Source organism: Bubalus kerabau, chromosome 15 (assembly GCF_029407905.1).
Source record: "Bubalus kerabau isolate K-KA32 ecotype Philippines breed swamp buffalo chromosome 15, PCC_UOA_SB_1v2, whole genome shotgun sequence".
NCBI lineage: Eukaryota > Metazoa > Chordata > Mammalia > Artiodactyla > Bovidae > Bubalus > Bubalus kerabau.
Window position 1 is genome coordinate 32,658,953 of NC_073638.1, and position 530,705 is coordinate 33,189,657.

At 41.3% G+C, this 530,705-nt stretch overlaps 2 long non-coding RNA genes and 2 other non-coding genes across 9 annotated transcripts; 2 read left to right on the plus strand and 2 right to left on the minus strand.

Moving 5' to 3' along the window:
* The first annotated feature begins 9,740 nt into the window (after positions 1-9,740).
* Positions 9,741-16,191, plus strand: LOC129628854 (uncharacterized). 3 transcript variants are annotated; one of them, XR_008702940.1, is made up of 4 exons: positions 9,741-10,073; positions 10,162-10,282; positions 12,854-12,998; positions 16,056-16,191. It is a non-coding gene; the product is annotated as an uncharacterized LOC129628854 (long non-coding RNA). The 3 variants fall into 3 exon arrangements; XR_008702941.1 differs by lacking the exon at positions 10,162-10,282; XR_008702942.1 differs by lacking the exons at positions 9,741-10,073; positions 10,162-10,282 and adding an exon at positions 11,754-12,050.
* A 53,446-nt stretch (positions 16,192-69,637) lies between these two features.
* On the minus strand, positions 69,638-385,810 carry LOC129628856 (uncharacterized). Of its 4 annotated transcripts, none has more exons than XR_008702947.1 (6): positions 369,129-369,501; positions 287,460-287,573; positions 188,467-188,618; positions 162,253-162,315; positions 135,989-136,075; positions 69,638-72,487 (listed from the first exon to the last, which is right to left on the minus strand). It is a non-coding gene; the product is annotated as an uncharacterized LOC129628856 (long non-coding RNA). The 4 variants fall into 4 exon arrangements; XR_008702948.1 differs by lacking the exon at positions 369,129-369,501 and adding an exon at positions 351,150-352,058 and having other exon boundaries at positions 287,460-287,576; XR_008702946.1 differs by lacking the exon at positions 369,129-369,501 and adding an exon at positions 385,746-385,810 and having other exon boundaries at positions 69,639-72,487; positions 287,460-287,576.
* Positions 174,663-174,734, minus strand: TRNAC-ACA (transfer RNA cysteine (anticodon ACA)). The gene has a single exon. It is a non-coding gene; the product is annotated as a tRNA-Cys (tRNA).
* On the plus strand, positions 243,675-243,781 carry LOC129629380 (U6 spliceosomal RNA). Its single transcript, XR_008703212.1, has one exon. It is a non-coding gene; the product is annotated as a U6 spliceosomal RNA (small nuclear RNA).
* Positions 385,811-530,705: the final 144,895 nt, after the last annotated feature.

Genomic DNA, 530,705 nt, shown 5'->3' on the forward strand with positions numbered 1-530,705 from the left:
TTTTCCACTTCTAGGTTATCAGTGGAATTCTTTCCCCTCGATTTCAGGCTCCTTCTCCCTGCCACCCAGCATGTGGCTGGGCCACATCCCCCTTCAGCTATTTAGTGTGGGCTTAGGGAATGCAAACTCATTTTAACTTTTTCCTGAGTGCAACATCCCTGGGAAGGAAAATCTGAATCCCCAAAAGCCATACAAAGCATTCCAAAGTAAAATATAAGAAACATTTTGATTGTTTTTCTGTTTTGGATTATCTGTGCCACTATTCATTTCCTTTTTTGTGAATAATCAAGAACTGGCTATATTATGGTTAACAGGACTTTCAAATTGCTGAGAAAACTCTGCAGGGCACTGAAAAGTTTTAAGGGTAAATTCATAATCCCCAATATTTTACACTTAATAGCACATACTGCTACAAGGGGAGTAGAAGAGGTAGGGAGTTCCAACAGTTCTAACTTCAGATATTTTTTTAAGGGCATTTCAGCCTCAGCTGTTTCAAATCATATCAAGCCAGTGCTGATTAAAATCAGATAAGGCCCCCGAGACAGAGAGGAAAGGAAAAAGAAAACTCCATCTTGAACTGCAAAGAATTTTTTTTCGATCAACTTATACAAATGTATAAAAAGAAGAAAAGAAAGATTATTATTATTATTTTTTTTTAGCCAAGGAATTTCTTAGCAGCGTTAAGCCAAATGCAGGCCCCACACCCTTTAATCATTTTAACCCCAGCCATCTGAATGTCCTGGATCGTGTGCTCCAAGCTCTGATAAGCACACAGCAAAAATAAGCTAAATGGAACATTCTTATTGCCTCATGATCTTTAGAGTCCACATTATTAAGGCACTTATCCAAATATTGCATACGGGTTATCTTTAACTCCAGCTTCAAGGGACCTAAGGCCACCTAGTCAGTAATGGAGGGGCTCTGAAATCCAGAGGCAGCTTGTGGTGGAACAGGGGATTTGAGCTGGAATTCCAAGCCCTTGGGCCCTTTCCTTGGTTGTATGCTCCCAACTTAACTCCAGCAAGACCTTAAAAACTCTCAGGAAAGCAGACTCATGGCTTTTTCCTTTGCAAGGTTGAATTCAAGGCAATATAAACAAATTCATTTCGTTTGTCTAGTTCTCTGCTGTACTAAGCACAAGTAATTAAGATATGGGGTACAAAGATGAATACAATGTAATTCCTGCCTTCACACAGCTCACAGTCAGAAAAGGATGCTCAAGAGCTTGAACTTTCACCATTAACTCTGCTAGGGCACAGTTAACGCCTCTACTTTCAAGAATGCCTTTCTTCAGAGGAAATTGACACACCTCAGAAGTCTTGACTCCTTCAACCCCCACTGACCTTTGCTTCCTTTGCGTTATTACTGTTAAACAATAAAAATGAAATGATAATAGTGCAAGCTACTTTGCCTTCCTTAAAAATAATAATAACAGCTAACCTTCTTTAATTTTTTAAAGACTGTTTTGATGTGGACCATTTTTAAAGTCTTTATTGAATTTGTTACAATATTGCTTCTGGTTTCATGGCCAGGAGGCATGTGGGATCTCGACCAGGGATCCAGCCCGTATTTTCTGTATTGGAAGGTGAAGTCTTAATGACTGGACCTCCAGGGAAGTCCTATAGCTATCTAGCATTTATGATATGCTAGGCATTCGTGCCTAACATTTTACATATATAGCCTCACTCAGGGAATCTTCACAACAGCTCTTTGATTTATATAATTTTATTAGCATGTTGTATTTTATAGATGAGGAAATTTCAACTTGGAAAATTCACTGTGTCCATGATCACACAGCATGTAGGATTGAAACTCTTGTTTTCTCTATGCCAAGGTTCAGGTTCTTAACCTCTGTGTTATCCAGTCTTCCCAAGAATGTCATTCTCCCATTACAATATCATAATTTTACAGAGTGCTTTACAGATGCATATAGAGCTTATTCCTTGATATCAGGTCATTTAATTACAACAGTCTTGTGTGGTTATTTTAGTGTTTCATTTGTTTTTTCTGTTCTCTACTAGGGCATGGAGATTTGCAGCAGATAGGAGTTAAAGGAAAGAAAGGAAAATTAAGGAAGAAAGGGAGAGAGGGAAAAAAGACAATTTGCTGATGGAGAAATTTAAGGTCAGGGAGAGGTCACATTATTGACCAGAAATGTATTAATATGTCTTTTGTAACCCAAATGTTATTGTCTGGAGATGTATCAATATGTTTTTAAAGTGATACAATTAATACCACAATGCAAAGATCTGAAGAAGGAAATGACAACCCACTCCAGTATTCTTGCCTAGAGAATCCCATGGACAGAGGAGCCTGGCAGGCTACGGTCCACGGAGTCACAAGAGTCAGACACGACTTAGCAACTAAACCAACCAAATAATTGATCAAGGGTTTGTTATACAACTTATGATTGTTGTTATCATTCACATTTTGTTCTGTTAGGTTTTTGTTCCAACTTTGTGTATATTATAAATGTGAAAATTTTAAAAATGATGCATTGGGAAGTTTTGAGTAAAGAAGAATTTCATGCAGATACTTTCTCTGATTGTCCAACCAACATATTTACTAGTGTCTAGAAGAGTACAGTTCTTCAGAATACAGTTCTGATTCAGACTATGTGAATATTAGACTAATAAAAAGACAAAAAAAAAAAACCTTACTGATTGGTTGTGATATGGAAAGTGAAAATGAAAGTCACAATGTTGGAGAATACTCCTTTGCTTCTACAGAAGAGTAGATTGAAGATAACATTTGATGAAAATTAGAAGACTTCGTGGCTCAGACTCTATCTTCCTGCAATGCTGGAAACCCAGATTCAATCGCTGGGTCAGGAAGATCCCCTTGAGAAGGGAATGGTTACCCACTCCAATATTCTCGCCTAGGAAATTCCATGGACAGAAGAGCCTGGCAGGCTACAGTCCTTGGGGTCACAAAGAGTTAGACATGATTGAGCGACTAATACAACAACAACAGGTATGTCAGGTGTAACTATTTAATGTAATAACCCACAAAGTGTAAATGAAATAGAATTAATTTTTGGCCAGCCAAAGTAAAAATCACCTGCCATAGGCAATAGTTTCTGCAAAAATCCCCCACTAAGAAATGAGTTAAGCAACTGGTCTGAAGTTGTAAGAAGTCAGTTACAGAATGAGAAACAGAACCCAGCTCTTGGATTCCAGACTTTACCATCTTTTCACTGAGTTATTGATTTGGAGGATAAAGGCACAGTATTCTTTTTTTGGATATAAGTGTGGGGTGAAGAGAGATGAGAAACTATATCATATCAAGGTAAGAAAATTAGCTTTAGGGCACCCACTAATTCTCTGCAGGAAAGAAAAAAAGGTGTCTGACATGATAAAGTCACATGATTTAGGCAGGGTCTATTGTTGTTCACGGTAAAAGTCATATACCAAGCATTGCACACATAGATGGAGGGGGTGAGAGATGGGGATCTCAGAGATATGCATGAGAAGAATGTGAGAATGCATGAAGAAGAAGCATTAAATACCTAGGATCACAGCAAAGGCAGTACTACTGTGAATTGTAATGAAATAGAGAAGGCTGATAAAGGAGTCAGAGATAAAGAATTTGTTCTGAATGCCAAGGCAAAGAAAGCTAATGGTTGTTGCTATTAGGCTAGGACCTTCTGGAAGAGTATTTCTTTGTCTTGCCCAATACCTCAACGTGCTTCTTTAACTTATATGCAGAGTACATCATGAGAAATGCTGGGCTGGAAGAAGCACAAGCTGGAATCAAGATTGCTGGGAGAAATATCAATAACCTCAGATATGCAGAAGACACCACCCTTATGGCAGAAAGTGAAGAGGAGCTCAAAAGCCTCTTGATGAAAGTGAAAGAGGAGAGTGAAAAAGCTGGCTTAAAGCTCAACATTCAGAAAATGAAGATCATGGCATCCGGTCCCATCACTTCATGGGAAATAGATGGAGAAACAGTGGAAACAGTGTCAGACTTTATTTTTATGGGCTCCAAAATCACTGCAGATGGTGATTGCAACAATAAAATTAAAAGACGCTTACTCCTTGGAAGAAAAGTTATGACCAACTTAGATAGCATATTAAAAAGCAGAGACATTACTTTGCCAACAAAGGTCCATCTAATCAAGGCTATGGTTTTTTCAGTAGTCATGTATGGATGTGAGAGTTGGACTGTGAAGAAAGCTGAGTGCCAAAGAATTGATGCTTTTGAACTGTGGTGTTGGAGAAGACTCTTGAGAGTCCCTTGGACTGCAAGGAGATCCAACCAGTCCATTCTAAAGGAGATCAGCCCTGGGTATTCTTTGGAAGGACTGATGCTAAAGCTGAAACACCAATACTTTGGCCACCTCATGCGAAGAGTTGACTTATTGGAAAAGAGTCTGATGCTGGCAGGGATTGGGGGCAGGAGGAGAAGGGGACGACAGAGGATGAGATGGCTGGATGGTATCACCAACTCGATGGACATGAGTTTGGGTGGACTCCAGGAGTTGGTGATGGACAGGGAGGCCTAGCAGCTGTGATTCATGGGGTCGCAAAGAGTCGGACACGACTGAGCAACTGAACTGAACTGAACTGAATACCTAACCCCTAGAGTTCCTTGACTCTGGATTCTTTTATAAACACATTTTTAATAATCAAAGGACTTCCCAGGTGGCAGAAGAACTAAAGAGCCTCTTGATAAAAGTGAAAGAGGAGAGTGAAAAAGTTGGCTTAAAGTTCAACAGTCAGAAAACAAAGATCATGATATTCGGTCCCATCAGTTCATGGTGAATAGATAGAAAAATAGTGGGAACAGTGGCAGACTTTATTTTTGGGGCTCCAAAATCACTGCAGATGATGACTGCAGCCATGAAATTAAAAGGCGTTTACTCCTTGGAAGGAAAGTTATGCCCAAACTAGACAGCATATTAAAAAGCAGAGACGATACTTTGCCAACAAAGGTCCGTCTAGTCAAGGCTATGGTTTTTCCAGTAGTCATGTATGGATGAGTTCAGTTCAGTTCAGTCGCTCAGTCATGTCCGATCTTTGCAACCCCATGAATTGCGGGATGCCAGGTCTCCCTGTCCATCATCAACTCCCAGAGTTTACTCAAACTTATGTCCATCAAGTCAGTGATGCCATCCAGCCATCTCATCCTCTGTCGTCCCCTTCTCCTCCTGCCCCCAATCCCTCCCAGCATCAGACTCTTTTCCAATGAGTCAACTCTTCGCATGAGGTGGCCAAAGTATTGGAGTTTCAGCTTTAGCATCAGTCCTTCCAATGAACACCCAGGACTGATCTCCTTTAGGATGGACTGGTTGGATCTCCTTGCAGTCCAAGGGACTCTCAAGAGTCTTCTCCAACACCACAGTTCAAAAGCATCAATTCTTCGGCACTCAGCTTTCTTCACAGTCCAACTCTCACATCCATACATGACTACTGAAAAAACCATAGCCTTGATTAGATGGACCTTTGTTGGCAAAGTAATGTCTCTGCTGTTTAATATGCTATCTAGGTTGGTCATAACTTTCCTTCCAAGGAGCAAGCGTCTTTTAATTTTATTGTTGCAATCACCATCTGCAGTGATTTTGGAGCCCAGAAAAATAAAGTCTGACACTGTTTCCACTGTTTCTCCATTTCCTGTGAAGTGATGGGACCAGATGCCACGATCTTCGTTTTCTGAATGTTGAGCTTTAAGCCAACTTTTTCACTCTCCACTTTCACTTTCATCAAGAGGCTTTTGAGTTCCTCTTCACTTTCTGCCATAAGGGTGGTGTCATCTGCATATCTGAGGTTATTGATATTTCTCCCAGCAATCTTGATTCCAGCTTGTGCTTCTTCCAGCCCAGCGTTTCTCATGATGTACTCTGCAGATAAGTTAAATAAGCAGGGTGACAATATACAGTCTTGACATACTTCTTTTCTTATTTGGAACCAGTCTGTTTTCCATCTCCTGTTCTAACTGTTGCTTCCTGACCCGCATGTAGGTTTCTCAAGAGGCAGGTCAGGTGGTCTGGTATTCCCATCTCTTTCAGAATTTTCCACAGTTTATTGTGATCCACACAGTCAAAGGCTTTGGCATAGTCAATAAAGCAGAAATAGATGTTTTTCTGGAACTCTCTTGCTTTTTCCATGATCCAGCGGATGTTGGCAATTTGATATCTGGTTCCTCTGCCGTTTCTAAAACCAGCTTGAACATCAGGAAGTTCATGGTTCACATATTGCTGAAGCCTGGCTTGGAGAATTTTAAGCATTACTTTACTAGAGTGTGAGATGAGTGCAATTGTGCGGTAGTTTGAGCATTCTTTGGCATTGCCTTTCTTTGGGATTGGAATGAAAACTGACCTTTTCCAGTCCTGTGGCCACTGCTGAGTTTTCCAAATTTGCTGGCATATTGAGTGCAGCACTTTCACAGCATCATCTTTCAGGATTTGGGATAGCTCAGCTGGAATTCCATCACCTCCACTAGCTTTGTTTGTAGTGATGCTTTCTAAGGCCCACTTGACTTCACATTCCAGGATGTCTGGCTCTAGGTGAGTGATCATACCATCGTGATTATCTGGGTCATGAAGCTCTTTTTTCTACAGTTATTCTGTGTATTCTTGCCACTTTTTCTTAGTATATTCTACTTCTGTTAGGTCCATGTCATTTCTGTCCTTTATTGAGCCCATCTTTACATGAAATGTTCCCTTGGTATCTCTAATTTTCTTGAAGAGATCTCTAGTCTTTCCCATTCTGTTGTTTTTCTCTATTTCTTTACATTGATCACTGAGGAAGTCTTTCTTCTCTCCTTGCTATTGTTTGTACCTCTGCATTCAGATGCATATATCTTTCCTTTTCTCCTTTGCTTTTCACCTCTCTTCTTTTCACAGCTATTTGTAAGGCCTCCTCAGACAGCCATTTTGGTTTTTTGCATTTATTTTTCTTGGGAATGGTCTTGATCTTTGTCTCTTGTAAAATGTCACAAACCTCCGTCCATAGTTCATCAGGCACTCTGTCTATCGGATCTAGTCCTTTAAATCTATTTCTCACTTCCACTGTATAATCATAAGGGATTTGATTTAGGTCATACCTGAATGGTCTAGTGGTTTTCCCTACTTTCTTCAATTTAGGTCTGAATTTGGCAATAAGGAGTTCATGATCTGAGCCACAGTCAGCTCCTGATCTTGTTTTTACTGACTGTGTATAGCTTCTCCATCTTTGGCTACAAAGAATATAATCAATCTGATTTCAGTGTTGACCATCTGGTGATGTTCAAGAAAACTGAGTGCTGAAGAATTGATGCTTTTGAACTATGGTATTGGAGAAGACTCTTGAGAGTCCCTTGGCCTGCAAGGAGAGCCAACCTGTCCATTGTAAAGGAAATGAGTCCTGAATATTCATTGGGAGGACTGATGTTGAAGCTGAAACTCCAGTACTGTGGCCACCTGATGTAAAGAATTGACTCATTTGAAAAGACCCTGATGCTGGGAAAGACTGAAGGCAGGAGGAGAAGGTGATGACAGAGGATGAGATGGTTGGATGGCATCACTGACTCAATGGACATGAGTTTGAGTAACTCCGGGAGTTGGTGATGGACAGGGAGGCCTGGTGTGCTGCAGTCCATGGGGTCACAAAGACATGACTGAGAGACTGAACTGACTGAGGTGGCACTAGTGGTAAAGAGCCCATCTGCCATGCAGGAGACATAAGAAACTCAGGTTCAGTCGCTGGGTCAGGAAGATCCCCTGGAGGAAGGCATGGCAACCCACTCCAGTATTCTTGCCTGGAGAATCCTCCATGTACAGGGGAGCCTGGTGGGCTACAGTTTATAGGGTTGCAAAGAATCAGACATTACTGAAGTGACTTAGCATGCACACACATAATAAAAGGAGAGCGTGATATCAAATTTAAGGGTAAAAAATCACCCATACATGACTGGAAGGAAAAAAGTAGATGTTGTATTAACAGTAGGTTTGGAAAAAGTAAAGAAGAATGGGCAGAAACAAACACAACTCTACAAGGAAGAATCAAATAATCAGTGGAGAGGACTTGACTGTGGCTGGATTATCTAGCCTTTTTAGTTCCCTCACCAAACCTCAACCAAATAGCTGTTCTAATCCTGTCTCCACCTCCTACCTTAAAAGTTTACATAGCCTAATGACTGTCTTCTTAGACATGAAACTGCCATACCTATCCTTTCCTAAGCTTTTAACCCTGAAACTTCGAAATATTAATAAGGAAAACATAACCAATGGAAAAATCTCCTAAGTCTAGTTCTATTCTCTATACGTTCTTCTCATTAAGTCCATGTAGCTGTTGTCTGTTTCAGATTATAAAACTGTAGAGTGGAATAACTATGACATATATTCTTTTAGAATGACTCCCAGTAAAGATACATAAGCCTTTGTTGTTGTTCAGTCACTCAGTCGTGTCTGACTCTTTGGACCCCATGGACTGAAGCACACCAGGCCTCCCTGTCCTTCACCATCTCCTGGGGCTTGCTCAAATTCAGGTCCATTGAATCAGAGATGCCATCCAACCATCTTGTCCTCTGTCATCCCCTTTTCCTCCTGCCTTCAATCTTTCCTAGCATCAGAGTTTTTTCTAATGAGTCAACTCTTCACATCAGGTGGCCAGAGTATTGGAGTTTCATCACCAGTCCTAAAGAATATTCAGGATTGGTTTCCTTTAGGATTGACTGGTTTCATCTCCTTGCAGTCCAAGGGACTCTCAAGAGTCTTCTTCAACACCACAGCTCAAAAGCATCAGTTCTTCCATGTTAAGCCTTCTTTATGGTCCAACTCTCACATCCATATATGGCTACTGGAGAAACCATAACTTGGACCATATGGACCTTTGTGGGCAAAGTAATTTCTCTGCTTTTTAACACAATGTTTAGGTTTGTCATAGCCTTTCTTCCAAGAACCAAGTATCTTTTCATTTCATGGCTTTTAAGGTTGGTTCATAATGAGGCTGAAAAGGAAAATGACAATGATAGTCACCATGAGGGTAGACATTGGGATTACCTGGGCCATGGGGAGGATGGTTAGCCTCTAGCTGCGTCATAGAACACAGGCAGCCTGATGTAGACAAAAGACTGAGTCTTGGAGTATGAGACAGAGGCGAATTCTAATCTTGCTCCTTCTCATCCTGTGACCACAGCAGAGGGTTTATTCCATGGCCTTACGACATGACTGAGGTCTACTCCTTCCAGATACGAACTATATGCATTTGTGCATGCTAAGTCACTTTAGTCATATCCAACTCTGTGAGACCCTATGGACTGTAGCCTGCCAGGCTCCTCTGTCCATTGGATTCTCCAGGAAGGAATGGAGAATCCTGGAATGGGTTGCAATGCCCTCCTCCAGGGGATCTTCTCAACCCAGGGATCAAATCTGCATCTCTTATGTCTCCTGTGTTGGCAGGCAGATTCTTTACCACGAGAGCCACCTGGGAAACCCCCAGCTAAGAACTATATCTGTTAGGGGAAGCACACTGATTGAAACCGCCCACCCTGGTCAGGCATCATAGTAACTATTTGCATGAGTTGTTTCACGACAGGAGGTCCTGGTAAGGAACACAGAACTAATAAGCCGCCACCAACCAGAAAAGTTCGGGAAAGGTCAAAAGGAGACACCATGTGTCCGACCACCTCCCAGAATCTTTCTTTCTGGCATCCATCTTGGCTGAACAAGGCATGCACCACCAGGAAGGACTCTGAGTCAGATGATTGGCTAAAGACAACCCAGAAATTAATCCCATCACCATAAAACCTGAGACTGCAGAGCTGGTAGAGCTGTTCTCCTGGGTTCCCTTACCCTCCTGCTCTCTGCCCGGGTGCCCTTTCCCAATAAAATCTCTTGCTTTGTCAGCACATGTGTCTCCTCGGACAATTCATTTCTGAGTGTTAGACAGAGCCCAGTTTCGGGCCCTGGAAGGGGGCAACAAATGGTGATTCTGGTAGGGACTCTTCTTCGTTGAGACTGACATCCTGACCACTCAGGATACTCAGGGACCAGCTTGCCTGCCAGTGGACCAGACCCAACAGCCACAACTGGAAACTTTTTGTCCCTGGTCTCCTCCTGACGTGGACAACTGGCTAGAGTGCCCTGACCAGTAAGGAACAAGAGACTTTATGGACCTCTCACCCCATCCCTCTCTCTTTCCTCTCCTTAACCCATCCTATCCTTCCCTTTTTTTCTAGTTCCCCCATCCTGGATGCAGGAATCTGGTTGAAGGGCCTCAGCCTGAGCTGAGGATTGGAGACTGATCACCTCCTCTTGGCAGAGAACTCGAAGTCTGGTTCTGGTCTGCTCTGATTTCTGGTAGGGCCGAGTTCCAGTTCTCCCTTCTCTGGAGGCCCAGGGTAAAGTCCCGTAATGCCTGGGTATCTGCAGGTGGCAGGAGATGTCTGTTTGGCCACCCCTTTTGCCCCCCTCCCGCCTCCTCCCCCTTCTTCTTTCAACCTGGCTTCCTTTCCTCCCTTTGAAATCTTTGAAGACCTGAGATATTTTCCTTTACTCTGTTAGTACTTGGATCTGAAGTTCTGTGTCTCTATAGGAGGTTTTCTGAGAGACTGTATTCTTGTATTTAAGGGAGTGTCTGATGAGGACTGCCAGGTTTATATGTGTGTTTTAACTCTGTGTTCTGTGTTGTGATTTTTGATGGCCATTTTGCTTTGTCTGGCCACCATTTGGTTTAGACCTGCCACCATTTTGTTAGAACTTGATTTTCTTTCCCTGTGCCTTGAGACCAGGGCTCTCAGGAACATTTATCTAGACCATGTCTAACTCCTAAGACTGAGGAAAAATGGGGAAAAGACTTTAAATTTTTTATTTATTGCAACTGTGTTTTTATAAACTAGTAAATTTTATATTGTAATATCTAATTCATGACTAAACTTAGAAAATGAAGCTAGATCTTGCATTGTGTCTGTCTTAATATGTCTTGGTATGTCTTTGTCTCAGTAATATTTTTGAGGTTAATTTGTAAATGAGTTCTATTTAATTGGCTTAAAGAAAGGTAAGCGCTTACAAATCAAAAAATTATAAATTAAACAATAAATTCCAGGCTCATGTGAACTGGTAAATATTCACTATTAAATACCTGATATTAATGTTTCTTTGTTGACCTATCTAATATAGACATATCTTAGAGTAATTAACATTAAGTAGAATATTTTCATTGTAACTAGGTTTAATATAAATTAAATATTATCATATCTGTTATAAGTTTGTCAACAAGGAAATTACCTCAAGTGAAGAAACTTCTAAAAAAAATGTAAATGATATATGAGCTTTTATATAAACTCTATTAAGCATAATTATTCTTTAGGACTATCTGTCTAAAATAGTCTCTCCAGATTGGAGTAACTTGAATTTCTAAGGGTTCTGCTAAGTGTGCTAAGTTTTGGAAGTCTATTGAATAGTTAAGTAATTTCCAAATAAAATAAGATTTTAAAACATTTACTACTAAACACTAATTTCCTTTACAGAGAAACTAAAGAGATTTGGGACTATAAATGAATAATGTTTGGTGCCATCCTAAAATGTTCTAAGAAAGCAAGGGTTTTAGAAATTACCACTGGTATTTATGCTCATCAATCTATAAAATGCTAATGTAAAACAGTTCTTGGTTGCTAAAGCAAAGTAGGAAGTGTGTTTTCAGTTAAAAAAAAAAAGTACTAAAAAATACTAAAAAGAGTTATGCATGATCAGGATTTTATAAAATTGGATTACAATTAGATAAATGGATTTTGTTAGGAATGACAAGACCATAGAAAAACTGGTTAGAGCCAACTAGGTCCAAGATGGAGGAGTCAGCTTTCACTCTACGTTGAGCCTCAGTATCTACACCTATTGTGACATGGCAACTAGCTAAGTGATACACCCATCAACATAGACTAAATCTGACCAAATGTTCTAAAGCCTTTTAACTGATTTTTTTGACAAAACTTCCTAAGTCAAATTCTTTTGAAGTTCCTTTGCTCTCTAGCTAACTTTGGGGTGCTTCAGAGGGCCCCTGAAACACCCCAAAGAGAGAGATTAAACTAATTGTGTTTGGTTGGTTAAATTTCATGAAAAATATTATCAAGTGAGTAATAAATCATCTAATGTTATAATGTAGGATAAAATTACTAATATAGATATCCTAGAAATTATATGGCATTCTTAACATTCTGCTATGTCCTGGTATTCTAATGGAAAATGTAATGACTTTACAAAAGTTAACAAAAGGACTGAATGAACCAGTGAATATGCTTATAGCTTTTATGGTTTCTATCTGAAAAATTACAGGTTTGAATCTTGTGTTTTCTGGGGGTATGGAAAATCTTCCTCTCAAACCAATTATGACAATAATTTGGTAAAATTATATGTTATAAACAAAACAATTATATTTTCTCTCTATCTGACTCCTCCAGAAATTGGAAACTCTTAGGTTTCCAGTAAGTTTATCAATGAGTTAGGAAGGTTATCTCACTAACAGGTACAAAAATCTCAAGAAATTTTTGAGACCTTAAAAAGGGAAGAATTCACCTAGATTTGTTAGGCAAAATCTGTGATAAGCCTTTGGTGTGAGTTTCCCAGCCCTGTTTTATTTTAAAGGTTCAGTCTGAGACTCTATAAATGTTTCAGCAAAATAAAAAGTCTATGATCAATTATGGTTATATAAATCATCAGACCAAAATTAGTGAGAACAGACCTATTTTGCAAACAAGCTAGCCTTAATTTGGTTATATTTGATAAAAATGAGGGTAAATTTAGGGAGAAAAAGATGTTTCAATAAATGTTAAATCCCAGTTTGTTAATGGAGGTCTGCATCTAGTAAGACTCATTTCTTGGATAGTTCTTTGCTGTTATGTGATATTAATGTAAAATTTAATTGAATTCTTAAAGAACACCCTAAGTTTGTTCCTGAAGTTTATCTCAGTGATCTAATCTTTGGATGAAGATCAAATGCCTCATGACCTGCAACCAGGACTGGAAAAAGACATAACTGAAGGGACTGTCTCCAACCTGGATGGAAGGACTTTTTTATCAGGTACTCTTAACTAGCTCTGGGACTTCCCTGGTGGCTCAGATGGTAAAATGTCTGCCTACAGTGCGGGAGACCTGGGTTCTATTCCTGGGTCAGGAAGATCCTCTGGAGAAGGAAATGGAAACCTACTCCAGTACTCTTGTCTGGAAAATCCTATGGACAGAGGAGTGTAGTAGGCTACAGTCCATGGGGTCTCAAAGAGTCAGACACGACTGAGCGACTTCACTTCACTTCACTTCAGTTTTAACTAGCTCATGCACAATGAAACTAAAGGGAAATTAACTCTTAGATTAATTCCCACTTCCAAAGGCCCCTACACACTAGACTGGTCTATAGAGAAGACAGCTGACCTGATCTCACCTTAAAATGATGCTCAAACAGAGGAGAAACTGCAGTATACCAGGATGAGAAGACAATGACATCAGAGGTAGACAGCTTGCCCAAGATGCTGGACCTGATTCTTATGATCATTTATAATGTTTTCTTGACTTCTTGGACCTTTGCATATGAATCAAATGCTTTTTTATCATAGGCCTGATCCTATGCTAGTTTTAGAAATCAATCCAATTGTTGGGTTTGTGGCCAATTACCTGTGTCTAGTTCTGGATTACCTTGGTAAATTTCTCTACTACAAGGCTCTAACTGGTTGGCCCTGAGAAAATTTACTTAAAAAAATTATGTCATATTCAGGTCACTATTGATATTACTAGATGGGATTACTAGATGGCCCTCACCAGGCCAATTAATAATGCCTGCTCTGACTCTGGCCATAAATTTGAGCTTTCTTCTATTGCTCAAGCTCAATCAGAGCAACAAGCAAAGTTTCAGCAAAGGAGGGAAAATCTCCCACAATTATGGAATGAATGTATATAGATAACGCCAGGCTATGGTAATTTAGGTTTAAAGTCTCCTCTATGTTGGAAACAATTAATTCATACTAAGAATAATCAGTCTAGTAATACTAGAAAACTGAGCTTTGTGCCTTATAGACTGCCAATATGTAATTTTCCTGGAAGATAAAGATTCCTACAGAGTAGACTAAGTCAGATAACCTGGGATATACTGGGCTACATCTAATGGAAGCTCTTAAGTCTTACTTGTGACTTTACTAATACTGTTAGCTATGTTATTTGTATTTCACCTGTTTTACAAAATTGCTGTTTCTTACACTGTCAAATATGTGACTGATGCCTCTGATAAAATAATATATAGTTCCATGTGAGATCGATGATGGTAACAGTGTAACTCTAGATATGGGAAGAAGCAACAAGAGGGGATGTTTTCCTGGACCAAGAGGCTAGTAAGATAGGTGGTCCAGAGAATTTTGGATTCTGTTTTATGGCTTAGTCCAGTAACATCACATTGAGGGACCTGTCAACAAAATCTTTGTCAAACCTGAGAATGGACATTCTCAGCACCATGGGATAAAATGGTCATGAAATGCCCCCCTCAAAATCATGGCCAAGTTTATGAACAAAAAGGGGCTCTGCCAACTGAAAACTGACACTTGCCATCTACGTCTACAAAGATTAAATCATGGCCACTGCAACTGCTGACCTTCAACTCCCCTGAAAGGAATTCAGGGTGAAAATCAGGAATGAGGCACTCAGTGCTCTGGGAAAAACTGGCAGAACAGGCCTTCAGATAATTAGATCTTTTCAGGAGAAGATTTTATGAGTCCCAATTCCTGCATCTTCTCATACCTAGAGAAACATTGACATCATTAATGGTGACATCTACTTTGGCTATTAAGGAAAATTTTACATTAAAAGTCCAAATAGAGTAGCTATGATTCAGACGTCCTAGGAAATAACTAGGTGATACTATGGGTGTAATTTCAGATTAGACGTTGTATTGCCAAACACTTGAGTTTTCTGAGTCGTGTCAGGCTTAGATGTCAGCATTCTCAAAACGATGTCTGCTGGAAGCTAGTAACTGCAACCTTACTTTTTATAAAACTAGGCAACTGGCTACCTGGCTACAAGTCTCCCCAAAGTGCCAGGTCCAGACTGGGTTTCAGGCCTATTCTTCTAAAAAGAAATGAGATTTATTTTGTCTGTTAAAATTCCAGTTATCCGTCCTCCAGCTACTTCTAATTGGGTCTGTTACAACAAAATGGCAGATCAAGGGATTGAGATTTTAATCATATAAGGCTCAGATCTAGGACTTGGAACTCAGGAATACTTCCAATTCAGTGTCTATTCTGCAAGCTATGCCCCATTTTGACAAGAAGTTATCACAGTCTTAGTTGCCCTGTTCCCTAAATTAAAACCAAGCAGGACTCTGTGGGGCTCTGGAGTACAGATCTGTTCTGTGTTCTCCATTTCTTGTCTGTAGGATATAGGCTTCCTTTAGCCTCCTTGACCTTCCCTGAGTTCCAAAGAGTGGATTCAACCAATTGCTAATCATGGAAGGGAAGGGATACAGAAACAAAGGAGAAACAATCAATTAGTGGTACAGCCTTGAGACAGGGTCCTGTTTCCTACTCAAAGAAATATGCATAACAATGTCTTTGAGTTTTACAGAACTGGAGCCCCCATCCAGGTGGAAGATGGTGACTTCAGACTAAACACAAGATTCCTGGAGCACAGCTCTGTTGCCTCACCACCAACCAATCAAAAAAAAAGAAAAAGAAAAAAGAAGGTCACAAACCCTGCAGCCCTCACCCCAAATGTTGCCTCCTGTTTCTGGGGACCAGTGATGACCATCCTGTTAGGTCTCCGGTTTGGCCCCTGTCTATTTCATCTCTGAGAGGCGCCAACAGTTTCAAACTAAAGTGCTATTATTACAAGGGTGAATGCTAGTTTCAGTCAAGGCAAAAAATACCTTGACTTAGATCAGGTAGAGAGAGACTTCTGCTCTGCTAGGCAGGCCTACACCCGTGCACAGCAGGAAGAAGTTACAGAAGAAAGAGACCTCCACCCCAATTCTCAAAAAGTATCTTGAGTGTGAAGTCTCTCCGGGGGAGAGGGGGGGAGGGGGAGGGTTGTTAGGGGAAGCACACTGATTGAAACCGACCAGGCATCATAGTAACTATTTGCATACGTTGTTTCACGACAGGAGGTCCTGGTAAGGAACACAGAACTAATAATCGGCCACCAACCAGAAGAGTTCAGGAAAGGTCAAAAGGAGACACCACGTGTCCGACCACCACCCAGAATCCTTCTCTCTGGCATCCATCTTGGCTGAACAAGGCATGCACCACCAGGAAGGACTCTGAGTCAGATGATTAGCTAAAGACAACCCGGAAAGTAATCCCATCACCATAAAACCCGAGACTGCAGAGCTGGTAGAGCTCTTCTCCTGGGTTCCCTTACCCTCCTGCTCTCCACCCGGGTGCCCTTTCCCAATAAAATCTCTTGCTTTGTCAGCACATGTGTCTCCTCGGACAATTCATTTCTGAATGTTAGACAAGAGCCCAGTTTCGGGCCCTGGAAGGGGTCCCCCAACTCTGTGCGACCCTATGGACTGGAGCCTGCCAGGCTTCTCTGTCCATCGGTTCTCCAGGCAAGAATACTGGAATGAGTTGCCATGCCCTCCTCCAGGGGATCTTCTCAACCCAGGGATCAAATCTGTGTCTCTTATGTCTCCTGTGTTGGCAGGCAGGTTCTTTATCACGAGAGCTACCTGGGAAGCCCCCAGATAAGAACTATATCCATGTCTAAATATTTAAACTATGGATAGATTTTTAAACTTCACCTTGGAAATTTTCAGAAGTATTCTACGTGCTTAAGAAGAGGACAAAACAAACAAGAAAACTTCTTTAAAAAAAAAAAAAGCAAATGGCAACCGACTTAAGGGAAAAACAAAAACCAAAAATCAAATCAGACACAAAACTAGAAGGGAAAAATCCAAAAGAGTATTTTTCCCCCCACCCTGGATTTCAAGAGTGGGGTGATAAGTGCTCAGCAAAATGCATTTTAAGGAAGATTCAAAAGACAGGCACCAGTTATAAAATGTATGTTTTCCTTACAAAAGTATGGCAAGGAGCCTCCCTCCACATGGCATGGTGCATTTTCTGAAAATCAATCAAATCCTCTCATTCAGTGGAAGCCCAATCGCATTGTCTGCCCCTTCCTCCAGAAGCCGATTTCTGCCAGGTAGAAAATGAAGTTTCCTTTCCTCTCCTCTCAGACACAATGCTGCAGCATGGCAGAACTGTTGTTCTGTGTGGGAAACCAACTTCCTGTCTCAATAAACGAGCACACACAGGCTTTTCTGGACACATAATGGAGCCTTTTTTATTTTATACAAAAATCATTCCACACTTAACACATCAATGAAGCCACTTAAGCTCTACTGCATCTGAATTAAAGAGGAATTGTGTGATCAAAGGGTGTGAAAAGAACCACACAGGGCGTTCCTCAGATCCTCTACTTTTGTTACATTTGATACATAACAAACCCAATAAATATGCTTATCCCGGGAGCAAGTTTCATTATCTCATACCCTTAAGCCTGGTGAAAGTATTTCTGTATTACCCTTCACGCTACTGCATCCAATTCTATACTGACAATTTGGGAGAGAAATGAAAAATATTGGCATGTTTCAAGGGGCTGAAGGTGAAGGTGGGGGTATAAATAATTTTCTTTTGTGGGTTTGTTTGCTCCTGTTTCACTGAATACAAATGTATATGTATACACAAGCATATAAAGGTATATGCTGCATCTATATATATATACCCACTATTGGTAAAATATAAACATAACTAACTATTGGTAAAATATAAACATAAATATACAATAGTATGTTACTATACACACACAAACACCCTCACACGCAAACACGGGAACTTGTTTTCTTATCAAATAATGAAACATAAAGCAAAAAAGACATGATGAAAAGTCTTTAATTCCCAGAATTGAATAGGTGAAGAGAACATTCTATAATCCTTTTATAGTTTTTCATGCTGTGAACATAGCTTCTGTGAAGGTTATTACATATTTAATATTCACTGTATTCTTTTAATATCATGCATTCTAGGGATACTGAAAAATTTCTAAAGAGAGTTCAGGCATCCTCTCAAGGCATGTATCACAGCTACACACGTCCTAAAATGTATTTTGGGAATAAGAATTTAAGTACTATTAAAGTGTGTCTCCCATGTCTTTGCATAAAAACATGAAATGCGAAACATGCAGTCAATGAATTAAAGTTGACTGAACACATTATTTTTTAAATTGATGTAAGCAAACCAATATTGGATTGAGATATATTCCTTGAGCTATCACCTGTATGGTTGAACTATTGAACAAGCACCCCAAATTATTCAGATAAAAATTCTCTCATTGAAGAAAAAAAGTTTAAGTCAGAATTAATTCATTCAGATAGCATCTGTGGAGTGCCAGTTATGAGTCAGCCGCTGTTCTAGGCACAAGAGTCAATGATTAAAAAGACACGCAGCCTTCTCTGCTTGTAGTCCAATAAGAAAGAGAAATGTCTGGATAAATAATGACAATGCAAAGAGAAACAGTAATTCTCATGAAGTGCCCTGTAAACGCATAGTGAGGATTACAACTGTTTAGTACAGGGAAGTCAGCAAACGTATCCTCAAAAGCGTTAATGCTTGAGCCTGATCTTAAAGATGGATGGGAGAATAGAAAGTTTATCAGTCAGAGAAATTAGAAGAAAAACACGTCAGGGACAAGGCATATGAACAAAGACATGCTGAAATCATGAAAAAGCATGCATGTATGCATGCTAAGTCGCTCCAATGTGTCTGCTAGTCTCCTCTGTCCATGGGATTCCCCAGGCAAGATTACCGGAGTGGGTTGCCATGCCCTCCTCCAGGGGATCTTTCCCACCCAGGAATGGAGAACTCTGGTCGCCTGCATTACAGGCAGATTCTTTACCGCTGAGCCACCAGGGAAGCCCATGAAAAAGCATAAGCACTTTTAATTGGTGCATCATTTGTGTAGTTGGATTTTAGAATTCACTTAGTGAAAAGAAGTAACAGATGAGGTTGGGGTGATAGGGTGGGGCCAAATAACAGAGGGACCTGAATGCTTTATTAGGGCACTTGGACTGTGCTCTTGAAAGCATCGAGGAACCAGTAGGTCTTAATAGACCAAGTGATCTGAATTAGATTTATAATTTGTCCCAGTGAGATGTCCATATGAACCAACCTTCGAATAATGACTCAGGTCTGGCAATCTATATATCTCTAAATAATTGTCAGTTGCATTTTTCTTTTCTTGCACTTAGTGGTTTGGCATTGCATGTGCCAACCATGCAGATGACCAACTGAGAGGCTTAGTTTATATCCAGATGTCTCCAGTGTTGTGTAGACGATCACAAACATTGAAAGAAAAAATATTCCGTGAGGGTGAAAGTCCCTGTACCATGCGTCCCAAATAAATCTTTGTGGAGGGTATCACTAATAGCAGTTCCACTCTGTCTAAACACAGTTATTAAGATCAGATGACCATCTGTTTTCTGCTACAGTTGATGTCACGCAAACCTTTTCCATGGAACCTAGGCACTGTTCTCTGTTGCATAGACAAATAAAACTCCATAAATAACCGTAAAAATAACAACATATGATTCAGTCATACATTCTCTTCTTGATTAATTTTGGATGAGTATGTGCCCTGGGTGCAGATACAACCTATTGCTCCCCAATCTGCCTTTCTTTGTGGAAAAATAAACCAATAAGGCTTTTTGGCCCTTCCCTAACCCTACCCTGAATTTCCTGTCAACTTTCACTTACACTCACATAAAGCATTGATGTTTCATTTTGCTTCTGAATGATGTACAGAGTCCCTTTTCTTCCTTATTTTCATTTGGGGTTTATGTGTCCATGAATTGTATGGCCTGTACTTGAAATAAGATTCTAAATGTGGTCTGAGGCAGGCTCTTTCACTCAACAGTCTGTAAGAACTTGAAAATAATGAGAAGGGAATTTTCCAGTAAAAAATAACTACAAACATGACACTTTGATGTGATAAGTACAGGAAAATCACAAGTGTTGACTACAGAGGGAATGAGCTCATGGAAGGAAATGTTCACTCTATTGTGGACTTTTCAAGGTCTGATCATGATGAGATCCATCCACTCATTCTAATCAATATACTTAAGGGATAGAGACACAAAGAGAAAGATTTTCAGAGGAAGAAAACAACCAGGAAAGTGAAGGGATATGAAAACAGTAAAAGGATCCAAGAAGCTTTCATCTAGAGAAAAACATCCAAGTGATCTCAAGAATCAGGTCCTAAAACTTCCAGAATGATGTTGGATAAAAGGATTCAGTGTATTATGTATATTTTATCTTGAAAAAGGTACAATGGAAGAAACACAGATAAATATTGGGTAGATATAAGGAGCAATCATTTAAAATTAAGAGTCATCTGCACAAAGGACCAATTAAGGAAAGGGTTTTACAGGTGCAGAATTACTCAGACACAGGATGGAACTCCAAAGGACATGAGTGGGATGATTCCAGAATTAGATGAGTTCTTAGATTTCTAAGATATGACCCACCTGGTGGTTCAGAGGGTAAAGAATCTGCCTGCAATGCAAGAGACCCAGGTTTGATCCCTGGATCAGGAAGATCCCCTGGAGAAGGGAATGAATATCCACTCCGGTATTGTTGCCTGGAGAATTCCATGGATAGAGGAGCCTGATGGACTATAGTCCAAGGGGTCGCAAAGAGTCGGACACAACTGAGCGACTAACAGATTTTCAGCATCCCACCCAATAATTCTAATTGATCTGAATCTACTGATTTTCCTTTAATTCAGCCCAAGATTCTGAGTGGCAGGGCCTTCTCTTCTCAGCATGAATATGACCCCTGCTGCTACTGGCTTGGTCAGCACTATGAAACAGACCTCAGTTCTGGGTGTGACATTTATTTGGAAGTACCATCCTTTCAGCCTCAGTTCAGTTCAGTTGGTCAGTCATGTCCGACTCTTTGCGACCCCATGAACCGCAGCACACCAGGCTTCCCTGTCCATCACTAACTGCCAGAGTCTGCCCAAACCCATGTCCATTGAGTCGGTGATGCCATCCCATCATCTCATGCTCTGGGGTCCCCTTCTCCTTCTGCCCTCAATCTTTTCTAGCATTAGGGTCTTTTCAAATGAGTCAGCTCTTTGCATCAGATGGTCAAAATACTGGAGTTTCAGCTTCAACATCAGCCCTTCCAATGAACACCCAGGATTGATCTCCTTTAGGATGGACTGGTTGGATCTCCTTGCAGTCCAAGGGACTCTCAAGAGTCTTCTCCAGCATCACAGTTCAAAAGCATCAATTCTTCGGCACTCAGCCTTCTTCACAGTCCAACTCTCACATCCATACATGACCACTGGAAAAACCATAGCCTTGACTAGACAGATCTTTGTTGACAACGTCATGTCTCTGCTTTTCAATATGCTATCTAGGTTGGTCATAACTTTCCTTCCAAGGAGTAAGCATCTTTTAATTTCATGGCTGCAATCACCATCTGCAGTGATTTTGGAGTCCCAAAAAATGAAGTCTGACACTGTTTCCCCATCTATTTGCCATGAAGTGATAGGACCGGATGCCGTGATCTTAGTTTTCTGAATGTTGAGCTTTAAGCAAACTTTTTCACTCTCCTCTTTCACTTTCATCAAGAGCCTCTTTAGTTCTTCACTTTCCGCCATAAGGGTGGTGTCATCTGCATATCTGAGGTTATTGAGATTTCTCCCAGCAATCTTAATTCCAGCTTGTGCTTCTTCCAGCCCAGCGTTTTTCATGATGTACTCTGCATAGAAGTTATGCAGGGTGACAATATACAGCCTTGACGTTCTCCTTTTCCTATTTGGAACAGTCTGTTGTTCCATGTCCAGTTCTAACTGTTGCTTCCTGACCTGTACACAGATTTCTCAAGAGGCAGGTCAGGTGGTCTGGTATTCCCATTTCTTTCAGAATTTTTCCCAGCTTATTGTGATCCACACAGTCAACGGCTTTGGCATAGTCAATAAAGCAGAAATAGATGTCTGGATTGTTTGTTTTATTGACTTGCTTTGTTTTGCTTCAGTAATCTGACACCAGCTTCTGAGTGATGCTCTCATTCGACGGTTTGATTTTAGCATTTTTGATCTTGAACTCTATCACACAAAGAAACAAAAAGGACCACAGCCAGATCTTCCTTGTATAGATGTAATTTATGGCATTGAAAATTGAGTATGGGATTTTTACATAGGTAATAACACAATCCATTTTTCAAAATGATCACCATTTTAGTGGAATGTTTTCTTTTCAAAGGTTTTTGTCCAGTTTTACACACTTTAGCCTCAAACCATAAACCTGAAGCCAATTAAGGGTGTATAGCAAATTGGGACGGAGAAGGCAATGGCACCCCACTCCAGTACTCTTGCCTGGAAAATCCCATGGATGGAGGAGCCTGGTGGGCTGCAGTCCATGGGGTGGCTAAGAGTCAGACTGAGCGACTTCACTTTCACTTTTCACTTTCATGCATTGTAGAAGGAAATGGCAACCCACTCCAGTGTTCTTGCTTGGAGAATCCCGGGGACAGGGGAGCCTGGTGGGCTGCCATCTATGGGGTCACACACAGTCAGACACGACTGAAGTGACTTAGCAGCAGCAGCAGCAAAATGGGAAAAGCTTAGAAGTTCTGATGTGGATTACTAATCTCTTGGGAAATTCAGTCAATTAGTCAGTGACCTATTTCATCTGCAGCACAATAACTCTACTAACACTACCCCCCACCATACACACACACACACACACACACACACACACACAGGGTTATTAACTTATACTGTGAGAAAGTTGTAGGACCAATTTACAAGCCATTTTGATTTTTCAGGCTTGGAATTTCCCTATAAGTACCCAAATTTTAGGAGATGAGTTACCTCACAAAGAACAAACTTTCTTGTCAAGAAAAGGAAGCTTAAACAGGTGTCAAGCACACTCCTGCACCTAAGCATTTTGATGAATGAACAGTAAATGAATCACAGGCATATGAAATTACATTACGAATTACATTTTGCTCTATGTACTTACATGTTTCAACATGAAGGGGTAACAAGTTGGAAGCTTTGTTCTTGATTCTTGAAAACCAAACTTATCTGAACACACCATCTGAGCCCACTTGAAGGTTAATGTCCCCTTATTTCTGATGCTGATTATTTCCTTTTGTGGCTTTCCATTACTGAAATATTTTCACATTTCCAGAAAATTCACATTGGTGTTGATAGGAGTGGATGAAATGACCTCTGTACATTCTTTTGAGTCTAACAATCCATCATTCTTTTTTTGTTGAAAGATTTTTTTTTGATGTGGACTATTTTTACCGTCTTTATTGAATTTGTTACAATATTGCTTCTGTTTTATGTTTCGGTTTTTTGGCTGTGAGGTATGTAGTATCCTAGTTCCCCAACCAGGGATCAAACCTGCACCCCCTGCAATGTCTTAATCACCAGACAGCCAGGGAAGCCCCTGTCATTCTGTTTAATTGAAGTAAGTCATATTGATTCCATATAAGTCTACTAGGCCATACACCCAGCATATGGTGGAGAGAGGCGGAGAGGACATTGTTATCTATTAGTGAAAGAAAAAGAAGTTGAATTAGAAGTTCTTGCATTTCAGGGGACTTCCCTGATGGTCTAGTGGCTGAGACTCCTTGCTTGCAATGCAGGGAGCCCAGGTTTGATTCCTGGTGAGGGAACTAGATCCCACATGCCGCAACTAAGACCTGGAGCGGCCAAATAGTAAATAAATAAATAATCACAATTTTACAATTTTTAAAAATGTATGTATTTATTTATTTTTGGCTGTGCTGGGTCTCTATTGTCACGCAAGCTTTTCCCTAGCTGCGGTGAGCTGGGGCTGTTCTCCAGTTGCCGTGCGTGGGCTTCTCATGGAGGCGTCTTCTCTTGTTGCGGGGCACAAGCTCTAGCACTGGCAGGCTTCAGTAGACTCAGCACATGGGCTCAGTAGTTGCAACTCCCAGGCTCTGGAGCACAGGCTCAGTAGTTGTGACATGCAGGCTTAGTTGTCCCACTGCATGTGGGATCTTCCCAGACCAGGGATTGAACCACTGTCTCCTGCACTAGCAGCTGGATTCTTTATCACTGAGCCACCAGGGAAGCCCCAATTAAAGTATTTTGTTTTTTTGTTTTTTGTTTTTTTCAAAAAAAAGTTCTTGAATTTTGGAGAACTGGAAACAATACCTATTCCCTCAACAAGCCTTAATTGAAAGCCTAGTAGGTGCTGGGCATTACGATACAAAGCTACAGTCCTCCTTCTAAAGGAGTCCTTTGTCCAGTGAGGAAGACAGACCAGGAAGCAGGTCATGTTAACACAGTGTGAGATATCATGACAGGAATATGTGTGGGGAACCCTGGGAACAAAAAAGAGGGGAATCTGAACTCTAACAGGGGTGGAAGAGGACTGGCAATTCTTTCCAGAGGCATTGATGCTCAGGCCAAAGACTCAAGGATAACAAGAATTTAAGTCAGGAACTAAAGAGTAGTGGAGGGTAAGGATGTGCAGAGTCAGGCAGGTATGAGATACCATGTGTTTGGAGAGACTTCAGTATGGATATTATGCGGGGTTTCAGTTTCCAGTTGTGGGGTAGGGAAATCCGAGGCTGGCAAAGTAGATAGGAGGCCGGATCACAAAGGGCCTTGTCTTCTACATTAGGAAGCACAAGTCAGATGCTGGCTTTAGCTCACATTTGTCTTTCACTGTTATCACTCAAGTTGAACTTATATACTGTTGTCATCTGGGTTAACCAACTGTCTTCATACTGTTACGTTTTTCTTTCAGCTATGTATTTCCTTTAAAAATCATGCAATTTGGGACTTCCTCAGCAGTTCAGTGGTTAAGACTCTACGCTTCCAATGCAGGGGAAGTGGGTTCAATCCCTGATCAGGGAACTAGATACCACATGCCATGCCACATAGGCCAAAAAAAAAAAAATCATATAATTTATCCTACAGGAAATAAGGGTATGAGAGGGAGTGGGTGGAGATTTACTACTCAGTCCTGAACCCTGACAGAAGCATGGTCCTGTCTGAATCTCCATTGTTGGTCAATTTGGCCTGGTCCTTTCTCATCCCCTGGCCTTGGTTTCCATTCAGGCAAAGTGAGATCAGTGTGATCTATTTCAGATGTGCTTTATGTCATTTGGAGAAAAGTTGTGATTTGACTACAAATGCTCTCATGTTCCTCATTAGACTGTATGAATAATTCACAACCAACATCATCAACATCATCATCCCAGGGTGGATTATATTTGGAATTTTTATGTGGACCAATTCTCAAGCCAGACTGCTGTGATTCATCACAACTTCTGATGACATTTTGAAGAGGTAAAGAAAAGGAAACACAAGGATGTCTTTCAGAGATGAAGAGAGGAAGAAGGAATAAAACAGTATTAGGAAGTTACAGAAATAGACCAAAAACACAGTGGGTAGTTGCATATGTGTGTATGTGATACACACTCAATAAGAGACTTAGATTGCAGATACAGAGGAAGAGTTTTATGTCACCATCTGATACCATGACTCAAAATCTCTACCCACCTTTTCCTGTTCTGGAGGCAATCTTCATAAATAAATGGTCATGTGTGTCGAATACTTTCTGTAAACTAAGGGCACTAGGCATTTTGACATCATCCTTGCAATCTCTCCAAAAGGTAGGTTCTTATTATCTCCATTTTACAGTGAGAATTTTAAGGTTTGAGAGGTTTGGCAATGTTACCAAGGACCCACAGTTAGTGAGTGGCAGCTGGAAGTCTAAATAAGATGTTCCTTTCATGCACTGTTGGTGGGAATGTAAATTGGTGCAGCCACTGTGAAAAACTGTAAGGAGGCGCCTCAAAAAAATAAAAATAGAACTATTATATGATCCAGCAACTCTGGGGGGAAAAAACATTAATTTTAAAAAGTGCATGCACCCCATGTCCACAGCAGTATCATTAACAATTGCCAAAGTATGCAACCAACCTAAGTATATATCAACATATGAATGAATAAAGATGTGGTAAATATACACAATGGAATACTATTCAGCCATAAAAAATAATTAAATTTTGCCATTTGCAGCAACATTGGATGGACTTGGAGGGCATTGTGCTAAGGGTAATCATTCAGATAAATACTGTATGACATCACGTATACATGGAATCTTAAAGAAAAATACAGCATACTAGTGAATACAACAAAAGAGAAACTGGCTCACAGATTTGGAGAACAAACTAGCAGTTACCAGTGGGGAGAGGGGTGAGGGGAGGATAAGCAAAGGTAGAGGGAAATCGGGTTATTATGGGATTATATGAAATCATGTTTGTGAAACTTGAAAATTGTGAAGCACTATAGAATCTAGGGAATCTTTCATTTAATTAAAATAAATAAATAAAACAGTAAGAAAAATAATCATACTAGACTAACTGTGATTGTTATTTGACAAGATAAGGAATGAGTTAAAAAATTATTTCCCTCCAAAACAACCCTTTCTCAAAAAACCCCCAAACACAAAATGAAGTCTTCCTGGATGCATAACTCTTTACTAGTCTGCCTTGGTCCCTCCACCAGTTAATTGTTTCAGTGACTGATTTTTCAAATAAGGGGACAACTGGGGATAAGGATACAAGAACTCTGCCACACATGAGATTTAGTAAAAAGACCTGAGAAGTAAAGTCAGGACAGGTGGGGGAATCACAACTTTCTGAGCCCTTTCCATGGTGAGTAGAAGCAGTTGAGTAAGATGTCCTGACCCTTGGTCCACACTTGCAGTGTGAAAATGTGCCCTTTCTGCCCCCACCCAGCCCAACAGTTTTACCACACTTCGGCTTCATGACTAAGTATTTCTTCTTTTTGAGCAGGTGGGATAGTGAGGCAGCAGGAAAAGAAAAGACGAGTTTTATTCAATTGGACCGTAAGAGAAAGTCCAATTCTACTTCAAAAGAAGCACTTGCACATTAAGAAGCATTTCCCCCGTGTTTTTGGAAGAAAAATCCAAAGAACAGTCAAGTCAGGGACTTGTTTAACTGCCTAGTAGGAGCTGTTATCAGAACAAAGATGAAAACATAGGGACTAGAAATGTGCATACCCAAAAGTACTACAGACTTCCTTCTTCTTTTTTAGAAAAATGGTGTAAAAAGACACGTAAGATAAAATTTTTAATCATTAATCATTTTTACATATGCAGTTCAGTAGTATTAAGTGCATCCTCATCACTGTGAAATCACACTACTCATCTCCAGAATTCTCTCATCTTATAAAGCAAACTGCAACCATTAAGCACTAATCCCCAACATTCCTCCCTCCACCAGCCCCTGACAACGTCCATTCGTAAAAACTTTCTGTCTTTATGAGTTTGATTTCTCTAGGAACCTCCTATCTGTGGAATCATATTGTACTTGCCCTTTCATGACTGCATTATTTCACTTGGCATAATCTCATCAAGGTTTCTCCCAGTTGCAATGTATGTCAGAATTTTCTTCCTTTTTATGGCTGAATAATATTCCATTGCATTTACACACCATGCTTTGTTTATTCCCTCATTCCTTTTTTCTTTTGCACAGTCTGTTGGAAAAATATCAGCCATGCGAGTCTGAGTATTGGGCTTCAGGTTGTCTTGAAGGAGTAGAGGGGACACAGACTGTATCTCCCAAGTTCATGTCTTTGCCCTTCAACTCATCTATCTGACAGCTGGGGCAGAGAGCAAGACCCCATGGACAGGGGTTTGGGTCAGCAGCCTGTCCCTTTCTATGGGTTTCAACTCTTCCTTCATCAATCCCGCTACCCAACCAAGCATTAAACTGTGGCTAATTCAGGGCCACATAAAATTATCCCAAGGCCTTCAGACATTAAGCTCAGGTATCAGACTCCACTAAGGCTTAGGGAAGAAGGGAGAGAGAAGCCAGAGCACAGCATTCAGACTGTTGGGCCTTGAAGAGCCAGTAGAGGACCCTTTGCAGGTTTCCATGACCCTCACTCCAGACCATGCAAAGTTTCTGCTACATCCAGTCATTCTCCTCTCAGGATTCTCATCTTCTCTCACATGGTGTTCCCAATCCTCCCCTTTCCCTCCTGCCTCACCTCAATTAAGTCATCTCTCAAATCCCTCATAAAAAATGAAGCCCCGTAAACACAGAAAAATCTATGGTGAATGTAAGCTTCAGTTCCAGTTCTTCTACACCAAGGTGAATTGATCTCAAGTTCCTAAAACCAGCTGGTTGACTTCACCTCTATTCCTCTTCATATTTTATAAGAACAGAGGCCATTGCACCGAAGTTAAGGTATATGTGTCAATGCACAGGCCTGCTAGCTGAAACAATTCTCTTTTATGTCTACCTCGTCCTTCTTCACTTATCCATCAGGCTTATTATAAAATGATATTATAATTTTTCTGAGAAAAAATGAAAGAAAACTTATGTGGAGTAATATACCGTATTGCACCTGGTAGACTCAATATTATAAAGATTTCCACTCTCTCCAAATTAACATATATATCTCTTTTTGTGACTGTGGATAACTTTGGTGTGACTCTCTTGCTCATGATGCTTATTCTCAGGTGGTTTTTAAACAATATCTGATGAATATCCTCTTAGTATACTTGTTGGCCTGCTTATTCCTTTGGTTTTAGAGGAGCCAGCCAAAAGATAGTTTTTCTCTATTATCTTCATTCTTTAACCATTTTAAAATTGGAGTATAGTTAATTTGCAGTGTTGTGTTAGTTTCAAGTATGCAGCAAAGTGATCATTTATATATATATATAATGAATAATATATATTGAATAAAAAGATAAATACATTAAAATATAAATATAATAAATATTTATAAGTTGAATAAACATATAAATATAATGTAATAATATAACTATAATATTATATAATATAAATATATGAATTAAATAGAATTTGAATAAATATATAAATATATACTGAATAAATAAATTCATTTATATATAAATATACATTTTCTTTTTCAGATTCTCCATTATACTTAAGAAAGTATCCTCTAATGAAAGTATCCCTTCTATTATTTTTATTTTTAAATTTCTAGGTAGACTTTACCTACTGAGAGAGTCTCCACGGAGCCCCCTTGGTTCCAGATAGGCTTTCTTCCTTATGCTAAACTGAAATAATTCTGCTCTTAGCTATTCTTTTAAGACTCAGGATGTGTGGTGGTATCACTCGGCCTCCATCAATTTTAAATACAGTCTTATGCTCAAGTTGGATGAACAACTTGCCTTTTAAGTGTCAAGTTTTTTGAAAAAATATGATATTAGCATGTGTTACATAGAAAGTTCATTATTTAATTACCAGCAAACATAATTCTGACTCATTGGAAAAGTCCCTGATGCTGGGAAGGATTGAGGGCGTCAGAGGATGAGATTGCAGGATGGCATCCCTGATGCAATGGACATGAACTTGGGAGTACTTGCAAACTTTGGGAGATGGTGGGGGACAGGAAGATCTGGCATGCTGCAGTCCATGAGGTCAAAGAGTCGGACATGACTGGACGACTGAACAACAACAACAAACATAATTCTTCAAGTGTCTTTATGACATCAAAACAATTGGTCAGTTTCATGGAAAAAGAAACTCAGCCAAAAAAGACGGCATAAACAAAACTGACTACTAAATATTTTTACTTTCCAATTATTGTATTTCCTTCATGTTGATATGACATATTTGGGCTTCAAGGGCAAACTAATATTTAACAGAATTTTTAAATGCACACATTTATATTTGTGTATGCATATGTATCCTTTATTAATAATACATAGACATCCCAAGATATCAATGAATTATTGCAGAAAAATACATAGTATATATTGTATCTATCAGTTCAGTTCAGTTCAGTCTCTCAGTCAAGTCCGACTCTTTGTGACCCCATGAATCGCAGCACACTAGGCCTCCCTGTCCATCACCAAATCCCAGAGTTCACCCAGACTATTGTCCATCAAGTCAGTGATGCCATCCAGCCATCTCATCCTCTGTCGTCCCCTTCTCCTCCTGCCCCCAATCCCTCCCAGCATCAGAGTCTTTGCCAATGAGTCAACTCTTCGCATGAGGTGGCCAAAGTACTGGAGTTTCAGCTTCAGCATCATTCCTTCCAAAGAAATCCCAGGGCTGATCGTCTTCAGAATGGACTGGTTGGATCTCCTTGCAGTCCAAGGGACTCTCAAGAGTCTTCTCCAACACCACAATTCAAAAGCATCAATTCTTTGGCGCTCAGCCTTCTTCACCGTCCAAATCTCACATCCATACATGACCACAGGAAAAACCATAGCCTTGACTAGATGGACCTTTGTTAGCAAAGTAATGTCTCTGCTTTTGAATATGCTATCTAGGTTGGTCATAACTTTTCTTCCAAAAAGTAAGTGTCTTTTAATTTCATGGCTGCAGTCACCATCTGCAGTGATTTTGGAGCCCAGAAAAATAAAGTCTGACACTGTTTCCACTGTTTCCCCATCTATTTCCCATGAAGTGGTGGGACCGGATGCCATGATCTTCGTTTTCTGAATGTTGAGCTTTAAGCCAACTTTTTCACTCTTCACTTTCACTTTCATCAAGAGGCTTTTGAGTTCCTCTTCACTTTCTGCCATAAGTGTGGTATCATCTGCATATCTGAGGTTATTGATATTTCTCCCGGCAATCTTGATTCCAGCTTGTGCTTCTTCCAGCCCAGCATTTCTCATGATGTACTCTGCATAGAAGTTAAATAAGCAGGGTGACAATATGCAGCCTTGACATACTCCGTTTCCTATTTGGAACCAGTTTGTTGTTCCCTGTCCAGTTCTAACTGTTGCTTCCTGACCTGCATACAGATTTCTCAAGAGGCAGATCAGGTGGTCTGGTATTCCCATCTCTTTCAGAATTTTCCACAGTTTATTGTGATCCACACAGTCAAAGGCTTTGGCATAGTCAATAAAGCAGAAATAGATGTTTTTCTGGAACTCTCTTGCTTTTTCCATGATCCAGCAGATGTTGGAAATTTGATCTCTAGTTCCTCTGCCTTTTCTAAAACCAGCTTGACCATCAGGAAGTTCACAGTTCACATATTGCTGAAGCCTGGCTTGGAGAATTTTGAGCATTACTTTACTAGCGTGTGAGATGAGTGCAATTGTGCAGTAGTTTGAGCATTTTTGGCATTGCCTTTCTTTGGGATTGGAATGAAAACTGACCTTTTCCAGTCCTGTGGCCACTGCTGAGTTTTCCAAATGTGCTGGCATATTGAGTGCAGCACTTTCACAGCATCATCTTTCAGGATTTGAAATAGCTCAACTGGAATTCCATCACCTCCACTAGCTTTGTTCGTAGTGATGCTTTCTATAGTAATTATATTTACTGGAACTATAGCTGTAATATTTGAAATATTTAGATGCAATTTCCCATAAAATGCAAAAACATCTGCATTTTTTCCTATAATATGGCATCTGTTAAAGTATCATCCAGAACAAATATAAAAGCAGCCTGAAAAAAAAAAAAAAGCAGCCTGACCAGGTCTGAATTCTTGCTAATCTCAGGTGAAGGAGAACATTTGCTATTGATAAAGCCAGTTAATCTCCAGAGTACAACTTGAGCTTTATGGTCTTTTAGATGAGAATCACAGAAATTGATTGGCATTCACTTCCCATACAAGCTTTAAGTACCAGCTGCAATGAGCTCTATGACTGTGATTCAATGTACTATACTTTCAGTCTCCATGAACAGAGAGATTCCAAAGCTGATAAAAATGAATTATCTTCTTTCTTTAATTTTGAAAATGCCTTACCAACATTAACTAATTAACAGATGCATTTGATGGGAAATATACACCATCTTGTAGTCTATCACCCAGAGGGATCTTCAGTTGTATGTGATGTGATACATCTCTATACAATGGAAAATTAACTTAGCTCTTAATGGTAATACTGGAAGCTATGTAGAAACTGAGATTCAGTCTATGCAGCACTAAAAAAAAGATTCCTTTATCCATTACTTAGGCCAAAGACATGATGACTTCAAAAAATAACCAACCCATAGTGTTTGCTCATAGCTGAGACTGATTTTAAGGTTTTGTGTGTGTGTGTGTGTGTGTGTGTGTGTGAGTCGCTCAGTTGTGTCTGACTCTTTGTGAACCCATGGACTGTAGCCCGCCAGGCTCCTCTGTCCATGGAATTCTCCAGGCAAGAATACTGGAGTGGGTAGCCATTCATGTCTCCAGGGGGGGTTTTCAACCCAGGGATCAAACCCAGTTCTCTGGCACTGCAAGCAGATTCTTTACCGTCTGAGCCACCAGGTCAGCAAGTATAACATGCAGTAATGACTACTACCAATGCAACTCCACTTTGAGGAAAGAGAAAGTTTTCTTTGGCCAGGTGACTTTTTTTCTTTGAGATAAATGACAGCTTTCATGTCTCTGGAATGGGAGATTGAGAAGATGGTTTCTCAAATTCTTGATTTGTCTAATATGTAGGTAATGAAAACGGTCATCTATATGCACATCTTGACACAGACATAGGTTTTCTCTAAAAGATATTCTATCATGTGCCAACAGTTCATCATGGTTTTTCTAACACCTAATATAGTTTCTGGTACTCAAAGTGTGTTTGCTAAATGACTAACTAGATCAGTGACACCCAATAAATATTCACATTTACATTATCAAAGAAGTCTATGTATTTGCAACCTCTATTTTGATCATGTTTACTAGGGTATTACTTGGTACTAAAAATTTACAAGGCATTAAGAACTAGTCACACTAGGAGAATCCTCCAGGCAAACTGCTAAATATATCTGTATCATAGAAATTAGGTTTAAAAAATGTTATGGGCTTCCCTGGTGGCTGAGATGGTAAAGAATCTGCCTGCATTGCAGAAGACTAGGGTTTGATCCCTGGGTCAGGAAGATCCCCTGGAGAAGGGAATGGCTACCCACTCCAGTATTCTTGCCTGGAGAATTCCATGGACAGAGGAGCCTGGTGGGGTACAGTCCATGAGCATGCCAAGAGTTGGACACAACTGAGCGACTAACACTTTCAATGTATGGTTCAACATAATGGATACATTTCTGGTTCCAGCTGCTTACAAGTTAATGCATATGGATTTTTATTACCTGAACAATAGGAATCCATGTGCATCAAATAAATCCATATTTGTTCCATTGACCTGGGAACCCCATCTGGTGTCTCACAAATACTGTAAACCATGTCCTTTCTGAATCAACCATATGAATGCAAAGAACAAACCTGCTTTATATCCCAGTTCATATAAAGACTAGGTCTATTAGGTTATAATTAACTCTGATTAACTCTCCCGCCAATAGAATTATTCTCCACCTTAGATGAATAACATTTGTGAAAAGAGATATACTTTAGTATTAAAGAAAACAGAAAAACATGCTTTCATTCTGTTCTGATAGCTGTAATTCCCACAGGCCTCAAAAAGGTCCAAGCTATCCAAAATTTACATGAAAAAGAAAATTGATAAGATTGCATGCATAAAACTAAAAGATTGTTGCCCCTTATGATTGCTGACATTCCATTATACACATGTCCACACATATAGACACACATTTATATTTACACAAATGCACACACATAAACAAATTTACTAGAGTACAATTACTGAAGTAATCTTTCTTTTTTGTTTCTTTTTTTTTTTCAGGTAAAGGCTATTTAGAGATCTTGTTATGAAGAAAAACTTTCATATCTTTTCTTCAAAGCACTTGATGGCCAAAATGATTTAGCATTAAAATACTTGCTGACCAGTGATAATTGAGTAACTGGTATAGGACTATAAAACTAGAGAAAATACGTGAAATGACTATTTTCGATTGTTGAAAAACAATCAGCACTGAACCATGATTACTGTGCGGAAAGAGCTAAATTACGTGAGCTCCATGACTTCCCTGGCTTTCTGCTTACAGGCACTTTCTGAAGCGTAGTGTAGGGAAGGGGAAGTCAGAAAACAATGGTCTTGCTTGGCTAAAGAGAAAGAGAACGAGTTTGGAGTTCCTGTGTTGGAACTTGTGGGTCAGGATACCAGCTACAAGGGAACTGTACAGAGAAGGAGCTTCAGAAATCTATATTGGAAGCACTTGAGTGTTTGAACACAAAGCTTGCCATGTGCAAAACAAGAAGCCAATAGGTCATGTGCAGAACAGCTACCTAGCAAAGACAATTACTAGGGAGATAAAAACTACTAAGGAACTGTGAGTAGAATAAGTACTGGAACTTGTGCAATGATGAGGCACATTCAGGTTCTAGCTCCTGAGTGTAGAGACCTCCCAGAGAAGTCACAGTGCTTGGAAGAGAGGCCAGAAAAGCCATGCCTTAGAAGAAGGAAAAATTTATCCCCAGCTTAAAAGTTATCCTAGACTTGTCCTAACAAAGTTTAAAAAAAAAAGACCCAAAAGAATCAAGCTGCCTTGATTTAATTTCTTCCCAGGGAAAAATTTAATATTCAATTTAAAAAGAAAATGAAGGCCAGATACTCAACAACATGAAATCTATAATGTTTAGCATCAACTCAGAAATTACTACATATAAAAAACCTGGAAAGTATGACCCATAACCAGGAGAAGAATTAGTCAATAAAAACATACACAGAAATGACAGAGATAATAGAATTATTTAGCAGATATGGACTATAAAACAAGTATTATAAATGAGTTCAAAGATTTAAATAAAATATGGATAAAGTAAAAGAAACACAATAAAGCATGGAAATTTTATGAAAGAACATAAAAAGATCAAAAAGAAATCCTAGAATTAAAAAAAAAAAGAATCTGCAGTAAAAATTTCATTGGATGATCTTAACTCAGCAAAGGGAAAGATCAGTGAATTTGAAGAGAGGAAAATAGAGATTAGCTAAACTTAAACACCGACAGGAAAAGGTTGAAAAACTGATAGAGTCTCAGTGTAGAAGTTAAGTGCATGATAGCAATAGGAAAAATAAATGGGGAAAACTTTAAGTTCCTATGTTTTACATAAAGGTGGGCTGATATTAATTCAAGGTAGACTACAATAAGTTAAGGATTCATGTGATAAGTCCCAGAAGGATTATTAAAAAATAAAGTGAGGTAAAAATAATAAGCCAATGGACAATATAACATGGAATAATAAACACTCAATCCAAATAGTCTGTTAAGAGGAAAAAAGGAACAAACTATAGATGGGACAAATAGAAAAAAGATAGCAAGGTAACAATCTTAACTCCAACCATTTAAATAAATACATTAAATGTAAATGGACTAAACATTTCATTTAAAAGGTGAAACTGTCATACTGTGTTAAAACTCATGACTCAATATGTGCTATTTATGACAAACTCACATATAATGTAAAGACACAGGTAGCTTAAAAGTACGAATGTGGAAAAAATACATACCGTTAGTGAAAACACTAATCATAAGTATATTATGATTATTGTGTATATTAATATTAGAGAACTGTGTATATTAATATTAGAGAAAGCTGACTTCAAGCAAAGTAGCCCTACAGAAATAAAGAAAATGACAATAGAAATGCCAAATTATAAAGAAAACACAGTAATCATAAAAGGATATACATCTAATAACAATATCAAAATTCAAGAGAGAAAAAAAGGATGGAAAAGGAGGAAGCAATAGACAAACTGACAATTACAGCTGGAGATTTCAATACCTTTATCTCAACAATTGATAGAATAAATAGAAAACCAATAAGCATGTAGAAGATATATATATAAAGTACTCCTCTCAATAATTGGAAAATCCATTCTTTTGAAGTGATCACAAAACGTTGCCAAGACCCTTTGCTGTGCCATAAGTCTAAATAAACTTAAAATAATACAAATCATTTAGAGTATGTTCTTAGGATTAAATTAGAAATCAATAACAAAAAGACATTTGGAAAATCCTCTAGTATTTAGAAGTCAATCAAAATACTTCTTATTAAACCATAGGTCTAAGACAAAATCAAAAGAAAATTTTGAAAATATTTTGAACTAAGTTCAAATAAAAACATAACATCAAATTTGTAGGATGAAGTCAAAGCAGTGTTTAGAAAGAAACTTGCAGTTTTAAATGTTTATGTTAGAAAATAAAAATGGTTTAAAATTGTAATCTAAGATTTCGCCTTAAGAAGTTAGAAAAATCAGAAAAAAAACAAGCCCAAACAAGAATATAGAAGAAAATAATAAGGATAAGAGCAGAAGTCAATTAAACAAAAAAAACTGGCAAGTAATAAAGAAAAAACAATAAAATCATAAATTGGCTTTTTTAAAAGATTAATCAAATTGATAAGCTCTTACCTAATCAAGAAAAAAGAGAAAATACAAATGATCAATATTACAAATGAAACAAGAGATACTAATAGAGATCATTCAAACTTAAAAACTTGTTATGTGACTATTATGAACAACTTTATGAGAATAAATTTGAAATTTTACATTAAAAGGACAAGACCCTTGACACATTGCTAAAGCTAACATAAGAAGAAATAAAAAATTAGAATAGCTCTAAATCTATTAAGAAATTGATTCAAGCAATTAAGAAACAAACAATACAAATTGTTAACAAACTCTTTCAAGAGTGTACAAGGAAGGAGGAGCAGTTCTCAATTCCTTTAATGAGACAACACTACCCTGAAACCAAAACCACTTAAATACATTACAAAAAAGGAAAATGATGGATCAATACCTCTCATTAGCATAAATACAAAATGGTAACAACCCCCATCCAGCAATTCATCAAAAGGCAAATACATCATGAACTAATGGGGTTATCTCAGAAAGGCAAAGGTGATTTATTTTTCAAAATAAAATTGATATAATTCAACATATTGACAAGATAAATAAAATTTATTTATCTTATTAGTTGAAGAAAAAGCATTTAACTAAATTCAATGCTTAATAATGTAATGATAATGCTAGTAAGAGGAAGAGGAGGAGAAGTTGTAGTAGGAGTAACTATCAGAAAATTAGAAATGGGAAAAGGAACTTTTCATTTGCTTACATGTGATGCTGTCTGCAAGAAACACTAGGTGAATGCAAAAAACTGCACCCAGCTAGACTGAGCTGCTTAGGAAAACACAAATCTCACACAAAGGAATATACCTCAAACATCTACTAGCTGCCTCCGTTTATCTCACGTATTCTGAGTTGCAACCGTCCACACTTGGTGGTACATATTTCTGCCGCATTTCAGGTAACCCTCCTTCCTTCACTTCATAAGAACTCACAAACTGCAACCTTCTGATGCCTACTTGCACAAGCAGACTTGAGGTCTTTTTCAAAGAAAAGTGCCATATTTGTTATGTAAACTTCTAATAATAACTCCTTTATGAAATTCTTAATCACCAAATATGTGTAAAACTGCACTACTATTTTTGTTAGGCTAGTATTTATTTTATATGTCACTGACAAAGTATTTGAATGTTTTACCCTCCAACATTTTTGTGTGAGACTTAGGATGTGATGTTTCTTGCATGATCTTGCATGGCAGTGTTGATTAGGAAATCAATCCTGAATGTTCATTGGAAGGACTGAGGCTGAAGTTGAAGCTCCAATACTTTGGCCACCTGTTGCAAAGAGCTGACTCATTGGAAAAGACCCTGATGCTGGGAAAGACTGAAGGCAAAAGGAGAAGGGGGCAGCAGAGGAGGAGATGGTTAGAAAGCATTACTGACTCAGTGGACATGAATTTGAGCAAACTCCAAGAGATAGTGAAGGACAAGGGGAGCCTGATGTGCTGCAGTCCATGGGATCACAAAGAGTCGGACATGACTTAGCAACAGAACAACATCAGCAACAAATTTAGCAATGTAGAACTGACTTTATCGTGCTGTGGTATGGGTCCATACAGGTGAGGTCAATAGTCAAATCTAATTAAACTGTACATCTAATATTTGTGCATTTTCTAATATCTAAATGAGATTTCAGGGAAAAAAAATAACAGCATTAAATTAATATTAACACACTCATTTTGTGTTTAAAGTCTTCATCTTAGGAGCATGTTGGTCCCTGGCTTCTCAGACATTTCATTTTACCTCTTGGTAAGTAGCAAACTACCCACAGACCCCTGAAAGTGACATGTACGCTTATGGCTTTCTGAACTCAAAATTACTTCTATTTATAATGCTGCCTTCCCCCATCTTTGCCAGGTTAAATTCTACTTTAAATTCTACTCTAAACTGATTAAATTTTTGTTAATATATCACTTCCTGCAGGAAGTCTTTCTGGCTATTATTCTTTCCTCAGTCTGATTAAACATGTCTCCCATGTGATCTCAAATTATTGTGTGCCTAGTTTCATCATAGTTATTACCACATTTTGTAGGAAGTATCTATCGTTGCTTTGAGATCACAGTTTTCAGGGTAAAAGCTGTGTGTTTTAACCCTGAATCTCTGGTCCTCACTCAATAACTCATGTGTATTAAATGCACAAAATAATACTATCTGAAGATCTGAATAGATGAATGAATGTACTGGGCTAACCAGGTAGTGCTAGTGGTAAAGAATCTGCCTGCCAGTGCAGGAGACTTAAGAGATGTAGGTTCAATCCCTGGGTCAGGAAGGTCGCCTGGAGGAGGAAATGAGAACCCAGTCCAGTATTCTTGCTGGAGAATCCCATGGACAGAGGAGCTTGGCAGGCTACAGCCCATGGGATTGCAACAAGTCAGACATGACTGCGCGCCTGGGCACACACATGTTTTGTGAACTAGTTTATTAGTTTCTTGGTCTTAATTAACAAACCAGTGACTTAAAACAGCACACATTTATTATTTTACATTTCTAAAGGTCAGAAGTCTGAAACAGTTCTCAAGGGGCTAAAATCAAATTGTTGGCATGGGGAGGGAGGAGGGAGGAGGGTTCAGGATGGGGAACACGTGTATACCTGTGGCGGATTCATTTTGATATTTGGCAAAACTAATACAATTATGTGAAGTTTAAAAATAAAATAAAATTTTAAAAAATACAAAGATAAAAAAAAAATTGTTGGCATGGCCACATTCCTTCTGGAAACCCTAGTGGACAGTCCATTTCCTAACCTTTTCCACCTACTAGATGCTTCCCGCATTCTTTGGCTCATGGCATCTTCCCATCTTCAAAAACAGCAAGCACATCACTCCAACCTCTGCTTTCTATCACACATTTCTTTCTCTGATTTTCCCACCTCCCTCTTTCATGTATAAGGACACCTGTGATTACATTGTATCCACTTGGATAATATCTCCATGTCAAGATCCTTTATTTAATCACATCTGTAAAATCCCTTTTGCCCTGTTAGGTGACATTATTTGCAGGTTCCATGTATTAGGATACGGACCTCTTAATACCTTTGGGGGCATCACAGTGCTTACCGCCACTAGCAAAGTACTCCTTCTCCTTTGTGCCTTTGCCATGACTGTTCCATCCACCTGGAATACTGTATTGTTATTCCATGTATTCACATATTTAACTCCTTCTTGTGCCTATTGTTTTTGCTCAAAAATTGTGTCAATGAGATCCTCTTTGTGCATTTTATTAAAAACCACAGCCTGTACTCCTGTTTCTGTTACCACTTCTGATTATGCTTATTCTATTTTTGCCCCATAGCTTATTTATTGTACTTATTGGGGGAGTTGGTTTATTTTAACCAATAAAATATAAGCACTATGAAGGCCTATTGGTTTTGTCTGTTTCATGTGCTAATATATCCCAAGCGCCTAGAGCATCAACTGGAACATAGTAGGGACTCGATAAATACTTGCTGAATGAGCTGCATGGATGGATGATTAACTGGATATTTAAGACCCCCTTCTACTGTGGAGCATTGCAGAAGCACCCAGAGACAAGCATTGGAGTTGAACACATACACAGAGAAGCCACTCTTCGATGAAATTAAAATGGCACATATTTTGCAAAGGCCATGGGAAGGATGTCCACAACTTTTTCGCCACAACTAGAGAAAGACTGCGTGCAGCAACAAAGACCCAGCAGAGTAAAAAATAATAAATAAATAAATGTTAAAGACAACAACAGAACGAGATGACCTACAGGCACTAGACATATTGGTAGTTGTCCTTATTCTGGCTCAACTTTGGCCCAAAGAACACAAAACCTTTCTCTTGATTTCCTCATTGCAAAACTGAGGCAAGCAGGATCTTTCAAAATGTTTTCATTATATAATAAGGGATGGTAAAAGAAAAATAAACACCGGGTAGAGGGATATAAACAATATGGCTTTAAAATGAGAGGGTTCTGATCATCCAGGGCTTATCTCTCTATTTTCTGAAAGCTGTCTCAAAATAATTACATTCCATAGGCTCCAGGGCAGGCACAATTTGACAAGCACCTAGACTGGGTCCCTCACATCTTAGCTCCCAACCCACTTTCTTTTATTTGACCTCTTTACCCTGGTGTTATTATCTAATCTAAAACCTGATATCAGTGTCTGTTCTAAAAGAGATGCTTTTGACTTAGGTGAATGACACCTTTCAGATGAGAACTTATTTTATATCCACAGGGATGGGACAGATCCTATAAAATAACAAAGAAGCACTCATCTGGTAGTTAAGTAACCTAAATTCTTGCCCTGATTTTCTTACCAACTTAACTTCTGAAATCTCAGTTACAGAAACAAAGCAGTTGACCTTGTGTGTTTTTCAGGCCCATCCAATATCTCTACTTCTGCTATCACCATGAACACACACAACTGGGATCCTTCCATATGTATGGTGAATCTCTCCTCATCTTTCAAAAGAAGATAAAGAAGCTCAGAAATTTCCTGTGACTTGCTAACACCATACTCTAGCCTGAATTCACCTCCATACCTTACCCACAGAGCAAATGTCTTTGCCAGGATTACACTGTAGTCTTTATGAAAAGTGGCTATGGCATCAGAGATAAACAAGAAAAGACTCCATCTCGTGGACACCTGAGTGGCAGCACCTCCACCTTTTCCTATAATCTCCCATGAAACCACCATATTTGATAAGATACGGCAGCTTAGCCTCGGTTGATTTGTTCTGGGGTAGTCATGACCTAAATTAGAAAAGTATAATTTTTCTGCAGGATTTGGACATATGAAAGGGAACCAGTCTGTCTGAGATGATTGAAGCCATAAAATGGGAAATTCAGATGTTTCTGAATGTTGAGCTTTAAGCCAAGTGAAGTTGTTAGTGTGAGACAGTGTCACTGAGAGGGAGGCTGGAGCATTCTGGCAGAATTTGTACCCTGAGTTTTGGTTGTCCCTGAGGTTCAGTTACGCTCTTAACCTTCTAACAGTTTGGTTGTGCTATTCTCCCTTGTATTCCATGTGCTAATATGTCGCCCTTTTGCCTTGATTGTTCGGGGCTGGGGGAGGGGGTGGTTTGCCTTAACTTATGTTGTAACAAATCACCACAAACTGAATGACTTAGGACGGCAGAAATGTACCCTCTTAAGCTTCTGGAGGCTGGAAGTCCAGAACCTGCTCCTTCTGGAGGCTCTGAAAAATAATTTGCTTCCTGTTATCTCTTAGCATACCACACAATTGCATTCATCTCACACGCTAGTAAAGTAATGCTCAAAATTCTCCAAGCCAGGCTTCAACAATACATAAACTGTGAACTTCCAGATGTTCAAGCTGGTTTTAGAAAAGGCAGAGGAACTAGAGATCAAATTGCCAACATCCGCTGGGTCATCGAAAAAGCAAGAGACTTCCAGAAAAACATCTATTTCTGCTTTATTGACTATGCCAAAGCCTTTGACTGTGTGGATCACAATAAACTGTGGAAAATTCTGAAAGAGATGGAAATACCAGACCACCTGACTTGCCTCTTGAGAAATCTGCACGTAGGTCAGGAAGCAACAGTTAGAACTGGACATGAAACAACAGACTGGTTCCAAATAGGAAAAGGAGAATGTCAAGGCTGTATATTGTCACCCTGCTTATTTAACTTATCTGCAGAGTACATCATGAGAAACACTGGGCTGGAAGAAGCACAAGCTGGAATCAGGATTGCCAGGAGAAATATCAATAACCTCTGATATGCAGATAACACCACCCTTATGGCAGAAAGTAAAGAAGAACTAAAGAGCCTCTTGATGAAAGTGAAAGAGGAGAGTGAAAAAGTTGGCTTAAAGCTCAACATTCAGAAAGCAAAGATCATAGCATCTGGTCCCATCACTTCATGGGAAATAGATGGGAAAACAGTGGAATCAGTGGCTGACTTAATTTTCGGGGGCTTCAAAATCACTGCAGATGGTGACCACAGCCATGAAATTAAAAGATGCTTACTCCTTGGAAGAAAAGTTATGACCAATCTAGACAATGTATTAAAAAGCAGAGACATTACTTTGCCAACAAAGGTCTGTCTAGTCAAGGCTATGATTTTTCCAGTAGTCATGTATGGATGTGAGAGTTGGACTATAAAGAAAGCTGAGCATCGAAGAATTGATGCTTTTGAACTGTGGTGTTTGAGAAGACTCTTGAGAGTCCCTTGAACTGCAAGGAGATCCAACCTGTCCATCCTAAAGGAAATCAGTCCTGAATATTCATTGGAAGAACTGATGTTGAAGCTGAAACTCCAATACTTTGGCCACCTTATGTGAAGAGCTGACTCCTTTGAAAAGACCCTGATCCTGGGAAAGATTGAAGGCAGGAGGAGAAGGGGACAACAGAGGATGAGACGGTTGGATGGCATCATCGACTCAAAGGACATGAGTTTGAGTAAATTCCAGGAGTTGGTGATGAACAGGGAGGCCTGGCATGCTACAGTCTATGGGGTCGCAAAGAGTCAGACACAACTGAGTGACTGAACTGAACTGATCTCTTAGCGTCTTCTGGCTGCTTGTGTACGTGCATGCTCAGTTGCTCAGTTGTGTCTGATTCTTTGAGACCCCCATGACACTAGCCCGCCAGGCTCCTCTGTCCATGGAATTTCCCAGGCATTGGAGTGGGTTGCCATTTCATCCTCCAGGGGACCTTCCCAACCCAGGGGTCAAACTCATATCTCCTTCATTGGCAGGGTGATTCTTTACTACTGAGCAATTCTGAGTATTCCTTCCTTGTAGATGCATCAATTCATCCTCTCCCTCTGTCTACTCATGTCCTTCCCCTCTGGTTGTCTCTTTGTATTTTCTCCCCCCCTTTTCTCTTACAATGAAGCCTGTTGCTGGACCTAGGGCCCACAGTTATCCTGCTGTGATCCGTAGCTTAGTTGGCTACATCTGCAAAGACCCGTTCTGCAAATTCACAGGTTCTGGGTGGACATATCTTTGGCAGAGCCTGCTGTGACTCTCCAGAAAAAGAAAATCTCAAATTGGAGGGGTGACTAGTTTCAAGAGTTAGTGATATTCATCTCAAAAAATTCTTTTATATATCTAATTACACTTTCTCGACTGCCACAACTGCCCATATTTTTCTTGTAAGGTCATTCTGACATTTAACAAATGTAACACTATAATCTGAAAAATAATATGGTGTTGCAATACATGGAAATACACCCATGGATATTTTAGATTTATCTTCTCTTGTGTTATAAAGACAAGCAAGAACATCAGGTGACCTCAGTTTGCTTAGTTCAAATGACGCAGGTGACAGATCACTGTAGATAAGATGAAAGAATGTCCTGTTCCAACTTGGGGCTTCCTGGATACCTGAAAATTCATTTGCGCTTCTGCAAAACTCCAGGACTAGGACCATGGCACCTGGAAGAAGAATGGTTTGCTGGAGTGTTCTCATGACACCTAAACACTACATGGGTGGAGTTTTCGTTGTTGTTTTCATTTTTTTTTTTTAATAAGTAACAAAGAAAAGGAAGTGTGTCATTGCTTGGTGTTTTAACCAATATAAATTGCCTTCTTTTTCCAGGGGAATGTTCCCTATTATGTGAAGTCAATTTCCATGTAACCAGCTGTTTGTTAGGGTAACAAATTTACCCCATCCTGGAATCTCAAATAAAAAATCCATTGTAATGCCGTTATATAGCTGGTTTTATGTTTACTAGCAGCTGTCTTTAAATCTTCACTACTGCAGAGTAAAACTATTATACTGGTATTTTTTTTAAATCCCCATAACAACAACAAAAATACAAAGTCCCTGGTTTATGAGAGGTGTTTTATTGGGAAAACACTAAGGGATGGATTCAATAAAAAAACAAAACCGGGCCTTCCGCTCAGTATAATCTTATGGGTGCCTTCCATCTTCCAGATCCATGACTGAGGTATTGTTCTGCCTTACAAAGGAGAGTTGCAAGGTTTAAACTGTGCATGTTTTGAGTGTTCTGATCCCTTCACAAGACAATTTCCCATGGCATACCATCTTAGAAATACACTGGATTTCAGTGGGAACTAACCTTGAACCTGTTGTGCAGGTCTTATGTCAGATAATAACACAGAGTCTTCCAAAATGTATATGATGATGCCTCCCTGTCAGCCTCCTTACCTTGCTATACTCTACCCAGTCTCTTCTGTATTACAGCATATGACTTAGCTCTGTTTTAAGAGAGTAAATCCAAAAATAGGCATGCCAAGCTAATGCCATGTAAAATCTCTCATTTTGGTGCTGAAAAAGAAGATACAGCTTTCATAGAGTGACAGAAATGCTATAAACATGTGATGGCAGATTTGTTTGGGGGAGAGTCAATTACTTCCTTGTTAATTCCTCGTAGAAGTTAGAAGGTTCTTTAACAGCTCACTTTTGGTTGTTGATTTATTTTTTTTTTAATATACAGAGTTGTAGATCATTAAGTTTTTTAAAATACACACTTTTTTCTTGTAGGTTACAATTTTATCTGATTTTATAATTTTCCATCTTTACACTGATGTGATCCTTTTTAATGGTGTCCATGCCTATAATCAAGAGTGTATAAACAATCCATATTACAAATTTCATAAAGACATATGTGAACATTTAACGGGCTTTGGAAGACATTTGCAGTTTAGAATATCTAGATGACATTTTTTTTTTTTTCTTGGAGATTATCCTGTACTAGTAACAGGCAGAGAAAATATTTCCCATGCCTGTGAGTATTTAGGAGTTCTTTTGTGTGCCTAGATCTTTTTTCCCCCCATAAAGGGGAATTGGTGTGGATTGGGGGTGGTCAAAAGAAAAATGACAAGAAGCAAAGGCTTTGCTGCTGTGAGATCAAATTCCAAGCAGAATTCCTTCATACACGTCCATTTCTTTGAAAGTGCAGTGTGGCGTTCCTTTTCACTGTATCTGCTCGCTTAATTGTTTCTGCCTGTTCATTTCATTCTTCAGTGAAAACATTAGCCTAGGGGACATTTGAAAATCAAAAGGTAGGCTTGAAGTTTAACAGGAAATGAACCGGTAGTGTTACTGCAATATTAAAGTAAAAGTTGAGAACCAATGGGACACAGCCACAATTCTAAACTCAATATGTTTTTTCTCCTTTTTGTTTCCTTTTGCACTCCCAAATGTCAAGATTAAAGAAAAACATCCCATGGTTTCTACATTTTTACACGGTCAGGGTACATCAAGGATCCTGGCAAGTATGCATTCATGGAATTTATCTGCGACTCAATGAGAATCAAGAGATTTTGAATTATTATGGAGCAATATTTAAAATCCAGGGCAGATTTCCTGACAGCTGTAATTATTTTATTCTTTTAGAATTATCCCTCTCCGCCCCCAAACCTCTTCTTGCCAAAATTATCCAGATAATGAAGGAAGTGGTGGGAATGTTAGAATCTAAACCATCTCAAAAACCAAAACTGACCGGATAATTATCCAACTCTCTGTTCACTTACAAGGTAGAAACGTGATTTCAGCGTCACTGTGGGTGCTGGTGAAGTTTGACCTCTAGGAGGGTTGGTTTCTTCAGATGAACTAGAACTTGAACTTCAGAAGTTCATTATTCGTCATCCTCGTTGCTCATATATTCTCAAGGTGGGATGGCTTATTTGAAACAAATATTGGTTATGCCAAATTCTGGGATTTTACTAACTCATGATGCTCATAATTGTCCAGTTTCTCTCTCATCACTAAGACAAAAGATCAAGTAAATATTAAAAAACCAAGCTCAGATGATCTCAACTTAAGATATTGCCTATTTTACAACTACTTTCTCCACCTTAACAAAGCAAAGAATTCAAGAAGAGCCAAGCAATCAACAGAGTAAAGTTGTTTAAAATGTCCCACCAGCTGCAGATATTTTAAGAGTTAAATAATGAAGTAGAAAATATCAGATTTAAAAATAATAAATAAACCTAAGTGTTCAACTATACAAAATTTCTTAGACCATTTATTTTTGGAAATAATTTGGGTGAATTCCAATGGCCATGATGAGGAATAGTCAAATAACAAGTAATTACATTTCCCTGCCTTTGAAGAACAATGGATTTGGGATGGATCCAAATTTGTAAAGAGCAATCATGATCTTATATTCAATTATCTAATGGAAAGATTGCTGTACTTTTGCAGTATTCTGCTAACACCATATTTCATAAGCATCATACACTTGGAGAAGTCATTTCATCAAAAGTTATATTCAATTATTGATCGATCACATACCCCAATAATTAGTTTTAGGAATAGCAAGACAAGAGAACTGTTGATTATAAGACACAATTTCAGGAAGAAGAAGTGGTTCGTTTAGCTACCTTTACAATGATCACCCTCTGTGGAAAATAGAATATTTGGGCTATTTCTGTTATGAGAGTGGAAGCAGCGTTTGTGGTGGTGGGGGGTGGGGGTGTGATGCTAGGTGTAGGTTTGAAATGGGAAAGCAAGGCAAATGAACAAATTGCAAGTTAAATACTTTGGGGGGAGGGGATGTATTTTTGCAGGTATCAATTATTGTCGTTACAAGTAATAAATAATGCTAAATAAAACATGTAACTAAACGGGCATTAAAGACCTTTTACAGACATAGAAGAAAAGAGAACCTTTTTTTCCTTCTATGCTGCAGACTGCAGGCATTTTCCTCTCCCTCTGTCAAGTGCAATTCTTTCTTGATGAATGACAAGGCAGGATAATAGGCTGTGGTCGCCATGGCAACCAGACAGCAGCACTGTGTGCCTAGCATTTTTTCATCTGAAAATGAAACCAGAAGCAAAGAAAAGCTGAAAATGTAACCAACAGATTAACTGATACAAAAAAAAGGAAGAAAAAAAGGAACAAAAAGGCAAGTTAGATTACAAGCAATTAAAATTACAGTATGAGTCTGTCTCTCATGTACACACTCACACAGACATACACACACCAACAAGATATTTTAAAATTCTACTTGATAAACATGCAACCATCATGCTTTATCTTTATTTTTTCCAAATGCCTCATTTGTTTTTGAAATCTCAGAATAACTGTGTCTTTTTTTTTTTTTTTTTTTTTCCTGAGTAGCTTTAAAGTCACTAGCCAGTGCAATTGATGAAGCTTTCTGTACTGTGTTTGTACTGGAATTTCTAAATTCCTTTCCTCTCTAGTGCCCATCTCTGAACTATCCAGAGACCAAGGGCTTATGTGCAACAGTTTTATCTGGGGACTGAATGAGAGGGGAAAGCAAGGACAGAAAGGTGACCAGAGCTGAGAAATAAAAGGACAATTCTGTCTTCACACTCAGGGATACCATATACTTCTTCCACTAGATTTACTAAGTAATCGTGGTTGCTCTTCTGTTGAGCTAAAAGAAAGCTGCAGTTCTTTTGCGATCTTCTCATTCCTAAACAGAAGAAGGTTCCTGAAACCCCATTTGGCACACTGTCTATTCTGCCCATGTAATTTCCTTTTATTTACTGATCTCAAAAATCCTGTAGCGCAGCTTTCTTTTTAGATCTTCTCTGTCCCTATGAACGCAAATATAAAAGAAAACAGACATAAAAGAGGATTTTCTGAGAGCAATCACCTCTCTGCATTGGGTTTTTGTAGAGCCAAAGAACAGCGAGCAATAAGAGACCAGCCTGCTGATGAGGACAGACAAGGAGGCCTTGGAATCCATGAATCTTCATTCCACCCCTTTGGTCATAATAAGTATCAACATCTATTAGGAATGAGCCAGAAGTTAAAAACTTCTTTGAGCTTCAGAACTTTTCATCTCTAAAATGGGCAAACTGTACCTACCTCCGGGGACTTTTGAGAAGATTAACGATATCATCTTTTGAGAGTTTCTGGTATATAATGGGAGTTAAAGACTTCTCCCTCCTATTATCGACAGTTTTCTGATCTATGTAGTAGAAATGTCTGTGTGAGTGTGTGTGTGTGAGAAAGAGACAGAGACAAAGGCAGAAAATACATAACCATCTGCTTCAGAAGGATGCAAACCAAATAATTTATGTGAAATGTTTTGAAAGTACAACACACTCATGAAAACGAAAGGTAGCATCACCCATAGATGTTGAGAATCTTCCAGGAGAATCTTAAAAAAGGCGTTTGACTCCAACCTGCCTTGAGGCAGAGGGATGGATGGATTGACCAGCTAAACTTCAAGGGCTCCTGTCTCAGGAAGCTTGCCCCCACTGTGGATGAGAAGACTGAAATGTAGGAGGCTCATGGGGCGAGTCCATGGAATTCAGCTGGAACACCAGGGTGTCCAAATGTTGACATGGATCTGGTATGTCAGCTCCGAGCACTCCCATTTCTTCTTGAACATGCCCAGTGGTTGCACTGGCCACCCACAGCAAGGCCTAATAAATCCTTCCTTTGTCCCCATTTCCCCCAACACACACAAATGCAAAGTAAACAGTTGGATCAAAGCTTTTAATGTGCTTTGTACTGTTTTATTTGAAAAGATCAGGTCTGATATTTGAGAGGAAGAGTCCATCTGGCTGGGCTGATCTCAAGAAGCCTCAGACAAACTGTAAACAAGACCAGGGCACAAACTTCTCTCACGGCCCACAGCCTGCCATCATCAAAACTCTGGCCCATGCTGGCTGGCTTCCCCTGACCACTCATGCAAAGGAAACTCAGTGTATTGAAGCTCACCTTCTTTATGAGCTTTATCTGGAATTTTCTAGCATTACCTTGCTCACTACTATGGCCAGCTCTGTCTAAGCTTCTATTGTCCTGAGACCATATTTGTTCATGCTTTTAACATTTCTAATATTAGATATCATGGTACTTTACATACCATTAGGACCCTCAGTTGTTCAAATAAACTCTTTAGTAATTTTAAAAGATGAGGAATAAAGATTAAAGATTTGAGGGAAAGGATTAATTGTTTTACTAAATGGGGCGTGTGTGTGTGTGTGTGTGTGTGTGTATAGATAGATAGATAGATGAATGTTTGGTGACTTAGTCGGTAAAGAACCCGCCTGCAATAGAGGAGACACAGGTTTGATCCTTGGGTCAGGAAGATCCCCTGGAGAACGAAATGGCAACCGACTCCAGTATTCTTGCCTGGGAAATTCCATGGGCAGAGGAACCTGGTGGGCTATACAGTTCATGGGGTTGCAAAAGTCAGAAAAGACTTTGAGACCAAACCACCAACACCATATATAATATATATATAAAATGTAAGGTTTGCACCTTTTGCCATTATGGTACCAAAAAAGGACACATTGGTTGCATTTTCTCCATCACAGTATTTATCATGCTTGATGTTATTTATACAGTCATCTGATTTCCTTGCTAGATTGTGAGCTCTTATACACCTATGTTTATACTGTAGATCTATCACTTATCTGGCCATGGCATCTTTACATGTCTAAACCTGAATTCTTATCTGTAAAATGAAATGACAATTCTTCAAGTAGCTGTTGAGACTAATAAATAAGATAGGTCTGTGAAAAATGCATGATTCCTGGAGTAACACAAGTAGCATGAAATATACCTTTTAATTCAATACCTTTTGTTGAAGTTTTAAGTGAACTACTTGTCAGAAGGTCTTTTCTGATAATCTTTCAAAGCTCATCAATGCTGGTGGACGAGACTATAGATTCCTCAAAGCTTCATTCCCCAGAGAGAGCTTGTGTGGATCTATTGCAAAGACCATGTCTGTGGCAAGTGTAGAAGAGTGAATGCCATCTGTAATTCACCAGAAGAGGGAAGGTTGCATTTGGTTGGGGAGACCAGGTTGGAAAGTAAAGACAGACTCCTGGGCTTGGCAGCAGATGGGGGACCAAATATAAACACACAGCAGTAGAGCTTTTCATCCCAGGAAGATCACCTGTGTGTGAGCATCTGGAGACCAACTCAGACCCCAGAATTGATCTGTGGCACAGGACAAATGGGGTGCACATAGCTTTGGCTGAGACCAAAGCATGAACTGACATTCTAGCAACCTTCCTTGAGCACCTCCTGTCTATGATACAATGAGTAGATGCCTTCACCTACATACACCTCTTAACCTAGCCTATCAGTAGAATACTGGCTCAAGAGTCAGACTGTTTGGGTTTCCATCCAGACTATTCTGCTCAGTAACTTCATAACTAGGCACATTACTTAAATTTTCTTATCATGGTTTTTCCACCTGTTTAAAGAACAGTAGTACCTACTTCACAATTTTTTGTAGTCTTTCAGCAATTCAACACATATAAAAGCACTTAGAACTAAGCCTGCGCATACAAAGTACTCAATAAATTTTAACTATTGTGGCTTGATTTGTACTCACTCACTCTTTTTAGGGGCTTCCCAGGTGGCACTAGTGGTAAAGAACCTGCCTGCCCAAGCAGGAGGTGTAAGAGACTCGGGCTCCATCCCTGGATTAGGAAGGTCCCCTGGAGAGGGCATGGTAACCCACACCAATATTCTTGCCTGGGAAATCCCATGGACAGAGAAGCCTGGCAGGCTACAGTCCACAGGGTTGCCAACAGTCAGACACGACTGAAGCAATTTAGCACAGGATGGCATTCTTTATATTAGTTGAGAAAGACTGTGAACTTATGACAGAGAAGAGCTCTAGACCTGGGATCAGGAATCCTGAACTTGGAAGTCAGTTCTGCCACTTATAAGCCTCAGTTTCATCATATGAAAATGGAAGTAAGATTACTTGAGATCTCACTCAAAAAATGTGTGATGAGTAGTTCCTTTTTTTTTTTTAATTTTATTTTATTTTTAAACTTTACATAACTGTATTAGTTTTGCCAAATATCAAAATGAATCCGCCACAGGTATACATGTGTTCCCCATCCTGAACCCTCCTCCCTCCTCCCTCCCCATTCCATCCCTCTGGGTTGTCCCAGTGCACCAGCCCCAAGCATCCAGTATCATGCATCGAACCTGGACTGGCAACTCGTTTCATACATGATATTTTACATGTTTCAATGCCATTCTCCCAAATCTTCCCACCCTCTCCCTCTCCCACAGAGTCCATAAGACTGTTCTATACATCAGTGTCTCTTTTGCTGTCTCGTATACAGGGTTATTGTTACCATCTTTCTAAATTCCATATATATGCGTTAGTATACTGTATTGGTGTTTTTCTTTCTGGCTTACTTCACTCTGTATAATAGGCTCCAGTTTCATCCACCTCATTAGAACTGATTCAAATGTATTAAAAAGAGTAGTTCATTTTTTAAAGAGACCAAGGTGAAGTATGTCCATTGAGACTACACAGGTGATAAGCAGAGTTTCAAACTATAGGCAACCAATATCACGGAAATTCAGCAGCTATCCCCAGGCCAGGGAAGCAGAGGTTAGAGTCCAGGCCCTAAAAGGGGACTAAGACACAAGGATAGGAATATGAGCGTTAGAGATGGAAGCCGTGAAGGTCAGCAAGACAGCCAACTTAACCCCGAGATGCAGTGATGCCAAATTAATCTTCCCAAACACACCATTCAGATGAGATCACCATGCCCACAGGCCTCAACCACTCTGCACTGGCCTAAGAATAAAAATCTCAACTCCTGTGATGAACATCCAAGTTCCTCCAGGACCTTCCTTCAGTCTCCACTTTCAAGGTCACTGAGATATTCACTGTCTCCTCTCCATGCACAGGGCATTCAAGGAGAGAGACACTAACTTTTGGCCTCACCCTTCTCTCCATCTAAGGCACAGTCCATTCCATCTCTATTTTGTCCAAATTATTGGGAACCTTCCAGTCTCAGGAAAGGCAACTTCCTCCATGAAGCCTTCCTCATTGTTTGACAGCTGTCTACAAATGAATGCCTACATGAATGAATGAGTGAGTGAAGGAAATGGTAAGTTAATCTATAAATCCCTTACGTCCCGCCAGGTTTTGTTTTACAATAAAAAAAAAAAGTTGATCACTGACCTTGATATTTGTAATAATAATAATAATAATAACTAGGAATTAACACCTATTGATTCCCATTTTGAACTAGGCATTATACAAAGAGGTGAGGATGCACTGGTGAGCAAAACATACACTTCTCTCCCCTCTGAAGCACTCAGCCCTATGGAAGGGTCATACATTTATCACATCATTGCCTAACTATATAATTATAAACCATTAATGGTATAAAGAAGAACATTACAGCAAGTTATGAGAACACAAACAAAGGAACATGATATAATTCGGGGGAGGTCAGGGGAGGCTTCCTTGAGGAATCGATGTTTCTATTCCGATTTGAATGCTGATAGCAGTTGATCATGGGCACAGTAGTGACTTGACAGCAGGGGATTGAAGAGAATGGCCATTTAAAGGTATTTCTACCCCACTATCAAATGTTTCTAGGATTGTGTGTGGATGACGAGTGGTCCAGCAGTGGTGCTGCTAATTTTGAGCATATGTTGAAAATAAAGTAGGCAGACAGCAAGAAGGATGGTCCAGAGAACATGATAAAGGAGGAGAGAGACAAGTCTGGGGCAGGGGGAAATAGCTCAATGAATAAAAAATAAACTGGAACAAGCAGAGAAATAAACACAAGGCAAAAAGCAGGAAGTGATGAGTGCACCACCCTTCTCCTTCCAGGATGTCTCAAATAAATCCTATAAACCTTTAACCAAAACCCATCTCGTTTGCAGGTGTTTTAAGCTTTTCCTATTTAAAATGCAAGGACAGAATTTTGACTAAGGGAAATTCTTTCTTTGCCCTTCATGAGAACATGCATGTCTCTGCCTAGGTCTTGGGCCAATGTAATGTTATCACCCTTGTGGATACATGGAAAGCAAAGAAGAGTAGGGGCTACATGAGATTAAATGTGGGGGATTGGTGTCTTTCTGTGCCTCTGTCTCTGGCTGGTTATTTATTTGTAAACATGCTCCCAGTTGAGCTTATGAAAAGAAAGATTATGGCTGGAGGTTACACTTGGAAAAGTTTGGAAGGCAGATGAATTTGTATAGATGACCTCTAAGGTCCACACCAGTGGTCAAAATTCTCAAGAACTGAAATAGCAGACGGAGAAGGTACATCAAGAACTCTAAGACGCTGCATTCACTATTCAATATCCACAGTGAACTTTTTAGGATACAGAACAGAGATACCATGGATGTGCCGGGAAAAGTAACATATTTTCCATTCCTCCTCCCCCACTCCACTCCATGTGGATCAAGAGAGCTTTTCTAGTTCTGCTGACACAACAATGAGATGCTTAATGGGAAAGAGAACGCTTGTCTCTGGGGCATCACCATTTAAACTTCAGTGACTTTGGATTTGAAGTCAGGTGGAAGAAACTGACTGTTCAGAGTCCGGCAAGCAAAATAAATATGAAAAAGAGAAGCTGTGGGTACAAAAGATAAGCTTTGTCTGCTTCACAGTTTTGCCCAGGCAAGTGGTGTCGAGAAGCATGAATAAAAGTGATTTATCCTGGGTTCCCCTCTTTACCCTGCAAGTCTGCTATGGCATCAGAAAAGTCTGTGATGAAAGTCTTCTCTGAGACATTAAGTCCTTCATTAATACCCATGGAAGGAATCCCCCTTTTAAAATAATACCTTAAAGAAGCATGAATCTATCCGTTATTTTCTAATAGGCACATAGAGTTGAGCCTGAGACCCTAAAGGGAGGAAACAGGTGATCATGCTGGAGAAAGTTCCATCCAGCTTCACAAGTGAGGCTTGGCCGGAGTCTTGATTGTTCAAGTGCCTGTACTGGCTCCCAAAATACCGCTCCTGGCCTAACACAAGTCACTGTTTTCACAGGACACTTGCAACACTTACACAATCAAAACAAAAACGTGCACAGACTTGGTGCCTTTGCTGTTTAGTATCCGTGGAATTCACAGGGGCACATATTTCACCAGATGTAAGAAAAAGGTGATTATGAACTACATACAAAACAAACAGCACGCAAAACTTCCTCGCTGTAAGCACGATGACCTCACCCTCGCTTTTGTGAATGAGCATTACTGACAGGCAGTCAGACCATAAGCAGACTGGCCAATCAAAGCTCAGCAATGCCTGGTCCAAAACTGGTCACAGACGTAAGAAATGCCAGTTTTCAGAGCCCGATAACAAAACTTTAAAAGTTCTTGATAACAGAACTTTATAAGCAATAACAACAACAACAAAAATCAGTTGAAAAGGAGAATTACTTTCTCATGGTTATTAGCTAATAATAGGACTATAATCATTGCAAAGAAATTCTGGAGAATGCAAAATGATGAGAAGGCTGAAAATGGAAACACACTATGCTTAAGAAGGGGAAAATGAGTGACTTTGGGAAAAAATGGTTTTTTTTTTTTTTTGTATGGTTCTCTTTTAGGGTTCAAACACCACTTCTAAAACTTTTTCTCAGCGCTCCTTCTAAGTGGGTTGTTATTTCCTTTCCAGGGTCCCTTGGCTGAACATGTTAATGGACTTGACACCCACAGATTGCAGAATCTCTTTCCTTTTAAAGGTCTGAAGAAGGCCTTGGTGACCCACCTTGATGGTCTCAAAATCAGCATTTCATCTCAATGTGTTGTGTTAGGGTTGTGCCTTTTTAAAGAAGCTATTAAAAAATTAAAACCAAGAAGATAATCTCACTCCTTACAGGGTTCTACAATCAGCTGGTTTGGACTTCACACTCATGAGGTTACAAATTCAAATCCCTGAATAAACCAGTTTTGGTTTTTCCCCACAAAGACTTGTCCACTTGCACTTGTGCTGTGATCTCAGCCCTGTCTGGGTACAGCTGGCAAGGGTCATTATTTAAAGGAGACGGGACAATTGTTTAAAGAAAGTGTAGGTGGATCCATGTGCATCTTTGTGCATCTTTCAGTTGAAGGTGGGTTAGTCAAACCATCTTGATATAAATAAATGAAAGAACATATTATTACCTAAGTAAATGGACTATCTCAGGGATAGAGCCATAATTTGAAGGATAAACATGTAAATCCTTTGCTAGTCATTCCCCTGAAAATGTTTTTAATGTATTTAATTATCCATTAGAACAGACAGAATGAGAATCACAATTCTAGATAATCCAAAAGTCATTGCTACCTGACTTCAGCATGCTATGCTTACCCCTCCTGCACACACTCAATTCCTCCTTATGTTTTGCTTAACTTCAGTTCAGTTCAGTCGCTCAGTCGTACCCGACTTTTTGCGACCCCATGAACCGTAGCACGCCAGGCCTCCCTGTCTATCACCAACTCCCAGAGTCCACCCAAACCCATGTCCGTCGACTCAGTGATGCCATCCAGCCATCTCATCCTCTGTCGTCCCCTTCTCCTCCTGCCCCCAATCCCTCCCAGCATCAGGGTTTTTCCAATGAGTCAACTCTTCACATGAGGTGGCCGAAGTATTGGATTTTCAGCTTCAACATCAGTCCTTCCAAGGACTGATCTCCTTTAGGATAGGATGGACTGGTTGGATCTCCTTTGCAGTCCAAGGGCCTCTCAAGAGTCTTCTCCAACACCACAGTTCAAAAGCATCAATTCTTCAGCCCTCAGCTTTCTCTATAGTCCAACTCTCACATCCATACATGACTACTGGAAAAACCATAGCCTTGACTAGACGGATCTTTGTTGACAAAGTAATGTCTCTGCTTTTTAATATGCTGTCTAGGTTGGTCATAACTTTCCTTCCAAGAAGTAAGTGTCTTTTAATTTCATGGCTGCAATCATGATCTGCAGTGATTTTGGAGCCCCAAAAAATAAAGTCAGCCACTGTTTCCATTGTTTCCCCATCTATTTGCCATGAAGTAATGGGACCAGATGCCATGATCTTAGTTTTCTGAATGTTGAGTTTTAAGCCAACTTTTTCACTCTCCTCTTTCACTTTCATCAAGAGGCTCTTTAGTTCTTCTTCACTTTCTGCTATAAGGGTGGTGTCATCTGCATATCTGAGGTTATTGATATTTCTCCCAGAAATCTTGATTCCAACTTGTGCTTCTTCCAGCCCAGTGTTTCTCATGATGTACTCTGCATATAAGTTAAATAAACAGGGTGACAATATACTGCCTTGGCGTACTCCTTTTCCTATTTGGAACCAATCTGTTGTTCCATGTCCAGTTCTAGCTGTTGCTTCCTGACCTACATACAGATTTCTCAGGAGGCAGGTCAGGTGGTCTGCTATTGCCATCTCTTGAAGAATTTTCCACAGTTTATTGTGATCCACACAGTCAACGGCTTTGGCATAGTCAATAAAGCAGAAATAGATGTTTTTCTGGATCTCTCTTTCTTTTTCAATGATCCAGTGGATGTTGGCAATCTGATCTCTGGTTCCTCTGCCTTTTCTAAATCCAGCTTGAACATCTGGAAGTTCACGGTTCATGTATTGTTGAAGCCTGCCTTGGAGAATTTTGAGTATTACTTTACTAGCGTATGAGATGAGTGCAATTGTGCGGTAGTTTGAACATTCTTTGGCATTGCCTTCCTTTGGGATTGGAATGAAAAGTGACCTTTTCTGGTCCTGTGGCCACTGCTGAGTTTTTCAAATTTGCTGGCATATTGAGTACAGCACTTTCACAGCATCATCTTTCAGGATTTGAAATAGCTCAACTGAAATTCCATCACCTCCACTAGCTTTGTTCATAGTGATGATTCCTAAGGCCCACTTGACTTCACATTCCAGGATGTCTGGCTCTAGGTGCTTAACGTAAAACCTGCATTTACTAGAGAAGGTCATTGGAAGGTATTGAACCTGAACCTTTATGCAAATTCTCATTTTTTAGTTTTCTCTAGATATTTTCACCAGTCTCCTCATCATTTTTTCCCTATGCATAAGTCAGAAAGAAACTCCCATTAGTTTTCCTGGGATTGAAAGCAGTTTAGAGCAAGAGAAGGACAATCATTTTTCTTTTTTACATATCTATTTCCCTTTGCTAGGTAAGCACTTTGAAGAGTTGAGGACTTGAATCATCTATTATTCATTGCTGTATTCCCAAGATGTAGTAGGTCCTCAATTAATGTTTACTGAATGAATTAAGTACAAAATATTTAACAATGCATTAAAATATTTTACCAGTTGATTCTATAATTTTAACTGTTGGTTTAGCATAGAGCATTATATTGCTCTGGGCAAGCAGGTAAGTGGTTATTTACAAGGCAGATTTATATATAATTGGATATAATGTATTCTAATGATCTGAATTGATTTGGTTAGTCTAATCTGGATGGAAGACACTCAGTCCACGGCATTATTTATTTCCTTGGTGGTAATAAATGAGATTCCTTCTAATACCTTGCTGATGGCCATTTGAGTGTCAGTCAAACAGCTGGAGGCTTTCCCTGTAGCAACAATGGTTTGGGGCAAACAATAGGGCCTTTAAAACCCATTTAATCCAGCTTTATTGTTTCATAAAGCGTCAGACACTTCATTTTATTTGCCATGATGGGAGAACAGAACAGGATATGAGAAAAGCTGAGAGAGGACCACGGTATATAAGGAACTAAAACTTCGAGATGATGATAAATAATAACATTGATGTGTTACTTTCCACCTGATGTGAAGAGCTGACTTACTGGAAAAGACCCTGATGCTGGGAAAGATTGAAGGCAAAAGGATAAGAAGGTGGCAGAGGATGAGGTGGTCAGATAGCATCACCGACTCAATGGACATGAATTTGAGCAAAATTCAGGAGACAGTAGAGGACAGAGGAACCTGGCATGCTGCAATCAATCCATGGGGTCACAAAGAGTTGGATAGGACTTAGCAAATGAAAGACAACAACATGTTGAGAAAACTGCTTTCCCTCTAACCTCTCTTTCTCACTTGCATTTTTGGAAACATGTAGGCCATAAAGCCAGGTAAATAGCAAATGCAGAAATTTCTGATTATCATGCAGAACAGTTAAGACTGTAAAAATCAAATAATGTCAAAACCAATTTGTAGAATCATGTGGAAGACTAGTTTATTATGGTAGGAAAAATTGGGGGCAAACTACACCAAAATTAATATGTTCAGTTAAATGAAAACCAAAAGTGGGATCATAGTAAAAGCCAATATTTGAGATCACAGAAATAAAGTTCCAAGTAAAAGAGTTTTAAATTTTTACATTGCTGGAGTGGAATTCTTTAAATACTGCTTATTTTGTATCTGAATAGCTGATGGTATCTTTTACTCAAAATTAAGCAACTTTCTATTTTTTGACAGTATATTAATAGATTAGAGCAGTTCACCTTAATTCAATGAGATGAACTGGACTTCACATTTTAGAAGTTAGATAAATCCTTTAAGAATTCAAATAGAATGTGAACTAGGAGTCTAGAAACCTGAGTTCAAGTGTTTTCCTGCATATCTTTGTGATAATTGCCCAATATCTCTTCTTACCAAAATGAGATATATCATATGGACATTATGCAGACAAGATAATAGATAAGAAAATATTGCTCTAACCCTTTGGGAGATATACATCCTAGGGACATAATATTATTTTTATTATGTCAGAATTAGCTACAGTCTTATATTCAGTTCTAACCCTTCAGCAAAATATAGATGTGGAAATAGTTCAAACAAGAGCTGATGATTGAAAGTTCTGGAAACATGTTACTGAGGAAGATGAAAGGAAGCAGTGTTATTTATCCCATTGAAGAAGTGATGGGAGGAGAATGAAATAGGTTTAGAAGTAGAGCAGTGGTTCTCAAAGTGTGGTCCCAAGACCAATAGCAGCAGCATCACTTGGGAACTTAATACTAAGTGCCCATCCTAGGTCTCCAACCTCAGACCTGTTAAATCAGAAACTCTGAGGATCTGGCCCAGGAGTCTATGGTTTAACAGTTCTCCAAGATTATTCTGATGCACACTGCAGTTTAAGAACCACTTAGAGGATAAGAGTGGCAGTTATAAGCAAATAATAAAATGAATAGTGTTAACAGAAAAAAAAAGGATGTGTGTGTTCTTAAATGTTGACTCTTAACCCCTGTCCAATAAACTTGAGAGCTATAGAAGAAAGTAAGGAAGTAACATAAAGGGGAAAGACAGTACGGAAACAATCCAGGGAGGGCTCTTTTCTTTTTTTTTCCTTTCAAGGAAGGTTCAGAACCCTGATAACTACATGTGGTTTTATCCTCAGATAGAATTTTAACATTGATTTATTACAAGATGAAGTCTTATGAGGACGGTAGGTAGCATGAGATATAAAGCCACGTGCATGCACCAAACTCCAGTAGCGGTGGCTCTTAAATAGTTCATATTTAATGGAATGAAATTTAATAAAATAAAAAGAGAGAGACTGAGAGAGAGAGAAGAAGAAATGCCACCAAAAAAAAAAAAAAAAAAAGGAAGAAAAGAAAGAGGGAGAGGAGAAGGAAAGGGAGGGACAGTGAAAGGAAGGAAGGAGAGAGGGACAAGCAAAAGAAAATGAGGTACAGAGAAATAATTGCCAACTCTCAGCACAGAAGGAGAAAGAGAAAGAATAAAAAGAGGACTTTCAATGTTTCTGGATAACGTTACCATCAGATAGCACAGCACACTGGAGCCTTGCTATGAATTCTGTCCTCTGGGGCCAGATTGTGGAGCTGCTTTATCATGAATTTCAATTCATCTTAACAATTTGAATTGAATTGAAATACCTCATTATGAGTATCTTTTGGCACTTTCGTAACTAAACCCCTTGAATAGATGCCAGACCATACTCACCTTATGTAACTCCCTCTCCTCCTCAAAGAATTGTTATTACAGTGAAGAATCAAAGTTCTTTTTTTTTAAAACAAAAACAAACATATTTACTCTTACTTTATTATGTGGGCTAGCCAAATGCAAAGATACATGGACCTACTAATAGCCTTAGATACTGTGGGAAAAGATTTCCAACTCCCTTTACCGTATCTTCTCAGGTAGCGCCTAGTGTGAAGAATCCACCTACCAATGCAGGAGATGCAAGAGATGTGGGTTTGATCCCTGGATTGGGAAGATCCTCTGGAGTAGGAAATGGCAACCCACTCCAGTATTCTTGCCTGGAAAATTCCATAGACCTCCTCTTTTAGGGAGGGTTATTAACCAACCCAAAAAGATCAGGAAAGAAAAGTAATATGAGGAAAGAGGAAAATCCAGTTATTTAAGATATCAACATATACAGTAGTGATCTCAATTCTTCCCAAATGAAATGTTCCTTCTTTTGATTACTAAATAAAACTTAAAATTACCTAAAAATTACCTAAAGAAAACAACTTCCCTTTACCATTCACCATTCATCTAGATGGCTGCTTCCCAGCAAGATTCATTAATAAGACAAAAATAATGTAAGTATGAGACCAAACCAAATTAAACAACAACAAAAATTGCAGATTAACTTCTCCTCTTTGACAATTATTAAAGTTTTAGGGACTGACATTTGAAATCCTAACTTCAATGTGTCACTTGGTAAGCCTTCTGATCTCTTTTGGACAAGTTTGAGTCAAGTATGTGAATAAGATGACTCAGAGAAATATCTAATATATCTGGTATCTTAATCAGAATCAAAAAAGATACTGGGAGATAGGATAATGGGCTGAATCTAAGGATGAGGAAAATGGTGTTTGACAGTAGCATGTACAAAACAGACGTAAGTATTTTAATAAATAGTAAGACAAGCTAGGTCAATACTGCTGAACAGTTGCCAAGAAGATTAATATGAGGTTTTATGCATAGAAATTCAGTACTTAGGAAGCATTTAAATAGTTATCATCACCTTCTGCTTTCTATTTGTCAGTCCACATCCAGAAAATTGCTCTCGATTCTAAGCAGCACATTTAAAAAAGGCAGATAGACAAGCTGAAGTGTGGAGACTTCAAGAATAATTGAAATATTTGAAATATGCCATAGAAGGAGTGTTTGGAGGCGCTAGGTATATGTAGCCTAGGGAAAAGTAGACTCTGGAAGAAACCTGGTTTCTTCTTTTAAATATCTGTAGGACTGATAGGTGCAAGAGATGAGATTGACACTGTATGATCCAAGGAATGATGGAAGAACTTCTTGTGACTCGATATGAGGGAGAAATATTTAAACTATCTGAGTTCTCCAAAGACGGAATTGCTGATTAGTGAAGTGGTCTATTACAGGTAGCAGGGAAAATTCCAACAAAAGATAAACTAGATGGCTTTTATGGCTTCTTTGTCGTTGAAAATCCATGGATTTAGAATCCAAAAGGAAATTTGGCTGAAGCAAACATCAGAAATACATTCTGTTGAAATAACGCCATTTGCAGCAACATGGATGGACCTAGAAATTATCACACTAAGTGAAGTAGATCAGAATGAGAAAGACAAATACCATATGATGTCACTTATATGTGGAATCTAAACTATGACACAAGTGAACTTATCTATGAAACAGGAACAGACTCATAGAGAACAGACTTGTGGCTGCCAAGGGGTGGGGGGATGGGCTGAGAGTTTGGGATTAGCAGATACAAACTACTACATACAGGGTGGATAAACAAGGTTCTACTCTAATAGCACAGGGAACTACATTCAATATCCTGTGATTAAACCTTAATAGAAAAGAATATTAAAAATGGATATATATCTATAACTGAAAAACTTTATAGTAGAGAAGCCCCAGAAATACAACATTGTAAATCAATTATACTTCAATAAAATAAATTTAAAAAAAATTAAAATAATAATAGTGCATTCTGTAAAACTATATTGTTATAACATCTGCTCTCCTGCTCTTCTCTATTAACTTGGGTAGTTAAAAGCCAGTGATATGTAATCTTGATCACCTAGCTCTATGGCTAGAGGGACTTGCATTCCTGGGTCCCACAGGACAGTGACAATTGAAGAGACAGTTCTTGGCAGATTGCCACACACAGGGCACCAAGTGGACTGCAGACCGAGGCACACCTCCAAGTCTTTCTGTGAAGGAAGGCTCTTGGCTTGTCCTTAAGCTTCTGTTTGATGTACACACTTCAAGTCTGGCACATTTCTAGTGGACACGAAGCTATTCTCAAGGATCTCAAGGAACATAGGTTGAGGATATCATCTGATGTCTCCCTTTCTGCCTTGCTCTTACTCACTGGTATCTCCCATAAAAGAGTTTGCACAGATATACCTTGTTTTATTGCACTTTGCTTCATTGAACTTTGCAGATATTGTGTTTTTTTACAAGCTGAAAGTTTGTGGGAACCTGAGTCAAGCAAGTTTATCAGCTCCATATTTCCAATAGCATTAATTTTTAATTAAGGTATGTACATTGTTGTTGATTTTTTTTTTAAGATAGAATGCTATGGCACACTTAATAGACCATAGCATAGGGAAACACAACTTTTATATTCACTGAGAAACAAACAAAAAAGATCATGTGACTCCCTTTTTTGTTGTATTTGCTTTACTGTAGTGCTCTGGAACCAAACCCACAATATCATCAAGGTATGCCTATAAACTTGTTTGCAGCCCCAATTTTTGTGGCTGCCACCTAGGAATCACCACCAAAGCACTGAGCAGCAGGAATTACACTTGTGATCTCAGCAAGGCTGTATATATTTGTAGCTTTTAAAAGCTGATGTATGAGGGTTTAGCTTCCAGCCAGATCTGGGTGCTGAGATCCTCTTAAAGACACGGACAGATTCTGGCACATCCTCAAATACTGGGAGCTATTAAAAGTATGATAGGCTGCTTGGACAAGCACAAAAATTTAAGAGATGACAGAGCTGGGACAGGGTTGAACAAGAAGGTTCACCTCCTACACAAGGCCACTCCTCCAAGACCAGGAGAGATAGTTGTTTCATCCATATAGGAACCAACACAGAATGCCAAGAGAAAACAAAGAAACAGAGGAATATGTTCCAAATGAAAGAACAAGATAAAACTTCAGTAAAAATTAATAAAATGGAGATAAGTAATTTACCCAATAAAGAATTGTAATGAGTGGTCATATGATGCTCGCTGAACTGGGGAGAAGAATGGATGAACATGTGAGAACTTCAAGAGAGAGATGGAAAATAGAAAAGAGTACCAAACAGAAGTCACAGAGATGAAAGATAACTAAACCAAAAAATACACTAAGAGGAGTTCAAAACGAGAGTAGACAAAGCAGAAAAAAGAATCAGCCAACTAGAAGACAAGGCAGCAGAACTCATTCAATCAGAACAGCAAAAAGAAAACAAAAATTTAAGAAGTGAAGATAGCTTAAGGGGCTTACGGGACAACATGAAATAAACTAATATTTCTGTTAGTAAAGTCCCAGAAGGAGGAGAGACAGAAAGAGACAGACATCTTGTTGAAGATATAATGGCTGAAAGCTTTCCTAACCTGGGGAAGTCAATAGACATCCAGATTCAGGAAGCCCAGAGATGTTCAGAGAAGATGAACCTAGAGATACCCACACCAAGACACAATATAATTGAAGTGCCAAATGTTAAAGAAACAGAGACAATGTTAAAAGCAGTGAGAGACTTTGTAAAACATTTAAACGTATTTACTTCCAATAACTTTATGAAGTAACAACACATCAGCTACCACGTTGATCAACAACACATCAACTACCAAAAACCTACATTTTACAGAAGAGCTAACGCAACTTCAGAAATTTTAAAGGAAATAATTATCAATGGCATTAGATCTAGAACAGAGAAGCTTTGATTCACGGAAGTTAAACTTTCAATCATACCTTTGGACCTTCACCATCTGACATATCTCCTAAAATTCTCCCTGATGCTGAGATCATTAGTTGATTAATTAAAAGTCATTGAAAGCTATACAAAGCCATAACTCATTCTTCTATGATCATGGAAGTACTTTAGGAGAACAAGTGTTTGATCGTACTCTAAGTGAACAAGGAAGTTGTAAAGGGTGCTTCTCGAGAGGTCTTCAGGATATTGTGCTCATTTTACTAATGGGAAGGTCATACTTTTCCATTAAATCTACCAGTCACCACACTGTGGGCAAAATTAGAGAAAAATCTAGAAATTAAGACATGCTGATGACCTCACTTGTGCACTGCAATGCCAGTTTATTCAGTTAATAATAATCACACACACATAATCTTTTCAGGATTGATTTCCCTGGAATCTTGGGATCATGGGATGTCAAGTGACTTTAACATTTTGGTTTTCTCCATCCCACTACTGTAAGCTATCCTCTCCTTAGCACAGAACTTGACCCCATTTAGTGACAGTGGTATGCTACCCACAATCTCCCTGGTAAACATTTACTCTGCTCTAAGCATCAGCAAAAAACAAATGGTTCTTTGTAGGCCTTCAGGCTACTACAAGTTTAACACTAATCAGATATACCTGATGTCAGGAAATAATTCTGTTTTTTTGGGTAGAAGTCTAAAAGGAGAATTTTCTGACGGGCTAACAAATAATTTAAGTAATTAGGTACAAAGGAGATAAGCAGAGCTAAATTTAAGTCTCATGCTTCCCATGATTTTTACTAATAGAGACTAATCAGAATAGTCTCATCCTTGAAAATACCTCCTCTCTCCAGGGACATACCTACCGCTTAGGGACCTCCAACATGCTGAGACTCGTTCCACCATTACATCTCTGTGACGCTGGAAAAATTCAGTGGACTGTCAAATTCAGTGGTCTGTCAAACCAGGACAACAAATCTCTCCAAGTGTTAAAACAGTTGATAGTCAATATATTCATGGGGTAAGTTATGCAAACAGGTTAATAATAATCGCACACGCACAATCTTTTCAGGATTGATTTCCCTGGAATCTTGGGATCATGGGATGTCAAGGGACTTTAAAATGTGATCATCTGAGCCTCCTGGAGAGACGGTAAACTGCCAAAGAAACAGGCGTAGGATGATAATTTAACATTCCACATTCTACCTGCTATATAGTGTCGTCTTTGGGATTTGCAGATGCCAGCTACATCAATTAAACAGAGCACCCCATCCCTACTGCTTCCTTCATAAAAGCTGAATATACTAACAGAATATTGGTAACAAAGATTTTGCTAAATAGCCACTTTTTATTTTTAAGAGTATCCCTGTTGAAAATGTAGAAATCTAAAAATATATACGAACTAAATGTGGATGCATTGCATGTATGATTTCTCTTTGCATCTGGTAACTGCATGCTATTAGCTCCACTTGGTACAACTCGCTACAGCTTGACATATTCTGGGATTTATTAAAATGTAAATGATAAAGCAGAAAAGAATGTTCAGACAATTGGATTACTCCATTGACTGAATGTTCCAATACTGTATCTATTTTTGTCAAAGCAATGGTGGCTCCTGCTGTGGAATGCTGAATGGAATATTCCATTGTGGAACATGGGGAGAACTTGAATAAAGGAAATTGAAACCTAATCACTGAATTTTTAATTCCCCTCTCCAAAAGCAACAGATTGCCAATACTTTCTAAAAGAAATTATGATAATTTTGGCACATAATTATTGGAAGGCTACCATTCACAACTAAGTATTCAGCATCTATTATTGGATCTGTGACTTCATTCATGAAAACAATGATACATTCACTTGTTTTGCTCTTGGCCTTGGCTTGTTTTATTTACGAAATTATACAATGAACATGAATATATGTGATATGGATGGCAGTGAATATGCACAAGAGAGACATTTTCCTGACGGGAACTGTTAGTATTTATTTCAGAGAAGAGAAGGCTGGGAGGTAGGTGTCTTTAAGGACTTGAAGGGATTGGGTTTAGAGAGAATGGAGACCAGCTGTCCTTTCTCTCCACAGGGAACAAGAGAAAATGGGATTAAACTACAGCGTGAGGGATTTGGGATCGAAATGAAATAGAATTTCCCAACTGTGTAGGCTCTCAAACACTGAAATGTGTCTCAAAGGAAGTATATGGACATGAGTTTTATTTTGAGTGTTAAAAAATGGAAAGGCACATTTTCACTATAGGATCTTATATGGATAAAGAAGAATGGACTGGATGATGTATGGCTCCTGAATTCTCTTGATCTATGAGTAGAATCTAAAAATGGGGGAGTGGTAGCTAAGAGAAATAACTTTTTAAAAATAAGTTATTTTTCAAAGTCAAGTTTTTTCAAGGGGACAGACTGGTAACTTGTACCTGTACGTGAAATGTTAAACTGAACGGAATGTCATGTAATAAGGTGGGTGGGAACAAAGACTGTGGGAATACAATACACACTTATTTCTCCTCTACTCCCATTTCTGCTCTTTAGTAGTTCAAGTTTAAAGGCAAAATGTCCTTAGTCATGCGTGGAGTTTAATATATGTCTATTGATTTTTGAATTTGTAAGAATGTGGTGAAGGCTCCTGGGAAACTAAACTCTATCTCATTATATATATATGTGTGTGTGTATATATATATATAGTACGCATATGTATATAGGTTCTATCCCTGGGTCAGGAAGATCACTTGGAGGAGGAAATGGTAACCCACCCCAGTAGTCTTGCCTGGATAATCCCATGACAGAGGAGCCTGGCGGGCTACTTACAGTCCATGGGGTTGCAAAGAGCAGACACAACTGAGCGATTAAACAACAACATATATATATATATATATATATATATATATATATATATATATATATATATATATATATATATATATATATATATATACACACACACACACACATACACATTACATATATATAATATGTATTTTATATATATATACATATATAATGTATACATGTATATGAAAGTGTTAATCAATCAATCATGTCCAACTCCAGCTCACCAGGCTCCTCTGGCCAGGGAATTCTCCAGGCAAGAATACTGTAGTGGGTAGCCGTTCCTTTCTCCAGGGGATCTTCCCAACCCAGGGGTCAAACCCAGGTCTCCTACATTGCAGGAAGATTCTTTACCATCTGAGTCACCATAGAAGCCCATACATGTATATACAAATGTATATAATGTATACTTTATGCATTATATATTTAAGTATACATTATGTATGATATATATTACATATATATGTGTATATACATATGTATATATTTTCAAAAAGTTACACTCTAGCAAAATGAATGTATATTGCTCACATTTAATTAGCAGAAAATTGAGCACATGGGATTAAACGTGGTCTAAATTCAATTACTACTTTAAAAAATTATCACCAGACTAGATGTTGGTTGTCTCTTGATTTGAAGATAATTATATTTTCCATTTCCTGGAGACAGCTTAGTGTAGCAGAAAGAACACCATATTGGAGACAGAAACCAGGGGTCAGGTCTTATCTGAGTCATGAACTGACTGACCTGGACAGCTCTTAAGTATGAGTTTCTGTTCTGAGGAATAAAAAGTAAAATTAGGATATGTTAGACAGATTATTTTAAAGGTTCTCTTTTGGGTTCTAATAGGCTATCAATCATCAATACCAAAAGCTTTTAAGCTCTGAGCTCACTTCTTTCCTTTCTCCAGAGGATCTTCCCAACCCAGGGATCGAACCCAGGTCTCCCACATTGCAGGCAGATTCTTTACCATCTGAGCCACCATGGAAGCCCATACATGTATATACATATGTATATAATGTATATTTTATATATTATATACAAGTATACATTATATATATGATATACATTACACACACACATATACACAAAATCTTTATAGAGAAGACTTTGTCCCCATAAAGTTAATAGTTTTCAACTTAGGCTGCGTATTAAAATCACCCAGTGAGCTTTACAAAAAATCCCCAGTTCCCAGGCTACACCCCACCCCAATTAAATCAAAGTCTTCTGAGGAAGGCCCCATGTATCAGCATTCTTCCACCTGGCGTCACAATGTGCCCTCAAAGCTGAGAACCCCTGCTTTGGGCACAATGAAATAAGATACGTTGTTTCACTATGAACTCAAGAATTGTATCTGTCTTGATACCTTCTATGACTTTAGTACCTAACAAAGTGTCTGGCTATTTAAAGTAGGTGCTCAGGAAATCATTAACATATTAAGTGAACTTTGGCCAATCCCTTATGAAAGAGGGATTTTCAAATCTGGTGTCTACACTGATCATTTTCACTTTGATCTTCTTCACTGAATAAGGGCTCAATTCTCTCCTTTTGTTTGCCAGTGCAAACAAGGAAGGCGAGTAAAATAACGGGCAACCTATTGCAGTTAGCACAATTCAACTATCTTGGGGTGGATGCAAGGAAATCATCCATCTCCATATCCTTTAGAGAAGAGGCTCTTGGGGGAGGTGAGGATACATCTCCTACATGACTCCACACATTCAGGTGAAAATAAATAAAACATCTGAGTGTCCAGATGTCATTCACTCATTCATCAGATGTTTATGAAGTACTTACATCATGCCAAACACTGTGATAAACTTGTAGGCTTTCTCAATGAGGATTTTGTACCAGAATTAAACCTTCATACCCTGGCCATCTTTACATGTAATGAATCAATTTCCTTCCTATACGTATCGTCTGATTTTAGTTATATATCATTGTTGAGACAATTAAAAAATATAGTCACTGAAATAATTGTTTTGCTCTGTGGGTTCAGATGACAAACTCGAGATAAAAAAGGCTGCAAGTTTAGGAGATAAAATGACAAACAGAACACAGTACCTGTCTTTTAGAACAGTATCCTCCAATAGAAGCTTCCCAGGTAGTGCAGTGGTAGAGAACCCACCTGCCCGTGCAGGAGACACAAGAGACTGGGGTTCGATTCTTGGGTTGGGAAGATCCCTTGCAGTAGGAAATGGCAACCCACTCCAGTATTTCTTGCCTGGAAAGTCCCATGGGCAAAGAAGCCTGGTGGGCTATATAGTCCATGGGGTCACAGAGTTGGACATGACTGAGCACACATGCACCCCTGTCCAATACAACTTTCTCAAGGATGGAATTGTGCTGTATCTGTGCCAGTCAACATGGTGGCCACTAGACACAGGTGGATCCTGAGCACTTGAGATTTAGCCAGTGCACCTGAGAAATTGAATTTTAAATTTTACTTAATATTAAATTAATGCAGCTATATATGGCAAGTGGTTACCTTACAGGACAAGGCAGCTCTAGAATATCACATTCAAATTGAGGAGATTGCTACTTAAGTTCTCATAACCTGGGTGATAAGCACTAATATATGGTAAGAACAGAATGCTATGAAAGCACCTAGGTGAATAAGCTAGTCTTAGGGTTGAGGTGAAGACTTCCAAAGGAAGCGATTTCTAGGATGAGACCTGAAGGACAAGAGATGGAGTCTGGAAGGGGTGATGGAGTACCAAGCAGAAGGTGCAGGTGTGTGAGAAAGCCCAGAAGAGAACAAGGACATTAAGAAATGGCAAAGATGTATGGCAAGGACCTACAAAAGCAGTGGGACATGGGGAGTCCAGAGAAGAATGTTGGGGCCAGGAACCGGGCTAGGAAGGGCTTAGATGTAACAATAGTTAAAGGGCAATGGGAAGCCAGTGAAAAGTTTGAAACTGTGGAACGATATGATCATATCTGTGGTTTAGATGGATTTCCCTGGGTGCTATTTGGCAGCGTGAAAGGGAGAAACTGGAGGCATGAGATAGTAGTCCAGGTGATATGATGGTTGTCTTAAACAGTTGGAGGATGGAGACACATTTAAAAACGGAAAGACAGAAAAACCAGAGATTCACCTGACTGGCCATGACAGGTGGGAAGAGAAAAAGATGAGGATCACACTTTGGTTTCTGACTTATGAGTAGATGACTGTGCTGTCTATTAAGGGCAATGTGGGATCATTTAGAAATTGCTTTGAAATTGAAAATTTCCCATCATATCAGATTATTTGCTCCTCATCGATCCTGAAACTAGCTTTGATATACACTAGAGAAAACACCCAAATTGTGAGAGCATACTCTTCCAAGAAATCAACACAAGTTCACAGTTGATGCAACATTGCTTTTATTGGGGGTTCAGGGGACATATGACAAAGTCTCATAAAATGTCAACAGAGTCACATTTTGTGCTTGGCTATGCTTAAAAAAGAAAACAACCTGTTTATTTATGAACTCACTTAATGAGCACTGTGTGAGAGATGGCCAATGATTATCATTTTGAAAATAGGACGACCTGAGCCACCAGGAGGTCTAAGTGTGACAAAGCCGGATAGCTAAATGGAAATTTACAACAGTCAAATATTCAGGTCCTTCCAAATGTCTAGATGCTTGCTCTCAAGTAGACACAGTTCAACTGACTCCTTCAAGACAAAATTGCGTTTTGAACCTCTGTATTCTCCAGTAGACCACTTTATTAATTATTACTAAGTGCCAACTAAAGGCAAAGGGGCTAGTATAAAAGACTAAGATTTCCTTAATTCTAGTTTTTTATGGCTGAAGTATTCTTGGGTTAGCAATATGGATAACTGACAATTAAAATAGCAAATAACCATTGATATTTTCAAAAACCATAAAGACTATCAAAACAGACACGTTTAAACATTCATGCAGAAACTCTTATGAATATATACTGTGCATAAAATTGGTTAAGAAAATGCTCATTAGAAGATCTGATTGGTTTAGGTGAAGGAAGAATGCCAAGTAACTTAAGAATATCCTTGAAGACACTGTACACATAACTTGGGCTACTGTGTGTTCTTTGTGGCTAGACCATTGACAGTTTTTGAAACTAAAGATGTGAGTTCACAACTATCTATTTTTCACATTGAAGTGAAAAGCCAAAGACGTAGCCAAAAGTGAAGCAATGTACTTGGTATGGTGCTCCTTGATCACCCAGACAGAATGTTTCCATTGGTGAAATTCAAGCTCATGCTTCATTTAGGCAGGGTGGTGTAGTTCAAGAGCCTCTGAGGGCATGGTTTCTGGATCTAGTTGTTATATTCCAATGAGCGATCTTTTGTAAGTTGCTCTATCTTTACAGGTTTATCACATCTGTAGGAAAGAACATTGCAATAGGTGACCTTTAAGCTCTCCCCACCCCCTGCTTTTGTTCTCAAGAAGTTAAGATTTCATGCTGACCAAAGCTAAGAGTCTCCTCAGAGTCTGGTCCAAAAAAAGCTTAAAATGCTGATAAACTCTGTTCCCCAGTAGCTTCCATTTCTGTCATGAAAACACATTCCACCATGCTAGTTCAACCAGAAAACTGAAAATTTTGAGAAGATAATTAAAGAAAATAGCTATGCGTCTACCACAGAAATATATCAAGGAATACAGAAGTGGCAAAATTAGAAACTTGCAACACCGTGGCTTAGTGCCTTAGATCACGAGCTTTGAAATCACGGTCCTGATTGTGAACCCTGTATGTGGCAGTTTGGCAAGTTACTTAAACCTCAGGTTTCTTTATGTAAAATGGAAATACAAAATAATATCTATTTTGCAGGGTTGTTGTGAAGCTTAAGAGAATTACTATATAAAATGCTTAACATGTAGGGAGAACTCAATAAATATCCACTGTTGTTAGGCTAACAGAAAAATCACAAATCCTCATACTATCATCAATCACGCTCACTTATTTTAATGGAAGAAATATGATTGTAATTCCGGTCTACACCTGAGGTGGGCAAGGGGAAGTATGTGTGTAAAGTCTTCACCATGTATGTACATATAGATTGGCAATGGAAGTCTGGGATTTGGTCAACTGGACCTGTGCATTCATAATTTCCTGAAATCACCAGGTAGATGCCTTCCTCTCTGACTTTGCTCACAAAAGTGCATCTATAGAAAGGATTCTATGTTCTTCCTTCCCATTTATCTAAATCTTTAACATCCTTTAAAATTCACCTTGTATTTCCTTCCTTTAGGAACTTTCTTCCCTAGACAGACCAGTTTGCCCTGACTAAGTGGACTTCCTCCGAGCTCCTTGGTTATATCTTTCATTTTGCTCTTATGAATTGACTTGATCTGTAACTTCTCTTTTCAAAAGTTTATGTGCTTCTGTTTAACTAGGTTTAAACTCCTTAGAGGCAGTGACTATGTCTCACAGAGCCTAGCTTGCCTGATAAGAAGGCTGGTTGTTTGGTGTCAGTTGGGTACTGCATTTCGATGACGCATTCTGAGTTCCCATCATCATTTTATCCTTTGTATTGCCTCCTACTATTCTGTGATTGCAAAAGAACTCAATATTCTTTAAGTCATTCTTTTAAGGTCAAACTCTGTGTGTGGCTAACATGCAACCGACCTCTGGCATGAACAATTTTCTATTTTAAAAATTAGCGTATTAATAAGCATAGTCATACTAGAAAAAAAGTTTTAAAAAAAATGAAGGTCACACAGAATTTAAATACAAACAGAGGAATACACATGAGGAAGGGAAAGTCCTTGCTCATTCGAGATCTAGATAGCTTTCTTAAGGGTTTCTGTTTCTTGAAAAGCTTGCCTCTTGTTCTGAGATGCTACTGGCTGAAAACTGCAGCATGTGGGTGTGTCGACTGGCAGGAGAGACGTCTTCAGGTGATGATGTTCTTTGTTTCCACTTCGCAGTTGGCTTTAGCATCCATCGGGACAGGGTTTCTGCAGTCTGTGTTGTTTCACTGGGAAGACATTCCTGAGGAAGGGGGACTATAGGACCAGCTGAAAGGAACACGGAGACGACTAAAAAAATAACAGAACACGTCACAGAAGGTTATCACATTGACTCTTTGCTACAAATAAAGGAATGTTACGATACTTTGGGGGCCAGGCTATTTCCAACTATGAGTGAAATGCTGCATCACGAGAAAAATGGAGCTTTCTCACTGTTCACCTTGTTTGGGAATCAGTCAAGCAACAGCATTGTTCGGGAGTGTGTGAGAGAGCGCCACGCTCCTTGCCCGGGGAGAAAGCACTCCGTAAGAAAAGCTTCAGGTTTTATCCAACAGGCAACTTACTAAAATAGGACACGGAGGAAAACAACAAAAGAACACAGGACATTAAGGACACATTCAACTAAATCTAAAGACTAAATGCAAAATAAAATAAGTGTGGGTACAGCAGTGTTCTGCAATGCAGGAGTGAACAGAGAACGGCTAGGAGTCAATGTTAATTCCTTGCGTGTGTCTTGTATTTCTAGTGCCTAGCTCAGAGCAGGACACATGGTACCCACTGAAAGAAAGAATGAAAGGAACCACAAAAGGCAGACAGGGAGGAAGGAAGGGAAAGGCAGAAAAAGAATGAAGGAGAAAGGAGGAAGAGAGAGTGAGAAAAAAAAGAAAGATTTCTGAAATGTACAAGACGTGAGAGGCAGAGTGTGCAGAGAAGAAAAGCTTGGGTGAGAGAATATTCATGGACCTGATAAGAGCAGGCTTGCTTAATTCGAGAAGAGGTTATACATTCCGAGTGATTTGAAACAGTGGGTGGGGCAATTTTCAGGAGGCTTTGAATGTGTTAAGGTTTAATTGGGGAAGGGTGGCATGTTAATATAACTACTGTAGGCTTTTGAAGGGGATAGTAACATGATTCAAATGCATCAAGTGAAAAGGGGAATATATGAAACTCGAAGATGTCAACCCAATGGGGAAAGAAAAAAAACAAACCAAAGGATACTATAAGCGATTAATGAAGGCAGAAAGACTAAAGAATAGTCCTTCTGGTCTTAAAATAGAAAGGCAGGTGCTTGTCTGGGCTTCTTCTATGTTAATGTTGAAGGAAATGGGCTTAGGTCTCAGATCAAGAATTTCCTTCTCCCACTGGGTAGCTTTTTTTGTTCTTCGGCTGTTCCTCTTTTCCATCCCTGCCCTTCCTGAAAATGAACTTCAGTCTTTACTGTTTTAGCATCAAGGCAAAATATGTTAGTAAATACAGCACCTGGAGGTGGGATCAAATATAACTTTAAAGGGCAGCTGTTGGTACAAATGTCCTGAAGTTGTTCTTACACCTCTATAAGAATTGTTTACCAAAATTCCCCGCTGGAAAAGATTTTAGAGACCAACTAATCCAACACACTCATTTTACAGATAAGGATATTTGGGAAGAGCTGTATTAATGCTTCTTTTATTCTACAAAAGTTTTTATGAATGAAATATACTTTGCAGGTGGATTTTAAATTAACTAAAGCCTTTATTGTCAACCTCTTCATTATGTTAGCACAATGAAGATGCATAATGAATTAGGTACACCAAAAGGGATTTACTCCGAAACATTTCTCTTTCAGCACTAAACCCTTTGGATACACTGAAAATGTTGGTTCTTTTCCTAGGTATAGTATACCTAGAAATACTATACCTAATACTATTCCTAATACCTAACAGGTATAGTATACATATATTTCTGAAAACCCGTAAAACAACCAAGTGTTAAAATATTATTAATAGGTATTTTTCTGTTCTGATGAAACACGCAATGAATGATCCTGGATGAGTGACTAAATAAACATAGATTTTAGAACAGATTATTTTGTGAACACAGAATGGGAGGATGGGGTGTTAAGGTTTTGATACATGTGTACGATACATTTGTGAATCAACAAAAATGCTACTGTAGCAAGGAAGGACGTGTCACACAATTTTTGAGACACTCCTTTAGGTAGCTAATAACGCAAAGCCCTTGTGTACATGATCAGATGAAAACTAAATCAATGTATGCTTTGGTGTCGCACAGATGTAGCCCATGCATAATGTCTCTTCTACAGTGTGGACCCCATCATCAAAATGAATTTTGAGGAATAAACAGTATAAATATGCAAAGCACCGTATTCTAGGTGTCTAGTATGAGTCAAAGGTTTAACAAATCAGCTTTCTTTGGGACCTGTGACTACTTAATTGGAATGAGTAATATCTTGTATCATCTCAACATGAGCCTCCCTTGGAACCCTTTTTGTCTCCGGAACATATAAGCATAAATTGGGACCCTTGCATTGCCTTCCTCGGGGTCCCTCTGTGATCTGATGGTGACAGGTCTCCAAATTTGCCTCAGGAGCATCTACACCTACTGAGCACATAGCAAGCGCCAAGTGCCAGGCTGACCAGTCAAGTTGCTGTTGCTCTGCCTGGGTTTTCCCTAAACAGCTAGATCTTCAGGGGTCAATACCTTGGTGTGGTGGGCTCTCCAGTTCAGGAGACACCATATCGAGATACCATAAAGGAAGGTGATGTTAGTGCATAAATGACTAGAGCCAGAGTTTCAATTATTCATCATGTGCCACCCAAAGTGGAGGAAAAACAGAAAAGAAGTTGTTTTTGTTATGATTTTGATTACTTTGATTAAATTAAAATTACTATCTCTGCCTAAGGCCATTTCCCTGGCATTTTATCTCATTATTCTAATAAAGGAAATGGATTTCTTATGAATAAGATTTACGATTCTAATATTCTCCATTACTTCAAGTTGTCCAAAGTCAAGATGAAGACTAAATCAGTAAAGAGCAGCAAATATTTTATAAATAATGTAAGTATGCACAACAATCAGCCTTTTAGTGACTGTTAATTTCCAACATCTAGGTCAGACACATTCATTCTTACATGAGAACATGGAGTTCTTTGCTTCTTTTATTAATTAATAAGGAATTTAAAAAATAAAAGCTGACTTTAAAATAAAAGCTGACTCTAAAAACATTCTACTCAGGAATCATTTCAAATGAGGAGAAATGCCCAAGGGAAAAAAAAAAATCTCAAGTAGGCAACATGTAAAGCAACACACAACTATATGCACATTAGTATAATTACACATTGCAAATTATATCGGATGTATCTAATATCTAATTTTTTGAAAGCTGATTCCACTTGAGATTTCAATAACAGCATCAACATTTTGCAGGTGGCTCCTTCTGTATAGTATCCAAAGGGAATTATTTCTCTAATGTGCTTTCAACCCTCATGTAAAAGCTGAAGCTCTTCCTTAAAGGACCAACAAACAATGAACATTGGGAATGTTACCTTAATGGAAAAAGCAAGGGGGTAGGGTCCAAAGAGAATGATCGCATGGTTATTTATGCTGTTCCTTAGAGGATCCTTATTCGCTTCAAGAAATAAGAAACAAACTTAAACAAGAGCCTCATTAGAAAATGCGGTGAAGGCTACATACATATTCGGAGGCAATGATATGAAAAGCTTTTCAATTGTTAAAATAAGTGTGCAAACGAATGGCAGATTACACCTTGGACTGAAAATAGAGCCCTGGATTCAATTCTGCTCTGTTAAAACATATGGCTAATTTGTCCTAAAGAGGACATCAGATCAAAGTTCCATTTTGAAGAATAGGCTTTTGTCCTCATCTTTCTGTATCAATCAATCAATCAGCAAATAACCAAATATATATTTGTGATCTTGGAGAATGGAGCATATTATTCAAGTTGATTGGATCCATTTTCTTGATTCCTCCTTAAAGATCTTTCTCCTAATTAGCCAGGGTTACTATTGAATTATTTAATTATCTGCACTTTTGTGCAATGAAATATGTTGTCATATCACATACTTTATCACGCTGTTGCTGTTCATACTTAATGATGCCTCTATAGTTAGCAGCTTCCTTTGTTCTGCTCAGTAAGTGGTTTTAGAAAAGGGGGTGGGCGGGGAAGGAGGAGCCTTGGGGTTTGTAAAATACAAGCATACATTCTTGGTGCACATGAAAAACTTTGTGCATTTACATGAATTTCTTTTCCGAAATCTAGTTGCAATTCCATTTGGAATAACCTAAGAGGCACATGTCGGTGACTTCAAATGCAGCCAGAGTGATAATTCCTATACCTTGAACACCTCTCCAGTGTATTTCCACTGCAGTGCAACGGTAAAATCATGATTTAATTTTTTTTTTTAATCAGCAAGGAATGTCTTTAACAAGGAAGAAGTAAATTATGATAATTACTCTGAATGGTCGGATCCTTGAGCATTACTAATTAGCATTTATTGCCTGGATTATAGAACAATACATGTGAAACCGAACTGCGACTGCTCTTTTACGTCCAAGAACTGAAAAAGGCAATGGAGCAAGAGGCAGTATCGTCAGTGGTTGAGTCAGTGGTTTTACATCTCCTGGAGAGTGTGCAGGATTCCTCGTTTTTGAAATATACAAATGTGGTACTCGATATTTATGGCCCATTCATTTTGTGTGTGAGGCACATATTTACATATGATATCACAGTCATGGGAGACTAATGAAAGGAGAAACATTTGGGGTATGATGTCATTTTGGGACAATTTTACCCGTTGTGAGAGTTTAACAATAAAGAACGTAAAACTCTCCATTTTATGAAAGTATGACTTTTTCTACAGAAATTTTGACTTAAAAAAGGAAGCAAAGAACTCAGTTCTTAGTGAAGAAAATTTTACATTCACCTCTCCACTTTCTTGAGAAAAGGCAATTGGTCTCTTGTTTAAGAGTCTTTTTTTTTTCCATTAAGAATTTGTAATAAATAAGATACTGAAGTTAGAAATACATGAGATATTAATCAATAGAACAACATTATTCCTGTAAATAAATGCTACTCATATAATTTGGCAACTGGAATTCCTAAAGAACCCAGTAGGTAGGAGAGAAAGGAAAAATTAACCATTCATCATTCTCGCTGCAGACCATTTTCCTCCAAACCCCATTAAAGCGAATGAAGACGAAAACACATCGTAATATAAAGCCAGTACTAAATACAGTCACTAGTCTTCCCAATACCTTTATGGATTCCCTACTTTGATCCTTTTTAGTTTGAAAGAATAAGTTTGGCTAAATCTGTGAGGAGATTAAACAGGCTGGTGATAAAAATTAATTCTGCTGAATGAGCAAATGCATTTGGATTGCAGAGATGCAAATAAGACAATACTTTTCTTTCCCTTTGACATACCAAGCGGATTAGTTTAGAATGTTAAATTTGATTTTATTAGAATATATTAGCAGTGTTTTAATTAATACCAATCAAACATTTTCTTTCCCTGGGGCTTGATGTGTTCTTAATGCTTTCTAAATCATCTGTCTTTTATCCATCCCCCAAAAAAAAGAAGAAAGAAAAAAAACAACCAAATTAGCAGAGCCTTTTGTTACATTCTTCACAATTTTACTATATTCAACAGAAAACTAGGAGCTGTTTACCTAAAGGTGTCTTGCCCATAAAATTAGTTCCCAGGTGCTGGATTTAAATGAGTCCTGTTCACTTAAACAGTTGATTTTTTTCTTTTTAAAAAAGGTTGAATAAGAGACTCGAAAAATAAACATCTTCCATGTTTTTCTTTTGGGGAAAAGTGCTGCAAAAGGAGTTTTGGCTGGTTCGTCTTACTTGGCTTTATTCTCACTAGAGCTTCCTAGAGCTGTTAAATTTCCAACTGCATTGGTTTTAAGCTGGCACTTTGGAAAGAGGGGCAAAAAGGAATAAAAAAAAAAAGTAGGGGGGAATCTAGTTAAAAATACGGTGAACCAGTGTGCCCTGTGAACTGAATTGTAACTGTGTGTTGCAAGGAAGTGCTGCATTGCATTTCACTCATTATTCCCTGCTTTTCTCTCAAGCTTCCTGTCCTGTGTCCCGAAAGCTCCAGTTCACTTCTTTCTCTTTTCTTCCCACAACGCACTCCCCCCCTTCATTTCTCCGCCTTATTTTTTTTTTATCTGCCAAGCTGGATTTGCACTTTTAAAGATCAGTATCAATAATGCCCTGCTTGTTTCGGTGGCACTCTCCCTTTAAAAGACAGCCCCCTCTAATTGATGCGTCTGGGCTAGTCTAGACTGGTAGTGATTGAACCAACCACCAATTATGTTATTCATTTCACTGAACTTCACTGATGGGCTCGGTGAGGAAGAAGGGGTGTTGAGAAACCTGCCCTTACACTGAAGCAGTTCCCTGCTGAAATATAAAATCTCGTGTGTCGTTATGCACTCCTGATTGCCTGTGTGATCAATCGTATGATAGCAACCTCAGGACATGAGCAACCCACTTGAAAACATGTAAAAAACTGAAAGAGTGTCTTGGAATAGAAATTGTATCACTTGTATTAAATTACTATGCTATTATCATTTAAAAATCATAGAAGAATCACATCTAGTGTGCTTTTATTGATCCCCGCATATATTTTCATAGAATAAGATGTAGATATATTTTGACTTCCAAAAATACCAAATATTTGGCAAATACTTGATATGAATCAAGTGGTAATATATATCCGTAAGTTAAATAGATGTCCTTCCATAATTTCCAAATGCCTATGCATACATATCAGCTAAGATGGGGGAAAAGCATTAATCTATTGTATAAAAACCAAAAGATAACTTGAAAATCAAATAGCTCTTTTCTTCAAAATATATTCAGGCCATCAAAGGCTGGAAAGTAATATTTAAATATTACAACTACGAGAAGGTTTCAACAAAAGGCACAATGCTATTGTTGCACAATTCATTTTCTCGATTCAGTTTTCTGATACAAAATGGTTTCTTGACTGCGATTTGGAGTCAGTTACTAAAATGGCAATAAACCCTTAAAAAAAGAAAAGCAGAAAAAGAACAGTTTCCTTAACCTTCGACAACATGTATAAATTGAGGTTATAACTGAAATAAAGTCTTCAAAAGAAGCAAGCATTTGAAGTCAGGGTTGATTTAGGTAGTTTCCAAAAATAGAAGACAAATGTTGCCCCAAGAATACTAAAATGGTTTAAATGAAATTGTATATTGGAATTTTTCATAACAAAGGAAAGGTAAGTTACTGTTTCTCTAACCGTGAGACAGATCTAAATCACTGAGATTATTATGGTATGAAAAGTTAAAAACTGCAAATTGGGTAATGCTAACCATTACCTTGAGAGATTATTTGAACTGCATAGGTTAGTGTTATAAATAACTTTGTTGGATCAATTTTTTTGAAATCCTGATCATTTTTCCCCCAATTTTTAAATAAAGAATAGGCATTGACAACTTCTATAGGATACAATAATTCTGTGCGTTGTTTCCTTTTATATGTTTAAAAATACATATCTCCTATTATTTTTTCTTTTATATGTTTAGAAAATACATTTGCAATCTCTATTACTTTTAAGCTTATTGTGTATAACCTCTTAAAATAAATGCCAAGCAAGGAGGCTATATCTGTTTTATTTTTTAAAATCTAACAAAGTAATACAAATTTAATCTTGGTTAACACCATAAATTCCATCCTAGCAAGTCTAGTAAGAGTAGAGTTTTTAGCTTATTGCTATTTTAGCTCACACTATTGGTTCACCCCTACCCGTGTCTGTGTGTTCACTGCCCAGCCATATATGATGCACGTGTGGGCACTGAATATATACTCTAGCCACATGCCCATTTTAATTGGGCACAATTTTAAGATTAACTGTTGAGTTGAAAAGTTGGAGGCATGGGGCATGCTGGGACTTCAGCTGACTTGTTCTGAGGTCAAGCACCAGGTACTGAGCTGTTCTTGTTACGCTCGTATAGTACTGCGTGTTGCTCTCAAGGAATAGACCAGGATAGGTGAGTTCCACAAGCCTCGGGCATTAATAATATACATGCATACACATCGCAGCCAGCACGCTATTATCACGGAATATGTACCTACTTTAACAGAAATCCAGGAGCTGCCACTTTCCTGATCACCTGATCCCACCTAACAATGAAAACCTCAGAGGTGCGCTCAGGCACTTCGGACCAACTTTCTTTTCTTTTGTTTTTGCTTCAAAGAAAAAAAGTTCCACCAAATTTTCAGGATGCAAGGGCGCGACTCGCAGCTCCCAAGAGCCTAACCCGTGGATTTAAACGGTAAACATCACAAGTTAGGGTCTCAGGGATTGAGAGGCGCGCGCTAAATTGTTCTTTCTTGAGACAAAACAAAGCAAAACAGGAATGACAAGCAGTTTGTGCTCGAGGTTGTTGACTAAAAGACAACAAACAGGTGGCAGAATATTCCCTCACTCTCTTAAGTAGCCCTCGTCCACAATATCTGGATTCCACTTAGATACAGGCACACAGACGCAGGGTCTGTGGGCGCATATACATACCTGAACACACAATCGCCAGTCTATCAGAGAAAACTCTTTGGAGCTTTGGGCAAAAGAGTTTAGTAAAATGGAAAATAGTATGAATAGACTCAGAAATGCCCATGTTTTGCAAACCACGGTCTACAGTCAGGACTGAACGTCTCTTCAAAGCTTTAATTTACAACTAGCACCAAGGACGGTAAAGAAAATCGGAGGCATCTCTTTCCCCCGGGCGAGCATGCCGCATGCAAAACCATCCAAATTGGGTTTTTAGAAGGAGAAGACCGAGGAGGAGGATTTGGAGGCTTGTAAAGCATAAATACGAATAGCGTTTTAAACTCACCCATTGGAAGTAGAGTCAGGCTGCAGCTCCCGTAGCACCATCCGAGCCAGGGGGGGAAATGAGAGCTGCAGGGCGCTCGCCTGGGCGAGGTGTTTCAATAGAGGACCGAGAACTGGGCGGGGAGGGGGAGGCGGGGGCAGGAAGCGATACACCAAATCTAGAGACTGTAACTCTGTAGTTTATGCTTTGACGAGGGGAGGTAGGGGGCAATTCGGTGGGAGTGAAGAGAGAAAGGCTGGGACTGATCAAATTTTGAGAATATTCAGTTAAAAAAAATTTTTTTTTAATGTTTTCATAAGAATGAACCCTCCCCAGGGTTGCTTTTCAAAATTTCCTCCTTCTTTCTTTAGCGTGCACTTTGCCAGTCCTGCGAACAGGCCTCCTGTGCATCAGCTGCTTGGCTGAAGCCAAGGCCAAACCACCCCGAGCCAGCACCAGGCTGTCACTCGGTCGAGGGGAGTGGGAAGGGGTGGGCGCCAGCCAGGGAGGCGCATCTCCCCCGCCCCGCTCCCGCTGCGGATCCTTTGAAGCCTTTTGCCAATATTTCAGAGGAATCCGAAGCATAATTCCCCTCCATCTTCGCAGACAGCTACTGGTTCTGTACCTGCTAGATCGGCGCTTCCCCCATCTGCCTGGAAACTGGGCTTTCCTGTGCGGGGACGGCTCCCAGTGCCGCCTCCAAAAAAAAAAAAAAAAAAATGAAACGAAAGGGAGGGGAAGTGGGTGGGAAGATGGCTCTTTTAACATTTTTTCTTCCCCCTTTTTTTCTTTCTTGTTTCTCTCCTGTCCTTCTTTCTTTTTCTTCTTTTATTCCAGCCTGAGCCAGGTAGATGGCTGGCTAGTCAAAGAGAATGACAAAGCAGCCCCTGATAGGAAGGAACTGGAGGGGGGCCTCGGGCACTTAGGAAAAATGCTAAGTATTTTGTATGTATTTCCATATGCAACTAAAAACCGTTAAAGCTCCAGGATCCCCCCACCCCTGTCCCCACCCCCCCACCCCTTCCAAAATAGAATCATACCAGCAAGACAGCTAAATTATGTCTCTTTTCCTGCTGTACAGGGTTGTTCAGCATCTCCCCCCACCCCCCAATCTTCAAGACAACTTTTTTTTCTCACCTCCGTAGGTTCTCCTCAGGCACAATCCTCCGTTCAGGGTCTTTGCTTTTTCTCTCCCTTCCCTTTTCCTCTCGGAAAAGCTAGTCCGTCATCATCCTACCTAGCTTCTCTCTCTCTCTCTCAACCTCTCTCCCTTCTTCTTTTACTATTAAAAAAATAATAATAATAATGGCCCTTTCGACATAGCAGCATGAAGTGGCTGCCTTTGAGAAAGCACATTTAATCTTTACTGGCTCCCCTAGGCTTCAGTGAAGAAGGAGAAGGCAAGAAAAAAAAAAAGGGGGGGAGAGAGAGGAAAAAAAGATTGTAAGGGAGGCTGCTGACGGACAGCGAGCATCAGGCACAAATCAGCGACAAGTTGAATTTTCCTAGACCACACTGCCCCCTTTCTTCTCGGCTCTCTCGCTGGGCTCCTGGAAAGCCCGAGTGTCTGGTTACAGGAGGCAATGGGTCTCCTTTTGCAACCATGGTGCGGATTCCTCGCATGCCTGCTTAAATCGCTGGCAGAATAAGGAATCAATATCCCCTTCTAATCACCTTTAGCTCTTCTAGGGCTTCTGAGAACCCACTTTGCGCTCCTCGCCGCTCCCCCCCGCCCTGCCAGGCTCCTCCATACAAAGCTTGCAGTCCTGTCATTTCTCACTTCCTTCCATATCTTGGAGACAAGCCTCTCTTCTAATATCCTCTCGCCCGCTCCCTTTCTCTGTTGTCCTGTGTCTCAGACCTGACTCCCAGCACCGGATGCACTAGGGCTTCTCTCTGACTACTAATGAGACTGAAAATACACCAGCAGGTCAGGGGGAAGGCCAGACATTGTATTATACAAATACAAAAAAAAACAAAACCAAAAAAACCCCCCAAAACAAGAAACCCCTCATCCCTGCTAGATCCAGAGATCAGGTACCACATTTTCTAAAAGGAAAAAAAAAAAATGGGGAGGGGGTGGAGGGCAGCAGTGAAGAGAAGAGACCACAGTGTAGTTCTCTGCCTAATTGTTCAACATCCCATGAGCATTTAAAACACGTATGCGTGTGACTGCAGGTGATGTACTTGGTGAATCTTGGTGGGTTTTCTTTACGGACAGAAAGTCAACAATGCCCAAGGACTTCTTTGAAATTGACATTTAGAGGGATAAAAGAGCAGTGATTCAAATCTGTATTTAAAGTATACACTCCATTAAGGCATGTGGTGACTACAAGGCTAAAAACCTCTTTCTTTTCAATGGCTGTGCTTTACACATTGACTCTGTTTGTCTTGTGTACTAATTTACCACTTAAGTTCATTTCCAAATCCAAGGGAACGTATCAGTGACTGTAGCTCATCCTGACCCTCTGCTTCTACTGCAGACATCTTTTCTTACTCCTGAAGCATTTCTCTTCAAATGTCCATCAGATCCATACACACTTCATTGATCAGCTGACAGTCCCCTGATCATGAGAAGTAATCATTCAGATGACAGAAAAAAGTGGCAGAAGAAGAAAATGAAAGACATCCTGAATTGACGAAGGGAGCATCTCCTATCATTTTTGCTGGCACACATCTTAAAAGCTCAGCTACCCAAGGATCCTGTAAAGCATGTATCCCTTGAAAACTGGGGTCTCTACCTATCTGAACACACAGTGGGTATGGTGCCACCTTCACCCAGTTTCTGTGGCTAGAATTATGCAGACAACAGGCAGTGCTGTGTTGAATATAATGCCAGGCTCTGTAAAGACCGAGGAAGGGAGGGAGGTAGCTGATGATGCAGGTTTCTTCCAAGTTGATGTTTTTAAAAGGTGGTTTCTTTGTGCTCAGCTCAAGATATTGTGCTTTGTCTCTGTGAGACCTGCAGAAGCACAGATCGATGCCAAGGAAAAGAAGAAAAAGCACAAACAAGAAGAAGATGCAGAGAGAGGAAGAAGGGAGAGGAGGAGAGAGGAAAGCAGAACAAATCAAGGCAAAAAGGGAAAGACCTACAATCATAGTGTTGGGTTTCCTTTTTTTTTTTTCTTTTTGTCATTACTGGGAAGGAGAAAGAGATGGCTGGCAGGGATTGGAGACTGGGTTAGAATCTTTTTCAGATTTGGCTAATAGGATGTTTGCACTACACTGATGCAGAAAAAGAAACATGCTAGAATAATCATAAAGGGTGGAGCTGTCAAGAAAAGTCTTTGACTCACTGGGTGCCTCCCTGTAACACCAAAATGAACCATTCCTAAGGAGAATCATCAATTGTCTTAGTGTCCTCATATATGAAGTCCAGATTATGGGAATCACGACTGTGATCATCTTCACGAAGGAAAGGCAGACAGAGAATGACATTTCCTGAGCTTCTCCAAAACCTCTGTATATTTGCAGCAATGGCTCAGCATGATTTTCACACACTGAGCTAATCTATCCCCGTCTGTATTCACTCTGTTTACCAAGATACACAAATACGTAACTTACAAAAGTTTTGCTATGAACACATCATTTTTCCTATACAACTCAGCGATGTCTTTAGAGGATACTTATTTCAAGCAGTTAACACCTGACCCCAATTTCTGTGGGTAATTAGTGAGCTAGATAACCACACAAAGTGGGTAATTATTTAGTACCCAAGGGTACGCTAGAAGTGGGTAGTGGTTTTGTTAACAAAAGCACATCTCTAATTATTGTATCTATGATGGGTGTCTCAAAAATATCAGTTACTGTATCAAGTGAACCATGATAAATAAGTGAACTATTTTGCTGTCCTTAGCATATATGTGTGTGTGTGTGTGTGTGTGTGTGCACGTGCATGTGTGTGTGTATATTCTATTATGGTTAATAATATTTACCGCTCCTGGATGGGGTGTTGTGAAGATTAATTAGTAACATCTGTAAGACTCTCAGAGATGCAATGTGCTAAGGAACTTCTAAATACAGTATTATTATTGCTCTTACTATGTTGATGAATAATCCCAGGATGGAAGAAGCTAAAGGAGTTGATTTCAGTTGGATTGAAAATATGCTGAGATCACAAACGTGATGAGTTTGATCACAGGGAGTGGTCTCTGACCTGATGGAGCACAACACAGGCAGTAAGGGAAAAGAAAGGTGGAGGCCGTTTCACTGACAGTCTTAGGAAGGATCGGAGGAGCCAGGGTGGGAGGGGAGGAGCAGGAGGCAGGAGTCAGAGATGGGCCGGGAAGGAAGCTGAATCAGGCGGACCACACCCTCATTCCAAACTCGGTCTATGCTTCCCTTTGATGAGTAGCAAATAGGCACAAAAATCCCCAAAGAAAACATCCATGCCAGTCCAGGGACAAATTCATCATCATTACAATCAATCAGCCAGCTATGTAGTGTTTCTTCTAGGGAAGAATCATCAGTACAAATCATTTTCACAAATGCAGATGCATTTCCAAATATTACAGTATTGCGAACAGGCACACACAGATCAACTTCAGATATCTTTAACCCAGGCTACGAGCAGCAACGGAGAAGCACTTTCTAATGCAATTGCTTTTATGAATCACCCACAGGATGGGAAGGGGATATTATTAATTTCTGCAGAGGAAGAAAGAAAAAAAGAGAGAGAGGAGAGAAAAAGAAGAAAAGAAAAGCCCATTGCTTTCAGGGACCCTAAATCTGGAGAGCAATCAAACATTGAAAACAAGCAACAACAAGAACTTACTGCTTCTTTCTCTGTAAACGTCCGTCTCTTTGCCCCGTGTCTGGCTGAGGCAGGACAGAGAAGAGACCTCTGGGATCCAAATCTTCAAGTAGGCTCACCACATTTTTTCTTTTAAAGCAAGGTTGTCTTGGGGATTAACCCTAGGAGTCTGGGAGAGGTGAAGCATGTTGGGAGGATGACGGGAAATATACAAGGATATTGTGTTCAGCCCAGTTTACCGCCTCCAGGGGATAGGAAAGGGAAAGGGCCCCATGAGTCGGCCAACAGGTACCACTGCTGAATCTCTGCTTGGACGGCCTCCGGGACACGTGTTCATGCTCTGATTGGAGGCCAGCGGTGTGATGAGCACACTGTAAGAGTTTGGGAGCAGAGGGAAAATTTCTCCAGAAGCCACCCAAGCCAGGCTTCTGACCTGAAACCCAGTATTTGTCACCCCCTCTCTGAACTCAGAACTACAAAGGCGGCCTGGCATTCTCCAACCCGCCCAGCTCCTTTCAAACCCACAGACTGTGCCAGACTGGCCCCACCTCCCACTGCAGCAAATTCTGTATCCCTGCTCCATGCTGCATTGTAGGGAGCCAGATTCCCGCTTTGTCTTACCTGGCCTTCTCCTCTGCCACTGCCCCTGGCTCTCAGTTCCCGGCATGGTTTCACAGGTCCAAACCGTTGCTTTCCCTCTCCCCCATCATCATTTTAAGCACATCTAGTTTTCTACTCCTCAGATTTTTAGGTCTCAAATCCTTTTACATCTTACAGCCTTTCTTCATCTCTGGCCACCACCATCTGCCTTCTTTGACCTCTCTCACTCTCTTATTGGACTTTTTTTTTTTTTTTTTTTTGCCATATCAAAATATAGTCCTATCTCATGTCTCAGACTGAAAACTCAAACCGCAAGTCCACCGCTGGCATCTCCATCAACCTGGTCTTTCCCCACCCACATTAACATAGAAAGCAAGCCAGTGCATCTCAGGGCACTTTTTAACAGCTCACCTAAAAGTAGATGAAGCCAGTAGAGAACAGGGTGTGAGTGTATGTGTGTGTTAACTCATCTAACTACATGAATGCAGCAAGAAAAGGTCTGAGGTACATGCATGGAAGAAAGAACAGAGGAAGGGATTCTCATATATTTATGATATTTAGGACAAAAGCAACAAAAGCTAATTGTTACAAGAACTTATACTTTAAAACTGTATTTTTATGTATGTGTGTGTGTGTCGCACACACGCACAAAGTGCCTCCACACATCACAATATCCTAAGATCATCTGATTACCTGAGAAGGGTATTTCCTATCCTGTGAACAGTGACAGCAAGGTGCCACGTGGTCCTACAGCTGAAAGTTGAACACAAAATCCTTCTGGGATGACCCTGAGGGGGGTGATAAAACCCTGCACGTCACCTGCTCCCTCCACGCTTGTGTGGGCTGGAGGCTAAGAGAGGTGGCATCTCTCCCTTGCTTCCACCATGATTTTAAGCTTATTGTTGATCTCTGATGCTCAGAATACTGGTGCTGTTAACCTTACTACTTGGGTGCTTTTTGGTTTACTGTTACACTTATGCTCTCTGTGACTCCTTAAGCTATTATTGGAGCTCTTTGGTGAGCTAGACGGATATAGATAACTAATATCTCATTTAATCCTCAGAGCAGCCTTGAAAGCCATCATCAGTGTTCTACAGATGAGGTTTGGAATAATTAGAATTGTCCCGCTCACGAATGTCACTGCTAGGATTTGAACACAGGTCTAACTCCTTAAGGATGATCATTCCCTTCTTATCTGTCAGTATACTCTTATTGCCTTGCCCAGTGTAAATGACACTTTCTGTAGGTAATCATCTCAAATTAGTCTAGTTTCTATGTATTATGCATGGCATACTCTACACTTTATATTAGCATTTATTCATTTTTTTTCATTTAGTTCATTTTATCTAAAAACATATATTGAGTGCTTGACTATATGTCAGGCCCTGAGCTGGGCAGTGTGATCTGCTTAGCCAGAGGACAGAGGACACTCCTGTGGTAATGGTTCTGCCTAAATACTCTGCTATCTTCACCTCCAAAGACAAAGGTGAATGAAGATGGGGCTGTGACATGGCCATGGTTGTATTCCCAGTACCCAGCACCTGGCACGTAGCAGGAGCTCATCAAGTAGTTTTTGAATGAACTTTTACACTCACGTAAATGTAATTCGTTAAAGCCTTTTATTTTGTATCGGGGGTAGAGCTGATGAACAACGCTATGACAGTTTCAGGTGAATAGTGAAAGGACTCAGCCACACACACACGTGTATCCATTCTCCCCCAGGAAATGCAGTTTTGATCGTAACTTTTGGAGAGATCTGGATTCATGTCTAAAGAGCCTTGGGAATAATGCTTAGTAAAGTGCCACATAAAAGTAGCATTTAACTAATGGTGAACAGCACTCTTTTTATCCATGATGATACTCTGACAGAGGTTCCCTCTATACCCACGTCTGTGTTTCTGAAAAAGAACAAATTGATATATTTCATCTATTCTAAAAGTTCCAAAGGTGTGCTGTTGGAAGCCAGATGAATTTCATCTGAAGTCTCACTTCTCTGGGAATTAGGAGGTAACGTCACGTGATAAAGCATCCAGGATGATGTGGTCGTGAAGGACTATTCTGAGCTACACACAGGGAGAGAGATCTCTTACACGTTAGAGGGTGTGGGTGAGTCCAGATCTGAGATCAGCAACTCAGCTGAGATGCCCTCATTTCAGAAAGAGAGGCTGAGAAGGTAGAAATGCTTCATGACTCTTTGACCTAAAGCCTCCAGGGTTTCATAGTATGTCTTCTGGCAAAAAGATTGGACAATTCCTTTTTTTGCCTAAGGAAAGAATATTTAAGTACGTGTAAGTGGTGCTCCAGGGAGGCTAGCTTCTCTGCTGGTCTTCATCTGAGGAATCCCTGTCTCTGAACAGAGGGCAAGGGGCACAGGAGAGCATTCAGTCTGTCCTCTGACAGCCATCCATGCACATTCAGAGCTTAGACACCACTGAATCGGGTTACAACTATGTGACTATCTTCACCAAGCTGGGGTAATTTCCACTATATGAACCTGGAACACAGTTTCTAAAGATGTACCCTTGGGGGTGGGTGGCATCTCTCATGGGAGAACCAGACGGATAACACAGTCCATCTGTGTGCTTTAGATGTGAACTGTCTAGCTTCTGTTGGCAAGAGTTGCTCATCAATGGGACAAAAACACTGCCTACTATTCTTCCTAGGATGATGAGGAAGAGGAAGCTTACTTACGTGCTGTTTGGTTAGCAATGCCCTTGTCCAAAAGCAAAGAAAATTTGAACCAGTAGGGAGCAGTGTCTGGTACAGGGATTCTATACTTCAAGTGGTTTCAAAAGGAGTTATCTGGTGGATTTTATACCTCAAACTCACATCAGCTCCAGGTGTCTCAGGCTGAGTAATGTCACTAAATATGTGGCCCACTGGAAAGTTGTTTTTTTTTTTTGCTTTCCTTTAACCGTTTAGGATATTAGGGGAAATCAATGGTAAGATAATGCTTCAGTGTATATATTTAATAATACTGTCTGGTGTGTGTGTGTGTGTGTGCGCACGCGCACGCTCACTCAGTTGTGTCCTACTCTTTGTGACCCCATGGACTGTAGCCTACCAAGCTCCTCTGTCCATGGGGTTTCCTAAGCAAGAATACTGGAGTGGGTTGTCATTTCCTCCTCCAGGGGATCTTCCCTACCCAGGGATCGAACTCGCGTCTTCTGCATTGGTAAGTAGATTCATTATCACTGAGCCACCTGGGAAGCCCAATATTGTTTGATATGAATCTATAAAATAATCTTGTTGCCTCCTCATTGGGTGAGTTTCAGAGGACTTTTCCTGGTTTCTAGCCTTAACTCCATAGAGGAGCTGGAGTTTATCTGATTGACCCTCATGGTCTGTGAAGTTCTCTGAAACATAATCTATTACTGTCCATTGCTTAGTGCCGAATTCTAGCAATTTGAGGAAGTAGGTTTCACTTGGACTTTTGGGTCCAAGAAAGTAAAAGAAAAAATCTTTCATTCCTGTATAATAGTGGGTAAACTGAGCGAGAAAGGGAGAGGAAGAGGATGAGGATCCAGGCCCTTCTAAAAGGCGAGATCCCTATTACCTGTGCACTAAGAGAATTGAACCTGATATAAAGATCATTACTCTTGGCTGCTGTGTGTCATCTAAGAGCCAAGTTTTACTTCAGTCTAGGTCCCTGATATTCAGTCATTAGGTTTAGGCTGGCAAGCAATGAGGCATCTCTACCCACTGAGATCTGGGAAGATTAAGGCTACTAGGTTGAGAGTCCAGAGATGACGTGCAACGGTACAGGCTAGGGACTCAGTCTCGAGTGTGCATTTTCTTTGAAATTGCTGCAGAGCCTGGAGGTTGTACTTACCTTACATTTAGTCCTATTGATTCTATGGTCCCTAAAGGCATCTTTGCTGACCAAAGTCATGCTCTTTAGAAGACTGGGCCCCTTTTACTGTGTTCTCCATCTCTGGATCTCTGAGCACTTTGAAATACTCTATTGATATACTGTACTGTTCAGTACTTTCTCCATTTAAAAGAGAGAGGTATCCATCCAGGGCAGTGACCCATTATCAGGAAGAGATTGAGGGACTTCCCTGGTGGTCCAGTGGCTAAGACTGAGCACTCCCAATGCAGGGGGCCTGGGTTCAACCCCTGGTCAGGGAACTAGATCCCACATTCTGCAGCTAACAGTTTACATGGCACAGCTGAAAGATTCCAAATGCCACAACTAAGACCCTGGGCAGTCAATACATGAATATTAAAAAAAGAAGAGAATTAATTACAATTCAGATTTCAGGGTTTCCAGTCAAGTTCCTAATATTCTTTCTCACTTTTCCATTAAGGGGCATAAAGTTAAGACATAACTCCTTCAGTGTCAGACTTTTTGGATCTTTTAAATCTGTTTACTTTCTAAAGGGTTAGGACAAGGAAGCAGGGAAGCAAACATCCTCATATCATTATTCCTGTTTCATAGTTGGGAACCAAGGCTGTTCATGGCTAAGTATATTTCCCCAAGAAGGATTCTTGGAGCACCAAGAAGAGAATCTAGATCTCTGAACCCAGCTGCTGTGGGGAAAGATGAACTAGTATATATGAACTGCCTCAGGTTCATCCAGGTTGAGTCTGCTGTAAACTGAAAGTATCGTTAAGAATGATCATGCTCTGGGATGGTACCGATGAACATATTTGCAGGGCAGCAATGGAGACGCAGATATACAGAACAGATTTGTGGACACAGCGGGGCGAAGAAGACAGTGGGGCAAACAGAGAAGCATGGGAGCATACACACTACCATATGTAAAACAGTTTGCCAGTGAGAATTTTCTGTATGACTCAGGGAACTCAAGCCAGGGCTCTGTGACAACACAGAGCGGTGAGATGGGGTGGGAGGTGGGGGGGAGGTTCAAGAGGGAGAGGACACATGGACACCAAGGCTGACTCATGCTGATGTATGGCAGAAACCAACTCAGGACTGTAAAGCAACTATCCTTCTATTAAAAATAATTAAAAACAAAACAAACAAACAAAAGTATTATCACGCTCTGGACACCTTGGTTTCCCCCATTATTAACTAACAATAGAGCAGCTGGGAAGAACTTCCAAAAAGATACGATTGTGTCTACTTGAGCATTTGTAAAATAGATGAGTTCCAAAAGTGCTGAGCATGCGGAATTAGAAAAATTAAAACACAGAAATATTTTCAAACATGTTTTTTGGGACTGAGGTGCAGCATGGTATCAGAATTCCTGCAGAGATGAAAGCAGAGAGCAGAGGATTGGGAATGCTCTGGGGAGAAGCCGAGGAATGTTTTAAGGGTAGAAGCTGCTGCCTCCGAGATTTTATATTTGCCATGTTTGACACTTCTCAAGGAGTCTCTCCATGCTGCAGTGAGCAATGACACGAGGGCCACAGAGAACTATGTTGGAGGTTGCCAGGCTCGTCGCCTGCGGTCTGATACTTTGCCCTCCAGGAATGCTGGACGGTGCGCTCCAATGCTGGCCAGCCTGGAGCAACCCAACTACAATTTGAGGCCAATTTGCATTCCCACACTAGAGGAGGCTGAGTAAATTCTTTCAGCATTCTTAAGTCTTTGAAGATTCACTGTGATAGTCTGACTGTCTACCCCCATTCTTCTGGACTGTTCAGTTTACGGACTTCTGGGTCTATATGCTCAAGTCTGCAAGGGGTTCACCTGCATGCATGCCAATTCTGATTCTACTGTGCTTAGAACTGTGCCTGCCACGTAATGGGTGCTTTACAAATTATTGCTCATTCTGTACATTTCTGGGAACTTAACCTCATCTAGGATTATGTTATGTAACTCAGGCCTGTCGACTGGTGATATAGACATGGTCAACCTCTAACTGATGATTTTCTTCTCCTGCCATGAGCATAGTGACTCAAAATCTGTATCTTAAACTGCATGGAAGAGAGAGAAACTTCTAAGGTAAGGAAGGAGAAAAAGTATTTGGAAAATTAAACAGAACATCTGGCTGGTGTTTAGATTCTGTTTAAAGTGTTAATAATGCTTTGGGTGTTTCTAGGAAACATCTAGGTATCTAGTTGTCAAGTTTTTTAAAAAAGCAGAGAAAACAGATCAGAAAGCTAAAGTAAGGGAGGAAATACTGGGTGGACATATCTTCCTTCCAACTCATCTACATATATATTGATACATGTGTATCTCTGGGCCCTGGTGACTGTTTTTCATCGTGTGGTAAGAAATGAGTGAAGGATCAGGAAGCAGCTTGGTTCAGACAATTCATGGAGAACAAGCCAAGTAAGACCGAAGCAGACCTGAAGATGGGTAGGTGGGTGGGGGGCGGGGGGCGGGGAGAGGGTCTGACATATTCCTCCTCCTCTTCTTCTACTGAAAACAAGGAAGACATTAGTCTGGAAAATACCACTGCACAGAATGAACCTTTCTGTGCTGATGAGAAAGGAGAATGAATACGTTGTCTGCTGTCTTCCTTGTCTCCTTTGGATGACTTCAGGCCCCGAGCACTGCAAGCAAGTCTTATTCGGGACCTGTTGCACTGTGACTGCGGTGAAGACTGTGTATCTAGCCCATCGCACCATGACACAGCACACGGCAGACTCTCAGGAATGTTGAATATAAAATGAGGAAAGTCGACCGGAAGATAAAATGTAAGCCCTACAGGATAAAGGGCAAATGCAACCTCATCCAAAATAAACATAGAAAGGCACGCGTTCAGTTGGATCCAGATTCTGGACTGGGTCTTATGGGGCAAGAAGGGGCAAAGAAGAGGCTCTGACAACCCTGAGTTCTTCATCCTTCATGAGAATGTTACAACCCCGCTGGCCAGGATGTGCACAGAGCTCGAATCTGGCCCTGGGGAAAATCAAAGGCTTATACACCCTGGTCTAGTCTGCTTTCTAGAACATTAAGTTCTATTTCTGGTTTACAAGGATCCCAAGACACATGAATCAATGGAAAGAACATGGAAATGAAAAGTTAAAGAGACATGAGTTCTCTGCTTATCTCTGGACAAGATATTTTACCTCTCAGATCATTAGTTCCCACAACTATAAAATGAGAAGATTAGATTAGGTGAATTCCTAAGTTCCCTCCAGGAAAATTCTAGAATTGTCCTGTCCCTCTCTGGTTAGATTCTATTATGTACAAGAATAGTTTCTTAGCAGTTATGATATACATGGGATTTAGAAAATAAAGACAGTATCTTAGGTGATGTTAAAAACAACTTAGAGTCTGAATATACAAGAGAAGAAAGAAGCTCAGAATCAGTACGGGGAGTTTCACCACACTAGGTTAGGTCACTAAAAGGATCATTAGCTTGTCTTCAAAATCTCCTGATCACTGAGTAGAACAAGAAATTTTGACAAGATTCTTGGGCAGCAAATCAGCATGTTGCTGGGAAGGGGCAAGAATCAGTATCCACGCCATTTCATAATCAAGGAAACTGAAGTTCAGGAAGGATGGATAACTCACTCAAGATCACACTGTGGAGGTGAAGTCAGGCCTGACTCCCAGGTATCCTGTCTCCCGACCAACTACGCTGCTCCAGTTTGGCCACAAAGACACCACCGCTGCTTTGATAAACATGGGGCCGTGGCGTCCCAGCCCAGCAGTTGGCGTCCCAACTGTCTCCTGGCCATCTTGACTTCCAGGCTGAAATCACACCTGCTAAAAATTTCTGTAATGTGATCACAAGAAAAAATGACCACATGAATGACACAGAGACTCTTCAGAAGATTTCCGGTGGTCACAGACGTGTCCACTTGCCTAGAGTCAGGAACTCTGGTTCCCATTCCCTTTTCTCTCTCTATAGGCTCTTGTAACCAATTGCCTTCTTTTGGAGTCAAAAGTCTTATAAAAGAAACTTTTAAAGTATAAAATTATCTAAATCAAAATATATAAAATATGATAAGAAGAATTTTGTCTGGTATTACTAGTTATCTAAAGAAATTACTCTTACCTACTTTTTAAATATATGTGTATACACATTCACACATATTTTACATATATAGTAAAATGTATGTGCATGCATGCTAAATTGCTTCAGTCGTGTCTGACTCTTTTCAACCCCATGGACTATAGCCCACCAGGCTCCTCTGTCTGCAGGATTTACTAGGCAAGAATACTGGAGTGGGTTGCCGTGCTAGAGTGGGATTTTCCTGAGCCAGGGATCAAACCCATGTCTCTTACATCTCCTGCATTGGCAGGCAGGTTCTTTGCTACTAGCACCACCTGGGAAGCCTGGTAAAATGTATATAATAGTATAAATACAAACATAAACCATTCTTATAAAATTATATCTATATCTATATATACACACACACACATGTATGGGCTTCCCTGGTGATCAGTAGTAGAGAACTTGCCTACCAGTGCGGGAGACGTGGGTTTGATCCCTGGGTGGGGAAGATCCCCTGGAGAAGGAAATGGCAACCCACTCCAGTATTCTTGCTTAGGAAATCCCATGGATAGAGGCACCTGGCAGGCTACATTCCATGGGGTCACAAAGAGTTGGACATGACTTAGCAACTAAATAACATATACATACACACATACATACACACACATGTATATACATCAATATACATATTTATTTTCTTCAGTCTAGCGGGGAAATCTGGTTCAAAATCAACTCCTGGTCTCCTTGGACTTGATATATAGCCAAGCAAGCCATTTTCGATTAACACAGCTCCCTCCTGGGAAAAGTCACAGAATAACTTTATTGATTTCCCTTTATCCTTCTCCACATTTCTCTCCTGAAATGTTGTCTTAACTCTTAGAAGTAAAATCAAGGAGAAAATTAATATAAAGAGATCCATTTCTTTAAGATCATCTTGATTTTCTTATTTCAAAAAAAAAAAAAAAACTTTTTTTTTTTTTTTTTTTTAAAGAAGAGGCTACTTGTGTGGGTTATCTGTGTAGTAAAGACAAGATGTGGTGATATATTTCCCAAGATTTTAAGGCAACAGATTTCTTTACATTGAGACCTGTGTTTTATACACAATGCTGGACTCGGTTTTACATAAACTTCTTCTTCTCATTCCCTTATGACTTGGCCAGTTATCTCTCAAAACTGCCAAGACTCGCTGGCAAACAGTCCCTCCCACGTTTCCAAGAGCATACCCAATACATCGGACTATAGGGAATGTTTATTTCTCATCATACTGTCTTGCCACAAAAGATCCCAACAAGATTGTTAGATACACACAGAAAATTCTTTACTTAAAAAGACTGTGGATCATTGATTAAATTTAGCAGTTTCTCTGAGGCAGTTTTAGGAATGTAAAGAGGCATTTCTCTAGGCATAACCTTTCATCCTCAATCTTTCAAGATTATTGGGGAAGGATAATTAAGAGCCAGCCTCTTATTTCGGGGTCTGAACTGCTCTGTGTCCTGATTCTTACTATAGGATGAGTGTGGGGTCAAGGTAGTGGAAAGAAACAGAGAAGGCAGACACTTTACGCGAATGAAGATACCTAGTGAAATAAGTGGATTGCGACACAAATAAATCTAGCTGGGAAAAAGACACAGAACAGCCTTGTGGTTGCCAAAGGGGATGTGCTGGGGGAAGGATGGACTGGGAGTTTGGGGTTAGCAGATGGATGGATAAACAACAAGGTCCTACTGTATAGCACGGAGGACCATATTCAATATCGTGAGATAAACCATAATGAAAAGAACATACAAAAGAATATATAAATCACCTTGCTGTACAGTAGAAATTAACACAACATTGTAAATCAACTATATTTTAATTTTTTTAATTAAAAGCTTATGAAAATAAACTACCACTCAGAAATTTGATAAAAGTGCAGAAAGATGAAAGCCTGGTGACTAAGAAAGGTTAAAATGATGGCAATGCTGAGTGCACAATTTAGTAGGCAGATTATCAACAATGTGACAAATAATTGCCTCCAATGTACAAATGAAATACACTCAAAACCTCAAAAGGACAGTGATGCTCTTTGTGGCCCTGAGGTTTAATCACAGGGCTGTTTCTTTCTTTTTTTTTTTTTAGTAAAATACTTTTATTTTCCATGAATTTGCCATCTTAGTTTTAATTAAATGCCATTTTGCTTGTGATTAACCAGTTTATCTTCTTTTCATTTTCTTGTTGTTCTGCACAGTTTGAATTAAAGACAGTGATTTGAAAGTATTACGGGTAAAAGTGGGTAGAAAAACATGCTAAGAATTGGGTCATCTTGATGAAAATAAGTTCACTTCTGGGTTGTGCAGGATGAAGAATGGGGAAAATGTGTCCTAATACCTTGCTGCATCTGTCCCAACTCATTCCTTTCATAGGACCTCAGCAGCAGAATTACACCGCAATGCATTTTGCATCCTGGTTTAATAGAAAAGTCTCTGGAGGACATTTCTAAGAACAGCCCTCTCAGGCGAAGGAGCCAAGACTGAGTGCTGGAAGAGGAAACACTGGTTTCCTTAGGCAATATAGATTCTTTGTCGAAACTGGCAACAGTGTTCCAGTTGCAGGCAAGAGGGTCCCTTCAGCCTCTGGATAAAGAGAACAGTAGGAATTAATGTTCTCTTCTTACTTTACTCTGTGTAACAGACCCTAGGTCCATCCATGTTCTCTACAAATGACCTAATTTCATTCCTTTTTATCTGAGTAGTACTCCATTGTATATATGTACCACATCTTCTTTATCCATTCATTTGTCTGTTAAGCAGAGTGAAGTAAATCAGAAAGAGAAAAACAAATATCATATATTAACACATGATGTGGAATCTAGAAAAATGGTACAGATAAATTTATTTGCAGGGAAGGAACAGAGATGCATTCGTAGAGAACAGATGTGTGGGCCCAGGGCAAGGGAGGAGGGTGCAATGAATTGGGAGATTGGGATTAACATATGTGCACAGCCATGTGTAGAATGGATGGCCAGTGGGAACCTGCTGTCAGACACAGGGAGCTCAGGTCAGTGCTTGGTGGTGGCCTAGGTGGGTGGGATGGGGTGGTGAGGGAGAGCTGAGAGGGAGGGGAGACATGGATACATGTAGCCACTTCACTTTACTGTACAATATTGTAAAGCAACTATACCCCAATAAAAAAAGAGAGAGAAAGAGAACTAAGGAAGTTGGTCCTATCCAGACAGTGCAGAGCACATGCTCACTTTCTGAAAGGTCTTTCCTGGGCTTCTATAGCACTGAGATGGAACACAACAAACTTACCACAATTTGAAGCTACCATGTTAGAAAGCTCAGAATCTGACATCCACCCATTCATTCATTCTGTTCATTCAGCAAGGCACTTAGATTCAGCAAGGATCTTAGAAGGCACTGTGCTACAGACTGTGGTCTAAGTGTAGTGCTAGGTGGAAGGAAAACGGTGGTTACATTCTGCCCTTCTTTTCTTCCCAACTCCTGTGCTGCGCTGTGCTTACTTGCTCAGTTGTGTCCGACTCTTTGCGACCCTATGGACTGTAGCCTACCAGGCTCCTCTGTCCATGGGGTGTCCCAGGCAAGAATGCTGGAATGGGTTGTCATTTCCTTCTCCAGGGGATCTTCCCAACCCAGGAATTGAACCCATGTCTCCTGTGTCTCCTGCATTTCAAGTGGATTCTTTACTCACTGAGCCATCAGGGAAGCCCTCCCAACTCCTATTCTTCCTATATTTACCTTGATTTCAACTGCCTACTCAAATATTTCCACGGAAAACAGCTTCCAAGGGGTCATGTATTTATGCTATTTTCTCCTCTCTTACCTCCATGTGGAATATCAAATGACCCAGGTTGTACATGGTAAACATGATTAATTAATGACAAGTCTCAACAACGTCCTCCTCCCAACAAGTTTGAAGCTCACACCACAAAGAAGCCGTATCTACTATCTGAAAGTGAGAAAGATCCCCAGGTTGATCTCTGACATTTAAAGGGCAAGGATACTTTTTAGATTTTTTTTTTTCATCCTAATGTGAACAGCTCTGAGAATATTTGCTATACTTTTTAGTCAGAAAGAACCTAGAGCTGTGGGCGCCTAAGGGAATCATTCCAACCAAGACTAGAATTTAAACAGAGAGAATTGATCCAGCTCCCTTTTCTGGCACTTGTATTACATGAAAGTATCACCCACGCCACGAGAGACCGCAGGGAGTGGTCAGTGTGAATTGGTAAGTGGGCACCTCAATGAGGTGTTGCAAGCAGTTTCTCTGGAGAAGTAGCAAGTTCCTGATCACAGTATTGTATGCAAATAAATAAACATATGATATTGTTATTATTATGTTTACATTGAGAAGACCTCAGAAACATCTTGTTTCAATTGAAAGACTGAAATCACAGAAAAACTTCTTCCCCTCCCAGTTCTTTGGCTAAGATATATTGGTAAAATGGTGCGTTATTCATTTTTCTAATTAAGAAAAGCCTGGTTATCACAGGCAACCCAGCTCTAGGTGACTTACAGAGTTCTTTTTGTGTTGAGAGAGAAAATAAACTGAAGGTAGAAGCATCTTATTTGTCAGCAGCATAGAGGCTATATGACTGGATCTGGTGTTTTACTCATCTTGTACCAAGGCAAAAGGAGAAGAACTGCATTGCACAAACTAGCCCACAGATCTCTCTAAACAGAACCAACATGAAACACTCCTAAAAGTGAGATCCACTATGAGGAAAGATACCCTCCTTTCATACCAAGTCACAGAGATGGAGTTATCATGGTCTTGACCTCTTAATTCCCCTTATGCTATCTGGGTGTGTGAGTGTGTGTATGTCCAACACTTTGTGACCCCATGGACTGTGGCCCACTAAATCACCTGGAAAGCCCCAGGCTATTTGGGTAGGGACTTGGAAAAGGCAATGGCACCCCATTCCAGTATGCTTGCCTGGAAAATCCCATGGATGGAGGGGCCTGGTGGGCTGCAGTCCATGGGGTCGCTAGGAGTCGGACACGACTGAGCGACTTCACTTTCACTTTTCACTTTCATTCATTGGAGAAAGAAATGGCAACCCACTCCAGTGTTCTTGCCTGGAGAATCCCAGGGATGGGGGAGCCTGGTGGGCTGCCGTCTATGGGGTGGCACAGAGTCGGACATGACTGACGTGACTTAGCAGCAGCAGCAGAAACCAATGACACCCCCAATTTGCCAGAATGGGGGCTTCCGATACCATCGAAAGAATGCTTATGGACAAAAGGCTGATGAACAATGGTGGGAAGACCACAGGGAGTTATGCAACATACTTTGAGATAAGTCTGTTCTGGATCTTTTACACTTCTTCTATTTCATGTTGTAGGCAGAACACGTTTCCAGGGAATATTTTGTAGCTTTTCTAAATGTACAATGATTCCAATGCTCAATTAGGGGAACCACAGAATAATCTATTCTAGCAAAGTTTAAAGGTAACTTGGGCAAATCCATCAAGCATCTCACTTGGTGAGACAAGTGAAACTCAAATGGACAAAACAGGTGAAACTCAAATGGACAAAAGTATGATTGAAACCAAGAACATCGATGATGGGATCATTTAGACTTGGATTTGAAACTCAGATTTGCCACTTAATAACTCTGTGGACTTGGGAAAAGCACTTAACTTTTCTGAACCTCAGATTCCTGATCTATAAAATGCAGATGATAATATTTTCTGTGCCTAAGTATTTTAAGGTTATATGAGATAAGGAATATAAATTGTTTATCATAATGTCTGGCACATAGTAAGTGCTTAACAATGTTAGTTCCTTTATTTTTCTTCCTCTATTGATGTGTGATTTCCAGGTTTCCATTTAACCTCTCTCTGTGAGTTCCTAGAATACTAATGATTTTTTCTGTAGTATTCAGTAAGTCTATTCAACTTAATAGTTTAAAAATCATTCTAAATGTAAGAAATAAAAGGAATATGAATATTGAATAATACTTGCCATTTTTGCAACAGATGCTCATAATCTACTAGGGAAATTAAAAACATGCTTATAAAAGTAACTATAAATTAAACAACAGTATACAAAATAATTTGATAATTTAAATTGGGATGGAGGGTCATCTATTGTGTGCCAAGCCACATACAAGGTGGCAGAGACACAAAGATATATAGGATGGAATCACTGAATTTCAAGGCTCTTAATTTAGCATAGGAAGAGATACATGAACAGACAAGCTGAAAGAAAAGCAGAGAGGACAAATGATACTAGATAAAGTAGTGGCACAAAGATGAGAAATCACTTATTGAAGGTGTCAGGAAAGGTTTCACAGAAGAGAAAATGTCTAGGCTAGATAAATAAAAACAAGTAGGCTAGAACTTAAATAAAATGAAAAAATTCATTGAAAAATACAACTAACTAAAATTGATACAGATGAAACAGAAAATCTAAATAGCTTTCTTTATACCTGTTAGAGCAATTAAATTCACTATCTAATCCTCCCCACAGAGAACATGCCAGATCCAAATGGTATCATTGGTGATTTCCACCAAATTTTCAAGTAAGAAATACCACTACACTTACAAAATTCTTCCATAAAATAGAGAAAAAGAGAACACTTCCAACTGATTCTTTTTTTTACCAAAATTGGATAAATAAATTCCAAGACAATTACAGACCAATACCTTTATGACCACAGATGCAAAAGTCCTTAATAAAATTATAATAAATCAAAGCTAACAACATAAAAATACAACATTATCAATTAGAATTTATTCCAGGGATGTAATATTTGTTTTATATTTAAAATTCAAGCAATGCAATTCACCATATTAATAGAATAAATAGAGAAAAACATATTATTATTTCAACAGGTACAGAAAAATCATTTGAAAAAATTCAATACCCATTCACAACAATAAAAAGAAAGAAAAACCATTCAGCATATTAGGAATAGAAAGAAATTTTCTCAATCTGAAAAGGGGCATTCTATAAAAAACCTATTGTCAAGACTTCCCTGGCGGCCCAGTGGTTAAGACTTGGCCTCCCAATTCAGGGAGTATAGGTTTGATCCCTGGTTGGGGAGCTAGGATCCCATATGCCTTGTGACCAAAGGACCAAAACATAAAACAGAAGCAATATTGTAGAAAAACCAATAAAGATTTTAAATAAAAATAAAATAAAATAAAAATATAAATAAAATAAAACCTATTGTTAACATCATCCTTGATAGTTAATTATAAAACTGTCTCCCCCTAAGATAGGGAACAAGGTAAAGATGCCTGTGTTTACTACTTCTAGTCATCATCTCATTGGACATCCAAGCAATTTTTAACAAAGCAAGAAAAATAAAAGGCATACATAGAAAAAGAAGTAAAATTGCCTCTGTTTTTAAAGGGCATGGTTGCTGATGTAGAAAATCCTAAAGGAATCTAAATAACACTGACCAGAACTAAGATATTCATTTAGTAAAATCACAAGATATGATTAATACATACAAGTCAATTACATTTTTATATACTAGCAACAAATCATTGGAAATGGAATTTTAAAAATCCATTTATTATAAAACATAAAATACTCAAGAATACAGTTTCAGAAATAGGTGCATAGTGAGTTGGATCATGGCTCCGAAAAGATATTTCTACCTGGAACCGCAGAATGTAAACTTTTGGGGGGAAAAGGGGTCTTTGCAGATGTAAGATAAAAATATTCAGATGAGGTCATCCTGGGTTAGGGTGGTCCCTAAATCCAACAACAGTGTCTTTATAGGAGATAGAAAAGAAGACACTGAGGCATAGAAGGAGAAGACCAGGTAAAAACAGAGGCAAGAAATTGGCCAAGGAATGCCAAGGACTGCTGGCAGACGCCAGGAGTGAGGCAGGGGACGGATTCTCCTTCCCAGTGTTCAGAAGAACCAACCTGCCAATATCTTGATGCTGGACTTTTGGCCTCCTGAACAGTGAAATAAATTTCTGTTACTTTCAACCAACCATTTAGTGGGAATTTATTACAGCAGCTCTGGGAAACCAAAGCAGTGTGTAAGCTTTTACTGTGTGTAAGCGCTTACAGTCAAAGTGGCAAAATACTGCTTCAAGAAGTTAAAGAAGTGCAGAGACATGCCAGGTTCACAGCTCGGAAGACTCCAATGTCATTAAATGCCAATTCTATGCAAACTGAGCTAGACATTCAAAGTAATCTCACAATCAAAAGTTCAGCAAACCCTTCCCTTTTCTTGCAAAAATTGACAGGTTCATCCTAAAATTAATACTGAAAGACAAAAAAGGTTCCAGAATTTTTAAAGTAATCTGTAAAGAACAGAGGTTTCATATTATTTTATTTCAAGATTTATGACAGAAGCATAATAATAAAGACAGTGTAGTATTAGAGGATAGAAGAGACTTACAGACCAATGGAACAGAATAGAATCTAAAGTAGATCCATACGGTCAGCTAATTTTTTGACAAAAGTGTCAAAGCAACTCAGTGGGGTGGGGGGAATGGTCATTTCAACAAATGATGCTAGAACAAGAAAACTGTATAGAAAAGAATGAACATTGACACATTTCATAACATATATAAACATTATCACAAAGTTAACAATAGACTTGAATATAAAAGCTAAAGAGAGGAAGAGATGGTTGGATGGCATCACCAACTCAATGGACATGGATTTGAGCAAGTTCTGGGAGATAGTGAAGGACAGGGAAGCCTGGCATGCTGCAGACCATGAGTTCGCAAAGAGTCAGATGTGACTGAGCAACTGAACAACAACATGAAAGCTAAGAGCAGTAATCTTTTAGAAAAAAAACATAGGAGAAACTCTCGGGGCTGGTGCACTGGGATGACCCAGAGGGATGGTATGGGGAGGGAGGTGGGAGGGGGGTTCAGGATGGGGAACACGTGTACACCCGTGGCGGATGCATGTTGATGTATGGCAAAACCAATACAATATAGTAAAGTAAAAAAAAAAAATAATAAAAAAAATTTTTAAAAAGAATTTGATATAAAAAATAAATAAAATTTTGGAGATAAGGAAAGATAAGAAAGGTCAGGCACAAAAACAAAGATAAAAAATTCAATACACTGAAGCTGATCAAAATGTAAATCTTTTGCTCTTTAAAAGGTACCAATAAATCGCTTCTCGGCCTTTTGGCTAAGATCAAGTGTAAAAGGTACCATTAAGAAAATGAAAATGTGCACAATAAAGTGAGAGAAATATCTGCCACACAAATAAATACAACAGGTTGGTATCTAGTTTGTATATATAAGGACTTCTTATAACCCAATAATGATGACAACCTAGTAAAAAGATTAAAATTTAAACACACATTTCACAGAAGATAATACAAATAAGGATATTAAGAGATGTTCAAAGCCCTTAGCCATCAGGGAAATGCAAGTTAAAATCACAAGGAGATGCTGGTACATGCTCATAAGAACAGCCGCATCAGGTGGGCTGCAAGGATGGACTGCACAACACAGGGACTATGGCCACTATTTTATAATAACTGCAAATGGAATTTAGTCTTTAAAATTGCATAAAAATAAGTAAAATTAAAAATAAAAGACTGACAATAACAAGTTTTGACAAGAATATGGAGAAATTGGAACTCATATATACTTAGTGGGAATGTAAGATGGTAGACCACTGAGAACTGGTATTTTCTTACAAAGTTAAATATATATCTACCATATGACCCAGAAATTCTAATTGTAGGGCTTACCAACGTAAATAAAAACATATGTCCACACCAAGGCTTACACACACATGTTCAGAGCAGCCCCAAACTGGAAACCCAAACATCCATCAACTGGAGAATGAATAAACAAATTGTGATATATCTATACTACCATGAAATACTACTCAGCAATAAAAAGGAACAAACGATTTACACATGCAACATGGATAAGTCTCCAAATCTTTATACTAAATGACAGAAACCAACACAGAGGAGTACATACTGTATGATTATATTTATTCAAAGCATACAAAATACAAACTAAGCTATAGAGCAAAAAGCAGATCAGTGCTTGCCTTGCCTATAACCAAAGCCATAAGGAGAGATGGACTGCCAAGGGGCACAGTGAATCTTTTGGAGATAATGAAGACGTTCTGTCTTAATTGTCATGGCTGTTTTATGGATACAGATACTGGGACTTCCCAGGTGGTGCTAGTGGTAAAGAATCCACCTGCCAATGCAGGAGATGCAAAATATGCCCTCTCAGTGAACAGAAAGGGGGAGGGCAATGACGTTTCTGAATTGCATGGGATCCATTCACTAGACCCAGAGGCAGCTGTTTAAAGGCTGCAGCATTTATTATTGGAAGACTGAGCACACATTCCAACCCTTTTCTTTATCCTTATGAGAACTGCAGGGAGTCATTTTACCTTTCAAAGCCTAATCTTCAGAATGAAGATTATAATATCCCCACAATACAGTTGTCTTAAGGGTTAAAAATGCAAATGAAAATATCTCCTTGGAAGAAAAGCTATGACCAACCTAGACAGCATATTAAAAAGCAGAGACATTACTTTGTCAACAAAGGTCTGTCTAGTCAAAGCTATGGTTTTTGCAGTAGTCATGAACAGATGTGAGAGTCAGACTATAAAGAAAGCCGAGTGCCAAAGAATTGATGCTTTTGAACTCTGGTGTTGGAGAAGACTCTTGAGAGTCTCTCGGACTTCAAGGAGATCCAACCAGTCCATCCTAAAGGAAATCAGTCCTGAATATTCATTGGAAGGACTGATGCTGAAGCTGAAACTCCAATACTTTGGCCACCTGATATGAAGAGCTGACTCCTTGGAAAAGACCTTGATGCTGGGAAAGATTGAAGGCAGGAGGAGAAGGGGACGACAGAGGATGAGATGGTTGGATGGCATCACCGACTCGATGAACATGAATTTGAGTAAGCTCTGAGAGTTGGTGATGGACAGGGAAGCCTGGTGTGCTGCAGTCCACGGGTGGCAAAGAGTCAGACACGACTGAGTGACTGAAATGAACTGAACTGAAAAATATTTAAGTAGATGTTACATGTCCATGACAAATAGTAGGGCTTTTAAACATATTTTTATTGGCATATCAGTTGTTATCTGGCTATTCATATACTCAAATTTCTTATTATCCACCCAAGTCAACTGAGTTTCCTAATCAGAGACATACTTTTCTATCACTTCAGTCAATGAGGTGATCCAGAAATGAGAGTTGATTTTAATATTAGGTTGGGTAGAATACAACTACAGGGGATAAATCTGTACCCACAAAAATCATATGAAGCATTCCAAAGTTGGAGTGATTTATGGCAGCCCACTCCAGTATTCTTGCCTGGAGAATCCTATGGACAGAAAAGCCTGGCGGGCTACAGTCCATGGGGTCACAAAGAGTCAGACACAACTGAGCAACTAAACAGCATAGTTTCTAGGTTGTCTACATCACTGCTTTCTATCAGTGGAGTCCGTGGAGAGTAGACTATTGTCTAATAAGAAATAAACCAACAAAAAAAACAAGCGATGGGTAAATGTGGTCCCAGTGTGAAGATTTCAAGGGGAAAGGGGAGTAATCGGTACAGCAAGCACACGTGACCCCAAAAAGTCAAGTCAGGAGGAGATCCCTTAATATAGCTGCTTAGAAGAAGAAATGTATGTTTAGGAAAATTTCTAGAAGGTCATTTTTAAGAAGTAACCAGGCACATTTAATAAACAGAACACAGTTATCCCTTCTTCCAGAAACAAAATGGGTAATGCAATCAAGCTCTCAAAGACTAATTATAATGAAGGTTTGACTAAAATGACAAATTATAGATGAGAGCAGTTATATTTGCTGAGAAATGCTGTGACTGAAGACCTCAGATGAACTTTGCCATTTCTTCATCCTGGCCAAGAAGTTTTCATCACATATAGGGAGATATGGGTTGGGTTTTGTTTTGTTTCTTCTTTATTGGAGGATAATTGCTTTACAATATTGTGTTAATTCCTGACATACAACAACATGAACTAACCATAGTTAGCCATAATACACAGGTCTCCTCTCTCTTGAACTTTATTCCCACCTCTCACCCCACCCCACACCTCTAGGGTTTGAGCTCCCTGTGTCATATACCAAATTCCCAATGGCTGTCTATTTTACCTGTGTTAATGTATATGTTTCATTGTTACTCTTTCAATTAGCCCCTCCCTCTGAGTTGGTTTTTAACACATTTTTGTTAGCAAATAAACTTCTTTCTTTTAGTGTCAGTTCAGTTCAGTTCAGTCGCTCAGTCGTGTCCGACTCTTTGCGACCCCGTGAATCACAGCTGCCAGGCCTCCCTGTCCATCACCAACTCCCGGAGTTTACTCAAACTCATGTCCATTGAGTTGGTGATGCCATCCAGCCATCTCATCCTATGTCATCCCCTTCTCCTCCTGCCCCCAATCCCTCCCAGCATCTGGTCTTTTCCAATGAGTCAACTCTTCGCATGAGGTGGCCAAACTATTGGAGTTTCAGCTTCAGCATCAGTCCTTCCAGTGAACACCCAGGACTGATCTCCTTTAGGATGAACTGGTTGGAACTCCTTGCAGTCCAAGGGACTCTCAAGAGTCTTCTCCAACACCACAGTTCAAAAGCATCAATTCTTTGGTGTTCAGCTTTCTTCACAGTCCAACTCTCACATCCATACATGACCTCTGAAAAAACCATAGCCTTGACTAGATGGACCTTTGTTGGCAAAGTAATGTCTCTGCTTTTGAATATGCTCTCTATGTTGGTCATAACTTTCCTTCCAAGGAGTAAGCGTCTTTTAATTTCATGGCTGCAATCACCATCTGCAGTGATTTTCAGTTCAGTTCAGTTCAGTTCAGTCGCTCTTGGAGCCCCCAAAAATGAAGTCTGACACTGTTTCCACTGTTTCCCCATCTATTTCCCATGAAGTGATGGGATCAGATGCCATGATCTTTGTTTTCTGAATGTTGAGCTTTAAGCCAACTTTTTCACTCTCTTCTTTCACTTTCATCAAGAGGCTTTTGAGTTCCTCTTCACTTTCTGCCATAAGGGTGGTGCCATCTGCATATCTGAGGTTATTGATATTTCTCCCAGAAATCTTGATTCCAGCTTGTGCTTCTTCCAGTCCAGTGTTTCTCATGATGTACTCTGCATATAAGTTAAATAAGCAGGGTGACAATATACAGCCTTGACATACTCCTTTTCCTATTCAGAACCAGTCTGTTGTTCCATGTCCAGTTCTAACTGTTGCTTCCTGACCAGCATACAGGTTTCTCAAGAGGCAGGTCAGGTGGTCTGGTATTCCCATCTCTTTCAGAATTTTCCACAGTTTATTGTGATCCACACAGTCAAAGGCTTTGGCATAGTCAATAAAGCAGAAATAGATGTTTTTCTGGAACTCTCTTTTTTGAAGATCCAGCGGATGTTGGCAATTTGACCTCTGGTTCCTCTGCCTTTTCTAAATCAGCAAATCACAGCTCTGGAGTTAAACTCAGTACAGACCCTGTTTATTAGGACCTCATCACACCTATTTGTTTTCTCTTGTCTACAGCATCTTTGTCACTACAAAAGAGTTCAGTTGTAACAAGGATCATATGGCCAGCAAAGTCTACAATGTTTCCTCTCTGGACCTTTATAGATAAAAGTTTGATAGGCCTCTGATCTAGATAATCCAAGGTTAGAACCAGACATCAGAACACCTGCACTGATGCCATATCAGGAATAGGCAATGTTTGCTCACAAGAAAAAGAATGATATATTGGACTTAAAAGGAAAATACTCATGTCTAATAATAGGAACCAACAATAAAAATGAACAAAGAGTAAAACATATTTAGCTCTTGGGTCTTCAGACCCCCCCACAGTATAGAATCTGATTAGCCAAAATCTTTAAGAGACTGATTAAAGGGAAGCTTGTGAAGATGAGAGAGGAAGTTCCCTATCAGCTTAACCAAAAATGCCTTGCCCAATTTCCCTTTCTCCAGTATAACATAAACTGAATCCTTGTTCATTGAGTGTTTTTGTTGGTCCGTTTTACATTATTTTCTCTCTTCGTCTTGTATGGAGGGTCTACATGCCCAGACATGAACTCTACATGGGTAAAGCCATGTGACTTTTGCTTGCCCAGTGTGTGCACATCCTTAGCATAGGCATAATCAGGTGCTTAATGAATATCTGGTGATGATGATCATCAAGAGCTTAATAACAGGGTCTTCTCTAAAGGCTATCATGGGGCTTCAAGTTAATATCCTTGTATTCTCTCTTGAGCACTCATTTGTGTGTGTGCATCTGGGTGTAGGGAGACTACAAACTGAGCATTCATTGCAAGAAACAAGCAGAATGTTCCATTTAGAAGTAGGTAGACACGACTGAAGCAACGCAGCAGCAGCAGCAGCAGACAGCTTTGTCAGAATATCTGCTGATGGTGAAGGAATGAAAAACCCAGGATTTTATTCCTGTGACTCATTCTCTGATTTTGGACATCATTTATCCTAGCCAACCTCTGTTTCCAAGATTTTCATAACCACATTTACCAGCTGCAACATCACAAATGGATCTGTAAGGTTAAGAGATCCTTGGATCAACCAGAAACAATGTGTATTACTTTTACAACAACCCACCCATGTGCCAGGAAACCTAAAGGTGCATCCAGCTGCAGTGATCCTACAGTTCTGCCTTGCCAGGGGGCATTTAAGTTTTAACTTGAATATAAAATTCCTCAGAAATCCTCTTTCTATGCTAATGTGGACAATGACTCTTCAGTCTTAGGTTCTGATGAATGTTACTCATCTCTCGTCACCATTAAGTCAAACACAGACACAAGAAAAACCAATCTCACCCTAAACAGGATTCCCTTTACCAGCTGCTTTGTTTCTGCCTACCGAGCCATCATTCTTTCAGATTAAAATGTGCCAGTTGTCTTTTACCGGTCCCTCCTCCTCCCTCCCCAAACTCACTTTTAGTCACAAAATTTTATTTCTCTTCTATGGAACACATATCTCTGATTTGTTCCTTTCTCTTCACTTTTCACTACTGTTTTTGTCTAAGTCCTTTGCCTCCTCACTTCCTGGGTACCTCTGGCATTCTTTGCTAGCCTCCTGTTCTCCAGTTTCTTTCCCTTTTGGTCCATCTGGAGTTCCATTAACAGAATGCTGCTGCTGCTGCTGCTGCTAAGTCACTTCAGTCGTGTCCGACTCTGTGGGACCCCATAGACAGCAGCCCACTAGGCTCCGCCGTCCCTGGGATTCTCCAGGCAAGAACACTGGAGTGGGTTGCCATTTCCTTCTCCAATGCATGAATATTCTGCCTTAAATCCTGCTTTTTTTTTTTGTCATTCCCTACCCCCAAATCTTCATTGGCAACTTATCTCATGCTGTTCCATATCTACAAGACCATGCATGTGTGAAAATTCCATAAGGAGTAAAACATTATAGAATCTCTGTCTTTAGCAAGGATGGCTCTTCCTGGCTTTTAGGAGTCACCATGTGACTCGCCTTCCATGAAGTAGAACCTGGCCAATGTGCCACCTTGGGCTCTGTTTAGGTCAGGCTCATTGCTGTCAAAGAGCAGGCCCTGCTCTCTCCCCTGCCAGTTCCCTCCAGAGAGACACAGGGAGGCTGAATGACAGTGCAAATGGGAGCTTTTTATATTGTGAAAGGACCAGACATATACGGCGTGCGCGAGAGCTCTGTTCTTGACCTGTCTTGTTTACTTTATTAAGGCCTTGGATAAAAATAGATTCTATCCTTATCAAATCTGTAGATATCAAAAGTGGGGGAAAATGAGAGCCATGCCAGATGACAAGATTAACATTCAAAGAGAACTCCAACAAGAAGTCAAAATGAAGAGCACACAGGATGACAGAAATAAATAAGTTTTGAATGCCAGGCTCAAAATCCCAACTGCACCTTGTAGGGGAGACTTCATATAATAATTATTCTAAAATATTTACAAGGGAGGAGATCAGAGTGAGGGTGAGGGGATGAGGAAGAGAGCAAGGCAGCAGGGATTATTTATAAGGAAAATACAAGCCAAGCAAACAGTTTTGCCTCCAAAGTAAAGCACACTTGGGCTGGATTAATTGAATTATTTTGTCTAGAGACTAGTTACATGGTGTTGAGCATTGCTTATAAAGCCTGAGAATATCTTAATTCTGGTTGCCGTATCAATTGACAAACAAATACATGAAGACTTGTGAAAGATCTGTATATAAATTTACTCACATTTAACTGGAAATAAGGTCCATCTAGTCAAGGCTATGGTTTTTCCTGTGGTCATGTATGGATGTGAGAGTTGGACTGTGAAGAAAGCTGAGTGCCGAAGAATTGATGCTTTTGAACTGTGGTGTTGGAGAAGACTCTTGAGAGTCCCTTGGACTGCAAGGAGATCCAATCAGTCCATTCTAAAGGAGATCAGCCCTGGGTGTTCTTTGGAAGGAATGATGCTAAAGCTGAAACTCCAGTACTTTGGCCACCTCATGCAAAGAGTTGACTCTTTGGAAAAAGACTCTGATGCTGGGAGGGACTGGGGGCAGGAGGAAAAGGGGATGACAGAGGATGAGATGGCTGGATGGCATCACCGACTCGATGGACATGAGTTTGAGTGAACTCCGGGAGATGGTGATAGACAGGGAGGCCTGGCGTGCTGCGATTCATGGGGTCGCAAAGAGTTGGACATGACTGAGCGACTGAACTGAGCTGAAGGACATTAAGGAAGGATGCAATGTCTACTTCTAAGGACTATCCTCCTAAGAGAGAGTAGAAATATTCTCTCATGCCAAAAGAGGAAAGAGCTAGACCCCCTGGTGAAAGTTTGGAGGAGGTAAATTTTAGCTTAAAAAAAAAGTAAAAGGTACAAATGAGTGGAATAAGATGTTTTGAGAAAGTAATTTGTTGGGACTAGAAATGTTCAAGTACAGATTGAATAACATCATCACAGGAACTTCTTGGCATTCTTAAGAGTGCATTGATTTGGGCTTGATAACCTGAAGGTCATGCTCTTTTCATCTCTAAGGTGTGGTATTGCTCTGCCATACCTGTAAAACCCTCTCCTCTTCCATCACTATACCACAGTAATCACATTTGCCTTCCACTTATAGACACATACATCCTTCTCATTAGACTGAGAGCTCTTTAAAGGTAAGGATTCTGTTTTCTATCTACGCATTCCCAGATCCTAGCACAGTTCCCAAGGAGCTAAATACACAATATACTTCACTGAATTACAAAGTTCTACCTAGAAAAACCCTACCCACTCTTCAGAGTACATTAGGAGTTTCTGCTTCCCACAAGAAGTCTTCCTTAATCAATCCTATAGTTTTTATATTTTGTGTTGCATAATTTGCCACAATGTAGTTCTCTATATCATTCCTTGTATTAATATAACATTGTTTAGTGTATGCTATTTCTATCTTCCCAACTAGACTGTCAGCTAATGCCATTAAAAATTATGCCAACTACTTATCACTGCTCAGAATGGAATTGATTAGCAATATTGTGCTCACTGGTTGAAAAGCACTCTTCTAGAAAATTTTAAAATAGAAACAATCCTCCACTTATTAATTATAAAGATAAAAAGAGTAATTTTCTAGTGGAGAAACATGGAAGACACTACCTTAACCAAGTGATCAAAATTAACATCACCAGTAAGATAACATATTGACGTCATTGACCCCGATATGATGTCATCATCTCTTCAGTAGTATCCTTCCAAAACTGGATAACCTCAATCTAATTATGAGAAAACATCACAAAATTCAAACTATAAAATATCTGAGCAGCAGTACTCTTTAACAATGTTGGGGCCAAGGAAGACAAAGAAAGACTGAAGAACTATCCTGGTTTGAAAGAGACCAAGGAACAAGACCAAATGCAATGTGGAATCCCAGAATGCTGCCTGGACCAGAAAACGGGCATTAAAGGAAAACAGAAATTCTAATATGGTGTAATAAGCTAGTATTAATAGCATTATAACAATGTTAAATTCTTGGTTATGATAATCTAACTGTGGTTATAGAAATGTTAACATTAGGGGAATCCAGATGAACACTGTACTATTTTGCAACTTGTCCATAGGTCTAAAATTCCTTCAAAATACAATTTAAATAGATCATATCTTGGTTTCATCAACCAAATAATAAGAGAATAGTGTTTATGCAAAGCTCATACACTTTTCAGAGGGAATGGCCATGAGTCAAAAGGAACTTGAGTGGGGACCCAAACAACTAAGACGGATATCTTTACTGGAAACAAGGCATAGTTGACTTCCATTATGTTTAGCAGTTACTTTCTACAGAGATGCTGAGAATATCAAATTAGGGAATACTGAAGAATTCCTCCTGGGGGAAATACAGGGGTCGTTTCCTACAGGCCTCTGATCAGCACATAATCTTGTTTTATGTATGTTTCTGTTTGAAGACATCTTATTTAATACATATTGTTGATTCACTAACATTGATTTCATGGCCAACAGCACCATAACTTGTGTGAATGAAGTGTATCTACACCCATATTTTCTCCATAGGGCGCATCACGGTTTTCTGTGCTTAGGAACACTTGGCAGCACTTCAGCATTACTCCTGGAGGCCATTTTAAACAGCAAAATCATCAACAAAATGTACAAAGATGCAAACAAAAAATGGTAAAAAAAAAAAAATTCATTGAAGTAAAAATACATAAATAAATCCCCCAAAGGACACAGTACGAGAGCTTCAACAAGAAGGCAGAGGCGTACTGGTCAACCCCAGCTGGGAGGCAGTGTACACCAGCAACACACATTTTTCGCTGCCTTGCGCATGTCTGCAAGTGACCACAAAAGCACCACCAACGTTAATTCGAGTTTACAAGTAAATAAGTTTTAGTCAGTGGGTGAATTTGCAAATATGGGATTCATAATGAGGACTGACTACCTTTAAACATGTTCAATGACTGTGAAGTTATATTCTTGCCTTTAGTGAATAAGTACAATAGCTACATTTCAAAAGGTGGACTGAATTCTCAGAAAATTAGAAAGTAACTGAAAATTCTTCGCTTATTAGAACCCAGCAGAAAGAGTGGGGCTTCTTCACTAAGACTTGCCCAATTATAGTATCACACTTTTCTTAGAGAGGAAACTATGAATACGAATGGACATTTGTCTCTGAATGTTCATCCAGTTTGGGGCACTTTAATTCTATAATTAGTTCTATCTCAGTTTATGGCCTTTTTTTCCCCACCCTGGCTACATTGAGGGTCTTCTCGGTGCCTTGGCCTCACCAAGTCCAATGAAACTGATTTTCTTTTCATTTTAGTCATCAGTACACCTGGCCACAACCTGAAGTTCATCAAAATCTGGAACAGTCTCAACGTCAGGAAAGCCTCTCTTAATTTTCACACATCCACTCCTCACTTCTAGTGAATCTATTCAATTTCAATTTGTGACATAGAAACTCCAAAATTTCAACATATCCCCCAAGACAATCAGTCCTATCTGAAGTGAAGTGAAGTGAAAGTTGCTCAGTCGTGTCTGACTCTGTGCAACCCCATGGACTGTATAGTAGAGTCCATGGAATTCTCCAGGCCAGAATACTGGAGTGGGTAGCCTTTCCCTTCTCCAGGGGATCTTCTCGACTTAGGGATCGAACCCAGGTCTCCTGCATTACAGGCAGATTCTTTACCGTCTGAGCCACCAGGGAAGCCCAAGAATGCTGGAGTGGGTAGCCTATCCCTTCTCCAGCGGCCTTTCCTGACCCAGGAATTGAACTGGGGTCTCCTGCATTACAGCCGGATTCTTTACCAACTGAGCTATGAGGGAAACCCTATCTAGCTGTACTTAATTCAGTAACACTTGTGAAGTCATTTTAATGATGTTTTCACTAGCACCCCAAGACATATTATCTTTCGACCTTTTACATCTTTTAATTTTCCAAATCATGACCTTGAGTAATCACCATTTGTTTCTTTTACTTCCATTCTTGGTCTGCCAAGTATTTCTGCAAACATTCACAAGATACTGTTAAAATCCAAAATAAATTAATTTACTCAATCAACCTTCAACAAATCTTTACCATCCTTATTCATCTACTATTGAAATCCAATTGCACAGATGGGATCTGTCAAACAGTCCCTCCATTCTATACATATTGCCAATACTCTAATTCAGACTGATACACAGATCACCTGTCTATGGTAATAAGTCCTTAAATAGTCTCCCCCCATCCTGTCCTGTCCACTTTATAAGCTAATTAATCATCTTAAAGTACACAGTTAATCAACCTACATGCTCCTTATAGCTACCTGGCAAAATTCCAAACACCTTTACATGGCATTAAAGTCCCTTGAAGAACTGATTTCAGATTACTTGTAAAGACTTTTCTTCTATTAAATTCATTTTCAGACTATGTCTAAGCCTGAATGGACTATTTCCATTCTTACATAGGTCCTTCTTCTCTTTAATCAAGCCCCTTATTTATATTTTCCTTTTCTCAGAAATACCTTATCCCCAATCTCTATCCCTCACAATCTTACCCATTCTTTAAGCCCTGGCTCTTCTATGAAGCCTACTCTGCTTCAATGTTTGGAAATATTCTCTTTCTCTGACTCACCAAGCATTCTGCAATTGTACTTAGTACATCTGTGTTTTTAAGTAATTATTTTATTCTCCTCACTACATTTCAAGATCTTTGAGGACAGGAAATATAGCTATCTTGCATTCATCACAACACCTAATACAAATGCTCAGTAAACTACTTTATGTATATATATATATAGATAGATAACATATATATATATATATAAAGTATATATACATGCCTAATATGGGTATGGACAAAATATACATAAAGTATATATGTGTATATAATATGATCTATGTATAACAGAGAAGACTAAAAATACTGTTAGCAGCTCATATTATTGATAGATTAAAACCTGAGATAGACATAGGGAAAAAGCAAACAAAACAGTAGTAAGTTAACAGTCATTTGATAAAATTGGAGAAATTGATGAGTGATTAATTATTGTAACATCAACTCTTTAGGTACAGTTGTATTGAAATCCTTCTAGATAGCAAGATTTATTTCATTCCTGGGATTAAAAAGTAAAAGATAACAGAAGACTAAGTATATTCAATGAATTCTTAAATTGAATAGATATTATTGTAATGGTACATTACTTCATTTGAAGGATTTTAAAATTTTGATTAAGTGTAAAAAGTAACTTAGTGTTTAGTGTCTATTCTGCTTGCATCATGAATACTAATGAAACAAATTACCATCGCCACCACCAGAATCATAAAATATATTCCTTAGTTAAAAAATACTTCAAAAACTCTACTAGAAATGTAACTCTGTAGGAAGCTACAACAACGGTGGAAGCTTAGTAACATCAAAGACAACCATCCATCATCTTCATGACCATGGTAGTTCTACCTACACTCAGTGAGCAATGCAGAAAAGGGTACAATATCAAGGGAGACGACTTCCCTAGTGCTTTTGTCCCATTGCAGGGAAATTGCGTGAGATTACTGTGAAATAAAAATTAAGTGATGAAACTTAGTCAATTTTGTTCTGATAAGCATGCAAATACTTCTCTTGGGGCTTATTCTTGCTCTTGTAGCTTAATAAACCCTTTAATTTCTAGAAACTCCCAACATCCTGAGGAAAACTTTTTAAAAGCCAAGATTCGATGGCACCCTATTTTGACTTGGCTATTGACCCTATTTCTGATTCAATTTTGTGCGCTGAAACAATAGCAGAATGAAAGGAAAAAATTCTCTAGATGTTACAGAATACTATAATACAGAACTTAAGTGTGGGGTATACAAAGGTGGGTTATCTGAGCTTAATATTTCCTAAATCACAGACCTGTCAAAAATTGTTTATTGAAAGAAAATGTGATTCAACTGAACCAACACTTATTAAATAACTATTATGTGTCAGCCTGGGAAGAGAAGGATGATTAAAATGGTGTCCATTCCATCAAAGAATTCACAAAAACCATCAGTAAAACAGACATGTGTAACATTCACATCATATGATGGGGCAGCTGTTTGAACAAAGTATTACGTGAACACAGAAGAAAGGGCTGCCTGAGGGAGGTGAGAGGGAAACAGAAACAGGCGGTGACCTTCCAGCTTGACTTGGGAAGACATAAACCAGAAAAACAAAGGTATCCTCAACCATGAGTAAGCCCTAGACAAGGAATAGTTTTAGGATCTAAGTTATAGGATCATTTCAAAGCATAAGCTATGAAAGTAACTGAGAACAAAGATAAATCATAGGTAGAATATGTGATGAGATACTTTGTTGTTTGCAACCACGTGGACTGCAACACACCAGGCCTCCTTTTCCCTCACTATCTCCCGGAGTTTGCTCAAGTTCATGTCCGTTGAATTGGTGATGCTACCCAGTATCTCCTCCTTGGCCACCTTCTTTTGCCTTCAACCTTTCCCAGGGTCTTTTCCAATGAGTCTGCTGCTCTCATCAGGTGGCCAAAGTATTGGAGCTTCAGCTTCGCTTAGAATTTAGGAAATCTCCAGGCAAGAATGCTGGAATGGGTAACCATTCCCTTCTCCAGGGGATCTTCCTGACCCAGGGATCAAACCTAGGTCTCCTGCCTTGCAGGCAGATTCTTCACCATCTGAGCCACCAGGGAAGCCCTGATGAGAACCTAAACTGAGATAAATTAGTAAAATGAGCTATATCCATGAGGGTGGTATTCTCACTTAAACCGTGAGACTGCAGGATGAGAAATCATGCTTCACCCCATATGGGAAATGACCATGAGAACTGTCTTCTCATAACAGAGGTGACTGGGAGTGACTTATTGGGGCTTTCAGCATATACTATAAGGGAACCTGTGGGGAAATAACCATCTTTTAAGAAAGGCTTTAGTTTATGGATGAATAACATAATTGTGCAATAAGCCACAGGGCGTCAGAAAACAAAGTGTGATATTTATACGGCCCCACTCCTCAGGGCTGAAATAGAAGGGATTTCCAAATACTTCAGGGCTCTGAAAGCAGAAAGCACAATAGAATGGATGTCTCACTGATCAAGTCCCCAGAGAGAATTCCTCATTCACACTATTTTCATCAGAAAGGATCAGCATCCAGACACCACCTCTGAAAATAAAGATCACCCTGAAATTTGTCCAGTTGTCTCATGAACACAATCTATGGGTAATCTTAGGATTTTATTATCTGCCTGCTCAATTGGTGTATCTTAACCACATTCTTCTACCCTGTGTATTCCAGAGTGAGTTGGCAAGAAATCAGCTGAGAAACTCTAGGCCTTCTGGAAATAAGATCTCTTGACTGTCCCTATAATTATTTTTAAGGAGGGCCAATGTCAAGTATGGAGAAGATTTGGTTAAAAAATTAAAAAGCATCAAGAACAAAAATTTTGACTTTTAGTTCCAGATACACTATTCACAGTATTACCTTATGGAGAAAGCATAAAATATTTGTATAACATAGAGAAAGAAAAGAGACCTCAAAAATGTTCTCTTTGCCAACAAAGTCCTGAGGAAACAATTTTTTTTATTAATAATAAGATTCCTCCCAATGCATCATTTGTCTAGATAAATGTAGCCCAAGGCTACAAAAACACATTCTTAATAATGTTGAAATGAACAGTGAATATGCTTTCTTTATAATGCTCATATTTTTCTAGAAATTTTTATTTTCCTATCATTCCCAACATTTCTAATTTCCCATGTGCCCAGAACAGAATGTGAAATTAAAACAATTAAACCAAATCTCCACTGAAGAGCTTTCTGGATCAGCACAGCAAAGGTTTGCTGACTTAACAGGCAAACATGTTTATAACTTGCTGGTGGTATGAAACTCACTCACTACTGGGAAATTCTGACATCTAAGATCTACATATTGAGATGCTGGAAGAGAACTAGAGAGGACGTCTATGATTTTAATTTACTTATCCTATTTAGAAAAAAAAGTCACTTAAGTCATCCTGGCTCACTTTTCTTACCATTAGTCATACTGCATTTCCTTAAGCCTGTGAGTGTGTTTCTATGTAAATAAACTATGTAGTTCACTTGGGGATAAAAGTCACAGTATTTAGAGATTATAAAGACCTATTAGATCATCCGGTCTGGCCCACAAGAGATAGTCCCTAGATAGGGAACGTAATTGTTGATCTTTGCCAAGAGCCCAAGAAGAAACAGTTGGCAAAAGTATTTTCCGTGGTTTTTTTGGTTTTAACTTATCTAACAGTGCTTTGGTCACTTCCCAAGTGGACTAATAAAATTATCATTAAACAGTTTCACTTATCAAGGAGACACAAAGTTTAACTTAATCTAAGTTCACAGTGTTTCAACCCCCTCCGTTTGTTGAAGAAATGATCTTGTTTTCAAAATATGAACAGTGAGGAGTCTGCTCTTTGAACTAACCAGGCAGTTTCCCTTCTTTGGAAGTCAAAAGGCAATTTCTTCCAAACTGTTTTTCCTATTTTCACACATTTTGGAGCAATTAGATATTAAAACATTGGTTTGAGCAAAGTAGGAAGTGAATCCAGTAGAATACAATATGATAACAGCTTATTACTTTCAGAATCAAAGTGCTTTCTATTTCTATATTTGCTACGCTTCATAGAATTGGGAATAATTTTGAAACAAAGTATGAAGAAGTCCGGCATTATGGTGAAAGTCAAAGAGCAAACTGGCAATGTGAACTACAAAGAAACAGTGAAGATACCGGTTCTGTTAACTATTCTTTTTTACTCCACAGTTCTTAAGTCCTATTTTAACTGCGCCAGGCATGTTCCTTCTACCTACATTATTTTCAGAAAACTGTCAATACAAATGAAGAGGTAAAAGTCATATAAACAAATATACAAAAAATAACACAAATAGGAAAAAATAACAAATAGTAGGGAATGATAATGTAAAAGAAAAATTAGATCTAAACATTTTAAACATAATTGTTTCTTATCTACTAAACACAAATCAACCTAACCCATGGAGTAAATCTTCTGTTTTTATTGAGTTACTATTTCATGTAGGTACAGTATTTGTATCACATGAGAGTATACTAAAAATGTTGAAAAAAAAGTGGTCCTTGACTTTCTGAAGTATACATCCTACATCAAGAGCTTACAATCCATTTTAAGCCAATAACAAATTTAAGGATCCCAGAGGAACTCAGTAAGACTCTCCGTGTTCACTAAGCATGCACCACGGGCTAAGCCCTAACACCTAGGCCAACCCCCAGGTGCTGCTGCAAATTATAAAGGGCATTAGGCATGGCCCCTGCCCTCTCAGAGCTTATAGTATTAATGGAGAAGATACGTATCTACTCTGCCATCCTCACGCCCCATGCAGGGTGGGACGTGAGGGACTAATTTCTGTTATCTAGCTTGTAAAGACCTAGCTGGAAAATCAGAGTCTGGACAGGAAAATGGCAGACTGATGGGGAAGCAAAGGGAAGTTAGTGAACGTATTATTTGCAAAGATCAGGCAGAGTTAAGAGAGATTAAAAAGAAATGGCGAGGTGTCTGAGGACTGACAAGAGAGGAAGTCATCAGCCACCTAGGCTGACGTGCACTAAACTGACGTGCATGCTCCCCTGGGTCTCCTGCTGGTGCTCCCCTCTCAGCAAACACTCGCTGAAGCCAGAAGGCAAGAGATTGTTGCGATAGCCCATGAAGGCCGACCTCCAAGACCACAGAACAGGATGGAAAAAGGTAGACAGGACATCTGGCAAGGCAGAGACTAGCCACGAGAACTGGCTAAATTTAGAACCATCCAAGATCACAGGATAATGTATATGCTGTATGCATAACTAAGAATTGTGGTAGATTGGTTAAGAGGAGCGTTTCATTTGCAACAGAGAATTTTGGCACTTTTCCATTAGATGAGATCACAGTCAATATTAACACAAGTTTCCAGCTTAAGCTGTGGAACATAAATGGTGAAATCTAATTTAACCAGTATTCTGCCAATGTGAGGCCTGTAATTGGCACTTCTACACATCAACTATTAAATAACTATACAAGATAATGGTGGTCTTGAAGCATACTGAATTCTAAATAACTTATAAATCTTCAAGAATATCATATTTAGAACAACCTTAGCCTTACGCAGAATATAATCTTTATTTTTTAATTTGGTCATTCATGAACCTCATATATGGCGACTTTGTTGAAAACTATATTGTGTGTGTGTTAGTCACTCAGTCGTGTCTGACTCTTTGCGATCTCACGTACTGTAGCCTGCCAGACTCCTCTTTCCATGGGATTCTCTGGGCAAGAATACTGGAATGGATTGCCGTTCCCTTCTCCAGGGGATCTTCCTGACCCAGGGATTGAGCCTGGATCTCCTGCATTGCCTGTGGATTCTTTATCATCCAAGCCACCAGGGAAGTCCCCAAAACTATACTGGTTAACCAGAAAACTGCTTCTTGGAGGTCATGAAAGGTAATAGAAAGTTTACTCTCCCTACCCCAGCCCACCCCACCTCACCCCACAAAGTTTAATTCCCATAAGTTCACTCTGCACCTTTCTATTCAGTCTTTGAATTATGCTTGATTTAATGTGTTTTGCATACAGATTCCAGTGTATTAGCAGCACTTCATTACTCAATAACAAAAAGCTACAAATAGATTAACGAAGAACCCTTTAGGGGATTCAGAACACACAACACGAGTGTCCCATTTATGCTTGGAAGTTGCTTATTAGCAGCTGAACAGCAACAGTTTGCTATAACCCTGCAGCCTCACAACTGAGCATGATCTGCTCCAATTTGGCATTCAAGTTATGATTTGGATTCTATACATTTCCTCAAATTTTAAAACAGCAACCACAGAACACTTGGGGCCTTATTCATTAAACAATGAGCCATTCTGAAAGTTCTTTTCTTGTTTCCCAGACTTGATGAACTTTTATACATGAAATTTGGCTGCCCTGATACAAAAGAATCAACAATTAGAGTACTAGTATTGAAGGACAGCAGCCTGGCTTGAAAACACATCCCAAAAGTGTCCAGTCCAATGCAAAAGCTGGATGCAAATACTTACTCTTCCTCTCCCAGTGGAGTCATCTAACTGAATCAAGTGGTAATCAATAATGTATATCTTTCAAGTGCTTAAAAAACTATGTGTGTGTGTTAGTCACTCAGTCATGTCCAATTCCTTGCAACCCCATGGACTGTATCCCGCCAGGCTACTCTGCTCATGGGATTCTCCAGGCAAGAATAATGGAGTGGGTAGCCATTCCCTTCTCCAGGGGATCTTCCTAACCCAGGACCCAGGGATTGAACCTGGGTCTCCTGAACTGCAGGCAGATTCTTTACCATCTGAGCCACTAGGGAACTCCCTCAAAAACTATACATAACATTAAAATTTTGATAATTACTTGGTACATCTAAACGTGTGCCGGAGAAGGCAATGGTACCCCACTCCGGTACTGTTGCCTGGAAAATCCCATGGATGGAGGAGCCTGGTAGGCTGCAGTCCATGGGGTCACTAAGAGTCAAGACACGACTGAGCAACTTCACTTTCACTTTTCACTTTCATGCATTGGAGAAGGAAATGGCAACCCACTCCAGTGTTCTTGCCTGGAGAATCCCAGGGACGGGAGAGCCTGGTTGGCTGCCATCTATGGGGTCGCACAGAGTCGGACACGACTGAAGTGACTTAGCAGCAAACCTGTGCAGATACCCTCCCAAAATAGATTCTTGTCCCAGAATTTTTAACTACAGACTGAAAAGTCTTTTAGGTCCTAAAGAACAGACACCTCAATTTTAGCTTCTGATCACAATTCATAAACTATAAAACAAACTTCTTTCTAAAGTTCTATAGGAACAAGAAGTAACCCTGACTAAGATTTTCCCAAGGGACATTCTCAAGTGAATGGATAATAAGATCACACTGATCTTTATATGGCCATATAAAACATTCAGTCTACTTTCAGGTAATTTTTAACTAAAAATCTCAGAGTAATTATAATGTGGGTTTTGGGGTGGTTTTTTTTTTGCCTTGGTTCCCTGTCACAAGTATATTGGTCCATAATCTCTATCTGGAAGCATGGAAGCGCACAACAGAGAAAGGGAAGATATATAAGAGTAGGATGAGAAAGGGAGTTATGCCATCACACATCTCTTCCTGACACATTTTAGAAGATACTCCATAAAGGCTTCCACTATACTTATCCAAAGAGTCCCCTTTCTCTAAATTTGTACCTTGAAAGATTAAATCTCACTCCCCCACACCCCCTGCCATAACTGGAAGAATTGATTAATATTAGAGCAACAGAATGAAAATGAAGGCAACAGAAAACTCCCCCTAGACAAGATTCAAGCTTTATCAAGCATGATGTTACGTGAACCTCTCCCCTCCCCCATCCTTCCTTAATGCACCATATAGAGAGGGCTCTCATGTTGTAAAGATGTCATATATATTTTCTCTTCACTCAAAGCTTCCTGAATAAAGAGAGATCTATTTGTCTCCATGGTGTTTTCACCATTAACAGTATCAGAGCTGCAGGAACACAATGGGAGATGTGTTTTCCGTTAACCTCTTGACTCAGAGATGTCCTGATGCTACACGGTATTGCATTTTGCATTAGCACAGAACAGTGGGTGTTCTGTGACTGATGTAAAAGGGTTGAGAAGGGCCACAGAAGCTCTCGTGTGCTCCATACTGCAGTTGGCAGTGGAACACGAAGCACATAATTTTTGTTTAGGAAGAGCTCAAACAGGAACCAGGGAAGGAGGTGGTGAATTTCACATGCCCGACATAGTCCCCTCTCGCTTACCACTGAGATGATCTCTAATGATATTCAGTGTTTTTAACCCTGTTCACAGACATTAACTAGGCAGAAATTAATTTACTTTTCTTTATTATCTTAATGATCTACAAACCATGGAAGGAACAAGGGAATTAATATTTACTGTTTTCTTCGGCTGTTTTTTTCCATTGCCTTAATGTGGCTTTCTGTGTTAGCAGGTTGGTGTGGTAACCACTACTGCAAATTGTTTCTTACTATTCTGCTCATGTCCCTTTGACAGTACAGACATAGAAGTGGAAATTTCCACCTTTATGTTATAAGGCAGGAGAATACGGAGGCTAAGAAGTAAAATTCTAGCCACTGCCATCTACCATTTTTGAATGACAGTCACAGAATTGCAGAATACTCCTTTGAAAAGTCCCTCAGAATAGACCAGTTCTAGTCCAGGGATTTACGTAACTGGGCACTGATGTTCAGGAGGCTTAAATTACTTGAGTAGGGCAAAACCAGGTTTGGTACCAGCACTCATGCCCCCAGTGGATTCTCTTTACAGGCTCTAATTGAGGATGTGTATACTGAATGAATAATCAGGGTCATATGAAGATCTTAGGACTAAACTCAATGTCACAAGGTCCTTGTTTCTTTTTTTTTTAATTTTTTTAAGGTCCTTGTTTCTAAAATGCAACTTTCATAATGTGGCATCTTAGGGTTCTATATTAGTGAAAGAAACTAAAACATTTGTAAAAGATAAACTGTGCAATTGCAATTAAAGAGGAAATCTGTAGTACTTATCTAAAGATGCGAAGCTGTCTCCAAATGTTTTTCCTTCAGCCTAAGTGTCTGACCATCTTGGAATTTAGAAACATTTGATTATGTAAAACTTTGCTACCCAGTTAAGTGTGCTCCACACACCAACGGCACCAGCCTCACTTGAGAGTCGGTAGGAATGCCACATTTCAGGCCCTGTTCAGAACTCCTAAACCAGAATCTGCATTTTAACAAGATCCCTGAGGGGTTTACAGTAATTAAAGTTTGATAAATGCTATTTAAAGGAAGTGTTCAATAGAACTTAGAAGAACAACTATTAGAGAAAGAAACTATTAAAGATCATCAAAGGTCAGTCTCTCTCAGAACAGAAACTCAAGTGCTGTGGGAGAGTTAGAATTTGGAGGGCAAGAGATGTAGGGGAAATAGTGGGACCAGAATAGTAATGAGGTAGGGTATTATTCTATTTGCAGTCCAAACTTGCACTAAATAGTTAGAAAATATTGGGTTGGCTCAAAATTTCGTTAAGATGTCAATATCATATGTAAAAACACAAAGGAACTCTTTAGCAAACCAATATATATTGACTGAATTAACAAAAACTTGGTTTACTTAGTCTTCCCTGGGTCTTCCAGAAACGCTCAGTGAAGACATGAGCCAAAACCAACTTGGAGAAGGCTAGTGTTTGTCCTGACAAACTTTGGAACTGTATAATCACCTATATAAATGACTTTGGAAATGTATAATCACCCAGTACCAGAAGGGATTGACTGTGTTATCACATCCTAGTTAAATGCTTCTACTGATAAACCAAGTCAAAAAGAATCTGATATGTGCAAATAAAGAAATACAGGTGACATGTCTTCAGGAAAGTTTATAAATTCGGCATACTGTCAGAGTCTCCTTAAATTGTGCCAGCAAAACATTTCTTGTTGATGAAGATGGTCAAGTTGCCAGTAACACATCTATGCTTTGAAACTTATCAGCGTGCTAGAAAATAGCTGCACTAAATCACTAGATTTTGAAAAGTTAAAATAGCATTCACATCACCATTATAGATATTATAATTTTTGAGAGTATTAAAAAGTATAGCATGCTGCACCAATTTTTTTTCTTCTTAAATCCCAAGATTAATTCTCAGAAGACAAGCTATGATTATTGCATTAATTGTGTACTTAGGATTTCTGGGACTAAGAATGACTTTCAGATATAAAATTCAGTGAAGAGTTTCCCTGAGGAAACAGAACCCATACTCACCAAAGATGAAGATAAGGAATGAAATCATTTTGAAGAATACTTTACCCATGTATTACTGAGGAGACTAAGTTACATCTAAAGTAGCCTCCATAATTTATTTTCCACACAGTTCCCAAACTCTTTGTCCTACCATGAGCTACTGGCTGACCTTCTAGATACCACAGTCATTCTGAAAGCAAAGATGACATGATTTGAACTCTGGTGGATGTAACCTTATTACAAAGTCAGGAGAAATTCAACCATAATGAAAGTTAGTCTGTTTTCAGAAACAAGACCCCAAGCACTACTTGGCCTTTGGAAACTATGGCTGTGTCAAATCACTCAAGTTTACGCCACAGCAAAGGAGAGGACATTATGGTCTTGTAGGGGAAGGTAATTTGATTAAAAAAAAAAAAGCTTTATAAATGTATAAACAATACTAAGTAGGTCCTTATATGTCAAGTGGCTACAGATGTTTAATATACAAACTCTTAGCCAACTCAGACACAGGTAGTAACTGTGTTTCCCGTCAAACTCATAATAAGTGTGACAAAGTAATGACAGTGTCTTCCAGAGCAAGGCCACAGGCTCTTCTAAAGGATGGATGAACTGGCTAAGAAATGAAGACCATACATAAGCCTGAGGGTCTTGCTCCTATTTCTGCTATAGACCTACACGGTGGCCTAATAACAATGGACCTTTTGCTGTGCTTCATCATCAAACTGGGACTAGTTATCCTTGACCTGTTAGTGATGTCACATTCACTATGATTCACCATGAAAATACGTGAGCATGGGATTAAAATGGTGACCCAGTGATCACATCTTTTAAAAACGTAGCAGCAGGAGGTGGTAGTGAAGAGAGAGCTATAGTTAGATAGCAAAACCATTCTCTTCTACACGTGTTATGTATTTAAGTGTCAGAAAATAGTAAAATGAATAGAATAACCTCATTATCACTTTCTGATCACCTTTCTGCATTTTCTACTGAGAACTATCTAAACTTGGAGCAAACAACTTCAGCCAAAATACTGAGTTATAGTGCTGCTCATATGCTGTGTAAGTTGTATGAAAATGTTAATTGCTCAGTTGTGTCTGACTCTTTGCAACCCCATGGACTGCAGCCTACCAGGCTCCTCAGTCCATGGGATATTCCAGGCAAGAATACTGGAGTGGGTTGCCATTTCCTTCTCCAGAGGATCTTCCCGACCCAGGGATCGAATCCGGGTCTCCCGCATTGTAGACAGATGCTTTACTGTCTGAGCTACCAGGGAAGGTTGTATGAGGTCAGTCTAAATCGGGCAAAATCTCCACTGTTCATTAGTTATCACCATGAAATGACAAAGCCTTGTATGCTGATACAATCTATCCACACTACTGCCATCTCAGTCTCTTGGTATTTTCCCCAGGGAAGTTGGGTGCAGGATATCACAATAATGAACAGGGATATAAACAGCATTCAGTCAAAGATCGGCTTCACCTAAAATCCAAAGTGTAAATTCACAAACATGGTTCTTGGTCTTGGGAGCTTTCTAAGATGGAGGATACATGGTTGCTTTCGATTTGGTGAAACTCAAGAAAGTAGAATGTGATTGCAAAAACAGTCTGATCTGTCATGCCTTTCTGAGTTCATGCCCTTTACCATCAAACTCTGTTGCCATGCCTGGTCATGTGACTTCTTTTGGCCAATGAATTATTAGTAAGCATAAAGCAGGCATAAGCTTGCTTTAAAAAATATTTAAGTCATTTGGCCTGTTATTGTTTTTGCTCCTCTTCCTCCACCATGAGAATGTGCTGGGACCAGCCTGTTGGAGTATGTGACACATGGAATAGATCCAAATTGTCCTGGTCATTCTAGTAACCCATTCTACATCTGACAGCCGGAGTAAATGAGAACAACCAAGACCAGAAAAACTTCCCATTCTCAGTCATGCATTCATGGACTTATGAGTGAAGTATATATTTATTGTTATATGCTACTGAGATTTTGTTGTTATTCAGCAATCTTTTGACAATGGATAACTGATCATCTGAATCTCTCAAAGTCTCATGTTTTTGGTAAAACAAAATCCAACCCAAAGAAGTAAAACATGAAAATGTAGCATGGGTATAAGAATTAAATGAAACATGAATTCTAAAATACCAATAAAACAACTACCCAATCTTACCTTTAATAGGCTTTCCCAGGGGGGAAAAAAGGCCTGGAGGAACCATGATCATTCTTGGCATGTTGCTTTGTGCAAGACCCAAGGAAAGCTAGGAGGCTGTACAGTTATCTCCCTTGATGTAATTCTAAACTATACAACCTACTACCTCAGCCTGGGAGCATGCAGTCACAATGGCTGGAAAGCTACCGTTTCTTAAGCAATGAAATTAAAAGTTACTCTTATAATTGTTCTTCGTGCTGTCACTTATTTGGGCCACTCACAAGAGACCATCAAAGGGCTCAATGGTAAAGAAAATAACACAAGAACCTTGGCACGAGGTTACTGTGCAGACAGGAAGGAAGGAAGAAAATACTTGAGATCAATCTCCTTGAAATTATTTGTGCATGAAAATTATAGAAAGATTATATAACGGCTGTTGTTCTGATCAATCTAACATTCTCTGGTATCTGTTAATAGAACAATGAAAGTAGACCAATATTTAAACTCACATCGTTGGAGAGAAAATGGGGAAGACAAATGTGAAACTGAAAAACCAGAATCTCTAAAGGGTCAGTAGACAAAAGGAAATAGTTTAAGCCAAAATATGGTGATAAGATACAGAAAACAGGACAATGAACAAATTAGAGATAAACAAATAATATAGATGTTACAGTGAACGTTTACTCAATAGTAATCAGGTATATCGTGTAATTGACATATTTATAAGGTGTCCATTTTCCAAACTAGACTACTTCAGCACTTTTCCACAAAGTTTATCCCTAACAGTTTTTTTTCTTTTAACAACATATAAAAATGCTGACTTTATTTTTCCCTTATAAGGAATAAATTTCCCTGGCTGTACTTTTTCATTTTAAAACTGGGTCTTTTGTTTACCTTGAGGCCCAGTTCAGTGCTGGAGCTGATAGGCTCACCGGGCTGGTGACTTCCCGCTTCTCTGTGTTCCCATATCTGGTCATGTTTGTATTTTCCAATGAGGACTACAGTATGGCCGTCTCGCCTCATTGCTTAGGTGGGCTCTGGTTTTGTTTGGTAAAGGCTGTTCCTCAGAGGAGCTGGGCCTAACCTGTACAGTTGGAGGAGGATCTGTTTGGGCACACAGGGATTCAAAGAGTGATAATTCTATGGTGACAATCAAACACTGAAGTTAGCGATACTCAATTAAAAGGATTGTTTCTCCAATTTGTCCAACCCTATTCCCTCAAATTGACATCAGGGAGGTAAAAGCTGCTTTTCTGAGGAGGCTGCCTTTCTTGAATCAATGCTACCTGGTTTTGGGGAAAGACTAGGAACTAACTTACCAAGCAAACTCCCATTCATCCTTCAAGCCTCAATTTAAAGAGTTCTTTCTCAATCTCATGATTTCATACACACATTTCAAATGTAGGCATACACCATTACATTATCACTTCTCTGTCTCCTTCAGTAGACCTGGAGCTATTTAAAGATGAGGCTGCACTCCTCACCTTTGCAAATCTAGTGCCACCTACATGCTTACTACCTGCTACATAGTAGGGACTTCAAAACATGTTCATGAAAACAAAAATGTATGAACGAATGGATTAAGTGAGAGTATAAAGCAACCTAGGTGATTTTTTATTTTATGTCAGGTTCCCTGTTCTTCCACTTACACTGCAACTGTGATCACAGGAAGGTGGATTTGCTATCAAGATTCCAGAGCGGGGGAAAGTGCAGAATGACTGTATTCAACCTGGCAAACATGCCTGAAGTCCTGGATCTCATATGGAAATTCAAGAAGTAACTCTGAGTCCTCTGCCTCTAGATCCTAACTTATGCATATAATTTAACATCCACTGAGACACGAAAAGAAAATAGAATTCATTTTCTTTCCTTTGAATGTGAATTTCCTTCAGTTTCCTTGCACTGACTGATCATTTACCTGATTCTATAAACACATCTAGGATATAACTCCTATAAATGGGAAACAAGGCAATGGAAGGGCAGGTGAGAGATAAGAAGATACAACAAAGAGAGGGTCAGTTTCAGTGTGCTAGAATGCTAGTATATTCATCTAAATCTATAGCTTACAGAGCTGTTAAATATTTGGAAACAGAAACATTCATCCTTCTCCATGTACATTCTTCTTCTAGGGGTCAAAGATAAAAAGATGTTGCTCTTAGAATACTAATGGTTTTCAACGCCCTGCTCTTTTGGTTGTGCGAATTTCCTTGTTTATTTACACTGATTTTAGCCCATTATCATGTATTAGTGCAATTATGGCTCATTACATAATTAGTGTAAATATTTGTAGGCATGTAATAACAACATGCAATTATGATATGGAATGATGTCATAAAAGTCTTATTGAACAGAAAAGGAAAAAATAAAATAAGTAGCATTTATAGGAGAACAGTAGTTACATATCTTTAGGTATAGAGAATCTATTGTACTCCTTAACTTTAAAAAATACACTTTAAAGGTTTTCTGAATACATACAGACTCTCAGACTACTGAACCTTGAGGTTTTAAGCACCACCAGCAGCAATCTTCTCAAAGGAAGGGAGAATGAATCTTGAACAATGTCTGAGATTATGGAAAAGCAGGACTCCCCACTAGTAAACATATTCTGTATTGATTTGGTGTTTGGAAGTTGGACAAATGTTATGATTAAAATATGTGATTCATTACAGTATGTGTCAATATGGCTGACAAGCAATTGTGCAAAGGGACTCCTGACCAGATAATCAGATTTTTGGTTTCAGAGTAATATCTTCACCCTCTAGCAAAGTACTGAACACAAAGTTAGCATTCATAAAGGTTTGTTGAGTGAATACATCTTATAAATTGTCTAGCCATATGATTACACTGAAATAAAACGTGGCTTTATTCCAACTCATACTTTACTCAGCAACATGTTAGGTGTTAATGTGTGTGTATGTGTGTGTGTGTATGTGTGTGTTCAGTCTCTCAGTCATGTCCGACTCTTTGCAAGCCCTGGACTATTGCCTGTCAGGCTCCTCTGACCATGGAATTTTCCAGGCAAGAATACTGGACTGGGTTGCTACTTCCTACTCCATTAGGTGTTAATAAATCTTTGCAAATTTGGAAGAGTCATTCATACTGAATTCTTTGTAAAATTTCAGCACTATTATAGACATAAGAAACTTTTAAAATCTCAATTAGAGAGGCTAGGTGACATTTGATGGAGTTAAATAGTATAGCAGACAAAGATCCAGAGTATATAACAAATGCCGAGGAATGATTGGTTAAGTACACTGAAAAATAAGAAATCATATTAACTTAAAATTCAAAGTTAACTCTGTCCTATAAATAGCATTGTCTTCCCATGAAGATAAATCCATTTATTAATTTAGAAATGCAAATAAGAAACCCTTTCAAAATTAAATATCAGTTCCCCCACTCTCCCCAAACTCTGGTGCTGAAGGGTGAATTGCTTTATCAAACACCATTCTTGGAATAATAATTTTTTCTGTTAAAAAAAAAATCTAAACTGTATCCTGGTGTTATAGCTTCATGAATATATTTTGATAATGAGAATTTGAGAATTTTAATAGAACAAGTTCATTTTATACCCATTTTCTCTATACCCTCATGCAGCAATGACTACTGAATATATATTTTAGACTCTAAAATTTAGAGTCTTTCTGAGGAAAACCTGAAGTTATTTTACTTTCTGCAGTTTCCTGTAAAATATCTAGTCCACTCTGAGCGAGTCCCAAGGGAATAATTAATAGCTACAGAACCATTCATTCATGAACATAGAAGAAGGGAAAAACACTGAATTTCATCATCCTGTAAAATATTTAATATCCTGTTTCTTGTGGCCAGTGTCCAGGGGCTTTGGGCTTTCCACTAGAATATTTTCTAGCCAGGTGAATCAAAGAATCATATCCCAGATGGTATGGGGAGGGAGGAGGGAGGAGGGTTCAGGATGGGGAACACATGTATACCTGTGGCGGATTCATTTTGATATTTGGCAAAACTAATACAATTATGTAAAGTTTAAAAATAAAATAAAATTTAAAAAAATAAATAAATTAAAAAAAAAAGAAACTTTGAAAAGATGGACTACTTTGCATAATCTTTATTCTTAGGGTAATGGGTTTTTAAAACCCCCTTAAAAGAAATGACCTGATAGTCACCTACTGGTCACCCTGCAGTCCTAACATTGTTCCTATAGAGGGAATTTAGACTGCTCAGCATCCCCTGGATTCATGAATGTACTACCGGTCCCACTGGTAGCACACTTAATAGCAGGTTAAAGGGATGAAGTATAGAGATGTGATTTTGCCTTTATAAAACCTAAGCACTTACTCAGGGAAGGTTCAGGTTTAATTTGCTAGCAGCCTATCCATTCTAAGTCAACCACTTCAAAGGGGTATGTAAAACCAACCAAATAGATTATTTGCTTATAGGTAGATAAAGGCCTTGGGCAAACAATTATACATGCTACACACCAACGGGGACAGACTTCTTCTTTGGGGTATAATGTTCCATCCTTCTAGAATAAAGCTCGGATTTCTTGCCAGGCTGGAAGTCCAGATCTACAAACTGCCTTCCTCAATGCTTTGCAGAGCAAACACAAAGGAAACAGGCACAGACAACACCCTCGGGCTGTAGCATTTGCAGAGCTTGGTATTCTTTAAACAACGTCCATCTATATCTGGGCCTTCCTAATTCTGACATACAAAATTTCATTTGATAGAAGAAAGAGCTCTATCTACCCCTGAACTGTGTGGCTCTTAGGAGAAGACAGCATTTAGTGGAGGGGGGGCAGCGGTGGGAAGTATCCATTTGAACATCAAACTTTTTGCTGATGCTAACTCAGTAACTAACTACTTCATATTGACTGTTTTTGTTAAACAAGGCTTCAATATATATATATATATATATATATATATATATATCTTAAGGGGATATATATATATATCTTGCCTGGAAAATCCCATGGATGGAGGAGCCTGGTAGGCTGCAGTCCATGGGGTCACTAAGAGTCGGACATTACTGAGCAACTTCACTCACATTTCACTTTCATGCATTGAAGAAGGAAATGGCAACCCACTCTAGTGTTCTTGCCTGGAGAATCCCATGGACAGAGGAGCCTGGTGGGCTGCCGTCTATGGGGTCGCACAGAGTCGGACACGACTGAAGCGACGCAGCAGCAGCAGCATATATATATCTTAAGGGGATTCTTGGTGCTATGTTTGACCAAAAGGGAATGCAAAAGTTTTAGAGTCATCCAAATCTGATCAACTTTTCACCCTGGGTTCTGTTTACAGACTCTTCAGCTCACATTGTTGGAATGAGACAAATATAGCCAGTTTTGCTTTGATCTGGAGTCAGTTTGGCTTTCCAATCCTGGCACAATGGTGACATTTAAGAGACAAAGGGATAAAATTATTTTCATTCCAGCCTTTTAAACATGGTGAAGAGTTATAAAACAGCTCTGGACAAATATGAAGCTGGACCTAAATGGGCCATTTCTTTTTTATAAAACAATTCTTTTTCTTACATGATTGGTCCCAAAGTATAAACAGTTAGGCACATTCAGGAACCTCGTTAATTTTATTTTTAAAGATAAAGACTGATTTGATGGCACTTGGAGCACGATGGGAGAAGAAGAACTTCTGTAAGGTAGAACCCAAAGCAGGGTGAAACTGGTCTTGTACAAAGTCTCTGTCACCTTCCAAAAGAGATCATGATAACTTTGAAAGCAATCAGGCAGGCTCATAGAAAACAAAACAAACCCTTATATATGTGTCTACTCACCGCTCAACAGTAAATCGTCTGAGTCACCCCAGTTTCTGCTGCCTCGCCTGCAAGCCCAGGTTCTTTGTTTGACAGCTTGAGAGGAGTTTGAAGACAGAAGGGATTGAGGATAACCCTATAGACTGATCACTGAAGAGCCTCATCCATTTCGGGACAAAAGGCCTCCTTCCTCCTCATCGGCCCCTCTTCCCATGTCTACCCCTCATAGCGGAAACTAAGGGAGAGGGAGGCAGAATCGAGGAATTGGGAGGGATTTGGATGGCAGACAAGCCGAGCCCGGGGTCTGTGAGATCGCCCACAGACACATACCTATAGACACAAGCTTGTGTGCGCTACCACCACAAGTTCGGATCTACGGGTTTGTGGCAACAGGCCTCAGCATCTTCTCTCGTGTGGGGGTCTGACATGTCTGAAAATGAAACATTAACATCGTTAGTCCAACCAAAGACTCTGCCATTCCATCGTGTCGTGCCAGAAATGGAAAGACTTCGTCCTGCTCTTAAGAGGGCAAAAGTCGAGCAGCATCTTCTGTGTTCTCCCCCATACACTTCCCTCTCTTTTCCCTTTCCCTCACAGACACAATGGGCTTTGGGGTCAATCTCATCATTTTCCTGTTTCATATTATGGAAGGCTCATTCATTCAGACCTTAACACACAAACTGAACACAGTGACACATGGATAGCAGAATAAAGAAAAGTCTTTCAGTTATGGGGAGAGAAAGAGAGAAACACAGGCAAGCCCAAATGCAAGTTCATTCTTTCAAATACCTGTAATTACATGAAAAAAAGGGTGAAATTTTCCTTTCCTATGTGCTTTCCAGCAAACAGAAGTAGTAAACTTGCAAGCACCGCCAATAGGCTTGTAAGTATTTTCTGAAAATTATGCGACAAGATGTCCAGTTCTATTAATTCGGAAGATTCCTCTTCAGGAAAAGTTTATATTTCACCTTCACCCCACCCCCATTATTGGTCCAAACACCAACACTGAGCAAGTTTAGGCATACTTTCTAAAATCCGAACCAGAAAAGAAATTGTACAGAGGCTCCCTGCATAACTGTTCCAGGTTGTGGGAAGGAATATATTTCTAAGGACTTCTTATAAAAGGGTTTTGTCAGCGTAACATTCTTTCTTCAAAACCAATGTTCTACAAGTAAGAATGGGGCAGCCAAGACAATGATCTTTCATTAATGGCTCCTTTCGTGAATTTTATTGAGGCTATAGTCTTAAGCAAGGAGTATTTCAAGGACAAAGGATGGAAAGCAAAATCACCTCTCTTCTGAGAAGTTGGGAAAAACATATGCCTCCATCTCTTTGTAGGACCTAAAAAGAGATCTTTTCAATTTTTGTCAGCAATGTCTATAGATTTTGGTTCTCAAAGAAAAAAAATAGAACTTTGCCTTGATATATGAACATTTATTCCTATCTCAAGAATGTGGGAAGCTCTCCTAATAACAAAAAAGACAGATGAATTTGGGAATTATGCAGAGAAAAGAGGAGGCCCCTAGGCACACAATTTAAAAGGTAAAAGCAGGAAACCAACAGAGGGTCAAACAGGGATGAAGAGGCAACCATTCATAGACACTTCGTTGTCTGCCTGTTTAATCGTGGTGGAGCCGCGGGCATGACTGTGAAGGTTGCCAAGACGGGAGAATTTAGTCGCAGCTCCGTGGCTTGACTTTTAGATCCAAAGAAACAACAATCCCAAGTGGAAGCAAGCAGGATCCAAACCAGTCACTTCAAAAATGGTTTGGACTTTCTGTTATTTTAAAATGTTCATTTCCTTTATAAAATAAAAGATTTTAAAATAAACGCCAAGCCGCTTATTTTCCTTTGATCTCCCTGACAAGGGCATGGGGCCAAAGGTATTTGAGGATGGGCACTTTGAACACCGCTAAGGATGGCTGGAACGGGTGTGACACTGGAGCTCTTATTAAAATAAAAAGGAATAGGCTTAGGCTCGCAAAGTGATGAGAACGAATTGTTGTTATCATTTGTTAAAAATATAGCATGCAATACTCGTCAGCGATGGATGAAGATCTGTCAAAGTATTGCACTGAGTCATCCAAGAACTAATCACCTTTGTAAATGTTAGTTGTTAGTTTCAACTGGGGGCTTCTGTCTTTTTTTTTTGGAAAATATAGGACAGAGAAAAGTTATTTATTCCAAAGGCTTTGCAGTGTTAACTTTCAAATAATCTAGAGTTCTACTTTTAAAAAGTAAAAGAGAAATCAGAAGATGCTTAGGTTGCAGAAAAAAAAGAAAGTCAAATACCGATCAAGTAGAAGAATGGTTTATTTGGGAAGAGACATTTTCCTCCCAATATTAATTGAATACCTCCTTCAAGAACCTTCTTTGTGTTGAGCAGAAAAATAAGGGCTCTTTTCAGAGCAAAGTTTGGCCTGCTTTCTTAAGCAAGAATCTGCGGGGCTCTCGGAGATAGCAACAATTAAGTTGGGAAATGCAGGCTAATAGTTAAAAACAATGGTAAATGCAGGGTAAGGTAATTCATCAAGTAAATACATCATTTGTGTTATTAAACATATTTAAGTGGCACAAAGTCCTTCAACAGCATCGAAAACAATCTACTTATATCATGATAGCTGGGCTCAAATCTTTGTCACTGGACCTGCGTAAGCACAGTTTTATAAAATTCCAGACATATAAGATCACTCATCTAGGACTAAAGTTAAAACATCAACCATTATGCAATTATTATGTTACAAGGCATCAATTATTACGCAATTTTTAGAAGCCGTATCTTCCAGGAATTCAGAGCATACACTAGGCTTTTTGGAAGCAATCTTCCAAGAGTTCTAAGTACAATTACTGGAGATAGCCACAGAGTTTCAGAATGACACCTGATGGTTTCAAATGAGTTTTGCCTAAATTGTTGTCAAAAGAAATAAGCACTATTAAATAATAACTTTCAAAATATTTTTCTGAACTCCAAAGAACTGAACATTCTTTTCATTGAATATTATAAAGCTGGTTGCTATTGTCAGAAAAACAAAGCTTAAAATGCAGTTAATCTTCATAATTAAATCATTCAAGCATACTCTAAAAACTTGTAATAACTTGAGAAAATGGAAGGTTTGGGAGAAATTTTAGAAAAATGTAGTTACCTGAACAAAAGGAGCTTCTTATGAATCCAATGTTTTAACCCTGTTGCCATCTTGCTAGGCCAGCATCTTCAAACCATTCACCCGCGTCTGGAAAATAAAATTATTTTAAAAGGATCAAGATTCTTTGCTTGGTTTGTGGTTGGTTTCTTTTTGTCACCCAACTCTTTTACAAAGCTGAACTAGAATTAATGCCAAAATGAAAGTAAAAAGGAACACCAAAGACTGAAATAAAAGTAACTCTAGAAAAACACTGGGCTGCGTTATGTCTTCTTCATTTCCAGAACTACACATGATAGAAAGGTTCTGCAAATAAGTCACTTTCATATTTTTCCTGGAATTTCCCTGGCTACCGATGAAGCTTGAGAATGATTTTACCAGAAAAATGATCAAATAGAAATGGGACGTCTCAGAATACTCCCAAATTCTGATGTTTTATACCAAACTGCTCATTTGCTAAACATGATTAAGAGATAGTCTATCAATAATTAAGCACAGTTAAGGTATAATCAAGTTGGGCAATCATTACCTGGCATGATGTAGTGTCACTGAGACATCATTTTAACTTTTTGATTCTGAAATGATTCAGGAGTCATTATTTCTCTCTGCTGATGGGGCCGCTAAAATAGAAAAATATCTGATTGTGGTGGCTTCAGGAGTCTGTCCCCCTCCACCCCAGCAGGATTCTTGGCTTCCATTCCAACAGTTTTTCATTGGCCAGGTTTTAGATGCAGGGTTTGCTTTTCCTTCGTTGTTCCTTTACTAAAGGAAGGAAAACTCACTGAGCAGCTGCTTGTAAAAGGGAAAATGTACTTGAGTTTTGCCTGGCTGTGGACTTGAACACCAAATTCATGGTGATGTCAGCAGAATGACAGAAATGACCGACAGAAAGATTCCCTGCCCTCCACCCTCCTTCTGTTTAGGAGGGATCTCTCAAACAGAATCTTAGCAGATCTCCTTTGTCCTGGCGGAAAAGAGCAATTCAGCTGAAAAGAAAGAGCAATTTCAACCTGTTATGAAAGAAAGAGAGGGAGGGAGGCAGAGAGGAAGGAGACAAAGAGACAGAAAAAGAGAGAGAATTAGAAAGTGAGAGATGGAGAAAGAAGGAAGGGAGGGAGAGAAGGAGGAGGAAGAAACAGAGAAGGAGGAAGGGCAGGAGAAAGAGAGAGGGGGGAAGAAAGGTGGGGAGAGAGAGAGAGAAAGAGAGAGAGAGAGCTCAAGTCTACCCTTGGCATTAACTCAATGTAAGGAAGCAGGAGAGACAGCTACTCTTGGTCTCCCCGTGGCTTTCCAGTTCTCCTGATGTCTTTTCTCTCACCCTCTGCAGCCCTGGCTCTTTGTAGAAAGATCCAATCATCTCAACAAAAGAGGTGCATCCAGCAAGTGCTGCTCCAAGAGTAATTCGTGGGTGTCCCGTGTCCCAGCACCTTTTCTCCACCTGCAATCTGGCCACCAGGACACCAGCCTCCATGGTGGGAGTACCCCACGCAGAAGCTTCCGGCACCCCGGCCAGCCAGCTTAGGTAGAAGGAATCCTTGTCTCCTCAGGAAAAACTGACCAGAAAGGGAGGGAGGAGACTGGCAAAGCAACGCCATGGTTTTCACGTTCCTTTCGGGCAAAGGGAAAATTAGGAATTGCTATTTATAACCTTCCTACCAAACGCTTCCTGTATTAAAAAAAAAAAAAAAAAAAGAATATTTTAGGTACAATGCAAAATGAAAGTGTGGCTAGGTCAGCTAAGGAACAAAGACGTGAAAAATGGCGTGATAGGATAAAATAGATCGGACTAAAACAAAAGATGCCCTCAGATTATTGGAGTAGTGGACTTTTTTGGCGGCAAGGGGAGGGATCATTTAAAAACAATCTTAAGCCCACTAAGTGTTCATTTACAACAGATGTATAACAGGGACCAACTACTGAAGAGTGAGAAGTTGGAAGCAAATTTGCGTTTGACACACCCGAGGAAACAAAAGGGAGAGAGCCTGCCAGTAACAAGTTGTTTCGTGTGCAGCTGGCTGAGGAGAACGCTTTCACTTTTGAAAGCATTAGGTTTGCTCAGGATGGCAATTTCTCTTCCTCTTTAAAATGCAAGTAAGGATGCCAGCCTACAACTTCCTTTCTAGCTCTAGGTTAATAAAGCCAAAAGGCTTTTACAAGAATTAAAAATTTAAAAAACAGAGAAGACCCTGATTCTGGTATGGAAACATGAAGACATATTTTAAAAAATAATAATCAGATGTCTGTCATTTCTTGGGTATAAATGAATTATCTGCTGCACAAAGCTTTCTATATGCCAGGCTACTCTAACACACTTGCACGTTCAAAGCTACGTTTTGCTTTTGAGAAAGCAGACCACAATTGGATTAGAAAGTTACAAATTAAGTAGGGGTACAGGGCGGCTAGGGCAGGGGGAGACTGAAGTTTAGAGCACTTGGATGCTTCAAGAAAGGAGATAGGCGATAGGTAAAGAGTCAGTATTCCCTAGAACCTTGGCTGTAAAACAAGGAGATTCTTGTTTTGGGAAAAGTACAGAAAAGCCTGGAACCTCCACAGTGATGCTTACAAAGAGAAGAGACCAGCAGACACAAGAAACTAAGTTTAGCTGCAACAGGGACCTCTGCCGTACTCCAGGGCAGAGATGCCTCCAGGGGAGCCCCCAGCCTTCTCTCTGCACTGCACCCCAGGAGAGCTTAGTTTTTCTCATCCAGGACTCTTCACATCTACTGATCCCCACATTTCTCTCTTCTTTTGGAACAACAAAAATCAACCAAATATAATAGGATTTTATACAGTCTCCATCAAATTGAAGTTTGGAAAAAAAAAAAAAACTGCATCTGTATTACCTCAACTTTTCCCAAAATCAATCTGGTTTTGCCTTCTGGCCCTTGATCTACCCCCCCAACACACTCTTTCTCTCTCCTCCAAGCCTTTCTCTTTGCCCCCCTTACCCTTCCTCCTTCTTCTGTCTCTCTCTCTTTTTCTCTCTCTCTCTCACACACACACACAGATACACAGACACACACACACACTGCTGCCTGGTCCAATCTGGTGCCTACTTAACAACAACAGAATGACAAGCAACATCTGTTTGTAAAAAAGCCAGAATCAAACCTTAACGGTTTTTTGGCTAGGATTCTTTTTTTTTTTCCTTATGTCCCCTGACTCTAAAAGGAGAAGGGTCAAGAAGAAGAAATATGAAGATTTATATTCAACACTGGCTCCAACGAGGCAGCAATCATACTTCCCGAGAGTTATTTCCAGGTAAAGCGCTTGTAGGGAAAACCACTGCAGTATTTATGGTCGTCTCCCCTGAAGCAAGCCTGGGTCACATAAAATCCAACATATCAGATTCCTAAAAGGCAGGGTTTTTTTCTCACAGCTTTATATTCATCTTCTAGTTAGAATTCCAGGATCTTGTATGTGTGTGTGTGTGTGTGTGTGTGTGTGTTGGGAGGTGACGAAAGACAGAAAGGGAAATGAACAAGACAGAAAAATTTTTTAAAAATAGTTGAGATGGAAGGAGTGGTGCTGTTTCTCCCTTAGTTTACAACATGCTGGTGTGTAAGCAGGCACATGTACACAGATGCCACACACGAGAGCAGGCACCAGGAGCGGGGGCTGCGGCAGAAACCCGCACAGCTGTGGCCATCAGAAACTGGTCCCATCCTCCCCCCACGGAGATGGAGACGAGAATTTCTGGAAAGCTACCAACAGTCCACAGAGTCACAAAACAGAGGATCAGAGCTACCTCGATGGGGGAGGAGGCGGGCGGCCAGGCGCTGCTGGTGAAGGAGAGAAAGGCTCTGCTCACCAACTCAAGGATTTCACCCTCAGGGAAGGGGAAGGGTGGTGGGGGGGTGGGTACTCAGAAACTCCACTCCCCTTTCACTCAGGGTTTGGAAGAAACCCACACACATTAAGGGAAAAATAAATTCAGACAAGTTGCTAAGGAGACTTGTGTAAACTCCAAGCACAGACATATTTCTTGGCCTTTCCCCCTGCACTCCATCTTGTATTCTGATCACGCTGCTCTGCGGCAACGTTGCACCAACCTTCTGCATTAATCTTGGCCTTCGCCGCGCACACTGGCAAAGCACACTGGTTGTATATATCATCATTTTTCAAGCTTAACAAGTGAAAAGGGTACGTGTGTGTGTGTGTGTGTGTGTGTGAGTAGTTGGAGGCAGAGAGTGGGTGGGGTAACTCAATTTGGAATTTTAAAAACATAGGTGTTGAACAAAGAAGAGTATTTACACTGTGTGTTTTGGGAGTGTGGGGAAAAGGGTAGGTAAAGCACCTAACTCTGGAAATTTCCCTTTGCCTGTGATTTCCATCCTCTCTCCACTCAGCTGGCCCTTTCCCACTGCCCACTCCCATCCCCAGTTAAAAGCCTGTATCTCGTGGCAGGGGTAAGCAGTGCCTGCATCACTGCAGACACGCAGAAGGGGCCCAGGCTTCTGCAGGAAAGAACGCGTTCCCCAGCAGGGAACCCTGGTCCCTGCTTCCCTGCTCAGGAGGGCGTCCCGGAGAGATCAGCTTTTCAAAAACTAACTGGAACGATTCATGAAACCTCTACACCAAGCCTGTTTAGATTCTAAACCAGTTAGCATTTCAGAGGACAGACTCTGGCCCAATACCCATGCTCTGGAGCAGAGACCTTCTCCCACCCATAACGACACATCTTCGGCAGCAGCCGATAGATGTCAACATTTGATTTAGGGGAAAATTAACATTTTCTTTCAGGACAGAGATGTTTGTACTGTTGAAGCCAATATTTTCCTTTCTCAGTCTCCTGTATTAGAAATTTGAAAATCTTCTCTAGGACCTCGAAAGGGGAGAAAATAAATAGCCTAAATCATTGCTCAGGGTGCTAGGACATACCACAGTCAGGTCTGTGTGCCTGTGTGTGTGTGTGTATGTGTGTGTGCACGTTCTGGCCTCACTGTCACGAGATTAGGATGACACACACCAGAGAGCTGGAAGGGGCATATGTTGGACCCTTCCCAAATGAGAGAAATTCACAGCATCTGCCCACCAGCCACGAGAAAGGAGCTCCAGTAAGGGGCAACCAACCAGGCCTGCTGCTGTGTTCGTCACAATTCTCAGGAGAGGCCACAGGACAAGGGATTGCTAAGGGGATGGGAAAAGTTTCTGTGTTCAGTGCACAGGGCTGAGTGTGTGCCTTCATGCTCCAAGAAGGCTACATGGCTTCCTTCTCTCCCCTTTGCCAACCTGTATTTGGTTTTCACACTTCAAAGCTAAAGCAAGCTGTGCTGCCTCAGTTGAAATAAGACAGCCAGGCAACCCTGGAGCTAGCAAGATGGAAGGTTTGCTCCTGCCACTTGCAGAGAGAGACAGAGCCCCCCAACCAGCGCTGCCAGCCCATCCTTTACAACCGACCGCATGCGAGCAAGCCCTGCGTTTTAGGGAAGGGGAGATCCTTGGTGTCCTTTCTGACCTTTTCCCTACAAGGCACATCCTCAGATGTTTTGTGGCACTGAGCCATCGTGACTCAATCAACATGAAAAATGAACCTGGAGGGAAAGGAACAGGGTGGGCCTCTCCCAGTGGGCAACTGGGCAATTGCCCTGTGACCTGCTTGGCCTGGGGGCAGGGGAGTGTCACCTGCATTTTTTCATTCGTTCAGGAAGCTGCAGTAGCCCAGACCCCAGGAAATCCAGCCTTGTCGCTTGTTGGCTATTTGTCCTGCCTGCCAGGACTCAGAGGACTGTCTCGCCCTAATGTGAAGACACATTTGCCAGGACACTGCGATCCTAGAGCATCAACAAGAAGAAGAACTAATTTACAAAATCAATGCGACAACCAGTCCTGCGATGGAGGATCCTCTTCTGTCTAGATTGCCAAAATAGTGCTTTTCCTTTATAAGTTGGCTTACTGCTTTCTCAAATTCCCCCAAGAACAGAAAACACATTAGATACCTCTCATTTCAGCACCACCTGCCTTCCTCCAACCCTTCCAGTCCTTTGTGGAAAAAGGGAAAGATATCAGTAAACAAATGATCAACACAGCCAGGCTAGTCTGGAAGAAAGGTTATATCAGATGCACATGAAGCTGATTCAGATAGCATTCAGATTTTTAAAATATGGTTTTTTACGTCATCTTGGAAAATCTTTAAGGAGTCTGTTCTTTGAGAGGCAGAAAGAAAAACAGCCATGTTAACAGTGGCTGGCAAGCTAAAAGGCTGCCTAAAGACACATCTCAAAGTATAAAGTAATAAACTTAACATGGGTATAGGTACATGTTCATGTGTTCATATATAAACATACACATACCTATATACATACATATATATATGCGTATATACATATAGGCATACACACACACACATTTGCCCTCCAAATCTCCCACTTCTAGCCCTGAAGTCAAAGACCACATCTTTTTCACATTTTGCAAACTGACCTTCCCTTAGTCTACCCTGAAACTCAGTCTCATACCCCGCATGCAAGGTAAGGAAAAGAATGTTTGGCCTCTCCATCATATATGAGTTAAAGCCTCAAACTGCAAAATGCTTTACACATCAGTAAGTCTAGTTGGTATTGTCACTCCATATCATGGCAGAGAGCCGACAAAAAGGAAAGTTAAGTGTCTTCCCAAAGCTCATATATTATTGTAATGACAGCATCAGAAGATTCTCTAGGGCCCTAAACTAGCGAGAGGGTCGTGGGTCAGACTGAAGGAATTTTATGCTGTCCCTTCTCTCATTCTGCTTTGTTAGTCAGGCACTTGTATCACCTATAATCCCCCAATACAGGAGACCCTGGCCACATGTACTCCTGCAGTCGCCATCTTGATCAACACCAAAGACTAAGCCACCAAAAGTTCATAGTGGGGTTTAATGTCAGAGGTCAACTAAGGTTGAGAAAGGTCTCCAGCAGCCTGTTCTAGTCAAGCCAGTCCAACTGTGTGGTCCTATAACTCTGGCCAGGAGTGACAGATAACAGGTCTCAGGTTCCTGATTCTGCAAAATGGTTTTAGCCCATCTACACCGAGACTGAAGTCAATCTATCCACCACCCAGTGTGATTATTAGTGCTTGTTGAACTTCTATTTGTTTTCACACATGGGGCAGGATTGAGGAGAGGATGAGCTCAAGATTTGAAGAGTGGGCATCAAATGTACAGTGTCCTTGTGAAAAATGTTGACATGTTTTCTATATATTACCAAGGCAGGTGGTCATTAAAGAATAACTGTGAAAGTTCTAGGGTCTCTCAGGAGAATTCAAGATGGTTAAGATGCTTTTCTTGGGTAGGATTAATATCCATAATATAATCACATCTCTATGTTTCCTTCTCACATAAATAATTTATTTCTGACATTTAATATGGACCAGACATCACCTCATGGATGGCTCATAAAAGCATGATCATATTTCCTATTTCTTTCGGTGTGATATTTTTGGGGTGGCAGACAAGAATGGGTGGGGTAAATGGAAAGTTGAGTCTTGAATCCCATCTAAATGATTGGTAAACAGAAAAGGCTGGCAAGCGCCACAGATAGAGTCCAAAATCCCTTCTTGAAACATTTTAATGATGCCATGAAAAACTCAATATGCCACTTTTTTCTCTTACAAATGAAACTGCTTATGCCAACACAGACTGACTGGTAGAGGGTGTCTGGAGTACACACTGAGAGGGAGTCCGAAATCCTGCTTGATCTCAGCAGAAAAGAGTTTTTACGAGGGTAAGTTATCCATGCCATGGGAGAAGGAGGTGGATGATGAAACACACACTATGTATTTGCCACTCCTGACTGAGCCCCTAATCCTCTTGCATCCGCATTTCTTTGTCTTCCTCATGACAATGGGAGGAGTTATTCAGCAACCTCTATGAGACCAAGTTTTGAATTTCTGTAAAGTTTGTTATTATTATATTATTTCTGGACACTCTAGCTAATAAAGAAAGAAGTTCATGTTGAATTTCTATCCTGTATGTAATAGGTCTTACATATTTTATTCACACATTCAAAGTTACTAGAATAAGGTAGAAAAAAAAATGGCAAAACAGTTCCCATCCTCCACCCCCAATCACTGTGAGATACAAACCTCCTGACAAGTAAGTCTGCCGAAGACAAGGAAAATCATGACAAAGAAAAATTTCTGTGCAGACTGGGATGCCAAATCTATTTATCTTAATTTAGTTCTCCTCAAAAGTTACATGAGATGATGCATTTTGTAAGAAAGACCTCTCTCTGGGCAATGCAGCTGGTCCTGACTGGCATTACCATTTCTCCTGGGAAGCTTGGAAGGTTCCTAGTGCTAGGTGAGGACAAGTGGGGACAAGGATAAGACAATGATGAGATATGGTTATTTCCATCCTACCTTGTTGACTTTGCCAAGCTCCCTGCTGCTAGGACATTAGACATCTGTGATGAAACAGGACCTGAAATCAGGGGACTTGCCCTTTCTCCAGGACACTCAGCCACAGACAGAGTTCACAGACATGCTTAGCCCCTGAGGAGGCGCCATCATTGTAAACAAGGTCTCACTGTGTTTCATAGGTTCACTAACGGATGTCTATCCCTTCAAGAAGGCGAAACTTCTATGGTCCAAGTCGTTAAACTAAAAGTCACTTTCCAGAAATAGAAGTCTAAGGGGACCATAGTAGAGACTGTCACTCCTACTGATCTAGCTTTCTCTTTCAAACTTAACATTGTGGGCTATTAAATCCACCTTTCCAAGAAGCAGGGTGGGAATTTCCCATAGGGCAATTAAGTATTGATTCCAACCTGTGGGGAGCCAACTTTATTTTCACATTTCTGAGATGTGACAGAGGACATTTTCCTAGTCTCAACTCCGGGAACTCAGCCTCACAGCCTGTAAAAGTGGAGATCTTCCAGCCATGGGAGAGAGGTCATTGATCCTTTTTTGACTGAGCAACACAGACTCAGGGGTCCTCCCAAAGTCAGGCCATTACCTAGTCCATCACTCTGTCTCCATGGAGGACCACAGATGGGCTCGCTAAGTTCCTCCCCGCTTCAATACATTTGGCAAATTGACACAAAGGGTCAGGGCTGCCAGATGTTTTTCAGTGACCTGTGCACACGCAGTGAGGGATTAAGATCAAGTCACTGATGAGTTTTCCTTGTGGACCTGGAGCCCCAGCAAAAGTGGTGACCATAACAGTCAGGAGCCTCTTACCTTTGAGATCGGAATTTTCAAGGAGACCGAGAGGCTTGACCTCCAAAGGGAAGGCCCGGTTGGAGCTCAGAAATAAAATACAATAAAAACTCTGTCTGGGCCAGGTTTACACAGGATCCCCCGGGTAATGGAAAATTACGAGAAATTCCATCCGGGAGTTCAGCTGAGCATCTCGACGTCGGTTTGTGCACATCTGTAAGTCCTATTAGTGCTTATGAGATCGACATGCCTGTGGGTTGATTTGGAACTGCAGTTATGCCAAAGGAGCCATGAGGATCTGAGTGCGAGCATATGGCTTCCTCTACCCCCTGCTCCTTGCAGGGATGAGAGTAGGGGAGCACGAGATCCCGGGAACCCCTTGTCCTAAACAATCCCCCCAACCCTGGGCAGGAGCGTAAGGGTGCATCTCCCAGCCTCTGCTCAGTTCCCGTGAGTCTGTGCATAGAAATGTTGGTATGCTGCTGCTGAAACCCAGGGCTGGATTTTCTTCTTAGCTTGCTCACAGCCCCTCTAGATCCATGGCAGACAAAGGCACCACCAAATCCTCACTAAGCGAACATAAAAGCCCTGAGAAAGAGAAATGCTGGCTCCCTAACTGCCTTTCTTACAACATATGGCCTAATGCTAATGCTAATATGATGAAAGTCCTGCTTAAACATCTTAGCCAAGGGCTCCAACATGGCCTGGCTCCACTGTGCTTATTCTTTTTCTCGGTTAGATCTCTGCCTTTACTAGAGTCCCACTTCCCTGCACACACATACCTCACAAATGGGCTGTGCCAGATGGACTCTTAATCACAGTAATCAGCTGGGAAATTAAATGTTAGAAAATCCAGCTAGTCTCCTGAATTTTCCCACTCGAGATCAGGGCCTGAGCTACTGCAATGCCCCATAGGAAAACCACGCTGCCTTTTCAAGGAAGGTCAATGTGACAGGCCCAGGGTGGGCTTTAGGCTTTGTGGCCCTTTCTGGGTTTTTCTTAGAGAACTACAGTTCACGTCAGTTTTGCCTGGGTTCAGATGGCTGCTATTAATACTTGTTATTTACAGAACACACACCTTGGAGGAACTCAAAACATTTACAGAAATTAACCAAGCTTTGCACCATCCCTGACAAGTAGGCAGGGACTAGACAGTACTTCCTTCATCTCAGAGAAAGAAACAGAGTTATTAAGAGGGCACGTTTCTTTGCCACACCACATAGACAAGACCCCACAGCCCACTCATTTCCAGGGCTCTGCTGAAGCTGCCAAATGAGGTGGGTGTTTGTTTATACTATGCTCACTAGCTTATTATTCTAGTATTTTTCTCAAGCACATTCACATAATCGTGCTGCAAGATTCCAGTGTGCAAATACCATGACTTCTTTTGGTGAATCTCCATACAGTGTGTATTGTAGGTTTCCTTTAGTAGGTGATCAATACATATGACTGACTGGTTTGCAATAAACCTGTACCTCCTTCTAGACTGGCTTTTCTCCCTCTTCCCAGAAGACTCTTAAATTCTGCTCAAACGTTATTCCCCAGATGACCCCGAGGCTCTATCAGTAGCTAGGTTTTAGGAGCCTTATAGTACCACCTCAGAGAAGGCAATGGCAACCCACTCCAGTACTCTTGCCTGGAAAATCCCATGGATGGAGGTGCCTGGTAGGCTGCAGTCCATGGGGTCGCTAAGAGTTGGAGATGACCGGGCGACTTCACTTTCACTTTTCACTTTCATGCACTGAAGGAGGAAATGGCAACCCACTCCAGTGTTCTTGCCTGGAGAATCCCAGGGACGGTGGGGCCGGGTGGGCTGCCATCTATGGGCTCACACAGAGTCGGACACGATTGAAGCGACTTAGCAGCAGCAGCATAGTACCACCTCGTCCAGCACTCACACCATTCTTCCATAATCATTAAAAGGTGTAATAGTGAAAAGAAAGTAACTCTGTGGTCTTTGAGACATACAAGCCTCAGTTTGAATCCTAATTCTGCTATTGTGAGACCTTGGACAAGTTACCCAACTTCCCTCATCTGTAAGATAGGGATAACATGACTTAGTTTAGAGTCTATTGTGACACTGTTTGTAACAGGAGGCAATAGAAACAATTTAGTATCCATCAATAGAGGAATGGTTAAATATATGATGGTATGTCAATACTGTAGCTACTATAAAGATTAGTATATATAAGGAATAAAGAGAAATACTTGAAAGACATATTAAGGGTAAAGAACAAGTTTCAGAGAATATGCATGATTCTATATATATATATGAACAACTCCCAACTCAGTTTCTTATTACGGATAGGCTTACCTAAAGGTAAGGCATGAGCTAACTTCTATGAAGCATGAATAAACAACGGAAATAGTAGCTATGACTTCTGCTATAGATGGTTTCCTTGGAGGTGGAGCTGTGTTTTAATCTTTACAACTCTAGCGCCTGGCACATCAGAGGGGCTGATGGATTGAGTGAAAGAAAACTACTCAATGAGTGATGCTTTCAGGAATTCACTGTTGAGTCAGGAAAGAAGAGCCCTAATGTGAGTCACCAACAGTTTCATGTCTTATTTGGATTTTTTTTTTTTTTTTTTAATGTGGGAAGGCAGCCTACTCCTCTGGGAAGAAATTGGTCTGAGAGTCATAAGGCCTAGATTCCAGAGTCATGTTTCTTAAAGTGTGGTCTCAGGACCACCAGCTGCCAAATCACCCAACAGGCTTATTAATCATACAGATTTCTGGGCCCCACCCTTGATCTGAATCAGATTCCCTGAGATTGTGATTCAGGAATCTGTATTGTAACAATTTCCTTTTTATGTATAGATAAAAAAAATGATAAAGTCTGAGAATAATTGCTTCAGATCCTATCACGCCTTCCTTTTTGACTTTGGGCAAACCACTAACCTTTCCAGAACTCAACTCCTTCTGTACAGTGCAGAGGTTGCATGGCAAAGTCTTCTTGAAGTTGTAGAACTCTATGACCACGAATGATCCAATTCCCTGCCTTAAGGCAGTCCCGTCCGTCAGCCATATAAGATGGACTCTTCAGACCTGGTGTGAGCTGCCTTTGGGTCCCCAGGCTGGCATATGGATACTTTCAAATTCAGAAGTTGCTTATATTATTCATTCTTGTACCTTATATTCTTTAATTACTAAAACAAACTGGCAAGGACAGTCTCTCAGCATTGGTTCTTAATGATCAAAATTTACAATTTCTGAATCTTAATATATTTGTGTTAGAACTGTAATATATTAACATAATGCAATTACTGTAAGAATTAATATAACAAACACATATAAAAACACACACACGAGAAAGGGAAGCTGGTATAAAGACCCTGGAACAGATGCTAAAGCCAACGTTAGGAAATATTACTGAAGAGAGCCAAGAGAATATCTCTCTAGCCCTGGGTATGGATGGAAGAAGAGGAATGTGTCCAGTCATTTTCATGGAAATTGAAAGCCAAGAGCACAGATGGCTGAGTTGAAGAGGGACCCTCTAGCATGTTCTGTGGGTAGCAGGCCAAGATATGGCAAGTGATACCATCCTCCAAGAAACCCCAAAGGTCTGTAGAAGACAAAATCCAAGACCAAATTAACCCCTCCTCAGTCTTCAGAGAGAGAAGGGCTTCTCTGAGTCATCAAGAAATGGATCTAAGTCTTAAAAAGGACATTCTGGAAGACAGTTTTGCTGAAGGCAATGTTGGAAGTCAGTGAACCTGGATGTAAGCTTTCTGCCTACATGCATCCTAAGTCGCTTCAGTCATGTCTGACTCTTTGTGACCCCAGGGATTGTAGCCCACCAGGCTCCTCCGTCCATGGGATTCTCCAGGCAAGAATACTGGAGTGGGCTGCCATGCCCTCCTCCAGGGGATCTTCCTGACCCAGAGATCAAGCCTGTGTCTCTTAGGTCTCCTGCCCTGGCAGGTGGGTTCATTGCACCACCGCCACCGGGGAAACCTGTCTGTGTTCTCTGCCCTCTTTATGAGTGCTATTGTCTGAGTTACTCAGAGCCCCAGAAGCCTTGCCTGTAAAATGGGGTTAATAAGATTTAGTCCATAAAGTTATTGGGAGAATTGAATGAAATAATACATGTAAAGTGCCTACCCCTGTGTCCAAGGCACATCAAGCGTGAGGTCAATGTTTAAAAGAAACCACTTTTCCTCAAGTGACAGCACAGAGGCCAACTGTCCTTTGAGCCTCTCTTGCCTTCCTCATAGGAGCCTGATAGCATGTTGACTATTCTTTACCACTAGCGCCACCTGGGAAGCCCAGACACCAAATAAATATGCACTAAATGAACACAAGATCTAATGTTCCCAGCCATCGTAACAGAAACAGACTTAAAATTTTGTTTAAATGGTTGATAGTGTATGGATAGGAGAGATGGCTAAATGTGAAAATTCTCTGGAAATCTTAGGTCAGAGTTAAGTCACCTGGAAATGAGCTAGTCTCCAATAATTTAGACTGCTGGAGTTAGACATTTTTCACATTTCTATTTTTTTTAATTCACATTCTATCACCTCGAATGTATCAAGCTCCTTCCTGAAAACATTTCTAAGGGAAAAAGTTAAAATTCCTGAGTTCAAAGCTCCCATCTTTGGACCCCAAAAGGGGAAGGAGAAGAAACCCTTAGATTTGGTTGCTTTCTTCCCATCCCCATCCATTTCTCCTCACCTTTACTTTTCTTCTCATTCACCCTTAATTTCATTTTCAGATATGAGTCAGACACTTGTCTTCTGGCCTGCACCTTCCTAGAAGCAAGTTTCACACTTTGCATTGCCATGTGCCCAACCCTGGCATAGCATTGAGCACACAGAAGTACAGAAAAAATATCTGTTATGTAAATTACATACTGGCTAAAGGTATCAAGGAGATCTGTAACAGGGAGAAAAATTCATTGCTTTACCTCTATGAGATATCCTAGCCATTTCTACTGAACTCCATCATTTGCTATTACTAGGCATATATTATCCTATATATTTCATGTCTTTGTTCACTACCCCATGAGCTGTGAGAGTCTTAAGATCAGAATAAAGTTCTCCTCTTCTGCATCCTCCCCCAAACAGCCACTTCAAGGCTCTGCTCTCAGTGGCTGGTGATTCATCAAGTATGGCTGCCTGACTCAGAACCAACATAATCAGTACTACCCACTCTGGACCTTCCAAGGAAGTAGGGACCATGTCTCACTCGTGCTGACATAGAGCCCAGTGCCTGACACATCAAAGACTCTCAATAAATATTGACTGAGGAAGGCAGAGAGGGAGTAAGAATGAATGATACTGAAGAGGAAAAAAACCCAAAGGATTCAGTGAAGCCAAACACGCAGCAAAATAAACTAACCTGTCTATTCATTCTATCTTACATTCGTTCAACAAACATTTACTGAATGTCTGGTTTGTGCTAGCCATGTACTTGGCACCAGCGACTTGCACATGAATTATATTTCAGTGGGAAAACAGGTCTAGATGGCATGTCCACTCTAGAGGTGAAGATGGACGGCATACCAGGGGTTGCATGTCTGTTTGTGTTGCCAATGGGCAAGGAGAGGTGCAGAGGAGGCGTGAAGGAGGTGGGGGTCATCAGGGAGAGGCCAGGAAACAGGAGACCAAAGACCAGACAACAAAATTCATCTTGCCCTGAAACGAGGAACTTCATGTTCCTCGTTTCAGGGCAAGATGAATTTTGTTGTCTGGAACAAATGGGTTCCGGACATTAGGCACTCTTTAAACCGATGGCTTAGCATGATGGCAAACCCTGGTACAGCAAGCAGACATCTTTATATACAGTGATGTGGACATGCATCCAGCCAAGAAGCCCCAACATTCCCATTTGACTGACTCATTTGACAGACTCAAATGCCTGAGCTCAGGTGTGGGCTGACCTCCTTGACCTTGGCATTAGCACATGAGCTGTTTGGGGATGTTTTAACAAGTACTGGAAAGTGGTAAGCTTTTGTTTCTCCTGATTTTCACAGAGATATCTATTAACTTACACCTGGCATTCAGTGTGCTATTCTGCACCAGGAAGCCGAACTCAGTGGAAGAAGAGTGTCAGGGAGAGAGGATGAGGAGGAAGGAATTTGAGAAATTAGCAGGGTGGGAGCATAGGTACTTCAACATTTAATGAAGCTACTTGAATAAGGAACCCAGAAATGGGTAATAATATTGAGTTAGAGTAAATTCAAACTCAAGTGCAATGACTCCAAACATCAACATGGGTTAACAGGAAAACCAAAGTGCTCTGGTATGTGGTCACACAGTCTGACACTATCAAGCCATTCCCCTTCTACTTAATCACCTCCCACGACCATCTTGACCTGCCTAACACTGGAAGTGCAATCATAGACCTTGATCTCCACATCTGTGAGATGGAACCTTTGCTGTTGTATGAATAGGAAGGAGACTTACACTCACATAGGTGGGTGTACAAATGAGTGAAGCTCTGTGTGGGTCTGTATAGAGAAGGAATTCAAGGAAGTAAAATGATAAATCTCCAAGTTGAATGCTCTTTATCACCAAGCAAGTCTTTGCACGCAATTTCCTGGGATTTTCTATCTGTTCTAAGGAGTTCTATGGAGAACCGCAGAGGTTTGACAGCCAAGGTTTCTTTTCTTTCCTTTTTCTTCTTCTTTTTTTAAAATTTTGCCTGTGCTGGGTCTTCACTGTGGCCTGTGGGCTTAGTTCTCCCTCAGCATGTGGGATCTTAGCTTCTCAACCAAGGATGGAACCCTCATCCCCTGTGCTGGCAGGGCAGATTCTTAACTACTGGACCACTAAGGAAGTCCCAACAGCCAAGGGTTTCAAATCCCATCTCACCACTTAGGTGGCAGCTCTGAATAAGTTAGTTCCTCATACTCATTTTTCTTCATCTAAAACTCACTGAATTGACGAGTACATACAATTCCTTAGCTCTTATAGGTGCCCAACAAATGCTGATTACTTTTTCTCATTCCCTAATAGAAATATAAGGCAAGGACCAATGCCTTGTTTGCTTAGATGTTTTGTAAGACACACACACATGCACACAACACATGGCATGTATGCTCAGCTGTGTCTGACTCTCTGCAACCTCATGGACTGCAGTCCACCAGGCTCCTCTGTCCATGAAATTTTCCAGGCAAGAATACTGGGGCAGACTGCCATTTCTTCCTCCAGGGGATATTTCTGACCCAGGGATGGAACTCACATCTCTGCATTTTCTGCATTGGCAGGAGGCAGATTCTTTACCACTGCACCACGTGGTAAGCCCTTGACGAGGATTAAAGAGCGGCATCAGTGGTGAAATGGGAAAACACACTTGAGATACGGTACTGACTATCAAAGGTGAAGACAGGGCTTAGGGTCGCAATAAAAGAAAGAAGAAAGAAAGACATGGTTCACTTGAGGGAGGATTTCTTTATATTTCATTACTTTTTACTCACTTGGCCTCCCAGTTTCTATGCTTCTCCCACCACTGGCTTCTGGATGCCAATGCCACAGACCTGAGTATGCCTCATGGGAAAACTGGAGACTGGAGGGAGCTCTTCTGGCCACATGCCCACCTTTCCCCAAACTTCCCAGGTGAGTCTGCCCCCTGGGACGGGATGCTCCAGACACTTGTTGCTGAATGTGCTGCTGCACTTACATGGTATGAGCCCTCAGTCAGGCAGGCCAGTGCCATTCTGATGCTACTGGTTAGTTCTCTTATGAAAGGTAAGACTGACAGAAAGAGGAAAGAGAACACACCCACAAGACTGCAGAAAGCTCCTTCTGAATGGGTGTAACAGCAAAACTCACTGCTAACACACTAAATGGCAACTCACACTCACTCAACAGCCTCACACCCATCTTCTCTAAAATTTCTATCTGTCATAGGAAAGAGGTGCAGAAGACACTTTCTTTTAATGGTTTATCAGTCAGCTGGGCTACAGAAATAAACGTCCATAAAGATATTATACAGAAACTACTGCCTTCTCCTTACTCAGTTAAGTTCAGTCATTCAGTCATGGACTGCAGCACACCAGGCCTCCCTGTCCATCACCAACTCCCGGAGCTTGCTCAAACTCATGTCCATCAAGTCGATAATGCCATCCAGCCATCTTATTCTCTGTTGTCCCCCTCTCCTCCTGCTTTCAATCTTTCCCAGCATTAGGGTCTTTTCCAATGAGTCAGTTCTTCACATCAAGTGGCCAAAGTATTGGAGATTAAGCATCAGTCTTTCCAAAGAACACCCAGGGCTGATCTCCTTTAGAATGGACTGGTTTGATCTCCTTGCAGTCCAAGGGACTCTCAAGAGTCTTCTCCAATAACACAGTTCAAAAGCATCAATTCTTTGATGTTCAGTTTTCTTTATGATACAACTCTCACATCCATACATGACTACTGGAAAAACCATAGCTTTGACTAGAAGGACCTTTGTTGGCAAAGTAATATCTCTGCTTTTTAATATGTTGTCTAGGTTGGTCATAGCTTTTCTTCCAAGGAGCAAGTAAGTGTCTTTTAATTTCATGGCTGCAGGCACCATCCACAGTAATTTTGGAGTCCAGAAAAATAAAGTCTGTCATTGTTTTCACTGTTTTCCCATCTATCTTCCATGAAGTGATGGGACCAGATGGCATCTTAGTTTTTTGAATGTTGAGTTTTAGGCCTACTTTTTCACTCTTCTCTTTCACTTTCATCTAGAGGCTCTTTAGTTCTTCTTCACCTTCTGCCGTAAGGGTGATGTCATCTGCATATCTGAGGTTATTGATATTTCTCCTGGCAATCTTGATTCCAGCTCATATTTCATACAGCTGGCATTTCACATTGTGTGCTCTACATATAACTTAAATAAGCAGGGTGACAACATACAGCATTGACATACTCCTTTCCCAATTTGGAACCAGTCTCTTGTTCAATGTCCAGTTCGAACTGTTGTTTATTGACCTGCATACAGATTTCTCAGGAAGCAGATAAGGTGGTCTGGTATTCCCATCTCTTTAAGAATTTTCCAGTTAGTTGTGATCCACAGAGTCAAAGACTTTAGTGTAGTCAATGAAGCAGAAGTAGACTTTTTCGGAATTCCCTTGTTTTTTCTATGATCCAACATGTGTTGGCAATTTGATCTCTGGTTCCTTTGCCTTTTCTAAATCCAGCCTGAACATATGGAAGTTCTTGGTTCATGTACTGTTAAAGCCTAGCTTGGAAAATTTTGAGCATTATTTGCTAGTGTGTAAAATGTGTATAGTTGTGTGGTAGTTTGAACATTCTTTGGCATTGCCTTTCTTTGGGATTGGAATGATATAAATATAAAATAAATAAGTTATACATATTATCGGAGAAGGCAATGGCACCCCACTCCAATACTCTTGCCTGGAAAATCCCATGGACAGAGGAGCCTGGAAGGCTGCAGTCCATGGGGTCTCTAGGAGTCGGACATGACTGGGCGACTTCACTTTCACTTTTCACTTTCATGCATTGGAGAAGGAAATGGCAACCCGCTCCAGTGTTCTTGCCTGGAAAATCCCAGGGACGGTGGAGCCTGGTGGGCTGCCATCTATGGGGTCGCACAGAGTCGGACACGACTGAAGCGACTTAGCAGCAGTAGCAGCAGCATACATATTATAATAGAAATATAATATGAATCCATCCAAAAAATATTTATTAAGTAACTCCTGTGAACTAGGCAATGAGCTAGACCAACAAAAATGCATATATGCAGAAGGAATTTTTACACATTCTTGAGTAGTACTTATTGTTATAGTTGAGATACAGATCTCATGCATACAAAGTGAAGTCTGCTGTCTTCCAGGGCATCACATTTAGCTCTCATGATATTTACATAAACATAGTTTTTTCACTCTGTGCATTTGCTTTTCAAAAACTTTTTTTGACCAATATCAAAAAATTGTAATCTCTAGTATTAAAAAAAAAATCAGATCAGATCAGTCGCTCAGTCGTGTCCGACTCTTTGTGATCCCATGAATCGCAGCACACCAGGCCTCCCTGTCCGTCACCAACTCCCGGAGTTCACTCAGACTCACGTCCATCGAGTCAGTGATGCCATCCAGCCATCTCATCCTCTGTCGTCCCCTTCTCCTCCTGCCCCCAATCCCTCCCAGCATCAGAGTCTTTGCCAATGAGTCAACTCTTCGCATGAGGTGGCCAAAGTACTGGAGTTTCAGCTTTAGCATCATTCCTTCCAAAGAAATCCCAGGCTGATCTCCTTCACAATGGACTGGTTGGATCTCCTTGCAGTCCAAGGGACTCTCAAGAGTCTTCTCCAACACCACACTTCAAAAGCATCAATTCTTTGGCGCTCAGCCTTCTTCACAGTCCAACTCTCACATCCATACATGACCACAGGAAAAACCACAGCCTTGACTAGACGAACCTTTGCTGGCAAAGTAATGTCTCTGCTTTTGAATATGCTATCTAGGTTGGTCATAACTTTCCTTCCAAGGAGTAAGCGTCTTTTAATTTCATGGCTGCAGTCACCATCTGTAGTGATTTTGGAGCCCAAAAAAATAAAGTCTGACACTGTTTCCACTGTTTCCCCATCTATTTCCCATGAAGTGGTGGGACCGGATGCCATGATCTTCGTTTTCTGAATGTTGAGCTTTAAGCCCACTTTTTCACTCTCCACTTTCACTTCCATCAAGAGGCTTTTTAGTTCCTCTTCACTTTCTGCCATAAGGGTGGTGTCATCTGCATATCTGAGGTTATTGATATTTCTCCCGGCAATCTTGATTCCAGCTTGTGTTCCCCAATTAGGATGATTTTATGCTTGCTATAGAAATACAGATTTTTTTTAAAAAAGAGATGCTGAGACTAGATATTGTTGGCCTCAGATCCCGAATAGGAAAGCAGCACCTGATACCAGGACGATACGCATGTATGCTAAGTCGCTTCAGTCTTGTCCAACTCTTAGTGACCCTATAGACCACAGCCCTCCATGCTCCTCAGTCCATGGGATCCTCCAGGCAAGAATACTGGAGTGAGTTGCCATGTCCTCCTCCAGGGGATCTTCCCGACCCAGGGATCGAACCCATGTCTCTTATGGCTGTACTGGCAGGCAGGTTCTTTACCACTAGCACTACCTGGCAAGGCAAGTGTCCTCAAATAGAATCATTTTCCCCATAATTCCCACGGTGAGTCATGTTTGTGGGGGTCTTTAGAGACAAAGAATGGGAAGATGAGGGTGGATGAGAGAATGACTAGTGAAAGAACTAATGTTCTCATGCATACATCTCTTGCTTTTTGTTTGTTAAGATTTTCTGTTTCATTCATTCAGCAAACATCGAGCAGTACTTACTATGTGCTAGGAGATGAAGTAAGTGATTGCACATGATGTAAGGTAAGGAAAAGCGTCCCCTGCTAAAATATACATCATATACCCCTTTTGAAGAATTGTTAAAATTCATAAAATATGATTTTTCTAAAGATACTAACAAATGTAAAACGGGATTCCAGGGGTCTAATGCCTTTTTTTGCCCATAAGAGGTGGATTAGAGGATTGGAATGTGACATCTCTTAAGAGTGGTCCGTAGATCCTGCTGATGCTTATCAGGACTGTGAAATGCAGCTAATGACTCAGCGATTAGACAAACCCAGGAGATACCTTTTAAAATGGAGCAAGGTAGAAGACACATGGGATTGGGCACCACACCCCGTGCTCTAGAGATACGAATTCCACTTGACTCTTAACCACTGCTGCTGCTGCTGCTAAGTCGCTTCAGTCGCGTCCGACTCTGTGCGACCCCAGAGACGGCAGCCCACCAGGCTCCCCCGTCCCTGGGATTCTCCAGGCAAGAACACTGGAGTGGGCTGCCATTTCCTTCTCCAATGCATGAAAGTGAAAAGTGAAAGTGAAGACGCTCAGTCGTATCCAACTCTTCGCGACCCCATGGACTGCAGCTCACCAGGCTCCTCCGTCCATGGGCTTTTCCAGGCAAGAGTACTGGAGTGGGGTGCCACTGCCTTCTCCGTAACCACTGCTAGCCACTGTTGATTGAAAAGTAAACAAATGCCAGGTACAACACAAGATTTATATTGAATATATCCCTCCCTCAAATCCCACAATAGCATAACAAGGGAGGTGAAATTTTCCCCATTGAGTAAACAAGGATGTGAGGCACACAGAGGTGGAATTTCTAAGCACGCAGAGTCAGGAAACGTATAGCCAGGGTCTAAGCCAAAATCGAGGCTATCTGACTCCAAAGTTTGCCTGATGTTTCTAACCTCTGACCAAGTTCCATCTAAAATCCAAAGTTGGAAATTCAGTTAGAAGAAAACAAGAGATGCTTCCTTCATCTACAATAGTGACTCTTACTACTTGCTAGATCTCAGACTTCTATAATAATTTTATGAACACTGCTGTCCCTAGAAAGAGATATGTATGTTTACAATTGGTGTGCATATACACATTTTAGGAGGACTTCTAGAGTCCTTAAAACAAAGGCTAAGAACCTGTGCCCTAAGAGTTGCAGGACCCAATAGGGATGTAGTGAGTAAAAATACCTCCTTGGCCAAACCAACAAATGCTATAGTATCATATAAGCAATTCCTTACAAACACAGAATTCACCCTGAATAACAGTTAACCATGACACAGACCTCATGTTATATTCACAAAGAACACAGATTAGCCGATTCTTGTTGGACTTTTGAGTAGGAGTGAGTCAGAGGAGTGTCTAAGGGAGCAGGAAAGAATGTTGCTAGAATGAATGTCAACCATACAGTTGGGCTGAGCCCCTTGGTCATGACCTTGAGGCTCAAGGAATTGGCGCAGGCAGTTCTGAACTGAGTAGCCATTTCACAGACAGCCCACAGCCCGGCAGGACACCACTCTCTAACTCTGCCATCATGACACTGCCATCTGCAGCAAGCGAGCTGAGATGTCTCAAGACCAAATTTATCACACCCGAGATTCCATCCTTACATAAGAATCACCTGTCGCTGGTGCATAAATTTTAGCACCTAGCTGAGCCAAGGGTAATCAAGATTTAAAAGAAAGAGGCTGAATAAATATCAAGCAGATTTCCTCTCTGTGAGGCTGAGTTTTGAAAAAACCTTTGTGCCCTCATATGCCTCTCAAAGGAGACTGCCATTTTTCTACTTTCCGTCTGCCTTACTACTGTTGAGGGAAGGATGCTCTAAGAGCCATAGGCAATCTGTCTTCTTGGAGGTTCTGCTCAAGCTATGACCTCGGTTTGTTCCAACTTATGTCTGTCTTCACAAGTTTCAGCTTGCTCTCATCATCAGCTAAATTAACCATAAAGCAGAGCCTTGACTCACATTATCGAAGCCTGAAAGTAATCCGTACTAGCCTGGAGCTATGCATCACTGTTTCCAAGCGTGCAGACTTAAGAAGAAATGCAGGAGAGGCCCTTAAATTTATATAGCACTTTGGGTAATCTAGAAAATTCCTTCAGCTTCAGACCTTGAAGAGGAGGTTCAAGTGTGTTGTCCGAAAGCTAACAAAATGCCCCTGGAAGTGACAGAGGAAGTAGAGCGACGTAGGAGTATTGGCATTGGAATAACAATGAATGGTAGGACAGGGCACAAGGAGCAGGGGAGACTCCTGGACTTAAAAGGGGCCCAGGGACTTCCCTGGTGGTCCAGTGGTTGAGAATCCACCTTCCAATGCAGGGGACTCAGGCTCAATCCTTGGTCAGGGAACTAAGATTCCACATGCCGTGTTCCACATTCCACATTCCATAAGCCCTCACCGGGCAACTACTGAGCCTACCCGCTCTGGAGCCCGTTCTCCACAACAGGAGAAGCCCCTGCAAGCTGCAACTAGAGAAAGCCTGCACGCCGAAACAAAGACCCAGCATAGCCAAAATAAAAAATAAAATAAAAAATTTAAAGGGCCAAGAAAATTCCCTATAGCTCGATTTGGTGAAATTAGGAAAACTTAAATTAGGATTAACAAATATCTGGGAAGGTTTGAATCTGTGACCTGGGGGGCAGATCTCCCCTCCTCTGGGTTTCCATTTGTAAAATGTAGGAATAGGATGAAGGCTTCTTCCTGCGTAAGCATGTCGTGATGGAAGGTAGAAGAAAAGGCCTTTGAAGCCAACAGAATTACTCCTCTGTCCAGGGAAATATAAACAACAATAACTCCATCAGCCTTCAGCTCTGCTTTTGAATGAGTTCTTTGCTTCTGTCTGAGAGGCAAAGTAGTTCATTCCTTGGGGAAAAGTTGAATGTGGAATGGTAGACCATGCCCTTTTCACTCCAGTTTCATTATGTTATTTTGAATTATTATTAATACACAGAACACTCAATATAAGCTAACAAGATTTTACTAAGTGTCTGACATGTACCCAAGACTGCCATAGGCCCTCTGGGGTAGATAAAGAAAAACTTGGTGACATGTTCAGGGTCTTCGAGTATCTTAACATTTTCTTAGAGGTTTATATGTTTCATTTTATTTATTTGCTTGTTCACTTTTTTATGGCCATGCCGCATGGCATGAGGGACCTTCGCTCCCCAACCAGGGACGGAACCTGTGCCCTGTATAGTGGAAGCACAGCCTTAACCACTGGAACACCAGCGAATTCCTTACATGTTCCATTTTAAAAGCCAAGCAGAAAACAAGCCATTATGTTTTAAAAGTCTAACTTCTAAGATAAATATTACTTTTTTCTATTAATGTAAGCAATTGAGTTTGACTGAACTTGTTTTTATGCTTTTACTAATACATATTATTTATGTATTATTACATGTAATAATACATGTATTATTTATCTTGCTATTCATGTCTACAAGAAGCCTCACTTATAGATCTTACATTGGCTTAAATTCTGGTTGGATGCCTCTAGGTCAAACACAAATAAGAGTGTTTGAATTACCAAGCAAATGCATACTTGTACATTTTGAAGTTCCACTCAAAGAAATCTAAATGAATCATTTGAATCATTTAGGGAAACTACTCTAATTCCTGAGTGTGCACTTAGCCTAATATTTTTGCACATCTTTGAACACTGATGCTGCCTCAGTTAATGGACTATCATCCTTTGTTGTCTTATTTCTTTTTTGGATAGCAAATAGATGGTCAGTTATGTCATCTTCCCCAGACTATCTTGTTTTCCTTTGAAGACAAATCACTAATCCATTTATTGCAAATGGTAATCCTCTCAAAAATATGTCTTGGGTGCAAAACAGAACTTTTCAGGCAGTAAAAATGTTTCAAAGGAGGTCTTTCCAATGCAAATTATTTTTGTCATGACTTGAAAGTAATTTTCCGAACTGTTTTGTATGAATATGCCTTTGTATACTTTCAATTACATATATTTAAACATGTAAGAATGATATAAAATGGCATATCCGTTAGTGGAACTTGCCAGTCACATTATATATTTCTAAGCAGTTTATTTAAAAATGTACCAAGAATTAAAGTATACTCTTACTTAAGAAATGATACATTGTATTACCAATTTTTTTTCTTCCAACAACCCCTAGCACTATTTTGGGAACTTAGGTGTTAAGAACTGGGTTGCCTATACTCCTTAGTCCATGAAATGATAAAGCACCTTTATGCCCACTGCCTTTATTGTGAGCCCCCTAAGATGTTCAGGGTGACCAACCACCCCAGTCTCCTTGGGGCTGAGGAAGTTCCTGAGACGTGGCGCTTGCCATGGGAAGGTCCCAGGAAGTGGGAAACTGGTGGATCATCCTGTGGATGTTATAACCCCTCTTCAAATTGCAGAAACTGAGGCACAGAGAAGCAGACTGCTCTGTCCACTTGCCCAGCAAACTAGAAGCAGATGTGGGACTCAGTCTCTGCATTCCAACAAGAGAACATTCACAACTAGGCGAATCCTGCTATTTCCTCTATACCTTACTTCTGCCTGGAACTGTAAGAAAACCAGCGTCATCTTTCATCTTTTTGTGTGCTACCATTCCAAAAGTGCTAGGATGAAATAGTGGGTACTAGCGAAGAGGGTCTTTTGTCAAAATCCCATATTATTTGGGAGAAACAGCATTGCAGCTTTGTGTTTTAAAGAGAATGACAGACAGACTGAGAAATTATGATGATCTTAAGAAGTTAAGAGGGGAGGAAATATTAGTATAATATCTAATTATATTATATAGTACTGTGTATCCCACCAACTACCTCTTGAGATCCCCAACTATCTCCGGTCCTGACTGGGTCATATGTGTAATTTCATGAAACAAATCAACTTAAAGGACTCTTAGAAAAAATGACCAGGTAGCCAGCTTTTGAATTGTAACACTGTAATAGCTAATACTGACTGAGGGCTGACTGTGTGCTAGGTGTGACGCTTAGAGCTTTGCATGAATTCAATCAATCCAGCCTCACAATAATCCCAAGAAGGAGCCACTAATATTCCCACTTTACAGATAAGAAAAATGAGGCTGAGAAAGGTCAGGTGATTCATCCAACATCACACAGCTGATAAAGGTTGGAGCTTGTATTTAAACGCAGGCAGTGTGACCCTGGAAGAACTGCTTTTAGCATCCACTATATCACTTTTAATAAAAGCATTAAACAGCACAGCTCCCAATGTCCAATCAATAAGACAGCTCTTTGTTAGGACAGACCTAAAACTAGCTGGACCACATATTCCTCAGATATACAGTAAGTACATTGGTCTAAAAACATGAGGCTTTCTGGTCATAGTTATTAAAGGATCTGAAGGAAGAGATTTAATCTATTGATTAATTCCACAGTAAGATAAATTGTCCTGCCAAGCTCCTGCTATTTATTCAGGACCCCTATTTCTCCTTCTGGAAATGTAAATAATACGTCCCGGGCTTCTGTGAGAAATGACTGGGTAAAACAATGGGCAAGCACCATGCAAGCTGTAAAGCGCTGTGCACAATTCTCCCGTATGTTAAGGAGCTTCCAAAATAGCAATTCCTTCCAATGCCCTTGCAAAGCAAATGAGACACAGCTGCTAGAATGCACTGCAAAGAGACAGAAATCCAGCTCTTTAAAACTTTCAAGGGGGGAAACACACACCATAAAATTACCCTGAAGATAAATTTTACAAGAAGCTCAGAAGTGTCATCAAGTTTTTCCGAGGTTAATTCTTAAAGAGTGCCAACGTCGCAAAGATCAAGCAAGCAGTTCTTCCATAGAAACCTGGGGAAAATGCTGCTTAATGACACTTGCATAATAGTTAGCAATATAAATTGTACTCACATGATGAGCAGAAGTGAGGAAGCCAAGTTAACGGGCTCTTCTGAGTCTTTTCCAAAGACAAGTCTGTAGGGGAAATAAAGGGAAGACTTGTTCTAAACCAAACAAAAGGAAGAATTCAAAAAAAAGAAAAAAGATTTACATTTTGTGTCTTTGGACTCTACAGATCAGTGATTTCCATACACTGTCTTTTTCTGGTAATAAAAATCAATCTACTAGTATGGTTTTTTTTAAAAAAAAGGAAAGTTAGAAGGATGAGGTGTTGGTAGAATGCTGTGAAGCGTTGAGCACTTGCCAAGGGGCTCCAACAATTAAACAATTTTGTTGAAAAAACTAATACAATCGGCATTCCCTGTAATCTCAGAACAAGATGGCACCACTAAAGAAGATGTCCAACAATACATTTGGGGGGCTATGATTTGATGGAAGGTGCTTGGGGGTGGGGAGAATTCAGGGATGAGTCATAGACTCCTAAAATGAAGTGGACTAAAGCTGGAGGCAACTGGGTTGAGTCTCTGCCCTTTTCCCTTTTTCTCTCCTTCTCTCAAGGGATTTCAGCCCTTCTGCAATCAGCCAAAAGGAACAAGTGAGCTGGCCTCTAGGCAGTGAGAAACTGTCAAAAAAGTGAAATCAAGTTTCACTTGTAATATAAAATATATACACTGTATAAACAAGTCTTGAGATGGGGAGGAGGAAAGACTTTCCCAGGACCCTCTCACCTGTAAGACTCATTCCTGCTGAATCCTGTCTCTGTTATAAAATGATGTACCAAGGTAGAAGGGTACCTAGGTTATCCAATTTGGAGGCTAAACAGAATTTTAAGTTCTTTGGGGAAAAAGAAAATCATGATTCCTCTTAGTAATTAATTTCTATCTTTGCATACCCTGTTAGCCACTAACTTTTGTGCAAAAACTAGTTTAAGTTGCTCTAACATGATCTTTGTGGACAAGGACAAGTGATTTAGTTTTGCCTATTGAAAAATATGCATCCTGCATATATTTTCACGTAGGTATTCTCATACTAAACTCCTAATGAAAACCCAGAAGTTTTCCTGTCCCTTCCCAAATGAGAACTTCTCATCCCCCACCAAGTTATAGAAAGGAAAAAAAAAAAAACAAAAACATTTTGATGTCCTGGTATCATTTTTCCTATCTCAGGTGCCCCAGTACAGACTGAGTAGAGAGTTTATAACTTCATATCTTAAAAATACGGAATTATGCACTTGAAATTTGTGGAAAGTAGATCATATGTGTTCTCAGTAGACACACACACAAGAGTTAACTATGTAAGGTGATGGCTGTTAATTGCCTTGAATTTGGTAATCATTTCACAATGTATATGTGCATCAAATCATCACGTTATACACTTTAAATATACACAGCTTTATTTGTCAGTTGCTGCTGCTAAGTCACTTCGGTCGTGTCCGACTCTGTGCGACCCCATAGATGGCAGCCCATCAGGCTCCCCCATCCCTGGGATTCTCCAGGCAAGAACACTGGAGTGGGTTGCCATTTCCTTCTCCAGTTAGTCCTCCATAAAAATGGAAAAATAAATAAAAATCAATAGCTCCAAAAAAAAAGAATAAACAAAAAAAATTAGAAGGTTTAATAACTAGAGATTTGACATTTCCTTACTAACTTCCCCCACACACACCACAAAATGTTGGTGTTGATTACTTTTTTGTTTTGGATTAAACTCTGGTGGCTCAGATGGTAAAGAATATGCCTGTAATGCAGGAGACCCAGGTTGGATTCCTGGGTCAGGAAGATCCCCTGGAGAAGGATATGGGAACCCACTCCAATATTCTTGCCTGGAGAATTCCATGGACAGAGGAACCTGGTGGTCTGCAGTCCACAGCATCACAAAGAGCTGGACATAGCTGAGTGACTAACACTTTCACTTTTCACTTTCAGGTGTAAAACACTGTATTTCACACATTCATTATCAAATGAATTTACAGAATTTACATAATATTCATGAACATAATTTTGTAAGTTACTCTGCCAGCAAAACTATTCCTCCTTCCTTAACAAATAGAGCTGCTCAGTGTTAATCAACAATTACCATGAAAAATTCTCCTTTGTTGTTAAAACCAAGATACCACCATTTGGTTCCTCTTGAACAAAGAAATTTATTGTTCTACCAGATTTTCTTTTGTTCTGAATAGAAAAAATTTTAAACTTGGTTGGATATTCTTTTGGGGTTTCTCATTCTTTCAATTTCAGTATTCCTCTTGGAAGAGAAAGGGAATGTTCTCTTTTTCATCAACCAGACCGATACTAGTTTGAGTATGAAATGCAGCCATGTCCAAATAAACTATGTTATAGCTTTCAGGAATGGGGGGAGCTTTTTCCCTCAGGGGACAGAAGGTGAGATTTTTCTTTTGTCTTTAACCATTTAATAATTTCCCTGATGGCTCAGTTGGTAAAGCATCCACCTGCAATGCAGGAGACCCTGGTTCAATTCCTGTGTCAGGAAGATCTGCTGGAGAAGGGATAGGCTACCTACTCTAGTATTCTGGCCTAGAGAATTCCATGGACTGTATAGTCCATGGGGTGGCAAAGAGTCGGACACGACTGAGCGACTTTAAAAAAATTAATAACAGAGAGTAAACCACTCCTTTTTTTTTTGGCCATACCTATGCTTACAGAACTTCTTGGATAGCGGATAGAACCTGGGCCCCCTGGGAAGCACCGAGTTTTAACCCTGGACCACCAAGGGAAGTCCTTGTTTTGGAACCATTTTTACATACACGTTTGGAAGTGTGTATGCTTCCAACTGAAGGCCATGAGATAGCAAAGTAAGCTGCCTCCTTGATTCTGATCTAGCTAGCAATAGGCACCTGGATTTCAGTTGGGTTTAGATGAACTATGCAATAACTTATATAGTAAGACTGGGAACCTAGGAATCAAACCACACTGTGATTTTGGTGGATTTTGCTCTTTTGGGAGCAGTTTAGTCGGTGAAGGCAATGGAACCCCACTCCAGTACTCTTGCCTGGAAAATCCCATGGACAGAGCAGCCTGTTTAGTAGGTGGGGTCAGTCTTTTAATTTACTTAAAATTTTACAGGGAGTTTTCCTGTGATAGCACTGAGTCATGTTTCCTCAATTGGTTCATCCTCACTAATATACCTTATGGTACAGGTCTATCATAAGGACCAAATAAAATGTATACGTTAGATGCTGCCTATAGTGCCCGTGGGCTTCCCTGGTGGCTCCAACGGTAAAGAATCCGTCCGCAGTGAGGTAGACCCAGGTTCAATGCCTGGGTCAGAAGATACCCTGGAGAAGGGCATGGCAACCCACTGCAGCATTCTCGCCTGAAGAATTCCCATGGCACAGGAGCCTGGCAGGCTGTAGCCCACGAGGCCGCAAAGAGTTGCACACAACTGAGCGACCAAGCACACACAGCGCCTGGGACATAAAAGCTGAATGGCTGCTTCTTGAGCACTTGACCCCTATATGGTTCCATTGCTAAACACTTTTTCTTAATAATGTTCTTAATAATGTTAGGTTCTTAATAATGTTAGGCTACTATAATATTTTGTCATCCTCTTCCTGACCTCCCCCTGGAAAAAGAAGAAAAGCCACAGCTACATTTTGATATTTGGCAAAACTAATACAATTATGTAAAGTTTAAAAATAAAATAAAATTAAAAAAAAAAATAACAGTCAATTAGGGAACTGGGATATATACATTATTGATACTGTGTATAAAATAGTTTACTAATGAGAACCTACTATATAGCACAGGGAACTCTACTCAGTGTGGTAGAGTTGACCTAAATGAGAAGGAATTTCAAAAAAGAGGGGATATATAGAAACATATAGCTGATTCACTTTGCTGTACAGCAGAAACTAACACAACATTATAAAGCAACTATACTCTAATAAAAAGTAACAAACAAAAAAAACTGCAGCCAATACCTACAAAATGTAAAATGGGCCACATTGATAAGGCGGTAGAGATCATCCATAATGCTGATATGGAGAGCAAGAGATCATTGTGAAGGAAGTCTCATGGAAATTTCCTACCCACATACACCATCTGAAAAAAATGTTACAGATATTCATGCACACTGAACTGGCAAATAAAAATTTCTATACAAATAGCCCTAATTTTAAATCAATGTGAAGGTTAGCACAGCAACAAAGAATGCCTGCGCTTCAGACAGAGGCAGTCTCCAGGAGAAGAAGAGCCCCTACGTGAAAAGATATTACGTCTCTATTCAAAAACCTCAGTCAGTTCAGTTCATTTAGAAAAAGCCCCCAAAAGAAACATTTATAGCATACTTTTCATATTGTGTTTGGCTTTGCTTTATTTTCTGAACAAATATGTGTGGAAGCATATATGTGGGCTTTATTTTCTTTTGAATCCTTTTTGGTATTTTATGAGATAATGTTGGCTCTTTCCTTATGGAGAAAACTGAAACAATCAAAAGGGATTTTACCCAGTCTCAATACCACACTTGCCACCCCATCAGCACTACTCCCCCTAAAAATGCCTGTTACCACTGATGAAAATACCTGCTTTCCTGGACACCAAATCTTCTACCTGGATCTTAGGTATTATCACTGTTTGCCAACCCAATGAAACTGCTTAAGGAACCCTCTCTAGCTTGCCTAAAACATTAATCTGTCCCTCTTTACTGGATCATTTCCAGCAGCACACAATCATATTGTTGACTCTCCCAACCCCACACAAACACAAACACCACCACCGCCAAAACACCCTTAGCTGGACCCCACTTTCCTCACCTGCTTCCCGCCCATTTCTCTGCTTTCTTTGGCAGGAGCTTCAAAAGTTGTCTTTCTTCACCATTTCCAATTCTTCTACCATTCTCCCTTATGCTACTTAGACTAGACTTTAACCATCACCACTCCACCGAGCGTGTCCTTGTCACAGTTCTTCAGTTGTGAAACTCAACAGTAAGTTTGGAGTTTTCATCTCATTTGACCTATCTGCAGCATTTAACTCTATTTTTAAATCCCTTCTAACTGGTACATTTCCTTCTCTTGGCTTTTTAGGACACCATCCACTCCCAGTTTGTCTACTTGGATTGTCAGTCATTCTCAATCTCTCCTTCACTTGATAATCCCATTCAGCCTCACAACTTTCAATGCCATTATACTGGTGACCCCATCTTTAACCCAAACACATGCCACATACTCTCATAAGCCCCACATGTGCATAAGCAACAACCAACTCGACATCTCCCATCAGGTATCTAATGGTCATTTCAAACTCAGTATGCCCAAGTCAAGATCCCAACATTCCCCATAAACTTGATCTTCCTATAGCTTTTTACCTCTCAACTGACAGCAATTTCATCTTTGTAGCTTCCCAGGTCAAAACCTTAGTTTTTCTTCCTTTGACAGTCTTCATCCAATCTATCATGAAATCCAATTCAACTTCAGTTTCAAAATACACAGAGTACTGAACTGCTTCTCGCCATCTCTGCTGCTGCTGCTGCTGCTGCTGCTAAGTTGCTTCAGTCGTGTCTGACTCTGTGCGACCCCATAGACAGCAGCCCACCAGGCTCCCCTGTCCCTGGGATTCTCCAGGCAAGAACACTGGAGTGGGTTGCCATTTCCCTCTCCAATGCATGAAAGTGAAAAATGAAAGTGAAGTCGTTCAGTCGTGTCCGACTCTTAGCGACCCCATGGACTGAAGCCCACGAGGCTCCTCCATCCATGGGATTTTCCAGGCAAGAGTACTGGAGTGGGGTGCCATTGCCTTCTCCGCTCACCATCTCTAGTGATCAATAAACCCATGGCCCAAGCCAGATCATCTCTTGCTATACATACTGCATAACCCTGTAATTGGCCTCTTAGCTCCTTCCTAGTCCTACTCACTATATTCTAAACACAACATCTGATCAGGTCCTTTTTTGAAAGTCAACATTTTGCAGTGACTCTTATTTCACTCAGATTAAAGCCAACATCTTTTTCAGTGACCTACCAGGCCTTATATGGTCTTGACCTTACCTCAATGTCACCTCTCCTATCTACCCCTATTTCCCCTCACACATTTGACTTCAGCCCCACTGCCCTCTTTGCTTTTCCTTAAATATGCCTGACATGCTCCTGCCCCTTGGCCTTCACACGGGCCATTCTTTCTTTCTGTCTAGGATACTCTTCCCTGGATAAATACATGCTTATAGTCCTATCTGTCTCAGGTCTTGGCTTACATGGCCCCTCTATTTAAAAATGCAGTGCACACACAACCCTCTGGGGCCAGTCCCTGAAGTCCTGAACCTCACTACTCTGCTTTATTTTCCTCCCTTCCACAGCATCTACTACCAGGAACTTAATATAGTGCTTTATGTATTAAGTTCACTGTCAGCCTCAGCTAGAATGTACTGTCTGCAAGGGCAGGAATTTGAACAGATCTAGGTCATGTCTTTTCCTAAACATCTGATTTAAAATAGTGCCGGCGTATGTAGTCACTCAGTGGGTATCATATTGAATTGCAGTGCATTGGATGAAATAGGCTTCCAGTAAGAAAAAGAAATCCTGAATTGATAACATCATGTCTATAGGAAATAAGTGCTCAGCTTAAAATAGCTTGATAGAGAATTGTTGTCCAGGAACATGGTCCATTTTCTGGGAAAGAGAGTATGGAACCAAAAATGACAACCTGGGGAAAAAATGGAGACATGTCTTCCCTCTTTTGCTTTTAAAGATTCAGGTAATCTATTTTCAGATGACTCAAGAAGGAATTTGGAAAAGACCACATCAGTGTGTTCTAAAAAGTCATGAAGGAACTCGAAGTTTAACTTAAAAAAAAAAAATCTGGCTGTAAGTTCACCATAGTTCTATTCAGACACTCTGACCCATGGATGTCCACCTAGGGTTTGTGCCATTGATAGCTATCTAGTCCCATTTTATTAAAGTAAAGTGAAGTCGCTCAGTCGTGTCCGACTCTTTGCGACCTCATGGACGGTAGCCTACCAGGCTCCTCCCTCCATGGGATTCTCCAGGCAAGAGTACTAGAGTGGGTTGCCATTTCCTTCTCCAGGGGATCTTCCCGACCCAGGGATCGAACCCAGGTCTCCCTCATTCCAGGCAGATCCTTTAAGCTCTGAGCCACCAGGGAAGCCCAGCAATGCATGAGTATTTGCTTGTACCAGCCTTGACAATCATAAGGGAGATCAGCAAACACAGCAAGCTCAGTGTGAGGTCCTTGGACCTGCAGCATTAGCAACACCAGGAAAGTTGTTAGAATTGCAAATTCTTGAGACCCATCCCACCTTAAATCTACTCTGTCAGAAACTTTGATGACAGTGCCCAACCACCTGTGAATTAACAACTCCTCAGATAATTATACGGTCTATTTTAGACATTTGCGGAAAGCTTTGGTTTAAGAAACATGGAGGAAACAAAATGAGAGACATCATAATTGTTCACCTGCAAGTTTACAAAGATATTTTTTATTTTTATTATTTTTTTTTCTTGCTTGGCCAGAGCTCCAAGCCCATATCTCCTTTGTTAGAAAGTGGGTTCCCCTATCTAGCAGGATGTTACATGGGATCCCTTGTTGGAGGATTAAATACTCTGTAATCCTTTGACTCATGACCCTGTGGTTCTGCAGGTAGGAAAGTTACCTGACTTTATGTCTGTTTATTTCTGTCTATTCCTGTGAGGATGTACCTCTGGCCTTTTTTTTTTATTTTTAAACCTGAAACACTGTATTAGTTTTGCCAAACATCAAAACGAATCCGCCACAGGTATACATACGCTCCCCATCCTGAACCCTCCTCCCTCCTCCCTCCCCATACCATCCCTCTGGGTCGTCCCAGTGCACCAGCCCCAAGCATCCAGTATCGTGCATCGAACCTGGACTGGCAACTCGTTTCATACATGATATTACACGTTTCAATGCCATTCTCCCAAATCTTCCCACCCTCTCCCTCTCCAACAGAGTCCATAAGACTGTTCTATACATCAGTGTCTCTTTTGCTATCTCGTACACAGGGTTATTGTTACCATCTTTCTAAATTCCATATATATGTGTTAGTATACTGTATTGGTGTTTTTCTTTCTGGCTTACTTCACTCTGTATAATAGGCTCCAGTTTCATCCACCTCATTACAAGTCAACATTAGAATACAGATTTCCTTCATTGATAAATGCAATACACTCCTAGGTCATCCAGCACCCAACACTAACATTTATGAAATACTCTTTCTGGGCATTCTGCTTCAGATTAACGAGAAAGTAGAATACTCACATATTCCAGGGGCCTAATTTAATGATTTCACAATGCTCTGAGCTACTTGGCTCTTAGCTCTTCCTGTTAAGCTTTATGAACCCAGATTGCAGCAAGCCATTTTTCAAATTAGCTTCAAGCTGACAATTTCATTTCAACAGTAAAGACGACCGCAATGGAATGTGAATTAAAGGGAAAAATAGATATTGAGGGTTGGAGAAATTTGTCAAAAATGACATACTAATTACAAATATTAATCCACAAGTAGGTCACCAAGAGTCCTTTTGCTTTGATCATTTGCTTGATAGAGGATTATGACACAGAGACCATCAGTTTGTAAAGTATTTATTTAAAGAATAGAACCCTGCCTGGTCTGTGAAATCCAAAACCAATATTCTGTAAAGTCCAAGTTCCCGTAACTCTCACATTCTCATTAGTTCTTTAAAAATAGATACATATCCCATTTTTCTGGATGATATAACAAAGCTCAGTGACCTATCCAAGGGTACACTGTTATGGACAAAGTCAAGACTAAGTCTTAGATGTCTGGATTTTCTTACAGATGCCAATTAAACATAAGAAATATGTGTTAAGTACCTGCTCTGTGCCAGACCATGGATAAGGGGAAGGCAATATAAAAATTTCTGGCATAGTCCCTGCCATTAAAGAGCTCAATTCAAGAAACCCTGTCTCTTTGATCATTTAATACCCACCTTTGTAAGTTCTGGGCTTCCCTGGTGGCTCAGCTGGTAAAGAATCTGCCTGCAGTGTGGGAGACCTGGGTTCAATCCTTGGGTTGGGAAGATCCCCTAGAGAAGGGAATGGCTACCCACTCCAGTATTCTGGTCTGTAGAATTCCATGCACTGTATAGTCAATGGGGTTGCAAAGAGTCGGACACGACTGAGCGACTTTCACTTGGTATCTTCTAGCAAAGTCAATGGAATGGTAAAGATGGTTTATGTCAACACTAGAGAAATCTTGGACCAGCAACTGACTGAATCATGAGGTGTCCCAACACCTTACAGCAACCACACACTATTCAACCAAGGCACCATGTACATCTTGATGAAGGGTTTAAAAGTGCCCTGTCCTGTCCCATTAATAGTTCATGCCCAGAACAAAATAGGGACATACTATGTTGGAAAAAAAAATGATAAGCTTGCAGAAAGGCAGTGGGAATTGGAGTTCTGGGTCAGAGAAGATGGAAAGCTATCTATGAAGAAATCACATTTTACAATGAAAAAATAACATGATGCTCAGATATACCTTCAAACAAAGACATGTTAGAAGTGGTATATTCTCCTTCCATTATGTGTTTCATTATCTGAGGATAAGGTTGAGTTTGGGGGGTCTATATTTTTCAAAACATTACCAGTCCTGCTTAGAAAATGTTCAGATCAACTCAAGAAACTCATGTGACTGAGACTTGGAGACCTAAGTTCAGGTCTCCATTTTACCTCTGACTGGCTTTATAACTAAAAGGAAGATTTTTTTGTGTGGGGGGGATGGGGAATGAAAATAAGAGAACCTCAGATAATTTTTGAGGAACTTAAAGCTTTCCATAAAATATTAGAAGCTATACAAATATGAGGCCATATTTATGCATTCAGTCAATATTTATTCAAGCAGTTGTGATGCACTCTGAGTGGCACTAGGTCCTAGGGGTACCCAGGCAGATATAACAAAGTGTTGGCATTTTTAATTCTAGTATTAGAATATCTGAAGAACACCCTCAGAACAGTAACCCAAAATGACACAAAGGAGGGAAAAAATTAGACGTTAAGACAATTTTTTAAATGAGTTGAGATTGCTTAAATAGAAAAATAAAAACACTAAGGGGTTAAGTGATAATTACCTTTAAAAAAGTTTACAATCTCATTTTAAGATGAACTTAGGCTAGACAATATGAAAGATAAAAAAGAAGAGTTGGCTTCGAATTATAGCAAAAAAAGAGGGGAGGTTTTGGAGAAGAGATTAGGAAGAGAGAACTTTTCTGGAACCCTGGAGCTAGCTATTGAATTCCTTTGCTGCTCTGCTTAAGATATTTTGGAAGTGATTAGCTAATTCTTTCTCAATGGGTTTAAAGATGTGACTAAAAGTGGGGTGATGGAATAGCCTTTTTTTTTTTTTTTTGGAGTTCCACTTCTAAAGCTCTGTGAATGGTAACTAGGTGGATTAAAAGTCTGTTTTCTTCCATCTCCCTTATTTGGCTGATCTGTCTTCTTCCAGATTTGGAAACTCATAGACATCGCTATGAAATGTATCACAGACCGTGACTCAGTACGAAAAGGACAAGTGTATAAACTGCCTTACCAGTGAAAAATCCTTTGCTGTCCTCCCTGTCCTTTTTTTGGGACAAGACTTCAGTTTTTTCTCTCTGATTCATATCCTGGGGAAATCAAATCACAAAATGGCTATATTCAATAAAAAATATCTCCAACTCACCACACTTGCAGAATGTAAATTCTTTTTAATCCAGATGTTCATGATCTCTACCCACCCTCAAAAAAAAAAAAAAAAACCCTTTCTTTAGAAGACTTTGGTGCCATTTAAGAGAGAAAAGGGACTTCCCAAGTGACTCAGTGGTAAAGAATCTGCCTGTCAATGTAGGAGATGTGGGTTCAATCCCTGGGCCAGGAAGATCCCCTGGAGAAGGAAATGGCAACCCACTCCAGTATTCTTGCTTGAAAAATCCAATGGACAGAGGAGCCTGGCGGCCCATAGTACATAGGGTAGCAAAGAATCAGACATGACTAAAGTGACTTAGCATGCATGTGGGCTCCAACCTTTATGTTCTAGACACAGAGATAGTAAGCCCAAAAGAGGAGCTGATATCCTCATTCACATTCAGCTTCACATAAAGTATATTTAAAGCAATTCAGATGTACAGAGCACTACATATGAGACTCTGAAGATAATGTGAAACATATAAACATATTGTACCTACCATCAATAAACTTTAAATTCTAGTTGGCAGAGAAAACACATATATGAATGGACTAAGATCAGTTACAAAACAGAGGTGAAATGATATCCTATAAACTGAATAAATTCTGAACCCGTGCAGGGAAAGCAGTGATAGGAGGAGAAAGTTGATCAATGAAAGCACAGAAGAGAAACAAAATGAAGCACGTGATGAATGGAGTGGATCCCATTTCCATTATCTTCCTGTTTTGTTGATAGAAAGAAAAGATACTTTGGGGAGCCTATGGAGAGAAAACACAACCTTAGCACTTAGTAAAAAGGTTTCATTAAGGATATGGCTTATGATCACAGAACCATGGAAAGACTGAAGGATAGAAAAGGATTTTTCTGTGATTATAGCTAAAACTACTAGTTATTACTCTTTGCCTTGGCAAATAGGTTTCCATAGGGTTCCATCGAATACTAACCATAATAGTTATAAATCAAACCCATTCATATTCTCTACAAAAAAAAAAGAAGGGCAGAGGGGAGGGAAGAAAGTCAATTTCAAGATTTTCAAGGGAACTTCCATGAGATCTATCCAGTCTAACAAAAAAGAAGAAAAAAAAATTTTCTGAATTAATCTTGGAAATAAGAGCTTTACGGGATGAAGGGACTAGAATGCCAATTGCTGGTTTCAGCTCCCCTCCCTGCAAACCGCTGTTGAAAAGAATCTTTGGAATGGTAGCAAGTATTCCCTGTTGACAAAGTTGTATCTAAGCTCTATTCAACTTTTCTCCAATCTAAGACATAGACTTCAGCCTTTAACGGGAAGATTCACTGAAGCTTCTCTGAGAATAGCATTTTCCAAACTGTACTAAAGAGGAACAAGAAGTATACAAGATGCTAATGAATATTACTAAATAAAACAGTACTACAGTCAAGTAACTTTGGGAAAGCTGAGTTCAATATTTTTTTTGCAGCCTTAGATACAAGCATGTATATTCTGTATCTTCATTGGGGACATACTCAGAATTTCTCAAACTGATTTGACCTTAGAATACCCTTTTATTTTGTGGAACTTGTAATCCTATCTCATAGGTCTAGTATTCCAAAAAGGAGCCACGTACTCTTTCCTTATGTAAGTTTTAGAAAGAAAGAAAGAAAGTGAAGTCGCTCGGCCGTGTCCGACTCTTTGCGGACCCGTGGACTGTAGCCTACCATGCTCCTCTGTCCATGGGGATTTTCCAGGCAAGAGTACTGGAGTGGGTTGCCATTTCCTTCTCCAGAGGATCTTCCCAATCCAGGGATCGAACCTGGGTCTCCTGCATTGTAGGCAGACGCTTTACCAACTGAGCCACCAGGGAACTCCAAGTTTTAGAAAGGCGAGGTTAACTGAATAGAAGGTGGAGAAAGAAAACTACCCGCTGGCCATGGCTTTGACCTTATGCCTGAGAGTGACGAGCCTTTACTTTCATGGTCTCTGGGTTCATCACTGAAGTGACAGTCTCTAATGCCTCGTTCTATGATTTTCAGGGCCACCCTCACAGCAACATGAAGGAGCGTTAGAATTACTCTCTCCTACAATCATCAGATCAGGGTTGGCTTTGGTGGTGAACTTAGGACACAAAGCAGGGGTTTCTTTCCATGCTGTGGTGGCTAAGAGCTCTGGAAAACTGAAGGAGCGCATGGAGTGAAAGATTTGGTAAAGAATCTGCCTGCAATGCAGGAGACCCTGGTTCGATCGCTGGGTCAGGAAGATCCCCTGGAAAAGGAAATGGCAACCCACTCCAGTATTCTTGCCTAGAGAATCCCATGGACAGAGGAGCCGGGCAGGCCACAGTCCATGGAGGCGCAAAGATTCGGACACAACTAAGTGACTCAGAGAGAGAGAGAGAGAGAGTTATGCCTAAACCGCTTGACAACTAAAATTTAGGGTTTCATCCTAGTCTCTGACATATATTCAAAGGTTCCACGTGCAGATTCCTTTAGTGGAGTCTGTTCTGTACCTACTGGCTGTACTTCCCTGCCTTCAGACCCTAAGATAGATTCGCCCAGAATAAATGGATCACACTCTTTCAGATCTTCTAGATAAGTGTAACTCCTTAAAATGCCATCATTATTTATGATGATTGAAAGAAGAGGAAACAGAGGCACCAAAGGGAAGGTTTCATCTCTTAGAGAAATACAGTTAGAAGGGGTCCCTAGGTAAACCTTCTGTCTACAGGAATATAGCTCACTTGGTAGAGAGAACACTTTACAGTCACTACATCCAAATGACTTAATTCCTACTCTATCACATGGCCAGCTGAGTCAGACTGCCCTATCCTCAGAGTCAGAAATGTATGAAATGCCAGTCAACTCATTAACATGTGATTCATTTTGCAATGACATTAACCACAATGTTTAGCCAGCAAGTAAAATTAACATAACTCTCAATGTGAATATTCTATCTTTCCATGTAACTGCATTTATTCATTTTTCATATTTCCAAATACTCTTGTCAATTAAGAACGCTCTGTTGTAACAAAAAACAGATTTAAAGAATAGCAAGTTTGTACTGTGCTTTATGGTTTATAAAGTACTTTCATTTGTGTGTCTTATTTTATCCTCAGTATAACTCTGAGAGATGAATCTGAGCATCTTCACTTTGTGATACAGAAATTAGAGATTTGAGGTATTACCACCAAACTCATAGCTGGCAGAGTGAGACTGAAACGCAGCCTGATTTCAGATTTAGCACTGTCGACTCCCCACGAAGTGACTCGGTTCCCACGCGTCCTGAAAGTAAAAGTGTTAGTTGCTCCGTCATGTCCGACTCTTTGTGACCCCATGGACTGGAGCCTGCCAGGCTTCTCTGTCCATAGGGATTCTCCAGGCAAGAATACTGGAGTGGGTTGCCATGTCCCCCTCCAGGGGGTCTTCCCAACCAAGGATCAAACCCAGGTCTCCCACATTCCAGGTGGATTCTTTACCATCTGAGCCACCAGGGAGGCCCAAGAGTCCTTCTCCAGGGGATCTTCCTGACCCAGGAGTCCTGAAGGATGACTCTTATAAGTTCATGATAATCTCACTTTTTTCTATACTCCTTGTGCAAAAATAAAATTAGTACTTTGTTGGAAACTGTCCAATTCTTCAATAATTTCGTGTATGTCTGCCTTATCTGTCCCACTCAAACATAAAGCCTGTGATTACACTGTACTTTCAGGGATCCCTGAAGAATGTCCCCTCCCTCTAGACTGTACAACCACATTCAATCCTATGCAACAGAACCCTGCACAGACCCGGGATAGGCCCTTTATACCTCTCGGAAACTCTCCCTGGCCTTCTCCACCCCCGTCCTCACTTAGGAAGGAGCCCCCCCTGTGTGCCCTGTGCTCCTACGGAGCAGTGTGGACATGCGTGGGGGACTCACACCGCCTCACTATACTCCAAGTGCCTGTTTATCATATGTTTCCCACTTGACCTTGATCCTCTTGAGAACAGCAATCTTGGGTTCCTTCTCTTTTGACCTCCCAGAACCTAATACACAGTAGGCTGTCAATCACTAATAAATAAATAATCTAATAAACAAAGTAACACAAAATGAATCAAGGCAGTTGGGGCCTTTGAGGAGCTCCCAGTCTCATGGGGAAGAGAAACCTATCAACAGACCACAGCAGGCAACATGAGGAGTCGTCCTTTCGAGGTACAGATGGGTTCAAGGCGCTCTGGGAACAGAGATAGGGAGGGGTGTTGCTACCCAGACAGTTAACCTCAGAGACAATGAAGCTGGGCAGAAGCTTCAAGAAGAGCAGAAGGGGCCCAGTCAACACGTGTGGAGCTGAGAGGAACATGGGTGACAAACGGGATGGCAGGCTTTCCAGGGGCTCCAGTTTGGGGCTGTACAGCAGCTCCTTCTCTGGGGGAGCTGCCCCTCTCTCCAACCAACCTCGTGGTTGGACTAGCAGCTGCCAGGCACATTAGTTTGTTCCCCTGGCCCAGAAGACTTCCCAGAGATTTTGCAAATTTCTTTGGGCTCACCAAGGAAGTAGATTTGAGAGAACAGAGCTGACTGAAGAGAGAAGTCAAGGACAAGTTGGAGGAAGGGTGTCTGGAAAGGGTTTGAATCCCTGGCTCGGGTTTTTTTCTGGAGTTTGAGAGACCCTTGACTTGGCTGAGGTTTGTCTTTCTACCTCAACTCAGTCAAGCCAGGTTTCTGTCACCTGCAAACACAAGAATCTGGATCGACACTCAGACCTTATGAAAATAGCCCAAAACATGCAGAATTAGGGGCCAAGTAGCTCCTTGATATTTTATTTCTCAGATGGGCCTTTTCCCAGCATCGAGTTCAACCTCCATATTTAAAGATGGGGACACAGGCTTGCACACTTTCCCCAAAGTCAGCCATCCAGCTCAACGCAGAAGCTGAATTCTCTCCCAGAGCAGAGTCACATCCACACAGACTGCTGCGTTGTTGCCACATGCTGGGCAATTAGCCTCAAGGTAAGAAGTGGTCACAGGGTTCATATTTGGTGAAAATATCAAAACGGACAAGGAGTTCATGACACGACTGTAAACTGATGCCATTATTGTTAAATTCTACACATATAAGTTAAATATAATTAATATATAAATAATTCTAATATAATTAATTCTAATTATAGGATATAATTAATTCTATAAATATAAATTTTGTTTAGTTTTATAAATAGCCCCTGGCATGCACCTGCCCTTGAGGTAGATGAGTATTTTGAGACAAGGCACACTCCTTGACCTCAAGCAGTTCACCAAGTAGAATGAGGAGTTGTACAGCTAACCAGAGCTCACAGACCCACAAATTAGCCATCTGGGAGAATATGTACTTGTTACTTTTGCAAGTGCTGGTAAATCTCCTTTGAACTAGTTATGAGCCAAACAAAAATGTCACCTCATCATTTCACAGCTGCATTGAAATTCATTTTCAATCAAAAATGGTATCATTCTGCTGGACCAACTGGATACAGCACTTGGTTTATAGAAAATGCGAAATAGCCTCCAAGACAACCATTTCCTCCCTCTAAGTATATTCAAAAGAATATGCTATAGGTTCTGAGGTCTAGTGTAGACTAGGAGGTTCAAAGATGTTTTGCCTGAGGCTAGGCAGTATCACTGCCCTGAAGGGAACTATACTATTCAGGATGGGCAGATTCTTATGTATTGTTAAAATAATGACTTCTAGAATTTATATTAAATTTCCAGACAGGCACATATCTGCCTGGAGGCAGATGCCAGTAACACCTAAGTCACCTTGAGTCCCTTCCAACTCTGTGATTCTGCAGCTGCTTATACTGGATTTCTCCAGGTCTGTGATGGGCTGAAGAGCTATTTCTGTCCTAGTTCTTTCCCTTATATAGGTCAAATCCCATTCCAATGAGTACCATAACAATAACCACCTCATGGCCGGGTTATTTTAGACAACCTGATAAAATGAGAATCAAGCGTGACCTCCAAGCCAGAGTTGGCTGTGACAGAATTTGACCTGGATATTTAAGCAAGGAGGCAGCCAGTGTCTTCAGTTTTAATGTTCATGGCACTGGGCTGCTACAGGACAGTCAGACAGAGGTACAGAAAAATCATCTGGGAGTTCAAACCGCAGAACTCGGATCCCTGAAAAAAGTGACCCCAGTTGCCCAATAGGCATCGCAAAATCAGAAAGTCTGGGGACTCAATGGCACAAGTTTCCATGTGAGAAGAGTCTCCATTTTCTGTTAACTCCAGCCAAAGAGTACCAGGGCAACTTGCGCATCCCATTTCAGGTCTCTAAATAAGCCCTCTTGTCATACTGGGTACTCCTAAACCTGAGCATTCTCTCTCTATTCTTTACTAGTAGGGGAAGATCCATGCTTCTTTCTGACCATGTTCTTTCTATGAACGCAATGCAAGCTCCCCGCCTCTGTAATGTTCCTTTTGCTGCTGCTGTTGTTGTTGAGTTGTCATGTCTGACTCTTTTGGTGCCCCCAGGCTCCTCTGTCCATGGGATTTCCCAGGCAAGAATACTAGTGTGGGTTGCATTTTGCTTCTCCAGGGGATCTTCCCGACCTACAGATCGAACCCGTGTCTCCTGCATCTCCTGCACTGGCAGGTGAATTCTCTACCACTGAGCCACCAGGGAAGCCCGTAATGTTCCTCTATAAGTAAATTCCCTGAGGACAGCAATGTGTTTGGCTCCCAGCTCTATTTAACATCTGAGTTGTCTTGCTGGAAAGTAAGCACTGCAAAAGCCGGAAATCTCATGCTCATAACAATGCTTGGCATATGTGTGTGTGCCTAGTCACTCAGTTGTATCTGATTCTTTGTGACTCCATGGACTGCAGCCTGCCAGGCTTCCTCTGCCCATGGGATTCTCCAGGCAAGAATACTGGCATATAGTAAGTCCTCGATAATTCATTTGCTGAATGAATGCATGAATGAATGATGAACAGGGCAGGACCCAATCCCAAGGCTGCTCCTCCTTTCCCAGAGCAGTTATGGGTCTTTCCTCTGACCTTTTTGTACTGTTTGTATCTCTATGATAACACACATGTTACACCTGTTTTCCTAGCTAAACTGGAAAATATTTTATGGAAGGAACTATGTTTTATAACTCCATGTCTTTGTGTCTAAAACAGTAAGAGTTCACTCAATATTTATTGCTTCAATGAGCGAAAAGAATGAATAAAAATGTTTCTCTTGTAACAATGAACACCAAGGATTTATGATTTAACATCATACCTCACATTCTGCCTGGACTCCAGAGCTTTCCAGAGTGAAGAAGCCGTGAGTCACTGGGCTTGGCGGGGAGGGGTGTTTGTTTGTGGAGGACTTGTTTCCCGACCTCGATGAATCACATGTATAATCACCCCAACTGCATCCTGTCTGGGGAAGTAACCAAAACCCCTATTTCTGGCCCCAATGGCTTTTTGGTTTTATGAGTAAATGCCACTGGCATGCCATTAAATAAATGCCCTTGGAAAGCCCTCAGCCAATGCTGTAACCTATGACAGCCAGGTTGTAGAGGAGCATTCCTGCAAATATAGCACAAGACAAAGGAGTTATGTTATTCACCTTGCCTGGATCACTGCTCTAGCTGCTAACTGATGGCCTTCCATGCAAGTTCTTTTCAAACATCTGTTACACTCTTTCCATAAATCACAGGTATGACCATGTAATTCTCCTGCAGAAAAATATGTGATGGTTCTCATTATCTATAGAATAGAGACCAAGCTTTTAAATCTGCAACTCCCTTTTAGATTCTGACTCTGACCTATTCTACCGGGCATACCTTCCTGGACACCCACATAACCATATGCTCCAAACAGGACAAAAGACTTCCTGATCACGCACAAATCCTATACTTTGCTCTATGACTTTGCTCCCTTTGTTTCTTCCTAGCATGCCCAACACCTTCCTTTTCCAAATGTCTAAAACTTACATACTCTTTAAGTCCCACCGAACGCCACCTCCTCCACAGTATCATCAGTGATTACTCAATAAGGAAGACAATGTCTTCTTGAGCATGTGCAGATTTTATCTCTGCTCCCTTTGCCTTAATTACAGTAAGTCCCCTACAACACGAATGAGTTCCATTCCAAGAGCATGTTCATAAGTCCAATTTGTCCATAGGGCAAACAAAGTTAGCCTAGGTACCCAACTAACACAATTGGCTACATAGTACTGTGCTGCAATACACAAATAATGTATAAAAAACAAATGAACACATGAAAAATAAACATTTTTAATCTTGTAGTACAGTATTTTGGAAAGTACAGTACAATAGCTGGCTCTTCTTAGTAGTACCAGCTACATCAACGTTGCTTTTCTGTTTGCTTTTGGACACACTGGGCTTGAAATGAAGATGTTCTACTGCTATACTCTATACACTACTGCATGGTAAAGTACACAAGAGCACAACCACTCGCAGAGGATGCACACACGTGGCAATGTAAATCAGAAACGTGAACTCTCACATGATTAGATATGAGAATGCACATTTGCACCTTTGAAAGTTCACAAACTTAAAGGCTCCTATGTAGGAGGCTTACTGTATAGACACATATGTGTGGGTTCATTTCTCTAACAAATCATTTCCTGAAGAATATCCGAATCTTAGTCAATGTGATACTCTTTCAGCTCCTAGTGGTGCCTGCCAGAGAGGACACTCCAAATAAACACTGTTGAGCAGAAAAGCTGAATTAGATCAATTGTTTAAATCCTTATCTTTTCAATATCAGAAAAACAAACAACCCAATCAAAAAGTTGGCAGAAGACCTAATAGACATTTCTCCAAAGACTACAGATGATCAACAAACACATGAAAAATGTTCATCATCTTTCATTATTCAGTTCAGTTCAGTTAAGTTCAGTCGCTCAGTTGTGTCCGACTCTTTGCGACCCCATGAATCCCAGCACGCCAGGCCTCCCTGTCCATCACCAACTCCCGGAGTTCACTCAGACTCACGTCCATCGAGTCAGTGATGCCATCCAGCCATCTCATCCTCTGTCGTCCCCTTCTCCTCCTGCCCCCAATCCCTCCCAGCATCAGAGTCTTTGCCAATGAGTCAACTCTTCACAGGAGGTGGCCAAAGTATTGGAGTTTCAGCTTTAGCATCAGTCCTTCCAATGAACACCCAGGACTGATCTCCTTTAGAATGGACTGGTTGGATCTCCTTGCAGTCCAAGGGACTCTCAAGAGTCTTCTCCAACACCACAGTTCAAAAGCATCAATTCTTCAGCACTCAGCTTTCTTCACAGTCCAACTCTCACATCCATACATGACCACTGGAAAAACCATAGTCTTGACTAGACGGACCTTTGTTGGCAAAGTAATGTCTCTGCTTTTCAATATGCTATCTAGGTTGGTCATAACTTTTCTTCCAAGGAGTAAGTGTTTTTTAATTTCATGGCTGCAATCACCATCTGCAGTGATTTTGGAGCCCCCAAAAATAAAGTCTGACACCGTTTCCACTGTTTCCCCATCTAATTTCTTTATTAGAGAAATACAAATCAAAACTACAATGAGGCATCACCTCACACCAGTCAGAATGGCCATCACCAAAAAATCTACAACCCATAAATGCTGGAGAGGATGTGCAAAAAAGGGAACCATCTTTCACAGTTGCTGGGAATGTAAGTTGATGCACCCACTATGGAGAACCGTATGGAGATTTCTTTAAAAAAAACTAGGAATAAAACTACCATATGATCCAGCAATCCCACTACTGGGCATATACCCTGAGAAAATCATAATTGGAAAAGGCACATATACCCCAATGTTCATCACAGCGCTATTTACAATAGCTAAAACCAATTAAAATTGCCAACATCCACTGGATCATCGAAAAAGCAAGAGAGTTCCAGAAAAACATCTATTTCTGCTTTATTGACTACGCCAAAGCCTTTGACTGTGTGGATCACAATACACTGTGGAAAATTCTGAAAGAGATGGGAATACCAGACCACCTGACCTGCCTCTTGAGAAATTTGTATGCAGGTCAGGAAGCAACAGTTAGAACTGGACATGGAACAACAGACTGGTTCCAAATAAGAAAAGGAGTACGTCAAGGCTGTATATTGTCACCCTGCTTATTTAACTTCTATGCAGAGTACATCATGAGAAACGCTGGGCTGGAAGAAGCACAAGCTGGAATCAAGATTGCCGGGAGAAATATCAATAACCTCAGATATGCAGATGACACCACCCTTATGGCAGAAAGTGAAGAGGAACTAAAAAGCCTTTTAATGAAAGTGAAAGAGGAGAGTGAAAAAGTTGGCTTAAAGCTCAACATTCAGAAAACAAAGATTATGGCATTTGGTCCCATCACTTCATGAGAAATGGATGGGGAAACAGTGGAAACAGTGTCAGACTTTATTTTGGGGGGCTCCAAAATCACTGCAGATGGTGATTGCAGCCATGAAATTAAAAGACACTTACTCCTTGGAAAGAAAGTTATGACCAACCTAGATAGCATATTGAAAAGCAGAGACATTACTTTGCCAACAAAGGTCCATCTAGTCAAGGCTATGGTTTTTCCAGTGGTCATGTATGGATGTGAGAGTTAGACTATAAAGAAAGCTAAGTGCCGAAGAATTGATGCTTTTGAACTGTGGTGTTGGAGAAGACTCTTGAGAGTCCCTTGGACTGCAAGGAGATCCAATCAGTCCATTCTGAAGGAGATCAGCCCTGGGATTTCTTTGGAAGGAATGATGCTAAAGCTGAAACTCCAGTACTTTGGCCACCTCATGCGAAGAGTTGACTCATTGGCAAAGACTCTGATGCTGGGAGGGATTGGGGGCAGGAGGAGAAGGGGACGACAGAGGATGAGATGGCTGGATGGCATCACTGACTCGATGGACGTGAGTCTGGGTGAACTCCGGGAGTTGGTAATGGACAGGGAGGCCTGGCGTGCTGCGATTCATGGGGTGGCAAAGAGTCAGACACGACTGAGTGACTGAACTGAACTGAACTGAAGACATGGAAGCCACCTAGATGTCCGTTGACAGTTGAATGGATAAAGAAGCTGCAGTACATATATACAATGGAATATTACTCAGCCATAAAAGGGATGAATTTGAGTCAATCTTACTGAGGTGAATGAACCTACAGCCTGTTACACAGAGTGCAGTAAGTCAGGAAGAGAAAAACAAATATCATATAATAAAATATATATGGAATCTAGGTAAATGGTACTGATGAAGCTATTAGCAGGTTTCTGGAACATAGAGAACAGACTTCTGGACACATCAGGGGAAGGAGAAGGTGGGACAAATTCAGTGCTACAGAGAGAGTAGCACTGAAATATACATTACCATAAGCAAAATAGATAGCTCGTGAGACGTATAACACAGGGAGCTCAACCTGTAATAATCTAGAGGGGTGGGACGGGGTAAGGGGTAGGAGAGAGGCTCAAGAGGGAGCGGACATGTGTATACTTATGGATGATTCATCTTGTTGTATGGCAGAAACCAACACAACACTATAAAGTAATTATCCTCCAATTAAAAAAAAAATCCAAGACACACCCCCCCCACCACCAAAAAAAAAATCCTTATCTTTGACTCAGAATCTTCAGGAAAGGTTTGACTTGGAATTTTTTTACTTTCATCTCTTTTGCTTTATACCTTATCTCCTTTCTAAGAAAATATAAGATTAAGAAAATCTTTGGTCTCTGCAAAGAACTTATTTTAGATCCACAGATCTCAAAGGCAAGATCCCAGCCTTCCTGCCTCCCATTCCCAGCACCTGTGGTCCACCTTGCTAGTATGCAGAATAAGCTCGGGGGAGAAAATATAATTTTGACCATAAACCAAGGAAAATAAAAAAAAATAATTGAGAGGTATCTGCCATTTCAAAAAGCGAACTTTACAAAAGATAGCGTATTCCACCAAGACTGCTGTTCCTGGCTGTTTCAGAATATCAGCACCCCAAGGGCCAATTTCAAGGCAGACACATTCCTTCAGTGTGGATAAGCGAGAGTTGGCGCAATAAAGCTTAGCTTTGTTTGACTGCAAAGCACTTTCCTCTCTTTTTTGTTTATTGGTACCATTCTGGACAGAGGAGCCTGACGGGCTATGATCCATGGGGTTGCAAAGAGTTGGACACAACTAAGCAACTGATACTTTCACTTCTTCCACATTCTGATTACGAGGATAGGGACATAGAATTGGAACAAGGTTAAAGTCAACCAGGTCAAGGTCAGATAAAGACGGAACAGAATGTGAAGAATTTTGCTTCCTCAACCGTCTTTCAGCAGCAAGCACTTCTGGGGAGATGAAAAAGATGCATGGCCATCACTTCAGCCTGAGAGCCACCTCCATGGACCACTTCCCTCCAGGCTGCCATGAGGGCAGAGGCCAAGTCCCACCCACACCACATAATGGCTGGATGACCGCAGGAAAGTCTGCAATCTCTCATCCGCTAAGTTGCAAAATAATGCTGTCAGACTATAAACTGTAAAGCGCTGCTTCAATATTACTTGTTGGTATACATTCAGATAACTGTTTTTTTTTTTTTTTTTTTCATCATCCTGCACCTGGAGTCAGCAAACTTTTTCTGTAAAGGGCCAAATAAATATTTTAGGCTTTGTGGGCCATATGGCATCTACTGCAACTGTTCGGTTCTGAGTTGATAGCAGGAGAGCAACCATGGATAATATGCAAATGAAAGGATGTGCTTTACTCCAATAAAACTTTATCTCAAAAACAGGTGGTGGACTGGATTTGGCTGATGGGCCATATTTGCAAATCCCAGGCCTGCATCCTTGAAGGAAATGGAACACCAGAGGTAGACAGAGGGGCTAAAATCTTTCCCAGTGCTAAGAACGATACTGTCAGTTTTTGTGAGCAACTGTCCTGAGACTCACATCTCTTTCAGTACTTTTTGAAATCAGAGTTTTAGTTGTGTGTATTCCCATTACCGTCTTCATCAACATCATTTTGTACCTAACTGAGAAATATTAGGGATTCCCAGGTGCTGCTAGTGGTAATGAACCTACCTGCCAATGCAGGAGACATAAGAGATGTAAGTTTGGTCCCTGAGTTTGGAAGATCCTTTGGAGGAGGGCATGGCAACCCACTCCAATACTCCTGCTTGAAGAATCCCATGAACAGAAGAGTCTGGTGGGCTACCCTCCTTGGAGTTGCACAGAGTAGGACACAAATGAAGGGACCTAGCACAAGAAATATTACTGAGACCAGGCATAAAGGAACCCTAGCTTTCTACACCTACCACTTGACCACACTCTCTTCTAGGAAAGACAGCTCTGATTATTGTTAAAGAAAATATCAATCATACTTGTGGTGAAAGGTCGCTACATTTTTTTTTTTAACAAATTGGTCCTTTGAGCAAGATGAATTTTAATGGATTGGTTTATTAACCTAAAGGTTGAACTAGGCTGAGAGTAACTGAATGATTTGCTCATAATTAGTATTATTTATAATTATTTTACTTGGGAAAAAATATCACCTAAAATGTCAGGATGTTTTTTAATTGCTTCAAATGAGATTCAAAATAATTGACTTTGCAAATGTATTTAAAAAAACATTTAAAATTATCTGAAGCTGCTGAGAGTCTGTCTGGAAGAGGCAAGATATTGATATTCATTACTAGGAACAGGGCAGAAATTGATCCATGATTTTTTTTTAACCACGTGAATTGTGTATTGCGGTCACTTTGGGACTCTAAAGGAGCTGGAATGCTTGATAGGGTTTCTGTTCATTCCTCTTGCCCATTAAATCTGCTAAGTAAGTATGTTGCATCAATGTCAGTGTATGTCTTTTGCTCAAATATATCTTTGTGTATATTTTGTACTTAAAAAGGGAGTAAGTACATGCTTGAAAATAGAAGGAATATGTATGTGTTTGGTGGTTTTAGAAAAATACAGTCTATGCACACACTGCATGTATACATCTGATTTGTATGGGATACCAGTTTTTTGAAAGTAAGTGTATCACTTAGCATCTCTGTAAATATTTGACTCATCAGCCAATTGGTGGAGATGAAGAGGAGAGTACATTAACATCCAGGAAAAGATAGCTTTTAAAATAAAGTTACGAAAGGCAGGTAAATCCCTAGTGAAAAACCTGCAGAATAGCAATGGTAATACCTTATAATGAGGTCACACTGTAGAGTTACAGACTTTTGTGGGGTCCAGGTATGATCTTAGGAGTGCCTTACATCTATCTTGGGTATCCCTACACGAAGGGGTACAGAAAGGAAGGGGAGCAGTGACTCCACCTGACAGATGCGGAAGAGATGGCTCAGTGAAATCAAAGGATTTGTCCTGGTCTACACTGCCTTCCTCGTACACCACATCATCTGGAAAACCCCAGGAAAGAGTGAATGTGTCCACAGGTATCAAAGCCAAGCTCAGCAGCCTTCATAGGTTGCTTGAACCAGCCTGATTCAGAATGCAGAACCCAACCTCCCATGTGAGGCATTTCTGTGAATAACAAGCGGACTGGAAAGAACGTTGTCAGGGAATATGATGATGGGATTATAAAAACAACCTCTTATTTGCTTCTTCCAAGTGTATTTGGTCTGATCATGTGCCTAAGGTATGGTATGACATTGACCCGGGCAGCACAGTGTCCAGGACACAGACAAATCACTTGTCCAGGGAGCCAAGCAGACACCATCAATCATTATCCGCGTGTTTGAAAAATAGAAAAATGCAGCCGAAGCTGCGAAAAGGAACATTTGAAGGTGGCTGGAAGCGAAAGAACACAAAGTTTCCCACTTATCTGTCAAAGATATACATATACACAGATACACATACGCACTTAGACACACACACACATGTTCACACAGGTTCTTTCAAAGCCCAGCAGGAAAATACCCCACTGAGAGTAGGAAGGGTACATTCACTGATTAATTACTATTAATGCCATCTCTTATTTAGCTAGCAATTATAATCTATTAAGAGCATTTATTCACATTATCGTACTTACTCAATCCTCAGAAAAATCCTATAAGGCTCATCAGTAATATATTATATTATTATCTCCCTTTATAGACAAGGAAAACGAAGACGCTGAGGTTCCTTGCTTAAGTGAATCTCACTAAGTGGCAGAATGAGAACTTGCCTCCTAGTCATTCTCGAGAGTAACTGTGGGCATTGGAAGCACAGAGGGAAAGCCCGAGACGGTGGTTCTAGGTGGAGAGAACCTGATCACACCATCAGGCGAGGAATCCTCGGTTTAGGTAGAAAAGCCGGAGTAGGTGTGGCTCGATGACACACAACCCAAATGGTTAGAGAGACTCCCAGGCACACCTACTCACTTTGAAATTTCTCGTGCAACTGAGCCTTCGCTCTCAAACTCCCGGCCTCTGATGTCCTATAAAGTTTCTAGGGCAGCTGAGCTGGAACCAACTTCAAATAAAGTCTCTGAGTCAGCCCCCAAACCCTCCCTCTCCGGCTCCAAGGTCACCCTTTGGCATCATTTTTCTTCTGCACTCTTTTGGGGCTCCTCCCTCACTCTCCCTCAACCTCCCAGGTCCTGTCTGCACTGCTCGTCCCCCATCCCTCCTGTCCGTCCACTTTTCCCACCATCAGGGGCTCTGGGCCCCGGGCGCCCCTCTGTCAACCCCTCCCAGGTACCTACCTGGGCTTTGCAGCCCCAGGCGCATCTCAGCTGCCCCTCAGCTTCCACCGTTCTCTGTCTGAAGCTGCCTGATGCCGTCTGCCTCCATCCAGGGCCTGGGAGCCATGAAAGTCTTTAAGTTCTTTGTTACTTTTCCTCCTTAGCTGATGATGCTAGGTAAAGAACAAGAAACCAGGAAAGATGGCAGATCAGCTGTGGTTCTCACCCGCAGCCTCCAAAAGTGTCAGCTCAGGCCCCCACATTACAACAAAGGAATCTAACAGTTGGGTTCGGGGAAAATCAGCTAGAGGACAGGAGGAGAAAACTTCAGCGCTTCCCAAATTCCGCTGCCCTCCAGGGGCTCCCCCTTGTGGAAGATGCAGGGCATGGCAAGGCGGTACCCAGCCAGGCCAGGGCCTCCCAGAGGAGCAGGGAGAGGTGTGCACACACCCCAGGGGCGTGCCCCTGCCCGGGGCTGTGGAGACCCGTTCCAGCCACAAATAACAGTCCCAGCGTGAGCTGCAGGGTCAAGGTCCTCCGTAATTGACCAGAGAAACAGTCTGGGGAGACAGAGTTCCCAGTGTCTGGGGGTCTCTGGTCCAGGTGAGTATGGCATGAGTCATGAGCTTGCACAGTTTATGCTCTGTGTGGACCTGGTGATCGGCCACCACTTGCCTCTGTTTCATGTCCAATTCCCTCACTGGCCCTAACGGATCATGAAGTCGGATATTCACATGGGGCTCTTCTGGGGAGAGGGGCGTGAGGTCCGCCATCTGGGGAGAGGAGGATGGTCCAGGCTCCTGGACTCGCACCAGTGTTGACACCTGGCCTTTTTGGAGTCCTGGCAACTTCCTGCTTCCCACCTTGATGGAAACAGACTGTTATGTTCAAACAGTGTCTTTCTCTGGAGAGATTCCATCTCATTCATTCCCACCTACCCTGGCAGTAGTGAAAGTGAAAGCGTTAGTCTCTCAGTCTTGTCCGACACTTTTGCGACCCCATGAACTGTAGCCTGCCAGGCTCCTCTGTCCATGGGATTCTACAGGCAAGAATACTGGAGTGGGTTGCCATTCCCTTCTCCAGGGAATTCCTTCTTCTTCCTGACCCAGGGTTAGAACCCAGGTCTCCAGCATTGCAAGCAGACTCAATCATCCAAGCCACCAGGGAAGCCCCACCCTGGCAGGCAAGGAGGAAATCAAATATACCACTCTATCTGCAAACAGAATCGGAGGATCACGCACCCAAGAAAGGGATCCAGTGCCCTAGACAAGCCACTGGTGGAGTTAAGGGCCCGAGTCTCCCAGCTTCCTTGCCCTTCCCCCATTTAGACTGTGCTCAATCCCTGGAGATATGGGGATGGGGGGCGGGGGGTACTCCCAGACCTTCCTTGGTGCAGGGCAATAAGCTGTACCCTGAAGGAGTATTGATATTGATCGACTGGGCAATCATGAGGACAGTGTGCTGGGTGTGACACAGACAGGAGATGCACAGCAAGCCTGCCGGAAAGACTGCATCATTATGTGATCATATCAGAGGCAGAGGATGCTCAAACGAGCATCCCAGTGGGCCTGCTGGGATGCTCGTTATTTGCTAGAACAGAGTAAGGAAACTACAGAATGACAACAGTTCCCGACCAGAGTTCACATGCCACCACCTGCTTGGAGACACACTGTCTCATTTCACCCTCATACCATTTCTGAGATGGAGTTGGGTTAGCCCCATTTTACAGATGAAGAAACTGAGTTCAGAGTGGTTAAGTGCCCATAAAATAAGTGACCACGATAGGGATCAAACCTAAATCTAGTTCAGCCTGGAGCTCTTTCCACCATATCGTATTGCCTCCATGACTCTTCTGGCTGTCCTGGCCAGGGGACTGGGGCCACCGCATACTACTTTCAGCAAGCCAAAACTCAGGCCAGTCCCCATTGATCTCTATTGAAACTCCACTACCTCCCTGATGTTGGTAGCAGCTCTGTGCTGAATCACGTGGAAAGACTGAACTGGGAGTAAAAATAGTAGACTTGGGGGTTCAGGAGGGAGGGGAAACATGTATGCCTATGGCTGATTCATGTTGATGTATGGTGGTTGTTGTTCAGTAGACAAGTCATGTCCGACTCGTTGTGACTCCATGGACTGCAGCATGCCAGCCTTCCCTGTCCTTCACTATCTCTCAGAGTTTGCTTAAACTCATGTCCATTAAAGTCAATGATGCCATCCAACCATCTCATTCTCTGTTGCTCTCTTCTCCTCCTGCACTCTATCTTTCCCAGCATCAGGGTCTTTTCCAATGAGTCAGCTCTTCGCATTGGGTGGCCAAAGTATTGGAGCTTCCAATTTTAGCATCAGTACTTCAATATTCAGGGTTGATTTCCTTTAGGATTGACTGATTTGATCTCCTTGCAGTCCAAGGGACTCTCAAGAGTCTTCTCCAACACCACAATTGGAAAGCATCAATTCTTCAGTGCTCAGCCTTCTTTATGGTCCACCTCTCACATCCATACATGACTACTGGAGAAAGAATAGCTTTGACTATAGGGACCTTTGTCAGCAAAGTGATGTTTCTGCTTTTTAAGAGACCATCACAATATTGTAAAGTAATTATCCTCCAATAAAAATAAGAAAATAAAAATTAAAAAATAAAAATAAATGGCTTCTTCACTGGCTCCTTCTCCATAAGCAACCTTGACACTATAGGACTGAAGACAAAAACACATAAACACCCTGGACAAAAGAAAATGAAATGATGTGATGAAGGAGAAATGTCAACTCATAATACAGACTCATTAAATATTTCTCAGACCTATACTGGGCTCTGGACCGAATACAAAAAAGGCAACCAACCTTGAAGATGCTTCTTGTTGTTCACTTGCCCAGTCGTGTCTGACTCTTTGTGAGCCCATGGACTGCAGCACACCAGGCCTACCTGGTGTGAAGATGCTTACACATTGTTATAAACTGAAGTCAAGTAAAAAAAAAAAAAAAAACAGCACTACAAATTTGGAGAATTCATGGAAAGCTGCAAAAGCAAAACAAAAGATTCCTTTTCATGTAACTGGATCTCAACCTGAGGACCTTCAGTGACAGGTCTGCTATGAAGGATGGAATAAGAATCCAGAAATACTTCCGAAGGAGGAAATAACAGAGGGCCTGCAGCATGTGAAGGACACAGGGTCAGGAGCAGAACTGGGAAAACGACGGGGGTGGGAGGGAGACTCTCATTCCCCTTTGGGCTAGTCGGAGCATCCCCTTCTGCTCTGGACCCCCCAGCAGGCAAAATCAAGCACACTGATAACAGAACAGCCATAGTATAGAAGAGACCAGCAGTAATCTCAGGAGGATGCTGGAAAAGTGGAAATGTTTTCGCAGGTGAAGATACAACTCCGTACAGGAAATAACCGCCATCTTCGACTATCCAAATGGCTCTCAGGTAGAAAGTGATGGGATTTGCTCTAGGTTTGAGGGAATACGGTGGAACCAATGGGGAGAAACTCCAAAGAGAATGCTTTTGACTCACAAAAGAAAAATATTCTGCTACTTCAATCCAAAAGTAAAAGGATCTGCTCTGTCTGGAGAAGATCAGGAGGGTTCTGTTGTTGGAAGTTCCTTGGTCAAAGGATGGGCCCAGGCAGGAAGACCTCCTGGACAGAAATAACCCCAGGCATCCCTCTAGCTCTGAGAGTGTTGGGGTCTCTGAAAAACCTGACTGCCAAAAGGAGAAAGGACAAAAGAAATGCAGGAAATTCTCCCATAGAGCATGTAACTCCTATTGAGGGATCTCACACCCTAATATATTCAGTGATCACCTAAATCAAAAATGTGCTTAAGTCTTATCCTCTCTTCCTTGAACAGAATCATTTATTTCACTCTTTCAGGTAATTCCAATATTTAAGTACTTCCCAGGTGAGGCAAATACCATTGAGTACAGTGCAAAACACAAAGGAGAAGGCCACGTTCCCATACACTCATCAGGTTATGGAGACTCTCAGGTTTTAAGAGAGATGTTTAGAAGCAGCTTGTCAAAGACCCACCGCCTCCACCCCCAACTCTACATGTCTGAATTTCTTCCTTATCTTCTCTGTTTGAGTGTTGCCTAATCTCTATTTGAAGGCTGCCTCCAAAGTTAATTTCATTGTTGGCCATTCTAATGGGGAAATGAACAAAAATATACACATGTAAAATGCATCAGTAAGACATAGAAACAAAGGAAAAGAAAATTGTTATGCATTATGTCAGAGTGTAAAGACAGAACCTAAAATTAATAAGGATTATAAAAATCCAGATTATGGTAAATTTTAACAATATCACCTCCTATGCAAATAAATGTATTTACGAAACAGAAATATACCCACAGACAGAAAACAAACTTATGGTTACCAAAGGGGAAATTGTGGGGGAGGGGGATAAATTAGGAGGATGCAATTAATACATTATATATAAAATAGACAACCAAAAAGGACCTACTGTATAGCACACAGAACTATCTCAATATTTCACAATAACCTGTAATGGAAAAGAATCTGAAAAAGGATAGATATGTAGAACTGAAACACTAGCTATAACTTGAAATTAACCCAACATTGTAAATCCACTGTACTTCCATTCAAAAAATGAAAAACATAAAATAAAACTACCACCTCCAGTGTGAGTGTGTTATGACAGGCAGTGCTGATAAAAAGCATAGGTGAAATTGTTGCCTGTCATGGTATCTTCTGAGTGTAAGACTTCCTGCGCCAGGTGGGAAGAGGGAAGAATAGGGGCGCGAGAAATTAAAAAGGTGAAGCTTGCTAACAAAGAAGAAAGCAAGGTATGTGACTTTGAGAGATGCTGGTATGTGGTTTGTGTGTGGCTTGCTTGTATGATGAGGGCTGGGGCAGAGTCGTAAAATGAGGGCAAAGCTGGTGGGGGCGGCAGACGAGAGAAACGATGCATTAAAGAACTGACCTCTGACTGAGAGGACAGAGGGCTTAAGTAGAGGAGGGGAAAAGACACAGAGTTTAAGGTTGGAGGAAAAGGGAGAGACAAGAGACCAATAAGAGAATTCAGAGGTAGGGAGAAGTGAGGAGAGACCCTCAAGGGAGGTCCAAGATGCCGGGGATGTTTCCAAAATCATCCTGGGTCTCGAGAGATGATGAGAGGTGGGTATAAGGGTAAATGTTGAGGGGTGTAGTAGGAACAAAGCCCTGAAAGATCTCCTGAGTGCAAAGAAGCAGAGAGGAAGCCAGACTCATCATAAGACTTAAGTTTCTTCCTGGCTGCAAAAGATTGTTAATCCATCAGAAAGATCTGAATCCGTCAGGTGTTGACTGAACACCTCCTATATGCTCACACATGTGACAGAAATAGAAATACAGGTGTTAGCCAAAAAAAAAAACAAAAAAAATCATGCTAAAGAATGTCCCGTAGTAATCTTAATTACCATCTGTCAACTAACAACCACTGATTTAGTGACAGCTACAGCTGGGGACCATGGTCAGCACAAGGTATACAGTTGGCTCATCAGGCCTATGGACTTCGAGATCACAAAGTTGGAGCGGGGGCAGGTGGCAGCCAAATGTAAAACGTCTACCAAGAAGTATAGGGGGATTTGAGAAAGTTAAAGTGTTAGTCGCCTGATTCTTTGGCAACCCCAAAGACTGTAGCTCGCCAGGTTCCTCCGTCCATGGAATTCTCTAGGCAAGAATGCTGAAGTGGATTGCCATTCCTTTCTCCAAGGACTCTTCCTGACCCAGGGATCGAACCTGGGTCTTCTGCATTGCAGGCAGATTCTGTACTGTTTGAGCCATATGATGATGTACAAAATACGGTCTGTGCTCTTTTTACATTTTTAACAAAAAAAGAGTTGCGAGGGGCCACCAGAAGCAGGCGGAGTCAGGTCATGGCAGGGTTCTTCCTGGCCTCAGAAGAGCTGAGAGCACCCCTGGCAACTGCTCAGGGTCCAGGGCAAGGTGGCAGATGCCGAGCCCAACAGAGGACCACTGGGGCACCAGGGAGGAGCTGGACTAGGTAAGAAATGGGGCTCTGCTCCTTGGGGAGATCAGGAGGTTCAGGGTGGAAGGAGGAAGCCATCCGCCCAAGCTCCTTGCACTCTGGATCCCACTCACCCTGCCTGATGAGGTATCACCTCACCATCATGTGGCCTCCGCCCATGGCTCAGTGAGAAAACCATCTCTAAGGAGCCTCTCCGATTTCCTGAATGTTCTGTCCGCCTTGCTTTTCCTGCTTGGGTTCACAGATGAGCCCATCACCCTCAACGCCTGTTTCGGGGAAGCGTTTGCATTTTCCTTGGCAAAGGTGCAGCTTGCTGAATTCTTTTAGGCCAGGCCAGTCACAACAAGCCCCTAAATTGCTGAGCCAGGCAGTTTCTTTGGGGATCTGCTTACATTCCCTCCCTGAAAAGGGCAGGGGCCCACCCCATGCAGTCTCTGCGCGCAGAATGCACACGCTCCACGTTTAAGGTGGTAGAGGCACGGGAGGCCTCAACCAAAGATGGGACGAGGCGCAACTGATTTTCATTTTGGTTTTACCTTGCTTGATTGGGTTTCATTCCACTTAAGAGGATGGACCAGATGGCTCAGAGTCAGCTCCCCTGAAGACTGTCTTGAGAAAGGACTAGGGAAGCTTTTAGTGCAAGCCCCATGGGATCCCAAGTTGGCAGAAGAATTCTTGTGTGTCAATACCCTCTCTCATTCCCGAGCTTCCACTCAGTTTAGGGTTCAATACTGCAGTTCCATTCTTGTCAGCTGTGGCTTTGGGAGGAAGATGAAGTCAGTCTATACATTGCTTGATTTTTCTTTATTATTTTTTTAATAATCATAGAGGGATGTTTGGGTAGAAATAATTCAATTCCATAAGGGATTACCCCAAAGTTTTGGGGTTTTTTTTCCTGATTTGGAAATTGTTACATTTGATGACTTTTCAATCAGCTTACTTTCCCATTTATTTTCTATCATGTGAACATTAGAAAGCGAAATGTTCCCCAGGTGTCCCTGAATGAGGGGAAAACCTTGAGGAGTATCTTCATGGGAGCCTGTCAAGCAGTCGCACAGCCAGTTTGGAATTAAAAATTATCTGTGAATAATTCACAAAGCATGTAATCCATGTGCAGATCATTGAGAACTGACTGTCTCTGAGAGGTGCCTGCAAGATTAGCCAGATAGCCCTGCAACAAGAAGAAGAAGATGATCACAGAATTGCATCCTCAATTCTTGGCATCAGTATATGGATAAAAAAGGTAACAGAGGTGTAGGTTCACGGTCAGAGTCTGAGGGTATTATTCAGATGGAAAAACAGAGTCTCTTGAAAAGTAAGATTTGGACACATTCTCACAGGAAAAGATGACCCATATGTATCCAGAAATACCTAGAGCAGTCATTCAGTACTGAGCTCTCCTACTCAGATGGAGTAGAGTTCCAGGATCCAACTTGTCATTTTCAATCTAAAGAAATCAAGGCAAGTCTCATTTGTAGATGGATAAATACCTTCTAGGGAACTTAGGTGGCTTCAACAAGTTTATCAAAAAACCTGGCATTATGAGCAGGAGGCTTGATACTTAAAACCCTCCTAGGAATGGGTTCATCCAAAGCACACCGCACTGTCTGACCCAGAAGCTTTCTAGCAATTTCCAGCCGCAGTGGGAATATGACAGGCAGAAGTAAACCCATGTCCATGCTTTGGAGGGAAATTCACAAACTGAAGGTTACCTGACCTAACAACATGGAAGCTTGGTTTTCCTATATTAGCTAATGAAGAGTAGATACTGACATTTCTAGCCAAGGGTGGTGGGGGGAGATACCTTAGGCTAAAAGCAGCCTCAATGTGGGAAGTCAAATGAAGTTGTGAGAAGAGTCAAATTTCTTGCTCTTAACTAATACAGCTGGATCCTTCAGAGATGCTCATCTTCAGGGGATTTCATAGGTCCTTGGCCAGAGACCAACCTGGATCCTAAGAGGAAACCCCCTGGGCTTTTTGTTTTTAAAGAAAGAGCTTTAGTCATCTGGGCTTTGCTTACTGAAAGAATATTCTTTCTTGTTCTGGAGTCAGGGTAAAGAATGTGGTGCCGGGTTATCTGAGAGGCCGGCAGGGAGATGCCATTGAGACAAGCCCAGCGGTCCCACACTGAACTCTTTCATCTTGAAGGCATATAGGATGCCATCTTCACCACCCTTCCCCATGCCCGCTGCCTTCAGGCTGCACGATAGCAATGAACACAGAACCCAACTGCCACTCATTTCCCATTTCAGCATTAAGGCCAAGGAAATCTGGTACCAGAGCCTTGGAATTATGAGTTGGAAAATGGTAACAAGCAGAGTGAACGTGTGAAGTCACTCACAACACTGAATGTCACACAGTGCTACTGGTCCTGCAGGATACTGCTATGGCACTTTCTGCTAAAAAACAAAAATGTTTCCCTCTCAGTTCTTTGAAGAATTCTCCCTGCTTCTGCATGCAGAGAGCCCTAGTAACTCACAGTAACCTGAGGGTCAGAGAGCATCACCTTTAAGAGTGGGGCCACAGCAATGGCAATGGAGTCATATGATCCCACTCACCCTATGTCAAGGCCATGGTTTACCCATAATGATAGGTTATAGGGGTAAGTTTACAAAGCAAATCGGCCACTGCTCCTCTCTCCCTGTTTCTCAGCAAGAAAAGTGCAGAAAGTTCAGTTACTCCCACTGGCCACTGGACAAATGCCCAAGTGCTCCCCGGGGAAATGGCATAGCGACTGTGTCACGGTGACTGTTCCTCCCTCCCAAGCCCCTCCTTCCTGGCTGCTTAGTTGCCAAGCTCTGTCCATTCTTTCTCCCTCTACTTCTTGAATCAGTCCTTTTCTTTGATTCTTGCTGCCATCATCCTTGGTCAACGGTCTCATTTTTTCTCTGCTGGACTTCTCCTCTGTCTTCCCATTTAGTTTCCCAATAACAGCTTCTACCAGCTGCAATGCATTTTACACATGCTCTCAGTTGAGTCTTCCTGATACGTGCCTCTCTGTTCACTCTTGGTGATGCTCTGTTGCCTACTGCTCACAGTCCAAACATGGTGATTCTGCACTGCTTACCAACCAAAATCCAACGGATGAAGGGACAGCTTTATTCATAGAGAGGAAACTGTCCAGAGACTCACATGTCACCCTATGAATAAAGGACTGAGACCCAGAAAGTTGCTCAAGCTTCAGTAGCTCATGTACTAGTGGTAAATTTCATTTGTCCTATTTCAATGGGTTTCTCTCCTCTACATCCGCCTTGTCACAATTAGAAAGTCCTTTCCTGTGTCTATCCTGAATTATGCCTCAAGCTCTTGAATTCTGCTCACTTTAACACTACTACATCTTTTAATAGTGAGTCCCACTCTCAGGAATGAGATGAGCACAGTAAAAAAACGAACAAAGGACTACTAAGAAAAACACTACAGAATGACCACAGCTTGAGTGGAGAAGATCTGGAACAGAATGGGGAGCTCATGGGCAACTGTGACTCTTGTTTGTTTGATACCCTGCATTTCAGGGCCACAAATGTCCACAGACTATTCTCTTGACTTTGAGGGGGATTTCTTTGCCATGCTTATGCTTCAGTTACTGAGAACACAAGTATTTATTATGTATCACCACAATTAGACCATAATGATACTCCATGGTGATGGGAATGGCTTCATGGAGAAATATATTTGGGTAAAGATCCTTGGGCATCAGAGCAATGCATAAAGATCATAGAAAGCAACTTGGAGAATAATGCATACAAAAATGACTCAGTTACTTCACACATCTTGACAGTATTGTCATTTCTGGGGCTGAATGCAACAGTGGCTAGGAGTGGATATCAACTCTTCACAGTGGGGGAAAGAGGGGAACACACCATATCACACACAATTGTGAAGATTCCAATTCTATACAGCTTCTTGTTATGTGTGAAAGATGGACATACAGGAATCTCCCTCTCCATAAGGCCTCTGACCCTTGCATTTCCCTTTTCCCAGAAGTAGCATGTACTGCAATAAGAGCCTAGGGGTGAAGAGTAATTTTTTCTTTAAAAAAAAAAAAAGAGAGAGAGAGAGAGAAAATGAAGAAAAGAAACAAGCAAATACAGACTCTAAAGGACAATCTATTGTGCCTGATTATCAGTATACTGTGATACACGACTGGGAAGTTCTTCTCAAGATCTAAACTGCATTCTTTCTGCTCTTTTTGTCTGTTTGACCATAGATGGCTCTAGCCTCTCTGCCAGTACAGAAATACTCACAGCGCTTTCCAGCTGGCCATCTGGCTCAGCTAACAGGATTGTTCTAAAATCCATGGCTCTAATGTCTGTGCCTGAAAAGGGCCACTGAGCTTTGCTCCCTAAGATTGCCCTGGACCACATCACTCAAGCTAGGCAGCCCTGCCAGACGCGCGTGGATACAGATGGCGCCATGACCACTGCTTCTATCTACTAAGAAAAGAGTCAAAGCCAAATTGGTGCCTGAACTTCAGCCCACCCAGAGAGCACTGAAGGTTCGGCCACCTGGGATTAGGGTCTATCCCCTCATGAGAGCAGGACTCTTGGCCACAGCAGAGGGTCTCCCCGAAGCCAATCCTGGGCTCTAGTTTTCAGTCGTATTTGCCTCACAAAACCATGTTATTTCCTGAGAGTGAGGGTAGGGCTCTTTAGCAAAACAATATGGAAAAATCTCAATTTTTTCCTTATACGTCCCTGTGTGTGTGTGTTAGTCGCTCAGTCATGTCTGACTCTTTTCGACCCCATGGACTGCAGCCTGCTAGGCTTCTCTGTCTATGGGATTCTCCAGGCAAAAATACTGGAGTGGATTGCCATTTCCTTTTGCAGAGGCTCTTCCTGACCCAGGAGTTGAGCCCTGGTCTCCTGCAGCGCAGGCAGTTCTTTACCATTTGAGCTATAGGGAAGTCCCTAGCTTCTTCTATCTCAAAAAATAAAATGCTACTCTTGACTTTATTTTTAAAAAGAGAACAAAGGGGTGACAGTATAAACAAGATGAGACTTGAGAAAGCCCTTTTGCCAGAACCAGGCTTTGCTTACTTTTAGCTTTCCCTGAGGCAGCCGGCCCCCTGGAGCCTGGTGATTGCTCAAGGGGCCAAGCAAGAAGCGGCCTTAGGACTTTCATGTCTGGTGAGTGATGTCCTGAAGGCCATTCAATCTGTGTTCAGAATCACCAGGGTAAGTTCCTTAACATTCCTGACCTTGGTTTCCTCACCTGTGAAATGGGGATAATAATGGGGACATATCTCACGGGATTGTTGAGAAGACTTAACTCAATGGGATAAAACCTTTATTAACACAATGCCTGGCACCTAAGGTGGCACCATTTAATTGCCCTCTTGGTATTAATATTAGTAGAGTCACCTCTGAGGGCAAAATATTTAGCAAAGAGAGAGAGTGGAAAACAGAGCTCCAGGAAGGGACCAAGGCACCACCGTTCCCATGGCCCTGGCCATGACCCCACTGTGCAGGGGTGAAGAACATTCTCCCATTCACCCGGGCCCCAGCTCGCTCCCAGATAACAGAATAGGCCAGCGGCAAAATAAAGACCTGCCTCCCACAAGATGGGCAGTGCGCCGAGCGGCGCCTGGACCCAGAGGAGATATCTCGGTCCAGCATTTCGATCGGGGCTCTGCCCAGCCAGCTCCTGGGGTGCACACAAAGACCCATTCAGGAGTTCTGAGAGTGAGCAGATGAGCGGAGGGGCCCTGGCAGGGGGTGGAGAGGCGATACAGCGCCTGGCACGGACCCTGTGGGGCCGCCTCGGGCGAGTGGGCGTGGAGGGCTCGGGTCCACAGCCGGGGCGGCACTCTTTGTCCTCCCTCATATGAGCCTGCAGACACCAGCTGCCATGGCTGGGGCTGAGTGACCTCCCTGGAGGAGGCTGGGAACCCCCACCCCCACCATGCCAGTCCCGTAAGCCGGGTATCCAGTGGAAACGGGTCATTACTAACTGGCCTGCCATTTCAAAAGCACTTCTTTCTGGGAAAAATGCCTCTCAGAGGTTCCCACCCTGGGGAAGTACTAGCTGCAGCACTGAAGTGACAGACAAGAGGCTAAATTAACACATGGCAGCCACCCATTATTCCCCAGGACTGAGGAAGTGGCTTCATGGTCGTCAGTCTCAGTTTTCCCATCTGTACAATGGGGCCTGGTAAAATAATCTGTTGGAATTCAAAGGGTAGCCTGTTTAAATGAACTAATTTACAAAACACAAGAGAGTCACAGAAGTAAAGAAACTTAAGATGAAAAGAAACTTAAGGTTACCAAGGTGGAAAGGGGCGGGGAGGAATAAATTGAGGGACTGAGACTGACATAAACACACCATTATATACAAAGTAGACAACTTAAAGAACCTACTATATAACACAAGGAATGCTAGTAAATACTTTGTAATGATCTCTATGGAAAAAGAATATTAAAAAAGTGGATATATGTATAACTGGCTCACTTTGCTGTATACCTGAAACTAACACAACATTGTAAATCAACTGTACTCCAGTAAAAATTAATTTAAAACACACACACAAAGACCAAGGAGTAGCTGTTGAGAGAGCTCTTAGGTAGCAGCCTGTCCATTCTCGCCAATCCAGTAGGCAGGCTGTGGCCCCCTGGATCGCATGGAGAATGCCCACTCTAGGGCTCCTGTCTGCACAGCTCTGTGTGCAGCCCCCAGAGATGTCAAATCTGATGCATTCAGAGCGTACCAGCTCTGCAGTGCTCAGGATTTTGAAACACGGAGGCTGCTTAAAGGATCATGACACGTGGAGAAAATAAAATTCCCTCCTTTACCTTTACCATTCTAAAATTATGAAAGGCTATCCCAATAATGGAACAGAAAACTGAGCACTCTTTTGCCACCAGGGTTGTAAGACATTTCCTATGAGACAATACCATTCTGCAAATGACTCAACTCAGAAGGACTGAAGGGATTTTCTGTGATCTACGGATGGTTCTACATCAATTAATCCAACTATTCACCTTTTTTAAAATGCACTGATTCCATTTTTCACTGAGATATCTCTCATCCAGTGGTAAAACACAGTACATATACCACCTCTTCCAGGAATCCCTGGCTATATAGCTCGAATCAGTGCCCCTTCATCATGCTCCCACAATGCCCCTGGCACACCTCTCTTGTGGCACTTAGGAAATGATTTGAAATTGTCTGCTTACATGTCTCAGTTTTCTCTGTGGTCAGGAATTATGTGTTACCAACCTTCTAGCACAGTGTTGGCAACATGTAAGAACTTAATAAACGTTTATTGAACTCAGTGGATGTGTATCTAGATTGCTGGCGTAAACCTCCATTCATAATTTATAAGAGTCTCCTGTAACCTTTGCTCTCGGGAAGTTCTATCTCTTATCTAACCCAACTCTCCCCTGCACACACATGTTGCTACTTTTTCTAACCTCAGCTGGAGACAACAGCTGGGGACCATCCTCATCCTTATCAGAGTACTAACAGAAATCACAGTTATCACTCATCACTTCTTTCTACCAAGTCAGACTTTTCTTTTTTCAGGTTTAAACCAGGAACGAACTATCAGAATCTCACATCTGACAGTTTTTACTTTAAATAGGAGAATAGAGAAGGACTTTTAAGAAGGATTTTGGCTGGAGAGAATCTGTGCGTTTCAACAAGCTTCTGGGAATCACCTACTATGTGCCAGGCTGTGTGAGAGAGAATAAACACTTGCCAAAGTCCTGACCATCAAGAGATCTGTAACCTAGAATAGGGAATAAATAGCAGCATTCCACTTTCTTTGGGGTGCCTTGATTAGAATTACCAAGTTTTGTGAGGATATAAGAAAGTCCAGAGTGGCTACAAACAAAACAAACAAAAAAAATGTTTCTGGTTCCTGAGCAGCTTGAGAGAAAACTAGTGGCTAAGTTAAGGAACACGTTGGGGACAGGCTGGTGAGCCCATGAAAGGATCAGTACCCTGGGTGTGTTGATATTGTCACAGACATCCATTTGCATTTTCACCACTGGGCAGAGGCTGGCATCCACTGACCACATATTCAGCAAGCTGGCAGGAGCCCCTGATCACCAACCAACCCCCACACTGGCAGCCTCCTTTCTCCTGGCCATGGAGCTCAGGGTCTGCGTGACTTAGGGCAAGTCATTTGGGGACATTTGGGATTCTGATTGGGTGAGCCAGTGGAGGCAGCACAGATAAGACCAGGACAGAAATCTGGCAGCCTAAGTAACATCTGCTTGGGCTGTGGTTTTGGCTCTGGCTCCTGTGGGGAGCCTGGGACTGGAGCCCAGAAGGCTGCATTTGGAGCAGGTTACAGCAGGTGGCGCAGGAGAGCAGAAGCTAACCCTCTGTGGGGCCCAAAGAAAGCATGGGATTAACTCGACCCCAAAGAGGTGCAAGGGCCAAGAAAGGCCAAGCCGACCAGGCTCTCTGCATGGTGCCAAAAAAAGGGAGATTGTACAGATGGAACATACAGCCAGATATGGGCATTTCTCAGGTAAAGGTAAACCAACAGAGGTGCTCAGAGGTCTGAGTAAAATCCTTGAGTAGTCAGCACTTTTAGCAAATACGTAAAAGAAAGAGGAAAACAACATACAATATTAACTGAGGGGACAAGATAAACACTGCTAGAGTTGAAAAACTCAAACCACTCTGAACCCTTAGACTCTGAACCTTAGATGGGTAAAGTATAATTTCCCCAACAACCTTTCCCCACCACCAACAAAGCAAAACAGAACAAAACCACAACCCACTTAATTTGGTTGGTGAAGCTCTGGAAAGCAACATTTCCAAACATACACACAAAAAGGACATTTATTCCCATTTTAAAGCTGCTAGACGAAGCCACTTTCTCCACCTTCTTATCTCTGGGGGTCAATCGCTCAGTCATGTCTGACTCTTTATGACCCCATGGACTGTAGTCCACCAGTGTCCTTCTGTCCATGGGACTCTCTAGGCAAGAATACTGGAGTGGGTTGCCATTTGTCCTTCCATCCTTGGGACTCTTTAGGCAAGAATACTGGAGTGGGTTTCCATTTTCCTTCTCTGACACAGGATCTTTCTGACACAGGGATCGAACCTGGGTCATATGCATTGCAGGCAGATTCTTTACTATCTGAGCCACAGGGAAGCCCACTATTGCTGGGTGAGTTACCCCTAAATCATACAGCTATGGGAAGAATATGGTGGAAAAGTCCTCCCATAGACACCTGAGGTTTCTCAGTTTCTCTGCCCCTAAGGGCAGAAAGCGTGGACCTGCTTGTTTAATTATGCAGCACCATAACTTGAAGAACTGTAATGGGGAAGTTCTAAATAGGAGGGGGGGATAAAATTGTCACACACATGGGTGTAGGACAGTCTCTCTCCTCTGAGACAGAACATTCAAAAGCAGTAGACTGTTGAGACGAGCAACAGAGAATTGACCTTCTATATTGAAGCAGTGTGGGTTAGCTTGGGGATAAGTCTTAGGGAATGCAAGGAATTTTACTTATTTTTCCATTTGGTTTAGTTTCATGCTGTTAATTTCTCTCGTGGGGAAGCAATCCTAGATATTTAAGGTCTGATGTTTTATAAATCAGTTCTCTGTGTTTATTTAACTACATGGACATATATGAAAAATTTTGCATTGAGAAACAAAATATTTGATGTATTTGTTCTTAATCTTTTGCAAAAAGCAGGGTCTGTTCTGCTGGGTTTACTGCTCAACTAGAGCAGTAGATGAGTCTGTTCTATAACCTGCCCCTTGTAACTTGATGGGGCCATAGCACAGACATCTCAATAGCAGAAAGCATAAGAGCTCAGCGACTTGTTGTTGTTGTTCAGTCACTAAGTTGTGTCCAACTCTTTACAACCCCATGCCAGGCTTCCCTGTCCTTCACTATCTCCCTGAGTTTGCTCAAACTCATGTCCATTGAGTCAGTGATGTCATCCAACCACCTCATCTTCTGTCACCCTCTTCTCCTCCTGCCCTTAATCTTTCCCAGCAGCAGTGTCTTTTCCAAGGAGTCAACTCTTCGTGTCAGGTGGCCGAAGTATTGGAACTTCAGCATCAGTCCTTCCAAAGAATATTCAGGGTTGATTTCCTTTCGGATTGACTGGTCTGATCTCCTTACTGTCCAAGGGACTCTCGAAGAGTCTTATCCAGTAGCACAATTTCGAAAGCATCAATTCTTTGGCACTCAGCTCAGCAATTAGGCTTCATCAAATGGCCATGAGAACACAGAGGAAAGGAGATGAATTCCTTTGGGTGGGACCAGAAAGGCTTCATGGAGACAGATATTGGAGCTATTTTACCCTCTGTGCCTTGGACTTGCTTTGTTCTGCCTGGAATGTCCTTTATCAGCTCCCACCATCTTCCTTTTGTGAGTAATTTTTCACCTTCTTCAAGAATCAATAAAGATCCCATCTGAATCCCTTCCCTAACCAGCACCTTGTCCTGTACAAATCTCATTCAAAGTACATGACATAGAAATGATGCTGCTGTCCTCGTCCCCGATAAAATCTCCTTGCTGTGCGGCAGACTTCTGCCCTTCTACTTCTTCATGTTTTCCCAGATCCCTTTCCCATCAACTCTGAAGTAGTGTTGCCAGATAAAAACAGAAGACCCAATTAAATTTAAATTTCAGATAAACAACAATTTTTAGTAGAAGTATATCCCCAATATTGTGTTGCTGCTATATTTGCTAAATATAGCAGCCCCATTCCTGAGACCCCTGAGTTCATGACTGTACCCCTCTCCCCATCCCCTTGTGATGGGGGTTGGGGGTGAGCATTCAAAGTTGCAAGTGTACTTGCTCAGCACGACCTCTCTCCCCAGCCTACCTTCCAGAAGAAAGCAGGTACCCCTTGCACACTCACCTCTAGAATATTGGAAGAGTAAGGTCAACTTCAAACCCATTTCGTGTTTTTCACCTGTACTGACTGGATGTATTTATTCAATAGAAACGAAGTTTAAGTGTTTGTTCACTATAAAAACACTTGCTCAGTTGTTTTTAAGTAGGAGGGTTATCACTTGCTCTTCATTTAAATGTGCGTTCATGAACTGTATGAATTCTCTGACACTTTGAAATCTATTAAGTCCATGTTGACTTTCCAAGTATGGCCAATTGGATGTAGTGATATATATACCTTTTCCGTCTCTGTGCCTCTTTCAACCCATTCTGTCCTGGAAGAAGCAGGAAGATACAACTGGCAAAGTATGAACCTGCAGAAACACAGCCAACCCCATCATACCATGTCCATCACTGTGAAATTTCAAGTTCAACATGCCCTCTTTATTCCACTATTTTAGCAAATGGAACTTTTAAAAGCAAAAATAGCAACATCTTGGATTTCTCCAACAAAACCTTTCCACCAAGATTAACATTCTTTCCACTGACACTCCCATCTCCCAGGGAGAAAAACTGCAACAAGAATAATTTATGGCAGTGTTGCCCTACCTTTTCTGACGTCACCACACACAGGAAGTTATAACAACTATATAACTGGGATACATTGGAAAGACATCAGGAGATTCTATTTGAGACTTAGTAATAAAATTAATTAAATTTCATTATTTATGTTTTAAATTAGAAAATGTTACAGACGATATTAAATATGGACTTTCATAAACTCTCCCAGTAAAATAAATCATTTTCTTTCTAGAAACATCTAACATCTGCTTGTAAAATGTAATAACTAGGGAATTCCCTGGTGGTATACCAGTGCTTAGGACTCTGCGCTTTCACTGACAAGGGTCCAGGTTCAATCCCTGGTTGGGAACCATGATTCCACAAGCCTCGCAGTGCAGCCAAAAACAAAACAAAATTGCAATGATTAAAATCACAAATGCCTCCTATGTCACAAAACAAAATATAAGAGCAAATGAAATTAGAAAAAAATCTAACATTTTATAGGACAAACAAAGCAAAGAACATCACTGATGGTTAAAAAAAAGTCATGACTAAAAACTAATCAAATCAGGACATTTTAACAGAATAATTAGAGGAAAATCAACTGTACTGAATAGCTTCGGACACAGTATGGGTGGTGGGGGTAGGAGGGGGCAGTGATTGCTATTCATAGAGTTTCAGACACCTAAATAGTCATTATAGAAGTCAGGAAGTTTACAGATGAAGCCATACAATGAATGCTCAAACAAACAGAATGAAAAATCTCTAAATAGTTAACAAAACTACTTTTAAATATTTTCCCACAATAAGAAATTTTCAACCATCTATATCTTGGGCAAATGCCTATAAACCATGCCAGCCACCCTGAGCCTGCCCACAGTGCCCCTGAGAACCTCCGCCTTAGAGAATGAAATCATTTTGATTCATTTCTAGCCCCCCATACAAAGGCAAAGTCAAGATGAACAGATACCAAAGAAGAGAAACAGTTTTGTCTTTTAACCAAAATAATATCTTCGTCAAATATTAAGGATTATGGAACACTGAAGTTCCCCTCAGAGGACCTAGGAGTTACCTTCCTTCCTTCAACAGCCTTGATACGTGCAAAGCGCCAGTGAACCATTCCACTCCATCATATATCTGAAGCCACGTGAAATGCCAACACTGGCACAACCACTACAGAGAGAAAAACAATGCAAAAATCTCGGTCCTGTTTGGACGAGCTTACTTTGTGGAGACTGAGACCAACACGTAAACAGAGTACAAGATTCACTTCAGTTCAGTTCAGCCATGTCCAACTCTTTGTGACCCCATGGACTACAGCACACCAGGTTTCCCTGTCCATCACCAATTTCTGGAGCTCGTTCAAACTCATGTCCATTGAGTCAGTGATGCCGTCCAACCATCTCATCCTCTGTCATCCCCTTCTTCTGACTTCAATCTTTTCTGGCATCAGGATCTTTTCCAAAGAGTCAGCTCTTCGTAGCAGGTGGCCAAAGTATTGGACCTTCAGCATCAGTCCTTTCAATGAATATTCAGGATTGATTTCCTTTAGGATTGACTGGTTTGATCTCCTTATTGTCCAAGGGACTCTCAAGAGTCTTCTCCAACACTACAGTTCAAAAGCATCAATTCTTTGGTGCTCAGATTTCTTTACAGTCCAACTCTCACATCCATATATGACTACTGGAAAAAACATAGCTTTGACTAGACAGACCTTTGTCAATAAAGTAGTGTCTCTGCTTTTCAATATGCTGTCTAGGTTGGTCACAGCTTTTCTTCAAAGGAGCAAGCATCTTTGAATTTCATGGCTGCAGTCACCATCTGCAGTGATTTTGGAGCCCAAGAAAATAAAGCCTGTCACTGTTTCCAGTGTTTCCCCATCTATTTGCCATGAAATGATGGGACTGGATGCCATGAGCTTAGTTTTCTGAATGTTGAGCTTTAAGCCAACTTTTTCACTCTCCTCTTTCACGTTCATCAGGAGGCTCTTTAGTTCCTCTTTGCTTTAGGCCGTAAGGGTGGTATCATCTGCATATCTGAGGTTATTGATATTTCAGCAGTGGCCACAGGACTGCTTCATTTTGTACTCCAAGACCAAACTTGCCTGTTATTCCAGGTATCTCTTGACTTCCTACTTTTGCATTCCAGTCCCTTATAATGAAAAGGACATCTTTTTTTTGGTGTTAGTTCTAGAAGGTCTAAAATTAGACCTTCTAAGTCTTCAAGAACCATTCAACTTCAGCTTCTTTGGAATTAGTTGGTTAAGGCATAGACTTAAGATTCTTGTGATATTGAATGGTTTGCCTGGAAACAAATAGAGATCTTTCTGTCATTTTTGAGATTGCACCCAAAACTGCATTTTGGACCTTGTTGACTATGAGGACTACTCCATTTCCTCTAAGGGATTCTTGCCCACAGTAGTAGATATAATGGTCATCTGAATTACATTCACCCATTCCAGTCCATTTTAGTTCACTGATTTCCAAAATGTTGATGTTCACTCTTGCCATCTCCTGACTGACTACTTCCAATAAACTGTGGAAAATTCTGAAAGAGATGGGAATACCAGACCACCAGACCTGCCTCTTGAGAAACCTATATGCAGGTCAGGAAGCAACAGTTAGAACTGGACATGGAACAACAGACTGGTTCCAAATAGGAAAAGGAGTACATCAAGGCTGTATGTTGTCACCCTGCTTATTTAACTTCTACGCAGAGTACATCATGAGAAACGCTGGGCTGGAAGAAGCACAAGCTGGAATCAAGATTGCCGAGAGAAATATCAATAACCTCAGATGTGCAGATGACACCACTCTTATGGCAGAAAATGAAGAAAAACTAAAAATCCTCTTGATGAAAGTGAAAGAGGAGAGTGAAAAGTTGGCTTAAAGCTCAACATTCAGAAAACGAAGATCATGGCATCTGGTCCCATCACTTCATGGGAAATGGATGGGGAAACAGTGGAAACAGTGTCAGACTTTATTTTTCTGGGCTCCAAAATCACTGCAGATGGTGACTGCAGCCATGAAATTAAAAGACACTTGCTCCTTGGAAGAAAAGCTATGACCAACCTAGATAGCATATTCAAAAGCAGAGACATTACTTTGCCAACAAAGGTCCGTCTAGTCAAGGCTATGGTTTTTCCAGTGGTCATGTATGGATGTGAGAGTTGGACTGTGAAGAAAGTTGAGCGCTGAAGAATTGATGCTTTTGAACTGTGGTGTTAGAGAAGACTCTTGAGAGTCCCTTGGACTGCAAGGAGATCCAACCAGTCCATTCTAAAGGAGATCAGCCCTGGGTGTTCTTTGGAAGGACTGATGCTAAAGCTGAAACTCCAGTACTTTGGCCACCTCATGCGAAGAGTTGACTCATTGGCAAAGACTCTGATGCTGGGAGGGATTGGGGGCAGGAGGAAAAGGGGACGACAGAGGATGAGATGGTTGGATGGCATCACTGACTCGATGGACGTGAGTCTGGGTGAACTCCGGAGTTGGTGATGGACAGGGAGGCCCGGCGTGCTGCGATTCATGGGATCACAAAGAGTCAGACAGACTGAGCAACTGAACTGAACTGAACTGAACTGAATTTACCTTGATTCATGGATCTAACATTGCAGGTTTCTATGCAATATTGCTTTTCACAGCATCAGACTTTACTCCCATCACCAGTCACATCCACAACTGGGTGTTGTTTTTGCTTTGGCTCAGCCTCTACCTTCTTTCTGGAGCTATTTCTCTACTTCTCTCCAGGAGCACACTGGGCACCTACTGACCTGGGGAGTTCGTTTTTCAGTGTCAGATCTTTTTGCCTCTTCATACTGTTCACGGGGTTCTCAAGGCAAGAATATGGAAGTGGTTTGCCATTCCCTTCTCCAGTGGACCACATTTTGTCAGAACTCTCCACCGTGACCCATCAGTCTCAGGTGGCCCCACACATCATGGCTCATAGTTTCATTGAGTCAAACAAGGCTGTGGTCCGAATGATCAGTTTGGTTAGTTTTCTGTAACTGTGGTTTCCATTCTGTCTGTCCTCTGATGGATAAGGATAAGAGGCTTGTGGAAACTTCCTGATGAGAGAGAATGGCTGTGGGGGAATCTGGGTCTTGCTCTGAAGAGCATGGCCATGCTCAGTAAATCTTTAACCAATTATCTATTGATGGGTGGGGCTGTGTTCCTTCCCTGGTAGGGGTAATGGTGGTAATGGCAGCCCCCTTCAAAAGGGTTTTTAACAGGACTGTTGTATTCAGTGCCCCTGACCCCACAGCAAGCCACTGTTAATCTACGCCTCCGCCAAAGACTCCTGGACACTCATAGGCAAGTCCGGTTCAGTCTCTTGTGGAGTCAGGGCTCCTTTCTCCCAGGTCCTGGTACTGTTCTGTCTGTTCCCCCAGTCCTGTGGAGGTTCTGCAGTCAAATCCCACCGGCCTTCAAATTCCCTGGGGTTCTCAGATCCTTTGTTGGATCCCCAGGTTGGGAAATCTGTTGTGGGCCTTAGAACAGTGTGAGAACTTCTTTGACATAACTGTTCTCCAGTTTGTGGGCTGTCTGCTCGGTGGCTCTAAGGTGGGGCTCACACACTACGCCTCCCAGGCGTCGACTAAAAAGGACGCACAACTTGAAAGTTGCAAGCTAAGTTTTATTTGGGGCAAAATAAGGACTGCAGCCCGGGAGGCAGCATCTCAGATAGCTGCCACTCCAAAACGGCAGTGGGGGAAGGCCAATATATAAGGTTTTGGTGAAGAGGGGGTTCAGTATCATTAAGCACTCATTTTACGAAAGGTTTTTGTTAGTCATGAGGATCTGATGTCACCATGAAAGGATTTAGTGCTTCTCTAGATATGAGGAGATGCAAGGAGTGAGATCATAAAATCTGTTCCTAAAAACATCCAACTATCTAAAGACCTGTCTCACCAGATTCCCTGGAGCACAGAGTGCCTCCCTCTACCCTGAACTCCCTCAGGGGCTGTTGAAGATCAACAGCTATAGCAGCACAGGGTTCAGACTCTGTAGAGGCAGATGGCAAATGCCTTTGTTCAGTTGTTGGCAATGCTCTTGGCAAGTGCCAATTTGTAGTTGACACAGGTCTGCTGCAGCCAGAGCCCCTGTCCCCGTGGCAGGCCACTGCTGACCTGTGTCTCCCCAGGAGACACTCAGACACTCAAAGGCAGGTCTGGCCCAGTCTCCTGTGGGGTTCCTGGGTCCTGCTGTGCAGAAGGTTTTCTTTGAGCCCTCCGAGGGTCTCTGGCAGGTAGGGGTTATGATTCTAAACACAATTTTGCCCCTTCTACCATCTTGTTGGGGCTTCTGCTTTGACCTTGGACATGAGGTATCTTTTTTGGTGGGATCCAACATTCTCCTGTTCAGTGGTTAGTTGCAATTTTGGAGTTCTCACAGGGGAAGGTGGGAATGTCGATAATTCTTAAGATTCAGTGGTTCTTTCCTGCCCATCCTCACTTTATGCTATAACCAGACACATGCTTTTACAGAGCATCTGACTGCCTTTCCCCTGAATACTTCTCTTTGCTCCAAGAACCTACCTCAAGTTTGACTCTTGAGAGTGTTTTTCTCCTCCTGAAAAGTATGCTGCCTTTTCCCTTCTCGCGCTCAGCCAGCCCATATGGTTTCAGAGCTTGGGAAGAAGGGCCTAGCACCACCAGCTACCACCGGGTGCCTGTTACCTTTGCACATCTGGAATGTAAAACCCAGATGACTGGGGAGAGGGTAGAAGATGCACCCACAGTTTTTAGGACAAAAGGGTTTTCTCTATTCACCCTACTACCCAGGGCTCAGCAGGGTTTCCCTGAGCAAACAATTTTAAAATTGTCAGCTAAGCCTATGCCTCTCGAGAGCCTCTCTCCTCTAGCTCCATCCCTGGAAAGATCACAGTTTTTAGCCATGTGGTTTTCATGATTCTGTCATGGATGGCACATCCATCAAGGAGTCCCATCTGAGCCCCCAGCAAGGCAGAATAACTAATGTGCATAAATTAGCACCAGCATCTACTCCTTGGAGAAGTGCCAAAGCCGTTCTTTCCTACAGCAGATAACTGACCATCCCCATTTCCCATCAGCCTCTTTCTCCAACAATGAGCTGCCCACCCCACCCCAGATCTCGTGTTTAGTTTCATCAAGAGATTTCAAGTGCATTTCAATTGACCTTTGACATGGGAATGGCAACGACACAGAAGTTTTACTTCCATTATATAAGTGAGAAAAATAAAGCTCAGAGGAGTCATGTGACAAGTCCAAGTCACATAGCTAAAATCTGAAGGGCTGGTTGTCCAACCAAGGTCTTCTGATTCAATCCAGTATTCCAGGGCTCAGTTCATAACCAGTGACAGAGAAGGAGAGAAACATTTGAGAAGGCCAATACAGCAAAGCTCCTATATACAAACTAGTTCCATTCCTAGAGCTCGTTTGTAAGTCCAATTTCTTCAAAAGTCCAACAAAATTAGCCTAGGTACCCAACTAACACAATCGGCTGTCATACTGTACTGTAGTAGGTTTACAACACTTTTCATGCAAATAACACATAGAAAACAAACACAAAAATAAAAACATTTTCAACCTTACAGTCTGGTACCTTGAAAAGCACAGTAGTACAGTACAACAGCTGGCATACAGGGGCTGGCATTGACTGAACAGGCAAGAAGAGTTACCAACTGGAGGAGGAGGAGGAGGTGGGAGATGGTGGAGCTGAAGGATCATCAGCAATAGGAGATGGAGGGTAAGCTGCAAGCTGACTCACGCCTGACATTGACAGAATGAACGGTTGCATCTTTAAAAGTTCACAACTTGGAAGACTCGTATGTAGGGGACTTACCCTATCGAAATTGAAGGAACCCCCACGTCTTTTCCTGGTTTTGCAGCCCTCAAAATCCACAGTGCGCTGGAAGTCCCTGACAAAGGATCCGTGGATATCTGTGTCACCTGTGCTGCACAACCGATTCTAAGTAAGACTGCACAGATGCACGCACACACTGACCCACATTTACATATGTGTAAACTTATCCTCTCAGTATTTAAAACTCTTTACCACATTCCACATTGATCTTCTCCAAGCAGTAAGTGCCTGGAACGTAGCGGAAGTTCAACTATCTATTGGTTGAATGAACAAATTAATGCTCTCCCTCTCATCCCTTTTTAAGTCTTAGAATGGTCCTTCTGTTTCAGCCAGTCCCATCTTCTCGCTGCCTTGCCACCCACACCAAAGTACTAAACAGGCTCAGTGTCAGAGGATGCTCTAAGTAACCAAACAGATCAGAACCAGACACAGATATTAGGTTGGTGCAAAAGTAACTACAGTTTTACATTGTTGAACTTTGCCGTTTGATACTGGAAAGCATTCTTAAATGTGGTTGTGTTATACATCATTTTAATGTGCGTTTTTTGCCCTGTATTTTTTGCTAATGACTTATTACTTGTTGTTTATTTTATATTTTAGACTATAGAAATGATGTGAATATGTACACCTATGGCTGATTCATGTTGATGCTTGGCAGAAACCAACACAATTCTGCAAAGCAATTATCATTCAATTAAAAATAAATAAAGTTTGAAAAGTGATGTTATATAAAACGCAAATTCAAGTGACTTTTTTATTTGAGTTCAAAATGGGTTGTAAAGCAGCAGAGGCAACTTGAAACATCAACAATGCATCTGGCCCAGGAACTGCTCAAGTTCAGTGCAGTGGCGGTTCAAGTTTCGCAAAGGAGACGAGAGCCTTGAAGATGAGGCGCTTAGTGGCTGGCCATCAGGAAGCTGACAACAACCAATTGAGAGCATGATTGAAGCTGATCCTCTTAGAACAACACAAGAAGTTGCTGAAGAACTCAACGTCAACCATTCTACGGTCATTCAGTATTTGAAGTAAATTGGAAAGGTGAAAAAGCTTGGTAAGTGGGTGCCTCATGACCTGACTGAAAATCAAAAAAGTCATCAACTTGAAGTATCATCTTTTCTTATTCTACACAACAACAACAAACCATTTCTTGATTGGATTGTGATGTGCGATGAAAATAGATTTTATACGGCAACCAGCAACGACCAGCTCAGTGGCTGGACTTAGAAGAATCTCCAAAGCACTTTCCCAAAGCCAAACTTGCCCCCAACAAAAGGTCATGGTCACTGTTTGTGGTCTACTGCCAGGCTGATCCACTACAGCTTTCTGAATCCTGGAGAAACCAATACATTTGAGAAGTATGCTCAGCAAATCAATGAGACACACCAAAAACTGCAAAGCCTGCAGCCATCATTAGTCGACAGAAAAGGCCCAATTCTTCTCCACGACACTGTCTGACCACTCGTCTCACAACCAGTGCTTCAGAAGTTGAACGAACTGGTCTACAAAGTTTTGCCTCATCTGCCATATTCACCTGACCTCTCGCCAACTGACTATCACTTCTTCAAGCATCTCGACAACATTTTGCAGGGAAAATGCTTCCACCACCAGCTGGATGCAGAAAATGCTTCTCCAGAGTTTGTTGAATCCTGCAGCATGGGTTTTTATGCTACAGGAACAAACATTTCTCGGTGGCAAAAATGTGTTGATTATAATGGTTCCTATTTTGATTAATGAAGATGTGTTTGAGCCTAGTTATAATGATTTAAAATTCACAGTCCAAAATAGCAATTATGTTTGCACCAACCTAATAAAACCATAGATCTCATTCTGTTGAAGAATGATTTACAAACTCTAGCTTCAGAAATGACTAGGGTAAATGACTATCTCAATTCTTTGGGACAGGTAATTCTTTAGTAAAGATTCAAATCTCATTTTATAGATAAGAGACACCAGGAAATTAAATGATGATTAGCCAAACCTCACCAAACTTGCAGGTGACAAAGGCAGAATTTGAATGCAGTTCTGACCATTGGGTTACTACATGTATACAGTGTCTGGCACGGTAACTGGCCTTCTGGTACTTCTTGAGGGTGTCTGGGACATGACATGGTAGTCGTGGTTCTTTATACTCAGCCTACAAGGCTCTTTCTCACATGGCCAGCTCCCACACCTCCTCCAAGGCTTTGCTCATCTTTTACCTGCCCACTGAGCCCTTCTCTGACCACCCAAAATTGCAATCCATCCTTTCCCTCACCTCCATCACTCTGGGTCCCCCACATTCTATTGGGTTGGCCAAAAAGTTGGTTTGAGTTTTTCCAGAAGATGGTATAGAAAATCACAAACTTTTTGGCCAACCCAATACTTTGTTTTTTCATCATAGATCATATCTCTTTGCAACACATCATGTAATTTAATTATTTATTATGTTTATAGATATTCCCCATATAGGCTTTGCTCTGGTGTGAATTTGTCTTTTTTAATTCATTAAGAATACCATCAAGAACAGGGATGCTCAGCAAATATTTTCTAAACTGAAGAAGTAAATGAACAGCAAACAATCAGTATTTGTTGAATGGAACGAACTTACCCAAGCTACCTCATGAATGGATCCCACTTGTTAAATGCCCCCTGAATGCTCGGCCCAGTGACACAAATGATCTCACTGAATTAGCCCTTACATCCTTTGAACTAGATAATCAAATTCCCTGTTCTAAAGATATACATGCTCAGAGAAATTATTAAACAATTAGACAAAGATCACACCACTGGTAAGTGACCGAGGCAGAATGTGAACTCAGTTCTAACTCCAAGCTTGGAGGTCATTCCATCCCAATACAACACTTATCAATGTACTCATCACAAGGATATGAGCCACCCAGAAATATACTGCTTCTGCAAATGAAATATGGTGCTGTATGAAATTGGTAACTCTCAGTCATCCACAGTTAACACCGTCTCATTCAACACAGGTTAGACGTGAGAGCTCCCTCACCTGAGATGAAGCCGGCTGTTCTCTACTCTTGCAGAGCCCAGAAGCAAGGTCTGTTGCTCAATCCAGTCTGGTAATTTGCATTTCCAATCACTCAAAAATTTAATTAGTATCATGGCCTTAATCAGGTGCACTGCAAACACAGCTGATGTCATCAGAGCTTAATTAGTTTGAAGGAGAAGGAAAAGTTTTTAGTCTGAATACGTCTCCAGTGGTAGAAAGGTGAAGGGTCTCAGAGGTTTGTAGAAGAGGAAAGGAACCAACTTAAAATCCAGACTGTGTGATTAAAGACTTTAAAAAATATTACCTAGGAAAGCTTTCTGAAAATGTAACATCACTATGACAAAAATACGAAGGCAACAAAGTGCCAATGCCCTGCAATCCAGTTTTACAACACCTCAGTCAGCGCCACCCCCCAAATTTCCTCTCACCTGTTTGCAGTCCGTTTCTATGCTCCTACCCTGCCCATCCCATGCAGCCACCACTCTGCTTCTTGTCACCATAAACTTGCCTTTCCTGGACATTTTAAATAAACAGAATAACACAGTATGAATACCTCTGTGTCTGTCTTCTTACTCTTAGCATGTTTTTGAGTCTCACCTATGCAGTAGCACGCATCACTATTATATTTTTATTGTTGACTAGTACACCATTGTGTGATACACACCATTTTGTTTTTCCCTTCACTAACTCATGAACATGTGAACTGTTTCCACTTCAGGGGTATTATGATTTTGCTGAGGTGAAAATTCACATACAGTTCTTTAGGTGCACATGTATTTTCCTTTCTCTTGGGTAAATTCTTAGAGATGAAATAGAGAAGTCTCATATTAAATTTCCACTTCACGTTATAAGCCACTGCTGAACTGTTTTCCAAAGCAGCTGTTCCATTTCACATCCCCCCACAGCAACACATGAGAGCATTTCTTAAAATGCCTCAGACAGTAGAATTGAAAGTCTTCAACTTTTTATGTCTCATCTTTGAACTTCAGCCCTGAAAGAAAATTGTAAAATGCTCAAATCACACTGTAGACAGAAGGAATGATGGGAAATTAACTGCAATCAATGAGGTTTAGACAAGAGAATGGATTTGTAGCAAGTAAGTCTTCTCAGGGATAGGATTTTCAGAATTCATTTGCTAGGCAATTAAATTAATCAATTAAATAAAATAACTCCCCAGAAAGATCAGTTACAATTGCCACATAGACTGCTCACTTACCCAAATTTACCCTGCGGTTTATATAACAAAGACACTAGTTTCATTTATTTCATTCTCCCTATTTTTATCTCCACATCTCGAAGGGAAGGAGGACTGTGGGCTTTGTACAGTTTTAGTATGTGTTAGTCAAACTGGATGGAGCCCACTCACATGTGAAAAACTCTAAGTCATTTCATCTTGCTTTCGATCGTCAAGGCTCTTGACAAGATTATACATTATCTTATCAAGATAATGTAAGATGACTGGCCAACTCTTGAGCTGCAAGTTTAGTCTGGGAAGAGACTGAGGCTCCGCATTATACAATTCATGGGTTCATTCATTCATTCTGGAAAACATCAATGTTTCTTGAGATACCAAGAGGATAAAGACCTGGGCTGTGCTTTTAAAGGAGCGACAGACTTGTCAACTAATATTACACTGGATTGTTATAAGTGCTTTCATCAACGAAAATACAGGTGGGAGGGAGCAGGCAGGCACAAAAAAGGAACAGGACAGAAAAGTCATCCCAGACAAGGTAATTCTTGAGCTATCCTATTAAAGCAGGTATTTGTCAGAGAGTCAGGAGTCGGGTAATGGGAGGTCATTCGAGCCAAATGCCAGAACACAAGCAAGGACCTGGTGCCCTGACACTGTGTGTTCAGAGACCTGTCCTCAGTGTGGCTGGACAGGGGGACCCTGGGGGATAAAACAGGAGGCAAGGCTGGTGATGGCTTTACTTGTCCCAGTAAAGAGACTAAGTCATCCTATAGAAAACAGGAGCTGACTGTAGGGTCTTATGTAGAATCTGACGCTATAAGATTTGAATTCTTCTTAGCTTATTTTTACTAGTAAAGAGGACAACTAGGAGACCAATTAAGAGAGGGTTAACGGAGCCAGGTTAGACATATGATCTAAGGCAATAGCAGCAGAAGTAGTTAGGAGGCCTAGGGAGAGGGGGAATGTTGAAAGGGCAGGATCTAGAGCAGGGTGTGCTGTGGACAGCAGTGATCCAAGGCCCACGATGAAAGGCTTACTTCCTAGGTCCCAGCCCCATGATTTACTGGACTTGATTTTGACCTACGAATCTTCATTTCGATAAGCACTCCAGGTGATTCTAACGCAGGGTGACTTGACGATACTTACCTCCAGTGTAAATACATCACACAGAGGAGCCTTGTGGAGAACCATTAATTCCAGAGCTACCACTGCACCAGTGAAACAGGGGTGGGGGTGGCTTCTGAGAATAGAATGCTGAACGCTGGGTGAGCTTTGCCATGGGTCCCTGCTAAATTGGCCCCTCACTCTTGTTTGATTCACTCTTAAGAAGAAAACTGCACTTCAAGGAAAAACAATTTAAAATGTGTCAACCTAGGCAACAAACTTTAATCAAAGCCTATTGGCCCATGTATAAGATTTGCAAGAGGCTAACTCATGCTCACCTAAAACGAATTTCTGTCTCACGACAAAGGTGAGGAACTTCACATTTCTGAGTTAGCTCCTGGTAGAAAATTTTTTAGTCTGCCTTCAGAATCTCCACTCTGTCTTTCCACCTATGCTACATCTCAGTATCAGGTATATCTCTGAGATACTGTGGGTTCAGTTCCAGAGCAATGCAATAACACCAATATCATAATAAAGAATGTCACAAAAATTCTTTTGTTTTCCAATACCTATAAAAGTTATGTTTATACTATACTATAATCTGTGGTATGCAATAGCATTATGTCAATAAAAACAATGTATATCCCTTGATTAAACAATACTTTCTTGCTAAAAATGCTGCCTATCACCTCACAACACAGGGCTGTAAAACCCTCCTATTTTTTTTAAAGCAACATCTGTGAAGCACAATGAAACGAGGTTTGCCTGTATTATCTCTTACACATCACAGACTCCAAAAGAGTAGAAACTAGATTTGTCCAAAATCATTTTGCTCTGGTATGCCTACGGAAAATAGGCACAAAATAAGTGCTTTGTGTTGATGAAGCTGCATCTATGTTGATGCTTTATTTGCATATTGCTATAAGTGCTGAATATATAATTTGCGTATTATGCCAATTTGAGAGAGTGGGGACTGTGCTGTGTTTTGTTGTGCACAATATCTTTAAACGCAGAAAACACCAGGGTAATAAATTAAACATTTTAATTAAGTGTTACGGCACACTATTCGTACACTTCTGTTACATGGTTCAGACAACTGTGTCAAATAATGTCCTCACTAAACTTCTACATGCATGACAAGCCTGGCTGAACATGGCGAGTCTACATCTCATTAATTATTTTATCATGTCCCCCAACCAGAATGATAAATACTAACAATATAGCCAACATTTACTGCACGATCATTTCATGCCAGATATCACACTCAGTGCTTTCATGAAAGATTACACTGAATGCTCTTGGCGACCTTAAGCAGTAGATACTATTATTAGCCCCATTTTACAGATGAGAAAATCAATGCTTAAAAGTTAAGTATATAAAAAAGGTCAAAGCATGTGACAAGCAATCAAAGAGCAGGGATTTTAACTCAGGTGTAGCTGAACAGGCTCTAAAAATGAGCCTTGTTTCTCAAGTTTCCGTTCTATCTAAGCAATGAAACACGTGGATGTAATATGATAGAAAATGAAGAAAAAAATCTAGAGCGTGGAAAATCCTACTTTACAATGGTAATCTCAGGAATTATCAGCTGGGAATTGACCCCAAGTCTCTTCTAGGGATGTGACGGTCTGTGCTTAACGTGCCACTCTCCAGGGAGACAAAAGCCCTTGTTTGTAGCATTTTGCAGACTTCCCTGCCATGCAGACCCTCACTCCCTCTGTCATTACTAAAGGTAGAGCTGGGGAGAAACATGCATTTTGTCCATTTCCTCCTAAGAGTCAGGTTTCTCATGGTCTCCAAACAAGCCTCAGAGACCTTGGACCAGGGAGAAAATACCTGCAGCTGTTCTGCTGGAGCACCCAGTGCATGGGGGAGGATGGAGGGTGCAGGAGCACCCAGTGCACGGGAGAGGATGGAGTGTGAGGTAGGCAACTGAGTGGGGGAATGCGAGCACCACCAGGCTATTTTAATTACAAAGTGGTGACAGCTGAATATATTCTCTGACTCTGCAGCTAATAGCTTCCTGACCTAGACCTCACTTGCTAGACCCACTCCCGAAACCAGACCACAGTTGTCCCCATGGGGCTTCTGTTACTGGCTGGCCGTCTCAACAGATGCAGGTCCAACCAAATCCATGTCGTCTATGAGTATGCAGATGGGGAGACAAAAGGGAAAATGCATATGAGATGAATCACAGTCCGCAGAGGGAGGAGTGGGTGTCTGCGGCTGCTTAGGAGGGACGACACCAAAGGTCACTGTCATGGAGTCCCTCAGCAGCACACGAGTAATTCTGTCCAGTTGCCGTTCATAGCTGAAACTTTTATCAATTCATCTGACACATTAAAAATATTCGATTGGCTGTCCTGTGAAGAGGGCAGTGTGTGTGTGTTGGATACAGTATGATTTTTGCAGTTAAACATGCCTGCAGCATTTCATCTGCTCCCAATACCATTTAATCCTCACAATTATTGTGCCCACTTTACAGCTGGGTGGCTCAGACAGTAAAGGATCTGCCTGCAATGCAGGAGACCCAGGTTCAGTCTCTGGGTCGGGAAGATCTCCTGGAGAAGGAAATGGCAAGCCACTCCAGTATTCTTGCCTGGAGAATTCCACAGACAGAGGAACCTGGTGGACTACAGTCCACAGGGTCGCAAAGCGTCAGACACGACTGAGCAACTAACACTACATACTATATAGCTAAGGAAACTGAGTCATAGGACATAAATGATAGTTTCTGAACTAAAACACACCCTTCCTAGAATATTTTCTTGGGTTATTGAATAGATAGCCCTTGAGTAGACAGCCCTTGATACTCACTGACTGTACAACTGGGGTTAAATTTGCCTTGCCTCAGGGGTCCCTATTATGTAAACTGTTTGGCTGCTTTACTGGCTTAAAACATAAGTTGTCATGGGTAGAAATCATGGGCAGATCTCATGAAGCTAAGCTCCATGGAGATGCTCAGGTTTTTGAATTGATTAATAACACTGTATCCACTAATAGCATGCTGCTGCTGCTGCTGCTAAGTCACTTCAGTCGTGTCTGACTCTGTGCGACCCCAGAGACGGCAGCCCACCAGGCTGCCCCGTCCCTGGGATTCTCCAGGCAAGAACACTGGAGTGGGTTGCCATTTCCTTCTCCAATGCATGAAAGTGAAAAGTGAAAGTGAAGTCGCTCAGTCGTGTCTGACTCTTCACGACCCCATGGACTGCAGCCCACCAGGCTCCTCCGCCCACGGGATTTTTCCAGGCAAGAGTACTGGAGTGGGGTGCCATTGCCTTCTCTGCTAATAGCATGAAGCTCTGGGAATTCTAGAACTGGGAGGAAGCGCCAATAGTTGTGAATGCTTACTACACAACAAGCCCTAAGCAAGGCATTTTACCTATATGATTTTATTTAAAACAATATGGTTGATATTGTGACTTCCATTGTAAAGGTTTCTTAAAAGGCTCAGTGAAGTTAAGAAATTTGCTGACACCACATTATCAGGCTGCTGCAAAGCTGCCACTTAAATCCAGGACACACTGACTCCAAAGGACAACAGTGCTGCCCTGGAGGTCATCACGTCCATCCCACTGCATCTCGGAGAGAAGACACCTAAATAAAACTCCAGTGGATGGGGATTGTACCTCACTTGGAAAGTAATTGGGGATCATACCTTACTTGGAAAGTAATTCCAAATGTTCCTTTGGTAACATCTTCCAGGTTCTGTTAAGCCTAATATGCAGGAATGAGTTCTTCATGTCTGTCTTAATAATCCTCTCTGGCTTCCATTTCATGCCATTCCCTTTGTTTGGTTAGGCTAGAAGATGGAAAACAGCTGGGTACCATTTCCTAGACAATAATCCTTCTTGGACTGGAAAATTCCTATGACATGATCTCAACTTCCTTTTCTCTGATACAGAATATAGCCACACGCTGCTTAGAGTGAAGTCTGTCTTTCCTGATAGGCTTTCCTGCCCAGATGGAACAGCCCCTGTTGGCAGGGAACATGAGTGAGAGCCACCAGCACGACTGGGTGACCCAAGGGCAGATGCTCCTGGATCAAAGATTCATGCTGAAAGCAGCTGTCAGCAATGTCCATGGAGGAAAGAAAGATGCTGGGAACCTGTGTGCAGCCCCACCAGTTGCCCACGGTCACCTCAGGCCTCCAAACAGACTCAGAGCCAGGGCAGGAGGTGGGGATTATAGAGGGGGGGGGGGGGGCAAGAAGCCACTAATCTGGGGAAACCATGGGTTGGCAGGCAGCTCCCAGCCCCTGGCACCTGGGGAATAAGGGCAACTGCTCAGAAAACATAATAATCCAGTGGAGACCAAAGGAAGGGAGCCTTTCAAATGACAGTGTTAAATGCTGGGAACCCAGTGGCTACGAAAGGCTTTGCCAAGTGTCAAGCTGGAAACAGAAAAGCTTTCCTGGGCCCTTGGATGCGAAGGCCAGGAAACAAGGAAGGGGAAGCCAGGAAGGAAAATAACAGCCACATGGAAAAGGGCCTGGCCTCCAGGCCGCCTCCTTCCCTATGGGCATGTGGTGTGGGGAAGGGCCATGGTGGGGCCGGCTACCCGAAAGGGATCAGGAGCAGCCTATTTCAAGAACAAAGCCTATGCCGTTTACCTGCAGATCAAAGTTGGCTCTTAATAAGATGTGCGTGCGGTTGGAAGGGGCAGAGACAGGAAGGCTGCCCCTTCGTTCTATTAAAAAGGGATTATGAGCTGACAGACCAGGTGAGCAGCGTGATCTGTGTACAGAAACCCGTCCTTTAGAAACTAGGACTGTGACTGAACGAAAGCCTTACGAGACACAATCAGCACCCATTCCCTGCAGCAGGGAAAGCATCAGGTCTGCGTTTGCGCGTGTGTGCAAGGGCGTGTGCAATTCTTCCTTGCTGTTGCTAAGATGGTTTCCCCCCTCTCTGGCCTCTCGCCCAATCAAAAGATAGCGGCTGCTCATTGGATGCCTGGCTTTATCGAATGACCGTGATGAGCTGGAGATGAGCCGCCTCATTGGTTCGTTCCTTTGGCCCATTGTCAGGGGAGAGCAAATCAGACACCTAATCAATATTTTGTGAAGTGGCACTAGACTCCTGGCTAAATTTGCATTAAATTTCTCCCTGTCTGTGTCTTTGCACTCAGATAGCATCATATTAACTTCAGAGGTAGAGGGAGAGGCAAGCAATCAAGCACTGCCGTCCTTCAGCCACTCTGGATGTATTCCTGAGTCTAGGCAAAAATCTTGGCATGCCAAACATGTGATAGAGGAATTAGTTATAAGCAAGATATAACTCTCCTGAGCAGAAACACATGATACTAGGCTGGATTAGTAGTGTCTTTTCTAGATGCAAATTGGATGTTATCTTCTTGCTTGCTTGCTTTCTTCTGTCCTATAGCCATTCAACAAATACTGAACACCTACCTACTGAGCCAGGTTCAGCGGTGGCCCTACTGGGCCACTCCATAGCAAAGCAGGACATTTGATGGCCCAGGTTTATCACATTCCAAACAAACTGCCTCTAAAGTAAACTGGGCTCCAATCATCATCCATGGAGTAAGAGAGGACCAAAATGCTGCCATTTGATGTCCTAGTGGGAGACACCAACGGCTCAGCAAGTAAAGAACGCACCTGCAATGCAGGAGACACAGGAGAGACGGGCTCCATTCCTGGGTCGGGAAGACCTCCTGGAGGAGGAAATGGCAATCCACTCCAGTATTCTTGCATGAAAAATCCCATGGACAGAGGAGCCTGGCGGACCACAGTCCAACAGGTTGCAAAGAGTCAGACATGACGGAGCGATTAAGCACATACACAATGGGAACCAGACATTCTGAATCAAAAGCTGATCTAAGAGAGAGGGGATATATGTACACAAATAGCTGATTCACACTGTTGTACAGAAGAAACTAATAACATTGTAAAGCAACTATACTCCAATTAAAAAAAAAAAAAAGTTGGTCTAGCAACCAGGATGTCTCCAGAATTCTACAGAAATCTCAGATAAAGTGTGGGTGATTTTGAGGAAGAGAAAAATGTGAGGTGACAATAGACTTCCTCTCTTTCACAGAGAATACAGAAGCAACCATGCAAGAAATCCCACATACCCTCCACCGCCACATGGCAACTCTCCTGTGCGCCTTCCCATCCTATGGAACAAAAAGACTGTGTCTCAGTCAAAACCAATCCTCTCATTTCCTGGCCTCATTCTCATCCACCAACTCAAGGAGCTCCTGTAATTCTCACCCTCAACTTGCTCTCTGATATCATCATGTTTTCCAAGTTTCCCTCTCTTTTGGTTGTTTTCATCATGGTAGAAATATGCTACAATATCCTCATCTTGAAAAATGAAGTTCACACAGAAAAATTCTTTCTGTATCCAAGGCAGATGTTCAGCTAGAACATGCCGGTACTGCTATCCCTGATTAAGAAAATACTGAGACACATTTGGATCTGCTGACAAGCACCCACTATCCTGAGCTTCCCAAGTATCCCCTCTTTGCCAACCAAACCTCTCCCCGGGGGCCTCCTGGACATTCCACAGTCCAGCAACAAAAGGGCTGAAGTCTCGATCAGCGGGCCCACCAGACTTTGCACCAGACTGACAGCCAGAATCCAATGTGATTCATCATTTATTAATATCATATCTGCTTAGACCTTACATTTTCTTCGAGTCTTTCTCCCTTCCACCTCCATTACACTCTTGGCCTTCAGAGCAAAGAGGTCTATTCTCACAGTCTCTGTTTCTCTTCCCCTTTTGCTCTGAACACATTCCAATCAGGTCACCCATCCAATCTTTCCAGCATCACAGCTTTTGTCGAGGTCATCAATGGACCTTCACTTTGCCAAATCCAAAGATCGGTTCTCAAAAAAAACAAACCCGAAACCCCAAAGATCAGTTCTACATCTTCACCTTATTTGGCTTATTAGCAGCATTTGACAGAGTTAACCACTTTCTCTCCTTAAATGCATCTTACATTTTTTTAACCACCTTTCTCATTTATGATGCACCAATTACTGAGTTCTCCTCTTTCCCATCAGTCTGTCTTTTTTTCTAGTTTGCACTTACTAATTGAAATATAGTTGGTTTACAATGTTCTATTAGTTTCTGGTGTACAGTAAAGTGACTCTTTTTCAGACTCTCTTCTCCTCTAGGTTATTATAGAATAATGCGTACAGTTCCCTATACTATACAGTAGGCTCCTTGTTGTTTATCTATTTTTATATATAGTACTGTGTACTTAAGTCCAAACACCTAATTTATCCCTCCCCACCCTTTCTGCTTTCATAACCATAAGTTTGTTTTCTATGTCTTCACCAGTCTGCCCTGTGTTCTCCTTTGCTGGTTCCTTCTCACCTCCTTGACTTGAAAACATTAACAGACTCCAGGGCTCAGTCTTGGGACTCCACCTTCTTTTCTCTATACATCAAGTCTCTGGTGATCTGTTCCTTTGACATGGAATACCATCTATACTCCAGTGACTGTCAAATTTCTACGTCCTGCTTCAGTATTTCCCCTGAAGTTTAGATTCAAACATCTAATTATCAACTCTGCATCTTCTCTACACTAATACATGCCCCACATTTAAGTCATACAAAACTATCCTTGATCTTCCCCTCAAAATGGTCCTATTCGCTTCTAGTCTTCTTCATCTCCATTCAGTGAAACGTCATTCTTTCCATCATTCAGTCCCAAATCCCTGAACTCAGGTTTGAGATATTTTGAGTTCTTTCTCTCACACCATACCACACCACCATCCACCAGCAAACTCTATAATTTCTACTATCAAATCATATGAAGAATCTGACCATGTATTACCACCTGCTACTACTGCCACTCAAGACAAAATCAGTATCATATTTCCCCTTTAGTATTGTAATGGCCATCCAAATCATCTTGTGTTCACCTTTGCCCCCTTAACCATCTCTTCTCCACATAGTCACAGAGGCAGAATATGTGCACATGCTCTTTGCAACCCTTTGTTTGGACTGTAGCCTACCAGGCTTCTCCATCCATGGGATTCTCCAAAATACTGGAGTGGGTTGCCATGCCCTCCTCCAGGGGGCCTTCCTGACCCAGGGATCAAACCCGTGTCTCTTACAACTCGTGCACTGGCAGACGGGTTCCTTACCACTAGAGCCACCTGGGCAAAGTCTCTGTGAATAGTCAGTTCATGATACTCTTCTGCTCAAAGTTTTCAAACAGCTTCTATCTCCTCCAGAATAAAATCTAAAGTCTACATGTAATATACTAAGCAGCAAAAGGAGCCCACAGTTTATTAGCTAGGTTCCAGCTTTAATCTACTATATGACCATATAGCAAATATGTTGTTAATCACAAGGAAGAATGGGCAAGGATATTAATTATTTATTATACAAATCTAAAAACAAACACCAGACAAAAAAAATATGCGTGCAACTTAAATCTTATTGGTCAGTTATGAACATTAACTTTTTATTTAAGGACAACATACTTCCCTGCACATGCATTTCCATGATTTCATTTTGTCTCCACTGGTAACATAAGCTGACACTTGCTGTTTTCAGTTGTGTCCAACTCTCTGTGACCCCATGGACTGGAATGCACCAGGCTTCCCTGTCCTCCAATATCTTCGAGAGTTTGCTCAAACTCATGTCCATTGAGTCAGTGATGCCATCCAATCATCTCATCCTCTGTCACCCCCTTCTCTTCCTGCCTTCAATCTTTCCCAGCATGAGGGTCTTTTCCAAACAGTAGGCCCTTTGCATCGGTGGCCAAAGTATTGGAGCTTTAGCTTCAACATCAGTCCTTCCAATGAATATTCAGGGATGATTTCCTTTACAATTCAAAAGCATCAATTCTGCAGCACTTAGCCTTCTTTATGGTCCAGTTCTCACACCTGTACATGACTACTGGAAAAACCATAACTTTGACTAAAGGCCTTTGTCAACAAAATGACGTCTCTGTTTTTTAATACTCTATCTAGTTTTGTCATAGCTTTTCTTTCAAGGAGTAAGCATATTTGAATTTCATGGCAGCAGTCACCATCTGCAGTGATTTTGGAGCCCAAGAAAATAAAGCCTGTCACTGTTCATTTTTTCCCCATCTGTTTGCCAAGAAGTGATCGGACCAGATGCCATGATTTGTTTTTTGAATGCTGAGTTTTAAGCCAGCTTTTTTGCCCTCCTCTATCGCCTTCATCAAGTGGCTCTTTAGTTTCCTTTGCTTTCTGCCATTAGGGTGGTATCATCTGTATATCTGATGTTGTTGATATTTCTCCCGGCAATCTTGATTCCAGCTTGTGCTTCATCCAGCCCGGCATTTCACATGATGGACTCTGCATATAAGTTAAATAAGCAGGGTGACAATATACAGCCTTTATGTACTCTTTTCCCAATTTGGGACCAGTCCGTTCGTTGCTCCATGTCCGGTTCTAACTGTTGCTACTTGAGCTGCATACAGGTTTCTCAGGAGGCAGGTAAGGTGGTCTGGTATTCCCATCTCTTTAAGAATTTTCCACAGTTTGTTGTGATCCACAAGGCTTTAGCATAGTCAGTGAAGCAGAAGTAGATGTTTTTCTGGAATTGTCTTGCTTTTTCTATGATCCATTGTGTGACCAGTATGAAAAACTGACAGTAAATCTATCTAGCTTCCAACGTATGCAGTGAACATTCAAAATATCTGTTGAATAAATAAATGTTTAGGTAATGGACTTATTTCCTACCTGTGATAGTATGGTGATAACGAGAACCAGGAATTGAGTATCTACTGTATAAAGTATGATATTTTATATATTTAAATTACATTTTTACGCCACCAACTTTATTCTCTCCATTTTAAAGATACAGTAGTAGTTTTGTGGCTCTGAAAAGTTGAATATCTTTTTCAAGGCATCATAATAAGGGGAAGGGTCTGCGATTTGAGCAATGATCTATATGGCTTCAATGCCTTGTGTGTTTGCCACGGCCATATCATGATGAGTTGCTGTACATCTATGAGGCAACATTATCATATTCTCATCACACCCCCATAAAAGTGAGAGACGGACTCCTTGCTCTATGAGAAAGGAAAGTATAAAGTGTTAGTCGCTCAGTTGTGTCTGACTCTTTGGGACCCCATGGACTGTAGCCCGCCAGGCTCCTCTATCCATGGAATTCTCCAGGCAAGAATACTGGAGTGGGTTACCATTTCCTCCTCCAGGGGAATCTTCCTGACCCAGGGAGTGAACCTGGGTCTCATGGATTACAGGCAGATTCTTTACCATCTGAGCCACTACCAGGTTAGAGGGAAGGGACAGAGAGGACATGCTAATTTCAAACAAGTTTAAGATCAAGCAAGGAGATGAAAAGCCTAAACTTCTGCTCCCTTCTCCCAGTATATCCTCACTGGGGTCTTCTGCTATCTTACCTATACGTTTCTTAGCTAAGTAAATTGTACTCATTTACTCTTTGAGTTCCAGAACAGATTCCCTAGAGTCTATAGTTCCATAATTTTTATAGTTTTATTAATCACCTTTCTCATAAACAGTGCTTTAAACTGCCAATTTCCTAAGAATATAATACTATTTTCTTTTCTTTTCTTTTTTTCAGATATTCTTACGTGGACCATTTTTAAGTTTTTATTAAATTTGTTACAATATTGCTTCTGTTTTGTGTTTTTTGGTTTTTTGGCCACAAAGCATAAGGGATCTTAGCTCCCTGACCCGGAGCTGAAACCTACACCCCCTGCTTTGGAAGGCAAAGTCTGAATCCCTGGCCCATCAGGGAAGTCCCTGTAATACTATTTTCTAGAGATTCTCTGAAGCCCTTGGGAAGCTGAGTCTAATTTGTCAATCTTCTAATGTCATATTTCAATCCAGCTATTTGCTATAATATGAAAAAGTCTAAATGAATTCAAAATTTGTGCACGTGAACTTGCATATTCTGAGACAATCCAATAAAAGACCATATTGAATGTGATAAAAATTCCCTAGATTTTTGAGAATCAAAATCTATTATTAACCATTAAATAATTATGATTTTTTTTCCCCAATTAGGGCTTCCTTGGTGGCTCAGACAGTAAAGAATCTGCAAGCAATGAGGGAGGCCTGGGTTTGACCCTTGGCTTGGGAAGATCCCCTGGAGGAGGGGATAGCAGCCGACTCCACTATTCCTGCCTGGAGAATCCCTATGGACAGAGGAGCCTGGTGGGCTATATATAGTCCATGGGGTCACAAAGAGTGGGACAAGACTAAGTGACACAGTCACAGCACAGCACCCCCCTATTAATACCCGACATGTCCCTTTTTGTCAGTAGCCTCTGTGTTGAATGATTCTTCTGTGCCCAAGAGGAAGAGCCCAAGAGGGGAACCCTGTGCGCAGCTTCAGCCAAAAGAAGATTGATCCACAAAGCCAGGTAACCCTGAAGCCCCAGCTGGCTAAGTGAATCAAAATGAGCATTTAGTGATTAGGAAAAGCATAGCTTTATTTCAATTCTCCAAGGAGAAAAATTCATACAAAGCTCTGCAATGGGGTCAACGGGGAACAAATAGAAGAAATGAACGGTCATTCAGTCATTCAACAAGTAGGCCTGCTGTCTTTATGGTGCTGTTGTCAGTGTTACAAAGAAACACCCTTTGTGAAATGCTCCATTGTATCTACAAGTTTTAAGTTACAGAGCCCCTTTGAACTCTGCGGCCAGGCACTTCTGCACTTGTATTCCTGTACATCCTGCTGGAGGACCCTGGAAAATCAGGGTTAGAGAAATAATAAAAATAAAGTAAGTATCCTTGTAAGTGGAGTTCATGGAAAGAATTTAAATGTATATAAACACAATGGAGAACATGAAAACAGGCCAATCTCTTTTAAATGAAGTGCTAAGATTTTAGGGTGCTTAGAAGAAATACTTTGAGACAAAGGTTTAAGTCCAGTGGTTGCACAAGCTCTGTATTAATAAGTCCAGCTCATGGTTCAGGAACCCAAATAAATGCATTTCTCAAAAAGTAGGTTAATTCTGATTTGGCTGAAATTAATTCTGCAGCGGATTATTCAGAAATCAATCCATTTTCTTAAGACGCTCTAGAGATACACTAGATGCTATTGCATTAGTGCAGTATTGTTAAAATGCCTTCTTGTATTTTCCACACGTGTGATCCATGATCATGGAATTCCTGAGGGTCACATTAGAGCTGTTTTTCCAAAGATTTCTTATCCTCTAGAGTTTTATCAGTGCTGAATACAGAAAGAACTCTTGTAGGAAGTCCACAATCTAAATCAAATGGCCTCACAAATGGGAACACTTCTACAGACTGGAAAGAAATTACCAAGACAGCAAGAACCAAGTGCAGAGACAAGTTGGGGACCTACCAACTCATATGACTCAGAGTTGGAAAGAAGTTAGGTAGGTCCTGCCTGATGCTCTTGGCTCTTCCATGAAGGCTGCAAGACCCTGCAGAGGAAAAGTTTGAGGACCACTGATCTAGCCTACCTCCTCATTTCTCAGAGAAAGAAACCAAGACCAAGAAAAACAAAGCATCTCATCCAAAATCACATAACCAGTCGCTGCTGAGGGGGACTAGTTTCCTGATTCCCGAGATCCGCCTTTTCTCATACCAGACACCTCTCCATTTCAGAGCCTACTGCAGTCTCCCTACAGCAAGATTCCCTATCTATTTCAGGCAACAAGAGCAGGCCAGCTTGGGTTCAAGCTACCCAGGGCCATTTGTCAGTGCCAGTCTCCCACCAGGCCATGCCAACCCTGGCATCTGGTCCTGCTCCCTAGCACTTATGCTCTTTTGATTAAAGGGCTGACATACACAAACAAACCATAACTTACACACGACATGGTGAGTGAGGAGAGGCCAAATGTGGACGAGTACTGACTCATAAGGTAAGAAGGAGTCAGTTTGCAAATTTCCAGTCTTGTTTGTCTCTGGTGACAGGTAACATAAATACTGCAAAGGCTACAAAGAGCCCTTTATAACTCTATACTCAAAATATTCCTCAACCCCATGGCAAGTTTAACAAAACTTACGTTATCCCATGTTGGTTAGGTGGGACTGCTTGCGGGCCAGTGGGTTATAGTTATTTTCAAATCTGAGTCAGGACTGACTGACTCAGTGAGAGCTGCCAGGGGCAGCATGAGGGAAGATTCTTAGCGCTCTTTGTGGAACACCGGAACCACCTACTGGCTCTGACTACCTGTGACTGTATACGACTTTATCAGCTCTCTTCTTAGGACAGTCCTCATTGCCAAGAGGCCCCACCAAGATAAGATCTGAAAGACCACCACCAGCAGCATAATCTGGGACGGGCACTGTCTTCCTCCACTATAATCTGGTTGTGGCTGTGCCATTGCACTAACAAGCTGTATTTCCAGGAATAATAAATAATCTGGGAATAGTGAATAATAAGTAATCGCTGCTCAAATTGAGGTCAAGTGCCTCATGTCACCTGGGAGCTTTGTTAAGTGGATGGAATCCCAAACCTCATCCCAGACCTGCTACATCAGAAACTGTATTCTAGCAAGACCTCCAGGTGACTGTATGCACATTGAATGTGGAAAGCACTGATCTAGAGAGGAAGACCTTGACTTTGGCTTCTCCATTAGCTCCATCTATAAAGTTCTGGTAAGGGAACTGCCTCTGGTTCTCTGGGCATTTAAATTGAGAAAGGATCCCAATAAAACCCAATGCTTCCTTAAAATGTATTTTTTTTTTTTCTGCTCCAACAGGATGATCACTTCCATTTTTTTTCCCCTCTAAACACATGCAGGAGATCTGGGTTCGATCCCTGGATTGGGAAGATCCCATGGAGAAGGAAATGGTAACCCACTCCAGTACTCTCACCTGGAGAATCCCATGGACGGAGGAGCCTGGTAGGCTACAGTCCATGGGGTAACAAAGAGTTGGACACGACTGAGCGACTTCACGATTCACAAAACACAAAAACAAACAGATATGGTTTGGATCATCTGGAGAAGGAATATGTACCATGGAATGTGATAGCCAAGAGTAAATATTGATATTTGTCATTAAAGTACCTCAGCTTCATTTCTAGATATCCAGGTAGCCACCAAGTCCTTTACCTCTAAAAGATTTTAATCTGAGTCCTGCCTTCCATCGCTGTCCCTCTACTTTAACTCAGTTCCTACATCATCTGCAACAGGGGCATTAAAATAGTCTCTCAACTGCATTCCTGGTCTCCTTATGTAGTATTTTTGCTCCTGTCCATCGCATCCTCCAAACTGTCATCAGAAAGAATATTCTCAAAGGCAAACCTCATCATATTATCTTCTGGTTTAAAATCCTCTAATGATTCTGATAAAGTCAATACTTGCAAGTTTTCGAAGCAGGGTCTTTGATGACATTGCTTCCCAGACCTGCCCAATTCTATTTCTCCCACTTTTACACCCTTCTCCTTGTGCGTGTGCTCCATGCCTCTCCCTAAGCACAAGGCACCTCTCTGCTGGGAATACTCTTTCTTTCTCTGTCCATCAACCTGTTCTTATCTTTTAAGGTCATGTGATTCTTTTTATCCCCTCTGTGAGGCTCTTCTTGACCATGACTCTACCACTGATGGAGAGCTGATCAACCTTGGAGCTGGACGGCACTTCGTCTTTTATCTGTCTACTCCATCTATTATCAGCACTTCTACCGCATTGCAGTGTTTGTCAGCTTGTCTGTCCCTGCACTGCTCCATGAGCCAACAACTACGTCCCATTCTTCTTTGGTATCTTGAGGATCAAGTGCTATTGTCAACATACAGTAGAAATGCAATGACAGTCTGATGAATTACATGATTAACTGAATACGGTTACTGTGGGAAATAGTTATCACTTTATCTCTGGAAACTGTGAAAAATACACAGCAACCACAGATCTTGTGGAAATATTTTCAGTGGATTAATCTTCGAGGTTCTCCAATGATGGATATTAAGGAATTGAACTGGTATTAGTAGTAAAAATAGCTATTATGTTAGCTCTGCCACCACCTTAAAGGGAAATGAGCTATCTCAAATCATTTATTAAACATCTGTTTACCTGTATCATCTACGGATCAGCAGAATTAGAGCCTAAAGCAGAGCCAACAGTAAAGGTGGACATGAGCTACTCTCTCTGGCGGTCATAGAGCCCTATCCTTTTGGGCTGGATGCTGTTGTCAAAAGGAGAGCATGAACTAAACTGTAGCTAAACTGAGAGGTGAGCTAAACTGGAGAAGAGAGTTTTAGAAAGTGGGTCTCAGCCTCTGCTCCCCCATATGCCCGCACTGGGTTTATGGGATGTTATGCTTCAAGCGCAGCTCAATTCATCTCCAAGATCAATAAGGTCCCCGAGCGGGAAGAATTCAGGAGCGCCAGCTCAGCATCATTACTCAGAGTTCAAGCTACATCCCTACCCTGTCTTCCACCTCCCCCTCCTGCTCCTGAGACCCAGAAGTCACCTCATCCTCCAGTTTTTGTTCATAAAAACAGTAATAATAATGCTACTTCACAGGTTAATATAGCCTGACTATGTGCCAGGCACCAGTCTGGGTATGTCATGTATTAACAAGTTTAACCTTCATTACAAACCAATTTACTAGGTGCTGAATTCTTTTACAGATGACAGTAGAGACCTAGAAAAATTTCTATCTATGGCTTGCTTCTTGGTTTCTCTTGATTAGGGACTCTCCATTGACTACAGATTGCATGAATTAATTTCTTTGCATCTCCTCACCCCTCAGATAATATGCTCTAAACTTGGAGATGCATCTGCACAACCTCTGTTCCCAGGCCACATGCCTCCTGCCACCTCCCAGTCTGGCCATCCTATTTTACTGATTAATCTGCTAATTCTAGCCCTGTCCTAAGGACAGTTACAGGGTCATTTATTTTCCACTCTATTTAATATGGGTACTTAATGCTGTTGGAAGTAAACTCAGGGTGTGTCATATGGATAAAATGCTGCGTGATGACAGGCAGCCATGCTATATAATATCTGAATTAGGGAAAGAGGAAAGACATGGTGCTGTTTGTAAGAGGCACATGAAAAGCTGTTCAACAGTGCTAATTATCAGAGGAACGCAAATCTAACTACAATGAGATATCATCTCACATCAGTCAGAATGGCCACCATCAAATAATCCACAAACAACAAATGTTGGAGAGGGTATGGAGAGAAGGGAATCCTCCTCCACTGTTGGTGGGAATGTAAACTGGTGCAGCCACTATAACAAACAACATGGAGGCTCCTTAAAAAACTAAAAATAGAGCTTCCATATGATCCTGCAATCCTACTGCTGAGCATATATCCAAAGAAAACCATAATCGGAAAACATACATGTACCCCAATGTTCATAGCAGCACTATTTACAATAGCCAAGACATGGAAGTAACATAAATGTCCATTGACAAAGGAATGTAAAAAGAAGACGTGTGTGTGTGTGTATATATATATAATGGAATATTACTCAGCCACAAAAAGAAAATGAAATAATGCCACTTGCAGCAACATGGATGGACTTCAGTTGATTCAGTCGCTCAGTCATGTCCAACTCTTTGCGACCCAATGGACTGCAGCATACCAGGCTTCTCTTTCACCAACTCCTGAAGCTTACTCAAACTCATGTCCATGGAGTTGGTGATGCCATCCAATCATCTCACCCTCTGTCATCCCCTTCTCCTCCTGCCTTCAATCTTTCCCAGCATCAGGGTCTTTCCTAATAAGTCAGTTCTTCACATCAGGTGGCCAAAGTATTGGAACTTCAGCTTCAGCACCAGTCTTTCCAATGAATATTCAGGATTGACTTACTTTAGGATTGACTGGTTTGATCTCCTTTCTCTCCAAGGGACTCTCAAGAGTCTTCTCCAACACCACAGTTCAAGAGCATCAATTGTTTGGTGCTCAGCTCTCCTTATGGTCCAACTCTCACATCCATACATGACCACTGGAAAAACCATAGTTTTGACTAGATGGACCTTTGTCAGCAAAGTAATGTCTCTGCTTTTTAATATGCTGTCTAGGTTGGTCATAGCTTTTCTTTCAAGGAGCAAGCATCTTTGAATTTCATGGCCGCTATCACCATCTGCAGTGATTTGGATACCAGAAAAATAAAGTGTCATTGTTTTCATTGTTTCCCTATCTAGTTGCCATTAAGTGATGTGACTGAATGCCATGATCTTGTTTTTTGAATGCTGAGTTTTAAGCCAACTTTTTCACTCTCCTCTTTCACTTTCATCAAGAGGCTCTTTAGCTACTCTTCACTTTCTACCATAAGGGTGGTGTCATCTGCATATCTGAAGTTATTGATATTTCTCCTGGCAATCTTGATTCCAGCTTATGCTTCATCCAGCCCAAATTTCACATGATGTACTCTGCATATAAATTAAATAAACAGGGTGACAGTATACAGCCATGACGTACTCCTTCCCCAGTTTGGAACCAGTCCATTGTTCCATGTTTGCTTCTAACTGTTGCTTCTTGACCTGTATACAGATTTCTCAAAAGGCAGGTAAGGTGGTCTGGTATTCTCATTTCTAAGAATTTTCCACCATTTGTTGTGATCAACACAGTCAAAGGCTTTAGCATAGTCAATGAAGCAGAAGTAGATGTTTTTCTGGAATTCTCTTGCTTTTTCGAGAATCCAGTGGATGTTGGCAATTCGATCTCAGGTTCCTCTGCCTTTTCTAAATCCAGCTTGAACATCTGGAAGTTCTCGGTTCATGTACCACTGAAGCCTAGCTTGGTGATTTTTGAACATTATTTTGCTAGCGTGTGAGATGAGTGCAATTGTGTGGCAGTTTGAACATTCTTTGACATTGCCTTTCTTTGGGATTGGAATAAAAACTGACCTTTTCCAGTCCTGTGGTCACTGCTGAGTTTTCCAAATTTGCTGGCATACTGAGTGCAGCACTTAAACAGCATCATCTTTTAGGATTTGAAATAGTTCAGCTGGAATTCCATCACCTCCATTAGCTTTGTTTGTAGTGATTCTTCCTAAGGCCCACTTGACTTTGCACTCCAGAATGTCTGCTGTAGGTGAGTGATCACACTATCGTGGTTATCTTTGTCATTGAGATCTTTTTTGTATAGTTCTGTATATTCTTGCCACCTCTTTTTAATATCTTCTGTTTCTATTAGCTCCATGTTGCTTTTGTCCTTTATTGTGCCCATCTTTGCATGAAATATTTCTTTGGTGTCTCTAATTTTTTTGAAAAGATCTCTAGTCTTTTCCATTCTATTGTTTTCCTTTATTTCTTTGCATTGGTCACATAGGAAGGCTTTCTTATCTCTCCTTGCTATTCTTTGGAACTTTGCATTCAGATGAATATATCTTTCCTTTCTCCGTTGCCTTTCACTTCTCTGGAGGGACTTAGAGATTGTCATACTGAGTGAAGTAAGTCAAACAGAGAAATAGAAATATCATATGATATCACATATGCAGATTCTCAAAAAATGATATTTTCAAAACAGAAATAGACTTAGAGAAAAATTTATGGTTACTTGGGGGGAAGGTTATAGTTAGAGAATATGGGACTGACATGTACACACTACTATATTTAAAATGGATAATCAACAAGAACATACTGTATAGCACAGGACTCTTCAATATTATGTAACAACCTGATTGGGAAAAGAATTTGAAAACTAATAGATACATGTATCAGTCCAGTTCAGTTGCTCAGTCGTGTCCCCATCTATTTCCCATGAAGGGATGGGAACGGATGCCATGATCTTCTTTTTCTGAATGTTGATACATGTATATGTATAACTAAATCACTTTGCTGTACAGCTGAAATTAACACATTGTTAATCAACTATACTCCAACATAAAAAGTGCTCACTTTGCTGACATTTCCCTAGACATATATCCAGGCTCCATAAACGCTGTCCATAATAAAACACAGGCTGTCCATTAACAAACTGAAGTAACTATGCATAATAAGACACAAGTCATTACTGCTCCATTACCAGGGAGGGGGCATTAGTGGAAACACCTGGAACAGATTTGGGATTTTTTGTCCCTAACAAGCCTTTTCAATGAACTGTATGCTCACTTACTCTCATGCTTGTATAGTTCAGATAATAACAGCTCTCTGTTTCAGGCACAGATGTGAGGTCAATATCACAAGAAGCTGTTTGCCAATAATTCTGCTTTCAGACAGGTGATGAGGTAGGAGAGAAGATTTGCAAAAGCAGAAGAGGGAACAGAAGCTGTCCACTGCCCTGGGTTTGGACCTGGTAAACAGCCTGTATTTCCAAACACATGTGCATAGGAGTGCATATCAATGTCCTCTGGAGGACTCTGAAAAACACAGATTAGATTTCACTGTGCTTCTGTATCTCTCTAAATCAGAACCTGCCTGCTATGGCCTGCAGATGTAGATAGAGATTTAAATAGGTAATTTTAAGAGGAGATTCTAATACATATTACTGATTAGGAAATATCACTAGAATTATTATCTAGGAAAAGCAAGAACACTAATAGCATATATATTTTGCTCCAGTAATATCAAGAAATATAAGCGAGATGTTGATAAACTAATCCAAAAGCCTCAGGAACACAGAAAGTGTTCTTAAATTTTGAGCATTCTGATCATGTTGCAATGGACTCTGTAAAAATCTCACCAATGATGACTCCTTCTCAAACAAATCTAATTTGAAAAACTAGGTAAGAAATGAATGTATAGCTGACTCTCATGTAAGAGAAACATAAAAAATTCTTAGGCAATAGAGAAATTAAGAGTATAAATATGAGTTTGAGAGAAGAATCATGGCAAGGTAGTTTAATTATCGAAAGTTTTTTTTTTTTACTGATCTAGTACCTTTAAATTATAATTTAATTTACAAGTATTTGCTGAGCACAATTTGAGGAAGGGCTTAATTTGTCAACTCTAAACTGATGCTGCACTGTATATGTCCAAATCCTCAAAGGCAAATTTTCCAAAGTCACAACACTGACCAGATGCTTCTTCTCTCCGGCTCCCCTGCCACTGACAGCAGTCGCCTGAATCCGGAACATCAGCAAAGACCAAGCCCTGACCCTGTGATGGACCGCTCAGGTCTCATACAAGCAGGGCCTGCTCCAAACTGCCAGGCTTTGGGTCTTTTCTACCTGAGACAGGCCATTAAAAGAAATGAAAAGATGTCTTCTGGAGCTTAATTAAGGAAGTTAATTCTAGGCCCTATCACAGGCCCATTAACCTTTCTCTGTCCCTCAAATATCTTATGTAATGTCAAAAAGAAGCAAAGATGGGAAAAGGAGCTGTGTAATTAAACCTACTTAACCTTAAAATGGAAATGTGTCAAGGCATAGACACAATTGGTATAAAGCTCCTAACCTGTATTTATGACCTCAAAACCCAGAACCCACATGCCTCATTCTCCTATGCTTATTCTCAATTCTTTTGCCATGGTGTTGGAGAAACTGGCTAACTTACTTGTCATGTCTGACCTGAACCATGAGAAGTCAGTTCTGAAAATTCTGGAAGGGCAACCCTATCCTGGCCTAAAGAACAAAAAAACTGCTGATTTCTATAAAGATGTTTTGGGGGCACAGAACATTTCTAAAGTTCTCCAAGGAGATGGTTTTCTCTGACCCAGAACACTTTTCTTCCCTATCCTGGAAGAATGTGGCCAGGTTGGGGGTGAGTTTGATTCAAGTTTGAAGAGGACCTGACATACTTGCATTTTCTTTCCTGAAAGTACCTAGTTATGAATGTAGATTCTTCCAGAACATCAATGGAGTCTGAAAGGGTAGAGGCATTGTAAGAACTTGGCAGACCCTTGCAAAGGAAGTGTTTCCAGCACGTTCCTGCTCCACTAGGGAGAATGATGGGCTCTACTAAGGAACCATCTCGGGGCTGGGGAAAGCTGGTAACAGTTGTATCTGTTGTGCTTAGTCACCTAACTTCCACTATGTCCCGGGCTCTGGGCATTTTCCACCAATCCAAAACCATTCTGAAATGCTACAAGTTCCAAAAATGACCAAGAGCAGTCTCTCTATTATGTGGCATCAGGACCATGCACACTACAATTATCCCTGATGACTCTGGATTCTCCAGGGACCTCTCAGTATAACTTCTAATATCAGGGTTGACAGAAAACACAGGACACCTGTATTTTTATTTACTGAGTCTGGCAACCCTGCCTAATGTCCAAATGGTAATCATCACCCACCACCATAAAACAGAACATTTTAGAAAGAACTTGGAACCAGATCTACTGCCTTGTTTTATTTATGAGAAGGTTGAGATCATGGCAGAAAGTGAAGAAGAACTAAAGAGCCTCTCAATGAAAGTGAAAGAGGAGAGTGGAAAAGTTGGCTTAAAGCTCAACATTCAGAAAACTAAGATCATGGCATCCGGTCCCATCACTTCATGGCAAATAGATGGGGAAACAGTGGAAACAGGGTCTGACTTTATTTTGGGGGGCTCCAAAATCACTGAAGATGGTGACTGAAGCCATGAAATTAAAAGACACTTGCCCCTTGGAAGGAACGTTATGACCAACCTAGACAGCATATTAAAAAGCAGAGACATTCCTTTGCCAACAAAGGTCCATCTAGTCAAGGCTATGGTTTTTCCACTGGTCATGTACGGATGTGAGAGTTGGACTATAAAGAAAGCTGAGTACCAAAGAAATGATGCTTTTGAACTGTGGTGTTGGAGAAGACTCTTAAGAGTCCCCTGGACTGCAGGGAGATCCAACCAGTCCATCCTAAAGGAAATCAATCCTGAATATTCGTTGGAAGGACTGATGTTGAAACTGAAACTCCAATACTTTGGCCATCTGATGCGAAGAGCTGACTCATTTGAAAAGACCCTGATGCTGGGAAAGATTGAAGGCAGGAAGAGAAGGGGACGACAGAGGATGAGATGGTTGGATGGCATCACCGACTCAATGGACAGGAATTGGAGTAAACTCCGGGAGCTGGTGATGGACAGGGAGGCCTGGCGTGCTGCAGTCCATGGGATCACAAAGAGTCGGACACAACTGAGCAACTGAACCGAACTAAGCTGAACTGAGATTCTGAGCTTTTTGGGATGGGGGGAGGGCTATTCGTTCTTAAGTCTCACAGCTACTTAGAGATGGTATTTGGACCAGAATCCAGACAGGTTTATACCCACTATCCATGCTGCTTCTCTAATAACAATGCAATATTTTTTTTTATTGTTGTAGTTGTGTTGTTTAACTAGACTTTGCAAAAATTTGTTCACAAATCTGAAATTTCTTGGAAAGAATCTGTTCAGGCCTCTCTACTACATTCTGTAGACAGACAGAAGATAAAAGAAGTGAACACACTCTGCCCGGATCTTTAGAGCTTTCATAGTATTAATTGGTAAAGTGCTAAGGAAAATAAAAAATTTTAAAAATCTTAATATAGGCAAAGGGTCAAAAATATTTTTAACTCAATTATAAAGATATTCTTTTTTAAATACTATTTAAAAAAATTTTTAAACCACTGTACGCCTTCATCAGTGTGAATAATTCATGCTGGCATTCCAGGCAAAGTGTCATAAAAACAGCCAAGTCTTAACCAGCCATATTTAACTGTTCTGCAAAATCAGTTAGGGGAGATTATTCAAAATCCAGCTGGAATATGCCACATATGTGCAAACATGATCCCTTCAGAACCTTCTTCGTACATTTTTGCCATGAAGAAGACATGGCGTAGGTACATATGAAGACGTGGGTGGCAGGAATAGCCTTTGCTACTATCAATATATTCAAGATAAAGCTGCTCCTCTCTGGCCATCATATGCACTACTGTGCACATCATACGCGTTATTTACCATGGGATTTCTCCAGGTCTTTTTCCTCTTAGGAATAACTGATTGTGTGAAGCAAGTGAAAGTGTTAGTTGCTCAGTGTCTAACACCCTGTGACCCCATGGACTGTAGCCTCTGTCTATGGGATTTCCAAGGCAAGAATACTAGAGTGGGTTGCCATTTTGCTCTCCAGGGGATCTTCCAGACCCAGGGATCAAATGTAGGTCTCCCGCACTACAGATAGATTCTCTCTCTCTCTCTCTCTCTTTTTTTCCTGCAGACAGATTCTCTACCAGGCTCAGGTGTAAAGAATCTGCCTGCAATGTGGGAGACACAGGTTTGATCCCTGGGTGGGAAAGATCCCGTGGAGAATGGAATGGCTACCCACTCCAGTATTCTAGCCTGGAGAATTTTATGGACAGAGGAGCCTGGCGGGCTACAGTCCATGGAGTCGAAAAAGAGTCAGACATGACTTAACAACTGATTGTGTACCTCAATAAAAACAGTCTTGGACTTTGAAATAACACAGGCAACACATAAATACTAATACGAATACTAATACAAGTGAGTTTAATCTAAGACACAGATAATAGTGATACTAATTCGGCTAGAAATTCAGATTTTATTCATGTTTTTAAAAAAAGAATTTACATTTTCAGGTGATCAGTCCCGTGGACTGAACTGTATCCTCCCAAATTTCATAGGATGAAGCCCTAATCCTAAGAGTATTTGGATACAGAGCCTTTAAAAAGGCAAACAGGATCAAACGAAGTAACAGCAGTAGAACCCTGACCCACCGGGACCAGTGTGCTTGTAAAAAACAAGACAAGACACCAGGGATACGTGTGCACAGAGAAAGGGCAGCATGAGGACACTGCAAGGCAGTGAACATCTGCAAGCCAGCGAGAGAGGCTTCAGAGGACCCAACCCCGCCAGCACCTGCATCTTAGACTTCCAGCCCCCAGAAGTCTAAGAAGAGAATTTTCTGTTGTTTAAGCCACTCACTCTGGCTTTTGGTATGGAAGTTCCAGAAAACTAATACAGTCAGAATATCTCTTGTGAGCATCAACCAAATAACCATTGGAGTGCAAGACAGATGAAAACAAGGATTCTATCTCATGCCTGCAAAACTCGCAAGACCTCATATAGCACCCAGCATATACCTGGTACTTAACAAACAGCTGACAAGATAGAAGAACAAGTGAATGGATTCAGACTGATGCCCCATAGAGCTCTATTGTTCATACAGTGAACCTCAATATGAGATTGGAAAAGCAGAGGCTTCAGAGCCAGACAGATTGGTTTCATTCTTTACTACCTGTGACCATGGGGAAGTTTCATAACCTTCCTGGGTCTCAGGTTCTCATCTGTGAAAAACAACAATAGTAGTCTTTTATCATTTGGTTGCTGTGAAGATTAACTGAGGTAATGTGCCTTGCATGTGACAAGCCCACGTAAAGTCGCGGCTGCTATGGCAGGGATGCTAAGGACGGTGAGCTTCACCTTTCCATTCATTTATTCATTCAACAACTATGCATTGAGCAACACCCTTTTGTGAGCCCAGTATCGTTCCCAGCATTGAGAATATAAAGGGTAATAAAAGAGTGGATCATATGTAGAGACATGGATGAACACAGGGTCTGTCATACAGAGTGAAGTAACTCAGGAAGAGAAAAACAAATATTGTGTATTAATGCATTATATGTGGAATCCAGAAAAATGGTACAGATGAACCTATTTGCAGGGCAGAAATAGAGATGCAGACGTAGAGAACAGGTATGTGGATATAGAGGGGGAAGAAGAGGGCGGGACAAATTGGGAGATTAGGACTGACATATATACACTATCATGTGTAAAGAGAGAGCTAGTGGGTAGCTGCTGTATAGCACAGGGAGCTCAGCTCAGTGCTATTGATGACCTAGAGGGATGGGATGGGGGAGGAAGGCTCAAGAGGGATGGGCTATATATACACACAGAGCTGATTCACTTTCTTGTACAGCAGAAACTAGCACATTATGAAGCAACTATACTCCAACTTAAAAAGAGACAATGTCTTAGCTCATGTGTGCCTTACATTCTAAAGAAAGGGATCAAAAATAACACGGAAAAATACAATAATTTCAGAGAGTGGTAAGTTCCACAAAGAAAATAAGACAGAATCATGTGATGATGACCGTGTACAAGAGTGCATGTGCAAGGGTGTAATTGGTGAAAGTCTCTCTGAGGAGGAGATGTTTAAGGCTGAGTCCCGGATGAGACGGAGAAATCAGTCTGAAGAGTGTCTGAGGGGATGAGGGAGCATTCCAGAGAGAACAGTGGTACCAGCGGATTCATGGAACAGAAGAAGGCTGGTGTGACTTCAGGTGGTGATCAAAATGGAGAGAGGGACAAGGTGAAGTCAGAAATATTAGCTGGAGCTGAATCATGCAGGAACTTTCAGGCCAAGGTGAGGGAGATGGGTTCTCTCTAAATGCAATGGGAAATCTCTGCAGAGTTTGAAGCAGCTATGTGACATGGTTTGATTTATACTCAAAACAATGTTCTGCTGCTCTGGGAAGGGGTGCTGGTGATAGGAAGCCATGAGTGTAAGCAGACAGGTGTTCAGGAGTCCTGCCCAGTGTCCAGGGGAGACACTGTAGTCTTGGCTTGGACTAAGGTGGTAGTCAAGGTGGAAAATGGCCGAATGGCACTGTTGTGAAGGCAGGTGGACAGGGCATCTGATGGACTGAATGTCGACACACACAAAAATGAGAGGGACAAGGATGAACCCAAAGATGAAACTCAGGAACTTAAGTAACCAAGTGGGATGGTGCCATTTATTGTGCGCAGTTGGGAGTAAGGAGAGGAGAGAATCAACCCTAACCCCAACTCTGTCTCTACCTATCAGTAGAGTTCATGCAAACTTCATGGCATAGCCAGCAAAAGCCTGTCTGTTGAGAAAAAACATTGGTTTTTGGCATTCAATATTTCACATCAATCAGATTAATTATCAATTCATTGATCAATGCTAAGCCTTACACTGTAAGCGGCTGCATAAAAAATGATCTGACTGGTGCTCGCTTCGGCAGCACATATACTAAAATTGGAACGATACAGAGAAGATTAGCATGGCCCCTGCGCAAGGATGACATGCAAATTCGTGAAGCGTTCCATGTAAAAAAAAAAAAAAAAAATGATCTGACTGAAGCTTGGGTTTTTCACTGGGCTGTTGTTCTAGGCTTTGGTTTTCCTCCCTATGGAATGAAACTTTTGGTGTGTTCACTTTTAAGTATTTTCCAATTGAACCATATCATCTCTCCTCACTCTGAAGAAGCAAAACCAGAAACAGAGGCATCTCCTACAAGGACGGAAGAGCAGACAACGGCCAACACTTGGAAGTTATATTCCTTGTGTAGAGTTCAGGTTTCTCACTATTCCTCATTCCTCTCTTTGCTCTGCTCCTATCTCTTTTCGGCCTCAAATTCGCTGCATCATCTCCTGCACGTAGAGTCACGTGACTGCCACTGGCTGGCTTTAATTAGTGTGTGGTACTGAGCATCATTACGATGTTGGTGGTGTTAAATTCCACTGTATTCAAATATCACAAGCTGAAGTCACAGCTCATGACAGCCACAAGGAAGCTAGCCTCGAACTAAACTGGGAGATAATTAAAACAGGCAGGAGTGGAGATTGTTCATACTGGCCTCCCTGCACTCTGACCCAACCACTCTCTTTCGGTGTCATGTCCTTCTTCCTTTGTCTTATTCATTTTCTCTCCAGCAAAGGTTATTCTGCAGCAGGCACCTAACAAGGATGACAATGTTATGGGTAAGAAACAAAGCAAGTAGAAGCACAAAATGTTTGCTCTGAGAAGCTGCCTCTGGTGGGTTTTAAATCATTGTGTAATAAAACCAGAATGAGTTGCCCAGAGAGGCAGCAAGCGTGATTTTTAAGATCAAAGACTTCATTAGTCTTCATATTGTGTCTACAGGAGAGGGAACAGTTTTCTTTCCATTTTACCAAAGAGAGAAGAGACACAAATAGTAGCTAACTGAAATTCACTGATAAATGGCAATGATGATATTCTTTACTTGGGCAAATGTCTCAGTAACAGGCAGCCACCAGACATATTCTTTCTCACTTATTTTGAAACTCACCTATCCATTAACCTCCACTGTCCCTGAAGCTTAAGTAAGTACAAACAGCTCTGATTAGCAAATGGAAAATTGCCTCTTATGTGACTCGGATAAATCTGTTAGCCTTGTTGGAAATCAGGGTAAGACTGAATTCCAAGAGATGCCATTGTGACAGCTATAGATAAAAAAAAAAAAAAAAGGCTATAGACGGTTTTGTATCTAAGACCAAAGCAGATAAATTTGGAAAACTGGCCTATAACACATGGACTACTCCTCTTCCAGATGTCAACAGTTTCAGACAAAAGTAAAGAAGTAAGTTAACAGTAAAGAAGTAAGTAAGAAGAAAATCAATCAGGTGTGGCAACAGACAAAAAGTAAGGGAAGGGAGTGTCCAGGAAAGGTTCGATTTAAAATGAAACATGGAAAATGAAGGGCAGCCCAGCTGAGAGGAAGAGAAGGAAAGAAAACAACAGGCGCAAAGGTCCTGGGGGCAGGGAAGAACTTAAAGTGCTCTGGGAAGTATCAGTGCTCTGCTCAGCCAGGGGAGGGCTGAGCATGCTGACTGAGGGGACCGAAGCCTGGAACGAGGTTGGGGAGGAGTCAGATGCCACTTGGTGTTTTAAGGCAGAGTAAGGAGTTAAAATGCTTTCTAAGACAAATTGCAAGTCATTAAAAGGAGGGGACATGGGTAAACCTATGGCTGATTCATGTTGATGTTTGGCAGAAACCAATGCAATACTGTAAAGCAATTATCCTTCAATTAAAAATAAACATTAAAAAATATTTTAGAAGGAAAAAAAAAAGATTTAAGCATGAAAAAGACGTGAGTTAGTTTGGTTTTTTAAAAAGCTCTTTCCAGATACTGGGCTATGGTTTGTCAGGGGTGGGACGGAAGGGCAGAATGGCAGCAGGGAGCTAGGTTAGAAGTCACTACAGTAACCTGGGCAGTAGATAATGATAGTTTGGGCTGGGATGATATTAAAGGAGAGGAGGAGGGGAAAACAGTTTGACGTACATTGTAGGAATATAATCAACAGGCTGGATATTGGGAATGATGCAAAGACAGAAGAAATTAAGAGTAATGTCTAAGTTTATGGCCTGACCCCATAAGTAGCTTGCTATGTATGCCCTTTGTCTTTAGAAGCAGGACTGGGAGTGATGGAGGTTGGATGCATTGAGAAAGGGTTTGGAAGCAGGAAAAAGATCAAGAGCTCCATTTTGGATATTTTCACACTGAGATTCCTATAAGGGATCTAATTCAAGCCATCATCTATTGTTAGTTATTTAGCTACATACAAGAATCTGGAAGTCAAGTGAGAGGACAGGGATGAAGATACAAATCTGGAAACATCATCAGTGATCACATACACAGTCACTGGGTTGGGTGAGCTCACCTAGGCAGAGAGTAGCGACAAAGACAAGAAGTGACAGGGACCTCCCTGGTGGTTCAGTGAGTGAGAGTCTGCCTTCCAACGCCAGAGGGCAGGAGGCGGTGGTGAATTTAATCCTGGTCCTTGTCAGGGAACTAAGATCCCCACGCTGCATGGTGCAGCCAAAAAACAAAACAAACAAACAACAAAAAGCCACCCAAGAGGACAAAGAGTTTGAATAGAGGAGGAGGCTCTTACCTTCCCGAAAGGAAGAAAGGGTGATTGATTCAAGGCATAGCACCAACCCAAAGTGAAAGGAACTGAACCAGAGAGAACGTGTCTGCCACCCTGGAGCCTACCTAGAAAACCACTGCCCATCCTCATGAGGACTGCGTGGAATAATACATAGACAAGCATTTAGTGAACTGCCACTTACTATTGAAATAATATGCAGTAGAATTACTACCTTATTGTCTGGAATCCTGAATTTATTTATGTGTCTCCTGCTTTTCTTCTCACTAAAAGGTTAAAAACTCCAAAGGACAATAATATCATCATATCCATTGGTGCTTCTCCAGCACCTAGAACAAATCAGTGTCGACTGGCTGACTGTTACTCTATTTTCAAGGGAATAACCGGCCAATGTCTGCTTTGGGTTGGCTTCTGATAAACCACCACTCGGTCCGTCCTATTGCCTGCACTTCTGCATCAGTAGGGCAGACATCAGACCTCTTTAATCCTGATGAAAGGATGGAGCAGAAGCTCCTTTTCACAAATCGATGTGACCAGGAGAGATGCTCATCTTCAGGATGGATTTTTCTCCCTCTTAGCTTTGCCAAGAAGATTCAAAATCACACACAAGAATAAGAGAACTCAAACTAAAAGGAAACAAGGATTTAGCAGAAACTCTTGTAAGAGCTCTGGACTTCAGCATCCTTCTGAGTAGGAAACATCAATATGGCAGCCATCAAGGAGAGCAGAGCAAATGTGACTGGAGACTTTTGTGAGAAAAAGAAAATGAATTTTTCTACCTTTTCCTCTCTCCCGTTATTCTTGCCAATTTTTCAAAGAAGCCCTTTTCTTCGATCTGTTTTGTTAAAACCAAACACAGTCTCAAGAAACAAAAGGAGACAAACACACTCATTTATATTAGAAATTCACCCTCCCTTCTCACTGGGCTTCTAAATTTCCTTCTCCACATAACTGACTTCCAGGGAAGCCCAAGTAAGAAAAAAAATTAATCTTCACCGCTAAGTGGAAAGAGATTTAGAGGTGGAGCCATCTCATTAGCAAACAGAACATACTTCTAAAACCTATATTGACACACTCAACTACCACCCACTCCCAACAAGAACAAAAACTCCAAGACAGCAGTCAACATCTGAACGGTCTAGAATTAGAACCGTAAGTGATATCAACCTGACATATTGGAAGTTGTCTAGATTATGTAATTAGAGAGAGTCCTGATTTGCTGGCTATGGGCCTTGAACAAATTATTTCTCTCTCTTTTTTTTTTAATCTTAAAGATAGACTTCCCTGGTGGGTCAGACAGTAAAGTGTCTGCCTACAATGCGGGAGACCCAGGTTTGATCCCTGGGTTGGGAAGATCCTCTGGAGAAGGAAATGGCAACCCACTCCATACTCTTGCCTGGAAAATCCCACGGACAGAGGAGCATGGTAGGCTGCAGTCCATGGGGTCGCAAAGAGTCGGACACGACTGAGCGACTACGCTCACTCAAAGACAAATAGACAGCACTGGCCCTGCATGGCTTTTACGAGGTTTGGATACAAAGCCTAAAAGGCTGACACAAAGCATGGCAGGCGGTAAGAGACAGGAGACAGTCAGACAAAAGATGAACGCCTGCTTCCTAGTCTCAGGTGGCTGTAAGGACTCATGGAAAACAGGGAGATACAGTAATGACAACAGACACTATTTTTGAGCTTTCGCTATGTGTTAAACACTGAGAGAAGTATTTTCATGAAAATTGAGACATTTCCCTCAAACCCAGTAGGAAGGGATGGAGCTGGAAGTCATACCAAGGCAATTGCATTCCAGAGTTCCTGGTCCTCCCTGCTACGACACGCTGCCTCATGGATACGGAGAAAACAAATACATGGAAACCAGGGTGCATGAGTTCCGGTGTTCGTTTCTCTCAAATTAAGATATTTGATACTGTGAAATCACCTGATTTCTTACTCAGTCTTCTCAATTTTAAAGTGGGGACATTAGATGCTACTGGATTGCTAAGATCATTCATGTCTCTTCTACAGTCCTGTGGTCCCACGACTCTTTCCAGTTTTATTAAGACATCATTGCTGTATAAGATAGGTTAAGGTAGACAACATAATCATTTAATCTTTGTATATATATTGTGAAATGACCACCACAATAAGTTCAGTTAACATCCACCACCTCATACAGTTACCAATTTTGGGGGATGAGAATTTCTTAAGATCTAGTCTCATTAAATTTCAAATATACAATACAGTATTTATAACTATAGCTTCCATGGCCTACATTAAATCCCCAGGACTTCTTTATCTTATGACTGAAAGTCTGTACATTTTGACTGTGGCCTTCTAATCTATGCTGATTTTAATGAATTAAGGTCATTCAGCTTTTGAAAGTTGGTGAATCGCTTCGCTGACCGAACAGAAAGCATGAAAGTCTGTAAGATGAAACATGTCTCAGGTGAGTTTTGAAAAACCACTGGTTCTCCCATGAACCTCCAGAAATGAAAGGAAATGGCATTTTTCAGACATAACAATGAAACATTCTACAGTGCTTCTTGATCTCATGGTCTTGACAGAGTTTCCTGCTACACTCAGACATGAAACATTTCACAGTGTAAATGCCAAGAGAAAGCGATGGGTTTGCAGGGATGAGGATGGATCTAGAAAGCAAGGGAAGCCACAATCACAGCCCCTGGTTGCTAACCAGTCATTCCCCATGGCATCCATGGGAAAACAGGGCCAATACCTACCTAGGAAACACAGCAGTCGTGGGGCATAACCAGAGTTGGAAGTCAAACGTCTAACGCTAACCTGCTGATCACTTCCTTTGACTTTTCTGTTTAATGTCATCAAACAGGAATCAAACATCAGCTTTTGCTTTTTAATTCTTAACTGTAATTGTTTACTACTATTTTGACTACATTTTCTACAATTTTAGCAGCATCTTAACGAGATGCTACAATTTTAGCACACCTTAATGCATCTATGTACAATGAAAGATCAAAATGGATTGCAATATCAGAAATGACAGCTATAGTTTAACTGTATAAGATTAAGGAGAATCTGTGGTAAGCACAGACTCCTTTTTTTGCAACACGGACAACTTACATGTAAGCATATGCCTTATGAATGTGATGATAAAGAAATTCCTTAGAAGAGTGAAATACATCATCCTGGAAAATAACGGTTTCTCCCATTCAAGGCAGTTAGAAAATGTTCACATTTTAACAAATCTGTGCAAACCACAAGAAACTTGTTTAAGGGACCATCATCCCACATTGAAACATCAGCTTTTCTTGATCAACACGATTAGGCCTCAAGTTTTCAGGTGTGAAATGATGGTGTCCCCCGACCCCTGTAAACAGTCATGATAAAGTCCCATCAGAACTGGCTGGCAGAGAAGCCCAGTTGAGATTCTAAATTGCTGAAGCATCGGAATTATATGGTGCTTTTATTATCTTGTGGAATGTGTGTCCCTGGGGTACTCCTTTGAGTTCAACTAAAATGACAGTTTAATTCTCTGTAAATGAGCACTAATTAAAATGCTGGGGGAAAGACTGTCATAACTGAATAATGAGAATAATGCAGCATACATTTGTTTAAAGGTTCCTGTAAGCTGAATTTAGGGATCAAAAATTGGTCTCTAGGAGCTCACAGGCAAAGCCAATTCCCTGAAAAGTCTTTGCTGTTCAGTGTGTGTATTCACTAAGCTGCGTCCTGAGTAGAAATTGTTTTCAAGCTGCTGTGAGAATCTTACTCTTACCTTTGCATTTGTCTTTAGCAAATGTCTGTGAACATGATCCTCAATCTTAGACTTTGTGAAATAAAGACTGGAGTGGAACCACGGTGTGGAAATCTCTGATTTCCTCTTAGGTATCTGTGCTTGCCTCTCTAGATTCAAGTCTCTAGGAGGGAGTACTCTTTGACATAATGACACTTTTACAAAACTGTAGAATCAGACAATGCTAAGACTCTAAAAGTGTTCAGAAGAAAGCAATGTGGCTTCGTGGAAATGGCACTGGGTTCGAATCTTAGCCTTGTCAGTAATTCTAAGACAGGATGTAAGTAACAGCCCAGATCCTCATCATTTAGTTAAGCATCTTTGGAGGATAAAATGAGGTAATGCATTTAAAAGTAACTTCTAGAAAAATGATATAGATGATCTTATTTGCAAAGAAGCAATATAGACACAGAGGTGTGGAATAAATGTATGGATACCAAGGGGGGAGGGACAAGTGAGATGAATTGGGAGATTGGAATTGACAAATATACACTGTTGTTTAGTCGCTAAGTCGTATTGGATTCTTCTGTGGCCCATCAGAGTACTCTGTCCATGGGATTTCCCAGGCAAGAATACTGCAGTAGGTTGCCATTTCCTTCTCCAAAGGATCTTCCCTACCCAGAGATCAAAGCACACCTCCTGCACTGGCAGGCAGATTCTTTACCACTGGGCCACCAGGGAAGCCCATATATTACTATGTATAAAATAGAAACTAATGAGAACCTACTATATAGCAAGGAAACTCTCTCTCAGTGTTCTGTGATGACCTAAGTGCGAAGGAAACCCCCAAAAGAGGGGAATATATGTATATGCATGGCTGATTCTCTTTGCTTTCAGCAGAAACTGACAGTGAAAAACTTCAATAAAAAATAAATTAAAATAAAATAAACATGAAAAAATAAAAGTAACTTCAAAAGACTATATATATATAAATGAAATAATGCTTTCACTTTAGCAATTGGTTGACTCTGGTATAAATGATGTAAGCCTTCTATTTCTTTTCCTAACTCAGATGACTGGTATATACATACTAACAAGTTAGAGCCATTTGGCCAAGCTCATTACACTGGTATATTATTAGGAAAATCTGAATTATCCTAAAACACAAAATATATCCTTCAACCCACACAATGTCCAATTTATATACTAGCCTCCACCCCCAGCTGCTGAGATAATTGGATTGACTTTCATGCTTCTCAGTTCCTACATTCCCCTTGGCTCTTCCATCCTAGTAATAGTTAATTTCAAAGGTTCAGGACTGTATTGAACCCAAGCTATTCAGTGAGTTTCTGTTCTGTCCTTAAAGATCTATGGGAAAAATAAATTCTATAACCTTCTTCTATGCCTAACAACTTTTACAGTGAGTAAATTCTGTACAGTCTGAATTCTTCAATTGTGGGAAAAAAAAAAAAGGTCCCCAGGGCCACCCATTGGGAGGCCTCCCATACACACACTAATCCAGCCCAGCTTAGCGGCCCTGACAGCGCCAGCAGCGCTGCTGAGACGCCCCTTATGAATATGCAAAGACAATCTTTCACTTACAAAAGAAACTGATATAGCCATTACGGCCTGTGGTTAATCAGACCTCCATTCACTTTCCTCTGCTTTGAGAACTGTCATCAAGAAAACGTGTTGCTAAGCAAACTTACTGGTAAGGACCTGGTTCCCGTAAAAATGATTGCCCAGAGGCCAACTTGCTTAGAAGGAAGGAGCAGGATTTTTTCAGACTCTAATTTGATTTCCTATAAAATCTAAGCTCATCATTCAGTTAAAGGAAGATTGGAAAGTTGCTCATACATTACTCATTTTAACAAGTTAGAGTTTACACACACACACACAAATACACATGCACACACACTCACAACCACCAGGTCCTTCCACTTGCTTCTGTAACTGCTTTTTGGAAAACATCCAAGCTTAGGCCAAGGAAATGCATAATAGAGAAGCTGCTGACTTTCCAAGCATCTGGTGGATTCACAACTTGCATTGAGCCTTACATAATATATCATCAATATTCATTCTTTCAGAGACATCTATCTTAGTCATTTCCACCTCCCCCAGGAAACATGATCAAGAGGAAACATAAAGGACTTTACATCTCAGATTCTTAATGAAGAGGACACAGGACTAGAAATTCACTTCCCAGCTTTGCAATTCATTTTCAGTCAACCTTAAAAAATCACTTAAAATTATCTGTGCCAAGAATTCCATAACCCCCCAGTGAAGAATAACACTCTCTATATGACATCAAGATGAGGCTTTATGCCTGCCCACACAATAGCTTAGTAACTTCTGTAGGTATCTGGATTATCAGATTCCATCAAGGTTAACCAAAACCTCTGCTCTAGAATCTGGGTACTATTTCCTCCAGTAAGTGGTGGGTCAGAGGTCTCCATTTCCCATTCCAGGCAACAATTGCAGCTTTCCACTTGAAACATAATTCAAGGAGATGTGACAGACTCCTTGGCTAGGATTGTTGTTGTTGTTGTTCAGTCACTCAGTAGTGTCTGACTCTTTGTGACCCCACAGACCACAGCACACCAGGCTTCCCTGTCCTTCACCATCTCCTGGAGATTGCACAAAATCATGTCCATTGAGTCGATGATGTCATCCAATCATCTCATCCCCTGTCGCCCCCTTCTCTTCCTGCCTTCAATCTTTCCCAGCTTCAGGGTCTTTTCCAATAAGAAGGCTCTTCGCATTAGGTGGCCAAAGTATTGGAGCTTCAGCTTCAGCATCCGTCCTTCCAATGAATATTCAGGGTTCATCTCCTTTAGGATTGACTGGTGTGATCTTTTTGCAGGTCAAGGGACTCGCAAGTGTCTTCTCCAACACCACAGTTCAAAAGCATCAATTCTTCAGTGCTCAGTGTTCTGTATGTCCAATTTCACATCCATACATGACAACTGGAAACATCATAGCTTTGACTATACAGACCTTTGTTGACAAAGTGATGTCTTTGCTTTTCAATATGCTGTCTAGGTTTGTCATAGCTTTTCTTCCAAGGAGCAAGCATCTTTGAATTTCATGGCTGGAGTCACCATTCACAGTGATTTGGAGCCCAAGAAAAATTCTGCCACTCTTTCCATTTTTCTCCATCTAGGATTGGAATTTGGAATTCTTTGGAAGTGGAATTCTGACATAAATAACCAAATAGATTAACCGCTAAGCTACAACATTTTAGAAAAATTACTATACTAGAAAGTAGATATAGATTACAGATTTTTCATACAATATCAACATTTGATTGCTATAGTCACAATAATATTGCTTATAAACTTTTCCTAGTCTTTGTTTCTTATAATAAACGTGATTAGAGAATGATGTGTCGCCCCTCAAACTAGTTTGTTTTGGTATTAATACTGTTCGATATAAGATGAGTGATAACAAGCACTGAACTGCCCTCTAGGACCTTTAAGCTCCACTCAACTCTAAGCACCTTAAGGGCAGCAGCTGTGTAATATTAGCCTCTGGATCCCTGGCACAGTACTTGGTATGTGTGAGATTTTGATTCATCAGTTTGAGTTAAAAATTTTTGAATTGGCTAATGTGATATTTTCCATTATTTTGATGGTGGCCATAGTTTGGTGTTTCTCAGAATATGGTCCCATATCATCTGAGACTTGTTAAATGATGCAATTCCCAAGTCCCACTGGAGGTTTACGGAATCCCAGTGTCTCTTGGTGGGGACCAGGAACCTGTTAACAAATTCCCAGGTGGTTTTGGCTACATCTTGTTGAGAGAACCTCTGCTTTGCTTTTTGTTTTGTCTCCAAAGCATCATTTTGGACTTTGTTGGAACCCTTGAGTCAGCACAAAACAAATGATGGTTCCAATACATGAGGAAATATGTATATTTAGGTGCTTTTTCTTCTGTTTATTCAATTTATTCATCGGCTTGCAACTAGTCAAGTGGGACTTCTTAATAGCATGGGTCACGATTACTCCTTCAATCAACTCTTGGCGTGTAATGCTCCCATCCTTTTCTTAGAGCATTTGTGTAAGACCTTCACCTGCTCTGTCTATATCTTATGGAAAGGGTTCTTATGTGGGGCAGCTGTGGGTTTTTATAGTCTGCTATGAGTAAAATGTGAAAGAACACTCAAATGAATATGAATCTACTCTCCTGAAAGCCATGCTCCTTGGGTGTGCCATGGCATAGCTTTATGAAGAAGCCCTCCTCCAATAACAGCTGATATGAATCAGGTTCTCATAGCAGCCTTCAGTTAAGTTTTTGATCCAATCATCTCTGTTAGAACTGACATGTCTGGCACTTCTGTCAACACCGTACTTACAGCCTCTGTGACATGCCTGAAATTACTCAAGGGTAGTAAGCAATAGGATATCTTTTCTTCCTTCCATCTTGTATTCTGTTTCTCCCCTAAGCATCAAGAAAAATGCAAGATGAGATGCTTACTTCTACACAGGTGACAATGTAGCCATGAGAATTAGGAGTTAAATATAACTTGTTTTCTCAGAGGTTCAGAGAGTTAAAATCAAAGAAGGGAAAGGGGTATACGCTGAGTCCCCTGGCAAATTGGCCAGAAAACCAGCTTTTCCAAGACTACCTCTGGGCTTCTAGACATCTCTCGTGTTCTCCTTGAAGGGCCAAGGGCCCCCTCTGATGGTGCTGATCAGTCTCGCTGCCTCATGACCTGCATTCTATTCTGGCTGCGCTGGGAGCTGTTGATTTCATTTAATGATAACCACTGTTGTTAAACTGCTCTCTTTTAAATAAGACCCCTGATTCTGCAGTCACCTTGGCCCATTGTGCCCTAGACCACTACCAAATGTGCAAGGTACACGACTGGGGTGGAAATGAAAGAAAAGAGTTAAAAAAGAAGGATTCTACCTCCCCCAGCATTAGAGTGACTTCAGTAAGCCCCGCCCCCCCTGCAAATGTGATTATTTCTAGGTCTCTCATTGATATGAAAATTATTTCAGTTAATTTTCTTTTTCAGTTTTTAAAAAACGACATCCCTCAAAGAATAAAAGTAAAAACACTGGCCACGGGTTCTCTGACTCAGAGTCAGAGGCAGTGACCACCCCCAAGACCAAGGTTCCCTGCTCCCCACCAACCAGGGGCGTGGGACAAGAAGAGTGCAGGGGTTGCCTCTGCTAGTTGTCCTGGCCACCGTTGACACTACAGCTCCTGCCTGTCCACTCCCTGCCCAGCTGGGCCACAGTGCCCTAGAGCAGCTCCCTTCCAGACCCTCTGCTGGGTCCGACTCAGCCAGATCTGCCGGAGATGAAGACGAGCCCCCTCCAGCTATCCAATAAAATTGGCAATTACATCAGAGAAACCGAATTGGAGCGAGTGGCTGTCTCTGACTCAGCTGGCCCTGGGGAAACAGTGACTGCCAGCAGGTGGCTCAGAACAGCTCTGTAATATTCATTTCATGTTGCTTAAAGATGTGAAAAAGACCAAGCCAACCAGCTTCTGGTGTTTGACAAACCAGACTGCTGTTGGATCATATTTGAACAGACAGCTGTGTCTGAGTGTGCCAGGGAAAGACTTCCCAGGCAACTGAGTAAGGTCAGTATAAATTCCCTAGCCTAGTAAAAAGCTGGGATGTACGTTATCCTCTGAAAACCTAGTGGAAAGTTAAATGTGCTGCTGATTCTTTCATATGCACATTGATTCATTCAGACATCATTCATTCACTGGTCACTCAACAATTACTTCTGGAGCTCTAATCTGTGCCCATCTCTGTTGCTACAGCTGGGCACACGCTGTCCTGGCCACCACAAAGCCTGAAGGCTAGTGGTCAATTCTGCCCATACCTGTACTTTCTCATGCATCAGTCAGAACCTTTCCTGGACAACCTACTGGCTGAAATTCTTGCTAATAAAACAAGATTGTTCAAATTATTTTTTAACTACAAAATAAGCAGGAAAATGAAGCATGTATATCCTGAATTCTAAGTCAAATAGAGGTTTCTGTCTAACCCAGGGATGGAGCTAACATTGCCTAATATCTAATCTCATCCTCCCTCCATCCTTTTGCAAGAGCAAGCCTGTATAAAGCACCATATCTCTATAGTCAGAGAGAATTTAACTTAGATTCTGTCTAGAAATAAAACAAAGCAATAAAATCACAATCCTATAAAAGGCAATACTTTGTTTTCTGGATAAAGCCTTAACCTAGCAATAAATAAAGGCAAACAGTATCTGAATTCAACTGACCACTTTGTCCACTGAATGCAAAGGCACCCATCTTCCTATACATATTGATCACATACAGTTGGTCAGTCAGAGCCTTCCTAGTTCTCACTGCATATAATTCTTAACAGCTTATTTACTTGACTGTTTAGAGGACATCAGATCGTAAACAAACTAGTAGGAGGGTGAGAGAAGCTTTTAAGTCAAACATGATGACAAGATAAGTGCAAGTTGATACTGTGCAAGAAGAACTGGCATTAGGCACACAGCTACTCTCAGCCATTAACCATGTCATACAACCTGAAACCCAACCTGTTTATACCCCTTCACTTGACAGATGAAGTAACCAAAATCCAAGAGAAGTCAAGTTTTAAGAAGACAAAATATATGCTACATTTTATACAGATTTCCATTCACAAAGACTTTTAAATAAAATTCATATTTGCATGCATTTTCAAGTAATGTATTTCCAAATAGTACCTTACTGTATGTAGAATGATGGTTTGTAAAGTTTGTTAAAGTTCTTAGATGTTTATCAAACCCTTCAATCCTCATAGTAACCCTGTGAGGCAAGTAGATAGGTGTTCATTTATTTTGTCATTGTTCGTTCATTTTTTTCATTTGTGTGTGTGTGTGTGTGTGTGTGTTTTCCATTGTACTGGATCTTCACTGCAGCATGCAGGCTTCTTGAGCTGTTGTGCATGAGCTGAGTTGCTCCTCGCCACATCAGATCTTAGTTCCCTGACCAGCGGTTGAACCCACATCCCCTGCATTAGAAGGCAGATTCTTAACCACAAAACAAGTGTCAGTCAATGAGCATTAGTGCAATAGCTTCCTATTCCAGGCATTGTGCTTGGCTATTATCCTGTTCTTGGCAGCCCCGAGCCACAGGTAGCCATTAAAATTAACAAAATCTACTAATACTATTATGTAAAGTTTAAAAATAAAATAAAATTTTAAAAAAATTAAATAAAATTAACAAAATCTAAACAAAACTACACTTTGAAGACTACATGATGGATATGGCGGCAAAGGAAATGAGGAGCATGAGGGTATCTGCCTGTCCTGGTCCAGAAGATGGCTCAGCATAACCCCTGCTCCACACTTAATCCCTTCTCTTGTTGGTCAATTTTGTTTTGCATCTTCGGGACATCCCATCCACCTAGCTGCAGGTAGCACACTGCCTAGGCAGCCAGGCAGGTGACTGTCTCTCCTTCCTTCAGTTATTTCCAGGATCCCCATATCCACAACTGGTAACCTATGCCAATGTTCTGCAAATGGTTTAAAAACTTCCTTTGCTGCTGTCAACTGAGAACGTTCCTATTGAAGCAACCTCATTCCCTTTCTCTTCTTTGCCTGGACCTTCAGTTTTCAGAGAGAGCATCAAGACAGTAAAACTCTCACTCCTCAAAGATGCACTGCGCCACCTTTCACCCCAGCTATGTCCACTGCTGCTGCCTTCCTCCAGAATAAACCTGCTAGCTGATGCACTTCCCCAGGGAACACTCATGTCTTTCTCTCCACCAGGAAATTACATGTTGAAAAGGAATAGTCTTTGGTAACTCAGAGCTTTGTGCAAGTTTAATTTCTTTTTTCTTTTTTCATCTTTATTGATTTTTTTTTTTTTTTTTTTTGCCTCGCCATGCAGCATGTGGGATCTTAGTTCCCTAACCAGGGATCAAACACATGCCCCCTGCATTGAAAGTGCAAAGTCTTAACCACTGAACCACCAGCAAAGTTCAAAGTTTAACTTTTTTAAAGACGAAAACAGAATCTGCATGCAAAAGAAGCATTGCCATAGCCTAGCAAGAAAAAAATAGAGAAACTAGGGTAGGTAGGATGTATTAAGCATCCCAGGGGTTAACCCTAAGGATAATTTAAGGATTTTAAAAGGATAAATGTTCTCTTGAAAGACATTTTTTAAAAAATAACATCCATGCAAAGAGGTGATTCTGTGAGCCAATCAGAAGATGCTTAAAGAAACTATGAAAATGACCATCCTAAGCTCAAAGGAAAATGTAGACTCTGTTGTCACCATCAAAGGCTTATTATAGATAAGGACACTGAGGAAGTACGGCAGCCTTAGCCAAAAGCTGAAACTGCCTAGCCCTGAAAGTGAGTTCCAAGGAGGTCCACAGCAGATGGAGCCCACAAGGGGTCATTCTGCCCTGGGTATACTTCAGTTCACCAAGCTGAAGCCTTCCTTTCTCCTTCCTATTGCCCAGCCACTGGTTTCCAGAATGTAAACCTGTTCCCTCTTAGTCTGCAGTCCTATTCCTAACCTAGGTGATTTGGGTGTGATCTACATATATGAAGTATGCATAATGCATACTATATAGAGGAAACACAACAAAACCTGGGAGTGGTACTGATGACACAGGGCATCAATGTCAGATAAATTTCTAGACCTGAAGCCAAGTCTGTAGACACACCCTAAACAAAGTCTAGAAATGCAAAGTTTGATTAAGTATGGATACTTAAAGTACTAAAACTTATCATTGAAGGAAATTTCCAAAGAAGACTGTAAATTAGTATAAACGGTATTAGCCACTGCAGTTAACAGTATATGTGAAATTTCTTAAATCCTATAATCACAACAAGGGTTCTTTGTCAACCTGAATTATGACTCTGTATGTAAATAAACTATTCTCTGGTAGGAAATAGTCAGGACCTAGAGATGTCTGTTATTCTGTGGTCTTTCCCGTTTCAACATTTCATCATTCTATCACTTTATACCATGTGTTTTGAAGATATATACAAAAGATATGCCATGCTTTCCCCCATAATAAAATGAAAACAAAATTCTCAAATTTGCAATTTGAGACAGATGGCTTGGTTATGCAGTACGAGCACCACTGTCCTAACTAGACTGTTGATTTCATTTGTGAAATTTGTCTCTGAACAATGAGAGGCAGCTCTTGGATTTATTTTTTTTAAGTTCTGAATAATCCCACTAGAGTATCAAATTATCAAACATCTTGGTCCCAGATAAAGTAAGATCAAAGACAAGTGCAACAGATACAACACACGCTTGTATCCCAGAGACCAGAGGCTAAGCATGCTTGTGCTTCAGGTCTTGTATTGTATCTGCTTCAAGACAAAAATGAAAGTAGTGTATCCCACATGAATTCCAGAAATGAGGCTAAAAAAGTCTCCAGCAGCCTCCAAAGAAGTCATTTCAGACACAGGATCTACTAGGTTTCCAGGTTGGAAGGAACATTCAATTGCTCTTGTAGTAGCAGAGAAGGAATTTATACCACCAGCACCTGCACACATCTCTCCTAAAAAGGTTCCCTTCTGGTGGCTGGAAGATGGTGACCAGGCTTTCTGCCAGCCTCACTTAACAGAGTCAAGAGAAGGCTGAGTGCCAAAGAACTGATGCTTTTGAATTGTGGTGCTGGAGGAGACTCTTGAGAGTCCCTTGCACAGTAAGGAGATCAAACCAGTCAATCTTAAAGTAAATCAACCCTGAATATTCATTGGAAGGACTGATGCTGAAGCTCCAATACTTTGGCCACCTGATGCAAAGAGCTGACTCACTGGAAAAGACCCTGATGCTGGAAAAGATTGAGGGCAGGAGAAGGGGCTGACAGAGGATGAGATGGTTGGATGGCATCACTGAGTCAGTGGACATGAGTTTGAGCAAACTTCAAGAGATAATGAAGGATGGGGAAGCCTGGTGTGCTGCAATCCACAGGGTCACAAAGAGTTGGACACGGCTGACCAACTGAAAAATAACAACAGTTCAAACAAACAAACAAACAAAAAAATATGCAATAGCCTCAACTCCGTAAGCTCAAAATAAACAAAAAATCTCTATAATGAACCATAATACACGTGGCATACATAATTCCTATATAGTCTGCCTAGAGGCGGTGAGCACAAGGTCCCTGGCAGCTCTATCCACTTGGCACAATAGATTTTTCGTGCTTTTGAAGCTGATATCCAGTAAATTGATTTCTTTTTACATTCTTTTTCAATAGTCCTTTACAGATAATGAATGCAAAACCAATGCCCTTGAAATGCCTTTATACATTCTTCCTTTAGCAAATTTTACCAATTATGATGTGATACAAATTCAAAAGGGATTTGGCAGAAATTCATGTGTTTTGGTTTCATCCAAGTCATTCACCAGAAATACACACCCATTTGGTATGTGGGGCTGGGGGGATTACACTAGTGTTAGAAGTCCTGAGTGTATTTATGGTGCCTCCAACCACTACCTGCACATTTCTCTAGCCTTTCCATGCCTCAGGTGCCTGAGCTAGAAAATGAAAATTAGCCTACCTCTCAAGCTCTTAGAGGTCTGAATACAATCATCCTTTTGCAAATTGTAACTTATGTAGTGGAATGCATGTTCCATTGGTTATAAAATTGAGACAACAGGTAAAGTCTCCCAAATGGACCTGGAAATGAGACATGTCTCATCAACCTCCAGAGTCAGGAATTTTTTTTTTCTTTTTTAAGTTCAGAGAGGTATGTTTGGTAACAAAGCAAATAATAGCTGAGCATTCACTATACACCAAGCTTCGACCTCCCCTGTGCATCGTCTCATGGATTCCTCCCAGGAACCTCCAAATTTTATAAGAAAGATGATGGAAGTTTAATGAGCCCAGCCTTTCTGCCCATGGTCACTTCCCAGTAGGCAGGTGAGCCAGCGTCCAAACCCTGCTTATTGGGACTCTGAGATCCATGCTCTCAACCACTCTAGAGCTGTTTGCTTACAGAGCCGTGGATTCATGAACCCAGCCCCCCAGTCTAACATCCACCCTCCCACCCTTCTGCATCCTCTCAGTGGTTGTCTCCAGCTCTACACTTTTTACTCTTGTTCTTCTCCCTTCCTGAATTAGTCCCCTCTGCTTCACTGAATTGTCTGCATCCTGTCTGGCCCACTGGAAGCCTTTATTACACGTCTTTAGTACACGTCTCTTTGCCTTTAGTACACGTCTCTATAACGAAATTCTATTTCACACTGATCACTCCCCATCACATTCATTCGTCAGTCAGGTCTTAGAACCATAATATACTTTGCTTGGCTTTCCTGTGAAGGTATAGAATATGTAAATATGTCTCTTTTCTCTTTCCACCAGTTTCCAAGACAGTAAGAGGTTAGAAGAAAACTTCTCAAATAATTACTGGGAAACATTAACGAAACCTGCCTTACTTGAGTCTAGCCTGGGGATCCCACTCCTGATACTATTCCACAGCAAAGAGCACCATAAACACTGCAGTGAGCTGGTGAGCAAGACAGGGCCCCTTCCTTCCCCAGTCTGCTCCGTTTATCAGAGAATACAAAGAAGCAACTCTGTTAGGGTAAGAGAAGCACAGGTACTGTAGGCGCACAAAGTAGCAGCAGCTACCCCGATCTATGGGGTGACAAGACAGATATTTGGTGAGTTTAGTACCTAGAATGAAATTTTAAGAATTATGTAGTAACAAGCAATGCATGTTAAAAGTATCACTTCTAATCCTCTCCCTCCCTGTGTGAAGCAGATGTTCTCTTTATTCTTTTCTACTGTTAAGAAAACTGGGGTGATGGAGAACAATGTGCCCAAGGTTAGTAGTCAATGGTAAGAAGATCAGACCCAGGCAACCTGGCTCTCAGAGACCACACCTCTCACCAGTAGCCTGTCCTGCTCATGTATTGAGTACATGAGTTGTTTAAGAGGGAGAGAAAGAATGATCCAGCCAAAGGCCCCATGGATATTAAGGACTTGTGGGGAGTTCAAGCAGTCTATGTGGATACACTGAAGGAGCTTGATATGGGCTCTAAAGTTGCAGGTGAGTCTCTGGTTACTCTGAGATGGACTTCTCCCAGTTGGGCCATAGGATAGTGACTGAACCCTGGAGCAGCCAGCCTCTCTCTGATGAGAGGTTTGTGGTTCTGCTCTACCTGGGAGCTGGGCCCCCAGGGACCATGGTCTGCTGTATCTCCCCTGCCTGCCTGCCCCAGGGGCCAGTGGAGTCCTCCCCACAAGCGGATCTCTGACTCTCCCTGCAACACCAGCCTGCCCCCAACCCATGGAATCAAAGGATCTCGTATGATCCCATGGGCCATTTTAATTCATCCCTCTGCTTCCAGACAGGATTTTGTTATGCTGTCAGTATATTTATTATACTTCTGAAATCCTAAGAAGATTTCATAACCTAGCATCTCCCATTTCCAAGTCAAATGGTCCTTTCCATGAAGATATGCTTACTTAGGTCTGTTCTAAACCCTTCACGCGAACAAGGCATGAACCCCCAGCTCTGCACCCTTGTGTGGTAGCAACAGATCATCGCTGAGGAGACGCCCTCCAATACCTGTGACGTAGCCACACTTGGACCGGGGTGTCAGGATTTGCCTCTTGGCTCTAGCTCTTGGGGGTTATGTGACATTAGGCAAATTCCTCAACCTTCTACAAATTCAGCTTTCCACCTGCAAAATGGGCACAATAATAACACCAACACATGGATTTGTTTTGAGGATTAAACATAGATAAAAAGCTGATTAATACATTGCCTAGCTTATCATACATGCTTATCAAAATTTAGCTTTAAAAACAAAGTGAAAAACTAATTTCACCTGCATCTTAGGTAAATATGTACACAACACAGGGACACATGACTCTCTGGTCAACTGTTTCAGGGTAAACAACAATAACAGCAAAAAATCAAATGCCTAAAAATAGGTACTATACTTTTAGTCTTATTTGCCTCAAGTAGGCAGAAGATTAGAAATCCACTTTTAAATGGCAGCTCTATATCGGTTATAAAAGTGTTAAATAAATCCAGAAAGGCGAAAAGGCAAGACAGCAGACAGGAACCATCCCACAGTTGCCATGACAACGAGGCAGGTTACCTGGACAAACATTTTTGGAAATCTCTTAAAAGAATAGCCAGAGATGTTTCCGTACATTTTGGGAAGGACAAAGTCTTCCTTTATCCCTGGCTAAAGACAAACATCCACTTGTTTGCTAAATATCTCCCAATTAGCGCAGGGCGAGATCTGAGCAGACCCGGGATGTGGTGCGCAGGCAGGTGGTGGGATGCAGGGGGACTTGGCAGGGGGCTGCAAGGTAAAGGCAGTATCGCTGGAAAATGCAAGATCAAACTGCCCAGGATCCCCATTGTTTCATTTCAAATGCCCATGGAGCATTCATTAAAAAGCAGCATTCTCATGCATGGAGACCCCCCCCCCCAATTGCTGCAGATTACACTTACAAGAAATTGAATTCCTAACCAAAAACACTTAGATTTTTATTAACAGTACTGACACGAAGACAGTGATAAAAACTCTGGTGGGCAAGACTTTCTCTGAAAGTCATTTTTAATACGTAAAGGAATAGAGAGCTTCTGATCCACCACAGGCGCCTTCTCTCCAGCTCCTTGGGTGTCGCACATAGGTCGTGCGTCTTGGTGTGTATGTGTTTCCCTGCAACAAGCCGCAGTTTACACTTAACATAATAATCTTGCACACCTCGCTCTCATTTTTCAGTTAATCGATAGTATTTTTAAAGCAACAAATAGGGGCTATTTGTAATAGTATTTCCTTTAATTGCATATTTTTCAAACATGAGACTATTAGACTAGCTGCCTATGAAAGCGGTCATTCAATTCTCCTCTGAGGTGCCCCTTCATTCTGAAAGGGCCTCCCTCATCAAACTCAATAGCATCTCTTGGCTGCCTGAGGAAAAGCACTGGAGGGAAAAAAAAAAAAAAAAGAAGAAAGAAAGAAACCTATTTTCCAGATCAAAGTAATCCCTACTCCATTGCCATGGCTCCAGACGTCTCTTTCTTCTTTTCATTGACCAGACAAGGTTCTTCTCAGCAAACCTGCTTCATTTTTTTTTTTTTTTTTTTGCCTGAATTTGTTTTCTCGTTGGGAAAAGTGGTCATTAAAGTATTAGTTTAGGTTGATTGGTTCTTCAGAGGCGGAAGAGGCTTCTGATGCTTTGTTATCTTTGACATGATCTCAAAATAGTGGCCTGATTATTATACAATATAGAAATAATAACTCAAGGCAGCAGGCTTGCCTTTGGAAACCCACGCAGGGTGTCGGGTGTATGATGATGCCCCTCACCTACTGGTATTTTCATGGATGCCTCCAGGGCCTGAGTGCCTGGCCATACCACTGGATGCTGCTCCAACTTCCCCACCCCATCCGGGCCATGGAGCCCCCCTTCCATGGACCAGAATTCTCCCCAAGTTGTCGAGGCTGCAAAACACTTGTCTCCATTGATATCGACCAGTGGTGCATTCAGTAAGAAGAATGGGGACAGGGAGAGAGCCAGCTTTGATGTCTCCAGGGGCAGGAAATCACTCAGATGATTCTTCCAGGGCCACTTGGCAGCAGGTAGAGGGTGTGACAGCTGGTGGGAAGGTCGGCAACTGGGATGTGACCGCTGAACCATATCGGGGAACTATGCTGCCCTTGCAAACAGAAAAGTTCATTCCTCTAGTCTGGTAGGGGGTAGGGATGAGGGAGAAAGATCAGAGGGCCTGGCACATTACCACCTGGGAACAAGAGAATTCAAAATTGTCCAACAATGACATGTCAGAAGCTTTCATTACTTTGCAAGACCAACTGGCCCAAGTCTTCAAGTCAATCTAACAAGAATGTATGACTGTCAACACCTAACAGGTGGGATTCATTGTGGTTAATCCATGAACCTTGAATCAGGACTTGAAGGCTATCTTTACCCATCTTTTAAAATAGTTTATAACATGTTTCTGTGAGAAATAATAATTACTACATACTCACTATGTGCCAAACACAGTGCATGACACTTGACATGTATTATCTTATTTTCTATTCACAACAACTCTACAGAATATTTACTCTTAAATGCCCTTTTTCCTTATTAAGAAATAGGCAGAGAGCACTGAAGTAACTTATCCAGAGTCATGCAGCTGGTAAGGAAGCCAAGATTCAAATCCAATCAGCCCAAACTCTAGAGCTCTATTAGCCACCACTTAGGAATTAAATGGAATAATATATAAAGTATTGATTCTGGTACCAGACACAGCAATATTACTGATCATTCATTTTACTTTGCCAACATCATTATTAAACTCCCTGTGTTGCTTTGTCCAAATGAAAAACAGTATATGACAATGCTTCAAGAAATGAAAGGGCTTTATGAAAGCAAACAAATTAAAAAATACGATGATAACTGGAGCTGGCCCACGGGAAAATTCACAATATTTCTCAATCCGAAAGTTCCACGGAGATGATGCACTTAAACAGGACTCACCCGGGCAATGAGGGGAATGAAGGGGGCATGGGAACGGGGGCTCGTTTCTAGAGATGGCTAGCCAAGGGTGTGGAGGAAAGGTCTAGACACTCTGGTATCATGCCTGCCTTAGCTGGGTGGAGGTACAGATGTGGGTGATGTTTCAGGGGTAGCCAGAGTTGGGGGGAAGGAGTAGATAATTCAGAGAGCCAACCACAGAACGCCCGAACACACACACACCACCCTTCATGCTTGGAAAACAACACTCCCAGGGATGACATCTTGCCCACTCTTACCTCAACCCCCCAAGGAGTCAAATGTTACTGCTGCTGCTGCTGTTAAGTCGCTTCAGTCGTGTCCGACTCTGTGCAACCCCAGAGAGGGCAGCCCACCAGCCTCCCCCGTCCCTGGGATTCTCCAAGCAAGAACACTGGAGTGGGTTGCCATTTCCTTCTCCAATACGTGAAAGTGAAAAGTGAAAGTGAAGTCTCTCAGTCGTGTCCGACTCTTAGCGACCCCATGGATTGCAGCCTACCAGGCTCCTCCATCCATGGGATTTTCCAGGCAAGAGTACTGGAGTGGGGTGCCATTGCCTTCTCCTCAAATGTTACTTCCATCTGCAAATTCTTCAGGAGACTCAGAAATCTTCATTCAAAAGCCTCCTTCATTTCTTTATTGGATTAGTACTTACTGAGAACCTTCTATGTGCTGAGCACAGCTAGGCACAAAGGAAATGAATCAGGTTGATAGGTCCCTGACCTATCATCACAGATCTGACCCTATCACAGAGTGGGTAATGGGAGGAAGTCATCTAGACTCAAGGCTAGGGTGCTCTGTTGTCATGAGTGCTAGGGGCGGGCAGGGAACACCAGGGGTGGGAGGAGGTGGGGTGATGGCAAGCAGTGGGACCTGGGAAGTCTTTTCAGAGGAGCTGCCATTAGGGGTGAGGATGAAGGGTATTGTCACTAAGGTCCTTCATACTGAATTTGCTTCTGTCAAATCTGGCCGGCAGATTTCCCTGGCGACCCAGTGGTTAGGACTCCATCCTTTCATGCAAATGGCACAGGTTCAAACCTTGGTCAGGGAATTAAGATCCTGCAAGCCATGTGGTTCGGCCAAAAAAAAAAAAAAATTAAATTATAAAAACACACAAACTTTCTGGCCTGTTGTGTGTAAGAATAAATGTTTGAACACAGTGCTATCTCAGATGCTAGAGAGGGTGCATAAATGAAGTAAAAGATAGTATCCCTGTACCTCAAGAACATAAAATGTAACAGTGAAACCAAAGAAGTGTTAGTAAAATAATTATATAACCCAGGTGAATGCAAGGCAATGCAATCACAATTGTGGTTTTATGACTTTATAAAACTCCATAACTTCTCAAACTCCACATAGCAACACAGAGTGGGTATTCACCACAGAGCAGCGTTTGATGGCTATGGACTGCTTGCAGGGAGGCTGGGGAACATTCCTGAATGTGTCAGTCAGCTGGCACTTAGGGAACATCTACTAAGAGCACAGCAGCCAACAGTCATCACATTCTGCCACAGACCAGCTCTGCCACAAGCCCTTGAACTTGGGCAGGCCTCCTGACCTCTCAGAGACTAGCAAAATGAAGATAAAATGGCACCTATTTCTAGGGCTGAGGTGAGGATGAAATGACATAAAGCAAGAAAATGACTGAGCCCAAGTCTGCCAAGAGAAAACTCTCAGTGGCAATCATGAACTTAATGAAATGTTGATTATTTGTAACTGTTTATCTTTAAATAAATGTATATAAGAAATCATAATATTACTCATGAGCTTAGTGCCATGTCAATATAGCTAATTAAAAATTTTAGAGTCTTACCATGTCCCAGGCACTTCATATGTGCTAACTCATTTGAATCTCATAACAATATTTTCAGAAAGGTATTGTTACATTTGTTTCAAGGGCAAGGAAGCATGCATAGAGAGCGAAGAGTAATTTATTTACGCAAGGTCACACAGCAGAACCAGGATTCAAACCCAGACAGTTTGGCTCAGGCTGCTTTCCCAACCACTCTGCAATGCTGTTCCTTGTCATCAGAAAGAAGATAGAGGCCTTCTAATGAATACTATAAAGTGAGCTGGCCTAGGGTAAGACTCAGGAGAAACAAAAACCATAAAACTATGGAAGAAAGAGCTAATGAGAGCTGCCAAATCCAAATGGGAAAATCGAGGAGGAGCTAGCGAGAGTGAGAAGACGTAGCAGCTAAGAGAAGCAGCAGAATGCTGTGTCATAGAAACACAATGAAAGGAAGTTACCAAGCTAGCAGGTGAGTCACGTGTCACACACTACAGGGATGAAAGGAGGGTGAGCCGAGAGAACAACTAGGTGGCACAGTGAGGAGTGCAACCAAGGAAGCTCAGATCCCACCAAGGGTGGAGGATAAGGTCAAATCACAAGGGGTGGTGGAAGAGCGATGCTACTGCGTGCACACTCACCTTTCAAAAAGTTGGTAACAAAAGAAGGCAAGAGATGGGTGTTAGTTCAAAGGCACTTTTCCCCCTCCCAGACAATGTTGTACCTTGTTCATCAGAGTAGAACTTGTAAGCAGAGAAAGAATAGAGATGTGGGAGAGAGCTGTGGCCAATCTATGAACGAGGATAGAACCTAGAGAGCTTATCTGGCTCCAGTAGGAGCTCCAAGGTCAGCAAAGAGGAAGATACATCCTCCTCTGACTCAAGGAGAAGGACAGGAAGAGAGGTGAAGATTGGGAAAAGTCTGGATATGGAGGGAAGTTGAAACTCACTCAATCAGATGGTACCCACCTTCTTAGCAAGGAGGGTTCTAGGAAAGCAACCAAGGATGCTGCTAGAGGTCATTTAGATAAGTCATAATGGAAAATGCCATTGCCCTATTTTGGCTGCCTGGCAAACTCCTACTAATTCTTCTAGGCTCAAACCAACTCTCTAGCTCCCTAAGTGCCCAAGCAGAGATGGAGACTCTGTCACCTGCACTTGTTTACTTACTCCTGTCTGATGTATCAGTCACGATATGATCACTATCTTTATATATGTCTCTCTCCCCTTCTACACTTAAGACCTCCATGATAGAGCTGTGCATGCATGCTCAATCGTGTCTGACTCTTTGTGATCCCATGGACTATAGCTCTCCAGGCTCCTCTGTCCACGGGATTCTCCAGGCAAGAATACTGGAGTGGGTTGCCATTTCCTCCTCCAGGGCCATGATAGAGACCACATTTTAATTTCTCAAACATCTAACCAATACAAAATGGTATTTGGTAACTGTTGAACGAATAAAAAATTACTCCATAAGCCATACATAAAAGAATTGCAATTCAGATCCAGAAAGGCTGGGGAATAGCATTGTAGAACTAGCATCCTAAACGTCTGGGTTCATTTCAGATAGAAACAGTCTGCTCTTGGGCAATTACCCTAACTGCTCTGTATCTAATAACCCAGGGTCTGAAAAATGGGAACTGCAGTCCATGGAGCTGGGAGCTTCATTAGAGAATGCCAGTAAAGGGCTTTCTAAGTGGCAAAGCAGATGATTATAGAAAATGCTTCTGAAGGGAGAAGGATGACAAAAATGTGTCTCCAAGAGAATGTAGCAACTTCCTTCCAGGGTTTCCACCACACTGCACTCTAACACAAGCAGTTACAGAGGATGCAGGGCTCTCTCGGAGTCCCTAGCACTGCCAGTTCCTGAGGTTGTGTGCTCACTGAGTTCAGGAACTGCTGTGAAAGAGCATTTGTGAGGAAGTGCAAGAGCCCTGCCATGCGATGCCTCCCAGCTCGGGGCCACCCTGCTCCCTGGATAACTTCACGTGCAGCTTTTCCTACTGTTCCGTCCTGTGGCTCCTGACTTCCCCCTTGAGAGAATCACCAGACCACTGAAATGCATTTGACCTTTGAAAATACATGTGCGCTCCTGGGAAGTACATGATCATTTGTCACTGCCATTCACCAAGTGTTAGCTAGATAAATAGATACCCAGTAAGCCCTGGAAGCAGCTACCAGCCCATGTGCACAAGGTGTGATACAATCTAGTCCAGCTGAGCTGCAAAAACAATATGACACTGACCAATAAGACATGTTAATGCGTGGGTATGGTCCGAGGCTTTATAAAACAACAAATTTATGACTGACATATTCTATACTCATTTCTAAGGCTGTAGAAATATAAGACATAATGTACTTCAGATGGCTGGTCCTAATATAGAGGAGCAACACTATGGGAAAAGTTTAGAGAGATGGTAATTCTAAATATCTGTTTTATAGGTCAGTTGGTAAAGAATCTGCCTGCAATGAAGGAGACCCCAGTTCGATTCCTGGGTGAGGAAGATCTGCTGGAGAAGGGATAGGCTACCCACTCCAGTATTCTTGGGCTTCCCTCGTGGCTCAGCTGATAAAGAATCCACCTGCAACACAGGAGACCTGGGTTCAATCCCTGGGTTGGTAAGATCCCCTGGAGAACAGAAAGGCTACCCATTCCAGTATTCTGGCCTGGAGAACCCCATGGACTGTATAGTCAATGGGATCGCAAAGAGTTGGACATGACTGAGTGACTTGCACTTGCACTTTTTATACACATAAATACATGAGTGCAAACCTGCTTCTAGGGTTGATTTTGCTTAAGATATATTCATAATTGGCTGTCTCCCAGTACACACACTCCAGGTTAAATGTGCCTGTGATAAAAATGGGTAAAGATGGTCTGGGATTTTTAATTGTCAAGTTAATCACAAGGTATCCATACACTGGAGAACAGATCAGAGTTGAAAAGATCAGTAGGAGAAAAAAAATGGGATTAGAAGAGAGAAAAAGAACATAAAGCAGAAAGAGGGATAAGCAGCAGAAAATATTGGTAGCTGTGGGTTTCCGTCAGCGGTCCTGATTCCTTCCCATATTTTTCAACAATATTCATTCAAACATTCCCAGAGTAGGGGCATTTCAGATTTGAGGAGAGCCTTCAATGGCCACATACCTGATACTGAAGATCCTCTGACTTTCTAAAACTCTAGATTCTGTTTCTTATTAATAAAGCAGTTAACAATCAGTGGTTACTCCCCAACATTAAATGCAGAATATTTGCCACCACCATAATTAAAACTCTGGTTGGTATCTAATTAGCTAGTTGATCTCAGTATTAGTCACTCAGAGCTCTTTGCAAACTTACAATTAGTTGGGAGAGAGATAAAATGACAGGATTTATTTGTTATTGATATAACTTTGGGGTCCACACAAAGGCTGAATGCTCTTTAGTCAAGAACACTTTATGGAAGCACACTGGAAAGTTAGAGTCAGTGACTTTGAATACCACTTCTAACTGTAAAGTTGTATGATTAAATGACTTCACAAGAAAATCACCAATATGGACATCACTGCAACATCCCATCCCTGCTGGAAAGGCCTCTTGTTCATTACATAGAAGAAACTGTTGAAAATGGACAACTATACTCTCACTCAAACACCCTGTAGAGCTCCTTTATGATGATGTCTGGGCCCCCAAGGGACTGACTCTGCCATGAGGCTAAACTCCCCTGGCCCCAGCTCATCACTCAGACACATTTGTCTGCAGTGGGTCTTAGCTCGTGTCCTTTTCTGGCCAAAGTCAATGTGGATGTTTTAGAGCTCAGCATTATCTTAGAGATTTGAGGTCACCTATCCCATCAACAGTCAAACAGAGAACATAAAACTTCATTTAAAAGATTAAATTGTTTAATCAGTACATCACCAATGTTACAAACATAAGTTAAAAGAGTTAGGAGGCATTTGTCTTTTTTGAGATCTAGGACTTAAGTCCAAGCACTGAACACGAAAAGATTCAAATCCAGAAGAAAAAAAAAAAGAAGAGGGTGAAAGGAAAACCAGCACTTAAGAGAAAAAGTGGAGTGGAAAGGCTACATTGTGATTAAAATTTCCATTATGCAACTAATCAAGTGTGGGATATATCAGAGGCAACCGAAATAAAAACTAGAAACACTCACTCACATGTACCCTTAGAATCCAAGACCTCTAGAAAAATGTTATCCATTTTTAGACTTACAGAAACACAGGCTCAGGCTGCCGAGTGACCATTTTATGATTTTTAGAGAAGCAGAAAATAAAGTGATTATCTTAGGGGAGCTTATATTTATTACTTTTTGGTCTATGACTTTTAATATTTTATTAAAATACTATTTTAGAGTGAAGGAGCAACAAAACCATGACCAGAACTTAAGGGCGAAGTTCTGAAAACCAAGTTAAACTATGAAATCTCTTTTTTTTTCTTAAAAAGCTTTCAAAGAGAGAAAACTAGTTTGTTAAATGGCAAAATATATCAAAATGTACAGTATTCATAGAGAGGCGTTTTGATCCAATTATCTAAACAACTGCCTCCATTTCTCCTGCCTGTTTATGCATTTAAATTCATGCTTCGTCAATTATTACTTTTGTTGTCTCCCAAACCAATCTCCAAATACTTGAATGCTTTTCTTTTATCCATCTTAATCTCTTGCCATGTCTACCATGGTTGGCAAGCATCTCAAAGAATCACTGAAATGCTTGGAAATCACACAAACCCAACTTCTGCTTTTCCTTAGGTAAGACAGATTACTTGGAGTGCCTCATACAAATGTCATTAGAGAAATTCTCCATTTGAAATCATTACTCTGTTCCCTCTTTCACTTGTATTGAAGTCTTTATAACTTTTCAAAGCATTTTTACAGTGACCACTGCATTTTAGTGTCTGTTTCTTGAACACATTTCAAAGAACATTACAACCACAAATCCTTCATCAATCACCTCACCCACCAATGAAAGTTATGTCTGGAGTCTTGGAGCCTTTCGGTAAACTGATAACTGGTCATTCTCACTCCAGGCAAGTAGGTGTCTATTCCAATTTACCTGGCTGGAACACAACAGTAGTCAGCACTCAAAAGAGACGGTGCTCAAGTGACAAGTTATATCAATTCAAACTGTAGAAGAATCCAGAAAGTCAAAATGCATGCCTTCTTAATCCTTGTAATGTTGAGAGTAGAGGTCAGTGTCCTTCAATGACTCCCCTCAAGTAATGTGTCCATGGTGTGTATGGCCTCTTCCCATCCTGACATGCCCTCATAATTTAACATTCCTGCTAAGGCAGAAATGAAAACTGAATGTTTCACTGGAGCTAGGTCATGCTGACAGTGATAGCAACTGACAGGAGATTAAAGGAAAGCAAAGATACTGTGTTGAAAATGTCTCATCAAGGTCACCCACTCATGATAAGGCAAGTGGAGAGTGAGAGAGAAAAACAGGCTTATCACTTGAGAATCAGCAGAGACAACTATGCTATCTAGTCATTCCTCTTCAATCCCATCTCCTCTAGCCTTCTACTCCCACGTATGCTTTCAAGCAAGTCCATTATTTTAAAACTACTAGACGCTATGCCTCCTATGGGCCTCCCTGCTGGCTCAGTGGCAAAGAATCCGTCTGCAAGGCAGGAGATGTGGGTTCTATCCCTGGGTCGGAAACATGCCCTAGAGAAGGACATGGCAACCCACTCCAGGATTCTTGCCTGGAGAATCCCATGATCAGAGGAGCCTGGCAGGCTACAGTCCTTGGGGTCGCAAAAGAGCCAGACAGGACTGAGTGACTAAACAACAATGAACATGTCTCCTTAGCAATGCAAGGTACCACTGCTGAAATGGTACTGCCACCAACCTCCCCAATCCTGTCAAGTGGAAGCAGGCTCTCCCCATGGCACCCAGCTCACCTTTTACTACCACATGACTTTCTCCCTGCAAACTGTGAACCTTCATGTGTTTGACACACGCCTTCCTCTGCTATCTTCCTGTATGTTGACAGAGCTAGCCAGCTACCTATGAAAATTCATGATGCTCCTGCTCTCATAGAGTTACTGCTGAGAAACTCCTAACCAAGCCACAGACTACATTTTCCAGGTCCATTTACAACTAGTGGCGGCCCCGTGACCTAATCTCAGCCAATGGAGAATGAGAAGGTATGCATTTCCCTTCAAGGCGTTTACAACACAACACGTCTCCATGCTGCCTTCTGCCTGCTGCCAGCTACATGCCGAGGCTGAGAAGGGCTCAGGAGCTGGCTGAGCTGTGTGATGGAAAGAACCTGGGTCTCTGGATCACTGCCCTGAAGAAAGTTACTGTCACCAAAAACAGAAGTCCATGTGCCTGATGCACAGCGAGGCCAAACTATACCAAAATGTTGGTCTGGAACAGAGAAAGGTTTACTGCAAGGCCCTGCAAGAAGATGGATGGCTCATACCTTGAAACCCCCAAATTCCCCGAAAACCTTCAGCAAAGCCCTTTTCTAGGAAAGGTGAGGGAGAGGCATGGTGAGTTGTTGCAAACGTCTTGACGTAGATCCTACGTTCTTGAGGTCAGGTCATGGTCAGGTAATGATGTGCCTATAAATCTCCACCAAACAAATGTTATCTTCTGTTCTAACAAGAAAGGGCCAGGTCTCAAGGCACGACTGTCATCCTCTGAGGTTCCAATCCTGGCTGAGAGGAGGCAGATCTCAGCTGGCAGCTCCCTCAAGGTCAGGTCCCCAGAACCTGCCCAGCTCTCATCACTGAGGGATCCAGGTGCCCATGACTCAACTGGCCCCCAGGCTCTTCAGGGTGCCCAGACAGTGGGGGGCAGACTGCATCCTGTGAGGACTGCTGCTGCCATCAGGTGATGGGAATGGCAGACAGGGTCCCCACCACCTCAAGGCCTGGGCCCCACCAGTGGGCAGCTTTGATGAGGGCTCTGGATTCCTGCAGGACACGTCCCTCAGTTTATTCCCTGGGCCCCCAGGTCACTCACTGACCTGAGGCCAGACGAGCTGGAGGCCCCCAGGAGAAGGCCAGGGTCTACCTCTTACCTCACTCTGCCTGATGACCATCACTCTGCTGACCACTGGCTGAATCACCCACTAATGGTCACTCATTGACAGTTGATTACTTGGGGAAGGAGTCCACTGTGGTGCTGACCAATGGCTGAGCAGGACCACTAACTGTCACTCATTGGCAGTTGGTTGCCTAGGGGAGGGGCCCACTGTGGCATGTACCAGTGGCTGAGCAGGACCTTTCATTGTCACTCACTGATAGTTGGTTGTTTGGGGGAGGGGCCCACTGTGGCACTGACCAATGGCTGGGCACCACTAACAGTCACTCATTGACAATTGGTCGCTTGGAGGAGGGGGCCCCCTGTGGCATCGACCAATGGCTGAGCAGGACCACTAATAGGGTAGGGGCAGTCATTCATTGACAATTGGTCACTTGGGGAAGGGGCCCACTGTAGTGCTGACCAATGGCTGAGCAGGACCACTAACAGTCACTCACTGACAGTTGGTTGCTTGCGGGAGGGGTCCCCTGTGGCACCAACCAATGGCTGAGCGGCACCAGTAATGGTCCTGGGGTAATGGTTGCCTAGTAACAGGCTGCAAGGTAATGGTGCACAGCAATGGCTGTGTGTTAAGGGCTGTGCAGGGCCACACTCTACTGCACTAATACTGACTAGAAACAGTATACTGGATTACTACAAAAGAAAGAACTGTACTTCCACTTCTATAAAAACCATAGTTTTGTTTGTTATTAGAGAGCCCCCTAACTGATACATAAGTCTAATGCAGAGGGATACAAGACACTCAAAAGATAGTGAATAGGGCATTCACCCATTTGCCTATGAAAGAACCTGATTACACTGTACTTTACCAGGAAAGATTAACTATGGATTGCATCTTATATCATTATATGCAATAATTGTTACTATTAAAATCATCTCAGAATTCCATACGAAATAGACTGATGTTAGTAGAGTTTTATTCAATCTTATAGTTGTTTCTTCAAATTCATAGATACATATTTAAATTTTGTTGCTGTGGGAGAATGCTGAGGTTGTCATGGCAACAGGTTTAAGCAACAGAGTATATGTGATGTACTGGGATGTCTGGTGCTAGCCATACCAGCAAAAACATAAAATAATTATATCCTACCAAAAGAACTATACTAAGGATAATGTGTGATGTCAACTATTTGTCTTTCACCTTTAAGGGACCATAACTTAACACACTGATTTGTTAACAATTTTGATAATATTGCCAGTCCTGGTAGAAAATGAAATTTAGACTGAGGATGAGATTGGTAGAGGATCATCACTCAATTTCCAGCCACCTAGAAAAATACACACATATATACACACACAGAGGAAGTCGGAGGAGAGAAAAGAGGTGGTGGGGAGAGAGAGAGAAACTGACAGAGAGAGGAGATTGGACCTGCACAAGTAAAATCTGATAAACTTAATGAATTTAGGGGACAATAGATTTAAAGTAAGCACTCAAATTAAACCCCTCCTGAGCAGAGGTTCTGGAGAAAAATTGTTCAGTAATTACCCCAGCTCTCTGATTTACTTCATCTTGCCAGCAGAACCTTTATTGATCCTCTCTATGTGGACCAGGGGCCTATTTCTCTGCTATATATTTGCTACTGATTTAAGTTATCATCACTCTCTTATGAAAATTAAACATTTCGAGCAGGGCTACTCTGAGTTCCCCAGGGTTACTATTACTCTTCTCTCTGAGTGACCTCAGGGCTTCAAAGAGTCCAGAAGTCGCCACTGTGAGATGGCACAAACAATAGGCGTCTTGTATTATCACACAGGATCCAGAATAAAAGAGAAAAATAATGGGCTTGAGTTCATGAACTGTGGTAAGCTGGAGCAGGGAATTCTGATGGTCCAGGGAGACTGAGGGAGTATAATATTTGGAGCTGGTCTTTGGATGGGTAAAATAAAATAAAGAAAAAAATTTCACCTGGCTTCTCTTCTCACTAAAGCCCTAGAGATAATTCAGGAAAATCTTCAATTCTAAGAAAAAAGAAGGAAAGAAGACAGTACCCCTACTTTTAGTCTTTATTCTCCTTTCCTCCACACTTATGCTACCATTTCAGTTTATATGCACTCATTAAATAATATCTTCTCAGAACTTTCTGGGTGGTCCAGTGGTTAAGACTTCGCCTTCCAATGCAGGAGGTGCAGGTTTGATCCCTGGTTGGGGAACTAAGATCCCACATGCCTCATGGCCAAAAAACCAAAACATAAAACAGAAGCAGTATTGTAACAGATTCAATAAAGGTTTTTAAAATGGCCTACATCAAAAAACATCCTTAAAAAATAATTTTATATAAATAGCATTTTCTTTCTCCCCTCCTAGCTTTATTCAGAAACTATCCTGACCAACTTCCTAGAGAACAAATCCAAGCTTCAAGAGCGCTTGCCAACTTGGGACAACCCGATTCATGCAAGAAAGAAAGCCTCACCCCCAAAAGAAGTTGTTACTATACTGCAAGGTGTGACACAGAGGAGGCAGGCTCTGGACCCCACCTGCAATGGCACAAGCCATTTCAAGGCAGAACGAAAAAGGCCTTTGCAAACATCAAGAGGAACTGAATTCAATCCAATGCCAGACAGTCTCGGGCAGCTTCTCCACTGCTTTTGGTGCAAAGCAGGGTCAAAGACATCTGACGTGGCTCAGCAGACAGAGGAGATCAATAATGCTAAAGAGGAGTGTCTGCAGTAAGAAGCAAATCATTGCAAATTTAGATAAAATGTCCTCCATGTGCAGGGCTCCTGATGGAAGCCCTACATCTGCCATATCGACCTTGTCACTGGGACACCCCTCCCTCCTTGGGAGCGGAGAATGAGAGAGAGGCAAGGGAAAAAAGAGCAGGAGCCAAGGTGGATACTGCACCGTGTTGTCTTTAACAGAGAAGCCCCAAAGACTGCAGTGCCCATCCGGCTAATCCAAGGCGTAAACACTGAGAATGTGAATTATTTTTAGAATGATGGGTATAAAATACATCTCAGTCTCAGAAGAGACTGGGAGGTAGCTAGATGAGGTTACTAACAGTAGGATAAACAGAAAGCAAACTTATTTTAATGACTGAAATGTATTGAGAACTTATTGCGTGAGCCAGATACAGTTGACTAATAAGGAAACTAAACCTTGAAGACTGTCAGCAGTAAATCTAGGATTCAAACCAAGGTCTGCCTCGCTCCAATGTTAAAGTCACTTGCAAATACAACGTGTTTCAAAGCCATTCTCTTCTTCATGATCTTCATCATGTCTGGGTTACTGGCAAGCTCTTGACCTGTCTGTATTCACAGGAACAAGAACAAATATCTCTGAAGGCGATTGAGTTATTTAGGCAGAGAGTCAAGGCATAAAATAATGGGTTATGAAGAAACGTAGAAAGCAAGGAGATTTCAGCCTAGTACTCTACCATTTGCTCCCCCTGACTGAGTCTGCTTAGAGAAAATTGGATTGTTGCATTATAGCAATAAGCTGGTAAATTCTACTGTGGGTTGCTCAAACCTCAACGTCTTTGTTGTTATTGTTGTTCAATATGTGGCCTATCACTGTGAGACACTGACAGGAGCAGGAATTACGTGGGAGGCAGAGAGTTGATTGTCTGGACATAAAAATATTCCATGTTGGGAGCACATTCTCAGGACCCTTTTGCCAAGGTAAATGATCCGAATCTCTTCAACCCTCTTGACCCATTTCACAGATGCTACACAAATAGCAAAAGATGGAAAAATTGTAAATAACTAATATCCATTTTGTTTTACTTGTGTTAATGGCCACCCACTCCAGTACTCTTGCCTGGAAAACCCCATGGACGGAGGAGCCTGGTGGGCTGCAGTCCATGGGGTGGCACAGAGTCGGACACGCTGAGCGACTTCACTTTGACTTTTCCCTTTCATGCATTGGAGAAGGAAATGGCAACCCACTCCAGTGTTCTTGCCTGGAGAATCCCAGGGATGGCGGAGCCTGGTGGGCTGCCGTCTATGGGGTCGCACAGAGTCGGACACGACTGAAGTGACTTAGCAGCAGCAAAAATTAACTTTCCGATTTGTAAAGAAAACTAGGATTGACTGAGCAGGCACAGCACACATCCCCTGCGCCAGGTAATGGATGCACATGCTATCTCACTGACTTTTCACAATGACCTTTGAGGCACGACCTGCCTATCTAGCAGCTGACGGATGGTATATGCCTAGAGGCAGGACCTGTGGGTTGCACTGGGGGTTCCAGCCAAAATTCTTAAGACTTTCAAAATCAGTACTCTTTCCGCTATGCTCTTCCTTGGTTCTCTTTAATGATTTATGTCCCTGCCACACTTCTGGGTCATCATTCTAAACTCTGGAAGTCATAGTTCAACAGAGTAGAAGTATGTATTATTGAGTTGAAAAAAAAATGTACTGAAATAAATGTACATCCAAGAAGCAAATGCTTTGCTAAACTCCTAAACTACGTGGCTTAACTCTCCTTTGTCTCTTTCATCTCATATTGAAATATATAAGAATCATTCCAATTACTTGAGGCTTCAGGTAAGTCGATTCCAGATTTCCAGAGACTTAATGAGAAGTTTCTCAAGTCTGAAGATCTTTCGTGGATAATGGCTATTTGGGGAAAGGATCTCAGATGAGCAGATGCAATGCTTTCACAACTATCCCACCCACGGGGAACACGGGGATAAAGCAAAGTGCAGGAACCTAGGGGTCATGCACACCTGAGTGAGAACCGTGGCTTCACCCCCCGGGGAAGCTGAGCAAGCCTCTTCCCTTCTCTGCACTTCAGTTTTCATCTTTAAAATCAGAATGATGCCATCAAGCTCAAAGTGGTATTGTGAGAACTAACCGAGATGATCTGTGCAGAAGGGCTGGCACGCAGACATACCCACTCCAACTAGAAACTAAACTTCCTGACAAACTTTTAGAAATGAAAAGCTCAGTTTCCTTCTCAATCCCTTCTTTTGTCCCTCAATTCCTTCTGATATGGCTGCTTATTGACATTGTTGCTTATTATGATTGAATAAGCTGGGTTAAGGGGAACCTCCCTGGTGGTCCAGTAGTTAAGACTCTGTGCTGCCTCTGTAGGGGGCACAGGCTCAGTCACTGGTTGGGGAACTAAGATCCCACATGCCACATGGCATAACTAAAAAAAAATTTTTTAAAGATGGGGTGAGGGCATGCAAGGTGCCTACTGCCGGGCCAGGGGAGAGTCTATCTAGGGAGGAAAGGAGGCATCCATTGTTTTGATTCTCATTTTCTGCAATTTTTACTGGCTGGAGGAAGAGGCAGTTTATAACCTTGCCATTTATAACCATGGCTACACTGGTGTTCATGGCCAGGAGGGTGGCATTTCAAACAAAGAGTAGCTGTCGATCATAAGGCCCATAATTACTTTATTATTATTTGTTGTGTTGTGTAACAGACCCGCACACCACGTCATTCGGAGTCTCTCACAACTGCCTGGCTCCCACAGATGGTGTCTCTGCTTTTATCCTGCCCTACTTTCCCAGAATCTCGACATCTCCAAGGCCATTTACTGCCTCCTGATTCTCTCGCACTCACCCTATTATGCTATTATCTTGCACCCAAGCACTGGCTGTTTAATTTTCCACCTTCTGCCACAATATTATGGGCCCTGCGTTGCAGTCGCTTAGAGAGTGTCTGTCTGCTTGCTGTTTGTGTACTCCGCTGGGGAAAAGGGAGGTGGGGAGCATCCTTTTGTGTACACATTATCAGAAGAGAGACAATGCCAAAGCATTTCAGGGAGAGGGGAGCATCTTGATGGGAATGCCACCAGCAGAGGCAGAGGTGCAGCACTCCAGCTAAAATAATTAAAACCTATGGTTTAAAGTCACCACGTACCCTGATGTGGACACAATCCAGACTGAAAGGGAACATTAGCAATTAGCAGGTAAATTATCTTTACATGCATTCCCCTTAAAAAAAATCACTTTGGAGTATTCACTTTCTAAAGCGGCTGCCTACACAGAAGTCTCTGCCTCTCTCACAGCTGTTTTTCTGTGTAGACAAATAGGAGAGAATGCGACGGTTGTTCAGACCCAGTGCCGGGTTCGAATTACAGCTTGATTTCCAGGCAAAGTTGTATCACCTGAATTACAGTCTTAATTCTGCAAACAATCTACCAAACTATTCAATGTCTTTGGGCTTCCACTTCCTCAACTATAACATGGGAATAACACTGCTTATCTTGCATAGTTTGGGGAAGATAACTAAAATATATATGAGCTCGGGAGATAATGCTTGGCATCAGAGTAATAAATCTTTGCTCATCCCCTCCTCCCTTCCTTAAAATGCCAATTGGTGATCAATTCACATATAATTTGATCGTGTAATTCCAATGGCTCATCTTTCCAGTTAAACTGGTCTCCATGGGGCTGGATCCATCCCATGTTATTCCATTCAGGGTCTCAGAATAAGGGCTCAACAAATATCAGTGGAATTAGGGACAAGTGGAATGATAAGCCTACAGAACAATTGGTGAGTTCAAAGGAAGAGAGGATACCAGTTTTTCAAACTAGATTTTTCAGCCATAACCTCAAAGGGTACCATTAATGATATAGTACCCTCTTCCAAAATGAGCTGTGTCTTCATTTTAGGTACAGGAAAGAGAGGGAGAGAGGGGAGGGGAAAAGAAAAGGAGAAAGAAAGAAGGAAGGAAGAAAAGCGGGAGAGAGAGAAGGAAGGAGGGACGGAAGGAGAGGAGGAAGACAGACAACCCCTGGGAGCTTCGCATATCAAAGAGCAACCTCTCACCACACATCCTAAGCACAGTGCTCGCAGAAGAAGAATTAGTTTACTACTAACTACTCCTAAAGATATTTAAGAAGGAAATGTGATTTGGGAAAAGAGGGAGGAGAGAGCCTCCAATCTCTAACTTCCACAGCTAAACAGAAATGACTTTCAAATTCTCTGCCATTTTAATATTATCAGTGTTATTCTTTACGTTCTGGTTTAAACCACAGGGAAAGCTGACAGGGCTTTCCTGGATGCCCAAGAGGATCGTAATCAGACATCATCTTTATTTACTGAGCACCTACTATGTGTTCACAGCTCAGCAGCCCAGAAACTAATTCAGAGCAACTTAGCCCCAGTGGGATAAACTTGGAGCCATGCATGATAAAGCTTGAATTAAACGTTTTTTCAGGAAGAAGGAACAGGCAAGCAGCCTCAGAAGGAAGGGAAAGGGCACCGGACCCCATTTGGGGAGGGACGTCTCGATCTCCCCTCAAAGGAAGTCTTCTGTGTGGAACCCAGGTGCTGCTGAGGGGGGCCTGGCGGGGCAGTGGGGGATGAAAGGCTTTCTGGAGGCCCTCTGACCCCAGCCGTCCCACGGGAAATGAGCCAGGAGGCTGCTGGCTGGCAGACAAGCAGGTGTGCCCTTAAGAAGCCATGGAGATTAGCTGGGGCTTATCCAAACCTCTGCAGGAGGCAAATCTCTCCTGGCTCCTCAGGAGACCCCAGCGCTGCTCTGGCATCAAAAAAGCCAGATGCAGAATGGACGTCAACTTGGCCTTTTGTGAACCCAGGCCCCGGCGCGGAAATCTGGACACCATCACACTCACCAGGGGCCCCAAGGAGGACGAAGTTCTGAAGAGTATGTTTAGAAAAATGAAGAGAGAGGAAAAGAAAGGACTGCAAGGCTGAGCACGGGTACATGATCCTCACTTGTGCTTGGATCTTTGCACCGCGATTGTTTTTTGTCCCACCCTGCGTGGCTCAGACAGTAAAGAATTTCTGCCTGCAATGCAGGAGACTGGGTTTCGAGCTCTAGGTCAGGAAGATCCCCTGGAGAAGGGAATGGCTACCCACTCCAGTATTCTTGCCTGGAGAATGCCATGGACAGAGGAGCCTGGCAGGCTACAGCCCATGGGGTCGTAAAGAGTCGGATGCAACGGAGCAACTAACACTTCGTCCCACCTACCTCCCCAAATGTAACCAAAAGTTACTTCTTTCTCTTGAAAATATGGTTTCTGGGGAAAATAGCTGGACTCCGCTCTTCAGCAAAAGTAAAAGCTATAAGACTCAAAGGTTGAGAGCTCTCCTTCTCAGGAGCCCTAAGGAAAGCAAATCAGCACTGTGAGCAGAGGAAGGAGGGGCCGAGGGGGCCCCCCATCAGTGAAAAATGCACCCACTTTACTCTATATCCAGGTTTAACGACGTGGGGAAGGCACTGGCTTCAGACCTAGCAGATGTGCACAGCAGTCCTGATTCTGCTGTGTATAAGCTGTGTGGCTCTGAACTAAGCACTTCATCTCTCATATCAATTTTGCCACCCTAAGAGGAGTCTCAGAGAAGGCAATGGCACCTCACTCCAGTACTCTTGCCTGGAAAATCCCATGGACGGAGGAGCCTGGTAAGCTGCAGTCCATGGGGTCGCTAGGAATCGGACACGACTGAGCAACTCCACTTTGACTTTTCACTTTCATGCATTGGAGAAGGAATGGCAACCCACTCCAGTGTTCTTGCCTGGAGAATCCCAGGGACGGGGGAGCCTGGTGGGCTGCCATCTATGGGGTCGCACAGAGTTGGACACGACTGACGCAACTTAGCAGCTTAGCAGCAGCAAGAGGAGTCTAACAGCGGCTACTTCATGGAACCATTTGAGCAGTAAACAGAATTATTTGTATAAACACACAGCACAGGACCCAGCACCTAGAACGTGCTCAGTAAAAGCCAGTTTCATCCCTTTTTCAACAACCCAATTCTCTATATAAAACAGCAGAGAATATTTCTCTACTTTTTCACACTTGTGGAAACCCATTCCTAGTGAGGGTAAGTCACGTTTTCAAAGTGTTCAGATGCAAATAGTGGAGGCAAGAACCCAGATCTCCCCAATGCCCTCGCTAGGCCTTGCTGTTTGATTGGCACCATGAAGATGACCCAATATCCAGATTCAGACAGGTCCAATGATGGCCTTGGCAGAGGCAGCCTCGGAGTGAGATCTTAGTGTGACACAGTCCGCCTCCTGCAGGATATTCACCGAGGACGCTGTAGTTGTGACTGCCCCTCACTCGGTGGAAACTGGCCAGGAAACACATAGGATGTATGGCATTTTGGACGTAGCATGGCGTTCATAGTTTTAGCCAATGGTATAAATAGGAGCTCTCATATCTTTTCAGCTGGCTGTGTCACACACAGATATAAACATGAGACAACTGGCTCTGGAATACTGAGTTGCAGAGATGATGTCCTTGATTCAGACCACACAACTATAATAGGAATTTTGTTTTCAACTCATCCTCTGCCCCTGTTGCCTACACAGGTGGCACAAGTAGGAAGCTAACTGCCAAGGTGGCACAGTGGCCCTCTCTACCTGACCCTCAGGTCATTTCTTGGGCAGGAAGGTGCTCAGGAAGAGGCTGGATGGTGGTGAATCTTGTCTTTGTTTCTTCCCAGAAGTGGCTGAATTTCGACTCTTTTTTGAAATGTTCTGCCGCCAGTACCTGGGCTTCCCAGGTGGCGCTAGTGGTAAAGAACTCACCTGCCAAGGTAGGAGATGGGGGTTTGATCCGTGTGTCAGGAAGATCCCGTGGAGGAGGGCACGGCAATCCATGTCAGTATTCTCATCTGGAGAATCCCACGGAGAGGGAAGCCTGGCAGGTTACAGCCCATAGGGTCACAAAGAGTTGGACACGACTGAAGCAACTCAGCATGCATCACACACTGCCAATACCTAAGCTTTCATCGTCATGTTAGGACTAGAAGGAGTGGTGGTTAAGAATACTCCTTGCAATGCAGGGGATGTGGGTTCAATCCCACATTCCAACCCCAACCAGGGACCCACAGGCCATAGGTCAACTAAGCCCTCGCGCCACAACTCCTGAGCCCACGCGCCACAGCTAGAGAGCCTGCAGGCCGCAATCAAAGACCCCGCGTGACGCAGAGAAGATTTCACGTGCTATCACCAAGACCCAAGAGCCAAATAAATAAATAAAACCAGGAGGAATCTTACACAAGCTCTCATTTTATAAATGAGAAAACTAAGGGAGAAACAGGGGTGTGGGAATAAGTCTCCGGAGGCCAATTAGCAACCCAGTGCCCACCTCCTTCACTGGCTGACGCAGGATTTTAGGGACCCACGTGGATGGCAGAACATGTGCGCTCAGTCATTCAGTCATGTCTGACTCTTTTCGACCCGATGGACTGTAGCCAGCCAGGCTCCTCTAAACATGGGATTCTCCAGGTGAGAATACTAGAACAGGTTGTCGTTTCCTCTTCCAGGAGATCTTCCTGACCCAAGGATCAAACTCATGTCTCCTGTGGCTCCTGCATTGGCAGGCAGGTTCTTTACCACTGCACCAAGGATGGTAGAACAGCTTGCCTAATTGTTTCATTGTGATGGAGCTCACCATGTACAGAGCTCATGAGAAAGGAACTAGAGGTCAAGTGTGATGAGAACACAATTAGTGTGACAAATATTCAAGCATAGTATTTGACATCCTCAAGGAAAAGTAAATAAATACAATACCAAAAAGCCTTCGAAACCGGTTTAACATTTTTATTTCAGAGATTTCTTTATGGGTCTCCAAGACAGTCTGTCATAATTGTTATTATTATGAAACTGGCAAATCACTATAAACATAGGCCTTAATTTAGTCTCATCATATCTGATAAAGTTGCTTCATTCAGCTATAATTTACTGAGCACCTATCATGTGTCAAGTATACCCTAAGCACTAAGAATATAAAAATGAACAACCACAGTCTCTGTGCTTAAGAAATTCACTGTACAGGAGGGGGTGAAAACGAGCACTACAGAAAGTGTATCGAAGACCTAAATATAAGACCGAAAACTATCAAACTCTTAGAAGAAAACATAGGAGGAAAGTTTCAAAACAGGATTTGGCAATTACTTCTTGGATATAATACAAAAAGCCAAACAGAAAAAGAAAACAAATTAATAGGACTCTATCAAAATGCAATACTTCTATGCATTAAATGACATGATAAACAGAGTGAAAAGGCAACCCACTGAACGGAGGAAAATATTTACAAATCACGTATCTGATAAGGGATCCAGAAGATATTGAGAACTTCAACAGCTCAATCACAAAACAAAGAACTCGATTCAGAAAAGGGCAATGGGCTTGAATAGGCATTTCTCCAAAAATGGCCCACAAATGGCCAATAAGCACAGGAAAAGATGCTCAACATCACTAACTGTCAGGGAAATGCGAATCAGAAGCACAGGGAGCTACTAGCTCACACCCTTTAGAGTGGCTACTATCAAAACATTGGAAGGTTTAAGTGTTAGAAAAGATGTGGGGAAAGCAGAACTCTTGCACACCATTGGTGGAATGCAGACCCAAGCCAGTGTGGGAGATGGGTGGGGGCGCCTTCACCAACGCTTAAAAATAGGATTGCCGTTTGATTTCACAGTTTCACTCTGGGTACATGCCCAGGAGAGCTGAAAGCAGGGTCCTGAAGAGATGCTTGTACATCCATGCTTATAGCAGAGTGTTTCAAGACAGCCAAAAGGTGAAGGTGAACCAAGTGTCCATCTGCAGATGAACAGATGAATAAAATGTGATATATACATACAATGCAGTACTACTCAACCTCCAGAGAGAAGGAAGTTCTGATACACGCTGCAGCATGGATGAACTTTTGAGGACGGCGTGCTAAGGGACAGAAGCCAGCCACCAAAAAAAAACAAACACTGTCTGACTCCAGTTCTATGAAGCACTTGGAGTACCTGTCATTTAGAGACAGAAAGCAGAATGGTGGTTCCAAGGGCAGGAGAGGGAGGGAGGGGTGGTACTTGATCCATAGGAGCAGAGTTTCATTTCTGTGAGATGAAAAGAGTTCTGTGGATGGACTGAGCTGATGATAACAAGGCAATGTGACTGTACTTAATACCAGTGAGCTGAACACAAAAATGGTTATGATGACGATTTTTATACTATATGTATTTTACCAAAATTAAAAAAAGAAAAATACAAGCACTGCAATCACTAGCATCAGCAAACTCACGAGGAGCCAATTTAAGCCTCTGGTGCCCCAGCCACACTGCAAGAGGTCAGGCCAGGAGAGGGCCCAATGGAAACCACTCAAAAGAACGTTAGGACTCCAACCGCTATGGAAACAGTATGGAGATTTCTTTAAAAATTAAAAATAGACCTACCATATAACCCAGCAATCCCACACCTGGACATATGCCCTGGGAAAACCATAATTGAAAAGATACATGCACCCCAATATTCACCGTAGAACTGGATATCTACCATAGCCAGGACATGGAAGCAACCTAAGTGTCCATCAACATAGGACTGGATAAAGATGTGGTACATACATACAAAGGAATATTTCTCAGCCATAAAAAGGAATGAAATTGGGTCATTTGTAGAGACATGGATGGACCCGGAGAGCATCATACAAAATGAAGTCAGAAAGAGAAAAAAATACACACACACACATATATTTAACACATATATATGAAATCTAGAAAAATGGTATAAACGATCTTATTTGCAAAGCAGAAAGAGAGAGACAGATGTAGAGAACAAATATATTGATACCAAGCAGAAAAGAGAAGGGGGTAGTGGGAGGAATTGGGAGATTAGGATTGACACAAATACATGATTGATATTATGTATAAAACAGATAACTAATAAGGAGATACTGCATGGCACAGGGAACTCTACGTAATGCACTGTGGTGACCTAAATGGAAAGGAACTGCAAAAGGGAGGGGATACATGTAAATGTATGGCTGATTCATTCGGTTGAACATAGAAACTAACACAACATTGTAAAGCAACTCTACCCCAATAAAAATTAATTTAAGAAAAAGAAGGTTAAGACTCTCTGAAAGTGCTGAACACTGAGAGAGGAGGGGAGTCCATGGTCTGCTGCAGAGTCCTGCCAAGTCTTCCTTGCAGACAGTAAGCCTCACCAGAGGTTTATAAAACCAACCATGTGAAAGTTTTCCATTAACAGTCAGAAATCATTTCAACTGTCATCACCACAGAAGAGACATAGAAGGACAAACTAAAAAGTTTCAAATCATTAACTTTTGCTTTTGAGCGTTGAGGTTTTTGTGTCCTCAGATGCGGACAACAGGTCCTGAGGAGATCTCTAGTTCTTTTATTTTAGAAGCTTGCTGTTAAGGACTTACCGGTCCTTTCTAAGAAGTCCTCTAGGCTGTTGCTTCCCCTTCAGAAGGGAATTTTTCCTGGAGGGCCACAGTCCCGGAGAGACGAGACCAACAGGATGTGCGACACCAACATCTCTACTGAGAGGGAAGAAAAGAAAGACAAATTACCCGAGGCGAAGCTGAAATGGCTTCCCTGAAGAGTCAATATTTATAAACTTCATGCAACTTCACAGGTGCCCTAGAAAAGCCACTCCTCTATCCACAGTGGTTACTAAGCTCCCTTTCATCTCTTGTGTGGGCTGATTGCTGTGCTGAGATGAGGACATAGAGAAATAAGACGTGACCCCCGCCTCCAACAACTTGATATCCTCATGAGTGAAAAGTGAAAGTCACTCAGTTGTGCCCGACTCTTTGCAACCCCATGGACTGTAGCCTGCCAGGCTCCTCTGTCCATGTGATTCTCCAAGCAAGATACACTGGAGTGTATTGAACAGGGATTGAACCCAGGTCTTCCACATTGCAGGCAGATTCTTTACTGTCTGAGCCACCAGGGGAGTCCTCATGAGGAAGAATGCATTAAGTATGAATTACACTGTTACCATCCAGGATACATCTTCCCAGGTGGCTCAGTGGTAAAGAATCTACCTGTCAATGTAGGAGATGCAGGAGATGCAGGTTCCATCTCTGGGTCAGAAAGATCCCCTGGAGGAAGAAACGGCAACCCATTCCAGCATTCTTGCCTGGGACATCCCATGGACAGAGGAGCCTGGCAGGCTAGAGTTCATGGGGTCACAAAGAGTCAGACACGACTGAGCACACACACACACAACCCAGGATATACTGGGTTTTTGTCTGCATAAACTACAGGAAGGATGAGCACCTCTCCTCGTCCCACTGTCAGATGCGAAAGATAAACCTGAGAGAAACAAAAGGTTACTCGAGAAACGAGCACCACGTCCTGCATTTTGATTGCTGAGGTGGCTGTCTCAGATTCTTGTTCCCTAGTACCAAGCGTCCTTCTCCCTAGATGCCCAGTCTCTGTTTGGACTTGGTCAGAGCCCAGAGCTGAGGCTGACAGCACAGGATTCCCTCCCTTCCCCAGCCGGTCAGCCTCCCAGGAAGGAGACACTCCCTGTCCCTTTGGCCACAGAACGCGCAGCCATACCTTTGATCGGAAAGGCCAGCAGCCAGCGAGTGTAAATGGCACACCCATCAGCACCACCATTCAGACAGCGCTGTCTTCACGAATTAAATATGACACATCACAATGATGATTCCGAGGCTCAGACAGACCTCACTGCCTGACAGACTGGGTCAGCCGCCTTCCCAGCCTGTTTCAGACACCCAAACAAATTAACACATGTTCCGTGGTGATACAAAATTGCATTTCTGTGTGTGAGTGTGCGTTCCAAAGCCTCCGTGCAAGCGCACGATTGTCAATTAAATATTTATCAAACTCCCGCTGACCTACGAGAGGCTCTGACCTACGAGAGGCATCATCCACTGGCTCTCAGAGCATCAGTATCAGCTGTTTTTAAAAGGCAGCTTCTCTTCTTGGTCAGTGGAACCTATTTAAACCTCAGTGAAGAGCCCTCACTATCTTTTGTACTGGATCCATCTACCAGGCTGAATGAGGCTTTTAGAACCAGCAAGAACCAGATGGCCCTCCAAGAGCATTTCTGAATGTTTGGATCTGAGTCATTTGTATGTGGATGTCTTCACAAAACAGCAATCTGGGTAACAGGCTCCAGGCTGAGTCCAGCTTTCCAGACAGCCCATCTTTGCCCACAATTGAGAAGACAAGCACAATATTGTAGGGTACCACAAAAATATTGCAGCGTTTCTTTATATGTGTAGCATCAAATACAGGAAGAGTCCCCATCAGGCTGTCACGACAATGTTAGTTCGCCACAACAACATCCCTTCCTGATAATTTTTCTTTCTCCCATTGCACCTATGATTTCTCCCCTGGCTCAGGCATAAAGCCAGCTTTGTAAATCAGCCAGCAGAGGGCACCTCAAAACTGGTGCAATAATCCAAATATCTGCAAATTCAGAGCCGAAAAAGATGTTAGACTAATCAAAATGGGCTCCAGCTTTATGATGTGCTGGGAGATCCTAGCCAGAAAGAGGAGAGCCGGGGAGGGAAGAGATGGAGCCAGAAATGTATTAGTTGATGGACCTGCTCATCTGAGGAAGAGGGAAGGCTTCAGAGAGAGTCCAGTATCAGAAATCCAAGGGGAGGGGTAAATCTAGTTCAAAAGTGGGAAATGATCAAAATGAAGGGGGTCAACCCAGCACTGCAGACTTCTCAGAATTTTCCCTAGAGAAGAGAAAACCTACGTTTTCATAAACACCTGTACATGGAAATTTATAGAAGCTCTATTTACAGCCACCCCAAACTGGGAGCCATCCGAATGTCCTTCTCCCAGTGAATGGATAAACCAAATGTGGTATATCCATACAGTGCAGAACCACTCAGCAATTTTAAAAGGAAAAGTTATTGATACATACAACAACACATGTGCTCTGCATGCTAAGTCGCTTTCAGTCGTGTCCGACTCTTTGCAGCCCCGTGGACTGTAGCCCACCAGGTTCCTCTGTCCATGGGATTCTCCAGGCAAGAATACTGGAGTGGGTTGCCATTCCCTTCTCCAGGGGATCTTCCCAACCCAAGGTTCAAACCACATTTCTTATGTCGCCTGCATTGGCAAGCAGGTTCTTTACCACAAGTGCCACCTGGGAAGCCCTACAACAATATGGATGAACCTAAAAGGCATCACATGGAGTGAAAGAAACCATTCTCAAGAAGTTCCATTAGCATGATTCCATTTGTAAGACATGTTCAACATCTCAGCACTGCCAGGGGCTGAGGGGAGGGGAGGGGATGACTACAAAGGAAACAGCCCAAAACAATTTTCTGCAGTTGATATAACTGCTCTGTCCTGCTTTTGGTGATGATTACATGAATGTATACATGTGTTAAAATGCATTAAACTGTACAAGCCAGTCAGTTTCACTGTAGGTTAATTAAAAAATAAAAATTTTTTGGAGAAAAAAAACTGAGCCATAAAAGAAAACCAAAGGGGTAGAACTCGAGGGGCAGGATGAGATGCATAGATAAAGAGTGAGCTCTAGGGACTTCCCTGGCGGACCAGTGGTTAAGACTCCAAGCTTCCACTGCAGGGGGTGCGGGTTTTATCCCTGGTAGGGGAGCCAAGATCCTGTGTGCCACACCATGTGGCCAAAAAAAAAAAAAAAAAATCTTTTTTAAAGAGTGAGATCTAGTAATGTCTAGGTCCTTATCTAGAATGTAGGTAAAGTGCAGAGGGCCAGAGCAGAGTTGATCCCCAAGGACAGGCTGCTGGGGATCAGGTTCCCACTGCCGATAGGTTGAGGTGGGGTTTCCGCTGAACAGCAGCAACTCAAGCAGAAGGGAGCAGAGGAGCCAACTGGACGCACAAGGTGCTGACTGAGCACAGAGGCTGCCACTCAATGCTCCTGCAGCCCCAGGGGCTCTGCTCACCCTTAGGAGCCAACATCCATGGCAATGCAGAGCCACCCCAGGTCACTGCCCCACCCCACTCGCTGGTAAGGAGACTCACTGACTGTGGGCAGAGGTTTAGCTGAAAGGGCCAGTGATGAACAAAAGCTACACAGATCTGATCTAAGCCCCAATACACATATAAGAAATCTGACAGAGCAAAGCAACAGGAGTTCCCCAAGATCACACAGCTGGTGAGCATCCCCAGGGGCCCTGGACCCCAGCCCTGGACTCTTTCCCATCACCACTACATGACTCCCTCATCAGTCCTCTAGCCTGGGATGGCATTTCTTCTTATCTGTCCCAGGTAAGTGAGACCACGTTTTCCATTTAAAAGAGAGCAAAACACAGGTGGCTCCATAACTTTTCATGAAGACACATGAAAAAACTCACTACCTCCCTGAGCCTCTTGATTTGTTGCTGTTACATTTATTCTTTTTTTCAGATGAAATATTCACTACCTCCTGTGTCTTGAGTTCCCTGTTTAGACCCATGCCACTAAATCCAAAGATTTCACTAGATGATTAAAAAGACCAAGTTCTTACCTATCAAATCACCTCTTATGTCCTAGCCACATTTTTCATTTTCATCAAGTACTGGAGAGCTCAGAAGAGGGATGACCGTCACAGTTCCCTTGGATTGAATGTTATGAGAGAAAAGTTTTGGTGGAAGCAGCTTTGGTCAAGGTTACTGGCCCAGCTCTGCTAATAACTGGATGTGAGATTTTAGGTATGACACTTCCTTTCTTGAGACTGAATTTCCTCCGCTATAAAGTGAGCTGGTTAGACTGGAAAATTATTAAGATACTTTCCAGTCCTATAAAGTTATATATCATGTGTAGTCTTTGTGTGTGTGTTTGCCCAGTAGTGCTGGACTCTTTTCAGTACCATAGACTGTAGCCAGCCAGGCTCCTCTGTCCATGGATAACCCAGGCAAGAACACTGCAGTGGGTTGCCATTTCCTCCTCCAGGGGATCTTCCCACCACAGAGATCGAATCCACATCTCTTGCGTCTCCTGCATTGGCATGTGGATTCTTTACCAGTGTGCCACCTGGGAAGCCATTTAGTCTTAAGAATAGATGGCAAATAACTAAACTGATATACAAAAGAACGGACACATTTCAATAATTCAATACATGTTTTTTGTGAGCCTACTGTCTTTTCAGGCTACACATTAGCTGGGAGGTATTTAACAACATATAAGAATGATAACTGCCTTTAAGGACATACAATCTCATGGAGCAAAACAAGAGTCTAGATTTAAAGGAGCCACTGTTTCACTTGTCCTCATGTGGGTCATTTGTTTAACCCCTCTGAACCTATTCCTTCATCTGTAAACTGTGAATAATAATGGCTCCTTCTAAGAGTGAAAAATAAATGAGAGTATATTACGTTTTATTATTAAGTCATTTATATTACTGTCCTGCCCTCTCGAAACAGCATTTTTCTTTCTTACCCCATACTCTTTTTGCAAGTAACCTCCATTTTTAATCTCCTCATCGCTCGAAATTGAATTTTCTATTAATGCTTTGAGATGCAAATGAAAGTCCATTTTTTTCACAGAGATGTATCTGCCTGCTCCAGCCAACACAAATCTCCCTTGTCTCTGGTTTTCTGTTGCCTTTTGAAAAACACCAATGTGGTGTTTTCTGTTGCCGTATGATTGACTTGGGTGTCTGTAGTCTAAATTCTCCTAAACTCTAGCTTGGGCTTCCCTGGTGGCTCAGATGGTAAAGAATCCACTTGCAATGTAGGAGACCTGGGTTCAATCCCTGAGTTGGGAAAATCCTTGCAGGAGGGCATGGCAGCCCACTCCAGTATTCTTGCCTGGAGAATCCCCATGGACAGAGGAGCCTGGCAGGCTGCAGTCCAAGGGGTTGAACAGAGTCAGACATGACAGAGCAACTAAGAACACAAACTCCAGCCTACGTTACCAACTGCCTCCAGTGACCTCAAACTCTACATGTTTCAAGTAGAATCCATAATCTTTCAAGACCTTGCTTCTCTTCAGGGGTTCTTTTCAGTTCATAGTTTCTCGGTTGCTTATATGTAAGTATTTGTCATGTTTCGTCTCCATCACAGCCTCCTCCTAGCCATCGCATTAATTCCAACTCTCATGCATCTCACATCATCCTTTCTCATCTCCAGCGTCTCAGCCTTCCTGGAGCCTCTCTTGACTAGATTATGCAATAGTGGAGGGACGAATGTATCAACATCACCCAGCAAGCTTTTCAAAATACCCCTATTAACGTTTCCATCAGCCCATACAGTATCTGAAATTTTAGTTGAGGGAAAAGACAGACGACTAAGGGAAAAGCTAGGCTTGAGTCTCCTGCAAAAGTTTCCAGGTTATTCTGATACATTGCTCATCACTGATGAGAATCACTGTTTTAACCTTTCTCCTCCAATCCCTTCCCCCTCTACTCCCCTATACAGTCCATGGAATTCTCCAGGCCAGAATACTGGAGTGGGTAACCTTTCCCTTCACCAGGGGATCTTCCCAACCCAGGGATCGAACCCAGGTCTCCTGCATTGCAGGCAGATTCTTTACCAGCTGAGCCACAAGGGAAGCCCTCTCTCCTGCCCAAATTATTTTTCAAAACCTCCAATTATCATGGCTCTTTACTGCCTTTCAGAAACAAGCAAACAAACAAGACAGTCTTTAGCCTGGCTTTCACGTTCTGGTTCCAGGCTGCTTTCCTGACCGGGATTCCCCCACTCCTTCCATGCCCCATGTGTTCCAACCAAAACAAACTCAACCTTGTTCCTCTAGACTTACACACTTTCACACCCCAGGTCTCAATTCATGCCGCCTCATTTTCTTGGGATTCTCTTCTGCTCTCACCTTACTATCTTTGCCTGGGAAAATTCCACATGACTTTCAATGTTCAGACCTATGCCATCTCTTCCACAAAGTCATGACCAATTTTCACCCTCTTCCAGGCAGAATTAGTTCTTCCCTTCTCTATATCCCATCTCAATCTATCCACAGCGCTCATCCATTGAGTAACAGCTCAGGAAGGCCACCTTTTTGGACTCCCTCTGAAAGGATATAAGTACCTCCTCTGGTCCTCTTAGTAACTGTTTACACCTGTTTTATACTTACACCCAACTCTATTCCATGTGTTGGGGGGAGTGGTGGTTCATAACTTGTTCATCTACTAATACAGACCATGAACTCCTCAAAGATAGATGCCATCCTATCCTTCTTTGATCCCCAGCACAAGCAAGAGTATGGAATTTTACCGGGTGCTAAACAAATATTACTTCAGTCGAGATCCAGATTGGAGGGTCTGAGCTCCCAATGCAGGAGGCCCTGGTTCACTCCCTGGTTGGGGAGCTATATCCCACAGGCCGCAGCTAAGGCTCTGCATGCCACAACTAGGGCCCAGAACAGCCCGATAAATAAAAATATTTAAAAAGAAAAGATCCAGATTGGATATCGTCCCTTCAGTAAGCATTTGCAGGCTCTAAGAAGTAGCAGTGCCTTCCTTCTGCCACCACAGCATGCCGCCAATACCACCTTCTATTGTTATTTGCGAGTTCATAGCCTTACCTAAGACAGTGAGTGTATCAGGGGTGGGAACCATGTCTTCATCTTTGTCTGACCTCTGACATGTTGTACAGTGCCCAACAAATAGCTCTACCCACCAAGCTTCTGGAATAACTGAACTGAATTTACTGGCATTTCTTTCCAGGTGATAAGCTCTTCAAAGACCCTCACTGCATCTTTTATTACCCCTCTCACAAGTTCAATATCTCCTCCAGTCCTGGGTTGAGAGCAAACATTCAGCAAAATATTTGTCCACTGACGCATTCTTCTTGAATATTCCTGAATAAGTCGAGGCCTGCTTGAGAGGGTGCAGTGTCCCTATTGGTTGTGTCTCCAAGAAAGGAGGAAATCAGTCTTGCAGTGACCATCTCCTACTCTAATTGTCATCCTGTACACATCCTGGTATTTCATCATGGTTCATCATATCACTAGAAAGGTCACATCTGTCACTTTGCAATTCCCAGCTTATTTCCCTGGTCCAATACCAACCACCCCCCTTCTCTCCAGTTGTCCCAATGTGTTCATCAGAATGGAATGCACCATATTAACTTCAACCAGGAGTGAAAATAATGCCCACTGGTGTGATAAATTCTATTCCAACAAGGCTGAGGGTGGGATCACTGTTCAATGTATTCATAATACAGAGGCCAACTGGATAATGAAAAACATTCCTTTATCCACAACTGAACATTTTTGGAGTTTTGTTTTTAAAAACTAAAACATCACAATATTTATTTGAGGTTTGACAGAAAACAGCAAAATTCTGTAAAGCAATTATCCTTCAATGAAAAATAAATTAAAAAAATAATAAACTCAATATCTCATTATTATTAAAACAATGAAGATACTGCATGGTATGTTTTATTTTAGGCAGTAAAAATAATCATGCTTTTAAAAAGCACTAATGTGATAAAAGTTCTCTCTTTCTCTACTGTTTAACACAAACATGGTCCTACAAGTTTATAAATTGCCCAACCATTTTGAATGCCTAGGCACAACTTAGCTACCACCATCATTCAAAATATTAAGTTAGGAACTGAACAACCAATGAGGAAATAGTTTTTCTGGAAGTTGGGAAGTTATATTACTTGAGTTAAATAAAAAGAACAAACTCAACATTGATCATAGCACATCAACTGAGAGTAGAGATGCCAAGCAAGGCTGCCACCATCATACATCACAATAGCAAAGATGTCAAAAAATTTTAGTTTCTTCCCGATAGGTCTACGAATGAAATTACTTGGAAACAGAAAGTAATGACTGTGACATGGGATACTGGTGAACTTTAATCCACATTTTATCACCGTATTTAAACATCCCCAGAGTCATACCTATTTTTAAATTCTATGATCTAGGATAGATAATTTTCTTTCTGCAGTGAGATCATTTGTGTTATTAGCTGCAATGCAGTATTTTAAGACTCCATCAAGAAGAATGAAAGGAAATCAGAAATTGAGGCAACAGTGTAGACTAGTCTTGTAAAATCTGACATTAGAAAAAAGATCGCTCTGGACTTGAATGATTCTGACTGATTATCCATACAACTGAAATTCACTGGTATAAGATGGAGTGATCTTGCATGTCCAAAATGACTAGTCCTAACACAAAAAGGGGAGGTCTTCGTTAAGGTCACCATGCTGCAGACTTGAGTTGTCATTTCAGATCATTTCTCAGATTTGCAGGAAGTGAAAAGAAATTAACATTTTGAGAAGTTTCAACACTTTTAGCATTATCCACCCTAATGTCCACTGGTCCTACTTTGTTAACACTTTATGTGCAAAGAAAGCTCAAAATTACTCTAGATGTCTCAAGTGGACCAAACAGTTGATTCTCTCTACCAGGAAATTGGTTCCTGAAACCAACCAAGTGCATCATATTGAAACAACTTTTCCTTTTGATTGTGAGCTTCTTAGCACAGTCTACATCAAGGATCCCACCAACCACCCCAGAACAGCCACTGAATTCCTCTACCATCTCAAGCATAACCTTGAAAAGTGATACATGCTGCCAGAGTCCCTGAACTGAGAAGCTAAGGTCTTTGTCTTGTGATGCAGCACGATGTCGTTTTTTAACCCTGGACAAGCCAAAGCTCTCTTTGGTCCTCAGTGCTTCCTTATGCATATTGTGCGTGTGTGGGGAGGGATGGGGGGCGCGGGAGAACAGTACAAAACTCTTCCAAAGTATGGAGATGAATTAGATTCTGACAGGCAAATGACATTAGCTTTTTGGGAAAAGATTTTGCAGCAGTAACAGTAACCTCTTTCCTCCAAGCGGTGGAAAAATTTTTCTATGAGTTCTTGATTTCTGTTTGGTGAGCTGGTTTCATGGGGGTCATGGCACTGGTGATTCCTGTTGGGCTTTTATTTCTACTTTGCGAGTGGCTGGGGCAAGGGTGGGACAAGAAAACCCAAAGGGATGGGGACTAGCAAAAGGGATTGAAGGGTAGAGAGGCATTACAAAATTGCTCCCTTTTTGAAGAACGGCTGATCTCAGGTTCCTCAGGTTCAACTATATACTTGATTTCCAATGTTAGGTTAATTTCTGCTGTACAGCAAAGTAATTCAGTTATGCATATGGATATGGGCTTCCCTGGTAGCTCAATGGTAAAAAATCCGCCTGCAATGCAGGAGACGTGGGTTCGAATCCTGGGTCAGGAAGATCCCCTGGGGAAAGCAGAAACCCACTCCAGTATTCTTGCCTGGAAAATCCCATGGACAGAGGAGCCTGGTGAGCTACAGTCCATGGGGTTGCAAAGAGTCAGACATGACTGAGCAACAGACACCTTCATTTTTTTTCCATTTTCATATATATATATATACACACACACACACACACACACACACACACATATATATATATATATATATACACACAGAGACACACACATAAATACATATATATATACACACACATACACCCTTTTCATATTCTTTCCCATTATGGTCTATCACAGGACACTGAATACAGTCCCCTGCTTAGCTTCCTTTCTAATAGCCTCCCACAAACTTTTTTGCTGGCAGTTCTGGGGCAGGCATTTTTACATTTCCTCTTCCATCCTTCCAGACTGACACTTAGAGAAGTAAGTACAGGAGGAATTGTCTCCAAATCATCTCTTCCACAAAATTTCACATTAAATGAACATGGGGAAAAAATCCAATCCTGTGGTAATGTTCTCTTAGAACATTCTTGGGAGTTTTATGCTGTCCTTAAAACACCAACTGTCAAAACAAGATAATGGTTTTTCAAGGAAATCCCAAACATCCACAGTTAGCCTAGCAAGTTTATATAAATGGAAGAGTGTCTTCATGTCCCCTAGCTAAAAAAGAAAATCTGGGGAGAAAATAGAGCTTCATCGAAGCATCATTCCCTATCGATGAAATCCTCATTTTCCAGATTTGCTTATTTTAAAATCCAACTCCTTGAACATATAACACCACATCCAAGTGCTACCTCTTTGCTATTTTAACAAACCATTACGAGCTTTCTGTTTGCTTCCCCAAATATCACAAGAACAGTTTGTTGTGCTGGTTCATTAGCAAAACGAAGACTTTCTTCAGTGCTAATGTGTGTCACGTTTCTTAGGAGGACTAGGGAGTCTACATTGCAAAGGAAGTTAAATGAGCATTTTCTCTCTTAAAGGCCTTACACAGTTAAGTAGAGGACGGTGTGCTATTTATTTAAAAGTGAGGCAGGGCTTTCCTGGTGGCTCAGTGGTAAAGAAACCACTTGCCAATGCAGGAGAGGTGGGTTCAATCCCTGGTCTGGAAGATCCCACGTGTCATGGAGCAACTAAGCCCATGCAGTACAACTACTGAGCCTATGCTCCAGAGCCCAGGAGCTGGAACCACTGAGCCCACGTACCACAAATACTGAAGCCCTAAGGCCCTAGAGCCCAGGCTCTGCAACAAGAGAAGCCACCGCAACGAGAAGCTGGTGCACTGCAACTAGAGTGTCCCCCGCTTGCCACAACAAGAGAAAAGCATGTATAGCAATGAAAGACCCAGCACAGCCAAAAATCAAAAGGTGTGTGTTGGGGGGTGGTAAAGGGAAGGCAGCTTCACTTTGTTCTCTCAGTTTGGAGGGAAGAAAACTCTGAAAAGGTTTACAAAGTGATGAACCCTGAAAGATGTGTCAACTGCTGAACTGTAGTGTCTCAATGGAGTATATGCTTCTGAAAAGGAAACTGTTTTAATGAACGAGGGGGTTGTAGGGGAGTTTCATATTTTGGACCATACGCTGCCATTTTAGTGGTTATTTTAAATCAGTGGGCAGGCATGTGGGTGAAGAGAAGTAGAAGAAGCTACATCCTACTTTAGCTGCCATATACACACCCCTGTGACCTTTTGCTTGATTCTTGTTAAGGTGTTCTAACATGCCAAAGATGCTATTTTCCCCCTGTAGTTTTTAAAGATGTTTGTATTTTTAGGACCCAGGAGATTTAAGGCACAGATAGTATTTTGACCACATTGTGTTCAATATGTAAAATATGAAAAGTGGGGTTTCCATTTTCAAGAAAAGCCCAGGTTGGGTCTTCTGCATGATTTGGAAGTTTAACATCAACTGGAGCGACTACAGACTATTGTGTGAAATATTTGGATTAATGGCTGAACTTGAACTGTGCCTTTAAAATATCTGGAGATTGACCTTGGCCACAAGCTTAGCTGTTCCTTTTAAGTTGATCCAGCAGGAATTAGCTATCTGTAGGGGGCACAGGCTGAGAGATGGGGTGCCCTCCAAGTCTATTCTCCCATGGGGATGAGCATTCCTCCCAGCTCCATGGAGAACCACACAGTGCTGCAGGGCAAAAGGGACTGGTTTGTACAACTTCAGTCATTGAGACCCTGAGCCTTTCATGAACCTCTTTGTCTTTGGTATTTTCAAGTGGAAATGCTAGCCAGCCTTGCGATACTTGTCATTTTCCCTTCATTTCCCTATTTACCAAAGAAGAATTGGTCATAAGTTGGAGCTCTCCATTTCTTTCTGTCCAAAACGCTCTGAACAAGTTAGCGACACCAGTTTCCCAGGACACAAAAGCGTTGGTAACATGTGTTTAAAATTTGACTTTGGAATCAATCCCAAGTGGACTGATCCTTGGAAAAGATATGCTTTATCACAGATAAATTCTCCTTGTTCACAATTCCTGGCCTGGAGTTGCTGTAGGTTCATGTAGATGTGTGCTGGAAATTAAACAGTGTGCTACCAGGGTGGCCGCAATTAAATTCAGACTTGCATTCAAACCATAGCCCGCGCTGCATTTCTTGGAGAAGTTAGATTTCTATAGACATTTCAGAATGTCTCTTCACAAAAGAAGGAGGCAGGGTGGCTGGGCCCGAGTCCCCTAAATCAAGGCAATGAAAATGGGCAGGAAGAGAATGTATTTGCAGGGTGCCAAAGTAGCTGTTCATAAGAGTGAAGGTCTCATACTTCCAATTTAGGGTGTTTTCTTATGGAACCCAGAAGGTATTCTACTCTGACATTCACATGCAGACTACAATCATTATTTGGAAAAGAAAGAAATCATGAGCTCATACTGCACGTCAACCCAACAGCATGTGTCATAAAATGGAATGGCTCCTCAAAAGAAAGAACAACCTCTTCTGCATGCAGATATACTCCCTTTGGACTTAAAATACATTTTGGAATTGAAATGCTGAATCGTAGCAAATTCTGACAACAGTCAGGAGTCCTGGGCTCATGCCAGAAGTTAGATGGCTTGAAGGAAAAAAAAATCAACTTAGAATAACTTTTTTCTAGATAATTATAGATAGTATAGTATTTAGAAGGGAAAAAAACTATGGAGAACTAATATAGGTATGTGATTTTTCTAAGCTAAAATAAAGGCAAATGTGTTTTTTAGCAAAATTTTGTGAAAATGGAATTCAGATTTAATCTGCCTCCTGATTCCTTCTACATGGAATCAGTTTTCATCACTTTTATTTATTTGAAGAAATACAAATTATAGGAAGCTAAAATCCCTGGGAAAAAGTCCCAGGATTTTCATGCTATGTCAAATGCCCATTTGAAATACTTTGCTGAAAATCTATTTTGAGAGTGTAACTTTGTAACCTTTGACAGCTTTGTGAGTTATCAGAGGAGTTGGCCCAACTAGAAGGCAATCACTTGGGCATAAATATCACCCAAAAGAACAGCTATGGTTAGTTTAGGTGCAAAACAGCATAACCCCAAGATGTATAGCCATACAAATGATAAGTCGAAAACCAGTTTTTGTAATCTACATTGGAAAAGTTATTATGTACATTTCACATGCAAGCTTAAAAGACAATCACCAATTCAGGCTGAACTGATTTCAGCATCTGAGTAAATCCCAAACAGCAGATCTGGCCTGGCTTAAAATGTCCATCCAGTTGTGGAGCCGAAAAAAAAATAAACACGTGGAACGCCTGACAGAGACATGAGCCTTGTCTCGTGATTTTTTAAAACTGAAAATGCAGCCGGAAACACACACAACCACAGAAGTCCTTGTGAAGAAACTGCCTTTGGCATCTAGGCTGGAGCAAATGAGCTCCGAAGACCCCCGCCCCTCACTCTTCCACCAGAATCCCCCATTCTTGCTGTATTTCCTAATTTTGTGGACCGAATTGCTAAGCTGTTTCTTAAAACAGTGTGCAAAAGAAATAGCTACCCTCTACTACTCTACGGACTCACAATTTTTTCCCTCCTCCTGGACACAGGCCACTAGTAAGGGAAAGACTCAGGAAAAAAAAAAAAAAAGCACAGCAGTGAAAGCAAAGAAACAATAGACAACGGTGGCTTTGACAAAGCCTTCCCTCAACCCTCTTTCTGCTCCTGCTGTGACTCTTGCTTTCAAGAGTAAGGGTGGCTGCCATCGGATGCAGGGACAATGCATGGAGGAATACAAGGCAGGGGGGAAAAAAGGAAATCAGATGAATTCAGAGCTAAGATGGCAGGGCTCTCACCTTTTCTTGGTTTGCGTGTGCACGTGTGTGTGTTTGTGAATACTCTGGATGGAGACATCCTGCCGAGAAGAAATAAAAAAGGGTGTCTGCATTGTTGGATGATTCTGAAGGCTTCTACATTTGTACATGCATTTCAGAACTATTTGCAGGGGTATACCTGCTGTCAGCCACCTCTCTCCCACCCCACCCCCATCCTCTTCTATGTCCTGCGGTCTCCATCGCACCTCTGTTAGTATGAAGACTTTCTGCCCATGTAAGTGAGAGTGTGCATTCCTTAGTGTTTGAATGAAGACCCATATCTGCATGCAATTCTAATCTGAGGAGCCCACAGTGGTTAGTAAGACTATCAATTAGTCAGCAATAGCAGAGACCCTCATTGCCTCTAAAGGAACAAAGGTAGAAAGACAAGCAAATACTCCAGCACCAGGATCTTGCTGGATCCTGGGAAATTGCTGGCTATGAATAACAGCATCTTTCCCTGTTTAACTCTCAAATCCATGTAACATGACAGGATATTAATGTATCCAGCTGCATAATTAGGCACAGAGTGTCTAAAGGCATACATGTTTCTTTGACACAACTGGGAATAAAATGTATTAGGCTGAACTAAAAGGAAATACCTGATTACAAATAAGAGTTTATGACACATTTGATCCATGCTCCATTTCAACGAACTGCCACTAGAACTTAACTCTTTGGTAGAGTTCTTTGTCCATTTCAGTGCCTTTTATGAAATAAACCAATAAAATAATGATGAAAGGAGGAGAAGGAAGTATTCAGTCATGAAAAAATATATAAGACTAATTCTCCACAATAGATGAAACTGATCTGGTTGAAATTTAAATCTGGATTTTGTTTAACATTGGGTGGTTTCTTTTGGAGCATGTATATGTGTGTGTACATGTGTGTGCGTGAGTGTATTTTTTCTAATTGCACATCTTGTGAATATCAGCTTATATTGTATGTATCCTGCTAACCATCTGAAACAATACAAAGAATTCTTTTCTCTCATTTTGAAGAAACCTCAAAAAAAACTAATCTTTGGAAAAGCAACACTTTGCCTTTCAGTTTTCAAGGCCATCAAAATATTGTTAATTTGAATATATATGAGGAAAGAGGGAGGAATAAGTAGCAGTTGCTCTTACTCACTTTTGCATAGGGATCACTGCAAAGGGAGTGGTGTACTTTGTTTCTGATGTGATCTATGATTTTAACTCTTCTTTTCTGGCCCATAAAAAGCTGCATTTCTTTCCTCAGCACTTGTTGTTAGAATTGAAATTATTTTCCAATAAGGTATGGGAGCTATCATGAAGGTTAACATATTTTCCTAACTCTGTAAATAAGACAAAAAGTCTCACCTGAAGACAAACATTTATAGCCACACTGTGACAGGAGCTCCAAGAGTCCACCTGATTTCCCTGTGTTATGGATCCCTCTTCTTAGGACTATCAGTCTAAAGAGCCATTTCTGTTTTTCTTTCTTCCTGGACAAAATTATTTCAACAATCATGTTACCCCCTTTTAACCTGGGAGGCGACTACAGAAGCTGAGAAATTAGGAGATAACACTCAAACAGAAAACCCCACTGAGCTGCAGGAACAGGATGAAGAATCTAGCAAGCTCTGGAAATGAGGAGAGGTGGTAGAAATCAGGAGAAAGCAGGTCCCCATCAAAATACAGCAGAGGTAGAGAGGGAGGCTCATGAACCACCCCCCAAACACACACACACCACCACCCATCAAACCTTGTCACTTAAGACAGAAAAAAAAATCCTAACCATGTCGAGAGAGGGGAAGGGAAATGGTGCTAAATAGCTGGAGAGGTGACCCACCGTCCTGTTTGCTCCTTGGCTCTTGCCGAAGGGAGTAACAGCCACAGCAGTGACAACGGAGTTGAAATGTGCCAAGTGCAACCTCTGCCCCGTGCTCTCTGCCTCCCAAAAAGGCAAGAAAAGCATGGCTGGGACAGAGCACAACAGAAGGAGCAGGCACCGGCAGCGAGTCACGGACTCCATCAGAACCGGCTGGTCTCTGAAAGCCCTGCATCGGGGGTCCCGTTCACAGGCAGCGAAGAAGCAGAGACAATGGCAAATCAAAACCCTGGCAGGGCTTCTGGGATCATTTAATCTCTCACTCCAGCATCTAGACGGGGACAGCAAGGAACACAGGCGACAGCTCCTTCACACCGAGGCGCGAGCATATGCCTGCCTCTCTGAGGATATATTTTTAGACACAATATCGGGGTAAGGCAGTCTGTGCACTCAGCAGCGGTATTCACATCCGAACGTGGGAGCAGCCTCTTTCTCACTCTCAGAGGAGCTGAAGATCAGAGGAAGCAGCCCACGTTTCTCACCAAGCCAAAGGTCAGTGAAGAGGACCCCGAACCGCAATCCATTGTCTCTGCACTCAGACCATAAAATACATTTTCAAGATGTTCTCCAGAACGAGGTCATGCAGTGTGGCCATTTGCTCACTTCATATCTTTCCACGGATGCCTTATTCTACCATCCAAAAGTACAGCCGGGAGCAGCATTCGCACCTTGAGAAATACCACATCTGAATGCCACAAACTAAGGATGAAAAAATATTTGGCAGGACATGTATTATAAGTAACATGTCCTAAACTTCAAAACTTCTCCAAACAATGTTTATTAAAAGCAAGCAACGAGACAAGTGATGTCTTCTGTCATGTCGACGTGCTCTGAATCTGAGTGTTCCTCCCGTTCACGTCAAGCTTCAAACATTTAAAATAATAAACAGGAGAGAAAAATAGCCCAGCTCATTAAAGCATAAGCAAGAAAGCAAGGAGACCAGCTCAGCCTTTGCAAACAAATCAGACATAATCTGATATGCTTTTGTTTGAGCCTGGGAATTTTTTGTTCACATAGAGGATTAAAATATTTTAAAAGATTCCTTATTAAATATGTATGTGGACATATCTGTACATGTATAAAATTCCCAAGTTAATTTAAATTTATGGGAGAAATTCAAGGGATTGCAGGTCCAACAACCCCAAAAGAAAATAACCCTAAAAAACAATCTCTAACCACATAACCAGTCTCTGAAGTTTCACACACCACAAAAATGAGATGGTTGCAATGGTGATGAATGAAAATAATGTTTCACAACCACAATATTCCAAATAAAAGTACTTAAAACAAAGAGCAAAATGTCCACTTCCTTACTTTTTGAGTCAAAATTTGTTTCTGTCAGAATTGGGGTTTTTTGTAAATGTTATATATATATAGTATCTATAAAAGGGAGGTACAAAATGGATTCTTGTCAACTCTACAAATAAGCAACCTGAGTGTTGGTTTTCCTTTAAGAGTAGAAACAGTTTATAATTTCACATTGTAAATCTCACTAGGACTGAGTGCTCTCACAAGCACTGACAAAGAAAGAATTCACGTCAGACCAAAAGGCTGATGGTCAGTCTCCTACAGCATTCTTCCAACAGATTCGGGCCAAAATGAATATAGAATCCTAAGCTGAACCATCCATCACATTTTCCTAGTCTTTCAATTAATGACACTGCAATCAGATCGATAGGATGTAATAAGAAAAGAGCTTTGTATTTCTATACCTATTAATTCGCTGAGTAACTCCAGCAGTAAAACGTGACTTGAAAGGAAAAACACTCAAGGAAAATGAATTCTCTTAGCATGCTGAACGATTCCCTGACCCAAAACTGAACACTGATGTTTCTACCTTCCAACCAGGGTTACTAGCATCCAAAATTAGTCTACTTGGTCAGAAGCAAGCTTAATCTTTTTTCTAAAGAGTCTCTGCAGTATTCTCACAAGGCCACAGGTTGGTCTAGTTAAATTGGTCGTTTCGGGGAGTTTTAGAACAAACATCCTTGAAATGCAAGACAGAGGCAGGGCAGCCATCGCTCTCTGCTGCTTAGTCCAACCAAACTGCTAAATTTGTGGTCCTAGTTTTTGAGGGCATTCTGTAGAAAGGAATTAGGGTTAGGAAGAGGGAGACAGGGAAAGAATGATGAGAATGCTAATGATGGTCGGCATTATTAATCCCAAATTCCAAATCACTGCCTCGGTTGGAGACAATGTGAACAGCACCAGACAGGAATAAAACACGGTGTCTGACCCTCTCAGTTTATCACCGCAGACAGAGGACTCAAGTATGAGTCCTCCGTGGGAAGGAGGCAAAGAAAGCCTGTCCTAGGATGTTCTCCAGATTCACGTGCATGTCCACATCACGGGGTTACTAGGGGTGAGCAGTGACTCCCTGAACTCAGGAGCGGAGAGTGAAATCACAGTTCCCAGGGCCTGGGGGTCAGGGAAATGGGAAGACGTGAGTCAAAGGGTACAAACCTCTAGTTATAAGACAAGTAAGTTCTGAGGATCTGATGTGCAACATGGTAACTATAGTCAACAGTACTGTACTGCATGATGGAAATTTGCTGAGAGAGTAGACCTAATTGGTCTTACAGACAAAAATGGCAAATATGTGAGGCGATGGATATGTTGGTTGACTGTGGTAACCACTTTATAATGTATGGATATATCAAATCATCACATTAAGCACCTTAAATACATACAATTTGTATTTGTCAGTTACACCTCAATAAACCTGGGGCAGGGGGAGGAGAGCAGAAATCAGTGACTTCAGTCCTAAGAAGTAGACTCTACAGAAGAAAGGTTACTATGGCATTGAATCAATATTGATTCAATATGGCACTGAATCTCACTACTGATGTAGTGAGAGGAGCACAGGTTTTGTTGCCAGACAAACCAGAGTTTGAATCTCAGTTGTATTATAGTAAGTATCTCTGAACCTTGGAGTGGTATTGGTACAATAGAGATTCTACCGCTTACCTCCAGGGCTGCTATGAAGTTGAATGAGATAATGTACCTAATGGCACAGACTAGCTAACTCTTTCTCCTCCCGGTTCTCAGACTGCTGCATGTAAAATAGCAATAAAAATGTAAGCTTACTGCAGCTTCCCTGGTGGTCCTATGGTTAAGAATCCACCTTGCAAGGCAGGGTAGGTTTGATCCCTGGTTGGGGAACCAAGATCCCACCTGACACGGGGCAACCAAGCCCATGTGCCACAACTACCAAGCCCATACGCTCTAGAGTCCATGCTCTCTGGAGCCCATATGCTACAGTGAAAGATCCACATGATGTAATAAAGACTCAGGCAGCCAAATAAATAATCTAAAGGTTTAAAATATATATACATAAGCTTACTGTACAGATTAAATGAAATAATGCATATAGGACATTCTATAAACTGTTCAGCATAACAGAAGGGTATTGTTGTTGTCATAAAACAAGAATGTTTTTAAAAATAAACACGTTATTTAGCATAAGACACAGAGGATGAGGAATATGGTCCAGCATCTCCTTGTGTGCTGCTGCTGCTGCTAAGTCGCTTCAGTCGTGTCCGACTCTGTGCGACCCCATGGACTGCAGCCTACCACGCTTCTCCGTCCATGGGATTCTCCAGGCAAGAACACTGGAGTGGGTTGCCATTTCCTTCTCCAATGCATGAAAGTGGAAAGTGAAAGTGAAGTCGCTCAGTCGTGTCTGACTCTTAGTGACCCCATGGACTGCAGCCTACCAGCCTCCTCCGTCCATGGGATTTTCTGGGCATCAGTACTGGAGTGGGGTGCCATTGCCTTCTCCCTCCTTGTGTGCACAATTATGTATTTCAAATCCACAAGGGAGATCTCAGCAGTTGCTTTCTACAGGAGAAGGTGTGTCATGAATGGTCATCACCAACCAGTCTTCTAGAACCTCCTCTCTTCATTGCAGATGGCATTGTTAGAGGGTGGAAAACAGGATTTTTAAATTCCCAGATGAAATTATAAGAAATCATCTACCAAAGTTTCAGAGACACCTCTGCTAAGACGTAAAACTATCAGGGTCCCCTGTGTTTGTAATTAAATGAAAAGGCACCTAGTTGTTCATTTAAGAAACACTTGTATGTCAGTAAGATATCCATAAAGAGCAGAATAGGTAGGAGGGCTAGGAAACAGTGTTTGCCCTCAGAGAGCTTAGAGTCTAGAAAAGGCAACGTTTAAATCATAAAATGAAAAGAATTACAAATCATTGAGTGAGAAAAATACTACAGGTCTCGGAGTAAACTTTTGTGGTAATTGGTATTTGACATCTGAAATATTACAACTATTTTTAAAGGAACCCTTTTTATTACTTTGTCATGACAATTCTTAACTATGAAACAAGATGATAGATGAGAGAGATTAAAACGCTGCAAAATAACAAGCTTTATGAAGACATCAAGTTCATCATTTAGGCATGGTTTTGGATAGGAAACACTGGGAGGCATACAGAAACCAAAATGTACTAATTCCATAGCCACAGTTAACTGCAGAGGATGTCTGCTGATTTTTGGAACAAAAACAATAGAAGCTATCATGCATATATCACTTACACTGCCAAGATAAGTGCTTTATATGTCATAATAATCCACTTAAAGCCTCCAGGCATCCCTTTGAGGTACATTCATTCTATTGTTATCATCACTCCTTACAGATGAATAAACTAGAACACAGAGAGGTCAAGTGACCCGCCCAAGATCACACAGCTAGCACAAAGCAGAATCAAGCAACCAGCTGCACGCCTGAGCCCACACTGTTGACCATTACAGTCAATCACCTCTCCTCCTTTTCCCCCTTTAGATCCTCATCAATTCTGATTTTCACTACAAAGTGGGATGGAGTGGACAACAAGTTAAATCAGCCATGGGTAAACCCTGAGAGAAAAAAAGAGATGGCATCTACATAGTCAAGTAACACCTACAGCCAAAACCAAAACATTGACAGTGTGAAGCTGCTACAAAGCCAGTCTTCTGTTTATCCTCTAGTCAGTTCCCAAGTTCATTCATTCACACCCTCAAGTATTATCACTGAGCATGACCCACCAGACAGAGTGGGTCCCTAGCCCAACAGAGCTTACAGGCTGTCACAATGACAATACACGGAGATGAGGGCTTTGTTAGAAAATCTAGAACTGAAAAGCTGGATACTTGCTTTGCATCTAGGATAGCTCTTAGGAGAGCAGGTTTGTGAGATTAGGTATGTCTGGATCCAGAAATTTCTCAGAGAAGTATTTTCATCTGGTTTAATGCTAACCACAATCACTCTTTTTAATTTCTATGTGTATTTTCTCTGGCCCTGTGTGATACATGCTGATATAAGCTGCTCACCAGGACCCCCTTTCAACTGCCCTGGAGACAGACATCCCCTGTGTGCAAACAACCTGCTCCAGCCCAGATCCTACAAGGAAAGAAAGGAAGACACCTTCCTGTCTTCCTCTCTCGCCTCAACTGGAACAGATGCTCAAAAAAAATTTTTTTTTTCAAGTAAGGCAGGGACACACATTTTAATAATGTTTATTACTTTTCCTGATCATAACAGTAACACAGAACACAGTCACTATCAAAATTTTAGAAAGAAATAAAAATGTAAAGGTGACAATTAAAATTATCTGTGATGATAGTAATTAAAGATAACCTCTTTTGGTATTTTAATAGAGTTCACTCTAATCTTTTACATATGTAGGTGTTTATATATTAATATTTGGCTTTTTTTTTACAGCACTTGGATCAAAATGTAAATAAACTGACGCTCTTACTTTAACACCACATCAGAAGCCCTTTTGGTGTTTAAATATCCTTCAAAAACATATAAAAATACTATGTTATATTCTATTCTGCAGGATATGCTATTTAACTACTTTCCCAATATTAGGCATTTAGATGTATTTAGGATTTGTATTATATAAAAGGGTGTAAAAACCATCTTATTATGTAACTATGTGGCTACTTTTCTTAGTACAGATTAGGAATAGGGTTATTTGATCAAAGTGTTTTTATTAATGTCTTGCTAGATTGCTTTTTAGAAAGCTTCTGACAATTTACATATTTAACTACTGGAGGAAATTATTTCTCTATAATCTCACCAGCCTTTAATTTTATTTATTTTAGGATCTACTTTTTAGTAGTGCTGTTTAATTTGCATGTATTTGAATTCTAGTGAGACTGGACTGATATTTTAAGAATTTATTCATCATTTATTCTTTATTAATTATCTGTTTATCTTTTTTCATTTCCTTACTGTGTCACTATTGTTTTTCCTACTGATTTGCATGATTCATAATATATATGTGTATTTTATAGACACATAGATATACATATATAGCTTTTGTCAACTATTGGAAATATATTTTCTAAGATGTTTATCAATTTTTTTGGTTTGCAGAACTTTTATATTCTATATGCAAATTTATTGGTATCTTCCCTTGTGATATCATCAGATGTTTTTATATTTTGAAGCACCTTTCATTCAAAATTATTCACCTATATTGTCTTCAAGTTGTTTTACATGAAACATCTTTGCATGTAATATTATTAAGCTTCAGTTGGTGCATTTTGTGAGATAAGGATATAACAGGAAGGTTTTCTTTTGTCTTTAATTGGCGATTTCCCTACCTTTCATCCTGATCTCCACTGATACTTTAAGTATAATAAAATATATATATTCAAACTTGTTTCAGGACCACCTATTCCATTCAGATGTTTATATTTAAATTCTTTCTAATGTATGAAACTATCAAAGCATTTTCTATTTCATCATCTCGGGAAAGAGTTCTGCCATCAGAGTGACAAAAATATCCTATTATTAAGGATTGGGCCAATCACATTGCTGATGTTAGGTGAAAAGACTGCTGCTAAAACCAGCTGGGTCTCTGGATGAGCTTTGGTGACCAAAAAGCTGAAATTGAATTCAGAGGAGTTGAGATTAAGGCAGAAGACTCCACCTTACGGCAACAGGGGAAGGCAGGAGTCATAGGGGTTAATCAAATAAAAATCTGCAGGAGAAAGTCAAGACCCAGGTACTGACAAGAGCACTTAGAAATTAAAGTTTGAAGAGATCAGCCAAGTTTGAGCCCATCCGTATAGACCCAGATGAAGAGGGGAGCCAGAGCATCTTGAAGAAAAGACAGACCCTGCAAGGGGATGGGGGTGGGGAGGGGACTCAGCTCATCTCCCGAGCAAGCATAAGAATGACACAAGGCTCAGAACCAAGAAGCACAAGTTCATCTGGGCATCTAGTTTGCAGAAACTTAAGTACTGTGTGTGTGTGCATGTGCGTGTGTGTCCCTCAGTCATGTCCAATTCTTTGTGACCCCATGGACAACAGCCCACCAGGCTCTTCTGTCCATGGAATTCTCCAGGCAAGAATACTGGAGTGGGTAGCCAGTCCCTTCTGCAGGGGATCTTCATGACCCAGGGACCAAAGCCAGGTCTCCTGCATTGCAGGTAGATTCTTTACCATCTGAGCCACCAGGGAAGCCCAGCTACACTTGAGATTTCCCCAAAGAAATATGTGATGAATTAGTTATATAAAACTGTGCTGGGTCATTTAAATTTCTTTACTTTTCACTGGTACAAAGATGGAGTTTGGTCCAAAATTAAAGAGAGGGATACCCACCCCAGGTCACCTTCTCCCTTTGCAGTGCTCACATAAGTTCAGGTGGGAAGGCTGAAAACTGGAACAGCTCATTTACCAGCAGTGTGCTAATGTTGGAAACATGGAGGGTTCCAACCAGGGAAAACAGGTCAATTGACAATGCAAGGTCATCAAAAGAAAGAACACTTCCTCTTTTTAAGGTAGAGGGGGAAAGAAGGCTATGGCATATGGTAGAAAAACTTGTTGGCTTTCTGCTGCTATTGCTGGTACACAATTAGTCCTTCCATGCTACCACATTGAATGGTCCACACGTAGCATTTCTGGGACAGGGTAGGGATCAAGGTGCAGTGGCTGGAAACATGGCCTTTAGAGGAAAGCCAATCAATGCTTGAGTCTAACTGTGCCAATAACTAGCTGTGTAATCTTGAGTAAGTTCCCTAACCTCTCTGAGCCTCAGTGCCTTCACCTGTAGTATGGGCAGAGTAGCTGTATTCACCCCATAGGGTTGTTATAGCAATAAATAAGAAAACACACTTGGACAATATATATGGATCTGTTACATGGGGAGCATTAGAATATTAACCTATGTTAGGAGACAGGAAAGGGAATGCGCGGTGGAAGATTGAATCTGGGCCCAAACGCCAACTCTATTGTTTGTTCTTTTTAAAATTATTTATTTTTATTTTTACTTTTGGCTATGCTGAGTCTTTGTTACTGCACAGGCTTCCTCTAATTGTGGCAAGAGGGGGCTTCTATCCAGTTGTGGTGCACAGGCTTCTCATTGTGGTGGCTTCTCTCTAGTTGTAAGCACAGCTGTGTGGTGTGTGGGCTCAGTAGTTGTGGCAAATGGCTTAGTCGCTTGCAGCGTGTGGAATTTTCCTGGACCAGGGATTGAACCTGTGTCCCCCGCATTGCAGGGCATATTCTAAACCACTGGACCACCAGGGAAGCCCCCTCTGTTGTTTTGTTCTGATGCCTCCCTCATCCCTCCTCTACCAAATGGGTATTTGATTACAACTTTACCTACTCCAAGTGCTTAGTCACTCAGTCGTGTACAACTCTTTGTGACCCCATGGACTGTAGCCCGCCAGGCCCCTCCGTCCATGAGATTCTCCAGGCAAGAATACTGGAGTGGGTTGCCATGCCCTCCTCCAGGGGATCTTCCCAACCCAAGGATCGAACCCAGGCCTCCTGCATTGCGGGCAGATTCTTTACCAGCTGAGCCACCAGAGAAGTTTAAGAATACTGGAATGGGTAGCCTATCCCTTCTCCAGGGGATCTTCCCAACCCAGGAATCAAACTGGGGTCTCCTCCATTGCAAGTGGATTCTTTACCAGCTGAGCAACCAGGGAAGCTATCTACTCCATAGGGTTGTTTTGAAGATTCAGTGAAATGATACACATACAAACTTAAACAGTTGTGCCATCTATAAAAAATTAGCCATTATTGTTATTGTTTTAAGTACTCAGAATGCATGGCAGAATTCCCCAGGTCAAAAGTCAGTAAGAAACTGAAAACATAAAAGGAAATTTCTTTTCCTCTGGAAATATGAAGATTAAAGGCAAAAGAAGAAGAGGGTGGCAGAGGATGAGATATTTGGATGACATCACTCACTCAATGGAGATGAGACTGAGCAAACTCCAGGAAATAGTAAAGGACAGGGAAGCCTAGTGTGCTGCAGTCCATGAGGTCACGAAGAGTCAGACACGACTTCAATGAAAATCAACAACACACCTGATTTTCCCAGCTGACTTCCCCATCCTCAATGGAAAATCTGCACTGCAATAAAATGGATTCTAGTGGCAACACGAGAGTATCCAGCCTGTAGTCACAGAAAGGGTAATACCTCTAAAACAGCTGGGATGGCAGTTCCAAGGGTCTGCTGAGTTAATTCAGAGGGCACAAGGACGACATTTCTCTAGACTGCCACAGCAGGCTTCTTTCTCAACTGCTTTATTTGAGGTTCTGTGGGCGATTTCAGAGCCAGCAGCCAGTAAATCTCTCTGCCTGTGATAGTCATCCCAAGGTGTCCTAATTCCCAGGATCATACATCTCTACCCACTCATGCCTTTATTTTTAAATTCATTCCTCCCACCATCAGACATTTCTTTCTGCACCTAGGCTAGGGGCTGGAGTGTAGAGTAGTGAACAAGACATACTATGTTCCTGACTCCTGGATCTCTCCTCCTAATGGGAGACTCAAAAGCTTATCTGGTAACCACACAGGTAAATACATCGTCAGAAATCACGACTGGAGTAGCACAGTTGAGAAGAGGAAAGAGATTATGTGGATTTAGGGACAATCTTCCTGAGGAAGTATAACTGAAGCTGACATCATGATATAAAAGATGTAACACCAGCTTAGAGTATGAAATTTTCATGAACATTGGCTGGAAGGAAGCAGTCCATGAGGCTGATGAAATTACCGGTACTGACCTTTGGAAATTATACTGTAAATAATGGGTCCCATGCTCTGAAGTGCGAAAACCCTGACTATCTTAGTCTACCAGCCCTTCGTTGGAGGGAATAAAGGTAGAAAGAAACATCAATCTAGTACTGCCCACCAGTAGGGAAGAAGAGCAAGGCAGGCATTCATCGAGCTTTGTCCATGGAAACAAGTCCTCCTATGGCACCTAAGCTGCACCTCATAGACAGGGTCCTGTTTGGAGAACAGCTAGCACAAAGCTCTTCCAATGTGAGTAATAGAAGTCTTGGTGGTGGGTGCAGGATGGAGAGTATGGGTTATAAGGTTGAGGGGATGATCCCTACATCTTGCACAGGAGCAGTCACTAAGGAAAAAAGAAATGGAACTCTAAATTCCTATACAGTCTACACAGAAGGCCAGATGTTTCTCCCAAAACCTCACTTTCTACCAACTTAAATCCACTCCTCAAAATCAAGACTGGCCTTGTTCCATGATGCTTTCCTCTTTCCCACAGTCTGTGGCATCACCCTGCTCCACCTGCCACCCCAGGATCCTACTTCCACTGCACTGGGCTGCATTGTTCTCTAGACATTTCATGAATTATTGTCTTGCCTCTGCAATGTGATATACTCCTCAAGGATTAGGCTTGTTCCTTTATTTCTTTTGTATTCCCCACAGTGCTGCATTTAGCACTGTGCCCACTCTAGGCACTTAACGTATCAATACCTGTTGGATAAATGAATGACTTAATTAACCCACATATCTGTAAGATTCAGTAGGTTAAAGAAAAAGAGAAGGAAGTGTTCTGAGAGTAACAACATGGAGCCATTCTCTTCTAGGTAGGGCTGGGTAATCATTTCAGAAGTATGCTTAATACTGTATATTAGTTCCTATCTAAAGGAAGGACATAGGGTACAATAGTGGAGATTTTCATCTGTGGCTTACCCCAAATTTGTCTGCAATCCAGGAGACACAGGTTTGATCTCTGGGTCAGGAAGATCCCCTGGAGAAGTAAATGGCAACCCACTCCAGTACTCTTGCCTGGGAAATCCCACAGACAGACGAGTCTGGTGGGCTACAGTCCATGGGGTCACAAAAGAGTTGGACACAGCTTAACAGCTAAACAAAAGCAACAACAAGACGAGCAGCTGAAGGACTTCTCAGCTAGCGACATGTAATGGACAAGAAAGACCTCACAAAGTCCCTTCTATGTACAATTCTGATTCTATAGCTTCTGATTTGTTACCATCTTAACCCAAAGGGTCCATGTTGTGAGTATGAGCCAGTTCTTAGAACAACAGTCCCTGAACCATCTTACTTGAAAGATACCCTGCATATGTCAGACCCCTCTTAGCTCTGGGATGGAAGACCATCACCTCCACCACCATAACCAGTGCCTTAACTACCACCACCATCATAACTACCACCGTCTCAACCACCACCGTCTCAACCAACACCTCCACCATAACTACCACCACCATCATAACTACCACCGTCTCAACCAACACCGTCTCAACCAACACCTCCACCATAACTACCACCACCATTATAACTACCACCGTCTCAACCACCACCGTCTCAACCAACACCTCCACCATAACTACCACCATCTCCGTCCCTGCCACCACCACTGCCAAATCGAAGCATATTCTCAGAGGATCCCGGAATGCAACCACTGTTTTACATTCATTAGTGCTAGACTGACAAGCGGAAGAAGAGACTGTTGCCTTAAAATACTTGTTTAAAAACAAAACGAGGAAGATTCAGGCCGTAGTGCAACACGGGTTTACTCTCTTCTTGTCTTCATGGATCTTGCATGTGGTGATCTTTTTTTTTAAGAAAGGCTTGGAGGGTTGCAGTGATTTTGCTGTGGTTTTACCATTATAATCAATCAAGTCTCAGCTCTGGCTTCCCATTAGGATTAAAGGGCTCCTTTCTACTTACTTCTAACAAACTTTAATAAGAAACATAGGAACATATGTTCCTATGCAACATATTGCGCTCCTCTGACAGCTCAGCTGGTAAAGAATCTGCACAGGAGACTCTGGTTTGATTCCTGGGTCAGGAAGATCTCCTAGAGAAGAGACAGGTTACCCACTTAAGTATTCTTGGGCTTCCCTGGTGGCTCAGCTGGTAAAGAATCCGCCTGCAATGTGGGAGACCTGGGTTTGATCCCTGGGTTGGGAAGATCCCCTGAAGAAGGGAAAGGCTACCCACTCCAGTATTCTGGCCTGGAGAATTACATGGACTATATAGTCCAAGGAGTTACAAAGAGTCAGACACAACTGAGCGACTTCACTTCACAGGAACATAAAGTTTGCCTCTCTGAAGATACCAAGAGCCTATCAAATCTGATGTCACTGCTCTGAAGACACTGAAACAAAACCCCAGGCCCCGCCCCCCCCAACCAGTCATCTCCCGGGGCCCAGAAGCAGCACAGCCACAGGACAGGATGCTCGGAGCCTCCTTGGTGCATAAAGCATCCATCGCTCCCAAGACTTGAGCCCCAGCACAAAGGGCCTGGTTTGCTCTCACCCAGCAGCACCGCGTGCCTTCTCACAGGCCTCGGTTACACTCCGTGACCTCCTCGGTCGGTGTGTTCTTTGCTGCCTCCTCTCGCTATAAAATGGCTCAGCCAGCACAGCGTGGAAGCCCCACCAAGTTTTCATTTTAAATGTTGCCTCTCTCTTGAGAGTCCTGGATGAGTTTTTTTTTTTTTTTAACTTTACAATATTGTATTGGTTTTGCCATATATCAACATGAATCCGCCACAGGTATACACGTGTTCCCCATCCTGAACCCTCCTCCGTCCTCCCTCCCCATACCATCCCTCTGGGTCGTCCCAGTGCACCAGCCAGTTTCCTGGCAGGCAAGTGAGATGCTTCCAAGTCAGCAGAAGGCACCATCTTCATACATCACATCACCTACAGGCAGCAAAAACTACACACAGTCTTCCCATCAAGAAACTGCACCGCAAGTCCCAAGACGGTTGGGAATTATTTGGACTTTTCTTGTCCCTCTTACTCCTCACAAACCTAAAACCCCAGTCAGAGCCCAAGGAAATCAATTCACTGATGAAGGAAGAAAATTGTTCAGAGACAGATTCCATCACCCACCCCCCACCCAGCAGAAACTGCAACATAAATCACCAGTAATGGTATGAAGAGGTGGTGAAAAGCCCTGTGAACTTCTTAATCCATTATGCATTCAGCCCAGAATAATGACCCCTCATTTATTTTAGCTACATCACTCTTCAGTGGGGATGCCCTTAATCTCAGTAGGAAGATTTCACAATCCTTTTCTGTTGTTCATCTTGCTTGCCTTTAAGCTAGGGAATCTGACTTATTCTCTATCTGTTGAGTTATCAACTCAAACATTTCCCCCTGTGTAACCCTCTGCCCCATCTTGCATTTTTCACCTCTTCCTACCATCTCAGCTTTAGCCTGCCCCTCTCGCTCATTCAGCAATCTTTAATTTCTCCTCTGCCTGTCTGGTTGCTTATGTTTGGGGGCAGACAATAGAGGTGATATAGGCCATTATTCATGAGTAGCTTCAAGAGTAACGTGAGAAATGCCTCATCTCCTGACCCCTCTTAGCATAAGAATTGCTGATAAAACTCTGAACTGAAAAGAGAAGCTCTTCTGAGAAAAATATCCAGAGAGCTACCCATTCTGGAATAGCTTTCTGGAGAAAGGAACTTGGGGGATGGGGGTTAATTTATATATATATATATATATATATATATATATATATATATATATATATAAAACATGCCTCACACAAAAAAAGAATATTGACCATAATTAAGATGGTCCATTTTCCACCATCCCTAACAGCATCTGGGAATGGAGACACACAGTCAAGAATAACATGGCAGCGTCGTGATCACCAACAGTTTAAGCAGTTCGTCTCCAGTCCTCATGAACTATGGGTCTTTCCCATGTAGCCCAGTAGACTCTTCTGTTTTTTCTCTCCTCATTTTTATTTGATTCAGTCTCAGAAAAGCAGTGATATGGCGGAGGTTAGCAGTGGGGAGGAGGAAGCCTCCATCACCTCCTGGCTGTCTCATCACCCCCAGTGAAGTGCCTGGACCTCTGGTTCTCAGAGGAGCTTCATTCAACAATCTCATTCATGGGGTGAAACTCCCTGGTCTCTGCACACATAGGGAAAACAAAACGACTTCTCACTCCCATTCTCCCTGGGCCATCTCTGCCATAGCCGAAGCTACAAGTCCTTCACACTTCCCTGATACTGCTCACCCAGTCCCTCTGTCATTCTAGGATTCTCTCCAGAACTCCTGACAGATACTTTCAAAGTCCCCCAAGACTTCTTTCAAAGACCTCCAGGAAACTAAAACTCAACATCTCTAAAAAAGAACTATTAATATCATCAGTGAGTGCCCTTTCTCCCATGCTAATACATGACATCTTATGGCTTCTGCCAACAATGGCCAACCATCCACTCTATCACCCAAGCCAGAAACCTGGGAGTCCGTTCTACTTCCTTCCTCTAACAACTTCTCCACTCCCAATAACCAATCCTCCCAAATATCTCCAAAATAGCACATCAACCTAGAGGCAATTTTCCAAGGTTGCAGTCTGATTCTGTATCCAAAGTCTCTCTTGCCTAAAAGGTAGTAGTAAAAAAAAGAAAGAAAGAAAGCATTTGACTTCCCAAACAGATTTTTCAAGGGGCAATGTGGGGTTTGCAGAAATAGCATCTGAAATCATTTCAAGCCCAGCACTTTGCACACAGTAACCTAGTCACCAATGAAGTCTAAACTCCACGATGTGTCAGAACCATAGCAATCCTGTTTGTATCTGGCTCAGTGGTAAAGAATCTACCTGCAAGGCAGGAGACACAGGTTTGATCCTTGGGTGGGGAAGATGCCCTGGAGAAGAAAATTTGGCAACCCACTCCAGTATTCTTGCCTGGGAAATTCCATGGACAGAGGAGCCTGGTGGACTATATAATCCATGGAGTCGCAAAAGAGTCAGACACAACTTAGTGACTGACAAGTCACAACAACAAACAAGTCTCCTAAGGTACTTCCCAACATAGCTCAGAATTGTGCAATTCATATCTAGACCAAATAAAATAATTTTATTTAAAAAAAAAAAAACCTGCTTCCAGTAACTGCACTCTCCAATTCTTCTCCACATAAACACCAGAATACTCTTAAAATAAGAGAACATGCCATTTTTCGGTGGTTCAAAATCATGAAATGTTATTCTGTTGCCTTCAAGATAAATGGCCATCCCCTTATGTGATACAGAGCCCCTTTGCCATATGACTTCTACCCTCTTCCCCAGACTCCACTTCTGTCCACCCCTCAGACCTTTGCTGGGCTTCAGGCATACAGAGGTACTTGCATTCCTGGGTATGCCGTGTTCTCTCACATTCTTTCCTCTGTACACACCATTCCCACTATTTGTAATGCCCTTCCTTTCTCCAGAGTTTTGTATAGCAAATACCACCTCATCACTCAGAACTCTCAGCTCAAATATAACTTTGCCAAATTCCCCCTGGCACCTGGATGCTTCCTTCTTTATTCACACCAAAGCATCTTGCACCTGCTTTCATTATTCGCTTACAATAACATTTGTTAGGGACTTCTCCGGTGGTCTAGTGGGTGAGACTTCGCCTTCCAAGGCAGGGGGTGTGGGTTTGATCCCTGGTCAGGGAGCTAAGACTCCACATGCCCCACAGCCAAAAAACCAGAACATAAACAACCGAAGCAATAATGTAACAAATTCAATAAAGACTTTAAAAATGGGCCACATTAAAAAAAAAATCTTTAAAAAATAAAATAACCTTTGTTAAAAGCCTGGCTCACTGTTTTTAACATTTCTATCTCACACAATACACGTGAGTTCTCTGCACTTACGTGCAGGGCCATGCTTATATTTGAGCCTCCACAGTGCCTAAAGCAGAGTAGGTAGGACATATTGAGTGGGTACACTGAGTACCCACAGACCCAAGATCTAGGCCAACAGTCCATTGTTTGCCCAGAAGAAATTTTCCTTTCAGTTTCTCTCCCAGACCTTGAAAAACAGGAGAATGTAGGAGTAAGAGCACTTCTCTTTGAGTTAAGCACTGAGGTTCTAGACCTGCTCTGTCAGCAGGAATGTGTAGATCTGGAGGAAGCCACCAAAAAATAGCTGGCACATGCTCAGCACTGATTACGCTGGTGGACTCCCAGCTCACCACATTATGTGCATCAACTTATTTCTTCCCCATGGCCTGTTTAGATAGACACTAATATTATGCACATTTTTCAGATAAAGCTAAATAACTCAAACCTATGCTTGATGCTGCCTCCGTTCATCTGAGTTACTGAGAGAGAAAATGAGACACAGTGTACAGTGGATAATGGGGCTTTATAAGCCACTGAGAGCTACTCAAACTTAGGACAAGTAGAGAAAGCATTGAAGGTTGTCTAAGTGTAATTGATGCTTTGTGATTACAGTGAAAAATAAGAAATAAAGATCTTATAAGATGAAGATCCAGCTCATACCCCTGAATTAAGGAAGACTGAGTGGAAGCAGACCCCCAGATCAGAGGTGAATTATAAAAACATAGACTAAGGAATGCAATGTGTCCAGCCCCTTCTCATTTTGCAAAAAAGGAAAACCAACATCCAAAGTCGCAGAACACCATATGCAAAACCATACGTGATCAATGCACTTCCCTTTCGTATCCATACATATTTGGACATTGTAGATAGGCCAGGACTCGAGTTGATACTATGCTATTTTTCGACCCACCTTATAGAAAGAGAATAGGAAAGTGGGAGGATAAGACCAGTGAATCTGAGTATTCCCTTAACAGAGCAGTCACTAAGTCATGTCCAACTCTTCGCAATCCCATGGATGGTAGCCTGCCAGGCTCCTCTGTGCATGGGACTTCCCAGGCAAGAATACTGGAGTACTTCAGAACTGCCATTAAACTCTCAACATGCTCCTGACATCTCTTCTCCTCATGCTGCTGCTGCTGCTAAGTTGCTTCAGTCGTGTCCGACTCTGTGTGACCCCATAGACGGCAGCCCACCAGGCTCCCCCGTCCCTGGGATTCTCCAGGCAAGAACACTGGAGTGGGTTGCCATTTCCTTCTCCGCTTCTCCTCATAGGCATTTTTAATAACCAGGTCTGCCTTTACAAGGTATCCAACAGTCCACATTCAACAGAGGCAACATATAAAAATCAGAAACAACATGTATCCACAAAACTGAGCTTAATAAGAAGCATCCAGATGTACTAGAGAGAGCAAAGGCTTTTGAGTAACACAGATGTGAGTAGAAATTCTAAGTCTACCACTGACTCTTTGGTAACTGAACAAACTACTCTTCTGAGCTTCAGTTTTCTTACTTATAAAGTGAACAAAATGATGTCTTATCACTGAGGAGATAAAATCATAGCCACTGTGTTCAATAAATGTTGGCTTCTCTTCTATTCATTACAGCCTGCTGATACAAGACTTGGCCAATTTTCCAACTCACAATATAACTTTACTTCTCTACTTTTAAGAAGTGGAAATGTTGTCTGGTGTAACTACACATAACTGCAGATATATCAAAGACACAAACCATGTTTCTCCTCTCTCCTAGCACAAGTATCAATGCTCCATCTAGGCAACTTGAATGTGCTTGGCACATCCTTATTTTATTTTACATTATTTTAGTAGTAACAGATTTTAATTTACTATCCTCAGATTACAAAATATTGATATACCTGAGAAAGTGGAAGACCTACATAATTAATAAGTTGTATCTCATTAATACATATTAAAATCTATAGGCTGAAAACAGAAAATAAGCCCATCTTTACTGAATGATAGATTTAGTGTGTGTTTACTATGGTAAGATCCCCTGCATAATTCTTCAGAAGTGTAGGGACGATGATCAAATGTGATAAACAGTAATTAACATCTGTTTAACACACTTTGATGCCAGATTCTGTGAAACATAGTAAGAGTTTGGATCTGCAATCAGATCAACATGGGTTCAAATTTCACCCCATTAAATACTTGGGCAAGTCTCTTCTCTTTAGATACAGAATTTCCTTATCTGTAGACTGGGCAGAAGGTGGCACCTGCCTTAAAGATATATAAGAATTACATTGAGGTTTGACAGAAAACAACAAAATTCTGTAAAGCAATTATCCTTCACTAAAAAAATAAATTTAAAAAAAAGGTATATGAGAAGTACATAATCAATATATAAAGCAGTTAGCACCAGGCCTGACTTTAAACCACTGTTCAATAGAGAAGAAAAATGTCAAAGGAAGAGACATAAACTTGATTCTGTTGAAAGAGTTGTGGTTTTGTCATCCTTCAGCTGCACTACCTTGCTAGCTGGTGTATAGGACTATATCGCTTTGCATGGGAGTTTCTCAAGAAGTTGACTTGTTCACATGTCCTACATTTGTCAATTGACATCATTTGTCTGGGAAATTCCCAAGTCTCAGTCTCTTTCTTTCATTAAGAAGCCTTTAAAACACCTCCTAAGGACTCCTCACTCCCTGAAACATAACTGGAATAACCAAAGGAAGAATGACACCTTGTCCCAATCACACCTTAGCAAAAGAGGTTCTGAAGACTTCACCGTGTATCCAAGGCGCCATTAATGAATGCACTTTCCTTTTGTACCCATACATATCTAGACGACGTCCTCTGCGTTCTTATCTGAAGCAGCTATAGATTTGTAAATACTGCACTCAAGTAGGCATTAGATCTGGAGCTCCAATTTTGGCCCTCTGCTCACTTTGACTTTGGTATAGAGCCTCATTTTCCTCATATGAAAATGAATATAATATCATCCAGACAATGGAATATCATTCAGCGCTGAAAAGAAAGGAGCTACCAGGGACGGGGGAGCCTGGTTGGCTGCCGTCTATGGGGTTGCACAGAGTCAAACACGACTGAAGTGACTTAGCAGCAGCAGCAGCAGCATAGGGCTTCCCTGGTGGCTAAGCAGTAATGAATCTGCCTGCCAATGCAGGAGACACGAGCTCAGAGATCAGAGAAAAGAGATCAGCTCTTCCCTGATCCAGGAAGAGCTCACGTGCTGCAGAGCAACTGGGCCTATGCACCACAACTATTGAACCTGTGCTCTAGAGCCTAGAACCGCAACTGCTGAAGCCCCCACGCCCTAGAGCCCTTGCTCCACAACAAGAGACACCACTGCAATGAGAAGCCCATGCACCACAACCAGAGCAAGCCTGAGCTGCAGTGAAGACCCCAAACAGCCAAAATACATAAAGAAATAAAATTATTTTAAAAAAGAAAAGAAAGGAGCTATTAAGCCATGAAAAAAAACATGGAAGAAACTTCAGTGTACATTTCTACGTGAAAGAAGCCAATCTAAAAAAGGCTTCATACTATCGCATTACACTTACATGACATCCTGAAAGAGGCAAAACTATGGAGAAAGTAAAAAGATCAGTGGTTTCCAGCAGCTGTAGTGAGGGGTTAGGAAGGGATGAATAGGTGGAACACAGAGAATATTTAGGGCAGTGAAAATACCCTGTTTGATACCATAGTGGTGGACACATGTCATTACACATTTGTCCAAACCCAAAGAATTTACAACACCAAGAGCAGACCTTAAGGTAAATGATAGACTCTGGTATGTCCAAGTAGGCTCTTCAATTGTAACAAACACCCCACTCTGGTGGAGGATGTTGATAGTGGAAGAGACTGTGTTTGGTGAGGAGAGGATGGATATGGGAACTCTGTATTTTGTGCTCAGTTTTGTTGTAAACAAAAAAGTGCTCTAAAAAATAGTCTCTTTCTTAATGGGTATAATATTATTACACAGGACTGTTATGAAAAAGATAAAAGAAGATAAAGCACGAAAACCTGCTTCAGAGAGCATCTAGAACCATGTGTGTGCTCACTAAACTTGAACCACCTCTAAATGTCCCTGCAGGTATACACATCTATGCAGCTAGATTGCAAATTCCAAGACATCACATGTGACCAAAGCCTTCTGGAAAACATCTAGTAGAAATCTAAAAAGAATCAGTTAGTATAAGGATAATGATTTATTCTATGGTTTTGTAGGCTACATTGTATACATTCATTACCTTCTTAATTTACGCTTCCTTAAAGAAACTTGTACTCTTCCTGGAATTGATAAAATGTTTAAACTATTTCATTTGTTACCAGGGCACATATAGACACTCACATTAAAATCAAATGAGGTAGAGCTAGGCACTTGCTTTAGGCATAGCCTTAAGATGGAGTCAAAATCTCTGTCATTAAGATAAATTATATTTAAAATGGATACCCAACAAGGACCTACTGCATAGCACAGGGAACTGCTCAATGTTATGTGGCAGTCTGGATGGGAGGGGAGTTTGGGGGAGAATGAATACATGTATATTTATGGCTGAGTCCCTTTGCTGTCCACCTGAAACTATCACACATTGCTAACTGGTATCAGTTCAGTTCAGTTCAGTCACTCAGTTGTGTCCGCCTCTTTGCAACACCATGAATCACAGCACGCCAGGCCTCCCTGTCCATTACCAACTCCCGGAGTTCACCCAAACTCATGTCCATCAAGTCGGTGATGCCATCCAGCCATTTCATCCTCTGTCGTCCCCTTCTCCTCCTGGCCCCAATCCCACCCAGCATCAGAGTCTTTGCCAATGAGTCAACTCTTCGCATGAGGTGGCCAAAGTATTGGAGTTGCAGCTTTAACATCAGCCCTTCCAATGAGCACCCAGGACTGACCTCCTTTAGAATGGACTGATTGGATCTCCTTGCAGTCCAAGGGACTCTCAAGAGTCTTCTCCAACACCACAGTTCAAAAGCATCAGTTCTTCGGTGCTCAGCTTTCTTCACAGTCCAACTCTCATATCCATACATGACCACTGGAAAAACCATAGCCTTGACTAGACGGACCTTTGTTGGCAAAGTAATGTCTCTGCTTTTTAATATGCTATCTAGGTTGGTTATAACTTCATACTCCAATATAAAATAAAAAGTTTTTAAAAAGACAAATAATATTTCATGCATGCATGCATAGTCGTGTCTCTTTGCGACCCCATGGACTGTAGCCCACCAGGCTCCTCTGTCCATGGAATTCTCCAGGTAAGAATACTGAAGTGAGAAGCCATTTCCTACTCCATGAGATCTTCCCAACTCAGGGATCTAACCTGCATCTCCTGCATCTCCTACACTGGCAGGCAGATTCTTTACCACTGCGCCATCTGGAAAGCCCAAATAATATTTAATACAGCATTATAAAAATAAAATTAATGCCAGAAAATCCATGATGAACATGGTACATTTTTTTAAAGACAGGATCAACCAGTGTTATGGATTTTGTTTTTGGACTTAGGCTCCAAAATATGGTTTGGTATGGTACTGAAGTGACACCCAGACACCCGCCTCAGATATCCCACAAGTGTAAAACTTACGCTCTTCTTATTCAGGCACTTCAGTTGCATGAATATCACCAGATGCATTGCTGGCCCTTCATTTTGAGTACCAGTCACCTCCACAATAACGTTCAGAACTGCTCTTTCATCTTCACAGGCATGTCTGTTCGAGGACATGTCTCAGATCATGACTTTAATAAAACACTAAACACCAAGAAGCACAAAGCTATCTATATCCAATTTCTAACTCTGACCATCATTCTCTCCCCATAACAAGGTGGAAGAGTTTACTGGCCTTTGTCATCTTCATCACAAACAAGAAAATATACTCAACCTGGTAACACTTCCTGGGTCTTCTGCTTGGCCAAAGGGTCCAAGGGCTTAGCCGAGTATTAGCATCAGAGTAAAATGAATGGCAGGTGTTCATGGTTCTGCTGTTTACTTTCTAAAGCACAGAGGCAGCAGCAAGACACAGGGAATAAGTAGTTTTGAGTGTAAATATGTGTGGGGGTGGGGTTTGAGGGGAAAGAGCTTGAAACATGATCTCACATTTCAGGATGATCCCTAGTCTCAGTTGTCAACAAACAAACCCTGTGGGGACAATGAGCTGGCTCCCCCTCTTTCCTGCAGAGATGACATTCAAGAGACATTTCCTGAGCACCTGTTATGTGCAAGGCACCAGACTTCAAACCGTTCAGAATGCAAAGAGAAAGTACCTATGTATAAGATGTAGATCTGGCTTTCTTTAGCACTGCAACCTTACATCAAAGATAAAATATAACAAGAACCCTCTTACGGTGTATAGTACTTTCACACAAATACCATTTTCACACTTGATGTCTACCATACTCTAACAAAGGTAAATGGGGAGCTATCACCAGTCCCATTTCAAAGATGAATAAGTCATTTTTATCAATGCTGAAACTAGAACTAGAACCCAGGTGTTCTAGGTTCTCAAGGTAATGTAGGCATGTGACAAGTTCAAAGTGGGTGGTATAAACCTACATGTTTAGAGGAAGATTAGACATTGTGGGATCATTTCTGAATCCCAAGGGTGAAAAAAGAAGAGTGAGGGCAAGCAGAAGGATGTGGGGAGGGCTCTAATGCTGACAACGGAAATGAAGAAGGCAGACATTTCAAACAAGAGCCTGGCTGGGTACATAGGGACCACGGTAAACAGTGCAGGTGGTTACAACAGAAAGCCTTTGCCTTGGAGGTAGTGTTAGATAAAGCAGAAAAATAAGTTGAGGAACAGATTTTGAAGTGTTAAATACATGGCTAAGGAGTTTGAACTTTATTGGGTAGAAAAAAAAGAGATTAAAGTTTTAGACTGAAGAGTGGTATAAATAGCACTTTAAGAAAGATTAATCCGTTTACAGATTGCATGGAGAGTGTTTTGGTGGAGAGGAAACTCTGGATCCAGGAAACATGTTCCAAGGCCATTTCAAGGATCTAAGTAATAAGATCCTGGCCTAATGATGGAAATGGAGAAAAATCAAAGGCAGTTGATTTCAGAAAACCTGGTTTCAATTCTCTTTCACCGTATTCGTTCCAAAATGGACTGGGGAAAATTAATTCTGACATGTCATTCGATGTACATTTGTATTAATCAAATTTTAGAATGAATTGCTTGCCAGACACTATATTAAGCATCAAGATACTGAGGTGAAAAAAGACAAGTCCTTGCCTCTGAAAGGGTCATGAGGAGCTGAAGAAAGAGCCACCACCTGCCCTGGGGGAAAGTCAGGGAAGGTTTATAGAAGGATTGAGAGCTTGGGCTGAGTCTTGAAGGATGAGCAGAAACTGTTTGGCAAGGGGAAAAAAAAAAGGAGTCAGTAGATTTAGTCAAGAAGGAAAGAGAGAGAATATACAGACATTAAGGCAGAAATGGCACAGTGAGTTTTAAGAATTTCAAGTAATTTGGTAGGACCAGAGTAGTGGTGAATTCTACCTTGGGAAGAAAGTATTTTCTGTTGCTTTTGGACGGAATATTCTATTATGCTAGGCCCTGTTGGCCTAATGTGTTGTTTAAGACCAGTGCTTCCTTTATGGCTTTAATTTTCTGTTTGGGTGATCAACCCATTGATGTAAATGAAGTATTAAAGTCTTCTGCTATTATTGTATTGCTCTCTATTTTTCCCTTTAATTCAATTAATGTTTGCTTCATACCTGTAGGTGTTCCTATGTTGGGTGTATAAATATGCACAAATGTAAAAACTTCTGGATGGATTAACCCCTTTATCATTATGTAATGCCTTTCTGTACCTCTTATTTCCGTTTTTGTGTTAAAGTCTGTTGTGTCTGATACACATGTGGCTACTCCAGTTTTCTTTGGTTTCCACTTGCATGGAACTTTTCCCATCCCTTCACACTCACTCTGTGGATCTCCTTACATCTTAAGTGTCTCTCTTGTGGGCAGCATATAGATAGGTTCTGTTTTTTCATTCATTCAGCAATTCTGTCTTTTGATTGAAGAATTTAGTCCATTTAAAGTAATTATTGATAGATATGTGCTTATTGCTCTTTTATTAACTGTTTCCTCTTTTGTAGTTCCTCTCTATTCCTTTCTTCTTCTCTTGCTCTCTTCTTTGTGGTTCGATTACTTTCTTTAGTAGTAGGCTTATATTCCATTCTCTTTACCTTTGATGTACTTACTGTAGGTTTTTGCTCTGTGGTTACCATGAAGCTTACATGTAACAACTTAAAGCTATAACAGTCTATTTTAATAAGTTGATAACAACTTAAGTTTGATCCCATTTTCAAGCTCAACGTTTTTAATCTCCTCTTCCAAGTTTTATATTTTTGATGTCTCATATCTTTTGACCTTATGAGGGTTGGTTTCATGTCATTTATTTATCCAAAAAAGTTTTCCTCAATAGTTGCAGCAGAAGTAGAAGCAGCAAAGATCAACTCCAGTCACTGAATAGTGGAATCCAAATAAACCTAGAAGGTTACAGCCCTTGAGTCTACTGGGATCCTCCCCGACCGTATTCTCCATTTCTCCCAGTACCTCCTTCACACACCTTGGCCTTATACAGAAACCACAGCCTGGATTCGGGTGTCTAAGGATGTGTTGCATTTTATTATTCTCTTCTGTTCCTTTTCCTTCACGTCCCCTTTATTTTCTCCCTTCTTTGCTTCCTTCCCTCCTCCCCTGCTTCCTTCCTTTCTTCCTTCTCTCCTGCCCATGTTCACTATGTCATGTGATTTTTTCCCCAAAATACAATGATAAATGGCATTTCCTTACATATGTACCATTTTTTCAAGCACTTGACACATTTCAAAGTATTTCCTGGGTTTTCTCACTTGATCTTTTATATCAGTCCCCACGAAATAAAACAGAGCAGCCATTTTTACAACTAATAAACAGAAAACCCAAGGAGGTCACACAATGAGTCAGCAACAAAGCTAGGAAAAGGGCACCTGTCACTCATAATCTACTCATTAGTCATTAATCTACTCATATTGAGACCTGTGTTGTGATCTCTTGTGAACTCTTACACAGACTCTGTCTAGGTCAGAGTTCTACACCAGTGATCCTCACTAGCAACAGGTGCTCCTAAACCACCAGCACTGGGAGGTTAGCTGGGTGGGATGTAGGCTTTTCATAATGGTTTCTAGGAAGTGCTAAGAGAATGCATGAAAAAGTACAAGGTGCTTCTTAGAGAACACTAGACTTTTCATTTCTATGTTAATTCCCTGGTGAGACCAGCCACAGGAAATGCTAAGTGCCCTCTTGTATCAAGCATCTCTCATGAAGACAGAGGTTCTCTATTTCCCCCCATTGTTCCTACCATACATTCTATTATAGCATGTATAATACTTCAGTTCATTTACTGGTGTACATGTCGATCTTGAACAGCTAATTCTTAGCTCTTAAATACTGATTTAACCCACCATCCCACATATTATAAGCACCTAGACCCACATACCACATGCGCCTAGAGAGTGTGTACTGAATGAATGGATGGGCTTCCCTGGTGGCTCAAATGGTAAAGAATCCGCCTGCAATGCAGGAGACCTGGGTTCGATCCTTGGGTCAGGAAGATCCCCTGGAGAAGAGAATGGCTACCCACTCCAGTATTCTTGCCTGGAGAATCCCATGGATGGACAGAGGAGCCTGGAAGGCTAGTCCATGGGGTCACAAAGACCTGGACACAACTGAGCAACTAACATTTTCACTTTTTCATGTCTATCTTGAATACCTAACTCGTAGCTCTTAAATATTGATTTATCCCACCATTTCACATAGTGCAAGCACCTAGACCTACACACTATAGACACCTAGACAGTATGGATTGAATGAATGGAGTAATTAATTAATGCTCTAATGTACTATATCATACCTCCTCCAAGATATAGCAGGAACTCAGAAGCAGAAGGAAGGTTAGTGAGTTGAATGCAGTTTCTTCTTCCCTTTGGGCCCTGATGTCTAGACTGAGTGAGATGCGGACTGATGTTCACCATCAGACTTAGTAAGGGACTCACCAGGACGATACGAGAGGAGGGTTTAATGTTTGGCTCCTCATTGATATGGAGACAAAGGGGCAAGGGGGATTGTTCTTAGTATAACATATTATTATCTAAATTTACTCAGAACATAAATTATTCTCTCAAATAGCTCTCAATGCTTCAAAAATGTGCAGAGTAACAGGTTTTCACTTACTAGTTAGAATGCTTAAAAATGTTTAAGTACATTCTTTGGTCTGAAAGAATTAGCAATGCTTCTAAAGGAAATTAACTTCTTTTAGAAAAACATCTTTTATGTGGTGGGGGGTGGGGGGAATCTGTCTGTACACTTAAGCCAATGTTTATGAAAAATCCTCATGCTAAGAGTAACTCCTAAAGCAGAGAGAACAGAGAATGGTACTTGGTTCTAAGGCTTTGCCATTGAATCCTTCAGCCTCCTATCATTTCTGCTGGCTCTCAATTCAAGGATTTGAAATACAGAGAAAGAGGCCAGTGTCCAGAAAGACACTTTCCATGTAAATAAGTGCAGTTTCCTTCCACTCTCAACACAACCAACTATCTGACTTACAAGAGACACAGGCTGGAAGCTGGAGAGAAGGGTGCTGTAACTCCCTAAGACAGTCCTGAAACAAATAGGAAGCAGAGAGATGAATGCTGGAGAATGCAAATGAGGCTGCCTGTGTGTTGAAGCCCTGGGAGAAGAGGAAGGGATATGAAATATAAAAAATTTTTGCTTAATGTGCAAATCTCTCCAGATGAGGCAGCCCTGAGACATTTCCACAAGCTCGTGAAGGGGGAAAAAAAATTTTAAAGCAACTTGCGTGGAAATTCCCAAGAGAATACTTGAGCTTATTGAATTCCAATCTGTTTCTTTAAGAACTTTTTCCACAAACACAGGCCTGGGAGCTGAGCAGTACGTGCACGGAGGGCCCTTCTTCCAAGGGCTCAGAGACCTCCGTGTTCCATACCCAAGCCAAGAAAAACACAGACTGGGAAAAATGATCACCTCAAAGGGGCTGCTTTCCATCATCTGCAACTTCATATCAGGGAAACATGCATGCACAAAATCCCAGGGACCCAGCTGTACTGACATCTTCCCTGGCAGAGTCCCTTAAAGCACAAGCAACAGAATCAAAAGGAAACAAGTGGGACTGTATCAAACTAAAGAGCTTCTGGACAGCAAAAGAAACCACCAACAAAGTGAAAAAAACATATATCGGATAATGGGTTAATATCCAAAACATATAAAGAACTCATACCACTCAACAGCAAAAACAACAAACAGCCCAGATAAAAATGAACAAAGGACCTGGATAGATGTTTCTCCAAAGAAGATATACCAAAGGCCAATGGGTACATGAAAAGATGCTCGGCATCACTAGCCATTCGGGAAGCACAGATGAAAACGACAGCGAGTTATCATCCCCATGCTTGTTAGAATGGTTATCATAAAAACGAAAAGAGGTAAAAAAAAGATGGTGAGGATGTGGAGAAAAGGGAACTCCTGTAGACTGTTAGTGAGATTGCAAGTTGACACAGAGCCTATAGAGAAAACTGTCTGGAGGCTCCTCAAAAAGTTAAAGACAGAACTACCATATGATCCAGTAATTCCGCTGCTGGAAATATATTCAAGTGAAAACACTAACTCGAAAAGATATCTGCACTCTTATGTTCACAGTAGCATTATTTATAATAGCTAAGACATGGAAACAACACAGGTGTTCCTCAGTGAATGAAAGGATCAGGAAGTTGATATATATAGAGAGAGAGAGAGAAAAGAGAGAGAGAGAGACTCCCAGGTGGCTCCATGCAAAAGAATCCACCTGCCAATGCAGGAAACACGGCTTCAATTCCTGGGTCAGCAAGATCCCCTCGGGAAGGAAATGGCAACCCATGCCAGTATTCTGGACATGGACAGAGGAGCCTGGCAGGCTACAGTCCATGGGGTCACAAAGAGTTGCAAACAACTGAGTGACTAAACAACAACAGATATATAATGAAATATTATTCAGCCATCAAAAAATGAGGAAATCCTACCATTTGTGACAACATGAATGGGCCTTGGAGGCATTATGCTAAGTGAAACCAAACCCAAAACTCACAGAAAAAGAGATCAGACTTGTGGTTACCACAGGTGGTTGGAAGGGGAATCAAAAAAGGTGGCCAAAAGTTACACACTTCCAGTTATAAGAGAAATAATTACAAGGGATGTAACATACAACATGATGACTGTAGCTAATAGTGCTACAAGATGTACAGAAAATTTATTGAGAGTAAATACGAAGTTTTCATCATGAAGGGAAAATTATTCTCTTTCTTCTTTTTTTTTTATTGTATCTTTATGAGAAGATAGATGTTAGATGAACATATTGTCATAATCATCTCACAATATTTTTAAATCAAATCATCATGCTGTATGCCTTAAATCAATATAATGATATATGCCAATTATTTCTAAATAAAACTGAAAAAAAGGAAAAATAATCTAGGTAAGAACACAACACTTTGCTATACTATTTTCATGATGCCCATGAGCTGAGTTTTGGTCTCATTTTAATAGCCTTTTACAGAGTGAAATTTAAAAAGTCACTTTATTTGATGTGAGCTTAGGTTCAATGTGCATCTTTCCTTAGATAAGCATAGCTTCAAAAAGTTCACACAAATGGATAAAGAAGATATGGTATACGGACACATACACACACACACACACGCACACACACAGAGGAGTACTACTCAGTCATAAAAAAGGATGAAATTTTGCCATCTGCAACAACATGGGTGAACTTAGAAGATCTGATGCTTAGTGAAATGAATCAGGCAGACAAAAACACATACTATGTGTTATCACTCATATATGGAATCAAAAAGATAGAACTAGTAAACAGGACAGAAAAGAAACAGACTCAGACACAGTGAACAAACTACTGGTTACCAGTAGGGAGCAGGAAGTGAGGAGGAACAAGATGGGGCAGGGGTTTAAGAGGTACAAACTACTATGCGTAAAATAAATAAGCTATGAAGATATACTGTATGGCACAGGGAACAGAGTCAGTACTTTATAATAACTATAAATGGAGTATCTTTAAAAAATGTGAATCACTATGTCACATACCTGAAATGTATATAACAGCATGAGCCAAAAAAGTTCACACAGTTGAAACTGTTCATACCAAATGAACAGACCTTCTTACAAACCTACATTTATAGCTATTATTTTTTATTTCACACAGAACACTGCAAACAGAGCGAGACCCAAAAGAAAAGCTTTAAAAATAAAAAGATATTCACTGTAAATAAATCCTCAGGTCCACAGGAAAATACTAAATTAATGTTCTTTAGGAGGTCAGAGGATATGTAAGAAAAAAAGAACAATTTTATAAGGGACATAAAAAATTGATTGCCAAAGGATTATTTGAAATATCCCCTGAATTCATCAGAACATCTTCTTTGTGGTGATACTATCCTTTTTAAAAACAGTCAAGTAAAATTCCATTCATTTGGGTCACACTCTTTCAAATTAAGGATAATTCAAACCAGACAGCTCAACTTACTTTTCTACTGCCAATTCTCTTTTTAAAAAAAGATGAAGCTTCTGCATAGCAAATGAAGCCATCAACAAAAGAAAAGAAAGCAAATCATAAAATTGGAGAGAAGTATTTGCAAGCCACATACTCAATAAAGAATATCCAAAATATACAAGGAACTCATATAACTCAATACCAAAAACCCAATTTTAGAATGGACAAATGTCCAGAATAGATGTTTTTCCAGGGAAGATATATAAATGGTCAACAGATACATAAAAAGGTGCTTGACATTATTAATTATGAGTGAAATGCAAATCAAACTCACAATAAAATATCACCTCATACCTGTAAGACTGGCTCTCACTACAAAGACAGAATTAGAATGTAAACTAGTATAGCCATTATGGAAAACAGTATGGAGATCACTCAAAAAATTAAAAACAGACTACCATATGATATAGCAATCTCAGTTCAGAATATATATTCATAATAAACAAAATCATTATCTCAAAGAGAGATATGTATTTCTGTGCTCACTGCAATATTATTCACAACAGCCAAGGTATGGAAATAATCCAAGTGTCTGTTGATTAATGAGTAAAGAGAATATGATACACACATACACAATGAGATACTGTTCAGCCTTAAAAAGGAAGGAAACTGTCATCTGCAACCACATGGATGAACATGGAGGCCATTAAGCCAGACAGAGAGAGGAAATGCTACATGGGATTACTTACATATGGAATTTTTTTTTTTTAAGTTGAACTCATAGAAGCAGAGAATAGAATGGTGGCTGCTAGGAAGGTGAGGAAAATAGGGAGAAGCTGGTAAAAGGGTATGAGCTTTCAGCTATAAGAGAAATGATGTCCAGGGATTTCCCTGGTGGTCCAGTGGCTAAAACTTTGTGCTCCAATGCAGGGGGCCCAGGTTCAATCCCTGGTCAGGGAACTAGATCCCACATGGCACAGAAGAGTTTGCTTATTGCAATTAAAGACCCTGTGTGCCACAACTAAGGCCTGGTGCAGCCAAATAAATAATAAATAAATAGGAACAAGGTCCAATGATCTCATGTATAACAGGACTATAGTTGATAATACTGAATGTTATAATAGAAATTTGATAAGCAATTAAAACTTCTGTTCTCACACCCAGAACAAAAAGGTAAATCTGTGAGGTGATGGATGTGCTAACTTGATGATAGGAATCTTTTCACGGCATCTATGTATATCAAATCATCAGGCTGCATACTTTAAATATATTACAATTTCATTTGTCAACTGTACTTAATTTCTTTAAGCCAATTAGTATCAACAAGGAGAAAATAAAACCATAATTGGGATAAAGCACTTTAACAGCAGTCCCTTATATACAAATAAATGTCATGTAAAGATTTTTTAAATCAATTCATGAAAAGCTATACAAAAAGGGCAGTATTTTGTTCATTTTAAATTCAGCGTAACATTTCCTTCTCCAGGATCTTCCCCACCCAGGGTTCGAACCCACCTCTCTTGTGTCTTCTGCACAATGATTTCTCCAAGGTCTAAAGATATTTGTGAGGCATAACATATGGTGATATTCTCCCTTGAACCAGGAAAACTGATGCCATAGTATTATTTACTTCTCAGAGTCTTTATATTCAATTACAGTTAAACAAGGAAAATAGGGCAGGGAGAAGTATGATATTAGTCAGAAAAATGTTTTTGGAGTCTATTTTTCATTTACTAACTGAATTTGATAACCCATGGGTGGCCCAGTGGTAAAGATTCCACCTGCCAATACAGGTGACTCAGGTTCAATCCCTGGGTTGGGAAGATCCCCTGAAATAGGAAATGGCAATCCACTCCAGTATTCTTGCCTGGGAAATCCGATGGACAGAGAAGCCTGGTGGGCTACAGTCCATGGGCATTGCAAAAGAGCCAGACACAACTTAGTGACTAAACAACAGCAAATTGGCAATAACCATTTAATCTCTCTGTGCTTCAGCTTCCTTACCTATGATGTGAGCAATAATTATACCGGATTCACAATGGAATGTGGAGAGTAAATGGAATGTAGGGAGTATCATGTCTACTACATTATCTGCCACAGAGGAAGTATTAGTAAATAATACTTTCCTTTCATACAGAAATCCAGAAGCCCCAAGAATGTAAAAACATTCATCTCTGCCTGTGACAGGTAGCAAATTAAGCCTTCTCATAAAGAGAGAGGCATTTTCAGAACGTTTGTCATTAATACAGTCAGAAGAATTAAAACTCCACAAGGAATACAGAAAAACAACTCTTCTGTTTTTGGCCCAGAACGTTGGCACTTCTTTTCAATCTCTCTACTTGACTGTTGGTTCCTAAAGGTCTGGCACAGGGTTCTATCTTCACGTCCCCTGCTGTCCTTGCAGAATCCTTGCATATAACATATGTTATGGGAATATCTGTTGAGCTGAATTTATCTTAGGATTCCTGTGTCCATTAAGACTTAAGATTGTTTTGAACTAATATGGTATTTGGATACAAAATGGTCAACGTCCATGACCCCAGATGGGTTAGTAGACCAGATGCTGCACAAGAAAAATATTTGACATCTGTGAATTCCAACTAAGATATTCATATTTCTCGGTACTGTCGAAATACCCTTGTGTATAAATAGAAAAATGGCTAGTGTTCTGAAGGCATGTTGGACATTTCCTCTTTGGTCTTGCCCTAGCTCACAGTCAGCACTCTATTCACTGACGACAAAAAGACTGCAACTAATTTGTTACAGAATTCTGAGCTACCAACCACTTTAAAGAGTCTTAAAACCTGTGTTTTTCCCTTGGCCTTTCAAGCACCCACTTCCACCGGAAAGAGCTTCTGCCCTTAACCAAACAAGTACCTTTTCTTTTTCAAGTATCATCAAAACTCATATTAATGAAAATTTGATGATGTTTGAAGATTGTTCATTGATTCAATATAGATTCCAGTGACTACTGCAAGCAAGGTAATGTTCTAGATGTTAAGGATTACTGTAGTATGAATAAACCCACACACACACACACACACACACACACCATGCCCTTTTGCAGCGTACATTCTACAAGGCAAGACCAAACAGTAAATAAGTGCAATAGGTAGTAAATTTGACAGTGAGAAATGCTTAGAGGAAAAAGGGGGCGGGGGGAGATCAGGAGACCAGAGAGGAAGTGAGGTCTTGTAAAAGCAAAGTACACCAAGAAGTAGCAAAAACACTGGACATATATACATACATATATATACTCCCTGGGAGAAGGCAATGGCACCCGACTCCAGTACTCTTACCTGGAAAAACCCATGGGCGGAGGAGCCTGGTAGGCTGCAGTCCATGGGGTCGCTAAGAGTCGGACACGACTAAGCAATTTCACTTTCACTTTTCACTTTCATGCATTGGAGAAGGAAATGGCAACCCACTCCAGTGTTCTTGCCTGGAGAATCCCAGGGACGGGGGAGCCTGGGATGTCACGTCAACTGACATGGGAATCCCAGGGATGGGGGAGCCTGAGATTCATGTCACCTGACATGAATCTGGATAAACTGTGGGAGATAGTGAGGGACAAGGAGGCCTGGCATGCTGCAGTCCATGGGGTCACAAAGAGTCAGACAGGACTTAGCACTGAACAACAACAAAAAATCCATATGTATTATATACAATGTGTAGAGAGTATTCTATTTAATCATTTATATGATACACACAGAATACATATGAATATATAGGATACTTTATACAATATGCACATATATAATAACCCCACAGTGGTTATCATAATAACTATTGTTATTTCTATTAAAATCTTTCCAGGAAATGGAACAATTAAGCTTAGATACAAAGCCTATGCAGAAGTCTAGCTAAGGATAATAACTAACACTGAGCATCAAGCATTCTACAGAGTAATTCCATGGCATCAGAGTAATCTTTACAAGACTAGGGTGTTCCTGTTTTCTTTTAACCTATACAGATTCAAAAAGCCAGCACAATGACGTCATTATCCCAATCACAAAGTTAGCATGCAGAGTTAGACATGGCTCCAAGAGCCAGGTTCATGATACTAAATTGTCCTTTGCCCCAAGCACAGTATTATTTGACTGATTTAGGTAAACATCTCCAAGAAATATGTTTCTTATTTTCCATCAGATACAGTATTTTTTTAACATTTTAAAATTTATTTTCAAATGAGTGCCTGTAGACTTACCATATCCTTTTATTTTATACTTTTTTTTAAAAAACTTTTCATCTTCTATTGGAGTATAGCCAGTTAACAATGCTGTGATAGTTTCAGGTAGACAGCAAAGGGACTCAGTCCTTTGAATGGATATACATGTATCCATTTTCCCCCAAACTCCCCTCCCATCCAGGTTGCCACATAACATTGAGCAGAGTTGCCTATGCTATACAGTAGGTCCTTGTTGGTTATCTGTTTTAAATATAGCAGTGTGTACACGTCCATCCCAAACTCCCTAACCCTTCTCCCCGTCCTTCCCCCCGGGAACCGTAAGTTAGTTCTCTAAGTCTATGAGTCTGATTCTGTTTTATAAATAAGTTCATTTGCAGATACAGTATATTTTTGATGCTCCACTTTTGGAGACATCTACTAAACTGCATCCTATCACTTCACTCTAAATTACAGTAAATTACATGTACATCTTTCCGGAGTGAAAGCACACAGGATGCTACAGCTCTGACTTCTTCCTCAGGCTCATCTGTTTACAAAGGGGGGAAAAAAGCCACTGTTATTTATAAAGACAAGGCAAACCTGAAGAGTAAGTGAATCGTGAGCTTCAGAGGAAAAAAAATATTAATATAAGGCTAATCAGGCTAAGTTTATTGGCAAAGATTTGGGGGCCACTGTAAGCTAAGACAGAGGATGAGATGGTTGGATGGCATCACCGACTTGATGGACACAAGTGTGAGCAGGTTCTGGGAGTTGGTGATGGACAGGGAAGCCTGGCATGCTGCAGTCCATGGGGTCGCAAAGAGTCAGATACGACTCAGCAACTGAACTGACTGATAAGCCAAAACTCTGTCCTCTGCTCCCTGAGCACCTGAAATCCTGGACTGCCAACTCACAAGCAAACGCTGTGGTCCTAGGGAGGAGTGAGTGAAATGACGTGGACAAACTCACCCTCCAGCAGCAGAGAACAACAAAGCAGAATATTTAAATTCCTGCTATGTTCAGGTAATTTAATGACATTTTAATTATTTATGTCCTGCTTTATTCCAGGAACAGTAAGATGAACTAGATGTGGGAGAAAAAAAAAGAGGAAGAAAAATAAGACTAATACCATAAAACAGAAACAGGAGTGGAGCTAATACAAAAATACATTCTAAAAAGACCTATGGATTTGCAGGGGACATGGGGAGAGGCAGGTGCAAATTTAGCTCAAGCGGAGAGGTGGGTACAAATTTAGCTCAAAACTGGCCAGCAGTCCATCAAAGAGGAAAACTTGATCAGTAATACAATCCATGGTATTCAGAAGAAAAAGGCCTCAGTCTTCATATAAGAAATTGTTATTAAATAACCTTCCCTCTCCCCACAAATCAGTGCTTTCCAACTGTGTTTGAAGGCAGAAGAGGGGTGAGCTCTCTTCTTCACAAAGTAGGTGACAGGATGAGTGAAAAGAACATGGGTTCCTCCTCTCCAGATGATCCTGGCTGTTATGAGGGTTATGTGACCCCATATTTGTAGAGTGCTTGGTAGTACCTGACCAATGGTAGAGACTTTGTTAACAATGGTGGCCACTGTTAAGCAGATGAAGATGGAGAAGATGAAGATGCAGGGCAGTGTAGGGAGGAAAGCAAACCACTCGAGACTCAGTACTAGCTCATTACTCAAGTAATCTTGGTGAAGTTATCACATCTCTGAGCCTCATCTATAAAGCCAGATAATGTGATCTATTTCACAGGTTTACTGTGAGAATTAAATGAGATAATACATGTGCAAAATTTTTTACATGAAGGTACTTTTGCAGGGTGGAGAAGGAAATGGCAACCCACTCCAGTATTCTTGCCTGGAAATCCCATAGACAAAGGATCCTGGTGGGCTACAGTCCATGGGGTCGCTGAGGGTTGGACACGACTGAGCAGCTGAACATTTTCAAAGTAGGGAACCATTGATAAGCACACGCTCTATGCCAGCTCACAGAGCCTCACAACTGACCCACAGGGGAGGTGTTCTTTTGATGATGATGAAAAGCAGCTGAGGAAGATCATTTACCCCTTGCCCTTTCTGCTCTAGTCCCATCCTCTGTCATCTGAAGCCCTTCACACATATTACTTCCTCTGTTTTCAACAATCTTCTTCCACTTCTACCTTTAACCTGTAAGAACTTACTCACCATTCAGGGCTCAGCCCAGACTGCCCATCTCCCAGAAGTCTTCCCTGCCCCTCCTGACCATGCTCCACAAATTCCAGAACCACCCTATTCATCTCTGGTGGCAACTCTGCCTTTTAATATTCTGTTTCCTTGTCCAGACCCTTCCACTGGACTATAAACTCCTTGAAGGCAGAGAATGCATCTCTCTTTTATTACTATAGCTACAATGCAGCCATGTAATAGCACATAGAAAGCACTCAGTAAATATTCATTGAATTGCGAGATCATGCAAGTGGATTCAAAACAGAGAAGACTGGTCACATGGTTCTTCCTTTTTTCGTAGGGAGCCATGACACTGAATTGAGTGCCATTCTTTCTTGCACTTAAATCACAGTGTCCACATTCTCAACTGGAATTATCAAGGGCTAGGCATTATGGCTAAATCTATGTTCATTCAGGTTTCAAAGCCATCTTCTAGAAAACTTAGCAACATAAAAAACATGAGTTTAGACATGAACTTTTCATCCAAGAGCATTTAGAAGGGTGCAATAAATCAGTTCAACAAACATTTATCTTGAAAGAAGTCCTTTTTCTCTAAGCTTTTTACAACTTTGTACAGCTCAAAAGAAATGTAATCCCTTATACTGTCCCCTTATTGGTTCATAAATCATTAATATGCTGGTTCAAATAAGCTTTATAAGATAAAAAAAAAAAATCACCCTCTCACTGAAGTTGTTGAAAGCAGATTTTCCTCTTAAATATGGAGGTCATCTTTTACAGAAGAGAAACCTAAATCTATTATAATACTGTTGCCTGTGAAACTGAACTATCAAATTTGACTAAATACATTTTCCTATTATTTATCTGTATTTGCAGGATATACCTAAGATTGCATTCGACCACTCTAAACCACTCAGCAAGTCAGATATATCAAAGCTTTCAGACAATAGTGAAAGTTTCAGTGAAGAGTCGAAAGGGAGTCCATGTTTTGGTCATCTACAGCAACAATGAGCTGTTGAACGGAAAAATTAAATCACTAGGGCTACTCAGGGCAGCTCACACCCAAAATAAGACCTTTATTCACAGCCTTATAAATAACCTCTGCATCACAAGTACTGCCAGGATTGAATAAAGAGATTTTAAAAGAAGGCTGTTGATAGATAATAAGCTATTATCCTCCAAGACTTGGCGAACTGGCTGTTGGCCAAACTTGTATTTGGATACTCCTGGAAAGATAGAATATGACAGTTAATTGGTTTATGTGAGAAAAGCCAAATATCTTAAAAACATAGCCCATGCCAGTAAAGTGCTGCTGGAAGAATATTTTCTGAGAAAGTCAACATGTCAACAACATCAGCCAGATGTATGAATAGTATCTTCAATAACAGCTAATGAGGTATCTCCTCTGGGTCTTCTCACCTTCTACTTACTAGCCATGAACACGTCTATCTTCTTCCACTGAATCAAACTTGCGGGTCCCCCAAAAGTCACTGCAGTGGGTGGTTAAGATATCTAATCTATTTCTATAATAAATTCCCCCACGTGTTATTTCCAAATCATGCTAAGTTGATGTACCTTACATGGACATAATCAGTAAAAGATGCCGGTGTCAAATAATTTGATTCCATAGTTTTTAGCTAAGATTTCATGGAGGCTGTGACTGTCCTCTGTCACACAGCAAAGAATAGTAGCAGACCTAGGTACAAAATTCAGGTTTGTTGATCCTTATCAAGGACTCCGTCCACTGATAGAATGCTGAGATTCTATGCCTGTTTTATATGAATCAGGAGCTAAATCACTATTCTGAAGCTGCATTTATATACATAAACACAAACATACACACACCCCTCTAAAGAGTATCTACAGTTGGATTCAGGATCAATGTATACACTTTCCTGAATCCACCCAAAAGGAGTGGAATGAAATGTCACCTGAATGGGAGGCGCTGTGGAAGAAGTTTCTAGAAGAAAAAGAAGGGATTATTACCTGAAAGTTTGGTGCTCAAATTGCACAGGAGAAACAAAGGTAAAGCAAGAGGAAAACTCAGATCTTACAGTGAATAGGCTCGCTCAGAAGAGGGAGGTGTGTGCACCACAGGCATGGGCAATCAGATGAGTGGAAAAGAGGATTAGGCCGTGGCTGGGGCATGGTGAGTGGCTGAGGACCTAAAACGACGAGTTCTGGACATGAGGTGGGGTGTTCCCTTGAGTGAAGTCCCTTGCATTTCGCTGCTACTGCAGGATTCCCAAACGCAGGAAAGCTGGTGAGAACACACTCGTTGCTCCTGCCATGAAGAGCCTCCCTTTGTGGGCACATCTTGTTGCTGTGATTCTGTGATGAACGGCATGGCCCCCGAATCAACAGGCCCCAGCTGGAGGAGCTCCTGCCTCCAGTTGAGAGCTCAGGCTTTCCGTTCTCACTGAGCCCCACTTCCCCGTCTACTGAACACATCAATACCCAGACTCCACGGAGGCCAAGGCCAAACACCAAGTCTAAGAATCACAGGCAGGACGGAGTTTAAGACTGCCAAGTCAGGCCTTTGGAGATGGGCTGAGATCAGGTCCAAGCAGCCTGGCGGGCTACAGTCCCTGGGGTTGCCCAGAGTAAGACACGACGTAGGACCGATGAGGACAAAAGGCAGCGGACAACAGCGCATAAGGGTGTATTTGCGATGGGTGCTTAGGCTGGATGAAAGGGAGCGGCGGCAAAGGTGTGCTGCGGGGAGCAGGGAGTGAGCGGACTGGGAGGCATGTCGAGAATGCAAAAAGGAAAAAAATTATAGTCATTTTACTGTACGGTTTCCAGAGGAATGAGGACATCCAGGAAAGCTGCCTGTTATAGTTATCTTCTGACTTGCAAATTTGCAATAGGATAATGTTTTCCCAGTTTGAAGAATATTCTTATTCGTTCAGAGAAACAAGATAATATCCTTAATTTTCTATACTTCCAGTGGCCCCAGTTATTTCCAGGAAAAAAAATAGATAAATAAATAAAATCCTAAATTAACCCAAGGAGACATCCTAGGATTTCTGTCATTGGTAGCTATTCCCTTTCAAAGGCATGTGTTCCCCTGATGAATCATGAGCCCTATAATACCCAAGCACTTTCTTTCTCTAAATCCTTCCTGTCTCATCTGCAAAGCTAAGGCACTGGCTCCAAAGACAGCTTGGTTCTATTCTACTTTAACAAGCCATAAATCCAGGAATATACTTGGGTTCAGCCCGAGTACATCTTTACGTAGGCATTTTATCTATCTTACTACAATAACAAGAACACACCCTAGATAGGAAAACTATGCTGAAAAAAAACAAGGCTCTGTCAGCACAATGTATGGGCGTGGTGAAAAAAGGCAATTAGACTGTGTGCAAGTCAAAAATAAATGATTTAAAAAAAAAAAGCAGTTTCTGATAAACAGTTAAAGCTCATAGAATGTGGTTAAGAAAGATGGCATATAAAATATTCCATAGATTCAGATCTGTTGTAGCATGAGCCAGAGAGGATGGGGGGAAAATAAGAAAGTAAGAGATGCTTTTAGAATGACTATACAGGAAAACATTGCAAATGACTGTACAGCTATTGTTCTGACCCTATATTTTCATTTAGGTGTTTTTACAATTTTCTTAACTCCACATTATATGGCCAAATCTCTTTACTTCTCATCTCTCTCACCCCAAAATAAAATTTTGCATTACTCTAGAATGTGCGGTTTGCATTTGAGGAAATCTTGAGTCATCAAATGATCAGATTAGAGTCAAACAAGACAAGAAAGAAACGTCCCTCCTAATTACTTCCACTCTGCTGTGTGCTCAGTCATGTCTGACTCTTTGCAACCCCACGCATGGACTGTAGCTTCTCTGTCCATGGGATTTTCCAAGCAAGAATACCGGGGTGTGTTGCTATTTCCTTCTCCAGAGGATCTCTTCCACCCAGGTATTGAACCTGCGTCTCTTGTGTCTCCTGCTTGGCAGATGGATTCTTTACCACCAGCACCATCTGGGCAGCCCAATATTTCCACTCTAAATGTGTAAAAAGGATAGCTGCAAAGAACATCAAGACTTTCATAACCTCCACCATTCTCTCAAAAATTTCTCATCACTTATTTCATAGCTGGAAAATGGACAGAAACTACTTCTCATCCCCATTATATGGCTGAAGAATCACAAGTTGAAAGAAGTCAAGTAACTTGTCACACAGCTGAAAACAGGAACTCAATCCTCTGGCTCTAGGTTTCTCTAAGACTCTGCTGCCTGGCTTGACTCTTGTTTGGAGCAAAATGCTAGGCAACAAAGCTCCCACAGGCAGTGTGTTGGCAGAACCTGCTCTGGCTGGGGGTGAATGTGTTGAACCCCAATTGCTCAGAATAGCTCAAAGCACCTTGGAAGGAGTGCTGGTTTCTAAAGACATTCCCACTTGGGGAGTGCTCCTGCTTCTACTCAGCCCATCTGTCATTATGAATCTTGGGTAACACATCAGAGATTGTGCAATATATGGAAACATATTGAACATATTATATATGTCAGAGATGTCTTCTCTCATATTTCCATTAAAAGCTCCTAGCTATGCCAAAACTTTCTCATTCCCAAATGAAGTTCATTTCAATAAATGAGATAATGGATGAAACTTAAAGAGGTAGAGTTGGAAAGGAGAAGGGGGACTTGTCCCCCCACACAAATAATACTACAGGCATCCCAGAAGAAAGGATATATTTCTCCGATGATAAGCCATCTTTTAAGGCCTAAACCTGTAACATACAACTTTCAATTCACTTTCCCTAACTACTTCTTCTAACCTAGATAACAAAGATCAGAGGACCAAAAAGTGAACAGAAGTGAGTCTACGTGGTATGCATATGCATAGACAGAAAGCGTACGGGTGTTTCATTGGCGCTAATGGTAAAGAATCTGGCTGCAATCCAGGAGACATGGATTCAATCCCTGGGTCAGGAAGATCCCCTGGAGGAGAAAATGGCAACCCACTCCAGTATTCTTGCCTGGAGAATCCCTTGGACAGAGGAGCCTGGTAGGCTACAGTCCATATGGTCACAAAGAGTTGCAAATGAGCGACCTGGCAAGCATGCATGTGTGGGTCTGGGTGGTGGGGGCCAGGGAGGAGGTAGGGGAGTGTCTTCTCTATTGGGAGAAATGTAATGATTCTGAAAGTGTTCATTTCCAAGTCTTTTTCAGACTAAAAATGAATGGCTTCAGAGTTTTATGGTATACATTCCCAAAGATATGGGAATACTAGGCCACTTAACCTGCTTTCTGGGAAACCTGTATGCAGCTCAAGAGGCAATTTATAACCAGACATAAAACAACAGACTGGTTCAAAATTGGGAAAGAGTATGTCAAGGTTGTATATTGTCACCCTGCTTATTTAATTCATATACAGAGTACGTCATGTGAAATGCTGGGCTGGATGAATCATAAGCTGGAATCAAGACTGCCAGGAGAAATATCAACCTCCTCAGATATGCAGAAGATATCACTCTAATGGCAGAAGGTGAAGAGGAACTAAAGAGCCTCTTGAAGAAGGTGAAAGAGGAGAATGAAAAGAAGGCTTAAAACTCAACATTCAGAAAACTAAGATCATAGCATCTTGTCCCATCACTTCATGGCAAATAGATGTGGAAAAAATAGAGGCAGTGACAGACTTTATTTAAAATCACTGCAGTTGGCGACTATAGCCATGAAATTAAAAGACACTTGCCCCTTGGAAGAAAAGCTATGACCAACCTAGACAGCACATTAAAAAGCAGAGGTATCACTTTGCCATCAAAGGCCCATACAGTGAAAGCTATTATTTTTTCCAGTAGTCATATGAGAGTCGGACCATGAAGAAGGCTGAGGGCCAAAGAATTGATGCCTTTGAACTGTGGTGTTGGAGAAGACTCTTGAGAGTCCCTTGGACAGCAAGGAGATCAAACCAGTCAATCCTAAAGGTAATCAACCCTGGATATTCATTGGAAGGACTGATGCTGAAGCTGAAATTCCAGTACTCTGGACATTTGATGGGAAGAGCCAACTCATTGGAAAAGACCCTGAAGGCAAGAGAAGAAGGGGACAACAGAGAATGAGATGGATGGCATCATCGACTCAATAAATGGGAGTTTAAGCAAACTCTAGGAGATGGTGAAGGTCAGGGAAGCCTGGCGTGCTGCAGTCCATGGGGTTGTAAAGAGTCAGACACAACTTAGCAACTGAACAACATAATCTTTTATTTCATCTTCAAAACAGACCATATGGAAATGGCATCATACTACCCATTTTACAGATTAGAAAATGGATTTCAAGGAAGTTCAGAAACTTGCTCAAGTTAAAACATCTGCTCAGTGACTAGGGAAGAACTCAATACCAGTTCCTTCCAGTTCTCAGACCTGGCTTTCACCACCCCCTGTCTCCTCTCCACATTCTCCTGGTCCACCTCTGGTGTCTGGAACATGCTTTCTCCCTAATGTACATATTCCTGAGAAGGGATGGGCAGGGGGAGCTTTCTCCTTTCTTCCCAGCAAATTTACCACCTTCAGCAATTCCTTCCAAATTAGAAGAAGGGAGGCATACATAAAGCCAAGACCTAAGAGGGGAAATATTAATATTTCATGTGCTTTTTTTACAATGCCACTTCCTGGGAAATATTAACTCTCTCTCAAATGCTATCCAGGGTTTGGCATATGTGTGGAGGCTCAACACAACATAGACTCATGGAGGAAGGAAACATCTGACAGTGCGTCCCAAGGACAGAGTGTGTTAGGATGGAGGGCAGACCCCAGACCTCCTGTCTCTAATCACCAGGGAACCTTTCCCACTGAGCTGTAAATTCCAGCCTTCTCAGTCATCTGATGCAAAGAAAAGCCATAAGCAGGAATCTGCAGCACTGTATGAGGGCAGCCACACTCCCCACTCGCCCTCAAGATCTTATCCTCTGATAGGTCAAAGAGCAGAAATTCTGCCTGATTGCTGAGCCCAGGGATCCTGTCTCATTCATTCCTGGTCCCTGGTCCCCTGCCTACAATACTTACAGTTGACATTAAAACTGACTGTAAGGGACTTTCCTGGTGGTCCAGTGGTGAAGAATCTGCCTGCCAATGCAGGGGACAATGCCAATGCCCTGGTCTGGAAGCCCGGGTCTGGAAAGATCCCACATGCCACAGAGCATGCACACCACGACCACTGAGCCCGTGCTCTAGAGCCCATGCTCTGCAACGAGAAGCTGCTGCAGTGACAGATCTGTGCACCACAACAAAAGCATCCCCCACTCGCTGCAACTAGAGAAAGCGCGTGCGTAGCAACCAAGACCCAGCAGAGCCATAAATAGATAAATAAAATTTTTAAAGCTGATCATGAGAGAATTATAATTTAACTTTGTTGACAGAAGTATTTCTACTTAAGACAAACTTGGTCATGTCCGTCACCTGGTGTCAACTAGGTCTCTGACCTGGAGGCCATCGCACAAAGACACTCTCAAACTAATGTAGAGATCTAGACCATCCAAGATGAACAGAAACATACGGGTCTTGAAAACCAAATACCCTGGGTAGGTCTTGTTTGTATCTTGATTCAAGTAAACTCTCTATAAAGCCATTTGGGGGCAGGTGGGGAATTTTGACTATAGATGGGATGTATCAAAAAAATTATTGCTTTGGATAATGTGGCTGTATAAGAAAGCAAACTTTCAAAATTTCTAATCTAACATTTAATGGTTTCAAATGTCATGTTTTCTGGGATTTACTTTAAAATACTACCCCCCAAAAGAAGAGCTAAAATCTAAATATTGGGTACATGAGGGGTCACTACACCGTTCTCTTTACTTTTATGCCTATTTGTAATTTTTCTTGTCAATTTTATGAGTGCAAATCAATCATTGAGACATGACATGGTTCTGCTTTTACTTGCAAAAGTGCTATTTTCATGTATGATCCAGAACTGATGTATACATATTCTCACGTATTCTCTAAGAAGAGAGCTGCATTTTGAATATTTTATAGGCAAGTTTTTTTGAAGTGGATCATTTAGATATTCTGAACTAAAAGTGTTTTTAGCACAGGCTAAAGTAAAATATAAAACACGTACAATCCCAGGTCAGGGCTGCCTATTGCAATCGTTGTTCATGTCAGTGAACATCATGGATGAATTCAGACCAGGTGGACGACAAAAAATTCACTCTATCAAACACACACACAGTTCAGTTCAGTTCAGTCGCTCAGTCATGTCCGACTCTTTGCGACCCCATGAATCGCAGCACGCCAGGCCTCCCTGTCCATCACCAACTCCCGGAGTTCACTGAGACTCACATCCATCGAGTCAGTGATGCCATCCAGCCATCTCATCCTCTGTCGTCCCCTTCTCCTCCTGCCCCCAATCCCTCCCAGCATCAGTCTTTTCCAATGAGTCAACTCTTCACATGAGGTGGCCAAAGTACTGGACTTTCAGCTTTAGCATCATTCCTTTCAAAGAAATCCCAGGGCTGATCTCCTTCAGAATGGACTGGTTGGATCTCCTTGCAGTCCAAGGGACTCTCAAGAGTCTTCTCCAACACCACAGTTCAAAAGCATCAATTCTTTGGTGCTCAGCCTTCTTCACAGTCCAACTCTCACATCCATACATGACCACAGGAAAAACCATACACACACATACACAATGTCCTGATCACACACCACTCACCCAGAAAACTCTTTGTCATCATCAGCCGCTAGAACTTTGTGTAGTGCCTTCATTTAACAAGCGTTTAGGATACTTATATTGAAGCAGACACTCTTCTATGCCCTTCCAAAATCTTAACTCATGACTAAGAACAATCTTTGAGGGAGGTGCTATTATTATTTCTCCTATTACAGATGAAGACACTGAAGGACAGAGGGGCTAAATGGCACAGTTTTAAGTGGCAGAGCTGGGATGTGAATCTATACACTTCAACTTCCAGAATCTGCTCTTAACCACCATGACATGGATCCTCACTATTATAGCCATTAAATCAAAACAGTCATTGATGTGGTACTTTTTAAATAATCATGAAAAAATAAATTATCCATCCTTAGGAACTTTTAATTTTTTCAACATCCATGAACATAACACAAGCAGCATTTGAATCAAACGTCCTAAGACAATTGAGATCACAATGTGCCCAGGTGTGACTTTTCTCCAGGGCTCACCAGCTCCAGAACCACCTTCAACCTTCCCTCCTACCCCTTTCTCTTCAGGCTGCTTCCATCTCCCTTTCCTGCCCGTGAACTCCTGTTTTGAAAGCCAGCCCCATCACCCTTACCTCTGAAGACGTGACCGCAGCTTAGACTGGATTCTTATTCTCTGCTTCCTCCGTCTTTCTGTAGTTCTGTTCCTCCATTATATCACACCTCACATGGCACTGAAGGTGGTTTTTTCACCCTTATCTCACAGTAGATTAGGATATTGGTAGGAAAAAGACTGTCCTCACCTTAATTGTCACTGACACCTAGTCAGTCTCCTGGCATGAAACAGTCCTTAATAAATGCTTGTTCACTGTATCTGACAGCAGTGATCCCCAACCTTTTTGGCACCAGGGACCATTTTTGTGGAAGACAATTTTCCTGAGGACCAGGGCAGGGGCATGGGAATTATTCAAGCACATTACATTGATTATGCACTTTATTTGTATTACTGTTACATCAACTCCTCCTCAGATCATCAGGCATTAGATTCTGGAGGCTGGGAACCCCTGTTCAGGACCTCAGGGTCACCTCGTACCCTGTTGATACCTCGGCTCCAACACTTGAGGACCTCAACTAGAACTCCCTGTGGCATCTCTTCTTCACGATCAGGCCAAGCTCTTCAGGGGCAGGGAGGATGCCACCTCCATTTCGCTTCTCGTCACACCCACCACAGTTCCTTGTTGATGTTCAAGGATAAATAGTTATCGCCATTAACCATCATTCTTATGTAGACGGATGGAAATGCCAATGGCTGAAGTTCGAGCCAATGGAATGACAGACAGACCAATTATTTGTGATATCCCTCTGCCTCAGAATGAGACACCTGGCTCAAAAATGGGGATGCCCAGCCTTTGGGAAGTGATTTCTAGCCACCTTAGCGTCTCTGCCTCCTTTGGTTGTGGCTGCTGCCCACCGGAATTCCTTCAGTTAAGGTGAGAAGCTACAAGTATAAAAAGTATACTTGTTTGTTATGAGAATGCAACCACATAAAAACCACAGAAGGGACTTCCTTGGTAGCACAGTGGATGGGAATCCTCCTGTCGATGCAGAGGACGTGGGTTCAATCCCAGGCCCAGGAAGATTCCACATACCACAGGGCAACTAAGCCCATGGCCACAACTACTGAGCCTGCTTGCCTAGAGCCTGTGTTCCACAAAAAGAGAAGTTTCACAATGAGAAGCCTGCACCCCACAACAAAGAGTAGCCCCCTCTCGCCACAACTTGGGAGAGCAAAGCAATGTAGACCCAGTGCAACCAGAAATAAAAATAAATAAAATCATTTTTACACTTTTTAAAAAATAAAGTTCATATTCATTAAAAAAAAGGAAAAAAGCAAGCACAGAAAATTACTTTGGAGGATGACAGCACGAAAAAACTAAGACTGTGTGTGGAAATCCCTTCAAGCACAGCAACAATGTAAGACGGGCTCCAGCCAAACACGGCCAAATCCTAACCTCAGTCTAAAATCAACAGTCTTGGCATTTCTTGGCTCATAGGTAGTTCTGAGGTCAAGGTACAGCAAAACATAAAGCAAAATAGGGAAGATGGGATCATAATTCACTGATGCTATCTTAATTCCAGAATGAATGGTAGGTTTGAGAGAACACACATTAACCCCTTTCCTGCAGATAAACACTAGAACCTTCTAACATCCCCCCATTCCTGAAAAAATAAAAGGGTTACTTTATAAAGAGAAAGCCCTGAAGACAAAACTTACAGCAATTTATATCAGAGCTTCAGTGTGTAATAAATAATTCAGAACTACTTCTAATTTTTAAATATTTGTTAAAATATCATCTACTATGACTACATGCTGTCCAATACTGTAGCTATAAGACACATGAAATATAGCTAGTTCAAATTGAGATGGTTGTATAAGATATTGTCAGTATAAAAGACACATCAGAATTCATCATTTTGGTAACACAACTATACTTCAATAAAATTAAAATAGTAAAAATATTGAGTATACAGTTCAAAAAAAGAGAATGGTATCACAACTGCCATGAAAAAAAAAAAAATGAGTTTCATGGATAACAGAGTGACCAATAATGGTGAATGGGGCAGTTCAAATAAAGATTTTTTAACCACAAAAAAAAAAAAAAAAAAAGAATTCATCAGTTTGGTTTTTAAAATGTCAAATATCTCATTAACTTTTATACTGATTAGACATGGAAGTAATAAACTTTTGAATATGCTGGATTAAGTAAAATATATTATCAAAATTAATTTCACCTCTTTATTTTCACTTTTTTAACATAGTTACCATAAACTTTAAAATTATAAATGGCTCATGGTGTGGTTTGTATTCTATGTCTGTTGGGTAGCATTACTTTAGACCATAAGACAACAGAAACCCAGTAAGACATAGCTCATGCTATAAATCAAATTGTCTTCCTCAAAACCCACGTGCAGCTACTAGAAAAGTCTTGGAGCAGCTTTAAGTATGTGTGGTGCAATTCACCACAGCAGAAACTGAAACTCAAAGCCAAGTCTAAATGGAATGAAGTTGATATAGGGGAGGAGAAACATAGATAATACAAAAGAACAGAAAATTCCAAAACCGTAACTTTTTGACTCTAGAAATTGGAGATATGAAGTCCACTGGAAACCCATGCTCAGACCCCACCTTCCCTTAGCTCAACTCTATACACACAGCTCCCTGAGAAGATCCCCCAAACCATCTTTCCACTCAACTGTCCTCATGAGAATAGAGCGTGATAATGGGAGACAGACATTCCCTCTGCTATGACAGTGAGGTAGTTACTGAAGATCATTAAAATCTGATGCAAATTTCCAGGTGCTCTCTATGGAAAGAATGGTGGTCTTTGGCCCTTTCAGAAGAGTAGGTATAATTTATTTATTTCCATTAGGAGCATGAGAAGGGAGACCCCATGGGGAATAATACTTACAAGATAGCGATTTTCTTTTTCCCCCAACTTCCAAGATGTGGAGGAAAATTCATTGGTGAGTATTTATTAGCTAATGGTGAAAGAGCACTTCAAAAGTGAAAATGGCTCTGAGAGGCACTGAGTTATCCTGCTTGCAGAAACTGGAGACCCAGAAGAAAGGGCACTCTATAAACTATTCCCTGCAGTTGGCTCCGTCTCTCATGAGCCTCTCAGATTCCTTTGTCCCTCCCACGATAATAACTTGTCTTCATGGCCATAGCCAAGAACACATTCTTTGTTTGGTTACATAAGCTTCTAAAAATAGCGATTTATCATGGAAATACTAAATGACCCTTGAAGATAGTGTTTTGATGGGCTATTAAGTTATTGCAGTGTCTGTTTTCTGTAATATATTATAATTAAAGAGAAAAAAATCTTTTTTGATGCTTTTCAAACCTTAAGAAAAGTAGATCAGTTTCATGCCTTGGGCATTTTTAATCTTAAAAAAAAAAACACGAAGAAAGGTTTCCCGTGGTCAAAGAAGTTTTACCCCAAACATGGAGATGAATATTCTCCTCGTTACTGAGGTCTAATGAAAAAGAGGAGGCTCATTCTAACTGTAATTTATTTTTTTTCTGTCTGTCTAGCTAGCTAGATTGATAAGTGAATTCAAAGTAAAAGAATCGGAGACTTTAGCTGACAGACTATTTAAAGTAACCCAAATAATGCATTCCTTATTTCTTAAACCTAGAAATTTAAAACTGAAAGAATCCCAAGAAAAGATCTCGTTCATATCTCCCTAAGACCAGAGAAGTTAAGACGCTTGCCAAGGTTACACAGCAGGGCCAGCTGTCATCTGTCCCAGATCACCTATTAATTGTCATTCTCCTGGACAGCAGGTGAATGAGTGAGTCAGGAAGTGAATGAAAGAAGTGACTCAAACAGAAACTGAGTCTTCACGGAGGGACAGAAAACCAAGGTCTTAAGATGGAACTACAAAAGGCAAAAAAAAAAAAAAAAAAAAAAAAAAAATTGTAAGGAAATAAAACAGACTGTCTTCACAGACTCAGCAAATGACCAAGGGTACATAAATTATGGTCAGGAAGTCTTCCTAGACAGTCAACTTATTTAGGTGGCTTTCTTCTTCCATAGCATTTTTTAAAACTGCACATAAAATTAACCATTTTAAATTCAGTGATATTTGGTACATTCACTGTACTGTGTAACCATCACCTCTATCTCATTCTAAAACATTGTTATCATCTCCAAAGAAAATCTCATACCACTCTGTTACCTCTCAGCCCCTGGCAACCACCAATCTGCTTTTGCTTCTGCAGATTCACCCATTCTGGACATTTCGTACATATGGAACCATATAATAGGGAAGCTTCGGAGACTGACTTCCACTTAGTATAATATTCTCACGGTTTATCCACACTGGTAGCGTGTATCACTGTCACGTTTCTTTTTATGGTTGAATAACATTTCACTGTAAGGGCTTCTCTAGTGGCTTAGCAGTAAGAATCCCCCTGCCAGTGCAGGAGATGTGGTTTGATCCCTGGGTCAGGAAGATCTGGAGAAGGAAATAGCAACCCACTCCAGTATTCTTGCCCGGGAAACCCATGGACAGAGGAGCCTGGGGGCTTCAGTCTGTGGGGTCACAAAGAGTCAGACACAACTGAGAGAAAAAATAATGACGATTCCATCATATGTATATACCAGTTCAGTCAACTCCTTTGTGCACCTAAAGCATCCACGGTGATTTATGAGCTCCCTACTATCAATGAACATACTCTTAAGAGTCCTCACTCCGAAGCCAGTCATCATCTGTTCAACAAAATGGAAAGCTCTCTGAATATTGCGTGAAGTCAGGATAACAACTCTCTTCGTACAAGCTGTAGTTTTCTCTTTTTAATTTTTAATTAATTTTTAATTTTTAATCTCTAATTAATTTTTACTGGAGTACAGTTGCTTTACAACGCTGTTAGTTTCTACTGTAAAGTGAATCTGCTATCTGTATACATATGTACCCTCTCTTCTGGATTTCCTTCCCATTTAGGACACCGAAGACCCTTAAGTAGAATTCCCTGAGCTATACAGTAAGTTCTCACTAGTTATCTATTTTATACATGGTATCAATAGTGTATATATGTCAACCCCAAGCTCCCAATTCATCCCACCCTCCCCAAACTGTTTTTTTTTTTCTTCCTATGATGCATTTCTAACAATAACCACCCTGGGAATTGAGTTCTATTATCAACATCTTTATTTTGTAGGTGAGGAAACTGAGAAATAAAGAGCATAAGTAGCTGTCCAGTGTCACAGCTGGCAAATGACAGAACCAGGATGGGACCCTTCCCTTTCCGTCCACCCCAGCATCAGCATTCATCCAGCTACTCACACTAACCCAGTCACTACTCACAACATTGAGTATAAAATAGGTCTACAAAATACATTTGGAAGAAAGGTTCTCATATTCAGGACAAGAAAGGCCTCAAGTCACAACTAAGTTTAGCTCTAAATATACATTTGTCAGTCAGCCCTTGTAATTCACAAAGCATTTTCCCAAATACACAATTGTATAAACGGTTTGTAGAGTCTCATATTAGTCTACCAACTAGCTAATCCATCACATGGTAGAACTCCATTGAGTTATCAGACTTAAAATGTATGTGTTCTTAATTTTTATTAGAAAAACCATTCCAAGTTGAGAATGGAGGTGTCTGAAATTCAGCCTCCCCTTGCAGCAGTGGTTCTCTCTGCATCCTGCCCAGCCCACCCCACCCCACTGTGCTCCAATACCTGTGCAAACTCCAAGAGAAGTGAGATGGAATTCCACTGATGAGATTTAAACTAAAGATCTTCCCAGGCAAACCTCCAAAGATAAACAGAAGCGTTTATGAGGGTTGCATGAACTCTCAAAGCAAAGTGGCAGGATATTTAGAAAATATGAGGAGAGGTAACGCCAAGAAAGGACAAAGCTTATAGTTCATATTTAGTAGTGAACTGTAGTCTAGTCAAAGCTATGGGTTTTCCAGTAGTCATGTATGGATGTGAGAGCTGGACTATAAACAAAGTTGAGCACCAAAAAGTTGATGCTTTTGAACTGTGGTGTTGGAGAAGACTCTTGAGAGTCTCTTGGACTGCAGGGAGATCAAACCAGTCAATCCTAAAGGAAATCAGTCCTGAATATTCATTGGAAGGACTGATGCTGAAGCTGTAGCTCCAATATTTTGACCACCTGATGTGAAGAGCTGACTCATTGGAAAAGACCCTGATGCTGGGAAAGACTGAAGGCAGGAGGAGTAGGGAACAACAGAGGATGAGATGGTTGGATGGCATCACTAACTCTATGAACATGAGTTTGAACAAGCTCTGGGAGTTGGTGATGGACAGGGAGGCCTGGTGTGCTGCAGTCCATGGGGTTGCAAAGAGTCGGACACGACTGACCGACTGAACTGAAGTGAACTGAGTGAGCTGTAGGCTGCTTCCAAATCATAGCCCCACAGAGACTAATGCTAAATAATGATACTCTGGATGCCATGCCATTTCACCACCATGATCACACAGATAATGGAGACAATACTGATTGCACATATTTTTTTTTTAATCACTGTGCAGCACACGGGATCTTGTGTCCCTAACCAGGGCTCAAATCCATGCCACCTGCAATGCAAGCACGCAGTCGTAACCACTGGACCTCCAGGGAAGCCCCTGTGTATACATTTTGAGAACTCAAAATAATAGAGGGTAAATTCTTTCCTGTACCATGCTTTCAAGTTTACAAAACACTTCACCACCCATTGTTACCTGAGGTCCACATGACAACCTGGTGAGTTAGGATCGATATTAACATATCCATTCTACCCTTGCAGAAATTGATCATGAGAGTTTAAACTCTCTAGCCACGCAGCACACAATTTAATTTGTGGAAACAGGACTCAAAATTCAGTCTTTTTGAATCACCCTAGGTCAGTCTGCAAAAAGGAAAAGAGTAGAAATAAAAATTGCTCCAGGTGAGAGAAACAGCAAAATATATCACACAATGTTGATGTGGAAGCAAGTATGATCTTCTTCTGAGCATTTCTTACTTTCTGCCTTACTCATCCCTTCTCAAATCCTGAGTCCTGAGATGAAGGTTACCTCAGAGATAGCAGGAATATAGTTTGCTGACTACAAAGAAAATGTACACATTTCTTTTCAAAGTCCTGATCTTTTCAAACCAAAATAACTTCAGTTATTACAGGGATGTTCACAGTAATATTTAATTCCTACACATTGGATGTGAAAGTGTTTTAGTCACCCAGTCATGTCCAACTCTTTGAGACCCCATGGACTGTAGCCCACCAGGCTCCTCTGTCCAAGGGATTCTCCAGGCAAGAATTCTGAAGTGGGTTGCCTTTCCCTTCTCCAGGGGATCTTCCTGACCCAGGGATTGAACCCAGGTCTCCTGCATTGCAGGCAGATTCTTTACCGTCTGAGCCACCAGGGGGGCACTTTTATTTATCCACAAGACGATCCCTTCTTCATGACAGACACTCAGGATATAAATCTTTTCCATAATACTGTCATGCTTTGTTTCTAAAAATCAAATAAATCTTTAAGGAGGCTCTGTTAGACTCTGAGGTGGCACACGGTTTATCTAGCTACAGGGAAGATGAAATGGGCTACTCTTCTCCCAGAGTTAGACAGTTCCAGTTAGAGTAGGTCCAGGTTGTGAAAGTCCCGCCAATCCACCAACCCCGCCATCCTGCTCTCCTACTAACATCCCAGAAGCCCCTCCATACATCACACCAGGAAAACGGAGTGGGTCACAGAGTGCCCAGGATGTATAAGCGTAAACTCCACTAGCCAGCCTCACAAATAACTGCTATTCTAATGCTCAGCCCAGAGTGCACTATAATGGTCGGTGGTACATAAAGTGGTAATGATGACTTGTTTTATTTTACTCCCTGTAAAGGATGACAAAGAATCTGTATATGAGTTGGGGTGGGACTGGAGACTGCTATATGGGAAGAAGGGAGAAAATATTCACCAGTGATTTTTGCCCTGCTTCTTAAGGCTTTTTTACACTTCAGATGGACTGACCTTAGGCATAAAACATATGAGTGGAAGCTTAGAAGGGTACATGTTTGGTTTAATTCAAATTCATTCCATCAATACCTTTCTAAGAGGGGGGGCAAATTTTGACTCATGTGCCTCTTACTCTCCAGCTTCTGCTTTTCAGGGGGTGGTCTTGGTAGAAAAAAGTGACCCCACATTTCTGGGGTGTTGTGTACTGCAACCTGAATCTGGAGCCAGAAACCCTAGACTCTGCATTTGCTGTTTATTAGCCATGTGATCTTAGCTGGGCTAAAAGGCCAGCATTTCTACAACTATGAGAATAATAATTGTTATGGAAATGAAATAAAGTATATTAAAAAAATTTTGAAAACTTTAAAACACCCTTCACATGTAACACATCCACTCACTTCACAAACGTGTCTCCATCTAGGTGAAAGTAATAAATAACCAACATCCTTCCTTGTATAAGTTTATAACTAGAATTTCTAAGAAGATATAAGCTATTTTCATGAGGAAGAAAAAAATGAAGCGGGCATTCAAACAGTTATCTAGCAAAATCAGACCATGGAAAGGGTAACTCAGTCTGTTCTAGGCACGGAGGGGAAGGGAGGTTTATGTTAACGTGGTTCGATTTAATATTGCACATGTCAGTCACTGTAATCACGGTGCCAGGACTGACACAGGAATGCCCTGCTGTTGAAAATCTCATAAAGAAGAGAATAGGACTTCACCAGTCGCCCCCCAACCACCCCCGCAGAAGAGTTTTCCATCATTTCGTTAAAAGAGAAAAAAAAAAAAAAAAAAACCTACCACATCCTGCTCAATAGGGTGACTGGCTCCTGAACAGGCAAGAGATTATTTCCAAACACATTCTTCCCTTGCTCTTCCATCCCCATGGGGCCCTGCTATCATTCCCGGCCTCCTGAAACCCCGTGGCTGCAGCCTCCATCTTACTGAGCAGATTTTCAAGCAAAGTCTCCTTGTTGCTGTGCCTGCCTTCCGGAGCTGCGGGCCTGCCTGTCGGGGGGTCCAGGGCTGAATTTATTTCCCACATCTTGGACGCGCTGCTCTCTCGCCACCCTCCCTCTTTCCCCTCAAGCCCACGCTCCCCTCCCTCGCTCCCCTCCCCCCTCATTCCTAAATCCTACAGCCATGACAGAAATAAATTAGCTAGAGGTACAGGTCACACCTTGGAGAGCAGTAAACGTTCTGTGGGAAATCAATAGAGAAGATGGGATTCTCAAACAGCTGAAGCAGAAGGAATGATGCATTGATGGCTATACATAAACCAAACAAAGGAGTCCAAGAGCAGCCTGCCAGGGAGGGGCGGGTGCTCTGTGGGTTCATTCATCCCAACACCTGAACCCAAAACAGCACCTCAGAAAAGACGCATCCCAGACACCTGTGCATCTGGAGCTTTTTGCCTCAGGGATGCTAAAGGTTGCTTTGCCAGTATTTGTGAAAATTAGAAACGATGTCCAGATCGTGAATGCTAGTGCTGGGGGCCTCCTGGATGGCCCTAAGCAGAGTGTGTGAGATCTGTATCTATTCCAGGAAGACATCTCTCTGGCCGCTGACAGCAAAGCCAGGGAGGGATCACCTAGATCGTTAACTAAGGAAATAATTCCTAAAGCCTGAAGGGTGATGCAACGGAATAAGCTTTAGGCTGTCTCGGACTTGGGTTCCAGTCCTGGCTTCACCACTCAGCAGCAAAAGGATCTTAAGAAAGTCGCTTTTATAAAATGCCAACATGAGATCTACCTTACAGGCAACTAAGAGGATTAACTGGATAATACACATAAATAGGCATAGAAGGGTGCTAGTTATTTTTCCTCCCTCCCTCAGCCTGATTATTGAGTAGCTTTTCCACTGCTCTTGAGTTCTCCAAGTCTTCTCACCACAGATCGCTCACAAAGGTGAGGGCTGATGAAAATTTAATCTGAGAGAAAGTTCAGGATCCACCAAAAATAGGAAGGTCAGAAGGGCTTTTGCTATCTCCACGTATCAGCTACCAAATGCCACCCCAAATAAATAGCCTATGTTAAAGTGACATGCTTGCTATGTGAACACAGTGTCAAAACAAAACCCTATGCCTAAGCACCTCATGGAGAGAAATTCTGGAATTTCCATTGCTCTGTTCCAAGAGCCTATTTTTCTCCTGTATCTGTTCCCTTGTTTTTTTTTTTTTTTTTTTTACTTCCACAAACTGCATTTATTGAATGATATTACTCTCTTTTTCTTCTCAGTTTGAGCCTAACCTTCTTCCTCATATGCAGCTGAATTTTAGTAATGAAGCACTTTCAGTGTCTCAGCCCTCACAATTATCTAATAGACTGAATTTTTTATATTCTCAATTTTGTAATTGCACTAAAATACCTTCCCCTTGCAGCTCAGTTGGTAAGGAATGGGCCTGCAATGCAGGAGACCCGGGTTCAATCCCTCGGTCGGGAAGATTCCCTAGAAAAGAAAATGGCAACCACTCCGGTATTCTTGCCTGGAGAATCCCATGGACAGAGGAGCCTGGCGGGCTACAGTCCATGGGGTTGCAAAGAGCTGGACACGACTCTGTGACTAAACTACCACCACCACACATAATACAAATGCTACCATCTTTACCGGTTTTTAATATACAGCTTAGTAACACTAAGCACATTGACATTACTGTGCAACCATCACCACAATCCATCTCTAAAAATTTCCATCTTCCCCAACTGAAGCTCTTGTGCCCATTAAAGAAAATCTGGCCATTCTCCCCTATCCGAGCCGCTGGCAACCACCATTCTACTTTGTCTCTATGCACTTGACTTTGGCAGGGACCTCCTGTAAGCGGAATCATGTAACAGAAGCATACCCCGTTTTCTTAGTTTTATTGTGTTTCCATTTACTGGGCCTCACAGATACATTGTGTTATTTATAAATTGAGGGTTTGTAACAACGGTGCCTTGAGTAAGTCTGTTGGCACCATTTTTCCAACAGCATTTATTCACTTAATGCCTCTGTCACATTTTGGTGATTCTCACAGTATTTCACTTTTTGCTTATGATCATATTCAATATTTGTTACAGTGATCTACGATCAGAGATCTCTGACGTTACTACTATAATTGGAGGTGCCACCAAGCGCACCTAAATAAGAGGCAAATTTAACCAATAAACCTCCTATCCCTTCTGACCGCATCACCAACCGGTTCCCAATCTCACTCTGTCTTGTCGTGTGTGTTTGTGTGAGTCACTCAGTCATGTCCAGTTATTTGTGACCCCTTGGACTATAGCCTTCCAGGCTCCTCTGTCCACGGAATTCTCCAGGCAAGAATACTGGAGTGGGTTGTCATTTCCTTCTCCAGGGGATCTTCCCAGCCCAGGAATCAAACCTGGGTCTCCTGCACTGCAGGCAGATTTTTTACTGTCTGAGCCACCGGGAAAGCTCCTATTTCCTGAGACACAACAATAGTGAAATTAGGCCAGTTGATAACCCTAGAGTGGGCCCTAAGTGTTCACAGAAGAGCTGCACGTCTCTCACTTTAAATCAAAAACTAGAACTGATTAAGTTTCGTGAGGAAAACATGTCGAAAGCTAAGCGCCTGAGCTCCCCCGGTGGCTCAGTGATAAAGAATCGGCCTACCAATGCACACACAGGACGTGGGTTTGCTCCCTGATCCAGGGAGATCCCACATGCTGAGGAGCAGCTAAGCCTGTGCACCACAACCACTGAGCCTGTGCTCTGGAGCCTGGAAGCCATAATCACTGAGCCCATGCGCCCCAACTACTGAAGTCCAAGTGCCCCAGAGCCTGTGCTCCCACAAGAGAAGCCACTGCAAGGAGAAGCTCATGCATTGCAACCAGAGAGTAGCCCCTGCACGCCACAACCACACAGCAATGAAGACCCAAATGAAGACAGCCAAAACTAAATAAATAAAATTATTAAAAAAAAAAAAAAAAGCTAAGCCCCTTGTGCCCAAGTTAGCCACGTTGCAAATGCAAAGTAAACATTCTTGAAGGAAATTAAAAGTGCTACTAAAGTGAACAACAAATGATAAGAAAGTGAAACAGCTTTATGGCTGGTTTAAAGAAAGTTTTAGTGGTTTGGATAGAATATCAAACCCTTCACAACATTCCTTTAAGCCAAAGCCTCATCCAGAGAAAGGCCCTAATTCTCTTCAATTTTATGAAGGCTGAGAGAAGTGAGGATGCTGCAGAAGAAAAATTTGATGATAGCAAAGTGTGATTCATGAGGTTTAAGGCAAAAAGCCAACTCCATAATCTCAAAGTATTTTACAAAATGAAGCAACAAATGGTCATATAAAAACTGGAGCAAGTGATCCAAAAGATCTAGCTAAGGCAATAAAGATGGCTACAATACACAACAGATTTTCAGTGCGGACAAAACAGCCTTCTCTTGGAAGATGCCATCTAGGACTTTCATAGCTACAGAGGAGAAGTCAATGCCTGGCATTAAAGCTTCAAAGGACAGGCTGATTCTCTTGTTAGGGATGAATTCAGTTGGTGACCTTAAGTTGAAGCCAGTGCTCATTCACTATTCTGAAAATCCTAGGACCCTAAGAATTATGTCAATTCCACTCTGCCTGTGCTTTTTAAATGAAACAAAGAAGACTGGATAAGAGAATGTGTTTGTATCATCATTTACTGAAAACTTTAAGCCCACGGTTGAGAACTACTGCTCGGGAAAAATATTCCTTTTGAAATATTACTGCTTACTGACTACGCACCTGGTCACCCCAGAGCTCTGAGGGAGATGTACAATGAGATTGATGTTGTTTTCATGTCTGTTCATACAACATCCATTCTGCAGCCCATGGGTCAAGGAGTCATTTTGACTTTCAAGTCTTATTATATAAGAAATACATTTCATAAAGCTATAGCTGCAATAGATAGTAATTCCTCTGATGGATCTGGGAAAAGTAAATTGAATACCTTTTGGAATGGAAAAAGTGCCATAAAGAGCCTCTGTAATTTATGGGAAGAGGTCAAAATATCAACACTAATAGGAGTTTAGAAGAAGTTGATTCCAACCCTCCTGGATAACTTTGAGGGGATCAAGACTTCAGTGAAGGAAGTAATTGAAGATGTGGTAGAAAGAGCAGGAGAACTAGAATCAGATGTGGAGCCTGAGGATGTGAACGAATTGCTGTAATCTGATAATAACATTTTCAGGGATGATGAGCTGCTTCCTGTGGATGAGCAAAAAAATAAAAATGGATGCTTAAGATGATATCTACTCCTGGTACAGATGTGGTGAAGACTGTTGAAATGACAACAAAGGATTTAAAATATTATATAAATTTAGATGCTAAAATAGCTGCAGGGTTTGAGAGAACTGACTCCAATTTTGAAAGGAGTTCTACTGTGGGTAAAATGGTATCAAACAGCATTGCATTCTACGTGCAGTACTGATGGAAGGAAGAGTCAGTCTACGTGACATGCTTCACTGTTGTCTTAACTTTAATAAATTCCCGCAGTCACCCCAATCTTCAGAACTATACCCTGATCACTTAGCAGCCATCAACGGTTTCCACCAGCAAAAAAGATTATGACTGACTGGACAATCAGATGCTGCTTAGCATTTTTTAGAAATATTTTTAATTAAGATATGCACACTGTTTTTAGACATAATGCTATCTCACAGTTAATAAACTATAGTATAGTATAAAAACTTTCATATGCTCTAGGAAACCAAAAAATTTGTGACTTGCTTTATTGCTATCATGACTTTACTGCAGTGGTCTGGAACCTAATATCCAGTATCACTGAGGTATACCCATATTTGTCTTTCTATGTCTGATTTGTTTCACTCAACATAATGTCTTCAAGGTTCATCCATGCAGTAGCATGTGTCAGAATTTCCACCTTTTTTTTAGATTGAATAATATTCTATTGTGTGTATATACTGTTTTTTGTTTATCCATTCATCTGTTGATGGTCACTTGGGTTGCCTCCACCATTTGGCTCCTGTGAATAAAACTGCTGTGAATATGGCTATACAAATATCTCTTTGAGATCCTGCTTTTACTTATTTTGCTTACACACTCAGAAGTGGAGTTGCTGTATCATATGGTAATTCTAGAGCTGCCCTAGTGGCTCAACGGCAAAGAACCTGCCTGCCAATGCAGGAGACGTGGGTTTAATCCCTGGGTTGGGAAGATCCCCTGAAAAGGAAATGGCAACCCACTCCAGTATTCTTGTCTGGAAAATCCCATGACAGAAGAGCCTGGCAGGCTACAGTCCATGGGATCGCAAAAGAGTCAGTTATGACTGAGTGATTAAACAACAACAACAATGGTAATTCTACGTTTGACTTTTTGAGAAACTGCTATACTGTTTTCCATAGCAGCTGAACCATTTCACATTTCTACCAAAAGTGAGCATGGTTCCAGTTTCTCCACATCCTTGCCAACACTTGTCATTTTTTTAAAGTAGCCATCCTAATGGATGTAGTGGTTCTATCTTCTCAGAGAGTTTGGGGGAAATATGCATGTGTCAACAATTTGTCTGGTACGCTGACTTGTTGTTAATTTCTAGTTTGCATACAGGAACTTCTTATGCTCAAACAAATGTTGCTCTGGCTACATTTTCTATATAGTCGTCCTGTCTTTTCAAAGTCTTTTGTCTTCCACTAATTTAGGAAATGTAAAGTTAATTTGGGCAATTAAAGAGACTTCAGGGGAAGGAAACGAAATGTCCATCAATAGATGAATGGACAAAGAAAATGTGAGATACACACACACACGGAATACAACTCAGCCATAAAAAAGAATGAATTTTCACCATTTGCAACAACAGGGATGGACCTAGAGGGTATTATACTAAGTGAAGTAAGACAAAGTAAATACCAGATGATTTCACTTACATGAGTAATCTAAAAAACAAAAAATAAATGAACAAAGAAAACAGAAAGAGACTCATAGATACAGAGAACTATGATTTCCAGAGAAGAGAGGGGTTGGGGTACGGGTGAAATAAGTGCAGCGGAATAAGAGGCACAAAGTTCTAGTTACAAAATAATTCATGAGAAAGTAATTGAAATGGTAACAAACGGTAACTAGACTTGGCATGCTGATCATATCACAATGTATATAAATGTCAAATCGCTATGTTGTACACCTGAAATTAATGCAATGTTGTATGTCAACTCTATTTCATTGTTGTTTAAAAAAATAGTCTTTAGTCCTCTGATTCAAAGCAGTTTGTCTAGCTCTGTTAATCATGCCACCTACCATTTAAGTAAGTGAGGTAGAAAGGCTTTTTAGAAGCAAAAAAGTGAAACACTAGAAATCTGAGATAACAGCCAGGGGATAGGTGTAAAGCAGATGCTTGCGTAGCAGCCTACATTTTTCTAAATCACTTTAACCGTTGATCTTCCCACCTGAAGGAATTCCTGCTTACATTCCACTTTTCAGATGTGAAAACTGAGGCCCTGTGAAGTGAAATAACTGACTCAAAGTCACACAGCTGAAAGATTTCAGGGTCAGGACCCAAATCCCAGTCATGCCACTCCAATCCTGTTTTTAAACTACATGATACTACCTAATAATGACTGAGATCTTCATTTCTGAAGCTGCAAAATTTTAAGGATCTAACTATAGGCAGGGGGTGGGGGATAATTTCTATCTGTTGTTCAACAGCTCCCCAAAGGCAGGCAGTGCATACAGCATGAAGCACTACCTCTTCCTGGGACCAGACTTGCCCAACTCTGGACAACTCATGTGATGGATCCAGAATTAGACAAGAAACAGGTATCCTCCATCTAAGAAGCTTGGAGAAGTACTACTCAATAGCCAAGTCTACTGGACCACAGTCATCTTTTTTCCCCCTAAAATGCTTTGTGGGCACTTTCCGATTACACAAGACAAAGTGTGCCCAGTTGTTCAGTTACATGAACCCTTTTTGCGGTGTGCAGCTGGCCCTGGGTATCCACAGGGTATCAGTTCCAGGAACCCCCACCTTCCCACAGGTACCAAAATCCACACGTGGAGACTTCTTTGTTGGTCCAGTGGCTGAGACTCTGCACTCCCAATGCAGGGGGCATGGGTTTATTCCCTGGTAGGAGAACTAAGACCCTGCATGTAGCAACTACGAGTTCACATGCTGCAACTAAAGTGTCCTTGCAAGCTGCTTAAGACCCAGCACAGCCACGTATCTAACTAAATATTTTTTTTTTTAAATCCACACGTTTAAGCTTTATGTACAATAGGCTGGTATAGTTGACCTTGGCAGACAATCCCTGGTTGGTTGAAACCAAGGATGCCGAACATGCAGATACAGAGGACCAACCATATACTTCTCCCCTCAGGGCAGATTTCCTCCTCTTTAAGCTTCCCATGGATATTGTGAACTGTGAAGACTGTTGGTAAAATAAAATCTAGTGTTGGGTATATAACAGATGCTCAAGAAATTGAGACCCAGCTACGCAATCCCCTGGGAGTCACCTTCCCTTCCCAGCAAGGACAAGTGGCTGAAGGTCATGGCGAGGCATCTGAAGGAGAACACAACTAAAGAACTTAAGAGGATTACACCTCTCCTCATCCTCCACTGCTCCCACAGCTTGTTTCATGCTTCTGCTTCTCCATACCTGTTTTGTTAGTCTGTGCTTCCCTTTACAGGCACCATCTATTCAGCTAGACTGAACATGTTCTGAGGGAAATAGCCCTGCCCTCCACTGCATTTTGCAGCCCTGTGATGGTGGACCTGGAGCTTCCCAGGCTCAGCAGTAAAGAATCTGCCTGCAATGCAGGTGATGCAGGGGGCATGGGTTCGATCCCTGGCTCAGGAAGAATCCCTGGAGAAGAAAATGGCAACCCACTTCAGTATTCTTGCCTGGTTCTGGCAGGCTACAGTCCGTGGGGTTGCAAAACGTTGGGCACAAATGAGCAAGCATGCATGCCATGATGGTGGATTTACATTTCTCTATCCAGAGAATACTCAATGAGAAAGCATTGGCTCGGTCAGAAACAAGCCCTTGAGTTCTCTAGGGGGATCTTGATAACACAATGCCAAGGGTAACCCCAGGAGCTTCAGGGTCCAGATCATCCATCAGTGTAAACAGCCAAGTTGGTGCTGTTCAGAAGGGCCGAGAAAAACAAACTCATGACAATCCTATGGCTTGCCTGTATGTATGCCTTCCCTCATTTGTCTATACCTACCAGACCCATGGTCTGAGAATAACTCAAACTATCCATTCTCCCCTTCATAGAAGATTCCTCCCATGCTAGGAGCCTGCATTTGAAGGCCCTCAGAGATAACTAGATGTTACCCAACAGCACTGGTCCTCTTAGACAATGACCTCCCTCCAGCCTGTCCCTGAACAGAGACCAAGGAGACCCCTGCTCTTATCTCAGTTATCTCCTTGGGCCATTCAGCATAGTTTGAGTTTTTAGTCAATATGCCTAACTCATCTGATGATGCTAACTCACCATCACAACCATCCTGAAGATCTAGGAGTTGGGCTAAGAGCTGATTGAAAGTGAAAGGACTAGCTGTTCAGTCCTATCTGACTCTTTGCAACACTATGGACTTTAGCCCACAAGACTCCTCTACCCGTGGAATTTTCCAAGTGAGAATACTGGAGTGGGTTGCCATTTCCTTCTCCTGGGGATCTTTCCAACCCAGGAATCGAACCCAGGTATCCTGCACTGCAAGCAGATTTTTTACCTTCTGAGCCACCAGGGATTAGGAATCCCAATCAGAAGAGTTGACACTTAGCTGGGGTAACACAGAACACGAACAACAATGAAAGCATGCACCGTTCAAAACACGGGAAGGTTTACTCTGCATGAAGCATCATCTCATATAATCCTCATGGCCAACCCTGTGCTAGATACCCCCAATCTACATACAAGGAAACAGAGACACAAAGAAACTCAGAAAAGTCCGTGCACACTGAGCCCATGTGACACAAACTAAGCCCCTGCACCGCAACTACTGAGCCCTAGAGTCTGTGCTCCACAGGGTGCCACCGCAACGAGAAGCCTGTGAACCGCAACTAGAGGAAGCCCCACAAGCAACAAAAACCCAGCACAGACAAAAATAAATAAATAGGATAATTTAAAAGGCCACGTGCTTTGTCGTTACTCCATATGGCATATACCTAGAGGTCCCACAGTCAGGATTGAAAGCTAGCTCCCCAATGCCCTGAATGTGACTGTGGGTGATGTACATAACTTTTCCAGCCTGAATTTTCTCCTTCACTGCGGGACTAACGATAAAGTTCCCGGCACTACCACTCATCTTACATTCATGAGTCATGGAACTCCTCCTATTGTATTATCCCTACACCTCAGGAAGCCCAGAGGGTCCCATCTGTATTCAGGTGGGTCTAGAACTTCAGATCCTGAGTTGGGCAACCTGAACTCCCATCCTCTTCCTGACCTCAGGTAGCAAGTCATTCAATCTTTTGATGTTCATCATTTGTCAAAGGAAAATGTCAACACTGGCCTGATCTCTTGTAATGAGTAGTGTTGAAGGTAAGATAAAAGGAAAGAGGCAAAAGATCCCTGAAAGATTTGCAAGCACTTCTCCAAGTTAAGAAACCATCCTATAAGGGATTCAGTTAGAGAAATTGTTGCACAAAATAACTACCATCATCTAAAATGTCAAAGTGAGTGGGGAAACTGACTTCAAGATACAGAAACTCAGCCCAGACTGCTCTTGATTATTGCATAGGTAGAGTCTTGAACTGGAGCTTGACGGCTCTGGCTGCTGGTTCTAACTCGGCCACTGCTCTGGATGAGCCACTAGGCTTCACTGTGAAATAAGGATATGAAGCTTGCCTTCCCCAAGCCCAGAAGGTAGGGTGTGGGCAGGATACAGAAACATTCATAGCATTTGAGACAAGAAAACCTCTAGAAAGTCAATTATATGCATTTTTTTCAATGTGATGTCAGACTTTTTCTTTTTTCCTCCCACTCACTTTCCCTTGTCACAGTCTAAATTTTATCCAGATGTGAACATGAAGAGGCCTGTTTTTGTTTGTTCTCTGCCTCTATGCGTACCCTTTCATTTTCCTTTGTGCCTCAATAGGTTTCCATACTATTCTTTAGAACACAGGCCATGACAAGGGGAACAAAGTTGCAGAGGGATGCAGGGGAGTCAGGAAAAAAAAGAGGTATAGAATGCTCCAGAATGTGTGTTTCCTCTCTCTTAACACAGACAGAGGCAAGACAGTGAGAGGGTCCTTGAGTCCAGACAAATGCCATCAGCCATGCAAAGCCTCCCAGGCAGCACTGTCCCAGAGCCCATAGTGCAAGTGGCGTGCACACGTACACACACACACACACACACACACACACACACACACACACATTCATGGAAAACTGTGCTCTCCCATCCCAGAAAGGATTTGTTGTTTCAATTAAACCCATCAAGATCTACACCACATGTTAGGAAAGAAAGGAAAAACCAAATCAAGCCTGAATTACTTTGGCCATCTCCTTGGGGATCGATCTATATCAAATAAACCACCATCTATGCATTGGAGAGGCTTTTACTTATGAAAAACAGAGGCAGGTGCAGAATGGCAGCAATGGTACTAAATCAAAACCCCGAGAGCAGAAGAAAGTGGACTGAGATGCATCCACTTAGCTCCTCTACTTATGTCGAAATCGCAGGATGGGGAGCAAGCAGATCACGGCCCTGGTGGGGTCTGGCTTCTTCGTCCTCGTCTCCCTGAGGTCCCTTCCCTCCGAGTTTGCTCACTGCTTCAGCTGCCCAGTGAGAACAGATGGACAGAAGTTAAAAGAACAAGGTCAGCCCCTCAGCTAAAGTCTTATTTCACATGCTGCCCCACCTCTATCATCCCTTCCTGGGACATAAAGATGGAGAATGAAGGGCAGAGGTGTGAATGCATTTGATTTCCTATGAAACTGTGGTCTTTTCATTTACATCCCCTGAATAGCTGGCTAGTCTGATTTACACATTGATAATATGTGATGCTTTGTATTCCAGCAAATATTTAATCCCTGACTGATCAATAATCCCTGTCTGGCTGTTCTTTTCTTGAAAAGAAATAAATCCCCTTTTTACTCTTAAAATTCTTGAATAAAATTAAGCTGCCTTAGCCCAGGATGCACTGTTCCTACGTGAAGCCATGTGGTTTCATAACCTCAGTCCTCGGATGTTTTAAAGGGGCTGCCTTTGCCAACTTGCTATTTCTGAGATCCCAGCAGCTTTCTAATCTGACTTTTCTGTGTCATCCGTTGATATTCAAGTCTGATCTTCCCTTTTTTAATTAAGAAAGTAAAATTATTAACCAAAATCAGTGAGTATATAGCAGGCAATATTTTTGCATTTACTTCTTATTTTCACCAAGAAGGTCTTGATTTTAATTCCTTCATTACAAACCTGTTTCTGCCTTTCTAAATACTCTTTCCCTCCAAAACTATATTTTAAAAGAAAAAAAGTTCCACTCCTACACTAATTCTAAAATAAAATCTGTACTCCTTTCCCCTTTTCTCAGCATTAGAGTTGAACATTACAAAAAATGCACATTAAACATAGAAAGAGGTGGCTCTCCTCTCTCTAAAGGGCTCCCAGTGCAGCCTCAAAGCCCACCAAAAGTTCCAAAAACAACAGCAACGGAAAACAAACTCTCTTTCATCTTTGGCAGCAACAAAAGCAATAACTTTCACCAAACCAACCCACGCCAAGAATTAATATAATACAGAACACATCCACATTCAGACCATTATGGCTACATCAGCTTACCACAATATTTGTTTGAAAAACACATAATTTGCGGTAGAGAGAGAGAACCTCTAATACAAAAAAGAGGTTCTTTCAAATGCAAATGAACCAAAAGACATATCTTCCCTGTGTTTGGAAAATCGCTCCAACATATGAAAAACATACTTTTTGTGTGGAAAAAAAAATTTTTTTGATGTACACCCACTTAGTTGAAAAGGCAATTAAATTTGCTGTAGATTACCTTAACAGTTGAGAAAAGTTTAACTTCTGGCTCCAGAAGTCCTAAGGACTTTATTAGCAGACCTAAGTAGTCTTCTGTTCCCAGGTAGCAAAGTTTCTTTTCTTCTCCACTGAAATGCTCGTGTGAACACTGAAGGATATTGTATTACTGAACTGATCGGAAAAAGATATTGTTTCCAATCCTCTGGCAGGAAGAAAAGAGAGAGAAAAGAAAGAGAAAGAAAGAAAGGGAAGAGAGAGAGAGAGAAAAGCAGGGCAAAATGCAGTCTAATCGAGCATTCTTCCTTGTGGAAAAAAAAAAAAAGTAAATCCAGGATTCTGGACCGGGTTCAAACATAGCTTGACAGGCTACAGGAGAATTTACACTGAGCATGCTTAGCCCCGCACGGCTTGCATGAGACACACTTAATGAATATTACTTCCTTCCCACTGGCTATTCCTGCTGGAAGTCCACACCCACTCCGCTTTCAGAAGTCAGGAATTTAGCTCCAGCCAAAGTCCAGAACACACGCTTATGCGGAGACAAGGCCTCACCGATCCATAAACTTTCAGGTTATGACCTGCAGGTCAGTTTGACAAATAGAACATGAAGGTGAATTTTTTTTTCTGCCCTTGGTTGTGTTCCCAGCTTTGTGCCTGTCCTAAACTGCAGTTCCCCTGGAGAAAAGAGAAATTGCTTTTTTTCTAAAGAACACCACGTCTTAAACGCCAGCGTAAAGGCCTTTCCGATGAAGCTTCCAAACCCAGATTAGAATAAAGGTCATCTGTATATCAGAACACACTGTGTCAATGCTTGGACTTTCAGGAATTTTTTTTTTTTTTAATTTTTACCCCAAATGTATTCTTTCTGATAACTTATACACCATGTCTTTCTAAAATGCTATACACCAGTAGACAGTGTTAAAATATGTTCAAAATTCAGATTTAATCTGTCCTGCTGCCCAGGTCATACTTAAAAAAAAAAAAAGGTTTTAATTTCAAACAATGCTTTCCCTTTCTCTAAATCCCTTTGTCATGTTTAATGATAGGAGGCCTGAGATTCTGAAAAAATGTAAAAATGAACTATTTCTCTGACAGTCCAAGAAGGCAGGATTTTTACCCTGCAAATGAAAAGGGTTGAAGAGAAAGAACTTAATATAGACAGCATAGTAATGAAAGGGTATTTTATATTTAAAGTAATCATAATAATAAAATATCTTTTGTTTTTCTTCTGATATTTTCAGGGTACCATTCATGGGATTCCATGCTTTATCAAATTACAAATTATAAATATGATTAAATACTCATTTGGAATTAAAGTACTTATTTGCCTAGACACACACACATACACACCAATTTGTGTTTGAAAAGAAATGACGTCACAGAGGATGAAAAGCAACAGAAATTTCCTAAGTGTACAGGGAAATATGATGCACCCAGCCTCTAATACAAAGCCTGCCTAACTAGCATTGATTTCATGGATTAACACAGGGGCTTCTGTATACCTTACAAGTAAACCCATTGCTTCTTCATACCTGTAACATTTTTAGCAGCCACTGAACTGCTAGGACGTATTTCCTTACATAAGAGCCTTGCAGCATAAACTATCTGCTTGCCTGCTGTTGAATGAATAAAATTTCCTCAGACACATTTTCCTTCCTGTAATTATGAAGTCTGGAGTGAGTACAGACTCACTATGAGGGATGACGGGGGTGTTTTATTTGTTTTAGGCTTTGCCTAAGGGAAAAATAAGATTTAGCCCCCTGTTCCAAGTGTGTTTATCTGTCCCCTGTTACAGAGCAAACTAAGTTTCCAGCATGGACTTCCCTGCTGGCTTGATGGTAAAGAATCTGCCTGCAAGGCAGGAGACGTGGGTTCGATCTCTGCGTCGGGAAGATTCCCCTGGAAAAGGAAATGGCAACCCACTCCAGTATTCTTGCCTGGGAAATCACATGGACAGAGGAGCCTGGCGGGCTACAGTCCATGTGGTCACAAAAAGTCAAGACAGGACTTAGCGACCAAACAGCAAAGTTCGCAGCAGTTAGATGAAGCCCAGGAGAAATGGAACTTCAAAATATGAAATAGGGCTTCCCTGGTGGCTCAGTGGTAAAGAATCTGCCTGCCAATGCAGGAGACATGGGTTTGATCCCTCATCCAGGAAGACTCCACATGCTGCGGAGCAACTAAGCCCGTGAGCCACAACTGTTGAGGCTTTGCCCAAGGGAAAAATAAGGTTTAGCCCCCTGCTCCAAGTGTGTTTATTTGTCCTGGTACAGAGAAAACTAAGTTTCCAGCACAGGCTGCCACGTTGAGCCTGTGCTCTAGAGCCTGCGAGCCACAATGTGCCACTTCTGAAGCCTGCACACCCCAGAGCCTGCGCCGCAACGAGAAGCCCACACACCGCAACTAGAGAGGAGCCCCTGCTCTTCCTAACTAGAGGACAGCCAGTGTAGCAACAAAGACTCAGCGCAGCTAAAAATGAATAATTTTTTAAATAAAAAAGATGAAATGATCTCATCGCCTGCCATACAGTAAAACAGGAAGGACACTTGTTCATTTGACCGAAAGAGATAAGACTAGTGATCAGAGAGGCCCCACAACACAGAGACGAGGGACCCTCGATCGAGGCGGGTGCTCTGACCTTAGACAGCCAGGCCTCCCTGCCATCATGGTACAGTGGGTTTGTTTATTTGTTTGTCTTCTGCCATGAGAATGAGCACTCATCTTGAATTTAAGGGTGCTGTTGACGGAAACAGTCATGCCTTTTTCAGCTCGAATTTTATGCAAGGCTATGATGGTTTTTACAATGGCAGCACACTCATCCATTTAATTGAAAGAACATTTACTGAGCCCCTACTCTGACACTCATCTGGGCCCTAGAAATTGGGTAGTGGCTGAGATGGACATGGTTCCTCCCCTGCGGGAGCTCATGGTGAAAGTATAAATAAATAACCATGTAAACAAATATGAATGCAAGCAAAGGGAAGGAATCAAAGGGAAATGACGAGAAAGAATAAGCTACGAAAACCATGGTAGGCGGGTGGGTGGGTGGGTGTGGGTGGGTCAGGGCTTGAAGCCACAAAATCAGGAAAATGTGAGGCATATTTGGAAAACTAATTATTTGCCAATCTAATGTGTGTTAAAAAAGAAGGGTGGTACCTTTAGCAGAAATCAGGAAATCTGGAGAAAGAAAATCATGTCTAATATACGGTTAGCTCAAATATTTACTGAATTCAGCATGTTGAGTTTAAGGGTTATAAGGATATCCAGCCTACACTATTATTTTATTCAGAAACTATGTGTAACTATTAGTAGGAACCTGATTACAGTTTCTTAAGGACCCACAGGTTTGTTTTTCCTCTCATTTAAAAGAAATTCAGAGGTTGACAGTCCGAAACTTGGCCACTCAAGTCTTTGTAATTTTTTGGTCTATCATCCTTAATGCACACTGTTCCTGCTTTGGTTTGCTTTATAGTCCAACATAGCTGCTGGAACTCCAACCATCACATCTGCTTTCCAGAATTTAGAAAGAAGCACAGGTGAGGTAAAAAGTAAAAATGACTACTGTAAAAAACTACCTCAAATTTAGTGACTTAAAAAATATAAACACATTACCAAGTTTTATGAGCTAAAAATCTGACTTGGTCTCTTTCGGATATCATTAAAGTGTCAGAAGGGCAGCATTTCCTTCTAGCCTATAGGAGGGAACCTATTTCCTTGTCTTTTCCATCTTCTGGAGGCCACTGCATTCCTTGGTTTGGGGCCCCTTCCTCTACTTCTATAAGAAGGAGGTTGAGTCCTTCTTATGTTGCATTACTCTGAACTCTTCCCTCTCTTTTACTTTTTGGGATCCATGAAATTACATTGGGTGTACCTGGATAATCTAGAATGGAGCTGATAAGCAACACTCTATCTGCAACTTTAATCCTTCTCTTCCATGTAAGGTAATATATTCAAAGGCCCAGGGATTAGGACCTGGACATCTTTGGGGAACATAAGCCTGCTTTGTACACTTGCCTTCAGCTGATTTACCTATCTTCAGCTGATTTACCTACCTCAATATAGATTTCCCAAAAGCTTTATCCAGTGTCTCTCTCTTACATCAGTGGCCCCTTCTTTGACAATATTGCAGCCTTTCCTAAGGAATGAGGAAGGCTAGATGTTGGATAGGCAATCAGCAGCTTCTGACACAAATATCTAGCATTTGAGGCCAGAACCAAGCTTGGATTATTGCAAAAGCATCTTAATCAGTTCGCCTTGTTCTAGGCTGTATGGTATGTGAGCTACTGCAAGTTTAATCTTTCTAAATCACATGTGATTAAGACCATTGGTGTTTTTAAATCTCCATCACTTACCTACTTTCTATGAGACAAGCCAAGTGCCTTAGCTAGATGCACAGGGCTTTTCATATGCTAACCCTCATTTATCTTTTGAGATTAATTTCCACCACTTGCTCTAACTCCAACAACCCTTCAGCTCCTCAGGAACCTACAATTTGTTGGTCCTGCCACTTTTTCACTATCCTTACCCCAGCTTATCTCTTGACCAAGGCATGGGCAACCATCAGAGTTCTCTCGCTGTGCACATCCTCAGTTTTCCTGATCCTCTCTCAAGTCATCACACTCACAGAGCAGAGGGGATGCTGTGGTGGCCTGGAAGAGTCAGTTCTGAGGGCCCCCAGAACAATACCCAAGCCAGCGGGTGAGGGGGGATTTGCTGCTGAGGGCTCACAGATGAGTCTCTCCCTGAGTACTGTCCTCAGCCAATGGAGCCACTTCACCAAGGCTAGACCGCATCCCTTGAGACAGCCCACATCCTGATCAGTCCCCAAGCAGGTGCAGAAGCCAGGCCCCCTGGCTTCATTTGGAACAACACAGCTAGTTCTCTGGCAGTAGCACCGCACTTCTACCTCCCTCTGCCCCATCCTACTACCCTCACTCCTTTACAGCTATTTCTCCCAAGAGCATCCCCAAAGCTCCCTACATACGTATCTACCTCCAAGTGTGTTTCAAGAAACTAAACCTAGAGTTACCATATGATCCAGCAATCCCAGTCCTGGGCATATATCCGGAGAAAAACATGGAAGGATACATGTACCCCAATGTTTATGGCAGCACTGTTTACAATACCCAAGACATGGAAGCAACCTAAATGTCAATTGACAAAGGAATGAATAAAGAAGATGCTCTGTGTGCGTGTGTGTACATATACATACATACACATATGGCTGTCCTGGTGGCTCAGTCAGTAAAGAATCTGCCTGTAATACAAGAGACATAAAAGACATGGGTTCGATCCCTGGGTCAGGAAGATCCCCTAGAAAAGGAAATGGCAACCCCACTCCAGTATTCTTGCCTGGAGAATCCCATGGACAGAGGAGCCTGGCAGACTACAGTCCATGGGGTCGCAAAGAGTTGGACACAACTGAGTGACCAACACACACACAAAAAACATATATATTATACATACACACACATAAACACACAATGGAATATTATTACTCAGCTATAAAAAAGAATGAAATAATGCCCTATGCACCAAATGGATGGATTGGAGATTATGATACTAAGTCAGACGGAGAAAGACAAATACCATGATATTGCTTATATACAGAATCTAAAAAAAGTGATACAAATGAACTTATTTACAAAACAGAAACAGACTCACAGACTTAGAGAACAAATATATAGTTACTGAAGGAAAGGTGGGGGGAGGGATAGATTGGGAGTGTGAGACTGACATATACACACTGCTATATTCAAAATAACCAGCAAGGACCCACTGTATCACACAGGCAACTCTTCTCAGTATTATGCAATAGCCTAAATTGTTAAAGAATTTGAAGAAGAATACATGTTTATGTGTAACTGTATCACTTTGCTGTACACCTGAACCTAACACAACACTGTTAATCAACTATATTCTAATATTAAATTTTTAAAAAAATTTTAAGAAATTCTGACCAAAGACAATTGGTCCCATGAGTTCTCAGAAACAGACTCTAAAACAAATTTTGGAGCCAGATCACCCACCAGCTAGCTGGCAGTGAAGACCCCATCACCGGGGTGAGAGGGATGAGTGGCTCCTGGCATGCTCCCATGGTACAATTGTTGTAACTTCCACCAGCGGTAAACTGGATAAGTTGCTGGTGTAATGAAATGCACTAGGAAGGATATCTCAGGAACATGAAAGACACAGACCATGAAGTTGAATAGCTGTTGTTGGGGGTTACTGATGCGAGGAATGACAGTGAAAGGCTGTGGGTGATTAATCATCAATTAAAGGTTAAGTGTGAAAGTCAGTAGGCCTCTTCAGATGTATTTAAAGAGAACTTCTCTTTTGCAGCTGGAGAAACAGAAAGCTGAGGACTAGGGCAACTTAATGATAGCTGCACCAGAATTCCAGAGGAGGTTGAATTCTCAGCCCCTGGGGAACTGCTACTCCACAATTAGGAAGGAATGGAACCCTGAGTCTGGGGATAGGGACACGTACAGTGATGAACTTGAAAATCTAGAATCTCTAGATATCTATGGACTTCCTAGACCTGCAGCAGTGGCCCACTCTTCCTTGTTAAAAGCTGGCATTTATGCCTTTATAAGGACATTTATGCCTTTTTTAGGTCTTGGTTTTACAAAAGAATATGTACCACCCCATTGAAAAAGACTCTGATGCTGGGAGGGATTGGGGGCAGGAAGAGAAGGGGACGACAGAGGATGAGATGGCTGGATGGCATCACTGACTCGATGGACGTGAGTCTGAGTGAACTCCGGGAGTTGGTGATGGACAGGGAGGCCTGGCGTGCTGCAATTCACGGGGTCGCAAAGAGCTGGACACGACTGAGCGACTGAACTGAATGTACCACCTCTTGAAGGACTGCCATGGAGATGACTGGTAAAAGATGGTTCTCACTAATCCTTAGGGAAAGATGATGTGCAGCCAACAAAGAAGTTGCTTAATTCATAGAACCAAAAGAAATCAAGCATGGATCCTAGCAAACTGAAGGTAGTCACTCCAATCAAGAGTCAAAATCTTTTGGACAAATCCAGAACCCATTGCTTGAAATACAGGTTGATTTCCCATGAAGAAAATGTATGGAATAAAGCAAGTATTTTGTTTTTCAGTCGCTCAGTTATGTCCAACTCTTTGCAACCCCATGGACTGCAGCACACCAGGCTTTCCTGTCCTTCATCATCTTCCAGAGCTTGCACAAAGTCATGTCCATTGAGTCAGTGATGCCATCCAACCATCTAGTCCTCTGTCATCCCCTTCTCCTCCTGCCTTCAATCTTTCCCAGCATCAGGGTCTTTTCCAATGAATCGGCTCTTCAGGTGGCCATTGGAGCTTCAGCATCAGTCCTTCCAATGAATATTCAAGGTTGATTTCTTTTAGGAATGACTGAGTTGATCTCCTTGCTGCCAGCAAGTATATGTGAAAATAATTTTCCAATCCTTCCAGAGAAACCAAAGTGAAAGAAAGTCATTTACTAAGAAGATGGGAGTAATGAGGCATTTTGAGGACACTGAAATCTGATATCCCCAAGGCCACTCTATGAGGGGGGGGGGGGTTGAGGACCAGGTAATACATGGAGTCTTGTCCCAGCTCCAAATTACAATGGGTCCACTTATTCAAAGACGCACCCAGTGGTCATTTCTCTGATACCTGAATGTGCAATCAGAATGGACATACTTGATAAATGACAGGATCCACATATGGTTCCTTGGACTGTGGAATAAGATCTATCAACTGAGAAATCCAAGCAGAATCCTCTAAATCTTACCCTCTGGCTAAGATAATAAATCAAAATAGTGTTTTATCCCAGGAGGCAATGTTAGAGATAACTTACCCTAAAGACCTGAAGAATGCAAGGGTGATGGTCCCCATCATATCACATTTCATGCACCATTCTGACTCCTACTAAAACCAGATGGATTGTGATGTATGACGATGATATTCAGCAAATCTGACCAAATAGTAACCCTGGTTGCAGCTACTTTTCCAGATGTTGGATCTTTGCTGGTTACACAGCCTTAAGCACATGGTATTTGGATACCCACTTACTTCACAAATGTGCTCTTTTCCTTCTCTATTAAAAGTAGACTCAGAAAGAGTTTGAATCTATGTGCAATGGAGAAAAGAACACAGATACAAGTTTGCCCCAAGGTGACCCTTCCCCTTAATACTGTGTAAAAGCACCTGAACACTTTGGACTCTTCACAGAATATCACATTATTCCACTATATTGATGACATCTCGTTAGTCCAACTGGGTGGATAAGAACTAGCAAGTAATTATTAAGACGTATATGACAGAAATCCAACTTTCAAAGAATGAGGGGACCACCATTCTTACAAAGAATTTGGGTTGAAACACCCTGTCTATATTAGAGCTCATATTATCGTATCATGTACCTTCCACTACGAGGAAGGAAAAAATGCCTGATAAACCTCTCCACATTCTAGAGGCAGCATATTCCACTCTTGGGATGCTTCTCTGACCCAATTACTGAGCAATATAAAGTCTTTCAGCTCCAAGTAAGGCCTAGAACAGGAATCAAGACCACACTGCAGGAAGCCAACCACCTGGGCCATATGACCCAGCAGAGTCATGGACTGTCCATCATAAGGACTTTACACCAAACTTGGATAAAAGAATCACAGCACAAACTCTTAGGCATCTAGAGCAAGGCTATGCTTTTTCTAACAAATAACTGTAATTTATTTGACACAATGTTTCTTGCATTGCTACTGGACCCTGGTTGAGATAAAGAATTTGACCATTGAACATTAAGAGGCCATGTGGCCAGAACTATCATTATGGGCTAGATCCTGCTAGCCATCTGGAGAGATCTATGTTTTATAAGGTCCAGAGGACCCAATGGCAATTTGCTGTTAAGATGGAAGTGGTCTACCAGGATCAGGCATGAGCAGGACTGCAAGCAGGTACAAGCAGAATAAGCAGAGAGCCCCGCCCCCAGTGTTATCCCCACAATTGCACCAACACCTGTCTCTAAGCTCATACCTATGACTACATGGGGTGCAGGATCACTCTGGCAGGGGATGAAAAAGTTGAAGTTTGGATCATGGCTGCATCAGTTCAGTATGATGTTACAAGATAAATGAGGGCCACCGATGTATTATAGCCTCACTCAAAGGTGACACCTAAGACAGAGGTGAGAGGAAGTCCTCTCAATGTGTAGACTTCAGAGGGAGAAGTTGTTCATCTACTTTGTATGGAGAAAGAAGTGGCCTGAGATGAGAATACACATGACCCGAGGGCAGTGATAATGAACGTGGCTTGTTGGGCAGAACCTAGGAAATTGGGAAGATTGCGGACAGGAGGCCAGGGGAAGTGATGTGTGAATGGAAGTATGCGCCACTGTGCTGATCAGTCATGTCCAACTCTTTGTTATCCCGTGGACTATAGCCCACCAGGTTCCTCTGTCCACGGAATTTCCCAGGCAAGAATACTGGAGTGGGTTGCCATTTCCTACCCCAGGGGAATATTCCCAACCTGGGGATTGAACCCGCATCTCTTGTATCTCCTGCATTGGCAGTTGGATTCTTTACCACTGTGCCACCTGGGAAGCCCCAAATGGAAGTATGGAAGGATCACAAAGTAAGGAAGTCTTTATTCCTGGCTATGCCCACAAGAGGGCACCCACCATGGAATAAGCAATAAACAACTAAATGGACTGAATAATTCTCCCAGCCACTGTTAGTAGTCATCCCAGGGATAGCATAACAGGCTTCTGAATAGAGTAGCTACGGTAATAGTTAGAGGCTATTCGTGAACCCGCCAGCATGAAACACCAGTCAGCTATGCCAATCTAGCTACCGAGGCTCCCTACTGATGCTGCCAAATGCTCAACTTGCTAGCAACAGAGACTAATATAAGAGGCAGCCGCTGATGCGGCCCTATCACTAGAGGAGACCACTAAGACATTGGTGCTAAGTTTACTGCACTGAATCTCTACCATGCTAAAAGGAACAGCAATTCACTTTCACAGGAAATCCAAACCCAATGTGGGTTTTCCTTTCCTGCCCAAAAGACCTTGACCAGCACTACTAACCAAGAGCATTCGGAATGTTTGATCCACCAGCATGAAATGCCATATGACATTGACTGTACCACGAAACTTTATTTAAAGCAGATGTGGCAGAGAGCACCTGAACTTAAGATCCCATTATATACTGCACCACTCCCTATAAAACTGGTTAGGCAATACAAAGACCTTTCAGAAGTGCAGAATTGGCACCAGCTTGGAGATGATACTCTGAAAGGATGAGGTGCTATCCCCTAAAACACAGTGCACACCTTAACTCAGTGATGACTTTATGATCCCATGTCCTCAGTATGTAAAATGCATGGGTCTGGGAACCAGGTGGCCTGCTTCCTAGCGTCCCAGCAATCCACTTGGGAACAGGAGCATCCTGTTGTCACATCAGTGTCCCACAGGTTTACAGTTCCTCAATCGCAAAATGGAAATCAATAAAGACACACATTGCACGCATGCATGCTTAGTTGTCCAGTCGTGTCCAAGTCTTTCCAACCCCATGGGCTGTAGCCCGCCAGGCTCCTCTGTCCATAGGATTCTCCAGGCAAGAATACTGGAGTAGATAGCCATTCCTTCTCCAGGGGATCTTCCCATCCCAGGGATTGAACCTGGGTCTCCAGGGTCTCCTGCATTGCAGGTGGATTCTATACAGACTAAGCCAAACTTTAAACGACGTCTGCCACTTGGCCACTTTGAGCTCCCTGTACCATGGTACTAGCAGTTGAAGAAAGGTGTCACCAACCTGGTAGAACTTAACCCTGACCATTAGAAGACACGATGGCTCTTCCATAAGGGGGGGAGTGAAAACTGGGTTTGGCAACTAGGTAATCCACTGTGGCATCTCTTGGTACTTCTCTACCCAATTTTGATGGTAAATGGACAAATGCAACAGCCAAATCCTGAGAATGGGTTGGTCACCACGGGCTCAGACACCTCAGGTATAAAAACTAGGTGAGCCATCTAGATATGCAGAGGTGCCAGCCAAAGAAAGAGAGAATCCAGAATGGGTACAGAATACAGAGATGATGCTTATCAGGCACAGCCTGCAAGCCAGTTACAGAGGTGGGATTAGTCCCACTAACCTTCTTGGAAGCATGCCTGGGAAAAGGAGACCAATCAGAAACTCGGAGGAGCTCTTCCTAGAAGGGGTAAACTTCATACACCAGCAAGCAGAGCCCAGGGTGAACTGTAGTGGACTGTGTGGTCTTGCAAGTGTCCCCTCCCCAGAGGACTGAGGCACTGTTACCTCAGCTCCTAGGAATAGTGATGGCTTTCCTCTCACAGCCAAGTCCCTCTTGCAGAATTCCCTTCACCCGAAGGAAGTCTCCTTGCCCAAGACAGTACCTCTTCCCCAGGGGAATCCCATATCTAAGTATCTACAAAGGGATGCAAACCACCCCCGTTACCTCAATCTGGACAACTCTGAAGGCATTCCAGCCCCGTAACTCCTTACAGAATTGCTGAGACTCTGTTGCACGTGTGTTGGCCAGTCACCCTCTCCTTCCTCTGGTCAGCTCCTCCTTCCCTCTCTTCTTCACAGATGTTGTCTCTGAGCGTGCTCCTCCATAAACTTCCGGCACACAAATCTCCACCTCAGAGTCTGTTTTCTGGAAACCCAATCTAATCTGGCAAAATCAAAACCCTGGCTAAGTTCAACTCTTAACTTACTCCATGCTTGAACCCATGCAACTGAAAATAGCTGGAGAGAAAATACACAAGCAAGCCAATTAGTCTCATTTTACATTCAGGCTCACTCAACCTTGTATGGGTCAGTCCTTAACTCTCCTCAGAAATCATTCTTTTCTTCCCTAACTCATTTTTTTTTTTTTTTACTCTCCAGGACAACTATTTCAGATTTTTTTTTTCTCTGATTTCCAGCACCTCCTTCCCCACCTTCACTCTCAGCTAGTCAACTTGCTTTCTACTATAATTTTTCAAATGAAGCAATTAGAATAGAATTTTAAATTCCTCCAACTCCATATCTACCTACCTACCAGAAGCAGAGTGAATATACTCCACTTTCTGTTATTATTTTCTATGAGCTCCCCATACTCACTTCACCAATGCACTCTTTATTTTCTCTTGCTCCACCAAATCTCTTTCCTGTGTCATCAAACTTTTTCGTTCCATTAGATCAACTGCAATATCATAAAACATGCTGATAAATTTCTATGACTAAAAAAAAAATTCCTTCCTTAATCCAGTTTCCCCCTTCAACTTATTTTTCTCCTTTCCTCACAGTATGATTTTTTGAGAGAATTTTACTAGGATATAATTCACATACCTGGAGAAGGAAATGGCAACCCACTCCAGTGTTCTTGCCTGGAGAATCCCAGGGACGGGGGAGCCTGGTGGGCTGCCATCTATGGGGTCGCACAGAGTCAGACACGACTGAAGTGACTTAGCAGCACCAGCAATTCACATACCATACAGTTCACTCATTTACAAGATACAATTCAATAGTTTTAGTATTCAGAGTTGCAGTTTTTAGCACAATCTAATTTTACAACATTTTTATCAGCCCCAAAGAAACCTCCTATCAATTAGCAGGTCATTCCCTATCCATCCCTGTCTCCTACCCTCTAGACCCAGGCAACCATTAGTCTTTTTGTCTCTATAGATTTGACTATTCTGGACTTTTCACATACATGGAAATTAATATGTGATCTGGTGACTGGATTCTTTCATTTAGCTTAATGTTTTCAAGGTTCATCCATGTCATATCATGTATCAGTGATGCATTCCTTTTAATTTCCAAATAGTACTGTGTTTTATGTATTCATTCATTAGTTGATGGGTGTTTGGGTCACTTCTGCTTTTTTGGTTATTATGAATAAAGCTGCTATGAACATTCATGCATACATTTTTGTGTTGATGTATGTTTTTATTTCTCTTGAGTATACACTAGGAATGGAATTATTTATTGGGTCATATGGTAACTATGTTTAATTTTTTGAGGAACTGCCAGACTGTTTTCCCAAGTAGTGGCACCATTTCACATTCCCACCAGCAATGTATGAAGCTTTCAATGTCTCCAAATCCTTTCCATGCCAATTCATGTTATTATCTGTCATGTTTATTACAGCCATCCTAGTGGGTGAAAAGCGGTAGCTCATGGCAGCTTTGATGAATTTTCCTGATGGCTAACGATGTTGAGCACCTTTCTTTCTTAAACACACTCCAATCAAGTTTTTGTCCCCATCACTCCACTGGAACAGAAAGCTACAAATGACCTACACGTTGCTATATCCAAAGGCCATTTTTCAAGTCCTCAACTTTGTTTACCCATCAGCTGCTTTTGATGTAAGTGAAAACTCTCCTTGAAACACTTCATATTCGTAGCTTTCAGGACAGTACATTATCTTTCTTTTCTTCTTCATTTCTGGCTGCCCCTATTTATTTGTTTCCCTGGTTTCTCCTCATCTCTCTTACTCCTTAATGTATAACTTCTTAGAGCTATCCCCCCATTGCTCATTTCTAGAATGTCTTCTATTTATACTTACTGACAAAAATTGTCATCTCCGATCTATATTACATAACCTCTTCAAGATTCATGACCTTAAATACTATCTATATAATTAGGATGACTCTCTATCTGGTAATGATGACTCTCAATATTATTTCTGGAGAAGGCAATGGCAACCCACTCCAGTACTCTTGCCTGGAAAATCCCATGGACGGGGGAGCCTGGTAGGCTGCATTCCATGGGGTCACTAAGAGTCAGACACGACTGAGTGACTTCACTTTCACTTGTCACTTTCATGCACTGGAGAAGGAAATGGCAACCCACTCCAGTGTTCTTGCCTGGAGAATCCCAAGGACAGGGGAGCCTGGTGGGCTGCCACCTATGGGATCACACAGAGTCGGACACGACTGAAGCGACTTAGCAGCACCAGCAGCAATATTATCTCTTCAGCCTGGATCTTGGATCTCTCCCAACATACCCAAAACTACCTATTTAATATCACCTCTTAGATATTACAGTTTAACATGCCCTCAAACTGAGCTCCTGTTGTTTTTCCCCAAACCCACTCCTTTCCTTTCTCTGTTTATGGCAACTTACTCAGGCTTTAAAACTTGGAGCTGTTCTTGATTCTTCCTTCTCTTGCACCTCATGCCAAAATGTTATGAATTTATGTGGCTCACTGTCATAATAAGTCTAAGATTTGACCACTTCTCACCACCTCCTCTACCTCTACTGCAGTTCCAGTCAATATCAACTCTCGCCTGGACTGTCAAAATAGCCTCCTAATCATTCTCCTTGACTCCTTGCAGTCATTTCTTAAATAACAGCCAGAGTGGTGCTGTTAGGACCTAAGAATGCCTTTCTGCTCTGTCCAGACCCCTCTGATGGCTATCCATCTGCTCGTGGTAAAAACCAAAGTCCTTACTGTGACCCACAATGCTCCAAATTCTTTGCCTCCTCCTTGCCTCTCTAACCTCACTTCCTCCTAGCCCCTACTCCATCTTTTCATTCTTGTCCCTCTTACCTCCTTTGTGACCCTCAAAGACTCCATGCTTTCCCCTAGCAGAGGCCTTTGCTCTTTAGGTTTCCTCTACTCAAAGCATTCCTACCTCTGATAATCTCATATGATTCGCTCCCTCTCTTCCTTCAGACCTTTATCCAGAGGCCACCTTCTCGGGTAGCCTTTCCTGGTCTCCCATCTAAAACGTTAATCTCATTTCATTTAGTTTATGCTTTCCAATTTCTCTATCTTTTTGTTGTTGTTCTTTCTCAACCCTTTATCAAGCCTAATACAAGAACTTTTGTATACACACATATATAAATAGTATGCATAATATATATTTGAAAACTTTAAATTTTGGCCTAACTAAAAAATTTATGACATTTTTATTTCATTTGTTTGACTTAGTATGGAGAGAATGCTAGATTTCTAATCTACATTCACTCAAAACTTTTATATAGTTCCATATATTTTGGCATCTGGTATTACTGCTAAAAGTCCAGAAAGTTTATCTTAGTGATTTTTTTTAAGTGAATGAGGCTTGAAAATTTTAATCTAATTCTGAGAATATAAATAAATACTATGCAGCAAAAAAAAAAAAAAAAAAGAAAACCCAGGAAATTAACATGTGATACATTATTAACTAAAGTTATTGAAATTTCACAAAATTTTATGCTAGTGTTCATTTTTTTGTTTCATACCTCATTCAAGACTCCACACTGTATTCAACTGCATTGAGCAGCTTCAGCTACAGGCAACAAATTCTGGTAAATTCTCTTTTCATTTTTATTCTATTACAACTACTTTCTAATTTTCCTTTTTATGGCTTCTTAGATACAATCACCATTTAAAAGTGGACATTTAGTTTCCAAACACATGGGTTTTTAAAGTACCTTTGATACTAATCTCTCCTTTTTATATTAGTTTCTTATTTAAAAGCTTTCTTCTCTGCAGTCACTCTCTGTGGTCTGCCATCCCTCTAACTTTACTGAGGTTTTCAATGGCTAAGTCAAAGATCTCTCTTGGTAAATGTCACAATGCACTTGAAAATATGTGGGTTATTTTCAAATATCTTTTGATCTTGACATCTAACATAATTCCACAGTGATAAGACAACAGACTCTGTATGATTTCAACACTTTTAGACCATGAAGTTTTTGCACCTTGTTTTATGTCTTTGGATATGTTTCAGTGTCTCCAAGTTCATATTCTATGGGAATTCGAACAGAATTTGCATCCTACTATTGTGTGAAAATTGCATAAATCTTAATTCTGTTGAATTGGTTCACAGTGCTTTCCAGGCCTATTATGTTCTTTTACTTTTCTGTATATTCATTTTTGAGAGTTTGCTACTGAAACTCTAACTAAAACTCTTAATTATCTACTTAAAAAATAATTATAATATATAGAGGTTGTTGTTTATTTAGTTGCTTAGCTGTATCCAACTCTTTGCCACCCTATGGACTATAGCCCACCAGACTTCTCTGTCCATGGGATGTCCCAGGCAAGAATACTAGAGTAGGCTGCCATCTCCTCCAGGGGATCTTCTTGACCCTGTAATATCTAACGTGTGTCTCTTACATCTCCCATGCTGGCAAGCAGGTTCTTTCACCATTAAGCCACCAGGGAAGCCCTAAAAATATAGAGGAACTATATGTAATTTTCTTCTGTATTTTCCAAGTCTCTTGTAAATGTGTTATCTACTTTCATAATTTAAAAAGTAAAAAACAAAGAGAAAAAATTGTAAAGCAACTATACTCCAATAAAAATTAATTTTAAAAAAGACCAAATAAATAAAAGGTTACTCTTCCTCCAAATGTTTCACATGTTTCATGTCTGCTTTACTCTTGCTGTTTATCACTTATCATATATAACTTACTATATGTTTTAATTATTCATCTTATTTGTTTTCTGTCTCCCCAACGAGACTGTAAATTCTGTAAGCATGAAGACTGCTTGTTCACTGATCTACTCCATACAATCAGAAAAGCACCTGATCCATAGTAGGTGCCTAGTAGATATTTGTTCAGTGAATACCTTTCCCACATTTTCCCTCCCTAAAACATTCTTCCTCCTCTTCTCTACTCAGACAGTTACCCATTCAGATATCAAAGATTACCTTCTCTCTGCAGCTTCCCCAGCTTTGCTGACTTCTCTTCCCCATCAGAGTTCATTGCTCCCTCCTAGTGCTCGTTTTAACGAGCATGTTATATTTAACCTCTGCCATAATAATCGAGACACTATTTTGCAACCTTCAGTATCTAATGTTCCCACATAATGAGTTTCTTCAATGCAGAAGCATCACTTTTTAATTTTTTTTTCCATCACCCTGGAGCCTAGCCCATAGTAAAATTAAATAAAAGTACTGAATGAATCACCAAACATATCCTCTTTGCTTTTCAGTCCCTCATTCCCCTTTTCATCACCGCTCACCACTGTCCAAACGCCAGCCAGTTCCCCTGCTCTCAAATTACCCATGACCCATACTTTGGACCAGATCTTAGAGAGACAGTTGATTCCCAGTTCCTATGTTCCCCCTTCTACCCTCCTACCCCTGGTCAGAACTTTATTCTCTCAGAGCTCTGCTAAATAAGATACCAGGTTGGCCAAAAAGTTCATTTGGGTTTTTCGGTAAGATATTTGGCCAATCCAATACTGTGACAAACTCACCAATGCCAAGATGTTAATAAGATTTAATGGATTGACAACTTAATATTATCAAAGTTGCTACACATGTTTTAATTCAGGAAATGAAGTAACAAGTGCTGAGGAAGGAAATTAGGGGGTGGGAGACATGCAGGTCTTTTGAAGGTGCTGCTTGGTGGTGGCCTGACCACTATGATTTGACAGGTTTTGAAGCCAGGTGTCCTTTGAGTGCTATTAGTCATTCACCTATGGGTGAATTAGCTTATCATATTATTTCCTAAGAACAGAGAGGTTATTCTTGAGAATAGAGAAGAGTGGGAACTCGCTGGACATCTGAAGGGGAGAGAGGGCAGCTACACCCAAGCGATGACATAGGAGAGCTGGGTGATGTCACCATCAAAGACAGACCTGGGAGATCTCTGGTCCCCTTCCAGCCACTCCACTCTGCTCTCAATAGGACCAATCCCAGAGAGAAGCTATGACTCAAATCATCCAATGCAGTAACAGCCCCACACAATACGAACCCTATGAAAATGCTCTGGAAATCAGAGAGCAGTATTAATTCAGCAACAAACATTCCCTGAGCCCAGAAAGGTAGAAGCATCTCATATTCTGAGTACGGAGGGTTGAAAGTCAAAGTGTCAGTCACTCAGTCATGTCCGATTCTTTGTAATCCCATTGACTGTAGCCCACCAGGCTCCTGTCCATGGGGTTTCCCAGGCAAGAATACTGGAATGGGTAGCCATTCCCTTCTCCAGGGGATCTTCCCAACCCAAGGATCAGAGCTGGGTTTTCTGCATTTCAGGCAGACTCTTTACCATCTGAGCCACCAGGGAAGCCCACTGAGAGTTAGCTCTGTGAAACAACTGGGCGGCAAAGTTACAAAAGTGAGTAAAGAAAATCCCTGCTCTGAAAAGAACTGGAAGTCTAAGAAGTGAAAAATTACCACAACCCAGTCAGATGAGTGCTGGAGAAAAGATGTATAAACACACAATGGTACAGAGGTAGCCTTCAGCTCTGGTTATATGAGAAACAGTCTCTTAATAAGTAACACTGGAGATAGGTCTTCAATGATGAGTAGGAGTTTTCTGGGCAAACAGAAAATGGTTGAAAGAATAGCATATAAAAAGCACAGATTCATGAAACAGCCTGTCTTGGGGGAAAATATTAGTCATATGATATGACTGGATTAAAGGCTCTGAGAATGTGGTGGTAGATAAGATTCAGAGATAGTAAGGGATCAGGTTATAAAGGATCTTGAAGCCATACTAAATTCAGACTTTCTCTTTTAAATGATGATAAGCTATTTAGGAATTTTATGCAATGGACTAACATGTTCAGAATTTCATTTCTGGAAGATCACTCTAGCTGTAGTGTGGAGAATGGATTGGAAAGTGAGGAATATTGGACTTAAAAAGATCACTCTATGGGCAACTGGAGTAGAGTCTGAGTTAGATAACAATAGAAGAGATGGACAAGAATGAGAAGATGCAAGATATATAGGAGACAGTCAAAAAAATCTCAATACTAAGTTGGCTCTGATGGGAAGGAGTCATGAATGATATGGTCATTTGTTTTGATTGATCTAATAGATTTGCTGATGTGAGTAACAAAACGCTGAGAAAGATTTTTTTTGTGGGACAGTTATATACACGCGCTGGGGCATATTGAGTTTGACACTTCTGACGTAAAACATCAAGATAGAGGTTTGGAAGGCAAATGGGATGTGGATGGTCAATCAAAAGACAGATCCAGTTTGAAGATGTAAACTTCAAAATCACATCAATACATGGTTCTGATGGAAACCCAATTGTCCTATGGAAATTATGTTAAGAGACAACCATAGTATGTCCAAATGTGAAGATTGGTAGAAAGGGGGAGCAGGCAGATTATCTGGAGATATGCAAACTATTAGATATAAATTGACAAACAACAAGGTCTTACTGTACAATGCAGGGAACTGTATTCACTATCCTGTGATAAATCATAATGGAAAAGATTATAAAAACAAATGTGTGTATATATGTATACATATATATATAAAACTGAATCACCTTGTTGTATAGCAGAAATCAACAAAACATTGCAAATCAACTGTTTTTCAATAAAAAAATTTTTTAAAGATTATCCTGAGATAGAAGAAGAAAATACAGAGAATGGTTCTAATGAAAGAGTGTCAAACACATAGCAAGGTCAAAAAAAGAGATCTTATAAGTCTAAAAATGGCCATTGGTTTATAACAACATAGAGGCCATTGGCACCCTTGGTGGCCACACTGAAGAGTAACCAAGAGGGAAGCAGGCAGAGTCAGCAAGCTTAACTGTACTGCCCTGACTCGAGTTTTCCATCTCTTTTTCCTCTGCGTAACCCTGAAAGGGTAGCTTATGTTTTGTCTTATATGAATCCCCAAACAGGCCACATTTGACAGACCAGGCATGGACATCTGATCCAAGGGCAGCTAATTCTAAACCCTCAGAACACTTGAGTCAATCATATTTTCTCTTCTAAGACTTTGAGCAAGAATATATCATAAAAATTTATTAGTGGGTCAAAGAAGAAAAGCTGAAGAAAGGCTATCATTTAGAGGCCAGAAGAGCCACAATGGGTCACACATAGAACAAAGTTATAGAATACAGAGGGTGAGAGAGTTGGATGGCATCACCGACTCAATGGACATGAGTTTGAGCAAACTCCAGGACATAGTGAAGGACAAGGAAGTCTGGTGTGCTGCAGTCCATGGGGTTGCAAAGAGTAGGACACAACTTAGCGACTGAACAAACAATGGAATACTGAATGCTTAAGCAAGCTAAGGAATTCTTTGGTAGAGAGAAAAATGGACTCCAGCAGCAGAGAGAAGTGGGGTCACTCAAGAGAAAGAAGTCACTGGTCTCTACAACTCCTCAACTCCAGACAGCTTTCTGTTTCCAGCGCAAACACATGCCCATTAAGTTCCTTTATTCCTTGAGTAAGTCTGAGTTGAGTGTCTCTCTTCTTTGCAACCAGAAGAGCCTGACCAAAGTTATTTTAAAGGAGCTTTGTCTGTGAAGTGAAATAAAAATGTAAGGCAACAGAACAGGAGTTGTATAAAACAAAGGCCACTTGAGTTCTTTAAAATGGAATAAAGAAAAAATAATAATAATAAATAAAAATGGAATGAAGAGATGTCAGTAAGCTACTTTGAGGAACTCAACCAGTAATCGCCTACTGATTTGTTCCTAAAGTTCTCTGGATTGGGAATGGGGCTGATGTTTGCCCAACTCATTCAGTTATTTAACAAGTCTTCATTTCCTTACCTATGAAGTAGTGATGTAAACCTTGACCTACTTATCTCATAGGATGGACAATCGTATTGAAAGAGTAGGTATATTAAAAAGTGAAAATATAAAATGCTAATAAAAAAAATCATGAGTCATATCAATTACAGGAACAATTGTCTGCATTCTCTTTTTAGTAACATCAGCTGAAGATTTACTGAGCAGTCCTACATCCACCCCATCCCACCTACCTGCCACTTCTTTCTCTTATAGTACTTACTCTGCCATTACTGTCTTTTATTTCTGGCCGAGTTTCACTAATATCCAATAACTGAATAATCAACACATCTCACCTTGAAACACTCTAACATGTTTGTTTGACTGAAAAAAAAAGTTATTCCAGCTATGCTAGGCAAGAGAGTCCTTTAGAAATGGTAAATATTAGGTGGTAAATGGCCACAGTAGTGCCAGCTGTAAGCACCGGTGGTAGCGGCTGTCATGTCTACACTATAGAAAATTACATTTGGCCATGGGAAATTGAACTCAACTCTTACATCTCTATACCTCACACAGAACTCTATGTTGACTCTTTTATTTTTTAAACCAGGGTTTTTTCATGCCACAATACCATTTTTAATATAATTGGGGAGTATCATAAACCTAATTCATTAGCAGACAGACAAGAATAACCTCGTTAGAACACAGTCTCCTAGACTGCACTGTCCTCTACTCCCTGTCCATGAAGGTCAAAAGTTAGTTCAGAAGAAACACCAGTGTACCTCTGCAACGGTGGCAGCACTTGGGATTCTATTAGAACAGCGGATCCATTTTGCCGCTTAATATGAAGATGAACGACGCTTTTCAAAGGTTGAGAACATTTTCTTGAACCTTTCTCTTGGTCAACACTGAGAGTCCATCTGTTGGTTCAGATTACTTGATGATGCAGCCTGTAAATAGGGCCTGTATAAACCAAAGAACAGTAGCATGGCTAACAGAGCAGAATGGCTGAGAGGCCAGCCACCTTTGGCCCCTGCTTGGCTGGATACCTGGGTGTTCTGGGCATCCCCAGGTCTTCTGACCGGCTGATGGAGGGGAGAATAAAGCAGAACGTTCAACACCTAACCCAGTGCTTTAAAGGTACCTAGACAGCGCCCAGTATTTCCTCTTCTGTGTAGGTCTTGAAGGAATCTTTTACCCCGGGCTTGCTGAGTAACCCTCTCTTGCTAAGGATGAGGTAAAAGAGATGGATATAAAGGCTTCTTTCTGCTCTGTATTTACCTGTCAATTGAGAAGGTTGTAAAGACGGCTCCTGCGACCACGGGTACCCAGAATCCCATGACACTATTCTCCCCACTTCTGTCAGTGTTTGAAATTATCCATAATAAAAAATTAAACTTGAAAGAAAAGGCAGTTAATATACTATTTAACTTTAGGGTTTGGGGAAAAGGGATCTCCCCCAAATGTTTTCCACCCCCTCCTAGTCAATGCTTTTCACTTCACAGTTGGAGATAAGATTGGAAATACAAACACAAATACGGATGAACAGTGACTAAAATTTGCATTCAGATGGAAACTATTGAAAGCACATCCTTTCCCAGGAGGGAGCAGCAGGGTATGGGGCACCTGAAGGGAGAGTGAGGGGGAGAACAGGACATGGAGATGAGAAACTGGGCGTTTCACAGTCATATTTTATTGACTTCACAGTATGGCCATCTCTCAGCCTCAGAAGATTCTTTGCGGGGGCAACCGGTACTGACTGAGAACCCCTCTTCTCCCATGAGCTTGCAATCCTGCCCCGTCCCTGCCACAGTCAGCCTGGGCTTCAGAGACAAAGTCCTTCGCTGGCTTTTGACCCCTGCCCCCTTAATAATATTAGACCATAAAGTTGCTTAGCAGAGAGCAGTTGCCATGACGACAACATCCCCATCTCTGTAGCAGTGCCAGCTCCGAGACCCAGGGGCTCGGGCACATGGCAACAGGACAGCTTGCGAGGAACAATGGAGGGAGCCGACGGCAGATCCTTTTCATGCCTAATTACCCATGAGCACATGGCACAATGGCTTATTTAACTCCGCCTTGGCTCGGAATGGAGACAGGTTCTTGTTCCAGTTGGAAAGGATTCCAGCCCTGGCCCTTGCCTCCATGTCAGCGAGGGGCAGGGGGACAAGATGAGTGAGTTATTGAAATGCACAGATCTTGTCTTCTTAATTATTTTGCATTTGGCTATCTTTCCTTGTCCCAGAAGCTAATTATTCCCAGTCAGGAAAATCGTTCCACTGAAGGTTAAGCTGCAAGCTGAACCACCGGTGACGACTGGTGTTGGGAGCCACTGTTCCCTAGGCCTTGTGAGGCAGTAGACTACCATTCTTTCTCAGAACTGACCCAGACAGGCAGAGGGGAGAATGATTTATTAAACCCTCAGGATGTATAAGGTAACCTTCCTGGCTTCTATCTCACTGTTCCAGGAATCCTAGAATAGAATTCAGGCCTCACCCCGTGGAATGCTACAGACTGTGGAGAAGCAGTCCTGCCAGGACCAGGCTGTAAGGGGAGCCCAGGAAGAGGAGATGGAATGGAGCTAGGGGCAAAGAGAGTCTCCACTCTATGCAGGCTCAAGACTGCCGTTTCCTCTACATGGAAAGTTCACAACTAACTCCCCAGTGTATTAAAGATGATGGGTGAGCAAAGGAGGCCGTTGTCTCACAGAAATTAGGAGGATGAATGGCTTTCAGAGATTCATGCCACTGGTTCTCTGCCATAAAAACCAAATACATGAGATAATCAATTAGCAAAACTACACCTGTCAACTCAGATAACTGCTTTAAACATCAGTTTGGATCTCTGCTCCAGCTCTGTTCCTTATCACTTTTCTTTCAACCTCAAGAGGTTCTTTGCAGGGGGTGGGAGGTGGGGCAACCGGTGCTTACTGAGGTCCCTTCTTGTCCCATGAGCTTGCATGTTATTCTTTACCTCAAATAATCACAGGTAGAGAGACAAAGGCTTTCCGGGTCTCCTACCTGGATCAGGAAAGCCCAGTGGGCCCCACTGTCCTCCTTCTGCGTATTTTCACCTCAGCACTGAATGCACTAAAGTATAAGAGTTTAGAAACCATTATTTTGGGAAAACCCAGAGCACACTCTCCTCCTTCAGATAATAAGAAATGCACTGGTGATGGGGTCACCACCATCTTTGAGAAGCTCAGAGGTGGCTATCCTCCACAGAACAGAACTGACAGGAGATAACAGTCATGAAATTGAACATCATGATATTAAGTGAAGTTTCAAGTGAGATTCAGGGTAAGATAAGGCTTCACTGCAGGTCCAGCCTCTAGTTCAAATTCTGATTCAATTTCAGATTCAATTCAAATTCAGATTCAATTGCCATTCAGGACTAGATTCAATGGTATTGATACTTGATACTAGAGATACTAGACATGGATAAAGATGTTGTGTAGAACTGTAGGCCACACTAGAACACTGAGCAGACTGTGAATGTGGAGGGAAACCATGTCTCCTGCAGCAGAGATGACTGCTGACTGCCGTTTGAAAAGAAGCACATGAGTAAATGAAAGACAACGGGATACCAAGTATCTGTGTGATGAGGGCTGCCCATCAGAAGCTTGGTATTACCTGATCACTGAGAGAGAAATTCCTGTGCAATGGAAATTCTGCATCAGGCCTGCAGGGATTCAGAAGGCACCAATAAATGATATGAGTAAGTGGACAGACTTCCATGCCCCTTCCCATTTCTCCTTCAATTCACACTTGTGAAGAAGGACACATAGCTCAAATATGACCCAGCAACGCCACCACTGAGCATATATCCCGATAATTCAAAATGGCACATGTAGTCTAATATTCAGCGCAGCCCTATTTTAACAACAGCCAGGACACGGAAGAAACCCAGATATGCATCGACTGATGAGTGGATAAAGAAGCTGTGTTGAACTGAAAGTTGCTCAGTCGTGTCCAACTCTTTGTGACCCCATGGACTATACAGTTAATGGAATTCTCTAGGCCAGAATACTGGAGTGGGTAGCCTATCCCTTCTCCAGGGGATCTTCCCAACCCAGGAATCGAACCAGGGTCTCCTGCATTGCAGGCAGATTCTTTACCAACTGAGCTATCAGGGAAGCCCAATGGTATTAATACTTATATGCAATAGAATATTATTCAGTCATAAAAAGAAATGTAATTGGGTCATTTGTGCTGACGTGGACAAACCTGGAGTCTGTTATACCGAGTGAAGTAAGTCAGAAAGAGAAAAACAAGTAACATATATTAATGCATATATATGAAATCTAGAAAAATGGCACTGACAAACCTATTTACAAGGCACGAAAGAGACAACAGACGTAGGGAATGGACTCATGGACACAGTAGGGGAAGGGGAAAGAAGGACAAATTGAAAGGCTAGCACTGACATACATACACTGCCAGGTGTGAAATAGACAGCTAGTGGGAAGCTGCTGTTACAACACAGGGAACTCAACTCAGTGCTCCGATGACCTAGGTGGGGGGATGTGGGCAGAGTGGGGATCAAGAGAGAGGGATATATGTATACTTATAGCTGATTCACACTGTTGAATAGCAGAAACTAACACAACATTGTAAAACAATCATACTCCAATCTAAAAAAATAAACAAAAACCTAGTTTAAAAATGGGGCTACACCATATGTGGACAGCTGACACTTTCCAGCCTCATTCAGGAGAAGCACTAAGGACATTGGTAAAGGATAATTCCCCTAGAAATTAGAACTTCAAAGCAGCAATCCAGGCCATACACTTCATATGGAGGATGGTGTGAGGTCTAGATACGTACATGAACTCCTGAGAAGTGGCCAGTTGCTTGGCTGAAAGGGACACCAGTAGAATATGTGTGTATTTCTTGTGGCTGCTGTTACAGACTACCACAAACTTGATAGCTTAAGGCCATAGACATTCATTCTCTCACAGTTCTGGAGGCCTGAAGACCTCTGAAGTCTGAGACCACTATTACTGGATTGACAGAAATGTGTTGGAGGCTTGAAAGGAAAATCCATCCCTCTCTTCTTCCAGCTTCTGATGACTACTGGCACTCCTGGGCTTGTGGCCACATCACTGAAGCCTGGTCTCCATCTTCACACGCTCTGCTCCTTAGTTTTTATCAAATTCCTCTGCCTCTTTCTTATAAAGACACATGTGTTTTTAAGACCCACACAGATAACCTCTGGATCTCAGGATTCTTTATCTAGTCAGATCTGCAAAAACTACTTTTCCAAATAAGATCATACTTCTCGATTTCAGAAATGAAGGCCAGATCCCTTGAGCAGCTCCTATTAATCCACCACAATTTGGAACGAGCAGGTCCTAGAAAGAGATTTGTGAGTGGACCTATGTGAGTGAGCACAAAAATTATGAGAGAACAGGCTTTTGGACATGACTAGTGGGGGTGGAGAGTGAAAAAGTTGGCTTAAAGCTCAACATTCAGAAAATGAAGATCATGGCATCTGGTCCCATCACTTCATGGGAAGTAGATGGGGAAACAGTGGAAACAGTGTCAGACTTTATTTTCCTGGGCTCCAAAATCACTGCAGATGATGACTGCAGCCATGAAATTAAAAGATGCTTATTCCTTGGAAGAAAAGCTATGACCAACCTAGATAGCATATTCAAAAGCAGAGACATTACTTTGCCAACAAAAGTCCGTCTAGTCAAGGCTATGGTTTTTCCAGTGGTCATGTATGGATGTGAGAGTTGGACTGTGAAGAAAGCTGAGCAGTGAAGAATTGATGCTTTTAAAGTGTGGTGTTGGAGAAGACTCTTGAGAGTCCCTTGGACTGCAAGGAGATCCAACCAGTCCTTTCTGAAGGAGATCAGCCCTGGAAGGAATTATGCTAAAGCTGAAACTCCAGTAGTTTGGCCACCTCATGCGAAGAGTTGACTCATTGGAAAAGACTCTGATGCTGGGAGGGATTGGGGGCAGGAGGAGAAAGGGACGACAGAGGATGAGATGGCTGGATGGCATCACTGACTCAATGGACGTTGAGTCTGAGTGAACTCCGGGAGTTGGTGATGGACAGGGAGGCCTGGCATGCTGCGATTCATGGGGTCGCAAAGAGTCGGACACAACTGAGCAACTGAACTGAGGAGGGTGGTGACAGGGAAGGGGAGGCTGGGACGAATTGGGAGAGTAGCACTAACATGTATACACTACCATGTGTAAAACAAAGCTAGTGTGAATAGCACTAGGAGTTCCACTCAGTGCTCTGTGATAACCTGGAGCGGTAGGATGAGGCGGGTGGTGGGAGGGAGGCTCCAGAGGGAGGGGATGTATGTATACATACATGGCTGATTCACATCATTATACAGCAAAAACTACAGAATATTGTAAAGCAATTATACTACAATTATAAAGTAAATTTTAAAATAATTGAGAATTCTTCTGTCTCGTGTTACCATTAGCCAAACAGAAAAATGTTCTCAGTCCCCAGGGAGACAGCATGCCCTGCAATAGATGTCAGTCAGCCTCTCAGTTTGGCTTAGTACCAACTCAGGGGTGGCCATGGTGGCAAAGGTGGAGTATCACATAGTCACAACAGTGTGGGCTCCCTCCCACAAGGGTTCTTGATCCTGCACAGCCTGCCAGCTGCAGAGACCAATTCTAACCACTTGATAAGGTACCATTCCTCTAGGACACTGCTTCTCAATCTATCTACAGTGAGCAATCAGGTCTGCTGTTCTTAAACCTCTAAACAAAATATTTTTCTATGGCACAATGAAATTAATTACTAGAAAAATGATTAGATATTTGAATGTGGCACCAACAAATTATTTTTTAATTTCTAAGCCCTTCCTCTCAATTTATATACTATTCCCAGATTGGTAAAAGACACATCACAGGTTTCATGGACTTCATTTCGAGTAGCATTGCCTTATAAACACCCACTCCAGTGTTCCTGCCTGGAGAATCCCAGGGACGGGGGAGCCTGGTGGGCTGCCATCTATGGGGTCGCACAGAGTTGGACACGACTGAAGCGACTTAGCAGCAGCAGCAGACCTATAAAGAGGCCAGCACTGATTGTTAGATCAGTTCCATTAGGTCTTTTCTACTCTGAAAGGAGCAGTAGTTCTTCTCTATTCAGGGTTATTTCTATTCAGAAAATGGGTTTTCATTCCCTGCTCCTGTGCATGTTGCTTCCACCAGTACCACAATCCAGATGTCTACTCCACTGATGTGGTACAACACTCAAGACTGCCTCAGACCAACAGAAATATGTTACAGTCAAGGAGGTGCAACACTGGACACATCATCACAGGATCCACTGTACCGTGCACCCCATCGCACACAGCCAGCCAGCCAATTAGCTTGATGGCCCGTGACTCTAAAAGCTGGAATACGTGAATCCGGGAACCCAAGGAGAGTAGTAAGACTGAATCCTCTCAGAATCACTCCCAGTGATTGCAAAATGTATGCTTCCCCGTTTCTGCATCATCAGACTCTGCCAGGTTAAAGGTCCTGGGTCTTTGGAGAGAACGCTTCCACCAGTTTTACTAAGATGAAAGCAAGAGCAGCCAGACAGCCACTTATCTCTCCTCACCTCAATGGAGTAGAGGTCAAAGAAAAGACCTGCTGGACTCCTGGCGGTAATTAAACCTGATTACTATGAGAAATGAGGATTGCTGCTCCACAGTTGAGAGCAGGGAGTCTGAGGGACTGCCTGGAAGCTAGGGAAGCTCTGAGGTTTCTCTCTGTTTTCATGTTCAGTGACTAGAGCAAATCAGCAACTGCAGTGACCAGAACTCAAATGGTCAAGGTAACTTAGCGTGCCAAGCCCACAGGAGTGGAAACCTAGATTTCCCCACCGGACAGCTGAAGGGGTGACTGATAGAAAGGAAAGCCTAAATGGAGTGGAAGAGAGAAGAGATGGTGATCAAAAATGGCCTGGGGACCAACTGCTGCTTATTTCCACGATCTTCTTGACCTAAGTCTTATGCCAGATTGCTGCCACCGGCCACTATTCTGACGAGCTCTTTGTGATTATTAGCTCAGCTTTTACCAGCTCTCTGAAAATAAGTGAAAATACTCTCTTCTCACGAAAATGAGGTGCCACACTGTAACTGAGAACCAGATGTGAGAGAAGGACCCAACGGGACACTTCAATGGTGCAAGTGTAACACTGTCAGTGACTTATTTTGCACCATCCTCTCAACTGTATCCGTTTTCAGGAGCCCTTTAACACCTGTTCCACCCCGGTTGCCACTGTAACAACAGACTTTCTGTGGACATCAGTTTACTAAATTCCAAGCAGCAGACACCTCGCTAACATAACCTCATATTGGCACATCTTCTGCCTCATTCCTCTTTTTCTTCCTCCTCCTTCCTGTGATTATATTCCTTAATGAAGGGGTAGCTCATAAGCCTTCCTCTCACCCTATGTTTTCTGCAAAGACCCAGGCTAAGGTATTAGCCACAGGTCCTATGACTTGACGAGTCTGTGCTGTTACTACCTTTCTGCCTAGGGTGGGTCACCAATTATTGATACTATAAATAGTAAGGTATATCCTTCCTGCTAAAATGGAACACCTTTCTTTATTTCAGCTTATCCAACAGTTAAAAGAATTTCTGCTGCTGCTGCTGCTGCTAAGTCGCTTCAGTCGCGTCCGACTCTGTGTGACCCCAGAGACGGCAGCCCACCAGGCTCCCCCGTCCTTGGGATTCTCCAGGCAAGAACACTGGAGTGGGTTGCCATTTCCTTCTCCAATGCATGAAAGTAAAAAGTGAAAGTGAAGTCGCTCAGTCACGTCCGACTCTTAGCGACCCCATGGACTGCAGCCCACCAGGCTCCTCCAATCCATGGGATTTTCCAGGCAAGAGTACTGGAGTGGGGTACCATTGCCTTACTCCTAAAGAATTTCTAGCTAGACTAAAATATCAAAGTCAGGTAAAAAGAGTTGAAGGAGGCAGAGAGAAGTCACAAAGATCAAGAGCTTGGTGTAGAAGAGAGGAAAAGGAAAAAGTTCTCTGTCATCAGAATAATACAAAGAATATGAATCTCAATTTGGTGCCACCAAGCTGCTGAGCAGGCAGGCAATCTCTGCTTCATATGTGACTTTTCAATAGCATTAATAAGCACGTGAGCATGCTCATCGCTCAGTCATGTCTAACTCTCTGTGACCCCATGGTCACAAAGAGTAGGTTGTCATTTACTACTCCAGCTGATCTTCCCAACCCAGGGATCAAACCCATTTCTCTTGCATCTCCTGCATTGACAGCTGGATTTATCTCCCACTGTGTCACCTGGGAAGCCTATACTTTATTCATTTCTTCAGTGAGAACTGCCATTGTGTCACAATGAGAAAAGTATTAATAAATGCTGATTAAGTGTTCTTTATTAGATTGTGAAAGTACACCATTTTTCAGGAAAACAAGCAAAAAAAGTGAAAATAAACAAAAAGAAAAGAAAAAATCCTAAAAAAAACTTGAAAATGTATTGTGTATTAGTTGAAAGGACTGACTACATGTCAGATGAATAAGTTACCTTAAAATTTTTTCTTAACTTACATAACCATGCCCTAGCAATTCTTTAAATTATAAAGAAAAATATTCTCTCCATGTGGGAAAAATAAAATCAATTTAAAACTCGGTGAATTCTCTCAGATCTCTGCAATTCTAAACACCAATATAGTATCTATAAAAACTAAAGAGAAAAATATTTTGACATAAAAATAGTTTTCCGTCCAAAATACTTTTCCCATGTAAAGCATAGAAGACAGCAGCTAAGATCTTAGTCCAATTCATATCTCCCATCCTGATCAAACGCCAAGTCTGAAGCAAACCACAGTATTCTATCCTTCTGACTATAGTAACTGGAAATATATTCAGAGACGTATGATTTAAACTCTGTCAGCTAGAATCTTCCCTTGGAATTATACTCACTAAAGTTGGAAGGAAGAAGAAGAAACTCCTGCTTCTTCAGTCATGAAACTAAAATGATAAAAACTTAAAGGTTGCTGGGACCAATGTTCCCACCAAATGGGAAAAAAAAGCATTCTTTCTAGATATAGACTGGGACTTCCCTGGTGGCTCAGATGGTAAAGCGTCTGCCTACAATGTGGGAGACCAGGTTCAATCCCTGGATTGGGAAGATCCTCTGGAGAAGGAAATGGCAACCCACTCCAGTACTCTTGCCTGGAAAATCCCATGGACAGAAGAGCATGGTAGGCTGCAGTCCATGGGGTCGCAAAGAGGTGGACACGACTGAGCAACTTCACTTTCACTTTTCATTAGATATAGATAGTTATGTATATATGTTACATATATTTGTGTGTGATGTATATGTATATGTTACAGACAGAGATACAAAGAAACCAAGTAGAGAGAAACATAGATGAGGCAAAAAAAAAAAAAAGACAGCATCTAGACAGTGGTTGGATATCTGGTTCCAATTCCCAGTTTAGTAAGATGTGCCTGTCCTGAAATCTCTACCTTCTATTCTAGAGTTTCAACAATATTTTGTCAACAAACCTCTTCAATTTTTCCTTCTGTTTGTTTTTTCCTACGTTAAATTGAGTTTTTTCAATAACAAGCTTTTTCATAGAGATTTGCTACCAGGTTTAGGGCATTACAAACGGCAGACACTAAAATATGGAATTGCCTATTTCAAAATCAGGCAGTGCGCCTCGTTTAATACAAGATGACTAGCTCATTTTATTTTTTCACTTCCCAACTTTACTTCCAAATAATAATCTTGGTTGAAAAGCCATATTTTGCTATAAAATTGTTCATATTATTTGTTCCACTGCTAATTTTCTTTCATATTTGCATTTAAGTTTTATAATAGCAATCTTTGTTACATAGCAAAGTTGCAGATTTCATGTGTCCTTTCGGCATCTTGAGGATTAAATAATGCTCCCTCCGAAGCTGCTGTTTTGGGAGCTTTGTCTCTGATGACTGTGGAGCTCAAGAGATGAGCATTTAGTTCAAGGGAGCTGGATCTGAAATCAGAAGGGAACAGCAAGACAGAGATGACAGCTTTATTAAGAGACCCTTTTTCTGCCTGTGGCCACTGATCCAAGATCATGGCAGGCCACAGCGCCGTGCAACCTGAAGAACTGCAAAAGCTGCCTGCTCCACACTTCAGTGCAAAGAAGAGAACAATATATGAAGCCCCTGAGAGGTAGGCTGAAGGCAGAGAAATAAGGGACGGGGGGAGGGGAGGTAACAGAACTGATTTCTCAGACATCTTTCAAAAATTTCCTTCCTTAGACTCTGTAAACAAAGTAACAATTCCCATCCCACCCCCTTTGTAAAATGCATTCAGATGTCTCTGGTGGTCCAATGGTTACGAATCGCCTGTCAATGCAGGACACACAGGTTCGATCCCTGGTCCAGGAAGATTCCACATGCCTCAGGGCAGCTATTAATAAGCCCATGCACCACAACCACTGAAGTGCCCCCACCTGGAGCCCGTGCTCCACAACAAGAGAGGTCACCGCAGTAAGAAACCTGCACACTTCAACGAAGAGTAGCATCCGCCTGCAGCAACTAGAAAAAGCCTGTACACAGCAACAAAGACCCAGTGCAGACAAAAATTAATTAACTAAATGCAACCGACTGAGGAGTCATGAGAGAACAGAGGTCAAGTTTGCTTTGTCCACCAGGCCAGTTCATTATTAATACTTCATGGTGCAGAGGCCTATTACTAAGGAAGAGAAATCACAGAGAAGGGGTCTAAATTCAAAGATCATGATTTGAAAAAAATTTAGTGTTTGTTACTAGCTAACATATAAACTTAAGAACAAAAAAAGTTCTTGTTTAAATTTTACATGTTTTAACAAAGTCAATCCAAATCAGGCAACCAAAAGTTTATTTTCTTTCTACTTCCCATATTTCCTACAGGTAAAATCAGTTTTTAAAAAATAGTAATTTTTACTCTTTTTATATAAGATGATTGATTTATTTTGCTGTTAGTTACCCACCTCTCACCTCTACTTCCAAATAATGTCAATATAATCCAGGTTAAAAAGCCATATTCTTGAAAAAAATTGTTTTTACAATATATTTCATTTCTAAATTTTATACTTGATTTTTCATAATGGTATTTATAACAATTACTGGTAAACCTGCATTCAATTGGTTTTGGTGGTTACTGTATAGATTTTTAATTCTTTAATGTTTTCTTGAGACATAACTTAAAGCATACAAATATTGTGTTCAGTCTCTAAGAACTGCCCACCCCTGCATGGCAACTACTATTCTGACTTTTTATCATGAGAGATTAGTTGGTCTGGTTTTTTTTTAATTTACATAAATATAACCATATAACATATATTCTTCCCCTCCCCAGATTCTTTCACTTAATGTTAAGTCTAAAAGATTCATTCATATCATATGCAGTCTTAGTCATGATTTCATTGCCATGCAATATTCTATTGTGTGACAACACTACAACCTATTTATCCATTCGGCTACGGATAGAGAGCTGAATTGTTTGCAGGTTTTGACTATGGTAAAAACTCTTACAAACGGCTATGGATAAACATAAGCACTCATTTCTTTGGGGTATATATTCACTAGTGTATAACAGAATGGGTGTGTGTGGCTTTATTAGATTCTGCCAAACACTCTTCCTGTGCACTGGTAACAATTCACTCACCTTCAAGGGGTTAGACTTCCATTAACTTCACATCTTCACCAACACTTAGTATTGTTATTTTTGTGAATTTCACTATCCTTAAATTAATTTTATGGAGGTGCAGCTCCCCTGTCCCATGCTTCCTCCCAGGTTATACCCCTACCCAGGCATGGTAACTACAATTTTGACCTTTTGTCGTGAAAGATTAGTTGGTCTGGTTTGAAATTCACATAAATAGAACCATACAATATATACTCTTTTCCCCCGCTCTGGATTCTTTCTGCACCTCCTTGTAATTTTTTTTTTTTTTAAGAAATTAACATCCTGTTGATTCTTCTTTAAGTATTTATTTTCTTTTTGACTGCATCAGGTCCTAGTTGCTGCACATGGGCTCTTCACTGCAGTATGCAGGCTTAGTTGCCCTGCAGCACGTGGGATCTTAGTTCAATGATCAGGGATGGAACCCCCAACTCCTGCGTGGGAAGCCCAATTCTTAACCACTGGACCACCAGGAAGTCCCTACCTTCTTGTGATTTTGTGTTTCTAAAATGCAGAGTACCTTTTCATATGCTTATAAACCACTTGGGTATCTTTTCTGGTGAAAAAGTTTGCTGGAGGCTTTTCCTGGGAGAGAAAGGTCATCCACATTGAAGAGACAGGGAGCTGTCCCTGAGCTGCGCCAAATCACTGAGCTGAGATATATGGTTTTCTCTCTATTTGACTTGGGGTTCACTGACCTTCTTGGCACTTGACAATTTTTAAATCTAACTTGGACTTTTGGGGAGCAATTATTACTTCAGATATTTTTTTCTGCCCCCAATTTTCTCTACTGTCAGGTACAGTTATAGGATATATATATATATATATATATATATATATATATATATATATACATGCAGGAGAAAAATTCAAGAAGTGGCAAATTGGCCATTGCAACTAAATGATAGGCTATATGACAGTTTGTGGTCAGAGATAAGGAAGGATATAGAAGTTTGGACCATATGACAGAAGACTCTGCGTAGATCTCTCATCCCCATTTCCCTATGCTAGTCCGCTGTTTTGTTTTTTTTTTTCTCAATACTATTTATTAAGTACTTTCTACATGTAATGCAATATACTAGGATATTTAGGGAATGCAAAGAATAAGGAAGGACCTATATCTCTAGAAGGTGATAACCCAGATGAGATGTTAAGGGAATCAGTCAGTTCAGTCATTCAGTTGTGTCCAACTGTTTGCGACCCCATGGACTACAGCATGCCAGGCTTCCCTGTCCATCACCAACTCCTAGAGCTTACTCAAACTCATGTCCATCGACTCAGTGATGCCATCCAACCATCTCATCCTCTGTCATTCCCTTCTCCTCCCAGCTTCAATCCTTCCCAGCATCAGGGTCTTTCCAAATGAGTCAATTCTTCGCATCAGGTGGCCAGTGTTGGAGTTTCAGCTTCAGCATCAGTCCTTCCAATGAATATTCAGGACTGATTTCCTTCAGAACTGACTGGTTGGATCTCCTTGCAGTCCAAGGGACAATTAAGAGTCTTCTCCAACACCACAGTTCAAAAGCATCAATTCTTCACGACTCAGTCTTCTTTACAGTCCAATTCTCACATCCACACATGACTACTGGAAAAACCATAGCTTTGACTAGACAGACCTTTGTTGGCAAAACAATGTCTCTGCTTTTTAATATGCTGTCTAAGTTGGTCATAGCTTTTCTTCCAAGGAGCAAGTGTCTTTTAATTTCATAGCTGCAGTCACCATCTGCAGTGATTTTGGAGCCCAAGAAAATAAAGTCTCTCACTGTTTCCATTGTTTCCCCATCTATTTGCCATCAAGTGATGGGACCAGATGCCATGATCTTAGTTTTCTGAATGTTGAGTTTTAAGCCAGCTTTTTCACTCTCCTCTTTCAGTTTCATCAAGAGGCTTTTTAGTTCCTCTTCACTTTCTGCCATAAGGGTGGTATTATCTGCATATCTGAGGTTATTGATATTTCACCTGGCAATCTTGATTCCAGCTTGTGCTTCATCCAGCCTGGCATTTCACATGATGTACTCTGCATATAAGTTAAATATACGCAGTGACAATATACAGCCTTGATGTACTCCTTTCCCGATTTGGAACCAGTCTTTTGTTCCATGTCCAGTTCTAACTGTTGCTTCTTGACCTGCGTACAGATTTCTCAGGAGGCAGGTCAGGCCCTCTGGTATTTCCATCTCTTTAAGAATTTTCCACAATTTGTTGTGATCTACACAGTCAAAGGCTTTGGCATAGTCAATAAAGCAGAAGTAGATGTTTTTCTGAAACTCTCTTGCTTTTTTGATGATCCAACAGATGCTGGCAACTAGATCTCTGATTCCTCTGCCTTTTCTAAATCCAGCTTGAACATCTGGAAGTTCACAGTTCACGTACTGTTGAAGCCTGGCTTGAAGAATTTTGAGCATTACTCTGCTGGCATGTGAGATGAGTGCAACTGTGCAGTAGTTTGAGTATTCTTCGGCATTGCCTTTCTTTGGAATTGGAATGAAAACTGACCTTTTCCAGTCCTATGGCCACTGCTGAGTTTTCCAAATTTGTTGGCATATTGAGTGCAGCACTTTCACAGCATCATCTTTTAGGATTTGAAATACAGCAAATGAATGAACCGATAGACAAAGCCCTACGGTGGGACTAGAGTCCTCTGCAAACCCAATTTCTCATTAATCCAAAGAGACCAGGCACAAAGGCAAGTAAACATTTCCAAAAATGAGAGAATTTTAAACAATGTTAGGATATTAAAAAATCAGAGTCTGTACATAGAAAACACACTTAGGGTTATCAAAGGACTGGAGGAAGAGGAACAAATTAGGAGTTTGGGATTAAAATATACAAACTACTCTATATAAAATAGATAACCAACAAGGAACTATACACAGTATCTTGTAATAACCTATAATGGAAGAGAATGTAAAAAAAAGAATATATGTATGTATGTATACATAACTGAATCACTCTGCTGAAACTAACACACTGTAAATCAACTATATTTCAGTAAAAATTTTTTAAAAAATCAGAGTCTTCAGATCTCATGTTCTACTTATCCCTTCACTGCCTCACAATAAAACCCAACTGCTAATCAAAATTTGTGGAATTTCAAATCTGGCACAATATTTTGATCTAGCAAAGGAAGGGGTTACTCCTACCTCAATCTCCAATCTAACGGAGAAATTGTTTACTTAAATCATGAACACACATCTTCACCAGAATGCAGTGAGAATGAATTAGTAACAGAAAAATCTAAACTGCAGGCTCTCTTCTCTGAAAAGTTTACATAGACCCCTCCCTCATGACGTGACTATGCTGAAGTCTGCGTCATTTAGAGAGTCCCAGGGCACAAGCCATTCAAATGTGACGTCTGTATTTTAGAGGAGAAGGTCTTTAAGCGAAGTTTACCAATCCAGCCTCGGAAAAGTAAACTTGGCAAACCCAGCCCTCCTTGGCATTAAACAGATGTCAGCTTCCCCATGTAAACGGCCCCCATGACTCAGCCTCAAGCTGCAAGACGAGGACGCACTAAAACCGTTAGCATTCACTCCAGCCAGCCTGCAGTCCACCTACTCACACGGCTGGCTGGTCACTCTGCTTGTCAGATCAAGACCCACGACCTTCCCCAGCCAACTTCTCCAATCCTTTCTTGTTCCAGAATTATACCTGCTACAACCTTCTGCTAATTCTGTTCTCTGCATCTGGCATATATGTACTCAAGACATCACTGAGAAGGGTGGATCCTGCAGTTTGAAAGGACTTCCATTCTCTCTGTATCTAAGTAAGTATCAAAGTTAGACCAGAGTTCTGGATCCATTCTTCTCTCACGCAGTCAGGCAGGAAGATCAACCCCATGTCTTCACCAGCGCTCTTGATCCTATGCTCCTTCTCTTTAAATCCTAGGTGATACCTAAGTATTTGCTGTATATCGGATATGTGTGTGTGTGTGTGTGTGTGTATAGGTTCTTGGCTAGTCCATCTCCAACCCCTTCCAACAAGCCCTCTGGCAGGTATATGCCACTGTGATCTTCTCCATGTCTAGAGGTTTAATGTAGAGCATAATGACTAGGTGAAGTGAAATGAAGCTCGCTCAGTCGTGTCCAACTCTTTGCGACCCCATGGACTGTAGCCTACCATGCTCCTCCATCCATGGGATTCTCCAGGCAAGAATACTGGAGTGGGTTGCCATTTCCTTCTCCAAGAGATCTTCCCAACCCAGGGATTGAACCCAAGTCTCCCACATTGCAGGCAGATGCTTTACCATCTGAGCCACCAGGGAAGCATTAATAATAACTGCATTGAATACTGGGAATTTTCTGAGAGTAGATTTCAAGGGCTCTCTGCACACACACATGCACACTAGTAATTATGTGAGAAGGTAGGTTAATTCGAGTGATTGTAGCAGTCATTTATATGTATATGTGTGTATCAAAATATGTCATACACCGTCAACATATACAATTTTAATAAATAAACAAAATTTCCAAATGATAACAATGTGAAGCCAAACTTGAGAATCGCTGCAATAATGGGTCACAATGTGAGGTGTGAAAATCACTACTCTAAAAAAAAAAAGAAAATCACTACTCTGCTGAAATCCTACTGAAGTCTGTAGGTTACTGCATAGTATTGTGTCCATGTTAATTTTTTGGTTTTATTTATTATGTTATGGTTATATGATATTGATATTTGAAGAATCTAGGTGACCATTATATGGGAGCTTTACACTATTTCTGAAACCTTTATGTAAGTTCAAAATTATTTCAAAATAAAAATGTTTCAAAAAAATCCTTAAATTAATAAAGATATATATAACTTAGATGCTCAATAGGAAGTGAACAAAAATCTAAACAGGTGTTTCTTAAAGAAGGATATCTGAATGGCCAGTGTATCTATGAAGACACACTTAACTTCATTTGGCACCAGGAAAATAAACATTAAAACAACAATGAATGGCTACTGCACATCTCACAAGAAAGATTAAATAAAGAAGATAGAAAATGCCAAGTGATGGTGAGGAAGTGAAGCGACTGGAACCCTGAAACCTGCTTACTGGTGGGAATACAAGTTAGCACAACCAATTGGGGAAAACTTCCACATCAGTAAGAGTTACACACACACACACAAACCCTAGACACAGAAATTCTAGCCCCATTCTAACAGAAATGGGTATCTATTCCATAAAAGACATCTTCAAGAACATTCACTCACTTGGTAGCTTTTGTAATAGCTACCAATAGCTTGCTTTTAGCATCTTTACTCAAGCAGATCACTCTTACTGAAATATCCTTCCATCATCCACATGCCTGGCCTGATAAAGCATCTCTCTTTTAAACAGATAAGAAAATATGCAGCAATTTACACAGTGCAGTCCTAGGTGAAAATTTTTGTCCTGGAGTAATTATTAAAAAATATCTAGGCTCCTTCTAGATATTTAGGATATTTCCTACTTTTTTTTTTACAATCATCTTTATCACACTTAATTGAAGAAAAAGTTTCATATTGACTGTTTTCCCAAGTCTTTCCAAAGCACTCAACTTAGTTTTCATAGAAACATCTCATGTAACATATAATTAAATTATATCTATAGGAGAGAACACAATGGCGGAGGAGTAGGTGGACGTGGAGTACCTCTCTCTCCACAGATACATCAGGAATACACCTTCAGACACAGAAGTGCATGCAGAACACCAGCTGAGAGCAGACAGGAGTACCTGACCAGAGGGAAAGAAAATACAGAACCACACAAAACTCAGTAGGTCGAAGGAACTAGGGGGAAAAACAGGAGAATTAGTAGGACTGGACCTGCCCTCGGCGGGTCAGGGAACTGAAGCAGGGGTCTGATCCCCACATCAGGGTAACTGAGTCAGAAGAGAAACATTTAAGGCTGAGAGTGAAACAGCTGGTCTGTGGCAGCCTAAATGGAATGAGAATCAGGCAGTCCTTGCCACAGCCATACATACCCCAGACAGGGATGCAGGTCCCCGGCAAGGCACAGGAGCTGGAAGCTGGAAGCTAGAGTTTAGGGACTGTGGAGCAATCCCAGGGCAAGGGCTGCTGTTGACTGCAGAGAGACAGATCAGGGGGATGTGAGGGAGAAGAATGTGGTGGGAAATGCCTGTGGAAGAAAGTCAGGCAGCCCTGGAAGCAAGGCGATACTGCTGAGTCACATGTAGTAGGTGGAGCCACCACCCTAGCCTCTTGCTCCCCACGCGCCAGCATCAGCAGCTGAACAACAGAGAGGCTGGCACATCAAACGCCTGATCCACTGAACTACAGAGCAGGACCCCACCTAGGGTGCTCCTTTAAGTGTCTTATGCACTGATCTACAGAGTAGGACTCCAGCCAGAAGAGCCGCTCTATGTGCCTGACATGCTGAACAACAGAGAAGGACCCCAGACAAGGGAGCCCTTTAAGTGTCTGAAAGGGCAGAGCTATGGAGCAAGACTGGCCAAAGAGGCCTTCTGACTGCCAGCTACAAGAGGTTCAAAAAAAGACTCAAAAAAAGGCCATAACTTCTGGGGCAGAGGCAGTCTATACCCCTGCACATTTTGGGCCAAAGCAGCAAGCCAAGCAGCTCTGCCACCTTCATGCTCAACTCTCACGGGGGCACTGCTGCACAAGGCAAAAAATATATATATATTCCGTCTATGTGCACAGGGTTGCTTCAGTCATGTCCAACTCTTTGTGGTCCTGTAGACTGTGGCCTGCCAGGCTTCTCTGTTAGGGGAGGTTCTCCAGGCAAGAATACTGGAGTATACTGGCCAACACTGGTTGCCATACTCTACAGCACTGTACTTCCTGCTGCCCTAGCCGCCAACTCCCCTGAGTACCTGATGCGGCCAGAACCCCTGAGACCCAAGCAGCTGCACCACCTCCACCCCTGGCCCTCACAGGAGCAAACCCAAGTTCTCCAGGGCAGCCTCAGGAGCAAACGCCATTGGACGACCCTCGTGCAGAGGTGGAAATAAAACCACAATTGAAACCCAGGGGCAGTGTGGCTAAGGAAGAAGACCCAAAACCTTCCCACCAGCTGTGCAAGCTGCAGATTAAATCCACATGATCAACTAGGCAGACTCTGTGTCTATGGAATATATAAAAGGGCATTGAGAGCTCCCACAAAAGAAAATGCACTAGTTTTGATAGCTGTGGACAATGGAAGCAAGAACACACAGGAGTAGGACCAGATTAGAATCTGAGCTGCCCCCACAGCAGGTCCAGAGATCAGCACAGTGTTGGAGGACATCCTAGGGAGGCGAGGTGGACTGTGACTCCCAGTGAGGGAAAGACTCTGACAGCAGTGCCTCAAAAAAAACATTTATTATTCTTATGTTTTGACTTGTTCTGTAGATTCTTTTGGATTTTTTTCCCCCCTCTGCTGTAGTTGTTGATTTTATTGGCACTATGAAAGCTAATTAAGCTTTTGAGCTTTTTTTTTTCTCAGTCACTTTTTTTATTGTTGCCTAATTAACTAACAAAGACTTAGATGAGTTCAAGAATAAACATACAGGGACAACACAATTACTGAAATTAAAAATACTCTGGAAGGAATCAATAGCAGAATACCTGACCCAGAAGAATGAATCGGTGATCTGGAAGATAAAACGGTGGAAATAACTTCTGAAGAGCAGAATAAAGTAAAAAGAATGAAAAGAACTGAGGATATAGTCTCAGAGACCTCTGGAACAATACAAAATGCACCAACATTCGAATTATAGGGGTCCCAGAAGAAGAAGAGAAAAAGAGTATGAGAAAATTTTTGAAGTGATTATAGTTGAAAATTTCCTCAACATGGAAAAGGAAATAGTCAATCAAGTCCAAGAGACACAAAGAGTCCCATATAGGATAAACCCAAGGAGAAACAAGCCAAGACACATACTAATCAAAAGAACAAAGACTAGACACAAAGAAAGAATATTAAAAGCAGCAAAAGAGAAGCAACTAGTAACATACAAGGGAAACCCTATACATTTAACTGCTCATCTTTCAGCGGAATTCTTCAGGCCAGAAGGGAATGGCAGGATATATTTAAAGTAGTGAAAGGAGAAAATCTATAAGCAACATTACTGTACCCAGCAAGGATTTCATTCAAAATTGATGGAGAAATAAAAAGCTTTTCAGACAAGCAAAAGTTAGGAGAATTCAGTACCACCAAACTAGCTTTACAACAAATGTTAAAGAGACTTACACAGTCAAGAAATACAAGAGAAGGGAAAAGATCTACAAAATCAACCCCAAACAATTAAGAAAATGGCAATAGAAACATTTATATCAATAATTACTTTAAATGTAAATAGATTAAATGCTCCAACCAAAAGACACAGACTGGCTGAATGGATACAAAAACAAGACCCATATATATGCTGTCTACAAGAAACCCACTTTAGACCTAAAGACACATATAGACTGAAAGTGAGAGGATGGAAAAATATATTCCATGCAAATGGGAAGCAAAAGAAAGCTGGATTAGCAATTCTCATATCAGACAAAATAGACCTTAAAATAAAGATTACAAGAAGTAAAGAAGGACACTACATAATGACCAAGGGATTGATCCAAGAGGAAGACATAGCAATTGTAAGTACCTATGCACCCAACATAGGAGCACCTCAATACATAAGACAAACACTAACAGACATAAAAGGAGAAATTAACAGTAACACAATAATAGTAGGAGACTTTAACACCCCACTCACACCAATGGACAGATCATCAAAACAGAAAATTAATAAGGAAGCACAAGTCTTAAATGATACATTAGATGAGATGGATCTCATTGATATCCTCAGGTCATTCCATCCAAATGCAGAAGAATACACCCTCTTCTCAACTGTACATGGAACATTCTCCAGGATAGACCACATTTTGGGTCACAAATCAAACTTCAGTAAATTTAAGAAAGTTGAAATCGTATAAAGCATCTTCTCCGACTACAAAGTTATGAGACTAGATATCAATTACAAGAAAAAATTGTAAGAAACACAAGCACATGGAGAGTAAACATTTCTAAATAACCAACAGGTTACCAAAGAAATCAAAAGGGAAATCAAAAAATTTCTAGAAATAAATGACAATGAAAACACAACTCAAAACCTATGGGATACAGCAAAAGCAGTTCTAAGAGGGAAGTTTATAGCACAATCCTACCTCAAGAAACAAGAAAAACATTGAATAGACAACCTAACTTTACACCCAAAACAAGTGGAAAAAGAAGAACCAAAAAACCCCAAATTTAGTAGAAGGAAAGAAATCATAAAGATCTGAGCAGAAATAAATGAAAACAAAATGAAAGAAACAATAGTGACGATTAGTAAAACTAAAAGCTGGTTCTTTGAGAAGATAAATAAAATTGACAAACCTTTGGCCAGACTCATCAAGAAAAAAAGGGAGAAGAATCAAATCAACAAAATTAAAAATGAAAAAGGAGAGGTTACAACAGACAATGCAGAAATACAAAAGATTATAAGAAACTATTATGAACAACCATATGGCAATAAAATGGATAACCTGGAAGAAATGGACAGATTCTTAGAAAAGTTCAATCTTCCAAGATTGAACCAGGAAGAAATAGAAATTATGAACAACCCAGTTACAAGCACTGAAATTGAAGCTGTGATCAAAAATCTCCCAAAAGACAAAAGCCCAAGACCAGATGGGCTTCACAGGAGAATTCTATCAAACATTTAGAGAAGAGCTAATGCCTCCTTCTAAAACTCTTTCAAGATATTGCAGAGGAGGAACACTTCCAAACACATTCTATGAGGCCCCATCACCTGATACCAAAACCAGATAAAGACAACACAAAAAAAGAAAACTACAGGCCAATATCAGTGCTCCTATGTTGATGAACATAGATGCAAAAATCCTCAACAAAAACTTTAGCAAATAGAATTCAGCAACACATCAAAAAGCTCATACACCATGATCAAGTTGGGTTTATTCCAGGGATGCAAGGATTCTTCAATATACGCAAATCAATCCATGTGATACACCATATTAACAAAGTGAAAGATAAAAACCATATGATCATCTCAATAGATGCAGTAAAAGCCTTTGATAAAATTCAGCACCCATTTATGATTAAAGCTCTTCAAAAAGTAAGCAGAGAAGGAACCTACCTCAACTTAGTAAAGGCCATATATGATAAGCCTACAGGAAACATTATTCTCAATGGTGAAAAACTGAAAGCATTCCCCTTAAGATTAGGAACAAGACAAGGGTGCCCACTTCCCCCACTATTATTCAACAGAGTTCTGGAAGTCCTAGCTACAACAGTCAGAGAAGAAAAAGAAATAAAAGGAATCCAGATTGGAAAAGAAGAAGTAAAGCTCTCACTGTTTGCAGATAACATGATACCACACATAGAAAATCCTAAAGATAGTATCAGAAAATTGCTAGAACTAATCAGGGAATTTAGCAAAGTTCAGTTCAGTTCAGTTCAGTTGCTCAGTCATGTCCAACTCTTTGCGACCCCATGAATCGCAGCACGCCAGGCCTCCCTGTCCATCACCAACTCCCGGAGTTCACTCAGACTCACGTCCATTGAGTCAGTGATGCCATCCAGCCATCTCATCCTCTGTCGTCTCTTTCTCCTCCTGCCCCCAATCCCTCCCAGCACCAGAGACTTTTCCAATGAGTCAACTCTTCGCATGAGGTTAGCAAAGTTACAGGATACAAAATCAATACACAGAAATCACTTGCATTTTTATATACTAACAATGAAAAATCAGATACAGAAATTAAGGAATCAATCCTATTCACCATTGCAACAAAAAGAATTAAATATCTAGGAATAAACTTACCTAAGGAGACAAAAGAACTGTACACAGAAAATTATAAGACACTGATGAAAGAAATTAAAGATGGCACAAGCAGATGGAGAGATATTTCACGTTCCTGGGTAGGAAGAATCAATATTTTGAAAATGACCACACTACCAAACACAATGTACAGATTCAATGTAATCCCTATCAAATTGCCAATGACATTTTTCAAAGAACTAGAACAAAAAATTTCACAATTTATATGGAAACACAAAAGACCCCAAATAGCCAAAGCAGTCTTGAGAAAGAAGAATGGAGCTAGAGGAATCAATCTTTCTGACTTCAGATTATACTACAAAGCTACAGTCATCAAGAGAGTATGGTACTGGCACAAAAACAGAAATATAGACCAATGGAACAAGATGGAAAGCCCAGAAATAAACCCATGCACCTATGGGTATCTTATTTTTGACAAAGGAGGCAAGAACATATAATGGGGCAAAAACAGCCTCTTCAATAAATGGTGCTGGGAAAACTGGACAGCTACATGTAAAAGAATGAAATCAGAACATTTCCTAACACTATACACAAAAATAAACTCAAAATGGATTAAAGATCTAAATGTAAGACCAGAAACTATAAAACTCTTGGAGGAAAACATAGGCAGAACACTCGATGACATAAAGCAAAACAAGATCCTCTATGAGCCACCTCCTAGAGTAATGGAAATAAAAACAAAAGTAAACAAGTGGGACCTGATTAAATTTAAAAGCTTTTGCACAGCAAAGGAAACTATAGGCAAGGTGAATAGACAACCTTCAGAATGGGAGAAAATAATAGCAAATGAAACAACTGACAAAGGATTAATTTTCAAAATATACAAGCAGCTCATACAACTCAATATAAGAAAAACAAACAACCTGATCAAAAAGTGGGAAAAAGACCTCAACAGACGTTTCTCCAAAGAAGACATACAGATGGCTAACAAACACATGAAAAGATGCTCAACATCACTCATTATTAGAAAAATGCAAATCAAAACTACAATGGGATATCACCTCACACCAGTTAGAATCAGTTCAGTTCAGTTCAGTCACTCAGTCATGTCAGAGTCTTTGTGATCCCCATGGGCTGCAGCACGCCAGGCCTCCCTATCCATCACCAACTCCTGGAGTTTATTCAAACTCATGTATTGAGTCAGTGATGCAATCTCATCCTCTGTCATCCCCTTCTCCTCCCACCTTCAATATTTCCCAGCATCAGGGTCTTTTCAAATGAGTCAGTTCTTTGCATCAGGTGGCCAAAGTACTGGAGTTTCAGCTTCAGCATCAGTCCTTCCAATGAATATTCAGGACTGATTTCCTTTATGATGGACTGCTTGGATCTCCTTGCAGTCCAAGGGACTGGCCATCATCAAAAAGTTTACAGAAAATAAATGCTGGTGAGGGTGTGGAGAAAAGGGAACACTCTTCTACTATTGGTGAGAAAGTAAATTGATACAGCCACTATGGAAAATGGTATGGAGATTCCTTAAAACCTAGGAATAAAACCACCATATGACCCAGCAATCCCACTCCTAGGCATATACCCTGAACAAACCAAAATTGAAAAAGACACATGTATTGCATTATTCACTGAAGCACTATTTGCAATAGCTAGAACATGGAAGAAGGAAACGGCAACCCACTCCAGTGTTCTTGCCTGGAGAATCCCAGGGATGGGGGAGGCTGGTGGGCTGCCGTCTATGGGGTCGCACAGAGTCGGACAGGACTAAAGCGACTTAGCAGCAGCAGCAGAACATGGAAGCAACCTAGATGTCCATCGACAGATGAATGGATAAAGAAGTTGTGGTACATATACACAATGGAATATTCAGCCATAAAAAGGAGTGCCTTTGAGTCAGTTCTGATGAGGTGGATGAACCTAGAACCTATTAAACAGAGTGAAGTGAGTCAGAAAGAGAAAGATAAATATCATCTTCTAACACATATATACGGAATCTAGAAAAATGGTACTGAAGAATTTACTTACAGGGCAGCAATAGAGAAACAGACATAGAGAACAGACTTATGGATGTGGGGAGAGGGGAGGAGAGGGTGGGATGCATGGAGAGAGTAACATGGAAACTTATAAAATATAAAATATTTTATAAGTTTATAAAATATAAAATCTTATAAAATAGATAGCCAACAGGAATTTGCTGTATGGCTAAGAAACTCAAATAGGGGCTCTGTATCAACCTAGAAGGGTGGGATGGGAATGGAGATGGGAGGGAAGTCCAAAAGGGAGGGGATATATGTATACCTATGGCTGATTCAGGTTGAGGATTGACAGAAAACAGCAAAATTCTATAAAGCAATTATCCTTCAATTAAAAAAATAAAAGTTGCACTCAAAAAAAACTTCTATCTATAGAATAACAAGTAAAATGGGCAGAAGCAAACTTGGTAACAAACACCACTGGCTCCTGGATACTCAGCAGATGGAGAAGTGAGCTGGCTGTACTGTATCAGATGTGCACTGGTTTCACGCAGTATGTATTATAGAGAATGGGAGCCTTGTGGCACCCCACTCCAGTACTCTTGCCTGGAAAATCCCATGGATGGAGGAGCCTGGTAGGCTGCAGTCCATGGGGTCGTTAAGAGTCGGGCATGACTGAGAGACTTCACTTTCACTTTTCACTTTCATGCACTGGAGAAGGAAATGGCAACCCACTCCAGTGTTCTTGCCTGGAGAATCCCAGGGACAGAGGAGCCTAGTGGGCTGCCATCTGTGGGGTCACACAGAGTCGGACACGACTGAAGCAACTTAGCAGTTAATCTGTGGTCAGTTAATTGGAGGTTAGATAAAAGAATTTCTATCATGTATATATATATATGTATATATATATTTCTATCATCTATATTTTATGTATACGTGTGTATGTATATATACACAAATAGCTACCAAACACATCAGGTATAAAATGGTGGCTCAGCGGTAAAGAATCTGCCTGCCAATGAAGCCAACGCGAGAGATGCAAGATCATTCCCTGGGTTGAGAAGATCCCCCGGAGGAGGAAGTGGCAATCCACTGCTGTATTCTTGCCTGGAAAACTCCATGGGGTCGTAAATACTCAGACACAACTGAGCATGCACGAACGAATGAACCAAACACATCAAGTATAAAATTAAATATAACATTAACAATGGGAAGAAAAAGCCGCTTCTGTTGGCTTAGCTTACAGCAAGACTCTTGGCCTCCTTCACACTGAGCATGGATTTAGTCACGAGATGGAAAAGACTTCAGGTTAAACTACATTGTCTCTTGCGTAACCTTAAGTCAGCAATTAACTTCAGAGTCATTTCACTTCCTTACACAGCCAGATTCTTGGTCCAAAACCAGCAAGTAAAGCCCATCACAAAATAGCACCCACAGTTTTCCGCTCACCCACCACCCTCCATAAGTTCAATGTTGGCACAGCTGCAGAAATCTGCCACTGGATGATCAACCAGACCCTTGATGGAGGTCCAGGGGGAAAGGAAGGAAACCTAATGGAATTAGAAGAGTAATAGAGTAGACTGAAGCCAAAGATGACATCAGGCTTCGTGGTAGGCTAGGAGGTAAAGGGAATGTACTGCAAGAAAGGATGTTCTTAATTCACATCGTCTTGGGAAGATTCATCTAGCATGATGCTAAAATCCTTGGCAAGTGTTCCACATGAAATTTAGAGAAACCCTTTCCATTAAATTGCCTCTCCACATGATGCATTTAGAAGAAATCCCAGGGATGTAATTTTTACCATCTAACTGTCCAATTATCCAACAGAGGAGAGAGCTGCCCTGTTTTCTTGAATGTGGCAATACCCACTGCGGCCCAGTCAAGCCCATTAGGAACAAACTGACCCAAAATGTCTCAAAGAGGAAAATTAGATCAAAGTGATCTTCCATCCTAACTGCCTTTCAATAATGTTATGGAATTAAAAGTCTTACAAAGAATGGAATTCAATTACCTCGTCCCTCTTACTGTCTTCCTAAAGTGACACTGACTGAATGGTTTCATAAGCCCTAGGACAGAGGCATATCACTCAACCCTGGTTGGAACGAAAATTCTTTACATATGATTATTTCAGTAGAGCAATATCCTTTTTAATTGCTTTTAACTGTTCCAGAAAGTCCCAAAGCCTGGTCAATCTCCTTGCCCATCATGAATGGAGGGAGTGTGGAAGCAACAGAGGGCAGATGTGTGGTTAGAAGAGGCTGGAAAGGACAAAGCAATGTGACAGGGAACAGGTCTCTTTCCCCAAACCTGTTTCTATCAGAATTCACAAAATTCCACCACTACCATCACAAAATTACCCACTACCCACACCCCCAACACACAGACCCAGGTAAGCTGTAGCTCAGCTGCCTCACCCAGGACCTACCCATCTGCTGGGGACTCTCATCACATCCTTTGGTAAAGGCTTCGCCTACATGAAACATTCCTGTTCTGCATCTCATAACCTTGGAGCCGGGGGTTGTGAATTCCAAACTTATTTTCATATCACAATAGTTTTCAAACTAAAAAAAAAAAAAAAAAACACACACACAGCCAAACTCCTCTTTTCCCAAATTAGAAAGATAATGGCAAGTTCTAGGTGCCAAGGTGAATTCTCTGTGTAGTAATTTCACTGCTTCTCCCTTTACTTTGTTCTTCTTGGCCCCTCTCCATCCCTGCCCTCCACATAGGCCCCACCTAAAACAGGTAACTGATCTCCTTAGACAATACTTTGTGGGGCTTGCATAAAGATGAGGACTGACTTAAGAAAAGCATGATGGGCTGTGGACAGTGGAGCATCATAAACTCTAAGAAATCAAAAAACAAAAAAAAGAAAAGCATGATGACAGTCATCTCTCTATGGGCTTGCTTTCTGGGGTGGCCTTTTTTTTTCTTGCATACTTGGCTTACAATTACAGTAAGCAACTACAAGTCTCCTGCAATGTGTTACTTTGGTTTTATTGCTAACTTTCACGCTTTCCCATTGTGATAAAGACAAGCAGGTTGTTTTCTCCCTTGTTCATCCTTTTTAAAAAATGAGTATTTTGTTGAAAAATGGAGCAAAAACTAATTTTTATCCCTAATTACAAGAAAACTAGATTAACAACACTTTTAGATAGGAGGAAATGTACACATTGAAATATACATACATACACTCACTTCAAAACCCCTTCACACATTCAGACATGTTACATACTGATCCTCAGTTACAGCAAACTTTAATATGTTTCAACATTTTCCCTAGTTTGCATAGTAATTCCAAGTGGATTTCTTAAATTTGAAATTGGACTTCCTCAATGGTCTGTTTCTGAAGTTTTTGACAATTTCAGAAGGTATGGAAACCATGGCAATATTTCTTCTGTTACAGTTTCTTTCCTTAAAAGGAGTCATCTGTGGGAGAGAGAGAGGGTGGGATGATTTGGGAGAATGGCATTGAAACATGTATAATATCATATATGAAACAAGTCGCCAGTCCAGGTTCGATACATGATACTGGATGCTTGGGGCTGGTGCACTGGGACGACCCAGAGGGATGGTACCGGGAGGGAGGAGGGAGGAGGGTTCAGGATGGGGAACACGTGTATACCTGTGGCGGATTCATGTTGCTATATGGCAAAACCAATACAATATTGTAAAGTTAAAAAATAAAATAAAAACAAAAAAGGAGTCATCTGATAACCAGAGGCTGGCTGGCTCTCCTGCACTCTCTCCTTTCTCTCTCTCTCTCTACCTGCCACGTTCCTGTATACTACCTAGGTTTCTACCTTCTTCCTTTGAAAGAATAAAAATTGCTTCTCTTCATCATTTACTTGCAGAAAGAGAGGAAGCACAGACCCATAGTGTGCATCGGTATCAACAAGATGACACAAGTCCGTCTTTTGTAATCAAAAAAGCTTAACTCCCCTTTACAACAGACACCTCTCCTTCCACCTAACGGGTAAATGCTTTTGGGTCTAAAGGCAATGGCAAGCCTCCTTCACACAACACAGAACAAAAATCTTCCTTCTTTTAAAGACGCATTACCCATTTGGAGTTTCAAATCCTAGTTCATGTAATCATCTAAAATACATTTAAACAGAACATGACCGAATTTTAGACTTCAACGTGAAATAATTTTACCCCAAGTATGTCAAATAGGTCAAAGTCATTTGGGCATCAGTTTAAAGTGTTCCTATAGTTTCCTGGAATTGACACATTGAACAGTGTAGTAATACTGTGTCTGTTGACCATAGACAGCATTACCTCATCTAAAAACATCCAACCTTGAAAGAGCAGCCTCCATTAACCCTTTCAAAGCCCCTCCCATGGAGCACTGCCAAAGTGGCCTAAGTCACTGTGTTTGCTTAACTTGCTGGGCATGCGTTATCCTAATTCTGCTGATAAAATGTGTGATACCAAGCAGGCGTTCCTTTCCTTTCTTTGGGGTTCAGTATTTTATTTGTTTTTCTTAATGTAAATTAAAGAAACTGAACAAAAGACCTAAAAGTCCTCTTCTGGAAGGCAAGAACACAAGGTTTGAATCCTGACTCTGCCATTTGCCACCTGAGTGGCCTGGGCAAGTTACCCGAGCCATCATAATTCAGTTAACTCATCTGTAACATTCTTCTCCAAGGTGGTTGCGAACACAGAGGGAGACATCCATAACATGTGTCAACTACAAACGGAGCCTTGCCGTTGGCATCCGCCATCTGCCTCTATATGGATTAAAGCATGTGCTGCTGCAGCTGCAGACCTTCAACACCTCCTGACGGAGCTCAGGGCGGAGTGCAGGCAAGAGGCACTCGGTGCTCAGGCAAAAGCTGGCTGGACAGGTCTTCAGAGAGATGTTTTCAGGAGTTGGTTTTATGAGCCCACTTCTTGTATGTCCTCATATCTAGAAGCACCCTAAAATCCTTCGTGGTGAGAACTGTTCTTCATGACTAGCAAAAGCTTCATAAGACTAGTAGAAATCATCTAGAAAAATATGTACTTGACTGCATGTATTCCTCTGCACCAAAATCACATACATCCTGGCCTTCCCCTCTGCCTCTCTGAAGCAGTTTCTCAGAGCTATCTGAGGTGCTGTCTCCCAGGCTGCAGTCCTCATTTTGCCCCAGATAAAACTTGCAACTCTCACATTGTGCGTTTTAATTTTTTTTTTAACTCAACACAGGTTAGCTGCCATCAGTTCTTTGTCACTCCCATTGAGAGCTGGAGACTAATTCCCTCTTCCCTTGAACATGGTCTGGCTCTAGTGACTTGTGTGAACAATAGACCAATAGGTCATAAGAACTTTCTTAGCTTCAACCCAGGCCTCATGGAACAATAGCTTTGGGAACCCTAAGCTACTATATGAGAACTTAAACCACCTTGAGCCCACCATGCTAGAGAGGCCCAGTGGAAAGACCCTTAGAGAACATAGAGAGAAAGGGCTTCCTGCTTTGCCTGAGCTGTTTCAGCCCCTTGCTATTTATGTCATACCGGCGGAGGCCCGTAGATGTCTGTGTGGAGCAAGGAAGAGGCCCAGGTAACCCCATCCAGCTGCCCAAGTTGCAGAGCCATAGGCAAAGTAATGATCACCACTGTTCTAAGTCACTAAGTTTTGTTACACATCAAAAGAACACAAAAGCACACACATAGGTTAAAAAAAATTAATTTAAAAATAAAAAATAAATCTTTAAATTAAAAAATAAATATAAATTTTTAACAAAGAGCACACACATAAGAGCCTTGAAGGATAGTCCTAACTCAACTTTTTCCCCATGACTGTCAAATACACTTTCATAGGTGTCTCTTCACTCTGGATTGCCAAACAAATACTGTGTCTATTGGGCACAGCAGATGAAAAATAAAGTCAGTACTTTCCCAAGACAGCACTACGTCACGCAAAGCCTCCCTGATGTTCTGATCTGTATCCCATTTGGAACAGTGACCTTAGAGTCTTTAGATGGAATTGTGAAAGCCATCTCTACAGCTGTGGGGACACAAACAAACTCACTAGAGAAAACCTCATGGAGAACCTGACGAGGTTAAGATACTAGGAGATGCCTATGGAGAACAGTCACCTTTATGGGATTTGCCTACATAAGGATGAAGCATTTGGGCAGAAAAGTGGACCTCTACTTTAATTCCCATGAGAGTTGATGACTTTTGCAACATACATGCTATTTCTTGCTAAATCACTAGTAGCCTGCTGCATGCAAATTCCAGTTAGTTAATAAAACACAGATATGCTGACCTGGGGGTGAGCACCACTGACCTGGGGGCTGCAGGCGGAAGAGTACGGCACTGAGTCACATGGGCTGGTGAGGGGTGTTTACATCTCCCAGATGTTCAGATGGGACGCCAGGTACTCTCAGTGGACATACTCTCTGATTTCCCTTTCACTTGCCTTTTTTTTCCCCAGGGAGCTCAATGGAAATACACTCTGAGGAATGACGAAGGGAAAACTTCCAAAAGAAATGATGCCATCTTTCTCCAAAATTATATTTACCAAAGGAAATCACAGTGAGAGGCTATTTTCTTTGGGTGAACAGGATGTCTTCCATCCAGTTTCGTTTCTCAGGTTAAACTCAGGATCCAGAAACATGAATTCACATGCCACCTCAGGCTCCCAGATTTTCACAATGACATGTCAACAGGCTCATCTTAAACTAGAAGAAAAAAATTAAACTCACACTCTTCTCTCCTTCCATGCAAAATACGATGTTTTCAGTTAGAATATAATTGATTTTTAAAATATTTCTGAGGATAAGCAGTTTCAAACTTGTTTTTCTAGAACGTCTGAGCTAGAAGGAATCTTAAAGACCATTTTATTTTTAAGAACCAGGACCTTTCTTTAAGAAAACTCCGGGGAAGGAGCCCCTCTATGTAAAACAGCAGACATAAATAGATACTCTTGTGGGGTGGGAGTTCAGGTAGGGTGGGCTAGGGCACCACTGTTACTCCTGAAATGCTTGAACAGAACTTACAGCAGAATGTGAGGTGATTTTCACAGATCTAGGGCCTCTCTGTCTTTTTTTACAAATTAGGAAACTAAGTCCTAGGGAATGCTAATGTGAGCCAAAGGTTCACAGAGCTAAGGGCATGGCACTACCAAGACCAGAGCCCAGGACTTCTCAATCCTGTGTTAGGATCCACAGGCTCCCTCTTGTAAGTTCTGAACTGGCCACTCAACCTGCAGACACTGAACAAGTAACATAATGCGATGGAGAATATCACATACAGAGCAGAGGTAACCGGCCACCGCGATCTGGAAGTAGGCACCCCACATACACTGCCAAGCACATTTGGCCAGCACAGACTTACAGAATGGACAATCCCAGGCATCCCCAAAAAGTCAGCATTACTCAAAAACAGTGCTCTCCCAATATAAGGCAGAGACAACTGACACTCTTTAGCTTGAAAATACCTGCTTCAGGGACTTCCCTGGTGATCTGGTGGCCAAGACTCCGCCCTCCTAATGTAGAGGGTCTAGGTTCAATCCTGGTCAGGGAACTAGATCCCACATGCTGCAACTACAGACCCCACATGCCACAACGAAGACTGGAGATCCTACATGCTGCAACTGAGACCCAGTGCAACCAAGTAAAAAAATAAAAATTAAATACTAAAAAAAAATGACCCACTTCAATCTTCTTTCCAAAATGTAGGCTCTGTATTAGACACTTGATAAGAACACTTTTCTTACTTGATAAGAACACTTTTCCTACTAACTGTTCACTCTTTGGACTTTTTTTTTTTTTTAATAGCATTTCATTTCTCTTTAACACTACCCTATACAGTGCCACCCACATGCATATCGATATGAAACTACAGACTGGCTGAACTGAAGCCAGCACTGAAAAGATACTCAGTGGGTTCCACTGGAGAAGACAACTATGTTCAAAATACATGCCTTTTCATTTCCTCACCATAATCTCAATTTTTTTCATTGAGTTACAACTGATTTACAGAATTACATTGGTTTCAGGTGTACAACGTAGTAATTCAATATTTGTATAGACTATACTCCATTTCAAGTTATATCAGCTATATTCCTTGTGTTACACAAAATATGCTTGTAGCTTATTTTATACATAGTAGTTTGAACTTCTTAATCTCCTAACCCCTGTCTTGCCCCCACCCTTCTTTCCCCACTAGTAACCACTAGTTTCTGAATTTATTTTGTTATATTCATGTTTCACTATTTAGACTCCACATATAACTGATAAGATACACTATTTTTTTTTCTTTTTCTGGCTTATCTCACTAAACATAATACTCTCCAGTTCCATCCATGTTACTGAAAATGGAAAATTTTCATTAATTTTTATGGCTGAGTAATATATTCCTGTGTGTGTGTGTGTGTGTGTTTAACATCTTTTTTACTCATTCATCTGTTGATGGACACTTAGGATGCTTCCATATCTTGGCTATTGAAAATAATGCTGCTATGCATTGGGGTACATGTATCTGTTTGATTTAGTGTTTTAATTTTCTCTGGATATATTCCTAGGAATGGAATTTCTGGATTATATGGCAGTTCTATTTTTAGCTTTGCACAGAATCTCTACACTGTTTTCCATAGTGACTGCACCAACTTGCATCGCCACCAACAGTGTACCAGGATTTCCTTCTGTCCACATCCTTGTCAACACTTATTACTTGTAGTTTTTGATAATGGTCATTCTGACAAGTGTGAGGTGATATCTCACTGTGGTTTTGACTTGCATTTCTCTGGTGATTAGAAATGTTAAGCATCATTTCATGTGCCTATTGGTCATCTGTATATCTTCTTTGGAGAAATGTCTATTCGAGTCTTCTGCCCATTTTTTAATCAGGCTGTTTGGGGTTTTCTGATATTGAGTTGTATGAGCTATTTATATATTTTGGGCATTACCAATAAGACACTTATTGGTCTGATCATTTGCAATATTCTCTATCTAGTAGATTGTGTTTTTAAAAACTTTCAAATTTAATTAGATCCCACTTGTTTATTTTTGCTTTAGTTCCCTTTGCCTGAGGAGACAGATAAAAATACATATATCGCTACAATTTATGCCAAAGAATGTTCTGCCTCTCTTTTCTTCTGGAAATTTTATGGCTTTTGGTCTTATATTTTGGTCTTTAACACATTTTGAGTTCATTTTTATATATGGTACAAGAAAGTGTTCTCATTTCATGATACTAAGTGTAGCTGCCCAGTTCTACCAGCACCGTTTATTGAAGAGACTGTCTTTTCCCCATTGTATATTCCCGTCTCCTTTGTCATAGACTAACTGACCATCATAGGTGATTGCCGTGCTCTCTATTCTGCACCACTGATCCATGAGTCTGTTTTGTGTTAGTACCTCACGGTCTTGATTACTGTAGCTTTGTAGTATAACCTGGAGTCAGGGAATGTGAAACCTCCAGCTTTGTTCTTGTTTCTCAAGATTTCTTTGACTCTTCAAAGTCTTTTATAGTTCAACACAAAAATTTAATTTAGAAAATTGCCTCTAATCTCACTTTTTGCACAAAGATTTACAAAGTATCTATTCTTAGTTATAACACGTATTCAGAAATTAAGATGAACTACACACACACACACACACACACACACACACACAATGGAATATTATTCAGCCATAAAAATGAGGGATATCCTACCATTTGTGACAACACAGATAGACCCTGAAGGCATTTTGTTAAGTGAGATAAATCAGACAGAGAAAGAGAAAAAGGAAAAAGAAAAAAAAAAGAAGACTCAGAGAGTTCTTGAGTCAGAGTCTAAAGAGACTAAAACAAAAATAAAACAGATGGATCCACAGCATCTGAACCTCATCTTCCTCATTCTCCATGGGCTTGATTCATGTCCTCCTGATGCCAGTTGGCCAAAACATTAAGCCTCCCCAGTCCAAACATTTGAGTAATTCTGGAGTTTTCAGCTAAATTTCTCCAAGCAAGCCAAACATCCACCCACCATACCCCAGACATGACTTCAGAAAATATTTCTCCATTTCCAATTTGTGAAACAGAACTAACGCCAATTATACTAACTTCTACCCACCATTTAAATGACTGGTAGTATTATAGAAGACATATAAATCTGCAACACATTTAGTAATTTAAGGCTTGCTTGGAAACTATACCTTGGGAAGAAATGAAAAGACTAATGTATTTGGGTACAAATAATTTTATAAATAAAAAGGAGAGCTGGTAGCCACAAAGAAGCTGGAACTCAGGTTTAACTCAGCAGAACAAGACAGTCTTGACCTTACAATGTCACTATTCAGTATTACAATGTGATTAAGCAGGTAAGCTCTGAAATTGGACCCTCTGAGTTCAAGTTGTAGCTTTATCCCTGGCTACTTATGTGGCCTTGGACAAATTAAATTTCTCTGTACCTCATAGGGTGGAGATGAGGATTAAAATGAGTTAATAAGTGTCTGGCTCAGAGTGAGGTCAAAGTAACTGTTAGCTATTCGCTATTTTCCTTCTGGGTTTGTTGTATCACAGGGTGGTCATAAGAATTAAATGTTAGGATTATGTTAATCATAGTACATGACACAAAGAGTATTTGACAAATATTAATTATTAAATCATAGAAATTTAAAACTGAAAGGAATTTTAAAGATGAACCAGACCAAAATTCTCATTTTAAATATGAGGAAACTAACATTCAAAGAAGGGAAACAAACTGCCCATAATCTCTCAACCAGTTCATCATACAACTAGGGCTTCATTCACTCATTATGTGTTCAACAAATATTACTGATATAAACTATGGTGGTTCAGATAGTAAAGAATCTGTCTGCAATGCAAGAGACCTGGGTTTGATCCCTGGGTCAGGAAGATCCCCTGAAGAAGGAAATGGCAACCCCACTCCAGTATTTTTGCCTGGAGAATTCCATGTACAGAGGAGCCTAGCAGACTACAGTCCATGGGGTCACAAAGAGTTGTAGACAACTGAGTGACTAACATTTTTTCAGATATAATGTCAGATATAGGTTTTCAGTTTCAGGTATAGGATACAGTGGGGGAAAAAACGGACAAAGTTTGTTGGATTTGAATCTTGGTCTTAGTCTTGTATACTTTCCACTATAATACTTAGAGTATGTAGTTAAACAAAATCAACAACAGATCAGATGATAATCTAAAAATTCCTTGAACCAGTTTTATCTTCTTAGAAAAACAGCTTCAGTTCTTTGTGCCTCAATTTCTCCCCAGGTAAAATGAGAAGGTTTTTTTTAAGGGTTATCCCAGATATATAATATAATTGTTCCTTCAATGCCTTGGTCTCTTAGTTACTTATCTAAATCTTGTTCCGTTGTAGCACACCAAAGAGCTCCATCTCCAAGAGAGACTAAAGCAATACTTACTGATAATCTACTGAATACAGGCAAACCAAGTTTCTGTTTCTATAATTGGACACGTTCAGATGGTAAGAAAATATAATAATCCCTTCTGCTTCTGAAGCAAACACTACAATTTCCCATATTTTGAGACGTTTCACTGGTTGTAAAACGCTTGGTTCATTTAGTGAAGCTTTTCCACAGAGAGGTCTGCAAATCCAGTTAATCAACTGGAATGAGGCTGATGACAACACAAGCCTTGTAATTTTCAAGGGAAACAGGAAATACTTACAAAACACCCTAACTTTTCAGACACTCCTGTTTCAAAACTATCTGTCACTTTATCTGAGAAAAAGGCAATAATACTTTCAGATAGGTCTGGAATCTTAAAAACCAAAGTGTATATTAACTATTTAGCCTCTTGTAGAACCTCAAGATAAAAATTTGAGTTCACTTTTACTTGTGATATTGGGTTGGTCAAACAGTTCATTTGGGTTTTTCCATAAGATGTTACAGAAAAAAGCCTGAACAAACTTTTTGGCCAACCTAATATTCTAGCTTTAAGTTTAAATCAAAGAAAACCAATTTCACTGTAATTTTCAACCTTCTATGGCTAATGAGACATATTGTTTAATTTGGGTATGATTATCATCTGTGGTAGCCAGTTTTCAAAGGCTGCATTCAAATGACCCTCACCAGTATTCATATCCTTGCATAGTCCCTTCCCTTTGAAGAAGGGATGGACCAAGTGACTTGATTCTTACCAGTGTTGAGTTTGATGAATGAAGAAGGGCACCCAAAACTGGTGCTATGGGACAACCTAGAAAGATGAGGGGGAGGGAAGAGGGAGGGGGGTCAGGATAGTGGGGACACATGTATACCTATGGCCAATTCATGTTCATATATGGCAAAACCATCACAATATTGTAATTATCCTCCAATTAAATAATTTTTTTAAATATGGCAAAAGGGATAGAATGTCACTTTCATGATCAGATTACAAGAGACTGATTTCTCACTTGTTAGATTCTATCGACTTCTCAGTCCTCATCCTTTGATGAATCAAGCCTCCATGTTGGACAGATCCATGTGGAAAGAAAGAAAGTTGCCTCTAAACAACATCCAGGGAGGAACTGAGGCCTTCAGTCAAACAGCCCAGGAGGAACTCTCTCAAGAGCTCAGAAGCAGAAATTTCCAATGTGAAACTCGAGATGACTGCAGCCCAGCCAATACCTTGACTGCAGCCTGTAAGCGATCCTGGAACAGAGGACCAGCTAAAAGGTACTGCACACTTAATTCATAAAAACTATAAGATACTCATATGTGTATTGCTTTAAGCCACTAGTTTAGGGATAATTTTTGTTAGTAAAGTAATAGACATTATTTCAGACACACACACACCTCTAAAAAAATCAATCCTAATTATCATCAAGTACCAAGACACTTCATAGTTAGACTGAGCACTATTTCTTGAGGGGTTCCCAGGTGGCGCAGTGATAAAGAAGCCAATGCAGATGTGGATTCTATCCCTGGGTCAGGAACATCCTCTGGAGTAGGAAATGACAACCCGCTCCAGTATTCTTGCCTGAAAAATTCCATGGACCGTGGAGCCTGAGAGGCTACAGTCCATGGGGTCACAAAGAGTCTAACATGACTGAGCAAGTGAGCATGCATGCATTCACTATGTCTTGAGTCAAATCAGATGAAGGCATAAGTCCACTGACAGTTTTATACCCTTCCTTCCCAACAAACTTGGTCTAAGACTGGTTTCTCTATAAGCCTGGCCTCCCATATCCAGAGTTAAGCCTCAGACATTAGCTTTTCTGGGCTTTTCCCTTATCCCCTGATCCAGTTTGTGTTAAGTCCAAAGACAAGTTTACTGAAACTACTGCAGTAAGAAAGACCAAAGTGTCTCAGCTGGAGTAATCAGGGGAATGTATTTATAAAGTTTAAGAGCCTGAGTTGCATGATTTTAAGGCAGGTCTTAGAAGGCATGGAACGAGTTGAGACTCAGCAAAGCTTAGGACACTGGACCCTTGGAGTGGTGGGCACAGCAAGTCAAGGGTCTTAAAGAGGGCCCTCATGAACAATCTCACAGTTTTGCTTTTTAGGTAAAATTCACATGATGTAAAATTAATCATTTTAAAGAAAACAATTCAGTGCAGTCATCATGTTGTGCAGTCACCATCTCTATCAAATTCCAAAACGAAACAAAAAACCCCAAACCCACAACACTTGCTTCACGTTCCCTAACCCCACCCCCAGTATTTTTAGACTTTATGGGTTTACTTTTTCTGGATATTTCATTTAAATGGAATCATACAAAACTCCACTCAAAATCCTATAATGGCCTATATGGGAAAAGAAGCTAAAAAAGAGTGTATATATATATGTACAGGTATAATTGATTCACTTTGCTCTCCACCTGAAACTAACACAACATTATAAATCAACTATACTCCAATAAAAAAATTTTTTAAATCCCAGGAGAAATAAAAATGATGTAGACACTTAACTAAAATATAAAAAAAAAATGAATTAAGTTTTTTAAAAATAAAATAAATGGAATCTTACAATAGATGACCTCTGGTGTCAGACTAAAGAACCAGATACAGGAGAATGAACTAATTTACCTAATGTCAAGATTTCTTTGATCCCTAAATCTTGTTAGTAATGTTAAAAATACTAAAAGGTCTATAGAGACAGAAATTTAAAAATCTTCTTATAGGACACAATTACCTCTAGGGGGCCTGTGTTATTCAAGCTCTTTTTTGTTTAGTGGCTCAGTCCTGTCCAACTCTTTGTGATCCCATGGACTCTAGCCCACCAGGCTCCTCTGTCCATGGGATTTCCCTGGCAAGAATACTGGAGTGGGTTGCAATTTTCTTCTCCAGAGGATCTTCCTGACACTGGGATCAAACCTGCATCTCCTGCATTGGCAGTCGGATTCTTTACCACTGAGACACCAGTAATTCTGACTCTCCTGTTCCTTTCCAAACCACAACATGTAAGATCCTCTCATTTTCGGGAATTCTTGTAAAACATGAAATGAAGGAGCTTTCAGACAAAAAAGGCAGTCCAGAGTCCCCCATTTGGTTGTTAAAGGTTTTGAACTCTAAATAGGACTTATAATTTTTTTTCCCCTTCTTGAATTAAATTATCCAAAGATCTCTTTTTCTAAGAAGAAAAATTCATGGACCAAAATAATCATGGATGATACATCACAGATTAGCCTGAAAAGCATCAGGTTAACAAGATAAAAATTTGTACCCTATTTGTGGGTAGTTGTCAAGAGATTTGTACACTGCAAACTGAATAGCAGATATTAAGGGCCATCCAATGATCTGTTTTCCAGGGGGAAAAATACTCCAATGGGGTTTTCAAATAACACAAGAAAGTGTTGAAACCACTCATCAAAAATGATACTGCACCAGGAGATGAAACTTGCAATGTAGCCATCATCAGATATGGCTAAATCAAAATAACGGGCTTTATCTTAAGTAATGGGCTTTTCTTGTGTAAAAAAAAAAAAAAAAAAGGAAGTGTCCAAAAACAGAGCATTGTTCCCTAAATTACTCCAAAGCTCTATTTCTTAAAATAAGTTTGATTACAAAGGCAAGCTCAAATGAAAGATCCAAAATTTTTATATTACTTTCTCTTTGATAAAGTGAAAGAGTTCAATTTTGTGCTACCTAATGGACATACCAGGAAACCCAAAAATTTTGTTGAAAAGATATCTTAAAAGTTTAATTCTTCTGATTTGGGGATTTTGCCTTGGAAAGCAAAAATCAAAAAGGGATGTCAAAAGAAAAAAAATAGGAATATAAATCATCACATCCAAAGGCAAAAAACAGTTATAGACAATATTTTTAAACTCACAAGAAAAACAATGATTATTAGAAATTTAACCTTTGTCACTAAAAAGGGAAATCTGGGTCAAAGTGATTCAAAATTTGCCAAAAATGTAGACATTTAGCAGAATATTTGGGCAATGAAAAGGAATCTCTGTTATTTGGACACAAAATAATTTGGTCATTTTTTTTTAATTTAATTTTATTTTTTTAAACTTTACATAATTGTATTAGTTTTGCCAAATATCAAAATGAATCCGCCACAGGTATACATGTGTTCCCCATCCTGAACCCTCCTCCCTCCTCCCTCCCCATTCCATCCCTCTGGGTCGTCCCAGTGCACCAGCCCCAAGCATCCAGTATCGTGCATCGAACCTGGACTGGCAACTCGTTTCATACATGATATTTTACATGTTTCAATGCCATTCTCCCAAATCTTCCCACCCTCTCCCTCTCTCTCAGAGTCCATAAGACTGTTCTATACATCAGTGTCTCTTTTGCTGTCTCGTACTCTTTTGCTGTCTGGGTTATTGTTACCATCTTTCTAAATTCCATATATATGCGTTAGTATACTGTATTGGTGTTTTTCTTTCTGGCTTACTTCACTCTGTATAATAGGCTCCAGTTTCATCCACCTCATTAGAACTGATTCAAATGTATTCTTTTTAATGGCTGAGTAATACTCCATTGTGTATATGTACCACAGCTTTCTTATCCATTCATCTGCTGATGGACATCTAGGTTGCTTCCATGTCCTGGCTATTATAAACAGTGCTGCGATGAACATTGGGGTACACATGTCTCTTTCCATTCTGGTTTCCTCAGTGTGTATGCCCAGCAGTGGGATTGCTGGATCATAAGGCAGTTCTATTTCCAGTTTTTTAAGGAATCTCCACACTGTTCTCCATAGTGGCTGTACTAGTTTGCATTCCCACCAACAGTGTTAGAGGGTTCCCTTTTCTCCACACCCTCTTCAGCATTTATTGCTTGTGGACTTTTGGATCGCAGCCATTCTGACTGGTGTGAAATGGTACCTCATAGTGGTTTTGATTTGCATTTCTCTGATAATGAGTGATGTTGAGCATCTTTTCATGTGTTTGTTAGCCATCTGTATGTCTTCTTTGGAGAAATGTCTATTTAGTTCTTTGGCCCATTTTTTGATTCGGTCATTTATTTTTCTGGAATTGAGCTGTAGGAGTTGCTTGTATATTTTTGAGATTAGCTGTTTGTCAGTTGCTTCATTTGCTATTATTTTCTCCCATTCTGAAGGCTGCCTTTTCACCTTGCTAATAGTTTCCTTTGATGTGCAGAAGCTTTTAAGTTTAATTAGGTCCCATTTGTTTATTTTTGCTTTTATTTCCAATATTCTGGGAGGTGGGTCATAGAGGATCCTGCTGTGATGTATGTCGGAGAGTGTTTTGCCTATGTTCTCCTCTAGGAGTTTTATAGTTTCTGGTCTTATGTTTAGATCTTTAATCCATTTTGAGTTTATTTTTGTGTATGGTGTTAGAAAGTGTTCTAGTTTCATTCTTTTACAAGTGGTTGACCAGATTTCCCAGCACCACTTATTAAAGAGATTGTCTTTAATCCATTGTATATTCTTGCCTCCTTTGTCAAAGATAAGGTGTCCATATGTGCGTGGATTTATCTCTGGGCTTTCTATTTTGTTCCATTGATCTATATTTCTGTCTTTGTGCCAGTACCATACTGTCTTGATAACTGTGGCTTTGTAGTAGCGCCTGAAGTCAGGTAGGTTGATTCCTCCAGTTCCATTCTTCTTTCTCAAGATCGCTTCGGCTATTCGAGGTTTTTTGTATTTCCATAAAAATTGTGAAATTATTTGTTCTAGCTCTGTGAAGAATACCAGTGGTAGCTTGATAGGGATTGCACTGAATCTATAAATTGCTTTGGGTAGTATACTCATTTTCACTATATTGATTCTTCCAATCCATGAACATGGTATATTTCTCCATCTGTTAGTGTCCTCTTTGATTTCTTTCACCAGTGTTTTATAGTTTTCTATATATAGCTCTTTAGTTTCATTAGGTAGATATATTCCTAAGTATTTTATTCTTTTCATTGCAATGGTGAATGGAATTGTTTCCTTAATTTCTCTTTCTGTTTTCTCATTATTAGTGTATAGGAATGCAAAGGATTTCTGTGTGTTGATTTTATATCCTGCAACTTTACTATAATCATTGATTAGTTCTAGTAATTTTCTGGTGGAGTCTTTAGGGTTTTCTACGTAGAAGATTATGTCATCTGCAAATAGTGAGAGTTTTACTTCTTCTTTTCCAATTTGGATTCCTTTTATATCTTTTTCTGCTCTGATTGCTGTGGCCAAAACTTCCAAAACTATGTTGAATAGTAATGGTGAAAGTGGGCACCCTTGTCTTGTTCCTGACTTTAGAGGAAATGCTTTCCATTTTTCACCATTGAGGATAATGTTTGCTGTGGGTTTGTCATATATAGCTTTGATTATGTTGAGGTATGTTCCTTCTATGCCTGCTTTCTGGAGAGTTTTTATCATAAATGGATGTTGAATTTTGTCAAAGGCTTTCTCTGCATCTATTGAGATAATCATATGGTTTTTATTTTTCAATTTGTTAATGTGGTGTATTACATTGATTGATTTGCGGATATTGAAGAATCCTTGCATCCTGGGATAAAGCCCACTTGGTCATGGTGTGTGATCTTTTTAATGTGTTGTTGGATTCTGATTGCTAGAATTTTGTTAAGGATTTTTGCATCTATGTTCATCAGTGATATTGGCCTGTAGTTTTCTTTTTTTGTGGGATCTTTGTCAGGTTTTGGTATTAGGGTGATGGTGGCCTCATAGAATGAGTTTGGAAGTTTACCTTCCTCTGCAATTTTCTGGAAGAGTTTGAGCAGGATAGGTGTTAGCTCTTCTCTAAATTTTTGGTAGAATTCAGCTGTAAAGCCGTCTGGACCTGGGCTTTTGTTTGCTGAAGATTTTTGATTACAGTTTCAATTTCCATGCTTGTGATGGGTCTGTTAAGATTTTCTATTTCTTCCTGGTCCAGTTTTGGAAAGTTGTACTTTTCTAAGAATTTGTCCATTTCTTCCACATTGTCCATTTTATTGGCATATAATTGTTGATAGTAGTCTCTTATGATCCTTTGTATTTCTGTGTTGTCTGTTGTGATCTCTCCATTTTCATTTCTAATTTTATTGATTTGATTTTTCTCCCTTTGTTTCTTGATGAGTCTGGCTAATGGTTTGTCAATTTTATTTATCCTTTCAAAGAACCAGCTTTTGGCTTTGTTGATTTTTGCTATGGTCTCTTTTGTTTCTTTTGCATTTATTTCTGCTCTAATTTTTAAAATTTCTTTCCTTCTACTAACCCTGGGGTTCTTCATTTCTTCCTTTTCTAGTTGCTTTAGGTGTAGAGTTAGGTTATTTATTTGACTTTTTTCTTGTTTCTTGAGGTACACCTGTATTGCTATGAACTTTCCCCTTAGGACTGCTTTTACCGTGTCTCACAGGTTTTGGGTTGTTGTGTTTTCATTTTCATTTGTTTCTATGAAAATTTTGATTTCTTTTTTGATTTCTTCTGTAATTTGTTGGTTATTCAGCAGTGTGTTGTTCAGCCTCCATATGTTGGAATTTTTAATAGTTTTTCTCCTGTAATTGAGATCTAATCTTATTGCATTGTGGTCAGAAAAGATGCTTGGAATGATTTCTATTTTTTTGAATTTACCAAGGCTAGATTTATGGCCCAGGATGTGATCTATCCTGGAGAAGGTTCCATGTGCGCTTGAGAAAAAGGTGAAATTCATTGTTTTGGGATGAAATGTCCTATAGATATCAATTAGGTCTAACTGGTCTATTGTATCGTTTAAAGTTTGTGTTTCCTTGTTAATTTTCTGTTTAGTTGATCTATCCATAGGTGTGAGTGGGGTATTAAAGTCTCCCACTATTATTGTGTTATTGTTAATTTCTCCTTTCATATTTGTTAGCATTTGTCTTACATACTGTGGTGCTCCCGTGTTGGGTGCATATATATTTATAATTGTTATATCTTCTTCTTGGATTGATCCTTTGATCATTATGTAGTGATCATCTTTGTCTCTTTTCACAGTCTTTGTTTTAAAGTCTATTTTATCTGATATGAGTATTGCTACTCCTGCTTTCTTTTGGTCCCTATTTGCATGGAAAATCTTTTTCCAGCCCTTCACTTTCAGTCTGTATGTGTCCCCTGTTTTGAGGTGGGTCTCTTGTAAACAACATATGTAGGGGTCTTGTTTTTGTATCCATTCAGCCAATCTTTGTCTTTTGGTTGGGGCATTCAACCCATTTACGTTTAAGGTAATTACTGATAAGTATGATCCCGTTGCCATTTACTTTATTGTTTTGGGTTCGAATTTATACACCGTTTTTGTGTTTCCTGTCTAGAGAATATCCTTTAGTATTTGTTGGAGAGCTGGTTTGGTGGTGCAGAATTCTCTCAGCTTTTGCTTGTCTGAAAAGCTTTTGATTTCTCCTTCATATTCGAATGAGATCCTTGCTGGGTACAATAATCTGGGCTGTAGGTTATTTTCTTTCATCATTTTAAGTATGTCTTGCCATTCTCTCCTGGCTTGAAGAGTTTCTATTGAAAGATCAGCTGTTATCCTTATGGGAATTCCCTTGTGTGTTATTTGTTGTTTTTCCCTTGCTGCTTTTAATATTTGTTCTTTGTGTTTGATCTTTGTTAATTTGATTAATATGTGTCTTGGGGTGTTTCGCCTTGGGTTTATCCTGTTTGGGATTCTCTGGGTTTCTTGGACTTGGGTGATTATTTCCTTCCCCATTTTAGGGAAGTTTTCAACTATTATCTCCTCAAGTATTTTCTCATAATCTTTCTTTTTGTCTTCTTCTTCTGGGACCCCTATGATTCGAATGTTGTAGCGTTTAATATTGTCCTGGAGGTCTCTGAGATTGTCCTCATTTCTTTTAATTCGTTTTTCTTTTCTCCTCTCTGATTCATTTATTTCTACCATTCTATCTTCTAATTCACTAATCCTATCTTCTGCCTCTGTTATTCTACTATTTGTTGCCTCCAGAGTGTTTTTAATTTCATTTATTGCATTATTCATTATATATTGACTCTTTTGAACTGTGGTGTTGGAGAAGATGCTTGAGAGTCCCTTGGACTGCAAGGAGATCCAACCAGTCCATTCTGAAGGAGATCAGCCCTGGGATTTCTTTGGAAGGAATGATGCTAAAGCTGAAACTCCAGTACTTGGGCCACCTCATGCGAAGAGTTGACTCATTGGAAAAGACTCTGATGCTGGGAGGGATTGGGGGCAGGAGGAGAAAGGGACGACAGAGGATGCGATGGCTGGATGGCATCACTGACTCGATGGACGTGAGTCTCAGTGAACTCCAGGAGTTGGTGATGGACAGAGAGGCCTGGTGTGCTGTGATTCATGGGGTCGCGAAGAGTCGGACACGACTGAGCGACTGATCTGATCTGATCTGAATCTTGTAAATAGTAATTTTTTCCCACAATTCAGCATTTCCTTCAAACTCATGCTAGCACTACAAACCTAGCAAAGAAATTTTACCTTCCTCAGACCCTTAATGTTTAATTTGACTTTAAAAAATGTAACAAAAGATTAATGTTAACTCTAAACTTTTTAGATCAATCTTAATTGCCTTTACATGTATGTATTTAGACGTATACAAATATGTAACTATGGAAATAGATTTTATTAGCATAAAATAAAATGTGTGTACATACATGTATGTGTATATAATTAAATTTATCATTCTAATAAACTAACAATTTCCTTAAAAGGCAAACCATATTATTTTTTATATGTACTTATATTTCTCCAAAATTATTGCACTTAGTATTATCTCAACAATTTACATGAATTACTCCCTTACTAAGGTAAGCAGCTTTTGCTTTTCCAGACAGAAAACTGGAAGATCAGAAACAAAAATAGTCTAGCTAATTTTTTCCACATACATATTTTACCACTGTGACAATTTCTAAGGTAGAAAAACAAGCATATTTATTATAACATTTAAAGATATTTGCATACTTTGCCAAGGTGCAGTTGTTGTTGCTTAGTAGCTAAGTCCTGTCTGACTCTTTTACGACCCCATGGACCATAGCCCACCAGGCTCCTCTGTCCATGGGATTTCCCAAGCAAGAATACTGCAGTAGGTTGCCATTTCTTTCTCCAAGGGATCTTTCTGACCCCAGGGATCAAACCCACATCTCCTGCATTGGCAGGCAAATTCTTTATGTGAGCCACCTGGGAAGCCCAAGGTATAGTAATTAATATATAAAATAAAGGTCAGTTAAAATCATATTTAATACCTAATATTTACATCTTTTTCTTAAAATTGCCTACAAATCCAAAATTTATGGATAAATTAATATTAATGCTAGTCTAAAGTTGACTGCTGCTGCTGCTGCTAAGTCATTTCAGTCATGTCTGACTCTGTGAGACCCCATAGACGGCAGCCCACCACGCTCCCCCGTCCCTGGGATTCTCCAGGCAAGAACATTGGAGTGGGTTGCCATTTCCCTCTCCAATGCATGAAAGTGAAAAGTGAAAGTGAAGTCGCTCAGTCGTGTCCAACTTTTCAAGACCCCATGGACTGCAGCCTACCAGGCTTCTCCACCCATGGGAAATTACAATTTAAACTAACACATTACATATGTATGATTTTTAGCATTACAGGAATTCACAGGATCAACTGTTTTTAAAAGATATGTATTGTTACAAGTTCATATAATTAAATATGACTCTACATTCTTATAATTTTAAATAATTTGTAGGAACAATGATAACTTACTGAGTTCATAGAATTTATGTAGGAATTTTTATATTTTTAGAATATGCATGATAAACTAAATCCAAATCTTGTCTTAAAATATTTTGCTAACAATACTTTTAAATATTGGTCAAAGGAGGGAGCAGAAATACAGTTGTTTTTAAGCTAAAGTTAAATCTCTCTTTGCCAACAAAGGTCCGTCTAGTCAAGGCTATGGCTTTTCCTGTGGTCGTGTATGGATGTGAGAGTTGGACTGTGAAGAAGGCTGAGCGCCGAAGAATTGATGCTTTTGAACTGTGGTGTTGGAGAAGACTCTTGAGAGTCCGTTGGACTGCAAGGAGATCCAACCAGTCCATTCTGAAGGAGATCAGCACTGGCTGGGATTTCTTTGGAGGGAATGATGCTAAAGCTGAAACTCCAATATCTTGGCCACCTCAAGCGAAGAGTTGACTCATTGGAAAAGACTCTGATGCTGGGAGGGATTAGGGGCAGGAGGAGAAGGGGACGACAGAGGATGAGATGGCTGGATGGCATCACTGACTCGATGGACGTGAGTCTGAGTGAACTCCAGGAGTTGGTGATGGACAGGGAGGCCTGGTGTGCTGCAACTCATGGGGTCGTGAAGAGTCGGACACGACTGAGCGACTGAACTGAACTGAACTGAAATCTCTCTTAACTTGAGGCATCAATTTCAGGAATATCACATAAGTTAATTTTAATACAAAATAATCTCTGTATTTATATATCAAAATATATATAACTAAGCTGTCTCAGAGATGAGAAAAAAGAAATCTGTTTCCTTCAGTTCGGAACCTTTTACGATGTATGCAATCCACAGAACTGACTGTCTGCCCTGTGTTTCCTGGTGGCTCAGATGGTAAAGAATATCCCTGTTATGCAGGAGACCTGGGTTCGATCCCTGGGTCAGGAACATACTCTGGAGAAGGGAATGGCAACCCACTCCAGTATTCTTGCTTGGAGAATTCCATGGACAGAGAAGACTGGCAGGCTACAGTCCATGGGGTCGCAAAGAATCAGACACGACTAACCAACTAACACTTTCACTTTTCCTGTGTTTCCAAACTCCTAAGACACTTCTCTCCTGTTTTTATCTCAACCAGCAAGACTAATGTATATGAGCAGAAGAGTACATCTCTCTCTCATGCACCCAGACCTACTTCCCTCAGTGATTCAGATCCTGACAGTGCAGAGTGTCTCAAAGAGCTCTGCTTCTCTATTCAATAAGCCCCAGTTCACACAGTTATCAGGCAATAATGGCTCACTCTCCCTGAAGACGCCATACCAGAAATGGCCCTGACACCTTGATTGCGCCCTCAGACATCAATGTCATCTTGAGCTGAGTCCTAACCCAATGACAGAGTCTCTGATTCTACAAGCTCCAGTTTCACTTATGTCAAATGATCTATTTTTTCCTTTGCCAAAAATGTCCTAACTCTGTCTTCTCACCAGCCCTCACATCTATCCCTGAAAAGATCAGAAGACTTCTTTTTTAAATTCCAGACCTCCTACCCTCCTACTCTCATCTTTCACAACAGCCAAGACTGGCCCCTAGCTGCCCTCACTGGTGAAGGACAGACAGAAACATAAGCTGAGTGCCTACTGATACTCATCAAACATTCAGAAAATATCCACCCTGTATTTGTAATTATCCTCTTAATATATATTGTCACATAGAGCATCTATATCATTTAGTTGTATAGTAACATCAGAGTAAGCATGCTCACTTCCACTTTCACGGTTAGGAAAATTACAGCTGAAAAACTAAATCAGAACAGTAGTAAGGGTTGAGAGCTCAAATGTGGTTGAAGCCATGTCTGTCATGACGGCAGATGCTCTTCCCAGATGCTCTGTTTTCCTGAAAATGAAAACACTGAGCTGGCTAACCTGGGTCCCATTGTGCCAGCCATCCTTCCCACAGAGAACCAAGGGGATAAACTGCCACTGTGTGTGGCCCACACAAGGCACTGCCCCTCGAAGATGTATTTTCTGTAAGTTCTTCTAGTGCCACAGTGATTGAAACATATTTAAGTGTAAATCAGGGGTCAGCAAAATAGGGGTCCACTGTCTGCTTTTTTAAAAATAGATTTTTTGTTGAATTTTTTTTAAATGTTTGGTGTTTTGGGTTGTGCCATGGAGCATGTGAGATGTTAGTTAGTTCCCTTACCAAGGATCGAACTTAATGCCCCCTGTATTGGAAGTGCAGAGCTTTAACCACTGGACTGCCAGGAAATCACACTGCCTGTTTTTAAAAAGCTCAGGAGCTAAGGGTGGTTTTTACATTTCTACATGGTTGAAAAAAAATTTAAGTAGTGATATTTTGTGAGAGTTGCACCTTTGTGAAATCCAAATTTCAAGTTTCATACATAGTTTTATCAGAACACCTGCACTCTCATTTCAATATTGTCTAAGGCATGTGCTTCTGCACTATAAGCAACAGAGTTGAGCCATTACATCAGAGGTCCTACAGCCTGCAGAGTCTAAAACTCTATCTGGCTTTTTATTCACACAAAAAAGAAAACTTGCTGATTCCTGGTGTTGTCATACAACCATTTTAGGAGCAAGATATTTTGTGTTGCTTGAGAAGGCTAAGGGAAAAGGAAAGGAGGAGTCCAAGGATAAATGGATGTTTAAAACCAAGAGAAGTGGTGTCATGGTGAGAGGAAGACAAAGTTCAGAAAGAAAAAGATTTATCAGCCTGTAATGTGGTTTACGTCCATCGTAGGCCTGGGAAACACAATGCCAACTCTCCATTTAATCAATCAATTGTAATACAAATAAAAGTGATGGTGATAATTAACATAATAATAGCTGGCATAATAAACAGTACTTCACACGGGCTTGGCACTGCACAGGGCTGTGCAGGCTTATTCTCAGAGTAACCCTTACGGGGATCTTGTTTGAGAATACTACTGTTACCCTACTTTTCAGATGAAACTAAGGAACAGAGAGTTTGAGTAACTGACAATCTATGCTACAAAGGAGGAAGTTCATAGACAAAGTCTTACAAATTACTATCATCCCTTTAAAAGCACTCATTTTGTCAAACATGCTAGTCCTGATAGCTCTTCTTTAGGAATGATCCTAAACCTTGAGGCTCAGTATTTGATTTTGATGGCAAAAGTTTCCAGCCTTTGAAGAGAGATCTGGTTTTACAAGACATGTGAGGTCAAGTCTAGTGAGTGACGAAGCTGGATGGTAATGACTTGAGTTAAAAACAAGGTGTCCCTGTCACACTGAGCAGTGACTCTCCTGGCGATACTCTCTGCCTAAATCGAAAGATATTGTCAAGAGAGAGAGCTATTAGTGAAAAAAGAAAAAAGACTCAATTCTTGTCTTTGTAGTTTCCAATCAAACTATTAGCACTTTAAGTCACTGAATATTTATCCTACCATTCTATTCTTTTTTAATAGCCTAGAGGAGAATTGGAACCAATTCTTTTTAATAGTACAAGAAACTCAAGCCATCTTGAAAGACTGAATTTTGGAGTCAGAAAGGAAAAGTTGTCATCCCTAGCTCCATCACTGCTGGCTATGTGATCTTGAACAACTTCTTTGAGCCTCAGTTTCCTCATCTGTTAACATGGATACCTTGCAACTTTCTCAAAAGGGACTCTGAGGGAGAATTAAGAAATGCCTCAGATCATCTATTGCATAAAATTGAAGCAGAATGTAAGACACTGACCGGCTTAAACTGGTTTCACTTCCTTAAAATAGGTTGTTGATTAATCAAAACCAGAGTTATTTTACAGAGACAGCACTGAACATTTGCAAGATAGGAACCCAATCTGCAGGATGAACCCAGAATCAAGAATCTTCAGTCAACAAACATAAAGAACAGAAACATTGCCACCGGAGCCCTTACAAGAAGTCCCTCAATAAAGAAAATCTGGCTTTCAGCAGCAAAAGTAGCTTATATGGACTGATGCAGAGAAGGCAATGGCACCCCACTCCAGTATTCTTGCCTGGAAAATTTCATGGATGGAGGAGCCTGGTAGACTGCAGTCCATGGGGTCGCGAAGAGTCAGACACGATTGAGCAACTTCCCTTTCACTTTTCGCTTTCATGCATTGGAGAAGGAAATGGCAACCCACTCCAGTGTTCTTGCCTGGAGAATCCCAGGGACAGAGGAACCTGGTGGGCTGCCGTCTATGGGGTCGCACAGAGTCAGATACGACTGAAGCGATGCAGCAGCAGCAGCAGCAGCAGCATGGACTGATGCAAGACTAGCCAATCATCTTCCAAGTTTTTAAATTCCGCTAATCCCTTAAATTTGGCCCCAAATCCTGGATTGGGGAAACAGATGTGAGCCCTGCTTCTTGTCTCCTTGCTGACTAATCACAAAATAACACTCTCTCTTTTCTCAAAACCTGTTGAACCATCACCATCTTGGCTTCTATGTTCCCCAGGCAGCGAATCCTCACTCTTTACACAACCAATCTATTTCTGTCTGCACATCTATAATGGAACCAGTTATTTACAATCCTTATGATAATTGAGAAAACTATCAACTCCAATCTTTTTAATTGTATGGTTCAGATGAAACCAGGTATCACATGAGGACACTATAGACGTGATAAAGAATCAGCATAATGTATGGCACATGGAAGGCACTCAGGGCTATGAGCTTCTTTCCTTCTCTACAGCAGGTTAGAAAGAAACTGGGCTGAGGTTCTCATCCAAGATGACGGTTGTGCCCATCCACACTGGGATTCCAAGGCCAGCTTCCTGGCATTTGTTCCAGAAGGGCAGTTCTTTCCCTACAAGGCACTTTTGAAGAAGGGCAAGAGAGGGATACTGATTGGCTGAGAGGAGAGGGGGTGTATTTCATCAAGCCTTTCACAGGAGTCACTTCCTTTTAATGAAGGAAGTGGTGTGGATCACACCAGTGGCTCTAATGGAACTGGCAGAACCACAGTTACTCTTCCCCTGAAATGGCAGCATCCTGCAGTTACTTCTTCCCTGAATTTAATCCCGTTTACTTATTTCTATTTCTTGATTGAAAGCTTCTGGAGGACAAGTGCTAAGACTAGCTGGGTGGGTGGGTGTGTGTTTGGTAATCTTATAGCTATACTGCCTAGCACAGAGCCAACATTCAAGATGTCCATGATGAATTAATGAATTGATGGTTTCCAAAAAAAGCCAGAAAGTATGAAACTAGAAGAGGACTGTGCAGCAATCCCTTTGCCTTTCAGGGAACTTTCGGCTTGTAAGGCAATCTCGGGAAGAGAACGTCTTTCCAGACCTAGGAAGATGATCCTCACCTCTCTGAGCATCTCATGTGTAAGTTCCCTTTGTTGGGAGAAGAGAGAACGACAGGATGGCTGCATAACCATCCCCATCAGCTCACACGGAGGCTGTCTGCAACCTGCAGGGTGGCGACACACCTTTAGACTATGTTCTAGCATTTCACAAGCCTTTGGACGGAGACATTCCCTACCCTCAGCATCCCACGTGACTTAAGTCCACGGTTCTCTTCTCACAGCTCATCTAATCAAGCTTGGCTAAAAATATCCCACCAACCACCTAAGGAAACCTTGTCTTTTTCTTTTCAAACAGTCTCGATGATACCGATGCACGGAAACCTCAGACGGAGTATCGCTAGCAGGGTCTCTTTAAAGAGGAGGTCTTTAGGAAGGCAATGAGGACTTTCCGCAGTGCAAGGTTCAGAGCTGTTGCTGTGGCAACTGCTGCAACCTCAGCCAAGTACTACCCAAATAAATAGTCTGTTCTTCTTCCCGCCCCTCCCCAAGTGAGAGAATGAGAAAAAGGATCGATGAGACTTGCCAGGGGCATTTTTTGGAGTTCTGGAGTTAGTGGGAAAAAAAAAAAATAATAATGTTTCCCAAAACAACAAAGAAACACGGCCTCCGGAACAAGCCCACGCCCCTCAAAGGCAGCGGATGGGAAATAGGAGGAGCCGCGCGCCGGAACCTTAGCCGCCACCGTGGCTTTGGAGAAACGCTCCCAGCCCCAAACACCCCGGCGGGAGAAAGAAAGGAAGCTGCGGGGCAGCCGACCCCGCATTCCAGCGGAGGGCTCGGGCCTCCCAGCCGGGGTGCCCCATCTCCCTCCTCCGCTTCCTCCCCGGCCTCATCCAAACAACCCAAGAGCTTGGGTTAAACAAAGAGAGTGGTATGCCTTAAAAAAAAAAAAAAAAAAAAAAAAAAACAACTTCTCTGCGTGTAGTAGGCGATAGGTGGAAAATTAATTACAGGAAATGCATGGCGAAAAAAAAAAAAAATGGAGCAGCGTTTGTCTTCAAATGGATGCGGTTCCCCCCTCCCCTGCTCCCCTCCGCGGTTCTGAACAGCCAGCCAGCGCTGTCCCCACCCCGCCCCCAACCCTTTTATTATCAGTTGAATCACGTCTCGTGCCAAGCAAAAGGTCATTCCAGGTCATCTTGGAGAGGAAAAGACGGAGTAATGCATGCGAAGGTGCTGGAATTGGCAAGCAAAAAAGACGGAGCGAGAGATGCTGAGAGGGGCTCTGAAGCCCCGGCATTCCAAAGAGAACACAGTTGTGCCAGAAACGCACAGGAAACGTTTCAAAGCGCGACAAGCGCTACCCAATCTGTAGCTAATTCCTTATAAAAATAGGAATGCGGCTTATAGATGCCTGGAGAGTAATTAAAGTTTCTAATTGTTCTCACCCTGAACCTCATTTCTGACCATCAGAGACAGAAACGCTGTCCGTCCATGGTCTGGAAACAAGAGTATGTAAACGTGGACTTGGAGGACCTGTTCACCTCGCACAGAGGCAGGACTTGGTGCCTGAACAGATGGGAAGGGCTGGGGTGGGGTGGAGTGCCATAGGGGTCTGCCTTCCTGAAAGAGGTTCACAACCACCAGGGTATGTGGGCAGTGTATTTATTTGCCTTCTTTCAGGAGCAAGCACAGATCTCTTTGTTTGGAGACAGAAGAAGAAAAAAAAAAACAGGCAAGAAACATTGCACACAGTTTTGAGGGTTTTTTCCCCTGCAGTGTTTACTGGGTAGTGATGGCCTAGCACTTTTTAAAATCTCTCTATTAAAGAAGATGCCACTGCCTTCTTTGAGTTTTAATTCAATGCCATTTCAATAAAGACAACTGGTTGTCCCTGCATTCTTGCCAACTGCACTTTCTCGCTTTTTTTTCCTCCCCACTGCCACATTTTAAAGTCCTGCGTTTGCCTAATTTTTCAAGAAGCCAGCGCTTTTTTTTCTTGCAGAAACACAAATGCCAACAGCAATCTATCAAGGGAGTGGGAGGCTTGGGTTACAAATTGTTTGCTTGTAGATTCCCAGAGTCTCTTACATGAAAATGCCCATCCTTGCCCATCCCCTGTCCTCTTTGCTCCCTCTCTTCTTCCTTATCAAACTCCATCTACCATTAAAGTAAGCTGATGAGTGACACGGTCTGTCATAGTCGAGGCAGAGACTAGGTGAGAGTCGTGCATTTATCAGCCCATCCTGGAAAACAGCTCACTGGAATGGTGTCATCTCAGTGTGTGACACCTGCCTCCATATGCCTGTTCCCCAGCTCAAATCATTATATAAACACACTGAATATGTATCAGTTCCTTCATTAGAGTTTTTGTGTCCAGAGAAATACAAATAGTTCTTGCTACTGTTACTTTTGTTGTAGGTATTAGCTGCAGAAAGCTCTGGGTATTTGAAGAGAATGGACTACGATCACTTTATTGGGGATGGGCACTGTACACCATGGAAGGAAGAAAGAATACACAGGAGTCCATTATGGTTGGAAAAAAATACCTTGATTTAACAGAAGTCACTACTGGCCTAATAACTGAACTGCTAATAAGTGGATGAGGACTGGTGGCTTCTTACACCAGTCAGAAAATATGGACACCCACAAGTAACCAATGAGAGCACTCAGGGCATTATTTAGTTCCCATTGGTTACATGCACCACAGTGAAAGACCCTCAAGGAAAATCTGATAAAGGTACACCGGTGTATGCAGCTGGCACAGAGAGAAGATGGCAAGTTTCCTCTCAGAACCATTGCTATTGAGCAACACTGAATCATAGAAAATAAGCAAAGCAGTAATACTCCTCCATGTTCGTATCTTCCTAGGTCTCCTAACAAGAGCCTTAAGGTCAACCAGAAGTTCTAACAGACTCAAAACACATCAGTTATCAGGTATTTCCCAATGCCTTCCTGGGAAGGATGAAACCTGGGAAGGAAGAAAGAAGTACTCTACTATTTCTTGAATAATCAGGTAACTTCATGTGACTGTAACTAATTTAGTCCTCATAACTGTGGGTAAGTATTATTTCATTCACTAGTGAAGAAAGTGATAATCAAGGTGAGCAGCAGAGAACACCACTCACCTAACAAACGAAGGGAAGGAATGTGCATTTTTGGAGACCCCTGTTTCAGGAACCATGCTTAGCTTCCTACACGTAACTTGTCAATAACCCTATGTTATGTCTAATATTGTCTCCATTTTATGAAGAAATTGAGATTCGATGAACTTAAGGAACTTAAACAAAATCACAAAGCTAGAAATAAGTAAGGAGCCAGAATTCACACTCACATCAGTCTGCCACCCAAATCTCTTGCTTTTTCATTACAATTGATGCCTCCAATAGAAGCTTGAAAAGGAAGAATGTAAAATCTGTTCTGAGCCTCATTCCTAACATGATATTACACAAAATATCCCCAATCTCTAGAAGGAAGAAAAACATACCTTGGCATGTATCCGTGAGAGGGCTTCACTACAAAAGCCCACAGGCCTAGAGGAAAACATTTCAGAGTTGCAAGGAGGATGACAAATCAATCAGCCTCTAGGTCTGATGTTAAATGGAGACCTCATGAGTGACACTGGTTGATGTTCCAAAGATGCCAAAAGTGCAAGATGGAAAATTCCCAGAGTCCACTCTCATTCTAGCTTTTTACTACTGGATTTAACACCATTTCTAAATGCAGCCATCAAATTTTCATATTCAGCTGATTTGGCCATCTCCATGAACAGCATTTGTTTTTTCAACAAATACTGATACCTACTAGGTACCATACATCAAATTTGTTCAATTGGCTAGATAATGCTGCCATTAACTGTTTATGGAACATCAGAGGAGGAGGAAGAGAAAGAGAGGAGGAGGTTGGCATGAAGTGAGTAGTGAAGTCTGTGAATAAAGATAAGGCAGACAAAGACTAAAGTGCCTGCAGAAACTCCCACCAGAGAAGCCTAGTAAACAGTTGGATTTAGGGGTTTGGCTCTCAGGAGACAGAGCCAGTCTATAAAAATATAGACTTGGGAGTGCCTGACATATGGCAGATGGTAACTGACATTCTAGTGGTAACCAAGAACATCTAGAGAAACAGGGTAAAGTGGAAGAAGAAAGAGATTGAGATGAACACAGCCCTGAAAACAGGATGTTTTAAGAGACATTTGTGAGCATCAGGCAATTTTCTCAATTTCACATACAGCAAAACACACACCCTTACATTCACTTACTCATTCATTCAACAAGCACTTACTGATTACCTACTATGGTTTAAGTGCTTATTATACAAAGTACTTATAATACAAATAAGATACAATCCATTGTCTTAGGGAGATTTAATAGAGGAATATTATAATTACACACAAAGAGCTACCAACATTCTTTCTGAAAGAGAAGGAAAGAAGCTGATGATACAGGAGTTCATGGCATAAATGAGATTTAAACTAGATCCTGCATTATGAATATGGTGGAAAATATCAGATGAAATGTGATTTCTGCACCTTTTATGCAATATGGATACTTAATAAAATGCTACTATTGGGATAGACCAAAGCATGCTGAGAAGGAACAGAATATAATGAAAGAATAAACTCAGGAGCAGCATAAAATGCAGTAGGTATGAGGAACATCAGAGTAATTACACATCAAGGAAATGTGTGAAAAAGAGCAAGCGAGTTTAAAAGGAGAAAATCTCTGCCTTCCTAGAGGAAATGATTTCAGTAACTAACGACAGACCTGCAAAGAGCAGTTTGGGGATGTTTCCCTCACACACCAGGGATGATAAAGCATCTAATCTGGGAAACTGAAGAGCACATGTTAGCCACGGTTCTCCCGGTAGCACTAGTGGTAAAGAATGCACCTGCCAATGCGGGAGACACAGAGACGCGGGTTCGATCCCTGGGTTGGGAAGATCCCCTGGAGAAGACGATGGCAACCCATCCCAGTATTCATGCCTGGAGAATTCCACTGGACAGAGGAGCCTGTTGGGCTACAGTCCACGGGGTCGCAAAAAGTTGGACATGACCGAAGTGACTAAGGACGCATGCAAGGCTCTCCAATCATGACTAACGGAAACAAACTGGAAGAACCTGAAGGAAAAAGGAGGATCAGGAGTTTGTTATACAAATGATATGGCATTAACAGAATTTTTAAAAACACTGGGTCTAAGGAAGGAACTGGAAGCATGAACGAGAAAGCTGTAGGAACATGGGTCTGACTCTGCCTTTCTCTCATCTCTGCCTGTTTTCTTCAAACTTTTTCCTTCACTAACCAACTCCTTCTCAGGACACATGCTAGAATGTGGGTGCAGAATCATTTACATGTTGCAGTTCCTGGCCCACACAGCCTTTAATACATTGTTCTTGAAACCCGATGCCAAATTAGAAGGCAAAAAAGGCAGCAGGCTCAGTGTGAGTCAGCTGTCCGCCTGTGGCAGAATCACAGGCTGGGAGACTGGGCACATGGAAGATAGAAGGGAGACAAGGGAATGGTTTGTTAATTGGGCATATACCCTCCTAAATGACCAAAATACCCTGAGTTTGGGACTTTGACCTGAAACCACTCATTTCCTTAAAGAAGACTAATAAACAAGTGAACTACAGGATTAAATCAGGTGAACGTAGGAAGAGAAAACAAACATGCATTATGTTTAGTCAGTAAGTCATGTCCAACTTTTGCAGCCCCATGGACTATACCTGCCAGGCTCCTCTGTCCATGGGATATCCCAGGCAAGAATATTGGAGTGGGATGCCATTTCCTTCTCCAGGGGATCTCGAAGCCATCGTAGGTGCCTGGAACAGATCTTCCTGATTGTTTACAAAGGGGACGACGAGTTTACTGCCAGGTTGTCATTTCAGCAGTTCACAAGCATCTTCACCAGGGGTATATTCCATCTCGAGAAACCACTGTGCTCATCTATAAGAAGCAACTCCTCATCCTGAAAGTTTTATCATGAGATGGCAGAAATTCGGTCACTAATTTCAGCTCCACTTTTAATTCTAGTTCTCTGGCTATTTCCACCATATCTGCAATTACTTCCACCACTGAAGACTTAAAACCCTCACGCTAATTTATGAGGGTAGGAATATACCTCTTACCTCCTGTTAATGTTGATGCTTTGATCTCACCCTATGAATCATAAATGTATTTCATGGCATCTACAATGGTGAATCCTTTCCAAAAAGCTTTCAATTTAGTTTTCCCAGATCGATCAGAGAAATCACTATCTTTGGCAGCTATAGCCATATGAGATGTATTTGTTAGACAGTAACACTTGAAAGTCAAAATGACCCCTTATCCATGGACTGCAGAACGGGTATTGTGTTACCAGGCATGAAAATGACATGAATCTTGCTGTATATTTCCATCAAAGCTCCTGGGTGACCATAGGCCTTGTCAATGAGCAAAATATTTTGAAAGAAGTATTTTATTTCTGAGCAGTAGGTGTCAATAATGGGCTTAAAATATTAAGTAAACCACATTGTAAACAGATGCACTGTCATCCAGGTTTTGTTGTTCCCTTTGTAGAGCATTAGTTCAGTTCAGTTGCTCAGTCGTGTCCAACTCTCTGCGACCCCATGGACTGCAGCACTCCAAGCCTCCCTGTCCATCACCAACTCCCAGAGTTTACTCAAACTCATATCCATTGAGTCAGTGATGCAATTCAACCATCTCATCCTTGATTGTCCCCTTCTCCCGCCTTCAATCTTTCCCAGCATCAGGGTCTTTTCAAATGAGTCAGTTCTTCCCATCAGATGGCCAGAGTATTGGACTTTCAGCTTCAACATCAGTCCTTCCAGTGAATATTTAGGACTGATTTCCTTTAGGACGGACTGGTTAGATCTCCTTGCAGTCCAAGGGACTCTCAAGAGTCTTCTCCAACATCACAGTTCAAAAGCATCAATTCTTCGGCGCTCAGCTTTCTTTATAGTCCAATTCTCACAACCATACATGACTACTGGAAAAACCATAGCTTTGACTAGATCGACCTTTGTTGGCAAAGTAATGTCTCTGCTTTTTAATATGCTATCTAGTTCAGTTCAGTTCAGTTCAGTCGCTCAGTCGTGTCTGACTCTTTGCGACCCCATGAATCTTAGGACACCAGGCCTCCCTGTCCATCACCAACTCCCGGAGTTCACCCAGACTCAAGTCCATCGAGTCAGTGATGCCACCAAGCCATCTCATCCTCTGTCTTCCCTTTCTCCTCCTGCCCCCAATCCCTCCCAGCATCAGAGTCTTTTTCAATGAGTCAACTCTTCGCATGAGGTGGCCCAAGTACTGGAGTTTCAGCTTTAGCATCATTCCTTCCAAAGAAATCCCAGGGCTGATCTCCTTCAGAATGGACTGGTTGGATCTCCTTGCAGTCCAAGGGACTCTCAAGAGTCTTCTCCAACACCACAGTTCAAAAGCATCAATTCTTCAGCACTCAGCCTTCTTCACAGTCCAACTCTCACATCCATACATGACCACTGGAAAAACCATAGCCTTGACTAGACGAACCTTTGTTGGTAAAGTAATGTCTCTGCTTTTGAATATGTTATCTAGGTTGGTCATAACTTTCCTTGCAAAGAGTAAGCGTCTTTTAATTTCATGGCTGCAGTCACCATCTGCAGTGATTTTGGAGCCCAGAAAAATAAAGTCTGACACTGTTTCCACTGTTTCCCCATCTATTTCCCATGAAGTGATGGGACTGGATGCCATGATCTTCATTTTCCGAATGTTGAGCTTTAAGCCAACTTTTTCACTCTCCACTTTCACTTTCATCAAGAGGCTTTTTAGTTCTAGGTTGGTCATAATCCAAGGAGCAAGCATCTTTTAATTTCATGGCTACAGTCACCATCTGCAGTGATTTTGGTGCCCCCAAAAATAAAGTCTCTCACTGTTTCCATTGTTTCCCCATCTATCTGCCATGAAGTGATGGGACCAGATGCCATGATCTTAGTTTTCTGAATGTTGAGCTTTAAGCCAACTTTTTCACTCTCCTCTTTCACTTTCATCAAGAGGCTCTTTAGTTCCTCTTCACTTTCTACCATAAGGGTGGTGTCATCTGCATATCTAAGGTTATTGATATTTCTCCCAGCAATCTTGATTCCAATTTGTGCTTCATCCAGTCCAGCATTTCTCATGATGCACTCTGCATATACATTAAATAAGCAGGGTGACAACATACAGCCTTGACCTACTCCTTTCCCGATTTGGAACTAGTCCTTTGTTCCACGTCCAGTTCTAACTGTTGCTTCTTGACCTGCATACAGATTTCTCAGGAGGCAGGTCAGGTGGTCTGGTATTCCCATCTCTTTAAGAATTTTCTACAGTTTTTTGTGATCCACAAAGTCAAAGGCTTTGGCGTAGTCAATAAAGCAGAAGTAGATGTTTTTCTTGAACTCTCTTGCTTTTTCAATCATCCAGCACATGTTGGCAATTTGATCTCTGGTTCCTCTGCCTTTTCTAAATCCAGCTTGAACATCTGGAAGTTCATGGTTCACATACTATTGAAACCTGGCTTGGAGAATTTTGAGTATTACTTTGCTAGTATGTGAGATGAGTGCAATTGTGCAGTAGTTTGAACATTCTTTGGCATTGCCTTTCTTTGGGAATGGAATGAAAACTGACCTCTTCCAGTCCTGTGGCCACCGCTGACTTTTCCAAATTTGCTGGCATATTGAGTGCAGCACGTGTAAACATGGGCAGAGTAAAATTGGCATAAATCTTAAGAGCCCTAAGATTTTAGAATGACAAAGGAGAATTGGCTTCAACTTAAAGTTACCAGCTGCTTTATCCCCTAATGAGTGAAAGTGAAGTCACTCAGTCATGTCCAACTCTTTGCGACCCCATGGACTGTAGCCTACCAGGCTCCTCTGTCAATGGGATTTTCCAGGCAAGAGTACTGGAGTGAGCTGCCACAAGACAGTCAGCCAATCCTTTGAAACCAGACATTGACTTCTCCTCACTAGCTATGAAAATCCTAGATGGCATCTTCTTTCAACAGAAAGCCCTTTTGTCTACATGTAAAACTCTGTTCTTTAGTGTAGCCTCCTTCGTTAATTATCTTAGCTTAGACCTTCTACATAAATTGCTCCAGTTTCTATATCAGCAGTTGTTTCTGCTTCATCTTGCACCTTTATCTTAAGAAGACAGCTTCTTTCCTTAAACTTCATGAACTAACCTCTGTTAGGTTCAAATTTTTATCCTATAACTTCCTCACCTCTCTCAACCTTCACAGAGTTGAAGAGAGTTAAGGGCCTTGTTCTAGATTAGGCTTCGTCTTAAGGGACTGTTGTGGCTGATTTAAGCTTCTATCCAGACCACTAAGATTTTCTTTATCAGCAATAAATCTGTTTCACTTTCTTATTGTTTGTGTGTATGCTAGCAAAGCACTTTTAATATCCTTCAAGAACATTTCCTTTGCATTCACAACTTGGCTGTTTGTGCACAAGGCCTAGCTTTCAGCTTAGCTCAACTTTCAACATGCCTTCCTCACTAAGTTTAATCATTTCCAGCTTTTGCAATTCTTCCCTTTACTTGAACACTTAGGGCCCACTGTAGGATTATGAACTGGCCTAGTTTCAATGTAACTATGACTCAGGGAATAGGGAGGCCTGAGGAGAAGGAGATGAGGGAACAGCTAGTCAATGGAGCAGTCAGAACATACACAACATTTATTAAGTTCACTGTCATATAGATGTGGTTCACGGCACTTGAAAACAATTATAGTAGGAACAAAGATCATGGATCACCAGAACAAATAATGAAACCTTTGAAATATTAAGAAAAATTACCAAGATGTGACAAAGAGACACCAAGTGAGCAAATACTGTTAGAATAATAGCACTGATAGACTTGCTCAATATAGGGTTGCCACAAACTATCAATTTTTAAAAAGCACAATATCTGGAAAGGGCAGTAAAGTGAAGCTCAACAAAAAGAGGTAAGTCTGTATCCATGCAAAGACCTGCATGCAAATGTTAATAACGAGTTTATTCTTAATTAGCAAATATTGGAAACGACCCACTGGTCCACCACTTTCATATAACAGAATACCACTCTGTAATAAAAAGGGGAAAAAAAACACTAATATATGAAACAGTATGGATATTCTCAAAAGCCTTAGATTAAGTGAAAGAAGCCAGATTTGATTTATATAACATTCTGGAAAAGGGAAAACTGAAATCATCATTAACTTAGGATAGAAATAGAAGAATGAGATTTATTACAAAGGAGAATAAGGGAATTTTTAGGGGTTGTGGGAATGTTCTAGCTCTTGGCTATGACAGTGGTTACATGACTATAAACATTTGTCAAAACTCATTGAACTGTGTACTTTTAAAGAATGAATTTTACTTATGTAAACTATACTTCAATAAAACTGACTTGAAAATAAAGAAAACTGATTGAAGTGACCGACCAACGAACTGAATATATATTTGAGACAAACACAAAGTTAAATACTACTAAAGACCTCTTTATTTTTACTCTATAGTCACAAAATAGGAGCAAGTATAACAGTAGGTTCAGACATTTTCATACATAGATTTGTTGCAGATCTGTGCATTAATTAAAATCGTCTCATTTCCTCTCCTAAGCGCTCTGACCTCCTCTTGCTTCTAGGCTATGGTATCCAAGAACACAAGATGCCTATTCACAGCTCACCCATGTGGAGCTATATCCACTCTCCTTTTCCCAGACATGGGCACCATCCCAAGAATAGTACACAAAGAGGAAAATGTCATAAAGAAGGGTTGATTCCACTTCCGTCAGATCCACTCTCTGATTTCCTCTGGAGAATACGGATCTCACATTCACTGGGCACTTTCTCAACACCATCCTCGAAACACTGGCTCATCTCTTGGCACTCAGTCTTGTAGTTCAGGATAGGCCACCATTTTTCTTTAATGGATCACTGAACCAAATTAAAAAGCACTTCTAGACCAGATACCAAACAGATCTTTCAGTGGAGATGAACTTCAAGCCGGGTTCAGAAGGAAGACTGGAACATGAGTTGGCAGAGAGAAAAGGGAAAGAAATCAGCCAAAACAAGGGACCAAGAAGAGACCAGAGAACAGGGCTGCCTTACTAGTTCAACAGAACTTTCTCTTAGAAAATGCAGGGGTGTCCCACAGAGTCCACCCATCCACACAAAGCACAGACTTTCTATGCCTCCTGCCTCCTCTCTTTTCAAACGTTTCAACATGGAAAAGCTGCTTTTCTCCCCAGACATCTGTGAATTTCCCTTCCCTACAAAAAAAGAAAGAAAGAAAGAAAGAAATACAGCATTCCCAACATAAAGAAAACTTTTGAATATTTAAAAGTGGGATTACTTCACTGACGGTATATTTGGTTTATTCACTCAAAGAGAAAGATCTATGACACAGAAGAAAACCAAACAACTCTAGTATCTGTATTCTTTATTCACAGATACTTCAAATAAAATAACTCTTTTGGATTGAATTAAAAGAAAAACCATTCCCCTGCAGGATAGAGTTGAACCATTTATCCTGACATATAGTAATGTTTAAATCTGCTCCTGACCTGTCTCTCCACCAAAATCTTTCAATAACTACTACTTTTAACTCACTCTAGCCAAACTTCACAGATCATCATTTTAGGAAGGTGCCAAAAAAAAAAAAATACATTTCCATGCTTTCGCTTACACATACATTCCTTAGGGAGAGAGTTTCCTTTCTCAACTCTAGTTCTGAAGTCCTGATGTTTCTTGAAGAAATTAGAGTGTCCCCTAGGAAAGTCACCACTCTGGGCGCCTGACATGTACTCTCTGAGCCAATCTTCACCCCTCTAAGATGTGTAAGAATACCACTAATCTCTAGTTAAGAAACTAAGGCACGTAGTTGAATCACTTATGGAGAAACAGATACAGAACAAGGATTCAATGCTGCTGCTGCTGCTGCTAAGTCGCTTCAGTCGTGTCGGACTCTATGCAACCCCATAGACGGCAGCCCACCAGGCTCCCCCGTCCCTGGGATTCTCCAGGCAAGAACACTGGAGTGGGTTGCCATTTCCTTCTCCAATGCATGAAAGTGAAAAGGGAAAGTGAAGTCGCTCAGTCATGTCTGACTCTTAGTGACCCCATGGACTCAGCCCTCCCGGCTCCTCGGTCCATGGGATTTTCCAGGCAAGAGTTCTGGAGTGGGATGCAAGGATTCAATAGCAAATCTTAATTATATTAAATTTATGCTATTCTATATTGTATTTTGTGTCTCTTTATGGGATCTCAGCATATGTCTGTTACTTTGTGATGATATGTGTGTGTTTAATTTTTCAAATAAGATGGACAAAAATCCCATGGACGGAGGAGCCTGGTTGGCTGCAGTCCATGGGGTTGCTGGGAGTCGGACATGACTGAGCGACTTCACTTTGACTTTTCACTTTCATGCATTGGAGAAGGAAATGGTAACGCACGCCAGTGTTCTTGCCTGGAGAATCCCAGGGACGGGGGAGCCTGGTAGGCTACCGCCTATGGGGTCACACAGAATCGGACACAACTGAAGTGACTTAGCATAGCATAGCATAACGTTATCTTTTGCAGATGACACAGGTTTGATCCCTGGGTCAGGAAGATCCCCTGGAGAAGGAAATGGCAACCCACTCCAGTATTCTTGCCTGGGAAATCCCATGGACAGAAGAGCCTGGTGGGCTAAAGTCCATGGGGTCACAAAAGAGTAGACACAACTTAGTGACTAAACAACAACAAACCTTATCTTTACATTACCTCTGAGATTTAAGGATGGCATTACACAAATACACAATTCTTTTGGTATATTACATATGAATATATTTTATGAGAAACTTTCCTTCACTCCCACCAGCAATTTATCCTTACATATACTAAAACATGGGACAATAGATTCGTTTCCAGTTCTTTATGAGAATAAAATCTGAACAACTTAGTGACAAGTTGGATTTTATATTTTCAAAGTGTTTGTGGTCCAGATTATTCAGAATCTTAGGTTCACCGTTTCAATCTGTCAGACAAGGGCTTAGTTCCCAGACCAGGGATCAAACCCATATCCCCTGCATTGGCAGATGGATTCTTAACCACTGGACCACCAGGAAGGTTCCTTCAACTTATTGAAAGTGAAAGTCACTCAGTCGTGTCTGACTCTTCGCAACCCCATGGACTACATAGTCCATGCAATTCTCCAGGCCAGAATACTGGAGTGGGTAGCTTTTCCCTTCTCCAGGGGATCTTCCCAACCCAGGGATCAAACCCAGGTTTCCCTTATTGCAGGTGGATTCTTTACCAGCTGAGCCACCAAGGAAGCCCTAGAATACTTGAGTGGGTAGTCTATCCCTTCTCCAGTGGATCTTCCCAACCCAAGAATCGAACCAAGAATGCAGGGGTCTCCTGCATTACAGGTGGATTTTTTATCAACTGAGCTACCAGGGAAGCCCCACTTATTAAGGGTACATATTTTTTGTCCACAAATCTTAAAGAAGCTGTTGAGGATGAGAGCCATGTTGAGATTTTGAGTACTTATGAGATAAACAGGACAAAATTTTGCAAGCAAAATGGTGCCCACATGGCAAGTGAACTATAAAATGGAAAAACGGTTGTGAAGTCATCAGGGCTGACTCAGAAAAGCTTGAGTCACAATTGCATCTCCAAACCACATTTCTAAAACTATTCTGTGTATGTAACTTTAATGCTAGGACATGAAGACGGCGTTGTGTCATTATTCAGAAGTACTCAGAAACCAGCATATTTTGATTCAATTGAAAGTTGAGTTAAAAAAAAAACCTGGGTTCCAGTCCTATTTCTTTCATGAGCTGGTTGTGTAATTTTTTTAATTGAAGATAATTGCTTTACAGAATCTTGTTGTTTTCTGTCAAACATCAATAAGAATCATATCTAGGGCTGATTCTCGTTGATGTTTGGCTGTGTAATCTTGCATCAGTCCCTCTCAATCTTATCTTCTACATCAGCAAAAAGGGAAATTCCAATGAGATCGGTTCTGTCTTCCAACGCTAAAATTATATTGGCATTTATCTCCTACTTATCTTTTAAACTTCGTATTACCCTTACCACAGCAAGAGTTAGAGTTAAGTGAAGAAGTTTACATTTAGTGTAGTTCAGATGGTAAAGAATTCGCCTACAATGCAGGAGACCCAGGTTCGATCCCTGAATTGGAAAGATCCCCTGGAGAAGGAAATGGCAACCCACTCCAGTATTCTTGCCTCAAGAATCCAATGGACACAGGAGCGTGGTGGGCTATAGTCCATGGGGTCACAAAGAGTCGGACATGATTAAGCATGCATGCATATGTCATCTTGATTCATTCTTGCCACAGTCCTCTGGAGGAGTTACTGTTATACAGGCTCTGAGAGTATGAGCAATATGTCCAAGTTCCCACAACTATCAAGAGACAGGCAAGAGCTGATCCTCAAATTTTCCAAATTGATCAACTCCAAGTCTTTTTCTACTACTCAAGTGGCTCAACTAAGATCTGTTTTTTTTTTTAAATTGATAAATGAATAGATCAGAAACATTGAGGATCAATACTGACCTATTTGCATTGTATTTAAATACAAGTCCTGCTATATAATGTTCTTTTTAGGATTCATGCCAATATTTTATGATCTACCTACATTATTTCATGACTATTGTACCCTTCAAGTGAGAACAGTAGACATTATTATCACCATCATATAAGAGAGGAGACCCAGGCTCAGAGCAGCTAAGCAATTCTACCTTAAACACAAGATGTCTGGGGTAGAGATAGTAGAGTATGTAGAGCTCTGGATTCTGAAGTTCTACAGACCTGAGCTCAAATGCCACCTCACTGGCTTATCTATGTAACACCAAGTGAGTTACTTAACCTCTTCTTATCTAGGAAATGAAGCTGCAGAATTACCTACCCACAGATTTTTAAGACAAATAACAAAATGTAAGGCATTTATTATGTCTAACATACAGTAACAAACATTATCAGTGGCAGAACCCTCACATCTAAATCAAAGTTGTATGTTCTTTCTACTACATCTCTTGAACTTTTGATACTTCCAACAATCTCTTCGGGATATGATTTAAGACACAGCTTTATATTCAATTCAGTGCTGTAGTAGGGTATATTAGCAAACAATTAATATCCTACCCTCAATAAAAGGTGTACTTTTGAGTTATTTCACAAGACTGCTTGTAGCTGATTTGCTTGAACCATTCATAGACTCTTGCCCAGTACCCAAATGACCCACTATTGCACTTGCAAGATGGCTCTGCCAATTGGAATGTCTTCCTAATTGAGGATCGGACTTTTTCCTCCAGGTAAAGATAACCAGTCCATAAGGGGACAGAACCCAGGAGTTTAGCCTCATTAGCACCAAATGCTAAACAACTCATTTAACAATTCCAGATTCATCAGTATTCACTCACACATACCACATTGACTTTTCAATTTCTGAACGAAGACCCTCAGTCTCAATAAAGAATGAGTTTGGTTCTATTTTTGTTATGTTCCATAATAGCAGCTGGAAATAAATCTTAGAATGAAAATACTGTTTTTTCTTTTCTTTCCCCCACATCTATTCACTATTAAAATACCTGGAGTTTCCAAATAGGAGTGTTGATATAGTAACTCTCACTGGTTGTGGGCATGCTGGCAGTGGCTCAAAATCTCAGCCAAGTTTTACAGTTGTAATTTTATTTTGATTTTAATTAGTATCAATTAGGACAAAAAATAGACAGTTTGGATAAACAATGTGAGGTTGGCTTTAACAAGTAAATTAGATATACTGCAGGGAAGGAAAGGGGGAAAAAAATTAAGGGAGATTCCATTTTCTTCCAGCACCGTGCTTCTCCCCTGTGGCTGCTCTTGCAGGCAGCTCATGCTTTCAGAGTAATATCTAAGTAAATGTCTTTAAAGAGACCCCCTATCTGGTTTAGGGGTATCAGAGGTGGGAAATTTGCACATCTCAGATTGCCTCTCCACATACTTATGGTGTCTTATGTTGTCTAGCATTGGATCCCTGCCTATGTATAAATATCCTTCTCCTGAGATTTTTTTCAGGGTTTATAATCTGCAAGCCACTGACAAATTTCCCCTCCTTATTTATTCTGCACCCTTTCCTTTGGACCCAGATTATCTTGTTAACAAGAACTCTATAACAGAAGGCATCCAGTGAGATTATGGTAACTGTTTAACAGCCCTCTTTAAAGAAAAAAAAAATGGTGTATACATATACATGTGTGTATATTAAAATTTTATTAATATGAAGGAAGGGCATGTATACCTGACAAATACTAAATATATAATACTCTGTATCATAAATCCTATGTAACCAATTGCTTCTCAATATGCTTTCATTCACTGACTCCTTCTGAACTCTTGTATCCACAGTTCTTCAGAAAGGCAGTCTGTCCCAGGCTCCATACATCCTGGTATGTCCTTGCTGGGTGTGCCAAACTGCATGACCTAACCATCTTCTGACCCTGAGCCATTTCTGTAGCTAGTCCCATAGGCAATTAAGTAGGTGAAAATCACCCTAGTGTGACTATGGGAAAACTAGGTTGTGTAACCTTCATGGGGGCCTATCATGTTGCTTTATGACCCAGAGTGGTCAATTTCAAGCTACCAATATGATGTCACTAAATGCAGAGTTAGGAAGAGATGGGCATCATACCAGCATACAGTATTTCAATCATGCAGATATAAAAGACAAACAGCCTCATGGGAATAGATAATAGCAAAATGTAGTAAAATAGTTAGGAAGTGACAGGTGATAGTATTTTTTGTTCTTAATGTAATTCAGTATAATTTTATGTGATTTAAGTTTATATATTTTAAGAAACATCTACGTTTGCATAAGAAATCAATTGGGAGATTGGAATTGACATATACACATTACTATCTATAAAATAGATAACCTATAAGGACACAGTAAAGAATCTGCCTGCAATGCAGGAGACCTGGGTTCGATCTCTGGGTTGGGAAGATTCCCTGGAGGAAGGCATGGCCACCCACTTCAGTATTCTTGCCTGAAGCGTCCCCATGGACAGAGGAGCCTGGTGGGCTACATACAGTCCACGAGGTCGCAAAGAGTGGGACACAACAGAGCGACTAAGCACAGTATTCCATAATGAAAAGAATCTAAAAAAAGAATTAGATATATGTATATGCATAACTGACTCACTTTGCTGTACACCCGAAACTAACACAACACTGTAAACCAATTGTACACCAAGAAAAAATTTTTTAAAGAAAAGAAAATTTATGTTTAAATGAATAACATACTACAAAAAAAAAAAGAAGAAAGAAAGAATATCCAAGTTTAACAACCAACAAGGAAAATTCTTGAAAATGTAGCAGTGATCTCTTATGAGCCAGTATGAACCAGCCCAGCACATCACTGAATATCTCTCAGTCTGGTGGCCACAGTGACCATCTACTTCTTAATTACACTATAGATCATTAAGGACTCTGAACAAGAGAAAACAAGATGTCCCAGAAAGTCCAGGCACCAGCCTGCCCCTTTCATAGAGACCATGTGCTTTCTCCAAATACCACCTACTGCCCAAATTTTTGTGTTGTGGACCTTATATAGATACGAGCTTCCAGTCTCAGGGACTTTTACATTGTTAACATGGTTCAGTCTGAAACTGATCAAGTCCGGATCAAAGCAGAAATAATGGGCCAAGTTCCCAGACTTGGAATGGGGGAAGAAATCTGCTACTGGTCTCTCAGCCTAAGCTGTTCTCTAGGTTTGAGCAAACGTAGGCCCAAACCCACGGTTTCCAGAGTGTCTAAGACAAGATCAATGACTTCCTGTCTCACATACATCAATTCATAGTTGACCTGTCACTTGTGAAACACGATTCAAGTCTGTCTCTATAGAGCCCCATGTCTATTTTGGGTTATTTGGCTTTGAGAAAAAGAACTCACAGGAAACCTGGCCTCCTATTTAGTAATGATTAAATAACATTCACACGCATCCTCTTCACCAAAACTGCCTTTTCATCAGATATCTATATTCAGGCCTCCTCCCTCTGGTGTCAAACATAGGGACTGCACACGGAAAGATCTCAGCCACTGATGTCATATTGGGAAAAAGAAAAGAAAAATAGAAACAAAAATACTTGTAACCTAAACTTACTGGTTTCTGAAATAATCATGTAATCTCTTCACAGGAATACATAATCAAATACCAAATATATATACATATGGGTGTGTACAGGTATGTAATACAAGATAGATGCTTGGTATATACATATAATTTTTTTCATATAGATCAATAGTAATTTATTTTTTCTTGACGTATAGCTGATTTACAATGTTGTGACATAGTACATGTTTTTTCAAGGTACATTCATTATCATTCTTTTCTTCTGATTGTGCATTTTATTTCATTTTATACTTGACTCATAGATAGAGAGTGTACATTTACTACTAGATGTATCGGGTTTTTTTCCTGGGTACACAGTGACACTTCTTTTTCCATTTTTTTTTAATTGAAGGATAATTGCTTTACAATGTTGTGCTGGTTTCTGCTGTACATCAATGTGAATCCGCTATATGTGTACATGTATCCCTTCCCTCTTGATATAGTATTTTTTAAGCCAAGCTGCCTTTTCTCTGCTCATGTGACTAAGCCAAGTCATACACATCTTTTGGGTGTGGAAGTGTGACTGAGTTGTGAGTATATGTTTTTCTATTCATAGAAACACTTCTGAGTCACTTCATCCAGGTTAATCCTCTAGAGCCATGGTTCTCAACCTGTTAGATTCACATAAGGAACTTTTTAAAATTCTGATGCCCATGCCATTGAAATTTCTATTTTTTTAAGTTATCCAGATGACTCCAATGTGAAGTCACCATTAAAAGCACTGCCCTAGACAATCAATGAACTAGGGTTACAGTTCAGCGCATGACCTCTTCCACCCTTTTTCCTATGTTCATACAATCATAGATAAATACATTCCAATATACCCAGTTTTCATTAAAAATAGTGTATTTCTATGCACAGTACTATGCAGCATGCTGTTTTAATCTAAAAATTTGCCATAAACATCCCTCATTATATATAGTTCTAACTCATAGAAAAATCTTGTTAGAGGAGTAACATACTAAAAATACCATTTTGAGATGAATAATCTGATCATATTATACAGGAAGAATTGAAGAGCAAAAGGTCAAGTATTTATTAATAAAAGTCTAACAAAATAGTCCAGGAATGAGAATCAAGGTTTCCAACTAGAGAGGTGGCAGCTGGGATGGAAAGGGATGGGCCAATGTGAGAATTATCAGGAAGAAAGAACCACTGACCTTACTGACTGACTGATATGGGAGACAGGAAATGGGAAGAATCAAGAGCAGCTCCAGGGTTTACACTAGTTAACCTTAAAGAATAATTCAGAGAAGAAGTGATAATGACAGCAAACTAAATGAGGAAAGAACGATTAATTGAGATTTATATGATCCTCCCTGCCTGCCCTATAGATTCCAGACTTACCTAACTAGCTCCTAATGTCAATCAATTCCCTGCACTAAATCTATTAATATATACCTCATATCCACCTGCCAGTGCAGAAGATGCAAGAGACATGGGTTGGATCCCTGGGGTGGGAAGATTCTCCTGAAGTAGGAAATGGCAACCCACTCCAGTGTCCTTGCCTCGGAGCATTCTACGGACAGAGGAGCCTAGCAGGCTACAGTCCATGGGGTCGCAAAGAGTCGGACACGAGTGAGCGGCTGAGCACGCACATGTACCTCGTACAGGTTCTGTCTTCCTGGCTGGACCCTGACGGACACGGTGGCCTCCATCTAGACTGTAAAATAAAGGGGAAAGAAAGGAAAGAGAGGAAGGAGAAACAGACAAGAAAGGAAGAGAAGGAAGGACTGAAGACGTAAGGGGACTGGAATAATTTAGAACAACCACTGGGACAGTCCTCAATAAATAAATAAGCAGTATGCTAATTTTGTCTCCCCAAATAAATGAATACATCATTAGGGGTTAAGCCAGCATATCCATGTTTCTTTTAAAATCTTTCATTATCCCTGGAACATTGTCCCCGGACTGATACATATTCATTGCTTTATTGATTCTTCCTTTATAAACCCATGGTTGTATTTTCTTACTTCTGCTCTCCTGACATATCTTTTAAGCGAGGTAGTAGATGAATGATTTAATGAACAGTTACCTGACTTTACTGTCACAGATCAGGGGGAGCCTACGATTTTCTCCAACTGTTTCAGAACTCTGGCTTTAAAAAATGGGGAGAGACTATTATTTATTGTGTTCCCCAGCTGTCCGACAGTAAGATTCACAGGGACCCTGTAAAAATGCCATCTAGACTCTCGACCAGCTGGTGTCTGCAGAAATGACAACACAATCAAGGTATTGCCTAGAACAGACCTATCCATGTACAATTTCTATATGTCACTGTTTTATAGGAATAATGACGGAATTCTTGTCTATAATTTAAAAATAATTAAAAGTTACAGTGGACAACTATATGTCTTATTTTCCCAAGATCTCACTTATTCCTTCTAGTCATACCAGTTCTCGGGAGTGGACAGAAGACCAGCTAAACCAAAAAGCTAATACCTCCTTTCCTTGTCCAGGAAGAGGGCCCAGGACCATAGCCAACCAATCAGAACTCCCTGGAATTGTTCGCTCTGGAGCTACAAGAGAGAAAACTCTCTTCTTTCTACACAGCGGTGAGGCTGTGAGCCCAGAGCTAAGGCTGCATGCACCATTCATGCCAGGACGTCCGCCAAACAGGGGAAAAAATTGGCCAACTTATTGAGAAAACTCAGACCAGAGATGGAAGAGAAACACCAGCAGCATGGCATCCTTGTTTTAATTGCCCCCAGTGGACTCTTTTCCTTCCTAGTTATATTGTTCAGTAGAGGCCCAAAACAAAAGTCTAAGCTAGGTCAAGTTAGCCTTTTTTGATTCACACCCAAAAAACTCCTAACAAATGCAAATCCTAATCAAGGAGAGAATCCCAAAGATCCGAGCAGCATAAATGGGACGAAATATCAATTGCTAGCATGGAGGCAGGAGAGTAAACAGGAAACAAATCTGGAAGTCAGGAGACACGGAGATCAGAAAAAGGTCAGGGATCAGAGCACAAAGCATGTTGTGCTGGTTTTTCAGCTCTTGCCTCTCAGTTCCAAACACACCCTCCCAGACTCTGCTTCACCACACTGAGGCGGGGACTCGGAACACCTCACTTCTCCTCTGCCAGCCAGATGTCTGCTGCACTCTGTCCATAGACTGCAAGCCTAGACAAAGGGATTTCTCTTCCTGTTTACTGGCCGTAAGTGTCACCCAGCAAGTTCCCCATCTCAGCAGCAGCAGTGAGTTGCAGAAACAATTGGCCCAGGATCCAGGTTTTTGCTCACTTATGTGATAACAGGGCCCTTCAGAGGCACCATCACCAGCTGAGCAGTACCCTTTCTTCTGATGCCCAAGTCCCAGCTACACGGGGTCCCCAAACCAAGCTCCTGTGGCAACAGCAAGGTCAAACCCCTTCTCCTCTCAGTCCCGGCTTCCTGGGATTGTTCCTCTAAGCTTTGGGTTCTAATCCTCCCAGCTTGCCTCTTGTCTCTTTCCTCCCCAGGAAACAGCCTAGGAATGGCAGCTGCTTCCTGCAGGAACCATCTCCATGCTGCCTCCATAGTCTCTTTTTAGCCTTTTCATTCTTTCAATGCCTGTTTAACAAACTCCTAACATTAAATTCTCTTTTAAAAAATGCATTTGGTTTTTGTTTGCCAGAACGAAGACCATTTAGGTTTGGGTCTGTGAATGAAGGCAGTTGTCAGAGAACATTAGCTCAGGCTCCAGGCTCCTAGTTGTACAAGAATCTGGGAGGAAAGGAAGTGGAATGGACTTTCGAGAGTTAGATTTTTGTGAGTACACGCTCTCATTATTATTTGGGGATGGGGATGTTGTATTTCTCAGTTTCACTATGTGTAAAGTGTGTTGCATACATTATCTTATCTAATCTCATAAAGCCCCTGTTTTCATCACTTCACAGATTAAGATATTGGAGGCTGAGAGAAGTTTGGTAATTTGCCCAGTATTATCTATCTAGGAATTGGCAGAACTGGGGTCAGAATCCAAATCAATCTTCTATCACCTGTCAGACCCATCTCTATGGCTTGGGCCCCAGGTCAACTGAAGTCCACCCTGACGCCCACTTTGACACACCTGTCTTAGACTGTTGCACCCTCGATGTACTGACTGTGTGTTTACTCAGATGCCCTTTCATGACCCACTTGGGACCTGCAGGAGCCCTCTGCAATAAAGGGATATTTCACACAGGGTGCAGGAATAGGAGGCAGCCAGAAAGGGTAGAGTCTGTCTGACTGAAGCACCCTAGTGGTGTGGGCAGGGATAGAAAGTGGGAAATGGAAACAGTTAGAACCATGCTGGCTAATCAGTTACAGTGCAACCGAGGGCTCAGTAAGGAAGAAACCCACTTGTTCCCACCACTGGCATATGCGTCACCATTACACACAGCGTCTAGCCCCAACAAGCAACAAGCTTGTGTTCCAATCCACGCATCCTTTCAGATCTAATTGTGACTTAGAACCTTTCATTTCCTATAACACATTCTGCATCAGCGTGGCCCTTTCTTGGGCCCTCTGACTCTCTGGTCTCCGTGGCTCAACCATTTCCATGTGAGCTAGCCAAGGTCAATGCTGACATAGAACAGAGGCTTTGGAGTCAGAGTTCCCGGGAGAGAAACCAATTCTACTGCTTACTGTATGATACTGAACAAGTAACTTCCTTTCTCTGGGCTTCCCCAAAATGAGATGCAATAATAACCATAATGTATTTATTTTATATTATTTTCTAGGCACTTAGTTAATATCTGACATGCACTGTTTCAATCTAATCCTCATAAAAAGTCTTCTATCCTTGTTCTACATATGACAAACATATGTTTATGGAAGTTAATGACTAGCCTAAGGTACACATCTAGTGAATGCAGAATCAGAACCAGAAACAAGTCTGTCTGACTCAAATGCACATACGCTTGGCCCATAATATGGCACAAGACTTATTCTCCCACTGTGGACAACTAGAAAGTAAACAAAATATATGAAACAAATATTTTCAGAGCCTGGAAGGCATAGGCAGCTCAGCACTGCAGTCCAGAAACAGCCATGTGAGCACTACAATGCGCCGTCCTTCTCCTTGGAGACAATGCTCAAGCTGCTTCGTTAGTGGGTGGGGGCAACCCAAGCATAGCCCCAGGGTTTTACTGAGCTGATGAGTTCAAGTGTTTGGTTAAATACTGATCTGCCCAAGTTTAGAATGAAACTCTATAAGGCAGGACAAAACTGACTCACTTCCAGGGAGTTATAAGCTGAACAATTCCATAGGCCCACATACACATAGAAAATATTCCAGTAATCATCAACCAGAATGGAGAGACCTTGCTGAACACAGACGCCATTGACGAAAGACCAGAAAAGTCACACCCTGATGGTATGGCTGAATTAGTACCAAAATAAAGCTTAAAAAGGTATCAAGCTGATCCAAAAGTCATTTAACAGGCTGCTAAAACAAGCCTCAAGTTTTTTAAAGACAGACAACGTGATGCAAATATTCAACAACATTCATTATGCCTAACATCCAATAAAAAATTACCAGACTTGCAAAGCAGTGGCAAAGGAAAATATTAGTCAATAGAAACAGACCTAGAAATTACAGAGATAACAGAATCAACAAACAAGTACCTTAAAACAGTTATAATTTAAATCAAGGATTTAAAGACGAGGTCAGCAAAATTTTTCTGTAAAGAGCCAGATATCAAATACTTTAAGTATTATGGACCATACATGGTCTCTGGTGCATATTTTCAACTTTTTAAAACAATTTTACAACTTAAAAGCCATTCCCAGATCATAGGCCATATAAAAATGGATCATCAGTTCAATTTGGCCCAGAGGCCATAATTTACTAGACCTTGAATTAAAAGAAACATCAATTACAGGAAAATACTAAAGCAGTAAAAAAAAAAAAATGAAACAAAATATACCTTTGGGTCTTCTAGAAGACTACAGTATCTGAAGTAAGAAATGTACTCAATTATAGCATATCAGAAGAAATATCAGTAAATTTGAAAACATAGCAAAAAAAAAAAAAACTCTTCAGACTAAAGTTTAACAGGGAAAAGAAATTAAATGAACAGAATCTTGGTGACTTGTGAAACAATGTCAAGCAACTACTACATGCATAGTTAAGAGCCCCAGAAGGAGAGAGGGAGGACAGAAAATGTATTTAAAGCAATAATGGCTGAAGTTGTTTCAAATTTGATTCTCAAAAAATGTCAATTCACATCATAATCAATCTGCCAGAATCAGCAACAAAAAGGAATGTTTAGAAGAATGCAGAGAAAAAAATTCGCATTACCTTGAGGGGGGAAAACATGCAATTCCATGAACTTCTTACCAGAAATAATGCAAGTCAGAGGACAATGCAACTATACCTTCAAAGTGAAGAAAATGTTTTTTGTTTACCTCTCTGTTACTCTGCCTCTCAATGAATATAGTAATAGTCCCATCACACCTTCTTACAGAAAGACTCAATGAAATAATGTATAAGAAAACTCTGAATATAAACTTATATACTTTAATTTTAATAATACATTATCATTAGTATATTCCTTTTATTAGTAGTAGTACTTAAAACTCAAACAATCATGCTTTTATGTATATACTATAAAAGCCCAAACTTCATGGTAACCTGCCCTAATCTTCCAATTTCATCTCTACTTTCCCCACAACACACTTGCCTGTTGGATTATTCACTGTTCTCGAACCCACTGCTTTCTCACTTCTGAGTCACTGTGTATATTTCTAGCTATCCATTTTTCAAAGCCCATCTCAGTGCCAACTTCTCTTGAATTCTCCAACTAGCATCCTTCCACAATGTTCCCAGAATACACTATTTTACACCAGCAGTTCTCAACCTTTAATGTGCATATGGACCACCTGAAGTGGATTCTGAGCTCTGCAGTTTTAAAAGCTCCCGAGCAGTGTTCATGCTTCTGGTCTGAGAGGACTCCACTGTGTGAGCAGCGAACTCTTAGATTTTTATCATCTCATCAACTAGAAAAACAACTATTTAAAGAAGAAAGTGAGTTATTCCCACCTTTGTAATTACCATAGCATAGAATAGAGGGCTATATAGTTCATTAATACTATCTAGATGAAGAGATAAAAGAGATTCAGAGACCTAAACAGGGTTCACCTTAGTCTTCTGCTTCCTGATGAAATCTTGACTTCTTACTTGCCGACATCTATGGATATGTATCTGATTTTCAACTGTTCAGGGCAAGTAAAATCTAGTGTAGCCTTCAAGCCCTAGGACCAAGGTTTAGCCCACTGCTCTAGGATAGACACATTACTCATGTATGATTCTGACAAATGCATTAAGGAGGATACTGATGATGATAATAATCATTTATTCTACTGAATTTTTAAACACAGATAAACTGAAACTTTCCACAAACACGCTAAGTACTGTCTGACTCTGGAGCAGAAAAGCAGCACATGCGTGCTCTGTCATGTTCCAAAGAGGAAAATCATTCTAACTAAAAACAGAAAAGCATTCCTTTCAGACTCTCATAAACTTAATGGAGCCTCTATATTTAAAAAGCTTCAGAGACCTTTTCTTCCCTTCCCCTCCCCCACATCCCAGGCTCCAAAGGGTCCTGGGTAGCACTGCCTGACCCCCACTGTATCCTGTCACATGACTGACAGCTCGGCTATCAGCACCTCGGTATTGTTTTGCACTGCAGAACTCCACATGTGTTTCCCCTTTGCAAAAATTACATCATGTCTCAGGAAGTCTCTTTTCTCCAACTGAACCAGCAGATATTCTCCATCAAGGCTTTGCAAGTAAGAAAAAGAGGTAAATGAATCCTGGTGCAGTTGTTTAAAGTGCACATGCTGATTTGCAGAGTCCTCTTCCCACAGTCTAGCCCCAGTCAGCTCATCCATGCACTGTGTCCCAAATGTCTTGCTCCCCACAGAGAAGAATAAGACCTGGACGAGGAGTAGGGTTTGTACTTGTCTGCTGTGCATTTCTCTACAGACAATGCAACTGTTTTCTACACTGGCCTTTGCCCAGAAACAAGCCAGATGATAGTCTGACTTCCCCAGTGACAAATGCTTTAACTTGTTGCCAAAAGTTGGACCTGCACAATTCTGAGAATTTCATTTCTTTCATGATGCCTTCTCCAGTTTCTCAGAGGAAAGCTAACAAAATCCCTTGCATGCCTAGTTTGAAAGTAAAATTACCTGAGACTTTATTTTCTTTCCATCTGAACTATATTTGCGCTTGTTCTTCAATCTGAAATGCATTTCCCCTATCTATACATTATGTAAAAAACTTCCTTTCTAATCCCTTTCTGAAGGATCAGATTTTTGCTTAACTTTTACTAGGCTCTGTATATTCTAATCATTGCTGTTTGTCAGAGGTGGTAAGCAACCAGATGCCAGGGACACAGATGATGTGGTTCCTTTTTGTCAACCCCTGGCAGAGCATCACAGATGCTTTCAAGCTTATTTGATTATCATAATCATCCTGGTGATCCCTTAAACTTTTAAAACACACGACCAAAAAATAGCGTCCTGCCTATGATATATCATTAGTCTTCATTTATTTAACAAATAGGCATTAATATCTGCTCATGACAGGTGCCACACAAGATGTCACTGGGGTTACAATGGTAGAGAGGAGAAATACAGTCTCTGCCCTCATTTAATTTACATTCACTGAATATTTATTTAGTTCCCATACAGTTCTGGACACTGTGCTGGTAATATATTTAGTGAAAGTGTTAGTTTCTCAGTCTTGAGCAAAGAGTCTCTTTGCGACCCCATGACCTGCTGGCTCCTCTATTCATGGAATTCTCCAGGCAAGAATACTGGGGTGGGTAGCCATTCCCTTCTCCAGGAGATCTTCCTGACCAAGGGATCTAACCCAGGTCTCCTGCATTGCAGGCAGATTCTTTACCATCTGAGCCACCGGGGAAGCCCAAATAGAAAAGGTTGTAATTTTCTTCATTTTATAGATCAGAAACCTGGGACCCAGAAAGGTTAAGTGACTTTCCCCAGTCCCAAGTTAGCTGTGAGTGAGTGCAAGGGATGCAGGAATTATGTCAGAGATAGACCAACACCCAGATAACCAGAGACAGCCCACATCAATTATAATTAGCTTCCAAACCAAGGTCATAAATGAGTCATGATGCCTTGCATACTAGAAAGAATATCAGTCAAGCAATCGTGATTTGGGTTTGGGTTCCACCTGATTATTTCCTGAATGCACTGAATAAGGTTAGCAGTTTTTCAAGTGCTACTCAAGAGTCCTGGGGTTCTAACGAAATGACACACGAGTTCCAAAGAAATGAGAGGAGTCGAGGGAGGGCAAGTTGGCTCCCAACTCTCTGTTTCAGATTCAAAGCATCAAAGTTTCGAACTGTTTTATATAGTGAAGTTCTATGTGCAATTGTGCTTTAAAAAACAAAAGAATTTAAAAAACAAATTTGGAAACCAATTGACTGGATTATCTCTAAAAGTTCTTTTTCAGTTCTGACCATCTATAACTCAGTAATTTTTTCATCATAATGACGTAAGACTCTGCTTCTTCTCTATTCAAGATGGTTATCATGGGGCTCAATTCCCAATAGACTAATCAGCCCTGTAGATTCTACAATCTTACTACTTTAATTGTGGTTCATAGGTCAGCAGCACTGACATCACCTGAAACCTTCTAGCAAATCTCAGACTCCACTCCAGAATTTCTGAATCAGAACCTGAATTTTACCAAGATCTCCAGGTGACTTGATGAACATTAAAGTCTAAGAACAAACTAATGCTGTTTGCAGCCATGTGGATGGACCTTGACATTGTCATACTGAGTGAAGTAAGTCAGACAGAGTAGGCCAAATATCATATGATAACGCTTATATGAGGAATCTTAAAAACAAAATGATACAAAGGAACTTATTTATAAACAAAACAGAAACAGAGTCATAGATGTAAAATAAACACAGTTACCAAGGGGGAAGGGGAGATAAACTGGGACATTGCGATTGACATATATATACTGCTGCTGCTGCTGCTACTGCTAAGTCACTTCAGTTGTGTCCAACTCTGTGCGACCCCATAGACGGCAGTCCATCAGGCTCCCCTGTCCCTGGAATTCTCCAGGCAAGAACACTGGAGTGGGTTGCCATTTCCTTCTCCAATGCATGCAAGTGAAAAGTCAAAGTGAAGTCGCTCAGTCGTGCCCGACTCTTAGCAACCCCATGGACTAGAGCCTACCAGGCTCCTCCATCCATGGGATTTTCCAGGCAAGAGTACTGGAGTGAGGTGCCATTGCCTTCTCCGATATATACTACTATATATAAAATAACTATTAAAGACCTACTGTATAGCACAGGGAGCTCTACTCAATAGTCTGTAATGACCTACATGGAAAAGAAGCTTACAAAAGAGGGGAGAGAGAGAGAGATATATATATATGTATATATATGTATAACTGATTCACTTTGCTGTACATGAGAAACTAACACATTATAAAGCAACTATACTAATTAAAAATTAATTTATAAAAGAACCACTGATCTCTAAAATAGTGGAATCTTTCTTCATTGAGTTACCTCACTGCACCTCATTCACACTCTTCTAACTATGGTTTATAGCAGAAAATTCAGGACGGATGGTCATTCCTATCCTTCCCCATCTCTCCATAGCTCCAAGGGAAAAGGTAGAGTTAGTATTTGCCACTTTTGCCCATGTTCTATCTTACAACTTAACAGTCACCATCTGCCAACTTATCCTTATAAATGGTCCCCCAATATACATGACTATTTAGAATGTCAGGATATTGAAAGCAGTTCTTCTCCAGTAGAGAGCTGGGGCCCCTTTGATGAGATCATCTTTCCAATCCAGTCCAATCCTGAAATTCACTAATTCTATAATACAGACATTCATAACAAAAAAAAAACCTCTCAGATCCTTTACAAATTGCCCCAGGCCTGTCCATGTGTTATTAAAGTTGGGCTGAGTAATAAACGCTATAAATGTCCTAGGAGACAGCACTCATGCCCAGTGAGCATGACATCCCATAATAGACCTATTTGGCTTGTTACCCTGGCGCCTCTCTCCACCCTGATCTCTGGAAACCAGAGAAAGGCAAACATCAGAATGTCAATCCAAAGGCACAGACATCAGTATAAGATGCTTTGCTTGGAGAGTTTTCATAAGATCATATTTCTGGCCAGATTCCTATTACTTCTGAGTTGTAGTCGGGAGGTGATTTTTTTCATTAGCGTTTTTCTTCCCAGAAGGAAAACATTATCCCTCAAATAAAATTCAAGTGAACTAAATCACTTCCAACCTCAGCATCATTTCAGGCTTGGTGTCATTTGTGGATTCAAGATCGAGTCCTATTTAATCTGCTCAAGTTCCATTCCTCACAGGAAAAATGCCAAGAAACAAAGAAAAGATGCATCCCATTTTCAGAAGCAATCACCTTCTATGTTTTAGACTGATCATAAAGCACTTCAATTCATCAACTTTTTACAGAGTCAGCTCTTTCTGGCAAAATCGAATAGGACAGCATTCATTCTCTCAACAAAGATTCAGGGAGTATCTCTACCATGTGCCAGGCACTGGGGCTGGCCACTAGGGGGGGAAAAGACAATTTGTTTTTCTTTTTAATCAAAAAACTCATACCCTAGCTCTGAAAACAGAAATATAAAGAGCAATTAAATCATATAATTGATACCTCACAGGTGATTTGAACAAGATAATATGAGAATATAGATTAGTAAGCAATAAGGATCTAAATATGAATAAGGAGGTACTGATGAAAGGGGAGATCTCAGAAGTAACTGCTATAAGCAGAGCCCTATGCTTACATTTAACAATTATTAATGTGCAGTCCTTGTGTGGGGAGGTGGTGTCCATGAAAGGGAATCCAAGGTAAATGCCATGATTATTTCTGAGGAGTGTTTCTTATATGTAGTGAACTTCAAATCCAGAATCCTCAACTAAAGACACCAACTTTAGGTCATTTTCTTCATCTAAGTTGGCCCAATCAAACTGACCTCCGATAAAACGTCATGAACCTCCATCCATAGTTCTTCAGGCACTCTATCAGATCTAATCCCTTGTATCTGTCACTTCCACTGTATAATCATAAGGAATTTGATTTAGTCCTACCTGAGTGGTCCAGTGGTTTTCCCTACTTTCTTCAAGTTAAGTTTGAATTTTGCAATAAGGAGTTCATGATCTCAGTGATCAATGAAAAGAAATAGAGGAAAACAATAGAATGGGAAAGACTAGAGATCACTTCAAAAAAATTAGAGATACCGAGGTAACTTTTCATGCAAAGACGGGCACAATAAAGGACAAAAATGGTACAGACTAACAGAAGCAGAAGATATTAAGAAGAGGTGGCAAGAATACACAGAAGAACTATACAAAAAATATCTTCATGACCCAGATAATCACGATAGTGTGATCACTCACCTAGAGCCAGACATCCTGGAGTGCAAAGTCAAGTGGGCCTTAGGAAGCATCACTACGAACAAAGCTAGTGGAGGTCATGGAATTTCAGTTGAGGTGTTTCAAATCCTAAAAGATGATGCTGTGAAAGCGCCGCACTCAATATGCCAGCAAATCTGGGTAACTCAGCAGTAGCCACAGGACCAGAAAAGGTCAGTTTTCATTCCAATCCCAAAGAAAGGCAATGCCAAAGAATGCTCAAACTACCACACAATTGCACTCATCTCATATGCTACCAAAGTAATGCTCAAAATTCTCCAAGCCAGGCTTCAATAGTACGTGAACTGTGAATTTCCAGATGTTCAAGCTGGTTTTAGAAAACGGAGAGGAACCAGAGATCAAATTGCCAACATCCGTTGGATCACTGAAAAAGAAAGAGAGTTTCAGAAAAACTTCTACTTTACGGACTATGCCAAAGTCTTTGACTATGCGAATCACAACAAACTGGAAAATTCTTCAAGAGATGGGAATACCAGACCACCTGACCTGCCTCTTGAGAAACCTGTATGCAGGTCAGGAAGCAACATTTAGAACTGGACATGGAACAAAAGACTGGTTCCAAATCAGGAAAGGGGTACATCAAGGTTGTATATTGTCACCCTACTTATTTAATGTATATGCAGAGTGCAACATGAGAAATGCTGGGCTGGATAAAGCACAAGCTGGAATCGAGATTGCTGGAAGAAATAGCAATAATCTCAGATATGCAGATGACACCACCCTTATGGCAGAAAGCAAAGAAGAACTAAAGAGCCTCTTGATGAAAATGAAAGAGGAGAGTGAAAAGTTGGCTTAAAATTCAACATTCAGAAAACTGAGATCATGGCATCTGGTTCCATCACTTCATGGCAAATAGATGGGGGAAACAGTGGAAGCAGTGACAGACTTGATTTTGAGGGGCTCCAAAATCACTGAAGATGGTGACTGCAGCCATGAAATTAAAAGACACTTGCTCCTTGGAAGAAAAGCTATGACCAACCTAGACAGCATATTTTACTTTGCCAACAAAGGTCTCTCTAGTCAAAGCTATAGTTTTTCCAGTGGTCATGTATGGATATAAGAGTTGGACTATAAAGAAAGCTGAGCACCAAAGAACTGATGTTTTTGAACTGTGGTGTTGGAGAAGACTCTTGAGAGCCCCTTGGACTGCAAGGAGATCCAACCAGTCCATCCTAAAGGAAATCAGTCCTGAATATGCATTGGAAGGACTGATGCTAAAGCTGAGACTCCAACACTTTGGCCACCTGATGCGAAGAATGGACTCATTTGAAAAGACCCTGATGCTGGGAAAGATTTCGGGTGGAAGGAGAAGGGGACAACCGAGGATGAGACAGTTGGATGGCATCACCGAGTCTATGGACATGAGTTTGAGTAAGCTCTGGGAGTTGGTGATGGACAGGGAAGCCTGGCATGTTGCAGTCCATGGGGTAGCAAAGAATCAGACACAACTGAGCAACTGAATTGAACTGAATCCAACTGGCAAACCCTGTCACGGGCATTAGAGAAGTATCATCTGGAATCTCAGAACACAATATAAGAGTAGTAGGGACATGTGGTGGTTCTGTTTTTACTGTAAGGAACCTCCACACTGCTCTCCACATTGGCAAAGCAGAAATAGAGACACAGACATAGAGAACAAACGTATGTATGGACACCAAGGGGGGACGGGGGTGGGACGAATTGGGAGATTGGGATTGATATACATACACTATTGATACTATGTATAAAATAGATAACTGATGAGAACCTAGTATGTAGCACAGAGAACTCAATGCTCTGTGGTGGGAAGGATATCAAAAAAAAGGGGGGATATATGCTGATTCACTTTGCTGTGCAGTAGAAAAAACACTGTAAAGCAACTACATTGCAATAAAAAATTTTTTGAAAAAAAAAGTAGCAGGGAGCTTAGAGGCTATTTTGTCCAATGACCTCATTTTCTCGGTGTGGGCAGAGGCCCCAAACAACAGTCAAAATTAACCATAGTTAAAATGCAGATTGAAAGTAAAAGTCTCTTAGTCGTGTCTGGCTCTTTGTGACCCCATGGACTGTAGCCCACCAGGCTCCTCTGTCCATGGAGTTCTCTAGGCAAGAATACTAGAGTTGGTCGCCATTCCTTTCTCCAGGGGATCTTCCCAAACCAGGGATCAAACCTGGGTCTCCTGCACAGCAAGCAGACTCTTTACCATCTGAGCTACCAGGGAAGCCCAAAATGCAGGTACCTAATTCTCAAATCCAATGCACTTTCCATTACATCCAACTCTTTGTTAAACAAGAAATAAGCCTCCCCTCAAAGAACTTACACCTGTTTAAAAAAAAAACACCCAAACATTTTTTTCCATGAAAGGAAATATAAAAGTGCATGCTCATCCTATAGCAAGACAAATGGGATAATCTTTCTTAATGACTAACAGAAAAACAAGCCTGTAAATTATGAGAATAAAATTTTCTCTCCAGCTTCAAGGCCAGGTAGTCAAAAGCCATATTTCTCCTTGAGTTTCAGATTCCTCCAGAAGGCAAAGTTTGCCTGAGGAGATTAAAAGAAAAGAGATCTCTTTATGAAAAGAAAGCTATTACTTCATTTGCCTAATGCTGTTGCCTTTCTAAACACTGCCCCCAGAAGAGCTAACCCAAAGGATTTGCAATCTGGAGTCACAGTATTAAGGGTCCAGGTATTTTAAATAGGTATAGGAATCAATGCAATAGTTCAGATCCCTCAAAGGAATACTCATGAAATCTCAAATAATTAGTCATTTTCTCTGTTAAACCCTTTGAGAAACTAAACACAGATATTTGGGGTGTAGAAGGTAACACAATGAAAAGGTAATTCCTCTTTAAAGCATCTGGACCCCAATCTTAAATCCCTTATTGGACCCACCTTGTTATAATACCCATAGCCATCAGAAAAGAGTCATCAGCAATCATTTTAAAAGATCTCTATTTTTTCCAAAGCTCATTGGAATACATATTTTACTCAGACTGGGTTTTCTACCTGTAGATTTTTATGTCTGTTTCCTCTTTAAAACATTTTCCAAGACCACTGATTATGCCCCATACACACTTCAGATGATTAAAATACATTTTTATAAAACCATCAAATACGAATCAAAATTAGGGAGTATTACTGTTTATTGGGATGCTACAGGATGTCAAGCCCACCTTCAATAGTGTCTTAAATCCCCACCATTGCACCCTATCAAGTGGCTCTTCCAGTCTCTACTTGAATACAATGAACAAGAGGAAACCTGTGCCTTTCCGAAGTCACCTATCAATTTCATGCATTACCACCCAATGAAAGCCAACTGCTATGATCCTACAGTTTTGTGGTTTTGCCTTCTGAGATACAGAGGCCAAGTCTGTCCCATCTCCCACGGGAGAATTCAAGTCAGACACTACCCGAGTATGCACCAGACATGGTGCTGGGCACCAGACAGCGAATAGAGAATGAATGAGGCATGGCCCATGCGTTAGGGACAGGCACATTGTAGTGGGCAGAGAGGTGCCTATTGTATACTCAGAGTGTTCAGATGTACAGAACAGGGTACTTAATTCAGATTTGAAGGGTTAAAGAAAGTCAAAGTTCCAAGGAAGTAATTCCCTAAAGGAGAAATAAGGAAACAAAGAAATGAGAAATACTATTATCTACTCAGGGAAACTACAAATAGAATGATGAAGGGAGTGGTAGGCAGTGGGATTAGAGATATAAACAAGAATCTGATAAACAGACTTATATATCAGATCTAAGGGCTTTCTTGGTGAGTCGGCGGTAAAGAGCCTGCCTGCCAATGCAGGAGACAGGGGATTGATCCTTGCATCCGGGATATCCCCTTAAAGGAAATGGCAACCTACTCTAGTATTCTTTCTTTTTTGCCTGGGAAATCTCATGGACAGAGGAACCTGATGGGCTACAGTCCACGGGGTCGCAAAAGAGTTGGACGTGCCTGAGCAACTAAAGAAGTATCAGACATAGCACCTTAAATGTGACTTGAAAAAGAGAATAAAATAAAAGTAGCTTTTTGTTAGGTTACTCTAGAGGCAGTGTAGATAAACAAGGGTTGAAGAAGTGAGACTATTTGTTATCCAGGTGAAAAAAATAATCGAAAACCTAAGTTCAACCTGTACTAATACATATATACCTTTAAGGAATATTTATGAAATAAAATCGAAAGGCCTGGATAACTCATTTGATGCAAATGATGAAGGAAAGGTGGTAGTTCATAGATGTCTCTGGCTTCTAACATGAGGAATTAGGTGACTGTTGGTACTGCCAATTGTTGGTACACCAAGTACCGATGAGTTGAGACTGGATCTGTTTGATGTAACTTTAAAATGCCAGTGAAGATGAATGGTGAGTAACTGGATACAAGTTAGCAGCTCAGAGGCAAAAATGAGCTTGGAGAAATAAACCCAGCATCTCAGTGAATAATAAGCTTAAGAATATGTGGAATCATTCAGGTACAGAAAACACAATCTGAGAAAGGAGAAGCATAAAATACAACCTCGGAGAACTCTAACATTTAAAGATGATTTCCAATAGCTAGAGATAGCCATCGAGTCCCTCAGGGCCTTCTCTTGTCCAGAATAAACATTCCCAGATCTTTCCATCGTCTCTTCTGTTCCATTGCTTCCAAGTATATGTATATATATATATGTGTGTGTGTGTGTATAGATATATAGATAGATAAAGATTTTTTTTTTGCCTATTTTTCCTCCTAAAATGGAATGCTCAAATAGGAAAAGGAGTACATCAAGGCTGTATATTGTCACCCTGCTTATTTAACTTATATGCAGAGTACATCATGAGAAACGCTGGGCTGGAGGAAGCACAAGCTGGAATCAAGATTGCCGGGAGAAATATCAATAACTTCAGATATGCAGATGACACCACCCTTATGGCAGAAAGTGAAGAGGGACTAAAAAGCCTCTTGATGAAAGTGAAAGAGGAGAGTGAAAAAGTTGACTTAAAGGTCAACATTCAGAAAACTAAGATCATGGCATCTGGTCCCATCACTTCATGGCAAATAGATGGGGAAACAGTGGAAACCGTGTCAGACTTTATTTTGGGGGGCTCCAAAATCACTGCAGATGGTGACTGCAGCCATGAAATTAAAAGACACTTACTCCTTGGAAGGAAAGTTATGACCAACCTAGATAGCATATTCAAAAGCAGAGACATTACTTTGCCAACAAAGGTGCATCTAGTCAAGGCTATGGTTTTTCCAGTGGTCATGTATGGATGTGAGGGTTGGACTGTGAAGAAAGCTAAGCACCGAAGAATTGATGTTTTTGAACTGTGGTGTTGGAGAAGACTCTTGAGAGTCCCTTGGACTGCAAGGAGATCCAACCAGTCCATTCTAAAGGAGATCAGTCTTGGGTGTTCAATGGAAGGACTGATGCTAAAGCTGAAACTCCAATACTTTGGCCACCTCATGTGAAAAGGTGACTCATTGGAAAGGACTGGGGGCAGGAGGAGAAGGGGATGACAGAGGATGAGATGGCTGGATGGCATCACTGACTCAATGGACATGAGTTTGAGTAAGCTCTGGGAGTTGGTGATGGACAGGGAGGCCTGGTATGCTGCGATTCATGGGGTCGCAAAGAGTCGGACACGACTGAGCAACTGAACTGAACGGAATTGATACTAACCCACCAACTGGGGACTGGCCGAAGCTGGGGCTATCATCTCCAGCCTGGATGGCCTAAGGGATGAATGGATGGTAAACAAGTCAGAAACCTGGGTCTTCTATTTTCATAATATAGATTTGTTTCTGGAAGGAAGTTTGCCATCCAAGAGCTATTAACATATCTCCTAGTCTCCCTCGATAATGAAATGTGAGAGGACATGGCATGGAATATCTTTGAGCCAAGGTTTGAAACAGAGGTCCTCTCTCCACTCTTTCTTCTCTATTCCTCAAGTTGGATGTAAATAACAGTGAGACCATAGCTTAGAGAATCGCTGGGGCCCCACATAGAAGGAGCCCAGGACCTGGGTTTCCATGTAGGAGAAAACACATAAAGACATGTGACATCTGACTTGGGACAGTTAAGTGAGCAAGAATTTAATTTTAATTATGTTAAGCTACTGAGATTTAGGAAACTTTTTTATAGCAGCTATTACTCTACTATCATACACATGCTAAAACAGCACACAAAACCATTTATTTTGAAAGAAGGGACCTCAAACCAACGTGTTATCACTGAAAACTCCCCATATAAGCAAACAAAGATTGTCCCCACTCTGTAACTCTGTACTGCTTTTTTGCATCCAATTGTAGAACAGAACTTTACATGCATCCTTATTAAATTTCATCTTTTTAGATTTAGCCAATCTCTGAATATTTTAGATATCCATTTGGAGTTTGATTTTTTTCAGTCTGTGCATTAACTATTCCTTTCAATTCCCTGGCATCTGCAAATTTAATCAAGGTTTCTATCTTTGAGCCATTAATAAAAGTTATTGAAAAACTGGGCTTGGACTAACATTTCCAGAAATATTTTCATGACTGCATTTTTTGTGAGCTCTCTACAGACCTTTTCTAACTCTGGCCTCTAATTGGAACCTCCTCTAATTAGAGCACACTTGCACCATCCTTGTACTCCTCATTACATAAGGAGTTTTCAGTGATAACACATTGGTTTGAGGTCCCTTCTTTCAAAATAAATGGTTTCACATGCTGTTTTAGCAGGTGTGTGATAGTAGGGTAATAACTGCTGTAAAAAAAGTTTCCTAAATCTCAGTGGCTTAACATAATTAAAATGTAATTCTTGCTCACTTAACTGTCCCAAGTCAGTCACGATAATCATGATGGTATGATCACTCACCTAGAGCCAGACATCGTGGAATGTGAAGTCAAGTGAGCCTTAAGAAGCATCACTATGAACAAAGCTAGTGGAGGTGATAGAATTCCAGTTGAGCTATTTCAAATCCTAAAAGGTGATGCTATGAAAGTGCTGCACTCAATATGCCAGCAAATCTGGAAAACTCAGCAGTGGCCACAGGACCAGAAAAGGTCAGTTTTCATTCCAATCCCAAAGAAAGGCAATGCCAAAGAATGTTCAAACTACCGCACAATTGCACTCATCTCACACGCTAGCAAAGTAATGCTCAAAATTCTCCAAGCCTGCCTTCAATAGTACATGAACCATGAACTTCCAGATGTTCAGGCTGGATTTAGAAAAGATCCGCTGGATCATCGAAAAAGCAAGAAAGTTCCAGAAAAACATCTATTTCTGCTTTATTGACAATGCCAAAGCCTTTGACTGTGTAAATCACAACAAACTGTGGAAAATTCTGAAAGAGATGGGAATACCAGACCACCTGACCTGCCTCTTGAGAAATCTGTATGCAGGTCAAGAAGCAACATTTAGAACTAGACATGGAACAACAGACTGGTTCCAAATCGGGAAAGGGGTACATCAAGGCTGTATATTGTCACCCTGCTTATTTAACTTCTATGCAGAGTAAATCATTAGAAAAGCTGTGCTGGATGAAGCACAAACTGGAATCAAGATTGCCGGGAGAAATATCAATAACCTCAGATATGCAGATGACACCACCCTTATGGCAGAAAGCAAAGAACTAAAGAGCCTCTGATGAAAGGGAAAGAGCAGAGTGAAAAAGTTGGCTTAAAGCTCAACATTCAGAAAACTAAGATCATGGCATCTGGTCCCATTACTTCATGGCAAATAGATGGGGAAATAGTGGAAACAATGAAAGACTTCATTTTGGGGGGCTCCAAAGTCACTGTAAATGGTGACTGCAGCCATGAAATTAAAAGACGCTTGCTCCTTGGAAGAAAAGTTATGACCAACATAGACAGCATATTAAAAAGCAGAGACATTACTTTGCCAACAAAGGTCCATCTAGTCAAAGCTATGGTTTTTCCAGTAGGCATGCATGGATGTGAGAGTTGGACTATAAAGAAGCTGGGCGCCGAAGAACTGATGCTTTTGAACTGTGGTGTTGGAGAAGACTCTTCAGAGTCCTTGGACTGCAAGGAGATCCAACCAGTCCATCCTAAAGGAAATCAGTCCTGAATATTCATTGGAAGGACTGATGCTGAAGCTGAAACTCCAACACTTTGGCTGCCTGATGTGAAGAACTGACTCAACTGAGAAGACCCTGATGCTGGGAAAGATTGAAGGTGAGAGAAGGGGACAACAGAGGATGAGATGGTTGGATGGCATCACCGACTCAATGGACATGAGTTTGAGTAAGCTCTGGAGTTGGTGATGGACAGGGAGGCCTGTCGTGCTGCAGACCATGGGGTCGCAAAGAGTTGGACATGACTGAGCGACTGAACTGAACTGTACCATTCTACTCAATTACTATTGATACTTTGAGTTTTGCAGGACTTGAAGAGGAGAAAAATTAAAAAATTAAAAAGGAATACATAATACATATATTTTCTGAATCTAGAAAATGGTACTAATGAACCTATTAGCGGGGCAGGAATAGAGGTGCAGATGCAGAGAACGGACTTGTGCACAAAGAGGGAAAGGGAGGGGAGATGAACTGAGAGAGTCGTATTGACAGATGCACATTGTGCCTGTGTGTTCAGTCATGTCTGACTCTGCGACCCCACGGACTGTAGCCCACCAGGCTCTTCTGTCCAGGCATTTCCCAGGCAAGAACACTTCAACAGGTTGCCATTTCCTACTCCAGGGGATGGATCTTCCCGACCTAGGGCTTGAACCTGTGTCTTCCATCTCCTGCACTGGCAGGCAGGTTCTTTACCACTGTGCCACCTGGGAAGCCCATAGGTACACTACCATGTGTAAAATAGATAACGAGTGGGAAGCTGCTGTATAGCACAGGGAACTCAGCTTGGTGCTCTGTGATGACACAGAGGGTTGGCAAGTGATGCTCAAGAGGGAGGGGATATATACACACACACACATAGCTGATTCAAGCTGTTGTAGAGCAGAAACTAACACAACATTGTAAAGCAATTATATTCCAATTAAAAATCAAATTTTTAAAAGGAATACAACCAGAGGGAGTCTGGTCGTCTTTCCCCCTCCTCCTCCCCCCACAAGCTCAAGCTTTACCTCAGTCCCTTATCACCCTTTTGGATAACAGTGGCATCCTAAGTGGCCCCCTCTACTGATTTCCCCTCACCCCACCTTCATTTATCCTAGACTCCTCTCTCTCAGTTCCTTCTCTCTAAGACCTGCTTATGTCACTCTCCTGCTAAAGATTTCCAATGGCTTCCCATTAAATCCAAATCCCTTTGTTTCATGTACAAAGACCTTTTTGTCATGAATCTCAACCATCTACCTAGTCTCTTCTTCCTTCCCTCCATAATAAGCTGGTCATTCATGAAATATGTTACATCCTTGCACAAGCGTCTGCCTTGTAAATACTGTTCTCTGGCTCCTTTCTACCCCAGGCAGAATTAATGCCTGCTCCTCTGTGCTTTCACATCTCATCTGCTCGACTTCACTGTTTACAGGTCCTTCCCCTCCTCCAGCCTGGGAGCACGCTGAGGACAGCGCTGTGGCTTTCGTCTGCTTCCCTAGTTCCTCAGACCGAGTGTGCCTCATAGATGGTACCAATAAATATCTGTGGAAATAATGAGTGATGAGAGGGAAGCACAAAGTGTGAGTGAATGGAAAAGATGGTGAAAGGCGGAAGACTCTGATGTGGAAACAGAAATTAAACTTGCCAATGTTTATGCTGCGTTAGGTGGAACATACAGGCATTATTGTCCGCCTTATCACCATGAGGCTTTAAAAACCAATTTTTTCTTTCCAGGATGACAGTCACCACATGGGCACACAGCTTTATTATTACAAGTCCTAGACCCACAATGATACACAAAATAGATCAGAAAAGTCTCTTTATAGTTAAATATATTTAAGAAGCACAAAATTCCCTTAATATTTTAGTCTTTAATATTAGCTCTAAAATCATTCTCACACCAGGTCAGGTCAGATCATTATTACTATTTATATATTATTCTTGAGTAAAATAAAGAATATTAATGAAAAATGCCCAAATACCTAGCAATAAATTGAGTAAGAAGAATAAATCCAATAATTAGTCTGGGAGTACAAAGCAGGGTTGATTTCATTACATAAAACTTTCCAAAGGGAACTGGCTGTCTTTCTTTTGAATCTTGATTAAAGGTGTATATCGGAAGGGTATTCTAACCGATGCTCCTTGGGGATTTTCTTTCCATGATTTGGTTTCCCTTGAGTAGTTGGTATGATTAACTGGGCTGATTTCTTTCATAATTGTCCTGCAGCCCTTTGTATTTTCAAACTGCTTTGCAATTGTTTTTTCTAAGGATGCTCTTTAGCATGAACCCATTAGGCGACGTTATGGGGCAAGCCAGGCTCGGAGAGGCTGGGACTAGCAAAGCCAGGATAAAGCCACAGAAAGTCATTCTAATCTTTTAGGGTGCTCTTTTCAAAGCATTTTTATTTCCAAAATTAAAAGAGGTCCAAAGGAACAACAATTCACTCTTTGGACTCAGGACAGGGTTGCCAGATAAAACACAGGAGGTCCAGTTAAATTTGAATTTCAGATAAACAGTGAATAATTCAGGATAAGTATGTCCCTTGTAGTTCAGATGATAAAGAATCTGCCTGCAATGTGAGAAGATCCAGGTTCAATCCTTGGGTCAGAAGATCCCCTGGGGAAGGGAATGGCTACCCACTCCAGTATTCTTGCCTGGAGAACCCCATAGACAAAGAAGACCAGTGGGCTACAGCCCATGTGGTCACTAAGAGTTGGACATGATTAAGCGACGAACACCTTAAGTTTTCTTTCACTTTGATAAACAGTGAATAATTTAGGATAAGCATATCCCGTCCATACTAGGCATCCTCTATTTTTATTGACTAAATCTGGGAACCTGAACTTCAGAAGACAAGATTTTTCTCTCCAGAGCTTAACCTTTCTGGGTTGAAATTCCCTCATCTCTGAAAATATTATGCTGCATGACCTGTGACTTCTATTGCTAACCAGGCTATGATGCAACATCTTTCCATCATCCAAGACCTACCCAGATGTATAATTCCAGTGTCATAGAATGAGTACTGCATGGGGAATAAAAAAAGACCTGAATTTGAACCCCACCTCACTAACAAACTATAGTTTTTTCAGCAAATCCTTAGATGCTCAGATTCTTCACCTAAAAAAAATGGGAATAATGTATTTATTCTAAGAATCAGATTAGTTAAGTGCTTCTGTCTACATCAAGTTATAAACAAAGGATGGCTTATTAGAAAGTTACTCAGCTTCTACCAGAAGGTACTCTCAACCAATGCTGAAATGAGCTATTGCCAAACTCTACAGCCAGTCTCTGTTTTCCTATAGGACACAACTAAATTTTCAAGCTTGGATAAATTTTTAGAAGACGCCCAAGAGTAATCATCTTACCAACTGTGCTCTTTGTTTATCAAGAGACACGGGTTTGAATGTCAGCTCAAACCCCACGCTTCAAATAATAAATGGGCAGAATAATATCCGCTGCACACACTTATGATGAGAACTGAGGAAACAGATACAAAGACCTGGCACAGAGTTTCTCACAAGAAATAGCAGTTCCTTCCCTTCTCTGTGGTTCTGCTGGATGCCTCAGTTGACACCTGGCCCTGACGCCAGTGGGTATGTTTAAGGGGCGGGTCTCAGTGTCCACTTCCCCCTGTACCCGGCAGCTCTGTTGTCACGGCCAAGCAAGACAAGGAAGGACCTCCCTCAGTCCCCAGACGACCCCCAGCATGGAGTCTGAGATGCCAACTCACGTTGTGTCCCCTGACCTCTATGGATCCACAGGACAATAACAACCTTCCCTAACCTCAACCAGATTCAAACCAGAAAGCGGCAGGAGAAAAGTCGCCTTGACCCAAAGGGGTATCCAGCCTCTCCCACACCAGACGCAGGATAATGAAGTCCAGACCGCACCAAATTCCCCGTCTCTGATGACTGCATGTGCCCTCCTCGCACTAGGTCGTCCAGACTCTCTCTCCCTCTTGCCTCAGACACAGCTCTTCCTCACCCACATTTTTCAGGTCACCAGGCCAGTCACCAGTGGAGACAGAAAGATGTCTGCCCTAGGGAATTTCCAACCTGCCCAGAGCATGTCGGATTCACCCTCTGCAGAAGCCAAAGGGCAGCTCGGCATCGTGCATGTGCATCTATGGTGCAATAGTGACCTCCAGCGGCAGGCGTGCCTCTGGAAGAGGACAAAATGCCTGCACTCGGCTCTCAGGGCCACCTGATCCCTGCCAGGCGGCCAGCATGCAGGATAACAGGACCACTTTCCAGAAAACCTATGCACGGCATCTTTAAAAACATATCAAAAGAGACTTCCCTGGTGGTCCAGTGACTAAGACTCCATACTCCCAATGCAGGAGGGCCTGGGTTCGATCCCTGGCCAGAGAACTAGATCCCACATACTGCAACCAAAGACCCTGCAACTACGACCCAGCACAGCCAAATAAATAAATAGAAAATATATATCAAAAGAAGCATCAGAGTTACGGACTGCTTGAATGCATCCACATCACTCCATCACTTACAGACTTTAAATGACCAATGGTTCCTCCCCTGACAACAGAGTAAGGTCTGAACTCCTTAGCAAAGCAGACCGGACTCTTTAGAATCCAGACATGACCACCTGTCATGTCTTACAATCTCTCCATTCTCCAATACACACTAAACTTCTCCCTAATCCCTGAATAGCCTGTGCCGTTTCCTCTAGTCTAAATGACCTCCTTCACTTCTCTGCCTGGTAAGCTATGACAAACAGTGTATTAAAAGGCAGAGAATTCACTTTACCAACAAAGGTCCATACAGTCAGAGCTGTGTTTTTTCCAGTAGTCATGTACGGATGTGAGAGCTGGACCATAAAGAAGGTTGAATGCTGAAGAACTGATGCTTTCGAATTGTGGTGCTGGAGAGGACTCTTGAGTCCCTTGGACTGCAAGGAGATCAAACCAATCAATCCTAAAGGAAATCAACCCTGAATATTCATTGGAAGGACTGATGCTGAAGCTACAATACTTTGGCCACCTGACACAAAGAGCTGACTCATTGGAAAAGACCCTGACGCTGGGAAAGACTGAAGGCAAAAGGAGAAAGGGGTGGCAGGGGATGAGATGATTGGATGGCATCACTGACTCTAATGAACATGACTCTGAGCAAACTCTGGGAGACAGTGGAGGACAGAAGAGACTGGCATGCTGTAGTCCATGAGGTCACAGAGTCGAACACGACTTAGTGACTAAACAACAACAACAAGAAGATCCTTTTTAAAAGTTGGTGGCTCAGCTGGTAAGGCATCTGCCTACAATGCAGGAGACCAGAGTTCGATCCCTGGGTCAGGAAGATCCCCTGGAGAGGGAAATGGCAACCCACTCCAGTACTCTTGCCTGGAAAATCCCATGGACAGAGGATCCTGGTAGGCTACAGTCCATGGGGTCGCAAAGAGTCGGACACGACTGAGCGACTTCACTTTCACTTTCTTTCCACCAGAAAATGTCTTGGTGATACCTTCAGTGTTGTCTCACAGCCACTGTGGGATGTTTTCAAAACATACAGCAAGTAGAGCAAACATTAATCTGTTTATCTATTCAAGAAACAATAATAGGACATCTATTATAATGCCAGTCATTGTGCTTGGGTATTTGGAATAAACAGATGGAAGAGGCAAGATTTCTGACCTCACAAACCAGTGGGAAATATGTCAAGAAATAATTGCCATTCGGTGTTAGTAAGGTGCTACATGCAAGTTCCATACTTCTTACAAAAGTGGGGGTTATTATTTCAGCCTTTGCAAAGGGCAAGGGACCCAATAATGAAAGGCTTTGACTGGGTCTTAAAGCATGAGTAGGAGCTAGCCAGGCAAATGAAAGAGTTTGAAAAAGAAAAATAAATGAAGCATATCTGGGGTGTAAAGTAGCTTACACAGAAACAAGAATGCATTTGAGGGCAGAGAGCAGTCCAGATTGGCCCGAATGCTGTATGACAGTGCTATACAATAGAGAGGTTTAGGGATAAGATAAGGGCTTCCCTGGGTTGCTCAATGGTACAGAATCCATCTGCTGATGCAGAAGATGAGAGTGTGATACCTGGGTTGGGAAGATTCCCTGGAGGAGGAAATGGCAACCCACTCCAGTATTCTTAGCTGGAAAACCCCAAGAACAAATGAGCCTGGAGAGCTACAGTCCTTGGGGTTGCAAAGAGTGGGACACGATTGAGCACATATGCACATATGACCCGGCTAAGATGCAGGCGGGGATCAGAAGACAGGTCCAAGTGTTTAAAATATTTGCTATGGCGCTGAGAAGAAAGACAGCAACATTTAGGAAGAATAAACTGACCCAAGACCCACCCAGCCACAGTAATGAAGGACAAGCAAAAGGAGATCAAAATCAGGCATCTGCCTATTACTGATACGGACACTGTGGGTGTCAATCAAATCCAGTCCGAGAGCAACGTTGAGGGTGCACAGATGGGGGTGGGGTGCACAGGACACGGAGGGAGAAGACTTTACAACACAAGGGCCGTCAGTGTAGTTGCGCGTAGGAGCAAAGGTCAAGGTCGCAGGGAACAGGAAGTCCAGGTGGAAACACAGAGAAGTCCAGCTTCATTCTGCTGAACAGCATCTGGCTGGCCTGTCAGTTATTGCAAAGGGGGGGTAGGCCTTGATGGCAAAGAAGTCAGGCTGCCCTGAAAGGTCCAGTTCTGACACTCAGGAGGCGCCTGCCCCCAAGAAGCCAGTGAGGCAAAGACAAGTCTTGAGCATCTGGGAAATGACAGAGCCTTAGACCCTTTCCTCAGCCTCTGGATAATAAATAGGGACTGTTGTAGGGTCTATTATGTGACCCTTATTTTTATTTTATCATGAATGGAGGCAGACAGACAGGGAAGGGAAATAATGGTGGCTAAGATGGGAAATCGTGTAGACCAGGAGACTGCACCTAGGCAGTTTTGCATTTGTGTGTTCTAAGACCACATGCACACAGCTGAAGGCCCCAGTCAATATAGAACAGGGAAAGACAGATGACACAATCAAAAGAATATTACAGTTCTTCATCAAGTCCCCATAGCAAGCTGCTTTCTTGTGTCCTGAGAGAATATATCTTGTTCATTTATCCCATGAGAAAATGAGCTCCTTGAAGGCAACAGACACATCTTCCTCAAATAGCACAGTGCCTGGCATGGTGAGCACTTGATAATAAACGCTGGTTTGAAACAAAGAATACATATGCAATCCTGGGATGGGAGAACTAATGGTGAAGTTCCCATGGATACCACGGCTCAGGCTGAAGCTCCAGAAAGTCTTGTACCGTCCCAGCCTTGTCCTTCATTATAAACACTGCAAACGTGGACATGAGAAACACTGTTAATTTTGGAAGCAGATGAAAATGGTTTTAAATTAGGGCTGTGCCATTTTATTTGCTTGGGCAATTTATTCAAATTGCCTAAGATTCCATTTCTTCAACTAATATGCTAAGTTGCTTCAGTCATGTCTGACTCTTTGCAACCCTATGGACTGTAGATCTCTAGATTCTTCTGTCCATGGGATTTTCCAGACAAGAATACTAGAGTGGGTTGCCATATCCTCCTCAAGGGGATCACCACTGCCACCTGGGAAGCCCTAATAAGAAAAAAGTATACGAAGATAAAAATAACAATACTCTTCCCACTAAACTGTGGTGAGTATAAGAAATCATACATGTGAAGCACCATAGCACAGGATGAAGCAAATGCTGTCATTTCCCCCAGGAAATGGTAGTGGTTGGGACTGTAACATGGTATGTCTTCCTATGACAAGCTCTGAACCACCAGAAAATCCTGAAGCCTTAGTGGATATTCCTATCCACCAAGCAGTTCTTTTGTAGGACTTGGGACGTGGAGATGGCCTAGGCCCAACTAGAGTGCTTGTGTCCAGTTGCGCTTGGTTGGAACACACGGATTTGCACTTGTACACTGACCCGGCAGTAACAGGGCCTTTTCTGAACTTGAAATAACGTCAGTGTGGAGGTCTGCGTTCCCGTGTCACTCTGTTATTGCTGGAGTTCGACACAGTAAGCTAGGAAATCCTCACAGCAGAATCACTTATGGCAGTTAACAAGTATTTTGACATCTAAGACACAGCACAATATTACAGATTCAGCCTGGAGGATTATAGGTAGTAACAGAAAAGAAAGAAAGAAAGTGAAGTCCCTCAGTCGTGTCCGACTCTTTGCGACCCCGTGGACTGTAGCCCACCAGGCTTCTCAGTCCATGGGATTCTCCATGCAAGAATACTGGAGTGGGTTGCCATTTCCTTCTAGGTATCAGAAATATTACTTATTCAGGCTTACAATACTCAGGATATACTTAGCCAAGCCTTTCGGGGCAAGGATGATAAGGCAAAAGCTATACAACCTTTTGCAAAACCTCCTTAGATGCTTATATCTAATAATCACAATGAATAATCTGAATGTTCTTTCATCCATGTTCTTGCTTTCCTGTCCATTCCCCTTATCTTCTCTTTCTTCTCTATCTGGCTCAGTGCAAAAATCAGTCTACCTCATGGCTGAGGTTGCTGGAAGTTGAGAGGATGCTCGATACCTTAAAAATCAGGCAGAGCAATCACCTAGCATGAGTTCCCTTCCGTTTGTTGTTATTGTTCAGCTGGTAAGTTGTATCTGACTCTTTGTGACCCCCATGGACTGCAGCATGCCAGGCTCCTCTGTCCTCCACTATCTCCCAGAGTTTGCTCAAATTCATGTCCATTGAGTTGGTGATACTATCTAACCATCTCGTCCTCTGCCACTCCCTTCTCCTTTTGTCTTCAGTCTTTCCCAACATGAGGGTCTTTTCCAATGAGTGGTCTCTTCACATCAGGTGACCAAAGTATTAGAGCTTCAGCATTATCCTTCCAATGAATATTCAGGGTTGATTTCCTTTAGGACTGACTGGTTTGATTTCCTTACAGTCCAAGGGTCTCTCAAGAGTCTTCTCCAGCACTACAATTCAAAAGCATCAAAACTTCGACACTCAGCCTTCTTTATGGTCCAACTCTCACATCCATATGTAACTACTGGAAAAACTATAGCTTTGACTACAGGGATCTTTGTCAGCAAAGTGATGTCTCTGCTTTTTAATACACTGTCTAGGTTTGTCATAGCTTTCTTTCCAAGGAGCAAGTATCTTTTAATTTCATGGCTACTTTTCACATGTGAAATAATCCCTTAGAGTTGGATTCTGTTGCTTCAAGAAAAGGGAGCAACATCCAATTTCAGTATTCCCCTGGGTTAACAGCCACATTTAAGACACTGATTTCAGCCCAAAAATGGTTGACCAAGACACAGATACGCCCTTGCACCCCCAGGCAATCCTGAGTGTAAGGCCCAAGAAGTCAATCTGAGGAACCAGGGACCAGCGAAGGCATCCTTTTTCCCCAGCTTTCTACTGAATGTGATGGAGTGAAACAAGCTCATTCTTTTTGTGATGATAACTCTAAAATATGTACCTGTAGCCCAGACCTAAGGCCTTTATCTTAACCTAAGCCTTTATCTTAACCACCAGGTAAACATGTCCACGTCAATCTCTCAATTCCCCAAATTCAGCTTTTCCAAATTAAACCATGGCAACAGCATGAATTCCAAAGCACTTTTCTTTTGAAGTTACTTAGATTACTGGATTATCCTAACGGGTCTCTCTTCCTCTGCTTTTATAATTTTTCTGTCCATTCTCCATTCTGCAGCCAGCACTCTTTATATATAAAGAACACATCTAATAAGGTCACCACCAACAACACCCATTACTTTTGGGATAAAGCCCAGACTCTTAGACAAGGGGTCTAAGGATCATAAGACAAAGCCTCTGTTTAACTGCATCTTCGCCCTTCATTCTCCTGGCTCCCTCCCTCCACAATCTCAATGTTGAAAGCAACATAGCACAATTATACTACCAGTTTCCCAAAGTTCTCATATCTTCTCTTGGGTATGACCATCATATTATGTTTCCACATACTACTCCTTCATAGGGTTGCTGGACAGATTAAGAAATAGATACAAAGTGCTTATAACTGTACTTTTTTTTGTTTTAGTAGAAAGACAAATGTAATTCATCTGTTGAAAAACAAAAAAAACAAGATAGTATATTTTATGTATACTTAAAACTATGCCTAGATGTATTCAAAGTGATACTCACATGGCTCTTTTTTAAAACCTCATTTTAATTAAAAAAACTGTCTATCCAGATATGTGAGCATATACTCAGATCTATAAATGGATAAAGCTATATTCAAGTCTAGAACAATATACTCCAAACTCTCCCATATGCCCTAACCACCAATTCTTGAGAGTTTATGGAGTTTTCTCTTCCATATATTTTCTACAGTATTTTTAGTTAATTTTTATTGGAGTATAGTAACTTTACAATGCTGTGTTTCTACTGTAAAGAGTCAACTATACATATATTTCATGTATATACATATATTTCATGTATTTATGTACATATATATTTCCAGATCTATATATATATTTCAAAATATATACATATATTTCCTTTTCTGGATTTTTCTCCCATTCAGGTCACCACAGAGCACAGAGCACAGTTCCTGTGCTCTACGGCAGGTTCTCACTAGTTATTTTATACGTGGTATCAATAGTGTATATATGTTAATCCCATGCTCCCAATTCATCCCACTTTCTCCCCACCCACAGAGTGCTTATAATTGTACTCTGAACACAGTAAGTGCTTAAATAAAGGACTGACAGAACGGAAAGGCAATGCTTTGTATGACAGCAGAAAAAAAAAAAACGTGAGAGACCTTAACAACACAGATCTAAACTAAATAGGAAGCTTAATGGAAATGATCAAATCTGCTTTAATTTTTTCAATTTGTTTTTCATGGGTTACCTCCAATGACTGGTTTGAGATAGGGAGAACAAAAGCGTATTTCAGAAATAACATAGCTAAGCATTCCTGAATAACTCATCCTCTCCATTCTGTTGTCTAAGGCTAAGCACAGAAATGGAACAAAAGTAGCAGGAATTCAGAGATGAAACCACAGCTCCCTCTGTAATAAATTGCGGCAAATGCAGGAAACGGTCCAGCTAATGTGAAGGTATCTTTGTTCTTGAAGCATTCTGTCACAGAGCAGACAAAGGTCTAGGTGGTTTAAGGAACAGGGTGAGTGATCTTTATAAACAATTTACATTTCTATGTCAAATAGAATTCTTCATAGTATGATTTAGGGAAAATAGTCAAGGCTAGGTTAGATGTTATCCCAGACCTACACACAGAGTAAGCTACACTGTTAATTCATGTGACAAAGGTTGACTGAATATCTACATGTATTGGGCGCTGAGAGACATAAATAACCAATTACCTGCTTTTAGGGAGCTCGGAGTTGGTGACAGAAATAAGCAAAGCACAAAGTATGACAATGCACTATAGATACAGATACACAGATGACCCCATGGGGAGGGAGCTGAAGGAGTTCAGAGGGAATGAACCTCTGGTTTTGGATGGTCAAGACATCTTTACTAAAAGTGGTGATGCTTCAGCTGAAAATTGCAGAATACGCCAGGCAACAAGATTTAATATACCAGGCATCAAAGTGCGGGCAGGTGGCATATGGAATGACACAGAGGTACAAAAAGGGTGAGAGGGGAAAGCGGCTAAAGAGACTGAAAATGGAGGTAAGCACAAACTAGTACAGCATCTTTTTAAAATTTCTTCTTTTCCTTTTTTTTGAACCTTTTATTTTCTGTTGGCGTATAGCCAATTAACACTGTTATCATAGTTTCAGGCGAACAGTGAAGGGACTAAGCTGCACATATACATGTATCCCTTCTCCCCCAAAACTCCCCTCCCATCCAGGCTGGCACATAACATTGAGCAGAGTTTCATATGCTATCCAGTAGGTCCTTGTTGCTTATCCATGTTAAATATAGCAGAGTGTCATACAAAATCTTGATTGTGACGTGAAGAACTCTGAACTGTATCCAAGTTGAAGAAAGACCATGAATACTTTTAAGCGCAACAGTGACATGGGCAAATGTGAACTTCTGAACTATTATTCAGCCTGCCATCTAGAGTCTGGATAGGAGGGGGATGGAGAGGTTTGTTTCCAAGCTGTTGTAGTAATCCAGAAAAGCACTTTTAATGACGTCCTGGACATGGATCAGAGACGAAAACGGAAATGAGGGGACAAAAGTTAAAAGGGAATTTCTTTTTAAAAAGTACTGAATAACATTCTCTGAGGTAAGGAATTTAAGTTGAAAACCAGTTTGGGGAGAGAAAAGATTAAGTTGGATTTGGAAATTTTTAGTTTAGGGTGTCTGTGAAACATCTAAGAAGAGATAAGCAACAAACAGTTGGACATCTGGACTTGGAATTCAAGAAAGGGGTCCGCGATGGATATAAATTTGAGAGTCATCACCAAGCGGGGCTGGCTGAAGCCATCAGAGAGAATGAAGGAAGGACCAGAAAAGCCCCTGGGAAAATATGACGCTTAGAATTTTAGGTGGATGAAGAGAAAAAGTTCATGGAGGGGATTTCAGCGTCATCACCAGAAAGGATGAAAGAAAAAGCAGAGGAGATGAGTAGCACTGGAGCCACAGCATGAGCACAGCTTCAAGAAGGAAGATCTGGCACAGAACTGCCACGCAGGAAAAAGCGATGAGAAGAGCGCAGAGCCTCACCCACCTCGTCTGCCCTGAACACCCAACCTGGGTGGCCCACCCTTTCTGCCTGTCTTCCTGCCGCACTAGTCACTTTCTATTCTACTGGCCTGTTTTACTGTATTCATCACATTCGTTCTAGCTAAAAATACCTTGTTTTTGTCTACTTTGTCTGTATTTGTTGATAGAATATCAGTGTCACGAAGGCAGGAAGCCCATATATCTTGTTCCCCACTGTCTTCATTTGGATTTCTCAAGGGCAGATCCTGAAACTGGGATGTGAATGCAAGGAGTTAATTTGGGAGGTGATTCAAGGAAACATCAAGAAAGGAAGACAGTAAGGAATGGGTGTTCAGACCAGTTACCACGGTGAGCAACTGGTATGTAATCCCACCTGGAATGTTTGTCAGCCTGTGTGGAACACACAGAGGTTTCCCACGTTGGGGCAAAAGGGTTGGGATTTCCATTATCTATCTATCTCCTACACTTAGGGGTCCCCAACCTCCAGGATCTAATGCCTGATGATCTGGTGGAGCTGATGCAATAATAATAGACATAAAGTGCATAATAAATGTAATGCACTTGAAACATTCCAAACCATCCCCCCCAACCCATTTGTGGAAAAATTGTCTTTCATGAAACCAATGCCTGGTGCAAAAAGGTTGGGAACCACTGCCAGGTCACCACAGGAGGAATGCTGGGGGCTGGGGAAGAAGGGCTTTAATTTCTCAACACTTCTAGATGTTTGGTAGAATTGCTCCAGCAGCCAGAGAGCGCCCTGGGGTAAAACACCACATACAGCAAAGGAAAGCGGAAGTTAGGACAGAGGGTCTTAGAAATAGTAGGTTCAAGGGAACAGGAGCATCCACTATAACTCTTGACAGCATCCACTATAGCTCTCAGGCCCCTGGAATAGAAAAGGGTGCCAGGTACATTGTGAGCTTGCAATAGATGTTTGAATGAAGACTGCAATCAGTAACTGAATGAAGGAGTGGCCTCCATCTCTGCCATGTTCCCCTTGACTTCTACATTCCATCCATACTGGGCTTTTGACCAAGTCTTCATCTCAAGGAGGGGCTTCCCAGGTGGCCTAAGCAGTAAAGAACCTGCCTGCTAATTCAGGAGAGACATAAGACTCGGGTTTGATCCCTGGGTTGGAAGATCCCCTGGAGGAGGAAATGGCAACCCACTCCAGTATTCTTGCCTAGAAAAGCCCATGGACAGAGGAGCCTAGAGTAGACTACAGTCCACAGGATCACAGAGAGCCAGACACAACTGAAGCGATAGTAGGTCACCATGGGGACTTCCCATGAGCTGCTCCATGAGTGCCACCTCAGCACCCTGTCACCTCCTTCCCTCTTATAACACTCACCACATCTGAAATCACGTCCACCTTATTCAGTGTGACTGTAATACCCAGCATAGTGACTACCACACGGCAAGTTCAATGTCTTTATTAAACAATTAGTAAGTTAAGGTTAAAGTTAGATGATTATGTAGAGGTATCGTGTAGAAAAGTGAAGAACTGAAATTGTAGCTAGAAGGAATACAGAAAATTGTTAACTAGAGACACAGAAAGATTCCAGGCAACAATGAAGAGCCAGTGGAGTCTGGAGATCATTAACATACAGAATATACAGTGGTACTGATCTTCATGAGTCTGTTTTCCACAGTCGTGCTCTGAAAAGAAGGCACAGGAGCTGTAGATGTGGCTGGGAATGTTGACACAGCACTGAGGCTTTCCAAGGGCAGGGCAAAGAGAAACTAACATGGCAAAGGAACTTGGGTAATTGAAAATGATGTCCTACATATCTAGGCTGGTCTTGAACAGAAACACAGAGCCAGGATAGTAATGGGTGTGTGATGAAATGGCTAAAAGAGATAAAAGACTGCAGGTCAGGACTTCCCTGGTGGTCCAGAGGCTAAGATTCTGTGCTCCCAATGCAGGGAGCTCTGGGTTCAATTCCTGGTCAGAGAACTAGATCCTGCATGTTGCAACTAAGACCCAGTGCAGCCAAATACATAAATAAAATTTTTGTAAAAACTGGAGGTTTTGATGGGGGAGGGGTGGCGGTGCCAAGAGGAGTAAGGATAAAAGACTGGTTAAACAATAGGATGTTAACGTTGATGATTTCAGAGACAGAGGAAAACTTTGATAAGGAACACAGAACTTCAGATGCACGTGGTCAGGACTGAATTAACCTTCAGTTGGAGAAGCAGGCAGGAAATAGATTATGAAAGTTATGGCATCCATTCATCTTGTGATATCCCCTTAAAAACACTTTGTCTACTTGTCTACTACTCGAGGCTGTATCCCTAGCATCTCCATAAAACAACTGGAGAACTCAATGATTACTCACTTAATGAATAAATGAAGTAACAAATGTGGCTTAATCTGGCTTGAACAAGCAAGGAAACATATTGGCCTACACAAGCCAAAGTCACAGGATAAGGCAGTCTTCAGATATCACTGGGCTCAAGGATTAAATAGTCAAGACTTGAGTTTTCTCCATATATAGGCTTTATCTTCCATCGTTGTAGCCTCAGACCTGGGCTTCATGTGATAGCAAGATCTGAGAAGAGTACCTTTGCCAAAAATGCTACCCAAATTGATTAAAATGTCCATTCCCAAACCACTCACCAGGTACAAAAGGATGTTTCATTATAGTTGTCTTAGGCCTGAATCACATGTTTTACCCTGACGGCTAGGATGAGGTCAACTTCACTCCAGTTCCAGAGTTTGAGATGAAGGAGAAATTAATTCTGATAAAAGCTGAGTTAATGCAGACTGTGTAGCAAAAACAACAGGGGGCTCATAAGAAAGAGCACAGCCCATCTCTTCTTCCCAGCAGTGGGGAGCTGCTGAAAGATTTAAGGGAAGAAGCACAGTCCTATTTGTATTTGGGAAGAATCATCCTGGAACATATGGAGGGCACACTAGCTGAGGCTGAGAGAAGAACATGTAAGAGGACATCATAAAAATTCAAAATCCTCAACTATCAACATATGATTTCTTCTCTTTCCATAGAGAAGAAACCTCCACCTAGAGGAATAGCAATGAAAAAGACAAAGTCCTTGTACTCAAAGAGCTTTCAGTCTAGCGAGGAAGACAGATGAGAAAACAGGCATTTATATTAGATGTAACTACAGGAAGCCTTCTTGATGTGCCAGGAAGTGTCATCTAAGTCTTAAAGATAAACAGGCATTGACAATGTCTGCAACCACTGCTGTGTGCTGTCCTTAGTCGCTCAGTCACGTCTGACACTTTGTGACCCCATGGACTGGAGCCCACCAGGCTCTGCTGTCCATGGTGATTCTCCAGGCAAGAATACTGGAGTGGGTTGCCACACCCTCCTCCAGGGAATCTTCCCCACCCAGGGATCGAACCCAGGTCTCCCACACTGCAGGCAGGTTCTTTACAATCTGAGCCACCAGGGCCCAAAGACAAGAGACGACTGAAAACACTGCACATTTGGAAAAGCAATAAGTTCCATACAGCAAGAACATGGAGTACCGAGAGCGAAGCAGAAGACGACGAGACCAGCTCATTAGGAGGCCAAATCTTAAAAGAGTTTTGCAAACCCAAAGTAAGCTGTTAGACTTCACCCTTGGACTTTTGTAGAACTATAAACATTCTAAAATCAGAGCGTGGTATTATCCAATCAGCATTCAAAAAAACCAGTCTGGCCATGTGGCATACAGACTGCAAAATGATACATAGGCAAGATCTTCATGAAAGAGACTTTCATGAAGATAAAGTAATTCAGGGCAGAGATGGTGGTGCCCTCTACTAAAATGGTAGCAATGGGAAGAGAAGTAGACAGATTGGAGTGTCTTAAACTCTAGATGCAACTGTACTTGGAAACAAGGATAAGCATATAAAGGAAATAAAGGACAGTTAGGAGTCAATAATGGCAGCTAGAATTCTAACTTGTATGACTGACTAGATAGCGATACTGTTCCCGGTAGGAGAGCAGATTTAGGGAGGAAAAGAATGAACTTGCTAAGGACACACTGAGTTTAAGACACCTATGGAATGTCCATGGGGACATGCCCTGGCTTGTCACTGGTTATGTGGATCTGGAGTTCGGGAGAGAATCTGCAATTGGAAACACACATTTGGGAGCTATGAGCGGAAAAACGGTAGTGAAAACCTTGAAATGGGTGAAGTCACTCTGGCATAATATAATGTTCAAAGAGAAAAATCCTGGCAGCAAAAGTCTAAGAAAAACTGCCATTTAAGGGATGACTGAGGACTGAGAGACATCAAGGGAGACCAGAAGAATAAGCCGAGGGGCAGTGGAGCAGGAACCTGGTCTGAACAAGGGTTGGAAAGAAGTATATACAAAGATATGAATGGAGCTCCTCAATATCCTGGATGAGGGGTATGAGGGAGTGGAAGGGGGAGAGAATGGATCTTAGGTTTCCAGCTTGCGTGAACAGCTGGCTGGTCAGGAGAAGGAAGAAGATGTTAGGTTCTAGAAATAATTGTTCGACATACTAGTGAGACAGCCAGGAGAAGTGTGGGCAACTGGAATTCAGAAGAGCATCTGGATAGCAGTCTAGCCTTGGAGGGAGTCCACACAGTGGTGATGTTTATCATTAGGGGAGAAGAAGAGATGGTCCTGGAGGAGCCATTAGCTGAGACTGTAGCCCTAGGAACGCTCTAATTTAAAGAGCAGGCAGTGGAAGAGGAACCAGCCAAGAAGATTATAAAGAAACCAAGAACAGAGAAAACTGAGTCTGTCCTTCAGAAGAAAGCTTTCTCACCTGTAGCTCACATTGTGCTTTAGGACATTGGTCCTTATATATTTTTCTGCCATCCATTGCCTCATCTGCTTTGGGTCTTAGAAAGTTTAATTACATAATGATCCCACATATTTTCTAAGTTCATCTCAAAGCGTATCAAAAGTCCTAGGACTCAAAAGGAGTTCTTAATAGTTTCCTAACTCGCCTTTCAATAAAGGACTTCCATGGGTTAAAAGAAGTGGACCACTTAATCCAGAAATGCCTTAAATCTACTTCCATATTCGGAACTACTTCAATCATTAGGGTTGAGCAGAAGCACACAGCATCCTTCAAACACTGTTCCTCTTTCTTCACATGGTACTGTGAATGGCTCAGCAAGTGGGCCCATCATTTTCTTGCTAATTAATTTAGGTCTAATTGGTTTCAGCCCACACAACAGTGCAGGTTGTAAGAGAGGGCAACAGCCGTCATATTCCACTAAAAGTACCTGCCAGCATCAAAGCACCCACCATTAAGCAATTCACTACCAGGGGAAAGAGTGCTTAAGAGCTAAAAAAAAAAAAAAAGTGAATTAAACACACCCCCCTCCCCCTTCAATTAGCTTTAGAAAAATCTCAGAGTGCTCAGGACTCTGCAAGGCACTGGGAAGCTTTTTATCCTATCATCATCATTCTGGCACAATAGTCTTGCAAGGAGTTACCAAACATTCACCAGCCTGCATGCTGTGTATTGTTTAGAAGGATTTCAAGTTCTCCAAATGACTGGTACCTCTGTAGGTGCCACAGCTAGGAATAGTCTGGCTTGTTATTTTCTCCCCAGAGACTAACACAGTGTGTATAGATGCTGTACAGATACACAAGTGACTGAATAAAGAGAAAGAATGAGGGAGAAGAAAAGCAGGATGGAACAATTAACTGGAGTTACTCCAATGTCAAAAGTCATAATAAAAGAGCATGATCTTTTAAGTCAAAAGGTAAAGATTTCTAGTTATAAGTAAGTACTAGGGATGTAATACACAAAATAATAAATTATTTACACTGTTGTATCCAGGTGGTACAATAGTAAAGAATCTGCCTGCCAGTGCAGGAGACACAGAAGATGTGGGTTTGATCTCTGGGTCAAGAAGATTTCCTGGAGAAGAGCATGGCAACCCACTCCAGTATTCTTGCCTGGAGAATCCCATGGACAGAGGAACCTGGCTGATTACAGTCCATGGGGTTGCAAAGAGTTGAACACAACTGAGTACACACGTATGTCACATATGAAAGTAGTTAAAAGAGTAAATTCTAAGAATTCTCATCAAAAGGAAAAATACTTTCTTCCATGTAATTAATTTTGTGTCTATATGAGATGATGGACGTTCATTAAATCTGTGGTCATCATTTCATGATGTATGTAGGTAATATCATTATACTGTACACCTTAAAAATATACACTGCTGTGTCAATTACATCAATAAAACGGGAAGAAAAACCTAAAAGCAACCAAAAAAAAGAGCATGACCTTTAAAGCTGGAGAGTCAGCCCCATCACCTACAAGCTGTGTGACAACAAACAGGTCCTTTAACCTCTCTGAACTGGTTTCTTCGCCCAATAAATGGGAATATGCCTGCATGACATATTTTAATGAGTTATAATGAAGTGGAATAGATGCGTTTGAAAGCATTTTGTAAACAGTTAAAGAGCTGCTGCTATTAAAATCAGGAACTCTTCCTGAAATCATTCTCTAATGATAGTCAGGTCACGCTTGTGTCATATAATAATATTTCAGTCTCACTAGACTTCTGGTAAGACTCTCACCATGAGTTTAGGCCCCGAGTGTACAAAGAAGAATGCAGCCCAGGCCTTAAAGAGTTCCCCATTTACTGAGGGATCCCAACATGAAAACGGAAACTATAATTCAAGGAGTAGGAACATGCAATGGAAACCCTATAAATGAGCAGCTGGAAGTCATGAGAGAGGGGCCAACCACCCTGCTGATCTGGAAACTGGGAGGGGGTGGTATTTGAACTGGGTTATAAGGAATAAAAGCAGCTCAAGAGGTGGATACAGAACTGACTTCTGGTGCCTTCACAAAGAATATTTCACTATACAGACTTTTTTCAACTTTCTTTTGACAGTAGTACGTATTTTACACTTGCCCATGTATTTACATGATGGAGACACAAGAGTCTGTGTTTTCTGGCTTTTTCCTAGCTTTGGAATGTTCCTTGATTCAAATTGATTTTTCAGGAAACAAAGAAAGGTACACGACTGGGGCAGAGAATAGGAGGTGGTTGAGAGGTGGGTTTTGGTAGATCTGGGCCAGATTGGGGACTATGCAGCACGTAGAAATGAGTGTCTCGTTGTTTCAACCAAAGGGAATCACATCAGATTATCAAGAGGGATTGAAGTGATTTTTATTGTCACCAGACAGCTAAGTCAGAGGTGACCCCAACCAGCTGAGACCTGGCCCATCCCCCTTTGCTGTCTCCATGAGCAATGCTGGCCACATGCCGAGAACCAGCCAGACAAGAAAAGACGGTCAGAATCTGGGAAAGGGTTCACTTGTGTATAAGCTGGCCAAGCGAGGTCAAGGCAGGATGCTCACATCAGAAGCAGGGCAGCAGAAACACCTGTGTGTTCTCTCGTATTTCCCCCAGCTCCCCCCGTAAGTCATGCTTCCACCACCCTGTACCACACCAGGTCCCACCAGCCCCAGGATTGAAGGCCAATTGTGTGGTGCTGTGACAGCAAGTATTTAAGAGGAAAATAAAGAAGCGACAAGCTGCGACACGCTATCATTAAGTAATCATAATTTCCTCCCTATATTACGACAATAGATGTCACTCTCTCATCCGGAAGGCAGGCCACGTATAGAAACACCATGTCAAAAAACCTTTTCAGACAGAGAGAGGGGGGCGAGTGAGCTGGGTGTGGAATAGAATATTTTGATGGGTCCCATCCACCCTGTTTCCCACCCCCCAACTCCTACATGCTCTGATAAAAGTCAGATCTGTAAAGAACTTCAAAGCCTCCTCAGTCTGACAAACAGTTATAAAACAAGAAATTGGTTAAAAAAAAAAAAAAAATCTGCCAAAGCACATGGAGGAAGCAGAGCTGACAAGTGTTATGATGGTTCTGTTTTTGTAATCAGCAGACCAACTGCGGGGCACTTCCTCCTCACGGGGAGCTGAGCCCGGGCTGTCAGCGATGAAGGAGGACAGAAAGGTCAGGCGGCAGAGGGGTGCGACGGGCCTGGAATAAGCGATTGTACATTCTTCCCGGCTATTTTTCATCCCCAACCCAAGCCCATGGCCTGCTCCAGCCCAACTGTAACCTCGATGGCTCCCTGACCTCCTTCTTCCAGAAAGAACTATGTGAAAAATGGGAGCAGTCTGGCCTCCTCTTCCCTTCCTCTGTTTCATGGAGGGTTGGGGGTGAGGGAAAACTGGACCACGAGGAAATAGGTCTGGAATCCAAGACATCTGGCTTCTATTCAGATCCAATCACTGACCTTGGGAGCATATTGAAAGCATTTGGCTGTCTCAACAGTCTAAAAGGAGCTATTTATTTCAGACTCAACAACCAGCCCAAACATATGCTTCCATTTGGAAACAATTGGAGGTAAAACAGAGTTCCTTTTTTTTTTTTTTTAATAAAAGGAGGAAGGTGGAAATAACACAGGACTTCGAGTCAGAAGACGGACCTCCATTCCAACCACTGATCTGCCACTTGCGGGAGACAGCTGTGCAGCTTTCTTTGGCTCCCTTAATCTCTCCACAATTTTAGTTTCCCAACTGTCAGACCATGATTAAACTCCTGTCTCATGGAGTTACTGAGGAAGAAATAACACAATGCATCCTCAGGGCCTGGTGCAGTGCCTGGCATGAAGTCATTATTTTCCTCAGGCAAACGCTTAGCTGCGGTTTACTCATTGGGTACAAAAAACGCCTGTCTCACCTATCTCACCTGGTGCCACCATGACTGTGTGGGTAATGCACACCTGAGCGTTCAGTAACTTTTAAGTGCTTTGCAGATACGAGGGATTATAGCTGGGGCCATTTTCATGCCAGTTAAATTCCTGAAACCAATCCAGGGGAAATTGGGAATGCAAAGTTCCCAGACCATCCATGGACATTATGCGGCCGGGGTGATGACTAACTCTACCTCAGCGTTAGACCACCCCTCCCAGGTCATTATCTAGTTCTCCATGCCTGCCCTGTGGCACCTGTTGTGGCTTCTGCTATCTTGAACGTAAGTCAGAAGCAGCCAGCCTCTTGGAGTCTCACTAGAAAAATCTGCTAAAAGACAAAATATGTGCTTGTCCAAGGTATAGCACAAAGTGCTGCCATCTTGACACACGTGTTTTAGTCCATTCCCAGCGTGTTTGGGAGCTCAGCTAGAAATCACCTGAGACTCCTCTACTTTGGCCAATTGGTAGAACTCTGTGTGTCCCCATAAGCTTGGTATCATTTTGTTTGGATGGCTTTCCAAACATTTCCAAGCCATCAAGCCTCACTTCTCTAATCTCTAAGACTACAACATGAGAAACACTGGGCTGGATGAAGCACAAGCTGGAATCAAGATTGCCAGGAAAAATGTCAATAACCTCAGATACACAGATGACACCACCCTTGTGGCAGAAAGTGAAGAGGAACTAAAATGCCTCTTGATGAAAGTGAAAGAGGAGAGTAAAAAAGTTGGCATAAAACTCAACATTCAGAAAACTAAGATCATGACATCCAGTCCCATTACTTCATGACAAATAGATGTGGAAACAGTGACAGACTTTATTTTTTGGAGCTCCAAAATCACTGCAGATGGTGACTGCAGCCATGAAATTAAAAGACGCTTACTCCTTAGAAGAAAAGTTATGACCAATCTAGACAGCATATTAAAAAGCAGAGACATTACTTTGCCAACAAAGGTCCATCTAGTCAAAGCTATGGTTTTTCCAGTAGTCATATATGGATGTGCGAGTTGGACTATAAAGAAAGCTGAGCACCAAAGAATTGATGCTTTTGAACTGTGGTGTTGGAGAAGACTCTTGAGAGCCCCTTGGACTGCAAGGAAATCCAACCAGTCCATCCTAAAGGAGATCAGTCCTGAATATTCATTGGAAGGGCTGACGTTGAAGCTGAAACTCCAATACTTTGGCCACCTCATGCAGAGAACCGACTCATTTGAAAAGACTCACTGAAAGATCGAAGGTAGGAAGAGAAGGGGATGACAGAGGATCAGATGGCTGAATGGCATCACCAACTCAATGGACATGAATTTGAGTAAACTCTGGGAGTTGGTGATGGACAGGGAGGCCTGTCGTGCTGCAGTCCATGGAGCCACAAAGAGTCAGACGTGACTGAGCGACTGAACTGAAGACTAAGAATCTCTACACCCTCAGAACAGGGGCTACATGGCTCAGCGGTCAAGACTCCACCTGCCAATGCAGGAGAAGTGGGTTCCATCCCTGAGTTTGGAAGACCCCCTAGGGAAGGAAATGGCAACCCACTCCAGCAAGAATACTCAAAAAGAATTATGCTTTTGAAATCTGACAGAGAAGGCTTACAGTCCATGGGGTTGCAAAAGAGTGAACACAGGACTAAATAACAACAACATTAATACACTGTATACTGTATAAGACTTATACATTGTATTAGCATACTGATACAATTTATAAGACTCTTTCACTAAAGTGTTCTCATTTTATCTTCACAATCACCCTGTAATCATGTGTATCACTGCATAAGGGTAAATAGACTTACCAAGTGGCATAGAAGGGCTCCTGGCTCAGAATCCTCAGCTTCATATCACAGTTTCCAACCTCCCTGTATGTGAGAGGTGGGTGTAAGGTATCCCAAGACAAGAAAGCAACCAAGAGGAGCCCTAGGAAACAAAGTATTCAATAAAGATGCTCAATAACAGTTTCAAGGATTTGGCCAGGTAAAATTATTCCTCAGACCAACCCTTACTGAACCTTGTGCTTGAAACAAAATATCAACCCTTAAAATTGTGGAGAAAGCAGCAGGCCTGTAGTGGAAATACCTGGCCTTCAGACCTGGCTGCAACATCTGCTATGTTCCCCCAGACGCTCCACATTTCTGATTCTGCCTCAAAGGTTTGGTCCCCTGGGAAGTCAGCCTGACCAAGACACTGAGCAGATCAGTTGTCTGACCACCTGCCCCTGAGCTCGGCTCACAGCCCAGCGAGACTTTCCTAGGATTCCTATCAGCCAGCCAACCAACCAAGTCTTCTGGGAGGACTTGCAGTATCACTAAAGTGTCAGGGCTTCCTTGATGGCTCAGACGGTAAATAATCTGCCTGCGATGCAGGAGACTCGGGTTGATCCCTGGGTCAGGAAGATCCCCTGGAGAAGGGAACGGCAACCTACCCCTGTATTCTTGCCTGGAAAATTCCATGGACAGAGGAGCCTAGCATGCTACAGTCCATGGGGTCACAGAGTGCGACTAACACACACACAGTGTCAGGGTCCACTATGACCTTTAGCTCAGAAGAAAAAGCAAAATAAGTAAGTACTTCTCCATCCCAATCTAACGGATGCTGGCCCCTCTGGGAAGCCTTCTCTGAAGGCTCCTTCTCCCCTCCAACTCCTCCCCCAGGCTGAGTAAGGCGCACACCGACGTATCTCCATGGTACCTTCCACTCTCCTGTAAGAGCTCTTGGTCAGTTACCGAATCGGTTTCCTTTCGCCGGACGCACAATAAGCCAAAAGGCTGAGATGCCGAGGTCTGTCCCAAAGACGGTTTATTTGCAAGACAGCCAAGCGAAGAAGCAGGAGAAAATTTGAAATTCACCTCCTGAAGGCAAAGGACTGTGGTATTTCTGAGACAAGGAATAAAGCAGCAGGGTGCAAGGCGGCAGGAACGTGGGGATAAAGTGATGGGGAGAAGAGACCATGATTCTCGTCCTGCGCTGCTAAGTCACTTCAGTCGTCTCCGACTCTGTGCGACCCCATAGACGGCAGCCCACCAGGCTCCCCCGTCCATGGGATTTTCCAGGCAAGAGTACTGGAGTGGGTTGCCATTGCCTTCTCGTCCTGCGCAGGCACAGCTAAACCAGAGGCTTCTGCGCGTTCTACGAGCGGAGTTTTCCGCCCTCCGCCTGCAAAAGGACACCGCGCATGCCCGGTTGGACGGTCCGTGGTCCTATCCAGTCTGAACCGGCTCAATTTGAGTTGAACACAGCTGACTTGATGGTACTTGAAAACAACTGAAGTAGACAAGTGACTGTTGTGGATACGGGTTGCTTTGTGGACCTGCAGGTGTTAAAACGGCCTTGGTTAGTGAAGGTGAGATGGATATGGCTAATCCTTGAAGTTTTTCCACAGCGTTGTAAATGTCTGCGTGTTTTTCGGTCGTTGCCTCTGCCTTGGGAATTAAGCATTCTTTCTGGACCCTTTAAGCCCATGGCCGCTAGTATAATGTCTTTTTTTTTTTTAATATATATATTTATTTGTCTTCATGAGGTCTTAGTTGTAGCATGCAAACTCTTAGGTGCAGGCATATGGAAATCTAGTTCCCTGACCAGGGATGGAAGCCAGGCTCCTTGCATTAGGAGTGCAAAGTCTTAGCCACTGGACCATTAGGAAGTCCTAAAATCTCCTTGACAGGGTAAGCATTTATTTAATAGGTAATGGAAGAATGAATGAACTAGTTTTAAAAATGCCTCTGTAAAGACAAGGACTATAATAGGATGTAAAAAAAAGAAAATTGTTTTATACAGTGATGATATTAAGTGATCTTTGTTTTATTTTTCTTATTTAAAGAAATATTTATACTGCTACAGCCCAAAGAAAGATAAGACATGCTTCCAAAAATTTTTGTGAAGAATAACACTGACACCTGGCAACAGAAAACAAAGCTGAGTTCATTTCAGTTCAGTTCAGTCGCTCAGTCATGTCCAACTCTTTGCAACTCTATGAATCGCAGCACACCAGGCCTCCCTGTCCATCACCAACTCCCGGAGTTCACTGAGACTCACATCCATCGAGTCAGTGATGCCATCCAGCCATCTCATCCTCTGTCATCCCCTTCTCCTTCTGCCCCCAATCCCTCCCAGCATCAGGGTCTTTTCCAATGAGTCAACTCTTCGCATCAGGTGGCCAAAGTATTGGAGTTTCAGCTTCAGCATCAGTCCTTCCAGTGAACACCCAGGACTGATCTCCTTTAGGATGGACTGGTTGGATCTCCTTGCAGTCCAAGGGGCTCTCAAGAGTCTTCTCCAACACTACAGTTCAAAAGCACTAATTCTTCAGCACTCAGCTTTCTTCACAGTCCAACTCTCACATCCATACATGACCACTGGAAAAACCATAGCCTTGACTAGGTGGACCTTTGTTGGCAAAGTAATGTCTCTGCTTTTGAATATGCTATCTAGGTTGGTCATAACTTTCCTTCCAAGGAGTAAGCGTCTTTTAATTTTATGGCTGCAGTCACCATCTGCAGTGATTTTGAAGAGGCTTAAATAGCAGGTTCCCTCACTAGCAACAGCTCCTCCCAAAGCCCTGGCCCCCAATTTATATTCATCCTACTCTGTTCTTTTTCTCAGCATGCGTCCCAAACTGTGTAAGCGTCTGGTCTCTTAAAACTTATGTCCACTCCTACTGAAACCAAAATCTAGTAAAAACAGCACAAAAATAAGACCACAGTATGAGTTCACTTATAAGTACCAATGCAAATAACCCTAAATAAAATTTTATCAAACAGAACTCAGCTGCATACAAGATTATGACCAAGAAGGTCATATTTCAGGAATGTAAGAATAGGTTAGTATTAGGAATCTACTAATACAGTTTATCATTACAATGTATCTAAGGAGAAAAATCAGACATTTTCATAGTTGTTAAAAAGCCCTTAGCGTAAAATTTTTTTTTTTTTTAAAAACTCATTAGAAACAGATGCAGTCTTCCTTAGCATAACAAAGGTATGTGTAACTTTACTGAAAAGGCAGTGTCCAGTTATCTGTTGCTTCGTAGCAAGCCATGGGCTTCCCAGGTCGTGCTGCTGGTAAAGAGTCCACCTGCCAATGCAAGAGACACGGGAGATGCGGGTTGGATCCCTCCGTGGGGAAGATTCCCTGGAGCACGAAATGGCAAACCACTCCAGTATTCTTGCCTCCATAATTCTATGGGCAGAGGAGCCTGGCAGTCTACAGTCTGTGGGGCCACAAAGTTAGACATGACTGAGCAACTGTCTGAGTCAACTGAGCACACACACAGGCCACTCAGAATCAGTGGCTTTCATACAATCACATTTATTTTGCTCACAAATCAGGGTCTGCTGGGCTCAGAGAGGCAGTTCCTGCCTGAGTTTGTTAGAAATACCCTCAAACTTGCCTGAGGCTGGGCCTTCAACAGAGCATCTCCACTCCCAAGGCTGGTGCTCAGCCTTCAGAGAATCAAACAGGTAGGACCCAGCAGGCATCTCTCTCTGTGTGAGACCTCAGGTAGAGAACTCAGAGGAGCTAGACTTTTTTGAATGTTTTGGAGTATAGTTGCTTTACAATGTTGTGTTGGTTTCTACTGTACAGCAAGGTGAAATCAGCTGTGTATGTACATATATCCCCTCTTTTTTGGATTTCCTTCTTGTTTAGGTCACCGCAGAGCACTGAGTGGAGTTCCCTGTGCTGTACAGTAGATTCTCGTTAGTTATTTATTTTATACATAGGATCAATAGTATAGGGCTTCTCGGGTGGCTCAGATGGTAAAGAATCTGTCTGCAATGCAGGGTTCAATCCTTGGGTGGGGAAGATCCCCTGGAGGGCATGGCGACCCACTCCAGTATTCTTGTCTGGAGAGTCCCCATGGACAGAGGAGCCTGGTGGGCTGCAGTTCATACGGTTGCACAGAGTTGGACAGGACCAAAGCGACTTGGCACAGCACCAGGACACAGCACATCAATAGTGTCAATCACAACCTCTCAAGTCATTCCACCACCCTCTTTCCCCCTTGGTGTGTCCATATGTTTGATCTGTACTTCTGTGTCTCTATTTCTGCTTTGCAAATAAGACCATTGATACCATTTTTCTAGATTTCCACATATATGCATTAATATACAATATTTGTTGGAGATAGATTTCTTTTAATGACAGCTGAACGGGCCCAAAGCAAGTGTCCCAGGAGATAGAAACAGGCGTGGCCTTTTCTGGGAAACCTTTCTGGGAAAACCAATGGAGTCAATTTGTTTATGTTCCCTGAGTGAATTTGAATTATGTTCCCTGAGGCAGCCATAAAGGCCTATCCAAGTTCAAGGAGAGGAGACAAGACTCCGCCTCTATGGGAGACTGTCAAAAATGTTCACATACATTTTGGAAAAGCACCACGGCATCATGCTTAAATGAGGAGACGTCAGAAGTATTCCCATTAAAGCGAGAAACAAAACAAGGATGCCCACTATTAACTGTAATTTAGTATTTGACATTGTTCTAGCGTAAAGATGGGTAAATTTTTTCTGAAGGGCTGGATAGTAGATATTTAAGGCTTCTTAGGCCATATTGTCTCTGTGGAAACTACTCAGTTGTAGTGGAAAAGCCATAGATAATATGTAAATGAACACATGGGGTTGTGATCCTGGGGAACTTTGCAAAAAGAAGGGGCAAGCTGGATTCAGCCAATAGGCTGTCATTTGCTGACCCATTTCCAGCAACACTAATTTATAAAAAGAAAGCAGTATAAATATTAGAAAGGAAGAGAGAAAATGAATTTTTTCAAATAGTATGATATATATCTGCAAAGCTCAAAAGAATCAGCTGAAAAACCATAACAAAAAATAAGAAAATTCAGAAAGATGAATGAATGTATAATCAGAATACAGGAATCAATAGCTGTAACATTGTGATAAAATAAATAACTTATTTAGTCTCTACCTGGGTTCCTAACACAAGAACTTCTAACACCCTTGGAGTTTCCTGAGTTATGGGGGGCGGGGAGCATCTATTATTATTCATAATAAACCCCTTTTAATCATACCTGTACGTACATGTATGTGCATGCTCAGTCATGTACGACTCTTTGCAACCCCATTACCTGTAGCCTGCCAGGCTCGCCTGTCCATGGGATTGTACAGGCAAGAATGGAATGGGTTGCCGTTTCCTCTTTCAGGCAATCTTCCCGACCCAGGGATCGAACCCACGTCTTTTACTACCCCTGCATTCTTAGGCAGATTCTTTACCACTTGAGCCACTGGGGAAGCCCCAATCATACCTGAGTTTATGCTAATGAGGTGACTCTTGGTGGTCCCCTAGATCTATTACCAGAGGAAACAACCACATGATTAGAGAGATGGAACTTCAGCCCCAACCTCAGGCGGTTGGGACAGAGAATGGAGATTGAGTTAATCACCAATGGCCAATGACTTCATCATTCATGCCTGTGTCAAGGAGCCTCCATAAAAATCCCTAAATGATGGGGTTCAGGGATCTTCCAGATTGGTGAGTAAATAAAATGCTGGAGAGGTGGTGCTCCCATGGAAGTTCCAACCCCCCACCCCATACCTTGCCCTGTGCAGCTTTTTGCCTTCGTCTTGCCCTACGTGCCTGTCCTTTATAACACCCTTTATAATAAGCTGGTAATAGTAAACTCTTTCCCCTTACTTCTTTGAGCCATTCTAGCACATTATTGAACCTGAGGAAGGAGCCATGGGGATCCATCTAGTGAATAACTGGTTGATCAGAACACCAAGAGACCTGGGAAGTGCTGACTTCTGGGAAGTGCTCACCTTGCTGCTGACCTCTGAAGTGGGAGCAGTCTTGTAGGACTGAGCCTTTAACTTCTGGGATCTGCATTAACTCTGGGTAGTTAGTATCAGGATTTATTTAAATCACTGGGCATTCTGTTGTGTCTGGAGAGTTATAAAACTGATTGTTGGTATGGAGGGGGGGACCCGTGTATTTGGTGTCAGAAGTGTTGTGAGTAGAAATATGTCACAATAGCATTCAAACATACAAATATTAGACATTACACTGAAAGAGTAGCAACAGAAATATAGAATACTAAGGAGCATACTCTAATGCCCAAGAAGCAAGAACGGTGTAATTGATGGAAGAATCCTAAAAACACTCCTGGAGAACACAACTTATTCTACATACTTATTTCTGAACATGCAAAATGATGAGAATCCAAGATTATATGTGACCATGGGACTTGAAATAGCAAAATATTTCAACCAGTCCAGCCATATAGAACTGTTAAAGTATTGTCTGGTGACTCAGACAGTAAAGAATCTGCCTGTAATGCAGGAGACCTGAATTTGAGTCCTGAGGTCAGGAAGATCCCCTGGAGAAGGGAATGGCTACCCACTCCAGTATTCTTGCCTGGAGAATTCCGTGGACAGAGGAGCCTGGTGGGCTATAGTCCATGGAATCACAAAGAGTCGGATACAACTGAGCAACTAACACACACACAGACAGTATTATAAGTGTATCCAAACAATACTAAGTACCCATCAGAGAAGAATGAGAAAGTCCTTTATATATTGATGTGGAATGTATTTTAAGATATATTGTTACTTAAACACACTAATGGTGAAAAACATATTTATGGTGTAAGAGAAAAGATATACAAACATACACATTTAGGCATTTGCTAAAATGTTTGTGCGATGATACACAAGAGACTGATAACAGTGTTTGCTTCCAGAAAGGGGAGCTAGCCAATTGGGAAGAGTCAAAAAAGACTTTGCCTCAAATCGCCCTTTTCTGTGTTTTGATCCTTGAACCATGTGAAGTGTATTAACTAGTCAAAAATTAAATACCATTTTAAACTATTGTTTATACACTAAATAGGACTTCCCTGGTAACTCAGTAGCTAAAGAATCTGCATGCAATGCAGGAGAAACAGGAGACACAAGTTCAGTCCCCAGGTGGGGAAAATCCCTGGGTGGGGAAGATCCCCTGGAGAAGGAAATGGCAACCCACTCCAGTATTCTTGCCTGAAAAGTCCCAGGGACAAAGGAGCCCAGCAGGCTGTAGTGCAAGGGGTCACGAAGAGTCAAGACTGAGCAACTAAGCACACACACGCAAACTCTAAATAAAAATCAAATGCCTTTTTTTTTTTTTGTAGTGTCGCTCTTTTTTTTATTTTTTTAAATTTTATTTTATTTAACTTTACAATATTGTATTGGTTTTGCCATATATCAAAATGAATCCGCCACAGGTATACATGTGTTCCCCATCCTGAGCCCTCCTCCCTCCTCCCTCCGCACACCATCCCTCTGGGTCGTCCCAGTGCACCAGCCCCAAGCATCCAGTATCGTGCATCGATCCTGGACTGGCGACTCGTTTCATATATGATATTATACATATTTCAATGCCATTCACCCAAATCATCCCACCCTCTCCCTCTCCCACAGAGTCCAAAAGACTGTTCTATACATCAGTGTCTCTTTTGCTGTCTCATATACAGGGTTATTGTTACCATCTTTCTAAATTCCATATATGTGCATTAGTATACTGTATTGGTGTTTTTCTTTCTGGCTTACTTCACTCTGTATAATAGGCTCCAGTTTCATCCACCTCATTAGAACTGATTCAAATGTATTCTTTTTAATGGCTGAATAATACTCCATTGTGTATATATACCATAGCTTTCTTATCCATTCATCTGCTGATGGACATCTAGGTTGCTTCCATGTCCTGGCTATTATAAACAGTGCTGCGATGAACACTGGGGTACACGTGTCTCTTTCCATTCTGGTTTCCTCAGTGTGTATGCCCAGCAGTGGAATTGCTGGATCATAAGGCAGTTCTATTTCCAGTTTTTGAAGGAATCTCCACACTGTTCTCCATAGTGGCTGTACTAGTTTGCATTCCCACCAACAGTGTAAGAGGGTTCCCTTTTCTCCACACCCTCTCCAGCATTTATTGCTTTAAATCACTTAAAATTTTTTGTTATTTACTTTTCTTGACAAGTTATCACATGTCCCAAGGTTTGAAGTACATAGATCTGCACAGGCATGTATTAGAATAATTGTTAAGACCACAGACTGTAGCTCCAGACTCCCTGGATTTGAATCCCAGCCCAGCCAGTTACAATCTGTGAGTCAGTTAATTAACATCTCTGTGTCTCAGTTTATATACCTGTAAAACAGAAGTTTTGATTGTTCCTTTGTAAGATGAATGGGATCATCTCTGTTCAGGGTTTCACCCAGTGCATTGATGGGGTGATGAAATAATAAATTACGCTGCAGTGTCTCTCAGGACAGATAAAAGATGAAGACGGAATTAGAATTAGAAGTGTGGGCATGTTTCTGAGGATATTTATCTTGGTCAGAGAGCTACAGTCTTAGACCTGAAATGACCTTAAATTTGAGCAACATTATTCCTTCTACTCCCTTGGATCAGAGCTATGCAATGTAAAGCCACCTGTTAGGACTTCCATGGTGGTACAGGGGATAGAAATCCACCTGCCAATGCAGGGGTCACAGGTTCTATCCCTGGTCGGGAAAAATCCCACATGCCTGTGTGCCACGGCTGCTGCACCCACATGCTGCAGCTACTAGAGCCCACACCCCCAGAGCCCATTCTCCACAGCAAGAGAAGCCACTGCAGCCCAAGTACCGCAGCTAGAGAGGAGCCCCCCACCCACAACTGGAGAAAGCCCAAGCACAGCAACAAGGATTCAGCAAAACCAAAACTAAAATAATTAAATAAAGTATTAAAAGAAAATAAAGCCACCTGTTAAATGCAAGTGTTCTCAAGCTTATTTGACAATGGTACCCTTGACATACAGAAAACATATCGTTATCTTCCAGGAAACTACTCTTTTTTTTCTTTTTTTCTTTTGCCATGCTGCAGTGGCATGCAGGATCTTTGTTCCCTGACCAGGGATCGAACCTGTACCTCCTGCAGTGGAAGCCTGGAGTCTTAACCACTGGACCACCAGAGAAGTCCCAAAGGAAACTCCAGAGCAGAGCTTCTCAAACTGTAATTTGCCTATGGCTCACCTGGATTTATTCTTAAAATATGGATTCCAATTCAGTAGGTCTGGGATGGGGCCTGAGGTTCTTCATGTCTAAGTTTTTCCCAGTTGATTCCAAGGCAACTGGTCCACAGACCACAGTTTCCGTAGCAAAGCTTTATAGAAGCAGCTTGGGAAATGCGGGTGTGTGTGGTGTGTCTATAAGTGTATTCATGTACAAGCTTCCATTCATCTCTCCATTATTCTAGTCATTGACTTGTCAATTTGTGTGTAATTGTATTTGCACCTTTCACAGGACAGGTTTTGTTAATTAAATGTGCCAGTTTATTATGCAGACAAGGGAAAAAACCCTCAGCGAACCCCAACAATAGTGACAGACTTCAAAATGTGTAACAGTGCATACATTTTGCCTAAAATGAAAACAGCACCTACAACATACACACTCTTTTTAAATGACATTAGAATGACATTTGTTAACTGGATTTCTTCAGTTCAGTTCAGTCGCTCAGTCTTGTCTGACTCTTTGTGACCCCATGAATTGCAGCACGCCAGTCCTCCCTGTCATCACCAACTCCCAGAGTTCATCCAAACTCTTGTCCATCGAGTCGGTGATGCCATCCAGCCATCTCATCCTCTGTCATCCCCTTCTCCTCCTGCCCCCAATCCCTCCCAGCATCAGGGTCTTTTCCAATGAGTCAACTCTTCGCATGAGGTGGCCAAAGGACTGGAGTTTCAGCTTTAGCATCATTCCTTCCAATGAACACCCAGGACTCATCTTCTTTAGGATGGACTGGTTGGATTTCCTTGCAGTCCAAGGGACTCTCAAGAGTCTTCTCCAACACCACAGTTCAAAAGCATCAATTCTTCGGCGCTCAGCTTTCTTCACAGTCCAACTCTCACATCCATACATGACCACTGGAAAAACCACAGCCTTGACTAGATGGACCTTTATTGGCAAAGTAATGTCTCTGCTTTTGAATATGCTATCTAGGTTGATCATAACTTTAGTTAGTTAATGCTTTAATTTTTAACTAAAATCTTTTAAGACTGTATTTGTGTAGGGTCCACTTTATCACATAATAAAATATTTCTCTAGAATAGTTATTCTCAAACCTCAGTGTACAGCAGAATTACTGAGATGTCTTGTTAAAACATAGAAACTCCCGGATTGCCCTGGTGGCTCAGTAGTAAAGAATCCACCTGCTGGGACTTCCCTGTTGGTTCGGTGGTTAACACTTCACCTTCCAATGTGCAGGGGCTGAGGGTTTGCTCCCTGGTCAGGAAGCTAAAATCCCACGTCTCGCAGCCGAAAACCAAAACATAAAATAGAAGCAATGTTGTAACGAATTCAGTGAAGATTTTGAAAGTAGTCCATGTCAAAATAAATAAATAAAATCTATTAAAAAAAAAAAAAAGAATCCACCTGCCAATGCAGGAGCATAGGTTCGATCCCTGTTCTGGGAAGATACCACATGCCGTGGGGGCAGCTAAGCCCGTGCGTCACAACTACTGAGCCCACACTCAGGAGCTGAAGAGCCACAAGTATTGAAGCCTACGTGCCCTAGAGCCCGTGCTCTGCAACGAGAAGCCACTGCAATGAGAAGCCTGCACACCACAACTAGAGAGTAACTAGCACAGCCAAAGATAAATAAAAATAATTAAAAACATAAAAACTCGCAAATTCTCTAAAATGGTTAGTCTGGGTCCACACTTGAAAACCCACTGCTCTAGAAGAAAATAAAAATGTGAGAAACTGCATGTGTTTATAGAAAAGTCTGCTGTGATGTACAGTGCTTTCCCTCCCCTCTGCACTACTGAGATAGATACATAGGTAGGTAGGTAGTAAAATACTTCTGCTGCAGAAAATGGGGGAATTACCAGAAACTCAGAGACGGGGAATTCTGAAAATAGGCTGTCTTGATGTCACACTTGAGCAACTGATGAGTGGACATATACAGGGCTGTTTGGAAATACTGACAGGGGAAGCAATGACCATTAAGACAGAGCTGGTTTACCAAGAGCTTATCTCATTGTATGAACCTTGTTCCTTTCCCTGAGAGAGTTACTGCACTAAAACAGATTTTTATCCAAGTATTTGACAATGACTTTCAAGGATACCCTTTAGAGAGAATAAAAAACAAGGAAGTATGTATCTATGAAAAGGTAACTAAGAGTATTAGCAAGTAGTAGGACAAATAATCAAAGAACTAATTTAATGAAAATGTGTTCAGGTAGAGGTTCCTGCTGGTGGATCCTGAGCCAACAAGTGAAAACAAGCCTTGATATCATAGGAACTCAACACCATTGCCTTAAATGTTAGGTGGAACCTTGTAAGGACACTATTTTTGTAGGTCAAAGGATTCAGGTATTTAATCCAATAGGTGAGGAGTTATCCTATAATGGCATCTCTCTTCTCTAAATCTCTTGATGATGTTCAGTTCCCACTGACATATATGCAGATTTCTCACTCCAATATGCAAAGCACTCTAAAACTTAGCCCAATTTTCTGGACCCATGTTCCATTATCACCTCATATATACTCAACATTCCAGCCCAGTTGGATTGCACACTGCTCTCCAAATGTAGGGCTGCCCCTGTGGTGATGCAGGAGACACAAGAGACTCAGGTTCGATCCCTGGGTTGGGAAGATCCCCTGGAGTAGGAAATGGCAGCTCACTCCAGTGTTCTTCCCTGGGAAATCCCATGGACAGAGGAGCCTGGGAGGCTACAGTCCATGGGGTCATAAAGAGTCAGACACGACTGAGCAACTCAGCACAGCTCAATTCCCAACATACCCTAAACATTCTTGTCTCTGCCTTTATCTGTGCTACAGCCTTTAAAATTCCCTTCCTCTGTCCCATATCGCACCCCCCTCCCCATATGACACATGAAAGTGGAAATCCACTCACAATACACTCAGATGGGAGAGAAAATTGGTTGGTTTATTTGTCTTGCTGATCCAGTGTTCTTCATAAGCCCACACCCAGTGGTTACATGGGAAGGAGACTCTCCCTGAGTTGGGTTGAATCCGGGACAGTAATCAAAACCGACCCTTTAGGGAATCCTTAGTCTCTATGTGGAAAACGGAACGCCCATGCCCTCAGATGGCTTTTGTCTCCTGCCTGCCTCCTGAGCTCTCCTCTGCAGTGGGCTCTGTGTGTGGTGGGGAGGCGGGGAGTCCCTTGCCGAACCATATGGTGGAACCAAGACTCTGGGATTATTGAGTGTCTCGGCCTCAAAAGAGAAAGGGAAAATGAAAAGGTAGAGGCTGCCTTTCTTCTCATCCTCTCTCACTCCCTTCTTTACATCCCTGCTTTAAGAATCCCAATCTATTCCTAGGTAGATGGGTCTTTTAAAAATTATGTATTTGTTTAGCTGAGTTGGTCTTGGCCTGGGCATGTGGGATCTCTATTGCAGTGTGTGGGCTCAGCAACACACGGGCTTAGTTGCTCCACAGTATGTGGGATTTTAGTTACCCGACCAGGGATTGAACCCATGTCCCCTACGTTTACAGGTGGATTCTTAACAACTGGATCACCAAGGAAGTTCTATAATGCTTTTTCCTATGGAAAAAAATGTATTGCTTGCATGGTGGAGGTATTTACTTTATCTCTGCAGGAATGATATCAGCAAGCTGCAGAGTGAGTGAGCAGTGGGCCAGATGACTCCAGAGGGACCAGAGCTGGAGTGACCAGAAGGGGAGGGAAAAGAGTGAAAAATTGATTAGCTAGTTCAAGAGAAGAAAAAGGGAGTCTAACAGACAAAGCAGAATGCTTTAGCAGAAACAGCATTCTTTCAAGAAGCCTTCTAGGCTCCAACTATGTATCAGATGCTTCTTGTAATGTGCTTCCACTGTGAACCTAAAGAGGCTGAACCCCAATAACTGAGGTCTCAAGTCTTAGAAGTTTTTCCTGTGCTCTGCATGTAGCGTAGAGACAGGTGGGCAATGGTCCTGAAGGGACAAACGAGTAGACACGGGGCTACTCAGCAGACAGTGACGGGAAGGGCCTCGCCAGTGCCTTAGCACCCGGTGACCTTTGGACCCGTGTATGTTCTTGGGGAGAGGAACTCCAGTAATGACTGCAGCTTAATTTCCTGCCGGCAAATTGATTAGCGATTTTGAGTCAGAAGCAATTTGATTTAAAGGAAATTAAGAAATTTGATATGTTTTGCACACCTGGGTTTGTAGACTTAAGATTCATTCCCATTATAATAGCTTCGCTTATCCTGGCGGGCTACGGTCTGTGAGGTCGTAAAAGAGTCGGACACGATTTAGCAACTAAACAACAATAATCCTGAGGGAATTTGAGCCTGGAGGTGAATCTGTGCTTGTAGTCTTTTTTTTTTTAAATAATCTTATTAATTTATTTATTTCTGGCTGTGCTGGGTCTTCACTGCTGCACCACTTTTCTCTAGTTTAGGCAAGCAGGGCAGCTCTCTAGTCACTCGCAGTCTTCTCGTTGCAGTGCCTTCTCTTGCTGCAGAGCATGGACTCTAGGCTGCTTGGGTTTCCCGGCTCCCAAGCTCTAGAGCACAGGCTCAGTGGTCATGGTGCACGGGCTTAGTTGTTTCACGGCATGTGGGATCTTCCCGGATCAGGAATCAAACCTGTGTCTCCTGCATTGGCAGGCAGATTATTTACCGCTGAGCCATCAGGGAAACCCTTGCAGTCTTTTGGTATGTGTCTTTACCTCTCTTCCCAGGGGCCAGCCAGCTTAGATGTGTGCCCAAGCCACTCTTCTTATCTGATTATCTCATTATAGAGAATGTGAATGCAGCAGAGTGAAAAACAACAGAAGACTTTCTTAACCCTTCCTTTTTAAGGCTGACAGCCCACACTAGGCACGCATAGGAATCAGAGTACCACACAAGACACTACCTTGCCTCTTTCCAACAGTGATGGAGAATTAATTGACCTTATATGTGAGTATTAAACATCTTCACCAAGTGATTCCTCTCTCTTCTCCATCAACCCAATCAGCAGGTTCTACACACATATAAATGAGATTCAACAAATGTGTTCAAAGTCAGAACCCCCAGAAGTTGCTAAGACCTTCAGCATCCTAAAGGCCTTCACATTCTTACTTCAAACTACCTTTCCAGTTTTATCTCCTAACACACACACACACACACACACACACATGGGCTTCCCTAATGGCTCAGATGGTAAAGAATCTGCCTACAGTGCTATAAACTTGGGTTTGATTCCTGGGTGGGGAAGGTCCCCTGAAGAAGGTAATGGCTCCTCACACTAGTATTCTTGCCTGGAGAATCCCATGGACAGAGAAGCCTGGCGGGTTACAGTACGTAGGGTTGCAAAGAGCTGAACTCAACTAAGCAACTAACACTTTCACTTTCTTTCACACACACGCAACCGTCGTTCAGCCACACCTAGCTGCTTTCCTTCCTGAGTGTGTCATAGCATTCACACTCGTGGTTGTTTTTGTACCTTGGTAGACATCAATTATGGAGGAGGCAATGGCACCCCGCTCCAGTACTCTTGCCTGGAAAATCCCATGGGCGGAGGAGCCTGCTGGGCTGCAGTCCATGGGGTCACTAGAGTCGGACACAACTGAGCGACTTCACTTTCACTTTTCCCTTTCATGCACTGGAGAAGGAAATGGCAACCCACTCCAGTGTTCTTGCCTGGAGAATCCCAGGGACAGGGGAGCCTGGTGGGCTGCCGTCTATGGGGTCGTACACAGTCAGACACGACTGAAGTGACTTAGCAGTAGCAGCAGACATCAATTAGTTGAATAATATATTTTGAAATTTTTAGTTGAAATAGAATATACAGAACTAGAAATACTGATAAAACACTAATTAATCATGTTGATGTATATAACTGTGGCATACCATTAAGGAAAGTTTTAACTCCCAGTCTTGAACTTAAAAGGTTAACGCTGTTTAACTTCTTTATGGATTTATAGTATTGAGTTGGTGGAAAAGTTCATTTCTGTAACACCATACGGAAAACCCCAAAAGAACTTTCTGGCCAACCCAGTATTTTAGTGATACTAGTTTGAGGACAATAGGTGTGGAACTATGACTTGATGCACAGATTTCTGAACATTGTCCATAATAAAGAACTGATTGTGTTAATATGAGTTGCTTGATTTAGGTGGCCTGGGACTGCATTAGTCTTTAGGCCTAGTGAAGGCATGGCTCATGAGTATAAAACATCATCTGAGGAAATTTGTATTTGGATTGTCATTTCTATAGAGAATGTCACTTGGTTATCTTTTTCTAATAGTCATAATTCTGGCTTTAGGTCTGATGCTGGGATTAGGTAGAAGTCAGAGTTTAAATCCTCATAGTCCATGTACTCATAGCTTCAGTATCACCGATGTCTTCAGTTTTTATGGTGAGGGAAGGACTATTAACTTTATCTACCATGTGGAAACCCGTAACGATGGCAGGACAATTAGAACTGGACTAATGGCCTGTAAGATGGTACAGATAGCTTCTACTTCTTGTGCGTCTCTTGTACTTGTTGGTGTTCATTTACTTGTCACTATTAGTGAAATAATATAGATGACCAAAGAGCTGATTAAAACCACAGTTATTAATGTGTGATCCCAAAAATGTCATAGTTCTTCTACAGTGGGTAGTGTGGCCTCTTAAAAGCCTAATTAGAGGGAATATACCACAGAGATATAAAGGGTTTTCACCTGTAATTTAACTTTGACAGAGTTACGTACAGTTTTACTAATAGCCCACATATTGAGAAAGACATAATGGGTATTATGTTGGCTTGAAACCAGTAGAAGAGGGTTGAATTCCTTCCTTTCTTACTTATTTTGAGTTAACATACATGGGCTCCTCAAACATGTGATATGATCGAGGACATCCATTTAGTCATTCTAGATGTGTAGTAGTTAATTCTACCATTAGGACTTCTTGTTTTATGAAAATGCTTCTCAAATAATGGAAATTATGACTATTACTGCTGTTAGTAAAATAAATGAGGCCTATTGATGAGATAGTGTTTCATATTATCTATGCATCTGGGTAGTCTATCGCCGTGGTATTCCAGATAGACCTGGGAGATGTTGTGGAAATCAAGGTATATTCATGTCTACAGATATAATTACAAAGTGAACTTTTCCCCGTGTTAAGTTTAGCGTATACATATAGCCTGAGGATAGTGGGAATCAATGCACGAAGCCTCCTGTAACAGCAAACACGGTTCCTACTCAAAGTACATGGAAGTGTGCAATGACGTAATGTCTATCATGAAGGAGTCTAGTGATGAATTGGCTAGGACCATTCCTGTTAGTCCATCTACTATAAAAAGGAAGATTAAACCTAGGGTTTATTATGGTTGGAGATCATTTAATATTACCTCTGTGACGGATTGCTAATCAACTAAATACTTCCACTCCTGTTGGGATAGCAGTAACTATAGTGATGATATATATGCTCGTGTGTCAACATCTATACCTGCTGTAAACATGTGGTGAGCTCATATGATGAAAACTAAAAATCCAGTTGATATTATAGCTCATATTATACCTGCACACACCATTCCCTCTGCTTCCTGTTGACCTCACCTTTCACTTAATAACACTAACTGAAACATAGAGATCCAGGGGAGGACCTGAGAGAGGGTTGGAGTGGGAGGTTAGGGTTACCAGATGTGAGCTATAGTATAACGGATGGATAAATAACAAGGTTCTACTGTATAGCACAAGGAACTATATTCAACCATCATGAAAAAGAATATTTTTAAAAGGATACACATATGTATAACTGAATCACTTTGCTGTACTGCAGAAATTAACAATATTGTAAATCAACTATACTTCAATAAAAAAATAATAAAAATGAAACATCAAGATCCATCTCAGGTGTCACTCCCTCCCCTGACACAGGACATGTTAGAACTCCCTAGTCTGTGTCTTCAGAGCAGGCCCTACTTTGTGTGAACACTGATCTAGAGCATTTTTGTTGTTGTTGTTCAGTCACTAAATTATGTTCAACTCTTTGTGACCTCATGGACACGTGGACCTCCTCTGTCCTCCACTATCTCCTGGAGTTACTCAGATTCTTGTCCACTGAGTCAGCAATGCTATCCATCCATCTCATCCTCTACCACCCTCTTCTTTTACCTTCAATCTTTCCCAGCATCAGGGTATTTTCCAATAAGTAGGCTCTTTGCATCAGGTGGCCAAAGGATTGGAGCTTCAGCATCAATCCTTACAATGAATATTCAGGGTTGATTTCCTTTAGGATTGACTGGTTTGATCTCCTTGCAGCCCAAGGGATTTACAGGAATTGTGTAGCAATTGGTTTATCCGCACCAGTCACAAATACGTCACCTCCCAAACAAGGACTGTGTCCTGCATATCTTTATATGCCTTGAGTATTGCAGTGTTGATCATACAGTTAGATACATAGGTGGATGGCTGAATAAACCAGTTACATGGTCAGGAAGCTTAAGTGTTTACAATACCAGATGTAGAAATCCTATGAATTTAAAAATGGTTTTGACTATATATTACGGTAGGCTTGAATTTGAGCATCTTGCCCACATTCATGCCAGGCAGTGCAACCAAAAAAAAAAAAGTAAACAAACCATAAACACCCATAGAGTTAACCTCACAAAATTAAAAACTTACTGATGTTAATGAATATCAGAAGTGACAAACTAGGATAATACGCATTCTGTTCTCACTTTAAAGTTAAAGCAGTTCTCAGTCATTTTCATGAATGGATTGAATATTTTGCAGATGAGACATATGTTTTTAAATGTGTAAATCTGATGTTAAAACTGAGAATCTAAAACTCCTAACTCTTCCAGTTTCTTTATGCATTTTGTCAACTCGGTTATGAAATCATAAAACTTTTGGATTCACAATGAACTTTGCCACACTCATCTCACACACAGAAAAAGAAGCCTTAGGGACTTGCCTGTCTCTGAATTCTCTTCTCTAGGTCACTATTTGATGGCAGCACCTCACTGATTTCAGTGTAGCAGCGTCAGATGTTTTACTAGCTGCGAGGGAATTTCCACTTTTACTCCATCTTTCAGATTGTCCTTAGTATTTTTTCCCTGCTTCTTCTCCTTGGTAAAATTCAGAAGTGCAAAATGATTGCTCTGTGATTTTGGTTTTATGTTGAATTTGGAAGAATTACCATCCAATAATATTTTATTTCCCTAATGTGAGGCATATACTAATACATGTATTATCCTGTACTAATAAGTGTATGAACTAAATACTATTATTACATCCCATCTTACAAATGAAGACATGAAAGTACTATAATCCCACAATTCAAATCTAACACTGACTACGCTGGGCTACCCTGGTGGCTCAGACAGTAAAGAATCCGCCTGCAATGCGGGAGACCTGGGTTCAGTCCCTGAGTCGGGAAGATCCCCTGGAGGAGAGAATGGTTACCCACTCCAGTATTCTTCCCTGGAGAATCCTACAGACAGAGGAGCCTGGTGGGCTACAGTCTATGGGGTTGCAAACATGATAGAGCAACTAACACTCAAATACACTAACTACCCTACTTATCACAGACCCCAGAGGTCAAGGGGCACAGTCCCCAACAAGACTGCCCAGGGAACTCCCTGGCAGTCCAGGGGTTAGGACTCATGCCTTCCCGGTTGAGGGCTTGGGTTCAATTCCTGGCCTGGGAACTAAGATCTCATACGCTGTGCAATGCGGTCACAAAAAAGAAAAAGACTGCCCTAACTTCAGATGCCAGTCATGCGTATGCTTTATAATGTATATATTAAGGATAGTGTATTATGAACTTCGTAAGTACACATAACACAAGAGGTGATGCTCAAACAGGATTCCTACAATCAAAGTTTAGAGACAACTAGGCCAGAGAAACATAATATGCTACCACCAGTAAATTACTCAGATGATACTAGAATGAGACAATTTATTCTTAAACCAGGAAAAGATGGAACAAATGTAAGAAACCCACAGGAATCTTTACAACTCAGAAACTGTGAAATAGTGACTTTAAAAAAAAAAAGTATGGTTAAAAATAACCACCAAAGGGCTTCCCTGGTGGCTCAGTGGTAAAGAATCTGTTTGCCAGTGTAGGAAACATGGGTGTGATCCCATGTTTCCAGGAAGATCCCACATGTGGAGCAACTAAGCCCATGAGCCACGACTAGTGAGTCCACTTGCTGCTGCTCCTGATGCCCCAGTGCCCTAGAGTCCGTGCTCCACAAGAGGAGAAGCCACGGTGGTCAGAAGCCTGCATGCTGCAACTGGAGAGTGGCCCCCGATTGCCACCAGAGAATAGCCCAAGAATCAACGAAGACACAGCACAGCCAAAAGTTTTAAAAAATGATAATAATAACCACCAAAGACAATTTTGAATATGGTAGTTTAACCCCAGGTCCCTATGTTGAAATATTTTAGAGGCCCTACATATTTTTAAATGATTTGAAATAATTGTGTGAACCTTCTGAGCCACTTGGGAAGCCCTGTTTTATACCACTGGTTCTCAAATACACCTTAGAGCAGTGTCAAATCTTGGTAAGTTTTTCACCCCTTTGTAAATAATAAAAATAAGAAAAGTGTGATGATATTTTAATTAAGCCATATAAACAATTAAAAGGGCTGCTCTTTTTTTTCCTAGAAAACACTGTGGAATCTTTTCCTTTAAGGGTAAGGTGATGGTAACTATAGATGCTGGATTTTTACAGATTTTAGTGGACAGACTAAAAAGTTGCAACCATGAGCTGGCTTTATTTATTTATTTATTCGGACTTTTTGTTGGGTTTTTTTGCTTGGTTGCTTGTTTGTACTTCTTAGTTTATTATTCATAAAAATTAAGTCTGGGAACCATGCACTTTACAAGCTGCACTCTGTCCACCAGATGGCAGAGCAGCTCTACATTTGCCGTCCCGAGGCTCCACCTTCTGTTACCTCTGCGGCTTTGCTCTTGGCAAAAAGCATCAGTGTATCTTTCAAAAAATACCTTATTTCCTCTTTTTAGGACTTTCCGCTAAGTAAAATTTGAAACAAATATTTTACGTCTCAGCCTAAAAATGAATCCCCCCACAGCACTGTGTTTACATTTTCTATCTATTTTTTTATTCAGTATCAATCTCTATTAATAAAACAAAGACCTAACCGAGCTGCTTCAGAGGTATAGAAAGACGATGTGAGGAAAGGAGAGGACAGAATCAGTCCCAAACGTTTATCTTACTCCCTTCTAACCCCAACCCTCATCCCTAGCCTGCACGTACCACACACACTACAGCTCAGAATATGTAGGGACAGGACAGGGACATTCGGGGAGGGAAGAAGCAAAGTGTCGGTTTAATCCGAAGGACCCTGACTCCTTGGAGCCACTTACTAGAAACAAAAAGGAGCGCTCTACTGCCACCCAGTGGTGTATGTGAGCTGTTTCTGTCTAGACAGGCGACCAAGACCTTGTGTCGATGCTTCACGTGGACTGTCTGAGACATCCGTTACAGCACTGTTCTGTCCCCAGCAGCACCTCATGGCGGCAGGTCCAAAGCAGGTGGTCAGTGTATTCACAGATGCCTGTGAGGACTTAGTCGGTCTCTGTCACCTTAACAGTCCCTGTGAACATCGCAAAAGACCTCTCACACTCCCTAAGAATGAAAGCCTTAGCCTAGCACTCCACTATTATTTGAGCAAGAGCCTCATAATCATGGCATGCAGTCAGTTTTGTCTAAGCCCCCACCATTTCAGAAAGCCTGAGTAAATCTTCAATTCTCCTCCAAAAGCTTTGTCTTAGCAACAACTCCCAGGTCTCCCTAACAGCATCTTGCTCAAGCTCCTGACCAGGAACACAGAACCTAGCAGAAGGACCAGGGCATCTCTGGGTGCAGAAGAAGGGGGGGATAAAACGCACCGTGTTTTTCCTACTTCAGTTTGGCCGGAGGAAATGTTCAGAGTACCCGAGCTCAGCCCCGAATCTCCCTCCCTTCCTCCCTGCCCCCTCCCCTCCTTGTCCCCCTTCCTCTTTTTCCCTCTCTTCTTCCCTCCCTTCCTTCCTCCCTTCTGCATTTTTCTTCCACTTCCCAAGCCACCACTCTTCTACACTTTGGCCTGTGACAGATCTGGGTTTAAATTCAGATAGCCTCCCTTGCTAGCTGGGTGACATTTTCATGTTTCTCGACCTTGTTTCTCATCTGTGAAATGACAGTCCCGGAATCTCAATGGCCCGCTCTTGTGGGGCTTCATCCTTTCAGCCTAACCTTTCCTTAGGAACACCTGCGTGCCTCCAAATTACATGCTCTGTTCCCACCTTGTCACCAAAACTCATCTCTCTTCAGTGTCAGGCTATGTCAGTTTCTGAGAAAGCAAGCTCACTGAATTGATGTACAATCATGTGAAAATGACTAATAACAGCCTCTCCCTCTTGGATCCTAGCATTACATAATCCTCTGTCAGAATTTTAGAACTGCTGAATATTAGAAATCAGAGAGAGCTTAGAGGGCATCTGGTTCACATCCCGTATTCGCCAAATGATGCAGCTGAATCCTGAAGATGCTCAGTGTATGGTCCGAGTCCCAGAGTGTTTCCTGGAAGTGCCCAGAGTGGGACACAGTAGATTCAACATCCTGACCTCTGCCCAGATTCCTTCCAACTTTCCACACTGCCGGTAGGATTCTGGTCCTACCTGTCTCCCTTGGCTTCTTCCCATTGTCTGCTTCTGAACCTCTTGGTATCAGTACAGTTCTCCTCCCCCTCGCCTCTTCCTAATTATCACCATCTCACTTATGTGATGCAGCAGCGTCACTCACATTATCCAGACCTCAATGCGTGGAATTCCTTAGGGAATGGCCCTCAACTCAACACTCAAGATAATTTGGAATGGAGTTATTTTGTAGGAATAGGTAGAAGACATTTCCAGAAGGGAGACAACAGTATAAGCAAAGGTATGCAGGTGTGACGTGCTGGCGCCAGTGCCTGTAAGGCACTGCGGGGACTTTCCTGCTGGTCCAGTGTTGACTCCACGCTTCCACTGAAAGAGGGTGCAGCATTTGTGGTCAGGGATGCTCTGCATGCCGAACAAACTGGTCAAAAAAAATTGCAAACAACATAAATACAAACTGAAAGGAAACCTGAGTTTCAAGTATGAGCATAAAAACAGCTGATAACAGAACAAGAACAGGAGCAAACGACACGGTTAGGGTAAAGCTGCCACATCTCGTAAAACGGAGCAGGACCATATGGCCCGTGCCCTCCACCACCACCAGCAGCAGGTTGTCCTCTGCCTGCCTTGTGTCTGTGGGAAACTATTCAAATAGTGAGTTTAATCAGAGACATGAGAAAAGCTGCAACAGAGGAAAACCATCTAAGAAGACTAAATAATAATGATATAATCATTAAGCATAGGCAAGGACCTTTAGTTCTTTCTCAAGGGCTATAGATAATATTCTGAGCCATATCCTGTGAGCTGTCTTACAGATACCAAAACACCAGGTGGAGAAGTTTACTATAGGATGACCAGACTGTACCCAGGACTCGAGCTGCCACAATTCCAAGAACTGACTGCAAAGAAATGGGAACGAGTGCACCCTGGAACCGAAGAGTAACTGAACCTGAATCAACCAAGATGATGCTACTCAGACCACTGGTGATCAATTGAAGATGACCGTTAGAGACGACTATGCTGTTTTTTCATGTAAGCTCCCCCAACCGCCCCTCCGCCGCCACCCATTCTGTCTATAAAAGCTCTCACCCCCTGCTTGTCAAGGGTTGGGGGGGGAGGGGGGCGTAGGGGGGAGTTGACCTTTGGACAGATGTCTGCCACCCTCCCCTCCAGTTGCCAGCATCTGAAATAAAGCAAATTTTCCTTTCCGCCTACCTGGCCTGCTATTGGCTTTTGAGCGGCAAGCAGCCAGATGCCCCCATGCATACCTTTCCATAACACTAGTAAGTCTATTATGGGAGAAAACCAGGAAGTTGGGTGGCAGATGGGAAGAAAATCTGTGCAGAGGAGTAAGAGTGACTGGACAACACAGCTTTATAAGGCTTTGTCCTCACCTATGGTCATACCCCTCCCATCCTCACTGCCTCTCAAGGCTTTATAATATATGAGTGCTCAGGCCTTCTTGGAAAATTAAATCAGAATTTCTGGGAGTGAGGTTGCTATGTTTGTGTCCCCTCCACCCCCCCAAAAAAAAGTCATATGTTGAAATCCTAATCCCAAATATGATATTCAAAGGTGGGACCTTTGGCAGGTGATCAGGTCCTGGGGTGCAGCCCGTGTAAGCCACCCAGTCCACAGTATTCTGTGACAGCAGTCTGAATGGCCAGAGGTCTATGCATTGGTTATTTTTTCCCTTGATGTATTATTAAAAATTTCAAACCTGCAGTGTAACGGGAAGAATTTTATAGTGAATATGAGTAAATCCACCACCTAGATTCTACTACATTGTTAATTTTACTTTTTAACATGGAATATTATTAATATTAACTTATTTTGGTATATAGACCTTTGAAATTGAACACCTGTATATATTCATGTGGCGTAAATGGTAAAGAATCTACCTGCAGTACGGGATAGCTGGGTTCAACCCCTGGGTCAGGAATATTCCCTAGAGAAGGGCATGGCAACCCTCTTCAGTATTCTTACCTGGAGAATCCCATGGACAGAGGAGCCTGGTGGGCTACAGTCGATGGGGTCACAAAGAATCGGACGCGACTAAGCAACTAACACTTTCATGTATTCATGTAACCATTACCTAGGACAGAACAGTCCATCTCTCAAAATATCCTCATTCTCTTTTTATAATCACACCCTCTCTGCCCTTCTAACCCCTGGCAACTTCTGATCTGTTCTTCATCACCACAGTTTTGTCTTTCTGAGAATGACATGTAAATAGAAACACACATTATATAACATTTTGAAAAGGTTTTTTCACTCAGCATCATACCTTTGGGATTCATCCAAGCTATTACAAACACCAGCCATTTATTCATTTGTATTGCTGAGTAGTAGTCTATTTTATGCATGTAATATAAGTTATCTCTTAACTTGTTGAAGATATATGGGTTGTTTCCAGTGTTTGGCTATTACAAATAAGTTTGCTATAAATATGTGTACAGGTTTTTTTGTATACTTAATTTTTCATTTCCTTAGGGTAACTATCCAGGAACAGAAATACTGGGTAATAGTATTTTGTGCATTTAACTTTGAAAGAAATGTCCAAGGATGTTTCCAGAATGGTTGTTTCATTTTTTATTTCTATCAACTGTGTGTGAGCATTCTAGTTATTCTGCATCCTGATCAGCAGGATGGTTGGTGTTTAGTGTGGTTGGTGCTTTAATTTTAGCAATTCCAACATGCATACAGAGGTATCTCACTGAGATTTTTAACTTGCATTTCCTTCATGCATAAGGACGTTCAGTATCTTTTCATTATTCATATTTGTTGCCCATATATCCTCAGTGTGAGGTATTCAAGTTTTGCTCTTTTTAAAATTTGCTAATGAGTTTTGAAAGTTCTTTATATATTCTGGACACAGCTATTTTTTTTTATCAGATACATGATTTACAAATATTTCTTTTATTCTGGAACTCGTTATTCTCTTAACAAGGTCCTTCCCACTTCAAGTAGAATGTAGAAATTCTACCACCATGTAGGGCTATTTATACATGCTCTTTTATGTTATAGTTGTTTAATATATTGCATCTACATACATTAAAACCCCATCAGGCAATGTTATAATTTTTGCTTTTAAACATTGACTGTATTTTCGAGAACTCAAGAGGAGAAGAATCATAAAACTTGATTTTTTTTAAATAAATAGGCAACAAATACAGAAAATAAGAAATGCTATTGAAGAAAAATGTTCACCTTTACAGAGGAGATTAAGGTTTTCATTGAGACTACTTTGCTCAAAACTATGCATATAACTGTAGAAAACCATATGGGGTGGTTGGCTTCCTGGGAAGATATTACTTAGACTAAGACGTGGAAACTTTACAAATTAATTACCATCAAAGGATCAGAGTTAAAGAAAACTGTAGAAGGGGCTTGACAGGAAAGCTGTCAATCATTAAGGGCAGTGAACGGATACTGTGTACATAATATATCAAGAAATTGCTCAAAAGCATGTTGCTTAGAAGTATGAGTAGAAATAACAGAAGCAGCAGCTGACAAGAGGTCCGCGGGCTGCTTGCCTATAGCAAAGGAACCAAGTTCCAACAAAGAGCCCCTACCCTCTGCCTGGAATGTCGATTGTGCCAGGCTGTCCAGCCCCTCTGGTGGCTCATCAACGGCCTTCATGCTTCTTCCGTCTTCTCTCTGCAGACTTCCTGCTTCATCCAGGTTAACAGACTTTTCTGCACACAAATCACCTCCTGAAATATCCTTCTGAAGATACCTTCCACACCCATGACACTCTCCCATGCTTTCCTGTTTTGATGGTGTTCACAGGTGTTCATTTACCTAGGGGTCTGCACTGTGAGGTCTCACCTGCCTTACCGCGCTTCTCAGCATATCGAGACCTGCAGATGCGTTGATGTGTCCTGGATGGGTTTAGCCTCTGGCGAAGTGCTAGGCAAACAGCTGGCACTTTGTGAATATTTGTTGAATTTTGAATATTGAATATTTCAATAAATATTTTCTTCATGTGTCTTCTACATTTTGTCCCTCTAACTAGACTGTCAGACCAGTTTAAGCACGGTTCACCTTTTTCTCCAGTTGTCCACCATTTCTCAGAGTCACCCTGGATAGATTATTTGAGCAGGATATGAGTAAACCAAAAAGTTAATGCCATGGCCTTTCTGGGAATGGCTGGTGAGTCTCTGTTTCATGGTTTCTTAAAATAAATTACAAAACAGTATTGTCTCCTGAAATGGCAGTAGATATTCTGTAGAAAGGATGGGCAGCCTCTATATTGACCCCAATGATCACTACCTCTGGTATCAAAGTCTGGTGTAATCCTCTCCCATTGAGTGTGGGCTTGATGTATTAATTACATCTAATGAATGAAATATGGCAAATTGGCTGTCATTTCCAAGATTAGGTTATCAAAACACTGTGTCTTAAAAAGAAGAACAAAGTCAGACTCACACATCTTGATTTGAAAAGTTGTTATAAAGCTACAGCAATCAAAACAATATGATACTGCCATAAAGACAGACAGACACATCAGTGGACTAGAATAGAGAGCCAAGAAATACACATCTATCATATACATATATCATCAGATGATGTTTGACAAAGGTGCCAAGACAGTTCAATGAGGAAAGAATAGTCTCTCCAACAAGTGGTGATGAGAAAATTGGATATCCTCATGGGGGAAAAAAAAAAAAATGAAGTTGACTCTTACCTTAGCCATATAAAAAATTAACTCAAAGTGGATTACAGACATAAATGTAAAAGATAAAACTAAAAGACTCTTCGAAGAAAATAGGAAAAGAAACTTCATGACATTGGATTTGACAGTGATTTCTTGGATATGACACTAAAAGTAGAGGGAACAAAAGAAAAAGAGATAAATTAGACTTCATCAAAATGTAAAAAAATTGTACCTCAAAGGACACTATCAAGAGAATGAAAAGGCAACCCACAGAATGGGAAAATACGTCTATAAATCATATATATGATAAGAGATTAACATCTAGAATATATAAAGAACTTTTATAACGTAACAACAAAAAATGCAATCAAAAATAGGCAAAGGACTTAAGTAGAAATTTCTCCAAAGCAGATAAACGAATGTCCACTAAGCATGTGAAAAGATGCTCAATAT